The sequence below is a fragment of the Electrona antarctica genome (genome assembly GCF_951216825.1).
Source record: "Electrona antarctica genome assembly, contig: scaffold_25, whole genome shotgun sequence".
NCBI classification, from domain to species: domain Eukaryota; kingdom Metazoa; phylum Chordata; class Actinopteri; order Myctophiformes; family Myctophidae; genus Electrona; species Electrona antarctica.
Window position 1 is genome coordinate 4,521,813 of NW_027637034.1, and position 558,143 is coordinate 5,079,955.

The 558,143-nt window shown below is 43.4% G+C and overlaps 6 protein-coding genes across 9 annotated transcripts in view; 1 reads left to right on the plus strand and 5 right to left on the minus strand.

Annotated features, from left to right (window-relative positions):
* Nucleotides 1-73,654: 73,654 nt before the first annotated feature.
* LOC306919415 (uncharacterized protein) lies at nucleotides 73,655-114,256 on the minus strand (the record flags this gene model as incomplete). Its single annotated transcript, XM_079532201.1, has 5 exons — nucleotides 114,167-114,256; nucleotides 108,255-108,686; nucleotides 82,251-82,610; nucleotides 75,625-75,759; nucleotides 73,655-73,791 (listed from the first exon to the last, which is right to left on the minus strand). Exons 2-5 carry the CDS (start codon nucleotides 108,652-108,654, stop codon nucleotides 73,655-73,657), a joined length of 1,032 nt encoding a protein of 343 aa, XP_079388327.1. The 5' UTR covers nucleotides 108,655-108,686; nucleotides 114,167-114,256.
* Nucleotides 114,257-231,291: 117,035 nt separating this feature from the next.
* Nucleotides 231,292-458,745, minus strand: LOC306919473 (uncharacterized protein). 2 transcript variants are annotated; one of them, XM_079532243.1, is made up of 6 exons: nucleotides 458,618-458,745; nucleotides 455,347-455,443; nucleotides 453,626-453,847; nucleotides 233,834-233,974; nucleotides 233,247-233,384; nucleotides 231,292-232,292 (listed from the first exon to the last, which is right to left on the minus strand). In XM_079532243.1, exons 5-6 carry the CDS (start codon nucleotides 233,373-233,375, stop codon nucleotides 232,140-232,142), a joined length of 282 nt encoding a protein of 93 aa, XP_079388369.1. In that variant the 5' UTR covers nucleotides 233,376-233,384; nucleotides 233,834-233,974; nucleotides 453,626-453,847; nucleotides 455,347-455,443; nucleotides 458,618-458,745; the 3' UTR covers nucleotides 231,292-232,139. The 2 variants fall into 2 exon arrangements, with proteins under 2 accessions (XP_079388369.1, XP_079388368.1); XM_079532242.1 differs by lacking the exons at nucleotides 453,626-453,847; nucleotides 455,347-455,443; nucleotides 458,618-458,745 and adding an exon at nucleotides 238,867-239,245.
* On the minus strand, nucleotides 396,503-413,126 carry LOC306919417 (uncharacterized protein; the record flags this gene model as incomplete). Its single annotated transcript, XM_079532202.1, has 3 exons — nucleotides 396,503-397,191; nucleotides 407,010-407,163; nucleotides 413,091-413,126. 3 exons carry the CDS (start codon nucleotides 413,124-413,126, stop codon nucleotides 396,821-396,823), a joined length of 561 nt encoding a protein of 186 aa, XP_079388328.1. The 3' UTR covers nucleotides 396,503-396,820.
* A 43,165-nt stretch (nucleotides 458,746-501,910) lies between the features above and the next one.
* On the minus strand, nucleotides 501,911-515,182 carry LOC306919311 (uncharacterized protein). Of its 2 annotated transcripts, XM_079532112.1 has the most exons (6): nucleotides 515,061-515,182; nucleotides 509,048-509,105; nucleotides 506,278-506,334; nucleotides 503,689-504,000; nucleotides 502,920-502,973; nucleotides 501,911-502,705 (listed from the first exon to the last, which is right to left on the minus strand). In XM_079532112.1, the coding sequence occupies exons 1-6, from the start codon at nucleotides 515,175-515,177 to the stop codon at nucleotides 502,158-502,160; spliced, it is 1,146 nt and encodes a 381-aa protein (XP_079388238.1). In that variant the 5' UTR covers nucleotides 515,178-515,182; the 3' UTR covers nucleotides 501,911-502,157. The 2 variants fall into 2 exon arrangements, with proteins under 2 accessions (XP_079388238.1, XP_079388239.1); XM_079532113.1 differs by lacking the exon at nucleotides 506,278-506,334.
* Nucleotides 515,183-522,478: 7,296 nt separating this feature from the next.
* LOC306919291 (uncharacterized protein) lies at nucleotides 522,479-529,765 on the minus strand. 2 transcript variants are annotated; one of them, XM_079532098.1, is made up of 3 exons: nucleotides 529,631-529,765; nucleotides 528,190-528,604; nucleotides 522,479-522,861 (listed from the first exon to the last, which is right to left on the minus strand). In XM_079532098.1, exons 1-3 carry the CDS (start codon nucleotides 529,649-529,651, stop codon nucleotides 522,761-522,763), a joined length of 537 nt encoding a protein of 178 aa, XP_079388224.1. In that variant the 5' UTR covers nucleotides 529,652-529,765; the 3' UTR covers nucleotides 522,479-522,760. The 2 variants fall into 2 exon arrangements, 1 of the variants encoding a protein (XP_079388224.1); XR_013789500.1 differs by lacking the exon at nucleotides 522,479-522,861 and adding an exon at nucleotides 523,893-524,027.
* A 14,526-nt stretch (nucleotides 529,766-544,291) lies between these two features.
* LOC306919302 (uncharacterized protein) overlaps nucleotides 544,292-558,143 on the plus strand; it is a 21,694-nt gene continuing 7,842 nt past the window's right edge. The window contains exons 1-2 of the mRNA XM_079532102.1: nucleotides 544,292-544,367; nucleotides 549,361-549,663. Coding sequence (XP_079388228.1) covers nucleotides 544,343-544,367; nucleotides 549,361-549,663 — 328 coding nt within the window. The 5' untranslated portion in view covers nucleotides 544,292-544,342. The remainder of the gene's footprint in view (nucleotides 544,368-549,360; nucleotides 549,664-558,143) is intronic.

Consider the following 558,143-nt stretch of genomic DNA (forward strand, 5'->3'; position numbering starts at 1 on the left):
TATGTTTTAATGGCCTGCCCAACATGGCCCTTTTCATTTTTACATGGTAATGAGAACGCAGGCCTATTGCTTATTTTAGTTTTAGTAAAACACCTTTCCCCATTAGAATAAGACATCCAATGCACTACATTTCTGGTGTGAAATGGCACGAGGGATCCCCACAAAAAGACCACCCCAAAATCCGACAGATGTGCCGTTTCGTGGGCTTTGAGCACCTGTCCCCTCAGTGCTCTCTGCACTTATGCAGTGGAAGTTGGCTACCGTGGCTATGCTGGCCTCTCAACAAACCGCTTCTTGAGGGACATCGGCGTCATGGCAGCAAAGGCTAAGAAGGTCCTAAAGGATCTCTCGGAGGAAGCGAAAGTTTCTGGCTCTGGCTGAGAAGAAAAGACAGGAGTTGGGGGAATCGAGATGCCCCGCAGTGAAGAACCGGATTATCGAAATCCAGCTGCCGGGAGCGGCAGGGAGAAGTCCCTGACTGCTGCCCCAACATCCTGAGATGTTCTGGTGATTAAAGGGGCGAAACATCAGTGAAGGATGGCTCCCAGCTGATGACCCTGCAGCTGGTATTTAGGTACTGGCTGAAGTGGGCCTGAGGGAAGCGGCCCGAGAGGTTCCAACATCAACCTACGCTTCTCAACCATCAGGAATGCGGTCAGGTGCAAGCCTGGCTCAGGGAGGAGGACGCCCCTGCCATGCAGAGTCTGGGGTCACTACCTGGTGAGCAAGGGGCAAGGCCAGGATGGCTCTCAGCTGAAACCCTACAGCTGGCGCTTAGGTACCGTCGGAGGTGCGTCAGGCAGAAATGCACTGCAGGTACCAACATCTGCCTGTCATGTAATTGTACTGGTCATATATGGAGCGTGTCTTGAGTGTACAGGGTTTGATCAGGTCAGATCAACATATGGAATGTCACAACAGGAAGGATGGGTGGGGAGGATCAACATATGGAATGTCAGAACAGGCCAGCTCCATATATGGATATCTAAGGGTTTGAGGTCAGATGTAGAGTTGCTGGCTGGCTCCATATATGCAGATCTAGGTGATGATCCAGACTTCTCCATGTATGGTTATCCAGGGTTAGATGAGGTCAGGTTAGATGAGGTCAGTGCATGATGAGGTGGCGTGACGTACGTGTCACAAGGCGTGATGTCACGAGGCATGACCATATATGTTTAGTTTAGTTTATTTGAACATCTTCACAGAATCAAGTACACATTTTACATCAGCAAAGAAAAAACAAACAGCCCCGTGAAGGTGATCAAAAGTCTTGGGCTGAAGCTCAAAGCTTATAAGTGCCCTGCATCCTTCTCACAGCACAACCTTTGAGATTGAGCATAGTTATCAGTTTAACAGTACATTAATCAGAGACAAAAAAAACAACAACCCTACACCCAACCCACGCCTGTGTCACCATAGACTAGAGATCCACCAGGATCCATAGTGATTATGACTGCTTTAATTAGACATTATTATTATTATAACAATAACCATATGGTAATTATATAACAATAATCCGTCGGCCACTTTAACTTAGATTCCCCTTCATTCCATCAGTGGTGGACAAAGGACTATAGGCCTACTCAAGAATTCAAATTTACAAATTACAAAGTACTTTTTCATTTTAATATCAATGCATTGCTGGATTCATGTCATTATCTATTTTGACATTAGCTATTTTCAAATATTTTTCAAACATGTGAAAATAGCTGATCTACAAGCTCAAAGTGTGTCACACCACAACTCGCTGTGAGGTTGTAGATCGTCTATTTTCCACTATTCCACAGTGGTCATCACAGTCTACTGACTTGAACCCCATAGAAAATCCATAGTGGGATTTGAAGACAGTTGCAAAACGCAAACCTTACATAATCTATCATTATCATTTAGTGACAGTTACACACCTCCACCACCAGGGGGCAAAAGACTTAAGGCAACAGTATGTGGATTGTTTATTGCACATACAAACACTTTGAGCCGGAAGCAGGGTTGTGCGTAGCAGTGGTTAGCGCTGCAGCATGGTGGTTGTTAGCCTTTAGCTCTGTGGTTGTTTTTCATCGTGGTGTGCTACTAAAAACAGTGTCAAATGGAGTCTGTACGGCTGAAGATACATGAACACATGATGTCGGTGGGAGAGGACATATTGTGTGTTTTGGACAAACAGCAGCAGAGTGGTGGTGCTGATGTTTGTTGTGTGAAGCTTGATGTCAGAGTGTTTGTGTTGGAGCGCCTCAGTTTGGCTGCTCAGGTCATGGTCAACCTCTTCCAGAGAGAGATGGAGACACGAGAAACTCTGCTGGAGAAACAAAACAAAGTGATGGACATTGATGTTGATATGGATATCGATCTACACACTGCAGGTATGTGTGTTACGCACACACACACACACACACACACACACACACACACACACACACAGTTAGTAAACTCTGAACATTAAGCATTAAGCTAGCTGAACTGAACTACATTTCCCAGTAGCTTATTGTCCTCACCAATTTTGTGTGTGTGTGTGTGTGTGTGTGTGTGTGTGTGTGTGTGTGTGTGTGTGTGTGTGTGTGTGTGTGTGTGTGTGTGTGTGTGTGTGTGCCTGCCTGCCTGCCATGCTAATATTGCATATCATTTTGTTATTAAACCCCTCTGGCATCTCACCTTTATTTTCTTTTTTTTAATAAATGTGGTCATAAGTGGTATGGCCGACTTGGTACTGTAGCTTAGGAGATATTGCTAATGTTATTTTAAAGGCTTAACAGAACAGAAAGCCAACTATTAGGGGACTAACTATATTAGGGCATTTGAACATTGATGCCTGTCAGTCACATTGTCACAATGTGGGACAGGGTCTCATTTCGTAAATGAGGGACTGTCCCACGCAAAGAGAGACATCTGGTCTCCGTTCTGTGTTCACCGTTTCCATGTGAATCCTGAGATCTACATGATTCTCACTGTTCTATTATATCTGCTGGGTTTACTTTTTTATCATTGCTGCCGGGCAGTGAAACCTTGTATCTCCATAATTCAGAAGGAGTGAGTGCATTCTCCGGCACCGGTGATCAGACGCACATGCCCGGGAAGGTGGGGGGATTAGTGGAGTTCCGCGGCAGTGTTGGTTCGTTTCGCGGGCGACGCCGCAACTGCCGACAACAGTCGCGGCTCCCGATATGCGTTGCCAGTTAAAAAACACCTGTGTCTTCCCTGTGAGGTTAGGGTTAGGGTTTGGGTTGTCAGCGTCGCTGGTTAAAACTCACCCGTGGCCCCCTAAACAGCTGTGTCTTCCCTGTGAGGTTAGGGTCTGGGGTGTGTCAGACTGCTGCCGCTGGTGCCAGAAAATGCACTCGCTCTCTCTCACATAATTTAACCTTTAACCTGTTTTTTTGTAAATTAATGTCCTAATCATCATTCTACAGTGTCACCCAAAAGTAACCAAAATAGCCGATCTACAAGCTTTTCATTTTTATTTTCCATTTAATTTTAATTTTCTGAAAAGTAACAGTTTTGGACATAAGAGGTTTCCACCTCACAGCAACAATATTATACCTACTTGTGTTATCTATTTCAGGATCATTAATATGTTAATAAACTGATTGGCTGTTTCAAATATGCAATGAAAAAAAACTGCTAGATCTTCTTTCATTTTGTTCTTTCATTTTAAAAAAACAAACCAAAAAACATTCTGATTCATAATTTAAATTAATTTAGTCATGTTCAGTTTTATACAGGAGCTGTTTATAAAGTTTAATATCAAAAATACATTATAGTCCTTATTCATGACACATGATCAGCGGCAGCCTTTTTATGAAAGTTAATAACAATTAATATCACATCAAATTCCTTATTCAATGATGTATTGTATTCCTTTATTCCAGACCAGTGTGTGGAGTCCTGTCTACAGGTGAAGATCAGTTCTCCAGCCACGACTGTTTATATTAAACAGGAACCTGAAGACCACCTTAAACAGGAACCTGAAGACAAACAAGAACCTGAAGACCATCTGGCTCTCAGTAAGTTTAAATTACTCTGTCTTTATTTGTTTTATTGGTGAAAGTGGGTAGAGCTGAGAGTGCAAAGATGAACCGATATGACCTGGTTATCGATTTTAGCATTAACAATGTGACTACATTGATGGTATTATAAATGGGACGACGGTTCGGCAGTAAAAGTATGAATGGGTTCACTGAAGCTTTGCAGTTCATTCGACTTCAGTATTAACTAACCTGCTGAAGAAGACTCACTGACCTAACATTCGGCTCGTCTCACATCTGCTATGAGAACACTACAATGTAAACAAAAGGCCATACAGCACAGAGCACAGTCAGCGCACCATCATCAGTTTAATTTAGGAAATTGTGGCCAAAGAGTAATCTGTTGATACCTTTTCCATCCACTACTCCACACTGAGGTACAAGATTCAAACCTTTTATAGAGTCTTTGTATTTTTTCCTAGACTTTCTGCACATTCCTGTGTGTAAAGAGGAGGTCTCACCTGAAGAGGAGAGGAGCTCCAGTCTGGTCCAGGAGGAACCACAACCTCCACAGATTAAAGATGAACATGAGGAGCTATTTCACACAACAGAAGAGGCTGGTGGACAAAGGTTAACATTACTAGCAGTGAAAAGCGAAGATGATGATGAAAACAGAGACACAGAGCCTGTAGCCGGCACCTCAACTGTACATATGAAAGCACAAGCTGATGTAGAGGACTGTGGAACATCACAACCAACTAGTGACAACCAGCTCTTCTCTTCACACTGTTCTGAATCTGACACTGAAGACAGTGATGAGTGGGAGGAGACTAGGAGAGATCAGTCAGCTTTAAACACACTGAAATCACAAAACACACAGCACAAGCTGTCCCAGGACCTGAAATCATCGAAACAAACGGACTCCATGAGGAGTCACACAGGGAAGAAAAGTTTTAATTGTACAGTGTGTGGCAAAATGTTTAATCGAAAGGGGAATTTAAAATCACACATGATGACTCATACAGGCGAAAAGCCCTTCTCTTGTACAGTATGTGGTAAAAGCTGTGCTCACAAGGGTGATCTAAAAAGACACATGATGACTCATACAGGCGAAAAGCCTTTCTCTTGTACAGTTTGTGGTACAGGCTTTACTCAGGCGGGTACTCTAAAAACACACATGATGACTCATACAGGCGAAAGGCCATTTTCTTGTACAGTATGTGGTAAAGGCTGTGTTAACACAAGTCATCTAAAAACACACATGATGACGCATACAGGCGAAAGGCCATTCTCTTGTACAGTTTGTGGTACAGGCTTTACTCAGGCGGGTGATCTAAAAAGACACATGATGACTCATACAGGCAAAAAGCCTTTAGTTTAAGACATAATGATCAGTCAGTCTAATCCAGGATGACAATGATGCAAAAGCAGAGGAATTATATGTATAATATGACAACATCAACATGACATACACAACATAAAATACAGTTTATTGTGATGGCGTTTAATGTTTATCTTTTGTATGGATCTTATTTTCTATTCAACATGATGGAATTTCATTTTTATTTAATCTAGCATTATTCCCTCAGCTCATAGGTTACTGGTAGTACAATATGAGCATCAGTGTGTGTCCACATGAGTCAGCATTTAACAAGTTTTATGCATTAACATTCATACAATAATTATGTTCATTGCTATGCAGTAAATGATGGTGCAGTAAAGTGCTCACAAGCTGCTGGGTTTGTGTAGATCACGGGTGTTAGCTACATCTTACATAATGTACCTTCAGACCATAACAAAGCAACATATGCATCACAGTTAAACAATGACCTCTCAGACATGCTAGTGTATCGTCATCATTTAATATCAATGCTCTTTTTTCAGGTGTGTGCAGTGAATACAAAGTGTAACTTAGCCTTGTTTCAGCCTTATTCCACATTACCAAACCAGACATTCAAGGTAAACAAGACAAAAATGAAAAAAACAAACATCAACAACTGCACCCATTTATTATATATAGGTAAACTATTGTAGATCTGCTATTCTCACTATTAAATATACATTATACATCAATTTGCTCATAATGGGTGTTCTTGTACGTCTGGGTCTTGGGGAGACCAATGTCCTAGCAGTGTTTTATCACACTAATATATGTTACAGAACAAGAGTGTGTGTGTGTGTGTGTGTGTGTGTGTGTGTGTGTGTGTGTGTGTGTGTGTGTGTGTGTGTGTGTGTGTGTGTGTGTGTGTGTTAATGGCCTGCCCAACATGGCTCTTTTAATTTTTACATGGTAATGAGAACGCAGGCCTATTGCTTATTTCACGGTCCAATGACATGGACCAAGTGAAACACCTTTCCCCATTAGAATAACACATCCAATGTATTACATTTCTGGTGTGAAATGGCACAAGGGATCCCCACAAAAAAAACACCCCAAAAACCGACAGATGTGCCGTTTTGTGGGCTTTGAGCACCTGTCCCCTCAGTTCTCTCTGCACGGCCCTGCAGTAATATATATATGTTACGGATCTCACTGTAGGTTCTGGGGGTTCAGGGGGCCTAAAGCCCTATTCATAGTCCAGATTTAGGTGAAGAGGTGACCAGAACGGTGGTTTTGATGGAGCTGCTCATAGTCCATCACCGTGCTCATATCTCCTACCCTCCAAATCTGCCCATTGTTTCCCTCTGCTTTCTCTCTACTGCCTATCTGCCTCTCTGTTATTTCATTCTGGTCCTTTTCTGTTCCTTTCCTATTCTCTTTCTATGTCTCTATTATTTCATCCCTTTGTTCTGTCGTTCTCCCGCTGCTCAGTTTCGGGAGTTTGTTTGCTTTTACGTCAGGAGCTCAGCTCGCAGCAAGGCCGCACTGGGCAGTGCTGTCGACTCCTGTGTCCTCCTGGCCGTGACGAATATCTGTGTGTGTGGAGACAGAGGAACGGGGAGGCAGGGGAATGGGAGGAGCTACGGGAGGCAGTGTAGGAAAACTAGTTTGCCTCCCCGTTCCTCTGTCCCCCCACACACACTCGTCATGGCCAGGAGGACAGCACTGCCCGGCTTTTGCTCCGTGGTTGTTTTGCGAGCTGAGCTCTCATTTCAACTATTATAAAGTATACTATAGCCAACACACCATAACAACTTCTAGACCAATAACATTGTCTCGGTGACCACCGTTTCGGTGGTGAGTAAAAACAGAGAGAAGGGCTGGGGAGAGCAGTGGTTTTCTCTTCACCGCAGTTCAGTGATGTCATGTTGTAGTTTTCGGTGAGAGCGGTGGTCACCTCATCACCGAAAACTGGACTATGAATAGACCTTTAGGATTCCCCATACGTGGCCGGTTAACATTAGCATTTTACATTATTCCCAAATCTAAACACATTTATTTTGTATTTCTTTGCGATGTGAGCTTTTATCAGCTGTTCTCTGTGCGCAATTCTGTTGCGCTTTGAAGTATAAATGTCTCCTAGGGTGCATCTCACTAGCCAACACACAAGATGAGGTTGACTAGACTGAAACCAGCGTTACCCAAAACAACAGGTTTGGAGATCTGTTGGGAATTGATTACATGAAACAGTCACCGTGCGCCCAGTCCCAATGTTTGTAAACAAATAATTGGTCTATAGGGAACACTTCCATACTGACATCACAGTCACATTGTATGTTTTAACTGTAGACATGCCTGCTGCTATTAACCCTTATCACCACAAGGTGGCAGGAAAGCCTTAGCATGCCCTGCTTTAGAAATTATGTTAAAGGGGGCACGGTGGTACAGTTGGTAGTGCTGTCGCCTCACAGCTAGAAGGTCCTGGGTTCGATTCCCGCTCGGGACGCTGTGGGTGCTGGCGGCGTGTTTCCTCCTCCGCATCATCAGTGCCCATACCCGAGGCGGGGTTTGGCGAAAGGGCCTTTCTGTGTGGAGTTTGCATGTTCTCCCCGTGTCCCCTAGGGTAGGTACCCTCACAGAAAACATGCAGTAATCCTGGTCTCTAAACTGCCTCCCCCTGGCCAGCCAGGGCGCCTGATTGAGGGGAAAGGAACTGGTTGGAATAACGTGTTCCTTCTACGCACTACGTCCAACCAGGGAAACTCCCCCCTGTCAGGTGTAAAGGAGCAACTTGGACACTCAGGCATGAGTTCAAATCCGTTGCTCTCCCCATGTCCCCCATATATGGGGACTAGGTTGGCGGAGGGTGTGTAGAGCCCAGGATCACATTAGATAATTGACACAGGGGTGAAAAATGGGTTACAAAATTGTGGGATAAAAGAACATTAGAAAAAAATAAATGTTATAATATAAGAAGTATGTAGTAATGTAGTCTTAGTCCATTACTCATGTTCAAATGAAAGGCCTCTGGTTCACTGATATTCTTGGCTTTGTGTTTTGCAATGGCCTTCATCAAATCCCACTATATACCTGTATTTTCTACCGTGCTCAAGTCAGAAGACTGACGACCACTGTCAGAATAATGGAAGATAGACGATCTACAAGCCCACAGCGCCTCTGATATGTACTGGAGTAGAAGTTAAGGTATTCAACATCAGAAATACTAAGTAAAATACATGAAAAGGTTTATAAGTATAGGCTTACAGCGCTGTACAGTACTGTGGTTTACAAAGCAGAGCATCATGCTGCATGAGCTCTTTAGTTTGTATTTATTAGATAGATTGACTGATCAGCTGATTAATGTTTCACTACTTTATTATTTTTATACATAACAATAACAGGAGATGCACACACATCCACACATTCTACAAGTGCTCAATAACTGACACATACTAAAAACCAGTAAGACGCCCTGAGGGCGAGAAGTGACGAGGTTGCGTGCACACATCCGCCTGGGTGACGGCAGACTGCTGGGTGAGTGCTGGCGCTTTGGCATGGGGGGTCAGATCAACATATGCAATTAATTATGTAGTTAATTTAAAGAAAGGAAAAATCTGGTGGTCACAGAGATGACAAGGATGGAGGACAAGTTCTTTGCCAAGTCTATTGGCCAATGCCAGCAAGGCCAGTGGACAAAGTGGGAGGGCTTCATACCAAGGTCAGTGAAATGGAGTGACCTGTGGAAGACGCCTCAGGCAAGGCTAAGTTTTCTTATCAGAGCCACGTATGACACCCTTCCTAGTCCAACAACCCTGGCACGATGGTACGGCTCTGACTGTGGTCTCTGTGAAACAGGCAAGGGAAATCTCCGCCACATCCTGTGTGGCTGCCAGATGGCCTTGGCCCAGGGTCGTTACAGGTGGCGTCATGACTAGGTACTAAGGAAGCTGGTGGAACACACAGAGCATGAGAGTCCTGGCCAACGAGAAGTCAACATCCCAACAAAGGCAGCTGGTTCAGTTTGTAACAGCGGGACAAGCCAAGAAAAACAGCACTAAAGCGGACAAAACAGCGGTCCTGACTCCAGGCAAAGACTGGTCAATGAGAGCAGACCTTGACAAACAGTTACGCTTCCCCTTTGACATCACCATCACCACACTGAGACCCGACATCGTCCTGTGGTCATCAACCGAGAAGCGAGTCCTGTTAGTCGAGTTGACGGTCCCTTGGGAGCAGAACATCCAGGAAGCGTACGAGAGGGAAAAGGCTCGGTATGCAGAGTTAGTGGCAGAATGCCAAGAGAAAGGCTGGAGAGCAACAACTTATGCAGTGGGAGTTGGCTGCCGCGGCTATGCTGGCCTCTCAACAAACCGCTTCTTGAGGGACATCGGCTTCATGGCAGAAGTCTGGGGGTCACTACCTGGTGAGCAAGGGGCAAGGCCAGGATGGCTCTCAGCTACAGCTGGCACTTAGGCACCGTCAGAGGTGCGTCAGGCAGAAATGCACCAATTTACAATTTACAATTACAATTTACAATTTAGGCATTTAGCAGACGCTCTTAATCCAGAGCGACTTACAATAAGCAAGAACAAAAAGCATGGGAATACATCACATATGTAAAAAAGCATTTATCGCGAAACATGCGTAAGCTAAGAACGTGACTAGAACATATCTATATAATGACACTATACATATAAACTATAACTAGAACATATCTATATAATGACACTATACATATAAACTACACATATATGCTATACTATGCTGTACATATATACTATGAAGTGCTATGACTACTATACACTATATACTATGAAGTGCTATGACTACATACAATGCACTTATTGTGCTGTCTACATGACATGCTATAAGTCTGTTTCAAATGCTATATAAGTCTAAGAAGTGCTGTCTAAGGGGGGTAGGGTAAGTGCTATGGGCCATGATGGAGTCTGAAAAGGTGGGTTTTCAGACTACGGCGGAAGATCGGGAGTGATGCTGCAGTTCTGATTGCAACGGGAAGTGCATTCCACAGTTTTGGGGCCAGAAGGGAGAAGAGTTTGGGACGTGTGGAGCGTTGTCCCGGCGTTTTTAGTGAGGGTACTTCCAGCTTCCCTGCGTTGGCTGATCTGAGTGCGCGGGAGGGTTTGTAGGGTTCAATCATGCTGGCAAGATATGGGGGAGCCATACCTTTGGTTGCTTTAAATGCCAACATCAGAGTTTTGTATTCTGTGCGGGCAGCGACCGGGAGCCAGTGCAGGGAGCGGAGCAGGGGGGAGACATGTGAGAATTTTGGCTGGTTGAAGACCAAGCGAGCTGCGGCATTTTGGATCAGTTGGAGAGGCTTCAGTGCACATGCCGGTAGGCCAGTAAGGAGAGAGTTACAATAGTCAAGTTTTGACAGGACTGTTGTCTGGATTAGGAGCTGGGATGATTCCTGGGTGAGGAACGGTCTAATTCGTCGTATGTTATAGAGTGTGAACCTACAGGATCGAGTGACAGCTGTGATGTGAGTTTTGAACGAGAGCTGACTGTCCAGGACAACACCAAGGTTCCTGGCTGTTGGGACAGACGTTACCAGGGCGTTGTCTACGGAAATAGTTAGCTCCCGCATCGGGCAGGACTTAGCTGGGAAGAAGAGAAGCTCAGTCTTGTCTGGGTTCAGCTTGAGGTGGTTGGAGGACATCCACTGTGAGATGTCAGCCAGGCAAGCAGTGATGCGCTCTTCCACCTGGGTGGCAGAGGGGGGGAAGGATAGAAACAGTTGTGTGTCATCGGCATAACAGTGATAGGATATATTGTGAGCAGAGATGATAGTGCCAAGGGATTTAGTGTACAGTGAGAAAAGGAGGGGACCAAGTACAGATCCCTGTGGGACCCCAGTTTGGAGGGTTCGGGGGGATGATAACAGACCTTTCCAGGAGACCTGGTAGGTCCGGTCGGTGAGGTAAGAGGAGAACCACTTTAGTGCCGTCCCGCCGATGCCTAGATCCGCTAGGGTGTCTAGGAGCAGCTGGTGGTTCACTGTGTCAAATGCCAACATCTGCCTGTCATGTAATTGTACTGGTCATATATGGAGCGTGTCTTGAGTGTACAGGGTTTGATGAGATCAGATCAACATATGGAATGTCAGAACAGGAAGGATGTGTGGGGAGGATCAACAGATGGAATGTCAGAACAGGTCAGCTCCATATATGGATATCTAAGGGTTTGAGGTCAGATGTAGAGTTGCTGGCTGGCTCCATATATGCAGATCTAGGTGATGATCCAGACTTCTCCATGTATGGTTATCCATGGTTAAATGAGGTCAGTGATGATGAGGTGGCGTGACGTACGTGTCACAAGGCGTGATGTCACGAGGCATGACCATATATGTTTAGTTTAGTTTATTTGAACATCTTCACAGAATCAAGTACACATTTTACATCAGCAAAGAAAAAACAAACAGCCCCGTGAAGGTGATCAAAAGGCTTGGGCTGAAGCTAAAAGCTTATAAGTGCCCTGCATCCTTCTCACAGCACAACCTTTGAGATACTCAGCATAGTTATCAGTTTAACAGTACATTAATCAGAGACAAAAAAACAACAACCCTACACCCAACCCACGCCTGTGTCACCGTAGACTAGAGATCCACCAGGATCCATAGTGATTATGACTGCTTTAATTAGACATTATTATTATTATTATAACAATAACCATATGGTAATTATATAACAATAATCCACATGTCGGCCACTTTAACTTAGATTCCCTGATTTCATCAGTGGTGGAAAAAGGACGTATACTCAAGAATTAAAATTTACAAATTACAAAGTACTTTATTACATTTTAATATCAATGCATTGCTGGATTCATATGTAATTGTCCAAATTATATATGCCTATAATGTGAAAATAGCTGATCTACAAGCTCAAAGCGTGTCACACCACAACTCGCTGTGAGGTTGTAGATCGTCTATTTTCCACTATTCCACAGTGGTCATCACAGTCTACTGACTTGAACCCCATAGAAAATCCATAGTGGGATTTGAAGACAGATCTAATATGTAAGGTTTGCGTTTTGAAACTATCATTATCATTTAGTCACAGCAACACACCTCCACCACCAGGGGGCGAAAGACATTAAGGCAACAGTATGTGTATTGTTTATTGATCATGCGTGAAACACTTTGACCCGGAAGCAGGGTTGTGCGTAGCAGCGTTTAGCACTGCAGCATGGTGGTTGTTAGCCTTTAGCTCTGTGGTTGTTTTTCATCGTGGTGTGAAATAAAGGGAGTGCTACTAAAAACAACGTCTCATAATGGACGTCAAAACGTGTCAAATGGAGTCTGTACGGGTGAAGATAAATGAACACATGACGTCGGTGGGAGAGGACATATTGTGTGTTTTGGACAAACAGCAGCAGAGTGGTGGTGCTGATGTTTGTTGTGTGAAGCTTGATGTCAGAGTGTTTGTGTTGGAGCGCCTCAGTTTGGCTGCTCAGGTCATGGTCAACCTCTTCCAGAGAGAGATGGAGACACTAGAAACTCTGCTGGAGAAACGAAACAAAGTGCTGGACATTGATGTTGATATGGACATCGATCTACACACTGCAGGTATGTGTGTTACACACACACACACACCAGCATTAAGCTAACTGAACTACATTTCCCAGTAGCTTATTGTCCTCACCAATTGTGTGTGTGTGTGTGTGTGTGTGTGTGTGTGTGTGTGTGTGCGCGCGTGCGTGTGCGCGCGTGCGTGTGCGCGCGTGCCTGATGGGCCTAATATTGCATATAATTTTGTTATTAAACCCCTCTGGCATCTCACTTTTTTTTAATAATAAATGTGGTCATAAGTGGTATGGCCGACTTGGTACTGTAGCTTTATTGCTAATGTTATTTTAAAGGCTTAAAACGGCTTAAAAATGCATCTATCAGGAAAAGAGACACATTGTCACAATGTGGGACAGGGTCTCATTTCGTGGGAAGCTTGAAAAGTCTTGTAAATGCGGGACTGTCCCACGCAAAGGGAGACATCTGGTCTCCGTTCTGTGCTCACCGTTTCCATGTGAATCCTGAGATCTACATGATTCTCACTGTTCTATTATAGCAGCTGGGTTTACTTTTTTATCATTGCTGCCGGGCAGAGAAACCTTGTATCTCCATAATTCAGAAGGAATTCTCTGGCACTGGCACCGGCGATCAGACGCACCTGCCCGGGAATGTGGGGGGATTAGTGGAGTTCCGCGGCAGTGTTGGTTCGTTTCGCGGCCGACGCCGCAACTGCCGACAACAGTCGCGGCTCCTGATATGCGTTGCCAGTTAAAAATCACCCGTGTCTTCCCTGTGAGGTTAGGGTTAGGGTTTGGGTTGTCAGCGTCGCTGGTTAAAACTCACCCGTGGCTCCCGAAACAGCCGTGTCTTCCCTGTGAGGTTTGGGTCTGGGGTGTGTCAGACTGCTGCCGCTGGTGCCAGAAAATGCACTCGCTCTCTCTCACATAATTTAACCTTTAACCTGTTTTTTTGTAAATGAATGTCCTAATCATCATTCTACAGTGTCACCCAAAAGTAACCAAAATAGCCGATCTACAAGCTTTTCATTTTTATTTTTCATTTCATTTTCTGAAAAGTAACAGTTTTGGACATAAGAGGTTTCCACCTCACAGCAACAATATTATACCTAATTGTGTTATCTATTTCAGGATCATTAATATGTTAATAAACTGATTGGCTGTTTCAAATATGCAATGAAAAAATACTGCTTGCTAGATGTTCTTTCATTTTGTTCTTTCATTTTAAAAAAACAAACCAAAAAACATTCTTATTCATAATTTAAACTAATTTAGTCATGTTCAGTTTTATACAGGAGCTGTTTATAAAGTTTAATATCAAAAATACATTATAGTTCTTATTCATGACACATGATCAGCAGCAGCCTTTTTATGAAAGTTATTAATATCACATCAAATTCCTTATTCAATGATGTTGTCACTCCCTCTGATATGAATTGGAGACGAAGGCAGTAGTAGCATGTACTGGAAGTTTATTTGCTCAAAAACCTACGTCAAAACTGACGAAACACAAAGACAAACAATAATCAGTGATCAAATAATAAGCAACAAATAAAGCATATAAACGAAATATAAAGAAAGGAAACATGAACAACTGATTTACCTTACTGACTGCAAGTAACTCAAAGGGAATGAACGAATGAATGTGGAATGGACCCGTGAACATGAACAATCAGGACTGAAAGGAAAAACAATAAATAAAACGATCAATGAAACTCATAAAGAAACAAAACATAGAAACTTAAATGTTGACAGAAACAGAACAGAAATAACAAACGAACCTTTAAGTGGCAACACGCTGCATGATGAACAAACTACCGTCTGCTTGACAGGCAGACGGAAGCTGCAATGACCGTGAACCCGTGAGGTTTCTCTACACACCATATATGGTCGGGGCGCCGGAAATGACGGCAATATGGGATTGAATGATGAACCTTTACCAAAATAATCATTTTAAAGCGTAGAAACCACATAGAAGTCAAATAAACATATGTAGAAAATAACACATTGTACAAAACAACAAATACCAAAAAACAAATGTCAAAATAACAACGAAATCATAATTGTGGCAGCAAAAGATGTATTGTATTCCTTTATTCCAGACCAGTGTGTGGAGTCCTGTCTGCAGGTGAAGATCAGTTCTCCAGCCACGACTGTTTCTATTAAACAGGAACCTGAAGACCACCTTAAACAGGAACTTGAATACCACCTTACACAGGAACCTGAAGACAAGCAGGAACCTGAAGACCACCTGGCTCTCAGTAAGTTTAAATTACTCTGTCTTTATTTGTTTTATTGGTGAAAGTGGGTAGCACTGAGTGCAAAGATGAACCGATATGACCCGGTTATCGATTTTAGCATTAACAATGTGACTACATTGATGGTATTTTAAATGGGACGACGGTTCGGCAGTAAAAGTATGAATGGGTTCACTGAATCTTTGCAGTTATTTCGACTTCAGTATTAACTAACCTGCTGAAGAAGACTCACTGACCTAACATTCGGCTCGTCTCACATCTTCTATGAGAACACTACAATGTAAACAAAAGGCCATACAGCACAGAGCACAGTCAGTGCACCATCATCAAAGTTCAATTTAGGAAATTGTGGCCAAAAAGTAATCTGTTGGTACTTTTTCCATCCACTACTCCGCACTGAGGTACAAGATTCAAACCTTTTTATAGAGTCTTTGTATTTTTTCCTAGACTTTCTGCACATTCTTGTGTGTAAAGAGGAGGTCTCACCTGAAGAGGAGAGGAGCTCCAGTCTGGTCCAGGAGGAAGCACAACCCCCACAGATTAAAGAAGAACAAGAGGAGCTAATTCAAAGACAAGAAGAGGCTGGTGGGTCAATGACTGTTGACATTTTTCAAATAGGCAAAAGAAAATACTGCTTAAAGAAATACTTCTTTCATTTTGAAATACATTTTGAGTAGGCCTGTCAAATGATTAAACATTTTAATCTGATTCATTTTAGTTTAAAATGTATTAATCTCGATTAATCAGCATTCAAACTATGTCCAATATGTTACCATGTTTTACAAGCTTTTCTTTCCCTTTTACAAATTGAATATACAATTTATTTTCAGCTGATGTTCACATCAGGATGGGGATAATTATTTTAGCACTCGAAAAACTAGTGACTGCTCCTTTATACTGAACAATAGAAGACAATAGTCTTGGTAAAGTTTGATTTGAATATGTAGTATAATGAAAGGTCTTTCTACTGGTGATTTCCACAGAGCATCACAGAGAGAGGTCTACAGTATCTAGAGAGATTGCCTCCAAAAGACATTCAATGTTGTCAGAGGAACAGCCAGAGATGGACCAGAGACATGGACTGTTTGATGCAAGGATGCAACCTGTAGTAAAATTGTACAAGATAGGTATGTAGTGTTTTTTTTTTACTGTGGTTTAAACCTGTAGTAAAGTTGCATACAATTTACAATTTAGGCATTTAGCAGACACTCTTAATCCAGAGTCATTTACAGTAAGCAAGAACAAAACATGGTAATTCATCAAATACATGAAAAATAAATCAATAATCATACGTAACCTAACAGTGGAATATGTATATAATGAAACTGTGTATACAATATGTGCAATGTCTACATAAAATGCCATCTAAGTTACATAACTTGAGCCTTTGCATAGGCCTGTAAGGTCGTCGAGGCTAGGGTAAGTGCTAATGCAAGTGCTACGGACTACGATGGAGTCTGAAGTGGTGGCTACGGCGGAAGATTGGGAGTGAGTCAGGAGTTCTGATTGCAATGGGAAGTGCATTCCATAGTTTGTTTTTTATTTTTTAGATATTTTTTGGGGCTTTTCTGCCTCTATTGATAGATTTACTGTAGGTAGACAGAAAACGGGGAGAGAGATGGGCAGAAAAGACACACAGTAAAGTTTGTCGGGATCGGGACTCGAACCTGCGACATATTGTCATGCTGGATTACCAGCCACGGTGCCTGGACCGCTAAGCCAGCCCAGGCCCATTCCATAGTTTTGGAGCCATAAGGGAGAAGAGTTTGGGACGTGTGGAGCGCTGTCTTGGCGTTTTTAGTGAATGAAATGTACTTCCAGCTTCCCTTCGTTGGCTGATCTGAGCACGCCGGAGGGTTTGTAGGGTCCGATAACAAGAATGCAAGAACGCAAGCCCCCGAAAAACATGCTCACTCCGGGTGTGGTAGGCTACTTAAAGGAACACAATCAGGTGTGAAATCATGAGTCATAATTTGCAAGCAGTGGTTTTTGAAACATCAAAGTCATGCAAGGTAACACGCATCACAAAATTCCAGCCCCTAGACCGCAAACATGTCAATAACGCAAAGGCTATACTAGTGCAGCCCCATATCATTCAAAATGAGGCGTTTAAGTGTAAATGACAAATATGCTACAATTATTGATAATATGCTGTCTCGTTCTTACAACTTTGTTGCATTACCTCAAACGACAGTCATGACCGAACTGAAGAAGTTCTGACGACAGTGTCGCTCTGCCGAAAGATAAAGTCCACAGCGTGTCTCATCACAACGCACTGTGAGCTTGCTTGTAGTAGTACTTTCAGCGAGCAACTCCGCCATGAGGCAAAATATAAATGCCTGAAGTGTAAAGCCAAATGTATCCTTTGCAACGAAAATAGCCGCTCTACAAGCTAATCTGGTTGTCCTTCTTTTTGAATACTTTGCAGGGCCTTTGCTCCTGGACCATAAGGGTCGTAACACGTTGTATTTTTGTGTAGACTTTCTGCACGTCCCTGTGTGTAAAGAGGAGGTTCCACCTGAAGAGGAGAGGAGCTCCAATCTGTTCCAGGAGGAACCACAAGCTCCAGAAATTAAAGACGAACAAGTGGAGCTACTTCACACACCAGAAGAGGCTGGTGGACAAGGGTTAACATTACTAGCAGTGAAAAGTGAAGATGATGATGAAAACAGAGACACAGAGTCTGTAGCCGGCACCTCAACTGTACACATGAAAGCACAAGCTGATGTAGAGGACTGTGGAACATTACAACCAACTAGTGACAACCAGCTCCTCTCTTCACACTGTTATGAATCTGATACCGAAGACAGTGATGATTGGGAGGAGACTAGGGGAGATCAGTCAGCTTTAAACACACTGATATCACAAAACACACAAAATGTGGGAGGACAGCACAAGCTGTCCCCGGATCAGAACTCATCGAAACAAACTGACTCCAAGAGGAGTCACACAGGGAAGACAAGTTTTAATTGTACAGAGTGTGGCAAAATGTTTAATCTAAAGCGGAATTTAAAAACACACATGAAGATTCATACAGGCGAAAGGCCATTTCCTTGTACAGTATGTGGTAAAGGCTGTCGTGACTCTAGCGTTCTAAAAACACACATGCGGATTCATACAGGCGAAAAGCCCTACTCTTGTACAGTTTGTGGTACAGGCTTTACTCAGACGTGTCACCTAAAATCACACATGATGACTCATACAGGTGAAAGGCCATTTTCTTGTACAGTATGTGGTAAAGGCTTTACTCAGGCGGGTACCCTAAAATCACACATGATGACTCATACAGGCAAAATGCCATTTTCTTGTACAGTATGTGGTAAAGGCTGTGTTAACACAAGTCATCTAAAAACACACATGATGTCTCATACAGGCGAAAGGCCATTTTCTTGTACAGTTTGTGGTACAGGCTTTACTCAGGTGGGTCATCTAAAAAGACACATGAAGACTCATACAGGCAAAAAGCCTTTAGTTTAAGTCATAATGATCAGTCAGTCTAATCCAGGATGACAATGATGCAAAAGCAGAGGAATTACATGTATAATCTGACAATATCAACATGACTGAATAGAATACACATTAATAGTTCATTGTGATGGAGTTTAATTTGTATCTTGTGTATGGATCTTATTTTCTATTCAACATGATGGAATTTTATTTTAATAATAAACTTTATTTGTATAGCACCTTTCATACATAAATGCAGCTCAAAGTGCTTCACAGGGCAGGACACAAAAATAGAATACAATAAAACACAGTCAAGTAGTTAAAATGATAGAACAATGGCAAAGAACAAAATAAAAGTATAAAAACATAGAGAAAAGATAAATAAAAACACAACATGCAGCAAATCAGTCAGGACAGAGTAGGAACGCAGATATTAAAACTCAATTAAAAGCAAGAGTGAAGAGGTGAGTCTTGAGTTGAGATTTAAAAATGTCTACAGAGGGTGCGTGTCTGAGCTGGAATGGTAATTTATTCCAGGCTGTTGGGCCGTAGAAGCAAAAAGCTGCCTCACCATATCTTTTTGTGCACATCTTCCTAGGCACTTCAAGCAGGCCAGCAGTGGAGGACCTGAGGGGGCGGTTAGGGACATATCTAGGAAGGCAGTCACGGAGGTACGAAGGTGCAAGACCATTTAGGGATTTATAAACGAGTAAAATAATTTTAAAATCTATTCTAAAAACCACTGGGAGCCAATGCAGTGATGTTAGAACTGGAGTAATGTGTTCTCTCCTTTTAGTTCTAGTTAACACTCTAGCAGCCGCATTTTGAACAAGTTGGAGTCTATCCGTCGATTTCTTTGGCAGGCCTGAGAGGAGGGCATTACAATAATCTAATCGAGAAAATACAAAAGCATGGACCAATGTTTTAGCATCATCTAAAGATACATATGCTCTTATACGTGCGATGTTTCGAAGATGAAAGAAAGCTGTCTTGGTAGCTTGATTAATGTGCGCATTAAAATTCAGATCTGAATCGATAATAACCCCTAGGTTCTTTACTGTCGACTTACTTCCTACATTTAGGTTACCGAGTTTATTTTTTATCAATTATTTTTGCTCATTAGAGCCAATTATAAGAACTTCTGTCTTATCCTCGTTCAGTTGGAGAAAGTTCTCACTCATCCAGCATTTAATGTTGGACAGACAGGATAGCAGTGGGTCAAGGGCAGAGGGGTCATCAGGGGCTACGGAAAGATACAGCTGCGTATCGTCCACATAGAAGTGGTAATTCACTCCGAGGGCGCTAATGAGTTCTCCCAGCGGCAATATATAGAGGGAGAACAATAGAGGACCAAGGATTGAGCCCTGTGGAATACCGGAATCAATATTGTGCGTGTCCGATACAAAGTCGGCTAGGCTGACAAAATAGCTTCTTCCTGATAAGTATGAGGAGAACCAGGATAAGGCCGTGCCTGAGAGGCCTATCAAGTGCTCGAGACGTTGTATTAAAATTGAGTGATCAATTGTATCGAAAGCGGCCGTTAAGTCCAGGAGTAGTAGAACGGACACATGTTTCTTGTCGGCGGATACCCTGAGATCATTGATTACTTTTACAAGTGCCGTTTCAGTGCTGTGCCCTTTTCTGAAACCGGATTGAAATGTATTATGTATATTATTGTTCTGCAGAAAAATGTCTAGTTGGAGAAAGATGATTTTTTCTATTACCTTGCCCAGAAAAGGGAGATTGGAAATTGGTCTGTAATTTCCCAACACAGAGGGATCAAGGTTATTTTTCTTAAGTAGTGGCTTAACTACAGCCGTCTTCAGTGAGTCAGGAAAGATGCCTGATTGTAAGGAGCTGTTTACAATTTGCAGGATTTCTCCAAGTACACACTCTAGCACCTCTTTGAGGAAGGGGGTGGGAATACCGTCCAGTGAACATGTGGATGAGGACATCTGCATTATGGTTTTGCGGAGTTCCTCTTCCTCGACTGTATGGAAAGACGCCAGGCTTCCCCTAGGGCGAACAAGCGAGGCACCATTTGCTGTGTTTGCAGCAGCTACATTTATGATGCCAGCTCGAATGTTAATGATTTTGGCATTAAAAAAGGATGCAAACTCGTTGCACTTAGCAGTAGAGGCGGTTTTAGGTTGCATTATTGCATTATATACTGGGTACATATTAAACAAGTAAGACGCGCGAACGCGGGAAGCGAACGCAGCTCGTAAATTGCAATAACAATTAGAATAAATTACGTACTTTAAGGTTTTTTTTTTTTTTTTTTTAAGATTTTTTTTTATAAAGTTTTTTTTTATAAAGTTTTTTCTTTTACGTTTTTTTAATAAGTTAAGTTGTTTGTGTGTGTGTGTGTGTGCATGTGTGTGATACAGCTGCGCCCTCTGGTGGCGGGCGGGTCAGACAGACAGGATCTGCTGGGTCTCATAGTAAATGCTCACTGCGTTCGCAATAAATTGCAGGTAGGCAACCATGTGCATGGGCGAACTTTGGCACGGAGGGTGATAACTGGCACATAGAGTAAACATTTCCCATCAGTTAACCCAATCAGACCTGTGATTTTTCAAAAAATAGCAGGCGTATTGCCCTGAGTTACATCCCGATTTAAAATAAAATGTTTCTGTAAAATCAGTTGGAAATATAATGAAAACATGGCACACTATAAAATGAAAACATGGCCTTAACCCATTTCGGGCGGGAACCCCTTTTGGTGTTTTAGGCATTATGTTATACTTAGCTATTGAAAAATAGGTCTGCTTTTTTTTTTTAAATAGCAGAGCTACAAGCGGCACTGAGTGCCGCGCTGTGAACTTGTAGATATGCTATTTTTGAAAAATAGCAGACCTACAAGCGGCACCGAGTGCTGCGCTGTGAACTTGTAGGTCTGCTATTTTTGAAAAATAGCAGACCTACAAGCGGCACCAAGTGCCGCGCTGTGAACTTGTATGTCTGCTATTTAAAAAAAATAGCAGACCTACAAGGGGCACCGAGTGCCGCGCTGTGAACTTGTAGGTCTGCTATTTTTCAATAGCTAAAGCATAACATAATGCTAACACCAAAGGGGGTCCCACCCAGAATGGGTTAATGTCAAGGTTCCCAACGCGTGAATCTTTTCTAAGTCCGAGCATAGACATGGTAACGCCCTGCCTGCCTCTGATTGTCCTACCAACACTGCACGTCTTACCAGACTTTCCTCCGAGGTGGAGGAAACATACTGGAATCGCTGGATAGTCTGCCGCAAGGTTACTCCGTGGTGGGAAATAATACAAGTACAATATAATACAAGAGAATGACAGCTTGGCACATGCAACAGTAACTTATTTTTGTAGAAGAGGCAAACTAATATTGTTTATGCAGTTTGTTTTGATAGAATAATTGATTGTGTTCTAAATAATGTGCGTTACTGTTGATTATAGTGTAATTTGCATGTGTAAACTTGAAACATTATTGTACTGTACTGTCCCTCGATACTCTTTTAGTATAATAGTATTAGTTTACTATAATTATTAGTCAATCGAAGCAAACGGCATAAACAATATTAGTTTGTCTCTTTGTCTCTACAAAAATAAGTTACAAAGTTAGTTACAAGGCTGCAGCTGTCATTCTCGGAGGACACTCAAGAGAGACCATGATGGGACAAGATGGGCAGTGTTGGTAGGCCAATCTGAGGCAGCGGGGCGTTACCATGTTCGGACGTAGAATAGATTCACGCGTTGCCAACCCCTGTACAAAATAACAGGGAAACTGTCCAATTCAACGTGAAGTGCACAGGAAATACACAGGAAAACAAAAAAAAAACAGGGACAATTATTTACATGGCCTTCTTCTCAACTTTCTTGCACACGAACGCCAGGTTGTTGCACTTCTTCCTGATGACGCACCTCATGGCTTGAATGGCGAGGTCAGGATACTTCGCCTGGACATGACCTGTGAGGGAAAACACAGAAAATAAAGCATAACTTTTTTTTGCCGTCACCCCATATTATCCACCATCCATAATTAACACCACAAAGTGGGGAGGGGGTGATTTTGATAAGCAGTGTGTGCGAATCATTATGGTTTGTCCATATTGAAAGAACTCACCAGTAGCCTCAAGCTTGCTAGGGTCTAGTGGTGGCTTGGACTCCAGGTCTTTGTGCGCCCCCGACTGCTTCCCGGTCAAACTGGAATTGGCCAGCGTTTCCCTGCCAAAGACCAGGACGGCTAGATCCCCTGTGTACACGGATGAATTTGCAGTCCGCAGAGTCTTCAGTTTCCGTTTTACGACGGTGACCTCAGACCCAGGCATAAGAGGCACCTAAAAAATAAATAAAACATGCGTTACTCACATTATATGATATACACATATATCTGTGCAGTGAATATTTATAGACGAACATCTGAGGCATAATCCCATTTCCCAATGAAACTTTTAAGGAGACTGCAAATACTATACAACTCTACCACAAAGTTTGTGAGCATGCTTTCTTTCCAGGTAATGAGTAAAACCACCAGATTTTCCACATTAAGTCACAGATCTACAACATTTTCTTGTGTAGAAAAATACAAAAAAAATGCCTTATGGCATACATGGGCAACTGGCGGCCCGGGGGCCACATGCAGCCCCCACCTTCAGTTAATGCGACCCGAGGTCAATATCCGAACATTGATACATTATTGATTTCAGCTAATGACTAGTATTAAAATGTTATGGTCTTTAGTTCATAAAGGTAACATAACTATAACTAAATGCATTTTAAATTACATAAAAGTTAGTTTTCAGGATTCCAATTCAAAAATAGCAAAACAGTCAGGATTTCAATTCAAATATAGCAACAATAGCATAAAATAGCTGATCTACAAGCTCAAAACGCGTCACAGCGTGACGCGTTTTGAGCTTGTAGATCAGCTATTTTTGCTACGACAGTAATATGCAATGTGGCCCTCTGGAGTGCGTGTGGAAATATTGTGGCCCTCTCCATCGTCAAAGTTGCCCACCCCTGCCTTATGGGGTAGTTACCATCTCATCAGACACCGCTTGAGTGATGGCCGCAGACTGTGACATGCAGGAGGATGCAGATGGTGTGGGTGACATGCAGGAGGATGGTGTGGGTGACATGCGGGAGGATGCAGATGGTGTGGGAGACATGCAGGAGGATGGTGTGGGTGACATGCAGGAGGATGGTGTGGGTGACATGCAGGAGGATGGTGTGGGTGACATGCAGGAGGATGCAGATGGTGTGGGTGACATGCAGGAGGATGCATATGGTGTGGGTGACATGCAAGAGGATGGTGTGGGTGACATGCAGGAGGATGGTGTGGGTGACATGCAAGAGGATGGTGTGGGTGACATGCAGGAGGATGGTGTGGGTGACATGCAGGAGGATGCAGATGGTGTGGGTGACATGCAGGAGGATGGTGTGGGTGACATGCAAGAGGATGGTGTGGGTGACATGCAGGAGGATGGTGTGGGTGACATGCAGGAGGATGGTGTGGGTGACATGCAGGAGGTAGAGGCAGGAGTTGGTGACGTGAGTTTCTTGATCACGTGCTTCAGCTGTGCAACCACTACTGGAAGCTCTATACAGGGTCAGGGAATGAAGATGTAAAGACAGGGGAATGAAAGCATTAACCAGAGCAACTACAGTATGAAAGGAAAACAATGCACAAATGCATATAAATAGTAATCTAGGATCATAGGTAAACCAAGAACCATCGGGCAAAACATACATGACCGTTGGCCTTTATCGTTTTCTGCAGACATGGCAAGATTATTAGTTTTTTATTTAAATACCGGTCATAGCATCTAGGATACGTTTCACGTTGTCTTCCTTCAGGGCTCTGTTTTCCCTCTGAAGGGCCTTTATTTTGTTTCGAGCTGCGCTCCAGTTCCTGGGCAGCTCCTCATCAGAATCTTCATTTGAGTTAGTTAACTACACCAAAACACAGAAAATCGAATAATCAGTCTCCTCTGTTGCAGCAAAATTCACAGGAAAATGACTACATCAACTCAAAAACACACATCAAATCTCAAGTTTCTAAATAGTCAATTATATTTTACCTCTGAAGATGGTGAATATTTTCCTTCCATTTGCCGTTTAAGTTCTTCAATCATCCGGCTGGATGCCTCTTTTTCTGTAGATCCTTTTTGGGCCTTTTTCTGTGAAAATAATACATGTTTCAATAACAGGGCAATCTTATACATTCAACTGCACCACTGGTAGATCCTACCCAGCTCCATCATTTTGTAAATAATGAAAACAAATATGTTCTTGAAGTGTGATCTGTGCACTTTTTAAATATATTTAATGATCTGGTATTTATTTAATTGCCGATATAGCAATTCAGCTTACAGACAGTTCCAAATTTGTTAAAGAGGCAAAGATTGTATTTTGTATTTTTGACAATATAGTTGAACCTTGCTATTAATTACCTTCTTTGGTGGAACTTCCTCCTCCTCCTCCATGAATTTGGTGTTTGGCTTAACCTTCAATTTAGGCATTTAGCGATTTACAATAAGCAAGAACAAAAAGCATGGCAATACATCACATACATAAAAAGTAGTTATCATGAAACATGCGTAAGCTAAGAACGTAGCAGTGGAATATCATTTTGGGGATCACACATCTACCCAGAGCTTAGGACAAGATGCCAGGAGGCAAAAGTGAAGGGAAAAGTATGACCAACTACAATTCATTTAATGTGTAATAAAACTTCACCAAGTGCTAAATGTAAAAACTGTAATATGCAACTTCAAATGAAAACTTTTATTGAACAGAACATTTCAGTTGGTGTGTGTGTATGTGTGTGAAAGAACTAATACAAAAATCTGCTACATATATTTTCCTTCATAGGAGCCAGCACTCAGGCAGTGAAGCTGACACAGGTATTTAGATGTCTGTACATCATTTTATTAAGCTGGTACAGTAGCAACAGAAAATTAACATCAACTCAAATATCTGTGTAAAAACATGTTCTCAAAATGAATGCACCACACTCCCACTCATGTTCACTAAGGCTGCACAGACATGGACAATTTTGTCAATCATTGTGACTTGTCCGTCCTTCTCCTCTTTCAGGGTCTTCACAAGGCGAAGTGAAAGGGGGCCATCCAGGATTCGGAACCGGCCTTTCAGGACACCAATCACCCGTTCTGTTCAGAAATTAAAGAGTAGAGTGATACATTAATTTAAGTACAAAGAAAATATATTGCAGCAAAACTTGCCATGCATAGCCTACAGCAAGCAGCATTTTTCTGTTCAGTTTCTTTCTTTTTTTGCATCCATGCGATGTATTTTTAGTTATAGTTAAAAGTTCTGCTGTCAAACAATTTTGGCTCTGAAAAAGTTTTGAGCATCAGGCAATAAATTATTGGCATTTACATACCAATGTGAATCCGAACATTTGACTTGACTCTTGACTCTTCCACTTCTTTGCCAGAGAGTTGCTTGCAGCTGACACATAACAAAAGCCACACATTACTGAACAGAAACTGCAGATATTGTGCTGACATGGTAATAGCTCTCAGGTGATCAACAGCTGAAACATAACAAAAGCCACACATTACTGAACAGAAACTGCAGATACTTTGAGACTGAGACATCGAGCGCGCGTCCGCAACTGGCTGTGGCCCCCATCAAGTGACCTTTTGACCAATGCAGCCCTCACCCCAAGTTGAGTTCGACAGGCCTGGTTTATAGGGTCTGTGCTTAACTATAGCTCTTGAAGCAGCCGATTCGACTGGTATCACCCCATATAATCGGCAAAATCATCTGTTATCAGCACGTTTGAATGGGGCCAGAATGTCCATACTGGCATCCTCACCACATAGCCTGGTCAAGGTTTCCCCCTGGTGGACGTGTCATTTTGGTGCATGATGGAACTAGGAGCTACTAATATATACTATTCTCTGTCTATCAGGACGTAACTCGAACGGCGCTGAGTCGGGTCTGGTGGCCTTCGCACCGCTCGGCACGGCGACTCGCTCGGCTAGCGCCTCGCTCGGCGGTGCCTCACGTAGCTCATGGCCACCAGACACGGCGCGCCTCCGTCAGGACATCAGTGATAATGACAATGCTACAATCGCAGATAATGACATACTGAACAGTGAGGATGCCAGTATGGACATTCTGGCCCCATTCAAACGTGCTGATAACGGATGATTTCGCCGATTATATGGGGTGATACCAGTCGAATGGGGTGCTTGAAGTTGGCATACCCATTTTATGTTCTGGATCATTTTCCACATTGCCATTCGATTGACTCTGTAGCAGATTTTAACTTGTGAAGATGAAGATATGGATAAATGATCCAACTGGTATGCCAACTTTGAGAACCCTGGGATTACATTATAGCATCAGATTCCAGATGACATGACTTTACCTGATCCCCATGATGATGGTAGTTGGGGGAAAGAAACCCACACTCTCTGACGATTTTCGCGTCAGAGGCTCTCCCTCCCCATCCAGTGCTAAGGAAGGTGATGCTCCCAGCTGGACTGCACGCTATAAAATATTTTATAGTTGTGCTCTTTTTATAATTAGAGTAGGTTTGGGCCCTGTTAAAGTAAAACACATAGGATTAGTAGTTTCTATTACAAGTATTGAAATCATGCTTAAAAGTTTCCATAAAGGTTGAGTTTATAATGTATCATAACTCACAATTCCAAAGCAATGCATTTATAAGGCTGAAGCCTTGTCCCACACGCCCCAATCCATAGTACCTACCTAGCTTTAAGATTTTTCGGTGATTCAATTCTTATTTCAAAGCAGTCCACAATACAGGTGAGCTTTGGAAACAGAGCTTTCATAGCTGGGGGTGTTGTGGTGTGAATGCACTCCCTGTCTGGCCAGTGTATCAGAAACTGAATTTTTGCATAGAGCAGGTTGATCCACCTGGAAAACATGTCCCGTATGGTTGACTGTCCAATGTTGAGTGTATGGCTAAGAAGTGATGTGGCCGGATTTAGTCTCAGTTTAAGGAGGACAATGAAGAGCTGATCCTCTGGGGCAAGTTTACTCTTGCTGACCTCGTCGTGGTCGCTCGATCCGTCGCTGGGGAATGCCGCATCTAGCGGTATTTATAAGGATTAATGCGTGACGTATATATCATACGTCAGGGAAACTTCAATATCTCCGATGCTAGCAGTTTTTACAATATTATGGAGTATATTATAGTACATTGTGGGTTGTATATTGAGATGGCAGGTATATGACATTAAAAAGGACAAATAAAACATATGGGAAACATTATTCGAACACAAAATAAATCGCTACAGCCTCAGTAATGAACCAGTGAAATAAGGGTATTTTATGATGCCTCTCATAGGGATTGCATTGACAGCTGCAGTACACCGTTGAAACGGACCAGAAGTGGGGACGCTGTCTCATTTGGGGGCGTGGAATTTGTAGTCCCCGTGTGTCTCTATGCTTGAGACCTTTGACTGACAGTAGCTCTGACCAATTGCGTCAAAGAGAAAATGTTTGAACCCGCCCCCCGGGAAACAAGATCCATACACAGCATCTCCAGACTCAAATACCACACGACAGTGTGGTATATTAACACGGGCCTCCATTGAGGACCGTGTTATGTCGGCATTTTTCCGAAGAGGAATAGAAGCATTCCTATCACCAACATTCATACTATAATAACGCCATGGTGAAACGTTGCTGTTGGGCGTCCTGCAACAGTGCTTCATAAGTACCCAGAACGTTTGGGGCATTTTCTTTTTATTCCTTTCCCCGTGGGTGCGCACATGCACATGTCAATGTTTACATCTGGAGGAGGAGGACGCGGCGGTCACTCATTCACCCTCCCTGCTACTAAATCATACTATTAACGTCAACTTTTACTAAACAATGGTTAAATCAATCGTCTAATAAACAACAAACAACTTACCTTGGAGCAAATGGTGTGCTTTGTAACTTTCTCCACGCTCAGTTGGGTTCTGGGCACTGTAGGTTCAGGGGGCCTAAAGCCATATTCATAGTCCAGATTTAGGTGAAGAGGTGGTCACCTATTCGGTGGTCACCTCTTTTATTTCATAATGGTCCTTTTCTGTTCCTTTCCTATTCTATTTCTGTCACTGTCTCTATTATTTCATCCCTTTGTTCTGTCATTCTCCCGCTGCTCAGTTTGTTTTTACGTCGGGAGCTCAGCAAAGCCGCACTGGGCAGTGCTGTAGACTCCTGTGTCCTCCTGGCCGTGACGGATGTCTGTGTGTGTGGAGATAGAGGGACGCGGGGGAATGGGAGGCGCTATGAGAGGCAGTGTAGGAAAACAAGTTTGGACTATGACTATATAGGCCTTTAGGATTCCCATTAGTCCGACATACGTGGCCGAGTAATAAAGTGATGACCTGTGTTAACATTCTACAACATTATTCCCAAATCAACACATTTTTATGCTATATAAACCAATTGTCACCAATTGCAGCAGCATGAGTGTGTGTTAGCTCCTTTCGGAACCCTACGTTAAAGTTTCTGACATTTTGATGACTTTACGTAGGGTTCCTTATCATCGACTTCAAGCGACATGGGATGCAATCTGACTTCCCCTTCTCCGACGGATCTCTGCGCTGTGGATATGACGCTGACATATTCCAAAAGAAGCATATAATAGCTATAGGAGACAACGAACCCTCTGACCCCCCCCCCCCCCCCCCCCCCGCGAACGGCGGAGAAGCCGTTAAGTATTTTTAATGTTTGTTAGACCGTTTTGGCAGCTCTCTTCCTTCCTTCCTTGACTTCCTTATTGACATCCTATTGTACCGCCTCCATCACCGTGGCTGGCTACCTGCGACAGAGGCAGGAACGCGCAGATAGCCAGTTCCGGCGCTCTGTCGATGATACCGGACCCTACGGGTTAGGGGTCCAAAGGAGCTCAACCCGGGGGGTCCGGAGACGGGCTAGAGTGTGTGTGTGTGTGTGTGTGTGTGTGTGTGTGTGTGTGTGTGTGTGTGTGTGTGTGTGTGTGTGTGTGTGTGCGCGCGCGCGCGCGTGCGCCTGATGGGCCTAATATTGCCTATCATATTGTTATTCAACCCCTCTGGCATTTCTTTGTTGGTTTTTAAATGTGGTCATAAGTGGTATGGTTGACTTTGCTCATGTTATTTTAAAGGCTTAAAATGGCTTAATAATGCATCTATCAGAAAAAGAGACAATGAGTGAAGCTTTACAACAGAAAGCCAACTATTAGGGGACTAACTATATTAGGGCATTTGAACATTGTGCCTGTCAGTCACAATGTGGGACAGGGTCTCATTTCGTGGGACGCTTCAAAAGTCTTGGAAATGAGGGTTGCAATACCCTCCATTGACTCCCCACTCATCATTTTGCGTTTGCGATCTGCTTGTCTTAAACGACGTTAAACTCACCAACATTGCAGCTGTAGTCCAAGCTTGAATTATTCTCTTTCAATCTGCCGAGCTTGTTTTTCATAAAAATCCCCCGTAGACATGTTATGAGCTACTTTCTGTCAAGAAATTCTGTGCAAGTGATTATTTTTCTAAGTGCTGGAGTTTGGAAGCGCTCGTCGTAAGTCACTGAACGTCCCTGCATGCATCTGTTTCGCATTTGCACATAATGCAGGAGGCAGCAGCGCGACCCCTTAATACAAACGAGCGCTTCCAAACTCCAACATTTCTTCTTCTTGACAGAAAGTAGCTCATAACATGTCTACGGGGGATTTTTATGAAAAACAAGCTCGGCAGATTGAAAGAGAATAATTCAAGCTTGGACTACAGCTGCAATGTTGGTGAGTTTAACGTCGTTTAAGACAAGCAGATCGCAAACGCAAAATGATGAGTGGGGAGTCAATGGAGGGTATTGCAACTCTAGATTCATCCCATTATAAAAAAATCTAGAGTTGCAAATTGCGGCTAGTGAATCCTGAGATCTACATGTTTCTCACTGTTCTATTTTAGCAGCTGGGTTTACTTCATTATGATTGCTGCCGGGCAGAGAACCCTTGTATCTCCATAATTCAGAAGGAGCGAGTGCATATGTTTGTATATGTTTCTTTTCCCTTTTTACCTCCTTTATGATGAATTCCTGTTCTGTTCTTTGACTATATAGAAGTGTCTATTTGTACGTTTCTAAATGTTTTGATGAATTGAACAAGGTGGACCCTCTTGTAAACAAGTGTAATGCTTAATTGGGTCGTCCACTCACAGTTAACAATCTTTGAATTGAGTTTGTGCTTGAAATGTACTGTAATTCTGCAAACTGTTAATAAATATTTCAATCAATCATTCTCCCACACCGGAGATCAGACAGGTTGCCGGGGGGAGGGGCGGCACCTGCCAAGGAAGGTGAGGGGATTAGTGGAGTTCCGCGTTCCGTGTTGGTTCGTTTCGTGGCGGCCGCCGCAACTGCCGACAACAGCCGCGGCTCCCGATATGCGTTGCCAGTTAAAAATCACCCGTGTCTTCCCTGTGAGGTTATGATTTGGTGTGTCAGCGTTGCTGGTTAAAACTCATCCGTGTCTTCCCTGTGAGGTTAGGGTTAGGGTTTGGGTGTCAGCGTCGCTGGTTAAAACTCACCCATGGCTCCCGAGACAGCCGTGTCTTCCCTGTGAGGTTAGGGTCTGGGCCCTGGGTAGGGTGTCAGACTGCTGCCGCCGGTGCCAGAAACTGCACTCACTCTCTCTCACATAATTTAACCTTTCATGTTTTTTGTAAATGAATGTCCTAATCATCCAAAAGTAACCAAAATAGCCGATCTACAAGCTTTTCATTTTCATCTTTCATTTCATTTTCAACAGGACATAAGAGGTTTCCACCTCACAGCAACAATATTATACCTACTTGTGTTATCTATTTCAGGATCATTAACTTGTTATTAAACTGATTGGCTGTTTCAAATATGCAATGAAAAAATTCTGTTTGCTAGATTAATTTTGTTCTTTAATTTTTCATTTTAAAAAACTGATTCATAATTTAAATTAATTTAGTCTGGTTCAGTTTTATGCAGGAGCTGTTTATAAAGTTTAATATGATACATATACAGTGATGTAAATAGGGTGCGTTTTGCGTCCCAAAACGCACTTTATAGTTTTGGGCCACAACCTCCGCTCAATCTCTGCGTCCACGGGATGCACTACTGTACTCAGTCAGCATACACAGTAATAATAATCCATGTGAAAAAAAAAGAAATCGCGGGGGACACGATCATTTTGCATGCACGCATCCGACCTCATCCTATGTTATAAAAAATAAAATCCACGTAGGAATCGTTCTTGTAGAACCACTAGTCTGTAACAACATTGTCAACACAGCGCGTTGTGCGCCGCCATGTTGGCTCTGACTGAGCGCAGCCTCTAGACTAGAGCTGTTTAGAGACGGAGAGTGACGAAAATGGAGTGATCAGTGACGCATGCAGCCCCACGAATAAGCAGTGAATGGAGATGTCACAACTCTCTCAACTAAACGGCGCTGCCTCCGACAGAAATATTTAGAGGAACATGTTTTAGCGTGACAAGCAGACCCGATTCAATGGGAAACACACATTGTGTAACACACGCCTATATTTTGACTAAGTATAATAATTGCAACTGCAAACAACTTTTGGTTGGTTTAAGCTATTTTAAATCCACTGTTGCCCACTATTAGTATTTCTTACTTAGTTGTGCTTGCTAATACTACTAGCCTACATTAAAAATATACTGAGGCCTATTTGATATGTTTATATATATTTTTTTATAAAATAAAATAAAACATGTTTTATTATTATTATTTTTGAGTGGTGCAACCACTCCCTTAGGGAGCTATGTGTGTGGGTGGGTGGCTGGGTGTCTGGATATGAGCACGAAAACAGCATGGTTGTTTTTCACCATCTGTGCGCAACCTAATGCACACACAAACACACACACGCACGTATTAACTGTATGCTTTCGAGGGTGCCAGTACATTACAGTACAGTAGAGGGGCCGCCACACGGTAACCGGCCCGGCCCCCTGGGCGTGTTCCTGGGGGTCTGGAACACCCCCCCCCCCCCACACACGGAGTTGCATCCCCTCACTTCACACTTCACACTTCAGGTGTGATTTTTTTTGGGACTCATAAGAATTTGTTGGGACTCATTTGAATGACCACCTGTGCATCCCGGGACTCATTACATTGAAAACCTATTTACATCACTGATGGATTTATAATTAAGATAAAACCAATTAGTTGCATATAAAATGCAGAAGGGACAATTAATGATTCACCAAGGATATAAAGGACTGTATAATACTGAATTACTGAGCTACACAGAGCTATAACTATAAAAAAATACTTTTAAGAAAGTATTTAAAAGTACTGATGAATACTCAGCACCACAACAGGTTAACAATTAGCTTTAACAGGATTACTTTAAGCAGAAAGATCAACTTCCAAATGTTGATCTGAGCAGGAAATATTCTTTAAGAAAAATACCTTAAGTGACCAATAAAAAGATGAGTCCACCAGAAGAATGATTGTCGAGTCAGAACAATTATGGTTTAGTTAATTCATTTTCCAGATCTGAGAGACAGAATGATACTCACATACAGCCAAATAACTCTCCCCTGTACCCCCAAAAGGCACAGGGTAGTCTCTGTCGAACAATTCATTTCACAGGCATTAATACTGTAGAATACGTCAATTGTTGATACACATTTCATTGGCTGAATACACAGTTAATTTCCACTATGCCACGCTGGCACTGGGTGTCGAGCGCTCATTGGACCAGCACATAGATGATGAGACTGATATTGGGACAGCTTCCTTAGTTCCGTCATGGAGGGCATAGACCGGGAAAGCACTGAGGCTGGCGTTGCTATGGCAACCTGAAGATAACATTTCCTTCCCTGTTCGCTGTAAACTCTCGACAGAGAGAAATACTCTTATCTACTTTCTCACTAGACACCAAGGTCAAATACATGCAGTGTTCTATCAAAACAGACCTCTCAGTATGCCCTGTTAACTTTTGACTGGGGACAGACAGTAAATCTGAACTTGGCGTCAGGCAATCCATAATATAAATATGATATAATAATAATAAAGGATAATATAGGGCTGAGATGATTAGGCCTGTGGAGGGTGACATGACATAAATAGGATAAGGAGAACAACCCAGAGTAAACAGGCAGTAGGCTGATGATCAAACTGATGGTAAAAGGGCAAGATGAACACGGTCTGGGCCAAAAGGAAACATTTAGACAATTCCATCCACCAAACTCCAAAATTATCCATCAATCACTGCTTATATTATAGTCCTTATTCATGACACATGAACAGCGGCAGCCTTTTTATTAAAGTTGTTATTAATATCACATCAAAGTCCTTATTCAATTATTTATTGTATTCCTTTATTCCAGACCAGTGTGTGGAGTCCAGTCTGCAGGTGAAGATCAGTTCTCCAGCCACGACTGTTTCTATTAAACAGGAACCTGAAGACCACCTTAAACAGGAACCTGAATACCACCTTAAACAGGAACCTGAAGACAAACAGGAACCTGAAGACCACCTGGCTCTCAGTAAGTTTAAATTATTTTACTTTATTTGTTTTATTGGTGAAAGTGGGTAGTACTGCGAGTGCAAAGATGAACCGATATGACCCTGTTATCGATTTTAGCATTAACAATGTGACTACATTGATGGTATTATAAATGGGACGACGGTTCGGCAGTAAAAGTATGAATGGGTGAAGCTTTGCAGTTAATTCTACTTCAGTATTAACTAACCTGCTGAAGAAGACTCACTGACCTAACATTCAGCTCGTCTCACATCTTCTATGAGAACACTACAATGTCAACAAAAGGCCATACAGCACAGAGCGCAGTTAGCACACCATCAAAGTTCAATTTAGGAAAATGTGGCCAAAGAGTAGTAATCTGTTGATACTTTTTCCAGCCACTACTCCGCACTGAGGTACAAGATTCAAACCTTTTATAGAGTCTCTTTGTATTTGTTCCTAGACTTTCTGCACATGCTTGTGTGTAAAGAGGAGGTCTCACCTGAAGAGGAGAGGAGCTCCAGTCTGGTCCAGGAGGAACCACAACCTCCACAGATTAAAGGGGAACAAGAGGAGCTACTTCAAAGACCAGAAGAGGCTGGTGGGTCAATGACTGTTTTCAAATACGCAATAAAAAATACTGCTTAAAGAAATACTTCTAGATTTTGAAATACATTTTGAGTAGGGCTGTCAAATGATTAAACATTTTAACCAGATTAATCTCAGTTTAAAAATATATTAATCACGATTAATCAGCATTGCTTGCACCAAACAATGAAAGTTGAGTTCAGAGCTTCACCACTGGCATACAAATAAACACACTGTAATAAATAATTCACAAAGTGCAATAGTGCTAGTGCAACGTACTAGTGCAGTGTAATAATGAATGAATTAATGAATGGTTTATTTCGATCTTATGCAGTACATTACAAGATGAATGTTTTAAACTCATATGACATGATCGAAAAGGTATAGGCGGAAGCTGGGAGCTTATTAATGCCTATCCTTAATACATTGTACAGTTGTAAGAGGAATTTTAAATGAAAACAAAAACAAAACAAAAGACAAAGACAAAGACAAAGACAAACAAAAAACCAAAAAACAACAAAAAACAACTAACAAACAAACAGTCAGAGAAGAAGAAGAAACACATTATTGAACACAGTAATCAAACAGTACAAAAATAAAACTCAAGCAGTTAAATCAATAATGCTTCAGTCATTCACTTTTGTATTTGTCCAATATAGCATTTTTGAGCCTTTTTTTTAATTGTATAATGTTTTTACTTTGTTTAATTGTATCCGGCAGGTCATTCCATAGTTTCACCCCGCGAACGGAGATACACATACTTTTCAGTGTGGTACTAACACTAGGTTGTTTGAAGTTTAGTACCCCTCTCAGCTCATACCTCCCGTCCCTATCCCTGAACCAATTTTGGATGTTATCTGGAAGAAGTTTCTGTCTGGCTTTATATAATATTTGTGCTGTTTTGTGGTCTATTAAATCAAATAATTTTAATGTGTGTGAGTTCAAGAAGAGTTGATTGGTGTGTTCGTGAAATCCTACATTGTTGACTAATCAATTATGTTTATTTGTTGAAGGTTACTTCTGTAAGTATTACCCCACACCTCCACACAATAGGTGAGATATGGTGTAATTAAGGTGCAGTACAGAGTGTTCATAGAGTCAAAGTTTAGAACGTGTCTTGTTTTGCCCAAGATACCAATGCTTCTCGCTAGTTTAGAGCGGATGTAAGTTATGTGAGGTTTCCAGGAAAACTTATGATCTATTATCACCCCTAAAAATTTGTTGTCAAAGACTCTTTCTAATATAATACTATCGATCTTTAACTCAATATGCGTATTCATCAATGTTTTTTGATTGCCGAAGACCATGTATTTGGTTTTTTTTAGATTAAGTGCAAGTTTATTTTGATCAAACCATTTTTTTAATTTGTCCAGTTCAGTTGAGACCACCTCAAGTAGCTCTTGAATGTTCTCTCCTGAGCAAAATATATTAGTGTCATCAGCAAAAATGCCGAATTTCATTATACTTGAAGCCCTACATATATCATTAATGTATAATATAAACAGTTTCGGCCCCAGTATTGAGCCCTGCGGCACCCCGCACGTGATAGGTGAGCAGTTTGATCTGTGCTCACCCATCTGAACATATTGTTGTCTATTTGTTATGTAACTTCTTAACCAATTTAGTCCTACCCCTCTAATTCCGTATCTCTCCATTCTTTTAATCATTATTTCGTGGTCTATCATATCAAATGCCTTTTTGAGGTCAATGAACACTCCTACTGCATAGTTTTTGTTATCAACTGAGCTGGTTAGATCCTCTGTTAAATCAATTAGAGCCATTGATGTTGATCGATTTGTACGGAACCCATATTGACTATCCGTCAGTAACAGTGGTGTGCCGTCAGGGCCAGCAAGGCCTTCTCTGCAGGCCCACTTGCCTGATGCAGAAATTTATTTTATTTTATAATAAGTTTTTCTTTTTAAAAAGTATTATATTATCTATAATATTATATATAATTATAATATTATATTTATTTCGCTGCCACTGCACTGTTTCTCACTCAGACAGGCTGGATGCTCTGCTTCCATTCTGTGCAGGTACAACAGCCCTTGGTTTTTTTTAACCAATGAGATTATTCCCTTGTGTTGTCTCCGGGTAAAATTCTCTACCGGGAGGCCTGCAGAAACTCCAGTGAATCCCCTTGCTGTTGAAATGAATGGGGAGCAATATAGAGATTGACAGGTTCCTTAGCCAATCAGATTTCGAGTTTGCCCTGCTGGGCGTTTCTTTCAAGTTCCAGCGCCAGCTAGCAGGCATTTGGTGACGTAAACGTCTTGCTTGGATCCCATTGCTGGGGGAAATATTGTCAAATGAGAAAAGAGAACTGGGTCTTTCAAACTTTCTGCGCGAGTTCCCATATGTGGGTTGATTGAGGAGCTAAATAGATTTAACTCACAAACAAACGCGGAAAACGGCTGAAGGAGGAGAAGAAACAGATTTAGTGGTGGATTTACAGTCAAAGCATTTTTCGAGAAGGAAGGACTTCAAGAAAAGCTTGCAGGGTCGACCATTGGTATGATGCAGGCAGCCATGGTAAGAATCTCGATCGCGATGCGACGCAGTTTATTGATGATTGATCGTTTTATAGGCTATGGTTGTGGACTTCAGGACTTGTGGTTGTCCGTGCCCACAGTGTGTGTGTGGCCGAGTCTCATGTGGCTGTGCGCTGTGGAGCCACTTGAGTGTGTGTGTGTGTGTGTGTGTGTGTGTGTGTGTGTGCGTGCGTGCGCTGCGTGCGCTGCGTGTGTTTAGTTCCCGCCGGTGCAGCATAGCTGGGATATTACAGAGCCTGATCTGATATGAGTGTGGTTCAGTTCCACCAATTTTTGCGTGGTTTAATGTTGTATAAAAACATATGACAGTTTGTTGGGGGGGGGGGGGGGGGGGGGGGTTGTGTTGAAGGCGTAGTTCATTTCGGCACGGTCCGCCACTGGTCAGTAACTGATGTTTGTCGATAAAGCTGTTTAACCGTACGTCAAAACGTTTTTCAATAATTTTTGAGAATTGGGGCAGCAAGGATATTGGCCTGTAATTGGTGTATAGGTGCTTGTCTCCTGCTTTATGTATGGGAATGACCTTTGCCGTTTTCATGGAAGTTGGAAAGAGACCTGTTTTGAATGATAGGTTGCATATGTATGTTAAGGGGTCTGCTATAGCACTTATACTTTTTTTGATGAGTGTCATGTCTATGTCATTGCAGTCAGTGGAAGTTTTGTTTTTAAACTTGTTAACTATATAAATTACTTCATATCTGTCGGTACTTCTTAAGAAGATTGTAGCTGGGTTTCGGTCTTCATGCGATTGTTCCACATTTACCCCTGATGGGGTACTTATTTATTTTGCCAGGTTGGGACCAACATTCACAAAGAACTTGTTGAACCCTTCAACAACATTGTTCATGTTGGAAATGGTCCTACCGTTCTCAATAAAATAATCCACATAATTAGCATTGTTTGTTTTATTTCTAATCAAGTTATTTAATATTTTCCATGTGCCCTTAATGTTGTTTTTATTCTTCTAATAATAATAGAGTTCAGCAATGCAAAGTCCAAAGTTCAATGCATAGTCCAAGTCCAGTACAGTACACTTGGTCAGGGATGGGGGAGCGGGCGGGCAGGTTGTTCATTCAGCCTGTGGGTAGAGGCTGTTGGTCAGTCTGCTGGTTCTGGACCAGATAGATCGTTATCTCCTACCAGAGGGCAGACGTTGGATAAGATGGTGTGCTGGGTGGAACTGGTCCTGTAGGATGTTATTGGCACAGCGTAGGCAGCGGGAGGTAAAGACTGTGGAGATCTCTGGGAGGCTGGTCCCAATGATCCTCCCTGCAGCCTTGACCACTCTGTGGTCAAAAAAAGAAAAGGCGTTGCTGTGCATTCCCCACAGCAGAGGTGATGGTGGTCCTCCAGGACAGGTCGTCGGCCATAGTCACGCCCAGAAACGTAAAGTTAGAAACCCTCTCCACCTCCTCATTTCCGATGGAGAATGGCTGAGATGTCCGGAGACCTGCAGAAATCAATGTTGTTAGCGTTGTGGACTTTGCCTGCCAATATAAATGTGTGTTTGGACACTGATGTGGAGGCTGGGAGGCAGAGATGCTGCTACTCTGTCATATCTATTTCATATCTATTTCAGGATCATTAATCTGTTATCAAGCTGATTGGCTGTTTCAATTATGCAACGAAAAAATACTGATTTAGTTTCTAGATGTGCTTTCATTTTGTCCTTTCATTTTTAAGTGGTGCAACCACTCCAATGCTGGGTATGTCTGTCCGTCCAAACACGGAAATAACATTATAGCGTTTGTTGACTACCAAGTGTCACTGTTGCCCAGCCTAACACACACACACACACACACACACACACACACACACACACACACACCAGGGAGGGCGGCTTGTACAGTACAGTACTACAGCACGAGTACAGTACAGCGCCACTCTGTTAAGACGGGTCTGATTTTATATATATTTGTTTAAGTCAAACATTCTGATTCATAATATAAATCAATTTAGTCTGGTTCAGTTTTCTACAGGAGTGTTATGCTGTTTATAACACATGAACAACCTTATTATTAAAGTTGTTACTAATGTCACCTTCATTCCAGACCAGTGTGTGGAGTCCAGTCTGCAGGTGAAGATCAGTTCTCCAGCCACGACTTTTTGTCTTTATTTGTTTTATTGGTGAAAGTGGGTCGGTACTGAGAGTGTAAAGATGAACCGATATGAATTGGTTATCGATTTTAGCATTAACAATGTGAATGCGTTGATGCATTAACCCCTGCTTTGATCAAAATGTATTATGAATGGGACGCCGGTTCGGCAGTAAAAGTATTAATGGGTTCACATAAGCTTTGCAGTTAATTCTACTTCAGTACCAGTAAGACGCCTGAGGGCGAGAAGCGACCTCAGGTCACGTGCACGCATCCACCTGGGTGACAGCAGATTGCTGGGCGAGCGCTGGCGCTTTGGCATGGGGGGTAAGATCTTAATTTTCGGGCCTGTTAAGAACTCTAGTTTTCGCTGGCTGCCGGGCGTGGCTGCACTAATAACTTTGGGGACAGGTATCGGTCAAAAGGGAGACATCGAAGAGGAAGGATGGATGTAGGATCAACATGGCATGTCAGAACAGGTCAGCTCCATATATAGAGATCTTAGGGTTTGAGGTCAGATGTAGAGTTGCTGGCTAATATTGATGATCTCCATCCCTGATGATGTCATGTGATGTCATGTGCTCCGTCCCTGATGTCACGTGCTCCATCCCTGATGATGTCACGTGATGTCACACGCTCTCCCACCCCTACCACCATATATAACTGACAGGAAATGTGCGATTCCATAGTTAACACCTTGAGGGCCTTGGCCTATTTAAACCATTATTAAAATGTGCCCATCATTTATAGCGCCCAGACCACTTTTACCGGCGGACCGGAAGTTGTTGTGAATGTCTGTGTAGCAGCTAACAATAGCCACACCACTCTAGAGTCGATCGACAACAACGGGAGGTAAGAATAAATCTATCGCGACTAGCGACTGGACCGCGGAGCGCCGTCTAACACAGGATATTTTTTCATAATTAGACGGGATGATTTAGATCGCGAGTTATGAACGTTTTAAGATTTTCGTTTTTGTGTGCTAAACAGGCAGGGAACATTTTCGATGACGTGTCACTGTTGTGCAACACCGAGGATTGGGCAGCAAGCGCTCCTAGGGTGTGGAGCGATGCGACCGGTTTTGATATCAATAATCTCCGTCCTATTTATCAATCTCCATCTCGGGCAACTGGCCGTGAACTTGAACTTGACGGTGATCTCCGTCTGGGGCCCTTAAACTGTTAACAACGAACCTGCTGGAGAAGACCTAACATTCAACTCGTCTCACATCTTCTATGAGAACGCTATAATGTAAACAAACGGCCATACAGCACAGAGCGCAGTCAGCGCACCATCAATGTTCAATTTTGGTTTGATACTTTTTCCAGCCACTACTCCGCATTGAGGGATAAGATTCAAACCTTTTATAGTCTCTTTGTATTTTTTCCTAGTCTTTCTGCACGTTCCTGTGTGTAAAAAGGAGGTTCCACCTGAAGAGGAGAGGAGCTCCAGTCTGGTCCAGGAGGAAGCACAACCTCCACAGATTAAAGATGAACAAGAGGAGCTAATTCAAAGACAAGAAGAGGCTGGTGGGTCAATGACTGTTGACATTTTTCAAATAAGCAATACAAAATACTGCTTAAAGAAATACTTTTTTCATTTTGATTTTTTTTTTTGAGTAGGGTTGTCAAATAACATTTTAATCGGATGCATCTTAGTTTAAAATGTATTAATCACGATTAATCAGCATTCAAACTATGTCCAAGATTTTACCATGTTTTACAAGCTCACGATGCCACACGTTTTGAGCAGCTTGTAGATTGGCTATTTGTGTTACTTTTTGACTTTTCTTTCCCTTTTACAAATTCAATATACAATGTATTTTCAGCTGATGTTCACATCAGGATGGGGATAATTATTTTAGCACTTGAACAACTAGTGACTGCTCCTTTATACTGAACAAGACAATAGACTTGGTAAAGTTTGATTTGAATATGTAGTATAATCTTTCTACTAGAGCACCACAGAGAGAGGTCTACAGTATCTAGAGAGATTGCCTCCAAAAGACATTCAACGTTGTCAGAGGAACAGCCAGAGATGGACCAGAGACATGGACTGTTTGATGCAAGGATGCAACCTGTAGTAAAATTGTACAAGATAGGTATGTAGTGTTTTATTTACTGTGGTTTAAACCTGTAGTAAAGTTGAATACAATTTACAATTTAGGCATTTAGCAGACACTCTTAATCCAGAGTAATTTACAGTAAACAAGAACAAAACATGGTAATACATCAAATACATGAAAAAAAAATCAAGAATCATACGTAAGCTAAGAACCAACAGTGGAATATCTATATAGTGAAACTATGTGTATACACTATAGAGTACAATGTCTACATAAAATGCTATCTAAGTTTCGTAAGCCTTTGCATAGGCCTGTAAGGTCGTCGAGGCTAAGGCAAATGCTAATGCAAGTGCTACGGACTAAGATGGAGTCTGAAGTGGTGGCTATGGCGGAAGATTGGGAGTGAGTCAGGAGTTCTGATTGCAATGGGAAGTGCATTCCATAGTTTTAGTTTGTTTGTTTTTTATTTTTAGATATTTTTGGGGCTTTTCTGCCTTTATTGATAGATTTACTGTAGGTAGACAGAAAACGGGGAGAGAGATGGGCAGATAAGACACACAGTAAAGTTTGTCGGGATCGGGACTCGAACCCGCGACATACTGTCATGCTGGATTACCAGCCAAGGTGCCTGGACCGCTAAGCCAGCCCAGGCCCAGTTTGGGACGTGTGGAGCGCTGTCCCGGCGTTTTTAGTGAATGTACTTCCAGCTTCCCTGCGTTGGCTGATCTGAGTACGCGGGAGGGTTTGTAGGGTCCGATAACAAGAATGCAAGAATACAAGAACGCAAGCCCCCGAAAAACATGCTCACTCCGGCTGTGGTAGGCTACTTAAAGGAACACAATCAGGTGTGAAATCATGAGTCATAATTTGCAAGCAGTAGTTTTGAAAAAATCAAAGTCATGCAAGGTAACGCACATCACAAAATTCCAGCCGCTAGACTGCAAACATGTCAATAACGCAAAGGCTATACTAGTGCAGCGCCATATCATTCAAAACGAGGCGTTTAAGTGTAAATGACAAATATGCTACAATTGATAATATGCTGTCTCGTTCTTACAACTTTGTTGCATTACCTCAAACGACAGTCATGACCGAACTGAAGAAGTTGTGATGAGACAGCGTGTCTCATCACAACGCACTGTGAGCTTGCTTGTAGGTCAGGTACATTCAGCGAGCAACACCGCCATAAGGCAAAATATAAATGCCTGAAGTGTAAAGCCAAATGTATCCTTTGCACCGAAAATAGCCGCTCTACAAGCTAATCTGGTTATCCTATTTGAATACTTTGCAGGGCCTTTGCTCCTAGACCAAAAGGGTCGTAACACATTGTATTTTTTTTTTAGACTTTCTGCACGTCCCTGTGTGTAAAGAGGAAGTTCCAGCTGAAGAGGAGAGGAGCTCCAGTCTGGTTCAGGAGGAACCACAAGCTCCAGAGATAAAATATGAACAAGTGGAGCTACTTCAAAGACCAGAAGAGGCTGGTGGATCATTACTAACAGTGAAAAGTGAAGATGATGATGAAAACAGAGACACAGAGCCTGTAGCCGGCACCTCAACTGTACACATGAAAGCACAGGCTGATGTAGAGGACTGTGGAACATCACAACCAACTAGTGACAACCAGCTCCTCTCTTCACACTGTTCTGAATCTGACACTGAAAACAGTGACGATTGGGAGGAGACTAGGGGAGATCAGTCAGCTTTAAACACACTGAAATCACAAAACACACAAAATATGGGAGGACAGCACAAGCTGTCCCAGGACCTGAAATCGTCAAAACAAACTGACTCCATGAGGAGTCACACACGGAAGAAACATTTCAATTGTACAGAGTGTGGCAAAATGTTTAATCTAAAGGGGAATTTAATAACACACATGAAGATACATACAGGTGAAAAGCCATTCTCTTGTACAGTTTGTGGTACAGGCTTTACTCAGGCGTGTAACCTAAAATCACACATGATGACTCATACAGGCGAAAGGCCATTTTCTTGTACAGTATGTGGTAAAGGCAGTGTTAGCACAAGTCATCTAAAATCACACATGATGACTCATACAGGCGAAAGGCCATTTTCTTGTACAGTATGTGGTAAAGGCTTTGTTAGCACAAGTCATCTAAAATCACACATGATGACTCATACAGGCGAAAGACAATTTTCTTGTACAGTATGTGGTAAAGGCTATGTTAACAAAAGTCATCTAAAAACACACATGATGACTCATACAGGCGAAAGGCCATTCTCTTGTACAGTTTGTGGTACAGGCTTTACTCAGGTGTGTAACCTAAAATCACACATGATGACTCATACAGGCGAATGGCCATTTTCTTGTACAGTATGTGGTAAAGGCTGTTTTACCACAAGTGATCTAAAAAAACACATGAGGATTCATACAGGCGAAAAGCCCTTCTCTTGTACAGTTTGTGGTACAGGCTTTACTCAGATAGGTACTCTAAAAACACACATGAAGACTCATACAGGAAAAAAGCCTTTAGTTTAAGACATAATGATCAGTCAGTCTAATCCAGGATGACAATGATGCAAAAGCAGAGAAATTATAATATGACAACATCAACATGACTGAATAAAACACACATTAATAGTTTCTTGTGATGGAGTTTAATTATGGATCTTATTTTCTATTCAACATGATGTAATTTCATTTTTATTTTAGGTTGCATTATTCCCTCCAGCTCATAGGTTACTGGTAGTACAATATGAGCATCAGTGTGTGTCCACATTTGTCATTATTTAACATGCATGCAATAATTATGTTCATTGATATGCAGTAAATGATGGTGCAGTAAAGTGCTCACAAGCTGCTTGGTTTGTGTAGATCAGGGTGTTGCTACATCTTACATAATGTACCTTCAGACCATAAAGCCACATATGCATCACAGTTAAATAATTATATTTAACTATCATTATTATTTTATATCAATGCTCTATTGTAGATCTGCTATTTTCACTATTAAATAGTCTATACATTATACATTCGTTGGTTCATAATGGGTGTTCTTGTACGTCTGGGTCTTGGGGCGACCAATGTTCAGTGTTTTATCACACTATGTTACAGCATGTGTGTGTGTGTGTGTGTGTGTGTGTGTGTGTGTGTCAGGCGCGCCTGAGCCATTGAGCAAACGGAGCAGCTGCTCCAGCAGATTAAAATGAACCGTCGCACTGCTCCACCACAAATATCCCCCCCCCCCGGCCGCCGCCGCCACGCCCGAAGCGCACTGCGCTGCTGCGCACCGACAGCCTGTTGGACAGAGAGAGAGAGGTCGTCGGTCCATGCGTGACTAATTATTTTAAATAAAACCTTTTTTGTCCACACACAGTCCTACATGACATGAGTCATGACAGCATACCTTTTCACTTCACTCTTGTGACGAGTCGTTTTGTTTGTAAGCGGGATCGGTTATGCACTCAACTAGCCTGGCTACATGTGTTCAACTTGTTTTTGTTTCGTTTCCATTGTGTGTATAATTCGACTGTGTTGCGCGGTGGCGCGGTCGATCTACTAGCTCACAACGCGTCGCGCTGCAACGCTCCAAACCGACCGCAGCTTAAATAGGTGAAAAATCAACTGCGACGGAACGGGCTGCGATGCGATTATTGTTTCTTAAAAAAGTGCACCATTCGCACTACCCAAAAAGCGGCCCTGACACACACACACACACACACACACACACACACACACACACACACACACACACACACACACACACACACACAGGCAGACATGAATGTGCAGTAGCCTACCAATGAATGCTTGTTAGCCCTGCAGTTAACCATGTGGGTATTTTTCAACAAAGTCAGTAGTGACTTCTTAGTAGTGGCTGTCATGCTTTTAACAGAGTTAGAATCGTGCTAAGACACCCGACTCGGCCCGAGTCGGGCACACGCATGAGTCCAAATCTGTGCTCCCCCACCTGGAAACAAAGTTAGGCGCCCCTGGTGTGTGTGTGTGTGTGTGTGTGTGTGTGTGTGTGTGTGTGTGTGTGTGTGTGTGTGTGTGTGTGTGTGTGTGTGTTAATGGCCTGCCCAACATGGCCCTTTTTATTTTTACATGGTAATGACGCAGGCCTATTGCTTATTTTACGGTCCAATGACATGGACCAAGTGAAACACCTTTCCCTATTAGAATAAGACATCCAATGCATTACATTTCTGGTGTGAAATGGCACGAGGGATCCCCACAAAAAGACCACCCCAAAAACCGACAGATGTGCCGTTTTGTGGGCTTTGAGCACCTGTCCCCTCAGTGCTCTCTGCACGGCCCTGCAGTAATATATATGTTACGGATCTCACTGTAGGTTCTGGGGGTTCTGGGCACTGTAGGTTCAGGGGGCCTAAAGCCATATTCATAGTCCATATTTAGGTGAAGAGGTGACCACCTCTTCAAGAGGCACTGGGCACAAGAGGCACTGGGCAGTGCTGTCGACTCCTGTGTCCTGGCCGTGACGAATGTCTGTGTGTGTGGAGACAGAGGAACGGAGGGGGGGGATGGGAGGAGCTACGGGAGGCAGTGTAGGAAAAAAAGTTTGCGTTTGTCTGCTGGCTATACTGTGAGCCAGAGTATTGGACTCGAGACTCGATGACTCGACTCGAGTCCGACTCGAGTCATTGATTTGACGACTTGCAACTCGACTTGGACTTGAGGGTAAAAACTTGAGACTCGACTTGACTTGGAAGACAATGACTCCAGACTCGACTCGACTTGAGACAAGCTGACTCGGACAACTTAAGTAACCGGCCTGTCCGGCAGAGTATTGGACTCGAGACTCGATGACTCGACTCGAGTCCGACTCGAGTCATTGATTTGACGACTTGCAACTCGACTTGGACTTGAGGGTAAAAACTTGAGACTCGACTTGACTTGACTTGCCCACAACAGAAAAACTTGAGACTTGCTTGAGACTTGGACCAAATGACTTGCTACTCGACTCGGACTCGGATCGGAGAGACTCGTGCAATTGTCTGCTGTGAGCCTGCAAACCCCACCTCCCCGTTCCTCTGTCCCCCCACACACACTCGTCATGGCCAGGAGGACAGCACTGCCCGGCTTTTGCTCCGTGGTTGTTTTGCGAGCTGAGCTCTCATTTCAACTATTATAAAGTATACTATAGCCAGCACACCATAACAACTTCTAGACATTGTCTCGGTGACCACCGTTTCGGTGGTGAGTAAAAACAGAGAGAAGGGCTGGGGAGAGCGGTGGTTTTCTCTTCACCTCCGTTCAGTGACGTCATGTTGTAGCTTTCGGTGAGAGCGGTGGTCACCTCATCACCGAAAACTGGACTATGAATAGACCTTTAGGATTTCTATGAGAGCCTCCGTCTCTCAAGGAATTGATCCCGTGGTTAGACCTGGCTGACGCGCTGATGATAGACTTGTACTGTTTGCTGTGTGTCAGTGATCCAATGATAAACACAGGCAGCTCTTCGTGCTTTTAAATATTTATTGCTTGCTTCACCTGTTCACCATAGTCAGTACAGCATCTGTGTTTTAATAAAACAACCCGTAATTAGAGACAGATAAATAAACATTTCAAACAAACAAACATTTCGCTCCACAGTGTTTGAACAACAGTGACATACCTGCGGTCAAAAACCATTGCCCTTCCGGGTCAATCCTCCCTCCAGATGCCAGTGAACCTGGCGCTTATAAAGATAACAGCGCCACCCCATGGTCACAAATTCACTTGACAATTGTACTCATTTGGCCCTTACACACCGGCCCCGTAATTGTTATGGCAGGCATAACAATTCAAAACAAACAATAACTAAACAAAACAAGGGCCAAAGCATGCCATAGATTTGAATGCATTGTTTCATGAACCAAATGCCATTTTGTCACTGGCTTGTATATGGTGATGCCTTTATTTTGAATGAACACACCAGACCAGTTTGTCTGGAAAGACCTCCAGCACCCTGCCTAGTTATCCAGCGTCCAAGTATGGCCTCCTCGATGCGTCTTTGACTTTCAGCACATTTTCCGATCTCCTGGCCATTAGAGTCTCCCGAGACTTCCAGAATTTTGAGCCAACCGTCCTCTGGCTTCCAAGGAAATGCAGGACCTTCAAGGCACCTGCTGCAATTCACAGAGTCCAACTCCTCCAACCACCCTTTCCACTGTTGCGGGATGTCCTGTGGCAAGTTGTCATCCGACCCACATCCTCTTCTACAGTGTTCCTGCTGCATGTTATTCCTTATGAGCTTGTTCCTGTATGCTGCATGCTCCTGGTGCAAGGTTTGCTTGTTTAAGAATCCTTTCCTCAATTCCTGGATCCTTTGGCCAGCCACTGCAACATTGTTGGGCAGACAGACCTCCTTTTTCTTAAAGGGCAATTTCAACCAACCCTCCTGAAGCACTGCCGAACGTTCTACATTTTCTCTAATGTCTACCATAGACACTTCATTTTCCTTCACAGCCATTTTATTGAAGTCGAGATTGGCCCGCCTTTCTTCCAGTCTACACACAGAGATTCGGTTCACTATAGCAGAGGGAAACTCTTCCTCCACAACACCACCGTTTCCAGTCAGTGGACCGCTATAGATAGATAGATAGATAGTGTTATGACCTGGCTCTTGGGCCATAACAAAGGAGGAAGACACAGCTGTTTAAAAGTGCACAAACCAATATTGATTTACAATATAATAAACGTATGCATCAAACAATACTAAAGTATTAAGTGGCTTGTGTTAATCAGTAGATCAGTAGTTTAAGTGAGTGGATGTGTGGTAAATGTAATGTAGGGTGTTGAATGGTGCAAACAAATGCTGCTGCTCTCATGGAAGGAGAGAGAGACCTGGCTCCCAAGAGAAGACTATGCACACACTGCACACAAAACGAGGTAGAGACTGAGCTACACTTCCTAACCGTCTGTCCACTGTACCAAGACATCAGAGACATGCAGTGATGTAAATAGGGTGCGTTTTGCGTCCCAAAACGCACTTTATAGTTTTGGGCCGCACTCTGCGTCCACGGGATGCACTACTGTACTCAGCATAGCCTACAGTAATAATAATCCACGTGGAAAAAATAATAGCGGAAAAAAAATGCGGTAAAACTACGGACACGATCATTTTGCATGGCCGCATGCGACCTCATCCTACGTTATAAACGATAAAATCCACGTAGGACTCGTTGTAGAACTCTCCAAGAGTGTCTGACGGGCGCCGCCATCTTGCTCAGAGACGAGCGCTGAGCGGAGCGCAGCCTGGAGACCAGAGCCGTTTAGAGAGAGAGAGTGACGACAACATACCGTTCAGTGACTCATGAAGCTCCGTGAATAAACAGTGAACGGGGTTGTCGCAACTCTCTCATCTACACGGCGCTGCCTCCGACAGAAAGACAGGCGAACATTTTTGAGCATGACAAACAGAGTAGACCCGATTGAATGGGAAACACACGTTGTGTACTGTAACAAACGGCGACACTGTTGTATGTTGTGCGTTGTGGACCGGTGCCACCACACATTAACATGCCCCCCCATCCCCCCAAAAAAGAAGTGCCAAAGCCAACTGCAGGGCAACAAAACATATTAGCAACCCTATTTTCTAAATCTAACATCATCTGCTAATGATGATGATGTGTGCTGCTGTGCACAGCCTACCTCCTCCATGACTGCTTCTACTTAATCTCCAGGTTAGTTTTGTAGCATTCATTTTTATTTTGTATGTATTGTGTAATGTGTCATAAAAACAACATTATTAACAGTTAAAACTGGCAGAATTATTATAGATTTCATATAGCCAAAATCATATGAAATATGTATGTAGTATGAAATTTATGAATGTAGAGCATTTTTTTTGTATTCTAATTTATTTTGCTAGCTTTAGTTATAATAATAATTTCTTCTTCGTTTTCTATATGAATATAACCACATTATAACCATATAAGATGACATGGGAGTTAAATGCTGCAATTTGTAAAAATGGCAAAATATGACTCTTAAACGTCGCTGAAGTGGGACTCATCAAATGTCCCTGGGACTCATCTAAAAGACCACCCCTGCATCCCGGGACTCATTACATTGAAAACCTATTTACATCACTGTACATGTACTTCCCTGCACGGATTACAATCACCCAAGGAGAGTTTTTGTTTGTTTAAAACATTGAAATACTGCTGTTAACTTTAAAAAGTATAAAACGTCTCGGATGTATAGGCTAACTATCTATGACAGAAAATGCACAATATTTTATAGTCTCACAAGATAGTATTACTCAAAGTGTTAATATAACACAGCTCTGTTTACATGTTTATTGTATTGTTTTATCTTGATTATTTTGTTCCACTTTTGCTTTGGCAATGTAAATGTTTGTGTTTATGTTTTCTCATGCCAATAAAGCTCCTATGAATTCAATTTAATTGAGTTAGGCCGGCCAACTCCCAGCCCTTTATAGAACACACTGGGACCACTGGCCAGGTGCTCCCAATGCACTGATTGGCAATTGCTCAGGACCTGTGGGAAGCAAAGACCTAGGCCTATAGGAACAGACAGACAGACAGACAGACAGATAGATAGATAAGCTATTTGCACACTTTTGACAATTTGAATCCATGATGCATTAAATGGAAAAGGTACTTTGTAATTTCACTAATTTGTCATTAAAAGGAATACTTGAGCATACGTAGGCTACTTTGTCCACCACCGATAACTGGACACCAACATCAGGTAGTCTAAATTATTATCTATGTATTAGTACTAATTACCTAGTAATTATTACTGGTGGTTAATCAGCTGGTGGTTCATGAGCTATGCCTGATTTTCAATCGAGTGCTACAGTGCCACCCTTTGTTCAATGGTTGTGGGCTTTTTGTCTAAGCAGGGTGACATAGCCCTCTAACATATTTCCACATTTCGTGAAAAACAACTGCATGGTTTGTCCTGGAGCGCTGACATAAGAAAATATGTATAATTCAAAATAGTGGGTGATCTAATGCTGCATTCACATGGAATCGGGCAAGCGGTAGACGACAAAAGTCAAAACCTGCTGGACGGCACGGTAAAAAGATTTTAACATTGATGCCGTCTGCCGCTACCGTCACCGGATCTGGCTGTCAGGCTGCCGTGCCGTCCTGTTCCGTTTACCGTCCTGCTCCCGTCCACTAAAATGACTTACGGTTTGCCATCTACTGCTTGACTGATTCCATGTGAATGCAGCATTAGCCAGGGTCAGAGGTCAAAAGTCAGAACACGAAAGTTGTTCGACACGAGGAGACGCATATGTCATCAATCATGTTTGAACTAGGGACCCCCCCCAAAAGAATATATATATATTTAAAATGCCCCGCCCCCCCCCCCCCCCCCCAAGCAGTAGGATTTGAGTCATTACATTTTGTTTGACACTGTTCCATATTGTGAAAATTAATTTCTAATCCTTTCTTAGATAAGTGACAATTTGGCCAATTTTGAATATTGTATATTTTCTGTAACATTTTATTTCATTTAATTAATAAAGGTCTCATATCATTTTTTCTTGTTTTTAGTATTTCTTTTCGAGGTTACAAAAATACCAGATACTCTGTGTTAGCAGAGCTGCCATTACAGCGATAAGGAAGAGTCTAGATAGCCTGGAGCTAGTCGGTCTAAACAAACATAACGGAGGAAAAGAATGAGGACTCAGCACTTACATTCAGCTCGTGACCATAATAACTTGAGCATCTTTATTAGCAGCGTCATTATAAACACATTGGGTAACAGGCATATCCGGTACTTCCGGTGTGGCATTTCAGAATAAGGGTTTATCGTTTACATATATACAGACAATAAAGATCACATCTTAACAGACTGTCATCATGGGAATGTGTCGCTGCACTAAGAGGTGTTGGTATAGAAAGAGTGAGACCACAGCATGTCATGATGGATCAATTCACATCTTTAATGTCAATCCTCCGGCCGGCCTGCCAGCCAGGAGAAGACCCCCAAAACACTTCTCACAGTGAACAGGAGTATAAATGTGGTCACTTCATGTCGTACTGTATTCTAGGTCCGCTGGTGACCGCTAAGAAAAGGAAGGCACGTGCATAGGCTTCAGCCCCTGCCCTTTTAGAATGTGTGACTTATATAAATACCACGACAAAATGGTCGTGCATCTGTTCCTAATGAGGCAGCCTGCTCATATCTCACCTTTGGAGGAGAGCTGGCTTGCAGAGCATGGCTTAAAACTTAGGCTGATCGGCTGTGGGGCCAATAGGGCTATACTGTAGGCTACTGTATATTGATCACAACATGAACGCCAGACATGCATGCCTTGGTAACTCCAAATGTCCCGTGAATCATTTAATATTTCATGACGACATATCATCATATCATCACAAGAACGCATCAGTGGACTTACCATCTGACAAATAAATTATAGCTGTGTCCTTTTTTTCCCCTCACTGTATATGTTTCTTTTCCCTTTTTACCTCCTTTATGATGAATTCCTGTTCTGTCTATAGAAGTGTCTATTTGTACGTCTCTAAATGTTTTGATGATTTGAACATGGTGGACCCTATTGGAAACAAGTGTAATGCTTAATTGGGTCGTCCACTCACAGTTAACAGCCTTTGTATTGAGTTTGTGCTTGAAATGTACTGTAATTCTGCAAACTGTTAATAAATTCTTCAATCAATCAATCAATCGTGTGTCCAGATTTGATTCATTTCCCCAGTCATTCCGATATACGACAGTGATATGATATTAATCAAATAAGAATCATAAACTCTGATGAAAGATATCAAGACCCGACCCACAACAGCCCTGCCAATCAGGCTCAGCCCTGTTGGCACAAACAGGTTGTGTGTCGGTCTGGCGAGTGGGAGACTGGGGTTCAATCCCCGCTACCTGCGAAACACTACATCTGCAAAGGGGAATGATTGAGCAATTGTTCAATATAAATGGCTTTTATAATATTCTTGCCAAGTTGTATTAGCCTTTAGTCTTGAGGTCTAAATCAATTAACTTCTTTCTCATTATACGTGAGAAAAGGATATCCTACAGATTGCTACTTTATTAACAAGTGGATCCATCGTTTAGGGGCTTGCTTGCCAAAATAAGCTGATCTACAAGTGTAACGCGGTGCACAACAGACACGCTGTTATCTTGTAGATCTGTCCATTTGAAACATGTTAGTAACGTGTTCCGATAGCGACCATAAACATCATCACGTTAGATTAAACGGGCGTGTATGTTCTACGCGAGGCAGAACCTGCATGGTGGAAACGCTTGGTGAAGAAGGAGTCCGCTGACTGTCAGGTTCATGAGCTATACCTTTTTATATTAGAATTTTCACTTGAGTGCTATAACGCCACCCTTTGGCCAATGGTTGGGGGCCGCACCGTTGAAAGTAGCATAGCCCTCTACCATATTGCCAGGTTTTGCAAAAAACGATTGCACAGTTAAGCCAGAACTGCAAGTTTTGGCAGCCTCAGCCGATCTGCGTTGCTGATGCAAATAAATGAATAAATAAATTGTGCGTGGCTGCGGCGTGCATCTGTGGGAACCGATAGGGAAAAACGAAATTGATCTTTTTGGGTGGTTACCCGGCCGTGTTGTTTTTGGCAGCACATTTCTATTTTAGTTTAGTCAGTCTTTGGACTGAAACTTCATTTAGTTTTAGAAACTTAATTTAGTTTTAGTCATATTTTAGTCTCCTGGAATGTTTTGGTAGTTTCAGTCGACTAAGTGTCATGCAATTTTAGTCGACTAAATCTACAGTTGATTTAGTCGACTAAAATGTCTTTTGGCGGGCCTTGATGCCGTCGTAATGACAGATTTTACACTTGCTGAAAATAGCTGATCTACAAGCTCGCAGCGCGACACATGAGCTGGTAGATCGGCTATTTTCAGCATGCGAACCAAGTGTAAAATGACTTTACTGCATCTTTTGTCCATTAGTCTATTTTTTATTTGTTGAAGAAAGTGTCAATATATTTAGTCTTAGTTTTAGTCACCAGAGCTTCGTTTTAATTTAGTTTCCATTTAGTTTCCGTCGGTGGAAAAAGGTAGTTTTCGTCTTAGTTTTAGTCGACGAAAACAACACTGGTACCCGGTTCCCCAGCATGTTGTTATCGGTTCCTGCTTAGTCACGAGGTTCCCTACCCACGACCCTCTTACCATATTGCAGAATTTCGTGGAAGACGAAAGCACAGAACTGTCAAAATTGTGAAAAATGTCAGAAACCATACGATCAATAAGAGATCTTTGCCGCTTTAGGCTTGATCCCTAATAATAATAATGGCCACTCTCACTCAAAAATGGCTTTTATAATATTCTTGCAAAGCCTTAGCCTTTAGTCTTGAGGTTGAATTTAAACAAATTAACTTCTTTCTCATTATACGTGAGAAAAAGGATATTCTACAGATTGCTACTTTATTAACCAGTGGATCCCTAATAATAATAATAATAATAATGGATGGAATTAAAATAAGTACCTTGAGTATAGTACAGGTTAAATAACAAAATAAAATAAAAATTAGAAAAACTAGCAGTTGTAGGCAGTGTGCAGAATATGAAAGAACCTTCATTCCAATGGACCACATATACAAAAAGATACAGAATAAACTAAATTGTGATGTCTTTAATCACTCATGTTGATATCGAGCATCGCAGTGCACATATCGAGTGAACCGGAAGAGAATTTCCCATTCATTTCCCCATAGACGTTTCAAAAAGACTATATTTTAAGACCTTTTAAGCCTCGGAGAAAGCCAACTCGGATGGTGACAAAAAATGACAATACAAAAAAAATTGGGCAGAACAAATTAGAAGGAAAAAAGGGCAGGGTTCAATACTTTTCTTTTGAGATTTTCTTATTTCTAATTATTTGTCCGGCCCAACATTTGTTGTTCATTGTCATGATTTGTCACCTTGGCTTTTTCCAAGGCTTAAAAAGGTCTTTAAATAAATACTTTTTGAAATGTCTATGGGGAAATTAATGGGAAATTCTCTTCTGGTGCCCTCTTCGTTCTGAAAGGGGCTGTGACGCTCTATTGTCAGATTATGTGATTCCACTGCTTTAGTATCTATCTGTCATTGTCATCCTGGAATCGAATGAATGATCACTAACTGCAACTAAAGGGTTGTATGAGTCCTCATGTGTGTTTTTAGAGTAACACTCTGAGCAAAGCCTTTACCACACACGTTACAAATAAAGGGCTTTTCCCCTGTGTGAGTCCTCATGTGTTTTTTTAGAGCAACACTTTGAGCAAAGCCTTTACCACACACGTTACAAGTAAAGAGCTTTTCCCCTGTATGAGTCCTCATGTGTTTTTTTAGAGTAACACTCAGAGCAAAGCCTTTACCACACACGTTACAAGTAAAGGGCTTTTCCCCTGTATGAGTCCTCATGTGTGATTTTAGATGACAACTCCTAGCAAAGCTTTTACCACACACGTTACAAGTAAAGGGCTTTTCCCCTGTATGAGTCCTCATGTGTGTTTTTAGATCACCACTCTGAATAAAGCCTTTACCACACACATTACAAGTAAAGGGCTTTTCCCCTGTATGAGTCCTCATGTGTATTTTTAGATCACCACTCTGAATAAAGCCTTTACCACACACATTACAAGTAAAGGGCTTTTCCCCTGTATGAGTCCTCATGTGTGTTTTTAGATTACCACTCTGAATAAAGCCTTTACCACACACATTACAAGTAAAGGGCTTTTCCCCTGTATGAGTCCTCATGTGTGTTTTTAGATCACTACTTTGTGTACAGCCTTTACCACACACGTTACAAGTAAAGGGCTTTTCCCCTGTATGAATCATTGAGTGCTTAGTCAGATTTGCCTTACGATTAAAACATTTGCCACAGTCTGTACAACTAAAGCGTTTCTTCCCTGTGTGGCTCCTCATGGAGTGAGTTTGTTTTGATGATTTCAAGTCCTTGGACAGCTTGCTGCTCAACGACAATCTTTGTCCTTCCACATGTTGTTTCTTGTGTGATTTCAGTGTGTTTAAAGTTGACTGACCTTCACTGGTCTCCTGCCACTCATCACTGTCTTCAGTGTCAGATTCAGAACAGTGTGAAGAGAGGAGCTGGTCGTCACTAGTTGGTTGTGATGTTCCACAGTCCTCTAAATCAGCTTGTGTTTTCATGTGTTCGGTTGAGGTGCCGGCTACAGGCTCTGTCTCTCTGTTTTCATCATCATGATCATCTTCACTTTTCACTGCTAGTAATGTCAACGTTGACCCATCAGCCTCCACTGGTCTTTGAAGTAGCTCCTCTTGTTCATCTTTAATCTGTGGTGGTTGTGGTTCCTCCTGGACCAGACTGGAGCTCCTCTCCTGTTGTTCAGTGACAACTTCCTCTTTACACACAGGGAGGTGCGGGACGGCTAGAAAAAAGACACAGAGAAAAACATTTAATGTTTCAACTTTTCATTTTTGGAGGAACATCATCACAGATAGTTTCCAGGGCTTGACATTTGAGCCACATTTGGACAAGAACATTTACTCACTTGTCCAAGTAAAGATTAGTCATTCTTGTACTTGTCTTGCATATTTTGTTTGTATTGAATATAGAGCTGGGACTCGATTAAAAAAATTAATCTAATTAATCAGAGGCTTTGTAGTTAATTAATCTCGATTAATCGCATTTTAATCGCATATCAATATTCAACCCGAGAACAGTGAGAAACCTTTTTTTTCAAATGTTTTTTTGGTATCCCAGTGAATAGTGACTACGGGATTCCACTCATTTTCAACATTTTACTGTCATTAATATACCTTAGAGTTGTTGTGTGGATATAATAAGAAAGTCCCCCCCATTCTGTGTAGCCTAGAACTGGAGATCTGAAAAAAAATCAGTAACATTATGAAGTACATCTCAGTGACATCACAAAAATGTACTTCATAATGTTACTGTTTTTTTCAGACCTCCAGTTCTATAGGCAACACATAATGGGGGGACTTTATTATTTCCAGTGCACACAACTCCATAGAAAAATGTTGAAAATGAGTGGTATTCCCCTTTAAGCAATACAACTTTTTTATCCCAACAGATAAACAAGAGCAGCAAGTGCCTATATAGTGTCTTCAGTGTGTATATGAATACTCAAATGTGCTTTACATGGCGGGGCATGAGAACAAATAAAAGCAACTTTATTATGGGGGAAACATTTTACATGAGGTTGGGGATGACCCACGCTTGTCGCTTGCTACTTCATTATGTTTCGCATCGAGGACAGCCTGACAGCTTCGTGCTGGTGAAATCACCGCGCGTCTCCGGTGGTCTGTGAGACATGTTAAACTGAAGCAGCTAGCAAGCCTAGCATATAAGCTAACGTTGGTCATAAATGGATCCTTTCCCTCTGACATTGCACACAGCCATGCCGCTATCCACGCTTCCATCCGATAGCTTTTACATCTAAATGTCCCATCCATGTAGCAAAAGCAATATAAGCGGCTTCTTCATTCGATTCATTTGGGTTTGGACTTTGGGCTTTCTGACGGAGCTGTAGCCTGTAGTGTAGAGTGAACAACAGCTGCTGCTCGCGTGCCGCAGCCAATTCAGTACTACTAGAAACACAGTGAGAAACGTTCCGCGGTGGAAAAAAAAGGTGCGATTAAATGCGTAAATTTTTTTAACGCGTTAATTTTTCTGTAGTTAATTAATCTCAATTAATGCGTTAAAGTCCCGGCCCTAATTGAATATAATGTTGCATTTGAATAGTTACAATTAAGTAACAAGTGTTCAACAGAAGTTTATGATATATAATCCACCACTCCTGAATGAAGTGCCTGGTGCTGGGAGTCTGAGGTATTCTATTTATAGTGACTCATAGGAATAGACTGTGACAACCGGGTATAGTCTGGTGACCACCGGAGAGACGGGTGACAGCCGGAATGTAGACGGCACCTGGGTGAGCAGTACGGGTTAGCGCCCCAGCCTGTGTCCTCCGTGAGGAGGAAGCCCAACAAACCTTGGTGAGGCCTTTAGGAGGGCCATTATAATCCACCACTCCTGAATGAAGTGCCTGGTGCTGGGAGTCTGGTGCAACGCACAGGTCCTGGGCCTGGTGAGAGCAGGAGTGGACCTGGCGAGACGTAGGAGGGGCCCGGACAGGAGTCAACCCACAGAGCCTAGTCCTTTCACACGCCAGAATTTGGTTCTCCCAGTCCCGGCAGAGTAGTTCCGGAGCAACGGATTGTATGGCCTTTCTCATTCCCTGATGGACTGATCGAGGGTAGCTACTGGGACATAAGACATAAGATTTGATCAACCCCGGCTGGGTCGCCTGAGTGAGGGGTATGATGATGGTAGACCCGAAACCCCGTTGACCTCAGAATACATCACTGAGGATACGTCCCAGGTGCATCCATGCGATGTATTTTTAGTTATATGACAAAATAACACTACACGAAAAAAGAAAAGATAACTGAAAAACATAATTGGCACAAACTCAAACAGGTTGTTGGAAGTTTCAACAAACATGTCATACATATCATAGTGTGTAGCGGTGACTCCAGGTCTCAATCTTTAGTTGATGCATGATTTGCGTAGCCTGATGCCCTGAGATGCTGAAATGAATATTATGCCAGTTGTGTTGAACAGTGGAATGTCATGAAGCAAGAGTTTAACCAATGCAACCCCCCCCCCCCCAGCCTTCCTGAGTGGGTATAATCAGGATGCGCAAAACCACAGGGGGGAGGGGGGTTAGCTATCTCCTATGGCATCCCCCCCTGAATTATCACACGGACCACCACTGTTTACAGGCTGTGTAAACAATTAGGTTTTCAACATAAACCTTTTCAGACCCCAGGCCAGGAAACGGGGTTTGAAATGCTTAACCAGGGAATGAGAGAGAGTGAGAGATTGGCACGAACCCCCTGAGTTGACCAAGGAATGACCTTCCGGAGAGACTTTGCGTCGCCACGCTAAAATCGATATGCACACAGAAATGGATATAAATGCGTTGGCTCCCCATATACTACAAACACGCACGCACCACTGACAGCATGTGTAGGGCGGCTGCCCTAAAAATATCCTTGTCTTTTTCTTTTGATGAAATCATGTTCTACCTACTGATATGTGTCATTACAAATGAGTGAGCATGTCTGTCAAGATGAGAGAAAATCATCATCATTTTTCGACCGCAGTCGAGATCGTGGATTTCACAATATCACGGTAGACTTTCCGGTCCTTCATTGCCATCCCCAGTTCCTGCTTACTGATGCCTGTGTCCCTAGCGATGACATCAGGGAACGACAGTTTTCTATCTCTGGTCTGCTATGAGGCAGGACTCCAGAGAAGAAGGGAAGATATAACCTCATTGTCAGCTCTGTAGCAGTGGCCGGCAAACTGTGTTCTTCTGGATCGGACTAGTGAAGAAAGACGGGGAAGGTTGCCGTATATTAGATTAGTCGATGGGTGGCTCTTCCAAGACAGATTTTGCGCTCTCATTAGAAGGCGGGTGTAAGTGCTAGTGATCGACCGATAATCGGTCATGATTTTAATGAATATCGGTATCGGTGCTAAAAACAAATAATCGGAAAAAAAAACGGCCGATTATTATATTTCTCATAAATGCGCAAACATGGTGAAACCACCACTTTCATTGAAAATCCAGTAGAGTACGGTTGTAAGGAGATGTATAGCTGCGTGTCTGACTCTCCCAGTGCTCCACGCCTGGAGGAGTAGACACGGCTCCACTCTACAGAGACACACTCTGCACTGACGTCTCCTCTCTCACACACACACACACACGGAGTCAGAGAGAGGGCCACTGCACTGACTGCAGGGAGGATAAAGGATTATAGGCTACTAACCTTGTAACCATAAAAAGCTTTGCTGTTTTCATCTTCAATTAACCAAAATAAAATCCACACGTGAGAGGGACAGAGTCACAGCGAGCAGTGGTAGAACTACGTTAGCCAAGCTAGCTGTTGCATGCTAACGCTGAAAACAACAGCTGTAACACGTTGTCTATTGATTGCATGTCGTGTGTGTGCGTGTGTGTGTGTGTGTGTGTGTGTGTGTGTGTGTGTGTGTGTGTGTGTGTGCCAGCCAACTGAAGGACAACTTTTTTTCCCCCATCCTGACCAGCCTAATATGATTATTGCATTTTGGCTATATGCAATAACTAACTGCAAGCCAATGAAGAATGAACCAATCATTAGCATTGTCAGTCTTAATTTCTAATTCATATTTATTTAGTTGCCAATCATTTTACTGTTGGCCAGTGTTTTGAGACATTGTCTTAACTTAAATTAATATCGGTTCATAATATCGGCTATCGGCTTTTTGATTGTCCACTAATCGGTGATCGGATATATCGGCCAAAAACCATATCGGTCGATCACTAGTAAGTGCCATCCAACCGTTTCCCTAGTTTCTTTGAACGTGTCCATGTCTCGGAGCCATAGAGTAGAATCGGCTCAACGGTCATCCTAAATATTTTTACTTAACATCTTACTAAGCTGGGATGACCAGATCTTATGCATGTTTCTCAAAAAATACCATTTATATTAGGACTCCCACCCGTGGGTCCTGACCCACTGCAGACCTAACAACATCACTGTGGTACATTCTGTTTCCTAGACGGGCTCTCTACCCATTCAGCTATGGCTGTCCCTCTCTAAGGAAGGACAATATCAGTCACTAGAACCAGGGATGGGTGTTTTCTGTGTATCTACGATGGTTAAAATGGAGTTTGAAGTTACAATGGGCTTGTCTGATAAAAATTAATATAAAATATCTAAATACTGAATTGAGCAAATTCAAAACTGTCCAAAGTGTTCACAAAAAGCCTGAGTAGACGATAACATTACCCACAATTATTTTGAAAGTGAAATATCCCTTTATGTAAGTAAGTAAACAAAACAGCACATACCTATACGGTACAACTTTACTACAGGTTGCATCTTCGCATCAAACAGTCCACGTCTCTGGTCCACCTCTGGCTGTTCCTCTGACAATGTTGAATGTATTTTGGAGGCCATCTCTCTAGATACTGTCAACCTCTCCCTGTGGTGCTCTGTGGAAATCACCAGTAGAAACAACTTGTACTTATCATTCAAAAAGGGTTTACTGAACAACCAGGAATAATCTGGTGACCACCGGAGAGACTGGTGATAGCCGGAATGTGGACGGCACCCGGGAGCAGTATGGGTTGGCACCCCAGCCTGTGTCTTCCGTGAGGAGGAAGCCCAACAACCCCACGGTGAGGCCTTTAGGAGGGCCATTGAAGCTGCAAGCGGAGCCTGCAGCACCACCGTTGCCCATGTGGACTCTGCAGTACCACCGTTGCCCATGTGGAGCCTACAGCAGTGTTTCCCAACCTTTTTTGTCCCAGGGCACACTTTTCATAGCCTAAAAATCTCGGGGCACACCTAGATATACGGGGGGTGTGCATGTGTGTATGTGTGTGTGTATGTGTGTATATATATATATATATATATATATATAGTAAAACGTCTTTGATACCAAACACATTAGACTTTTGACAGAGTAAAACTTCTTTGAACCAAATATACTTTTAAAAACACACATGACAGCACTCATCTGTCTGACACATTTAACCTTTTTTAGATTTTTTATTTGAAGCTAGATCTATAGCTTCTACATTAAAACTTCATTAAAAAACATCTAATTAATTAGAGGCTTTGTGATTAATTAATCTCAATTAATCACATTTGCATATCAATAGGCCTATTTGACCTGAGCAGTGAGCTTTTTAAAAACAACTTTATTAGAGAAAAACTAAGACTATGGAATAAAATAAATGAAAGTGGGTTTGAATTTATAGGTGGTGGCATGTCTCTGAGTTTTGGGAAGTGCATAGTTTTGACAGGTCTGCCTGTGCTGTGGACAGTGAAACCCTGACCATTAAACACGGGCAGACGCAACGATGCAGTCTATCATTCCCATTCGTCTTTGTGTCTGCCCGTGTAAACGCAGCAGCGAGTGTGAGGGGTTGGGGAACGGATGGAAAGTACATAGTGTTATTAAGGAGGACTCCTTCTAACTCCTTCGAACTATATGGAAGTTAAACTAACGTTAGCTCCCATGCTAGCGACTAGCTTCCCTCGTCAGACAACAGAACACCACCACAGATCGGGTGGAAGCTGCTGATATCACTGCTTGTGCCCGTGGATGGGAAATACGATTTAAAACGCTATGGAAGCGTGGATGAAAGCACAGATGTGTGCAATAAAGTTGTGTCGGATCTGCCTGTGCATCCCGTCTGCTGCTCGTGTGTTGTAACTTGTGACTGTCCCTGGCTGCTGATGCATAGTTAATGAGCGTCATAAGCATGCGCCCTTACTGCGCTGGAAGTAGCAGATCTACACGTTATCTACCCGTCGCAATGCACAGCGCTTTGGGCTTGTACATCTGTGTTTTTCCCGCAGTTAGTTCACAACTTTAGGATCGAACCAACGTCCGATGCAGACGCTATTTTGACCGATCCAGACTTGACAGATTTGACACCACTAGTGATTAACATTCCTATGGCCGATGGTCGTTAGAGTCTATTGTTCCGTGGTTGTTGTTGTCGCACGTCTAATTAATTAGACGTGTGACAACAACAACGACGCAACAATAGGAATCCTGCAGCTCAATAGCTATTGCTTTCGGGGGAGGGTTTAAGTGTTAGGGTTAGTGTTAAATTTTCGGTCAAATCAGGCGGCACACCTGGACACATCAAACGGCACAGTAAAGTACCGCGGTACACAGGTTGGGAAACACTGGCCTACAGAACCACCGTTGCCCATGTGGACTCTGCAGTACCACCGTTGCCCAGGTGGAGCCTGCAGCACCACCGTTGCCCATGTGGACTCTGCAGTACCACCGTTGCCCAGGTGGAGCCTACAGAACCACCGTTGCCAGGTGGAGCCTACAGAACCACCGTTGCCCAGGTGGAGCCTGCAGCACCACCGTTGCCCAGGTGGAGCCTGCAGCACCACCGTTGCCCAGGTGGAGCCTACAGAACCACCGTTGCCCATGTGGAGCCTACAGAACCACCATTGCCTAGGTGGAGCCTGCAGCACCACGTTTGCCCAGGTGGAGCCTACAGAACAACCGTTGCCCAGGTGGAGCCTACAGAACCACCGTTGCCCAGGTGGAGCCTACAGAACCATTGTGGCTCAAGAATCCACCACTGTGTCTGGTGCTGATTGATGATTAGAACAGATGAGTGACAGTCTAAGAGATTAGATAGATCACTTAACCCTTTGAGTGGTCCAGTGGTGCACGTACCATGTCTGGTGCTTTAAATGGTCTCACGCACACACAAGTTATTTCTTCTTTCTCTTTTTCCTCACCATTTATGCCAAAAATCTTACATGATCTATACATGATTATGGGTTCAAACTTATACTTTAAGTATAAAACTATACTTTTGTAGCAGCACGAGCGGAAACAACATGCTGTGTGTCTGTCTGTCTTTTGGGGGGCCATGAGTTACCAAATTATATCTTTATCGTTACAGTTGCTGAATGACCCTTTAGTCTTGTTAGAATAACACTAATATAATTACATTACATACATTTGTTTTACCTGAGAGAGTCTTGCACCACATATTCCTACGTAGTAATGTCAAAGTTGACTCACCAGTCTCATCTTCCTGTTCATCTTTAATCTGTGGAGGTTGTAGTTTCTCCTGGACCAGACTGGATCTCCTCTCCTGTTGTTCCTCTTTAATCTGTGGAGGGTGTGGTTCCTCCTGGACCAGACTGGAACTCCTCTCCTGTTGTTCCTCTTTAATCTGTGGAGGGTGTGGTTCCTCCTGGACCAGACTGGATCTCCTCTCCTGATGTTGTGGAGGTTGTGGTTCCTCCTGGACAAGACTGGATCTCCTCTCCTCATATTCAGATGAAACCTCTTTACACACATACAGAAGGAGGAGAGCAAAGGTAGCATCAGCAGAGCAACTCAAAGTGCTTTTGTCAACTCAAAGATGACATTTATTCTCCTATTTGTTTTGTCTGGATAACCATCGTTTTAAAAATGTCTCGAGTCTCTTCACAATGCCTCACAGAGCAAGGCGTTGTGAGTAGAGCCCGACATCGGTCTCACCGATGTATCCGTCATTTGTGGCACCGATGCCGACATTATTTCACAGATTTTTCATTAATGTAACCTACACTTGTCTTTTAGAATGTAATATGCACTCTTTCGGTTTGATATTAATTAATTTCTTACAGCTGCAGAGAATGGATTTAGAAAGGCACTCTGCACGCCGTGCCTCCGACTCTGGAGCCTAGGCTGCAGCAGAAAACCCTGCCCTGCGAGTGACTGTCATAAAGGGAAGTCCAGCTGTCATTCCGGACCCCTCGCCCTTAGAACTTTTACATGGTTGTGAAACTAGAGGACAATATCTCACTCCGGAGCGTGGAGCACATTTATGCCGCCCATGTCTCCTTGCTCACTGGGAGCGGAGGCATCCGATCTATGGCTGTGTATACAGGAATATATGTAATTTATGTATGATCACAGACATTCTAGGGCTAGTATAACTATAGCCATGGTTCACATGACGCTCGTACTTCACGAGCGTCATGGCTTAACTTCCGCCTGTTTTACACGATCGCTACATTTACAGAGCAAACGTGTACATAAACATTCAGATTTCAAATATAAAGTACTCACATGTGCCACGGGTGTTAGAAATGTACTGGTATAGCGATTAGTATTGCTGCATCCCGCGTTTATCCAAGCTGGGTTTTTTTGCCATTGGCTTTCAACTAGGCGCCCCTATTGGTCGGGAGGAGTGTGGCACTGGGTGTGTTCGATATAGGCACGCTGACCGCACTGCCAATACAGACAAATAGGCGAGTGCGTTCCCTGTGTGCAACTGTGAATTTCCCAAACAAACCCCTTTTGAGAAAAGTAGTCGGGGTGCTCGGATAAAAATGCTTTTTATTAAACAACGCGGGATGCAGCAATGCTAATCGCTGTACCAGCAAATTTCTTTTTTTTATAATTTTTTACCCCTGTGTCAATTATCTAATGTGATCCTGGGCTCTACACACCCTCCGCCAACCTAGTCCCCATATATGGGGAGAGCAACGGACTTGAACTCATGCTTCCTTCATGCCTGAGTGTCCAAGTTGCTCCTTTACACCTGACAGGGGGGAGTTTCCCTGGTTGGACGTAGCACGTGGAAGGAACACGTTATTCCAACCAGTTCCTTACCCCTCCATCAGGCGCCCTGGCTGGCCAGGGGGAGGCAGTTTAGAGACCAGGATTACTGCATGTTTTTGTGAGGGTACCTACCCTAGGGGACACAGGGAGAACATGCAAGGGAGAACATGCAAACTCCACACAGAAAGGCCCTTTCGCCAACCCCGCTCGGGTATGGGCACTGATGACGCGGAGGGGGAAACACGCCGCCAGCACCCACAGCGCCCCTAGCTGGAATCGAACCCAGGACCTTCTAGCTGTGAGGCGACAGCACTACCAACTGTGCCACCGTGCCCCTAATACCAGCAAATTTCTAACACCCGTGGCACATGTGGTGAGGACTTTGTTTGAAATCTGAATGTTTATGTACACGTTTTCCATGTAAATGTAGCGATTGCGTAAAACTGGCTTCAGGTGTGTCATGACGTGTGTTGGCGCCATTTTTGTTTTATTTATTTGTTCACTTCTTTCATAATGTTTATTTTCATATATATCAAATATTGTTTTGGAAAATATAGTTATAATTTGGATTAATAGAAGCCTCCACCTCTAATTAGAAACTTAGTATGTCATGTCAATTTAGTGAGCCCCTTTGCACTTCCTTTATAATTTCTCCCCTTCAAAGTAAAAGCTCCTCTGCAGTGAGTCTGGAACAGTGAATTGTATTTTATTTTGAAAGGCTCAGTGGGAGAGGAAGTGGGGTAGCCTGTTTAAGGTCTCTTGACTAGCCGCCATTTGCAACTCTATATTTTTTTACAATGGGATGAATCTAGAGTTGCAATACCCTCCATTGACTCCCCACTCATCATATTGCGTTTGCGATCTGCTGGTCTTAAACGACGTTAAACTCACCAACATTGCAGCTGTAGTCCAAGCTTGAATTATGCTCTTTCAATCTGCCGAGCTTGTTTTTCATAAAAATCCCCCGTAGACATGTTATGAGCTACTTTCTGTCCAAAATTGATATTCCTGCCGTAATATTCAACCTGCCGTAAAACAAGACGTGTGGGAGAGCGCTTGTTTAATAGAAGGCCGTGCGTGACGGGGCGTCGCGCTGCGTCGGCCTCTTCTTTGGGTGTCTTACCTGCGCAGGTAAGATTCTATTAAACAAGCGCTCTCCCACACGTCTTGTTTTACGGCAGGTTGAATATTACGGCAGGAATATCATTAGTGGATTATTTTGGACAGAAAGTAGCTCATAACATGTCTACGGGGGATTTTTATGAAAAACAAGCTCGGCAGATTGAAAGAGCATAATTCAAGCTTGGACTACAGCTGCAATGTTGGTGAGTTTAACGTCATTTAAGACCAGCAGATCGCAAACGCAATATGATGAGTGGGGAGTCAATGGAGGGTATTGCAACTCTATATTAATCCCATTGTAAAAAAATATAGAGTTGCAAATTGCGGCTAGTCTCTTGACATGCCTTTTGAGAACAATGGAAAATGTTTGGTGAGGCTGGCATAGTTTTTTTTACCTTATTTCATACCTACTTACTAGCATACGAATTATTATTATTATTTTGGAGCTATTAATTTGACCTTTTCAGTTTGATTATTCAAGTGGATTTTTGTGTAACATAATAGGCCTACATATTTTTTCGTTGAATTACAATTCCTCTTTGCACCTTTTTTCTGTTGGATATGGAGTATGAACAACATGTTTCAGGGCTAGTATAACTACTGGTAAATGTAGTTCAGTTCAGCTAGCTTAATGCTACTTGTAGCTAAGCTGGTGTTGTTCAGAGTCTACTAACCTGCAGTGTGTAGATCGATGTCCATATCAAAATCAATGTCCAACCGTTTGTTTTTTGTCTCCAGCAGAGTTTCTAGTGTCTCCATCTCTCTCTGGAAGAGTTTGACCATGAACTCTCCCACCGCGCTGAGGCGCTCCAACACAAACACTCTGACGCTAAGCTCCACACTACAAACATCAGCAGCGCCACGCTACTGTTTGTCCACAACAAACAATATCTCCTCTCCCACCGACGCTAGCTGTTCATTTATCTTCAGCCGTAAAGACTCCATTTGACGCTTTTCACCTCCTTTAAGAGACATTTCCACCAAGCTTTCTGTTCCTACTGTAATATAGAATGTGTAATAAAGGCACAAATATCAACAATTCCCGAGAGTCACGACAACATGTTTGTTCAACAACATTACCGTGGAAAACAAATGGCGTGGCCACGTGATGCAAACAAGTACTTCCGACCGGGTCAAAGTTTTCACGCATGCGCAATAAAGAATCCAGGCACTGTTGCCTTAATGCCTTTCGCCCCCTGGTGGTGGAGGTGTGTAACTGTCAGATAGATAGATATATAAGATAGATAGATAGATAGATAGATAGATAGATAGATAGATAGATAGATAGATAGATAGATAGATAGATAGATAGATAGATAGATAGATAGTGTTATGACCTTGCTCTTGGGCCATAACAAAGGAGGAAGACACACAGCTGTTTAAAAGTGCACAAACCAATATTTATTTACAATATAATAAACGTATGCATCAAACAATACTAAAGTATTAAGTGGCTTGTGTTAATCAGTAGATCAGTAGTGTAAGTGAGTGGATGTGTGGTAAATGTAATGTAGGGTGTTGAATGGTGGAAACAAATGCTGCTGCTCTCATGGAAGGAGAGAGAGAGAGACCTGGCTCCCAAGAGAAGACAGACTATGCACACACTGCACACAAAACGAGGTAGAGACTGAGCTACACTTCCTAACCGTCTGTCCACTGTACCAAGACATCAGAGACATGTACTTCCCTGCACGGATTACAATCACCCAAGGAGAGTTTGAAAACCACCAAATGTTTAGGCCTATAACATGTTTAAAACATTGAAATACTGCTGTTAACTTTCAAAAGTATAAAACGTCTCGGATGTATAGGCTAACTATCTCTGACAGAAAATGCACAATCTTTTATAGTCTCACAAGATAGTATTACTCAAAGTGTTAATATAACACAGCTCTGTTTACATATTTATTGTATTGTTTTATCTTGATTGTTTTGTTCTACTTTTGCTTTGGCAATGTAAACGTTTGTGTTTATGTTTTCTCATGCCAATAAAGCTCCTATGAATTTAATTTAATTGAGTTAGGCCGGCCAACTCCCAGCCCTTTATTTATTTATTTGACAGGGACAATGCTCATTAATCAACATTTCAGTTTTCACTTCCATGTAAATGTGCCAGAGTTAGCCATAAGCTAATTTACATCTGTAGTCCCTGAGCAGGCTCTTAAAATGGTAGTAAAACTAAACATACAATGACACATACAGTACAATACAATGCAATACAATACAATACAGATAAAAGAAAGTGAGAGAGTGTATAGTGTGCCAGAAAACAGCACAATTTACAATTTAGGCATTTAGCAGACGCTCTTAATCCAGAGCGATTTACATTAAGCAATAACAAAAGCATGGCATATGTGACGTACACAAAATGTATGGTCACATTTATGTTTGTATTTAATTTTGTTATGATTTTGAAGATGTTATTTGCTTTTGTGAAAAGAATGTTTCCATATGGACAAGAATGGACAATGCATATATATAACTTGGTTTATTCCAAGCTTTCTCAATGACACTACATAGTGGAACTTTCCTAGTGTTTCCACCACTGGGGGCAGTGTGGCGACTCGCTTCGTTCTCAGAGCCACTTGTTGAATGGACTGTCACTGACCCACTTCCTCATTCTGCATGAGGAGGCTTAGCCCTGATACATGACTGCCATGATAATCATCATGACAGTCATGACGCAACTGCAGCCTGTTTTACGCGATCGCTACATTTACAGTCCAAACGTGTATATAAACATTCCGTTTTCAAATATAAAGTACTCACAATTTGTCCCACGGGTGTTAGAAATTTGCTGGTACAGCGATTAGCACTGCTGCATTCCGCGTTCTTTAATAAAAAGCATTTTTGTCCGGTCATTTCTGTGTTTTGCCTTGTTTTTCCTTCTACTTCCGCCTGTCGGCTTCAACTAAGCCTCGGCGCCGCCCTGTCGGTTGTCACTTACAATGATTTTCAATACCAAAGTGAAGAAGCTCCGGCTCCCAGGTCTAGATGCAATTGTTGTTTTGTTAATGGAGGCAGGAGCGCAAACAAACACCACAGAAAACGAAAGATAAGAACTTACAAATAGCAATCTTGCTACTTTTCATTCAATTTCTTAATTGTAATCGATTTATTTAATGTTGTAGTGTAGTTTAGTAGGCCTGTTTTGACTTTGCTTACATTTCTTTGATAGATAGGTTTTTTTTCCATTAAGATGTAGATGTGTGGACAGTGTAGGGGATGGGTAGATCTTTTTTTCACTACTTTCAATTGTACATTTCTGCTGTATTATGTTGAGATAGTTATTGCTGTTATAGCTTATATGATCGGTTTGTTTGTTTTTTCTAATGTTTCAGTATAGTTTTTACTTTCCTTAGATTATTTGTTTATAGATCCGCATTCTTTTTTTGTTATTCTTTCAGGTATAGTGTGAGGTTTTTTTTGCATTCGTTTTTTCAGCTTATTAGCTTATTAGTTTTTGTTGTTATTATTGAGTTATTATTGATTACCGTATTGTTGTAGGCTTAAGTCATGATAGGTTAGTACTCTTTATTTTCTACATTCTACATTTATCTTCTAATAGATAAATAGTTTTATCTATTTTATACTTTTATAGGCTTATTTAGTTATTTTGATATTTTAGTACGCTATAGGACACTGTAGTTGCTGTTATTTGTTTTGTATAAGACCTTATACCTGAGGGTTATGTTAATGTTATTAGCAATTAACCCCCCCACACACAAAGATGCCACTTCAATTGTCTTGTATTGGCTGTAATACAGCCTTTACAAAGGCTCCCAGGGGAGGCTATATAAAAGTGAAGGTTTTGACTGTAACAACCCCTAAAACAGCCAAAGCTGTATTTCCTGAAGCCCCCTCCCCCAATACACTGAGAGATGCAAGCATTTGTTTTCAGTGTTTGAGTTATCTCAGACAGAGAGCAAAACCAAAAGGAAAAGGCAGGAAATACAAACTTAGAACTCCCCCTTCTGCTACGAAGCGTACATCATCCGTTCTCTCACCAGTTGAATCACCACAGTTCAAGAAGCAAACATCTGGATTGTCTCCATCAACATCTGGATTCTTTCCAACACAATCACCAGAATATGAGAGCAGTTCTTCAACATCAACGCCCCCTACCTCTCCACGCATCTCACAAAGCTCTGCAAGAAAAAGACCTACAGTAAAAATATGAATATGGACCATTTGCCCAGGCCAAAGGATACCTTGCCAACCGTCAATATTATAATGCATTCAGGTGCTTTTTAAAGTCCCATGTCAGACCACACATGATTAGAGCCTTCAGTCAAGCTGTTATGAAGGAGGTAAGTTCTGGCTACCGAATGTCTTACAGATGCTGTTGATTTGAAGTTAAATTTGTATGTCTTACTATTGTGTATATATACTATATGCAGAGAAAGATTCTGTCTCAGGATAAGAGGGGCCCCTTCAGAACAAAGGCAGACCCAAAGGAAATGTCTTCATTCACATGGGATGGTGCGCTGGCCTGGGCAGACAAAGAGGCACCACTCCTGATGGCAAGTTTGAGGGCCACATTCCCACCACCCAAAAAGTAAGTGTGTGTGTGTGTGTGTGTGTGTGTGTGTGTGTGTGTGTGTGTGTGTGTGTGTGTGCGTGCGTGCGTGCGTGCGTGCGTGCGCGCAAACAAGCTTAAGACGCCTTACTACATGTCTGTCTCTGTCATTTCTATCAAGGAGAGCTGTAGTAAGGAGAATTGTGGTAAGAGGGAGGCGGTTTCTAGCCCGTTTTACAACAAGCAGATCCAGACTTACAGCGGCAACATCAGCAGGTCCCAGGACTAAGCAAAGCACATCTACAGGAGTCGAGTGATTTTTAAAAAAAATAACTTTATAATGGTTGCTTACCTAAGTGTGCGTGCGTGCGTGCGCGTGGGTTCTATTTCTATGTGTGCGTTAGTTTACATATTGGCTAAGGCAAGGCCTCCTCAAGGTGATGGTCTGAACATTTCTAAGGGATACAAAATAGAAATACAAATAAATAAAGATATGTGTATTAACTAAGTTGTGTATGGGTGGCAACCTATGTTTTAATTAAACATGTATGTATCACATACATACAAGTTTCTCTTAACACTTTTCAGAGAGTACAAATCAATGTTGGATCAGAGGACTGGAATGGCTTTATCAATGTCGCTTTTCACATCCGGAAGGCAAGCCAATAATTTAATTCAGACCTGTATGGGAATTGAAATGTGGAAGCAGGGCTGCAGTCATAAGGTCATGATAACCCTCAACCACATGGGTGTGTCGCTGAGTGTCGATGCCACAAGGACTGCCGTCGATAGACTACGACTAGGACATGATACCAACATTAAAGAATGGAAAGAAAAAGCAGAGGTACCCATATGTCTAAGTTCTGTTAACAAAACATGTATTATAACAATTAAAAGGTTGAAAATATATTCTATACAGGCTCAAAATAATTAGAAAATGGCACTAATATTTGTATTGTCAATCACTGCAAAGTGTTTTGTGTGCGATATCTCACCTTTGGAAGAGAGCTGGCTTGCAGAGCATGGTTTAAAATTCAGGCTGATCGGCCAATAGGGCTATACTGTAGGCTACTGTATATTGATCACAACATGAACGCCAGACATGCATGCCTCGGTAACTCCAAATGTCCCGTGAATCATTTAATATTTCATGACAACATATCATCACAAGAACGCATCAGTGGACTTACCATCTGACAAAGAAATTATAGCTGTGTCGTGTGTCCAGATTTGATCCATTTCCCCAGTCATTCCGACATACGACAGTGATATGATATTAATCAAATAATAATCATAAGCGGCGAACAGTCGACGCCAGCGTCCTCACTTCCCACATGCACACACCAATGGTGGCAAGCTAGCACCGACTCATTGGAGGCAATGTAGGGTTCAGTGTCTTGCCCAAGGACACTTCGACATGTCAACAGGAGGAGCCGGGATTTGAACCGCCGACCCAGGGATCATTGGAAGACCTGCTCTACCTCCTGAGCCACAGCCGCCCGATATTAGATGGGCAGAGCCCACAACTCTGCTCGCATTCCCATGCTTTATAAGCTTCATCCCATAGTCCTTTTCCTTTAACGCGTCATCTTTGTCTTTGTAGGCCTTTCTTTTCAGGAGGTTTCCATAGCAGGTCCCGCATGACTTCTTGGCTGCATTGTTTTCAACCCCACAGTGGGGACAGCTGCTCTTCTTTGGTTTGGTCATGGCTTCAACCCATAGAGTATATAAAAGGATAGAGACTGAACTGGCGCGAAGCTCCGCCCCCCCCAGCTATTCATGTCAGTGGAAGTTGCTCAGTGGCATTTTGAAGCACCCGGAAGACTGCCGGAAGTACCGTCTCAGAACGTCTACTTCCGCATTTGACCACCACATTTTGGTGGTCAAATGCGGAAGTGCAACCGAGCGCTCAATGTTAAAGCCCAGCTGCACGGGGTTTCCCGGTCATGAATACACGGGTCCGCCTGTAGTCCCTCCTCCTACCACTAGGGCCCAGAGCTTCAACGTTGAATAGCCTCACTGGCCCCTTGCTTCAACCCCACAGTGGGGACAGCTGCGCTTCTTTGGCTTGGTCATGGCTTCAACCCCATAGTGGGGACAGCTGTGCCTCTTTGTCTTGGTCATGGCTTAGGGAGAAAATGCATGAAACAGAAATATAAGAGTTCGACACATACATGAGCTCAGTTCTGCTTAATTCATGCTCGCCATAGTACGGGATACTAGCACGCTCACCGCAAAACACAGTAGCAGGGGGCGAACACAGTAGCAGGGGGCTAACTCGCCACTCGCCCGACACACTTGCCCTCGATATGCGCGTTCACGCGAGGCTGCGCCATATTAAGTGCCGTCCGAAACCAATCAGCCTTGAGTGGAAGTGGCGTATAAAGCCCTCAAGAGCGAGTCTATGCCGATCTAGACTCGATTGGCGTGTGCTGCCCTATACACCGCGACCTACAAATGTAAGTACCACCACAAATAAATTACATTTGCGTTGTGTATTACTGCTCCTAAACAATCTGATGTAGATCAACTAAGCTCCAACTGAAGTTCACAAGGGCACTTTATTTACCCAGTGTATTAAGACACCGTGAAAAACTGTAAAGTAAATCACAACACACCTTTTAACACAATGAATTATAAACACCATGAATTATGAAATGTCCCTTTTGACATATAGTCTTCTTTTTAAATGTCCATGAATTGTGGATAGGCTATTCATGAAATCCACATGTCACACAAAAAAATACACGATGCAATATCTACAAACAAAAAATGTTATGCCTGCACAGTGTTGAGTTAAGTTATTTTTCAATTTTCTTTTCAAATAGTCTACCATATCCAACACAGACTTATGAATTGAAACGTTGGATATTCACAGGGGCTGCCTCTCGCACCAGAGAGCTTATCATGCTCACGGCAAAATATGAACACATGTTCATTTCCAACAAAAGGAATTCTTCATCAGAAGCTTGGGAGTAAGTATTATTTATTTCCATGTTGAACTTGCCATCCACAAACACTCACCTTTGTACATGTCACACTCAACCAACAAGCAATTACATTTGCATACGTCACTGATAATTAAGGAGATGAATAAAACAAAGGCTGTTTAGTAAATGGGCCTACCACACCAAAATGTCACCTATTTTAGGCTTATTGCTTCTAGGTCTTCTTGACATGATGTATTTAGGCCAATAGCTACTGGTCCACGGAGTAGCATACCACGTGTATTGATTTATTCTGAGCAAAACGTTTCAACTAACCCCTGCACATTTCCTAACAGCTTCATCATTAAACAAATGGAGGGGATGCCACTTCCAACATCCAAACAGGTTGCAAAAAAATGGGAGAATCTAAAAACTAAATACAAGGTAAAGTTTATACATAACATTTACTTTCTATATTGACCTTTATTCAACTTGAACGCTTGAGTTAACAAATAACACAACATAAATATAGCCCCTAGAAGATGTTGCAGAGATCTCATGTCAGTGTTTGTTGTAGAACCTGAAGGCCCCCCCGACCGGCTCTGGGACGGACCAGGGGGAACAAACCCCATCAACATGGCTATTTTGGGAGGACATGCATGATGCAATAGGGTCAAAACCATCCGTGAGCCCAACGGTTGTTATTGCATCATGCTGGTCCAAGTCAGCTCCCCCTGGTCCAGCGACCCCCACGACACCGCCAGCAACACCTGTACCATCTGAAACACCATCCTCCGTTGACCTCTCCCCCCCACCTGCACCTGCTGTCCTGGAGGTCCTGATCCAGGAGGCAGAGAAGGAGGAGAAAAGGCACGAGGAGCTGATGGGAGAGATGAAACGATTCGTCGACACTTTTGAAAAGATGGTGGATAAGATGTAGCCTTATTAAAATGTTTCTTTGTTAAGTGGGAAATTTGATATATAGTTTTTAGGGACCAAGAAGTCACGCAGTGACTTTGGTCACTTATTGTTTTTGTGTTTATTTTTCTTCTTCTCCTTCTTCTTCTCCTTCTTCTCCTTCCGCCAAAAATAGCTGTTCTGACTGAATGGTGCAGTCGGTTTTTGCGAAACGCGGTAATCTGGTAGAGGGCCATGCCAAACGGTGAATATGCGAAGCCCAAGACGATTGGCCAAATGGTGGCGCTATAGCGCTCAATTGAAAATGCTAACTTTGAACGTGCATAGCTCATGAACCGTTTGACCGTTGGCAATGACACTTTAATACCCATATGCGTCTCCTCATGCTGAACAACTTTTGTGTTCTGACTTTTGACCTCTGACCTTTAGATCACCCGCCATTTTGAATTATATGATCAGTACTTCTTCTCCTTCTCCTTCCGCCAAAAATAGCTGTTCTGACTGAACCGTGCAGTCGGTTTTCGCAAAACCTGTCAACATGATAGAGGACCATGCCAAACGGTGACTATGCGAAGCCCATCATGATTGGCCAAATGGTGGCGCTATAGCACTCAATTGATGCAAAACTTGCAAACTTGCAAACTTTGAACGTGCATATCTCATGAACCGTTTGACCGTTGGCAATGACACTTTGATACACATATGTGTCTCCTCATGCCGAACAACTTTCTTGTTCTGACTTTTGACCTCTGACCTTTAGATCACCCGCCATTTTGAATTATATGAAAAACAGTTAAAATGTAACTCCTCCCAGAACTTTGCTCAAAATGCACGAAAACTTCTACACGTGAACTTTGGACCTATACGGACAAATAATCGTAGCACATTTTTTCTAAGTGAAAAAATGAAGTTTTTATGAACCAATGAAAATTGCTGTTTTGTGAAACTTCTTCTGCACCTAATACCTATATGAATACTGAATGATGTTACTGTTTAGAATGAGTCAACTGACTGTGTCTGCATAGCTCAGTTGGTAGAGCTCTCGCCGTTGGACCACAAGGTTGTGTGTTCAAATCCGGGTAAAGACAACTCAGTGTATGCATTGTGTGCTGCAAGATTTGTGATGACTCAACTATAGAAATATTGAAGTAGATTACATTTGACCCATCAGGCACTAGGACATGGCATCACAATAATAGAGATACTAGTAACTGCAATAGTGTAATAAGTCTCATTTTGTAATAAGTGTGTTTAGTGTAATAGTGTAATAGTAGTATAATAGTGTGCTTATGTCACTTTACAGTATAGTAGAGGTTCATGCCAAATAGCACTGAAAGCGTACAAAGAGAAGTTTGTACGCACGCAGGCAGGCAGGCAGGCGGGCGGGCGGGCGCACACGCACACACTTTAACTGTGCGTGAAAACACACTGTAGTAATGGATAAAGAAATGCCCAAAATGAGGACACACCTTCTTGTTACCAAATCACTGAATGGTTTTACTGTTTACAATGTAGTCACTAATTGTCTCTGTGTAGGTCAGTCAGTAGAGCTCCTGCCTTCGGTCCACAAAGCTTGAGTTAACAAATAACACAACATAAATATAGCCCCTAGAAGATGTTGCAGAGATCTCATGTCAGTGTTTGTTGTAGAACCTGAAGGCCCCCCCGACCGGCTCTGGGACGGACCAGGGGGAACAAACCCCATCAACATGGCTATTTTGGGAGGACATGCATGATGCAATAGGGTCAAAACCATCCGTGAGCCCAACGGTTGTTATTGCATCATGCTGGTCCAAGTCAGCTCCCCCTGGTCCAGCGACCCCCACGACACCGCCAGCAACACCTGTACCATCTGAAACACCATCCTCCGTTGACCTCTCCCCCCCACCTGCACCTGCTGTCCTGGAGGTCCTGATCCAGGAGGCAGAGAAGGAGGAGAAAAGGCACGAGGAGCTGATGGGAGAGATGAAACGATTCGTCGACACTTTTGAAAAGATGGTGGATAAGATGTAGCCTTATTAAAATGTTTCTTTGTTAAGTGGGAAATTTGATATATAGTTTTTAGGGACCAAGAAGTCACGCAGTGACTTTGGTCACTTATTGTTTTTGTGTTTATTTTTCTTCTTCTCCTTCTTCTTCTCCTTCTTCTCCTTCCGCCAAAAATAGCTGTTCTGACTGAATGGTGCAGTCGGTTTTTGCGAAACGCGGTAATCTGGTAGAGGGCCATGCCAAACGGTGAATATGCGAAGCCCAAGACGATTGGCCAAATGGTGGCGCTATAGCGCTCAATTGAAAATGCTAACTTTGAACGTGCATAGCTCATGAACCGTTTGACCGTTGGCAATGACACTTTAATACCCATATGCGTCTCCTCATGCTGAACAACTTTCGTGTTCTGACTTTTGACCTCTGACCTTTAGATCACCCGCCATTTTGAATTATATGATCAGAACTTCTTCTCCTTCTCCTTCCGCCAAAAATAGCTGTTCTGACTGAACCGTGCAGTCGGTTTTCGCAAAACCTGTCAACATGATAGAGGACCATGCCAAACGGTGACTATGCGAAGCCCATCATGATTGGCCAAATGGTGGCGCTATAGCACTCAATTGATGCAAAACTTGCAAACTTGCAAACTTTGAACGTGCATATCTCATGAACCGTTTGACCGTTGGCAATGACACTTTGATACACATATGTGTCTCCTCATGCCGAACAACTTTCTTGTTCTGACTTTTGACCTCTGACCTTTAGATCACCCGCCATTTTGAATTATATGAAAAACAGTTAAAATGTAACTCCTCCCAGAACTTTGCTCAAAATGCACGAAAACTTCTACACGTGAACTTTGGACCTATACGGACAAATAATCGTAGCACATTTTTTCTAAGTGAAAAAATGAAGTTTTTATGAACCAATGAAAATTGCTGTTTTGTGAAACTTCTTCTGCACCTAATACCTATATGAATACTGAATGATGTTACTGTTTAGAATGAGTCAACTGACTGTGTCTGCATAGCTCAGTTGGTAGAGCTCTCGCCGTTGGACCACAAGGTTGTGTGTTCAAATCCGGGTAAAGACAACTCAGTGTATGCATTGTGTGCTGCAAGATTTGTGATGACTCAACTATAGAAATATTGAAGTAGATTACATTTGACCCATCAGGCACTAGGACATGGCATCACAATAATAGAGATACTAGTAACTGCAATAGTGTAATAAGTCTCATTTTGTAATAAGTGTGTTTAGTGTAATAGTGTAATAGTAGTATAATAGTGTGCTTATGTCACTTTACAGTATAGTAGAGGTTCATGCCAAATAGCACTGAAAGCGTACAAAGAGAAGTTTGTACGCACGCAGGCAGGCAGGCAGGCGGGCGGGCGGGCGCACACGCACACACTTTAACTGTGCGTGAAAACACACTGTAGTAATGGATAAAGAAATGCCCAAAATGAGGACACACCTTCTTGTTACCAAATCACTGAATGGTTTTACTGTTTACAATGTAGTCACTAATTGTCTCTGTGTAGGTCAGTCAGTAGAGCTCCTGCCTTCGGTCCACAAAGTTGCGAGTTAAAATCCCGGTACCGACAACTCAGCTTGTCAGTCTCATTTGCGCATTGTTCTTCTTCTATCTTGGTCCCGCTTTATCGCTGCTTGCAGCTATATTTTATTATTATTATTGGCCTAGAATATTGTCTATACATGCATTCATGAATCCACTTGCTGACTGGCTGTCGGTATTGAGCACATTTGTTTGATAGGGGTTTATATGTGACCATACACAAAATCTTGCCTTATAGGATGTTAATGTATGGTCACATATAAACCCCTATCAAACAAATTTGCTCAATACCGACAGCCGGTCAGCAAGTGGATTCATGAATGGTGTGTGTGTGTGTGTGTGTGCGTGTGTGTGTGGACAGAGTAATGCCCAGTAATGTTTATTTAATTTATTCCGTTTTCTAATCTGGGCCAAGACATTTATTAAAAAATGATTGCAGGAACCCTTGTGTGACATGTCCTTAATACAGGATCTGGAAAGTTTATTAATTGCCATTGATGTTAAGAGCCATGTGAAAGGATGTGCCCAGATATGCTGGTTTACCTTGTGTACAATCGAGGTCCTTTAAAGTGCCAAATGCTATACTGATCATGATCTGCCATTTGGTTGGAGTGCATTTTCCAAAACTAGATACAATTTTCGCTTTTGCTAGACAGGCCTTACAAATTCCCCATGGGGCATCAGATTCAGGCTAACTTCAAACTTGTTTTAAATTAAAGTCACACCTGTGTTAAGTGAGGGGAACTCATTCTGGCCATTCACATCCAAGACCAGCTTTTAATGTGTTTACACTATGATGTAAAAATGGTCATTCATTATCAATGGCATTCAATGTTTGCGTTAGGATAAATTGTTGTTTATATGTGTAATTCGTTTTATTTATATATATATTCATGAGTGGTGATTCATGTGAACAAGATACTGTGACATACATGTTTTGAATAACAGCCACTATGGACAGTAGGGGGCAGTGTCCGTCTGTTGGACATGCAGGGGGAACCACAGTGTACTGACGTGATTTCCTGCAAGACGCCATTATCTGATGGATCTTGCAAAGAGACGACACATTTCTGTTGTTCATTCTTGTGTCCTGTATTCCAGGTTAGTTATGACCTCAAAACCACTGTATTTGCAACACAAATAACAAAATGTTTTTTTCAGCGATTCTTATTTTTAAGGGTAACTGTTGTATAATTGCAATATTACACTCGAGGGTACTGCAATATTACACTCGAGGGTACTGCAATATTACACTTCTGCGTTGCTTTCGGAACTCGCCCTGCGGGCTCGTTCCTGCAGCATCGCAGGTGTGCATTAATGACGTTAAACCACCCCCTCTCGTGTAATATTGCTTAATTATTGAATCGGTTTTCACCAGCAAAGAAATTAAATAAATTAAAGGGTGTAAAAAGCAAATATGTCAAATCTTAAGTAAAAGTAAACTTTTTTTCTACATTTAATTTGTGCACTCATCTCATTCAGTAGTCATTCAGTTGTGAAAACAGACACTTGGAAAAGAGTATAGGCTATTTATTGATTGATTGAATACTTTATTAACATACTTTGGGCCAAGGCCCTATAGGGCCTATAGGCTTGTTTCCATTGTGGTTCGTCTGTAAAATATCGGAATCAGTAAGAATCGGTATCGGCAGATATGACCCTGCAAATAATCAGAGGTGGGCTAACGGTCATAATTTCATAATCGTGCCACCCCTACGATAAAGTAGTGGTACCGGCAGTGTTGTTTTTGTCGACTAAAACTAAGACAAAAAAATATATTCGTGACCTTATTCTTCCGGTCATCACCCACACTTCATGACCATAGAGGTGAGAGTAGGAACGAAGATTGCTCTGTAGACAACAGAGCTTTTCCTGCTGGCTTAACTCTCTTTTCGTCACAACAGTGCGGTACAGCGACTGCAATACCGCTCCTGCCGCTCCGATTCTCTGGCTGATCTCCTTCTCCGTCCTCCCCTCACTCGTGAACAAGACCCCGAGATACTTGGACTCCTTCACCTGGGGTAATGCCTCATTCCCTACTGGGGCTGTGAATCTTTGGGTGTCCCACAATTCGATTCTGATTATTGGGGTCACGATTCTATTCAAAATTGTTTTTCTAATCAACTCGATTCTCAATTCAAAAACGATTTGTTTTAATTCAAAAGCATTTTTTTTCCAGTTTCAAAACGATTTTCTATTCAAAATTATTCTCGATTCAATACATAGGATTGCATCACAATCTACTCCAGTCTTGAACTGAAGTGACTACAGTAACTTGAGAATGACTGAAGACATGAGGTTTACTGTGATTAGGGTAAGCTTACATTTCATATCACAAACACCATGTAGTGAAAACTCCTGTAACTGTAACCAGAAAAACAAATCTAAAAAAAGAATTATTAATCGATTTGGAATCGTTCATAACAGGAATCGCGATGCTAATTCCAATCGATTTTTTTTACACCCCTATTCCCTACCCGAGCTTCCCGAAACATATAAAAGGTTAACCCATGGTTAACCCTATGTTTCAATGTCAGTCGTTCTCAAAACATTTTCACGTCAAGGACCCCCAAGATTATATGTAATTGGCCGCCGACCCCCATCTGAAATATGTAGTTGCAGGGACCCCCCCCCCCCCCCCCCAGAAGCAAAGATTTGAGTTAAAGAATATATATTCATTAGATTTGCGCCACATTTTCACGATTTAAAAAAATAGCAGACCTACAAGCTCGTAGCGCGGCACTTGGTGCCGCACTATGAGCTTGTAGATCTTCTATTTTTCAATGGCTAAAGTATGACATAATGCTTACAACACCAAACAGGGTTCCCGCCCCAAAATGGGTTAATGTCTGAAACATCCGACGGTATAATTAAACAGAGTTACAATAGAGAAATAATCTACCAAAGACAACAACTTTTTGTGCCATGTTTATATAGGTTTTACATACAAAAGATACTTAAGAAACTAAATTGTGGTGGTCTTTAACCAGTCAGGTTGATAGTGTCAGATTATGTGATTCCACGACTTTAGTATCTACCACTTGTCATTGTCATCCTGGAATAGAATGAATGATCATTCGATTGTATGTTATATCATGTGTCAACTCAAATGGGGAAAATGTGGATTTATTACCATACAACTAACCACTTCTTCCCTGTATGATTACTCCTCATTATCCTCAGATGTGCATTTTGACCGAAGCATTTGCCAATAACTGCCCCCCCCCCCCCCCTCCCCTGTATGAGTCCTCATTCGTCTATGGGCTTTTCCTCTGTATGAGTCCTCATGTGTGATTTTAAATGAACACTCTGAGCAAAGCCTTTACCACAGACGTTACAAGTAAAGGGCTTTTCCCCTGTATGAGTCTTCATGTGTGTTTTTAGATTACTGATGTTAAGACAGCCTTTACCACACGTTACAAGTAAAGGGCTTTTCCCCTGTATGAGTCCTTATGTGTTTTTAGAGTATCAATCCTAGAAAAGCCTTTACCACATACGTTACAAGTAAAGGGCTTTTCCCCTGTATGAGTCATCGTGTTTTAGATCACCACTCTGAATAAAGCCTTTACCACAAACTGTACAAGTGAAGGGCTTTTCCCCTGTATGAGTCATCGTGTGTTTTTAGATCACCACTCTGAGCAAAGCCTTTACCTAGCCGTTACAAGTAAAGGGCTTTTCCCCTGTATGAGTCATCATGTGTGTTTTTAGATTACCGATGTTAAGACAGCCTTTACCACATACGTTACAAGTAAAGGGCTTTTCCCCTGTATGAGTCCTCATGTGTGTTTTTAGATCACCACTCTGAGCAAAGCCTTTACCACAGCCGTTACAAGTAAAGGGCTTTTCCCCTGTATGAGTCCTCATGTGTCTTTTTAGATCACAACTAGAAATAAAGCCTTTACCACAAACTGTACAAGTGAAGGGCTTTTCCCCAGTATGAGTCATCATGTGTGTTTTTAGTTCACTACTATGTGTACAGCCTTTACCACACACGTTACAAGTAAAGGGCTTTTCCCCTGTATGAGTCTTCATGTGTGATTTTAGATTAACACTCTGAGCAAAGCCTTTACCACAGACGTTACAAGTAAAGGGCTTTTCCCCTGTATGAGTCCTCATGTGTTTTTTTAGATTACTACTCTGTGTACAGCCTTTACCACAGACGTTACAAGTAAAGGGCTTTTCCCCAGTATGAGTCATCATGTGTGTTTTTAGTTCACTACTATGTGTACAGCCTTTACCACACACGTTACAAATAAAGGGCTTTTCCCCTGTATGAGTCTTCATGTGTGATTTTAGATTAACACTCTGAGCAAAGCCTTTACCACAGACGTTACAAGTAAAGGGCTTTTCCCCTGTATGAGTCCTCATGTGTGTTTTTAGCTCACCACTCTGAATAAAGCCTTTACCACAAACTGTACAAGTGAAGGGCTTTTCCCCTGTATGAGTCTTCATGTGTGATTTTAGATTACTACTCTGTGTACAGCCTTTACCACAGATGTTACAAGTAAAGGGATTTTCCCCTGTATGAGTCCTCATGTGTGTTTTTAGCTCACCACTCTGAATAAAGCCTTTACCACAAACTGTACAAGTGAAGGGCTTTTCCCCTGTATGAATCATTGTGTGCCTCGTCAGTTTTGTCTTCACATTAAAACATTTGCCACACTCTGTACAACTAAAGCGTTTCATCCCTGTGTGACTCCTCATGGAGTGAGTTTGTTTTGATGATTTTAGGTCCTTGGACAGCTTGCTGCTCAAAGACAGTCTTTGTCCTTCCACATGTGTCTTGTGTGATTTCAGTGTGTTTAAAGTTGACTGACCTTCACTGGTCTCCCAATCATCACTGTCTTCAGTGTCAGATTCAGAACAGTGTGAAGAGAGGAGCTGGCCGTCACTAGTTGGTTGTGATGTTCCACAGTCCTCTACAACAGCTTGTGTTTTCATGTGTTCAGTTGAGGTGCCGGCTACAGGCTCTGTCTCTCCGTTATCATCATGAACATCTTCACTTTTCACTGCTAGTAATGTCAACGTTGACCCATCAGCCTCCACTGGTCTTTGAAGTAGCTCCACTTGTTCTTCTTTAATCTGTGGTGGTTGTGGTTCCTCCTGGACCAGACTGGAGCTCCTCTCCTGTTGTTCAGTAAAAACCTCCTCTTTACACACAGGGAGTTGCGGGATGGCTAGAAAAAAGACACAAAAAGAGAAAACATTTCATGTTTCATAACCTGTTTCATAGCTTTGGTAGTGTTGGAGGAACGTAATCTTCTCCATTTCGAAATCAAAGGGCTTGACATTCCATTTTTGAGCCTCTTGTCCTTTGGACAAGTACATTTACTCACTTGTCCAAGTAAAAATTCATGTACTTGCATATTTTGTTTGTATTGTATTGAATATAATGTTGCATTTGAATAGTTACTAGAGCGGACGTAGATGCATTTGAATAGTTACATTTGAATAGTTACTAGAGCGGACGTAGATGCATTTGAATAGTTACAAATAAGTATTAAGTGTTCAACAGAAGGTTATGACCAGGCCCGAACGCAATATGCGGCCGCAGTGTTCCGATGAAAACTCAGCGGAATTACCGGGGAATTTGAACACGTTCATCTTGTATTGATTTATTTGGGTTAAGCTGCAGTGGACGCAACCTGCCCCTCCCCTCATTGCTGACTAATATGTTGTGAGCTGGTCTGGACCGACTGGACGATACTATTATATAACTTTATCAAAAGAAGATGTCGGAAGTCCTGTCCGATTTATTTGCAGAGGAGCTGACTGGCACTGCCGAGTCATCTCAGGGGAAAAGGCCCGCTCTACTCAGACAGTTTCATATACTTTCAGGCGTGTGCTGGGTGCAGATTCAAAATGAACATATAGAAAATGAATAAAATCCGCACATCCAGTCGAGTAAGAGTCTTTGTTTAATCATCAAAGTGCTCCGCAGCAGCAGTCATACCAGACAGACAAACGCGTTTCGGCGCGCAGGCCTTCGTCAGTGTCAAAATTGGCAAGCAACGGAAATGACAGCTATATAGAATTTTTTGTTCAATTAAAAGGGACTGTACAGCCGTGTCTCATTATTAAAGACATACATAGTAGTGAACATACATATTATTATAAGAAATCAATGTCTCATTTCAGAATCCACATTACAAAAACAGTTATTCATAGAAAACAGTTTAACACCAATTCTTCATTTAGACCATAAACAGATTTGCATAGTTAGGAGAGAATGGGCTGCCCATAGAGACACCTTGTTTCTGAAGGTAAAATACATTATCAAATTTAAAATAATTCTTAGTAAGGACCTCGTTTGCTAAGTCCATGACCAAATCAGTGGGAGGTGACTGGTCGTCTCTTGACTGCATATAATGTCGAAGGGCTTCTAGCCCTTCTTTGTGAGGTTCATTTGTGTACAGACTAGTTACATCCATAGTGCATAAAATATCTGAGTCTGTTATGTCTTTGATAGAATTTAACTTATTCAGAAAATCGGTGGTGTCTCTCAAATAGGAGGGCAGTAGAGACTGACACGGGAGTGGATTTTCACTCCTGTCCTGTCCCACAGAAAAAATCCTGTCCTGTCCCAATCCTGGGCCAGAGTTAAAAAAAATCCCATCCTGTCCCACTCCTGTAGAATGACTCCTGATCCCATCCCGCTCCCACTCGAAATTACTCCCGCTCCCATCTCCTGTTTTTTTTTTAGTCATTAGGAAAGGCAATTGATCGATCGATCCATCTATCTATCTATAGGCCTATCTATCTATCACTTCTGGCTTCTCAAGACAGATAGCCTACCAATAAAATTAAAATAAATAAAGTGTTGGATTTAACTTCGACTACCAAATACAGTTCTGACACTTAATTGAAGTCATATGACATGTTTTTTTTAAGCTTTACAGTTAACAACTGCTTTGTCAATTATTAAGATAAAAAAACCTGTGTTAATTTAACTCTATATGAATATTTATTCAGTGTCTATGCGTATGGTTCCCAGGGGTCCTTGAGAGGGTTCCGGGGGGTCCCCAGCTAAATAATAGTTTGGAACCAAATGGACCCTTATGGGTCTGTAACAAATTTAATTATGTTATGGGAGTGTACAAATGGAACCAAATGTTGTTCCATTTGTACACTCAGAGTTAAATTAACATTGATTTTACAATTTAATTTGGGGGTACCAGCGATAAAAATGCCATTAAATGGGGGTCCGTAGACTATTAATTAAAATGGTTGAGAATCACAGCTGGAACCGTAATAAAAATCTTCTCTTATGGGGGTCCCTGCCCCTGGCATCTTTTCAAATGGGGGTCTGCGGGCTAATACATGTCGATTTAGGGGTCCTTGACATGAAAATGTTTGGGAACCACTGGTGTATGGGACTCAGTTCAAGAAGGGAGACGATGTATTGTAGAACATTCGCTCAGACAGCTAGCTAACAGTAACAGCGTTAGCATGTAGCTAACGTAGCATCACAATTGAAAGTTGCAACGTTGCCACTGCCAGGGGAAACAAATGCATCAGGATGATCTGGCTATAAATAATCGATTAAATCACGGCACCGGCGCGATGCAGAATCATACACGGCCGCATTGCGATGTCTTCATATAAAACTGTATAAGACGTCCAGCCCGACTGGATTGCATGGAGGAGGTTTTTGTGTTGTGGAAGCACTAGCACTGCTGGATTATGGGTAACTATGTAGTTATTTTGACTTGCATCAGCAAGTCAAAAGAGTGTTGGCTCACAGAAAGATGACTACAACAAAAATGGGTGCTTCTGTTCTTTTGGTTGGAACTTGGCAGCGCGACCAACGTAATTCACGCTCCTGCACGCTCCCGTTGACTTCCCGTCCCGATCACGGGATTAATACAAATATGAATCCCATCCCACGGGAAGCCCGAGTCCTGACAAAATGTCAGTCTCTAGATGGCAGTTTAAATACCAGGCTCTTAATATGAGAATCAACAAACTGAGAGAGAGGTTCAGTTAGAGAACCATTACCCGCCACTATGGGGCGCCCTGGAACAGATGTTGTACAACTCTTGTGGATTTTAGGTAGAGTATACAGAATGGGTCGGATGGGGTGTTCACATACCATGAATTTGTACTCATCTTTAGGTATAAATTGATCAGCCAAAGCTTTGTCTAATGTACTTTTAATTTCATTAGATAATTTAATAGTAGGGTCACATGTCAACATGGTATAATGATCTGCATTGCCAAGCTGTCTTTTTATTTCAACTGTGTAGGATTCTTTGTCCTGTAAGACTATAGCACCGCCTTTATCGGCTCTACGGATAACTATAGACAGATCATTAGACAATTCTTGCAAAGCATTTCTCTCTTGGAAAGATAGATTAGAATGGAAATGGTTAATGGTCTCATTAGGGGAAAACATAGAAGTCACATATTGGTCAACTAACCTACAACAAGTATTCACAGAAGGATTAAATACAGGAGGAACAAACGCACTTTTGGGCTTGAACGTGTAACCTTCTGTTGCAGGTTCCTCTGCTCTCCTTAGTTGTGGAGAGAGAGGTGGAATATCTGTAGTACTATCTTTGTTGAAAAAAACTTTAAGTTTAATCGTTCTGAAATATTTAAACAGTTCAACTTTAGTAGTGAAAGGGTTAGCCTTTTGTGACGGTACAAATGACAGCCCTTCGGCATTTAATTGCCTAGTAGATAAGTTAATAACGTTGGAGACAGCTAGGCTGTTTTTTTGGACCCGCCTGTGTCTCTTACCTCCCCGACGGGTTGGTCTTTTGTCTTTGATCTCGTTGTGTAACGTTGTATCTAGCTCTAATATCCTTGTCGACTGCTCAAGATCAAATTTGTGGCTGTTGGTGAGATCGCAGTCTCACCAGGGCCCTCCTGAAAAACCGAAAACTATGATGGATAAAGATAAATACTTCCCGATCCGTATAGCATTTCATGCAGGAGATTTATGGTTGTTACAAGACGTGTTGAAATTAATCAATATTCTTTTCGCCAGAGCAAAAGAGTGTAGAAAGGCATTACTGTTGGTGGCATGCCTTACAAGGTCCGTCATGTATTGTCATTGGACTATCCCTTTGCAAAGAAGCCGCGGCGCGTAGATCTGGATAAACCCTGCAACATAAATATACCCAAACCAGCTGGTGCAACATTATTCTCAATGCCTGATGACAGCCTGGAAAATGACGCCCCAACATATGCAGCTACTACGCCCACCCCTCCTACACTATAGGTAAAAAGGCGAACTCTGCATCCTCTACCTTATACTCTGTGTATAATTGTGATATGATCATTGATCATTCACCACGGAGGACTCTACTTTTTCAGTGGGAGAATCCAGCTCAAGTGGAGGAGACATAGCTTGGTGGATGGACCCTCGGCGGGCTGTGTATGAAACACCATCATGGTGGAACCCCACCAGTACTGGGGATACGGACGAAGACGATGAATATGATGATACGGACGAAGACGCTGAATATGATGAGAGGGCATTTTGGGGCTATGATACGGGGGACGCTGAATATTTTGAGAGGGTAGGCCTATTATCCACAAATTCACCAGTTCCCCATGACACTCCAACCACATCAACAGTGCTTTCGACGCCATCCCCAGTGAATTTGCCCCTGACTATGGATGAGAATGACGGGGTGATCAGCACAGTACATATAGATATTATGAAAATACGAATTGTGCAACTACTCGAAAAGGCTATAACTGAACAGATGAGAGAAAGTTGCAACGGTTGTCAGATAAACCATTCTAGCCAAACCGAACACCCGTGTTTGGGTGATACACCTAGATATTACTTCTACAATCATTTTAAAGATTTAACGAACAAGCTATGGACTGATGAATTTCTACCAGGACTCGTGCAGGTGTTGGAAACTCACGGAGTTGTAGCACCAGTGTCCAGAATCCATAAAATCTGTGAATCGTACCTAAATGAGTTGAAGGATTTACCCTATATACACACAAAAATCTAAGATATAGCTAATGCGGCACGTATAAGTTATGCATATAATGAAACAATTGTATAGTTGCATATATTGCATACAGTTTTCTGCCCTCGTATTATTACATAGTACACATTGTATGTTGTATGTACTGTATTGAGACAAATATTGGTCTGATATTGTGTACCATCTACAGTGACTACTGTGAATATTCCTAAATATGCAGTCGTAATAAAATATGCAATCATAAAAATGTGTATATTTTGTTGTCATTTTGTTAGTGCAAATCATTTCTGCAACCTTGTATGTGTTTAACATCAGTATCTGTTTTATGAAACAGCTCTGGTAGCTTGGCTTGGTTTAGGGGTCAGTCTCTTTTGAGGGGTTTAGCATTTCACTTCATACTTTGTGTGTAGAATAGACAACAATAGAAGAATTTGGTGATACAAAGAGTGGTTGGGTCTAGTCAAAAGGGGTATTATATTAAGTCATATTAGTGACTCATTGTATCATTGTATAATATTTTTATTTACACCATGAACAACATAGTTTATGTATGTAAAACGTACAGTGACTGTGTCCACATGACTGTGTTCCCCTGTGATGAGGGGAGTAATTTTGTCTGAAATTGTGACCCTAGCCCAAACATAAACAACTTGAATGTAGTATTTTCAAGTTTAATGTGCCAACTTGTTGACTCTTTTCAAAACTTCCCCCTAGAAAACCCCTGATAGAATTCATACAATGATCGTCTTCATCACGCCTAACGCTATAATATTTTTGTGTAAAGATGCAGAGACACCAAAATCTGTACATAATTGGTATATTTTTTATTGACCCAGTTGTGACATAGAGTACCCAAGTCATATATATCAGGGTGTCAAAAGTCAGAAATATTGTGTCTATCATTAAAACAATCAACCCTTAGTGTGCAATAAGTGGTAGTTGGATCTATATTATGCAGAGCTTTAACAATTAATACAGTATCTCCAGGGCTCATTAGGTCTTTATAAACCGAAAATGCCTATTTATTTACCCCAATGCACCCCTTACACTATATTTTACTAGGGCCCTGACATAAATAGCTCTGTCAGATGTCATGGCATTTGTTGTAAGGTTTCACAGCAACTCTGGGGGTAATCAAATTATCTAGTGACCTAATTTACCTACTACCCTCAGCCATGATTGAGAACTATTATGATGATTTAGCCTATTATTTTGACTAAGATGTTGAGATATGGTGTTCCACATCAGATTTCATGCCATAGGTGTGTGCTTTTGTCCGTACAATACCCCCTAGGGATCAATTTAGTGAGATAATAGGGGGAAAACCATGTTTTAACCAGAAATGTAATGGTAAATGAGTGTTGGATATGTCACTGAGGTTAATTTGTGTATGTAAAAAGCTTGTGTACTAGATACAACTATATAGATGGAACTAGACCCTGCCATAAAAATAGGCCCTGTCCGGTTGTGGGCTCATGGTAGGACTATACCAGACCCCTGTGACCACAGGGTCCTGTATCTCTGATAGACCATATAGGCCTTTGGCTCGTGAAATCAGCTGTAGGATGATGTTAGAATGTTGTTAGGGATCTGTTGGCTGTGTAATTATCTGCCCACTAGGGTAAATGGATTAGTAGGGGTGGTCTTTTTACCACTATAGAGGTCTGACAGTGACAAAATGGATAGAGAGCACGTCTGAAAAATGATAAAATAGTTGAAATTAACAATTATTCCAAATTTAGTTACAAAATAGTTGCAATTTCAGGGGGTTTCAGTTTTGTTGAACACCTTATGGACCTATTTAGGAAATATGCAAAAATGGTATTGGTTGAATAATGTACTAGTCATAATATAATGGGAGAGAGAACAACTGAGTGAATGAGTCAAAAGTGCCTGGTGATTGATGGTGAAGGATTTACTGTCTATCACTGACAACTAGTGATTTGTTCTGACTACACTATCTATACAGATCACTGTAGATCTAAAAACAATAGGCGTTTAGCATTTAACAACAGAGTTTAGCAACTTTTTCAAGAATATCATCTTAGAAGTAAAAATAATTCCAGGATAATTGATCCAAGTAGATGTTTTTGTATACATCGTTAACCCCCTGCATGTGTAGGAATTACACATTTTCTCCCAAAAACGTCTTATCATTACAAATAAAAATAAAAATTGTAAATAATTTGTAATATTGAGCAAGATCTTGTGTACTAGATACAACTATATAGATGAAACTAGACTAGATACTAGATAAAAAACAGGCCCTGGCAGGTTGTGGGCCTCGTGATAGCACTATAATGTGCTACATTATAGTCCCTTTCTTCTTAGGCGTGGAGGGTATCTGATGATTTGAGCCATTTTGTTCCAAAATAAAATGGGTTTTAGCAAAAAACCACCTGCTGGTGGTGCTATAACCGCCTGATCTGGACATGTATGGGTAGCGGGTCATGTCTGTGTACACCCCCCTATTCCATCTAGCTACACGTTTTTAGTCATATACTTCAATGTCAAGTTATTTTTTTTTTGTTGTGTTGTCTGCTGTGTAGTTTATTTATTTATTTTTGTTGTAGTATTTTTGTTTGTGTTGTGTTTTGTCCAGTTTTTGTGGTGTTGTGCTTTGTCAAGTTTTTGTTTTGTCTGCTGTGTAGTTTTATTTATTTTGTTTTAGTATTTTTTGTTTGTGTTGTGTCAAGTTTTTGTTTTGTCTGCTGTGTAGTTTATTTATTTTTGTTTTAGTATTTTTTGTTTGTGTTGTGTTTTGTCAAGTTTTTGTGGTGTTTTCTCCAGTTTTTGATTTTGTTTCGTGTTTTTATCACATGTGTTTGTTACATATTGTCTTGTCTGGTGTGTAGCCTTTTGATTTTGTTTCGTATTGTTGCTGTGTTATGTTTTTTGCTGTTTGCTTTGTGTCATTTTTGTTTGGTTTTCTGCTGTTGTATAATTTTTGTTTTGTTTTTGTGTCATGATGTTTGTTTAATGTGTGTTTTGTGTTTTTGTTTTGAAAACGTTTTTTTTGTTTTGTCAAGTTTGTTTTGTCTGCTGTGTAGTTTATTTATTTTTGTTTGAGTATTTTTTGTTTGTGTTGCGTTTTGTCAAGTTTTTGTTTTGTCTGCTGTGTAGTTTATTTATTTTGTTTACTTTTGTGTCATGATATTTGTTTAATGTATGTTTTGTGTTTTTGTTTTGTCCAGTTTTTGTTGTGTCGTGCTTTGTCAAGTTTTTGTTGTGTCTGATGTGTAGTTTATTTATTTTGTTTTAGTATTTTTTGTTTGTTGTGTCACGTATTGTCTTGTTTTTCTGCTGTTGTATGATTGTTGTTTGTTTTTGTATCATTTTTGTGTATGTGATGCTGTAAATAGTATTATGTAGTTTACAATTTAGGCATTTTACCATATGAATCCCCGTAAAATCACATTTTTCAAAAGATTATCAACATGAATCATACGCTACCTAGTAACCTACCATCAATCCATCAGTGGAATATCTGTATGATGAACCAATACGTATGCACTATAGAGTTCTGAAATTGCCCACTAGGTGGATATCATTAACTTCCACTATAATTGAAAACATATACTTATATTTCCCACACCGAGAGTCGAACTAGGGTCTCATGGCTAGACTCCAAGCATCCTAAACCACTAGACCATATGGGATTATGATGTACTACCTGTAATGTTTGGTTAATAACCTGATCATACATTGTCTTTAGACAATAATTACTGCTCGAACCACTGTTCCCTATGAGCATAACATAACCATATTGTAATATAATTAGAGAGGACAGTTATATGTTACATGTAAGAGCATCATCATGTCTGAAGGATACCAAATAATAGCAGAGAATATTGGATCCATGTAATACTGTAAAAACTGACGTTACTGCGTACAAATAATCGTAAACACCTATGGCTCTCATACTATTCTGTATGTTGTGTAATTGTTCACAGATAGGCTACACATGCTGTATTTACACCTGTCAATATTCAAGCTAAGTATAACCCATTCATGTATGTATTGAGCCTATGGGGTAAATCTGAATTACATCTATATTACTTAAATTCACAGCCTATGGGGCAAACCTGATATTACACCCTTTGTGGTTCCGCACATGCACCAGGCAACCAGGTAGGCATACAGTCATCCGAGCATACAGTTAGATAGCATCTCAAGAGTTAAATATCTAATGGGTTCCATTTGGTCCCCACCTGTCCATAATAGACCTATGTTACAGACATATAGAAAAATCAGTTAGACCGTAAACCACCCCATAGAAAGCCATATAGACAGCCAGACTATACTATATACTATACAGTCAGGTCCATATACAGTGGGGCATTTGGTTACCATACCACCAATAACATTGAGCATTGAAAGCCTGAATTAGTCTAAAAAGTCTAAAGAATAACCAATACAACTAAATAGTTTTTTAGTAATTTTGAAGACTTGCTACATTTACTAGCAAAGCATGACTCATGACCCCCCATACTGGCTATCCCTACATGCCTGATCATTACCCCTATAATCATAAAGCCTTCATCAACAGTCCATTTGGTTGCATGCTCATCATGAGTTTAGCTGTCTGTGGACCAAAAATGAAGTGAACTGAGATCCACTCCCCTAGAGGGCTTGAAACCCCAATGCATTGGGGGGTAGTGGTGTTAACCGGTATTACACCGATGAGATGCTCAAATCCATAGTCTATGGGCCAAAACTGGTATTACACCCCCTTGTAGGGCCCCTGGATGAGGGGTGTCCTCTGAACCACTGGGACGAAAAATAAATAGATGAATTGCACTAGGAGGCTGAAACCCCCTACAGGTCTGTAGTGGCTGTATGAGGAATTACACCTACATTATTAGATCCATAGTCTATGGGTCAAAAATGGAATTACACCATAAAATGGACAAATCTGTTAGACAAAAAAAGAAAAGCTAGACAGCAGACCAACCTGATGTTTAAACCTGCAGTACCAGCTATACGCCACATTTACACTAGACTACACCTACACATAGTAGACCAACCCCCATACACACCCCACCCACACAGTAGACCACCCCCTCTAACTAACCATTGTGCAAACCTTTTCGAACATATTTGCGGCATCTACAACACCCAAGCTAGTTCAAGCTTTCTTCACTACGAGTTCACACGTACATAGGCAGTACAATTGAGAAACCACATTTACACTAAAAGTTCTTGATTTTTTCATTTTTCTCCTTTTCTTTATTTGTTTAAGTTTTTTTTAACTTTTAACTTGTTTTGTAACTTTTTTTTAACTTTAAGCTTTAAGCTTAAGTGTTTTTCTTTTTTTCAAGTTTTTTATTTTCTATTTTTATTTTTTCATTTTTTATTTTTTTATTTTTTCATTTAAATTCATTTTATTTTTTAAATTTGCATAATTTATTCATACTTTTATTTTTCCATACCTATACTCAATAGTGTACACCTACTGTACACCCATTACTCCAACGTATATATGCACCTGGAAATTGCAATGTTAGGGTTATACCAACACACAAGCTGTGTGTTTTCCTGTCAGCTTTCAGCTGCTGTCACCTGTCAGCTGTCACCTGTCACCTGTCACTTTCAAAGAGAAGGGGACCCCCACCCCCCATGCCCCCCACAGAGGTTCATATGCATACAACCCCCTTCAAAGAGAATGGATCCCCACCCCCGGTTTTAACTTCATCTAATTAACACATTAACACAACAAACAATGTTTTGAGGGGGGAGGGGGTTACAATGGCCAGCTGGCACTTCAGAAGAGTGGAGCCCCCCACCCCCACCCCCACACAGAGGTTAATCTAAAAAATTCTATTGACCTATTCACACCTGGAGACGCCATGTCTACTAGGCTTGGGGGTGTGAGAGACTGCCACACCCCCCTTCATGAAAACACGCAGGCAAGGGACACAGAGAGAGAGAGAGGGAGAGATGGGGGCTGATTTATACACTTAATGTTATAAAACACTTAAGCTCTTAATCCAGAGCGATTTATAATAAGCAAGAACAAAAAGCATGGTAATACATCACATACATAAATAAAACGATTATATACGTATTAATAATAATAATTATTATGCTAATTATATTTATGATTTTATGAGTTATGGTTTTATGCTAATTATATTTTATGAGTTATGATTTTTATGATTTATGGTTTTATGCTAATTGTGATTTATGAATACATTAACATAAATTAACATACATTACTCACTGGCGCCCCCAGTGGCCAAAATGTGCGATGAACACCCATACTATATAACTACTAACTAGGCTGCGGTCAGAAACTAAAAACCAGGTTTTCAAACATAAACATCAAATCGGACGACACTCTCATCACTGACAAGCTTGAGGTGGCCAACTGCTTGAATATCTTCTTTAAAAACATAGCAACAACTCTGGTTAACAAACTGCCCTCCCACTCTGGGCTCTTTGGTGTAGAGCACATTACAACCTTCTACAGAAACCTAGGTGTTTGTAAAGACGATTTTAAACTAGTGTGGAATCTGAGAATCAATAATTCTTACAATATCTCATGTTCGTGGGCCTAGCATATGGGTGATCCTGTTTATTCCACTTTAGGTTCCCACACCCGATCCCATGTGGTGAGGGCCTGGCCATTTGCTATGGGCCTTCCTGTGCTATTCGTATGACAAAAGGAGTTTGTTGACATGAAGGAACAGACTGATTGATCAAAGGGTCTCTAACTATCTAGGGGGGTGGCCAAATGCCAGCTGTCTGGAGCTATGTGTATTGTGGAAACTGTACTTAATGTCATGCAATTGAATGTAACCAGTTCAGTCAGTTGGCCAGTCACTACCTGGTGGCTGGTCAAGGCCAGCCAGGCCTATGCTATGCTATGCTGTGTACTCCGAAATAAAACATCTCGAGGAACATCAATCTGCTCTGTCGTGCTGTCTCACAATTATCTCCGCTCTCCCGTTTTGGTTAAGTATTTTTGTAGGGTCTCGTGTCCAAAATACACGACATGTGGTGCGATGAAACCGGTGTCTTTGGTGCGTTCCGGCGCCAGGCAGGAAGAATCGGCGGCTTTTTTATTCAGTCTAGTCAGCGGGTTTTTGTGGGAGACGGCGACGACGGGTTCCGGCGGAACGAGGACGAGGATGACGACGGACCACCGCGATGAGGAGTGTTGCGCTACGAAGACATGCGTCGCCGGGGCCAGCCGCTGGACGGGTGGACAGTGGTGCGTTCGACGAAGCGGACAGCCACACGGGAGGGGCCTTTGATCATCACCTCTACGCAGGGGACGGCGAGCGGGGGAGCGGTGCAGCGCGGCGCGGCGGGGACACCGGCGTTCCCGACGGGGTGAGGCGACCACTCGACGCTTGGCGCGGCGGCGGTTTCCACTTTCCATGGCCGACTGACGACACGAGCTGAGGGCCTTGCGGACCTGCGGGGTCTGTGATGAAGTTACGTTGCGGCCTTTTTCTCTTCGTATTCCCATCTCTGTTGTTTCAGAGCTGGGGGGGGGGAGGTGGTGATGAGATGATTATGAGAACTTTCAGCGAAAACAGCGGTGGACATTTTCTCAACTTGATCCTTGGCTGAAGCGAACTTTGAGGTAACGGAATGCAGCAAACAGAAGATTTTCCTTTGTTCATACGGAGGGGAGATGCGCATCCCTTCTTTCTGATTACGAAAATTGCGGCGCGTCGGGGAACTGCAGCCTTGACTGCCCGTGCGGGATGACTGATGGACAAAGAGGTATATGTATTGTTGTGAAAGTGATTTTTAATTGCATACTAGACAAATTGGAAGAGAAGATATATTGTTTTCAACATGAATTAGTAGGCATTATGTTGATTGTATGTTTTTGTCGTATAATTTGATAAGTTGAGTCATGAGTAGCCTACTTATGGAACAATGAGGTAATTTCCTAGAGACGTGTAGAGAATATTAGTTGAATATTGCTTAGACTCTGGCCTGTTAACGTATTTTTATACCTGAACTGCCTTAGTAGAGCAGAGTTTTATTTAAAGCATTATGTAAGGGATAATATCTGGCTAGGTGGTCATTGTCGGGAGATAATTCACCGACAGGGAGTTTAACCACCGAGGCGAAGCCGAGGTGGTTACACTCCCTGAAGGTGAATTATATCCCGACAATGACCACCTAGCCAGATATTATCCCGCTTATTACATGGCTAACTAACATAAATTAATCCATTGATCCAAAACACAACAAAAAAAGTATTCCATAACTTCGCGCTGGCTGCGTCTGCCCAGCTGCAGGGCTGAAGCACTGTCGGAAAACAAGGAAGTGAGTTGATCAAATAGAATCCATTTTCGGGTCCAGCTGCTTCGTCTATTTCTCGCTCAAATGTTTTCAAAAACATTTTTAAGAGCAATGTTTAGCTGTAAATTACATTGTGTGTCAGTAGTGTGTGTGTTTACATGGCTGTTATGTTGGAAACGGCAGTAAATCAAGCGGGCGCAGCCGCGCAGCTGGTGGTGCTCAGAGGGTTTGATTAGGCAGCGGTCATTATACAGCGGAGCGGTCATTATCATGAGATAACTCACCGCTGAATTAAGCGATTGACCAATCAGAATCAAGCATTCAACCAAGCCATGTAATAAAAACGTATATGTTATAGCATGTCCTAAATTAAGCAGTGTAGTATAGGATGTTTTTTCGCTTTATAGTGGTGTCTAGTTTTTAATGTGTTGGTTAGCAGGGTCGGGTCTTCTCATAAACACGCCCGATCTCGCTTATTTGTAATCAATCAACATTTCAGATTAGATTTTAATAGAACACTAAAAGATTCTACTGATGCTGAACCGAAATTTAGTTATGTGTAAAGTGTGTAATGAGAATTGCCTGAAGAAGTTATGTAACCTTGATTTCTGTCTGTCTCTGTAACCATTTGAATCATTTTACCATTATTCACTGTTTGTGGGATTATTTAGTTGTCAGAAAAGTGATTTAAATTACGGGATGGGAGTTATTAGTGAGGGGTTAAATTTCTGTTGGCTTCTGTTCTGGGAGATAACGTGTTCTTCCTTTTTCTTATTTTTATGTTATGGTCCTGAGTTTCATGTGATCTGGTGCTTAAACGTTATCCTAGATTTGAGTAACAACAGGGAAATTATCCTCCTAATGATGTAACTTCTGTAATGAAAATCATTTATGTCGAGTTGTGTAATCTTGAATGTCTGTGTTTGAAAACCATGTTGGGGGAGATTCTGTACTGAGGGGCTGTTATTCTGGTGTCTTGAATGTATTGTTAAGCTGAGGATCAAGGGGGGTGGAAACTGGTAGGAGAGAATTATGGTTTCTTCATATTCTTTTGCGACAGAAGTTTGTCTGTCGAGGGGGGTTGTGTGGAATCTGAGAATCAATAATTCTTACAATATCTCATGTTCGTGGGCCTAGCATATGGGTGATCCTGTTTATTCCACTTTAGGTTCCCACACCCGATCCCATGTGGTGAGGGCCTGGCCATTTGCTATGGGCCTTCCTGTGCTATTCGTATGACAAAAGGAGTTTGTTGACATGAAGGAACAGACTGATTGATCAAAGGGTCTCTAACTATCTAGGGGGGTGGCCAAATGCCAGCTGTCTGGAGCTATGTGTATTGTGGAAACTGTACTTAATGTCATGCAATTGAATGTAACCAGTTCAGTCAGTTGGCCAGTCACTACCTGGTGGCTGGTCAAGGCCAGCCAGGCCTATGCTATGCTATGCTGTGTACTCCGAAATAAAACATCTCGAGGAACATCAATCTGCTCTGTCGTGCTGTCTCACAATTATCTCCGCTCTCCCGTTTTGGTTAAGTATTTTTGTAGGGTCTCGTGTCCAAAATACACGACACTAGTTATGGTAACAACTGATGAGGTAATTAAGAAACTGAGTGCCCTCCAACCCCACAAGGCCACAGGCCATGACAATATTCCCTCCAAATTTCTCAGAGACTCAGCCATCTCTATAGCTCCAATCATCACCCACATAGTAAACCTCTCCATCAAACAGGGACAGGTCCCCCAAGATTTCAAACTGGCCAAAGTAACCCCCTTGCACAAGAAAGGGAGTAAATTAGACCCCGGCAACTACCGCCCTATTTCTATTCTAAGCTCCATCTCGAAAGTGATGGAAAAAATAGTCTATGAACAGGTTGAAAAGTATCTTGCCACTAATAAATTAATGTACGAGTTCCAATCTGGCTTCAGAACGTCCCACTCCACTGACACATGCCTTCTCTATTTGAGCGACCACATCAAACATGAGGTGGATGCTGGCAAATAATGCGGCATGGTCATGCTGGACCTCCAAAAGGCTTTTGACACCGTGAACCACTCCATACTGGTTAACAAGCTAAAAGCAATTGGTTTCGATAGCACATCAGTGAGCTGGATGCAATCCTACCTGGAGGGGAGAGAACAGATGGTGGAGGTGAATGGAACACTGTCCCCCCCCCTCCCAGTGAGCTGTGGCGTTCCACAAGGGAGCAAACTAGGGCCTTTACTGTTCCTAATATATGTTAACGACATGACTTCAGCTTGTGACTGCAACTTGTTCCTGTTCACAGATGACTCGGCACTGCTAGTCTCGGACAGGAACAAACTGCAGGTTGAAAAGGCCCTCAGCTCCGAACTCGGTAGAATCTGCACCTGGCTCGCTGATAACAAACTATCTTTACACCTGGGAAAAACTGAATCCATTCTCTTTGGCTCTAATAGTAATCTCAGCAAGGCAAATGGCTTCTTGGTTAGAGTGGGTGACAATGTTATCACACGTAAAGATGAAATTACCTACCTAGGTTCCATCCTGGAGGCTAATCTTTCCGGTGATAAAATGGCCACCAACGTAATCAAAAAGGTCAACCATAGAACAAGATTCCTTTACAGGATCTCCTCACTGGTCGACAAAAACACCTTGAAGACCTTAACAGGAGCCCTTGTACAGGGTTTCTTTGACTATGCATGCACCTCCTGGTACCACAGCACCTCAAAGGCCCTTAAAACCAGGCTCCAGACTTCCCAAAACAAACTGGTCAGGCTCCTACTTGACCTCGCCCCCCGAACCCACCTCACCCCTGCCCACTTCGACAGGCTGGAATGGCTTAGGGTCGACGACAGAGTACAGCATCTTGCAATGGGTCTGGTCCACAAGATTCGATACACCACCAAGATACCCATGTACCTGTCTAGATACTTCCTTAATGTTAACGAAGTCCACACCCACAACACCAGAGGGAGTGCAACGAACCATGTACAACCCATATTCGGCACAAACAAGGGACTCAATTATTTTCGCTCCTATGCCACCAAAATGTGGAACGCCCTACCAACAGTCATTAAGACATGCGAATCCCTTGACTCCTTCAAAACCGCTCTCAAAGGGCACCTACGGACGGAACCGCTCTCAACTGGCCCCTGTAAAATCGGAATCCCTCAAACACGGACGCAAGGACAACAAAAGAGACGGTCGCGGCCACACAGCCAACTCAAGGTATGGCCACTGAGCCGACTTGGGGACCCAACGTAAGGACAACACAAGAGACGGTCACGGCCACACAGCCAACTCAAGGTACGGCCACTGAGCCGACTTGGGGACCCAACACAAGGACAACACAAGAGATGGTCACGGCCACACAGCCAACTCAAGGTACGGCCACGGAGCCGACTTGGGGACCCAACGCAGCTCCTCCAAGAAAAACAAACAAATGAACGGAGCTGAACGTGAATCCCCCCCACCCCCACCGCCCACCCCTTTTTTTCCCTCACTATATATGTTTCTTTTCCCTTTTTACCTCCTTTATGATGAATTCCTGTTCTGTCCTTTGTCTATATAGAAGTGTCTATTTGTACGTCTCTAAATGTTTTTGATGAATTGAACATTGTGGACCCTATTGGAAACAAGTGTAATGCTTAATTGGGTCGTCCACTCACAGTTAACAGCCTTTGTATTGAGTTTGTGCTTGAAATGTACTGTAATTCTGCAAACTGTTAATACATTTTTCAATCAATCAATCAATCAAAGGTCAAAGTTTTCACGCATGCGCAATAAATAATCCAGGCACTGTTGCCTTAATGCCTTTTGCCCCCTGGTGGTGGAGGTGTGTAACTGTCAGATCGATAGATAGATAGATAGATAGATAGATAGATAGATAGATAGATAGATAGATAGATAGATAGATAGTGTTATGACCTGGCTCTTGGGCCATAACAAAGGAGGAAGAGACACAGCTGTTAAAAAAATGCACAAACCAATATTTATTTACAATGTAATAAACATATGCATCAAACAATACTAAAGTATTAAGTGGCTTGTGTTAATCAGTAGATCAGTAGTGTAAGTGAGTGGATGTGTGGTAAATGTAATGTAGGGTGTTGAATGGTGCAAACAAATGCTGCTGCTCTCATGGAAGGAGAGAGAGAGAGACCTGGCTCCCAAGAGAAGACAGACTATGCACACACTGCACACAAAACGAGGTAGAGACTGAGCTACACTTCCTTACCGTCTGTCCACTGTACCAAGACATCAGAGACATGTACTTCCCTGCACGGATTACAATCACCCAAGGAGAGTTTGAAAACCACCAAATGTTTAGGCCTATAACATGTTTAAATACTGCTGTTAACTTTCAAAAGTATAAAACATCTCGGATGTATAGGCTAACTATCTCTGACAGAAAATGCACAATCTTTTATAGTCTCACAAGATAGTATTACTCAAAGTGTTAATATAACACAGCTCTGTTTACATGTTTATTCTATTGTTTTATCTTGATTGTTTTGTTCCACTTTTGCTTTGGCAATGTAAACGTTTGTGTTTATGTTTTCTCATGCCAATAAAGCTCATATGAATTTAATTTAATTGAGTTAGGCCGGCCAACTCCCAGCCCTTTATTTATTTATTTGACAGGGACAATGCTCATGAATCAACATTTCAGTTTTCACTTCCATGTAAATGTGCCAGAGTTAGCCATAAGCTAATTTACATCTGTAGTCCCTGACCAGGCTCTTAAAATGGTAGTAAAACTAAACATACAATGACACATACAGTACAATACAATGCAATACAATACAATACAGATAAAAGAAAGACAGAGTGTATAGTGTGCCAGAACACAGCACCATGCGTTGATGCCATGTGTGCATATGTGCCAGCACCCAACACTATGTCCATATAAAAACACAATACAACAGATATAGAACACACTGGGACCACTGGCCAGGCAATTGATTGGCAATTGCTCAGGACCTGTGGGAAGCAAAGACCTAGGCCTATAGGAATACACACAGGCCCTAGTAAGCCAACTACAGGGGCTGTGACAACAGACAGACAGACAGACAGACAGACAGACAGACAGACAGACAGACAGACAGACAGACAGACAGACAGACAGACAGACAGATAAGCTATTTGCACACTTTTGACAATTTTAATCCATGATGCATTGATATTAAATGGAAAAAGTACTTTGTAATTTCACTAATTTGTCATTAAAAGGAATACTTGAGCATACGTAGGCTACTTTGTCCACCACCGATAACTGGACACCAACATCAGGTAGTCTAAATTATTATCTATGTATTAGTACTAATTACCTAGTAATTATTACTGGTGGTTCATCAGCTGGTGGTTGAGTGCTACAGTGCCACCCTTTGTCCAATGGTTGTGGGCTTTGTGTCTAAGCAGGGTGACATAGCCCTCTAACATATTGCCACATTTCGTGAAAAACAACGGCATGGTTTGGCCTGGAGCGCTGACATAAGAAAATATGTATAATTCAAAATAGTGGGTTGTGGGGTAAGTAACAGCGAGACAGGAGACGGAGTTGTGTCGAGGTAGTTTACTTAATCCCAAACGTATAGCATTACACTGCAGCAGCATCAGAGTCAGAACAATAACAACACACAACTACTAGTTTACCCGGAACCGGAAACACTAGTCTGAACTGCGCCCTTCATCCTCATCATCCTCTTAAAGGCACAATGTCCCTTTTGGTGAATGTCTCTGCAAGTCTCTATATGTGGATCACCACACAGGCCCCCCCAGAATTCACCAACAAAATAGTGCTGAAAAGTGCAAAAAATTATAATAATACTGTAAATGAACAATCAAACAGTCCAGCAGCAAATGTTCAACGCGGGGGGGGACGGATCAAGCGGCCGAACCGACTGCGCTTGGCAGGAGAGGAAGGGGCGGGGGGAGGGGAGGGGCAGGGGCAGGGACAGGGACAGAGGTCGGAGCAGGGCCTGGGCCAGACACAGGCGGGCGCCCCCGTCGCGGGGGCAGGGCCAACAGAACCGGCCCGTCGACATCCAAGTGCGCAGGCTTGAGGCGGTCTATATCGATCCGCTCAGGCCTACCTCCCATGTCCACAACAAAGTTATTAACGCCCACCTCCAGAACACGGTAGGGTCCATCGTAGGGGGGCTGCAGTGGAGAGCGATGACTGTCGTGCTGGATGAAGACGTACCTGGACGACGGTAGATCCTTGGGGACGTAGGACTGGGGGAGGCAGTGGCGAGATGTCGGAATAGGGATCAGGGCCTCGGCGACACCCCGGGACATAGTTCGATGAACGGCGGCCGACCAGGGAGCTGTGGCATCCGGAAGAAACTCCCCCGGGACCCGCAGTGGTTGACCATACACCAGTTCGGCGGACAAAGCTTGGAGGTCCTCCTTGGGGGCAGAGCGAATTCCAAGCATGACCCAGGGGAGGCGGTCAGCCCAGCTGCTGTCTGTAAGGACGGCCCGAAGAGAGGCCTTCATGTCCCGGTGGAACCGCTCACAAATACCATTGCCCTGCGGGTTGTACGCCGTAGTGCGGTGAATCTTCACACCCAGGTGCTCAGCAACTGCCGTCCAGAGCTCCGAGGTGAACTGAGGACCCCGGTCGCTCGTGATGTCCCCAGGCGTGCCAAAGCGGGCCACCCAGCACCCGATGAAAGCACCCGAGTCACTTCCGCTGCCGTAGTGGCGGGCAGGGGGCCCACCAGGTCCACATTTACGTGGTCGAACCGCCTCTCAGGCACCACAAACGGTGCCAAAGGGGCCTTGGTGTGTCGGTGGACTTTGGCGCGCTGGCACGCCACACATGAGCCAACCCAGGCCTTAATGTCTCTCCTCAGTCCAGGCCAAACAAACTTGGCCCCCACCAGCTTGGTGGAGGCCTTCACACCAGGGTGGGAAAGTCTGTGGACGGTGTCGAAAACCCGGCGCCTCCAGGCAGTAGGCACCATGGGGCGCGGTCGACCGGTGGAGACATCGCAGAGGAGAGTGGCGTCGGCTGCGTTGAACACCACGTCCTCCAGCTGCAGTGCGGTAGGAGCCGACCGGTAGTCCTGCATTTCCGTGTCCGTGGCCTGATCCGCCGCCATGGCGGCATAATCAATCCCCAAGTGGACGGATGCCGCAACTGCCCGGGACAGGCAGTCGGTGACCAGGTTATCTTTCCCCGCCACATGTTGGATATCCGTGGTGAACTCGGAGATCGCCGAGAGCTGACGCTGCTGACGCCCAGACCATGGCTCTGACGTCTTCGCCATGGAGAAAGTCAGTGGTTTGTGGTCCACGAATGCGGTGAACTGGCGTCCTTCCAACAGGAACCTAAAGTGTCTGGTGGCAAGGAACAGACCCAGAAGTTCTCTATCAAAGGTGCTGTATTTGCGCTCGGCGTCTCGGAGCTGCCTGCTGAAGAAGGCCAGCGGCTGCCAGGCACCGCCGACCCACTGCTCGCACACCGCCCCCACTGCATAGTCAGAGGCATCTGTTGTAAGTGCGACCGGGGCAGAGGGAGACGGGTGCGCGAGCAGAGCTGCGTTGGCCAGCGCGGTCTTGGCGGCCTCGAAGGCTGTGCACATCTCCGGGGACCAGTCCAAGTCATCCTTGGCCGCTTTGCCCCACAGGGCCTCGTACAAGGGTCGCATTAGGTGGGCAGCATGGGGCAGGAAGCGGTTGTAAAAGTTCACCATGCCCAGAAACTCTTGTAGAGACTGCACCGTGCGGGGACGAGGAAAACGGTTGACGGCATCCACCCTAGCGGGCAGGGGGGCCGCTCCACGTGGAGTGACTTGGTGTCCCAGGAAAGTGATGGATGACAGCCCAAACTGGCACTTGGCTGGGTTGACTATGAGGCCATGCTCACTGAGCCGCCCAAACAGCTGGCGGAGGTGTGCCATGTGCTCGTCGACGGATGCGCTCGCTATCAGAATGTCATCCAAAAAGACAAAGGCCTGCGCCGCCCCCCTGAGGCCAAATGGCATTCGCAAGAATTCAAAAAGGCCAAAGGGGGTGATGACAGCCGTCTTCGGTACGTCTTGGGGATGCACTGGCACCTGGTGATATCCACGCACCAGGTCCACCTTGGAGAAGATGACGGCCCCCGCCAGGTGGGCAGAAAAATCCTGAATGTGCGGGACGGGGTACCGGTCGGGGGTCGTGGCGTTGTTCAGGCGACGGAAATCGCCACAGGGGCGCCAACCCCCGTCAGCCTTAGTCACCATATGTAGCGGGGAAGGGGCGCCATCCCCCGTCAGCCTTAGTCACCATATGTAGCGGGGAAGCCAACCCCCGTCAGCCTTAGTCACCATATGTAGCGGGGAAGCCAACCCCCGTCAGCCTTAGTCACCATATGTAGCGGGGAAGCCAACCCCCGTCAGCCTTAGTCACCATATGTAGCGGGGAAGCCAACCCCCGTCAGCCTTAGTCACCATATGTAGCGGGGAAGCCAACCCCCGTCAGCCTTAGTCACCATATGTAGCGGGGAAGCCCAACCCCCGTCAGCCTTAGTCACCATATGTAGCGGGGAAGCCAACCCCCGTCAGCCTTAGTCACCATATGTAGCGGGGAAGCCAACCCCCGTCAGCCTTAGTCACCATATGTAGCGGGGAAGCCCAACCCCCGTCAGCCTTAGTCACCATATGTAGCGGGGAAGCCCAACCCCCGTCAGCCTTAGTCACCATATGTAGCGGGGAAGCCCAACCCCCGTCAGCCTTAGTCACCATATGTAGCGGGGAAGCCCAACCCCCGTCAGCCTTAGTCACCATATGTAGCGGGGAAGCCAACCCCCGTCAGCCTTAGTCACCATATGTAGCGGGGAAGCCCAACCCCCGTCAGCCTTAGTCACCATATGTAGCGGGGAAGCCAACCCCCGTCAGCCTTAGTCACCATATGTAGCGGGGAAGCCAACCCCCGTCAGCCTTAGTCACCATATGTAGCGGGGAAGCCAACCCCCGTCAGCCTTAGTCACCATATGTAGCGGGGAAGCCAACCCCCGTCAGCCTTAGTCACCATATGTAGCGGGGAAGCCCAACCCCCGTCAGCCTTAGTCACCATATGTAGCGGGGAAGCCCAACCCCCGTCAGCCTTAGTCACCATATGTAGCGGGGAAGCCCAACCCCCGTCAGCCGTAGTCACCATATGTAGCGGGGAAGCCAACCCCCGTCAGCCTTAGTCACCATATGTAGCGGGGAAGCCCAACCCCCGTCAGCCTTAGTCACCATATGTAGCGGGGAAGCCAACCCCCGTCAGCCTTAGTCACCATATGTAGCGGGGAAGCCCAACCCCCGTCAGCCTTAGTCACCATATGTAGCGGGGAAGCCCAACCCCCGTCAGCCTTAGTCACCATATGTAGCGGGGAAGACAACCCCCGTCAGCCTTAGTCACCATATGTAGCGGGGAAGCCAACCCCCGTCAGCCTTAGTCACCATATGTAGCGGGGAAGCCCAACCCCCGTCAGCCTTAGTCACCATATGTAGCGGGGAAGCCCAACCCCCGTCAGCCTTAGTCACCATATGTAGCGGGGAAGCCAACCCCCGTCAGCCTTAGTCACCATATGTAGCGGGGAAGCCAACCCCCGTCAGCCTTAGTCACCATATGTAGCGGGGAAGCCCAACCCCCGTCAGCCTTAGTCACCATATGTAGCGGGGAAGGGGCGCCAACCCCCGTCAGCCTTAGTCACCATATGTAGCGGGGAAGGGGCGCCAACCCCCGTCAGCCTTAGTCACCATATGTAGCGGGGAAGGGGCGCCAACCCCCGTCAGCCTTAGTCACCATATGTAGCGGGGAAGAGGCGCCAACCCCCGTCAGCCTTAGTCACCATATGTAGCGGGGGGGGGGGGGGGGGGGGGGGAAGCCCAACCCCCGTCAGCCTTAGTCACCATATGTAGCGGGGGGGGGGGGGGGGGGGGGGAAGCCCAACCCCCGTCAGCCTTAGTCACCATATGTAGCGGGGGGGGGGGGGGGAAGCCGCACAATGCCGAGGCGCTCCATAGTGGAGAACTCCTCTCTGGCCAGTTTGGCCGAGTCGAGGCGCCGGGCCCGAGCGTAGACTGAGGGGCCCGAGCGTAGACTGAGGGGCCCACAGTGGTAATATGGTGCTCCACGCCATGCTTAGCCACCGCTGACGAGAACGTGGGCGTGGTGAGGTCGGGAAAACTGGCGAGCAGGCGTTGATACGGATCCCCAGTGGCGAGCGTGCATCATCCAACAGCATCATCGCACGTGCAGTAGTCGAAGCATCTAACGCCGCCACCACATTAAAGTATTTAGTAATATCCTGTGTAATTCCTCTCAGCTTCCATTACCTACCCCTCCCCGTTACTGGAGCCAAATACAGGGCCTGGTTACAAAATTAATTTGGAAGGGGGAACGACCAAGACTGAAGAATACAATTCTTTACCAGAGTAAACAACAAGGTGGATTTTAATTACCCAATTTAGAATTATATCATATTTATTTTGCCATCCGCTCACTTGAGAAAAATGAATGGTTCTCCCAAGAAGAGAATATCCCATGGCTTATGATGGAACGCAGTATAGTCACACCCTACAAATTGAATTAAGTTCTGTTCAGTCGCATAACGAGCAAATACTGCCAATCAAAATTTGGCCCTATCATATCCCATTCTATTCATATATGGCAACAAGCTGAACAAATTGGAAAATGGAATGTTAAATGGCACACACATACACCAATTTTTAAAAACATGTCATTGTGCTTAGAACGCAAACCTTTGGTCTTTCCATCCTGGTCCAGTTGTGGCATCCATACTTTCTCCGACATATTCAATAATGAGGGTTTAAGATCATTTGAAGACCTTAGGAACAGCTATGGTTTACCAACAGCACATGAGGTGCCGTGGAGAAATGCTCTACCTGTTCACCCACTTTACATAACTAAGATTCCCAAATCTGAAGGTTTTGTATCTTATTTGTATAAGAAGTTAAGATAATCTACATGTCCGCCAATGGGTGTCTCTAGAGTCTGGAATGTCGATTTAAAGAGTTGGCAGCGGCCGACCAATTGGAAAAGAATTTGGGAAAATATTTCTCTCTCATCACGAAATTATAACTATCAAATGTTGAATTTCAAATGTATCCAGAGATTCTATTTGACCCCAAGGAAACAATTTCAAGCAGTCTGCGCAGCAACTCGTCGATGTGTGGTGTGTGTGTGTGGAGACAAATCAGACAATGGCGTTCTTCAACCACAGTATAGAGATCGACTTCACAGACATGGTTGCCTCTGCTCTGAAGATCTCCCCGCTCCTCGCCGTAGGCCTCGCTTATATCAAGGATCACTTTACTTAATCATGCAGTCACTATTGTAAAATGCATTCAAACAATGTTAAAATAAATTATTAAACTACTGACTATAAAATTATTCAATATATATAATTATAATGGATATTATTAGACCGTTGTTCTCAGTAACAGTAAGGTGGTTTGACGGGTTCCCCAGAATATTATAACACAATAATTATCTTTAATACCAGTAAGACGCCCGAGGGCGAGAAGCGACCTCACCCTTTGCACGCATCCGCCTGGGTGACAGCAGACTGCTGGGCGAGCGCTGGTGCTTTGGCATGGGGGGTCAGATCAACAGCATCGGCAGTGGGGTCTGTATCACGAGTGTACAGGGTTTGATGAGGGCCCATGTAGGGCCGGGCCTTCATTTGCGCAGCTACATTAATAACTTTGGGGCAGGCCCGTCTAGAGTTTAAATGTCAAGGGTGAGACATTGAAGAGGGATGGGGAAGGATCAACATATGGACAGGTATGAACAGGTTCTGACATATATCCATATATGGTGATCTAATGGTTTGAGGTCAGAGGTAGGTAGAGTTGCTGGCCAGTATTGATGTGATCTCCATGGGCTTAATTGCGACAGCAGGTCACATTTACTATGACATCAGGAATCTCCATCCCTGATGGCGTCACATGATGTCACGAGACCTGGGCATCATATATAGGGGCTTTCCCATATGTGGGGATTTTGACTATTACACTGAAATAGACTGTCATAGACTTATTTGACAGCACTGTCATTACTGTTGTGTTGGATTTATGTTAATGTGTATTGTCACTGTTTAAACCATCAATACTTGACTCAAACTTGACCTTTCATTCTACTACTAAACCTCTTTGCTGGAAATAGCCAATCTACAACATCACAATGCCTCACAGAGCAATTATATTATGGTACGTTAGAAAATGAACTATTCTATTTTTGAAATAAATAGCCGAAATAGCCAATGTACAACCTCACAATGTGTCGCTGTGAGCTTGCAGATCTGCCATTTTCATTTGTGCTTGTTTTCATGTTTCTCTTGCAAAACAGCAAAAGGAAATTATGCACAAAACACAAAACGCAAAAACTTATGGGCTATAGGAAACAGGTCAATAAAGGTAGGATCCAATGTCTCCCCGCTTGGCACTCAGCATCGAGTTTTGGATTAGGGTAATTAAGGTACAGTAAACATTTAGGCCAAAAGGATTACACAAAAAAAGTCATGGGGACTTGTTTCTTGTTCCTATTTTATCCAGATATTATCATTGTCCTGATTTGTTTTTGCCAAGATTATCGTATAGTGAAAATACATACTATGGTCTGGGTGGTCTTCAGGTTCCTCCTGTTTAATAGAGATGTCTTCAGTTTCCTCGTGTTTAATAGAGATGTCTTCAGGTTCCTCCTGTTTAATAGAGATGTCTTCAGGTTCCTCCTGTTTAATAGAGATGTCTTCAGGTTCCTCCTGTTTAATAGAGATGTCTTCAGTTTCCTCGTGTTTAATAGAGATGTCTTCAGGTTCCTCCTGTTTAATAGAGATGTCTTCAGGTTCCTCCTGTTTAATAGAGATGTCTTCAGTTTCCTCGTGTTTAATAGAGATGTCTTCAGGTTCCTCGTGTTTAATAGAGATGTCTTCAGGTTCCTCCTGTTTAATAGAGATGTCTTCAGGTTCCTCGTGTTTAATAGAAATATCCTTGGCTGAGTCTGGAGAGTTCATCTTCACCTGCAGTCTGGACTCCACACACTGGTCTGAAATGAAGGAATTGAATAATGACTTTCCTATGAACTTGAACCCTAGTGGAGAATATAACATTAATATCTGCAGAAGGTAAAGGCAATACCTAATCCCAACTCTATTAACCTTACCAAAGAAAATTAAATTGACATTTTAGGGCAGAACTCTTGCTGAACATACGATTGTAAATTGCATCCGCAAGCTACAACTTAGGTCGCCTTCATACCAGAAAGCTTTACTGCGTTTAAAACGAATCCTGCTGCACATTGTCGGAAAGTGTGCTTCGTTTGAAGTCTCATTCGAATCCTAATGCGCATCAAAGAACCGCATTCTACTCCGCCAAAAAAACGGGGGTTTCGCTTCACTTCCAATCACACTTGATTTCGATTCGGTGCAGGTGGGAATGCAATCGCATCAAATAAAGGAAATGAAGCAAACAATGTGGCGGTCTGGCGGATGAATGAGGAGTAAAGTTGGAGACGGAGAAGGGATATTTTACACAGCGATATGTCCCCTTTACCGTGAATAGACGTGATCGAATGAGGAGACCGAAGCCCTTATCGAAATATGGTCAGATAAGCACATTAATCAATTTGCTGAAGGAAACACGTAAAAACACTGCAGTGTACAGAGTATTCTCTCTGTCTGTGCGTAAACATGGAGGGATGTCACTGTGTGCAGGGATCCAAGTGCTGGAGACTTTCTTCATCTTGTTTAAACACATGCTTAAGCATGATCTATAAACTGTATAGCTGACATGTGCATAGTAGCATACAAATCTTATATGATGATCGGATAGCCTAATCTCTAGGAGTACAGATTGTATAGGCCTACTAATTAAGGATCATTTTGCGCTCCCGTCTCCATGTGCCTCGGCCATGTTCCCAAAAGAACAGTCAGTGCGTGACGGATGGGCGGGCACACACACACACAACACCACACCGGCACACACACACACACACACACACACACACACACACACACACACACACACACACACACACACACACACACACACACACACACACACACACACACACACACACACACACACACACTCCCTGACAACACACATGCATCCACGTTACCCTCAAGTCCTAACTATTAGAAGCATCATTTTAACACCATAGATTTCACTGACTGCGTAGTTTATGAATTGAACACATTGATAAAGTTCTCTGCTGCGTTTCCAATTGCTGTGGATTGTAGAGAAAAGGCCTCGTGCACAGCTACAAGGACAGGTGCGTCGGAGCCGGTAACCATGCGAACAGGGATGGATTAACCCCCACCAGGGCCCCTGGGCCGGTATATTTTGCAGGGCCCCCATAGCGCCCATGCGCGCAACATTTCCGTGTTTTTCCGTGTTTTTATCATCTTTTTGACCTAAATTTAACAAAATCAATGGCCAATGAAGAGCTCAAACCTAGTACCGCACGGTCCAATTTCCCCGAAACGTTGTCATCTGAATAAAACTACTGCTCTATAAGTGAAGACAGTGTGTGGGACCCTTTTCTTCTCAATTGCTGTGGATGACAGCGGAAGACATTGTGGCAGACCTAAAGAACAGAAAATATTAAAGAAAGGAAGAGCACATGAAACTTACTGAGGTGTGGGTGGTCTTCAGGTTCCTCCTGTTTAATACAAGTAAGACGCGCGAACGCGGGAAGCGAACGCAGCTCGTAAATTGCAAAAACAACAATTAGAATAAATGACGTAATTTTGTAAGGTTTTTTTTAAGTTCTGTTTTTTTTGTTTAAGTTTTTCTTTCCTTTTAAAGTTTTTCCTTTTTAAGTTTTTTTTTTAAGTTAAGTTTTTTTTAAGTTTTTCTTTCCTTTTAAAGTTTTTCCCTTTTTAAGTTTTTTTTTAAGTTCAGTTTTTTTTAAGTTTTTCTTTCTTTTTAAAGTTTTTCCTTTTTAAGTTTTTTTTTTAAGTTAAGTTTTTTTTTAAGTTAAGTTTTTTTAAAGTTTTTCTTTCCTTTTAAAGTTTTTCCTTTTTAAGTTTTTTTTTTAAGTTAAAGTTTTTTTGTAAGTTAAGTTTTTGTGTGTGTGTGTGTGTGTGTGTGTGTGTGTGTGTGTGTGCGTGCGTGCGTGAGTGTGTGTGTGTGTGTGTGCGTGCATGTGTGTGTGTGTTTTTGTGTGTGATACAGCTGCGCCCTCTGGTGGCAGGCCGGTGGTGTTACAGCGTGACAGACAGACACACACACACACACACAGACGTGATCTGCTGGGTCTCATAGTAAATGCTCACTGCGTTCGCAATAAATATCCTTGGCTGAGTCTGGAGAGTTCATTTTTCAGTCTGGACTCCACACACTGGTCTGAAATCAAGTGAATCAGGAGAATAAGAATCGTGAGATTATGGGATTCATGTATTACTATTAGTGAAGAAATCATGCTTAACTTAAGTGTACATGCACACGCACACTCAGAAACGCTCAAAAACGCCACTGTCTGTGGTTTTGAACTATTATCCGATGTTCAGAGGTCATTTCTGATTATCTGGTGATTGCGATTGGAACATTGGCGTTTTCTAGAGCAAGGATTGGCCTTATTTTAGCTTGGTAGCATTAACGCTTACAACGCTTACAAGATGGATAACAAAAGCGGACGCGAGTCATAGTGGAATAGCCTGAAATCACCTCCATCACTCATTGTTAAAGTGGGTTTGAGGCTAATTTTGCAGATCATGAACAAGACAGGAAAACAATTTTCAATGGCATGCATTACCTGAATGACTGACACAATAATACATAATGTTTTGTTGGTAAGATTTAAATTGTTGGTGCATTGACTTGAATAGGAACCTCTAAAACTCCATTTCAGGTATACTTTTCTCTCTGAAGTCGTATGGCCTACAGTCCAGAGGCCAACCTGAGGCCAAAGTTGGCCACATGGTGGCGCTATAACAGCAGACTTTACGTTTTGGCCTATAACTCTTGAACCGTAGGTCGTAGAAAAAAGGTTTCGGTAACACTTGCTGACTATATGGAAATAATGATGAACTAACCCTTAAGTAATACATTAGTTAAGCATTAGTTAAACATTACTTCATCGAGTTAACCATGTGTCATGGCTTTCATGGTTTAATTTATAGATCTACTTTTATCAGCCAAATATATGCCCACGATGAGTGCTCATAGGCGGGTGCCGCGGGTAGGGTTAGTGAGCAGACTCGGTCTCTCTGGAGGTCGTCCCTGGTTGTCCTGACTCCCCATGGGCCAATTTCCTCAATTATATGGCCACGATGAGTGCTCAAAGGTGGGTAGGGGTCTCTCCGGAGGTCTCCCTGGTGCTTTATGGGTCATTTTTGGACTGACCCATTTTGGCCAAATCTGTGCCCAGGATGAGTGCTCATAGGCGGGTAGGGTTAGTGTAATAGCTGTAATAAGTGTAATAGTGTAATAAGTGTAATAGTATAATTAGGGTAATAGTGTACTTAGTGTAATAGTGTAATAAATGTAATAGTGTAATTAGTGTTATAGTGTAATTAGTGTAAATGCGACTATAGGTCGCAGATTACTATGAAAACGTCTCGTGATTTTGGTTAATTTTTATCGTCACTTCTTATCAATAGCTTACCTCTTACACATTGTAGCACCATGATAATCCCTATCACCACTAGGGGGCTCCCCCTGGTCATACTACAGCACATTTGGTAAAAATAAATGTTTTTGTAATTGTTTGGGAATTTTGATCATCGCCACTATTGGGCTCCCCCTGGTCTTACTACACGTAAAATAATAAATCAACAAAATTACAAACATTTATATTTCACCAAACTAAGTGCTGTAGTAAGACCAGGGGCAGCCCCAAAGTGGTGATAGGGATTTTCATGGAGCTACACTTAATAGGATGTAAGTTATTGAGCAAGATTCCACATACAAATTCACCAAAATTAAACTTTACCACACTAAGTTCTGTAGTAAGACCAGGGGGAGCCCCCTAGTGGCGATGGGGAGCATCATGGTGCTACAATGCATAAGAGGTAAGTTATTGATAAAAAATGTATGATATAAATTAACCAAAATCACGAGACATGACCATATATGGAGGCGTGACCGACCGACCAACCGATGGACGGACAGGGTTTGCAGGTTTTCATAATAAGGTTTGCAGATGCACTAATTACACTATTACACTGATTACACTATTACCATAATTTCACTATTACACAATTACCCTAATTACACTCTAACATTATTATACTATTACACTAATTACACTATCACGCTATTATAGTAATTACACTATTACAGCGCTGGTTTGCTGCACCTGGCCGGCAGGTTTTTCGCACTTCCCTGTTGGCCGGGTGTGGCTCTCTGTCCCGGTGCTGGTTGCGCCTCGGTGATGTCTGCGTGCAGGGTGCCCCTCCGTGGACTTGTCTATAGCTGGAAGCCTGGAGGAGAGGGGCAGTGACTTGGCCAATCACTGCTGACCCGCCAACTGGAGAGTGTAGTGGTTGAGGGTTGAAACACTCTAAGAAGTTTGGCGACCACCTGATGACCTCTCTTCCAGGCCAAGGCATCCATTAGAAATCGAATGGAACATGGTTAACTAATGATAGTAGCCTCTATGAGGTAATGTTTTCTAATGCTTAACTAATGTATTACTTAAGGGTTAGTTAATCATTATTTCCGTATAGTCAGCAAGTGTTACCGATTTCTTTATTCTACGACCTATGGTTCAAGAGTTATAGGCCAAAACGTAAAGTCGTCTGTTATAGCGCCACCATGAGGCCAACTTGTGTAATTATTTTGTTGCGTAGGCCTCTGGACTGTAGGCCATACGAATTCCGAGAGAAAAGCACCTGAAATGGAGTTTTAGATGTTCCTATTCAAGTCAATGGGAAAATGTATTCACTAATAAATGTAAATAAATGTACCTTTTTTTTCGCAAATAAATGCTGTAGTACAATCAGAAGTACCCCATTGACGTGTGATGTAAATTTGGTGGTAATACTCTGCATATAAATAAAGTTATTGAATATTTTCACTTTCGGTGTTGCACTTTGTAGACGGTCCCTAACCGCTCATCTTACCGTCTGCTGAGATGCATATAATCTATTAAACTCGGAGGTTGGCTTTTTGGGATTCAAATCAAGTTGTAGTTTGTTTTTTATCTAATCAGGATAAGAATGAGATTTGTTGTGATTTAGGAATGTTTCATTCCTGAGCTATTGAGCCCGGAAGAGCGAATCTGTTGCGAATCTCTTTCCATCTTTGCTCAAGTCTATAAAATAACCACTGAAATACTAGGACACACTGACGTAACCGGTAGCCGGTAGGAACCTTACATTAATAATAGTGGCAGATGCAACCAAACAATGTAGCCTATATTATTGCTGCTGCTGCTGCTGCTACTAGTACAACTACTGGTTGTTTACGTATAGCATTTATTAACAAGCAAGCAGATATAAGAACAATACGACTCCTCCATCTAGAGATGAGTCAATAAAGACAAACGGATGAAACACAACGTGAATCAGTTCATCTTACCTGCTGTGTTTCAGTGGTTGAGCAGAACAAACGTCCTCCTGCTGCTTAACGACGACTGTTTCCACGAAACGATTTAGCTTTCTTGGTATATTAAAGTGTCAACAGTGAGACGACGTGCTGTTTCAACAAACCAGGCTTATACTGTGGATTTTAGCGGCAGCTGCCCTACAAGGGTGTGCACATGCGCACTAGTACTGGAGCGTACGTACCATAAACTGTCAGTAGGGGGAGCCATGGTATACCGTAATACTTATGCAGCATTTTCCCTTTATTCTTACTCCAGCTAATCCAGTTCTTTCCATTCCCTCCTTTCTTCTGTAGGCCTACTTCATGCAGTATACAGTAGAAGTATCCATGGTTTCATTAGATTAGCATTTTGAACAGATTAACAAAGTGGAATCCATATCCAAGGTCCATTGCTTGAAGTTTCTGAGGTAAATTAAGTTATTATTTATTTGTATACACCTCTATGAAATGATACAGTAACTCTGTTTATACCAGGCCCGGCGCCAGGATACAATGACTGAGGGGTCAATTGAGATTATTTTTAATATGATATATTTAAAAAAAAACATATTGTGTTGCTAAATCAAGCAGGCAGTGTCAGTTCTATGACTCAGCTGGTCATATGCAATATTGGAATGATAGCACTGCCCCGCCAGGGGGGGTCCGGGGGGGCTCCCCCCCCCTGGGCTCCAGATTTTTCTTTAAATTTGCGATGAAAATGCTTCAATCTGGTGCATTTTGAGATAAAAATTAAGAGGCTAGATCTATAAAGAACTACACACATCATATTAGATTATTATCATCTTTACTGTGCTATTCTTGCCATTTGCCAACATCACAGTAGGCTACAAAACAACATTGGATAGGGCAGGGGTGGGCAACTTTGATGATGGAGAGGGCCACTATATTTCAAACTCACTCCAGAGGGCCACAATGCATATAGTCAAAAGTAGCTGATCTAAGGGCTCAAAACGTGTCGCAGTGCGATGCATTTTGAGCTTGTAGATCTGCTTTTTTGCTATTTTTTTAAATTGGAATCCTGAATTATTTTCACCTATTTTTTAATTGGAATCCGGAAAAGTAATATTTTGTATTTAATTTCAAATACATTTATATGTTATGTTAACTTTATGATTATGAACTGAAATGCAAATATTGGACATAAAAAAGGCTAGTACTAGTCATTAAGCTACTAATATAGACTGAAGTAATTAAAGTGGGTCATGTTTGCATGTTTGGAATTGTAACAGCTGAAATCAATAACATATCAGTATTCTGATATTAACCTGCAGACCGCATTAAGTGAACTGAGTCTGTGCTCAGAGAATACATTCTTCAGCGTGTCCACAATAGTCCACAGCCCACTTTGCCACTTGCCCTGATCCACTGCATCAATAGCACCCTCCCCCCCAATGGCAGACAATCATATGTCAGACACATACATTCAGTTGATCCGAATTAACATGTGTTAAATTCCTTTTTTTTTTTTTTTTTGAGGGGTCAAGGAGGTCGGGTTGAGGGGTCAAGTACCCCCTTTGACCCCTCGTGGCGCCGGACCTGGTTTATACACACACCATTGTCGATGGTTTAACATTTTTAAATAGGCCTACATATTTATGAATTAAACTGAAGTTCGTTCCAAATTGTGTGTTATTGTGTGTGGTGGCCATCCAGTCCAAGCCTTTCAGTCCAAATATTTTATATAACTAGACTAATAGTCCAAACCTTTTATATAACTAGATTAATAGAATACAACACTTTTATATAACTAGACTAATACAATACAAACTTTTATATAAGTAGACTAGATTAAAACATTTTTATGTACGGGACTAATAGGCCTAGTCTAAACCTTGTAACAAAGAGAAATAGTCCAAACCTTTTATATAAATAGACTAATAGTCAAAACCTTTAAACCTTTTACACAACATGACAAATATAGTCCAAACCAACTTGAAGCGATTTATGTAGGCTACACTACATTTCATCACTCACTAGGACTGTCAACTTGACCGATTACATTTCAAGTAGTGCACATTTTTAAGAAGTTTTTTAAGAATGTTAGGGCTGGTTGTACTTTATTTGTACATTTGCATTTTATTTGACTCTATACTTTTGCTAATTCACATTTAGAAGCAAATATACAAATTCCTCCACGGACCTAGAACTTCCCAATTCAGAAGTAATTTAGCTGTGGAGAGGATGTGCTACAGTATAAAGCCTGCAATCCTGCATGGCAACTGCAAGACAACAGCACCACACATCAAATCTCTACAGGTTATACAGCATTGAATGCTACCAATATCTGAATAAAATGCTAAAATGCAATTAAAGTATGAGTTATTTCCATTGTATGAAGATATAATGAATATGATTACATATGTATCAGAAAACCAACAAATGTTTTACAAAGGTTTTATTATTTATAAACCAGAAGTACTAACTATACAGTTTAGGTCCTGGTACTACTGGTAGGATAGAAAAAACAGCAGTGCAAAAGGTCCTGGTATTATAGAAAAACAGCAGTGCAAAAGGTCCTGGTAGGATAGAAAAACAGCAGTACAAAAGGTCCTGGAAGGATAGAAAAACAGCAGTGCAAAATGTCCTAGTGCCAGGCACCCTGTTTGTTGACATGTCCTTGAGCAAGGCACTGCACTGCACCTGCCATTGCTCGTTTACTAGTGTGTCCAACTATAGTTTCACATCAACCCAAGATCCTCAGAGAGGAATGGGTTGGTTTCTCGTAGAATGAATATCAGTTTTAAACTTGCAGCAGTTCCTTTGCTCCTCCTCACTGTGTCGATGAGGAGACGTGCCGCCTTTTCGTGGATCACTTTCTTCGCACAGGCTTCATCATACTCTTCTTTGATTATCACCCCCTTCTCAAAAAGTTTGAGGTTGAGAATGGGATGTAAAATGCTGTTGATGAAGCTGCTGCGCACAGACAACAGTTGGTCTGTCGCTGCATGACTTGGTTATAATGCATTATAACACAGACATTACAGCACTTCTGTGCCTTTATAACCATCTAAGTTATAATAGTTATAATGTGCTGTTCCACTGAGCATAATAATGCATTATGACCAGCACTTATAATATGTTATAAACGTGGTTATAAGTTGTTATATATGATTACAAACATGTATAACGTGTATTATAATGCCTCATAAGCACATTATAATAAAATATAAATGAGCTTATAATGCATTATAAAGGCGACCTTAATATAAAGTGTTACCCAATAAGGCTATTCAAAATACAAAAACACTTATATAATAAAACAAAAATGTGACTACACATTTGGGTACGTCACATCCACCCCACTCTTCCTCCTATATCATCATCACCTGCTGTCCATCAAAGACTGTCTAATGTCCACCCACTCTTCCTCCTATATCATCATCTACCTGCTGTGCTTAAAAGCCTTCTCCCAAAGCCTCAGTTGCTGTTTTCCAAGCCCGTCACAGGGTTTCCAACCAACAGTGACAGCCTACACTACAGTCTATCAGGGCTTAAAGTGGATGCTATGACACCCAAGGTGCCTTGACACAAGTCTAGGGGTGCCTCAGAATACTTTGATAATATTTGGAATGTCACATCAGTTTAACTACCCTAGGTTAAACTGTACTTGTGTCTACAGTACACCAAAGTATCTTCACCAAAAATGGCAGATCTACAAGCTCACAACATGTTGAGCTTGTAGATCTGATATTGTTGGTGAATGTTCCCCCCAGAGTATAGGAATGCTGGGGTTTAAGTGGTTAAACGTCTGTCCTAATGCAAACATTCTCTCCAGTTTCCCTCGTGACATGCTGTATTTTGGAGAGAAAGGATAACATATTCACGTACAGTTACATGTAATATTCACGTACAGTTACATGTAATATGATAAAAGGTGCTATAAAGTGGGTACCGTCACCGTGGATTAAAAAGTTATTTACAGGGGTGACCTGTGCCAAAAATGTTTCAGAACCACTGGCCTATATCAATTATTTGTTGTCACAATGTTGAATACCCTGTGGTGTTTGAAATGTATTGATTAAAAGTACATTTACTGTTCAGGCAGTTGAATACTTTACTTTTTCTTTACTTAATGAAAGATGATATACTAGCTCAAGGATCCAAATCACTTAAATGTAGGGATGCACCGAAAGGGAAATTCTTGGCCGAAACCGAATACCGAATATAGGAAACAGTTGGCCGAAAACCGAATATCCGAATATGATTAATATTATATATATTTTTTCCTACCATTGCTGTCATGGCCGTACCTTAAAGCGACCTGATTTATGGCAAAATAAATGGTTATGGCAAAACTTTACTTAAATAATAATCACTATTATGGGTCCATAAAACATTTATTCAGCTCTTTTGAATGCATCAATTGCATACACTATTCGGTGATACATTTTCTGCCTATTAGGGCCGAAACCGAACAGGCCGAAAATGCATTTTTAGCCATTTGCTGCCGAATATTTTCTGCGGCCGGTGCATCACTACTTCAATGTGTACCATACCATGCATTCTGGAACATTACTGTTCAATGAGTTATTTGCTATCTTGTTTGACCCCCGTTGGAGTGGGTGTCATAATATTCAAGATGTTTATTACATCTCATACAGAGTAAGATGAAATAAAAAGGTACTATAAAGTGTGTAGATCTATGTATCATAATGAAATCTGATGATCAAATGATCTGCATTTGCAGTTGATTTGGAGTGAAAAAAAATGTACAGTGAATATATACATTAATATATTATAGGCCTATATACTGCAGTGTGTACTGTACATCACCAGCAAATATATGAATAGTTCTACAATTGAATAAGTATGAATGAAGTACAGTCTCAAGGGTTATGCTTAATAGGCATCTGTCAAAGTTTGACAATGTAGGCCTGCCCTACATAGAATATGAAATCACACCCGTGTGAAGTGAGGTCTTATCATCATACGTCATCATATATCATCTAATTCTGGCCAATCACAATTTGCAACCTCACTTTTGTCTTTAATGTTTGTGTTTACACAGACCCTCAAAGTGTAAGTTATAAACTAAAGTTCAACTGAGAGGTGGAACGAACAGCCACCACCCAACTCAGTTCCCCTAATCGACCCTCTGCCCTGCTCCAACCAGATCAGTGCATCTCACGTCTGGGCCCCTTAAAAGGGTGCCTCCTACTTCCTTGTCTCACCTATGCCTTCCGATCAGGTCAACCCGCCACCGCCCAGCAGCAGGCACCACCAGGACGACCCCACGGGGGCGGGCTCCGGAGCCCCTGCCTTCCATCAGGCAGGATCCGATTCGAGGCTCCCGATCAGAGCCTCCGTCGGGGCCCCCGCCAAAGCACCTAACGTCATGCCACTACAACTGCATTCATTCTTGACTTTATCATGTTCCATTAATTCATTCTCAATGTAATCCCCTTCTCGTAATAAACGTCAGTGCATTCATTCAGTCCTGTGTAGTGAAATCTCTTACAGTCACAAGCTGGACATAGGAGGGGCTAGCACCCCTCAACAATAGTACAAATTGGTTAGGTGATGGTCCATTTGGTGCATTTAGATGGATTAAAACAAAAATAATGTTTTTTAATTCATTGCGTTTCATTTTTTTCCAAGGCGTAGGTGGGAATCGAACCCACGACCAGCCCTGACCTTTGGATCCTCAGCGAGCATACCTAAAATTGTCAAAGTCAATTTTGAATGAATCTATCGTGTACACTATAAAGACCTTGGATGAACCACTGGGCCTTTTGCGTTTTTCATCCTTTCCACATTAGTTTTTTTCTTCTTTCTCCCTTTCTCCTCTTTTTTTCTTCTTCCCCCCTCTCCCCTTCCATTTTCCCCCCTTCCCCCCCTTGGTAGGCGAATGTTCCCTTCGCCCCACTTGGACACTTTCCAGCCGGGCTCATTCATTCCAATGTAAATATCATGGATTTTACACATTAAATACTGGTTCATTTTTGGAACCAGACCTTCAAAATCTCTTCCAAATCTGTCAACAAGGCCTGCAATATGCACTGGAAAGAATCACACCTGTGTGAACTGAGTGGTGCAAGGTCTTATATAGCCTGATCAGCTGTGGTCTGACGTAATGTCAGTGACCATAGTAACCATGCTCATTCTTTTGGGCCCCACGTACAGGTACACACATACCCAAAAATACTCAAAAATATGTGTGTGACATGTCTTTTTTAAAACAATGTTTTATCATATAGGAAAACTATTGGTGGAGAGGTTTGTCCAACTCATGTTATGCTTAGCTGTGATTGGACCATATCAGTTTGGGGTGGGGCTTAGCTATAGGTCAATTACAGAGAGGTCACGTTGGCCTTCAAAATTAGAGTCTTCACTGAAAAACACATGGCGTCACACTGACGGTGACGGAATAATTAATTCAATACCTACCTAATTAAATACCTGGCAGTGAATAACTTCTCTAATGTTTTTTTTGAGCGCCTCCATAGGCGTGTGTGTCTGTGTTGTGGGTGTGGACTTCGTTAACATTAAGGAAGTATTTTGACAGGTACATGGGTATCTTGGTGGTGTATCAAATCTTGTGGACCAGACCCATTGCAAGATGCTGATGCTGCCGTCAACCCTAAGCCGAAGAAACACCGAAGAAGGTGTTTTTGTCGACCAGTGAGGAGATCCTGTATAGGAATCTTGTCCTTTGGTTGACTTTTTTGATTACGTTGGTGGCCATTTTATCACCGGAAAGATTTGCCTCCAGGATGGAACCTAGGTAGGTAATTTCATCTTTTCGTGTGATAACATTGTCACCCACTCTAACCAAGAAGCCATCTGCGTTGCTGAGATTACGATTTGATCCAATTTCCAGTTTTTCCCAGGTGTAAAGATAGTTTATTATCAGCGAGCCAGGTGGAGACATGACTAAACGTGATATCACAATCAGGGTTCATGTCCATATTTAGCGTATCTTGGAGACGTGACCAGACGTGATATCACAATGCGTGACCATATATGGGGACAGTCCCGTATATGGGGATTGTGAGTGACAGATTGAGTGACAATTGTGAGTGACGGGGATTGTGAGTGACATGACGTGACAAAAACACAAGGTTAACTGAGACCTTCAGTCGCAATAAACCCCTATAAAACAATTGGGGTTTAGCAGCCAGTCAGCAAGTCAGCAAGTGGAAAAGAAATAAACAAAAAAAAGATATACCAAATTTCCCACTTTAAACAAAGAAACCTGTTGGCTGCCGGACTAATTTGGCTAATTCAGTAAATACATTGATTTGTGAAAAGATGGTGGACAAGATGTAGACAAATTTATTATAAGGCTACATCTTGATCCACCACCTTTTCAAAAATGTTGACGAATCGCTTCGTCTCCTCCATCAGTTACTGGTGCCTTTAATCCTCCTTCTCTGCCTCCTGGACCAGGACATCGACTGATGATTACTTTTTCTTCTTCTTTGCAGGCGGGGGGGGGGGGGGGGGGGACACCATGGCACATGTGGATGACGTTTCAGATGGTGCCGCAGGTGTTGCTGGCGGCAGTGTAGTAGGGGTCACCGGACAAGGGGGAGCTGACGTGGACCCGCATGATGCAATGAGGACAGATGGGGTCATGCCTCATGCATGTTCTCCCAATATATCCACGTCACTGGGGTTTGCTCCCCCTGGTCCATCCCAGAGCCGGTTGGGGGGGACCTTCAGGTCCTAGAACAAACACTGACATGAGATCTCTGCAACATCTAAGGCCTGACTCACACCTTCACAACAGATTGATGTATAGCTGATGCATGAGACTTATTTACTGATGCAAGCTCACAATGCATTTCCAATGGGAGTCACATGGTTTGGGGGGGGGCAGTCGAAACACAGCCGAAAGCCATACAACAAAAAATGTTGTGTCAAACAATGTGACTTCCATTGGAAATGCATTGGGGCAAGATGTAAACAAACCCTTTCTTTACATCTACGTAGCATGCATCAATGTTGTATGCTAGATCGAAAGGTGTGAGTGAAGCCTAAGGCCTGACTCACACCTTTACATCTAGCATATAACATTGTTGGATGCTAGATGCATGAGACTTGTTTACTGATGCAAGCTCGCAATGCATTTCCAATGGAAGTCACATGGTTTGACACAACATTTCTGTTGTACGGCTTCCAGCTGTGTTTCGACTGCCCACCCCCTCATACAACACAAATGTTGTGTCAAACCATGTGACTCCCATTGGAAATGAATTGCGAGCTTGCATCAGTAAACAAGTCTCATGCATCAGCTATACATCAATCTGTTGTGCACGTGTAAGTCAGGCCATGGCCTGACTCACACCTTTACATCTAGCATACAACATTGATGCATTCTAGATGTAAACAATGTTGTGAGTGTCATGGCCGTCCCTCCCTAGATGCATCCATTTCCAACAAGGCTTTGCGGGAAGTGGGCGGTGCGCTAGAGCGGAATGCGGAAAACAACAGACCCACGTTTCTCTGCGTGTAGTTTGTTTGTGGAGTTGTGCTGGTAGCCATTTTTTGTTGGTGCGTGGTGACACAAAATGGTATTGAGCTGGAGAAAGAGGGCTCTTGTCCTGGCGTTGTTGGTGGTGAGGAGAAAGAGGGAGAGGGAGAAGCGGGAGAGAATGCTTGTGGCCAGGAGATTGAGGAGAATGAGGGAGGAGGAGCAGGAGAGAGTTCGCGTGGCGGAGGAGGAGAGAGCCGCCGGGGAGATTGTGCCCCGGAGAAGAAGGGGGATATGGGTAGATCCCATATTCCAAGTTCGGAAACAGCTTGGGGACGGTCACCACCTTTATTGGGAGCTACGGAGGAATGAAAGTCGGTTCCACCAGGAATTCAGGATGTCTATCCTCCAGTTTGATTTCCTGCTGGCAAGAGTGACCCCAGAGATACAGAAGCAAGACACGTTCTTCAGGGAGGCTATTCCTCCGGCCGAACGTCTTGCCATCTGTTTACGGTAACTACAGTAACTATGTTATGTCCTTTACGTTGCTTACCCACCTAGTAAATGAATCGCTAGCTAGCAAACTCACCAATCAGCTAAGATGTGCAGCAAGGAATGCCAGGTTGATTTAAATGTGTTACTGTAAGCTGGAAATCACAATAGCAACAGGAATGTAAATGGATGAGAGGATGAAAGATCAGATTATGTAATATGTGATTAGTACATAGGCTATTGATGTGGAGATCATGCATGTTGGAGAGAGCACCAAACCCTTTCCATAGCTATTCCGGCCGAGCTACACCAGGCTTTTCAAAGCGTGTGTGTGCGTAACGTATAGGCCTACGCACACGCATTTTTAGATCCAGTCCTATTTTAAAGATAGGGCTATTTTAAAGTGTGCGGGGCTCACGTGTCCGTGCGCCTGGTCACCCTGGTGCAGCTGCTATCACTGATATCAATTGGATCTTTCCAAACGTGCTGTACGCGCGCAACATACACACACTTTGAAAATCCTGGAGTAGCTCGGCTGTTCAACTGGCTTTTTATATAATTATTGTTAATGTAAAGCAGCGGTTATCAAACTTGTTCATGTCATGGATCACACATTAATATGAATTTCTGCCGAGGATCCCCATGTGTAAAGATGTGTTTGGAACTTCAAGATTTGTGTTGTTTAAATGTTACAAAAATCTACAAGCCTTGTCACAAAGCAATGCTTTGTGAGCTAAGTTGTAGATCGCCTCTTTTTGAATAGCCGATATAGGGTTAAAGGGGTTCAGGTGATTCTGATGCTATATACGGTAATATATAGCATCATTACAATGCGTAGCGCAGCATGCCTATGTGGGTCTCATATGGTTCAGAGGTGGGCTACCTATATGGGAGCCAGGTGGGCTAACTATGTGCAACCCATATGGAAATGTCAGCGGGCACCAGATGGTTCACACTTGGGTTGCCCATGTGGGCTTTAAGTGGGTTCTACCTGGGCCCTAGGTGGGCCCCAACTGTAGCCTGGCGCAGCCACACTTCACCCGCCCCTATTGCATATGCATATGCCCCAAGGCAGATTTAGTCTGGTGGTTTTTAATTCTGGGAGGACTCTGCCGAGCCTGAAAAGGCTTCGGCCAACCAGAGTCCAGTATGCAATATGAGGCGGGCTCTGAGCCTCTGATGTACTTTGCAAGAGCCCAGAGAGCAGCAGAGTCGAGCAAAGATGGACGCCGCCATAACAACAGTAGTGAATGAGTTGGAACATATTTATTTTCTAAAAGATGAACAATCAGTTGCCCTTAAGGCTTTTGGGAAGTGGGATTGTTTTTGTCTTTTACCGACTGGTTTTGGAAAATGCCTGATTTATCAACTAGCTCCGCTCGTCGGAAAAAAGTTAGGACTCAGTGAAAACCCACTGGTTGTTGTTGTCTCTCCGTTGCTCGCTCTGATGAAAGACCAGATTAGCGAAGCTACCAGTATGGGACTTACTGCCTTTCAACTCGGAGTCCACAACAACGCTGAAATCCTCAGTGGCCATGCACAAATTATATTTGGTGGCCCAGAACAATAGTTAGGTAAAGTTACTTTAAGTTGTGGCAAATCTGGGAAAAAAATGCTTACCACTAGCTTTCTTCACAGATGTGTTCAGAAAAAAATGTTCCAACCCAACTCCCTTGGGAAACTTGGTTGGGGTACCATTATCAACCAATATAAGGCAAAGCTAACTTTACAATGGGTGATGAAGAAACAGTGGAGAGGCATGTTTTCTACGGATTTTTTCAAGGCCAATTTAATGGGTATTGTCGTAGATGAGGTTCACCTTGCATACAAATTAGGCATGTGGAAAATAATCGATACGTATCGATACAGACGTGCGCGATGCGAGTGCATCGGTTCATTCACTGTGTATCGGATACAATTGACGGGTGAAATCTCGATGCAACGTTCGCGGAGTGCTTGCATCGGTAAAATCCATGGTTGCACAACTTGAACCGTTTTTTTCATGTTGTATTTCACCCTATTCTGTGTTTCCGACGCGCGTTGAACGCACCATCAGAAAAGGAAGAAAAAAAAGGTCTGCACGCTGCAGCGCACACACAGTCAGTGAACAGAAGCTGCCGTACGACGGTGCAGAGTAGACACGTTGAGACAACAAACAGACTAAAGAGCACCCGCGACTAACAAGTGAGCCCCACGGGTTAAACAAGAGAAGCACCAGGTTTAGCTTCGTAAAATCGCTGTCCAAGCTTTGTCTGTTGATCAGTTGTTGACTTTTCACTGTAGCGCTGCGCGCTGGTAATGATCCACAGCTGTTCTTGCTGATTCTCCGACGCAAATGCGAATCTGCGTCGCGATCATCAATTTGTAATTAAAGAAAGTCTGCACAACAACAACAACAACGCCACAGTCGGGTGTACTGCTTGTGTTTAAAGTCGTTTTCAACCTTGATTGATTGATTGATTGAAATATTTATTAACAGTTTGCAGAATTACAGTACATTTCAAGCACAAACTCAATACAAAGGCTGTTAACTGTGAGTGGACGAACCAATTAAGCATTACACTTGTTTACAATAGGGTCCACCATGTTCAATTCATCAAAACATTTAGAGACGTACAAATAGACACTTCTATATAGACAAAGAACACAACAGGAATTCATCATAATGGAGGTAAAAAGGGAAAAGAAACATATACAGTGAGGGAAAAGGGGGGGGGGGGGGGGGGGGGGATGGGGGGGGATTCAGATTTTACGGGGGCCAGTTTCGAATTGCAGCCATCCGTAGGTGCCCTTTGAGAGCGGTTTTGAAGGAGTCAAGGGATTCGCAACCGTTTCACAACTTTCCACTGTAGAAGCCTCATTTATATTCTTGCAGCACGACGGTGTCGCACGCCTACAATTGCAGATCCACAAGCTCACAGCGTGGCGTGGATGCGACGCGTTGTGAGCTTGTAGATCTGCATCTGCTATGTATTTAAAACGTTAATAATACATGCAGGCCAGGGTCTTCCATGTTTTTCAGGTCAAGCCAAGGACCCCTTAGCTGAGAGTGAGAGAGAGATCAAGCAGGGACCCCCCCACTATACATAGGCTATTATATTATAAAACTGTGTTGCAGATTAAACTAGACATATAGACTTGTTTGACAGCACTGCCAGTGTGACCTGTAAATTAATGTTTTGTTTATTTGTTTATTTTCTATTTATGCTAGTAACATTAATTGATGAACGATAGGCTATTACATTTTAATCTCTTAAACCCTCTATACTCAAAACCTCAAATTGACCTTTATGGTATACAGTATATAATAATTATATACTATAGCCTATGATTAGTAATCTAACACAATAACATGCAGAGAGCAGACCCTTTGTTTACTGACAGAATTCTATAAGTTGGGTTGTTTGAGATGCAGAGCTATAATACTAACCTACAGTAAAACAATAAATTGCTTTAATTTAAATGTAATGCATTTTACATGTTTTGGGAAATTAACAGAGCTTTAATATAAATCCTTTATATTGTGTTGAATCGCCATCAAATCGCATCGTATCGCACCGTATCACATCGTATCACATCGTATCGCAATGTCCAGAATTGAATCGCGATTAAATCGCATCGTATCGGAAGAGGGGTGAATCGTATCGCATCGTATCGCCAGGAGATTCCATGTATCTCTAAAGTATCGTATCGCTGGCAGTGCATCGAGATGCGTATCGAATCGGCCTCAGTGCTGAGATTCACATGCATAATACAAATGGTACGTAATGTTTGCTAAATATTCTCATGACTAACGTATATGTATTGTTTTTATTGTTTGAACTATAAACCAGCAATGGCAGATTTGTCTGGAACCAGGCTAGCTTATAATGGCTAACAGAAGCTAACAACACCAATTCATCAGAACAAACAAAGCAAGACGTGGGATTCACGTCGATAATTCTTAACATTTAGTATTTGCTAGTGTTGGATAGTACTTGTAGTGATAGCATAAACTACTATAAAGAAAGCTGCAAAGAAAATGCTATAGCATTTCAAATAATTTATAGTAGGTAATGTTCTGTATTCAAGGTTGTAGGCTACTGTATTGTTACATCTTGTTATCTTGTATACAGGTACATTATACTTATACATAAGAGTTAAACAAATTTAGGCTTAGGCTTCCTTCAGACAATCATCAGTATAGACAATAACAACAGTAGAATAGTGATAAAAAAACTAAATAATAAAGAAAGGGAGGGAAGGCAAAAGGGACCAAGGTGAAAAAAGAAGATTCAAGAGCGTAATGTACATCCATCAAATGTGCATAGTCTTGTCATATTGTATATAGCAGCATTAATGTATGTATGTGCAAATAGTTCTTGGTATATTGTATATACCAGCAGCATTTTTCTTTCTTTATTTTTCCCCAGTGGCTGCTACATAACTGTGTGCAAATAGCTTGTCACAGTGTATTCTCTGTCTGCAATTGATTCTAATTTAATGTTCTGTTATTTTCTCAGGGGACTGCCCTCAAACAAAGACGCAGTAGCCTTCAGAGAGAGTTTTTCGAGGTTGAAAGAATTGAGAGGGCTCGTCAAGGAAGGTCAGTATATCTTTAAAACAAATGCACACAATGTCATATTTTCTCAACCACATGTACCTGAGTATTCTTATGAAAATGTGAATTATACACCAACATTCTTGGGTTGTACATGTGTGAAGTAAATTTTGCCAATTGTAGATTCAAATTGTGTAGACAATTCCATATTGTGACTAGCTGCAGCTGAACAGTGTCATTAACACAGAATATATATGTTGACGGATGGCAGTGTGATCAGTGCAATTTTGTTTTGTGTGTGTGTGTGTGTGTGTGTGTGTGTGTGTGTGTGTGTGTGTATATATATATATCACTCATTCTTGAGATAAGGGACAAAACCTTTTTCAAATCAGATTTGTATTTATTTTAAGAACCATTCAAATGAAATGGATGTATTTGTAGACACAGGTCTCAACTACCAATCTTGAGAAGGAACAGGTTTTTCGCATAACATTTATTTCTAAAATGGGACATTTATGCACTTTATAACTGATTTATGTCAACTCCGTCAGACACACTAAAATCCCTTTTATTTTAATTTGATAATTTCAACAATACTATAAAGTCCTCAGTTATCTTATAATGGCTTTTAGTAGTCAAGTTAAGTAATACAATTAATTTAATATTGTTTTATTCCAATATCACACTATTATGAAATATCCCATTTCTCAAATCCTTCATTTTAAACCTTTACTTTCAATATTATAACATAAAAACCATGTTAAAAAAAATAAAAAGCATCATTAAGTAGTATTTCAGTTGGTGTTTCAATACATAAGCACAAAATATTTGACATTGAATCATCTATTTCTTTGGAAATTAACAAAAACATCATGTGACCAACGTCTGACGGAGTTGACGGACATCTGACGGAGTTGACAAGTTGAACTGATTTAGGTTCTAGACCACCTAGGATCTTGATTCTGGTAACTAATCCCACATTTTCAAGGATGAGGAATACAGTGGTACTATTTAGATTTGTCCTGTGACCATGGTAGACATTTTTCAAAATGGCCGCCAACTTTCTGTTATTTCCCAATAACTCAAGTTCTACACCACCTAGGATCTTGATTCTGGTGACTAATACTACATTGTCAAGGATGAGGAATACAGTAGTACTATTTAGATTTATCCTGTGACAATGGCAGCCATTTTCAAAAATGGCGGACCTGCTATTATTTTACCAATTAGTCAGGGAATATTATCAGAATGTCAAATCTGGGAATACATTTCTTACCAAGAATGTTCTTGTTTGTAAAGGTGTCTACCCACATTGGTTTCTATTGAACCACCCTAGGGGAATAGCCATCATCACAGATGTGATGAGGTAAGCACATTTGGGCACATTTGGGCAAGTGGCTATGGCCAAACTAGGGGGTCTATGGCCAAACTAGGGGTCAAACTCCTTGGGCTAAATTCGGCCATATCCACTTGCCCAAATGTGCCCAAATGTGCTGACCTAATCACATTTGTGATGACGGCTATGGCCATTTTCAGCCCAATGAGTGTTTTTCGTGCATAGCTAATGCTTGGAATGCATTCAGAATCATGAAACCCCCCTAGTTTGACGTGTCACATGCTATAAGCATAATGAACATTTTGCCTTATATTGGTTGTTGATGGTACCCCAACTTTCAGCAGCTGTCAAAAGTTCCCTTAGGGTGGTTGAATATAAAGCAATGTGGGATATGTTAGTAGACACCCTTCCAAACACATTGGTGAAGAAAATTCTTGGTAAGGAATTTATTACCAGATTTTATTAATATCCCCATACTAAATAACGTTCTAATAATGTTCTAGACCACCTATAGACCCGACTTCACCAACAGAGACCCGGGTGACACCTAAACAACAAGTTTGGACAGCCCCACAAATTAGTGTTACGGAAAATAGCAAGTGTCTTGGAGGCAGCCAACATCTGTCGAGGCGATGGCGTGGCCTTTGAGAAGTTTGCGCTTCAAGTACAGTCGCTGGTAGTCATGCTAACAACCCTAGGCCCAGAGGGAGACACAGCACTTAGATGCGGCTCACAAGTTGCACGACTCCTCAACAAGCTGCCACCAGAGATAAGAGTTGAATTCCGCCGCACAATGCTCTGCGGCCCAGGAGCAACCAACACCCTGTTGGAGTTCTCGGAGTGGTTGAAGCACGAGTCCTAGCCATATAGCCTGTGCAAAGGCAAACACCTTGAAGTCCTGCTTGAGGTGAACAGTGAGCGAAAGACTCTGCCTCAACGGAAAACCTGAAGATCTGCCTTCAGAACTATCAGGCAGGATGTGCAGACACTGAAGGCATCAGTGTCGTTCTCTGTGTCCCCAGCATGTCAACCAAAGCAATGTTACCAAATCAAAGGAGCCTTCACCCCAAGTCACCTGGGGCTGGGTGAGCAATCGTATCCTGTATCTAGCCTCACAACTAAATACAGACACTTGGCCAGACTGCCGCTACAACGGTTTGAAAGGGTCAAACCCCTCATCCTGATTGGGGAAGACCACCCCACCTAATCACACCAACCGAACAATTGAGGTTGGGCCAGCAGCCATCTGCACAAGACTGGGCTGGACCCTGCAGGAAAGCAATCTCCAGCCAAGACAATGTAAGAGCCCCAGAACACAGAGCTCATGAGGACGGAGAAACACTGGCAGGAGGCCACCAAGATACAACGCCCAAGAGACCCAGAGTGTGCCACCGCTCGCAGTAAGGAGATCAACTGCTGCAGCAACGATGTCATGAAAGGCAAGTCTCTACCAAAAAACCCCTGAACCTAATCGGGGTGTCAAGAGACCAAAGTTTCTCCCCCACAGTTCCCTGCAGTGGCCAGTGAAGTCAAACTGTGCGTCTGTGCCTGAAAGGGACAAGTCAAAGGCCATAAAGCCCACCTACTGTAATGTCCTGTCAGTAGCAACTCAACCTGCACCTGAAATAAGCCCTGACCCCTCCCAGAGAAAGTTCATCCTTGAAAATGTAATGATTAGTCGCCAGATCCAAGATCCTTGGTGGTCTAAAACTTGAGTTATTGGTAAAATAACAGCAGGTTGGTGGCCATTTTGAAAAACAATGGCTTCCATGGTCACAGGACAAATCTAAATAGTACCACTGTATTCCTCATCTTTTAAAATGTATGATTACATTGATTAGTCACCAGAATCAAGATCCTAGGTGGTCTATAACTTGAATTATTGGTAAAATAACAGCAGGTTGGTGGCCATTTTGAAAAACAATGGCTGGCATGGTCACAGGACCAATCTAAATAGTACCACTGTATTCCTCATCTTTTAAAATGTATGATTAGTCACCAGAATCAAGATCCTAGGTGGTCTAAAACTTGAGTTATTGTAAAATAACAGCAGGTGGCGGCCATTTTGAAAAATGGCTGCCATGGTCATAGGGAAAATCTAAATTGTACCACTGTATCCCTCATCATTGAAAATGTAATATTAGTCACCAGAATCAAGATCCTAGGTGGTGTAGAACTTGAGTTATTGTAAAATAACATCAGGTGGCGGCCATTTTGGAAGATGGCTGCCATGGTCACCACGAGACAAATCTGTGATGGCCCTATAGCCAAAAATGTTCCTTAAGGCATGCTCTAACTGTCTGCCAAATTAGAATACTTCCCATTATTCAAAAACTATCATTTTATTGTTTTGGGAACACTTTTGTCAACCTCGTCAGATACATAACTCCGTCAGACACAAAACATGATGGAGTTGACGTCTGACGGAGTTGACAAAATGGCATTTGTTTTCATCTTAACCCTCTGTAGTACAATTTATCCATTTAGTTTTTCTTCAGTTGTTAGCTAAACCTAACCCTAAACTAAAATACTAAACATTATTTTGGAATTCTTAACAAAGATCATAATAATGTCCTGACGGAGTTGACATGTAAAAGCTGTGACCACATTGATATCAACATTGTTTGTTTAAAATATCAAACAATTGAATGCTTGTCAGACCAGGTGCTCCACTGTTGCAACAAATATAAACAGGACTTGGAAAAGGAGTCTTCAGGCTAAATCTGTCGACAATATTTTCTGATTAATTTAAGACTTTCAAAAAACCTGACGGCGTTGACGGAGACGTGGGACACACATTTGATATGAGATATTTAATTTAAAATATAAATTAAAATTAACTGTGTATATTGTTTGCTATGTTGTTGACAATCTACTTTCATTTAGTATGTATATTTATGTGATTGTGACAGTATTAGACACTTTTTTGGCAGTTTGAAATTGTGACAACTTGCTGGGGACAGGCTAAATACAGGCCTTTTTGGGTACAGTGCCTGCTTTTAACTAATTTAGATGGCATATGAAAAAATATATAATGAAATTAATGGCATAATAATACACAACTGTATTACATTTAACTTTGCAAGTGCTTTTATTTTTATGAATTAATTTATTTTTAACATAAATAAGGCTCTTATGTGTGGGACATGTTTTTTCCACTTTTGTCCCTCATCTCAAGAATGAGTGATATATATATATATATATGAAGCATTTGCAGCATGTTACAAATTAAGCTGACGGTGCAATTATTTGTCTTTTCAGGTACACCTGTGCTGGCACTGACTGCATCTGCTGATCTCAACTCCAGGAATTGCGACAATACAGTAACTCTAACAGTTAGCCCCAACCGTACCAATATCAGACTGGGATTGATTTTTGTCTCTCAGGAAACGCTAGAATGCCTGGATTGGGTTGTGAGAGAGGTAAAGGACAAGGGTCTTTCCATGTCTCCCATACTTATTTACTGCAGGTCAATTCCGGCACTTGTCAGAATGTTTGCTTATTTCCAAGGAGAGCTGGACACAGATGCATGGGTTGAAAGAGACCCTGAACAGAATCCAGACAATCTACTGATAGGAATGTTCAGCAGCCAAACAGACGACTACACCAAAAGCCGAATCCTGTCATCTCTCTTTGGAGATGGGAGTTGTAGAGTTGTCGTCGCAACAACAGCTTTAGGCATGGGCTTAGATTTTCCTACATCATGTGATAATGTATGGGGCACCTGAGGACCTTGAAGCTATTGTTCAGCAAGCAGGCCGGGCAGGCAGAGATGGCTCACAGTCACATGCTGCAGTGTATGTAGTTAAACAGCATAAAAGGACTGATGAGGGAGTGAAATTGTTGCTATACTGAAATCCAAAACTGGATGCTTTCGAAAGGCCCTATACAGTAGGTTTGAAGAAGGTACTACAAGTGTGGAGCCAGGACATCTATGTTGCACCTATTGTCACTCTATATGTTCTTGCCACAGTGAAGTTTGTGAAGAAATGACACCCAATTACGAGATGTTTGAACTGGATGAGGTTGCTACTAGATCTAGGCAGGTACTAAAATAACATAAATTGTTGCTCAGGGAGAAGCTGGAGGTTTACCAGGAAAGTTTGGTTCCTAAAAATGCACATCTGTTCACTTCTAAAGTAGGCTGCACTGGCTTTGGCACTGAACTCATTGATGCTGGTATTTAACTTGGCATATATAAGATGCAATATTCCTGTGTTCTTTGAGAGCTATGCGAGACAAATTCTAAAAGTAATTGGCGATGTATTTCACGACATTGACATTGACTTTGAGACCAGTGACCCTTCACCCTTGGAACTGCCAGATATGTATTATACTGGCTACTTTGATGAGGCAGATGATGTAGACCAGATGCACGCACCACCACTCAGCAGCTCAGGGTCGTCAATGTCATTGTCGGGAATCTCAGGAGTGTCAGAAATGAGTCAAATGACATATTTTTGTTATTCTGCAGAATGTTTGCAAATACATCATTTCGTCTAGAAGGTGCTGCATCATTATCTGTTGGGAGCAGTTGTAGATCATGCATTTGTATTAACCCATTTAGACCCGATTGTATTTCCAAAAAATGTCTTCCAAATCAAGACTGTCACAAACTTTGTCATGTCAAGGACCGCCAGAATTATATGTAATTGGCTGCTGACTCCCATCTGAAAATGTTGTTCCAAATGTACATAATTTATGCAACTTCTAGATTTGTGTAAATGGATGATCACATGCAGAATTGTCTAACCTGTATTGCCAAATGTTGGCACATTAATAAAGTGTCACCTTTTTAAAAGGTGTAAAATATCGGAATCAGTAAGAATCGGTATCGGCAGATATGACCCTGCAAATAATCAGAGGTGGGCTAACGGTCATAATTTCATAATCGTGCCACCCCTACGATAAAGTAGTGGTACCGGCAGTGTTGTTTTTGTCGACTAAAACTAAGACAACATTTTTTATTTGCGACCTTAATCTTCCAGGCATCACCCACACTTCATGACCATAGAGGTGAGAGTAGGAACGAAGATTGCTCTGTAGACAACAGCTTTTCCTGCTGGCTTAACTCTCTTTTCGTCACAACAGTGCGGTACAGCGACTGCAATACCGCCCCTGCCGTTCCGATTCTCCGGCTGATCTCCTTCTCCGTCCTCCCCTCACTCGTGAACAAGACCACGAGATACTTGGACTCCTTCACCTGGGGTAATGCCTCATTCCCTACTGGGGCTGTGAATCTTTGGGTGTCCCACGATTCGATTCAACTCGATTCTCAATTCAAAAACGATTTGTTTTAATTCAAAAGCATTTTTTTTCCAGTTTCAAAACGATTCTCTATTCAAAATTATTCTCGATTCAATACATAGGATTTCATCACAATCTACTCCAGTCTTGAACTGAAGTGACTACAGTAACTTGAGAATGACTGAAGACATGAGGTTTACTGTGATTAGGGTAAGCTTACATTTCATATCACAAACACCATGTAGTGAAAACTCCTGTAACTGTAAAAATAAATCTAAAAAAAAAAAAAATTATGAATCGATTTGGAATCGTTCATAACCGGAATCGCGATTCTAATTCCAATCAATTTTTTTTTACACCCCTATTCCCTACCCGAGCTTCCCGAAACGTATAAAAGGTTAACCCATGTTGACCTGGGAACGATTCTACAAAATGTTTTCTAAATCCTGACAGTAATCTGAAAAACCCTATGTTTCAATGTCAGTCGTTCTCAAACATTTTCTCATGTGTTTTTAGAGTATCAATCCTAGAAAAGCCTTTACCACATACGTTACAAGTAAAGGGCTTTTCCCCTGTATGAGTCCTCATGTGTGATTTTAGATTAACACCCTGAGCAAAGCCTTTACCACACACATTACAAGTAAAGGGCTTTTCACCTGTATGAGTCCTCATGTGTCTATGGGCTTTCCCCTTTCATGAGTCCTTGTGTGTGATTTTAGAGCAACACTCTGAGTAAAGCCTTTACCACACACGTTACAAGTAAAGGGCTTTTCCCCTGTATGAGTCCTCATGTGTGTTTTTAGAGCAACACTTTGAGCAAAGCCTTTACCACACACGTGACAAGTAAAGGGCTTTTCCCCTGTATGAGTCCTCATGTGTGATTTTAGATTAAAACTCAGAGCAAAGCCTTTACCACAGACGTTACAAGTAAAGGGCTTTTCCCCTGTATGAGTCCTCATGTGTGTTTTTAGATCACCACTCTGAATAAAGCCTTTACCACAAACTGTACAAGTGAAGGGCTTTTCCCCTGTATGAGTCCTCATGTGTGTTTTTAGATGACTGATGTTAAGACAGCCTTTACCACACACGTTACAAGTAAAGGGCTTGTCCCCTGTATGAGTCCTCATGTGTGTTTTTAGTTCACCACTCTGAGCAAAGCCTTTACCACAGCCGCTACAAGTAAAGGGCTTTTCCCCTGTATGAGTCCTCATGTGTGTTTTTAGATTATTACTCTGTGTACAGCCTTTACCACAGACGTTACAAGTAAAGGGTTTTTCCCCTGTATGATTCCTCATGTGTGATTTTAGATGACTACTCAGAGCACAGCCTTTACCACACACGTTACAAGTAAAGGGCTTTTCCCCTGTATGAGTCATCATGTGAGTTTTAAGATAACTACTCTGTTTACAGCCTTTACCACAGACGTTACAAGTAAAGGGCTTTTCCCCTGTATGAGTCCTCATGTGTGATTTTAGTTCACTACTCTGTGTACAGCCTTTACCACAGACGTTACAAGTGAAGGGCTTTTCCCCTGTATGAATCATTGTGTGCCTCGTCAGTTTTGTCTTCAGATTAAAACATTTGCCACACTCTGTACAACTAAAGCGTTTCATCCCTGTGTGACTCCTCATGGAGTGAGTTTGTTTTGATGATTTTAGGTCCTTGGACAGCTTGCTGCTCAAAGACAGTCTTTGTCCTTCCACATGTGTCTTGTGTGATTTCAGTGTGTTTAAAGTTGACTGACCTTCACTGGTCTCCCAATCATCACTGTCTTCAGTGTCAGATTCAGAACAGTGTGAAGAGAGGAGCTGGCCGTCACTAGTTGGTTGTGATGTTCCACAGTCCTCTACAACAGCTTGTGTTTTCATGTGTTCAGTTGAGGTGCCGGCTACAGGCTGTGTCTCTCCGTTTTCATCATCATGAACATCTTCACTTTTCACTGCTAGTAATGTCAACGTTGACCCATCAGCCTCCACTGGTCTTTGAAGTAGCTCCTCTTGTTCCTCTTTAATCTGTGGTGGTTGTGGTTCCTCCTGGACCAGACTGGAGCTCCTCTCCTGTTGTTCAGTAAAAACCTCCTCTTTACACACAGGGAGGTGCGGGACGGCTAGAAAAAAGACACAAAGAGAGAAAACATTTCATGTTTGAACTTAGCATTTTTCCAACGAAGCGTTTCCTGTTTCATAGCTTTGGTAGTGTTGGAGGAACGCAATCTTCTCCATTTCGAAATCAAAGGGCTTGACATTCCATTTTTGAGCCTCTTGTCCTTTGGACAAGAACATTTACTCACTTGTCCAAGTAAAAATTCATGTAATGGGATATTTTGTTTGTTTTGTATTGAATATAATGTTGCATTTGAATAGTTACTAGAGCGGACGTAGATGCATTTGAATAGTTACATTTGAATAGTTACTAGAGCGGACGTAGATGCATTTGAATAGTTACAAATAAGTATTAAGTGTTCAACAGAAGGTTATGACCAGGCCCGAACGCAATACGCGGCCGCAGTGTTCCGATGAAAACTCAGCGGAATTACCGCGGAATTTGAACACGTTCATCTTGTAGTTTACTTTACCGGCCAGCGTGATTTATTTGGGTTAAGCTGCAGTGGACGCACCATGCCCCTCCCCTCATTGCTGACTAATATGTTGTGAGCTGGTCTGGACCGACTGGACGATATTATTATATAACTATCCAAAGAAGATGTCGGAAGTCCTGTCCGATTTATTTGCAGAGGAGTTGACTGGCACTGCCGAGTCATCGTCATTCAATTACTTTTATTTGGACGGGGGTTGTTGTTTGCCAACACTCATGGATTACCTCCGTTGTCAAGCCTCTTAACTTGAAGCATAAAAACAGGAAGGCGAGTGGTTTGGGTAAGTAGCATTTACATTTAGGCTACTATTGTATTTACTAGCTGGTTTAGGTTAACATCCTGAAGTAAAAAAAATAAATAAAAATGTGCCCACTGCGTCATTGATCGCTCCAAGAGCTGAGCACCGCGACTGTGCGAGAGAAAGCAAAAGAGAGAGTGTGTCTGTTTGGAGAGAGCGTGCGTACGAGCGAGATAAAGTGAAAGTGTGTGTGTGTAGAGAGCGTGCGTGCATGCAAGCGAAGGAGAGAGAGGGAGTGTCTGTTTGGAGAGACTAGTGTGTGTGTGTGTGTGTGTGTGTGTGTGTGTGTGTAAAGTGCGTGTGAGAGAGAATATGAATGTTTTCTCATGCCAATAAAGCTCCTTTGAATTGAATTGAGAGAGACAGACAGAGAGAGAGAACCTGCTGAGAGAGAGATGAAGCGGGATCCAGGGACCACATATAAAATTGACGAAATCGAAGGTTTGACTAATAGATCTTACTTTGTTGTGGTACTTTAAGGTTTATTTAGCTTGTTTAGAGTTATTTTTGTTCCAAACACATTGATTATAGTACTGGATAACTGTCTAAAACCTAAAAAGAAAAAAAAAACTGATTTTCCTCCGGAATCACAGCAGAAAAACTGAAAAACACCCCTGCAGATTCCGTTTGGCCTTAGTTATGACAAAAGAACACTACAAAAATGAAGAAAACTGAAAACAATAATTGACACAAACACTCAAACATGTTGTTGGAAGTTTCAACAAAGATGATCCAATACTCCAGGTCTTAAAATGACACTATGTTTAGTTGATGCATGATTTGCATAAATGCAATAATGTCAAACACGGGTTTAAGATTACAATTTCTCCAAAAATACCATTTTTATTAGGACTCCCACCCGTGGGCTCTGGGACCCACTGCAGACCTAACAACATCACTGTGGTACCTTCCGTTTCCTAGACGGGCTCTCTACCCATTCAGCTGTCCCTCTAAAGGCCACTAGAAAAACTAGAATGATATACATGCGAGTGAATAGCGAGCGTGACAACAGCCCCCTTCATTGTATTTCCCCCCCCCCAAAAAAAGAAATAGTATAAATAAATAAACACGTATTCAGAAGGACAATTACAGTCACCAGAACCAAGGATGGGTGTTTTCTGTGCATCTACGATGGTTCAAATTGAGTTTGAAGTTACAATGGGGTTGTATAGGAAGGGAACTTCATAAAAATGAATATAAAATATCTAAATACTGAATGGAGCATATTAAAAACTGTCACAAAAGCCTGAGTAGACGATAACATTACCCACAATTATTTTGAAAGTGAAATATCCCTTTATGTAAGTAAACAAAACAGCACATACCTATACGGTACAACTTTACTACAGGTTGCATCTTCGCATCAAACAGTCCACGTCTCTGGTCCACCTCTGGCTGTTCCTCTGACACCGTTGAATGTATTTTGGAGGCCATCTCTCTAGATACTGTAGATCTCTCCCTGTGGTGCTCTGTGGAAATCACCAGTAGAAACAACTTGTACTTATCATTCAATAAGGGTTTACTGAACAACTGAACAACCAAGAATAGTCTGGTGACCACCGGAGAGACGGGTGACAGCCGGAATGTAGACGGCACCCGGGAGCAGTATGGGTTGGCGCCCCAGCCTGTGTCTTCCGTGAGGAGGAAGCCCAACAAACCCACGGTGAGGCCTTTATGAGGGCCATTCAAGCTGCAAGCGGAGCCTACAGCACCACCGTTGCTCAGGTGGAGCCTGCAGCACCACCGTTGCTCAGGTGGAGCCTGCAGCACCACCGTTGCTCAGGTGGAGTCTGCAGCACCACCGTTGCCCAGGTGGAGCCTACAGAACCATTGTGGCTCAAGAATCCACCACTCCTGAATGAAGTGTCTGGTGCCGATTGATGATTAGAACCTTCCTGGACAGATCACTTAACCCTTTGAGTGGTCCAGTGGTGCATGTATGTTATTTCTTGACAGTTTCCTGGGGGGGGTTCACATAGGTGTGCAAACTGGAACGATATGGACACAATTTTATACCTCACCATTTATGCCAAAAATCTTAATTTTTCTCAGAATCTAATTTTAATTAAAATGTGTTTTACCTGAGAGAGTATCGCACCACATCTTCCTACATAGTAATGTTAAAGTTGACTCACCAGTCTCCTCTTCCTTTTCTTCTTTAATCTGTGGAGGTTGTGGTTCCTCCTGGACCAGGCTGGAACTCCTCTCCTGTTGTCCCTCTTTAATCTGTGGATGTTGTGGTTCCTCCTGGACCAGACTGGAACTCCTCTCCTGTTGTCCCTCTTTAATCTGTGGATGTTGTGGTTCCTCCAGACTGGATCTCCTCTCCTGATGTTGTGGAGATTGTGGTTCCTCCTGGACCAGACTGGATCTCCTCTCCTCATATTTAGATGAAACCTCTTTACACACAGACAGGAGGAGAGAGAAGGTAGCATCAGCAGAGCAACTCAAAGATGACATTTATTCTCTTAATTGTTGTCAGGATAACCCTCGTTTCAAAAAATAAGTGTCTCGAGTCTCTTCACAACGCCTCGCAGAGCAAGGTGTTGTGAATAGAGCATGACATCGGTCTCACCGATGTATCCGTCATTTTTGGCACCGATGCGGACATTATTTTACTGATGTGTTTTTCATTAATGTAACCTACACTTGTCTTTTAGAATGTAATACGCCCTTATGAAACGCGCTCTTTCGGTTTGATATTAATTAATTTCTTACAGCTGCAGAGAATGGATTTAAAAAGGCACTCTGCACGCCGTGCCTCCGACTCTGGAGCCTAGGCTGCAGCAGAAAACCCTGCCCTGCGAGTGACTGTCATAAAGGGAAGTCCAGCTGTCATTCCGGACCCCTCACCCTTAGAACTTTTACATGGTTGTGAAACTAGATGACATATTGTCCGGAGCGTGGAGCACATTTATGTCTCCTTGCTCACTGGGAGCGGAGGCATCCGATCTATGGCTGTGTATACAGGAATATATGTAATTTATGTATGATCACAGACATTCTAGGGCTAGTATAACTATAGCCATGGTTCACATGACGCTCGTACTTCACGAGCATCATGGCTTAACTTCCGCCTGTTTTACACGATCGCTACATTTACAGAGCAAGCGTGTACATAAACATTCAGATTTCCAATATAAAGTACTCACATGTGCCACGGGTGTTAGAAATGTACTGGTACAGCGATTAGCATTGCTGCATTTTTATCCAAGCTGGGTTTTTTTGCCATTGGCTTTCAACTACGCGCCCCTATCGGTCGGAAGGAGTGTGGCACTGGGTGTTTTCGATATAGGCACGCTGACCGCACAGCCAATACAGACAAATAGGCGAGTGTGTTCCCGGTGTGCAACTGTGAATTTCCCAAACGAACCCCGTTTGAGAAAAGTAGTCGGGGTGCTCGGATAAAAATGTGGGATGCAGCAATGCTAATCGCTGTACCAGCAAATTTCTTTTTTTTATAATTTTTTACCCCTGTGTCAATTATCTAATGTTATCCTGGGCTCTACACACCCTCCGCCAACCTAGTCCCCATATATGGGGGACATGGGGAGAGCAACGGACTTGAACTCATGCTTCCTTCATGCCCGAGTGTCCAAGTTGCTCCTTTACACCTGACAGGGGGGAGTTTCCCTGGTTGGACGTAGCACGTGGAAGGAACACGTTATTCCAACCAGTTCCTTACCCCTCCATCAGGCGCCCCGGCTGGCCAGGGGGAGGCAGTTTAGAGACCAGGATTACTGCATGTTTTTGTGAGGGTACCTACCCTAGGAGACACAGGGAGAACATGCAAGGGAGAACATGCAAACTCCACACAGAAAGGCCCTTTCGCAAACCCCGCCTCGGGTATGGGCACTGATGACGCGGAGGGGGAAACACGCCGCCAGCACCCACAGCGCCCCTAGCGGGAATCGAACCCAGGACCTTCTAGCTGTGAGGCGACTGCACTACCAACTGTGCCACCGTGCCCCTAATACCAGCAAATTTCTAACACCCGTGGCACATGTGGTGAGGACTTTGTTTGAAATCTGAATGTTTATGTACACGTTTTCCATGTAAATGTAGCGATTGCGTAAAACTGGCTTCAGTTGTGTCATGACATGTGTTGGCGCCATTTTTGTTTTATTTATTTGTTCACTTCTTTCATAATGTTTATTTTCATATATATCAAATATTGTTTTGGAAAAGATAGTTATAATTTGGATTAATAGAAGCCTCCACCTCTAATTAGAAACTTAGTATGTCATGTCAATTTAGTGAGCCCCTTTGCACTTCCTTTATAATTTCTCCCCTTCAAAGTAAAAGCTCCTCTGCAGTGAGTCTGGAACAGTGAATTGTAACCTGTATTTTATTTTGAAAGGCTCAGTGGGAGAGGAAGTGGGGTAGCCTGTTTAAGGTCTCTTGACATGCCTTTTGAGAACAATGGAAAATGTTTGGTGAGGCTGGCATACAGTTTTTGACCTTATTTCATACCTACTTACTAGCATACGAATTATTATTATTTTGGAGCTATTAATTTGACCTTTTCAGTTTGATTATTCAAGTGGACTTTTGTGTAACATAATAGGCCTACATATTGTTTTACAATTCCTCTTTGCACCTTTTTTCTGTTGGATATGGAGTATGAACAACATGTTTCAGGGCTAGTATAACTACTGGTAAATGTAGTTCAGTTCAGATAGCTTAATGCTACTTGTAGCTAAGCTGGTGTTGTTCAGAGTCTACTAACCTGCAGTGTGTAGATCGTCCATATCAAAATCAATGTCCATCCGTTTGTTTTGTGTCTCCAGCAGAGTTTCTAGTGTCTCCATCTCTCTCTGGAAGAGGTTGACCATGAACTCTCCCACCGCGCTGAGGCGCTCCAACACAAACACTCTGACGCTAAGCTCCACACTACAAACATCAGCAGCGCCACGCTGCTGTTTGTCCACAACAAACAATATCTCCTCTCCCACCGACGCTAGCTGTTCATTTATCTTCAGCCGTACAGACTCCATTTGACGCTTTTCACCTCCTTTAGGAGACATTTCCACCAAGCTTTCTGTTCCTACTGTAATATAGAATGTGTAATAAAGGCAGACATATCAACAATTCCCGAGAGGCACGACAACATGTTTGTTCAACAGCATTACCGTGGAAAACAACTGGCGTGGCCACGTGATGCAAACAAGTACTTCCGACCGGGTCAAAGTTTTCACGCATGCGCAATAAAGAATCCAGGCACTGTTGCCTTAATGCCTTTCGCCCCCTGGTGGTGGAGGTGTGTAACTGTCACAGATAGATAGATAGATACTAGACCTAGAATGCCTGTGATCATTTAATTAACTTCGTAAATTTTCATGTATCATAGGCATAGAACCATTCCATCCGCTCCTGGTTGAATTCAATTATGTGCGGGCTTAATGTGATAAATTCTCTGTTTGTACTCACCCATTAAATAATTCCAAAGACGTGGAATGAAATATGGTCCTCTAGTTTTATATCCATGTGAAAGTTCTGGTACAAAACGTGTATTTAGTCAATTATCTCCACTTTTTCAAGAGATGCACACGGACGTCTTTCTCTCCGGCGAGACCGGACCGGACCGGACCGCAATGATCGATGAACTGATTTTAGATACTTCCTGTTGTTTACCAAAGACGTCATCACAAATTGACAGGTGCGCTGACATTTGCTCCCACCAACCAGGACGCGCGTCTGTGCATGCCGAGTTAATAAAACAAGCACCTTCATTCTCTGACAGCCTCGTCCCACACCCCAAACGCACATTACATGTAGAGGCTATTGTGTGTGCAACTGTGCATCATATAACAAAATCAATTATAGGACTAAGATTTGGTTCACACTTTTATTCTGTCTTATATTTCTTTTTTTGTCTGTCGTGAATGCAATGGCACTCACAGCTAAAGAATTTGAACATTTGCTTTTGAGTTTAAATTTACCTTTTCAGTTAAGAATTTAACAAAAAAATATTATTAAAGGCCTGTTAAAGGGTCAGGATGTTTTGGGTATTTTACCGACAGCGTTTGGAAAAAGTGCCTGTTATGGACTTGTTGGTCAATTAATGGACAAGGTAGGTTTATATCAAGTCAAGTCACCTTTATTTATATATCAACGAGTGAGTCTCTATTTGACCTGTATCGACATCCAGCTACATCCAGGTAGTGAGCACTACACAATCGTTATAAGCCCTCTTAAGGCACTGATGTCAGATCAGGTAACACATTGGGCAAAGCTTGGGGTTCCAGCTGCAGCCATCCATAGTGATATCCCACATGACATCAAACTTGGTGAGTAAACCTTGTATACAATCTTATACCTCTTCTAATACAGACAGATTGATGTTCTAATGATATTACTCGATCATTTTGTGACAGAGATTCTTGCAGGGAACATCAAGATGCTCTTCATTTCACCTGAGAGCCTGTTTGTGGACCCTTGGTGGGAATGGTTGAACAGCAAAAAACATCAAATATGTCTGGTCACTGTTGATGAAGTTCACTGCATCACTTCATGGTAAAGTACAGTAGGCTATATACTTATTATAAGCGTATTAATTTTGACTTATAATGAAATAAGTAAACAAAACATATAAATGCCACACAATATTTGTATTTGCTCCAAAGAAATGCCCTCTTTGAGACATATCGAGTGCATATTTTTACACATACTGTAGCCCAGATCATTTAGGCTATCTGACAGTTCAAGACACAATACAATACATAATGTCTTACATTCCTTACTATTGAATTCCATGTGTTATTTTTATATTTGTAGGGGAGAATCGTTTAGAGAGGCATATTTGAGAGTGCCAGAAGTCAGGGCTATCCTAAAATGCCCTGTGTTGATGCTTACCGCCACTGCCACCCAGGAGATGGTGGATGATATCATCGATCTTATGAATCTTGATAAGGAATCTGTGTTAACTGTATCTGTCAGCTGCAACAGGTAGTTTATCTCAGTTTAATGTGTTTCCTATAGGTAATAATATGATTGTACAATTTACAACTCACAATAAGTAAGTAGCCTTGGGAAACAACAGTTTCGAGCCATGTGGCCCATAGGTCAGGGACCTATCTTCTGTTTCAATTGTTTACAATTTACAATTTTACAATTTAGGCATTTAGCAGACGCTCTTAATCCAGAGCGACTTACATTAAGCAATAACAAAAAGCATGGCATACATCACATGTATAAAAAGTAGTTATCATGAATCATGCGTAAACTAAGAACGTAACAGTGGAGTATCTATGTAAACTATACATACTATACTATATAATATATTATACATGTGTACTATAAAGTGCTATGACTACATAAAGTGCAATTCTAGAGCTGTCTACATAACAAGCTATAAGTCTGTTTAAAATACTATCTAAGTCTACATAATGTGCTATCTAAGGGGCTAGGCTAGGGCAAGTGCTACGGGCCATGGTGGAGTCTGAAGAGGTGGGTTTTCAGACTACGGCGGAAGATTGGGAGTGAGGCTGCAGTTCTGACTGCAGTGGGAAGTGCATTCCATAGTTTTGGAGCCAGAAGGGAGAAGAGTTTGGGACGTGTGGAGCGTTGTCCCGGCGTTTTTAGTGAAGGTACCTCCAGCTTCCCTGCGTTGGCTGATCTGAGTGAGCGGGAGGGTTTGTAGGGTACGATCATACTTGTGAGATATGGGGGGGCCATGCCTTTGGTTGCTTTGAATGCCAGCATCAGAGTTTTGTATTCTGTGCGGGCAGCGACCGGGAGCCAATGGAGCGAGCGGAGAAGGGGGGAGACGTGTGAGAATTTTGGCTGGTTGAAGACCAAGCGTGCTGCGGCATTTTGGATCAGTTGGAGGGGCTTAAGTGCACATGCCGGTAGGCCAGTAAGGAGGGAGTTGCAATAGTCAAGTTTTGACAAGACTGTTGTCTGGATTAGGAGTTGGGCTGACTCCTGGGTGAGGAACGGTCTAATTCGTCGTATGTTGTAGAGTGTAAACCTACAGGATCTAGTGACAGCTGTGATGTGTGTTTTGAACGAGAGCTGACTGTCCAGGACAACACCAAGGTTCCTGGCTGTCGGGACAGACTTTACCAGGGCGTTGTCTACGGAGATAGTGTAATCCTGGGTGCTACACTCCCTCTGCCAACCTGGGGACAGCAACGGACTGACCTCATGCTTCCTTCAATGCATGAGGAGGAGTCCAAGCCGCTTTTTTGTGAGGGTACCTAGTACTACCTACCCATAGGGTTAGGGGACACCAGGAGAAGGGCAGACACAAGGCCACTGATCTGCAACACACAATATATACAAAAACAAACATTAAACCACCACCCCTAAATAATAGCCTACATCCTACAACATAATGACCATCCTTTTCAGGCCAAACATCCAAATAATGGTCCAGGACGCCATCAGTACTGACATCACTGCTGAGGTTGGATGGCTGGTGCAGGATCTGAAGGATAAAGGCACAGATGCAGGAAAGTCCATCATCTACTTCAGGTTGTGAAACAAAGCTATTATTTCAGTGAATTAATACAACACTAAACAATTAAACAGAAATGTATTAGTTTAGGCTCAGGTTTTATATTGTGAATTGAGAATTAGTGTCTAGATTGGTGAAACCGCACCAAAGAAATGCTTGATTTTAATCTGCAGAAGCTATATGACAACAACGTATCTTTCTTTATGTCTTACAGATCAATGACAACATTGACTCGAGCATTTGGAATGATCAAGGAGAGCCTTGGCAGTGCCATGTGTCACGTTGACCAAGAGCAAACAACGCATCTCCTTGTGGACATGTTTCACAGCCACATCTCAACCAGAAAAAAGGATTCAATCCTTGCCACATTTTCCAAATGCAACAGCCCATTGAGGTGTGTGCTGGCCACTGTGGCATTTGGCTTAGGCATTGACATAGGGGATGTGAGACATGTTGTCCATTGGGGCCCATCAAATGACCTCCTGTCATACTGGCAGGAGGTAGGAAGATGTGCACGGGATGGTTTGCCTGGAAAGGCCAAAATGTACATCTACCCAGGGTCAGTGAATAAGCTTTACATAAAGCCCTGTATGCTGTCCCTGGTCGAACAGTACAGACAAAAGCGCTGTCTCCGTAAGAGGGTCCTTGACCATCTTTTTGTCAAGGGCACAAAGAAGTCAGCTATACATGACCACATCATGCCAGGCTGCTGCAGTGTCTGTGACAATGTGGAAACCGAGTGACACATGTTTCATTAAACCCATTTCAAAGGTTCTACAGAACATGTTATTTTTTTTGTTTATCTGGTCTGTTAACTATTATTAATATTTTCCATTAAGACATTCAACTATTTGCATAGTCTATATTTTGCTTGTGTTTGTTGGTTTTTCACATTACTTATAGAGTGTACTGTAAGTAAGTATCATATACTCACGTGACATGACATTCTTCCGGTCCCACAGATCCATCTCAAATGCCAGACGTTTGATGGTTTTCCCCATCTTGTCTGGCTTTGGGATGGACTGTGGATAGGTGAAGTTTTCAAACTTTTGGTGTTGTCGTCCTGGTTTGTAGGAGAACAGGGCATCAGTTTGATACTCCTCTACAAAGGCAGCAATGTCTTCTTGGTTAGCCACAGTGTGGGTTGTTTGGGAGCCTGAGTAATGGCCTATCCCAGAGGACAGGAAAATCTTTTCGAAATGTTTCCCAAATGGGCCAGACATTTCTGCACACCTAGCCACCTGCTCTGGTGTGTAGCGCCCCCGGGTCCACTTGAGAGTTTCTGAGAGAAAATAAAAAACACCACAAAGTTAGCTTTGTACTTTATAATACAACTGTTAACCCATTTACACCTAAGGCCGATTTTGAAAAGGCCTTCTAAAACCTATGGCAGTTTTATGAAAGACACCCTAGAACCTGAGGTCTTTCTGAGAAACTTCACAAAATTCCCAAGGTTCACTAAAACATATATTACTCAGCCTCTGTAGCAGATAGAAACAAAATTCCAAAAACATTTCAGAGCTTACAACTTTGGCTATTGTTCAGAATAAAATTTATTTGCACAAATATTTATTACAAACTATTAAAAAATAAAATAAGTAATATAAAACGAATACATTAATTATACTCAACTACATGTCTGCATATCTCCTGAACCACTGATCCGATTGACTTCATACTTGGCAGGTGTGTTGTTGTACAAACAGGTAAGTGCAGTACCAAGTATGAAGTCAATCGGATCACCAGTTCTGCAGAACCGGCCCGATCTGCTTAGAATGGGCAGAAATATCTCCTGAACCACTGATCCGATTGACTTCATACTTGGCAGGTGTGTTGTTGTACAAACAGGCAAGTGCAGTACCAAGTATGAAGTCAATCGGATCAGCGGTTCTGCAGAACCAGCCCGACCCACCTGGAATGGACAGCAATATCTCCTGAACCACTGATCCGATTGACTTCATACTTGGCAGGTGTGTTGTTGTACAAACAGGTAAGTGCAGTACAAAGTATGAAGTCAATCGGATCAGCGGTTCTGCAGAACCAGCCCGACCCACCTAGAATGGACAGCAATATCTCCTGAACCACTGATCCGATTGACTTCATACTTGGCAGGTGTGTTGTTGTACAAACAGGCAAGTGCAGTACCAAGTATGAAGTCAATCGGATCAGCGGTTCTGCAGAACCAGCCCGACCCACCTAGAATGGACAGCAATATCTCCTGAACCACTGATCCGATTGACTTCATACTTGGCAGGTGTGTTGTTGTACAAACAGGCAAGTGCAGTACCAAGTATGAAGTCAATCGGATCAGCGGTTCTGCAGAACCAGCCCGACCCACCTAGAATAGACAGCAATATCTCCTGAACCACTGATCCGATTGACTTCATACTTGGCAGGTGTGTTGTTGTACAAACAGGCAAGTGCAGTACCAAGTATGAAGTCAATCGGATCAGCGGTTCTGCAGAACCAGCCCGACCCACCTGGAATGGACAGCAATATCTCCTGAACCACTGATCCGATTGACTTCATACTTGGCAGGTGTGTTGTTGTACAAACAGGTAAGTGCAGTACAAAGTATGAAGTCAATCGGATCAGCGGTTCTGCAGAACCAGCCCGACCCACCTAGAATGGACAGCAATATCTCCTGAACCACTGATCCGATTGACTTCATACTTGGCAGGTGTGTTTTTGTACAAACAGGCAAGTGCAGTACCAAGTATGAAGTCAATCGGATCAGCGGTTCTGCAGAACCAGCCCGACCCACCTAGAATGGACAGCAATATCTCCTGAACCACTGATCCGATTGACTTCATACTTGGCAGGTGTGTTGTTGTACAAACAGGCAAGTGCAGTACCAAGTATGAAGTCAATCGGATCAGCGGTTCTGCAGAACCAGCCCGACCCACCTAGAATGGACAGCAATATCTCCTGAACCACTGATCCGATTGACTTCATACTTGGCAGGTGTGTTGTTGTACAAACAGGCAAGTGCAGTACCAAGTATGAAGTCAATCGGATCAGCGGTTCTGCAGAACCAGCCCGACCCACCTGGAATAGACAGCGATATCTCCTGAACCACTGATCCGATTGACTTCATACTTGGCAGGTGTGTTGTTGTACAAACAGGTAAGTGCAGTACCAAGTATGAAGTCAATCGGATCAGCGGTTCTGCAGAACCAGCCCGACCCACCTGGAATGGACAGCGATATCTCCTGAACCACTGATCCGATTGACTTCATACTTGGCAGGTGTGTTGTTGTACAAACAGGTAAGTGCAGTACCAAGTATGAAGTCAATCGGATCAGCAGTTCTGCAGAACCGGCCCGATCTGCTTAGAATGGGCAGGAATATCAAAACTCGGTCCGATTGACTTCCCACTTGGCGGGGGATTCCTGGGCTCACAGGCTAGTGCAGTACCAAGTGGAAAGTCAATCGGATCAGTGGTTCTGAATCTTCTCCAGTCTCCCGAACAGGTTTCCTTGGAAACATAACAAAAGGTAATATATTCACAAAAATGAAAATAAAAGTGTCACAGTGTTCTTTTTTTCTGAAACAATTTGATAAAACGTCATTCAAGTCTCCAGAACAGGCTCCCTCGGAACCATAACATACAATAAAATAATAGTGCCAATCGGATCAGTGGTTCTGAATCAGGACCACTCATTTTGAATCTTCTCCAGTCTCCCGAACAGGTTTCCTTGGAAACATAACAAAAGGTAATATATTCACAAAAATGAAAATAAAAGTGTCACAGTGTTCTTTTTTTCTGAAACAATTTGATAAAACGTCATTCAAGTCTCCAGAACAGGCTCCCTCGGAACCATAACATACAATAAAATAATAGTGCCTAGCAACATTTCACAAAAATGCAAAAACAAAAAAAAGAAGAAAAGTGAATTCAGTGTTCAGTTCATAAAACGACGGACATGCTTGACGAAGCATTCCATGTGCACAGCTTCCTTGCACTGTTTGCAGCCATATACTGTGGCTGTGGGACGTTCACCAGTGCCACTTCTTGCCACTGCACACTCTCTGCAGCCCCTTCTCTTATCGAAGATTTTCTCAAAATCATGCTCCGTGTTTAGCACAGCTGGGGATGGAGGGGGGAAGAAATCAGGAGGAGGCCTTGCCAAAACTGGGACAACAAGTTCCTCCATCAGGTCCTCCAGCCAATCTTTGTACCCCTTGTAAGAGGCGGAGAATGCTCTTCCTCCAGCAGCTCTATGGGCAACGAACGCGTTGTAGCAGGACACGGAGAGGAAGTAAAAAAACACCCTCCTCCACCACTTCTTTGAGCGATGCTCGATTTTGTAGTAGCCCACCATTTGATCCAGAAGATCCACACCTGGAACAAACACAGGACTCAGTTTACACACACATTTACAATGAGAGGACCACAATGGAAAAAGGTTCTCAGGCTATTTGTTTTATATTTTTTGACAGATGTTTTCAAATACTGTAGGCTATGTCATATACAGTATTTATTTGTATTTATTTGTGTCAATAAATAAAAAAATCAATAACTCAAACATACCCTTCATGTGCTTCTGGTAATCGGCAAGGCAGGATGGAACTACCACAGTGGTTTGGCTGGAGGCACCCTTCCTTCTCTGTACGGTCCCTGTCTCGGTGGGGTCGTGATGGTTGGACAGAACCATGACAGCCTTAGTGTCCTGCCAGACACAGAATGTGAGGTCGTCCTTCTGGGCGACTCTGAATTCGTGCTTCGCCAAATTCGCCTTTTTTGTCAGCTGTCCGTCCTTTGGCAGCCCCTTCCTGTTGGCCCGAATGGTGCCGCAGGCATCCATTCCCTTGCTCCTCATGTCCTGGAAAAGCTCCACCCCACTATAAAAATTGTCCATATATATGGACAGGTTAGAGCCAAAGTAGGATTCTGCCAGATCCATCACGACACGATGAGCAAGACCCTTCTCTGCGACATTCCCATCACGACCTGTGTAGACCTGGAAGTTGTAACGAAAAACCAACAACAAGAACAACTTTGGTACTTGAAACGTACTATTACATCTTTGCAAATGGGAGCTAACTGGTGTGCTGATTTTATCTTTCTTACCTGGAAGCTTGAACAGTATCCAGTAGAGCTCTCCGCCATGACCCACACCTTGACACCCCACTTTGTGGGTTTGAGGGGAAGGTACTGCCTGAAGGAGAGTCTGCCCTTGTATTTTATCATGCTCTCGTCAACAGACACAGTACCGTTTACCCCATAGAGGGACTGGTACTGTGTTGCCAGGTGTTTCAGGAACCAACGCAGCTTCCAGAGTTTGTCTGAGCGGTCCAGGCCTTCCTCATTGTTGTCTTGGAGATGAAGATATCTGAATATACACATAAGTAAGTAAGTAAGTAAGTAAGTAAAAAGTAAATAAGTTACTTTGGATGAATATTACATTTTTAACTTTTCATAATTTGGTGATATTGTTATTACACACACACGCGCACACACACACACACACACACACACACACACACACACACACACACACACACACACACACACACACACACACACACACACACACACACACACACACACACACACACACACACACCAATGTAATAACAATATCACCAAATTATGAAAAGTAAAAAATGTAATATTCATCCAAATATTCAAAATGTAATATTCATGTATACATGCATGCTTGCATACATGCATGCAAGCAGCCATCATTATAATCATAATGTATTACTGTCATAATTATTACTATCATCATTATCATCACCATCATTATTATAATAATCTGTATCATCATCATCAGACTTGATTATACTGTATAGTATTGGTAATACTTATTGCTAGTACATTCATGTAATGTATTGTTTATTATTGTGTGATAAATAAAATCACTAAATAAAATACTACTACTACTGTTATTTCTTATCATCATTATAATTAATTATGAACTTGTATTACCATTCACCATCATCAGACATTATAATAATACTATGTGTAGGCCTACCTACCTATAGACGTGTCTGTCTGTCTATCTATCAAGTGTACAAATGTAACCAAATTACAGAGAGATGGATATAGATAATAGATATCATGGGTTAATTTGGTTTCATTTGTAAACTTGTTATGGGAGGGCGTCTAGGCAGCATATAGGCTCATCATCGTTTCTTGCCAGCGTTATAATCATCATCATCATAATTTATTACAGTTCATAAAATACTCATCATTACCTCCAGATAGCAGCAAATCTGTCCCGCGACATGTACTGGGGAAAGTTGGTCTGAAGCAGGGGTCGTTTTATCCGCCAGTAATCCCGCCTGGCTGGAAGTTTCAGGATTCCCATTCCGAGACAAATTCCTAAAAAAGTTTTCATCTCAACGAGACTGACTTCTGTCCATTTAGCTCTGGATGGAGTATCGGCTCTGCTCTGTTCAGCGTATCTGTTTGTCTCCACCACCAGACGCTCAAACAGCTCCTCGGTGAAGAGATGAGAAAATACCTGACCAGGTGTTGGTTTCTCAGGCAAATCTATTTTTACACCTTTACGTCTAGTATAAGATGTTGGTGTGCGTCGGGTAAAGTTATTTGTTTTCCAGTCACCGTCCCAGCCCCTGAACTCATCATCATCGTCGGTGTCATCATCAAACAGGCTGCGCATCCACTGGTCTCGGTCCAGTGGTTCTGACGGGGGCTGTTCATTTGGATCATCCAATATATCGCTCAGATCCAGGTCACTATTAGTACTATAGTCAAGTCCATCTACTTCGATGTCACTTCCATCGCTAACTTCATCCTCTCGTCCGCTCCGTCCTGCTGTTACCTCCGCCATCGCCTTGGATCGCTCCCCGTGATACGCGATACAAAATAAATCACAGAAAATGGTAGAAGAAGAAAAAAAATCCCAAAATGCATTGCGACATCCACAACAAAGTATTCTAGCGAATCATGATGCATTTTATTGGTCACGTGTCCGGAAAAGCACCGAAAAAGACTACAAAACAACAATGAGACGTCTAGCGCACGCCGGCCTCAGAGGTAAAGTTACGCTGCTGTAGCAGCCGGTCTTAAAGGGAGAGTAACGTCCCCGCGGCAGCCGGTCTAAATGGGTTAACTGGCTAAAAACATAATTCCTACCTTGTTAATAGATTGAAGGCATACCTTTGAATTCATTGTTCATAAATTCATTGGCCAGATCCAAAGGAATATTTTTCCCAGGCCCACCACTCATGTTGGCCACTCTACCCCACACCATCTCCATGCTGAGCCGTTCGGGCAAATAACCCTCAATTCCTAATGGACAACATAAACCAAGGCTTAACAAATCTAAAAGACACAAACCACTATAGATGTAAATGGCATCATACTGTAATCAAATTGTTACAACCATACTATATACCAACCAATTAGCATTTTGTTGCCAAGTATGAAGTACTTGTGATGGTTGCCTTGCCAAAAGGACACAAGGTCATGTTTCCAGAACTGCATTAACCCTGGGCCATCACCCTCTCTGACACAGTCCTGCCTAGCCATGTGACAAAGGCCTCTCCACATGAGTGCCTTGGTAGAGTTCAGGACCCTGTCCTGACTCTGATCCTGATAGCACTCTGGTGAGCAGTACCATTCACCTTTTAGTGGAAATGCAAAAGATTACTCTTAAGTAAGACATGATGACATGATGCGTTTTTGATAAGATCATAATGTCATTAAATGGTTTAATTGATTATTAACTTCTATAGAGGTCAAGCAATAGACGCACAGTAAATTATACCTTGAGTTTTTTTACGCTCCACATGCCTCAAACATTGGATGTGGTACCACTCATTGTGGAGGCATCGAGCTTTAAGATGACACTGCACCATTTTGCCTCCTTTTCTGTGATGGCATGTGCAATATATGTAGCTACAACTGTCCTCACAGATGGGACTACAGTACCAATCCCCTTTTGGCGCAGATGGAAGCTCGGTACAGGCCAAGTGGGTCCACATCTGAGGACAGTCGTAGTTTGAGCACAATAGCATTTCTCCACCTTTTTCTGTTGAGGAAACATAACAGGCTTGGTGAATCACAAACAACTTGTCTCCCATCTGAAGTTGCATCTTTAGTATACCATTTATTATTAGCCTTTATCTTCACCATGTGTGAGCTATGTAAATGTACAACAAAGTGCAACTACTGCTTCAACAACAATGTAAAATAGTCTCCAAATGGTACACTGTGCAGTTTATTGAACAATGATTTGACCACCCACAATTGCACTTTTGGTGTTAACATTTCTTTACCTTCCTTGCAATGACAGAAAGGATATTTCTTTTGGCTGCCATCATCATGTTGGGCAATTGTGGCCACCATGTCAATTTCCTCTTGTTTAGGAGCCAACCAAGAGAATTCAACGACTCTCTCTGCAAGGTCATAGAGCCACTGCAGTTTGTCAGCAGCCAGGTTGAATTCGGTGACATCATCATCTGCCCTAGCAATGCCCAAGAAGTTGGCTGCACAGGCAGTGATGTATGCTGAACAACTAAACTGAAAATTAAAGAGTTATGAATTACTAAAACCAGCTGATATAATAATACAGTATAAAGTTTGTTATTTTGTATAAAGATCTGTCATCTTACATGTTGGAAGTTCTTCTTCACCTCCTTTTTCAGGGACCTGTGGCCAAACGCGATCTTCATCTGGCCAAGAGTGCCACGTGCTGCCATGCTTTTCTCATGGTAGAGAAGATTAAAGTCATCCTGTAGTGTAGAACATAGAAGCATAGTATACATGTGATGCAAACCAGATGTGATAACATGGATTGTATACAAATTGTATGCCAAATTGCATTTGGTATACCTGCAGAAGGAGCATCTCTTTATGAAAGTCTTGAGGAGCTTCAACAAGCCCCTCAAGTCTCTCTTCTGGGGTGTCATGGGTGACCCTTGTGTGGTGGGCGTCTGTCATTCTCTCAATACTCAAGCCATCCCCACAACACAACACAGGGAATGGCTTGCCATCCACAATGGGGACATGCTTGTGTAAGGCATCCATAATTTCAATGACACCAGAAAGAGAACTGGGGTTTGTGTCAATGACACCCAAGTTCACCTAGGTGGAATTTATGGAACAACATTTCAACAAATATTATTCAAAGAATGGTCTTTTACCTTCCAAATTATAGTGAATAATGTGAGTTACGTTGCTTACTAGTTCACTTTTTTGGGACATCTCATCATGATACAGATGGTCAATATGACGGATAACGGTGTTTTTGACAGGTTGCAAGGCTGTCAAGTTGTCTGCCAGCACCCGCATGACCAAAATGGTCATCCGATGCTTGATGGCACTGTAATCCTACAAGCAACAGCATATCAGCAGACTCAAATTCACATGAGATAGTAACAATGAAATGATTTAGATTTGTATTCAACATATGTTCCTGTTCAAATATATTACTTATTCCTAGAACTGTAACAGGCTATCTACCTCTGTGGATGGTAAGATGTGGTAAGGGGACACTTCCATTGCCTTCATTCCAGATCCAGAGGTGGCTGAAGGACACCTTGTTGAGGTGGGCGAATGAAAGTGCCCATAGCAGAACTTTATTGCCTGGGCTGTTCCTTGCATGATGCTTTTCTTGCACATATATCTGAAATGAATTCTATTATTATAGTAATTTCTTGGTGGATATTTATATTGTCTTATGATGCAGCACTATACCTAATGAAGAATAATGCTTTTCATGAGAACAGGATGAAATTGTTGGTAGTCATAGTGTAACTCTGCATATTGGGGCAGGAAGTTTGACACCAACCATCAAACTCATAATTTAATTTACAATCTCATATGACCGACAAAACTATAATTCACCTGAACATTGTCCCAAGTCAAAGAAAATGTCATCTCCTTTCCAGGCGATGGTTCTTGTGTCTGAAAGTGGAAATATAATTCCAAACCTGAACATGGTACAATCATCTCTCTCGCCCCAGGTTAGAAACTAATATACATTGTGCTGCTATTGATCTTCATAATATAGAAGCACTATGGAATAAGTTAATAATATAACTACAGTTTGCTATTAATACTATGGTTACTACCCCATTATCAGTGCCATATTCAACTTCAGAGTAAGCCTCTCACCTCTATTTTGTCCTTCCAGATATTCAATGTTTTTACAAGTCCCTTTCTCATCCCATCAATGAGGCGCCTGGATGTTACTTTCGACTGACAGTCACCCAGGGAGTTGAGTGTTTGGAAAATGTTGCCTGGGCACCCTTGTTTCCACATGGAGATGGCTATGCAACCGTGAATAAAATTCACTTTGGCTGTGGATGCAGTGTTTTGCATGATTGCAATTGTCATGCCTTTTCTTTTGTTCACATGTTCCTCAGCTTCTTCCTCTGTTTGAATACTGAAAGAATTGAAATGTCTGGAATTAAAGGGATGCTTCAGATTTTGTTTCACCCTAAAGCACATTCCCAACATCAGTGGAAAAGTCGGAAATAGCACAGGGGTTCTACATTTTGGAAATATTCATTTTATGGTAGTAATTAGATTTTGATTTTAATTATTATGTGGCTACATGTATAATATGTTGTATACCGTCTACATCTAAGACGTCCAACAGATCTGTGGGTCCTGATGCTTTCCGGGGAAGGAAACATAGACTTTAGGCAACAGTCTGTGACAGGTGCCTTTATGGCAAGCCATTTCATAGTCTCTCCCCAGGAAAACATTTGAAAGTTCTCCAAAGTGGTTTTTTTTTGCAGGGGACTATTCTTGTCCTGGACCATTGCTTTTCTCTGAAAACCAAACAAAATAGAAAATAAGAATACACCACTGATATATATATATATGTGTGTGTGTCCATTTATTAATATATGAGCGAGATAATCATGTGACCCAAAACAGATTTATTGGTGAAAAAAAAAGGAAATATAGGGTTAGTTACCTCTTGGGTGAGTGCCTTGCAAACAACCTCCAGCATGGGCTTCCTGGCCTTGTCTGTGCTAAAAAGAATCCTCAGAGCTTTCATATAGTGACTATTCTTTAAATGTTTTATTGCTTGGTCAATGGGAGATGTTTTTATTGTCCTCAACTTTGTCGCTCTCCGCTGCTTAAGGGCACTGGCAGAGGTCTCAGAGGATGGAAAAGTTCTTTTTTTCCCACTTGGAACCGTTTTGCTCCTCAGCACACACACACACAAGAATTACAAATAAAGGTGTGGCTCTCTGGTTCCAAGTCTGGGAATGTGAGCCCTACAGTCCTTGGACTGGCAAGCAATTCTATATCAGTCCTTTTGTAACCCTTGCTTTTCTTTGGAAATGGTTGGTTGCAATTGCAACAGGCAGGTGCATTCCAATTCATTTTAAATAAAGCTATACTGTCTATACACCTTGTGTATAACACAGGTGTAGGCTACACCTCCAATACTGGAGGTGAAAAGTAGCCCAATTGGCCTAAAGCACACAGAAAATATAATAATAATAATAAGGGTAATAATAATAATAATAATATATGTATATTGTTCGTTCTTTCAATCTAATATAGTAAGTTTCTAATCTGTTCACTCGATCAAACCTTCTCGTTCTCAAAGACGCCGTCAGTTTGGGGTGTGACTCTGAGAGGCTGTCAGAGAATGGCGGTGCTTGTTTTATTATCTCGGCATACACATACGCGCGTCCTGGTTGGTGGGAGCAAATGTCAGCGCACCTGTCAATTTGTGATGACGTCTTTGGTAAACAACAGGAAGTATCTAAAATCAGTTCATCGATCATTCCGGTCCGGTCTCGCCGGAGAGAAAGACGTCCGTGTGCATCTCTTGAAAAAGTGGAGATAATTGACTAAATACACGTTTTGTACCAGAACTTTCACATGGATATAAAACTAGAGGACCATATTTCATTCCACGTCTTTGGAATTATTTAATGGGTGAGTACAAACAGAGCATTTATCACATTAAGGCCGCCCAGTTAACGTCCGACATGAAAGTAACCGCGACCGTTCTATGGCTCTGTATGTGAAATACTGTATATACTGTATGTAACAACAGAGCCATTCTAGGGCTAGCTTGATGCTACTTGTTGTAGCTAAGCTGGTGTTGTTCAGTCTACTAACCTGTAGTGTGTAGATCGATGTCCATATCAAAATCAATGTCCATGAGTTTGTTTTGTGTCTCCAGCAGAGTTTCTAGTGTCTCCATCTCTCTCTGGAAGAGGTTGACCATGAACTCTCCCACCGCGCTGAGGCGCTCCAACACAAACACTCTGACGCTAAGCTCCACACTACAAACATCAGCAGCGCCACGCTGCTGTTTGTCCACAACAAACAATATCTCCTCTCCCACCGACGTTAGCTGTTCATTTATCTTCAGCCGTACAGACTCCATTTGACGCTTTTGACCTCCTTTAGGAGACATTTCCACCAAGCTTTCTGTTCCTACTGTAATATAGAATGTGTAATAAAGGCACAAACATCAACAATTCCCGAGAGGCACGACAACATGTTTGACTTGTTCAACAAACAACGCCATCACCGTAATAGAAAACTAGACGCAGCTACATGACGTGATGCAAACAAGCACTTCTGGGTCAAAGGTTTTCCACGCATGTGCAACAAAATAAACCAGGCACTGTTGCCTAAATGCCTTTCGCCTCCTGTTGGTGGGGGTGTGTAACTGTCACTGAATCATAGATAGATAGATAGATAGATAGATAGATAGATAGATGGATTCATGCGTTTTGCAACTGCCTTCGAATCTTCAAATAGACGATCTACAACCTCGTGTTGCGGTGTGACACGCTTTGAGCTTGTAGATCTGCTTTTTGCAACTTTTGACAATTTGAATCCATGATGCATTGATATTAAAAGGAAACAGTACTTTGTAATTTGTAATTTTGAATACTTATGCGTACTTTGTCTTTGACTGGACATCAGGGAGTCTAAATTAGTACCTATTAGTAATTACCTAGTAATTATTACTGGCGGTTCATGAGCTGGCAGTTCATGATCTATGGCTGTTTTTCAATTGAGTGCTATAGCGCCACCCTTTGGCCAATGGTTGTGGGCTTTGTGTCTAAGCAGGGTGACATAGCCCTCTACCATAATGCCACATTTCGTGAAAAACAACTGCATGGTTTGGCCTGGAGCGCTGACATAAGAAAATATGTATAATTCAAAATAGTGGGTGATCTTCACTGATCTAATGCATTCACATGGAATCAGGCAAGCGGCAAACAGCAAAACCTGCTGGAAGGCACAGTACAAATATTTAATATTTTAACATTGATGCCGTCTGCCGTTACCGTCGCCGGATCTGGCTGCCAGGCTGCCGTGCCATCCTGTTCCGTTTACCGTCCTGCTCCCGTCCACTAAAATGACTTCCAGTTTGCCATCTACTGCTTGCCTGATTCCATGTGAATGTAGCATTAGCCAGGGTCAGAGGTCAAAAGTCAGAACACAAAAGTTGTTCGACATCAGGAGACGCATATGTCTATCGAAGTTTTATTGTTGCGAAAATTGGGGCGCCAATTGGGGCGCCAGATTGCTCAGGACCGGCCCTGCCTCTACCATATTGCCAAGTTTAACGAAACCCGACTGCACTTAAAGACAGACAACTACAATAAGGGACCATAGGCCATTTAGCTTGGCCTCTTAATAACTGAACTGGAGACACGCCCAAAAAATCATGTTTGAACTAGGGACCCCCCCCCAAAATAATATATATATATTTAAAATGCCCCCCCCCCCCCCCCACCCCCACCCTGCCAAGCAGTAGGATTTGAGTCATTACATTTTGTTTGACACTGTTCCATATTGTGAAAATAAATTTCTAATTCTTTCTTAGATAGGTGACAATTTGGCCAATTTTGAATATTGTATATTTTCTGTAAAATGTTATTTTATTTAATTAATAAAGGTCTCATAATATCATTTGTTCTTGTTTTTAGTTTTTCTTTTCGAGGTTAGAAAAATACCAGATACTCTGTGTTAGCAGAGCTGCCATTACATCGATAAGGAAGAGTCTAGATAGCCTGGAGCTAGTCGGACTAAACAAACATAACGGAGGAAAAGAATGAGGACTCAGCACTTACATTCAGCTCGTGACCATAATAACTCGAGCATCTTTATTAGCAGCGTCATTATAAACCCATTGGGTAACAGGCATATCCGGTACTTCCGGTGTGGCACTTGAATAAGGGTTTATCGTTTACATATACAGACAATAAAGATCACATCTTAACAGACTGTCATCATGGGAATGTGTCGCTGCACTAAGAGGTGTTGGTATAGAAAGAGTGAGACCACAGAATGTCATGATGGATCAATCCACATCTTTAATGTCAATCCTCCGGCCGGCCTGCCAGCCAGGAGAAGACCCCCAAAACACTTCTCACAGTGAACAGGAGTATAAATGTGGTCACTTCATGTCGTACTGTATTCTAGGTCCGCTGGTGACCGCTAAGAAAAGGAAGGCACGTGCATAGGCTTCAGCCCCTGCCCTTTTACCCGTCTGTAAAAAAAAAACTGCCCTCTTCAGTCCATGAAAGTAGCATTTACTATGGTGAAAGAAATGCAAAATGTGGCCGTTTTAAAGATGTTTTGGCCAATCTGCTCAATCTGCTCAGTTCAAAGCTTGTAGAATGTGTGACTTATATAAATACCACGACAAAATGGTCGTGCATCTGTTCCCAATGAGGCAGCCTGCTCATATCTCACCTTTGGAGGAGAGCTGGCTTGCAGAGCATGGCTTAAAACTTAGGCTGATCGGCTGTGGGGCCAATAGGGTTATACTGTAGGCTACTGTATATTGATCACAACATGAACGCCAGACATGCATGCCTCTGTAACTCCAAATGTCCCGTGAATCATTTAATATTTCATGACGCATCAGTGGACTTACCATCTGACAAAGAAATTATAGCTGTGTTGTGTGTCCAGATTTGATCCATTTCCCCAGTCATTCCGACATACGACAGTGATATATTAATCAAATAATAATCATAAGCTCTGATGAAAGATATCAAGACCCGGCCCACAACAGCCCTGCCAATGAGGCTCAGCCCTGTTGGCACAACAGGTTGTGTGTCGGTCTGGCGAGTGGTAGACTGGGGTTCAATCCCCGCTACCTGCGAAACACTACATCTGCAAAGGGGAATGAGTGAGCAATTGTTCAATATAAATGGCTTTTATAATATTCTTGCTAAGTTGTATTAGCCTTTAGTCTTGAGGTCAAACTTAAATAAACTAACTTCTTTCTCATTATACGTGAGAAAAGGATATCCTACAGATTGCTACTTTATTAACAAGTGGATCCATCGTATAGGGGCTTGCTTTCCAAAATAAGCTGATCTACAAGTGTAACGCGGTGCACAACAGACACGCTGTTATCTTGTAGATCTGTCCATTTGAAACATGTTAGTAACGTGCTCTGATAGCGACCATAAACATCATCACGTTAGATGAAACGGGCGTGTATGTTCTACGCGAGGCAGAACCTACAAGGTGGAAACGCTTGGTAAAGAGGGAGTCCGCTGACTGTCAGGTTCATGAGCTATACCTTTTTTATATTCGAATTTTCACTTGAGTGCTAAAGCGCCACCCTTTGGCCAATGGTTGTGGGCCTCACCGTTTAAAGTAGCATAGCCCTCTACCATATTGCCAAGTTTTGCAAAAAACGACTGCACAGTTAAGCCAGAACTGCAAGTTTTGGCAGCCTCAGCCGATCTGCGTTGCTGTCCAAGGGATCTTTTCCCCATCGGACTTGACCCCAAATAATTATAACAATAATAATAACAAATAATAATAATGGGATGCAATTAAAATAATAATAATAATACCTTGAGTATAGGTAGTACAGGTTAAAGAAAATAATAAAATAAAAATGAGAAAAACTGTAGCAGTTGTAGGCAGTTTGCAGAATATGAAAGAACCTTCATTCCAACAGACGCAAAATAGTTATTTATTTAGTCACAAGCTCTTGTTAGTACATTGGTTCAATATTTATAAAACACAGACACATTTATAGTAAGAGAAATCTATGCAAATCTGGGAATTAAATCGTTACCAAGAAATTTCTTCACCAATGTGTTTCTAAAGGTGTCTAATAACATGTACTAAAAGTTTGAAATTCAACTCCCGTGGGAAATTGAGTTATTAGCATAATATGCATAATATGCCCATAACATCCTATATAAGGCAAAAAAGTCCAAATTGCATCATTCTTTAAGTAACATGTGACATATGAAACTAGGGTGTTTGCATGATTCTGAATCCATTCCAAGCATTAGTTTTGCACAAAAAACACTCCTTGGGAGGAAAACGGCCACACAAACGTGATGAGGTCAGCACATTTGGTCAAGTGGATATGGCCTAATTTAGCCCAAGGAGTGTTTTTTGTGCAAAACTAATGCTTGGAATGGATTCAGAATCATGCAATCACCCTAGTTTCATATGTCACATGCTACTTAAAGAATGATGAAATTTGGACTTTTTTGCCTTATATAGGATGTTATGGGCATATTATGCATATTATGCTAATAACTCAATTTCCCACGGGAGTTGAATTTCAAACTTTTAGTACATGTTATTAGACACCTTTAGAAACACATTGGTGAAGAAATTTCTTGGTAACGATTTAGTTCCCATATTTGTCAAATACCTGATAAAATGCCCTTACTATTAACCACTTTCACTTTCCAAATCCTGAAAAAAATAAAACAGAAAGAAACAAAATACTGAAGAAACAAATCTAATGTGCAGGAAAATGTGTTAACATAGCATCACACTTGGTTTATGAATCTACACGCTGACAATGAACATGCTAGTATCAGTATGTGTGGGATACACCCACAACAAATGTGACAAATCTCTGCCAATGCCAAACCTTCTGTTGCCATTGAATTGTTTTGAGTTTCCAAACGTATAAAGGTATAACGTCTGAAACATCCAACGGTATAATTAAACAGTGTTACCATAGAGAAATAATCTACCAAAGACAAAAACTTTCTCTGCCATGTTTATATAGGTTTTACATACAAAAAGATAAGAAACTAAATTGTGGTGGTCTTTAAATTCGGATGGTGACAAATAAAAACTATAAACAAAAAATAATTGGGCCAAACAAATTAGAAGCAAAAAAGGGGAGGGTAACACTTTGAGTTTTTCTTATTTCTAATTATTTGTCCGGACCAACATTTGTTGTCATTGTCATTATTTGTCACAATCTGAGTTGGCTTTCTCTGAGGCTTAAAAGGTCTTTAAATAAATACGTTTTGATACGTCTATGGGGAAATTAATGGGAACTTCTCTTCTGGTGCCTTCTTCGTTCTGAAAGGGGCGGGACTGTGACGCTCTATTGTCAGATTATGTGATTCCACTGCTTTAGTATCTATCGGTCATTGTCATCCTGGAATAGAATGAATGATGTTATATTATGTGTCAACTCAAATGGGTTCATGGGGAAAATATGCATTTATTACTATTACAACTAACCACTTCTTCCCTGTATGATTCCTCCTCATTATCCTCAGATGTGCATTTTGACCCAAGCATTTGGCACTAACTGCAACTAAAGGGTTTCCTCCCTGTATGAGTCCTCATGTGTCTATGGGCTTTGCCCTTTCATGAGTCCTTGTGTGTGATTTTAGAGTAGCACTAATAGCAAAGGCTTTACCACACACGTTACAAGTAAAGGGCTTTCCCCCTGTATGAGTCCTCATGTGTGTTTTTAGATGACCACTCCTAGCAAAGGCTTTACCACACACGTTACAAGTAAAGGGCTTTTCCCCTGTATGAGTCCTCATGTGTGTTTTTAGATCACAACTCTGAGCAAAGCCTTTACCACAGACGTTACAAGAAAAGGGCTTTGCTCCTGTATGAGTCTTCATGTGTGATTTTAGATTACAACTCTGAGCAAAGCCTTTACCACAGACGTTACAAGTAAAGGGCTTTTCCCCTGTATGAGTCCTCATGTGTGGTTTTAGATTAAAACTCTGAGCAAAGCCTTTACCACAGACGTTACAAGTAAAGGGTTTTTCCCCTGTATGAGTCATCATGTGTGTTTTTAGTTCACTACTATGTGTACAGCCTTTACCACACACGTTACAAGTAAAGGGCTTTTCTCCTTCATGAGTCATCATGTGTGTTTTTAGGTCACCACTCTGAATAAAGTCTTTACCACAAACTGTACAAGTGAAGGGCTTTTCCCTTGTATGAATCCTTGTGTGCCTCGTCAGATTTTCCTTACGATTAAAACATTTGCCACAGTCTGTACAACTAAAGCGTTTCTTCCCCGTGTGGCTCCTCATGGAGTGAGTTTGTTTTGATGATTTCAAGTCCTTGGACAGCTTGCTGCTCAAAGACAATCTTTGTCCTTCCACATGTTGTGTCTTGTGTGATTTCAGTGTGTTTAAAGTTGACTGACCTTCACTGGGCTCCTGCCACTCATCACTGTCTTCAGTGTCAGATTCAGAACAGTGTGAAGAGAGGAGCTGGTCATCACCAGTTGGTTGTGATGATCCACAGTCCTCTACATCAGCTTGTGTTTTCATGTGCTGAGTTGAGGTGCCAGCTACAGGCTCTGTCTCTCTGTTTTCATCATCATGATCATCTTCACTTTTCACTGCTAGTAATGTCAACGTTGACCCATCAGCCTCCATTGTTCTTTGAAGTAGCTCCTCTTGTTCTTCTTTAATCTGTGGTGGTTGTGGTTCCTCCTGGACCAGACTGGAGCTCCTCTCCGGTTGTTCAGTGAAAACCTCCTCTTTACACACAGGGAGGTGTGGGACGGCTAGAAAAAAGACACAAAGAGAGAAAAACTTTTAATGTTTGAACTTTGCATTTTTGGAGGAACATCATCTTCTCCATTTCTAATCAAAGACAGTTTTCAGGGCTTGACATTACATTTTTGAGCCACTTGTCATTTGGACAAGAACATTGACTTACTTGTCCAAGTAAGACATCTTTTGTTTGTATTGATTATAATGTTGCATTTGAATAGTTACAAATAAGTAACAAGTGTTCAACAGAAGGTTATGACAAAATGACACTACAAGAAAAAAGAAAAGAAAACTGAAAACAATTGACACAAACTCAAACTGGTTGTTGGAAGTATTATTGGAACAAACATGTTCCAATAATACAATGATTTTTGAGTGTGTCATACATAGTGTGTAGTGGTGACTCCAGGTCTTAATCTTTAGTTGATGCATGATTTGTATAATAATAATAATAATAATAATAATAATAATAATAATAATAATAATAATAATAATAATATCAAACAATTACAATTTATATTAGGACTCCCACCCGTGGGTCCTGGGACCCACTGCAGACCTAACAACATCACTGTGGTACATTCTGTTTCCTAGACGGGCTCTCTACCCATTCAGCTATGGCTGTCCCTCTCTAAGGAAGGACAATATCAGTCACTAGAACCAGGGATGGGTGTTTTCTGTGTATCTACGATGGTTAAAATGGAGTTTGAAGTTACAATGGGCTTGTTTGATAAAAATGAATATAAAATATCTAAATACTGAATTGAGCAAATTAAAAACTGTCCAAGGTAGACGATAACATTACCCACAATTATTTTGAAAGTGAAATATCCCTTTATGTAAGTAAACAAAACAGCACATACCTATACGGTACAACTTTACTGCAGGTTGCATCTTCGCATCAAACTGTACACGTCTCTGGTCCACCTCTGGCTGTTCCTCTGACAACATTGAATGTCTTTTGGAGGCCATCTCTCTAGATACTGTAGACCTCTCCCTGTGATGCTCTGTGGAAATCACCAGTAGAAACAACTTGTACTTATCATTCAATAAGGGTTTACTGAGACGGGTGAAAGCCGGAATGTAGACGGCACCCGGGAGCAGTATGGGTTGGCGCCCCAGTGTATTCCGTGAGGAGGAAGCCCAACACACCCACGGTGAGGCCTTTAGGAGGGCCATTCAAGCTGCAAGCGGAGTCTGCAGCACCACCGTTGCCCAGGTGGAGCCTGCAGCACCACCGTTGCCCAGGTGGAGCCTGCAGAACCATTGTGGCTCAAGAATCCACCACTCCTGAATGAAGTGTCTGGTGCTGATTGATGATTAAAACCTTCCTGGACAGATCACTTAACCCTTTGAGTGGACCAGTACCAGTCTCGTGCTTAAAATCTAAACATGATTATGGGTTCAAACTTGTTGTGCTATACTTATGTAGCGGCACAAGCGGAAACATGCTGTGTGTCTGTGTCTTTTAGGGGACCATGAGTTACCAAACTATATTTTTATCCTTACAGTTTATGAATAACCCTTTAGTCTTGTTAGAATAATACTAATAAAAATATAATTGTGTTTTGCCTGAGAGAGTATTGCACCACATCTTCCTACGTAGTAATGTCAAAGTTGACTCACCAGTCTCCTCTTCCTGTTCTTCTTTAATCTGTGGAGGTTGTGGTTCCTCCAGGACCAGACTGGATCTCCTCTCCTGTTGTTCCTCTTTAATCTGTGGAGGGTGTGGTTCCTCCAGGACCAGACTGGATCTCTCCTCATATTCAGATGAAACCTCTTTACACACAGACAGGAGGAGGGGAGAAACGGTAGCATCAGCAGAGCAACCCAAAGTGCTTTTGTCAACTCAAAGATTATTCTCCTATTCGTTTGGTCAGGATCGTTTAAAAAATGAGTGTCTCGAGTCTCTTCACAATGCCTCGCAGAGCAAGTTGTTGAGTAGAGCCCGACATCGGTCTCAACGATGTATCCGTCATTGTTGGCGCCGATGCCCGACATCAGACATTATTTCACCGATGTGGCCGAAGTTTTTTTTTTAATCATCATTAATGTAATCTACCCCCAACCACCCCTTTTCCCCCTCACTGTATATTTCCCTTTTACCTCCTTTATGATGAATTCCTGTTGTGTTCTTTGGAAAAATAGAAGTGTATATTTGTACGTCTCTAAATGTTTTGATGAATTGAACAAGATGGACCCTCTTGTAAACAAGTGTAATGCTTTTATTGGGTCGTCCACTCACAGTTAACAGTTCTTGAGTGGTGCAACCACTCCAACGAACAGCAATGTCCGTGTCCGTGTTTGTGTGTGACTATGTGACCAGTACCAATGAGTACCAAAAGTGGCGCTGTTGTGCCAGAAACGGAGAGAGAGAGATAGTGCTGCATGTTGCCTGCTAATGAGAGAGAGAGAGAGACAGAGAGGGGGGGGGGGGGGAGGGGGGGATTTGCACCACTCGGTTCACACGGGTGTGATTTGTGTATTGAGTTGTGCTTGAAATGTACTGTAATTCTGCAAACTGTTTCTTTAAAAGCCACTGCACGTGCCGTGCCAGTGACTCTGACCATGTATGTGACTCTCACCATTTATGCCAAATATCTTAATAGCTAAACATGATTATGGGTTCAAACTTGTTGTGCTATACTTGTGTAGCGGCACAAGCGGAAACAACATGCTGTGTGTCTGTCTGTCTTTTAGGGGACCATGAGTTAACAAACTATATTTGTATCGTTACAGTTGCTGAATAACCCTTTAGTCTTGTTAGAATAATACTAATAAAAACATCATTGTGTTTTACCTGAGAGAGTATTGCACCACATCTTCCTACGTAGTAATGTCAAAGTTGACTCACCAGTCTCCTCTTTCTGTTCCTCTTTAGTCTGTGGAGGTTGTGGTTCCTCCAGGACCAGACTGGATCTCCTCTCCTCATATTCAGATGAAACCTCTTTACACACAGACAGAAGGAGGAGAGAGAAGGTAGCATCAGCAGAGGAACTCAAAGTGCTTTTGTCAACTCAAAGATGACATTTATTCTCCTATTTGTTTTGTCAGGATAACCATCGTTTAAAAAATAAGTGTCTTGAATCTCTTCACAACGCCTGGCAGAGCAAGGCGTTGTGAGTAGTATCCGTAATTTTTGGCACCGATGCCCGACATCGGACATTATTTCACTGATGTGGCCGAAGTTTTTTTTATCATCATTAATGTAACCTACACTAGTCTTTTAGAATGTAATGCGCCCTTATGAAACACGCTGTTTTGGTTTGATATACATTTCTTGCAGCTGCAGAGAATGGATTTAAAAGGCACTGTGCCTGTGACTCTGGAGCCTAGGCTGCAGCAGAAAACCCTGCCCTGCGAGTGACTGTCATAAATGGAAGTCCAGCTGTCATTCCGGACCCCTCGCCCTGAGAAAATGTCGTCCGTGTGCAGCCCGGGAAAAGATATGAGAGATGTTTGAAAAGATCAGATATTTGAATAAACAAGCGTTTTCTGCCTGAACTTTTACATGGATGTGAAACTAGAGGACAATATCTCACTCCACGTCTTTGGAATTATGTATTGGGTGAGTACAAACAGAGAGTGGAGCACATTTATGCCGCCCATGTCTCCTTGCTCACTGGGAGCGGAGGCATCCGATCTATGGCTGTGTTTACAGGAATATATGTAATTTATGTATGATCACAGACATTCTAGGGCTAGTATAACTACTGGTAAATGTAGTTCAGTTTAGCTAGCTTAATGCTACTTGTAGCTAAGCTGGTGTTGTTCAGAGTCTACTAACCTGCAGTGTATATATCGATGTCCATATCTAAATCAATGTCCGTTTCTAGTGTCTCCATCTCTCTCTGGAAGAGGTTGACCATGAACTCTCCCACCGCGCTGAGGCGCTCCAACACAAACACTCTGACGCTAAGCTCCACACTACAAACATCAGCAGCGCCACGCTGCTGTTTGTCCACAACAAACAATATCTCCTCTCCCACCGACGCTAGCTGTTCATTTATCTTCAGCCGTACAGACTCCATTTGACGCTTTTCACCTCCTTTAGGAGACATTTCCACCAAGCTTTCTGTTCCTACTGTAATATAGAATGTGTAATAAAGGCAGAAATATCAACAATTCCCGAGAGGCACGAGAACATGTTTGTTCAACAACATTACCGTGGAAAACAACTGGCGTGGCCACGTGATGCAAACAAGTACTTCCGACCGGGTCAAAGTTTTCACGCATGCGCAATAAAGAATCCAGGCACTGTTGCCTTAATGCCTTTTGCCCCCTGGTGGTGGAGGTGTGTAACTGTCAGATAGATAGATAGATAGATAGATAGATAGATAGATAGATAGATAGATAGATAGATAGATAGATAGAGTTATGACCTGGCTCTTGGGCCATAACAAAGGAGGAAGACACACAGCTGTTTAAAAGTGCACAAACCAATATTTATTTACAATATAATAAACATATGCATCAAACAATACTAAAGTATTAAGTGGCTTGTGTTAATAAGTAGATCAGTAGTGTAAGTGAGTGGATGTGTGGTAAATGTAATGTAGGGTGTTGAATGGAGCAAACAAATGCTGCTGCTCTCATGGAAGGAGAGAGAGAGAGCTGGCTCCCAAGAGAAGACAGACTATGCACACACTGCACACAAAACGAGGTAGAGACTGAGCTACACTTCCTAACCGTCTGTCCACTGTACCAAGACATCAGAGACATGTACTTCCCTGCACGGATTACAATCACCCAAGGAGAGTTTGAAAACCACCAAATGTTTAGGCCTATAACATGTTTAAAACATTGAAATACTGGTGTTAACTTTCAAAAGTATAAAACGTCTCGGATGTATAGGCTAACTATCTCTGACAGACAATGCACAATCTTTTATAGTCTCACAAGATAGTATTACTCAAAGTGTTAATATAACACAGCTCTGTTTACATGTTTATTGTATTGTTTTATCTTGATTGTTTTGTTCCACTTTTGCTTTGGCAATGTAAACGTTTGTGTTTATGTTTTCTCATGCCAATAAAGCTCCTATGAATTTAATTTAATTGAGTTAGGCCGGCTAACTCCCAGCCCTTTATTTATGTATTTATTTGACAGGGACAATGCACATTAATCAACATTTCAGTTTTCACTTCCATGTAAATGTGCCAGAGTTAGCCATAAGCTAATTTACATCTGTAGTCCCTGAGCAGGCTCTTAAAATGGTAGTAAAACTGAACATACAATGACACATACAGTACAATACAATGCAATACAATACAATACAGATAAAAGAAAGACAGAGTGTATAGTGTGCCAGAACACAGCACCATGCGTTGATGCCATGTGTGCATATGTGCCAGCACCCAATGTTGGGGACAGTTATATGGGTCACGTGGTGTTGCGTGCTACTAGCCTACGTCACTCATAGTAAAGTCAGCTGTTCGCGAGGCGGCATTGCATGAATGGAAGGAGAGAGGGGGTGAACGGGGAAGGTCCAACTTCGTTGACCGCAATCGCTTTACTATTCTATGATTCACTGTGGTAATGAACCGTTTAACTTTAATAAAATATAACAAAAGCAGTACTCTGGCCTGGAGCAGTGATTCTCATGCAGACGACAACTAAAGTAGCGAGTCTGACAGCTAAACGTTTCCCCGCTTTAGCCTCTCGGCGTCTTATCAAGATAGACGCCATACATTGTCAACGAAAAGTGACACTAAACGTAAGGATTGGAGCCACGGAAGGACCCGACAAGGCACACTTTGGACGCGGAGCAAACGAGCAATGCACGACATGCAAAACAATAGAATGATCAATCACACATCAAGGACCGGAGCGCATCACAAATGACAGGCGGACGGTAACGTAACACAAACAACCCGAACCATTTCGTTCTGCTGTTGACTATTGGCTTGTTTGGAAGTGGACAGTTTGAGCTGGATCCGCAGCCGAGTGGAAACTGTCATTGTGTTGAATACGCTGTGGATGTGTGTGCGGCCCGCCGGGCTAACGTAACCTATTGTGTGTCAACTGTCAAACTATTAACGTGCGCTGCTGTTTGCGATCACCGATCGCTGTGGCTGTTTATGTGGCTGACTGGCCCGCATTGGATCCTCATTGTGACTGTGTCATTTGCCTGTGCATTCAAGATGAGTGGAACAAATGTTGGTTCAACCGTTGGGAAACAGGACAAGGAAAAAAGGAAAATAAATCTCACGGAAAAGGCTCTTGCAAATAAAATTGAATCAATTCAAAAGGAACGCAAAAGGAAAGTAGACGAAATAAAGTATTTGACAACCTCTATCCAGACCTCATGAAAGATGACAAAAACGTTTCAGTGGTTAAAGGAAAACTTGATGTTTTGATGCAACTGTCTCACACTTCAAATGAACTGCATGCCTCTTTAATGCCTCTTATCCCATCTGATGAACAAGGAAAGCAAAATGAATGGTTCTCAAAGGTTAACAAACGTACAGATGGTCTCATTGAGGATGTTAATGCCTGGTTCAAATTCTCACAAATAGGAGGACCTCAGCTAGAGGCTCCTGGCAGGCCTAATGAAAGCCCCCTGCAGCATGAAGCTGCTGAGGAGGAAAATGGAGGTGTGGGAAATGTGACTCAGTCACATCAAGTTGATGATGCTCAGTAGGATGTTAGACCATGTGACAGCATATCTAATATAAGCAGCAAAAATGGTTCAAAATCCATAAGGTCAAGAGTGTCCTCAACTACATCTGCACGTGTCAGAGCCGAGGCCGAAGTGGCTGCTTTAATGGCTCGGCAAAAGTTGCTTCAACAAAAGCATGCTCTTGAAGATCAAGAAGCTGAAATAAGAAAACAAAAGGAACAACTAGTTTGATTCAGACATGGCCGCATCTGTGGCAAAACTGAATGTCTTAAGAACCTCTGGGTCAGGGGTGCAGAGTGCCGCTTCTAGAAAATCGGGGCGGAGCGCCACTTCTAGGAGATCGGACGGAATGGTCTCCTACTTTGAAAAGGGCCTCAACATTAATGCTGAGCCATTTGTACAACACAAGGATGGAAGAGGACAACCTGCTGCAGTTGGAGGCGCACGACCAAAGGAAAAACAACCTGATGGAGCCAGACCTCCCCAGAGGCCCTCAGCGCTCACACAGAGACAGAGCATGGCCCCAGAGGCTACAGAGCATCCATTGTCTTTACATAAGGACATGCAACCTCTTTCTAGAAACACCAGCAGTGGACAGAACGACATGATTTCTATAATGAAAAAACAAAATGAGATCACTTCAATGTTGGTGCATCAGCAATGCATTACTTCATTGCCTAAAAGAGACATCCAGCTGTTTGACGGTGACCCTCTGCAGTATCATGGCTTTATGCAGTCATTTGAGCAGACCATAGAGCGGAGGACTGACAATTCCATTGATTCCCTGCACTATCTAGAGCAATACACCAGGGGGCAGCCTCAACAGCTGGTGAGAAGTTGTCAACACATGTCTGATGGCACTGGATATGCTACGGCAAAGGCCTTACTCCAGGAGCACTTTGGAAAAGAGCATGTAATAGCATCCGCATATATGGACAGAATATTCTCGTGGCCAGCAATTAAGTCCGAGGACGGGAAAGCCTTGCAAGCATACAGCCTATTCTTGCGAGGATGTTGCAATGCAATGAAAGACGTGCACAACCTATGTGACTTGAACACATCCGCAAACATGCTTGCTGTGATTAAAAAACTGCCCTACAAGTTGAGGGACAAGTGGCGAACAGAAGCATGTAACATCCAAGAAAGGCATCGCAAACGAGCCATGTTCACCGATATTGTGAGCGTGAAGTGAGAATCGCTACCGACCCTGTATTCGGAGACATACAGGATGAAAGCGGAAGAGCCAAACCATTGCCTCGTCTTCAGGCTAGAGGGAGTAGCTTCGCCACCACTTTCACAACTGTTGAAAGAGATTCTCATTGGGAGAACAGAAACGAGGACAGACCTGAGAAGACATGTATTTTCTGCAAAAAGGGTGGACACACACTGGAGTCGTGCACTCTATTGGAGAGGAAAGCTCACAATGAGAAAATGGAGTTCCTGAAAAAAATGGAGTTTGCTTTGGATGCTTGTGCACTGGGCACATCAGCAGACGGTGTCTTGCAAGAAATGTGGCAAGAAATGTGGCTCACGACATCCCAGCTTGCTCCACATCCACCCTGATGAGAATTCAGATGTAGAGAAAGGCGGGAACAACTCAGACAGAGCTCTAGTCATCAATACCGGTGGTCTTACTGGGGCCGGTGACCAAGATTGTAAGCTTGCCATCGTACCGGTTAAGGTGAAGTCAAGTAAAGGTCAAGGGTTAGTGGAAAGCTACGCCTTCCTAGACCCAGGGAGCTCAGCGTCCTTCTGTACAGTGGGTCTGATGGAGAAGCTTGGACTTTCTGGGAGAAAAACAAAGATGCTTTTAAGTACGATGGGCCAAGAAAAGGTGGTTGACAGCTGCATCGCATCCGACTTGGAAGTCGCTGGCTTGGACAGTGACCGGTACTGTGAAGTGCCCAAAATATTTGCACAACAACAGATGCCTGTCAACAGAAGCAACATCCCACGACAGCAAGATCTGGGAAAATGGCCTCATCTGAAGAATGTCTATCTGCCACAGATAGATGCAGATGTGGAGATGTTGATTGGTTTGAATGTTCCCAAAGCCTTGGAACCACTGGAAGTTATGGATGGAGGGCCATACGCAGTCAGGACAATGCTTGGATGGACTGTAAACGGACCACTCGGAGGGGATAGCAGTGACGATCCTGTGACTCAGTCTGTCAGCGTTAACAGAATCTCTGCTGTCACCCTTGATGAGCTCTGGAACCAGCAGTTCAAGACGGACTTCCCCGAAAACAGCCAGGATGAATTGCAAGGGCTGTCGAGGGAGGATCGTAAGTTCTTGGAAATGGCTGATGAGTCTGTGGAACTCGTGGATGGCCATTACATTGTTGGATTGCCACTGAAGGACAAAACTATCAGCATGCCCAACAATCGTAAGGTTGCAGAGCAACGCACCCTCAACCTGAAGAGAAGGTTCAGTAGGGATGCGTCATTCCATAAGGACTACACTGCATTTATGGACAACCTGATATCCAGTGGATACGCTGAGAGAGTGCCAGCTACAGGTCTCGAGCGGAGTGACTGCAAGGTTTGGTATATTCCTCATCACGGAGTATACCATCCCAAGAAAGGAAAGATCCGTGTTGTCTTTGATTGTGCAGCATCATTTCAGGGTGCATCGCTCAATGCACAGCTCTTGCAAGGACCTGACCTGACGAGTGGGCTGGTTGGAGCCTTGACCAGGTTTAGGATGGAGCCCATTGTTCTGATGTCCGACATCGAGGCCATGTTCCATCAAGTTCGAGTGCCAGAGGCAGATGTAGACTTACTTCGGTTTCTCTGGTGGCCTAATGGGGACTTCGATCAACAAATGGTGGAATACAGGATGGTTGTCCATTTGTTTGGCGCAACATCATCACCAAGCTGCGCTAACTTTGCTCTTCGGAAGTGTGCCGAAGATAATGAACAGCTTTTCCGCCAGAAAGTGTTTGAGACCATCATGCACAGTTTCTACGTCGACGACTGTCTTGCTTCCATAGCCTCAGAGGATGAAGCCATATCGCTCTACCAGGATTTGGTAAAACTCTGTGCCAAAGGAGGCTTTCATCTGACTAAATGGCTGAGCAACAGTCTCCATGTGTTGGCAGCAATACCGGAAGAGGAAAGAGCAAAGGAGGTTAAAGACTTGGATTTGGACCACGACATCCTACCAGTTGAGAGGGCACTGGGAGTGCGTTGGTGTGTCCAGTCGGACACCTTTAAGTTCAGCATAACCTTTCAGGACAGACCACTGACATGTAGAGGAATCCTTTCTACCGTCAGCTCTTTCTATGACCCTCTTGGAATTCTTTCCCCTGTGATCTTCACAGCTAAAAGGATTATTCAAGACCTATGCCAGAAGGGGCTAGGATGGGACGATGTCATACCAACATCTGTGGCACAGGAATGGGTCGACTGGCTCAAGGAGTTACATCTGTTGGAGGGCTTCAGCGTCAGACGATGTTTAAAACCACCCAACTTTGGAGAAGCAACCAGCGCCCAGTTGCATCACTTTGCTGACGCAAGTGAAGAGGGATACGGCACCGTCACCTACCTGCTGTTGCGCAACGACCATTCCCAGACCCACATTGCCTTTGTAATGGTAAAATCCAGGGTGACACCTTTAAAGCCTGTGACCATCCCACGGATGGAGTTGACTGCGGCTGTTGTGGCAGCTCGCATGGACAAGCTATGGAGGAAGGAGCTAAGACTGCAGTTGCAGGACTCCGTGTTCTGGTCAGACAGTACCTCCGTGCTGAAATACATTAAGAACGAATCATCAAGGTTTCGTATCTGTGTGGCGAACAGAGTCACAGAAGTCCTCAAGATGTCTGATCACAGTGGAGGTATGTGAGTACAGTATGTCTGATGCATCACAGTGGAGGTATGTGAGTACAGTGTGTCTGATGCATCACAGTGGAGGTATGTGAGTACAGTGTGTCTGATGCATCACAGTGGAGGTATGTGAGTACAGTATGTCTGATGCATCACAGTGGAGGTATGTGAGTACAGTGTGTCTGATGCATCACAGTGGAGGTATGTGAGTACAGTATGTCTGATGCATCACAGTGGAGGTATGTGAGTACAGTGTGTCTGATGCATCACAGTGGAGGTATGTGAGTACAGTATGTCTGATGCATCACAGTGGAGGTATGTGAGTACAGTGTGTCTGATGCATCACAGTGGAGGTATGTGAGTACAGTGTGTCTGATGCATCACAGTGGAGGTATGTGAGTACAGTGTGTCTGATGCATCACAGTGGAGGTATGTGAGTACAGTGTGTCTGATGCATCACAGTGGAGGTATGTGAGTACAGTATGTCTGATGCATCACAGTGGAGGTATGTGAGTACAGTATGTCTGATGCATCACAGTGGAGGTATGTGAGTACAGTATGTCTGATGCATCACAGTGGAGGTATGTGAGTACAGTATGTCTGATGCATCACAGTGGAGGTATGTGAGTACAGTATGTCTGATGCATCACAGTGGAGGTATGTGAGTACAGGGATGCATCACAGTGGAGGTATGTGAGTACAGTGCACAACCCTGCAGATCTTGCCTCCAGAGGTATGAGGGCGGAGCTGTTTCTCAAGAATGAGACGTGGATATCTGGACCTCCGTTTCTCATGCAACCAGAGGAGACTTGGCCTGTTAACCCAGACAACTTGGGAGAACTTCCCCTTGGAGACCCAGAGGTTAAGGTGTCAGCCGCCATCGTCTCTGTGGAAGAAGAGGAGGAAGATACTGTGGTACGTTTGATCAACCGCAGCTCATCTTGGAGACACCTCACAAGAGTAATGGCATGGATCCTGAGGCTCAGAACCTTACTTTGGAACAACAGGAAGAGGAGAGAAGTCACTGGACGTGATTCTCAGTCAGCATCAAATGGAACTCAACACAAAGATGTTCTTAACAAGGAGATTTGTCTCTCATTGGAAGAGATCAAAGGAGCTGAACTGGAGATCATTAAGTTCTGTCAAAGAAGACGGTTCTCGGAGGAGTTCTCTTGCCTCGAAAAGGGAGAGAGTGTGAAAGGGAAGTCACATTTACAGACTCAGTCCGAGGCTGGAAGATGGTGTGTTGAGAGTCGGAGGCCGACTTAGTAAGGCTGCCATGCCCGAAGAGTCTAAACATTAAGCCATAATAGCTAAAGATCTCCACATCTCAGACCTCATCCTACGGCAGATACATCAGGAGGTTGGCCATGGCGGTAGGAACCATATGTTGTCAAGGCATTTCTAGATGTGTCATCTGTCGTCGGCTACATGGAGCCGCAGGTCAACAACAAATGGCAGATTTGCCTAGTGACCACAGGGGAACCTCCGTTCACTTATGTCGGAGTCGACTATTTTGGCCCATTCGACATCAAGCGTGGCAGGAGTCTTGTGAAAAGATATGGAGTGATCTTCACATGTTTGACAATAAGAGCCGTGCACATTGAAGTTGCCTCATCTTTGGACACTGACTCATTCATCAACGCCTTGAGGCGCTTCATTGCGAGAAGAGGACAGATCAAAGAGCTGCGCTCTGACAATGGCACCAATTTCATCGGTGCAGAGCGTGAGCTGAAACGAGCCATTGAAGGATGGAACCTGCAGCAGATCAATGATGTGCTCTCTTTGAAAGGAATCAAGTGGACGTTTAACCCTCCTACCGGATCACATCACGGCGGAGCATGGGAGAGGTTAATTCGCTCCATCAGGAAGATTCTTAATTCCACCTTGAGGACACAGAGTCTGGATGAGGAGGGACTCCATACGGTACTCTGTGAAGTGGAGTCAATTCTCAACAGTAGACCTCTCACTAAGGAATCCACAGATCCGAATGACTTGGAGGCTTTAACACCCAATCATCTTCTGCTCCTGAAAGTCAAGCCCAGTTTACCACCTGGCCTGTTCCACAAGGAGGACAGCTATGCACGCAGTAGATGGAAGCAGGTGCAATACATTTCGGATCTCTTCTGGAAGAGGTGGGTTAAGGAATACCTGCCACAATTACAGGAACGGCAGAAATGGACAAAAATCAAGCGGAACTTCACCTCCGGCGACATAGTGCTCATAATGGATGATTCTGCACCGCGTAATTCCTGGATCATTGGGAGGATTACAGAGACAATTCCAGATCGGAATGGACTTGTTCGACAAGTCCGGATCAAGACCTGGACCAGCCTTCTATGCAGACCTGTGACAAAGATCTGCCTTCTTCAGGAGTCTATGGAGTCGTGAAGGCTTCACTCCTTTTCCATGGATTTGGATTAACTTTTTCCTGACATTGGGGTACTTGACTTTTTCATGACTTTGAATTCGGGTTTTTTGCGTGGGGTTCGTTTCAAGACCTGCAATGAACTATGAACTTCTTGCGCACACAAAAAATCGCAAAAGGCACAAAAAATGTGAAAAATAATGTAATGTAATGTATCCATGATGCATTGATATTAAATGGAAAAAGTACTTTGTAATTTCACTAATTTGTCATTAAAAGGAATACTTGAGCATACGTAGGCTACTTTGTCCACCACCGATAACTGGACACCAACATCAGGTAGTCTAAATTATTATCTATGTATTAGTACTAATTACCTAGTAATTATTACTGGTGGTTCATCAGCTGGTGGTTCATGCCTGATTTTCAATCGAGTGCTACATTGCCACCCTTTGTCCAATGGTTGTGGGCTTTGTGTCTAAGCAGGGTGACATAGCCCTCTAACATATTGCCACATTTCGTGAAAAACAACTGCATGGTTTGGCCTGGAGCGCTGACATAAGAAAATATGTATAATTCAAAATAGTGGGTGATCTAATGCTGCATTCACATGGAATCGGGCAAGCGGTAGACGGCAAACAGCAAAACCTGCTGGACGACACGGTAAAAAGATTAAATATTTTAACATTGATGCCGTCTGCCGCTACCGTCACCTGAACTGGCTGCCAGGCTGCCGTGCCATCCTGTTCCGTTTACCGTCCTGCTCCCGTCCACTAAAATGACTTACGGTTTGCCATCTACTGCTTGACTGATTCCATGTGAATGCAGCATTAGCCAGGGTCAGAGGTCAAAAGTCAGAACACGAAAGTTGTTCGACACGAGGAGACGCATATGTCTATCCAAGTTTTATTGTTGACGGTCAAACGGAGCTATACCTGTTCAAATTTTGCATTTTTGATTGAGTGCTATAGCGCCACCCTTTGGCCAATTTCCGTGGGCTTTGCGTTCTCACCGTTTAGCATACCCCTCTACCATATTGCCAAGTTTCACGAAATCCGAGTGCACGGTTATGCCAGAAATGCAATTTTGTTTTTAAGGGGCCAGGCACTTCGGGCGCGGCCCCTTAAAAACAGACAACTACAATAAGGGACCATTGGCCATTTAGCTTGACCCTTAATAACTTGTGAAAATTAATTTCTAATCCTTTCTTAGATAGGAGACGATTTGGCCAATTTTGAATATTGTATATTTTCTGTAAAAAAAAAATTAATTACATTTGACGCAGTGATGGTCTCATAATATAATTTGTTCTTGTTTTTAGTTTTTCTTTTGGAGGTTACAAAAATACCAGATACTCTGTATAGACTGTGTTAGCAGAGCTGCCATTACAGCGATAAGGAAGAGTCTAGATAGCCTGGAGCTAGTCGGAATAAACAAACATAACGGAGGAATAGAATGAGGACTCAGCACTTACATTCAGCTCGTGACCATAATAACTCGAGCATCTTTATTAGCAGCGTCATTATATACACATTGGGTAACAGGCATATCCGGTACTTCCGGTGTGCCACTTCAGAATAAGGGTTTATCATTTACATATATACAGACAATAAAGATCACATCTTAACAGACTGTCATCATGGGAATGTGTCGCCGCACTAAGAGGTGTTGGTAGAAAGAGTGAGACCACAGCATATCATGATGGAACAATCCACATCTTTAATGTCAATCCTCCGGCCGGCCGGCCTGCCAGCCAGGAGAAGACCCCCAAAACACTGTATTCTAGGTCCACTGGTGATCGTTAAGAAAAGGCAGGCACGTGCATAGGCTTCAGCCACTGCCCCTTTACCCGTCTATAAAAAACTGCCCTCTTCAGTCCATGAAAGTAGCATTTACTATGGTGAAATAAATGCAAAATGTGGCCGTTTTAAAGATGTTTTGACCAATCTGCCCAATCTGCTCAGTTAAAAGATTGTTGAATGTGTGACTTATATAAATACCACGACAAAATGGTCGTGCATCTGTTCCCAACGAGGCAGCCTGCTCATATCTCACCTTTGGAGGAGAGCTGGCTTGCAGAGCATGGCTTAATACTTAGGCTGATCGGCTGTGGGGCCAATAGGGCTATACTGTAGGCCAGTGTTTCCCAACCTGTGTACCGCGGTACTTTACTGTGCCGTTTGATGTGTCCAGGTGTGCCGCCTGATTTGACCGAAAATTTAACACTAACCCTAACACTATCCCTCCCCCGAAAGCAATAGCTATTGAGCTGCAGGATTCCTATTGTTGCGTCGTCGTTGTTAATTAGACGTGCGACAACAACAACCACGGAACAATAGACTCTAACGACCATCGGCTTGCACTGCAAGTGGATGAATCAACAGATATAAGTGGACACGCACAGCTGTTGGCAAACGTGAGATTCATTGATTGTGACGCGGATGGTGACTTCATCAGAGATAATTACCTGTTTTGCAAACAACTGCCTGGAAATACAACAGGAGAGGAATATTTGGAGAAATGGAATTTAACCTGGGAAGACTGTGTCAGTGTGTGCACTGATGGAGCGGCAGCTATGACCGGGCGATACAAGGGATTTGTTAGCCGAGTGAAAGAGATTAATCCTGACGTCATGGCTACACACTGTTTTTTACACCGTGAGGCGCTGGTTGCAAAGACTTTACCAAAAGACCTGTCAGTTGTGTTGGATGATGCAGTAAGCGTCGTTAACTTTATTAAAGCAAGACCACTGAAAAGCCGGCTGTTCGCCAAACTGTGCGAGGAAATGGAGGCGGAACATCAAACTCTGCTGTTGCACACCGAAGTTCGATGGCTTTCCAGGGGAAAAGTTTTGTCGCATGTATATGAACTGAGGGAGGAATTAAAGTGCTTTCTGTCCGCTGAGCAATCCAAATATGCCGAACTGTTTGCAAATGAGTACTGGTGTGCAAGACTAGCATACATGGCGGATATTTTTGTCCATCTGAATGAACTGGACAGGAAAATGCAAGGGCGAAATGAGAATATTCTTACAAGCACGACAAAACTGAACTCATTTCGGAACAAACTCGCCATCTGGCGGCAGGCTGCAGGCAAGGGCAAGCTGGACATGTTTCCTTGCAGCAACGCTGGATACAAAACCAATCGTGTCTTGTGTCGGGTCATTTCTGAGCATCTGGAAACTCTCGAGTTTTACTATATATATATATACATACACACATGCACACCCCCCGTATATCTAGGTGTGCCCCGAGATTTTTAGGCTATGAAAAGTGTGCCCCGGGACAAAAAAGGTTGGGAAACACTGCTGTAGGCTACTGTATATTGATCACAACATGAACGCCAGACATGCATTCTTCGGTAACTCCAAATGTCCCGTGAATCATTTAATATTTCATGACAACATATCATCACAAGAACGCATCAGTGGACTTACCATCTGACAAAGAAATTATAGCTGTGTCGTGTGTCCAGATTTGATCCATTTCCCCAGTCATTCCGACATACGATAGTGATATGATATTAATCAAATAATAATCATAAGCTCTGATGAAAGATATCAAGACCCGGCCCACAACAGCCCTGCCAATCGGGCTCAGCCCTGTTGGCACGACAGGTTGTGTGTCAGTCTGGCGAGTGGGAGACTGGGGTTCAATACCCGCTACCTGCGAAACACTACATCTGCAAAGGTGAGTGAGTGAGCAATTGTTCAATAAAAATGGCTTTTATAATATTCTTGCCAAGTTGTATTAGCCTTTAGTCTTGAGGTCAAATTTAAATAAATTAACTTATTTCTCATTATACGTGAGAAAAGGAGATCCTACAGATTGCTACTTTATTAACCAGTGGATCCATCGGATAGGGGCTTGCTTGCCAAAATAAGCTGATCTACAAGTTGTAACGCGGTGCGCAACCGATGCGCTGTTAGCTTGTAGATCTGTCCATTTGTAACATGTTAGTAAGGTTTCCCGACAGCGACCATAAACATCATCACGTTAGATTAAACGGGCGTGTATGTTCTACGCGAGGCAGAACCTGCAAGGTGGAAACACTTGGTAAAGAGGGAGTCCGCTGACTGTCAGATTCATGAGCTATACCTTTTTTATATTCAAATTTTCACGTGAGTGCTATAGCGCCACCCTTTGGCCAATGGTTGTGGGCCTCACCGTTTAAAGTAGCATAGCCCTCTACCATATTGCCAAGTTTTGCAAAAAACGACTGCACAGTTAAGCCAGAACTGCAAGTTTTGGCAGCCTCAGCCGATCTGCGTTGCTGATGCAAATACATGAATAAATAAATTGTGCGTGGCTGCGGCGTGCGTCTGTGGGAGCCGATAGGGAGAACCTAAATTTATCTTTTATGGATGGGTACCCGGTTCCCCAGCATTTTGTTATCGGTTCCTGCTTGGTCATGAGGTTCGGTACCCACCCCTACCCACGACCCTCTTTCCATATTGCAGAATTTCGTGTCAAAACTGTGAAAATGGCAGGATCTGTACGAACAATAAGGGATCTTTGCCCCATCGGACTTGACCCCAAATAATTATAACAATAATAATAACAAATAATAATAATGGATGTAATTAAAATAATAATACCTTGAGTATAGGTAGTACAGGTTAAATAAAAAAAATAAATACAAATGAGAAAAACTGTAGCAGTTTGCAGAATATAAAATAACCTTCATTCCAACGGACGCAAAATAGTTATTTATTTAGTCACAAGCTTTTACCATTGGTTCAATATTTATAAAACAGACATTTAGCCACTTCCAAATCCTGGAAAAAAAAGAAAACGGAAAGAAACAATACTGAAGAAACAAATCTAAAAGCTCACAATGTGCAGGGAAATGTGTTAACATCATCACACTTGGTTTATGAATCTACAAGCTGACAATGAACATGCTAGTATGTGTGGGATACACCCACAACAAATGTGACAACTCTCTGCCAATGCCAAACTTTCTGTTGCTATTGAATTGTTTTGAGTTTCCAAACGTATAAAGGTATAACGTCTGAAACATCCAACGGTATAATTAAACAGTGTTACCATAGAGAAATAATCTACCAAAGACAAAAACTTTCTCTGCCATGTTTATATAGGTTTTACATACAAAAATATAACAAGAAACTAAATTGTGGTGGTCTTTAAATTCGGATGGTGACAAATAATAACAATAAACAAAAAATAACACTTTGAGGGTAACACTTTGAGTTTTTCTTATTTCTAATTATTTGTCCGGCCCAACATTTTTTGTCATTGTCATGATTTGTCACAATCTGAGTTGGCTTTTTCCGAGGCTTAAAAGGTCTTTAAATAAATACTTTATGAAATGTCTATGGGGAAATGACTGTGACGCTCTATTGTCAGATTATGCGATTCCACTGCTTTAGTATCTAACTGGCATTGTCATCCTGGAATAGAATGAATGATGTTATATCATGTGTCAACTCAAATGGGTTCATGGGGAAAATGTGCATTTATTACTATTACAACTAACCACTTCTTCCCTGTATGATTCCTCCTCATTATCCTCAGATGTGCATTTCGACCCAAACATTTGGCACTAACTGCAACTAAAGGGTTTCCTTCCTGTATGAGTCCTCATGTGTCTATGGGCTTTCCCCTTTCATGAGTCCTTGTGTGTGATTTTAGAGTACCACTCCTACTAAAGCCTTTACCACACACGTTACAAGTGAAGGGCTGTATGCGTCCTCATGTGTGTTTTTAGATGACCACTCATAGCAAAGCCTTTACCACACACGTTACAAGTAAAGGGCTTTTCCCCTGTATGAGTCCTCATGTGTGATTTTAGATGACCACTCATAGCAAAGCCTTTACCACACACGTTACAAGTAAAGGGCTTTTCCCCTGTGTGAGTCCTCATGTGATGTTTTAGAGCAACACTTTGAGCAAAGCCTTTACCACACACGTTACAAGTAAAGGGCTTTTCACCTGTATGAGTCCTCATGTGTTTTTTTAGATCACCTCTATGAATAAAGCCTTTACCACAAACTGTACAAGTGAAGGGCTTTTCCCCTGTATGAATCATTGAGTGCCTCGTCAGATTTGCCTTAAGATTAAAACATTTGCCACAGTCTGTACAACTAAAGCGTTTCTTCCCTGTGTGGCTCCTCATGGAGTGAATATGTTTTGATGATTTTAAGTCCTTGGACAGATTGCTGCTCAAAGACAATCTTTGTCCTTCCACATGTTGTGTCTTGTGTGACTTCAGTGTGTTTAAAGTTGACTGACCTTCACTGGGCTCCTGCCACTCATCACTGTCTTCAGTGTCAGATTCAGAACAGTGTGAAGAGAGGAGCTGGTTGTCACTAGTTGGTTGTGATGTTCCACAGTCCTCTATATCAGCTTGTGTTTTCATGTGTTCGGTTGAGGTTCCGGCTACAGGCTCTGTCTCTCTGTTTTCATCATCATGATCATCTTCACTTTTCACTGCTAGTAATGTCAACGTTGACCCATCAGCCTCCATTGGTCTTTGAAGTAGCTCCTCTTTAATCTGTGGTGGTTGTGGTTCCTCCTGGACCAGACTGGAGCTCCTCTCCGGTTGTTTAGTGAAAACCTCCTCTTTACACACAGGGAGGTGCGGGACGGCTAGAAAAAAGACACAAAGAGAGAAAAACATTTAATGTTTGCATTTTTGGAGGAACATCATCTTCTCCATTTCTAATCAAAGACAGTTTTCAGGGCTTGACATTACATTTTTGAGCCACTTCTCATTTGGACAAGAACATTTACTTACTTGTCCAAGTAAAGATTTTAGAAGACATCTTTTGTTTGTATTGATTATAATGTTGCATTTGAATAGTTACAAATAAGTAATACATGTTCAACAGAAGGTTATGACAAAATTACACTACAAGAAAAAATGAAAAGACAACTGAAACAATTGACACAAACTCAAACTGGTTGTTGGAAGTTTCAACAAACATGTTCCAATAATACAATGATTTTTGAGTGTGTCATACATATAGTGTGTAGTGGTGACTCCAGGTCTCAATCTTGAATTGATGCATGATTTGTATAAATGCAATAATATAAAAAAATTACAATTTCTAAAAAAAAATATATACCATTTTTACTAGGACTCCCACCCGTGGGTCCTGGGACCCACTGCAGACCTAACAACATCACTGTCGTACATTCCGTTTCCTAGACAGGCTCTCTACCCATTCAGCTATGGCTGTCCCCCTCTAAGGCAGGGGTACTCAACGTTTTTGGCCGGGGACCCCCGGAAATGCTTTGGCAATGTCTCGGGACCCCCGCCCCGCCCCCTCCCGACCCCCAATATAAATTGACTGCTACAATAACCTTAATAATAGAGACAATACACCATAAATAAATACTGAAACCAGATATAATCATTAGGGAGGTGTATGCATGCACTATGTGTACCATGTAAACTCTTCATTTCCATTTTCCAGCCATTCAGTTGCAAAAAAAAGGTTATTATTTTTGTTTTAATAATTTGGGGACCCCCCAAAATAATTTGGCGACCCCCCGAGGGGTCCCGGCCCACAGGTTACTTATCATTCAATAAGGGTTTACTGAACAACTGAACAACCAGGAGTAGTTTGGTGACCACCGGAGAGACGGGTGAAAGCCGGAATGTAGACGGCAGCCGGGAGCAGTATGGGTTGGCGCCCCAGCCTGTGTCTTCCGTGAGGAGGAAGCCCTGGTGAGGCCTTTAGGAGGGCCATTCAAGCTGCAAGCGGAGTCTGCAGCACCACCGTTGCCCAGGTGGAGCCTGCAGCACCACCGTTGCCCAGGTGGAGCCTGCAGAACCATTGTGGCTCAAGAATCCACCAGTCCTGAATGAAGTGTCTGGTGCTGATTGATGATTAGAACCTTCCTGGACAGATCACTTTTCAACCCTTTGAGTGGACCAGTACCATGTCTCGTGCTTAAAATCTTAAAAGTCTCACGCACAAATATCTTAATAGCTAAACATGATTATGGGTTCAAACTTGTTGTTCTATACTTATGTAGCGGCACAAGCGGAAACATGCTGTGTGTCTGTGTCTTTTAGGAGACCATGAGTTACCAAACTATATTTTTATCCTTAGTTTCTGAATAACCCTTTAGTCTTGTTAGAATAATACTAATAAAAACATCATTGTGTTTTACCTGAGAGAGTATTGCACCACATCTTCCTACGTAGTAATGTCAAAGTTGACTCACCAGTCTCCTCTTCCTGTTCCTCTTTAATCTGTGGAGGTTGTGGTTCCTCCAGGACCAGACTGGATCTCTTCTCCTGTTGTTCCTCTTTAATCTGTGGAGGGTGTGGTTCCTCCAGGACCAGACCTCCTCTCCTCTCCTCATATTCAGATGAAACCTCTTTACACACAGACAGGAGGAGGGGAGAGACGGTAGCATGAGCAGAGCAACTCAAAGTGCTTTTGTCAACTCAAAGATTATTCTCCTATTCGTTTTGTCAGGATCGTTTAAAAAAAGAGTGTCTCGAGTCTCTTCACAATGCCTCGCAGAGCAAGGTGTTGAGTAGAGCCCGACATCGGTCTCAACGATGTATCCGTCATTGTTGGCGCCGATGCCCGACATCGGACATTATTTCACCGATGTGGCCAAAACATTTTTTTAATCATCATTAATGTAATCTACCCCCAACCACCCCTTTCCCCCCTCACTGTATATTTCCCTTTTTACCTCCTTTATGATGAATTCCTGTTGTGTTCTTTGGAAAAATAGAAGTGTATATTTGTACATCTCTAAATGTTTTGATGAATTGAACAAGATGGACCCTCTGGTAAACAAGTGTAATGCTTTTATTGGGTCGTCCACTCATAGTTAACAGTTTTTGTATTGAGTTGTGCTTGAAATGTAGTACTGTAATTCTGCAAACTGTTTTTGAGTGGTGCAAATCACTCCAACAACTGGCTTTGTTAGTTTACGTGTCCATGTGTTTGTTAGTACCAAAAAAATCACCCCTGTGTGAACTGAGTGGTGTAAGGTCTTATATAGCCTGATCAGCTGTGGTCACTGACGTAATGTCTCATTCCGGCCAATCACAATGCACCATGCTCATTTTTTGGTACGAACAGACACGTAAACTAACAAAGCTGAAATCACACCCGGGTGAACTGGGTGACCATAGCAACCATGCTCATTTTTTGGTATGAACAGACACGTAAACTAACAAAGCCAGTTGTAGGAGTGGTTTACACCACTCAACTAACAAAGCCAGTTGTAGGAGTGGTTTACACCACTCAAAAATGAGCATGGTTGTTATGGTCACTAAGTTCACACGGGTGTGATTTCATTACGTCAGGCATTACGTCAGACCACAGCTGATCAGTCTATATAAGACCTTGCACCACTCAGTTCACACAGGTGTGATTTTTTAAAAGCCACTGCGTGTGCCGTGCCTGTGACTGACCATTTATGTGACTCTCACCATTTATGCCAAATATCTTAATAGCTAAACATGATTATGGGTTCAAACTTGTTGTGCTATACTTATGTAGCGGCACAAGCGGAAACAACATGCTGTGTGTCTGTCTGTCTTTTAGGGGACCATGAGTTACCAAACTATATTTTGTATCGTTACAGTTGCTGGATAACCCTTTAGTCTTGTTAGAATAATACTAATAAAAACATCATTGTGTTTTACCTGAGAGAGTATTGCACCACATCTTCCTACGTACTAATGTCAAAGTTGACTCACCAGTCTCCTCTTCCTGTTCCTCTTTAATCTGTGGATGTTGTTGTTCCTCCTGGACCAGACTGGATCTCCTCTCCTCATATTCAGATGAAACCTCTTTACACACAGACAGAAGGAGGAGAGAGAAGGTAGCATCAGCAGAGGAACTCAAAGTGCTTTTGTCAACTCAAAGATGACATTTATTCTCCTATTTGTTTTGTCAGGATAACCATCGTTTAAAAAATAAGTGTCTTGAATCTCTTAACAACGCCTGGCAGAGCAAGAGCAGAGTAGAGCCTGACATCGGTCTCACCGATGTATCCGTAATTTTTGGCACCGATGCCCGACATCGGACATTATTTCACTGATGTGGCCGAAGTTTTTTTTATCATCATTAATGTAACCTACACTTGTCTTTTAGAATGTAATACGCCCTTATTAAACGCGCTCTTTTGGTTTGATATAAATTTCTTGCAGCTGCAGAGAATGAATTTAAAAGGCACTGTGCGCACCGTGCCTGTGACTCTGGAGCCTAGGCTGCAGCAGAAAACCCTGCCCTGCGAGTGACTGTCATACATGGAAGTCCAGCTGTCATTACGGACCCCTCGCCCTGAGAAAATGTCGTCCGTGTGCAGCCCGGGAAAATATATGAGAGATGTTTGAAAAGATCAGATATTTGAATAAACAAGCGTTTTCTGCCTGAACTTTTACATGGATGTGAAACTAGAGGACAATATCTCACTCCACGTCTTTGGAATTATTTATTGGGCGAGTACAAACGGAGCGCAGAGCACATTTATGCAACCCATGTCTCCTTGCTCACTGGGAGCGGAGGCATCCGATCTTTGGCTGTTCATACAGGAATATATGTAATTTATGTATGTTCACAGACATTCTAAGGCTAGTATAACTACTGGTAAATGTAGTTCAGTTCAGCTAGCTTAATGCTACTGTAGCTAAGCTGGTGTTGTTCAGAGTCTACTAACCTGCAGTGTGTAGATCGATGTCCATATCAAAATCAATGTCCAGCCGTTTGTTTTGTGTCTCCAGCAGAGTTTCTAGTGTCTCCATCTCTCTCTGGAAGAGGTTGACCATGAACTCTCCCACCGCGCTGAGGCGCTCCAACACAAACACTCTGACGCTAAGCTCCACACTACAAACATCAGCAGCGCCACGCTGCTGTTTGTCCACAACAAACAATATCTCCTCTCCTACCGACGCTAGCTGTTCATTTATCTTCAGCCGTACAGACTCCATTTGACGCTTTTCACCTCCTTTAGGAGACATTTCCACCAAGCTTTCTGTTCCTACTGTAATATAGAATGTGTAATAAAGGCAGAAATATCAACAATTCCGAGGCACGACAACATGTTTGTTCAACAACATTACCGTGGAAAACAACTGGCGTGGCCACGGGCAGTTTTCTTGCAAATCTAAGCTAGCAAATATAAGACTTCCGGGGGACGATCTCTTCAAAATAAGAGTACCCTCTAAAGTATTGAAAAAAAGATTAATTTGCACATTAAAACTATAAATTAAGCATTTAAACGATGCTATAGGACACACATTATGTTTCTGTGTAAAAATAAGTAATAATTAATGTTTCTGTGTAAAGATAAGTAATTAAAAAGTTATCTAAATGGATAAATGCTATTCACTGGAGTGCATGGACTTTATAAAGTGGACACTGGACAAAAATCCCTGCTATGTATCGACTAGTGTGACATATGCACATGTCCGGGGAGACCTCCTCTACAACACCACACTGTCCGCTAAGCAGCAGAGGTGTAAAACAAAAATTGGCACGCCATACAGCGAGGTGAAAGGTCAAAAACCATCCCATTTCCAGACTAAAGTGAACTAAAGTGGACACTGGACAAAACTCCCTGCTATGTATCGACTAGTGTGACATATGCACATGTCCGGGGAGACCTCCTCTACAACACCACACTGTCCGCTAAGCAGCAGAGGTGTAAAACAAAAATTGGCACGCCATACAGCGAGGTGAAAGATAAAGAAATATCCCATTTCCAGACTAAAGTGGACACTGGACAAAAATCCCTGCTATGTATCGACTAGTGTGACATATGCACATGTCCGGGGAGACCTCCTCTACAACACCACACTGTGTCCAGTGTCCACTTTAGTTCACTTTAGTCTGGAAATGGGATATTTTTTGACCTTTCACCTCGCTGTATGGCGTGCCAATTTTTGTTTTACACCTCTGCTGCTTAGCGGACAGTGTGGTGTTGTAGAGGAGGTCTCCCCGGACATGTGCATATGTCACACTAGTCGATACATAGCAGGGATTTTTGTCCAGTGACCACTTTAGTTCACTTTAGTCTGGAAATGGGATATTTTTGACCTTTCACCTCGCTGTATGGTGTGCCTGCTTAGCGGACAGTGTGGTGTTGTAGAGGAGGTCTCCCCGGACATGTGCGTATGTCACACTAGTCGATACATAGCAGGGATTTTTGTCCAGCGTCCACTTTAGTTCACTTTAGTCTGGAAATGGGATTTTTTTTTCTTTCACCTCGCTGTATGGCGTGCCAATTTTTTTTTACACCTCTGCTGCTTAGCAGACAGTGTGGTGTTGTAGAGGAAGTCTCCCCGGACATGTGCATATGTCACACTAGTCGATACATAGCAGGGATTTTTGTCCAATGACCACTTTAGTTCACTTTAGTCTGGAAATGGGATATTTTTTGACCTTTCACCTCGCTGTATGGTGTGCCAATTTAATTTTTACACCTCTGCTGCTTAGCGGACAGTGTGGTGTTGTAGAGGAGGTCTCCCCGGACATGTGCGTATGTCACACTAGTCGATACATAGCAGGGATTTTTGTCCAGCGTCCACTTTAGTTCACTTTAGTCTGGAAATGGGATATTTTTTATCTTTCACCTCGCTGTATGGCGTGCCAATTTTTGTAAAAACCTCTGCTGCTTAGCGGACAGTGTGGTGTTGTAGAGGAGGTCTCCCCGGACATGTGCATATGTCACACTAGTCGATACATAGCAGGGATTTTTGTCCAGTGACCACTTTAGTCTGGAAATGGGATATTTTTTTACCTTTCACCTCGCTGTATGGTGTGCCAATTTAATTGCTACACCTCTGCTGCTTAGCGGACAGTGTGGTGTTGTAGAGGAGGTCTCCCCGGACATGTGCGTATGTCAGACTAGTCGATACATAGCAGGGATTTTTGTCCAGCGTCCACTTTAGTTCACTGTAGTCTGGAAATGGGATATTTTTTTATCTTTCATCTCGCTGTATGGTGTGCCAATTTAATTTTTACACCTCTGCTGCTTAGCGGACAGTGTGGTGTTGTACATGTGCATATGTCACACTAGTCGGTACATAGCAGGGATTTTTGTCCAGTGTCCACTTTATAAAGTCCATGCACTCCAGTGAATGGACTTGGGAACTCCAGTGCATAGACTTGGACATTTATCCATTTAGATAACTTTTTTACGTTATTTCATTACTTATTTTTACACAGAAACATAATGTGTGTCTTCACAATAACTGTAATGTAATAATAATACTAATAATGTAATGTAATAATTATATAATTAAATACGGTTTTATTCTGAAAGCAACCGGATGTCTTAAATTTGCTAGCTCTCAAACAGGAAGTTCTAGATTTGCCAAAAAGACGGAGCCGTGGCCACGTGATGCAAATAAGTACTTCCGACCGGGTCAAAGTTTTCACGCACGCGCAATAAAGAATCCAGGCACTGTTGCCTTAATGCCTTTCGCCCCCTGGTGGTGGAGGTGTGTAACTGTCAGATAGATAGATAGATAGATAGATAGATAGATAGATAGATAGATAGATAGATAGATAGATAGATAGATAGATAGATAGATAGATAGATAGATAGTGTTATGACCTGGCTCTTGGGCCATAACAAAGGAGGAAGACACACAGCTGTTTAAAAGTGCACAAACCAATATTTATTTACAATATAATAAACGTATGCATCAAACAATACTAAAGTATTAAGTGGCTTGTGTTAATCAGTAGATCAGTAGTGTAAGTGAGTGGATGTGTGGTAAATGTAATGTAGGGTGTTGAATGGTGCAAACAAATGCTGCTGCTCTCATGGAAGGAGAGAGAGAGAGACCTGGCTCCCAAGCGAAGACAGACTATGCACACACTGCACACAAAACGAGGTAGAGACTGAGCTACACTTCCTAACCGTCTGTCCACTGTACCAAGACATCAGAGACATGTACTTCCCTGCACGGATTACAATCACCCAAGGAGAGTTTGAAAACCACCAAATGTTTAGGCCTATAACATGTTTAAAACATTGAAATACTGCTGTTAACTTTCAAAAGTATAAAACGTCTCGGATGTATAGGCTAACTATCTCTGACAGAAAATGCACAATCTTTTATAGTCTCACAAGATAGTATTACTCAAAGTGTTAATATAACACAGCTCTGTTTACATGTTTATTGTATTGTTTTATCTTGATTGTTTTGTTCCACTTTTGTGTAAACAAAACGTTTGTGTTTATGTTTTCTCATGCCAATAAAGCTCCTATGCATTTTATTTAATTGAGTTAGGCCGGCCAACTCCCAGCCCTTTATTTATTTATTTATTTATTTGACAGGGACAATGCTCATTAATCAACATTTCAGTTTTCACTTCCATGTAAATGTGCCAGAGTTAGCCATAAGCTAATTTACATCTGTAGTCCCTGAGCAGGCTCTTAAAATGGTAGTAAAACTAAACATACAATGACACATAAAGTACAATACAATGCAATAGTAGAGTGTATAGTGTGCCAGAACACAGCACCATGCGTTGATGCCATGTGTGCATATGTGCCAGCACCCAACACTATGTCCATATAAAAACACAATACAACAGATATAGAACACACTGGGACCACTGGCCAGGCAATTGATTGGCAATTGCTCAGGACCTGTGGGAAGCAAAGACCTAGGCCTATAGGAATACACACAGGCCCTAGTAGGCCAACTACAGGGCCTGTGACAACAGACAGACAGACAGACAGACAGACAGACAGACAGACAGACAGACAGACAGACAGACAGATAAGCTATTTGCACACTTTTGACAATTTGAATCCATGATGCATTGCTATTAATTGGAAAAAGTACTTTGTAATGTCACTAATTTGTCATTAAAAGGAATACTTGAGCATACGTAGGCTACTTTGTCCACCACCGATAACTGGACACCAACATCAGGTAGTCTAAAATATTATCTATGTATTAGTACTAATTACCTAGCAATTATTACTGGTGGTTCATCAGCTGGTGGTTCATGAGCTATGCCTGATTTTCAATCGAGTACTACAGTGCCACCCTTTGTCCAATGGTTGTGGGCTTTGTGTCTAAGCAGGGTGACATAGCCCTCTAACATAATCCCACATTTCGTGAAAAACAACTGCATGGTTTGGCCTGGAGCGCTGACATAAGAAAATATGTATAATTCAAAATAGTGGGTGATCTAATGCTGCATTCACATGGAATCGGGCAAGCGGTAGACGGCAAAACCTGCTGGACGGCACGGTAAAAAGATTCAATATTTTAACATTGATGCCGTCTGCCGCTACCGTCACCTGATCTGGCTGCCAGGCTGCCGTGACGTCCTGTTTCGTTTACCGTCCTGCTCCCGTCCACTAAAATGACTTATGGTTTGCCATCTACTGCTTGACTGATTCCATGTGAATGCAGCATTAGCCAGGGTCAGAGGTCAAGAGTCAGAACACGAAAGATGTTCGACACGAGGAGACGTATATGTCTATCCAAGTTTTATTGTTGACGGTCAAACGGAGCTATACCTGTTCAAATTTTGCATTTTTTATTGAGTGCTATAGCGCCACCCTTTGGCCAATGGCCGTGGGCTTTGCGTTCTCACCGTTTAGCATACCCCTCTACCATATTGCCAAGTTTCACGAAAACCGACTGCACGGTTAAGCCAGAAATGTTTTTAAGGGGCCAGGCACTTCGGGCACGGCCCCTTAAAAACAGACAACTACAATAAGGGACCATAGTCCATTTAGCTTGGCCCCTTAATAACTTGTGAAAATTAATTTCTAATCCTTTCTTAGATAGGTGACGATTTGGCCAATTTTGAATATTGTATATTTTCTGTAAAATTTTAATTTTTTGAATTACATTTGACGCAGTGATGGTCTCATAATATAATTTTTTCTTGTTTTTAGTTTTTCTTTTGGAGGTTACAAAAATACCAGATACTCTGTATAGACTGTGTTAGCAGAGCTGCCATTACAGCGATAAGGAAGAGTCTAGATAGCCTGGAGCTAGTCGGAATAAACAAACATAACGGAGGAAAAGAATGAGGACTCAGCACTTACATTCAGCTCGTGACCATAATAACTCGAGCATCTTTATTAGCAGCGTCATTATATACACATTGGGTAACAGGCTTATCCGGTACTTCCGGTGTGGCACTTCAGAATAAGGGTTTATCCTTTACATATATACAGACAATAAAGATCACTTCTTAACAGACTGTCATCATGGGAATTTGTTGCCGCACTAAGAGGTGTTGGTAGAAAGAGTGAGACCACAGCATATCTTGATGGATCAATCCACATCTTTAATGTCAATCCTCCGGCCGGCCGGCCTGCCAGCCAGGAGAAGACCCCCAAAACACTGCATTCTAGGTCCACTGGTGAAAAGGCAGGCACGTGCATAGGCTTCAGCCACTGCCCCTTTACCCGTCTATAAAAAACTGCCCTCTTCAGTCCATGAAAGTAGCATTTACTATGGTGAAATAAATGCAAAATGTGGCCGTTTTAAAGATGTTTTGGCCAATCTGCCCAATCTGCTCAGTTCAAAGCTTGTTGAATGTGTGACTTATATAAATACCACGTTAAAATGGTCATGCATCTGTTCCCAACGAGGCAGGGCCGGTCCTGAGCAATCTGGCGCCCCAAGCAGGATTTTTCGCGGCGCCCCCCCCCCCCCCCCCCCTCAAAAAATAAAAAAATAAAAAAAGTTTTTTTTTTTTTTTTTTTTTTTTACTTTGTCCCAAAAATTGAGGAGACACTGTGGAGGCACTGGGGGGGACAGTGGGGACACTGTGGAGGCACTGGGGGTCCATTGGGGAGGCACTGTGGGGACACTGGGGAGGCTCTGTGGAGGCACTGGCGGGACACTGGCACTGGGGAGACACTGGGGAGGCACTGGGGAGGCACTGGGGGGGCACTGGGGAGGCACTGGGGGGGCACTGGGGGGACACGGTGCAGACATATGCAGAGCATGGCTTAATACTTAGGCTGATCAGCTGTGGGGCCAATAGGGCTATAATGCTACTGTATATTGATCACAACATGAACGCCAGACATGCATGCCTCGGTAACTCCAAATGTCCCGTGAATCATTTAATATTTCATGACAACATATCATCACAAGACTTATCATCTGAAATAAATTATAGCTGTGTCGTGTGTCCAGATTTGATCCATTTCCCCAGTCATTCAGACATACGACAGTGATATGATATTAATCAAATAATAATCATAAGCTCTGATGAAAGATATCAAGACCCGGCCCACAACAGCCCTGACAATCAGGCTCAGCCCTGTTGGCACGACAGGTTGTGTGTCTGTCTGGCGAGTGGGAGACTGGGGTTCAATCCCCGCTACCTGGAAACACTACATCTGCAAAGGGGAATGAGTGAGCAATTGTTCAATAAAAATGGCTTTTATAAAAATTAGCCTTTAGTCTTGAGGTCAAACTTAAATAAATTAACTTCTTTCTCATTATACGTGGTAAAGAAGGAGTCCGCTGAGTCAGGTTCATGAGCTATACCTTTTTATATTAGAATTTTCACTTGAGTGCTATAGCGCCACCCTTTGGCCAATGGTTGTGGGCCGCACCGTTGAAAGTAGCATAGCCCTCTACCATATTGCCAAGTTTTGCAAAAAACGATTGCACAGTTAAGCCAGAACTGCAAGTTTTGGCAGCCTCAGCCGATCTGCGTTGCTGATGCAAATAAATGAATAAATAAATTGTGCGTGGCTGCGGCGTGCATCTGTGGGAACCGATCGGGAGAAACGAAATTGATCTTTTTGGGTGGTTACCCGGACGTGTTGTTTTTGGCAGCACATTTCTATCTTAGTTTAGTCATAGTCTTTGGACTGAAACTTCATTTAGTTTTCACTGAAAATATAATCAAAACACATCATAATTGCCTACAATATTGTAAAATATTGCATATTCCGCTGATGAATTGAACAATTTGTGGACCCTCTTGTAAACAAGTGTAATGCTTTATTGGGTCGTCCACTCACAGTAATGGAGTTGGAACAACAGATGTTCAGGAGGCGGAGGAACACACCTTGACCACACCTTCACGCCAATCTCCGCCCTCCACGCCAATCTACCTGAGCCTATACTTATACCCGCCCAATACAACCCAGAATCCTCTATGCTTTTCGTAGTACGTGGCTAGTACGTTCCCGTACTAGCCAACCGCATGTACTACGACTACCTAAAGCCAAAGAAACCCAAAAGTTTGTCTCACCGTCCCCATGGACTCCTCCGTTGTCCGGGAGCACCCAGGGGAGCCCGACGCCCGCTGGCGCCGGGAGCTCGCCCTCAGTTGTCTCCGACACCTCCAGCACCTCCCGTGCTGCTGTCGCCGAGAACCCAGCCGTCGCCGCTTCGGTTCCGAGCGCCGCCACCGCGGCCCCTCAAACCGACGGATCCAACGGACCTCCCATCCCGCCGTCCGGCCACGCCACCACGGCGTCCTCAGTCCTGCCACGGACACACTCACAGAGCAGCAGCACCAGCGGTTCGCCCTCTCACCGCCGCCACCGCCGCCGCTTCACGAAAAGGGAACGCGGACCACCGTCCGCCGTCCTCCCGCCGTCCTCCCAGCACAACGCTTCCCGCAGCTCTGCTGTTTCGCGCCACCTCCGTCAGCCACAACTACCCAGCCAGCCACAACCCGTCATCACGGATTGGACCGTAGCAGGTCTCCAGCGACCGCTCCGTGCTCGCAACATCACGTTCCCTCGCACCACCAACAAGGCAGGCTTGTTCCAGCTCTTCTGCAACACCAACGACCTGACGACAACAACAACAACAACTCCGGGGCCTTCCTCGAGCCGGACGCGCGTCAATGACGTCACGAGGACAACTGCCGATGACGTCACCCGCCGATCCAGGCGGTCCCGAGCCAACCCAGCCTCTTTCCCCCCCGCCACCTCCAGCGTTGGGTATCTTACATTATATTCAGAATATACTTTTCATTACTATTACTTATTCTTGTCAAGTTTTAAGTTTTGTGTAGTGTCGGTCACCCACCCTCCAGCGTCGGGTGTCTTACACTATATTTGGAATATATATACCATATATATCCAATATATACACGTTGTATATGTGGGGTAATATGTGTATACATGTATATTACCATTACTTTAACTTGTTCAAGTATTAAGTCTATGTAGTGTTAGTTACCCAACACTGCCCACCTCTACCTCCTCCCTCCCCCCCTCCCCCACTCCCGCCACTTCTCCCCACCACCTTTTCCACTTTCAGCACGATTCCTTCTAAGAGCGCAACCCTCCCAAGCTCCCTCCTTCCCTCCAGTACAATCAGTGAAACCCCTCCAAAACCCCCCACCTCAGCGCCTGCTCCCCACACCCTCACGTCCCTCCTGTCCCTCTTGTCCTCCTTCGTCTCGCAGGCCGCACCACCCCCCACCCCTCCCCCCCCGTCCCTCCTCCCCACTCAAATTTCCTCCGTCCCCCCATCCCTCGCCGCCCTCGTGGCCGCATTGACCCAGGCTCTGCCCGCCTCGCCCCAGGCTACGCCAACCTTCCCTCAGGCTCTGCCCGCCTTCCCTCAGGCTCTGCCCGCCTGCCCCCCCTTCCCGGCCCCCTCCCACCCTACGCTGGCTCTCCCCAGCGCTCACACTACGCTGCTACCCCCCAGCGTCCTTTCCAACCCCTTGCTTAACAAGGAAGTGGCGAACGGATTTATGATCGGCCCATTCTCCACCCCACCCTTCCCCACCTACCGCATCAGCCCCCTAGGCATCGCCACCAGAAAATACTCCGGCAAGAAGAGGATCATCCTCGACCTCTCCTCCCCCCACAGCACCTCCACCCCCAGCGTCAACAGCCTCATCCCCAGCCCCCCTTTCTCCATGCAGTACGCCACCATAGACGGCGCCATCAACCTCATCCGACTCGCCGGTCAAGGCGCTTGGCTGGCCAAAGCCGACGTCACCGCAGCATTCAAGATCCTCCCCCTCCACCCCGACTCCTGGCACCTTTTTGGGGTCTCCTGGCAGGACGCCTACTTCTTCGCCGTCCGCCTCACCTTCGGCTGCAAGAGCAGCCCGAAGCTGTTCGACACGTTAGCCGAAGCCCTCTGCTGGATCCTCACAAACAATCACAAGCTCCCCTATGTCACCCACCTGCTAGACGACTTCCTCGTCGTCACTCCCCCTCACGCACCCCCCGCTTCCGGCCTCACCACACTCACCTCCGTCTTCAACAACCTCGGCGTCCCCCTCGCCCTAGAGAAGACCGAGGGCCCCTCGACCTCCCTCGAGTTCCTGGGCATCACCTTGGACACGGTCTCACTCCAAGCCTCCCTGCCCCCCGACAAGCTCAACCGCATCACTCTCCTCCTCTCCAACTACCTGAACCTCCCCCAGTGCAGCAAGCAACAGCTCCTCTCCCTGCTCGGCCATCTCAATTACGCAATACGCATCATCCCCCAAGGCCGCTCCTTCATCTCCAACCTCCTCCACCTCTCCACCTCAGTCCCCTCCCTCCACCACCAGGTCACTCTCGACTCCCCCTGCCAAATGGAGCTGCGCCTCTGGCACCTCCTCCTCTCTAACGGAATCACCTTTTTCTACAATGACTTCATCTCCTCCCCCGAAGACCTCCAACTCTACACAGACGCGGCCCCCTCAGTAGGCTTCGGAGGCTACTACGCCGGAAGGTGGTTCTCCTCCCCCTGGCCCGACGAGCTCCACCTCCTCGACCCCGACCATTCCCAATCCTCCACCCTCTACGAACTCTACCCCATCGCCGCAGCCCTGTGGGGCTCCGAGTGGACTAGCAAAAGTGTCCTCATACACACAGACAACCAGGCCGTGGTCCACATCATTAATAAAGGCCGCTGCTCCTCACTCCCCGTCATGTCCCTCCTGCGCCGCCTAACCTGGCTCTCCGTCACCCACCAGTTTCTCCCCCGCGCCGCCCACGTCCCTGGCCACCACAACTCCATCGCTGACTCCCTTTCCCGTTTTCTGTTCCAGAAATTCAAGACCTTGGCCCCGCAATCCGATCCCCTTCCAGTCCCGGTCCCTCCATTTTCCGACATCATCTTCCCCTAGAACACCCTCTCCACCACCTCATCCTCCAGTCCCAGCGCTCCATCCTGCTGAGCGTAGCAGACTCCACCCTCTCATCCTACCGGACAGCGTGGCACAACTTCCAGTCCTTCCACCTCCGCCACAATCTACACTTCCCCTCACTCGATCTCCTCTTCCTCTCCGCCTTCATCAGCTACAGCGTCTCCACCCTCTCCTCCACGATCAGAGTCTACCTATGCGGCATCAGCTTCTTCACCAAACTCCTAACCGGTTCGCCCCATCCATTCACCCAACACCCCCAAATCATCCTCCAACTCAAAGGCTTGCAGCGCGGCGAACCGCGGCTTCCTCCCCGGCGCCTCCCCCTCACCATAGAGATCCTGGCCTCCTGCATCCACACCATCCGTTCCGGCTACGCCAACCAAACCCTCAACTCCACCCTCGAATTCATGTTCCTCCTGGCCTTCTACGGCTTCCTCCGTTGCTCGGAGTTCACGGCCGCCAACCAGAACTTCAACCCCGCAATCCACCCCTGCCTCTCCGACTTAACCTCCCACGACCACGACACGCTGGTCTTCACCCTGAAAAGAAGCAAGTCCTCCCAGCATCGCCCAATTCCCATCTACCTCTTCCGCATCAACTCCCCCACCAGTCCTTTCGAATCCCTGGTCAACCACGCCCGCCTCAGACAATCCCAGCACGCTCTCCCCACAGACCCCCTCTTCACCAATGAACACGGAACCGTCGCCACCCGCTGCTGGTTCCTCCTCCACCTCCGCCAAATCCTCACCACCTCAGGCTACCCGTCGGAAAACTTCTCCGGCCACTCCTTCCGCATCGGCGCCACCTCCACCGCCGCCAGCCGAGGCCTCCAGGACCACACCGTCCGCCTGCTCGGCAGATGGTCCTCCCAAGCCTACCTGACCTACATCCGCTCCTCCCTCCACGACATCAGACAGGCCCACAACTCCCTGGCCTAGTGGTCGCCCCCCGTCTTCCTTTTGGGGATCACGCCTTGACGTGTACCGCAGGCTGACCGCCACACGACCCCCTCCCCAAAGACTCCAGGGTCGGCGACCCCCCCGGAACCCACGCCCCGCTCCCCCCACTCTCCTCATCAATTCATCATTCATTCAATAAAATCTTTAAACCTTCCACAATGTGTGTTCATTCCAACTAGTGAAATGGAGTTGGAACAACAGATGTTCAGGAGGCGGAGGAACACACCTTGACCACACCTTCACGCCAATCTCCGCCCTCCACGCCAATCTACCTGAGCCTACTTATACCCGCCCAATACAACCCAGAATGCTCTATGCTTTTCGTATCCCACCTCCATCCCCATCACCACCTCAGGACCAGCAGCATCTCCACTGCTCCATCTCCTCCTCCCTCTCTCCTCACCTCCTCCCTTCCTCAGAGTTCCCACGGGGGGATCACGCCTTGACGTGTACCACGGGCTGACCGCCACACGACCCCCTCCCCAAAGACTCCAGGGTCGGCGACCCCCCCGGAACCCACGCCCCGCTCCCCCCACTCTCCTCCTCATCATTCCATTCTTTCATTCAATAAAATCTTTAAACCTTCCACAATGTGTGTTCATTCCAACTAGTGAATTGTATTGAGTTGTGCTTGAAATGTACTGTAATTCTGAAAACTGTTAAATAAATATTTCAATCAATCAATCAAAGAATAAAAGTTATGCATCAGGGTTTGTAGGAAAACTGACCAGTCACGTGACGTCTCTGATCAAAGGAATCTAATCAGATGATAGAGGCCGACTGCATTATTTTCAACGGAGTAGGTGGCATACTATGTAAAACAAGCCCTTATCAACCGGAATAATCAAGGATAACTACCGACTGAGCCGTTGGGTCAGCAGAGCATGCCCCTACTAAGTCGAAACAATCGTACTGATCCATACCGATAACTGCGGTCTTGTCCATTGATAACAGTCGAAGCGGGTGCTCTGACAGTGTACAGATGGAACCAAATAGACCCGTTAGGGTCCATTTGTACCCCCATTGGTAACCCGTACACTTCGGTGCAGGCGCCTTAAGTCCCTGTGGGTTGCAGTGTTGTGTGACTTTATAGCCTACTGTGATTGTTTGCTAAAGCTAAACACGTTGTTGTTGTGTATACTTGTGTTGTTTGGCCTACAGGGTTTTCCCTTCAGTTAGGCTGCCTTAAGAGTTCCGTTTGTTGCGGAACGGCCGGGATACGGCTACTTATTTTTTTGTTATTGTTTGTACCCGTTGTTGCGCTGTCCGCAGCTGCGGGGGTTAAGTGGAGGCTCCATCCAAGTTGGTGGTAGTCCTGTCAATTCCGCGTGGGTTCGCATGCGATGTAGTTATCCACACTAGTATTTCTAGTGGAGTCACAAAGCGATATTTTCTTTAACTTGTCCTCCCTCCATACCGGGTGTATTGTGAGTAGGTGAGAAGAAGCTGTTTGCTTCAGTCACGTGAGTTCCCTCAGACCGCTGTGCGCAGCAGGTGGGATTTGTTTTTGTTACTTGCTATTCTGCTATTCCCTCTCATACGTTCGCGTATAGTGAGTAGACGTTTTGATTAACATTGTTATAGCAGTAGGCCTATGCACTAAATTTTAGTGCATAGGCCTACTGCTATTTACTACCCCTGGTGCTACGCTGTCCGCAGCTGGCAGGGTTTATTTTTGTTGCGTTAATTATTCCCTCTCATACGTGCGCGTATAGTGAATAGATGTTTTGGTTAATATTGTTATAAAGTGTTGCATACGGCTATCTGCTACCCCTGGTGCTACGCTGTCCGCAGCTGGCAGGGTTGTTTTGTTATGCTAATTATTCCCTCTCATTATCTCATACGTTCGCGTATAGTGAGTGGATGTTTTTGATTAATACTGTTATACATTTGTGCATACTGCTATTCGCTATCCCTGGTGCTACGCTGTCCGCAGCTGGCAGGGTTGTTTTTGTTATGCTAATCCCCTCTCATACGTTTATGTATAGTGAGTGGGTGTTTTGAGTTTCGCATATTATTACCCCTGTTACCACACTGTTCGCAGCGGGTTGGGGTTTGCGTTTTTCTGTTCCCTCAAGTACGTGCGCGTACGGTGAGTAGGGTGGTTTTCCTTGTATATTGCGGCCCCTGATACTGCTGTTCGCAGCTGGTGGGGTTCCTGCATATCCCTCGGGTGCGTTCGCGTACTGTGAGTAGGGTGGTAATTGAGCTACTATGGCTTCCTACGTCTGCTGCTGTTGTCAGGCAGCCATGGACCCCCGTGATGGCCACCGGGAATGTCCCGTTTGTTTGGGCAGAGCCCATGTGCGGCGGGACGTTGAGGACCCCTGTAATGCTGCCATCGACTTGCCCTATGCCGAGAGGGCTCGGCGTGCAGCGCTGGGGGGGAGTTGGCTCCCCCTGCCCAGGAACCGGTGCTTGGCCGTAGTGACAGGCTTTCTAGAAAACGCCATCGGCGTCGCTCAGGTGACCATGATTATAGGAGGTCTCGTGAGCACACCTCTCGGGCCCCTAAGCATTCTGCTCACGCCCAGGAGGTCGGGGAGACGCAGGGTGCCACTCAGAGGGAGATTTTGGCTGCTATTCAGTCCCTCAGTGAGCGGATGGGGAGGTTTGAAGCTGAATGCTCCTCAACTGCGGTGTCACATGAGACTGTGTCCTCGCAGGAATCTCCCTTCAGGGGGGTGCCTGGCCCGGAGGATGACCCAGATGTGCTTTCCATCCATGCGCCTGGCTCCCTTACTGGCAGTGGTCTACGTTCGGACCACGCTTCAGTCTCAGACAGCACCAGATCTGCGCTCTACGAGGAGGAGGTGGCAGAGTCCGCTCCGGACGTCTCGGCTAGTGAGACGCTGGTGTCGCACGTGTTATCGGCAGCTAAACTATTGGGTATGACACGTCACACTTACAGCCCCGAAGTCTGCCTCTTCGGCGGGTGTCTTCAGTGCGGTGTCCCAGGCTCGCTTGTCCCCTACTGTTCCAGAAGCAGAGGGGTATTCGGGGATGCTAATGACTAACTGGGGGAAGCCTGATAGTGACTCCTTATTTAATGCTGGGTGCAGGGGTCTAGCAAAGATGGCTTATCCTCCCGAGTCCGGCTTGGGAGACATGCCACCGGTCGAGCAGGGCATGGCCGCATTGACCGATCTTGGCCCTGACCGAGTTACCACTGTCCCACGTTGCCCCAGTAAGCAGTGCGAAAAGACGGATCGTCTGGTGTGTCGCACGTACAATTCAGCAACCCGTGCAGCTCGCTCGGGGAATGCATTGGTCCTCCTCTTGGCTGCTTTAAGTAAGACAATGGGGGCGGAGGACACAGACTCCCGGTCCCTGATAGATTCTCAGCCAAAACACGCGGGACATTGGCGCCACCATGTCATCAGCCATGTTGGCTCGTCGTCAGGTCTGGCTGGCTCAGATGCGTCTCCCTGAGAACATCAAGAAAGAGCTGCGGGAGAAAGCAGTTGTGCCGGGCCATGTGTTCCATCCAGACTTCCAGGAGACACTGGACAGAACTGAACGCTGTGCTCAGACACGGGAGAGCGTTCAACGGTTTCGCCGGTCTGTTACCTCCAGACTCGGACCACGGCGTTCCTATCAAGGCTCAGGGCCCCACCAAGGAGACAAAAAAAGAGAAAAACAAATAACAACCCTACACCCAACCCACACCCGTGTCACTGTAGAGATCCACCAGGATCCATAGTGATTATGACTGCTTTAGTTAGATATTAGTATTGTTTAACACACACACACACACACACACACACACACACACACACACACACACACACACACACACACACACACACACACACACACACCTATGATAAACTGTATTTAGCCAGGGTAATACGCTTGAGCAATGTTTTGAATTGTGATATATTACTGCTGTGTTTGACATCCTCTGTCAAGCCATTCCAAATCTTCACCCCACAGACAGAGATACACATACTTTTTCGAGTGGTATTTGTACTGGGTTGTTGGAAGTTTAAGTCCCATCTCAACTGGTAGCCCCCCTCCCTGTCCTTAAACCATTGCAGGATGTTTAAAGGAAGTAATTTTTTTCTTACTTCTTCTACTAAATCAAAAAACTTCAGTGTACGTGACCTTGAAAACAGTTAATTTGTGTGTTCATAAAAATCCACCTTGTGTACTATTCTAATGGCTCTTTTTTGCAATGTGGCTAGAGGCTGGAGGTTACTTTTATACGTATTTCCCCAAACCTCCACACAATAGGATAGATATGGTAATATTAGTGTATTGTATAATGTCATCAGTGACTTATAGTTTAATACATACCTAGTTTTGCATAGAACACCAACACTTCTAGCTATTTTGGTCCGGACATATTTAATATGGGGTTTCCAAGTGAATTTATGGTCATTAATTACTCCCAAGAAGGTATTCTCATATACTCTTTCCAATTTTATGTTGTCTATCTTTAATTCCACAGATATGTTTGAGTGTCTTTTTTTATTCCCAAAGATCATAAATTTGTTTTTTTTTCAAATTTAGTGATAGTTTGTTTCTGTCAAACCATAGTTTCAGTTTGCCCAATTCCGTGGAGACCTCCTCCAACAGCTGCTGTAAGTCCTTTCCGGCGCAGAAGATGTTGGTGTCATCGGCAAACACAACATATTTCAAAGTACTTGATACTTTACATATGTCATTAATATATAATATAAAAAGTTTAGGTCCTAAATTAGAGCCTTGCGGTACGCCACATCTGATGGGTGAGCTGCTTGACCTGTACTCACCCATCTGGACATACTGTTGTCTGTTTGTAATGTAACTTTTGATCCAATGTAGCCCTACCCCTCTAATCCCATAACAAATTTGGAACTGTCTGTAAGCTGAATTGCAGCTATCGGCAGATAATTAAATAAATACCAGATCATTAAATATATTTAAAATTGTCCAAGTGCACAGATCACACTTCAAGAACATATTTGTTTTGATTATTTACAAAATTATGGAGCTGGGTAGGATCTACCAGTGGTGCAGTTGAATGTATAAGATTGCCCTGTTATTGAAACATGTATTATTTTCACAGAAAAAGGCCCAAAAGGGATCTACAGAAAAAGAGGCATCCAGCCAGATGATTGAAGAACTTAAACGGCAAATGGAAGGAAAATATTCACCATCTTCAGAGGTAAAATATAATTGACTATTTAGAAACTTGTGTTTTTGAGTTGATGTAGTAATTTTCCTGTGACTTTCGCTGCAACAGAGGAGACTGATTATTCGATTTTCTGTGTTTTGGTATAGTTAACTAACTCAAATGAAGATTCTGATGAGGAGGTGCCCAGGAACTGGAGCGCAGCTCGAAACAAAATAAAAGCCCTTCAGAGGGAAAACAGAGCCCTGAAGGAAGTCAACGTGAAACGTATCCTAGATGCTATGACCGGTATTTAAATAAAAAACTAATAATCTTGCCATGTCTGCAGAAAACGATAAAGGCCAACGGTCATGTATGTTTTGCCCGATGGTTCTTGGTTTACCTATGATCCTAGATTACTATTTCTATGCATTTGTGCATTGTTTTCCTTTCATGGTGGCAGCGGTGGCCGAACGGATAGCGGAGCGGTCTTGATACCGGAAGGTCGCCAGTTCGAATCAGCTGTCCGACACGTTAAAATTACCACCGCTGAAGTGCCCTTGAACAAGGCATTGAACCACTACGATGAAATGTGTTCTATGAGCAGGGCCTGGCTGGAAACAAGTTCTTGAGCTTAGCCCAGATACCCTGGGTAAATATAGTAATCATTGCATTTCATTTAATTTCATACTGTAGTTGCTCTGGTTAATGCTTTCATTCCCCTGTCTTTACATCTTCATTCCCTGACCCTGTATAGAGCTTCCAGTAGTGGTTGCACAGCTGAAGCACGTGATCAAGAAACTCACGTCAGATCCTGCCTCTACCTCCTGCATGTCACCCACACCATCCTCCTGCATGTCACCCACACCATCCTCCTGCATGTCACCCACACCATCCTCCTGCATGTCTCCCACACCATCTGCATCCTCCTGCATGTCACCCACACCATCCTCCTGCATGTCACCCACACCATCCTCCTGCATGTCACCCACACCATCTGCATCCTCCTGCATGTCACCCACACCATCCTCCTGCATGTCACCCACACCATCCTCCTGCATGTCACCCACACCATCCTCCTGCATGTCACCCACACCATCTGCATCCTCCTGCATGTCACCCACACCATCCTCCTGCATGTCACCCACACCATCCTCCTGCATGTCACCCACACCATCCTCCTGCATGTCACCCACACCATCCTCCTGCATGTCACCCACACCATCTGCATCCTCCTGCATGTCACCCACACCATCCTCCTGCATGTCACCCACACCATCCTCCTGCATGTCACCCACACCATCCTCCTGCATGTCACCCACACCATCCTCCTGCATGTCTCCCACACCATCTGCATCCTCCTGCATGTCACCCACACCATCCTCCTGCATGTCTCCCACACCATCTGCATCCTCCTGCATGTCACCCACACCATATGCATCCTCCTGCATGTCACCCACACCATATGCATCCTCCTGCATGTCACCCACACCATCCTCCTGCATGTCACCCACACCATCCTCCTGCATGTCACCCACACCATCCTCCTGCATGTCACCCACACCATCCTCCTGCATGTCACCCACACCATCCTCCTGCATGTCACCCACACCATATGCATCCTCCTGCATGTCACCCACACCATCCTCCTGCATGTCACCCACACCATATGCATCCTCCTGCATGTCACCCACACCATCCTCCTGCATGTCACCCACACCATCCTCCTGCATGTCACCCACACCATCCTCCTGCATGTCACCCACACCATCTGCATCCTCCTGCATGTCACCCACACCATCTGCATCCACCTTCATGTCACCCACACCATCCTCCTGCATGTCTCCCACACCATCTGCATCCTCCTGCATGTCACCCACACCATCCTCCTGCATGTCACCCACACCATCTGCATCCTCCTGCATGTCACAGTCTGCGGCCATCACTCAAGTGGTGTCTGATGAGATGGTAACTACCCCATAAGGCAGGGGTGGGCAACTTTGACGATGGAGAGGGCCACAATATTTCCACACGCACTCCAGAGGGCCACATTGCATATTACTGTCGTAGCAAAAATAGCTGATCTACAAGCTCAAAACGCGTCACGCTGTGACGCGTTTTGAGCTTGTAGATCAGCTATTTTATGCTATTGTTGCTATATTTTTTTGCTATTTTTGAATTGGAATCCTGAAAACTAAAATTTTTATGTAATTTAAAATGCATTTAGTTATAGTTATGTTACCTTTATGAACTAAAGACCATAACATTTTAATACTAGTCATTAGCTGAAATCAATAATGTATCAATGTTCGGATATTGACCTCGGGTCGCATTAACTGAAGGTGTGGGCTGCATGTGGCCCCCGGGCCGCCAGTTGCCCATGTATGCCATAAGGCATTTTCTTTGTATTTTTCTACACAAGAAAATGTTGTAGATCTGTGACTTAATGTGGAAAATCTGGTGGTTTTACTCATTACCTGGAAAGAAAGCATGCTCACAAACTTTGTGGTAGAGTTGTATAGTATTTGCCGTCTCCTTAAAAGTTTCATTGGGAAATGGGATGATGCCTCAGATGTTCGTCTATAAATATTCACTGCACAGATGAATATAATGTGAGTCTTTGAGAGTAACGCATGTTTTATTTATTTTTTAGGTGCCTCTTATGCCTGGGTCTGAGGTCACCGTCGTAAAACGGAAATTGAAGACTCTGCGGACTGCAAATTCATCCGTGTACACAGGGGATCTAGCCGTCCTGGTCTTTGGCAGGGAAACGCTGGCCAATTCCAGTTTGACCGGGAAGCAGTCGGGGGCGCACAAAGACCTGGAGTCCAAGCCACCACTAGACCCTAGCAAGCTTGAGGCTACTGGTGAGTTCTTTCAATATGGACAAACCATAATGATTCGCACACACTGCTTATCAAAATCACCCCCTCCCCACTTTGTGGTGTTAATTATGGATGGTGGATAATATGGGGTGACGGCAAAAAAAAATAATGCTTTATTTTCTGTGTTTTCCCTCACAGGTCATGTCCAGGCGAAGTATCCTGACCTCGCCATTCAAGCCATGAGGTGCGTCATCAGGAAGAAGTGCAACAATCTGGCGTTCGTGTGCAAGAAAGTTGAGAAGAAGGCCATGTAAATAATTGTCCCTGTTTTTTTTTGTTTTCCTGTGTATTTCCTGTGCACTTCAGGTTGAATTGGGACAGTTTCCCTGTTATTTTGTACAGGGGTTGGCAACGCGTGAATCTATTCTACGTCCGAACATGGTAACGCCCCGCTGCCTCAGATTGGCCTACCAACACTGCCCATCTTGTCCCATCATGGTCTCTCTTGAGTGTCCTCCGAGAATGACAGCTGCGCGACAGGCTGCAGCCTTGCAACTAACTTTGTAACTTATTTTTGTAGAGACAAAGAGACAAACTAATATCGTTTATGCCGTTTGCTTCGATTGACTAATAATTATAGTAAACTAATACTATTATACTAAAAAAAGAGTATCGAGGGACAGTACAGTACAGTACAATAATGTTTCAAGTTTACACATGCAAATTACACTATAATCAACAGTAACGCACTTTATTTAGAACACACAATCAATTATTATATCAAAACAAACGGCATAAACAATATTAGTTTGCCTCTTCTACAAAAATAAGTTACTGTTGCATGTGCCAAGCTGTCATTCTCTTGTATTATATTGTACTTGTATTATTTCCCACCACGGAGTAACCTTGCGGCAGACTATCCAGCGATTCCAGTATGTTTCCTCCACCTCGGAGGAAAGTCTGGTAAGACGTGCAGTGTTGGTAGGACAATCAGAGGCAGGCAGGGCGTTACCATGTCTATGCTCGGACGTAGAAAAGATTCACGCGTTGGGAACCTTGACATTAACCCATTCTGGGTGGGAACCCCCTTTGGTGTTAGCATTATGTTATGCTTTAGCTATTGAAAAATAGCAGACCTACAAGTTCACAGCGCGGCACTCGTGCCCCTTGTAGGTCTGCTATTTTCTTTAAATAGCAGACCTACAAGTTCACAGCGCGGCACTCGGTGCCGCTTGTAGGTCTGCTATTTTTCAAAAATAGCAGACCTACAAGTTCACAGCGCGGCACTCAGTGCCGCTTGTAGATCTGCTATTTAAAAAAAAAAAGCAGACCTATTTTTCAATAGCTAAGTATAACATAATGCCTAAAACACCAAAAGGGGTTCCCGCCCGAAATGGGTTAAGGCCATGTTTTCATTTTATAGTGTGCCATGTTTTCATTATATTTCCAACTGATTTTACAGAAACATTTTATTTTAAATCGGGATGTAACTCAGGGCAATACGCCTGCTATTTTTTGAAAAATCACAGGTCTGATTGGGTTAACTGATGGGAAATGTTTACTCTATGTGCCAGTTATCACCCTCCGTGCCAAAGTTCGCCCATGCACATGGTTGCCTACCTGCAATCTATTGCGACCGCAGTGAGCATTTACTATGAGACCCAGCAGATCCTGTCTGTCTGTCTGTCTGTCACGCTGTAACACCACCCGCCCGCCACCAGAGGGCGCAGCTGTATCACACACATGCGCACACACACACACACACACACACACAAACAACTTAACTTATTAAAAAAAAAACTTAACTTAAAAAAAAAACGTAAAGAAAAAACTTTAAAAAAACAACTTAACTTAAAAACAAACTTTAAAAAAAAACTTAAAGAAAAAACTTTAAAACTTTAAAAAAAAACGTAAAGAAAAAACTTTAAAAAACTAAAAACTAAAAAAAAAACCTTGAAGTACGTAATTTATTCTAATTGTTGTTATTGCAATTTACGAGCTGCGTTCGCTTCCCGCGTTCGCGCGTCTTACTTGTTTAATATGTACCCAGTATATAATGCAATAATGCAACCTAAAATAAAAATAAAATTCCATCATGTTGAATAGAAAATAAATTAAACTCCATCACAATGAACTATTAATGTGTATTCTATTCAGTCATGTTGATATTGTCAGATTATACATGTAATTCCTCTGCTTTTGCATCATTGTCATCCTGGATTAGACTGACTGATCATTATGACTTAAACTAAAGGCTTTTTGCCTGTATGAGTCTCCATGTGTCTATTTAGATTACCCACCTGAGTAAAGCCTGTACCACAAACTGTACAAGAGAAGGGCCTTTCGCCTGTATGAGACATCATGTGTGTTTTTAGATGACTTGTGTTAACACAGCCTTTACCACATACTGTACAAGAAAATGGCATTTTGCCTGTATGAGTCATCATGTGTCTATTTAGATTACCCACCTGAGTAAAGCCTGTACCACAAACTGTACAAGAGAATGGCCTTTCACCTGTATGAATCCTCATGTGTGTTTTTAGATCATTGTTGCGAGGAAAGCCTTTACCACATACTGTACAAGAAAATGGCCATTTGCCTGTATGAGTTATCATGTGGGTTTTTAGAGTACCTGCCTGAGTAAAGCCTGTACCACAAACTGTACAAGAGAAGGGCTTTTTGCCTGTATGAGTCATCATGTGTGATTTTAAATTCCCCTTTAGATTAAACATTTTGCCACACACTGTACAATTAAAACTTTTCTTCCGTGTGTGACTCGTCATGGAGTCAGTTTGTTCTGACGATTTCAGATCCTGGGACAGCTTGTGCTGTCCTCCCACATTTAGTGTGTTTTGTGATTTCAGTGTGTTTAAAGCTGACTGATCTCCCCTAGTCTCCTCCCACTCATCACTGTCATCAGTGTCAGATTCAGAACAGTGTGAAGAGAGGAGCTGGTTGTCACTAGTTGGTTGTGATGTTCCACAGTCCTCTACATCAGCTTGTGCTTTCATGTGTACAGTTGAGGTGCCGGCTACAGGCTCTGTGTCTCTGTTTTCATCATCATCTTCGCTTTTCACTGCTAGTAATGTTAACCTTTGTCCACCAGCCTCTTCTGTTGTGTGAAATAGCTCCTCATGTTCATCTTTAATCTCTGGAGCTTGTGGTTCCTCCTGGACCAGACTGGAGCTCCTCTCCTCTTCAGGTGGAACCTCCTCTTTACACACAGGGACGTGCAGAAAGTCTACAAAAAAATAATACAATGTGTTATATGGTCTAGGAGCAAAGGCCCTGCAATGTATTCAAAAATACATCCAGATTAGCTTGTAGAGCGGCTATTGTCGGTGCAAAGGATACATTTGGCTTTACACTTCAGGCATTATATTTTGCCTTATGGCGGCGTTTGCTCGCTGAAAGTATCTGACCTACAAGCAAGCTCACAGTGCGTTGTGATGAGACACGCTGTGGACTTTATCTTTCGGCAGAGCGAAACTGTCGTCAGAACTTCTTCAGTTCGGTCATGACTGTCGTTTGAGGAAATGCAACACAGTTGTAAGAACGAGACGGGATATTATCAAATGTAGCATATTTGTCATTTACACTTAAACGCCTCGTTTTGAATGATGTTGATATGGTGCTGCACTAGTATAGCCTTTGCGTTATTGATTGTTTGTGGTTGGTGGCTGGAATTTTGTGATGTGTGTCACCTTGCATTTCAAAAACCACTGCTTGCAAATTATGACTCATGATTACACACCTAAGTAGCCTACCACACCCGGAGTGAGCATGTTTTTGGGGGGGTTTGCGTTCTTGTATTCTTGTTATCGGACCCTACAAACCATCCCGCGTGCTCAGATCAGTCAACGCAGGGAAGGTGGAAGTTCACTAAAAATGCCGGGACAGCGCTCCACACATCCCAAACTCTTCTCCCTTCTGGCTCCAAAACTATGGAATGGGCCTGGGCAGGCTTAGCGGTCCAGACACCTTGGCTGGTAATCCAGCATGACAGTGTGCCGCGGGTTCGAGTCCCGATGCCGACAAACTTTACTGTCTGTCTTCCCCCATCCCTCTCCCTGTTTCCTGTCTACCTACTGTAAATCTATCAATAAAGGCAGGAAAAAACCCCAAAATATCTAAAAGGAAGAAAAAAAAAAAGACGTAACTTAGATAGCATTTTATGTTGACATTGCACTATATAGTGTATACACATAGTTTAATTGTATAAATATTCCACTGTTAGGTTCTTAGTTTACGTATGATTCTTGATGACAATTGACCTGTAGCTAAGCCCCTCCCCAAACTGCTATGGTCCAATCACAGCTAAGCATAACATGGGTTAGACAAAGCTCTCCACCAATAGTTTCCCTATGTGATAAAACATTGTTTTAAAAAATAAATGTTGCACACATATTTTTCAGTGCATATGGCAGGCCTTGTTGACGGATTTGTTAGAGATTTTGAAGGTCTGGTTCCAAAAATGAACCAGTATTTAATGTGTAAAATCCATATTTACATTGGAATGAATGAGCCTGGCTGGAAAGTGTCTAAGTGGGAGAGGGCTTTGCTAAAGGTGAATATTTGATGCATTACCATGTTTTGTTCTTGCTTACTGTAAATCACTCTGGATTAAGAGCATATATGCTAAATGCCTAAATTGTATTCAACTTTACTACAGGTTTAAACCACAGTAAATAAAACACTACATACCTATCTTGTACAATTTTACTACAGGTTGCATCCTTGCATCAAACAGTCCATGTCTCTGGTCCATCTCTGGCTGCTCCTCTGACAACGTTGAATGTCTTTTGGAGGCCATCTCTCTAGACACTGTAGACCTCTCCCTGTGGTGCTCTGTGGAAATCACCAGCAGAAAGACCTATCATTATACTACATATTCAAACTTTACCAAGTCTATTGTCTTGTTCAGTATAAAGGAGCAGTCACTAGTTGTTCGAGTGCTAAAATAATTGTCCCCATCCTGATTTGAACATCAGGTGAACATACATTGTATATTGAATGTGTGGTATCGTGAGCTTGTAAAACATGACATGGCATAGTTTGAATGCTGATTAACACAGCGAACGCTAATCGCGTATCAATACGTTATCAATTAATCAAACGTCCGGTGCCAACCACGTATCCATACGTTTTAATCACTTTTTTATAGCATACTTTCATTCATCTTTTTACCCACCCGGACAATGAAGAACCATCCCCCTGTCATTGCTGCTTAGTCCCGCTCACGTGATAAAAAAAAACCCCTCCCCTCCTGAAAACAGGAGGGCGGCCGGGCCGCTTTACGTGTAGAAGCCAGTGTAAAATGGATGCGCCCATGCCGATCTAGTCGGTGTGTGAAAATAATCAAATTTCACCTAACCTCGCCTCACCAGGCTTTCCACCTCGGACATTTCACCCAACACTATAATACTCGATTCCCCCCTCCCCTCCTGTTTCTCCAGGAGGAGGATCTTGCGAGATGGGGGCTCTCCTCTGTCTCTCGGAAAAAAACATGATGAGCGGAACGCTGCCTAAACACATATGCACCGGATCGGCATTGCATAACGTCTGCAACACACATGGACAGATGCATGTTTCCTTCTTCATACTGTAGCGACCAAACGATCCCCGAGCCTACAATACTACGAACTAACCACAGTATCGAGGGGCCGCCACGACAACAGACAGTGTTCCGTTGGTGGATCACGTATCGCCATGCAGAGCCGTCATAATCGGAGATCGCTCGGACGTGTGATTGTAACGCTTTTTTATTCATTATAATTGTAGTGATAAGACCGCAATGAACGCGTCGGGGACGTAATCGACCCGGGTGTAATGTATAACGAACTTTTCCGCGTCCTAAACCGTGGTGTTGTGATCTGTGGAAGTCATTTTTTCCTTGTCGTCGACATCACAGCCGTGTGAAGCTTTTTTTTTTCTCCATCGCCCCCATGCTGCATGCCCAGGCATGTTCCCCTATACTAGCTGGAAAAACAAAATCAGCTGATGATGACAACGCGTCTCACCGTTATACTATAGTTCTGAACCGAACGGTGGAATGGGACTTTTTATAGCCGCACGGATCAAGACTTTTGCTGCCCAATGTGCCCATGACCCCCCCCCCCCCCCAATGTTACTGCGATCAAAACAATGAAAGCAGTGAGATAGATTAGGCGAGGCAATCATCATCATAATCATCCTCATCTAAAGAAAGCAGAGTTATGAAGGTTTATTGTCAGACATTGACAGGCAGATATAACAATAAACACAATAAATATGCTATACATCCTATACACCGAATGAAAGCCCTGAATGTGTACTTTTACAAGGAAAATAGTACATTGATCCCATGTACAGTTTGTCATAAATTGGTTACTGGGTGGATGCACATTGCGCCCACCAACCGCGCAACTGTAGAGAACAGTTGCACCGCTCACTTCACAGGGGTGTGATTTTTATTATTACAGTAGAAGTTTACAGACCAAACTGTAAATAAAAGGTTTACATGACTTTCTGTCTCAGTCCGTATATAGCGAGCTGTAGTGAATAAGTACAGAACAGTTGCAACGCTCACTTCACAGGGGTGTGATTTTTATTATTACAGTAGAAGTTTACAGACCAAACTGTAAATAAAAGGTTTACATGACTTTCTGCCTCAGTCCGTATATAGCGAGCTGTATTGAATAAGCAGAGAACAGAATAGTTTTTTTCTTATGAAAGCAGAGAGTCTTCTGTTTCATACGGTATATAGTATTTATATGTCGCTATAGGCCTTATTTTGTGAATATTGAGGAGTTCACGTCCATGTCTTCTCTGAAGTTATCTGGTGGGCACAAGCTGCATTCAATAACCAATTACTGTCTAACTGTAGATGGGATCAATGTATACTGTTTTCCTCGTAAAAGTACACATTCAGGGCTTTCATTCGGTGTATAGGATGTATAGGATATTTATTGGGTTCAATTTTACATCTGCCTGTCAATGTCTCTGACTTTAAACCATCCATAACTCTGCTCGCTGTTCAAGATAACCACTTCCAGGCAAATGCAGGTGTTGCAAAAAGGTCAATATCTCCAGAATGGAACATGGTAAAATCAAAATGTATTTTTTAAATTGAAGTGGACAAGTTCAGCTTTCTTTTGATGTATGCGTGTGATTCTCGCTATAAGAGAACATTTTGCTGTGGGCCCCCGAACAAGGCCTTTGTGCAATGTGAAACGGTAGCAACATCAAAATAGGCCTGCCAAGATCCTGTAGCAATCAAAGTGTTAATCGTGATTAATACATTTTAAACTGAGATGCATCTGATTAAAATGTTTATTCGTTTGACAGCCCTGCTCAATATGAGTAGAGCTAGTAAGTATTTCTTAAAGCAGTATTTTTTAATACCTATTTGAAAGATGTCAACAGTCACCCACCAGCCTCTTCTGGTCTTTGAAGTAGCTCCTCTTGTTCATCTTTAATCTGTGGAGGATGTGGTTCCTCCTGGACCCGACTGGAGCTCCTCTCCTCTAAAAAAAGTATCAACAGATTACTTTTTGGCCACATTTTCCAAAATTCAACTTTGATGGTGCGCTGACTGCGCTCTGTGCTGTAAATCAGAGGTTCCCAAACACTGGTACTAGTACCACTGGTGGTACTTGAGCCCCCTCTGGTGGTACACAGAGGAGTCGCCCCAAAAAAGGAGAAAAAAGACAAAAGTGGAATGAAATATTTACATTACTAAAGGTAGTTCTTCTGGTTGAAATGAGCATGACAGCACACCTAGCCATTAATAGAAGATTTGAGAACGGATTAATCACATTACAAAATATCATCAGTTGTGCTGACTAGATTAAACATAGTTTTGTCAGAGCAGCAGCATTATTGGCTTTCGTAACTGTACCAAAGCCCGCCCATATTGCATACCGTGTCCAGATTGGCCACACCAGTTCTCTGGTGTAGGAAATGGGCGTACAATTGAGCCTCTCCAGACCGTAATCCGCCGGCAGGCAATTTTTTGATTCGGTCTGGCTTATTAGCCAGGCTACTCAGATTAGCCAACACAGGGAAGCTGGAAGTACATTCACTAAAAACGCTGGGACAGCGCTCCACACGTCCCAAAGTCTTTTCCCTTATGGCTCCAAAACTATGGAAAGGGCCTGGGCCGGCTTAGTGGTCCAGGCACCTTGGCTGGTAATCCAGCATGACAGTATGTTGCGGGTTCGAGTCCCGATCCTGACAAACTTTACTGTGTGTCTTCTCTGCCCATCTCTCTCCACGTTTTCTGTCTACCTACTGTAAATCTATCAATAGAGGCAGAAAAGCCCCAAAAAATATCTAAAAAGAAAAAACAAACAAACAAACAAAAACTATGGAATGTACTTCCCATTGCAATCAGAACTGCAGACTCACTCCCAATCTTCCACCGTAGCCTAAAATCCGAACGAGTTGAATGTTAGGTATTCTCCAGCAGGTTAGTTGTTAATCGCACATTTCCCATCAGTTGGTGTGTCGGCACTATATATGGTGGTAGGGGTGAGAGAACGTGTGACATCACATGACATCATCAGGGATGGAGCACGTGACATCATCAGGGATGGAGATCCCTGATTTCATCAATATTAAGCCCATACTGTAAATGGAGATCCCTGATGTCATCAATATTGGCCAGCAACTCTACATCTGACCTCAAACCCTAAGATCTCCATATATGGAGCTGACCTGTTCTGACATGCCATATGTTGATCCTACATCCATCCTTCCTCTTCGATGTCTCCCTTTTGACCGATACCTATCCATTTAAACTCTAGACGGGCCTGCCCCAAAGTTATTAGTGCAGCCGCGCCGGGCAGCCAGCGAAAACTAGAGTTCTTAACAGGCCCGGAAATTAAGATCTTACCCCCCATGCCAAAGCACCAGAGCTTGCCCAGCAGTCTGCTGTCACCCAGGTGGATGTGTGCACGTGACCTGAGGTCGTTTCTCGCCCTCAGGCATCTTACTGGTACTGAAGTAGAATTAACTGCAAAGCTTATGTGAACCCATGTGAACACATAATACATTTTGATCAAAGCAGGGGTTACTGCATCAACGCATTCACATTGTTAATGCTAAAATCGATTCATATCGGTTCATCTTTACACTCTCAGTACCGACCCACTTTCACCAATAAAACAAACTAGAATTTCGCGGGCCTTCGGCCCGCTCATCCTAGCGCCACACGTCGCAAATGGGAAGAAGGCAATAGCGGAAGGGCGATACGCGATACTGTTATTTTGTTTGTTTTTTTTACTTGGAAAAGCAAACATGTTTTCATATATCCAGTTGCTTCGAAAGCGCAAACTTGTCAACCTGGCTGAGTGGCCCTATTGTTTGTTTTGCTTGTTTTTATTTCCATCTAAAAGCAAGAATTGCAAGTGGCAATGTTTCTATATACCAAGTTGCTTGGATGTCGTAAATGTGGCAACCTAGCGGGAATAGTATACTGTACTCCACTGTGCTGTACTCCACTGTACTTTGCTGTGCTGTACTGTACTGTACTGTACTGTACTGTACTGTACTGTACTGTACTGGACTGGACTGGACTGGACTGTGCTGTACTGTACTCGGATGTACTGTACTGTATTCCACTGTACTGTACTGTACTCCGCTGTGCTGTGCTGTACTGTACTGTACTCAGCTGTACTGTACTCCACTGTACTGTACTCCACTGTACTGTACTGTACTGTACTGTACAGTGATGTACTGTACAGTGATGCACTGTACTGTACTGTGCTCGGCTATACTGTACTGTATTACACTGTACTGTACTGTACTCCACTGTACTGTACTCCACTGTACTGTACTCAACTGTACTGTACCGTACTGTATTCCACTGTACTGTATTTCACTGTACTGTACTGTACTGTACTGTACTGTACTCTGCTGTACTGTACTGTACTGTACTGTACTGTACTGTACTGTACTGTACTGTGCTGTGCTGTGCTGTGCTGTACTGGAATATACTCCACTGTACTGTACTGTACTGTACTGTATTGTACTGTACTGTACTGTACTCGGCTGTGCTGTACTGTATTCCACTGTACTGTACTGTACTGTACTGTACTGTGGTGTACTCCACTGTAATGTACTCCACTGTACTGTACTGTACTGTACTCGGCTGTGCTGTACTGTACTGTGCTGTACTCCACTGTGCTGTACTCGGCTGTACTGGACTGTACTGTCCTCCACTGTACTGTACTGTACTCCTCTGTTCTGCTCTCTTCTCTTCTCCTCTGTTCTGCTCTCTTCTCTTCTGTACTGTACTGTACCGTACCGTACCGTATGGTTCGGTACCATAACGTACCGTACTGGACCGTACTGTATCATACTGAAGTGTGCCATACTGTACTATACGGTACTGTACAATACTGTACGGTACAATATTGTCCCGTACTGTATGCTACTGTACTGTTCCATACTGTACTGTGCTGTGCTGTGACTTACCATACTGTACTGTAGAATACTGTGCTGTACCATGCTGCGTTGCCCTGTGTATGTGCGTGAACGTGCGTGTGTGTATGTGTGTGTGTGTGTGTGTGTGTGCAGTGAAAAGGGGAGGTGCCGAGGAATGAGAAAGTTGTGATGTAATTTGCATCACAGCGAAATGTTGCGCAATAACAGTGTGTGTGACATAAGTAATATTTGTACAGTAAATATGACAGTTGCGTGGATGCAATGTAGTGCAGTTGGATTCTGGGAGCGTGCAGATTTTTTTTTGCATGGAGAGATGTGTGTTAACAGTGTGGTTTGGTGGCCCAGGCGGTGGCGTAACAGTCTGGGCACCCGACTGGTAATCCAGTCGCAGTGTGCCGCGGGTTCGACTCCCGAGCCCGACACGGCCTTTACTGCATGTCTTCCCCCATCTCTCTCCCGTTTCCTGTCAGCCTACTGTCTGTCCCTTCAAAAAACAATAAAAAAAAAAAAAAAGTGTGGTTTGGTAGGAGAAGGAGCACGGATAGACGGCCATGTGCTTGTGTACCCCCTGTCTATAGAGCGTCGCAGTCCCGCCTCCTACCCTGGACCAGGAAATGAAACCAAATGCATTTTCCTCATAGACATTTCTTAAAGTATTTATTTAAAGACGGTTACGCCGCGGACAAAGCCAACTCGAGTCGTGACAACTCATGACAACACAAACAATATTTTGGACCAAACAAATAATTAGAAAGAAGAAAAAAACGGCAGGTTACAACACTTTTTTTGTTGTTTTTCTTCTTTGTAATTATTTGTTTGGTCCAAAATATTGTTTGTGTTGTCATGAGTTGTCACGACTCGAGTTGGCTTTGTCCGCGGCGTAACCGTCTTTAAATAAATACTTTAAGAAATGTCTATGAGGAAAATGCATTGGGTTTCATTTCCTGGTCCAGGGTAGGAGGCGGGACTGCGATGCTCTATTAGGGTAGAAGGTTAAGGACAGAGTGATTTAAACTTACTGAGATCCAGGTGGTCTTCAGGTTCCCGTTTAAGGTGGTCTTCAGGTTCCTGTTTAATAGAAACAGTCGTGGCTGGAGAACTGATCTTCACCTGCAGACTGGACTCCACACACTGGTCTGGAATGAAGGTGACATTAGTAACAACTTTAATAATAAGGTTGTTCATGTGTTATAAACAGCATAACACCCGTCTGAACCAAGTGGCGCTGTACTGTACTCGTGCTGTAGTACTGTACTGTACAAGCCGCCCTCCCTGGTGTGTGTGTGTGTTAGGCTGCGCAACAGTGACACTTGGTAGTCAACAAACGCTATAACGCTATTTCCGTGCTTGGACGGACAGACAGACCCAGCCAGGAAGTCAGGGACACACATTGCTGTGCATTGGAGTGGCTGCACCACTTAAAAATGAAATAACAAAATGAAAGCACATCTATAAACTAAAGCAGTATTTTTTCATTGCATAATTGAAACAGCCAATCAGCTTGATAACAGATTAATGATCCTGAAATAGATATGAAATAGATATGACAGAGTAGCAGCATCTCTGCCTCCCAGCCTCCACATCAGTGTACAAACACACATTTATATTGGCAGGCAATGTCCACAACGGTAACAACATTGATTCATGCAGGTCTCCGGACATCTCAGCCATTCTCGAAAATGAGGAGGTGGAGAGGGGTTTCTAACTTTACGTTTCTGGGCGTGACTGTGGCCGACGACCTGTCCTGGAGGACCACCATCAAATCTGCTGTGGGGAAGGCACATGAGGAGGTGGAGAGGGTTTCTAACTTTACGTTTCTGGGCGTGACTGTGGCCGACGACCTGTCCTGGAGGACCACCATCACCTCTGCTGTGGGGAAGGCACATGAGGAGGTGGAGAGGGTTTCTAACTTTACGTTTCTGGGCGTGACTATGGCCGACGACCTGTCCTGGAGGACCACCATCACCTCTGATGTGGGGAAGGCACAGCAACGCCTTTTCTTTCTAAGGAAACTTAGATGGGCAAAACTCCCACAGAGCCTGTTGATCAACTTCTACCACTGTGCAGTAGAGTGTGCTCACCAACTGGTGTGGTTTTCCACACCAGTCTGCACCAGGGCAGAGAAGGAGGGCCTCCACAGAGTGGTCAAGGCTGCAGGGAGGATCATTGGGACCAGCCTCCCAGAGATCTCCACAGTCTTCACCTCCCGCTGCCTACGCTGTGCCAATAACATCCTACAGGACCAGTTCCACCCAGCACACCATCTTATCCAACGTCTGCCCTCTGGTAGGAGATACCGATCTATCTGGTCCAGAACCAGCAGACTGACCAACAGCCTCTACCCACAGGCTGTCAGGCTGCTGAATGAACAACCTGCCCCCCGCTTCCCCCATCCCTGACCCTCCTCTATAGTATTATAAGTGTACTGTACTGGACTTGGACTATGCATTAAACTTTGCATTGCTGAACTCTATTATTATTACACTGCACTATTACGTTGCACTTTGTACTTTGGCATACAAATAAACGCACTGTAATACATAATACCCAGTGGTGAAGCTCAACTTGCATTGTTTCGTGCAAGCAATGACAATAAAGATCTATCTATCTATCTCTATATCTATCTATCTATCTATCTATCTATGTATCTACAAGCTGCTCAACGTGTGTGGTATCGTGACCTTGTAAAACATGGCATAATCTTGGACATAGTTTGAATGCTGATTAATCGTGATTCATATATTTTTAAACTGAGATTAATCTGGTTAAAATGTTTAATCATTTGACAGCCCTACTTAAAATGTATTTCAAAATGTAAAAGTATTTCTTTAAGCAGTATTTAGTTAAGCAGTATTTTTTATTGCGTATTTGAAAACAGTCATTGACCCACCAGCCTCTTCTGGTCTTTGAAGTAGCTCCTCTTGTTCCTCTTTAATCTGTGGAGGTTTTGGTTCCTCCTGGACCAGACTGGAGCTCCTCTCCTCTTCAGGTGAGACCTCCTCTTTACACACAAGAATGTGCAGAAAGTCTAGGAAAAGATACAAAGACTCTATAAAAGGTTTGAATCTTGTACCTCAGTGCGGAGTAGTGGCTGGAAAATGTATCAACAGATTACTCTTTGGCCACATTTTCCTAAATTGAACTTTGATGGTGCGCTGACTGCGCTCTGTGCTGTATGGCCGTTTGTTTACATTGTAGTGTTCTCATAGAAGATGTGAGACGAGCTGAATGTTAGGTCAGTGAGTCTTCTTCAGCAGGTTAGTTAATACTGAAGTAGAATTAACTGCAAAGCTTCAGTGAACCCATTCATACTTTTACTGCCGAACGGTCGTCCCATAACAGGGTCATATCGGTTCATCTTTACACTCTCAGTACCGACCCACTTTCACCAATAAAACAAATAAAGACAGAGTATTTTAAACTTACTGAGAGCCAGGTGGTCTTCAGGTTCCCGTTTGTCTTCAGGTTCCTGTTTAAGGTGGTATTCAGGTTCCTGTTTAAGGTGGTCTTCAGGTTCCTGTTTGTCTTCAGGTTCCTGTTTAAGGTGGTATTCAGGTTCCTGTTTAAGGTGGTCTTCAGGTTCCTGTTTAATAGAAACAGTCGTGGCTGGAGAACTGATCTTCAACTGACTGGACTCCACACACTGGTCTGGAATAAAGCCTAAAGGAATACAATAAATAATTGAATAAGGAATTTCCATGTGAGATAACTTTCATAAAAAGGCTGCCGCTGATCATGTGTCATGAATAATGACTATAATATATTTATGATATTAAACTTTATAAACAGCTCCTGTATAAAACTGAACCAGACTAAATTAATTTAAATTATGAATCAGCATGTTGTTTTGGTTTGTTTTTTTTAAATGAAAAATGAAAGAACAAAATGAAAGAACATCTAGCAAACAGAATCTTTTCATTGCATATTTGAAACAGCCAATCAGTTTATTAACATATTAATGATCCTGAAATAGATAACACAAGTAGGTATAATATTGTTGCTGTGAGGTGGAAACCTCTTATGTCCAAAACTGTTACTTTTCAGAAAATCAAAATCAAAAGCTTGTAGATCGGCTATTTTGGTTACTTTTGGGTGACACTAGAATGATGATTAGGACATTAATTTACAAAAAAACATAAAAGGTTAAATTATGTGAGAGAGAGCGCATTTTCTGGCACCGGCGGCAGCAGTCTTGACACCCTACCCAGGGCCCAGACCCTAACCTCACAAGGAAGACACGGCTGTCTCGGGAGCCATGGGTGAGTTTTAACGAAACATGTAGATCTCAGGATTCACATGGAAACGGTGAGGGCCTCACAGAACGGAGACCAGATGTCTCCCTTTGTGTGGGACAGTCCCTCATTTCTAAGACTTTTCAAGCGTCCCACAAAATGGGACCCTATTCCACATTGTGACTGACAGGCATCAATAGGCCTATCTCACAGCATTTCCACGCCCCCTTTTGGAGCTAATGGTGTTATTTTTTCTGCGGTCCATAGACTTCCATGTTAAAAGAGGTATTTTCACAAGCCACAAACTACCGTTTTGTAAAGGTAAGGCTTATTCTACTTATTTGAGTTGTTATACCATTGTGTTTTCTTCATATTATTATCGGTCTTTGACATTTTAACATTAGGAAATGTACTTAGATTCTCCAGAGAAAAAAAGTGTAAATGCCTAATGTTAAATGACACCACTAGCTACCGGAAGGGGGCGTGGAAAGAGGGCTGTGAGTGTGAGATAGGCCTATGTTCAAATGCTCTAATATATAGTCCCCTAATGGTTGACTTTATGTTGTAAAGCTTCCTGATAGATGCATTTTTAAGCCTTTAAAATGAGCAATATCCCCTAAGCTACAGTACCAAGTCGGCCATACCACTTATGACCACAGAAAAAAAAGTGAGATGCCAGAGGGGTTTAATAACAAAATGATAGGCAATAGTAGGCCCATCGCACGCACGCACGCGCACGCACACGCACACACACACGCTGCAATTGGTGACGACAATAAGCAACTGGGAAATGTAGTTCAGTTCAGCTAGCTGTGTGTGTGTGTGTGTGTGTCACACATACCTGCAGTGTGTAGATCGATGTCCATATCAACATCAATGTCCAGCACTTTGTTTTGTTTCTCCAGCAGAGTTTCTAGTGTCTCCATCGCTCTCTGGAAGAGGTTGACCATGACCTGAGCAGCCAAACTGAGGCGCTCCAACACAAACACTCTGACATCAAGCTTCACACAACAAACATCAGCACCACCACTCTGCTGCTGTTTGTCCAAAACACACAATATGTCCTCTCCCACCGACGTCATGTGTTCATTTATCTTCAGCCGTACAGACTCCATTTGACACGTTTTGACCTCCATTATGAGTTGTTTTTAGCAACAATCCGTTTATTTCACACCACGGTGAAAAACAACCAGAGCTAAAGACTAACAACCTCCATGCTGCAGCGCTAACAGCAACAGCAACAACAACACGCGTTTCCGGATCAACGACTCAACGTGTTTCGAGCGCATGCGCATCAATGGATCCTCCAGTCCGTTTGCTCAATGCAAAGGTTCTGCCTTTCGCCCCCTGGTGGAGGAGGTGTGTAACTGGACGGACGGGTTGAATACTTTATTAACAGTTTGTGAAAGAAAGGACAGAGGTACATTTGCACAATAATCTAAAAAATGATCTAAAACCATGATCTTAAAGGATTACATAAAAGCCCTGAGGGCTTGTTGACAGACAGACTAAATATATCTTGGCGTCATAATGCCTGATTTATATACATAGGCCTATAAGTGGTGGTGTTAAAAGTACTCACTTTTTTAGTAGAAGTAACAGTATTGTTAATTGGAAACACAGATACTTCACCTACTGTCAGTGTTGGGAATAACACGTTCCTACCGCGTTACGTTACGTAAAGAAACTATTTTTTGCAGTAACTATTAACGTAACTACCGTAAATCCTCAAATACATTCCTTCCTTCAATAAAAAGCTGTCCCCCTATTAATTACCAGGGGTGGCGTTGAATTAAGTATATAAAAACCGTCCTTCTTTTATTAGGTTTTTTGTGTATTTTTTTTTAAGTGCCGTAGCCTATCTGTTACCTTCGCTGCCCTGGCTGGCTGTCACTATAGTGTCCAGATGCCGGTGGTCGCGTTGCTCACACTCGCGCACAACGCAACAAATTAACAAACAAACTTCGGGAGAGAACGCCACTATAAGCACTTTTCATGGCCACGGACAATAAAACTAACGAGAGCACTCAGCACAGAGCAGCAATCTAACTGCGGAGGGAGGAAAATGACACAAAACCAAGCAAGTGAGAGCTGTTTGTGACATGAGGTGCTGCGAGCTCGCAGATCTTACGCTTTATGCAACGAATGTATAGGCTACTGTAGCCTACGTTCGTTCCATAAAGGGTAGATCCGCTACCGTTTGGGGGCTGCATGCTGAGCAGCCCCCAAACGGTAGTGGATCTAGCCTTATAGAACGAATGTAGGCTACAGTACATTCGTTGCATAAAGCGTAATAGAACGAATGTAGGCTACAGTACATTCGTTGCATAAAGCGTAAGATCTGCGAGCTCGTAGCACCTCATGTCACAAACAGCTCTCACTACTTCCCTCATCCTCCTACTCCTCTCTCTCTATCTCTCTCTCTCGCGTCTCTCTCTCTAACGCAACTCTCTCTCTCTGATGCAACTCTCTCCCCCGTTGAAGTTACAATAGTTGGATCAGTGTTGCACTGTTCATATTAGCTGCTTTGATATTATAGGAAATAGCCTACCATACATTTTATTTGTATGTTATTATTTGCATCTGAACTTGTCACTAGCCTAACTGTAGGCCTAGATACATACCATAGCCATGTGCAGTAAATAGGATAGTAAATAGTACTGTGGCCAGATTTGACTGAGGGACTGCCATTGGATTTTTTTTTCATGTCATATGAAAGCAGGGAATCATAGTTTAAAATTGACATTGGTTGTTCAAGTTAAATTGATGTGTTGATTTTATTATGGTATTTACCATAGGCAATATGCCAATATTGTTATAAAAAAAGTTGAAATGACCAGTGAGCACCCGCAACTGCACTTTAATATTTTATGAGGACTTGGTTTCAATAAATGAGTCCAGTACATGTTAGAGGGTTCTAACTGTCTAACAGACCCAAAATGTGATTTATTCATTATGATCGGTTAGAAAAGTAGAAATATAGGCCTCCTTCTTATAGCTGCCTCCTTCCAATAAAAGCCCGGTATCAGAATCGGTTGAGACAAATACAAGCCCCAGATTATAAATGAGGATTTACGGTATTTACCATTCCAAATTCAATAACAACGTTATAGTTACTGTGATTGCTTTACCTGCGTTATGTTATGTGATCCAACCAAGCGTGCAGCGTGCACAGAACGAAAATACGTCGCTTGGATGCACCTGGGACGTATCCTCAGTGATGTATCCCAAGGTCATCAGGGTTTCGGGTCTCGCGAACATCATACCCTCGGGTGACCCAGCCGGGGTGATCAAGTCCAGACTTACGTCCCAGTAGTTACCCTCGATCAGACACACTAGGGAAAGACCAGGGCCACACAATCCATTGGGTCCACTCCGGAACTACTCTGCCATGACTGGGAGGTACAATTCTGGACTAGGCTCTGTGGGTTGACTCCTGTCCGGGCCCCTCCTATATCTCACCAGGTCCACTCCTGCTCTCACCTAGCCTCGGTCCCAGGCTTACTTATCTGCGAAAAGAAAAGCCTGGTCACAACGTAAGGCAGAGAAGCTATCGGGCGGATGTATCCGTCAGCTGTATTTCCCCCGGATACGATATTTTCCCGACCAATCACAACACTTGTTTCATTCACGGAGAATGTAAATTGATTTGTAAAGCATCAACGTCATTTCCTTGGGCGATACTTCCGCTAAAATCCCACAACTTCCGATGATAGTCTTTTCAGCGTAGGTCTTGCCCAGTGTGGCTCTCACCAGGAGTACCGCCAGGACATGTGCGTTGCACCAGACTCCCAGCACCAGACACTTCATTCAGGAGTGGTGGTTTCTTGATATCTATATCTGTTATCTAACAAGTGACTAAGCGGGTGAGGCGACCTGCTGCTGCTCTGTGTCTGTGTGCTCTGCTTTGCTCTCAAACATCATGAAACATGCATGAGCATGCAAAAGCCAGAGCCACAGTGTTGTGGTTTGTGTGTCTCTGTGTTTACCCCATGTGAGCACGTCGCAGAAGATGTGATGATTGGTTAACGTAGGGCAAGAATTTCAGGATAAGCCAATCACTGACCAATCACAGAGCGTTCTTGCACCAAACCCGGAACCATGTCATTACTCGCATGGGGTAAACACAGAGACACACAAACCACAACACAGCACACACACACACAAAACGGCGACAGGCACAATGGCAAATACAGACAGCGGGAGCTTTTAAACTTGGAAATACAGCCATTATTTTGAATTTGTGAAGATAAAGTAGGCCTACCCTAAACATATCAAGGTAAAATGCAAGTTGTGTGGAGGACAGAAACCAAAGTCCACAGCGATAAAGAGCAATGCCAATTTATTAAAGTACCTTAACAAAGTTCATGGCGCGACAAAACTTGTCGCCAAAGACCCGACCTCTACCCCCACCCCCACCAGTGACCCAGATGGCTACAATAAAGATGCCTGTCAAAATCTCTGAAACTATCTTTGAGTTTTATTGTTCCACTACATTGCATAAGGTAAGCTACAATGAATAACACAACCCAACGAAAACCCATTTTTGGCGTCTTCACTCTTCTGCCCTCACTTCAATATGTACTTTGCTCATCCAATCAAATCATCACTATGGGGCGATCAGCCAATGACAAGCCAATGTTTGTGTTCACACAAACCCGGAAAGCTGGGCATAGCGCCCCTCAAATAATAGACGGAAAGAGGGGGGCAGGGGGGACATTCCAGGTACGAAAAGAAGCTTGAGATGGTGGGATTACGTCCACTGTGAGATCTCAAGCAGGCAGGCATGAAGAACATTGAAGACCCCTGCTCTAATTGCAAGATGCATCTACAGACATGGTGATGGGCCCCAGTGCAAATATTTTGTTATATGTTTATATGCTCATTCTAAACCTATTGTTGCTGTTTTTCACATAACATAGCCAACTATAGCTGAAGACATTACAGATTTGAGGCATTCACCGCTTTTATGACATTTCTGAGGCAATTCATGTTAAGTAGGTTATTTTACAATTTACAATTTACAATTTAGGCATTTAGCAGACGCTCTTAATCCAGAGCGACTTACATTAAGCAATAACAAAAGCATGGCATACATCACATATATAAAAAGTAGTTATCATGAATCATGCGTAGACTAAGAACGTAACAGTGGAGTATCTATGTAAACTATACATACTATACTATACTATATAATATATTATACATGTGTACTATAAAGTGCTATGACTACATAAAGTGCAATTCTAGAGCTGTCTACGTAACAAGCTATAAGTCTGTTTAAAATACTATCTAAGTCTACATAATGTGCTATCTAAGGGGCTAGGCTAGGGCAAGTGCTACGGGCCATGGTGGAGTCTGAAGAGGTGGGTTTTCAGACTACGGCGGAAGATTGGGAGTGAGGCTGCAGTTCTGAGTTCTGGGAAGTGCATTCCATAGTTTTGGAGCCAGAAGGGAGAAGAGTTTGGGACGTGTGGAGCGTTGTCCCGGCGTTTTTAGTGAAGGTACCTCCAGCTTCCCTGCGTTGGCTGATCTGAGTGCGCGGGAGGGTTTGTAGGGTACGATCATACTTGTGAGATATGGGGGGGCCATGCCTTTGGTTGCTTTGAATGCCAGCATCAGAGTTTTGTATTCTGTGCGGGCAGCGACCGGGAGCCAATGGAGGGAGCGGAGAAGGGGGGTGACGTGTGAGAATTTTGGCTGGTTGAAGACCAAGCGGGCTGCGGCATTTTGGATCAGTTGGAGGGGCTTAAGTGCACATGCCGGTAGGCCAGTAAGGAGGGAGTTACAGTAGTCAAGTTTTGACAAGACTGTTGTCTGGATTAGGAGCTGGGCTGACTCCTGGGTGAGGAACGGTCTAATTCGTCGTATGTTGTAGAGTGTAAACCTACAGGATCTAGTGACAGCTGTGATGTGTGTTTTGAACGAGAGCTGACTGTCCAGGACAACACCAAGGTTCCTGGCTGTCGGGACAGACTTTACCAGGGCGTTGTCTACGGAGATAGTTAGCTCCCGCATAGGGCAGGACTTAGCTGGGAAGAACAGAAGCTCAGTCTTGTCTGGGTTCAGCTTGAGGTGGTTGGAAGACATCCACTGTGAGATGTCAGCCAGGCATGCAGTGATGCGTTCTTCTACCTGGGTGGCAGAGGGGGGGAAGGATAGAAACAGTTGTGTGTCATCGGCATAGCAGTGATAGGATATATTGTGAGCAGAGATGATGGTGCCAAGGGATTTAGTGTACAGTGAGAAGAGGAGGGGACCAAGTACAGATCCCTGTGGGACCCCAGTTTGGAGGGTGCGGGGGAATGATAGCAAACCTTTCCAAGAAACCTGGTAAGTTTAAACTCAACATACAATGTCAAAAAATATGATATTGTTGTATTCAATAAAGGTAGCAAAATAAAATGGTATGTTGTTGTTTCTTATATTCATTACTTGGTATTGTTGTCAGTCACTTTATTGTCAGGCTTGTCAGAGTATTCTAGGTCCAACTCACATGTCCCATAGCAATTAGTGATGCACAATATTATCAGTAGCATATTGATATATCGGCCGATATTAATTATAAAAGCATTATTGGTATTGAACCGATTTTCACAGATATTTTCCGCCGGTATTGACTGATATTTCAGCAATGAGCTCAATATAAATATAATATCTAATAATGTAATATATCGGTATTGGCCGATTTGACCCTGCTGTATATTATTGGATATCGGATCTCTGTAATTAGAGATGAGTGTGTGTGGGGACAGAGGAACGGCTCGCAGTATAGCCAGTACAACGCAAACGCGCTATTCCTAAACTGCCTCCCGTAGCTCCCCCCGTTCCCCTGCCTCCCCGTTCCTCTGCCCCCCACCCCTTCCACCCACACACGTCACGGCCAGGAGGACACAGGGGTCGACAGCAGTGCTCAGTGTGGCTTTGCTCCGTGGTGGTTTTGCGAGCTGAGCTCCAGACAGAAAAACAAACAAACTCCCGAAACAGAGCAGAGGGAGAATGACAGAATAAAGGAATGAAATAATAGAGACGACATAAATATAATAGGAAAGGAAAAGAAAATGAACAGAATGGAATATAGGTAGATATGCGGTAGAGAGAAAGCAGAGGGAAACAATGGACGAATTTGGAGGGTAGGAGATATGAGCATGGTGATGGACTATGAGCGGCGCCACCAAAACCACTAAATATGGACTATGAATGAACCTACAGTGCCCAGAACCCCCAGAACCTACAGTGAGATCCGTAACATATACAGTATATTACTGCAGGGCCGTGCAGAGAGCACTGAGGGGACAGGTGCTCAAAGCCCACAAAACACCACATCTGTAGGTTTTTGGGGTGGTCATTTTGTGGGGATCCCTCGTGCCATTTCACACCAGAAATGTAGTGCATTGGATGTCTTAATATTCTAATGGGGAAAGGTGTTCCACAATAACTTGGTCCATGTCATTGGCCTACGTTCTCATTACCATGTACAAATGAAAAGGGCCACGTATGTTGTGTTGGGCAGGCCAATGCAAGATTTGTTTTTGGCTTTTTGCCTTTATTGATAGTTACAAGTGAAGATACCGTAAATCCTGTTTTAGGAACCCGGGCTATTATTTGTCTCAACCGATTCCGATACCGGGCTTTTATTGGAAGGAGGCAGCTATAAGGAGGAGGCATTTATTTCTACTTTTCAAACTGATCATAATGAACAAATCACATTTTGGGTCAGTTAGAACCCAGTAAAATGTATTGGGCTCATGTAGCCTATTGAAAGTTCTCATGAAATATTAAACAGTGCAGTTGCAGGTGCTCAATGGTCATTTTAACTGTTTTTCCATTATTGGCATATTGCCTATGGTAAATACCATAATAACATCAACACATCAATTTAACTTGAACAACCAATGTCATTGTCATTTGAAGCTATATGATTCCCTGCTTTCATATGACATGAAAAAAATAAAAATACAATGGCAGTCCCTCAGTCAAATCTGGTCACAAATATACCGGTATATAACTTCAACTGAGATAGACTACCACATTAGGCTACTGTGGTAAAGGCCTACAGTTAGGCTACTGACAAAAAAAACTAAAAAATACTAAAAATGTATGATAGGCTATTTCATATAATATCAAATCAGAACAGTGCAACACTGCAGTGATCCAACCATAGACTGTAAAAATCCAAGGCTTCAACGGGAGAGAGAGAGAGAGAGATGTGTTAGAGAGAGCGTCTCTCTCTCCAACGCGCGTTAGAGAGAGATCGCTCTGCGATCTGCCGTTTATAGAACCAACGTTCGTTGCATGAAGGGCAGATCTGCGGGCGCGCAGCACATCGTGTCACAAACTCATTACTCACTCATTGTAGTAGCCGTAGTAGGCTGTGGGATAGATTTCACTTGCTTTGGTTTTGTGTAATTTTCCTCCCTCCTCCGCAGTTAGACTGCTGCGCTCATTACCGGTAGTTTTATTGTCGGTGGCCATGAACAGTGCTTATTGGCGTTCTCTCCCGAAGTTAACTTTGCGGTGCTCGCGAGCCGAGCACCGCGGCCACCGGCATCTGGACAGTGGACGCTGACGTGACAGGCACAGTCAGCCAGAGCAGCGAAGGTAACAGATACGACACTTGAAAAAAAAAAACCCTGGCTCAGAAAAGGAGGCCGGAATGTATTACTTAATTCAACGCCATCCCCGGTGATTAATAGGGGCCCGGTAATTAATAGAAAGGAGTGGTAGACAGGAAAGAGGGAGAGAGAGAAGGGGAGAGACATGGAGCAAAGGTAGTCATGAGCGGGACTCGAACACGCAACGCGCTGTCAGGCCAGAGCCTATATGTGGCATGGGCCTGGACCACTAGGCCAGAGCCTATATGTGGCATGGGCCTGGACCACTAGGCCAGAGCCTATATGTGGCATGGGCCTGGACCACTAGGTCAGAGCCTATATGTGGCATGGGCCTGGACCACTAGGCCAGAGCGCACCCAAAGTGTTTTTCATTAACCTGGGCATTTCCCAGAGTATAATTTGTCAGGATTCATTGTTCCTTGTTGTGTAATAATGAAGGGATCAATAAAAAAGGCTATTTATTTACTTTACCTCGAATGTCTGGTTTGGTTTGTGAAATAAGGCTGAAAAAGGCTAAGTTATACTTTTTGTTAACAGCACACACCTGACAAAAGAGCATTGAAATTAAATAACTTTGATAGTAAAATACAAATAGAATTGTTTAACTGCAATGCATACATGTACAGTATGTGGCTGTTATTGTCTGAAGGTACATTATGTAAGATGTAGCAACACCCTGATCTACACAAACCCAGCAGCTTGTGAGCACTTTACTGCACCATCATTTACTGCATAGCAATGAACATAATTATTGCATGAATGTGAATGAATAAGACACACTGATGCTCATATTGTACTACCAGTAACCTATGAGCTGGAGGGAATAATGCAAGCTAAAATAAAAATAAAATCCCATCATGTTGAATAGAAAATAAGATCCAAAGATCCAAAGATCCAAATTAAACTCCATCACAAGGAACTATTAATGTGTATTTTATTCAGTCGTGTTGATATTGTCAGATCATACATGTAATTCCTCTGCTTTTGCATCATTGTCATCCTGGATTAGACTGACTGATCATTATGACTTAAACTAAAGGCTTTTTGCCTGTATGAGTCTTCATGTGTCTTTTTAGATGACTTGTGTTAACATAGCCTTTACCACATACTGTACAAGAGAATGGCCTTTCGCCTGTATGAGTCATCATGTGTGTTTTTAGAGTACCCGCCTGAGAAAAGCCTGTACCACATACTGTACAGGAGAAGGGCTTTTCGCCTGTATGAGTCATCATGTGTCTTTTTAGATGACTTGTGTTAACATAGCCTTTACCACATACTGTACAAGAGAATGGCCTTTCGCCTGTATGAATCCTCATGTGTGAGTTTAGATTACCCGCCCGAGTAAAGCCTGTACCACAAACTGTACAAGAAAATGGCTTTTCGCCTGTATGAATCCTCATGTGTGTTTTTAAATTCTGCTTTAGATTAAACATTTTGCCACACTCTGTACAATTGAAACTTTTCTTCCGTGTGTGACTCCTAATGGAGTCAATTTGTTTCGTCGAGTTCAGGTCCTGGGACAGCTTGTGCTGTCCTCCCACATTTTGTGTGGTTTGTGATTTCAGTGTGTTTAAAGCCGACTCATCTCCTCTAGTCTCCTCCCAATCATCACTGTCATCAGTGTCAGATTCAGAACAGTGTGAAGAGAGGAGCTGGTTGTCACTAGTTGGTTGTGGTGTTCCACAGTCCTCTACATCAGCTTGTGTTTTCATGTGTACAGTTGAGGTGCCGGCTACAGGCTCTGTGTCTCCGTTTTCATTATCATCTTCACTTTTCACTGCTAGTAATGTCAACGCTGATCCACCAGCCTCTTCTGGTCTTTGAAGTAGCTCCACTTGTTCATCTTTAATCTCTGAAGCTTGTGGTTCCTCCTGGACCAGACTGGAGCTCCTCTCCTCTTCAGGTGGAACCTCCTCTTTACACACAGGGACGTGCAGAAAGTCTACAAAAAAATACAATGTGTTACGACCAAATACAAAGTATTCAAATAGGATAAGCAGATTAGCTTGTAGAGCGGCTATTTTCGGTGCAAAGGATACATTTGGCTTTACACTTTACATTTATATTTTGCCTTATGGCGGCGTTGCTCGCTGAAAGTATCTGACCTACAAGCAAGCTCACAGTGCGTTGTGATGAGACACGCTGTGGACTTTATCTTTCGGCAGCGCGACACTGTCTTCAGAACTTCTTCAGTTTGGTCATGACTGTCGTTTGAGGTAATGCAACAAAGTTGTAAGAACGAGACGGCATATTATCGATTGTAACATATTTGTCATTTACACACCTCGTTTTGAATGATGTTGATATGGCGCTGCACTAGTATAGCCTTTACGTTATCTTGCATGACTTTGATGTATCAAAAACCACTGCTTGCTAATTATGACTCATGATTTCACACCTGATTGTGTTCCTTTAAGTAGCCTACCACACCATATTCATATAATAGGTCCTCACTAATAATCATGATAAAATGGCACCATTTTTCTCTACTCAGTCTGTGTCTCATAGGAGGGCTGTCGGCAGTTTAGAAACCGTCTTCCAGTGACATCATCATTAGGCAGATTCTTTTTAAAACAAGATTTTTTTACAAAAATCTTTAGATTTTCATTATCATGAGAACGATGGCTTCCATTTTCACATTGCAACTTTTCAGGAATAGAAAGCCTGCAGTTTCTATTAGCTTGGATTCCCCATCGATGATGTCACTGGAAGATGGTTTCTGAACTGCCCACAGCCCTCCTATGAGACACAGACTGAGTAGAAAAAAATTGCGCCATTTTTTTACGATTATTAGTGAGGACCTATTATATGAAGATAGGTTGAAAAGTGGTGAAGTGGTCCTTTAAGCAGTATCTTTTTTTGCCTATTTGAAAAATGTCAACAGTCATTGACCCACCAGCCTCTTCTTGTCTTTGAAGTAGCTCCTCTTGTTCATCATTAATCTGTGGAGGTTGTGGTTCCTCCTGGACCAGACTGGAGCTCCTCTCCTCTTCAGGTGGAACCTCCTCTTTACACACAGGAACATGCAGAAAGACTAGGAAAAAATACAAAGAGACTCTATAAAAGGTTTGAATCTTATCCCTCAATGCGGAGTAGTGGCTGGAAAAAGTATCAACAGATTACTCTTTGGCCACATTTTCCAAAATTGAACATTGATGGTGCGCTGACTGTGCTCTGTGCTGTATGGCCTTTTGTTTACATTGTAGTGTTCTCATAGAAGATGTGAGACAAGCTGAATGTTAGGTCAGTGAGTCTTCTTCAGCAGGTTAGTTAATACTGAAGTAGAATTAACTGCAAAGCTTCAGTGAACCCATTCATACTTTTACTGCCGAACCGTCGTCCCATTTATAATAGGCTACCATCAATGTAGTCACATTGTTAATGCTAAAATCGATAACAGGGTCATATCGGTTCATCTTTACACTCTCAGTACTACCCACTTTCACCAATAAAACAAATAAAGACAGAGTAATTTAAACTTACTGAGAGCCAGGTGGTCTTCAGGTTCCTGTTTAAGGTGGTATTCAGGTTCCTGTTTAAGGTGGTCTTCAGGTTCCTGTTTAATAGAAACAGTCGTGGCTGGAGAACTGATCTTCACCTGCAGACTGGACTCCACACACTGGTCTGGAATAAAGGAATACAATACATAATTGAATAAGGAATTTGATGTGATATTAATAACTTTCATAAAAAGGCTGCCGCTGATCATGTGTCATGAATAAGGACTAATATATTTATGATATTAAACTTTATAAACAGCTCCTGTATAAAACTGAACATGACTAAATTAATTTAAATTATGAATCAGAATGTTTGTTTGTGTTTTGTGTTTGCGTTTGTGTTTTAAAAATGAAAGAACAAAATGAAAGAACATCTAGCAAGCAGTATTTTTTCATTGCATATTTGAAACAGCCAATCAGTTTATTAACATATTAATGATCCTGAAATAGATAACACAAGTAGGTATAATATTGTTGCTGTGAGGTGGAAACCTCTTATGTCCAAAACTGTTACTTTTCAGAAAATTAAATGAAAAATAAAAATGAAAAGCTTGTAGATCGGCTATTTTGGTTACTTTTGGGTGACACTGTAGAATGATGATTAGGACATTAATTTACAAAAAAACAGGTTAAAGGTTAAATTATGTGAGAGATTGCGAGTGCATTTTCTGGCACCGGCGGCAGCAGTCTGACACACCCCAGACCCTAACCTCACAGGGAAGACACGGCTGTTTAGGGGGCCACGGGTGAGTTTTAACCAGCGACGCTGACAACCCAAACCCTAACCCTAACCTCACAGGGAAGACACAGGTGATTTTTAACTGGCAACGCATATCGGGAGCCGCGACTGTTGTCGGCAGTTGCGGCGTCGGCCGCGAAACGAACCAACACTGCCACGGAACTCCACTAATCCCCCCCACCTTCCCGGGCAGGTGCGTCTGATCGCCGGTGCCGGAGAATGCACTCGCTCCTTCTGAATTATGGAGATACAAGGTTTCTCTGCCCGGCAGCAACGATAAAAAAGTAAACCCAGCTGATATGATAGAACAGTGAGAATCATGTAGATCTCAGGATTCACATGGAAACGGTGAGCACAGAACAGAGACCAGATGTCTCCCTTTGCGTGGGACAGTCCCTCATTTACGAAATGAGACCCTGTCCCACATTGTGACAATGTGACTGACAGGCATCAATGTTCAAATGCCCTAATATAGTTAGTCCCCTAAGTTGGCTTTCTGTTGTAAAGCTCTCTCAATGTCTCTTTTCCTGATAGATGCATTTTTAAGCCGTTTTAAGCCTTTAAAATAACATTAGCAATATCTCCTAAGCTACAGTACCAAGTCGGCCATACCATTTATGACCACATTTATTTTTTTTAAAAAGGGAAAAAAGTGAGATGCCAGAGGGGTTTAATAACAAAATGATATGCAATATTAGGCCCATCAGGCGCGCGCGTGTGCACGCACGCGCGCACGCACGCACGCACGCACGCGCGCACGCACGCGCGCACGCACACACACACACACACACACACACACACACACACACACACACACACACACACACACACACACACACACACACACACACACACACACACACACACACACACACACACACACACACACACACACACACACACACACACACACAGCTGTAATTGGTGAGGACAATAAGCTACTGGGAAATGTACTTCAGTTCAGCTAGCTTAATGCTACCTGTAGCTAAGCTGGTGTTGTTCAGAGTTTACTAACCTGCAGTATGTAGTTTGGTGGTGGTGTGTGTGTGTGTGTCTAGGCTGCGCAACAGTGACACTTGGTAGTCAACAAACGCTATAATAATATTTCCGTGCTTGGACGGACAGACACAGACCCAGACCCAGACAAGGACACACATTGCTGTGCATTAGAGTAGCTGCACCACTTAAAAATGAAAGAACAAAATGAAAGCACATCTAGCAAGCAGTATTTTTTCATTGTATATTTGAAACAGCCAAACAGTTTAACATATTAATGATCCTGAAATAGATAACACAAGTAGGTATACTATTGTTGCTGTGAGGTGGAAACCTCTTATGTCCAAAACTGTTACTGAACTGAAAATTAAAATGAAATGATCTGAAAAGCTTGTAGATCGGCTATTTTGGTTACTTTTGGGTGACACTGTAGTATGATGATTAGGACATTAATTTACAAAAAACATAAAAGGTTAAATTATGTGAGAGAGAGCGAGTGCATTTTCTGGCACCGGCGGCAGCAGTCTGACACCCAACCCAAGACCCTAACCTCACAGGGAAGACACAGCTGTTTCTGGAGCCATGGGTGAGTTTTAACCAGCGACGCTGACACCCAAACCCTAACCTCACATGGAAGACACGGGTGATTTTTAACTGGCAACGCATATCGGGAGCCGCGACTGTTGTCGGCAGTTGCGGCGGCCGCCACGAAATGAACCAACACTGCCGCGGAACTCCACTAATCCTGTCTGATCGCCGGTGTGGGAGAATGATTGATTGATTGATTGAAATAATTATTAAGAGTTTGCAGAATTACAGTACATTTCAAGCACAAACTCAATACAAAGACTGTTAACTGTGAGTGGATGACCCAATTAAGCATTACACTTGTTTACAAGAGGGTCCACCTTGTTCAATTCATCAAAACATTTAGAAACGTACAAATAGACACTTCTGTATAGTCAAAGAACAGAACAGGAATTCATCATAAAGGAGGTAAAAAGGGAAAAGAAACATATACAAGCATATGCACTCGCTCCTTCTGAATTATGGAGATACAAGGTTTCTCTGCCCGGCAGCAATGATAAAAAGTAAACCCAGCTGCTATAATAGAACAGTGAGAAACATGTAGATCTCAGGATTCACATGGAAACGGTGAAGGCTTCACAGAACGGAGACCAGATGTCTCCCTTTGCGTGGGACAGTCCCTCATTTCCAAGACTAAGCATCCCACAAAATGGGACCCTGTTCCACATTGTGACTGACAGGCAGCAATGTTCAAATGCCCTAATATAGTTAGTCCCCCTAATAGTTGGCTTTCTGTTGTAAAGCTTCACTCATTGTCTCTTTTCCTGATAGATGCATTTTAAGTCTTTAAAATAACATGAGCAATATCCCATAAGCTACAGTACCAAGTCGACCATACCACTTATGACCACATTTAAAAACAAACAAAAAATGCCTGAGGGTTTTAATAACTAAATGATAGGCAATATTAGGCCCATCAGGCAGGCACACACACACACACACACACACACACACACACACACACACACACACACACACACACACACACACACACACACACACACACACACACAGTGATGTAAATAGGTTTTCAATGTAATGGGTCCCGGGATGCACAGGTGGTCATTCAACTGAGTCCCAAAAAAATCTTATGAGTCCCCAAAAAAATCACACCTGTGTGAAGTGAGTGGTGCAACTCCGTGAGGGGTTCGCGGGGGGTGGGGGAGTTCCAGACCCCCAGGAATGGGCCGAGGGGGCCGGGCCGGTTCCGGCGTGCCGCGCCGCGTCCGAAACGGTTGAGAAATGACAGAGTTACCGTGTGGCGGTCCCTCTACTCAGTAGAGTCTACTGTACTGTACTGTCACTGTAATGTATTGGCACCCCCGAAAGCATCATATATACAGTTAATACGTGCGTGTGTGTTTGTGTGTGCGTTAGGTTGCGCACAGATGGTGAAAAACAACCATGCTATTTTTGTGCTCATACCCAGACACCCAGACACACACATAGCTCCGTAAGGGAGTGGTTGCACCACTCAAAAATAATATTAAAACATTTTTTATTTTTTATTACAAAAAATATATATACAAATATAAAATAGGCCTATACAGTATATGTTTTTATGTAGGCTAGTAGTATTAGCAAGCACAACTCAGTAAGAAATACTAATAGTGGGCAACAGTGGATTTAACATAGCTTAATATACCAACCAAAAGTTGTTTGCCGTTGCAATTATTGTACTTAGCCAAAATGCGAATAGGCATGCCATTGTGGATGTAAAATAATTGCTTTGGAAAAGTGGAACTTAGAAGTCACTTGAGTCCCTGTCTACAGGGAAGAATGCCCTGCCCTACACAGTACACACGCATACACACGAGACAAAAGAGAAGCGTTTATACAGCTGCCATTAATAGTGCCGTTGATTGCCAGGTCAACGAGGCTCGTTAACCAGCTGACTCATATTTGCGTTGAAAGCGCATCCACCGAGCTCAAAGCAAGTTGGAGTGAGAAGTGAGCGGAGCAACACACTAAAATCAGTCGTGGATTTATTTTGGCCGGTCAATTTGAGATGAAAAGGTAGTAGTACTAGCAGACCTGTATATGTATAACGATCAATATTATTCCAGAGTGGTCCAAGAAATACGTTTAAGACGATCGAGGGCTCATCATGTCGTGGCTCTCTCTCTCTCTCCGTGTGTGCGTGTGTGGGGGCGGGGGCAGCGGCGGCCGCCGGGGGGGGGGGGGGGGGGGGGGGGAAGAGTGTGACTGAGAGAGTGCTAGACTTCCACGTAGAACAGTGTGTGACCGAGAGAGTGCTAGACTTCCACGTAGAACAGTGTGTGACCGAAATAGTGCTAGACTTCCACGTAGAACAGTGTGTGACCGAGAGAGTGCCATAGTCTTCAGTGCAGCCAGGATAAAGTTGCGTCCACAGGACGCAGAGGTTGTTGGTTTATTGCGTCCCATAACTATAAAGTGCGTTTTGGGATGCAAAACGCACCCTATTTACATCACACACACACACACACACACACACACACACACACACACACACACACACACACACACACACACACACACACACACACACACACACACACACACACACTGCTGCAATTGGTGACAACAATAAGCTACTGGAAAATGTAGTTCAGTTAGCTTAATACTACCTGTAGCTAAGCTGGTGTTGTTCAGAGTTTACGAACCTGCAGTATGTAGTTTGGTGTGCGCGTGTTTGTGTGTGTCACACATACCTGCAGTGTGTAGATTGATGTCCATATCAACATCAATGTCCATCACTTTGTTTTGTTTCTCCAGCAGAGTTTCTAGTGTCTCCATCTCTCTCTGGAAGAGGTTGACCATGACCTGAGCAGCCAAACTGAGGCGCTCCAACACAAACACTCTGACATCAAGCTTCACACAACAAACATCAGCACCACCACTCTGCTGCTGTTTGTCCAAAACACACAATATGTCCTCTCCCACCGACGTCATGTGTTCATATATCTTCAGCCGTACAGACTCCATTTGACACGTTTTGACCTCCATTATGAGTTGTTTTTTTTTTGCAACAATCCGTTTATTTCACACCACGATGAAAAACAACCACAGAGCTAAAGGCTAACCTCCATGCTGCAGTACTAAGAGCAACAACAACACGCACTTTACTTCCGTTTCCGGATCAACGTGTTTCGAGCGCATGCGCACCAATGGATCCTCCAGGCCGTTTGCTCAATGCAAAGGCTCTGCCTTTCGCCCCCTGGTGGAGGAGGTGTGTAACTGGACGGACGGATTGAATACTTTATTAACTGTTTGTGAAAGAAAGACAGAGGTAGGCCTACAGTTATACAATAATCTAAAATAATAATCTAAAACCATTATCTAAAAGGATATAATATAAAAGGCCTGAGGGCTTGTTTCAGACAGACAGACAGACAGACAGACAGACAGACAGACGAACAGACAAACAGACAGACAGACAGACAGTAAAAATAACACAAATACAATATCATGAAAATATATACAACGGTATGTAGGCCTATGTACAGAATAGGAATAAATACATACATAAATAAATACAGATTTAATAATAATAATAATGAATGAATAAAAAGGCTATGTATTAGTTTGGTCAGCAGCTGCAATGTTGATGAGTTTCATGTCATTTAATCCTACAATCAGATAAGACTTTTCTGTTGGCTGTCAAGGGTTGGTATTGCAACTCTAGATGCCAGATAGCAGAAATAGCAAAAGAGACAATTATGTCTACATATTTACACATTGCATATCCAAACATGATAGAAATAATAAGGTGCATGATCATAGCAGCTGGTTTATACTGGTTTATCATGACATGATGGAGCTTTGTTTCATCATAGGCCTATTGTACAATGTACATCCCACACAAATATGAGATTATACTATTTGCAGAGTAATGTGCTAAATGTTATAAATAATGTATTTTACACACTGTGACTGAACCAAAGCAACACTCAGAGACTGTAGACCAGGGGTGCCCAGACTTTTTGACTTAACACTTTGATTGCTGGAAGATCTCAACAGGCCTATTTGGATGTTGCTGCCATTTAACATTGCACAAAGGCCTTGTTCGGGGGCCCACAGTAAAATGTTCTCTTATAGCGAGAATCACACGCCTACATCAAAAGAAAGCTGAACTTGTCCACTTCAATTAAAAAAATACATTTTGATTTTACCATGTTCCATTCTGGAGATATTGACCTTTTTGCAACACCTGCATTTGCCTGGAAGTGGTTATCTTGAACAGCGAGCAGAGTTATGGATGGTTTAAAGTCAGAGACATTGACAGGCAGATATAAAATTGAACCCAATAAATATCCTATACATCCTATACACCGAATGAAAGCCCTGAATGTGTACTTTTACGAGGAAAACAGTAAACATTGATCCCATCTACAGTTAGACAGTAATTGGTTATTGAATGCAGCTTGTGCCCACCAGATAACTTCAGAGAAGACATGGACGTGAACTCCTCAATATTCACAAAATAAGGCCTATAGCGACATATAAATACTATATACCGTATGAAACAGAAGACTCTCTGCTTTCATAAGGAAAAAAATTGTACTGTAATAATAAAAAAATCACACCCCTGTGAAGTGAGCAGTGCAACTCTACTTCTCTACTTATTCACTACAGCTCGCTATATACGGACTGAGGCAGAAAGTCATGTAAACCTTTTATTTACAGTTTGGTCTGTAAACTTCTACTGTAATAATAAAAATCACACCCCTGTGAAGTGAGCGTTGCAACTGTTCTGTACTTATTCACTACAGCTCGCTATATACGGACTGAGACAGAAAGTCATGTAAACCTTTTATTTACAGTTTGGTCTGTAAACTTCTACTGTAATAATAAAAATCACACCCCTGTGAAGTGAGCGGTGCAACTGTTCTTTATAGTTGCGCGGTGCAACTGTAGAGAACAGTTGCACCGCTCACTTCACAGGGGTGTGATTTTTATTATTACAGTAGAAGTTTACAGACCAAACTGTAAATAAAAGGTTTACATGACTTTCTGTCTCAGTCCGTATATAGCGAGCTGTAGTGAATAAGTACAGAACAGTTGCAACGCTCACTTCACAGGGGTGTGATTTTTATTATTACAGTAGAAGTTTACAGACCAAACTGTAAATAAAAGGTTTACATGACTTTCTGCCTCAGTCCGTATATAGCGAGCTGTAGTGAATAAGTAGAGAAGTAGAGTTGCACTGCTCACTTCACAGGGGTGTGATTTTTTTATTATTACAGTACAATTTTTTTCCTTATGAAAGCAGAGAGTCTTCTGTTTCATACGGTATATAGTATTTATATGTCGCTATAGGCCTTATTTTGTGAATATTGAGTTCGGGTCCATGTCTTCTCTGCAGTTATATCTGGTGGGCGCAATGTGCATCCACCCAGTATCCAATTTATGACAAACTGTACATGGGATCAATGTTTACTATTTTCCTCGTAAAAGTACACATTCAGGGCTTTCATTCGATGTATAGGATGTATAGCATATTTATTGTGTTTATTGTTATATCTGCCTGTCAATGTCTGACTATAAACCTTCATAACTATGCTTTCTTTTTGATGATGAGTGCCGCCTCGCCTAATCTATCTCACTGCTTTCATTGTTTTGATCGCAGTAACATTGGGGGGGGGTCATGGGCACATTGGGCAGCAAAAGTCTTGATCCGTACGGCTATAAAAAGTCCCATTCCACCGTTCGGTTCAGAACTATAGTATAACACGGTGAGACGCGTTGTCATCAGCTGATTTTGTTTTTCAAGCTAGTGTAGGGGAACATGCCTGGGCATGCTAGCCTGGCACGGCCAGACTCATAGCGAGGGTTCACTGATGTTTCCTCCGGGGAAGAATCTTCAGTGAATCCCCGCTATGAGGCTGGCCAAGCCAGGCTATGGGCATGCAGCTTGGGGGCGATGGAGGGGGAAAAAAGCGTCACCCGGCTGTGATGTCGACGAGAAGGAAAAAATGACTTCCACAGATGACAACACCACGGTTTAGGTCGCGGAAAAGTTCGTTATACATTACACCCGGGTCGATTACGTCCCCGACGCGTTCATTGCGGTCTTATCACTACAATTATAATGAATAAAAAAGCGTTACAATCACACGTCTGAGCGATCTCCGATTATGACGGCTCTGCATGGCGATACGTGATCCACCAACGGTAGACCTCTCCTCCTGCAGGAGAAACAGGAGGGGAGGGGGGAATCGAGTATAAAAGCCAATAGGTGGAGGAAAGCCTGGTGAGGCGAGGTTAGGTGAAATTTGATTCTTTTCATACACGGGCTACATCGGCATGGGCGCAGCCATTCTACACTGGTTTATACACGTAAAGCGGTCCGCCCTCCTGTTTTCAGGAGGGGAGGGGTTTTTTTTTTTTTGGTTTTTTTTTCTGATCACGTGAGCGGGACTAAGCAGCAATGATAGGGCGATGGTTCTTCATTGTCCGGGTGGGTAAAAAGATGAATGAAAGTATGCTATAAAAAAGTGATTGAAACGTATTGATACGTGATCCGCACCCGACGTTTGATTAATTGATAACGTATTGATACGCGATCCGCGTTGGGAGTGTTAAGAGCTACTTTAATGACCGGCCAGCTCAACAAGATCTACCCACAAAGAAGTATGATCTCATTGCTGTGTCCCAGCTAACATGTCCAAGTGGGCCCCATATGGGGTGCATGTGTGCTTATGGGTACCAAGTGGGCATGGGCTAGAACTGGGCAATTATACTGGGTTCCAGGTAGGTTCTATGTGGGCTAAGTGGGCATGGGCTTGAACTGGGCAAATATCGTGGGTTCGATATGGGTTACAGATGGGCCAAGTGGGCGTGGGTTAGAACTGGTCACCCATGTATGGGTCCCTTGTGGGTTATATATGGGCTAAGTGGGCATGGGTTAGAACTGGGCTCCCATGTCTGGGTCCTATATAGGTTACGTATGGGCTAAGTGGGCATGGGTTAGAACTGGTCACCCATCTATGGGTCCCTTGTGGGTTATATATGGGCTAAGTGGGCGTGGGTTAGAACTGGTCACGCATGTCTGGGTCCTATATAGGTTATGTATGGGCTAAGTGGGCATGGGTTAGAACTGGGCACGCATGTCTGTGTCCCATATGGGTTATATATGGGCTAAGTGGGCATGGGTTAGAACTGGTCACCCATCTATGGGTCCCTTGTGGGTTATATATGGGCTAAGTGGGCGTGGGTTAGAACTGGTCATGCATGTATGGGTCCCTTTTGGGTTATATATGGGCTAAGTGGGCATGGGTTAGAACTGGTCATGGATGTATGGGTCCCTTGTGGGTTATATATGGGCTAAGTGGGCATGGTTTAGAACTGGTCACGCATGTCTGGGTCCTATATAGGTTATGTATGGGCTAAGTGGGCATGGGTTAGAACTGGGCACGCATGTCTGTGTCCCATATGGGTTGCGTATGGGCTAAGTTGGCATGGGTTAGAACTGGTCACCCATCTATGGGTCCCTTGTGGGTTATATATGGGCTAAGTGGGCGTGGGTTAGAACTGGTCATGCATTTATGGGTCCCTTGTGGGTTATATATGGGCTAAGTGGGCATGGGTTAGAACTGGTCATGCATGTATGGGTCCCTTGTGGGTTATATATGGGCTAAGTGGGCATGGTTTAGAACTGGTCACGCATGCCTGGGTCCTATATAGGTTATGTATGGGCTAAGTGGGCATGGGTTAGAACTGGGCACGCATGTCTATGTCCCATATGGGTTACGTATGGGCTAAGTGGGCATGGGTTTGAACTGGTCACCCATCTATTGGTCCCTTGTGGGTTATATATGGGCTAAGTGGGCGTGGGTTAGAACTGGTTATGCATGTATGGGTCCCTTGTGGGTTATATATGGGCTAAGTGGGCATGGGTTAGAACTGGTCATGCTTGTCTGGGTCCTATATAGGTTATGTATGGGCTAAGTGGGCATGGATTAGAACTGGGCACGCATGTCTGTGTCCCATATGGGTTACGTATGGGCTAAGTGGGCATGGGTTAGAACTGGTCACGCATGTCTGGGTCCCTTGTGGGTTATATATGGGCCAAGTGGGCATGGGTTAGAACTGGTCACCCATGTCTGGGTCCTATATTAGGTTATGTATGGGCTAAGTGGGCATGGGTTAGAACTGGGCACGCATGTCTGTGTCCCATATGGGTTACGTATGGGCTAAGTGGGCATGGGTTAGAACTGGTCACCCATCTATGGGTCCCTTGTGGGTTATATATGGGCTAAGTGGGCGTGGGTTAGAACTGGTCATGCATGTATGGGTCCCTTGTGGGTTATATATGGGCTAAGTGGGCATGGGTTAGAACTGGTCACACATCTATGGGTCCCTTGTGGGTTATATATGGGCTAAGTGGGCATGGTTTAGAACTGGTCACGCATGCCTGGGTCCTATATAGGTTATGTATGGGCTAAGTGGGCATGGGTTAGAACTGGGCACGCATGTCTATGTCCCATATGGGTTACGTATGGGCTAAGTGGGCATGGGTTTGAACTGGTCACCCATCTATTGGTCCCTTGTGGGTTATATATGGGCTAAGTGGGCATGGGTTAGAACTGGTTATGCATGTATGGGTCCCTTGTGGGTTATATATGGGCTAAGTGGGCATGGGTTAGAACTGGTCATGCTTGTCTGGGTCCTATATAGGTTATGTATGGGCTAAGTGGGCATGGGTTAGAACTGGGCACGCATGTCTGTGTCCCATATGGGTTACGTATGGGCTAAGTGGGCATGGGTTAGAACTGGTCACGCATGTCTGGGTCCCTTGTGGGTTATATATGGGCCAAGTGGGCATGGGTTAGAACTGGTCACCCATGTCTGGGTCCTATATTAGGTTATGTATGGGCTAAGTGGGCATGGGTTAGAACTGGGCACGCATGTCTGTGTCCCATATGGGTTACGTATGGGCTAAGTGGGCATGGGTTAGAACTGGTCACCCATCTATGGGTCCCTTGTGGGTTATATATGGGCTAAGTGGGCGTGGGTTAGAACTGGTCATGCATGTATGGGTCCCTTGTGGGTTATATATGGGCTAAGTGGGCATGGGTTAGAACTGGTCACACATCTATGGGTCCCTTGTGGGTTATATATGGGCTAAGTGGGCGTGGGTTAGAACTGGTCATGCATGTATGGGTCCCTTGTGGGTTATATATGGGCTAAGTGGGCATGGGTTAGAACTGGTCATGCATGTATGGGTCCCTTGTGGGTTATATATGGGCTAAGTGGGCATGGGTTAGAACTGGTCATGCATGTATGGGTCCCTTGTGGGTTATATATGGGCTAAGTGGGCATGGTTTAGAACTGGTCACGCATGTCTGGGTCCTATATAGGTTATGTATGGGCTAAGTGGGCATGGGTTAGAACTGGGCACGCATGTCTGTGTCCCATATGGGTTACGTAAAAGTGTCACAAATGCACCCAGAAACGATATATTTCCAATGTTTTAAAATAATCAATGGGTATGTATCCCCACTTACTTTTTCGACCCGATTTCAACGGTGGTGGTCTCATCTCTCTACGATGTTAGGAAGTGTAAACGCCTCCTATCGGTCCCTAGCCCTCGAAACATGTCTGGAAAAAAGTGAGACCATTTTCGGACTCAACACGACGAGCTGAACACGCTGATATGCGTTTCCCAGCACACGGAATTACGGTTCTCTTAATTGGCTAGTTAATTGGTTAGTGTTCGACGCGTGATAGCTCGGTAACGATAGGTCCGCCAGCCAAGTAATTTACATGGGCACGTACAGCTCTCCGAGATCTACGCTCCGATTGGTCCGCCATTCTTGTGCGACACCCGTAGCAAGAGTTCTCCAACTCTGACCTGTCATCCACAAGCGTTATAGACATGATAAACCTTAGAGTGTATTGAATGGTGAAATGCTAACCCTAATTTTGAGAACCACACGTCCGTGAGCGGGGAGACACATATTGGCGCGTTTGTCTCATGGATAGCTAAGCGTGGATGTAAGGCACGCCCATTTTCGACCCTTGTGGGCGGAGCTATCGCGCGTCAAAGTCTAACCCTAGTTTTCTGAACCGCATGACCGTGTGCGAGGAAACGCATATATGCGTGTGCGCATCATCGAGCCCTACGTGTGGATGTGAGCCACGCCCCTGTGCGACCTTTGTGGGCGGAGTTAACCACTCTTAATTAGGTGTGCTATGGACTTTATCCCTATTTTTAAAAAAGACAACTTGGCCGGACTTACCTTTCCACGCTGAATCCAACGGTACCATCCCCGTTCCTGTGCGACATCGGGAAAGTTCCGAAAGGTGGCGCCAAATTTCCCAAAAAACATAATCCTATATAGGACCCATAGGGAAAGTACTGGGTCCTATATAGGACCCAGACATGAGTGACCAGTTCTAACCCATGCCCACTTAGCCCATACATAACCTATATAGGACCCAGACATGAGTGACCAGTTCTAACCCATGCCCACTTAGCCCATACATAACCTATATAGGACCCAGACATGAGTGACCAGTTCTAACCCATGCCCACTTAGCCCATACATAACCTATATAGGACCCAGACATGAGTGACCAGTTCTAACCCATGCCCACTTAGCCCATACATAACCTATATAGGACCCAGACATGAGTGACCAGTTCTAACCCATGCCCACTTAGCCCATACATACCCTATATAGGACCCAGACATGAGTGACCAGTTCTAACCCATGCCCACTTAGCCCATACATAACCTATATAGGACCCAGACATGAGTGACCATGTCTGGGTCATGTCTGGGTCCTATATAGGTTATGTATGGGCTAAGTGGGCATGGGTTAGACCATGCCCACTTAGCCCATACATAACCTATATAGGACCCAGACATGAGTGACCAGTTCTAACCCATGCCCACTTAGCCCATACATAACCTATATAGGACCCAGACATGAGTGACCAGTTTTAACCCATGCCCACTTAGCCCATACATAACCCATACAGGACCCATACAAGGGTGACCAGTTTTGCCTTGCCAAAAATAACTGAACGTATAAAGGTTTAAGCATGGGATAAGTCGGCTACGCCCACACACACACACACACACACACACACACACACACACACACACACACACACACACACACACACACACACACACACACACACACACACACACACACACACACAGTTAGAGCATATCTGGGTAAAGAACTGCAGAAAGTAAGCAGCTGACAGCAAGTTATCATAAATGAAATCTGTACCAGCTTTTTTCTTGAAAGTAATGATAAGTTACAATAAGTGTAAGTGTTCCTTTGATGATCTTGGATGTGAACAACAGTGTATAAAGTCTTGATAGATATGGATGGACGAACAGTCGGACGGACGGACAAAGAGAGAGAGTACCGGCCATTGTATAAAATTGTGTTGCAGATGGAAGCTTTTCATTGATTTCATGAGCTTGTAGAGCTGCTATTCTGGGCAAAATGGGCGGATATTTCCCTAGGGAGGGAATTATGTATAAGATTATTATCGGAAGTAGGCAGCCCATGCACACACGTCAAACTAGTGAATAGCAGTTAGGCGTGCACATCTTGTGTGCGGGACTATAATGCCTATGTCCAGCGATGTGCTGTGGATATTTCAACTAGTGGGGCTATGTCGCGCACACATGCACACTCACGAGTGATCACCGATTGAAATATCCTCTTAAATGTAGACCTAATATACCCACAATATACTGTATATCAACTGTAATGGGCAAACTTTAGTTTTAGTGTTTAATTATGCATTTACCTTGCAAACGTCATCTCTGAAATTGAATTAGTTTATCATCATAAATCCATCAGCCACCTACAGTACAGTCGACTCGACACAATGGACCTGGCCATCACCATTGATATGCATCCAAGGCCGGTCATTCCTATTGTTTCAAGCTGTGACACAGGTGCGAAAACTCTGAATGGCTGTGCAGGCTTGCGGGCAACGTGCGTCTTCAAACTACTAGGGTGGCCTCCAGGGCAGCCCTATGTACGTCATTCCATTGAGTGATGTCGCAACAGAGAGAGGAGGGAGGGACGGAGAGAGAGGAGAGAGAGAGAGAGAGAGAGAGAGAGAGAGGGAGGGAGGGAGGGAGGGAGAGAGAGAGGGAGGGCGGGACAGAGACAGACAGACAGACAGACATACAGACAGACAGACAGACAGACAGACAGACAGACAGACAGACAGACAGACAGACAGACAGACAGACAGACAGACAGACATGATTTGGGATGGGGGAGGAAGGGAGAGAGAGAGAGAGAGAGAGAGAGAGAGAGAGAGAGATGGAGAGAGAGAGATGGAGAGAGAGAGTTCTTTACACTGCATATATAGACCAGTACATGACCTCACCTATAAGTTATATGCAAGCAAATTAGAAGGATAAAAACACAGAAACACAGCGAGGCTCCAAAACCAGATCAGAAAGAGAAGAGCAGTTTGTCATCATTCCCCACTGTACACAATCCTCCCCCCACTTTACACAGAAATCCTCAAGATTGTCCACCATTTTATAGTAGGTATACTTGTCCGGTACAAGTAATAAATCTTTCTGGACAAGGTTATTAAAAGTGTACTTGTCCGGTGGAAAAGTTTGTGACAGATACATTTATTGGAACCCCTCACATCTGAGGTATTATTATTAAATAAAATGTTGAGGATGTATAATTTGCTCTGTCTGGTAATTGTATTATTGTCCACTGCTCTGCCAACTGCAGCAGGCAAATGTGTGTGCATGGCATGTTCTAGTGAGGGAGAGAGAGAGAGAGACTGAGAGGGAGAGAGAGGAGGGGTGGGGGAGGGAGAGAGAGACAGAGATGGGTGGGGGAGGGAGAGAGAGAGAAAGTCAGACAGACAGACAGACAGACAGACAGAAATCCCATACTAATTTGAGGAGGGTGGGATTGTGCCTGTATACATGTCTGATAAATCTGTCAACTAATTAGTTGGATAAATGGTAAATGGTGCATTTATATAGCGCTTTCATCCAAAGCACTTTACATAGATTGTCCCAATACCCATTCATACACCAATGGCGGAGGGAACCATCCAAGGCACCAACCTGCACACCGCAAGCATGCAGTTTAACTGCCCTATAGGGTTCAGTGTCTTGTTCAAGGACACCTCAACACTATCTCTGTGGGAGCCTGAGATCGAACTGGGAACCTCACGGTTCCATCCGGCAGGTTCTACCGGCCATTCTACCCTGAGCGAGAACCACTGCCACCGGGAGGATGCACAGACAAGGTGTGCCTCCCTATTGGTCCGACTGTGCTTAGACCGACACCCTACCCAAAACCCTAACCTAACCCATAACCGCAAGCACGGCGCATGTCGTACCAACGCATGCCGGGAGCGACGGGTGATTTCAGCATGTCGGACCTTTAGTATGTCTGCATGGAACCCACAAAATTTGCCCAGTTCAAGCTCATGATCACTTAGCCCACATAGAACCCACATGGAACCCGGTATAATTGCCCAGTTCTAGCCCATGCCCACTTCGTACCCAGAAAGCCTGCATGTGCAGGGCCCACATGGACATGTTGGCTGGGTGAGGATACGTCCCAGGTGCATCCATGCAATGTTTTTTGTTATATTATTATTATTATTATTATTATTATTATTAATCACACACACAGAGAGAGATCACAGAACTGATATTAACCATTAATGCCTAAATGCTTTAAAATACATTCAGAATCAATGTTCAATGTTCCTGTGCTGAATGAGAGACGGTTGCAAGGCCACGTGACCGAAAGGCGAAATGTGATTGGTTGCCCTGCGTCTGGTGATATTCCCCCTGACGTCAATTCTGTAGCTCCTCCTCTCTTGTTTGAATCTACAATCTACAATCTACAATCTATGTGACGGTCCGCTCCGCAGATTCTTGGATTAAACTAAACCGACATGATCAGTAAAATGTTGTTGGACTATTATGAAGTAGGCCTAGTACTCGATCTATTCCTCGGATTGAATACACTTTAAGACAGGAGATGAACAGTTGGAGCCAGGAGCAGTGACTTGCAGTAAGTAGCCTACATTGCAGTTGTTTTTTTCCCTCCATTTTCCCCAGCCAGTATATGCTTGTATAATTTAGAGTGTTGAACAATGTTGTCTGTTCTGTTTGTGTTGATATATTTTTTGGTGCACATGAATGTTATTCAATGAGTAGGCCTATGACTGCAGTGTCAATGCTAATGCTATTGAAATGCTAACCTTTGCTTGCAATGGGCCAGTAGTTGGTTAGCTTAGCTTAGCAGGCTTAAGCTACTAGGCTTGTGTGTGTGTGTGTGTGTAGTAGTTGGTTTCTGCGTTCGTGTGCAGCCTCTTCCAGTAAAGATATGTCACGGACCCCTGGGGGGGGGGGGGGGGTCCGCGGACCCCTGGGGGGGTCCGCGACGCATAGCCAGGGGGTCCGCGAAATAATTCAGATTTGTTTTCCTCCTTCCAAAAATTGCCTATATATTTTTGGGGGGCTATTGCATTGGTGTGTGTGTGTGTGTGTGTGTGTGTGTGTGTGTGGCTAGCATTTGGAGATGGATGAGTTCATAGGGTGACTGAATAACAAGTGAGTTCAAATGTATTTCTCAGTGAAGTTTAAGAGCATTAAAGTTCTGTTTAAGTCAGTGGTTCAAGAAGTGGGGTCCTTGAGGGAGTTCAAGGGGGTCCCTAGCTAAAGGATGGATAGTACAGTAACCAAATGGACCCTTACAGGTCTGTAACTCTGAGAGTGTTCAAATGGAACCAAATGGACCCTTACATGTCTGTAACTCTGAGAGTGTAACAACAAATGGAAACAAACGTACCTTAACATGTCAGTTTGGTTCCATTTGTACCCTCAGAGTTAAATTAAAATGGTGGTCCCAGAGAATTGTGGGTCCTTGAAAGAAAATATGGTTGAGGAAATTTGAGAAAATCTTCTCTTATGGGGTGTCAATTTTGGGGGTCCTAGAAGTACAGTAGGCCCAGGCTGTGTTATGAATTTATACAGGGGGTGTGTTTGTCTGTGTGTTTCTTTTGGGTAATTGATTCTTCTCTTTTACTTTTTTTATTTGTCCAAGTAAATTGGAAATGAAGATGTCCAGCCACAAATGACAAGCTGTGGTCTCTGTGTTCATGTCTGGAGTTGTATCCATCATAACATATTATGTTGCATAAGGTGAATTTGAGTTTTTAATTGTTAGTGTAACATTTCTACATGAGACCAGATTCTACAAAATGTCTTCTAAATCCTGACATTGTTTTGAAAAAATAGCAGATCTACAAGCTCGTAGTGTATGAGCTTGCATATATGCTATTTTTCAATAGCTAAAGTATAAAATTATGGTTAATGTGGTTAAATGCTAAAGTCCCAGGTCTTAGTGGGTTAAATGGTGAAGTTTAGCAAAACATTTTATATACACTAGTAAAAGCATGCCACATCATACAGCTGCTATAGAGCGCCCAAGTCCTGACGTCACTCGCTCATCCCCTGGTTCACGGAAGTCATTTCTCTATGGCGAATAACATGGGGTCATCTTAAAATCGTCTCATGTAAGAGTTGTGGTCCAAAAATAAACAAGCTGTCTCGGAGGTGTCAGGGAGGTGTCTCTGTATCGTTTATGATAGTCAGTCACTCGTATATGATAGTCTGTTTCTAGCGAAAATGTAACTAAATTAGCAGCAGTAACAATAGAGTTTTCTCTCAGTCAGTTGATTCTTCATATCTGAGTGTAATGGCCCGGGATGACATATTTATTTTTCAATCACAGTTCTTATATGAGGCGATCAAAATCCCCTTTATGGGGATTACAATGCAAATAAAAAAGTACATGAACCCGTGGATTTGCACCCTCTACCGATATTGACGTCAGACTTTGGTGCTCTAAAACTGGAAAGGAAAGGAAGTGCAACAAATCTGAAAATAGGCCACAGTTATCATTTCACATCGTTTTTTTAATATTGTCTAGGCTCCTGAATTTTGTTATTCCACATTGAAAACAAGTTGCCTTTACAAGGTGTACTACAACATATGTGTAATTAAGTAGGCAATGAGATGATAGGCTTATGCTAGCCTATGCCATTCAAAGGTTTGGCATCATATTGCTTTAACTTCCCTTCCCTGTCCCCTTCCCCTGTTTGTGTGCTCTTTCTTGAAGACACATGCAATGTCAGAAGCTCACAAAGGCAGAGACTTCTGCCAATCTGATGTACAGACTGATGCTGAAACTTCCCAAAAGTGACCGAGGAGGTAATGTTGTGTAACAAAGGCTGTAGTTCTAAAACCTTTTCATGTCAAGGCATGCCATCGGAAATATAGGGCCCTGGGGGTCCTTGCACCGCACCCCAACCCAACCCCTGCATTAGAATACAGATCACCATAACTAAGAGTGTACAAATAAAACAAAATGGACCGCGAGGGTCCATTTGGCTCTCAGTTGCAGCAACATAAGGGTCCATTTGGTTCTTAACTATCCATCATTTATCTGGAGACCCCTTGGAACCCCCCCCAAGGACCCCTGGGGATCCCCAGACTCTGCATGTCATGTGATTCTTTATTTCTCCTGAGCTGTTTGACATGTATTGTGGCCCACACCATGCTATTGCTTAAAGTTATTTTTTTATGTTTGCTAAAAGGTATGTTTTTTTTAATTGAATGTAGGCCACTGCAAAAACATGGGACCTACTCCTTCCTGTGGAATGAACAGCTGTGGACCGACTAAATGTGTCCCAGAGAGTGATCCGCACACAAGTAGCCAACAGGACGCAGAGTATGACCTGCAGCCCCAGTGTCTCTCCTGGAGGTTCTCATGCAAGTATGTAAACTATGGAATTAAATGTATTTCATTTCTTTAAACGTATACAGAGTATTACATCTTGAAATGTAAAAATATGTGTAGGAACCGCGAGTCCCAGTGCGAATAGCTGCCCACCTGAAACCCTGATCAGCTGCTAGAACCCTTAATGTGACCAGCCTCATGCGGGACGCAGACGGAGCCGCCCCACTGGAACCAGTTGTAAGTTGAAGTCTCGTATTCACTTCAAAATGTACTTTTGTCTTTCTAACTTGAAATGGTGTTTGGCAACACATTTGATGTTTGATGTACACAAGTAGAAGCATGCCACAGTATTTCAGCTGTCTTAAGTGCTGAAAAGGGATCACAACAATTCTGAACACAGGCCACCGTTTGTATTTCACATAGAAAACACATTTGCCATATTAGCTCAAGACATTTAAAATTACTGTTTTTTTTCTGTTCAGAAAATAATCCTCAATATGCAGCAATAATATCTTTAAAGACCTTAGCGATTCTTGATGTATAATTAACCCATTTACACCTGAGGACATTTCTACAAATGCCTTCTAAATCAGTTTTCTAAAATACCTTTTGTTTCTATGTCAGTCATTTTTATGTCAAGGACCCCCAAAAATATATGTAATTGGCTGCCGAATCCCATCTAAAACTATGATGTTCCAGGGACCCCTCAGAAGCAAATATTTGCTATCTGTTACAAAATCTGATACACAAAGAATCAAGCTAGCATTACTAAGTCAGCTTCTTGTTATTTTTCTAGGGACACTAAAGAAGAACGCAGTGGCAGTCACAGGACATTCACCAGAAGGAGGGAGAGAAGGCTCTGTCAAAGTGGTTCACAGGAGCTCGAGCTTGAGGTGGGAATATAGTTGAAAGAGCTCAGAGATCACTTGAGAACACACAGGACAATGGGGCACAGCCCCAATAGAAAAAACAGACCACACACACACACACGCAAACAACTACCTCCTGAGAATAACCCTCTTTTAGTTCAAATTGAGAGTGCAAGTTTAATCTGTCAAAGTCAAAAAGGTTCCTCTTACTTTTTGTGTTCAGAATATTTAAATTCCTCATGTAGTCTGCCCATGTATACCCTATTCTAAAATGATTGTTTAAAAGAGTGAAAGTGATATTCACTTTCAAACATGTTTGGGGTAATTTTAACAGCTACACAGGCTTCTGTGAAGTGTGAACACCCCATACAGTTTAAGTTGCTTGATTCAGTATTTCACTCACTCACTCATCCCATGGCCTAGGGGGGTGTACAGGTGTCATGGTGGATGCTTGGGCACTCGGGTATCTCCAGTGCTTTCGATCTTCTGTTGTGCATATCAGGGTTTGAAAGCTGCAGCCAGTCCACTCCTTGATGTTGTCCACTCAGGACTTAATCTGCCTGTCTACCTCTTCTCCACTTTCCCTCCACTGTCCCCTGTACTTTGGTCTTTGACAGGGAGGGTATGTCTTGTGACATGACCATGAGAGTAGAGGCTCCTGTTCTCCAGCATGGGTGGTAGCTAAACTGTCTTAACATAATCATTTGTCCGGTCTTCTTATACGATATATGTAGAATTCTTCTGTCACACTTGCTTTCAAACGACTGTATGCTGTGCTCGGTATCCGCTGTAAGTGTCCAGCTTTCAGAGCCAATGGAATAGGGTGGAGAGTACAAGTGACTTGTAAAGTCTGACCGTCACTGAGAAGCTGATTTATTATTTGTTATGTTTCCAAATACTGTATAGTCTAGTCATGGCTGATGTTGCTATCCCAATTCTTGCTTTTATCTTTTGTGGAGCTGCCATCTTCACTCACAAAGGACCCAAGGTATATAAGTCCTTTACTTCCTACAGGCAAGTGGCCTGTTCCTTGGTGATATATGTATGGCTGTGGCTGGTGACCAGGATATTACTTTTCTCTTCATCTCCATGCCATATGCTCTGCCTTGTGTTTCCTCATAAGTTTGATGTCATTGGAGATGGTAGGGTCTTCCTCTGATGGATATGGAGGTGTGATATTCTATGAGTGCTTCCTCCATGTTGTTTATAAGAACTGCACTGCTTGGGTATAGTGCTTGGATTACAATGTTGTGGTACAGGTCGTGCTGGTGCTAAAGGTGCTTCTCAATCAGTATTCTGACTTTGAATATCTCCTTTTTGGTCTAGATCAAGATGATCTGCAGCATTACTTTGCTAGCCAGACAGAAAAAACTGTTGTTTCTGTAGTTTTGTCACTGCCCTGCATTCCCTTTCTTGGGGTCTTTTATTGGGTACATTGCTTGGTTTCCCATATCTTTTGGTAGATGCATGTCAATGCTATTATCTTGTATTGCCCTCCATGCTTCCAAAGCTCTGCTGGGACATTATCGATAGCAGGCTCTTTACTGCCTCCTCGACTTCAGCTTGAAGTATTGGGGCATCCTACCACATGCACTACTGGACTTAATGGCACTAGTATGTTGAGATTTGGTCTTATTGCACATTTGTATAGTTCCTAACAATACTCTGTCCATCACTTGGATATTGCTGCTTTCTCGGTTAGTAGAGAGTCATGCTTGTCTTCTATTATTGTGGCTGTATGTTGGCTGCTTTATTGTTGCCCTGTCTTCTCCCTGCATCTATGCTTCCACACGTGGATTATGTGATCCACTTTACTGCCTCCCGGTAGATCTAGGACAGCGGTTCCCAAACCTTTTTGGCCATGCACCCCCTGTTACCTTCTGACCTAACTGACGCACCCCCCACACATGGAAATATAAATTGCATAAGCTATATAGAGACATACATTTCCTATTTATCCACATATACATGCACATATATGAACCTGAATATGGCATATATGCAACATATGATATGTGCTGCATATACTTGCCATATATTGGCACAATATGTTCATATATTTATAATAAAACCATAGCACCACCATTTGCATGTCGCACACCCCCTAGAAGGCGCTCGCGCACCACAAGGGGTGCACGCACCACAGTTTGGGAACCACTGATCTAGGATGTTATCAGTGGGCCATGGTTTGTTTTTCTTCCTGTCCTGCCATAATACTTCAGTTGGGGTTTCTATAAGTGCTTCCTCCATATTGTCTGTCAATATATATGTCTTGCAGTAGGCTAAGTGTTGTTTTCAATTAATCTAACATGATTAAAATTGAGTTCAAAGTTACCATAGGTTTACATAGGAAGGAGGCGTGTCTGATAATATGAATATCAAATATTTAAATACTGAATCAAGCAACTTAAAAACTGGGTGCTCACAAGTTAGTGAACCTGCCTGGGGACCCAGAGCCCCTGGTTGTCCCTGGCACGATGCTAGGCCAGCGATGTGTCAAAGTGTGTCCCTGAGCAAAATTTGTAACCCCTAATTGCTGCTTGAGCGCCAGCTCCCAGAGAGAATGGCTGCTCCTTACTCATAGTTGTTAAAGGATGGGTACAGTGACAAAAAACACCCCAATGTTAGAATGACCCCAAACATGTTTGAAAGTTAAATATCCTTTAAATTAACCCTATCTTCACTTGATGGTTCAAGTTCTTGAAATTTCTCAACCAATAAGCTTGCAATAGTGTTTTATTTTTTTATTTTTGAAGGGTGCTAGCCCCTCCTATGCCCAGCTTTGTGTTTGTGTGTTCCCCATTACGATTATTTGATTGGCTTAGCAATGTGTGTACCCCATAACGATTATTTGATTGGCTTAGCAATGTGTGTACCCCATAGCGATGATTTGATTGGCTGAGCACGGAATGTGATGTATGATATGAGCGCCCATCACTTCACACAAGTGTTATTTACACAATTTGTGAATAATTTGTTTTTCCTACGTTTCATTTATGACACTTATGTTATTGAGGCCAATATAAAACTAACAGAAAATTGGTCTGAAAGAACAAAGCTTGGTTTTATATTGCAACCAATAGATTCCATGTGAACATGTTTTCAATAAACTTTGTCAAAAGATATATTGTCTGATATAGTTTTTTCACTCTGGTAAAAGTTAAATTGGCTAAACCTTAGGAACTTTTTACATCTCATGTTAATGTGTTTGCAGTTGTTAAACAGGGTTCATGTCAATATACTGCTAAATTCTCCCATTTAAATCCCTTCAGGACCAACTTGAAACCCATTTTGACAAAGTTCCCGGGTGTTACCCACTTGTGCTGCTAGAAGTGGGATCTACATCGGTCTCAAAGTGCCCAGTTGGACTCCATTTAAGGCCCATTCAGATCCCACTTCAAGCCTATATAGGCAAACACAGGTGAGGCCTACATGTGTTTGACATACAATTGCCAATTTTGACCCCACCTAAAACCCAGTCAGAAACCCACGTAAGCCCATATGGGATAACACAGCTGGGCCCTGAGTGGATACTGGGTGAAAACCCACTTGGAGCCCTTAATGGGCGGACACAAGTGTGGCCTACATGGGTCGCATATACTTTTCCCAGCTGGAACCCACTTAAGGCCCAATCAGATCCCAGTTCAAACCCATATAGGCAAACACAGGTGGCGCACACATGGTTCTGACACAAAATGGCCCATTTGGATACCACCTAAGACCCAGTTAGAAACACACGTAAGCCCATATGGGCTAACACGGGTGGGCCCTTTGTGAAAACTGGGTGCACGGCCCACTTGGAGCCCTTAATGGGCGGACACAAGTGTGGCCTACATGGGTCACATATAATTCGCCCAGCTGGAACCCACTTAAGGCCCAATCAGATCCCAGTTCAAACCCATATAGGCAAACACAGGTGGCGCACACATGGTTCTGACATAAAATGGCCCATTTGGATACCACCTAAGACCCAGTTAGAAACACACGTAAGCCCATATGGGCTAACACAGGTGGGCCCTTTTTGAAAAGTGGGTGCACGGCCCACTTGGAGCCCTTAATGGGCGGACACAAGTGTGGCCTACATGGGTCACATATAATTTGCCCAGCTGGTACCCACTTAAGGCCCAATCAGATCCCAGTTAAAACCCATATAGGCAAACACAGGTGGCGCACACATCGTTCTGACATAAAATGGCCCATTTGGATACCACCTAAGACCCAGTTAGAAACACACATAAGCCCATATGGGCTAACACAGGTGGGCCCTTTTTGAAAAGTGGGTGCACGGCCCACTTGGAGCCCTTAATGGGCGGACACAAGTGTGGCCTACATGGGTCACATATAATTTGCCCAGCTGGTACCCACTTAAGGCCCAATCAGATCCCAGTTAAAACCCATATAGGCAAACACAGGTGGCGCACACATCGTTCTGACATAAAATGGCCCATTTGGATACCACCTAAGACCCAGTTAGAAACACACGTAAGCCCATATGGGCTAACACAGGTGGGCCCTTTTTGAAAAGTGGGTGCACGGCCCACTTGGAGCCCTTAATGGGCGGACACAAGTGTGGCCTACATGGGTCACATATAATTTACCCAGCTGGTACCCACTTAAGGCCCAATCAGATCCCAGTTAAAACCCATATAGGCAAACACAGGTGGCGCACACATGGTTCTGACATAAAATGGCCCATTTGGATACTACCTAAGACCCAGTTAGAAACCCACGTAAGCCCATATGGGCTAACACAGGTGGGCGCTTTTTGAAAAGTGGGTGCACGGCCCACTTGGAGCCCATAGCCCATAGCCCATGTCAATACCCAAGTGGGGCCCATATGGACATGTTAGCTGGGGTGGTATCAAATCCCCTGATGTGTGTGTGTCGTCTCGGACGAAGAGCAGGAGAAAGAACAAAGGGAAGAACGTGTGATGGTGTTCTCAGGATATCAGCATTTATTTGGTAAACACAGATAATCAGGTCGCTACAAAACAGCGTATAAAAAGGTACACGCAGTTGTCTGTCTCTACCAGCCTCCGTCCAAAATGAGACTAGTCGATTCAGCCCTGAGTGAAGACGTCCAAGACATTATATACACACAAGATTTGCTTTGCCCTGAAGTCCCTCCCCTCACCGGGCATGAACACTTCCTGACTTTTAACTAATGAGGTCTGGGTCAGGCTTCCGGTTACAGAGGCGGGCGTTCTAGACAAAGAAGACCTCAACATAGTAATAAACTTTTAACAGAGCTAACTCTGGAATAAAACCACAATGATGAATTAAAGATACAATGAAAACGTACATAGTTAAACATAATGAAAGTATATAAAACTGAACTGACTATATTTAAGAAATGAATGAACTGTTTAACTCGGTACATAAAACTATCATTTAAGAATACTCTGCGCTGTAGTACATTTTAGATTAGTACTAAATGCACTCTAATAGTTTAGTAACCAGTCTATGTATTAGTTCCCTAGCGTTTATCTTTATTCTATAATGACAGAAGAGTGTTTTAAGACATTTTAAGAAAGTCAATTCAATATAGAATGTTTTAAGTCAACAAGCATAGGCCCAAGCAGGAATAAGATACTAGATGAACATTCTCAGTCACCGTCTCCACACCATAGCGCAAAACGGTCTTAAGCTGCGCACTTCTTAAACTGCGCGCAGCTTAAATTCCGAGTTTGTAGACAGCTGGTGGATGGAAAAGAAGCTCCACCTCCGCGGAAGACTTGAGCGGAGGAGAGCGTTTCCGGGAATCTGGCCGTCGCGCAAGAATTCCGTGGAGGTGGAGCTTAATTTCCATCCACCAGCTGTCTAAAAACTCAAGCTTTAAGCTACGCGCAGCCGAGAACGTGCGCAGCTCATTCGACCGTGTGGCAGCACCTTGTCAGTCAGTAAAACTAGCAGTCTGTCTGTAGGACAATAAAGTCTATTTTGGTTTACACCTTCTGTGGGCTTCAAAGAAGCTCAGAACAAAAGGATTTGCATGATTCTACCCTTGTGAGGTGTTGCTAGCTCAGACATTGACAATAGCCCCTTTTGGTCCCGCTCGTTGAAGTGTAAACATGCTTTACTTATGATAAATAAGAGTCGTCCAGTCTACTGAAATCTCCACACTTTGCCTCAGAGAAACCTTTGTAGCCGTCTAATTTTAACATTGTATATTCAAATAGTTGTGGAATATGCTTATATGATTCATAATACAACACAGCTAAAAATAGTAAAAACAAATGTAGGCCTACCTGAGGGGGCGAAATGGAAATAGTTTTTGTATGTCTAACTTTGTAATGCTGCTGATGTTTGTGCTCAACACTCTTGAAAACAAATATTCCATTGTGGCTTAATAGATCATTTTTTATGTCAATCAATCAAGTCACCTTATTTCAATTCAAGTGTCAGATGTCAAATTATATATTTTTTAATTTAAATGATATATGTTTTAGGGGCATGTCATGTGATCTACCTGCACAGCCTTTCTGCATGGGCAGACTTTAGCGGACAGCCGCGGACAGAAGAAGCTGTGTTTTACGTCATTTAATGACTAAGAGTTTTTACTGCCGTGACGGCCAGATTCCCGGAAACGCTCTCCTCCGTGGCAGTCAGCCGTGGGGGTGGAGCTTCTTTTCCATCCACCAGCTGTCTAAAAACTCGGAAATTACCATTTAGAATATGTTTTGAAATTTTTAGTCATAGTATTTTGAATACATTTCTATTTAGTTTTAGTCACATTTTAGTCATCTGAAATGTTTTAGTTTTAGTCTAGTTTTAAATATCATAAGATTTTAGTCGACTTATATGTGGCATTGTGCTGAAAATATTCCCATGCTTTTTGTTCTTGCTTAATGTAAGTCGCTCTGGATTAAGAGCGTCTGCTAAATGCCTAAATTGTAAATTGTAATAGCCGATCTACAAGCTCACAGCGTGGCCCGATGTGATGTGTTGTGGACCCACACATAAAATGACTTGCCTTATTACTTCTACTGGATCTCTTATACAATAGTACCCCATAACATTTTTGTCTATAGTTTTTATTTGTTGTCAAAATAGTTACTTTTTGTATTTAGTTTTTGTCAGTGAAAAAGGTAGACGACACACATTTTTAGTCGACAAAAGTTGTAGTCGACAACATTAATGAATGCAGCTGCACCTGGAGAAAGAAAGAAAGAAAGAAAGAAAGACAGAAAGGGCTTTGTTTTAGTGGGTCCACATGTTGTGACAGTTTTACACCAGCAGAGGGCAGTCATAGACAATAAATCAATCAAATCAGTCTTCACTGATTTCAATCTGTCAAGTGACAGAGAAACACTGTATTAATTTGTTTTGCTTGGATTAAATAAAAACTGAAGTTTAATTTAAATCATAATTTTAGCTGCATTTGAGGTGTTACTATTTATACTCCTACTTCAACACTGCCAGTGTCATACTCAGACTGACCACATAACGCACGCACGTGTGTGCCAGGCGTGCGACACACGTCACTTCCCGTGTATTAGCACGGGAATCATCCGTAAGTCCACTCGATGGCTCTGCCTGGCGGCGGAACTATCATCTATTGGAGTGATCCAATATAGCGCTACATAACACCTGAAGAGACAGGAAGACCCCTGTTACTGAATGTTGGTGACAGGTTAGACAGCTCGATGGGTTGCTATGGTTACTATGGTCACATGGTGTTGGGTGGTACTTCAGATAGGTAGTAAAGTCAGCTGTTCGCCGGTGGCATTTCATGAATGGAAGGAGAGAGGGTGAACGACGGGGAAGTCCAACTTTGCTGACCGCTTTACAAACGCTAAGACAACACCATGCTATCTGTATTCTATTTGCACTTTGCACAACGCACTTTGGTCGCTAAATCAATTGTTTTAATATACCTTGCTGGCTTGCTTAATAAATGAACAAAATGCAATACACTGGATAAGTGAGTTCTTGGCATGCAGCGCGTCTGGCAGTACATTTCCCCGCTTTTAGCCTCTCGGTGGCTTAATAAGTTTGTCGCCATACATTTGTCAGCAAAATAGTGACACAAACGAAAGGATTGGAGCTACGGAAGGAAGTCACACTTTGGAGTCTGGACGCGGAGCAAACGAGCAATGCACGAGTCGACATGCAAAGTGCAAGCAATGGAATGATCACACATCAAGGACCGGAGCGCATCACAAATGACAAGCGGTAACGTAACACCACACAACCCGACCCATTTCGTTCTGCTGCTGACCCATATTGGCTTGTTTGGAACAGTTTGAGCTGGTTCCGCCACTGAGTGGAAACTGTCATTGTGTCGAATACGCTGTGGATGACTGTGTGTGCGGCCCGCCGGGCTAATTAACGCTTCCTATTTGTCAAACAATATTAACGTGCGCTGCTGTTTGCGATCGCCAATCGCTGTGGCTGTTTTATGTGGCTGGCTGGCTCGCATTGGATTCTCATTGTGACTGTGTCATTTGCCTGTGCATTCAAAATGAGTGGAACAAATGTTGATTCAACCGTTGGGAAACAGGACAACGAAAAAAGGAAAATAAATCTCACTGAAACGGCTCTTGCAAATCAAATCAAATCAATTCAAAAGGAACGCAAAAGGAAAGTGGATGAAATAAAGGCTCTGACAACCTCTATCAAAGAGCTCATGAAAAATGACAAAAAAGTGTCACTGGTTAAAGGACAACTTGACGTTTTGATACAATTGTCTCATACTTCGAATGAACTGCATGTCTCGAATGGTTCAAAAAGGTTAACAAACACACAGATGGTCTCATTGAGGATGTTAATGCCTGGTTTAAATCCTCACAAATCAGAGGACCTCAGCTAGAGGCTCATGACAGGCCTAATGAAGGCCCCCTGCAGCATGAAGCTGCTGAAGAGGGAAAATGAAGGTGTGGGACATTTGGAAGTGACTCAGTCACATCAAGTTGATGATGCTCAGGAGGAGGTTAGACCATGTGACAGCATATCAAATATAAGCAGAAAAAATCATGGTTCAAAAAAACTCTGAATGCAATGCTATGTAACATAAACAAAAATAGCACATTCACTCACTTTAACATACTGGACCAAAACAAGCCTTGGTTTAAAAAAATATATATATTAAAGGACCAAGCAGTTCTGGCTGAACCGTGGAGTCGGTTTTCACGAAATTTGGAAATATGGTAGAGGGCCATGCCAAACGGTGAGGATGCGAAGCCCACAACCATTGGCCAAAGGGTGGCGCTATAGCACTCAATTGAAAATTTAAACTTTGACTACGCATAGCTCATGAACCGTTTGACCGTCGGCAATGAACCATCGATACACATAGGCTATGCAGAACAAGTTTCGTGCTCTTACTTTTGACCTCTGACCTCTAGATCCGCTAGAGCCCCTTCACCTCCCAATGCATGAATGAATGGACCATTGTAAGCGCTTTGAGTAAGCGCAAGTGCATAGAAAAGCGGTATAAAAATGCAATCCATTATTATTATTAAAGATCACCCGCCATTTTGAATATATTAAAATCTTCCCGTATGTGTTTTTGTAGAAGGGAACCATGCCAGCATTTTATTTTTATTTTATTTTGTATTTTTTAAATTTGTGTGGTCATTGGTGTGCTATAGTCGCTACAAAAAAACCACACTGAGGAATCATATAAATCTGTTTGATAAATAAAAGGTGCATTAAGCACCTTTTATTTTATTTTTTATAGCATTATTTATTTGATACAAATCACACCCGTGTGAAGTGAGGGGTGCTATTATCATCATACATCATCATGATTCACATTCCGTGCTCAACCAATCAAATCATCACAAATGTCATTCCGGCCAATCACTTTTGGCGTCTTCACTTTTCTGCCTTTTATCTTCGATATATGTACTTAGCTCAGCCAAGCAAATCATCGCTATGGGGTGATCAGCCAATCACAAGCCAATGTTTGTGCCGGAAAGCCGGGCCATAGGAGGGGCTGGGGCCCCTCAAATAAATAAAAATCACACCTGTGTGAAGGGGCGCTAATATATTAAAGTCTAACTCATGTTGCAGTCTGGGAGCGGAAGGCAGATTTTTGGCTGAACATGGTTTCGTCAGTAAAAACATTTTTCTCAACTGTTTCTTGTATAGCTTGGGATCACCTCTTAAGAATTAAAGAGGGTGCCCACTGATATCCCTTCGGCATTTTTGTTATTAACCCCTTAATGCCCTAAACACTAAAAGTCCACCCAAAATAGTTTTATGGCATTTCATGCCAAATGTATCAACTTTGCTTTCTACAATCTGTATTAGTGAAACTGTAGCATATTTATTTTCAGGTGTTGGCATATTAACCCTTTCAGGCCATCTATCGAGCATCTTGCACCAAACATTTCCCACAAAAGTAGTTGTGAGATTTCATGCAACTATCAAATCCAATAAAATGTACTATTCATTAATAAAATAAAGATGTATTCATACATATGGTCATGTTCAATGTTTTGAATTGACAGAGTACTTTAACCCCATTAAATAATACAGGTCTATAGAACACAAATAGTATTCCACAGAAATTAATAAAGCTGAATATAGTAGCATTTTGTAAATCATTAAATCATTACAGCTATGAATATGATCACTTCATTGCTGTAGGCTACAGATAATAACCACAATTCATACATGTGTACATTTATTCCTGCTATGCTATGCCTTGATGATTGCAGTTGATGGCTGAGCTAGTGCTACAGAGTGTGATTGCAGATGGACCAGAGGCAGAGAACCTAATGAGAGCCTTGAGTCAGATTGCAATAGCTGATGTCATACATCTAGTCTTAACATGAGATAACTGCCTTCTCCATCTTCTGATGTTATGGCCTCTACTAGCCTACCTGGAAAGCTACCTAAGTAATTTGTATGTGACACCAACCATTGCTGGAGGATGGAATGGTCGGTGGACCAACCAGTTCATATAACCTTCATGAGGTACGGCCACAGTGCAGGATGGATTATTTGAATAACATTGAAGCAAGAGACCCTGAAGACCTTGGGCCTGAGTTGTCACATCTGCTCCAAGATTGAGTCAGACATGAAATATATGGAAGAGGGAAGAGGAGGACAGAGATACTGAAAAGTCTTCTCCCATGTCTGATTTCCACACTCCTCATCTTGTGCTATAGGCATTCCCAGTTCCATTTGGACCTTCAGGTCCTGTTCCGTTAAGGAAACTATGGAGGAAACTAGACTACTATTCTGGGAGAAAATAACCTACAGGTAGCTGCTCTACCACCAACAACACATCAATCATTAATTGAGAATGTTAAGAGCTCACTTTTAAGCAGCTTTGTGGCAAAATGGCGATGGGCATCTTCCACCAGCATGGAACCCAGAGTAGTTTGGATGGAAAAAAGAGATCTATCAGGCCACTGAGCCCTATACCAATCTACCTAAAGATTACAAACCTATTTTCCTGTTTTGCATGAAGGGGCTAATATCTAAAAATGCCCTGTTCTAAAATCAAATATACATGTACATATCCACATTCATGAATAAACACTCTAGAAAGCAAATTTGATGCATTTAGAACGCCAGATATATGTTATGGGATTTGGGCGTTTTCGGGCATGAATGGGTTAATATGCATGAATGAATTAAGGGGGTAACTAAATATGCCTAAGGGATATCACTGGGCACCCTCTTGAATTCTTAACCCTTAGAAAAATAAAAACAAATGAATATCGGGTCTAGATCGCATCGTGGAGTGTGTGATGCCTATAGTCGGCGACCAATCGTTTAGTGTGAAAGCCACAATATAATATAATGACAGACGATTTCAAAAAAAGACTCCTACAGTGTGTAGGGGCCATAACGTCCACTGTCAGATCTCAAGCAAGCAGGCATGAAGAACATTGAAGACCCCTGCTCTAATTGCAAGATGTTCTTTTGGACCATCTCTCTATCCACACATGCATACCGACATGGCGATAGGCCCCAGTGCAAATATTTTGTTTATATGATAATTCTAAACCTATTGTTGCTGTTTTTCACACAACAGCCAATTATAGCTGAAGCAATTACAGATTTGAGGCATTAAACCTCTTTGCTTTTATGACATTTCTGAGGCAATTCATGTTAATGGAAGATGCTTCTAAACTTGTATCCTATTCCTAGTTTGATCACATCAAATACTCTTTCAACTTAAAATAGATCATGACCGTAAATAGCCGATCTACGAGCTTGACGTGTCGTGAGCTTGCAGATCTGCTATTTTCAGTGCACAGCATGCTTTCACAGAAGACACTGCATGGCTTCTATGGAATCCAAATGACTGAAATCCGTCGTGGTGACTGAGAACGTTTTTTCCACGTTTACGCGCCTGTCTCCGTCACATTCCAGGAGGAAGCGGCCAACGTGCATCTGTCCAAGTGCAGGAAGATCCAGCATGAGCTGGAGCAGGCAGAGGAGCGCGCCAACATGGCTGAAGCCGAGGTCAACAAGATGAGAGCTAAAAGCCACCATGCCGCCGGCAAGGTAAGTGCATCGAGCAATAGTCTACTAATGTCACAACATGTTGATTAGCATTGCTTAGATTTAACTAAAGATGAATGTTGAATGTGGTCTAAAAGTATATTACTCTTTTCACAGGGAAAAGAACACTGATAAAAATATGCCACCCCATTTATTTAAAAGAATCAATGAATTTAATTGAGTCAAAAAGGTACTTTTATTAAACAAGACAATTTCTTGTATAAAATACGCAATCCAGTCAATTCAATAGTCTACATTTTCCAGTAAAATCTACAAGATATGTCCAGTAAAATCGACAAGATATGTCCAGTAAAATCTACAAGATATGTCCAGTAAAATGTACTGGATCGACAAGATATGTCCAGTAAAATCTACAAGATATGTCCAGTAAAATCTACAAGATATGTCCAGTAAAATGTACTGGATCTACAAGATATGTCCAGTAAAATTTACTGGACATATCTTGTAGATTTTACTGGACATTATCTTGTAGATTTTACTGTACATATCTTGTAGATTTTACTGGATATATCTTGTAGATTTTACTGGAAAATGTAGACTATTGAATTGAATGGATTACGTATTTTATACAAGAACTAGTCTTGTTTAATAAAAGTACGTTTTTGACTCAATTAAATTCATTGATTTTTTTAAATAAACTGGGGTGGAATTTTTATATATATAAAAATGCCACCCCATTTATTAAAAAAAGATCAATGAGTATTTTCAGTTTGTAATCAGAAGTTATAAAACTTCTGATTACAAACTGAAAATACTCAAACAAATGTTTGTATTGTCCTATGACCACCATGTTCTTTTCTGTACAACTTCTGATTATAAACTGAAAATACTCAAACATAAATGTTTGTCTTGTCCTATGAACACCACCAGCAAGAGTCAAATGGCATCAGGTATAAAAAAACAATTTATTGTTTTATTCCTCAAATTGGAACATAAGGTTATACAGTTTCTTTTAAAACAAAATTATATCAGTGCATAAAAACAAAGTAAATGCAGCCACAATATGATAGCTTCGTGAGCAGTGGAACCATTGGACCCACAGTGTTCTCTATGGCCCTGTGGGCAGTGGAACCATTGGACCCACAGTGTACTGTGGTTCTCTATGGCCCTGTGGGCAGTGGAACCCATTGGACCCACAGTGTACTGTGGTTCTCTATGGCCCTGTGGGCAGTGGAACCCATTGGACCCACAGTGTATTGTGGTTCTCTATGGCCCTGTGGGCAGTGGAACCATTGGACCCACAGTGTACTGTGGTTCTATGGCCCTGTGGGCAGTGGAACCCATTGGACCCACAGTGTACTGTGGTTCTCTATGGCCCTGTGGGCAGTGGAACCATTGGACCCACAGTGTACTGTGGTTCTCTATGGCCCTGTGGGCAGTGGAACCATTGGACCCACAGTGTACTGTGGTTCTATGGCCCTGTGGGCAGTGGAACCCATTGGACCCACAGTGTACTGTGGTTCTCTATGGCCCTGTGGGCAGTGGAACCATTGGACCCACAGTGTACTGTGGTTCTATGGCCCTGTGGGCAGTGGAACCCATTGGACCCACAGTGTACTGTGGTTCTCTATGGCCCTGTGGGCAGTGGAACCATTGGACCCACAGTGTACTGTGGTTCTCTATGGCCCTGTGGGCAGTGGACCCACAGTGTACTGTGGTTCTCTATGGCCCTGTGGGCAGTGGACCCACAGTGTACTGTGGTTCTCTATGGCCCTGTGGGCAGTGGACCCACAGTGTACTGTGGTTCTCTATGGCTCTGTTGGCAGTGCACGGAACCCATTGGACCCACAGTGTACTGTGGTTCTCTATGGCTCTGTGGGCAGTGGAACCACAGTGTACTGTGGTTCTCTATGGCTGTGGGCAGTGGAAACCATTGGACCCACAGTGTAATGTGGTTCTCTATGGCTCTGTGGGCCCCATTGGACCCACAGCGTTTGGCTTTTCTTAACAAAATTATCAGTGCATAACAAAAACACAAAGAAACATAATTGTATTTGTTCAAATATAGAGTCCATTAACACATCTATCAGAGGTAATGATTAGGCCATGACCTTTAGAACATACTTAACATACGTAAATAATTTGTATTAGTACCCCTGAGGGCTATAGCCTCATTGAAAACGTTAGGCCATAATGGTATCCCTGATGTTGCAAATACTTGCACCTACCTGATGGGCCTGATGGGCCTGATGTATGCATTGGACCTTCCCTACCCCAAGCCTTTGAAGTACACTTTTGAGGCGTTTCAGAAAATATTTCTTGAGCTGGACGCAAGCACCAAAATGTCTCCCAAAGTATTTGGTTTGAATTCAAGTTTAAAGTACTAATCTTTTCATGGAGGCCAACCCTCAGGGCTACTTCTAAAAACAATTAAAAGTATGTTCTAAAAGTCATTGGCCTAATGTTTTCGTGGATGATAGCCCTCATGACTATCTAAAAAATATTTGTTTGTGTTCTAAAGGTCATTATGGCCTAGGGTGCAGTACTTAGTTCAGACTAGTCATTGGTCAGACAAACGACAACCTAGGACTAATGCCCCGTCGGAATTACTTGCGGATCCCCTGGCCGTTCTGTCGAGACCACCACCTCTGCGGTACTCGAAGATGCTCAGGACACTAGAAGAGATGGCCTCTTGGACAGCTGCATCATCGCCATCAAATACCTGGGGAAAACAGAGACAGTGAGAATATGCTAAAACAAAAAGGTGCATTTGTCTTTGCTCTCTCTCTGCAGTCTACACAGCAGTTTGTAGCAAGTGTGGTCTGGGCTAATAGAAGCCCAGTTTTGCTTTGACAGCAGCTGTAATCTCATTTGTATTGTTGTGTCCAGTGTCTCACACCTTCCTCCAACATTAATACTATGGTGAGTATACCAGTTACTAGTAGTTGTGGCACTGTGGGCAGGTGCCAAGTCTCGCTAGAAAAGCAAATCAGCATCTCCATAAAGCTTGTCAACAACACATCTCATGGTAGATGGCTGTATTGACTCTGGACTTGATAAAACACAGTGGACCGACACCAGCAGATGATATGGCATCCAAAATCATCACTGACAGTGAAAACCTCACAATCTACCAGGACATTTTAGAACATGTGCCAAAACTACTAGTATTTGGTATAGCCTGCTGACCATGATATTACTTAACTGACCAGCCAACTGACCATCCATTGATCCCACCAAGCCATCAGATAGGCTCTATAGAGGGTATGCACATGCATAAAGTAAATGGCAGATTGAGTGGCAAAGTGAGTGATGAAGTGAATTTAAAGTCGTTTAAAGTAATTTAATGCAATCAAATATTTTCTGTTTGGATGTATGTGTCAAGGCCAGAAAGTAGTTTTATGCCACTCAGTAGGCATTCCCGCATAACTCCCGGGTATGATGATGTCACACGGATACCCTATATTGTAGATGGCAAAATCCTGTCTCATATAGAGCACCGAAGTCCTGACGTCACTGTCAGTAGAGGGCGTCAGTCCACAGGTTCATGTACTTTTTATTTGCATCACCCCGGCCTTTTCACTCATATGGATATGAAGCATCGACTGAAGGTGGAAATGTACAAATATATCCAAAGAGTAACAAAATAAGCGTTAGAAACGAGTCAAACAACCCAGAGACTACATTTCTGGGTAGGCGGGTGGCTGCATCTGCCCGTCGCACAACAGAAACTGAATGTCAATTACGTTTATTTTTATTTTATTGATATTTAATTTTAATTAGTTTCGTGGTTAGTACGAGTCGAGTCACCACCAGCTGAGCTTACGTCAACGAGGAATCTCAGGAACGCAATGTGTTGACAGCTGGGCGTGACGTATATTAGCAGCGACATTGCCTTCATATGTAGTTTCAAGGCTTTTGCGGCCACATTAATTCCATTTTCTCCAGAAACTGGCTGTATCAAATATGAATGGACATCATTAACGACGCACAGCCACTCCGCTGACAGAAAGGCCGGGGTGGTCGGTTTATTTTTCAAACACAGTTCTTATATGAAGCGACCTAAAATAGCCCTATGGAGATTTCAATGCAAATTAAAAAAAAATACATGAACCTGTGTGTTGGTGCCCTCTACTGAAAGTGACATCAGACTTCGGTGCTCTATAGGCTAGGTCTTTTAGCAAGAAGTTTAGAACAGAGGTAGATTTAGATTTACCTTGTAATCCTTGATCAACTCATCCGTCTTTTCCCCAAGGAAGACAATGAGGACTCTGGTGACAGCTTCTCTACAGGACTCAATGCTGTGGTCCTACAAACACATGAAATGACATTGTACAGTACAGACATCAGAATGCAGAAGTGCATCAAACTAACCACTACACTATTGCAAGTCTACTTTCCATAAATTCCAATGAGAAGGAATACTTCAAACATATTTGGAGTCAAGCAAAACAAATGAGCTTGTAGATTGGCTATTTTTGGGGTTGAAGGAAGCTCAAAAGAATATGAGAACATTGCGTGTTATGTGAAGGTCTTTACCTGTGCGACAGCTGCAACTTGCTTCTGTGGCTTGGTGCAGGTGACCACTCCAGGCTTCAGTGGACGTCAGCTGGCTGGGTGGGTCGGTCAGCCTGAAATCACAGTAAAAACAGTTAGTGAAACCTCATGACTACTGCGTGCGTGCGTGTGCGAACTAGCAGTTTTAACTGGAATGTGTGCGATTGACTCTCTACTATACTTTAAAAATCTGTTTGGAAAATAGCTGATCTACAAGCTTGTACTGTACATTGGCTATTTTAGGACCAGAGTTCAAAAGAATATGAGAACATTGTGTGTTTTGTGAAGGTCATACCTGTGTGACTTGGTGATGGTGACCACTCCAGTCCAGGCTGCAGTGGACTCCACTCCAGTCAGCTAGCTGGGTGGGTGGGGTGGGTGGGTGGGTCGGTCGGTCAGCCTGAAATCACAGTAAAAACAGTTAGTGAAACCTCATGACTACAGCGTGCGTGCGTGAATGTGTGAGATTGACTCTATACTATACTTTATTTTAAATACATGTTTGGAAAATAGCTGATCTACAACCTTGTACTGAACATCTGCTGTATTGAAATAGCCAATGTGTAGGGTTAAATTGGTTAAACTGTGATTCTTCCTCCAATGCCAAGGAATACTTCCAAGCATAGAAGTCAGGCAAAACATTGAGCTTGTAGATTGGCTAACATATAGCCAATCTAGGACCAGAGTTCAAAAGAATACCTGTGTGACTGAACCACTCCAGTCCAGCTAGCTGCAGTGGACGTGTCAGCTGGCTGGCTGGCTGGGTGGGGTGGGCTGGGTGGGTCGGTCGAGAAGCCGCCCTGAAATCACAGTAAAAACAGTTAGTGAAACCTCATGACTACAGCGTGCGTGCGTGAATGTGTGCGATTGACTCTATACTATACTTTATTTTAAATACATGTTTGGAGAATAGCTGATCTACAACCTTGTACTGAACATCTGCTGTATTGAAATAGCCAATGTGTAGGGTTAAATTGGTTAAACTGTGATTCTTCCTCCAATGCCAAGGAATACTTCCAAGCATAGAAGTCAGTCGAGATGACTGACATCACAGTAAAAACATAATTAAACAACTTATCAGACGTCTGATAAAAACAGACATATCTTTCAATGCATGAATCACAAGCAGGTACATAAATGTAGCCAATAAGCAGTAACATTATATTTGGGGCAGGTGTGCTTCACACACACACACACACACACACACACACACACACACACACACACACCTGCAAAATGTGGACCCTTTTTTCCCCTGACACCGACCAGTCTATAATGCAAGATCACCAATGTCCAACGGCGTCAACTTTGGGAGTGCTTGAGGGCTTGGGCACCCCCTGAAAAATTAATAAGCCAAATAGCACCCACTGAGATATCCCCTCATTTTGTCACGTAATCAAGGGCTGAAGATCCCCTTCCCTGGTTTTTGGAGGTGGGTTGGCTTATTTCTCTCACACAATGTGGCAACACTGAAGTCAAAACAAAAACAAGACACGTAGGCACATTCCACACACCTTTAGGTCTGTTCGCCCAGACAGTGGCTTGGGCCACTGTCTGGGCGAACAGGTATTCATTCATTCAAATGCTAATAAGGTGGCTTTTGTTCTGCTGCCAGGTAGAGAGTATAAATGTTGCATTCACTACAGTAGGCTTCATTTCCGTTCGATTACTATGATGAAGCCACCTCCAGCCAAGAAGAGATTCGTCCAGTCCATGCTACAATTCGGCGCCGCCGCCGACAAGACGCCCGCTGTCAAGGCCCTGGCGCCCGCCGACAAGATCACGATGCCCGCCGCCGCGGCCACTCCGGCCCCGCCCGCCGACAAGATCACGATGCCCGCCGCCGACAACGTAGCTGCCGAGGCGGACAGCACTGTCAGCGCCAACACAACGGCTCTTTTAAGTGTTTTGCTGTTTTGATGTCGTATTATATTGTATTATATTGTCGTATTATATTTTTGCTGCTGCATTGTCTGAAGGAAGCCAAACAAAAATAAGTTTTACTCTTATGTACCTGTACACAAGATGTAACAATAAAGCACAACCTTGAACCTTGAAACAATTTAATGTGTTTGTTGAAAGCGCACTGTGTTTATTAGCAAACTGTAAATAAAGTACCAAACGAAAAAAACAAACAACTCGTTTATCATTGATCATGCTGAAATGTTGGAACAAGATGCTGAAACAATTTAATGTGTTTGTTGTGAACTGTAAATAAAGTACCAAACGAATCGGGGGGGGGGGGGGGGGGGAGGGGCTGGGAGGCGGGGCTGGGGAGCACCCCCTGACGTTTTAAGAACCTTACGCCCCTGCCAATGTCTATGTCCAATGTCCTGGGCTATGCTTAGAAACCACCACGATATTAAACCACAATATATTTGCAAGTTAAACTGGTTATAATAACTGTGAGAACAACATTTGGTCTGTGACTGTGGGGAAATACAATAGGCTACACGTGTGCACAATTAATAAACAATGTCGTAATATGTCCAGAGTTCTTAAGTTAACATATTTGGATTTTAACAGAAAGACAACGCCATAAATCACACAAAGTGAGTGACAGACTCAACACTTGTCAGTCACTTGGCATAGTATGCTTTGATTGATATTGATTGAAATATGTATTAACAGTTTGCAGAATTACAGTACAATTCAAGCACAAACTCAATACAAAGGCTGTTAACTGTGAGTGGACGATCCAATTAAGCATTACACGTGTTTACAAGAGGGTCCACCATGTTCAATTCATCAAAAAATGCAAGGCAGCGATGCATGCATGCAAACATGTTTCTCCAGCTGAGATTTAGTGTCTCCATCTCTCTCGGGAAGAGGTTGGCCTCACTGAGGCACAACACAAACACTCTGACATGAAGCTTCAGCTGACAAAAATCAACAACACGCCGTTTGTCCAAAACACACTAACTCCTCTCCCACCGACGTCATGTGTTCATTTATCTTCAGCCATACAGACTCCATTTGACACAAATCAATGTACACCACTGCTAGCTTGTTCCAAAACACACTCTCTCCACGTTTCTACTTCGCCACACTTGTCCTAATGCTAATCATGCAATTGACAGCTCAATTGCATGTGTGTCGGGGCCAGAGGCCGGGTACTCGCGTTGGCTACCCTCGGCCGTTCAATTTGAGGTGTTGGCCATGGACGGTATAGATATACACTACAGTATGAGCACGTTCATCACAAACACAACTAAACTATGAATAGGGCTTAAACATTTAATCATCCAAAGACGGATTGTATTTTCACACGTAACACGTCCATTAAAATGTCAATGCGCTGCATCGGTCATGCGGGAAGTTGGGAACTGTAATGTATGCGACTGTCCAAGGCTGCAGTCAAGATGAAACGTAGTTTCATGAAAGTTGTGAAACCAAATGAGTTGTTTCACAGCCCTCTTTCTAATTTAAACACCAAATACACAACGTGTTCAACATGCATTGGTATCAAAAAGAACCAGCCACTGACGCGAAAATAAAACCGTCACACGTGTGTCTGCTTTGATGTGTGCTGTACAGCAGCAAACACTCCGTTTTTCACTACTCCAAACAAAACATAATGTAAACACTTGCTAAATTGAACCTTAATCAAATGCTCGGCTAATATTATTCTTACCTTAACCGTGGAAAAACGGTGAAGTGATGCAGGTTCGGTGAAGAAGTTTGTGAGCAGGTGCGCGGTGAAATGGCGTCTGACGTCAGGTCATCTTGAAGGGGCAAAAGTTATTGAAGGGGCGTGTCCAGGTTTCCAAGCCATAATGCTGTATATTTTACTGAATTCTGACCATTTTGTGTGGGTACAGAACAACATTGGTTGGAATTAAGTAAATACATCCATTTGAGAAATACATGCACACGTTCTTGTATTGTTAACAAGAGATGATTCTCAAAAAAAGTGACATATTCTTGTACACAAAAAACTTAAATGTGTCTTGTTAATCATAACAGATTTAATCATGTTACATTTACTGTTCCTAATAACCATTTGCCCGTAAATTTTAATGCATTTTGACCATTATGTGTGGGTACAGAACAATATTGGTTGGAATTAAGTTAATAAATCCATTGGATAAATAAATGCACACTTTCTTGTATTTTTAACAAGAGATGATAATCGAAATACTTGACATATTCTTGTAAACGAACATACTTAAATGTGGCTTGTTAATCATAACTGATTGAATCATGTTACATATACTGTTTGTCCGATGGACTTTTATCAGCCTCTGGATAGGTTCTTTAAACTTTAAACTTAAGTAGGTTCTATTAAACTCACCATACAATGTCATAAAATATGATATATTGTTGTATTCAATAAAGGTAACAAAATAAAAAGGTACGTTGTTGTTTCTTATATTCATTACTTGGTATTGTTGTCAGACACTTTATTGTCAGGCTTGTCAGAGTATTCTAGGTCCAACTCGCATGTCCCATAGCAATTAGTGATGCACAATATTATCAGTAGCATATTGATATATCGGCCGATATTTAATTATAAAAGCATTATTGGTATTGAACCGATTTTCACTGATATTTTCCGTCGGTATAGACTGATATTTCAGCAATGAGCTCAATATAAATATAATATCTAATAATGTAATATATCGGTATCGGCCGATTTGACCCTGCTGCATATTATTGGATATCGGATCTCTGTAATTAGAGATGAGTGTGTGTGGGGACAGAGGAACGGGGAGGCGGGGTTCCCAGGCTCGCAGTATAGCCAGTACAACGCAAACGCGCTATTCCTAAACTGCCGAATCAGAGCAGAGGGAAAATTACAGAATAAAGGAATGAAATAATAGAGACAGCGACATAAATAGAATAGGAAAGGAACAGAAAATGAACAGAATGGAATAGATGCAGATATGCGGTAGAGAGAAAGCAGAGGGAAACAATGGAGGAATTTGGAGGGTAGGAGATATGAGCATGGTGATGGACTATGAGCGGCGCCACCAAAACCACCGTTCTGGTGAAGAGGTGACCACCTCTTCACCTAAATATGGACTATGAATGAACCTATGTGGCGCAACCATATAGTTGCTGACAATTTAAAAGTTTGTTTTTGTCATACATGTGGGTGTGAAGGTTTTCTATATTTTATTTGTGATGGAAAAGGTATTTTTGTGTTGGGTTCTTTATTTCAGAGGTGTATAAAACACTACCAGTATATCACCAGTAGGTGGCGAAGTATCACCAGGGGAACAGAGTGTGTGAGGTGTGTCAAGTCTCATGTGGACTGAACTCTCACGTGATTTCGGAGAGTTTGGTCAGTCATACCATGAAACACATGCTGCTGTGAGCACAATGCAGTGTGTGATACTGAGCATGTAATATCTATTTTGCAGAAAAAGATGGTTATACTGGGAATGCACATGCTGTGGGATGTTGTGGGATGATGTATGTCTGGGTTGTATTTTAACTGTGTGTAACTTTGTTGTGGGACAATTATGATATGAAGAAGAGTCAGAGTGTAGAGTGAGGTGGAGTTAGCTTAGCAACTAGCATGGGGCCTAGCTTGTAGTAGCTGCAGCAGTGGCAGTCTAAGGCAGCCATGACAGGGCATTAAGTGAAGTTGTGCTAACTAATGTGGGTTGGAGGAGTAAGATAAAGGATGTTATGTGTGATACTGTGATCTTATGGGAGAATGTGACATGTTATATGATTGTTGGGTTATCTAAACAGGGAAGTGGGTTATTTTGGAAGAGACAGATAACTAATGTGAATTGTGAATGTTTAATTACTGTTAGAGTTCTCAACGGGCCTGAAAATTAAAGCCCGGCTCTAACTGGGCCCGACTGGGCCAGCCCGAGGCCCGGCTCGGCCCGAACAGTTCTCATCATTTTAGGCCCGAAAACCCGACAAAACCTGAGAGGAAAAAAAAAAAAAAAAAGATTGTTAGTGTGCGCACTGCGCCGGCAGCGCCATGTTGCGACTCGCGAGTGAGAGAGAGAATGGAGTCAACGGACATTATAATAGTTTTCTAAATGGAAACATCACAATCATGTTCAGTTGTTGAAAACATAATGTTAACTTAGTAAGTTCTCTTCTGCGCGAAATAGGTTATAGTAGGCCTACGAAATAGGTATTTAGCACTAGAATGTTAAATCCCCTTTGTAGCTCTCATTTTCTCTCTCTCTCTCTCTCTCTCCCTGACGGCGCTGCCGCTGCTCGTGTAATTTATATTTTATCAGCAGAGCAGAGATCTTTTCTAGTCTACAAAGTTAAACAAAGTTACAAACCCAAAACATGTTCTACTGCAGTCGCAGACCTGCTATGTTCGGTGAGCGACAGACGCCACTGACCATGCATGCACTTGCGCTGTGCAGTAGTAGCAGTAGTACAAAACAAATCATATTCTAGTATGAGAACAAGGCAAGCTCAAGCAGACCTTGTATTTTGAACTGTAGCCTACTGTCTTGCGCTTGTATGTAAACTGCTAATAAAGTATTCAGTCAATCAATCAATGCTTTATCTGTCTGCCTTGAATCCGTGCGTCTGCTCTGCTGCGTGCTGCTGAGCACCGCCGTGCCGCGGCTGTAAGTGTAACACCTTTAGTCATGTAAATTCAGGCTATTATTTTCTTTCTTCTAACAAAGGGAAGGCTATAACACCTATAACAACACTTACCAGTTTACCACCTCATGACCAGGCCAGCCAGACTCCGCAGTAGTCAGTCGTTAATCATATTCATAGTCATACATAGGCTGGCACAGCTACACACTTTCTTTAGTAATAGACTTTTGAATCTTCTTCTTAATTCATTATTATTGACTATTATTAATTATTTATCATATATCACAGTAATAATCACACACAGCATACGATACTTCAACTCCATACTCCCAACTTTATTATTATGTGTAGGCTTAGCAGCAGTGCAAACTTCGAAACTTGTAAATAAAATTATATAAACTAAACTAACAAAATAACAGTCTCACTCTGACTCTGAAAAAAACTTGTATAACAAATAAACGTAATAAACAAAATGACAGAAACCTAGTTTCTGATTAGCAGCAAAAAGTAAAACGAATGAAACAAAACAAAATAACAGAAACCTAGTTTCTGATCCTGATTAACAATAAACATTAGCAGCCAAAAATGAAACGAATGAAACAAAACAAAATAACAGAAACCGAGTTTCTGATAGCAGCAGCCAAAAATAAAAGGAATGAAACAAAACAAATTAACAGAAACCGAGTTTCTGACTTAAAGTGACTTAGAAGCAGAAGAACAGTAAAAGCTAAATATAAAGTGAATACTGTTACTGTCTGAATAAAGATATAAATAGCACTTCTAACTTAAATAAAATAGTTAAATCTCGACAAGCACTAGAGACTAAATTTAAAACACAACACACACAAACTGCAGTGGACAGTGCACACCGATCTTTGACCAGTCCTTTTCTTGTACAAATTAAGACATTAAGCTACAATAGTTAGGCTACTTATTGCCGTGGAGGAACAACAATGCATCCACAGTGTCTGGCTTGAGGCGTGTTCTCCTCTCCTCGATAGTGCGGCCTGCCGCACTGAAGACCCTCTCACTGCTGCTGCTGCTGGCCGGGACACCCAGAACATTCCGTGCCAACTTAGCGAGCCTGGGATAAGCTGTGGCGTTTTTTTCCCACCAGCCCAGCAGATCCCGTTCGTCACTCATGGTTGGCCTCTGGCGTATGTAGCTCTCCACCTCATCCTCCTCAGTTTCATCATCTGCTCCAAAGCGGTTCTCCCACTCGTCAAACTGACGTGGTCTCTTGGGAGCTGGAGGCTCTGGAGCAGCAGCATCTCCACCAGCCTCCTCTTCTTCGCCCCCCTCCTCTTCTCCAGTTTCTTCAATCACCACTGTCTCGTCCTCCTCTGGTGGTGTGGCCAGGCGGGACTTCACGTATTCGTGAACGGTGGCCCTTTCAGTAGCAGACAGCATGCGCAACTGGTTAAATTTTGGCCACAGAAAAGTTGCAGCCTTGTGGAGAGCTGTAATGTCCAGTTTTTTTTCCAGCCACTGCGCATGACGCTGGCGCACAAAAGCTTGCTCTGGTGCGTCTTGTGCGTTGGGAGCACAGTGCCTCCTCAGTCTTTCTCTCCACAGACAGACAAGTTGGAGAGTGGGGTATTTGTCCCCCTCCAGTTCCCGCTGTGCGTCCCAAAAGGGCTGGAGGAAGGACACAAGAAATGCCAGCGTGTCAGGGCCCACCTTTTCCACTCGCTCACCCTCTCCACGAGACTCCAGCTTGTCGTGCAGCTCTCTGTATATATCCTGAATGGACTTCAGACACATGTATACAGAGCTGAATCTCGTCTCAGCCACCTGCAGCAGGGTCTTACTCAGCTGCGCTGCTAATCCCGGCGGCTTGACATACCTAGACAGTGTAATACAATAATAACAAATTAAAAACCGGAACACGCAAATTACGCACATTTTAATTAGCTTTTTAATTGTGTAACACACACATAGCCTATAGCCTATAATAACCTGAGAAGAAAACAAAAAGTAGCCTATAGCCTAATTTAGTATCGTAGTCATTAGTGCTATAATTATAGTAACAGTATAACAAACAAACAAAGCCTACCTCACAAGGGCCCTCGCTGCAGTCAGGGTTTCAGCGATGTCAGGGGCATTTGCAACAAGTGCGGTGTCATGTTCCAGGCCATGCTTCAAGACCGTATTAAGGACATGATCCTGGCAGTCAAGTCTGGTGTAGGACTGCAAGGCTTTAATCATATTGGACCCCTGGTCAGTGACCCAAACAATTTTGCTCAGGGAAATTGGTTCAAATCCAAACTTGTTCACCAGCTTGGTGACTATCTCCCGTTTAATGTTGTCCCCTGTCTTTTTCAATTCCAATGGGAACATGGCTGTGGTCAGATTTTTTCCGATCAATTTGAAATCTTCCCCTACAAAATGGCATGTAATGGCAAGATAACTAATTTTTCGGAAATCATCTGTCCACATGTCAGTTGACATTCCTACTGTGCCTCCGTTTTTTAGATGATTTTTCACCTGGTCTGTGAAGGCTTCTCGTTTCTCCTCAGCCAAGGCCCTGCAGTGTGTGGCTATGGTGTTGGGGCATGGAATAACGGAGCTGGCCTGTACTTTACCGTGCGTGGCCCCGACGTTAATTAGCTCCTGGGCTAATTCCATGAAGCCATCGCCTTCCACAATATAAAAAGGCCTGATGTCCTTTGCACAAAAATAGACACACTTTTCTGTCACTGCTTGCTTCAGTTTTAGAGGGACAGTCGCGGCACTCCTTGTCACAAATGTGGCCATTGTTGACTGCTGCCCCCCTGAGCCTGATGGTGATGCTGATGTTCCAGAGCACGAATCTTTTATGTGACGATTCATGGTGGATGTACCCGTTGTCTTGCTGTTGTAGCTCAGCACCTGTTTGCATTTTGTGCACTGGGTGAAGTCCAACACCTTCCCTTCGGAGTTCACGACCAATTTAAATCTCTCCCATGCTTTGGCCTTCCCAGCTTCGTTAGCAGATAGACTCAATTCTCCTGTCGCAAGTTTTCTTTTTATCGATTTGGCATCCATCTTCTCCGTCTAAAGTTCTTCGCCCCTCTGGCTGTGACCTGCTGTTAACCTGAGTCGGACACGCCCCCCCCCATCATCCTCTCTGCGCACTGTGTGATTTATGGCCCTTTAAAAAAAACGATCTACAAGTTAAAAAAGCGTTAGCTCATGGTGCATTGTGGACTTCAGTGGGTTTGTAGATTGAATGTCTATTTTGTGCGCAACACCAGATTGCAATGAAGTATAAATCAGGCGCCCCTCAGCCTCACTCAGTCTGACAGACTTTATGCTGCGCGAGCAGCGCAACGCGTGCTGTTCTCTCTCTCTCTCCAAAAGTTTTACATCCCAAATTCCCAATCCAGTCACTGTCAGCGGAGCAACACAACACACTGACAGCACTGCTGTTCATTATTAATAAATAAATACACAAAGACAGATTGACAGAACAGAATCATTTTTATTGAAAAAAAAAAAAAAAAAAAAAATCCCCTTTAGCAGCGCCAACCCGAGAGCCCGACCCGGCCCTACCAATTAGCATATATTTCAGCCCGGCTCGGCCCGAACCCGTCGGGTCGGGTCGGGTACCCTCGGGTTCGGGCAGAATTTGAGAACTCTAATTACTGTGACCTGAATATTGAGTAATGGTAATGTTTTGGGATTTAATTATTTGATTTTGATGTGATTTGATTGTGATGTGATTTGATCGTGATTTCGGAGAGTTTGGTCAGTCATACCATGAAACACATGCTGCTGTGAGCACAATGCAGTGTGTGATACTGAGCATGTAATATCTATCTATTTTGCAGAAAAAGCAACAAATAAAACAAATGTGCAACACCTGTTGGAACAGCCGTCTATCCTTCTTGGTCCCGTTACACCTACAGTGCCCAGAACCCCCAGAACCTACTGTGAGATCCGTAACATATATATTACTGCAGGGCCGTGCAGAGAGCACTGAGGGGACAGGTGCTCAAAGCCCACAAAACGGCACATCTGTCGGTTTTTGGGGTGGTCTTTTTGTGGGGATCCCTCGTGCCATTTCACACCAGAAATGTAGTGCATTGGATGTCTTAATATTCTAATGGGGAAAGTTGTTCCACAATAACTTGGTCCATGTCTTTGGCCTACGTTCTCATTACCATGTACAAACGAAAAGGGCCACGTATGTTGTGTTGGGCAGGCCAACAATAAGAAATATATTATTTCATTTTTGGGGGGAAAAAGTGTAGGCAAACAAATCAAAACTAAAATATATAAATACGGTCTGCGGTTTCATACCTGAATTGTATTATGAACGGCCCACCAACATTAAGGGACTTAAAGGGTTTTTTTTGTTTTGTTTTTAATTTAAGATTTGTTTTTGGCTTTTTGCCTTTATTGATAGTTACAAGTGAAGATAGACAGGAAAGAGGGAGAGAGAGAAGGGGAGAGACATGCAGCAAAGGTAGTCATGAGCGGGACTCGAACACACAACACGTCAGGCCAGAGCCTATATGTGGCATGGGCCTGGACCACTAGGCCAGCGGGCGCCCGAAGTGTTTTTCATTAACCTGGGCATAGGGCATTTCCCAGAGTATAATTTAATTCTGAAAGGATCAATAAAAAAAGGCTATTTATTTATTTACTTTACCTCGAATGTCTGGTTTAGTAATGTGAAATAAGGCTGAAAGGCTAAGTCATACTTTTTAACAGCACACACCTGACAAAAGAGCATTGAAATTAAATAATGATGATAGTAAAATACAAATAGAATTGTTTAACTGCAATGCATACATGCATGTGGCTGTTATGGTCTGAAGGTACATTAAGTAAGATCAGATGTAGCAACACCCCTGATCTACACAAACCCAGCAGCTTGTGAGCACTTTACTGCACCATCATTTACTGCATATCAATGAACATAATTATTGCATGAATAATTAATGCATAAGACTTGTTAAATACTGACAAATGTGGACACACACACTGATGCTCATATTGTACTACCAGTAACCTATGAGCTGGAGGGAATAATGCAACCTAACGTAAAAATAAAATTCCATCATGTTTAATAGAAAATAAGATCCATACACAAGATACAAATTAACTACATCACAAGGAACTATTAATGTGTATTTTATGTCATGTTGATATTGTCAGATCATACATGTAATTCCTCTGCTTTTGCATCATTGTCATCCTGGATTGGACTTAAACTATGACTTAAACTAAAGGCTTTTTGCCTGTATGAGTCTGCATGTGTCTTTTTAGATGACTTTTGGAAACACAGCCTTTACCACATACTGTACAAGAAAATGGCTTTTCGCCTGTATGAGTCATCATGTGTGATTTTAGGTTACACGCCTGAGTAAAGCCTGTACCACAAACTGTACAAGAGAAGGGCCTTTCGCCTGTATGAGACATCATGTGTGTTTTTAGATGACTTGTGTTAACACAGCTTTTACCACATACTGTACAAGAAAATGGCCTTTCGCCTGTATGAGTCATCATGTGTGATTTTAGGTTACACGCCTGAGTAAAGCCTGTACCACAAACTGTACAAGAGAATGGCCTTTCGCCTGTATGAGTCATCATGTGTGTTTTTAGAGTACCCGCCTGAGAAAAGCCTGTACCACATACTGTACAGGAGAAGGGCTTTTCGCCTGTATGAGTCATCATGTGTGATTTTAGATGATGCGCCAGAGTAAAGGCTGTACCACAAACTGTACAAGAGAAGGGCTTTTCGCCTGTATGAGTCATCATGTGTGTTTTTAGATGACCCGCCCGAGTAAAGGCTGTACCACAAACTGTACAAGAGAAGGGCCTTTCGCCTGTATGAGACATCATGTGTGTTTTTAGATTACTTGTGTTAACACAGCTTTTACCACATACTGTACAAGAAAATGGCCTTTCGCCTGTATGAGTCATCATGTGTGATTTTAGGTTACACGCCTGAGTAAAGCCTGTACCACAAACTGTACAAGAGAATGGCCTTTCGCCTGTATGAGTCATCATGTGTGTTTTTAGAGTACCCGCCTGAGAAAAGCCTGTACCACATACTGTACAGGAGAAGGGCTTTTCGCCTGTATGAGTCATCATGTGTGATTTTAGATGATGCGCCAGAGTAAAGGCTGTACCACAAACTGTACAAGAGAAGGGCTTTTCGCCTGTATGAGTCATCATGTGTGTTTTTAGATGACCCGCCCGAGTAAAGGCTGTACCACAAACTGTACAAGAGAAGGGCTTTTCGCCTGTATGAGTCATCATGTGTGATTTTAAATTCCCCTTTCGATTAAACATTTTGCCACACACTGTACAATTAAAACTTTTCTTCCCTGTGTGACTCCTCATGGAGTCAGTTTGTTTCGATGATTTCAGGTCCTGGGACAGCTTGTGCTGTGTGTTTTGTGATTTCAGTGTGTTTAAAGCTGACTGATCTCCCCTAGTCTCCTCCCACTCATCACTGTCTTCAGTGTCAGATTCAGAACAGTGGGAAGAGAGGAGCTGGTTGTCACTAGTTGGTTGTGATGTTCCACAGTCCTCTACATCAGCTTGTGCTTTCATGTGTACAGTTGAGGTGCCGGCTACAGGCTCTGTGTCTCTGTTTTCATCATCATCTTCGCTTTTCACTGCTAGTAATGTTAACCTTTGTCCACCAGCCTCTTCTGTTGTGTGAAATAGCTCCTCATGTTCATCTTTAATCTGTGGAGGTTGTGGTTCCTCCTGGACCAGACTGGAGCTCCTCTCCTCTTCAGGTGAGACCTTCTCTTTACACACAGGAATGTGCAGAAAGTCTAGGAAAAAATACAAAGACTCTATAAAAGGTTTGAATCTTGTACCTCAGTGTGGAGTAGTGGATGGAAAAAGTATCAACAGATTACTCTTTGGCCACAATTTCCTAAATTGAACGTTGATGATGGTGCGCTGACTGTGCTCTGTGCTGTATGGCCTTTTGTTTACATTGTAGTGTTCTCATAGCAGATGTGAGACGAGCCGAATGTTAGGTCAGTGAGTCTTCTTCAGCAGGTTAGTTAATACTGAAGTCGAATGAACTGCAAAGCTTCAGTGAACCCATTCATACTTTTACTGCCAAACCGTCGTCCCATTTATAATACCATCAATGTAGTCACATTGTTAATGGTAAAATCGATAACCAGGTCATATCGGTTCATCTTTGCACTCTCAGCTCTACCCACTTTCACCAATAAAACAAATAAAGACAGAGTCATTTAAACTTACTGAGAGCCAGATGGTCTTCAGGTTCCTGTTTGTCTTCAGGTTCCTGTTTAAGGTGGTCTTCAGGTTCCTGTTTAATATAAACAGTCGTGGCTGGAGAACTGATCTTCACCTGTAGACAGGACTCCACACACTGGTCTGGAATAAAGGAATACAATACATCATTGAATAAGGAATTTGATGTGATATTAATTTTTATTAACTTTCATAAAAAGGCTGCCGCTGATCATGTGTCATGAATAAGGACTATAATGTATTTTTGATATTAAACTTTATAAACAGCTCCTGTATAAAACTGAACATGACTAAATTAATTAAAATTATGAATCAGAATGTTTTTTGGTTTGTTTTTTTAAAATGAAAGAACAAAATGAATCAGTTTATTAACATATTAATGATCCTGAAATAGATAACACAAGTAGGTATACTATTGTTGCTGTAAGGTGGAAACCTCTTATGTCCAAAACTGTTACTTTTCAGAAAATTAAAATTAAATGAAAAATAAAAATGAAAAGCTTGTAGATCGGCTATTTTGGTTACTTTTGGGTGACACTGTAGAATGATGATTAGGACATTAATTTACAAAAAAACAGGTTAAAGGTTAAATTATGTGAGAGAGAGCGAGTGCATTTTCTGGCACCAGCGGCAGCAGTCTGACACACCCCAGACCCTAAGCTCACAGGGAAGACACGGCTGTTTAGGGGGCCACGGGTGAGTTTTAACCAGCGACGCTGACAACCCTAACCCAAACCCTAACCTCACAGGGAAGACACAGGTGTTTTTTAACTGGCAACGCATATCGGGAGCCGCGACTGTTGTCGGCAGTTGCGGCGTCGGCCGTGAAACGAACCAACGCTGCCGCGGAACTCCACTAATCCCCCCACCTTCCCGGGCAGGTGCGTCTGATCACCGGTGCCGGAGAATGCACTCGCTCCTTCTGAATTATGGAGATACAAGGTTTCACTGCCCGGCAGCAATGATAAAAAAGTAAACCCAGCAGATATAATAGAACAGTGAGAATCATGTAGATCTCAGGATTCGCATGGAAACGGTGAACACAGAACAGAGACCAGATGTCTCTCTTTGCGTGGGACAGTCCCTCATTTACGAAATGAGACCCTGTCCCACATTGTGACAATGTGACTGACAGGCATCAATGTTCAAATGCCCTAATATAGTTAGTCCCCTAATAGCTTTCTGTTCCGTTAAGCCTTTACAATAACATTAGCAATATCTCCTAAGCTACAGTACCAAGTCGGCCATACCACTTACCACATTTATTAAAAAAAAGAAAATAAAGGTGAGATGCCAGAGGGGTTTAATAACAAAATGATATGCAATATTAGCATGGTAGGCAGGCAGGCGCACACACACACACACACACACACACACACACACACACACACACACACACACACACACTTGGTGAGGACAATAAGCTACTGGGAAATGTAGTTCAGTTCAGCTAGCTTAATGCTACCTGTAGCTAAGCTGGTGTTGTTCAGAGTTTACTAACTGTGTGTGTGTGTGTGTGTGTGTGTGTGTGTGTGTGTGTGTGTGTGTGTGTGTGTGTGTGTGTGTGTGTGTAACACACATACCTGCAGTGTGTAGATCGATATCCATATCAACATCAATGTCCAGCACTTTGTTTTGTTTCTCCAGCAGAGTTTCTAGTGTCTCCATCTCTCTCTGGAAGAGGTTGACCATGACCTGAGCAGCCAAACTAAGGCGCTCCAACACAAACACTCTGACATCAAGCTTCACACAACAAACATCAGCACCACCACTCTGCTGCTGTTTGTCCAAAACACACAATATGTCCTCTCCCACCGACGTCATGTGTTCATGTATCTTCAGCCGTACAGACTCCATTTGACACGTTTTGACGTCCGTTTTTAGTAGCACACCACGATGAAAAACAACCACAGAGCTAAAGGCTAACAACCACCATGTAGCAGCGCTAACCACTGCTGCACAACCCTGCTTCCGGCTCAAAGTGTTTGTATGTGCAATAAACAATCCACATACTGTTGCCTTAATGTCTTTTGCCCCCTGGTGGTGGAGGTGTGTAACTGTCACTAAATGATAATGATAGATTATGTAAGGTTTGCGTTTTGCAACTGTCTTCAAATCCCACTATGGATTTTCTATGGGGTTCAAGTCAGTAGACTGTGATGACCACTGTGGAATAGTGGAAAATAGACGATCTACAACCTCAAAGCGAGTTGTGGTGTGACACACTTTGAGCTTGTAGATCAGCTATTTTCACATGTTTGAAAAATATGTGAAAATAGCTAATGTCAAAATAGATAATGACATGAATCCAGCAATGCATTGATATTAAAATGAAAAAGTACTTTGTAATTTGTAAATTTGAATTCTTGAGTAGGCCTATAAGTCCTTTGTCCACCACTGATGGAATGAAGGGGAATCTAAGTTAAAGTGGCCGACATGTGGATTATTGTTATATAATTACCATATGGTTATTGTTATATAATTACCATATGGGTATTGTTATAATAATAATAATGTCTAATTAAAGCAGTCATAATCACTATGGATCCTGGTGGATGTCTAGTCTACGGTGACACAGGCGTGGGTTGGGTGTAGGGTTGTTGTGTTTTTTGTCTCTGATTAATGTACTGTTAAACTGATAACTATGCTGAGTATCTCAAATGTTGTGCTGTGAGAAGGATGGGCAAAAAAAGCCCAAGCCTTTTGATCACCTTCACGGGGCTGTATGTTTTTTCTTTGCTGATGTAAAATTTGTACTTGATTCTGTGAAGATGTTCAAATAAACTAAACTAAACATATAGGCCTATGGTCATGCCTCGTGACATCACGCCTTGTGACACGTACGTCACGCCACCTCATCATCACTGACCTCATCTAACCTGACCTCATCTAACCTTGGATAACCATACATGGAGAAGTCTGGATGGAGCCAGCCAGCAACTCTACATCTGACCTCAAACCTCAAACCCTTAGATATCCATATATGGAGCTGACCTGTTCTGACATTGCATATGTTGATCCCCCCACCCATCCTTCCTGTTCTGACATTCCATGTTGATCTGACCTCATCAAACCCTGTACACTCAAGACACGCTCCATATATGACCAGTACAATTACATGACAGGCAGATGTTGGTACCTGCAGTGCATTTCTGCCTGACGCACCTCCGACGGTACCTAAGCGGCAGCTGTAGGGTTTCAGCTGAGAGCCGTCCTGGCCTTGCCCCTTGCTCACCAGGTAGTGACCCCAGACTCTGCATGGCAGGGACGTTGGAACCTCTCGGGCCGCTTCCCTCAGGCCCACTTCAGCCAGTACCCAAATACCAGCTGCAGGGTCATCAGCTGGGAGCCATCCTTCACTGATGTTTCGCCCCTTTAATCACCAGAACATCTCAGGATGTTGGGGCAGCAGTCAGGGACTTCTCCCTGCCGCTCCCTGCAGCTGGATTTCGATAATCCGGTTTTTCACTGCGGGGCATCTCGATTCCCCCAACTCCTGTCTTTTCTTCTCAGCCAGAGCCAGAAACTTCCCTTTTCCGCTTCCTCCGAGAGATCCTTTAGGACCTTCTTAGCCTTTGCTGCCGTGAAGCCGATGTCCCTCAAGAAGCGGTTTGTTGAGAGGCCAGCATTGCCGCGGCAGCCAACTTCCACTGCATAAGTTGTTGCTCTCCAGCCTTTCTCTTGGTATTTTGCCACTAACTCTGCATACCGAGCCTTTTTCCTCTCGTACGCTTCCTGGATGTTCTGCTCCCAAGGGACCGTCAACTCGACTAAAAGGACGAGTTTTAGCGCCAGACGGCTCTGGCAGCCACACAGGATGTGGCGGAGATTTCCCTTGCCTGTTTCACAGAGGCCACAGTTGTCCTCAGAGCCATACCATCGTGCCACGTTTGTTGGACTAGGCAGGGTGTCATACGTGGCTCTGATAAGAAAACGTAGTCTTTCCTGAGGTATCTTCCACAGGTCACTCCATTTCACTGACCTTGGTATGAAGCCCTCCCACTTTGTCCACTGGCCTTGCTGGCATTGGCCAATAGACTTGGCGAAGAACCTGTGTTCCTCCATCCTTGTCACCTCTGTGACCACCAGATTTTTCCTTTCTTTCAATTAACTACATTATTAATTGCATATGTTGATCTGACACCCCATGCCAAAGCGCCAGCGCTCACCCAGCAGTCTGCCGTCTTCCGTCACCCAGGCGGATGCGTGCACGCGACCTCGTCACTTCTCGCCCTCAACAACGTGGTTCATATAGCATAAAAATTACCATTTACATTTAACCTGTTTTATACATAGGATATTTGAAGATAGGTGCATGGTGTATTGTGAGCTATTTACAAAATAAATACAAAATAAATGTGTTTAGATTTGGGAATAATGTAAAATGTTAACATAGACTTTCTTAACCGGCCACGTATGTCGGACTAAGGGGAATCCTAAAGGTCTGTTCATAGTCCAGTTTTCGGTGATGAGGTGACCACTGCTCTCACCGAAAACTACAACATGACGTCACTGAACGGCGGTGAAGAGAAAAACACCGCTCTCCCCAGCCCTTCTCTCTGTTTTTACTCACCACCGAAACGGTGGTCACCGAGACAATGTGATTGGTCTAGAAGTTGTTATGGTGTGTGCTGGCTATAGTATACTTTATAATAGTTGAAATGAGAGCTCAGCTCGCAAAACAATCACGGAGCAAAAGCCGGGCAGTGCTGTCCTCCTGGCCATGACGAGTGTGTGTGGGGGGACAGAGGAACGGGGAGGTGGGGTTTGCAGGCTCGCAGTATAGCCAGCACACACTGCCTCCCGTAGCTCCTCCCATTCCCCCGCCTCCCCGCTCCTCTATCTCCACACACACAGACATTCGTCACGGCCAGGAGGACACAGGAGTCGACAGCACTGCCCAGTGCAGCGAGCTGAGCTCCCGATGTAAAAGCAAACAAACTCCCGAAACTGAGCAGCGGGAGAACGACAGAACAAAGGGATGAAATAATAGAGACATAGAAAGAGAATAGGAAAGGAACAGAAAAGGACCAGAATGAAATAACAGAGAGGCAGATAGGCAGTAGAGAGAAAGCAGAGGGAAACAATGGGCGGATTTGGAGGGTAGGAGATATGAGCAGCTCCATCAAAACCACCGTTCTGGTGAAGAGGTGGTCACCTCTTCACCTAAATCTGGACTATGAATAGGGCTTTAGGCCCCCTGAACCCCAGAACCTACAGTGAGATCCATAACATATATATCACTGCAGGGCCGTGCAGAGAGAACTGAGGGGACAGGTGCTCAAAGCCCACAAAACGGCACATCTGTCGGTTTTTGGGGTGGTCTTTTTGTGGGGATCCCTCGATCGTGCCATTTCACACCAGAAATGTAGTGCATTGGATGTCTTCTAATGAGGAAAGGTGTTTCACTTGGTCCATGTTATTGGACCGTAACATAAGCAATAGGCCTGCGTTCTCATTACCATGTAAAAATGAAAAGGGCCATGTTGGGCAGGCCATTCAAAAAAAACACACACACACGTTGGACATTGGTCTCCCCAAGACCCAGACCTACTGATGTATAATGTATAGACTATTTAATAGTGGGAATAGCAGATCTACAATTGTTTACCTATATATAATAAATGGGTGCTGTTGTTGATTTTGCTTTTTTTCTTGTCTACCTTGAATGTCTGGTTTGGTAATGTGAAATAAGGCTGAAAAAAGGCTAAGTTACACTTTTTGTTCACAGCACACACCTGACAAAAGAGCATTGATATTAAATAATGATGATAGTTAAATAGAATCATTTAACTGTGATGCATATGTGGCTTTGTTATGGTCTGAAGGTACTTTACTGCACCATCATTTACTGCACCATCATTTACTGCATATCAATGAACATAATTATTGCATGAATGTTAATGCATAAGACTTGTTAAATACTGACAAATATGGACACACACTGATGCTCAATTTGTACTACCAGTAACCTATGAGCTGGAGGGAATAATGCAACCTAAAATAAAAATGAAATTCCATCATGTTGAAAAGAAAATAAGATCCATATACAAGATACAAAATAAACTCCATCACAAGAAACTATTAATGTGTTTTATGTTAGTGTTGTCATATTATAATTTCTCTGCTTTTTCATCATTGTCATCCTGGATTAGACTGACTGATCATTATGTCTTAAACTAAAGGCTTTTTGCCTGTATGAATCCTCATGTGTATTTTTAGATGACTTGTGGTAACACACCCTTTACCACATACTGTACAAGAAAATTGCCTTTCGCTTGTATGAGTCATCATGTGTGTTTTTAGATTACCCGCCAGAGTAAAGGCTGTACCACACACTGTACAAGAAAATGGCTTTTCGCCTGTATGAGTCATCATGTGTCTTTTTAGATCACCCTTGTGAGCACAGCTTTTACCACATACTGTACAAGAAAATGGCTGTTCGCCTGTATGAGTCATCATGTGTATTTTTAGAGTACCTGCCTGAGTAAAGCCTGTACCACAAACTGTACAAGAGAAGGGCTTTTCGCCTGTATGAATCCTCATGTGTCTTTTAAGATCACTTGTCTTAACACAGCCTTTACCACATACTGTACAAGAGAATGGCCTTTCGCCTGTATGAGTCATTATGTGTATTTTTAGAGTACCTGCCCGAGTAAAGCCTGTACCACAAACTGTACAAGAGAATGGCCTTTCGCCTATATGAGTCATCATGTGTTTTTTTAGAGTACTTGTGTTAACACAGCCTTTACCACATACTGTACAAGGAAATTACCTTTCACCTGTATGAGTTATCATGTGTGTTTTTAGATGACCGGCCTGAGTAAAGCCTGTACCACAAACTGTACAAGAGAAGGGCTTTTCGCCTGTATGAATCCTCATGTGAGATTCAGAACTGTGTTTAGAGAGGAGCTGGTTGTCACTAGTTGGTTGTGATGTTCCACAGTCCTCTACACAGTGTGAAGAGAGGAGCTGGTTGTCACTAGTTGGTTGTGATGTTCCACAGTCCTCTACACAGTGTGAAGAGAGGAGCTGGTTGTCACTAGTTGGTTGTGATGTTCCACAGTCCTCTACATCAGCTTGTGGTTTCATGTGTAAAGTTGAGGTGCCGGCTACAGGCTCTGTGTCTCTGTTTTCATCATCATCTTCGCTTTTCACTGCTAGTAATGTTAACCCTTGTCCACCAGCCTCTTCTGGTGTGTGAAGTAGCTCCTCATGTTCATCTTTAATCTCTGGAGCTTGTGGTTCCTCCTGGACCAGACTGGACCTCCTCTCCTCTTCAGGTGGAACCTCCTCTTTACACACAGGGACGTGCAGAAAGTCTACAAAAAAAAATACAATGTGTTATATGGTCTAGGAGCAAAGGCCCTAAGGTATTCAAAAAGACATCCAGATTAGCTTGTAGAGCGGCTATTTTCAGTGCAAAGGATACATTTGGCTTTACACTTCAGGCATTATATTTTGCCTTATGGCGGCGTTTGCTCGCTGAAAGTATCTGACCTACAAGCAAGCTCACAGTGCGTTGTGATGAGACACGCTGTGGACTTTATCTTTCGGCAGAGCTAAACTGTCGTCAGAACTTCTTCAGTTCGGTCATGACTGTCGTTTGAGGTAATGCAACAAAGTTGTAAGAACGAGACGGCATATTTTCGATTGTAACATATTTGTCATTTACACTTAAACGCCTCGTTTTGAATGATGTTGATATGGTGCTGCACTAGTATAGCCTTTGCGTTATTGACATGTTTGTGGTCTGGCGGCTGGAATTGTGTGTTACCTTGCATGACTTTGATGTTTCAAAAACCACTGCTTGCTAATTATGACTCATGATTGCACACTTGATTGTGTTCCTTTAAGTAGCCTACCACACTCAGAGTGAGCATGTTTTTTGGGGGGCTTGCGTTCTTGAAGTACATTCACTAAAAACGCTGGGACAGCGCTCCACACGTCCCAAACTCTTCTCCCTTCTGGCTCCAAAACTATGGTATGGGCCTGGGCCGGCTTAGCGGTCCAGGCACCTTGGCTGGTAATCCAGCATGACAGTAACAAACTTTACTGTGTGTCTTGTCTGCCCATTTATCTCCGTCTTCTGTCTACCTACTGTAAATCTATCAATAGAGGCAGAAAAGCCCCAAAAAATATCTAAAAATAAAAAACAAACAAACTTCCCATTGCAATCAGAACTCCAGACTCACTCCCAATCTTCCGCCATAGCCACCACTTCAGACTCCATCTTAGTCCGTAGCACTTGCATTAGCACTTGCCCTAGCCTCGACGACCTTACAGGCCTATGCAAAGGCTCAATTTACGTAACTTAGATAGCATTTTATGTAGACATTGCACTCTATAGTGTATACACATAGTTTCATTATATAGATATTCCACTGTTAGGTTCTTAGCTTACGTATGATTCTTGATTTATTTTCATGTATTTGATGTATTACCATGTTTTGTTCTTGCTTACTGTAAATGACTCTGGATTAAGAGTGTCTGATAAATGCCTAAATTGTATTCAACTTTACTACAGGTTTAAACCACAGTAAATAAAACACTACATACCTATCTTGTAAAATTTTACTACAGGTTGCATCCTTGCATCAAACAGTCCATGTCTCTGGTCCATCTCTGGCTGTTCCTCTGACAACGTTGAATGTCTTTTGGAGGCCATCTCTCTAGATACTGTAGACCTCTCCTTGTGGTGCTCTGTGGAAATCACCAGTAGAAAGACCTTTCATTATACTACATATTCAAATCAAACTTTACCAAGTCTATTGTCTTGTTCAGTATAAAAGGAGCAGTCACTAGTTGTTCAAGTGCTAAAATAATTATCCCATCCTGATGTGAACATCAGCTGAAAATAAATTGTAGGCTATATTGAATTTGTAAAAGGGAAAGAAAAGTCAAAAAGTAACACAAATAGCCAATCTACAAGCTGCTCAAAACGTGTGGCATCGTGAGCTTGTAAAATATGGTAAAATATTGGATATCGTTTGAATGCTGATTAATCATGATTAATACATTTTAAACTAAGATGCATCCGATTAAAATGTTTATTAATTTGACAGCCCTACTCAAAATGTCAACAGTCATTGACCCACCAGCCTCTTCTTGTCTTTGAAGTAGCTCCTCTTGTTCATCTTTAATCTGTGGAGGTTGTGGTTCCTCCTGGACCAGACTGGAGCTCCTCTCCTCTTCAGGTGGAACCTCCTCTTTACACACAGGAACGTGCAGAAAGACTAGGAAAAAATACAAAGAGACTCTATAAACGGCTTGAATCTTATACCTCAGTGCGGAGTAGTGGCTGGAAAAAGTATCAACAGATTACTCTTTGGCCACATTTTCCAAAATTGAACATTGATGGTGCGCTGACTGTGCTGTATGGCCGTTTGTTTACATTATAGTGTTCTCATAGAAGATGTGAGACGAGTTGAATGTTAGGTCTTCTCCAGCAGGTTAGTTGTTAACTATGGAATCGCACATTTCCCATCAGTTGGTGTGTCGGCACCATATATGGTGGTAGGGGTGGGAGAGCGTGTGACATCACGTGACATCATCAGGGATGGAGTACATGACATCACATGACATCATCAGGGATGGAGATCCCTGATTTCAGCAATATTAAGTCCATACTGTAAATGGAGATCCCTGATGTCATCAATATTGGCAACCCTACATCTGACCTCAAACCCTAAGATCTCCATATATGGAGCTGACCTGTTCTGACATGCCATATGTTGATCCTACATCCATCCTTCCTCTTTGATGTCTCCCTTTTGACCGATACCTGTCCATTTAAACTCTACGGGCCTGCCCCAAAGTTTTTAGTGCAGCCCGGCAGCCAGCTGAAACTAGAGTTCTTAACCGCCTTATGGCCAGTGACGTATTATGCGTATTGATATCATTAACAGGCCCGAAAATTAAGATCTTACCACCCATGCCAAAGCGCCAGCGCTCGCCCAGCAGTCTGCTGTCACCCAGGCGGATGCGTGCACGCGACCTGAGGTCGATTCTCGCCCTCAGGCGTCTTACTGGTACTGAAGTAGAACTGAACCCATTAATACTTTTACTGCCGAACCAGCGTCCCATTCATAATACATTTTGATAGAAGCAGGGGTTACTGCATCAACGCATTCACATTGTTAATGCGGTTCATCTTTACACTCTCAGTACTGACCCACTTTCACCAATAAAACAAATAAGGACAGAGTGATTTAAACTTACTGAGATCCAGGTGGTCTTCAGGTTCCTGTTTAAGGTGGCCTTCAGGTTCCTGTTTAATAGAAACAGTTGTGGCTGCAGAACTGATCTTCACCTGCAGACTGGATTCCACACACTGGTCTGGAATGAAGGTGACATTAGTAACAACTTTAATAATAAGGTTGTTCATGTGTTATAAACAGCATAACACTCCTGTAGCAAACTGAACCAGACTAAATTGATTTATATTATGAACCAGAATGTTTGACTTAAAAAAATATATATATGAAAATCAGACCCGTCAGAACCGAGTGACGCTGTACTGTACTCGTGCGATAGTACTGTACTGTACAAGCCGCCCTCCCTGGTGTGTGTGTGTGTGTGTGTGTGTGTGTGTGTGTGTGTGTGTGTGTGTGTGTGTGTGTGTGTGTGTGTGTGTGTGTGTTAGGCTGCGCAACAGTGACACTTGGTAGTCAAGAAACACTATAACGCTATTTCCGTGCTTGGACGGACAGACAGACCCAGCCAGGAAGTCAGGGACACACATTGCTGTGCATTGGAGTGGCTGCACCACTTAAAAATGAAAGAACAAAATTAAAGCACATCTAAAAACTAAAGCAGTATTTTTTCATTGCATAAAGTATTTATTTAAGCAGTATTTCGTTAAGCAGTATTATTTATTGCGTATTTGAAAACATTGACCCACCAGCCTCTTCTGGTCTTTGAAGTAGCTCCACTTGTTCCTCTTTAATCTGTGGATGTTGTAGTTCCTCCTGGACCAGACTGGAGCTCCTCTCTTCAGGTGAGACCTCCTCTTTACACACAAGAATGTGCAGAAAGTCTAGGAAAAAATACAAAGACTCTATAAAAGGTTTGAATCTTGTACCTCAGTGCGGCCACAATTTCCTAAATTGAACTTTGATGATGGTGCACTGACTGTGCTCTGTGCTGTATGGCCTTTTGTTTACATTGTAGTGTTCTCATAGAAGATGTGAGACGAGCCGAATGTTAGGTCAGTGAGTCTTCTTCAGCAGGTTAGTTAATACTGAAGTCGAATGAACTGCAAAGCTTCAGTGAACCCATTCATACTTTTACTGCCGAACCGTCGTCCCATTTATAATACCATCAATGTAGTCACATTGTTAATGCTAAAATCGATAACCGGGTCATATCGGTTCATCTTAGTGCTACCCACTTTCACCAATAAAACAAATAAAGACAGAGTAATTTAAACTTACTGAGAGCCAGGTGGTCTTCAGGTTCCTGTTTGTCTTCAGGTTCCTGTTTAAGGTGGTATTCAGGTTCCTGTTTAAGGTGGTCTTCAGGTTCCTGTTTAATATAAACAGTCGTGGCTGGAGAACTGATCTTCACCTGCAGACAGGACTCCACACACTGGTCTGGAATAAAGGAATACAATACATCATTGAATAAGGAATTTTACGTGATATTAATAACTTTCATAAAAAGGCTGCTGCTGATCATGTGTCATGAATAAGAACTATAATGTCTTTTTGATATTACACTTTATAAACAGCTCCTGTATAAAACTGAACATGACTAAATTAATTTTAATGAAAGAACATCTAGCAAGCAGTATTTTTTCATTGCATAGGCCTATTTGAAACAGCCAATCAGTTTATTAACATATTAATGATCCTGAAATAGATAACACAAGTAGGTATAATATTGTTGCTGTGAGGTGGAAACCTCTTATGTCCAAAACTGTTACTTTTCAGAAAATGAAAATTAAATGAAAAATAAAAATGAAAAGCTTGTAGATCGGCTCAGTGGCCTTGTGGTTAGAGTGTCCGCCCTGAGACTGGGAGGTCGGGGTTCGATCCCTGGCCGGGTCATACCAAAGACTGTAAAAATGGGACCCAGTGTCTCCCTGCTTGACACTCAGCATCAAGGGTTGGATTGGGGGTAAGTCCCTGCGACATACTAGCGTCATGTCCAGGGGGTGTACTTGTACATCAAGCTGCCTCACGCTACAGAAACAGGAGATAGGCTCCTGCCCTATGGGCCTCATGGCTTTTGATTGATTGATTGAAAATTGTATTAACAGTTTGCAGAATTACAGTACAATTCAAGCACAAACTCAATACAATGTGAGTGGACGACCCAATTAAGCATTACACTTGTTTACAACAGCCTCCACCATGTTCAATTCATCAAAACATTAAGAGACGTACAAATAGACACTTCTATATAGACAAAGAACAGTACAGGAATTCATCAAAATGGAGGTAAAAAGGGAAAAGAAACATATACAGTGAGGGGAAAAGGGGGGGGGGATTCAGATTTTACGGCGGCCAGTTTCGAATTGCAGCCATCCGTAGGTGCCCTTTGAGAGCGGTTTTGAAGGAGTCAAGGGATTTGCATGTCTTAATGACTGTTGGTAGGGCGTTCCATATTTTGGTGGCATAGGAGCGAAAAGAATGTAGTCCCTTGTTTGTGCCGAATCCGGGTTGAACATGGTTCGTTGCACTCCCTCTGGTGTTGTGGGTGTGGACTTCGTTAACATTAAGGAAGTATCTACACAGGTACATGGGTATCATGGTGGAGTATCGAATCTTGTGGACCAGACCCATTGCAAGATGCTTTACTCTGTCGCCGACCCTAAGCCATGCCAGTCTGTCAAAGTGGGCAGGGGTGAGGTGGGTTTGGGGGGTGAGGCCAAGTAGGAGCCTGACCAGTTTGTTTTGGGAGGTCTGGAGCCTAAGTTTAAGGGCCTTTGAGGTGCTGTGGTACCAGGAGGTGCATGCATAGTCAAAGAAGCCTTGTACAAGGGCTCCTGTTAAGGTCTTCAAGGTGTTTTTGTCGACCAGTGAGGAGATCCTGTAAAGGAATCTTGTTCTTTGGTTGACTTTTTTGATTACGTTGGTGGCCATGGTTCATCTCAAGGGATTGTTCCTAATAAAGAAATTTCAGACTAATTTTATCACCGGAAAGATTAGCCTCCAGGATGGAACCTAGGTAGGTAATTTCATCTTTACGTGTGATAACATTGTCACCCACTCTAACCAAGAAGCCATTTGCCTTGCTGAGATTACTATTAGATCCAAAGAGAATGGATTCAGTTTTTCCAGGTGTAAAGATAGTTTGTTATCAGCGAGCCAGGTGCAGATTCTACCGAGTTCAGAGCTGAGGGCATTTTCAACCTGCAGTTTGTCCCTGTCCGAGACCAGCAGTGCTGAGTCATCTGCGAACAGGAACAAGTTGCAGTCACAAGCTGAAGTCATGTCGTTTACATATATTAGGAACAGTAGAGGCCCTAGTATGCTTCCTTGTGGAACGCCACAGCTCACTGGGAGGGGGGGGGGACAGTGTTCCGTTCACTTCCACCATCTGTTCTCTCCCCTCCAGGTAGGATTGCATCCAGCTCACTGATGTGCTATCGAAACCAATTGCTTTTAGCTTGTTAACCAGTATGGAGTGGTTCACGGTGTCAAAAGCCTTTTGGAGGTCCAGCATGACCATGCCGCAGTATTTGCCAGCGTCCACCTCTTGTTTGATGTGGTCGCTCTAGAGAAGGCATGTGTCAGTGGAGTGGGATGTTCTGAAGCCAGATTGGAAGTCGTACAATAATTTATTAGTGGCAAGATACTTTTCAACCTGTTCATAGACTATTTTTTCCATCACTTTCGAGATGGAGCTTAGAATAGAAATAGGGCGGTAGTTGCCGGGGTCTAATTTACTCCCTTTCTTGTGCAGGGGGGTTACTTTGGCCAGTTTGAAATCTAGGGGGACCTGTCCCTGTTTGATGGAGAGGTTTACTATGTGGGTGATGATTGGAGCTATAGAGATGGCTGAGTCTCTGAGAAATTTGGAGGGAATATTGTCATGGCCAGTGGCCTTGTGGGGTTGGAGGGCACTCAGTTTCTTAAGTACCTCATCAGTTGTTACCATAACTAGTTTAAAATCGTCTTTACAAACACCTAGGTTTCTGTAGAAGGTTTTAATGTGCTCTACACCAAAGAGCCCAGAGTGGGAGGGCAGATTGTTAACCAGCGTTGTTGCTATGTTTGTAAAGAAGATGTTCAAGTAGTTGGCCACATCAAGCTTGTCAGTGATGAGAGTGCTGTTTGCTTTAATGTTTATGTTTGAAAACCTGGTTTTCAGTTTCTGACTACAGCCTAGTTGGTTGTTGAGTAGCTTCCAGAGCTCTCGAGGATTGTTTTTGTTTTCCTCAGCTTTATTATTAATAAAGTTACTTTGCGGATTTGATCATGGCAGTAACACTATTTCTTAGCCTGTTTCGTTGGGTTTTTAGGTTGTCCAGCTGAGCTTGGAGACCCCTGTTGAAGCGCTTGGCAAGCTTTGACTTGCATTTTAGAAATTCAGAGCATTTTTTGTCTCTGGAATTCGTTGCAGTCAGTATGTCCGAATTCATCCATGGCTCCGAGCGGGTTTTGACCCTGATGGTTCTCAGAGGAGCCATGTTGTTCAGTACTGATGTAAATTTGGTTGTGAAGCCAAGCCAAGCTTCTTCGACAAGTGTGCTGTTAAGCTCATCGGACCAATCCAGACTCTCCAATACTTGGTTAAAGACCTCACTAGAGTAGGTTTTGAGGTCCCTTGATATGACTGCTTTGTGGCAGCCAGACTTTGGTTTTTGTTTTTTGCGAGTACAGAATATCATGAAATGATCACTAAGCCCGCATACAATAACACCTTTCTTGGAGATTCTGGATTTGTCCGAGGTCAGAATGAGATCAATGACAGTTTGAGTAGAAACACATACTCTAGTGGGTTGGGTAATAAGCTGGCTAATACTATGCAGATCACAAAACCTACTAAATGATTTGAAAACAGGCGCCTCTTTGGCTCGGCAAGGCTACTTACTTACTGCTTGTATCGGCTATTTTGGTTACTTTTGGGTGACACTGTAGAATGATGATTAGGACATTAATTTAAAAAAAAAAAGGTTAAAGGTTAAATTATGTGAGAGAGAGCGAGTGCATTTTCTGGCACCAGCGGCAGCAGTCTGACACACCCCAGACCCAAACCTCACAGGGAAGACACGGCTGTTTCGGGAGCCACAGGTGAGTTTTAACCAGTGACGCTGACAACCCAAACCCTAACCTCACAGGGAAGACACAGGTGATTTGTAACTGGCAACGCATATCGGGAGCCGCGACTGTTGTCGGCAGTTGCGGCGTCGGCCACGAAACGAACCAACACTGCCGCGGAACTCCACTAATCCCCCCACCTTCCCTGGCAGGTGCGTCTGATCGCCGGTGCCGGAGAATGCACTCGCTCCTTCTGAATTATGGAGATACAAGGTTTCTCTGCCCGGCATCAACGATAAAAAAGTAAACCCAGCTGCTATAATAGAACAGTGAGAATCATGTAGATCTCAGGATTCACATGGAAACGGTGAGCACAGAACGGAGACCAGATGTCTCCCTTTGCGTGGGACAGTCCCTCATTTACAAGACTTTTCAAGCGTCCCACGAAATGAGACCCTGTCCCACATTGTGACTGACAGGCATCGATGTTCAAATGCCCTAATATAGTTAGTCCCCTAATAGTTGGCTTTCTGTTGTAAAGCTCTCTCAATGTCTCTTTTCCTGATAGATGCATTTTTTAGCCGTTTTAAGCCTTTAAAATAACATTAGCAATATCTCCTAAGCTACAGTACCAAGTCGGCCATACCACTTAGGACCACATTTATTTATTTTTAAAAAAGGGAAAAAAAGTGAGATGCCAGAGGGGTTTATTAACAAAATGACACACACACACACACACACACACACACACACACACACACACACACACACACACACACACACACACACACACACACACACACACACACACACACACACACACACACACACCTGTAATTGGTGAGGACAATAAGCTACTGGGAAATGTAGTTCAGTTAGCTTAATGCTACCTGTAGCTAAGGTGGTGTTGTTCAGAGTTTACTAACCTGCAGTATGTAGTTTGGTGGTGTGTGTGTTGTGTGTGTGTGTGTGTGTGTGTGTGTGTGTGTGTGTGTGTGTGTGTGTGTGTGTGTGTGTGTGTGTGTGTGTGTAACGCACATACCTGCAGTGTGTAGATCGATGTCCATATCAACATCAATGTCCAGCACTTTGTTTTGTTTCTCCAGCAGAGTTTCTAGTGTCTCCATCTCTCTCTGGAAGAGGTTGACCATGACCTGAGCAGCCAAACTGAGGCGCTCCAACACAAACACTCTGACATCAAGCTTCACACAACAAACATCAGCACCACCACTCTGCTGCTTGTCCAAAACACACAATATGTCCTCTCCCACCGACGTCATGTGTTCATTTATCTTCAGCCGTACAGACTCCATTTGACACGTTTTGACGTCCATTATGAGACGTTGTTTTTAGTAGCACTGCCTTTATTTCACACCACGATGAAAAACAACCACAGAGCTAAAGGCTAACAACCTCCATGCTGCAGTGCTAACAGCAACAACAACACGCACTTACTTCTGTTTCCGGTACAACGTGTTTCGAGCGCATGCGCCGCAATGGCACCTCCAGTCCGTTTGCTCAATGCAAAGGCTCTGCCTTTCGCCCCCTGGTGGAGGAGGTGTGTAACTGGACGGACGGATTGAATACTTTATTAACAGTTTGTGAAAGAAAGGACAGATCTAGGTACAGTTATACAATCTAAAATAATAATCTAAAATCAATGATCTAAAACCATTATCTAAAAGGATATAACATAAAGCCCTGAGGACTTGTTTCGAGGCAGACACAGACAGACAGACAGACAGACAGACAGACAGACAGACAGATAGACAGACAGACAGACAGACAGACAGACAGACAGACAGACTGAATAGAAATAAATAAATAAATACATACATAAAAACACAGATTTAATAATAATAATGAATAAACAGAAAAAAAGGCTATATTAGTTTAGAATAATGGAGGAGAGCTCCAAAGGTAAAGTATATGGTCAGGAAAAACATACATAGTCTTAGTCATAGTATTTTGAATACAATTCTATTTAGTTTTAGTCACATTTTAGTCATCTGAAATGTTTTAGTTTTAGTCTAGTTAAATTTTTATCGACTTATACGTGCCATTGTGCTGAAAACGCGTTGTGGGCTTGTAGATTATTTTTTCGGAGGGAGACGCCACACCCACGCATAAAATGACTTGTCTTATTACTTCTACTGGATCTCTTATACAATAGTACCCCATAACATTTTTGTCTACAGTTTTTATTTGTTGTCAAAATAGTTAATTTTTGTATTTAGTTTTTGTCAGTGAAAAAGGTAGTTGACAAACATTTTTAGTCGACAAAAGTTGTAGTCGACAACATTAATTAATACAGCTGCACTTGGAGAAAATATGGAAATATGGTAGAGGGACCACGCATAGCTCATGAACCGTTTGACCGTCGGCAATGAACCATCGATACCTCATGCCGAACAAGTTTTGTGCTCTTACTTTTGACCTCTGACCTCTAGATCAGTGTTTCCCAACCTTTTTTGTCCCAGGGCACACTTTTCATAGCAAAACGTCTTTGATACCAAACACATTATACTTTTGACAGAGTAAAACTTCTTTGAACCCAATACACTTTTAAAAACACACATGACAGCACTCATCTGTCTGACACATTTAACCTTTTTTAGATTTTTTTATTTGAAGCTAGATCTATAGCTTCTTCATTAAAACTTAATTAAAAAACATTAATTAATTAATTGGAGGCTTTGTGATTAATTAATCTCAATTAATCACATTCGCATATCAATAGGCCTATTTGACCTGAGCAGTGAGCTTTTTTTTTTCAAATGGATTTGGATATGAGTGAATCAATGAATAGTGACTACATAAGCATAGGCAATAAAACAAGTAGTAATAATAATAGTGATAATAATAATATTTATATAATGCTTCTCTGAGTACTTAAAGACACTTTTCAAGGAGAACATGAGAAAACAAATAAAAACAACTTTATTAGAGAAAAACTAAGACTATGGAATAAAATAAGGTGGTGGCATGTCTCTGAGTTGTGGGAAGTGCATAGTTTTGACAGGTCTGCCTGTGAAACCCTGACCATTAAACACGGGCAGACGCAACGATCCAGTCTATCATTCATTGTTAAAGCTCCAAATGATATTCCCATTCGTCTTTGTGTCTGCCCGTGTAAACGCAGCAGCGAGTGTGAGGGGTTGGGGAACGGATGGAAAGTACATAGTGTTATTAAGGAGGACTCCTAACTCCTAACTATATGGAAGTTAAACTAACGTTAGCTCCCATGCTAGCTACTAGCTAGTAGCTTCCCTCGTCAGACAACAAAACACCACCACAGATCGGGTGGAAGCTGCTGATATCACTGCTTGTGCCCGTGGATGGGAAATAAGATTTAAAAAGCTATGGAAGCGTGGATGAAAGCACAGATGTGTGCAACAAACAGTGTTGGGCATCGTTACTTTAGAAAGTAACGTCGTTAGGTTACTGGATTACTGCCCATAAAAAGAATCCCTTACCGTTACAAATTACCTTCTGAGAAAAGTAAAAGAATAGATTATTTTCCGTTACTTTTCCGTTACCCGACAATTAAAAACCCATTTTCAAATGCTTGCGCAAATTGGTTGCATAACTTACATTGTATACTGCCTACCGTCATTGCGCCGCCCGCCTTTGATATCACGGCCGGTTAAAAACAAGAGACAATAGACACAATAGACAATATCCCCTTTACAGCTCTTTTATTAATGAATATAATTCGCACAATCATCCTACTACACATGGGACTGGACAGAAAAGTACAGGTCCCGGACTCCCGGGGAATCAATATGCGTATATGTAATGAGGGCAATCAGGCCATAGGCTGCAACAAATACAATGCGTAGGCCTCTTTAAATTTATCAGCAAAAATAAAAACAAAATGGGACATACAGTCAAAAGAAACCGAGGGTATAGGCCTCTCTCGAATAGATATTCAATCAGCGCAGGCTCATACAATTATAATAGCCTACATTAAATTAAATTTGTCTCAAAGACATCTGAAGGCTGAATCCTTCAAAATGAGGACAATCAGGATTCAGGACATTTCCACAATGGTGATTGGTGACAGTCACAAATTAAACGCACACAGAACCACAATGTAAACGAAATATAGGCTTAGTTAAAATACAATAGCCGGACTTCTCAACGTGCCTATGAATAAAACGAAACTTCACAGCATGCAGCAGAATAACAACAACATTACAGTCAAAACGCAACAACAAAGTTGCCTACAGGCTTAGGCCTATACACTCACCAAATCAATGCGTAGCAGGCTAATCCAAATTATCCAAAGTGGTGATTGTAACGGAGGAGAACAAGTTTTTCAAAGCGTGTGTCGGATAGTCTGTTCCTCCTGGGGGTGAGAACGAGACTCCCGAGGCTGAAAAGCCTCTCGACGGGGGCACTGGATGGTGTTGGGGTATTGAGTCGAAGAAAGATCTTTTTGATCATCGGGAACTTATTCAATACATCCATCTCATAACTTGCTGACTTGAAATAGTCCGCTATTTCACTGTCCGCCGACTGCGATACGTCATGTCTTTCTTCTGCAAAAGCAAAGAAATCATCACCCTCTGCCTCGTCTTCTCCGGCGACAGGGACAGCCAACACCGGCGGTATTTCCTGCGGCACTTCATCAACCGGGAGAGCACGGAGCTCGGCAACGAGGAGCGTCTTCGTGCGGTCTTTTTGCTCGTCCTCTTTCATCCATCGCAGCTTGAATTTAGGAAGGGTCGCTGCAGCCAGCAAGGCCTCCTTACTGTCCAGCGTGGAGGCGAAACGTTTCTTGACGGCCTGCAAGGCATAATATTACAAAACGCTATTAAAAATAAATACAATAAAAACATGTGCATGTGCACATCTATGTTAGATTTATCCTTACACATGATGTTGACACCCCCATCAGTATTAATTTAATAATAATAATAATGATAATAATAATAATAAATAAGATAATAATTAATAATGATCACATGGACAGTGCACTACAATTTTAGATCAAGTGCTATGAGCATGAACAATATTTACCTCGACTATGAAATCGGGCAGGCCAGCTGTCACACGGGAGAGCGTATCCTTTAACCCCAGGGTTCTAGCCATCAGGGCCTCGAGTGTTGGCAGGATAGTTCCATGAAAGCAGTTGTCTTCGCCTTGAAGAATATCCAGGGCTATTGTGAGGGGCTTCACAACCTTACAATACTCGTTTAGGAACTGGTACTCTTTCTCTAAAAAGCACCTGATTCCTAGTTCGGTGCAAAGCCTATTCAGGTCCGCTATGGGATTGTCAATGACTCTGCGCAGGGCTTTCTTGCGCTGCAAAGTAGAGGGTTCAATCCAGTGGGCCGTCATTCCCATAAAGCTCTTATTGCATGCTGTCCACAGGTCAGCTGTAGTGGAAACATATTGTAAGCCTTCAAACGTTGATTTCAGCTCTTTCTCCATGTCACAGTAAGCTTTGTCAAGGTAGCTGGAAAATGTTTTTCTGTCAGGCAAACTTCCCTCCTTGTTGCGCGCCATAGGGATTTTACTAATTATCTTACGGAAAGATGGAGACTCCACAGTGGAAAGCGGTAGCATACGCTCCACCACGTAACCAGCTACAAGCTCATTGATTTCCTTTTGAGTGACTGATGATGAAGTTAAATCCAATCGTTGCTGTTTATGAGCTGGTCCGCCGTCTGCATCATCATTATTGTTGTTTTCGTCGGGAGGGGATTGTCGTTTTCTTGAACAGCCCTCGCCACCAATGTTGTGTTGTGGTGTATTTTCTCCAAGTGCTTCTTTAAGTTGGCTGTAGAAATCCGCGAAGAAGACAGCTTTTTACCCAGACACAGCTTGCATTTTACTTCAATGTTCTTTTCGTCTTTCAGTCTGATAAAATTAAAATAATGCTTATATTTCCATTTCCAAAAGGCTGACACTGGTCTGTCACACTCGTTGTCGTTCGCCGCCATTTCGCTTGAATAAATGAATCAGCTGTCCGGGCAGCTTTTCTGCACATGCGCACAGGCTGACAGTTTATTGACAGTGCAGCTGCCACATATCAGGTGCACAGATCACACAGAAGGGAGGAGGAGGAATGTGAGTCGCGGCTTTTATTTATTTTTTAATCTTGCCAACAAAATGAACAGAGACACATAATTACACATTATAGTAACGGGATTACTTTGTTGGAAATGTAACTGTAACTATAACTACTAAATTGCAAAACTAACGAGTTACTTTATTCCGTTACCAATAAAAGTAGTCCGTTACATAACGCCGTTATTAATAGCGCCGTTACACCCAACACTGGCAACAAAGTTGTGTCGGATCTGTCTGTGCATCCCGTCTGCTGCTCGTGGTTGTGACTGTCCCTGGCTGCTGATGCATAGTTAATGAGCGTCATAAGCATGCGCCCTTACTGCGCTGGAAGTAGCAGATCTACACGTTATCTACCCGTCGCAATGCACAGCGCTTTGGGCTTGTACATCTGTGTTTTTCCCGCAGTTAGTTGAATTATATCGATTCACAACTTTAGGATCGAACCAACGTCCGATGCAGACGCTATTTTGACCGATCCAGACTTGACAGATTTGACACCACTAGTGATTAACATTCCTATGGCCGATGTTCGTTAGAGTCTATTGTTCCGTCGTTGACGCAACAATAGGAATCCTGCAGCTCAGTAGCTAGTGCTTTCGGGGGAGGGTTAGTGTTATTTTCGGTCAAATCAGGCGGCACACCTGGACACATCAAACGGCACAGTAAAGTGCCGCGGCACACAGGTTGGGAAACACTGCTCTAGATCACCCGCCATTTTGAATTATATGAAAATCTTGCCTCAGGCTATGTGCTTTTGTAGGAAGGAACCATACCAGCATTTTATTTTTATTTTGCGGCATTAAACCTCTTTGCTTTTATGACATTTTATGAGGCAATTCATGTCAATGGAAGATGCTTCTAAACTTGTATCCTATTCCTAGTTTGATCACATCAAATACTCTTTCAACTTAAAATAGCTTAAAATAGCCGATCTACGAGCTCGACGTGTCGTGAGCTTGCAGATCTGCTATTTTCAGTGCACAGCATGCTTTCACAGAAGACGCTGCATGGCTTCTATGGAATCCAAATGACTGAAATCCGTCGTGGTGACTGAGAACGTGTTTTCCACGTTTACGCGCCTGTCTCTGTCACATTCCAGGAGGAAGCGGCCAACGTGCATCTGTCCAAGAGCAGGAAGATCCAGCATGAACTGGAGCAGGCCGAGGAGCGCGCCGACATGGCTGAAGCCCAGGTCAACAAGATGAGAGCTAAAAGCCACCATGCCGCCAGCAAGGTAAGTGCATCGAGCAATAGTCTACTAATGTCACAACATGTTGATTAGCATTGCTTAGATTTAACTAAAGATGAATGTTGAATGTGATCTAAAAGTATATTACTCTTTTCACAGGGAAAAGAAGCCTCTGAATAGGTTATTTAAACTTTAAACTTAAGTAGGTTCTATTAAACTCACCATACAATGTCATAAAATATGATATATTGTTGTATTCAATAAAGGTAGCAAAATAAAAAGGTACGTTGTTGTTTCTTATATTCATTACTTGGTATTGTTGTCAGACAGTTTATTGTCAGGCTTGTCTAGGTCCAACTCGCATATTGATATTGATATATCGGCCGATATTTAATAAAAGCATTATTGGTATTGAACCGATTTTCACCGATATTTTCCGTCGGTATTGACTGATATTTCAGCAATGACCTCAATATAAATATAATATCTATTAATGTAATATATCGGTATCGGCCGATTTGACCCTGCTGCATATTATTGGATATCGGATCTCTGTAATTAGAGATGAGTGTGTGTGGGGACAGAGGAACGGGGAGGCGGGGTTCCCAGGCTCGCAGTATAGCCAGTACAACGCAAACGCACTATTCCTAAACTGCCTCCCGTAGCTCCCCCCGTTCCCCCGCCTCCCCGTTCCTCTGCCCCCCACCCCTTCCACCCACACACGTCACGGTCAGGAGGACACAGGGGTCGACAGCAGTGCTCGGTGTGGCTTTGCTCCGTGGTGGTTTTGCGAGCTGAGTTCCCGACGGAAAAACAAACTCCCGAAACAGAGCAGAGGGAGAACGACAGAATAAAGGAATGAAATAATAGAGAAAGCGACATGAATAGAATTGGAAAGGAACAGAAAATGAACAGAATGGAATAGAGGCAGATATGCGGTAGAGAGAAAGCAGAGGGAAAACAATGGACGAATTTGAGGAAGTGTTGGCCATGGAGTGTATGAGATATGAGCACGGTGATGGAGTATGAGCAGCACCATCACAACCACCTCTTCACCTAAATCTGGACTATGAATATGGCTTCAGGCCCCCTGAACCTACAGTGCCCAGAACCCCCAGAACCTACAGTGAGATCCGTAACATATTTTGCAGGGCCGTGCAGAGAGCACTGAGGGGACAGGTGCTCAAAGCCCACAAAACGCCACAACTGTCAGTTTTTGGGGTGGTCTTTTTGTGGGGATCCCTCATGCCATTTCACACCAGAAATGTAGTGCATTGGATGTCTTATTTTAATGGGGAAAGGTGTTTCACTTGGTCCATGTCATTGGACCGTAAAATTAGCAATAGGCCTCATTTACCATGTAAAAATGAAAAGGGCCATGTTGGGCAGGCCATTAAAACAAACACACACGTTCTTGTGCTGTAACATATTAGTGTGATAAAACACTGCTAGGACATTCGTCTCCCCAAGACCCAGACGTACAAGAACACCCATTATGAACAAACTGATGTATAAACTATTTAATAGTGAGAATAGCAGACCTACAATTGTTTACCTATAATAAATGGGTGCTGTTGTTTTGTTTTTTCCTTTTTTTCTTGTCTACCTTGAATGTCTGGTTTGGTGTGAAATAAGGCTGAAAAAGGCTAAGTTACACATTTTGTTCACAGCACACACCTGACAAAAGAGCATTGATATAAATAACGATGATAGTTAAATAGAATTGTTTAACTGTGATGCATATGTGGCTTTGTTATAGTCTACACAAACCCAGCAGCTTGTGAGCACTTTACTGCACCATCATTTACTGCATAGCAATGAACATAATTATTGCATGAATGTTAATGCATAAGACTTGTTAAATGCTGACACATGTGGACACACACTGATGCTCATATTGTACTACCCGTAAATGGAGTTGGTACAACATATGTTCAGGAGGAAGACCACGCCTTCAATGATAAATCGTTGACTAACACTGCTCCTCCTCAATCTACCCTAAGCTCCATCCTCGGCCAACTTCCTGCAACACTCTGTGATCAATCACCATGGTAACCAATCCAGTACCTCCCCTCGACTTATCTACCATGGTAACTGATAACCTTCCACCCAAACCCCTCCCCTTTCTCCACGTATTTATACCTGCACGTCTACCTGCCATTTCGTGCTTGGTTCTTCGTATGACTCACGTCACGTATCTCTCAGTCACACAGGCCGCTTCCGTGTTTGCTCCTCCGTCGAATCCCCGTCCGATTTCAAAGTAATCATTACTTAACTTACCCTCAACTTAAGTTACCTTGCCACCACGGACGGACCACACTATCAGCATTCAGCACCGTCCCCCGTCGGAGAAACCTCGGACAGACGCCACCAACGCCAGCCAGCCACCCCGTATTCCAGCGCTGACACCCCGCCATCAACCGCTTCCTCATCGATCTCGTTAATGCCGTCTCACTGAACCGCCGTTCAGTTTATTCTTCCAACGCCAACCTGGCCCATCGACGTCGCGGGACACAAACACCACCGCGATCCGAGAGACCACCTCTCTCTCCCCCCCGCTGCAACTTCAAAACCGGCACACTTCTTGCCACGGATCCGTCACCTTCACTGATTCGATGACGTCACTCCCAAATGCTGCGCTGACTGAGGCTGAGTTACACACCCGCCCACCAAGCAACTACAACACACAAAGCTAAGTTTCCTTCAACATCATTCATTCATACTACCCAGCCAACATGTCCATCTGGGCCCCACATGGGTTTTGACATGGGCTAATGGGCTCGGGTTCCAAGTGGGCCGTGCACCCTGTTTCCACAAAGGGCCCCCCTTTTACAAACCGCTGTGTAAGCGCAGCTGGACAACGTTCTCTCTGCGGTGCCCTTCACGCCCACTCGCCGTAGCTATTGGCTGTACTGACAGCCTCTAGTTTTCATCACAACTACGCATTCTATTGCTCTACAATTCAATCATCTGTGTGTTCGTTTCCTCATGCTCCACGATCATGCAGATCACCCCCTCCTAACCTATTGAATTCATTCACCCTCCATTCAGCCTTTTACCCACCCACCCCTCACCCACCCAGTTCTACTAGTCCCCTCTCTTTTACCAGCCGCTGTGTAAGCACAGCCGGTCAACGTTCTCTCTGCGGTGCCTTCACGCCCACTCGCCGTAGTCGAGACCTCATCGGCCGTACTGACAGCCTCTAGCTTCCATCACAAACATCCCTACCATGCCGCCTCCTCCCCCTACTTATTCTTCTTCGACTAGAAACATTGTTCCTGAAGAAACAATGTAGGCTCCCCGCAAGCCAAACATTTCAGTAAATAGTACATCAACAGAGTTTCTAAGTGAAAGCGGGAAAGACTAGTCCTTCCATCCTTACACTCATCAGCCCCCATCTAACACTACCCACCCATCCCCTAGGGCTGCACAATCACTCAACTCACTTGGTGAACTAGGAATTAACGGGCCATCATGGCAATGCATTTACCCAGTTAACTGCCCGTATGCTGGGCATCCGTTAACACCATCGGACATCTACAGTCTAAACAATTTACTGATCGTCTGCTCATTAACATCTGATGTAACGAGCATTTACCCAGTTAACTGCCCGCATGCTGGGCATCCGCTAACATCATCGGACATCTTCAGTCTAAACAATTTACTGATTGTGTGCTCATTAACTTTGACATAACGTGCAACGCGTACGTGAGCCAAAACGTACAGCAAAGGTCGTGTTAGGTTCCCGTGACAACCATGAAGCTATCGTCACCATGAAGGAATCATCGCAACCTCGTCCAAGCAGGCAGCCCTCCTATCCTCCCACTCTTTCTCAGGCTAGCATCCATAATCATCTAGTCCACCACTCGTCACTCCCACTCCATCAAGGCTTCATCCCAGTCATTGCAGGACTCACCACGCGCCATCACGGCCGACCCAAGAGTACCTGCTCCAACCCAGTACAAACCGCACCGCCACAGCAGTAAGAATTCCACGGCAGCCAGAGCGGGCCTGCACCAAATCCCTATCATGTCCCTGCAACCGCAGTTCAACTCCGGTGCACACGTCGGCCTACATCGAGTCAACATCATGCTCGTCTTGCAGCCTTCATCCAGCCCTCCTTCCCCTCCTTCCCCTCCCCCCCACCTCTCCTGGCACTGCGTGCTCCCTCCTTCCCTCCCTCGGCAGGGCGCTTCCTTCCCGCCTCCCTTCCCTCCCTCGGCACAGGGCGCCTCCCTCCTTCCCTCCCTCGGCACAGCGTGCCTCCTTCCACCCCTTCCTACCTCCCTTGGCACAGCGTGCCTCTTTACAACCCCTCCTACCTCCCCCGGCACAGCGTGCCCCCTTCCACCACTGCCTCCCTCCATCGGCACAGCGTACCCCCTTTACTCCCTCCTTCCCCTCCCTGCCTCCCTCCATCGACACAGCGTGCCACCGCCCCTCTGCACTACATGCTCAAGAATCGATTACCCCGTGATGCCGTTCGATGACAAGGATCAACTACCCAGTGATATCGGTCCATTACAAGAATCAATCGAATCTACCAGATCATCGTCGCGGCTTCCTTTGGGCTCTTAATTGACCAGCCGCCCGCTTCTCTACGCTCAAACAACCATCACAGTTCACAACACCAAACGGAAGCTCGTCCAGACCATTAAACTCCACCCTAACCACCTCCAACCTACCATTCTGTCCCAAACCATCATGGGGGAAGACCCTACGACGACTCATCCCGGGTCACCGGCACGACTATAAACCACACCTACCTACCAAGCTCTCCGTCGGTGCTACTCACCCCCATTCTCTAACACCATAGACCTGCTTCGCAAATCCCACCATCAAGCAACAACTTCCCTACAGACTCCAGTCAGGAGCTCCTACCCCTCGTCTCATTCCACGTCACCCGGCTTCCCGAGAGCCTCTAAAGAACTAGTCACGTCATCCTCCTCGCCTCAAACCATCACCTCAAACCTTCGTAGGACGAATCGACTCGCTCCACTCGGACCACGTCAACCTCTCCTGCATTCCCTGGGTTCCTAGGGTACTCGGAATTCACTACTTCAATCTTGCATGCAACCTCGCACGCATCAGACAAGGCGCCCTCGGGTCTAAGAAACGCCCACCTTGCCACCGTCAAGTAACTGTTTCTACGCACTCCTCTCTTGGGGTCCTGAAATGACGGAGTGCGCCGTCTCAGACGTCAGCCAAGACGGACGCCTCTCTCTTCGGGCCGTCTCAGATGTCAGCCAAGACGGACGCCTCTCTCTTCGGACCCCAGGCCAATACTCAGGGTCCAATAACCCCATCGGAGCCCACACGGGCATCTCTCAGGGCCGCCGCCCCTCGATCCCGGGCTACGCCCTTCATCCTCCCCCCTCAGGGCTTCGCCCTTCATCCCCCCTCAGGGCTTCGCCCTTCATCCTACCCGGCCTTCGTCCAACACCTCCCCCATACAGAGCTTGCTCTCATCCTTCACCTCCCCCAGGGGCTTAGTCTTCACTATCATCCTCCCCCCCCCCTCACCCCCTCCCCCCTCCTGTAACGCCAACTCATCCATGTCTCCCTCACCCCTCGAACCTCCCCCCCCCCTTTCACCCGTCACCCAGCCCCTCGGAACCTCCTACATCCTCACTCCCCCCCTCCTTCCCCCATTCCCAACCTATCATCCTCCTCCCCTCCCCCCTCATCCCACACGGACAGTCCAAGGCCACCCCACGCATATCAATATGCACGCATATCAACATGCATCTCATTTCTACCATTCCTCTTCATGTTCCACTTCTCTTCTAAATAAACGCTAAACCATGTCAAACGATGTTCGATTGAATGTGTGGTCTGTACTAGTGAACCTATGAGCTGGAGGGAATAATGCAACCTAAAATAAAAATGAAATTCCATCATGTTGAATAGAAAATAAGATCCATACACAAGATACAAAATAAACTACACCACAAGAAACTATGAATGTGTGTTTTATTCAGTCATGTTGATATTGTCAGATTATACATGTAATTCCTCTGCTTTTGCATCATTGTCATCCTTGATTAGACTGACTGATCATTATGTCTTAAACTAAAGGCGTTTCGCCTGTATGAGTCATCATGTGTCTTTTTACATCACCCTTGTGAGCACATCTTTTACCACATACTGTACAAGAGAAGGGCCTTTCGCCTGTATGAGTCATCATGTGTGTTTTTAGAGTACCCGCCCGAGAAAAGCCTGTACCACAAACTGTACAGGAGAAGGGCTTTTCGCCTGTATGAGTCATCATGTGTGTTTTTAGAGTACCCGCATGAGTAAAGCCTGTACCACAAACTGTACAAGAGAAGGGCTTTTCGCCTGTATGAGTCATCATGTGTGTTTTTAGAGTACCCACCTGAGTAAAGCCTGTACCACAAACTGTACAAGAGAAGGGCTTTTCGCCTGTATGAGTCATCATGTGTTTTTTTAGATCACCCTTGTGAGCACAGCTTTTACCACATACTGTACAAGAAAATGGCCTTTCGCCTGTATGAGTCATCATGTGTGATTTTACATGACACGCCTGAGTAAAGCCTGTACCACAAACTGTACAGGAGAAGGGCTTTTCGCCTGTATGAATCCTCATGTGTTTTTTTTAGATCACTTGTGGTAACACAGCCTGTACCACAAACTGTACAAGAGAAGGTCCTTTCGCCTGTATGAGTCATCATGTGTGTTTTTAGAGTACCCGGCTGAGAAAAGCCTGTACCACATACTGTACAGGAGAAGGGCTTTTCGCCTGTATGAGTCATCATGTGTGTTTTTAGATGACCCGCCCGAGTAAAGGCTGTACCACAAACTGTACAAGAGAAGGGCTTTTCGCCTGTATGAGTCATCATGTGTGTTTTTAAATTCCCCTTTAGATTAAACATTTTGCGACACTCTGTACAATTGAAACTTTTCTTCCGTGTGTGACTCCTAATGGAGTCAGTTTGTTTCGATGATTTCATGTCATGGGACAGCTTATGCTGTCCTCCCACATTTTGTGTGTTTTGTGATTTCAGTGTGTTAAAAGCTGACTGATCTCCCCTAGTCTCCTCCCACTCATCACTGTCATCAGTGTCAGATTCAGAACAGTGTGAAGAGAGGAGCTGGTTGTCACTAGTTGGTTGTGATGTTCCACAGTCCTCTACATCAGCTTGTGTTTTCATGTGTACAGTTGAGGTGCCGGCTACAGGCTCTGTCTCTCTGTTTTCATCATCATCCTCACTTTTCACTGCTAGTAATGTCAATATTTGTCCACCAGCCTCTTCTGGTCTTTGAAGTAGCTCCACTTGTTCATCTTTAATCTCTGGAGGTTGTGGTTCCTCCTGGACCAGAATGGAGCTCCTCTCCGGTGGAACCTCCTCTTTACACACAGGGACGTGCAGAAAGTCTACACAAAAAATACAATGTGTTACGACCCTTATGGTCTAGGAGCAAAGTCCCTGCAACATATTCAAAAAGACAACCAGATTAGCTTGTAGAGCGGCTATTTTCGCTGCGGGACCCCGTCATATGGCAAAGGATACATTTGGCTTTACACTTCAGGGCATTTATATTTTGCCTTATGGCTGCGTTGCTCGCTGAAAGTATCTAACCTATAAGCAAGCTCAAAGACCCCATTTCCACCGGTTGGTTCCCAATGGGAACCGGTTAAGGTTCTTTTAGGTTTTTAGTCCATGAGACAGTTCTTGATTACTGTAAATCACTCTGGATTAAGAGCGTCTGCTAAATGCCTAAATTGTCTAACTTTACTACAGGTTTAAACCACAGTAAATAAAACACTACATACCTATCTTGTACAATTTTACTACAGGTTGCATCCTTGCATCAAACAGTCCACATCTCTGGTCCATCTCTGGCTGTTCCTCTGACAAGGCTGAATGTCTTTTGGAGGCCATCTCTCTAGATACTGTAGACCTCTCCCTGTGGTGCTCTGTGGAAATCACCAGTAGAAATTCAAATCAAACTTTATCATATCTAGTTTAGTATAAAGGAGTTGTTCAAGTGCTAAAATAATTATCCCCATCCTGATGTGAACATCAGGTGAAAATAAATTGTTTATTGAATTTGTAAAAGGGAAAGAAAGGTAAAAAAGTAACACAAATAGCCAATCTACAAGCTGCTCAAAATGTGTGGAATCGTGAGCTTGTAAAACATGTCATAATCTTGGACACAGTTTGAATGCTGATTAATGGTGAATAATACATTTTTTAAACTGAGATGCATCCGATTAAAATGTTTAATCGTTTGACAGCCCTACTCAAAATTAAAGAAGTATTTCTTTAAGCAGTATTTGTTTTTATTGCCTATTTGAAACATGTCAACAGTCATTGACCCACCAGCCTCTTCTGGTCTTTGAATTAGCTCCTCTTGTTCGTCTTTAATCTGTGGAGGTTGTGGTAACTCCTGGACCAGACTGGAGCTCCTCTCCTCTTCAGGTGGAACCTCCTCTTCACACACAGGAACGTGCAGAAAGTCTATCAAAAAATACAAAGAGACTATCCATACAATAGTATAGCGTTCTCATAGAAAATATGAGACGAGTTGAATGTTAGGTCTTCTCCAGCAGGTTAGTTGTTAACTATGGAATTGCGCATTTCCCATCAGTTGGTGTGTCGGCACCATATATGGTGGTAGGGGTGAGAGAACGTGTGACATCATCAGGGATGGAGATCCCTGATTTCATCAATATTAAGCCCATACTGTAAATGGAGATCCCTGATGTCATCAATATTGGCCAGCAACTCTACATCTGACCTCAAACCCTAAGATCTCCATATATGGAGCTGACCTGTTCTGACATGCCATATGTACATCCATCCTTCCTCTTCAATGTCTCCCTTTTGACCGATACGTGTCCATTTAAACTCTAGATGGGCCTGCCCCAAAGTTAAGGTATTAGTGCAGCCGCGCCCGGCAGCCAGCGAAAACTAGAGTTCTTAACAGGCCCGAAAATTGCCAAAGCGCCAGCGCTCGCCCAGCAGTCTGCCGTCACCCAGGTGGATGCGTGCACGTGACCTGAGGTTAGGCTTGGGCAATATACCGATATTACCGTGATATTATAAATAGAGCTGGGACTCGATTAAAATTTTTAATCTAATTAATTAGAAGCTTTGTGATTAATTAATCTCGATTAATCACATTTTAATCGCATATCAATATTCAACCCGAGAACAGTGAGAAACCTTTTTTTTCAAATGTTTTTTGGTATCCCAGTGAATCAATGAATAGTGACTACAGGATACCACTCATTTTCAACATTTTACTGTCATTAATATACCTTAGAGCTGTTGTGGAAATAATAAAAAAGTCCCCCCCATTCTGTGTTGCCTAGAACTGGAGGTCTGAAAAAAATCAGTAACAGTAACAAGTACATCTCAGTGACTCACAAAGCTGTACTTCATAGTGTTACTGTTTTTTGTCAGACCTCCAGTTCTAGGCAACACAAAATGGGGTGACTTTTTATTATTTCCAGTTTTCCACACAACTCCATAGAAAAATGTTGAAAATGAGGGGTATTCCCCTTTAAGCAATACAATTTAAAACAGATAAACAAGTGCAGCAAGTGCCTATATAAAGTGTTGTGCTTTACATGGTGGGGCATCAGAAAATGAATAAAAAAAACTTTATTAGGGGGTAAACACTTAGACAAAGGAACAAAATAAAAAACGGTGGAATGAACAAGCTGGGGAGTGCATTTCACATGGGGTTGGGGCAGACCATTGTCTGACCACGGACTTTCACACTTGCTGCTTCAGTATGTTTCGCATCGAGGACAGCTTGACAGCTTTGTGCTGTGGTGAAATCTCCGCAAGCCTCTGCAAGGCGTGCAAGCCTCTACTCTGCGTGACATGCTAAGCTGAAGCATCTAGCATGGAAGCTAGCTAGCTAGCATGGAAGATAACATTGGTCATATGGCTTATGGATCCTTTATTCCTTTCCCTCTGACATTGCCCACAACCATGCTGCTATCCACGCGTCCATCCGATAGCTTTTAAATCTAAATGTCCCATCCACGGAGCAAACGTTTGGGTGTTGTAAATTGTTGTCTGACGGAGCTGTAGAGTGGACTGCTGCTGCTGCTCCTCCCCCTGCAAGCCGTGCAAGGAGTGCAGCAGCCTAATGAGCCTAGAAATGCGCCCAGTGAGAAACGTTCCGCCGTGAAAAAAAGGTGCGATTAAATGCGTTAATTTTTTTAACGCGTTAATTTTTCTGTAGTTAATTAATCTCAATTAACGCGTTAAAGTCCCGGCCCTAATTATAAAACAATACCGGTAATATCGCGGAGTATATAAATAATACCGAATACCGTCATAATACCGTATTCTATTAAAAAACTTTTTTATATATAAAGGCCCAAATTACTTTCTTGTTAAGCACCAATTGTCTGTGTATGGTAATTTTACGTCTATTAAGTCTATTTCTGTTTTATCAACTATAATATGCCTGTACAGTGTAGGCTTCAATGACGACACATAGCCCTGGTCCAGTGCTTACAGCGAGTCTCTCTCTGACACCCTGTGGAAGTCCCTTCCGCAGCCCTCTGGTCACATTCTCACTCCCGTGCGCGGGTTTTCAAATACCAGCAAATAAACAAAACGACGTAACTACTCACCGAAACAAAGCCTGCTAGACCTTGGTAAAAGTCTATTCTCGTAGCTGGGAAGCGTCTCAGGTCCCCAGCTACAATCCACATACTGTTGCCTTAATGTATTTCGCCCCCTGGTGGTGGAGGTGTGTAACTGTCACTAAATGATAATGATAGATTATGTAAGGTTTGCGTTTTGCAACTGTCTTCAAATCCAGTGGCGTAAATATCGACGGTGCAACCGGTGCGATGCACCGGGGTCCAGCGCCCCCAAGGGTCCCATGAAGGGGAAGAAAAAGAGAAAAAAAAGAGTCGGTGAAAGCCTGGTTTCAGGGGCTATCGGTCGCAGGAAGAGTAACACCAAGGATTCGTCAGTGATGTCACTGACTGCTGGTTTATAAACAGCTTCAAGTCCATACTACTTCCGTGTTGCATAACAGTGACATCACTGCCACTCCTTCTTGGTATTTTTACCACCTTGTTTCAACGTGTGTGTTTGTGTTCATGCGCTGTCTGTCAGCAGCACAACATAGCTCAGCTGTAGCCTATTCTGTCACATTCCGTCGCGCTAATGAAACACTAGATGGGATTATTATGTCATGTCAGCACTATCAGAAGATGTAACCCAGGTAAAGTAATCTGTCACTCTGCAAGTTTAACTAAAGTTTTTTCCATCTGTCCAAAGTCATTTCTGATAGCCTGCAGGCTGCAGCCCTGCAGTCCTACAGATACACAGATACAGAGATACAGAATGATTGAAAGTGAAACATGCAAATTGATTGAATATTTTACTATCAGATCGCTTAGGTATAGTTCAAAGACGCATTTGGTACAATGAAGCGCTACCAGCTAATTAATAATATATAATACTAAGCGGTAAGGTAATGTGCAACCACTTCCAGAGAGAGATGGAGACACTAAATCTCAGCTGTAGAAACATGTTGTTTGCATGCATGCATCACTGCCTTGCATGCTGTGTAGTGTGTGCTACTATGCCAAGTGACTGACAAGTGTTGAGTTGTCACTCACTTTGAGTGATTTATGATGTTATCTTTCTGTTAAAATCATTTTTTTACTCTGTCCCAAAAATTGGGGAGGCACTGGGGGGACACTGGGGAGGTACTGTGGAGGCACTGGGGGGACACTGGGGAGGCACTGTGGGGACACTGGGGAGGCGCTGTGGGGACACTGGGGAGGTACTGTGGGGACACTGGGGATGCACTGTGTGGACACTGGGGAGGCACTGTGGGGACACTGGGGAGGCACTATGGAGGCACTGGGGGAACACTGGGGAGGCACTATGGAGGCACTGGGGAGGCACTGTGGGGACACTGGGGAGGCACTATGGAGGCACTGGGGAGACCCCCCCCCCCCCCCCCCGCAGAACATTATCAGTATTATTATTATATTTTAGGGGGCCCACACAAAATATTTGCACCGGGGCCCACATGGTACAACCAGCGGGTGAAACGGCAGGATGTCAGCCTGCTCCTGCAGGGAATCGATCTTCTTCCTCGTATGCCTCTGTCTTCTGAGCCGCTTAGCCCAGCCAATGTTCGGCCCGCTGCTGCTGTTCCCCTTCGCCCAGCTACTGACCCTCTGCTTCCCTTAGCTGGTGTTCGCCCTGCTGCTGTGCCTCAACCACATGTCCCTCAGCCTGTGCAGGCACACAAAAGGCGAGCTATAGCCCCCCTCCCTGTTTGGCCCACTGCTGCTGTTCCCCTTCGCCCAGCTACTGACCCTCTGCTTCCCTCAGCTGGTGTTCGCCCTGCTGTTGTGCCTCAGTCACATGTCCCTCAGCCTGTGCAGGCACACAAAAGGCGAGCTATAGCCCCCCTCCCTGCTATACCCCCAGTGCGCCCCCCCTCCCTGCTATACCCCCCCGAATACAGCCAAAAATGATTTTCCCCAAACATATCCTCCACCCATTTTCACTCAATTTCCCCCCACTGCACTCCCTGGCATCCCCATACACCCTCCAATCCTACTGTGTTTGGTGTTCCTCAGGTGCAGTCTGCATCTCTCCCGCCACCTGCTAGTAGTCGCCCCGCAAAGATACGCTCTAACAAGAGGACGGTTGTGGCGAACTCTTGTAAGAAATGTGGGCAGTATAGAAGTTGCTGCAGCAACTGGGCACAGTCAGTACAGAGGCACAATGTATTGTCCCAATACTGAGACTCTGCCTTTAAATTACTGGCTAGAGCAAATAAAGAAATCTAAAATGTAGAGATCCTGGGATGTCTTCCCAGTTTTGCATTGTGTTTTGCATTGATGCTGCTACTTGCTATAATAGCAAGGCAACTGTTGCTGGCAAATGTTGCTGCTTGAGTTTATATAAGGACTGTACATAATGGGTTTGCCTTATATGACTGTATATACTCTTCCCTGTGTTTAATGTGTTATTTTTGATGACTTTGCATGTTTGTTTTGTGAGCTTGCATATTGAAGATGCAAATCTAATCCCTCTTGGATATTGTCAGTATTTTGATGACCTTGCATGTTGTGTGACTTTGCATGTTGATGACCTTGCATGTTGTGTGACTTTGCATGTTGAAGATGCGAATATTTTTGCCATTTTATCTATTTTAAGTGTTATGTTGCTGCTGTAGTTTATAAGGCCTGCACATGGGAGTTTGCCTTATATGAACATGTTTGTTGGATATTTTATATTGCACAGTACTTTGCACACTTTGCATGTTTGTACAACAATGCACATTTACTTGTTAAACCTGAAAATAAAATTGTTTAAAAGAATGTTAATACATCGTTGTGTTTAATTTTGTTCCAGGGCTTAGTTATGTATTGGTTAGCCTGACACTTCTCATTCTGTTTCACTTCATTGCCAGGACTTTTTTTTTGTTCAGGGCTGGAGCCAGGCTATATTGGGGTTGCTTCCTACTAGAATTGCAAATCGGAATACTAGTTTAAAATTCCAACAAGTAATGCATGCTTTAAACTTGGGTTTTACAAAATGGGACTTAAAAAAACTGAAGAAATGATCAAATATTATGTGCTGGAAGGGCTTGTCAGTTCCTTAAAGCAGGAACCAAGGTGTTTATGCAAAGACAGCAGATATATAACTATATGTGAGCATGCTGATGAATGATGACGTTCAGTAAACGCATACTTGACTCCCTGCAGAGAAAAATAATTTGGTTGACTGTAGCAGTTACGTGAAATCACTCTGAATCCAATGCTAAACGTTTGCCATTCACTGCTGTCATAAGTCTACTCAATACAGTTTTGTTTAAAGCGGGGCTTGAACCGGGGACACTGAACGTTTGCTGTAAAGTCTACTCATACAGTTTGCTTAAAGCGGAGCTTGAACTGGTGATACTGGGATCCGTACTTCCCCTTCCTAGAAACGCTAGATTTAACATTTCAGTGCTTTTTGAAAATATTCGGATACATTATCGCTTGCAGCAGGATTGTACATGAAGCCGAGTTAGAATTGCATCCATTCCCTTCCATTTTCTCAAGTTTTCTCTCCTTTTCTCTTCTTTCTTCTCTTTTCTTTCTCCCCTTCTTCCCCTTCCATTTTTCTTCTTCCCCCCCTCTTACAGTCTAGTGTTCCCCAGCTTTAGCTCAGTGGTTAGAGCACTGGTCTTGTAAACCAGGGGTCGCGAGTTCAATTCTCGCTGGGGCCTATCTTTTTAACCAGAGTTGATAAAAGCTCAAGCCACACCGCATGCGCACGCACGCGCCACTCGCTGAATGGTCTGCTCAACCTTGAGGCAGCGGTGGCCGAACGGTTTGCGGAGCGATCTTGATACCGGAAGGTCGCCAGTTCGTATCCCCGGACCGGCACGTTAAAATTACCACTGCTGAAGTGCCCTTGAGAAAGGCATTGAACCTCAACCATGAAATGTTCTATGAGCAGGGTCTGGCTGTAAACAAGTCGAGCTTAGTCCATTCACCCTGGGTAAACAAAGAACTTTGCTTTGCTTCATGTCACCTCCTACAGCGCAGAACCAGCCTGGGCGATCCTGAACAACCCACTGGCCTATAGAAAATCGCCGGTAGAGCTCAGGATGTGTGAACTCTAGAACCTTGATTTGTTCAAGATACAGCAGGTAGTTTATGCAGTCACATTCTGCAAAGATTGCCATGGAGTCCTCAACAGTAGCCGCATGTAAATTCCAGTGTCCATCTCTTTCAGCGACTACAGCATTCTTGATGACGGGCACCAACTCCAGCCGAACTCCAAAGAATTGGCAGAGCTCTGACTTGACCTCACACTCCTTCACAAACTCCAGAAAGTCCAGATTAAATTTCTCCACTTGCCCAATTAGGGCCTCAAACTTCTCTGGGCAACTTTGTTTTGCAGCTAACGTAGTGTGCAGTTCCTCTACCTGTGCTAGTACTGGATATGCAGCTTTGTCCTTGTTTATTTCTACCCAGTCTTGTTTTCTAATGAAAGCACCGGCGTGTTGATAGATGGGCATTGTTGTTGTGGTGAGTTGATAGGTGGGCTCCGTCATGGTGATAGGTGGGTGGTGTCGTCTCGGCGTGGCGATAGGTGGGTGGTGTCGCCGCTGTGAGTTGGCGTGTCTCTCTGAGTTTCAGTGAGCTCAGTGTGGTTACTTGTGTGTTTATTTATGTACTCACTCACTTTCTGCACTGGGGTTGCTTATATGGGTAGGAACTCCAAATCTTCACATGGTTCTGTAATGTCAAACTGAGCAGCAAAAGACTCCATTACCTCCGCTTTGGCCACCGCAGCATCTGCTTCTTTATGGAGTTGTAGTGCTTCAATTGTTGCATCCAAGCAGGCTTGTTGATAGTTTGCCTCAGCTGCTATGAGGGCCTTATCCTTTTTAATGTTCATTTCTTTGTCAGCATAGGCTGCTCTGGCTTTGGCAGCCTGTGCTTCAGCCAGTGCCTCTGCTGCTGCCATACTGGCTGTAGTTGATGCAGATGATCTTGCTGATGATCTAACAGAGAGCTTCTCTGAAGATCCCTCCATTGTGTTGACCGGTTAGAAAGATGTCCAAACACAGTTTGTAGAAGTCCCTCGTAGAGTGCAATAATTTTACTCTGCTGCTACACCCAACGTCGCTCTAATTGGGCTTCACAGCCAGCTAAACTCTTCCTTGTAACTCCTCCAAGGAACAGGCAATTGTTGCAAAGGACTGGTTTGTTACAAAAAAGTGTAAAACTGAAACACAAAATAGAAGGCAGAAAGCACAATCAATAAAAGTAATACAAATAATTTGTTATAATGTCACGCAACTGTAACAGGCATACCAAACAAAGAATAAGTATTGTCATGTAAGCTTAACAGGTAAGGCAAACATGGCATAAATACTTAACCACTAAGGCATTGTATATTGTATTGAATGAACATGAATCAAGAGCATCCACATGAGTAAGCCCAAAGCCTGAACTACCACTACTGCAGAGCCATACATAGAGTAGAAAATATCTCACAATATGTCCCAATATACATTGTCACAATGTTGGATAATATGCCTACTTACTTATTTTGCCACTCAAAAGGGTAGAAACAAACTGATGGCTTTGGATCATATCAGCACTTTGTCTGTCAGAATCTATCTTGCTGGTTGTTTACATAGAGTATATAAAAGGATAGACTGAACTGGCGCGAAGCTCCGCCCCCACAGCTATTCATGTCAGTGGAAGTTGCTCAGTGGCGTTTTGAAGCACCCGGAAGACTGCCGGAAGTACCGTCTCAGAACGTCTACTTCCGCATTTGACCACCAAATTTTGGTGGTCAAATGCGGAAGTGCAACTGAGCGCACAATGTTAAAGCCCAGCTGCACGGGGTTTCCCGGTCATGAATCCACGGGTCCGCCTGTAGTCCCTCCTCCTACCACTAGGGCATAGAGCTTCAACGTTGAATAGCCTCACTGGCCCCTTGGTTGTTTACAGTGAAAAAGGAAGACCAGGTCACTTCCTATAACATTAGTAGCAAGCCACAGGAGACAACCAAAAACAACCAAAACACAGCGCCCCCTGGAGACAGGGAGGTACTAACCAAGGAATAATGGACCAACTATGCCCCCAAGTGGCAGAAAGTAAAATAAGGAACATGTTTCCATCACAGTGACCGTTGGGGGGTAATTGGGTGATTTAACAGGGAATTGATGAGAAACCGTGGAACACCCAATAAACCTATAACAAAATCCGAGATCCCTTCAACTTGATAAGAAAACGGATTAATGGGATTGATATGCCTTTGAATGTGTTGGTTGATAGGTCGTTGGGTCTGCACCCAATTACCCGAAACGGCCACTAGGGGGTGCTGTTTCTCACCCCCGTACCACCCCGTACCAGTAGGGGGCACTATAATTCACCCAATATCTGCCCAATAACCAATATACTATCAATAACAGTCAACTTTCCCTAACCCCCTAACCTATGACCCCCACCCCAAAAACCATCAAGAGCCTAACCAATGATATATCAATTCCACATCAATTATCCCTAACCCCCTAACCTATGACCCCCACCCCAAAACCCATCAAGAGCCTAACCAATTACATATCAATTCCACATCAATTATCCCTAACCCCCTAACCTATGACCCCCGTGGCTGTACCATGTCGGGAAAGTGGTTAATTAGTGTGCACAATTTTATAGACGGGTTAGTGTTGCAGAGGTCTTTTGGGTGTGATTATCATGGAGATTGATTACTAATTGGAACAAATATATATCATAAATGAGGGGTCCTTTTCGCACAGACAGGATGTTTTCTGAATCGTGAAGCCGAGCCCAATCCGTCGTTACAGGCCTCGAGCCGGTGCTGTGCACGGCTGTCGCGTGGTTTCGAAAGAGCAAGCTCCACCCCTAACCAAGGCTTTGATTACGGCCTTCTGCTGTCTAAAAGCTCAGAACTCAGTGGGCAAGGGTCCAAGTGGCCCGTCCTTCGAAGGGCACATCCCCTGGGGTTCAGCAAACAAGTGTATAAAGGTTGTTGAGCAGAGATTGATTCTATCTTTATCTCTGGTTATAAAAAAGAGATTGACCCAATCACCCATCAACATATAACGCTAACCCAGCTCCTATGTTTGGAGGGCTGAGGTCTGTTTCGCAGGGCTCAGGGTCTAGTGCTCAGAATACAGCAGAGATCACAGCCCTGGTTACGTTTGGTCCGAAAAACAGACCCCAGACACCATCCAGGTGGTCTTTAGAGGCCCCCAAGTATCATGAAGACGCCACCCATTTTAGTGTCGAAACTGTAGTGGGAGTTTCAAGATGAGAATACTACACTCCCTTAAAAAGCATAGGAAGCAAGGCTTCCACCTGTTGATTGCCTGTCAAGATGACCTATTCTTACCCAAGACCCATGTTTGACCATGTCCACTGACCACTGACCACACCTCAAATGTATTTTTGTTTCTTCATTGTGTATAAGAGAGACTCATTTCTACAGCTAGGGAGGCTTGCATACGTGCAGTCTCCCTGGGTGGGTACAGACCAAACCCTTGTAATAAAGTAACATTGTTTCAGTCCACTCTCTACCTCGATTATTTCTTAAAGTCTCTGTTATGAGTATTAATAATCCACCACAATTATGGCGCATGTGAGCAGCGTGTTTCTACTGTCCGTCAGCATTCTCTTTTTCAGATTATAGCGCTGTGCATATGGATTGGAGATGCTGGTCGGCAGGGACAACACCCAAACGAACTTTGGGGTAAGAGTGGTTTGACTTAATGTACAACATAGGATTCCGAGTGGTAACAGTCCCTCATCGGTATTTAAAAGTTTATGGTAATATTCCGAGTGGTAACAGTCCCTCATCCGAGTGGTAACAGTCCCTCATCAGTATTTAGAAGTTTATGGTAATATTCCGAGTGGTAACAGTCCCTCATCATAGCATAGGAAATCATACAGACAGCGTCCACCGTTATTTTCTTTTTTTTCTCTCCTGGTGGGACCAAACAGCCCACAGGGAAGATTAAAAGAGAATGGTGAAACAGCAAATTGTATATGAGATTAATTCATAGGTTCTGGTAACGCGTAAGACTCGAGCAGCAGGTATGAATGTGGAATGTGGAATGTGGAATATGGAATATGGAATATGGAAGTGTGTGGACACGTACGTGTGGATGAACGGAAAATACTATTTTTGTAAAAAGTCAAATGGTGATTTCCTAGTATAAATGTGGCATTGTGAACAAGTAAGTATGAAGAATGTAGTCCTGGTATTTCAGTTAAGTGACACCACCCATGGTTAAGTGGAGGGACAGCAGTTAGCAGTTGTCAGAGGCAGACTCAGGCAGACAGACAGTCTCAGAAAATAGCAGGTCTACCGGTACGCACATCCCAGTAAGTACTGTCTTGTTGGCAGTATAGCAGGCTAGATAGTAGTAATGGTTAATAGTAGGGTTATTTTAAGGTCCGAGTATTCAAAGTAATTAACAAACAGTAACGTGGTTAGCTGATCATCATGGTCATATATATTATCTTATTACGTCTTATTATAAATGTAATGACAATATAACAATTTCCCAGAGTCACGGCAAGTTGAGTGTAATTGTGCTTTGTCACTTTCTATATTTGGACTAAATAGATAGGCAAAATTATACTCAAAGCATGAAATGTATAGGTAATAAGTAACTCCTTACAATAGGTAATGTTTGTAACTGTCATCGTAGTTTCACCCAGTCAAGACAGGAACCCCTGTTTGTGTTTTTCCTAGGAACCTTTCGGTTTTGTCGCTATACAGAATATATCACTATGGCATTTTTTGTGGAAAGATTAGAGAGGTCCTCAGGGAACTTAAGATCAGATTCAATTAAGGGACATTTTTCAGGATAGGCAGTTTTAGAAAGTAGCCCCGTTCTTCTCCCCCACCATTGACAGCAGCTGTCCTGGGTGGCCACACATGGAAATCTGGTGAGTGTAAATAAGTCTATTATTACAGTATTATGAGTGGTGGAGAAATGTGTTACTTTATGGCGAGATAGGAATACTCTGTAGCAAGTAAATGTCCAGAATTCAAATGTAGGCTTAATAGTAAATTAGTGTTAGCTGTGGCTGTATTTAAGAAACTCTGTCAATTTAGCAGAAGGTCTCATTTTTAATTATAAAATAACTGTAAAATAAGCAGATCTACGAGCTCACAATGTGTTGTTCTTGTAAAGTAGTTATTTGCAACATGGAAAAAATGTATATAGGGCTGGAGTGGTTAATGTATGATTTGTAATAACCATAATCTACACAGTAACCAGTAATTACAGTATTCAACTACATGCGTATGAGTATTACGGTCCCATATACGGACAGGTCATCCATTAGGGAAGACATGGTTTGGAGTTGTGTTGAGTTGATCATATGGACAAGCGAAATTCCTTCATGAGAAAACTTGAATTACCGCATAGGAGCATTTGAGTAATAGTATTGTGTGAACCTAAAAAGTGAGACACAGAACTCATACGTTAGTGTGAGTGACGTGCAATTAGATATGTAAAGGGTATTATTGGCCAAGTTGATTCACCAGACATAGAAATGAGTAGTACTGTGTTTTGCGTAACCTGGGTACTGCTGGACCATTGAGTGCACCACTTATCACATCGCACGATTGCTAAAAGAGGTCAATAAGTCACATGTACAGTCAGTAGACTGCTTCCGCACTCTGATGTTTGAACGATATGCATGTGTTGGATTGGGGCCCAACACAGGCGGGGAAGGACTATTTTTCCGAATGACATTTTGAGGACATGGACATGTGAGTGACAGCAGGCACTCGGACAGATGAACAATGGAGGACTATGTGAAAAAGGAAACATTCCAGGCTTGATGAACTAATGATTGTTCTTTTTCCTTCCATGTGATTGAACACTGGGCATCTCTTGGGCGATGTGCAATTGTGGTGGTGGTTGCGTTGGTGGTCTCACAGTGACTGGGTGAGTAAAGTGGCATATGAGCCTAAGTGCTATTTATTGTCAGCATTATGGATAGCTGATCACTTCAATTCAACTTTATTGTGTTGAGCAGCGACCCACTTCTAAAATAAGCAGTTTTGCGACGCGGGTAACAGGACCCTCCTTTTGAGTAAGATGACATGCAGTATAGTATTTACTTGCACTTTCACATTTTTCAGAGAAGATACTTTTGATTCAATTTGGAACAACGAATGGCTTGTGAAGCCGAGTTTTAGGACTCACTAATTTCGTAGTAAATTGGTCTTGATTCAAATGTAATGATAATGAACAAATGGTTTTAAAATACATGTCTCGAGAGGAACCAAGAATGTATAGTCCGAATCAGACAACCCCCACAACCCAGTAGGGGAAGATTCTTTATGTAATATTGTTAGCTAAGAGTGGGTAAATTGCCACTCAGATACATCATGCAAATAGGGATAAAAATTGGCATGAGCACACAAGGTTCGACTTTATACATTGACTAATTATGTAGATTTAAAATGTGTAAATACTACTGTAGCACCCTTAAATAAAATAGGTAATTTACGACATAGATATGGAACAGTCAAGTAAGGAATAAGTTGTTGTTACGGAAACGGTGGATGGCATGACGTCAGGCCATGGGAGGTCATGTCTCCCTCCCATGCGTGCCCAGAAACACTGAAGAATATATATAACACAGGCAGATAGATACCTTATACTACTAAGTATATTATATTTTGTAAGTAAGAGTCATATATCAAGGAGGTACCTCTCCTAAATCATAAGGCCACACACATCCTACTGACAACTTACAAACATAGGCATTCTCAGTTACATAAGTAACGTGTGGGACACGCAAAATGTAAACTTGTCCACAGACTAGAGTATTCGTATTTTACTTTGTGCTGTGTCCGGTGGAGAAATAGCCTGATCACAGCTGTTGAAATAACAGTGGGGGCTCATATTGTTCAGTTTCAGTTCAGTTTTAGTTTTTCTAACTTAAGAGTGTGGTTTTAGGATATATGAGAGTTTCACAGCATGACATGTCACTTACGCCAACCAGGTGTCCATTTGCACCCCTCATTTCAGAGTAGCAGTGGGAGTAGAGGATCAATTTAGGCACTGTTCCACAGTGTGATGGACAGGCAGCAGTGTTTGGGGGGGGCAAGAGAAGGTCCCCTAATAGCTGTCTCTGTCAGAAAACATTGTCTCGGGTCAGCAAGATGTGTTGTGAGGTAGCCACGATTTCAGTGAAAATTTGAATTTAGAACAATGTGAACCTTTATTGTCCTCCACGAGGACTGGTGATGATTATTATTCTGGATAATTCACACTCATGGCAAATGCCCTGTTGACTCATTTTTTGTTGTCAACATTAAACTAATAGGCCTGTACTCCTATCTGCTTTATTCAGCTAGAGAACGGGGTCAGGCATTTCACTTAACTATATTTTTGATTCCAAGCAGTGATGTAAATAGATTCTCAATGTAATCCTGGGATGCAGGAATGATTTTGTAAATAAGTCAGGGGGATATATGTGTCCCACTTCAACAACGTTAGGAGTTATATTTTGCCATTTTTACAAAGTGCAGCATTTAACTCCACATTTCAGTAACATAGCATAATACACACATGCACTGTCACTGATGATGCATGGTTCTAATAGTCACCTCAGCTGTTAGATTTAACAGCTGCTGTTGCATTGTAGTCAGTCTTGTTCCTATTTGTATAAACAATGGTCAGACACCTCATTACTGTTAGCAACACTACCAGTAACATCAGTTTTGGAAGTGCGAGCTTCATCTTTGTACATAGAATATGGCTTGTAAAATATCCCAAAAATGGGCGTAAACAGTTGTCGCTTCCAGCCTGCATCCTTGTTTTAGACAGGGACTCCATGCGATTATGTGCCGGAGGAGGACTTTAGAAGGAAGGATTTTTATTGTCTAGACTTTCCATCAAGCAAGCATACTGGTCAATTAATTAAGACGCATACACATTTGTATGATAAGCTGTGAGGTTCAATTTGAATGTCTAGTTGATCATGGTGTTTATTTATATATCAATAAATATATCAATAATAGTGTAAACCATCTACAGCAGAGTCATGTACATACTATTTTAACAATGAGAACCTACAGCAGAGTCATGTACATACTATTTTAACAATGAGAACATTCTGTAAATACTATTTTCTTATCTTTTCAAAATGTATTTCTAGATGTGTTTCTGTCCAAATTTAAGTATTTCTAGGGTAGATGTAGTGTGTGTTAGTCTTACTCTTATCTTTTCAAAATGTATTTCTAGATGTGTTTCTTTCCAAATTTAAGTATTTCTAAGGTTATCCTTAGTTTATTTCTTTATAGATGTGAGATAATTTTATTTGAAGTTAGGGGAAAAAAATGTACCGAAAGATAGAAAATGATTTTTTAAAATAGCAGATCTGCGTGCACAACACATACCTAGTTATTACATGCATGGCACCTAACTCTATAAAGATAAGATATTACTTTACGCAAGACCGTTGGATTTGCAGCGACAAGGTGTGCCGGAAATCATACTTGATTTTTCTGTCAGGACACTGGGGGGGGCACTTGGGGGGGGGGACTGTCTGGGGAGGCACTGGGGGGACACTAGGGGGCACTATCTGGGGAGGCACTGGGGGGGCATTGGGGGACACTGGGGGGGCACTGTCTGGGGAGGCACTGGGGGGAAACTGGGGGGGCACTGTCTGGGGAGGCACTGGGGGGCACTGTTTGGGGAGGCACTGGGGGGAGGGGGACACTAGGGGGGCACTTGGGGGGAGCACTGTCTGGGGAGGCACTGGGGGACACTGGGGGGGCACTGTCTGGGGAGGCACTGGGGGGCACTTGGTGGGGCACTGTCTGGGGGGGACACTGGGAGGCACTGTCTGGGGAGGCACTGGGGGGAAACTGGGGGGCACTGTCTGGGGAGGCACTGGGGGACACTGGGGAGGCACTGGGGGGCACTGTCTGGGGAGGCACTGGGGGGACACTGTCTGGGGAGGCACTGGGGGGCACTGGGGGACACTGGGGGGCACTGTCTGGAGAGGCACTGGGGGGACACTGGGGGGCAATTGGGGGGAGCACTGTCTGGGGAGGCACTGGGGGGCATTGTCTGGGGAGGCACTGGGGGGCCACTTGGGGGGGGGACTGTCTGGGGAGGCACTGGGGGGCACTTGGGGGAAGCACTGTCTACGGAGGCACTGGCACAATATCTGAAACCGGAAGTGATACCTATTGGGTGAAAAAATGAATGCATTTGATATAAGATATCGGGGTGCCCAATTCCGTATCAAAATCCATTCATTTTTCACCCAATTACAAGTTACCACCCTACGCCTAAGGTATTCCATGCATTGACATGCATATAATTTATCCAGCTGGAGTTAATCAAGCTGGACCAGGTGTCGATTATTGAAGCTAATGGCACACTCATATGTTTGGACTCAGAGTGACTGTCAGACAGTATCAGACTTGCAAAGAAGAAGGACTGACTAACCAGCGATACCAAGAGGTTGGTATTTTTGTTAAATATTGTTGAAATTCTACATAAATTATCTTCTTTCGAAAAGACTATCAACATTGTATGTTTTGCAATCTGAAATCTTTATAATAATATACAGAATGGAACAACCAAGCAAGGAGGGAGACCCCCCGACACCCCCTGAGGGGGAAATGGAAAATGTGCTCCCACAACCCAACCCTTCTCCTCAATTCAATTCACCAGGTGAAGATGTAAGTACATCCTAAAAAGATGTGTGGCTGCAAACCTTTTTTGAGCGACCTAAATTATTCAAATTCATGATTTACCTTTCAACACAGGCATATACATTAATCCAATTACGTTTGTCTATAGACACATGATGACCAGGAGGAAGAGGCTGAGGAGGAGCAATCTAACCCCCCACCTGAGGTTGCACCAAATCCCCCAGAGGCGGAGGAGGATGAGGAGGACGATGAGGACAATGAGGAATTTGAACTCCAGGTCAGAGGCAGGAGGAGGTATGAGGTACTCCTCAGATACCTCCCACTTCTGGAGGCCAGACGGCGAGCCCTGAGGAGACGCCGTCGACATGCAGCCTCCGGAGGATCTGGGGCAACCTAATAATTAATTCAATTTCTGTTTTCTTTCTTTGTTTTGTTATTATTTTTGTTTTTTTTGCTTTTGAGTTTTGTTAAATAAATGTTGTTCCTTTTACACCTAAATCTGAGTCATCCATTTATGATTAGTCTGTTTTTTTCTCTCCAAGAAATGGTAATATCATGTAGTGATATCAGGTAGTTGACACTTGGTGATTAGTGATAATTAGTGACGGGTTGGAAATAATTAAAATGTAATTGATATTCTAGTGGGCAGGGTTTGAGTGGTTTTGGGGTGGGGGGCTAGCAAAGGGTTTAGGGGCAATTAATATGTAGAGGGAGGGTTCTTCATGGGTCTGGGGTATGTGGTCTTTATTGTGTAAATGTTGGGGCACCGAGGATAACTCTGTCTTGAATGGTTTTTCTATTCCATTAATTTAGATTTTATGGTTAGGCTAGGGTTGCCCAATTTCACATCATATCCATTATCAATGGATTTGATTGGTTAGATAATTTCATCACAACTTGTTTGAAAAGAATATTCGATTTGATAGGAGTTTGGGTACCCAATTCCATATAAAATCCATGCATTCTTTCCATGTCGACCACACCCATCCAAACACTTGCCTTTGCCCAACATCCTATCAATTCCATTCTTTATATAGCCCAATTACTGACAACAACCCTACCCATGTCACTAATTAATGACAATTTGTTTCACTTGCTGGAAGGGAGGGGAAGTGCCATGTGCTTCATTCATTGTCTGTAGCCTACTGAGAGAGAGCTGCAAGAGCTAGATAACTCAACTCAACACATTACAAACAACTGAATCCTGAATCCAACAACGTATCAACATGCCTGTGAGTTAATATTCTATATTTTTGGGGCTTATGGTTTGGTGGTTAGATTTTGCTGAGCAACTTCTGGTGCTGTATTTTACAAGTATAATTGATTTTCAGTTTCAACATGTGTGTACATTTTGGGGAGCAGAGAATAATTCTATCATAAATGGTTTTAAAAAGGGATGGATTTCTGGAAGAAGAAATCAACAATGGAAAACCTTTCCATTAACTGTACTAATCCCAATCTTTTGTTTTAGGCTTCCATGGACAAAGTGCAATGTCCAATTTGTGCAAAGGTGGTATATCTGACCTCGCACCTGAAGAAAGGCCACAAAATAACAAATGATGCGGAGAGGCTTCTCCTCCAGGATTACGCATACGGAAGGTAAAGTTGACTCCTGCAGTGTTATTGTTTAATGAGAAAATTATTATTGTGTAATGGTGTAATACGCTTTCTACACTTGGTTTGGCTTACCTTGTATACATTTAGGACTATCCAACGTGCGATATCTGTGGAAAGAAAAATAATGCACGGATAGACAAACACCTGGCCGACGTCCACATGATAGAAGTAAGTTAATTATGTGTGCTTGCTACTTACCACTTAAACCTTAGCATTGGTATTGCGAAGAAAGCTGAAAAAAGCCTGCTATGTTATGGTTAGGGTATTTTGCACTGTTATTGGGCCAATACCCTAAAACTATGCAACCCAGCTAAGTATTAACCTCTCTTACTTTTTCACCCAATTACCAGTCATCACCCTAACCGGTTCAAGTGGTTAACAACTAGAACCACCCAAACAAATAATTATAGTAATTTGTGTCCCAGATTGTTGAGACCTGATCTTGGCTTAAAACAGATATGTGTCAGCTTGCATGTCTTATTCTCTAAAAGTCCCATTTAAAATGCCCAATTACGGGGCAACATGGCCTAACCCTTTGGCAAGACTTACTTTCCCCCAGTTGGCTTCTGAGGGCCCCCATGACATGGTGACCCCTAGAAGTCAAATCCTGTCAGGGAACACGCATTGGGTCAAAGTAGAATGCCAATGGATAGGAACCTCACTGCCCCAACATCCTGTGATTGACCCGGCTGTACATTATTTTAACCTGTTGCTTTTCAACAGGGGGACGAGAAAAATAGATTGGCAACAGCAGCTAAGCGCTCATTGACCATGGGCAAATTGGCTGCCCTACGGGCCACAGGTGTGGAAATGGTTAGCCGGATTGACCTGTTCGAAGGAGGTAGGTCCAATTACCGTTCCAATTGTAAGTATACTTGTGTTGTTTAAGGTCAACTACATTAATAATGTTTTTTTTAACAGCTACAGCTCCTCAGGCCCAGCGCCCAGCCCTCCAGTTCATCAGGCCAACCCCACCCAGCTGAGTAAGAACGATCACATTTCCAATTGTAAGAATACTTGTGTTGTTTAAGGGCAACTACATTAATAATGTTTGTTTCAACATATTTGTTTCAACAGCTCCAGGTGACGACATGTCATCAAAAGGTCACACCTCTCAATCCGTCGACGTCAGGCGTTAAATGTGAGGGCAATATTGTTCCAAATTGTAAGGATACTTGTGTTTGACAGCAAGGATATCCATATTAATGATGTTTGTTTTAACAGGTCTGCCTACCAACCCCCCTGCAGGTCAAAAAGGTGAGAAAAAATACTGACCAAATCAATATTGAATAATAAGGATGTTTGACAGCTAAGATATCTATCTATATTAATTATGTTTCTTCAAATTCAACCCCAGTCTGCTCGCAGTCGGCCTGTGTGGAGCTGAGGGCAGTATTTGAGCGGCTGTTGGGGGAGAACCTGGAGCTGAGGAGGAGGGTGATGGAGCTGGAGCAATTTAAAAGGATCCACCTCACCCCGGTCAAGGGGCAGGCCGGCAGAAAGGCCACCGAAAAGAGGAAGCACCAGGAGGGGGAGAGCCTCTCTTGTAAGTATCCTTTTCATTTTTACATTTTTTTTAAATGGAATTTGTTAGTAACTGAGGATTTACGACATCTTGACGTGTGTCCTTTTGATATGGAAAAAACATTTAAATCCTGTATTCACTTGTGTTTCTGTCAACAGCCGTCATCATTAATGATTGGGTGGAACACCTTGTGTCTTTGAGACAAAATTACCCGAAACAGAGAGAACCAGCTGCAAAAAGGCAGGCGTGCAGCCAAGGTCTGCAACAGCCTGGGCTGTGTGGGGAAAGCCCACCTCTGTCCCCTCCTTGACCTGGAAAAGACCAGAAAGTAGGTAGAGTCCACAGAGTTTCCACCAAAGACTAACTCCTTAGTGTTTAACTCATATATTGTCTTTTCACAGCTTCTTTAGAGAACTGGCCAAATCGGCCAATCCCGGCACGTTGAAGGCGTACATCCTGGACTTCGGGGGCTTCCTGAAACACGTAAAAGGCGTCCTGAGGTTCAGAAAGCAGTCCCAACTGACCCAAATAGAGCTGGATAGCCTCCAGTACAGCCTGTCGGGAATGACCAAGAGCCTCACAGTTCCCATGTTGGCCCAGAAATACGCAGTCCTCGTTAAGAAATCGAGTGAGCGTATTTACAGACCGTAATGTCATAGAGAATACAGTGTCTTGGACAAACCAAAAAACTATCAAACACAATGCCACAGCACACAGTAAGACCTTTATCTTAAACTAATTGTATGCATTTCTATACAGACGAGGAACTGGATGTGAACATGGACCTGCGGTTCCTCAAGATCGCCCATGATAAACTGCAGAGGCTGCTCGGTAAGTAAACTTGTAAAGAAATATGCCTTTGAAGAAAGAAATAATGATACTTACCAGTGGACCTGCAACAAAAGGAATATTCAACAGAAGTTGTGTACCGGTTATTAAACAAATGCCAAGTTTAAACTCTCTTTTCTTTTTAGAACAACTCCAGACATGCTACCAACTGAAGACCCTGCAGGAGATACATGGGCTCCTGGCCGGATTCCTGGCGATCACACACGGCCATCGGGCTGGGGTTTTTAAAAACCTGCAGGTGTCTGAAGTCGACGCGGCCAAACCGTGCAAGGGCGGATGTGTGATTTATGTGAGTCAAGACTTCTAACGATTCCATTATCAATGTGTATGTTTGTGGTACCATTATATTGGTAGAATTATTGGGGTCCCTATAGACACCACATTTCATTAAACTAAAGAGGTTTCTGTGATCAGGGTTAGTATGGCGACACTTTTTTGGGTGGAAACCTGAATGGATTTGATAGGAAATTGTTTGCCCAACTTCTTATCATATACATTTATATTTACAATATGAAAAACCTTGGCCAAAGGATCGAAAAGGTGTGGGTAGGACTTGGCCTTGAAGGGAAGCCCACCTTCAACCTTATCAGGTCTTCAGCATCTAGCAAGGTAAATCTTTAAGACAAAGCACGTTTAACAGACAACTCATAAAGTTAAGTAGTATTATTTAGATCCTTTCCTTTCCATTCACAGTCACGGAAGACCCTGGATGTGACCAGCCGGGCTAAGGTCAGCAGTGTCCCCCACTGGGGGCCAGTGGGGGGGCACTTGGGGGGGCACTGTCTGGGGAGACACTGGGGGGGGGTGGGTGTAGTATATTGATACCCCATATACACATAATACACTTAAGATTATGTAGTCTATATCCCGTAGAACTCTAGACAGCCTGAGAGGCTATGTGTTACTGTGGTGTATTTTCACACCCAACTCACCCTAAACTCACTAAAGTAGAGAAAACTGAACTCTATCTAAAGCAAACTGTAGAGTAGTGAAAAACCTTACATCTGATCGAGAAACGCAGGCAGAGAGATGAACTGAAGATCCATGTTGACCATTTATTGAAACCAAAGACAGAGAGCTTTGCCGTGGGCCCTGAGCCTGGAGCTCAGGAGCTCCCAGCACTGACCGTAGCCAGCTAAGACTGATGACTTTTACATTGCAGTAACAGACAAAATATACCTTCACATTGAATTCAGAGGTGGAGTCTGAAACTTCACAGAGACTGAAAAAACACATGGTAAACAAGTTGTCTCACAAAAGGTTTCTTGAGACAAAATAATGCTAAGTGTCTTTGACACCTCACCCGAGCCTCAAAGAGCTTAGAACAAAGCCTGCCCACAGGTACTTCCCTGGGAACTTCTGAAGGTGTTGGCTCCCAGACTCCAGACTAGCAGTCCCCACTTAACCTGCATCTCAATTTAGCAGTACCAAAACAGTGACCTAAATGTATAGTATAATTATTGGCAGAATATAGCAAATATGGCTATGGACTATATTTTACGAGACCACATTCCCCCCTTATGACAATCACAAGATTGGCATACAAAAAAATACATATAGTCCATATTCAACTGTAGTACACCCCCCTTTGACTCCACATAGCCTATAACACACATTAGGAAAAACAACAACAAGTGACACATTACAAAGAAGTACACAAATGATTACAACTGGTTCAGATTACATGTTCTCGTTCTTCTAAATGATTCTTCTTCTACATCCTTACAATTTCATCAATGTACACCTAGCATCACTTTGACACATTAAAACACTCACAATACCGCTATCTGTAACTTCAAATCACTTTTTAAACGAATTTCACATAACCTTATCGATCAATGATAGAAATGAAACTTTACACATACTGACATTAAAATCACCACAACACTTTCGTCTTAACCCCTTTGTTTCACTTTGAAACTCCCACTTTAGTTGGAATAATTATGACCTTCAATCTTAATAACTAAACACCCAGTTTAATATGATATTAAGAGTAAAACATAGTCATAACCTTCATTTTCAAATAAGTTTTTCGGACATGTTTGATAAATTAATTTATATTTTTAAACTACTCTCCTTCAAAGGCTTGGTAAGCGCGATGCGGGGAAGGGAGGGAACAGACAGTTCCCCAACCAGCCAGGGGGCTGAGAACGCTAACTCCCTCACGTTTAAAGGCAAAAGTTTTCTCAATAATAACAAAATAATCTTTGCACGTCGTGGTGGCACCTTAACTGCCTTTAGTTGACTATAATCAAACTAAATTTCTTTTTTTTTTTTTTCTTTTTTTTTTTATTACTTTATTGAGTCAATCACATGTACAAATTATTTGTAGCCAATACATTTTCTTTTCACATTTTTTCTACATGTTTCGTGTCACTGTTAGCTGACTTTGACCCATTTTTTTTTTTTTTAATGTGCACACATACATCCCTTCACCTATTTCGACAAAAAAAAAAAAAAAAAAAACACAAAGAAAATTTAAAGAAAGAAAAAAGAAGAGGGTAGGGCCCATGTTAGACATTAATTCATTTGTATCTGTAGACCTATAAGGTACATTTAATACAAAATATATAGTTCATATATATAGTTTATATAAATATATAAATACATAAATACATAAATACATAAACACATAAATATATAAACATATAAACATATAAATACATAAATATATAAATATATAAATATATAAACATATAAATATATAAATACATAAACACATAAATATATAAACATGTAAACACATAAATATATAAACATATTACATACCAACATACAGGCCTAGGGGGAAAAAAAATAAAAATAAAAGAAAGAAAATAATAGAATTAAGGACATTAATTGTGTGTGTGTGTGGGGGGGGGGGTGGTGGGTGGGTAGGCTTTGTTAGGCTTTGTTTTGTGATGATTGTGGTTCTTCCATTTCCTTTTTATTTCTCATTTGTTTGTTTGTGTTACTGAGTACTTAGGTCTAAACAAAAAAAAGAACAGAGAAAAAAAAACAGGAAAAGTAAGTTACTTATTTAAAAGATAGAGGGCCCATCTTTTTCCAAATAACTTTTCCTTCCCGTTGATTTTATAGGTCACCTTCTCCATCACATACATATCTTCCACTTTGTCCAACCATCTATCCAAACTGGGTAGTTCTACACTTTTCCAAATTCTGGTTATTTGTTTTAGAGCTGTTACTCTGAGAATCCAAAACAGATACAGATCCGCACTTTGTAAGCTTTTGGGTCGTGTTCCCAGCAGTATGTTATGTTTTTCTAAGTTCACAGCTCTCCCAAATATTTGTTCTATTTTTTGTGAAACTGTGGTCCAGAAAGTTTGTATTTTGGGGCATGTGAGGAAAATATGCGTGTGATCCGCATTATTCTCCCCACATTCCCTCCAGCAGCTGGAGTTTAGTGTGTACTTGGATATAGACAGAGGTGTTTGGAAATACCTTATATTCAACTTCCAGGCATATTCCTGCCAAAAGGGAGATCTTAAAAAATTGAAAATATCTTTGAAACTCTGATTCCACTCATTCCCTTGTATGATTATTCTCAGTTCTTTATCCCATTTGTCCTTAATGTGATCTAAATCTTCAATCTTATCTTCCTGAATTATTTGGTAAATTTGTCCAATTGTATTTTTATAATCATGTCTTTGATGGGATTTTGCTATAAATCTTAAGAGAGGGTGGAGGTCTCCAAGTGTTCTAATTTTGAGAGTGTCTTTTAAATAGCTCCTCACTTGCAGGTATCTAAAAAAAATGATTCCTAGGTATGCCATATTGATCTACTATATATTCAAAAGAGACCACCCCTTCTTTATTGTACATTTGGTAGAATCTTATTAGACCTTTCTCTCCCCATATCTTAAAGACATGATCAAACCTGTTTGGTGTAAAATCTAAGTCACATGACATTTCTCTCAGACAGGCAATTTCTTGTTCTTTTATTTTGCTTAATTTACATATTGTTTTCCAAATTTTAAAGGTATTGCGTATTGAATGATTAATTGTCTTGGTTTGTATTTTACTGTCGGCTGTAAAAATCAAAGTACTGAGTGGTTCAACCAGGTTAGATTCCAAGAGTTTCCATTTAGGGCTCATCTTATTATTCATCCAGATTAGAATTGGTTTTAACTGTGCTGCGTAATAATAATGAGTTAAATTAGGTACTCCAAGACCACCTCTGTCTTTATTTTGTTGCAGGGTTTTAAGTTTAACTCTTGGCTTCTTTTCATCCCATATGAATTTTCTTAGCAGACCCTCCCAAACGTGGAGACATGTGGGCGATACGTATAATGGTAGATTTTGGAAAAGGAAAAGGAAACGTGGCAAAACATTCATTTTAATAATCTTAATTCTTTCCAGTAGGGTGGAGGGTATAATTCTCCATCTGCTCAAGTCTTGCTTTACAGAGTTTTCCAGTGGCTCATAGTTACAGTCATATAGTCTATCTAAATTATTGGGTATGGTTACTCCCAGATATCTGACTTTGTTCTGATCCCATTTGATATTAAACTGTTTTTTGAAATTGTTTTCCAGCTGACCACCTACTAACATAGCTTCTGTTTTATTTAGATTTAACTTGTATCCAGACATAGCACCATAGTTTGTTATTTCATCTAATAATACTGGTAAGGATTTACGTATTTCTGTAAGGTACACTATGATATCATCCGCATACATTGACAATTTGTGTTCTCCTTCCTTCAAAATAACTCCCTTAATTTTATTATTTTCTCTAATGTATTCTGCTAGAGGTTCGATACATAAATTTAAAATTTGAGGTGATATCGGATCTCCTTGTTTTATTCCTCTTTTCAGGGAGAAAGTCTTGGATAACATCCCATTAACCCGTACTCTTGCATTTGGTTCTTTATACATTCCCTTCATTAACTTAATGAATGTCTCATGAAATCCAAACTTCTCACATACTCCAAATAAAAAGATCCAGGAGACCCGGTCGAAAGCCTTTTCGGCGTCCAAGGTCAAGGTCAACATCTGTTGTTTTGTTTCTACCGTTTGGTCTATAATGTTAAGAGCACGTCTCACATTATCACTTAGTAGGCGGTTCCTAACAAAACCCGTTTGGTCTAGGTTAATTATATCTGGGAGTACCAGTGAGAGTCTGTTGGCTATAATTGAAGTGAAAATCTTTTGATCTACATTTAAAAGAGATATCGGTCTGTAGGATGAACAAACTGTCAGGTCTTTTCCTTCTTTTGGTATAACCGTAATAACTGCTGAATTCCATGTGTCTGGCCACTTCCCTGTTTGTAGTATATCATTGAAAACTCTGCATAGAATAGGTGACACCAAGAGTCTAAAGCACTTGTAAAATTCATTTGTGAAGCCGTCACTTCCTGGGCTCTTTCCAGTTTTACCTTTCTGGATTACCTTTGTAATTTCTGTCTCTGTTATTGGTTTAATTAATTCGTTATTTTGATTTTCAGTTAGTGTAGGAAGGTTTAAAGGTGTTAGGTACTCTTTAATTTTTTGCATACTTACATCTACTATTTCTGGGGTATAGAGCTTTTGATAATAGTCTCTGAAACATGCTGCTATTTTTGATTTCCCTCTGTTGGGTATATCATTTTCATCCATAATAGTTACTATTGCAGTTTTTTCTTTCTGTTTCTTTAATTTGGTTGCTAGCATTTTCAGCGCTTTTGGACTATTGTCATAATAGGTTTGTCTACACATCATGAGGTCCTTTTCAATTTCTTGTATTTCAATTGTGTCCAATTCCCTTTTAGCTGCATCCAATTGTATCTGTGTTTCTTTATTTTTATTTCTTTCATGCTGTACTTGTAATCTTTTTATTTTATTTTCCAGGACTGTTTTTTCTCTTTCTCTATTCCTCTTTTTATGAGATGAGTATGCTATTATTTCCCCTCTTATTGTGGCTTTTTCAGCTTCCCACAGTATGGTTGATGACACTTCCTCATTATCGTTTATCTCAAGATAAGACTTCACGCTTTGTTGAATTTTATCCTTAAAATACTGATCATCAAGCAGGGAATTATTTAACCTCCATAAAGTTTCCCCTCGTTCCCTTTTCAGATTTAGTACCATTATGACTGGTGCGTGATCCGTTATTGCTATGGGTAATATTTCACATTGTGTAACTTTTGAGATCTCATTCTTATACATGAAAAAATAATCCAGTCTTGAATAAACATTGTGTGCACCAGAGAAAAAGGTAAAAGCCTTTTCTTGGGGATGTAAGCAGCGCCATACATCTACAAGTCCCAGCTCAATTTGAGCTTTTCTCATTAATCCTGCTGCTTGTTCCGATTTATGTTTTATTTTACTCTGGGTATCCTTCTGATTCATTGTTAAATTCATATCACCACCCATAATGATCATGCCCTTCCCTTCTGTTGTTAACAATGTTAAGATTTTTTTCATAAGATCTACTCCTTTTCCAGGTGGGTTGTAAACATTAATGAGAGTTATACGTTGTTCTTCTATTTCCCCGATTACAAGAATGTACCTTCCTTCCTTATCTCTGATACATTTTTCACTGCTAAACATTAGATTATTTTTGATTAGAATTGCCACACCCCTTTTAGCTGATGTAAAAGAGGAGGAAAAAAACTTGGGCCGAAGCTAGTTTTTCCAATTTTGCATGTTCCACTTTGTTCAGGTGTGTTTCCTGTAAGAAAATTATTTCTCCTCCTTCCTTTGTAAGTTTTTGGATTATCCGCTTCCTTTTTATTAAATTGTTTAAACCATTTGTATTCAGAGAGATTAATTTAAGTTTTCCCATTCCGCTTCCCTTGGGAGCCAATTACATCATATTCAAAGCCTTTAATCAGCCAAAAAAGAAACAAAAATGAAATATTCATATACAGTGTCAGAACTATAAAAAGTGACAAGCCACCCAACCGTGCACTTCCAGCGTATGTAACCTCTCTATGGTTACGTGAGGTATTCCACATTATTATATTTATGTGAAAAGAAGAGTTTTCAATAGAAAACTCATGCCACAGGATGGTCCATGTGGACAATATGAGATTAATTAACCCCATATTTGCGTGGTGGACTGCATGCGAGTACATGTCCCTCCTCCGTCTCTCGTCAAAATATTCAAATTTCAAATTCACAAAAACCAAAACAATAAATAAATAATAATAATACTTGCAATAAAAATCAAAAACTCCATTGCCCATGCTTCATTTTTATATTTCATTTATATGTAAGCACCTCTCTGACTCCCAGACTCCCCCTAAAGAGTCCCAGTAAGTTAAACACACAACAAACAAAAATACAAAAATACTGACAAATTATATTCCAGAAGTTCCCGGTTTAAAAAAAAAAAAAATCTCCCATTCAGGCTCATGATACCACTGTTTAGAGACTAAACCCATCTGCATGGGCTATAATTATGTCTATATAAGGCAGAGAGAGACGGGGGGAGCACAAAGTGAAAGGTAGGCTAGTAATAACTAATAATACAATTGACAGTAATAGCAGCCGTATGTCATGCATGTGTCCACACTCACACAAGCCCGAGCCTGTTGTCCACATTCAAGCCTGAGTAAACCTACATATAGGACACATTGTTGAGCATGCAGCCTTCGTGGCCGCACACTCATATTATACCCATGTGCACACGCACGCACGGGCGCACACGTCCACCCACCTACACACACGCCTCCTACATTCCCCCGTTCTCTGTACACATGCATACATGACCGCTGTGGCGCATGTGCCCATATAGAAGGGAACATAAAAAAAAACCAACATCTGTAAACGTTAGGGCACAGAATAGTAAATAAAAAACAATGTTGAAATGTAAGTTCTAACTGAGACAAAAATAGGAGAGAGAGAGAGAAAGAGAGAAGAGACGGGCAATGAGAGTGGAGGCAGAGAGAGAGAGAGAGAGAGAGAGAGAGAGAGAGAGAGAGAGAGAGAGAGAAAGAAAAAAGCGCACTACGCACTAAAGTCCCCCCCCCCCTCCAAACAAACCTCCCCCTCCCTCGTTTAATTCAATTCCAGACCCCAAAGTTCATTCAAACTCAAACATTAATAGTAATAATATTACAGAGCTTTTGAGGCGGGTAGAAGTAATAATTAGGTAGGCTAAGAGAACTAAACAAAAATAATAAGAAGTCCAGTAGGCTAAAATCTAACTCAGTCATTTTATAGTCATACCTTAAAGTTTTTCAGACGGCTCGCCACTGTCCTTCCATATCTCCTCTAGAGAGGTGTTAATGGCTCTCCATTGTACGTCGTGGGGAAGGACAAAAGAAAGACCCGTCCAGTAGTCTGCATTCATATGAAAGATGTCACTCATATCCTGAGTTCTTCCCTGAATTCTTCCAAGATGCTGGCAACTGTCTCTTCATCCCCGCCGCTTTCCTGGAAGGGTGTAGATTTAACCCCTTCTTTGCGCGGCGCGCCGCGCTGCGCTCCGAGGCACGGCTCTGCTGAGATTAATCCCTTGGCCCGTAGTTTTGCCTCTGCATCCTCTGGGGTGTCATATATGGTAAAAGACGCATCTTCTCCGAAAACCTTCAGTTTAGCCGGGTGTATTATAAACGACTTTATGTTGTTCTCCTTCAGTTGTTGTCTTATTGGGGCATATCTGCGTTTTTCCTTTTGTACCTTATGTGGCACGTCACGGTCGAAATAAATACGTTTATCTCCGACCGTGATGTCTTTTGTCGACCAGGCTGTTTTTAGAGCCTTCTGACATGTGTTCCACTCCATGAAGCGCACCACAAAAGACCGGGGTGTTGCGCCCTCTCCGACCGGCTTTTTGGCGAGGGAGCGGTGGGCTGCCACGATATGTAAAGTGTCCAAAGGCATCTCCAACTTTTCCACCAATATGGATTTAATAAAACCGACAGGGTCATCCCCCTCTAATCCTTCAGCGACTTGATAAATACGTATGTTATTTTGTCGGGATTTATTCTCCATATAATCCAACTTTTCCTCCATCTTCTTTTGTTCTCGTAGCAGACGTTTCAGAGCGGTGTTTGTTGTCACCTCTCTTTCTTCCAGCTGATTGATCCGATCCTCTGCTTCTTTGATCTTTCCTGTGGTTTCCTTCAGATCGGTGCGGACTTCTTTTATGTCAGTTTTCATTTGTTTAATCTCAGACGAAAAAGTCTCAAAGTCCAATCTGAGGCCACCAATTTGTTTGGTGATATCCTCTTTGAGCTCACCCAGCATTGTTTTGAGCGTAGTTTCCAGGCTGCTCGTTGCCATTTGTTTGTTTGACACGTGTTTTTTCTTTGACTTGGTTTTAGAGTTATAAACTTTAGTAGCCGCTCCAGATCGCAAATTCATCCCACTTAACAACAACAGTGTTGTCTTAGCCTACATTACACTTTGGTTTCCTTTGTAAACATATTGTTTTAGAGACATTTTATGGAGGGATTGTGAGAAGCGCACTCACAGCTGCATGCTCGCCTGCCGTCAACCGGAAGTCAAACTAAATTTCACACGAGAAAAGAATAATCATCTCTACTAATTCTAAGACGATTTTATACTGAAGCGTATGAGAGGCCCTCTACAGCGCATCGACGGGGAACATGCTTCTCTTCACGTCTCGGCGGGGGACAGCGGGTCTCCAACCCGGTGGAGGCGATCGATACACGGTCGATCGATACACGGCCTATACACGGCCTATACACGGCCTTCACCAAGCAGCGGATATATATATTTTGCATGTACAAAATATATATTTGACTTTAGCACATAAATGACAACCTCACCAATCTTAATCCAAAAACTATTAAAAAAGTCCGCGGTTGTAAAAATAGTGTCGGCAGCAGGGTGCGAAACCGTGAACCGATGAACAATGGTTTGAAAGGCGGCGTAACAGCCCACTAGACTAACGAGGGAGCTGATAGAATAGGGTTCTGAGGCAGCATAGGAGTCAAATAGGCCAGCAGGGCAGCTGTCAGAAGGGTTCAGATTACTAATACTATTGCAAATGAATTGTTTTATTATAAATAAATAAAATAAAACAATTGCAAATAAATGCACAGATCATTTGTCTCGAGATCTGTAGCTTCGAGATCCGCCAGGGAAGAAAAGAGAGGGGAAACGAAAGTTTTAAAAGTACATTTGTGTTGATTTCTTTCGCTGGTTCAACTTCTGCCTCTTCTGAGTTGAAGCGCAATGAGCGCATGCATGCAGAAGCAGCGCACGTGCGCGCAAACGCGTGCATGTGCGCTCAAGGGCGAGCTTGCGCAATGCATTATGGGGCAGATTTGCTTCGCTGTGTTTTTGTAGTGACCATCGGATGGTCCCTACAATTCCCGGTGCATTGTGGGATACTTCAGTCCACTACATTAGGGTGCAAAAATGCTCACTACATATTCGGACACTATAACAAAATGGCGGAACCCCAAAGTAGTGCACTATATGGGGCATAGGGAATGAATTCGAACGCAGCCATAGTGATCAGAATGTTGTAAAGTGAGGTGTGCATATATGCAAGCATATAACAGAAGTGGATGGAGCAGACCGAAGAAAACCTACCGTCCACTTCCGATCAAACCTAAAACCTTTTACTCACAAGTTCCTTGTTCCTTCCATTTGACACGCTGTCCAATTTTCGGTATCAGTGCAGCAATGGCATTGGTGTCCAACAGACGAAAGCTTTCCTCATCAACCTCCTCCTCTGAAATTCAAGAATGAAAATAAATGTACAAATGTAGGCCAGTCACAATTACAATTTTAAATAATGGCAATTATTTCACAAACACAATTAAATCTTGAATCACAATCATGTGTAGGCCTACATCAAGTAAAATGTACTGACATGCATCAATGTTCCCTTAATGTCAGTTTTTAACAATGGGGGGATTAGCAGCCATAAATAGTATCTACAAGCTCACAATGCAATGTGTTGTGAGCTGGTAGATCTGCTATTTAGTTTTTTAGCAACAAATGGTGTGGATTTTTAAGTCTCCAAGTACAGAGTTAACTCACGTCCAGTATACTAACTCCATAGGGTTTTGTGGTTAATTACCTAGTCAAAATAGAGACAATTTAGTACCAAACTGGATATGGCCTTCTTTAAATATATCAAAATAGTTTATAGTACAACATTGCCTCAATAAAAATGTACTTACTTGTAAATGTCTAAATAAAAATGTCAAGTTGCCATGCAGTCAGTGTCTCAGCGACAAAAGTGTCCATGGTGAAACTCCATGACTAGAATGAAATCAGATTAAGTACATTTACTTAATCTATTCTAAACTGAGAAAACGGAATGACTCGACAGGCTGTTAAGAGTTGTGAAACTTGTGAGACGTTTTCCTTTTAACAGTGAAACAGTTAAATGTTACATATTCGTGTAAAACATGAGCGAGAAATTAGGCGTGAATGTAGTAACAGTTTGTGACAGGTAACCTGCTTGTGCACTACAAAAACAAATAACTAGCTGAAGGCTGGGTGTTGTATGGAAATTGGTTCCACTGCCGGTAGAATAAAATATATATATATGGTAAAAGCAGTATAAAGCAAATTAGCGGGACACAAAATAACTACAGTATCTCTCCATGAAGTCAATATAATCATTCACGATGTATTGTCCCTGTTCTCATGCATGCAACATGCTAAACATTAGTAGCCTGGCTAATAAGCCAGACTCAAAATCACACTGTCGTGTGGTATTTGAGTCTGGAGATGCTGTGTATGGATCTTGTTTCCCGGGGGGCGGGTTCAAACATTTTCTCTTTGACGCAATTGGTCAGAGCTACTGTCAGTCAAAGGTCTCAAGCATTGAACGTCACTGTACCAAAGCCCGCCCATATTGCATACCGTGTCCCGATTGGCCACACCAGTTCTCTGGTGTAGGAAATGGGCGTACAATTGAGTACCACAGACGAATAACAGTCCACACTATTGATCCATAATATATAAATGATAGATAAGGGTTCAGGACAACGAGGCCTTTTCGTGGAGGGGTCAGTCTGAAATTTGGACTTAGACTGTTTTTCGTCTGTGGTACTCAATTGAGCCTCTCCAGACCGTAATCCGCCGGCAGGCAATTTCTTTTTTGCCAACGGCTGATTCGGTCTGGCTTATTAGCCAGGCTAAAACATTAGCCCCTCTGCTCATAGTACTATGATAGTTATCCCATGACGTCTCGTTTCTGTTTTGCCAACATGGAGGCTAAAGCAAAGCTAGGCCTCATAGTAGTTTAATAAAAGAAAATAAAAGCAAACCCACGATGGATAAACGCTGATGAACTCCCTGTTTGTTGCGCGCTGCTTGTGCTCATGTGCTGTCCCTGTGTGGAGTGCTCAGTGCTCGCGCTCTGCCGTAACGTGGGTGTGTGTGTTGTGTGCGCGCGTGTGCTGGGAAGTGGCGTAAAAACAGAGTTCATTCACCTCCTCAGGCAACCGCTATATTGAAGAAAAGCTTTTAGATCTGATAATGTTGCACACAACACCAAAGCGCGTGCGAGAGTTGTACACTGGGAAGGAGAGGCAACTTAAAAGGTACAGACCTTAGGACAAGCTTTATTGGGTACATACACAGTCCTGTAACACAGCCCCACTGGCATGTGAAATGTCATGTTTGTTTTTCTGATCAGGCTGTTGTACTGGCTGTCCTTTTGTACGCAATTAAACAAAACAATAGACACATATATTTTTAGCTATCTTAAACATAATACAAGAGTAGAAAACGAAAAAATATAATTTACAGAATTGATAAATGTGATAAAATGTAGGTCACATACCTTGTTTTGAAAAAGGGTTCCACAGTGATTCAGAAGCGGGAAAATTAATAAAGCAACCTCTGGGTTAAAATAACCCAGACAGGTGCCTTTTGACCCAGGGGTTACCCAGGGTTCTGGGTAGCCAGAACAACCCAGCAGTGTGTTTACAGTAACCAAATAAACCAGAATGATACACTGACACCACGCTAGACAGGAACGCCCAAAAACGTCACATCCCGGAATTTTCTATGGCTGCCAATGCAACTTGGTCCAATCCTTAATCACATACGGACAAGCATCTATGCCGATGCTATCTAACTTGCGGAGGTAGCGTGCCTTGTCCACGGGCAACAGATCTTTCAACGTATGGCATTGCAAATACGTTTGATAATCGCTACTCTGCTCAATATTGTTTTGAAAATGCCGCAAATTGCATTGCAGTGAACGAGCGAAAATCACAACTTCCCCCGTTTGTGGGCGGAGTCACAGTTTGAGGCGCTGTTTACGCGCCGTGGTGTCAGTGTATGGCTGAACGAAATTAACCCAGCAAGGTGTTCATGAAGACAACCCAAGACTTCTTAGAGTGTAGGGTTCTGGTTTAAGGACTTCAGTGTTTTGTACCATACTATTGTATGAGTACCGAACAAAGAATGTTTGCTTTCGCCATCTTTGTTGAAGAAGAGTCTGGGCAATTAAGTTTTAGTCTTACTAGACGTACTAAAAGTCAATCTTATATTTAGTTTTAGTCTGGCTTAATCTAGTTACCTCTGAGGTCAATGATTAAAGTGTGATTACCTTTGAGGGGATTAAGTCCACCCATCAAGCCCATTAGTGTCAACCTCAGACCAAGATGGTCTGATTTTGAATCTGAATGGCTTTGTGTTTCTGCTATTGTCCTGGTTCTGCTCTAATTAAGAGCAATTTAGAAGTTTAGCATTTAACCGTTTCCGTCCATCCGACGTGTCAGCACGTCCTAGGGAATCGAACCGAGGGGTGCATACGACGTACTCACACGTCTTAACGCATCCTCAATGATACAGGGCGAGATAAGAATATTCTGAATTTTTCCCTTTTTTGTATTTGTCAAACTGTCATGATTTAGAAGACATTTTGTAGAATCTGTTCTTAGTACTAAATTGGTTAAGGAACCCCCTCAAGGAACCATGAGGGTCCCTGTACCCCACTTTGAGACCCACTTGTTTAGCAGAGTGTTTCCAGTGAGCCAACATGCACAACATCAGCTCCCTGACCAGATCAGACCCTAATCAGCACTCTGAATGGAAGGAGTTAAATTGGTTAATGGTAATGCATCCTTAACAGCTATTTCATTCTCATTCTCAGAACATCCGAGAGGTTCTTATCCTGGAAAATAATTAAGCTATCTCCGTGAAAGATCAAATAACCCTAGTCCAAATATTGGTGTCATTCCTGAGGGAAAGGTTCGGAGATAAGTCAGTCTAGAGTTGATCAGGACAGATTTAAACCTAGTGTTTTGTGTTCAGGGAGAGAGTGAGTGTGTCTGGAATTGTAAATTGTAGGAAGTGCACTCTTTCACCTGGTTGTTTATTTACTGAACTTTGCTTCCTTTTTAAAATGTTCAGATACCAGGGATGGTGAAATGTGCTTTCTATCTTTACAGGCCGGCCAAGGAAATAAAAGAGGCCATGCATGGCTCAATCCTTTGTGCAGACCTTCCCAATACTGGATGATGAATCAGCCAGTGGCTATGTGAGTTTTCTTCCCCCGGCCTCGTTTACATTTATAGATTTGAATTAATCTGATAAAAATCTATATTTTATTTTTTAAATGATATGGTCATACTTCACACGTCAGCATGCAGGACACCTGGTGTTACCTGAGTAGATGGGCTGGGGCTGAGAGACTGCCGATGCAGGGGGGGTTGAAACATAACATTGCAAAGGGTGACGCAGAGTTCTAGATTGTCTTAACGTTTCCAGGAAATATGGTGGACCAAAAGCCGGAAGGGACAAGACAAAAATGGTAAAACTTGCTACTTTCCAGCTACTGGATTCATTGAGAAAAGGGTTCATAATTCTCAAAAGAGGAAAATCAATCAATCAACCTTTATTTGTATAGCCCATTTACACAACTGAAATTGACCAAAGTGCTTCACAGTAGACAAATATACAAAACAAAGTATAAGAACATATAGTATAAGCACATGATAAAATAATTACATCAAGAAGGTACTAGAATAGCAGAAGAATACATAACCATTAGAATTAAAAAAAGCATGGCAATACATCACATATATAAAAAGTATTTATCATGAAACATGCGTAAGCTAAGAACGTAACAGTGGAATATCTATATAATGAAACTATACATATAAACTATACATATATACTATACTATGCTATACATATGTACTATGAAGTGCTATGACTACATACAATGCAATTATAGTGCTGTCTACATAGCATGCTATAAGTCTGTATCAAATGTGACCCCTTCCAGTATTTTGATATACAAGGGGGCCATGGTCATTTTTCAGTTTATTATGAAACTGCATAATGTAACCTTTCATATGATGTATTGCTCATTGAAAATGAAGAAGATATGACCATCTGAAACTTGTTGAACCAGAAATCCCAAACTATAGAATTTCCCCTTCAAAGATTCCAAAGATTTAGCACCTCTGAGCCCAGGAATGGGTGTGACAATAGATACTTGTCTCCACCCCTAATGGCTTGCATAAACACTCCCCCCACTAGGTTAGCTGTCAACTGAACAGAATGACTTGAGTGGACACTTAATATTCTATTCTAAATAATGTGAGTAAAACCAAGTAGGCTATAATTTATTCCATGAAGTTACTTGTAGTGCTTTTAATTGCTAAATGTACTGTAAAGCAGTATAATTGTATCTGTTTGTATTGTTTGTTTATTTTCACATACTTGAAATGTGCATACTGTGACAATGACAAATAAGAGTGGCATAAGAATAAACAGTTTAAAATTGCACTTTCCCTGGGACTAAAGAGTAGTGGAGTGAAACCATTCTCCTTGTAGTGTTTCTTAACACAGCCGACGCGAATCGCGTATCAATACGTTATCAATTAATCAAACGTCGGGTGCGAATCACGTATCAATACGTTTCAATCACTTTTTTATAGCATACTTTCATTCATCTTTTTACCCACCCGGACAATGAAGAACCATCGCCCTATCATTGCTGCTTAGTCCCGCTCACGTGATCAGAAAAAAAAACAAAAAACAAAAACCCCCCTCCCCTCCTGAAAACAGGAGGGCGGGCCGCTTTACGTGTAGAAGCCAGTGTAATGGATGCGCCCATGCCGATGTGTGAAAAGAATCAAATTTCACCTAACCTCGCCTCACCAGGCTTTCCACCTCGGCTCGGACATTTGATTCCCCCCTCCCCTCCTGTTTCTCCAGGAGGAGGATCTTGCGAGGGGGTACATGCTCTCCTCTGTCTCTCGGAAAAAAACATGATGAACGCTGAACGGAACGCTGCCTATTGCCTAAACACATATGCACCAGATCGGCATTGCAATGCATAACATCTGCAACACACATGGACAGATGCATGTTTCCTTCTTCATACTGTAGCGACCAAACGATCCCCGAGCCTACAATACTACGAACTAACCACAGTATCGAGGGGCCGCCACGACAAGACAGTGTTCCGTTGGTGGATCACGTATCGCCATGCAGAGCCGTCATAATCGGAGATCGCTCAGACGTGTGATTGTAACGCTTTTTTATTCATTATAATTGTAGTGATAAGACCGCAATGAACGCGTCGGGGACGTAATCGACCCGGGTGTAATGTATAACGAACTTTTCCGCGACCTAAACCGTGGTGTTGTCATCTGTGGAAGTCATTTTTTCCTTCTCGTCGACATCACAGCCGGGTGACGCTTTTTTTTCCCTCCATCGCCCCCAAGCTGCATGCCCATGGCCTGGCTTGGCCAGCCTCATAGCGGGGATTCAATGAAGATTCTTCCCCGGAGGAAACATCAGTGAACCCTCGCTATGAGTCTGGCCGTGCCAGGCTAGCATGCCCAGGCATGTTCCCCTACACTAGCTTGAAAAACAAAATCAGCTGATGACAACGCGTCTCACCGTTATACTATAGTTCTGAACCGAACGGTGGAATGGGACTTTTTATAGCCGTACGGATCAAGACTTTTGCTGCCCAATGTGCCCATGACCCCCCCCCCAATGTTACTGCGATCAAAACAATGAAAGCAGTGAGATAGATTAGGCGAGGCGGCAATCATCATCAAAAAGAAAGCATAGTTATGAAGGTTTATAGTCAGACATTGACAGGCAGATATAACAATAAACACAATAAATATGCTATACATCCTATACATCGAATGAAAGCCCTGAATGTGTACTTTTACGAGGAAAAGAGTAAACATTGATCCCATGTACAGTTTGTCATAAATTGGATACTGGGTGGATGCACATTGCGCCCACCAGATATAACTGCAGAGAAGACATGGACCCGAACTCAATATTCACAAAATAAGGCCTATAGCGACATATAAATACTATATACCGTATGAAACAGAAGACTCTCTGCTTTCATAAGAAAAAAACTTCTACTGTAGTAATAATAAAAATCACACCCATGTGAAGTGAGTGGTGCAACTCTGTCCCATATTCTGTTCTCTGCTTATTCAATACAGTTCGCTATATACGGACTGAGGCAGAAAGTCATGTAAACCTTTTATTTACAGTTTGGTCTGTGAAGTGAGCGGTGCAACTGTTCTCTACAGTTGCACCGCGCAACTATAAAGAACAGTTGCACCGCTCACTTCACAGGGGTGTGATTTTTATTATTACAGTAGAAGTTTACAGACCAAACTGTAAATAAAAGGTTTACATGACTTTCTGTCTCAGTCCGTATATAGTGAGCTGTAGTGAATAAGTACAGAACAGTTGCAACGCTCACTTCACAGGGGTGTGATTTTTATTATTACAGTAGAAGTTTACAGACCAAACTGTAAATAAAAGGTTTACATGACTTTCTGCCTCAGTCCGTATATAGCGAGCTGTATTGAATAAGCAGAGAACAGAATATGGGACAGAGTTGCACCACTCACTTCACATGGGTGTGATTTTTATTATTACTACAGTAGAAGTTTTTTTCTTATGAAAGCAGAGAGTCTTCTGTTTCATACGGTATATAGTATTTATATGTCGCTATAGGCCTTATTTTGTGAATATTGAGGAGTTCACGTCCATGTCTTCTCTGAAGTTATCTGGTGGGCACAAGCTGCATTCAATAACCAATTACTGTCTAACTGTAGATGGGATCAATGTTTACTGTTTTCCTCGTAAAAGTACACATTCAGGGCTTTCATTCGGTGTATAGGATGTATAGGATAATTATTGGGTTCAATTTTATATCTGCCTGTCAATGTCTCTGACTTTAAACCATCCATAACTCTGCTCGCTGTTCAAGATAACCACTTCCAGGCAAATGCAGGTGTTGCAAAAAGGTCAATATCTCCAGAATGGAACATGGTAAAATCAAAATGTATTTTTTGAATTGAAGTGGTCAAGTTCAGCTTTCTTTTGATGTATGCGTGTGATTCTCGCTATAAGAGAACATTTTGCTGTGGGCCCCCGAACAAGGCCTTTGTGCAATGTTAAACGGTAGCAACATCCAAATAGGCCTGTCGAGATCTTGTAGCAATCAAAGTGTTAACACTAGGATGTCTGAAAAAAAATTACTACTATGACGGCTAACGGTCAGGATGACCGTGTTTTTCGTGCTATGTGATTGGCCATTCTCTCCCCCATTCCTAATGATCTTCACACCTCTCTCTGCACCCGTTGACGGGTTGCCATTGTCTTCTAAATGTTACATTCCAACTATAATTCAAGGCAGCAGTTTCAACTCGACAGGACAACTCAAGTTATTTTTTATGTTTTATTTCAGTTTACCAAACTATAATTATAGTGACGGTGTGAGCTCTATATTGAATACCCTTGCGCAGCAAACACTGTCCGACTTTGTATTGAGCCAATAAAATAGGCTACCACACGTTATTGTATAACAGCCAGAGTCAGACGAAATACGACATTAGTTATATATTGTCATTTTTATATAGAGGGGGAAACATCGATGTAATTAATATATATTTGATTGATTGTGCCAAAAAAAGGAAAGAGCTGTGCGTGCGTGCGTGCAAATCAGAAAAGTTTAGGCTACAGACAAAGGAGTTGGGAGTTTGGGAGCGGCTAGCCTTCTATATAATGCTGCGCACATATTAGCCTATATATATTTAAAAAATACCCAGCATAATTTTTGGGAAGGCTAAGCCTGGCCTAGCCTTACATACCCGCCGCCTATGATCGATGTCATTTATATATATTTGATTTATTGTGCCAGTAGAGAGGTCCGTAGCAGCAGCACGGTTTATATATACACCATAAGATAGATCAAGTCATGTGACGCATCACCGCCACAAATAGTGCTACAGCGTTATATAAAATGCACTTCCGCATACCTCACCGTCAGTTACTTGGATATTTTCTCCCTCTCCACGAGATAGGGAGAGAGAGAGAGGGAGAGAGAAAAATAGAGAGCCGTGATGCGTGGAAATCAGTTCCACTGGTCGCGTGCAGAAAAGTTTACAGACAAAGAAGGACGGACGGAACTGTTCTTCTGACTGACAAAACCTTTACAAGTTCGGGACGTCTATCGGGTTGGACTGATTTCAAACACTGTCATTTTTATTTGGCATCGCACTGATTCGCGCATCGGCGAGCATTCTCGCTCCAAGGAAAGGAAATGTCGGTCGGGTCAAACAGACCATGCTATAAACTTTATTATTCCAGGATAATTGATTCATTTTTATCATCGCCACCTTACATAATTATGCTATAAAGATGGCGTGTATAGTCAACATGTATTTATATCTATTGAGCTGTGCGTTTGGTTGAAACAATACGCCAGTCAGTCAACACACCATATTTCACCATATTTTTTTTTTCCGTTTCGAGAAATAAAGTCAGACATCGTTATTTCTGCAAACCGCATATAACAAATATAACATCTAAAACAACAAACTTACATTCGTAATGTAAGTTTGCCTACATGTGGAAGTAGTTGGAATGCAAATGACACATTAGCTTGAACAATGCCCGTCTCCAGCCGGGAGGGAGGTGTGAACAGCACTGCTTGCGGGGGAGAAAGGGTGAGGAGTCTATAGAGCGGTCCCACGGACCGAAAAAGAGCAGACATTTTAGTAGAATTATGTCTAAAATCATATTTCCAAAACGTTTCAGATGGGAAAAAAAACAGAGATGGTTTGAATCTAACATTTAGAAAAAGTCATGCAAGGGGAACTTTCTCAGGACTTCATGGGCAAAGAAAATCCACTTAAAAATTGCAAAATCGGTCAGCCAGACCGCTCCGACGCGCTAGTGTTAAGGGCATTTAGAAGGATGCTGCTGATCCTTGACAAAAACAACACAAACGCTGGGTTACAAACAACGTTATGAAATACAGTGTAAATACAGTGTAAGTCTGCCTGGACTCTATTTACTGTTTAGCGCTTGGATCCGGTCTAGAGCCCACCCACTTAAACATACACATACATACACGCACACAAACGTTTCCGTATCCGCTCTATACCGGATGTTGTTATAAACAGCGCTAACGATGTAAATTACACGCTGCTGTTGAACTTTCGCTTCGCGTTGACTTTCTTTTTGGATTGAGTCATTTCGGAGTCGTTCATACAAGTCTTTATAATCGCCAAAATAACCAGGTCTTTCTGGTCCTTTGTAAAAGATGCCATGTCCGTTCGGGTCTCCCAGATCATGTCTGGATCAAGTTGTTTACTGCAAGACAAATGCGGCTGTTCTACGTTCTCTTTTGATCTTTTATGACATCCGCAATCAAAGTTTATTATTTTCTCCATTTCTGCTGGTCGGTCGGTGTCCAAGAATGATGTTGTGTTTACTGACAGCCTGAACGCGTTATGGGCGGTGATCGGCTACGTGAAACTGGAGAACAATACATAGGTATGGCCAATCGAAACAACTCTATGTAAATACGTGCAGGAATGTTCTCACCCCCAAAATACGCAAATAATCTTTCATTACAGAGACATTTTTGCGATGTAATTACAACGACTTAATGACACTAAAACAACTTTCTGATGGAATAAAAACATTCTTTAACATTCCAACTGTGTTAATGTGGCAAAAAACGAAAACCACCAAAAAAAAAGAAAGAAGCTATTTTGGTATATTGTGGAGTTTCATTAGAGCCGACTTGTGGTTGAAAATACTGGAAGGGGTCACAAATGCTATCTAAGTCTACAAAAGTGCTATCTAAGGGGGTAGGGTAAGTGCTATATGGGCCATGGGCCTTTAACAGGTGTTCAAGCTCAGGCAAACGAGCACCAGCAGCCATCTTGCTGATGCACTCTGGGAGATGTAGTTGCCTGAGTGACCGTCCTGCTCTGACCATAATAAGGGAAGATGCATGCTCTTTTCTGAGTTTGGACTCGACAACTAGTATTAAACAACCCTTGTTTTATACTTTCAAAAAATATGTACAAGCTCACAGATCTTGAACATCTGCAATTTTCATCTTAACCCATGTAGACCTGAGGATGCGTCTGTGTCTCCTTATATTTTAACCACTTTAATCATTATTTTAAACTTTAGCTGTTAAAAATAGCAGATCTGCAAGCTCATAGTTAGAGCTCGGATCCAAAAAGCCTGCGCGGCATTCATCCAATTACGGAACATCTGGAGTTCCAAAGAACTGACCCCCAACACCAAAGTCAGGTTCTTCAACAGTAACGCCAAGGCGGTCCTCCTATACGGAGCAGAGACATGGAGAACTACAGCGGCCACCATCAAGAAAGTGCAGGTCTTCACTAACAGCTGCCTGAGGAAGATCCTCCACATCCGATGGCCAGACACCATCAGTAACACAGAACTCTGGCAGAGAACAAACCAGCTGCCAGCAGAAGAGGAGATAAGAAAACGCCGATGGAGATGGATAGGCCACACCCTACGAAAGCCCGCAAGCACCATCATTAGACAAGCTCTGACATGGAACCCGCAGGGCAAGCGGAAAACGCAGAGACCTGGAGGCAGACACCAAGACCATGAAGATGACCTGGAACCAGCTGGAGAGAACAGCCCAAGACAGAGATGCCTGGAGATCGCTTGTTGACGGCCTATGCCTTATTTTTTTAAATCTTTCTGTTATCTAAGCTCAACTGGTAGCTTCTATAGGAAGGCCACTCGATAAGCCCCTTTGGTTTTTTTTGGCACTTCCAGCACATCATGTATGTAACTAATCTCGTTTCTTATTGAAATATTTGCTTTCTGTATTTCTTTGTTTTTACCATATTGTTGTTATTATGTACATAATGTGCAAATAAACTAAACTAAACTAAACTAAATTAAGGGGTAGCAGGCGTAAGTAAGTAAGCTCCCGAGCTGATCTGCTGTTTGTGAAAAATCTTAGGCGCAAATCCTTGAATATACTTTCCCAGTGAACGTTTTTAAGTCATATCTATGCTTCTGGGGGTCCCTGGTACAACACACTTTGAGATGGAGATCAGCGGCCAATGGGCTCTATGCAGCCAACACTTCCGCGTTCAGTTTGGGCCGCCGGGAAGCTTCCGGTCGGAAGCAACTCATTCACTGTGAACGTACGGTCGTGATTTTGTAGGAATAAAGTTCAGTACTTTATACAACACTATTTCATTTGATAATGTGATGGCATAGTTTTTCATAGTTTGTATTATTTGTGTTGCAACGTTGACATGATGGCATGAGTTAGAAACGTCTTAAATCTCCTGTTAAAAACGAGAGTCACGCCTTATCGCTGCTTGCAGCTATATTTATTATTGTTATTGTTGTTATTATTAGTGGTAGTGTTCAACGGGGGACAGCGCATCTTTCACCTGGCATATCACTGTGTGATTAATTCTTGTTTAGTATTAGCACAGCAGAGCCAGTTGTAATAGTTATATTATGTTTACCTTGTAATGTGAATGAACTGAACGCAGGTGATGTCCGTCTGAGCTTTTAATCAGCCGCTGGTGCAGTGCAGGCATGCGTGCGCGTGTTGTTACAGGAGAATAGCGATTGATGTCTTCATGGGGCCGCCTGGAGCCACACATTCACAGTCATATGAATGCGGGCGGTGCTTACACGCCCTGCACAGCCAGCGCGTGTACGGCAATCTGTGTGCATTTGTGTTCCATTTGCAAAACATGGAAAGCCAGCCAATTTCCCAGCCGCCATTTTGAAGGGGAGCCTTATGGCGATATTGCAGCCCTTAACGGGGACAATATAAGGGGAATCTCAGCTCCGTTTGGGGGAGACACGGAGGCGTTCCTGCGCAGGGCGGACGGGGGGACAGCCGTGGCCATCCACTCCGTCTAAGACGATGAGTCTGTCTGTGAGGACAGTCTCAGCTTTGACTTCGACACAGATGGAGTGGTGGTCGAGCTCACAGAGCTAAAAGCAGTAAAAGCTCGGATGCACTATGTGTTTGTTCCTGATAGGGTCCTCACTGGCCACCCTTTTCACTGGCCATTTCTGAAAAAACACATGCCACTGAAAACAATGAGCCAGGCAACAATCCAAGAGTGGACCCATGTACATGGGTCCACTCTTGGATATGTGGACGGAGGGTGGCAGGTGCACATCACCCTGGTACCATCCTCACTGACAGTACCCAGTGGGAAAATGCACAGCTTTAAAGAGGCCAAAAAACACTGTGAAACGTTCCAAAAGTCCCTGGCGCTGGCCTTCAGGGACAAACTTAGTGAGCTAACGATGGTGGACAAAAAAAGGCCCTCAGTCCAAAAGAACCCCCTTTTTGACACGTCCAAATTCAACATTCTGTCTGTGGACCAAGAGTTTGTCCTCGGTCTCCTGGACCAAGCAATTGGAGAGGTGTCAACCCCAGCCGGGCTCAGAGTGATGCACACTATGACCCGGCTGGGGGACAAATCTCCATCACCGTTTTTGTTGCATGAACTTATACAACAATGTTTCCTGGACACGGTTGAGACTGTGTCAACGCAGCGGTCAACATAAAAGACAGGGATGGGGCAGTGGACCTGTTGTGGTCGAGGTTCGGGCTGCACAGGGTGATTGGCAGCCAAAGCAAGGTGTACACCGCGTACACCTTGCATGAGGCTGCCAATGCCCAGTCACCACTGGACCACCACGGGGTTGGGGGTATGGTGGACAGCTTGCTGGGTGTCTTCAGGGCGGCTGATGTCGGGCAGGTACAGTTGAATTTTGTACAACTGTACTGTGATGGGCCACACCGACATCAGTCGCCTTTTTACAGGCACCCGGTAAGCGCCGTCATACTGTCAATTGGCCTTATGAAACTGGAGGTGGGCAGGGCGCTACACCGGAAAGCCAGAAACTAGGCACTTCCGGGACCTGTGTTTGAAGATGGGGGTGCAGCTGAGGGCTAGGCTGGATTAGACAGTGCGATTAGACAAAGGTTGTGACCCCATGTCCACCGCCCCGGAGGAGCTGATAGACCTGACCAAGCTTAAAGGTCTACTGGCCGAACAGCCAATGCTTGTGCCATTGCGCAATCTTTCCGGGAAGGGTCTGTCCTCACAATGCCGTGAGGTTGGGACACACCTGTGTCAGGTACTTGAGGATCTGCTAGAAACCCATGCAGAACAGGGGGGGTACAATGCCGCTTGGGGGGGGGGGGGGGGGGGGGGGGGGGGGAAGAGCTATTCCACGGACAGCCCAGGGCCAACGATGACCATTTTTACAGCGTCGCCCTGGGCTGCTCCTCTGTGTCAGCGAGGAGCTCGACCAGGGCAATGGGCTTCCTCGCACTGGCCCCGGTGACCTCGGCCAGTGCGGGGGAGCTCCCCCGCAATGCATTTCTGCAGCCCCACCTCTGGCACCAAGGACATGGTCCTGAGGATTTGGCGCCTGGTGGACAGCGTCAGAGCCGCCGGGAAGCTTCCGGTCGGAAGCAACTCATTCACTGTGAACGTACGGTGGTGATTTTGTAGGAATAAAGTTCAGTACTTTATACAACACTATTTCATTTGATAATGTGATGGCATAGTTTTTCATAGTTTGTATTATTTGTGTTGCAACGTTGACATGATGGCTCGACCAGGGCAATGGGCTTCCTCGCACTGGCCCCGGTGACCGCGGCCAGTGCGGGGGAGTTCCCCCCCCCCCCCCCCCCCCCCCCCCAATGCATTTCTGCAGCCCCACCTCTGGCACCAATGACATGGTCCTGAGGATTTGGCGTCTGGTGGACAGCGTCAGAGCCCAGGACCATGTTCTTGGTGCCGAGCTGGTTGTTGTACTCTGTACAGTGGCTACGGTCAGGCAGAGCCGTATAACCTGGCGGCCCTAAAGGACCCCAACGCGCCCCACCAAAAAAAAGACATCAAAGAGGCGATGACGTACCAAGCCCTGGCGAAGGAGGTCCTGGACCACAGCAAACACTTTCGGTTTGTGTTGGGGAACACCTTCGGCCAGGGCTTGTGACATCCTTCGCAAGCATGGTCGGGATCCAAGAGCAGTTCTGGGGGCGGGCTGGTCTGGTTCCCAAAGATTAAATATTGGGGCCAGAACAAGCGGTATGATGCGTACTGGGACGCGCCAGACATGGTCGTCCTACACGCGATGGGTACCAGACCTCAGTTCGAGGTGGCACGTGTGACGTCATTCACAACTGAGGTCCTGGACAATATGGTCAGAAAGGGAATCATGTACGACTCCAAGGCATCCCTCTACCGGGAGAGGGGGATGCCTTGGATGCCGCAGGTTCTGGACCGGATCCCACCCATTTGGCTGACCAGCAACCACGAGAGGGTGGTGAACACCCTGACGCTGATTGTATGTTCAGGGGTGTCGGTTCATCGACTACAAAAAAGTCCGACATCTGTTGGATGACCGCCTCCTATGCACGACTGAGGCGCTCATTGGCTGGAAGATATTGAGCAGGTTCACCCAGGCTCCCCTAAAGGACAAGGTCCTCCACAGCCTGGGGGATGATATCCATTGGCGGGTTACGTCTGAAGAGGAGAGGAAAAACAAGGCCCGGAAAAGACGCTGTGATTGGCCAGTACAGTCACTTTGATTGGCAGTTATGCCGAATGCTCACCCCAAAACATGATTCATGATACTGGCTTATGGGCTCCACTCTATGCTATGAGGGCTGCTGGGTTCTGCTTGGGAAACTGGACAATCTGCAGCATACAATTTCAAGATACTCAGGAGGGTGTCTGATCCAAAATTACCCCGATTATGTTGTAATCTTTTAACTGATCTTTTATGTCTCTATCATTAGGCACCAGATGTGACTGTACTGCGTGCTGTAGTCCTCAAGGGCATGTCAATTTGGCTGGGCGACGACTGCGGTAGAATTTATAAGACGTGCTTTGCAGTAAGTAATTGGCAGATTTGGCACACAAATGTTTTCATGAGAAGAGCAAATCCAGTGGATACCAAACATAAGATGTTATGCTTAACTTGTGATTCTTTGCAGGGTACAGGACACAGCGCTGAGGAGCTATCGCAAGTTACTGTTGGTGTGCTGACTACTGTTCTAGAAGATGATGCTCCTAACAAGGGCCCCCACACAGTCCACCTAGAGCCCATCTCCACTGCCATAATACTGGAGGGGGAGATAGTCATGGATGGTGTTAGAGACCTGCTTCAGGCAGTTTCTTTTATTTGGGCTCACATACGCCCTCAATTTGGAGTACCCAAAATGCATGCACAAAACGCTCACGTTCATCAACAGGTCATGCTGGGATTTGGGAAAAAAGCTCTCATACCGAAACTACACACTCTAAGAAAATGTTTACTTGAATAGACCATGACTATCTCCCCCTCCAGTTCAGAGGAGGGAAGCTAGGTGGGGAGGGTGTTTTGACATGATGGATATTTTATAGACAGTTGACACACAGGAGGTGCACAGGACGAACTGTAAGTTAAGACTGCTAAACTGCTAGAGTTATTTACAATCAGTCCGTAAAAACAAAGTCTTTGTTAAGAATGCTGCCAGGCACCCCAGGGGTCTGGGTGCTGTTTCTAATCTGAGTAACATCTCAAACTGCTAACCAACAGCTGTGGGTGTGTGTGTGTTGCAGAGGGCTCCTGCTCTCTGCTCCAGAATCGACATGAGTATACAATGCAATCTGTGGTAACTGGCTCACGGTAAGATCCTTTGAGATTATGCTTAGTTATTTACAACTAGGCTTGAAGAAACAGAGGGGGTAATTAAACCCCACAGGGGTCTGCGTGAACTCCTTACCCTAGATGCATCCATAAGATAACAGCTGCATGGCATATCTTAGGTCAAGCTCTGCTCTGCTCTATCTGTCTGTCCTGTCTGTCATGAATGCAACGTATCTTTGTCAAATATGCATCTAGAGTCAAGAATACAGTCTAACTATTTAATTGCAGGTGTTAAATAATGTTCTGTATATTTTATATGGTACATTCATTCTTATTGGTATAGTTTCATCTGTTGCTAAGTTCTCATAGGAAACCTTGCATGACAGTCCTGGCTCACTGATTGGCCAGTAAGTAAGGACACTTCTGAGTCCCACCCTCATGAGAGGGGGGGGAGTTTTAAACTTGCATTAGTATATAGACTACATGTTTTCGTTCCTATGGTGTGCTCACTCGTACTAAGCTGATTTGAATATGCGTGTGCGGTGACTCCAAGGGCCTTTGTTCCCGAAAACTGCCTTGTAAAGCTGCTTCGTATCTCTTTCAATAAAACTTGGATACGACTTTAAGACAAAGAAAAACTCTCCGTTTGGACTTCCTTGACACGCCGACACCACTGCAAACTACACAGAACCGTTATTAAATATACTTCAGATGGTGCCGAAGCTTGGTTGCAGAGGATCCCTCGTCTTGAGCTGGGTGGGTTTAAAATTATTATTACAGCTGTTTCACGAGGGGAGCCTGGTAAATTCGATCCAGGGCCGGATCTGTGCATATAGGCCAGTGGTGGGGTGTCTCGGAGCGCGGGATTTTATCTTTTTCTTGCTGAGCAGTGGCAACGCATTCCATTTACCATTGTTTTATTTTAACTGTAAACGCCGGGCGAGCAAAAACCTCGTCCTAAACCCTGGTTTAAATTTCATTTTTTACGACAATTAAGTTGAAACTAGTTTTTGTAATGTTCCGCCGTCAAAGTGGCGGTTCATTATAAAAACATGTACCTGGCCAAACGTGCAGAAGATATGGCGTAGCCATATAGAACAATACCTTTGCTCCTTTTGGGGGAGCGTGGATACTGAGTAAATTGCCTTATAGGTTAAAGCGATTTCAAACGGCACACGTTTTTCGGGAAACCGGTGGGGTTGTGGATAGTAGCATGCGTGCAGACTACACAGTTGCCGCAGTGCTGTTCTGACCCCGCTGGGAGTTCCGGAAGGCGCGCGCGGTTTGCGAGCGTTTTTCATGACCACGTTCTATTTGCGTGGCGGTCCTCGTATTAAATGGAGTGCACAATATTTGGACGGTTTTGTGCATTCCTGAGGGCTAGCTGTAAGCAACCCTGGCTTTTTAAAGGATGGACTCTTGAACTGATGATGTAGAATGTTTAATTCTGGTAATACCGTAAGAGCTAGGTGAGAAAACAACAGAAAAATAGACAAAATGTTACATATAAGGCAACAGACATAAGTTGTCTGACGAAAATGTTCTATACAAAGACATTTCAATAAAATAATCAATACAGAATAAATCAAAATGTATGACTGTAACCTGTCAGTTACCATATAACACCATGAATAGCTCAAAACAAAGACAATCTCCCTTTAGAGTGTAAAACATGAAATATAAAACACTAAAGTGTAATTTTATCCTTTTAACCAAAAACCATGAAATGTATCCTTAGTTTAGTCCATAGAATCACTGTCTAAACCCATCTATGTATTCATATAAGTTACCCAAGGCTTCCCAAAATGTCCCAAAACAGATAGTCAGAAACACATTCACTACAAAAGGAACTACCAAAGAGGCAACACAAAAGCAAGGATAAAACGCAAAACATATCAAAAGATATCATGCAGCAATAACAAACTGTACAGTACCTTGTGGCCTAAGCCAGGTGCTTAAACAAACGAACATTTGTGGCGTTGTAAACACTGAAGTGTTCCTTTGCTGGCGTTGTTTACGTTACTCTATTCTGCTCTGCACTAGTGCCATGTCATTGTCGCGCCAAATGGTACTCTTACTGAACCACTTCCTTCCGGTCTCTCAGTTTCTCAGTTTCAAAACAAAAGCTTGTCCAAAACAGTGTAACAAAACGAACTCAAACACAACCATGTCAGGCAAAACACAATACAGAAGTAGGTTGAGGCACTGACAACAAAACATCACATAAGCACGAAAACAGTTTCAAGACCTCAAAGAAAGAGAAAATAATAAAAGTAGTCCAGCGTAACTTTAAGGTCCAAAGGCTAGATTGTCCCAACAGGCAACAGCGCCCTCCTCTGGTCAGGATGAGTAACTGTAGGGCCACTTATGGAAAACAACACTTCATACTCAAGATAGCTCTTGAATGGTTAGTTACACTCCCACCAAAGCGAGAGTGGATTGCAGGACTCTGTAAGTTATGCAAAACACAAGAGCTTTCTCACAGAAGTAACATTTAAGCAAAGATCCAAATCACACAAAACTTATGCAAAGAAACAACCAAGAAAATAAAAGATGCCCTTAGGGAGGGGCAGTTAACCTGTGTCTAGCCGCAAAGACAGTTTCTGAACCGGTAGCGGCATCTTGTAGAGATGCTGCTCTCTCTCATCCAGGTTTCTTTCTCCGAAACAGAGACTACATACGAGTCCAGCTTTGTTCATAGTGGCTTCTGACACCTTTCTCAGTCTCAACTCGTTAAGGGGAGGATCAGTCGTCCCGTTCTTTTCCACTGTTTCCTGATGTCGTCTTCTATAATGACCTTTGGGAAGAGGGGGCCGCATCTCTCCCACCTTGAGAACACCACCAGTGTCATTCCCTTTGGGCTGTAACATTTCTGTGTCATCTTCAATCTTCATATGTTCCTGTTTCACCTCCATAATGTCCATTCTCACAGGTTCTAGCCTTCCCATCCTCCTCCTGAGTTTGGGACAGTTCTTGCAGTCTTCATCGTTGGGCTCAGTTTTGACAGAGCCCATCTCTGATCTGACCCGCTTAGAGCGGCGAGCGACACTGCATGTTTCCGTAGACTGACACTGCGGAAGGTTGTGGGGTCTGTAAGCTTTATCTTTCTTGTCGTTGGTCAAAGTCACCTTCTCTGCTGGAGACAGTGCAGGGAGCTCCTGGTCATGGCACGGTATTGAGCGGCCTACAATGCTCCACCCCAGTTCTGTACATACGGCATAGGGTTCCTCTTTTTCTCCAAGGATTACTTGTCTTGGTGCTAGTGCCCTCGAGCAGCTGTAGCCTATCAGGAGGCCAACCCCACAATTCTGCAGAGGTGGCATTTCCTCCACAATAGTAGAGAGATGCTTCCAGTGTCTGGCCGTGTCACAGGTAGGAATATGGGTGTGGTTTACTGGGATATGGTCCTTAGTGTAAGTAGTAGGGAGATCAATGATAACGCTGGAGTTATAACCTCTCACTCTGAGACCTGAAACCTTTTCAGTTTGCATGATGACATCCTTGCCGAGCAGGGTGGTTAGCTTTAGGTTGACAGGACACGAGTCAGCTTGTAGGTCCTTGCTCACTTCTCGGTCAATAAAGACAGTGTCACTCTGGGTGTCAAGTAATGCGTAAACAAGTCTTTCAGAGTCTGGATTGCTCTGTGATGATACCCACACTGGCACAATCATGGATGTATTAGCTGACAGCCTTTCATGCTCGACATTGAGGGACATAGTAGTAGCTGTATTCTCGTTGGAGTTACCTTGGTTTGAAATAGGTGCCAGATTGGTTTTCTTATAGTTGTCGTCATGCAGAGATGTGGGATGCTTTCCCTTGCAGGTGTTACAGAAGTGTCTGTAACGGCAGTCTATTGAATAATGTCCTGGTTTCATGCAACCATAACAGAGTCTATTGTCTCTTACGTATTGTCGTCTCTCGTCCAAAGGCCTTGTGACAAATTCAGTGCAATCGTGAATCATGTGATTTTTGTTTTGACAATACAGACATGGCTTAGCACTTACTTTAGTGGGCTCTCGTTCATGGTTCTCTGCAGCTGCTTGGGTGTGAAGAACATTGGCCTTGTTTGTTCTATTGTCTTTAGAGTTCCATTTCTCCGATGCAGACTCCGAGGCACGGAGAGCACTGAAGGAGGTGATAGGATTGCAGGCAATCTCTGCTTCCATTGACATGAAGCCTGCAAAGTGAGAAAAACGTGGGAATCTTTGGGTTTCATTCAAGGCCTGTGATACTTTACGATTCCACCGAGCTGCTGCCCAGTCAGGTAACTTCTGTACAAGTTTTTGGTTTTCCTCACAGTCATTCAGTATTTCAAGGCCTTCAACATGAGGTATAGCTTCCTGACATGCATTCAAGAAATCGGCAAAGCATCTCAAACTTTCAGCATCCTTTGGTTGAATCTTCGGCCATTGTGCAAGCCTTTCTCTGAATGCCCTCTGTATAATAAATGGCTGACCATAACGTTGATTAAGCTTGTTCCATGCATCCTTGTAGGCTTCATCGTCGCTTCTGAAGAAAATGCCATCTAGAGTCTTGCGAGCTGGACCACTAACATACCTCTTCAAATAGTGAAGTTTGTCAGCTGACGAGATGGTTCTTCTGTCGATGAGAGATACAAAGGAGGCCTTCCATTCAATGAAATTAAGTGGGTCACCATTGAACACAGATGGTTCAGGTATTGGCAGTCTGTTAAGGGCCATGCTATCTTGAAAGGCCTGGGCAAGGAAGGATACATCAGAGGATGAGGATGGAGAGTCTGACATGACATTAGCGGGCTGTTGAGTAAGAGAGGATGAATGTGCAGGTTGTTGAACGGGGAGAAGTGAGAACACAGGTTGCTGTGATGCTGTCATGAGGTTTGTAGGTTGTCGAATGAGAGAGGACGAGTACACAGGTTGCTGTGATGTTGCCATAATGTTAGCAGGCTGTTGAATGGAGGGGAATGGAGACGCATGTTGTGGCGCTGTCATGATGTGTTGAAAGGGGAATGTGGACACATGTGACGCTGTGGTAGCGTGTAGAAAGGGGGGTGTAGACACATGTGGAGCTGTAGTGACAGGTTGGATGGGGAATGGAGAGTGAGACACATGCGATGGTGTAATACTTGTGTGATGCTGTTTCGTGGCGTTGAAGTTAGTGAGGTGAGTGCTGGCCTCTTGTGCCATCTCTTGATTATAGGCGTGTAGCCTGGCTCTGGCTACTCTTATTTCCTTTTGTTGGTTTAGTCTTTCTAGCTCCAACTTCTGTCGTGCTATGCTTTCTGCCATCTCATACGCTGCTTCCTTACCTGCCAATTCAGCTGCTGCGTCTGCTCGCCTTGCCGCAATAGAGCTTGCAGTTGACTTGCCTGATTTAGAACTGGATCTTGACGATCGCTTGCTTGATGCTCTACTGCTGGACTTCCGAGTTGAAGACGAGGTTGTGGATCCATAGATGGAGTGAGCATAATCGGGCTCAAGTAGCCTTTTAAGACAACTCTTTACATGTTGACTGTCAAAGTCTTCCTCACTGCGTGCTATCCTTTCATCTATAATTTCTATGATGTCCTTTGTCGCTGCGTCACAGATATCAACTTGGCATCTTGTCTCATTAGAAGGAATTATGTGATCTCGAATCTCTAGATATAGGCTTGTAACATCATTCTTTGCCTTTCTAAGTGTGTCCACCAGTGCTAAAAGTTGATTCTTAGGCATGTCTGTCTTTATTTGTTTTCTTATTTCGCAGACTTGCAACTTCCATTGTTCATATAACTGGGTAATTATTTTCTCATTTTTCTGAGCTTCCTCTTTCAGAAATGCAGACATCTTCTCTGTAGGATGTCGTTGCCTACCAGAGCTGTGTGGTTCCTCCTCTTCTGTTAAGTCCTTGTGAGAAGGCTCCACCATCTGGTCTGTGTTTGTTGATGATCCTGTTTTCCCTTGGTGACCAGTGAGTTGAAGCTCCTCCTCTTCATTTCCGTCGTTGTGAAGGGGCTCAATCGACTGGTTCGGTGGTGGTGATGATGCTTGCATTTTGAGTCTTCAGAAATGGTGGTCATCAGAAGTTTGCTGTCATCAGACAGGCAGGTGAAGCTCTTACTGTAAGCAACCCTGGCTTTTTAAAGGATGGACTCTTGAACTGATGATGTAGAATGTTTAATTCTGGTAACACCGTAAGAGCTAGGTGAGAAAACAACAGAAAAATAGACAAAATGTTACATATAAGGCAACAGACATAAGTTGTCTGACGAAAATGTTCTATACAAAGACATTTCAATAAAATAATCAATACAGAATAAATCAAAATGTATGACTGTAACCTGTCAGTTACCATATAACACCATGAATAGCTCAAAACAAAGACAATCTCCCTTTAGAGTGTAAAACATGAAATATAAAACACTAAAGTGTAATTTTATCCTTTTAACCAAAAAACATGAAATGTATCCTTAGTTTAGTCCATAGAATCACTGTCTAAACCCATCTATGTATTCATATAAGTTACCCAAGGCTTCCCAAAATGTCCCAAAACAGATAGTCAGAAACACATTCACTACAAAAGGAACTACCAAAGAGGCAACACAAAAGCAAGGATAAAACGCAAAACATATCAAAAGATATCATGCAGCAATAACAAACTGTACAGTACCTTGTGGCCTAAGCCAGGTGCTTAAACAAACGAACATTTGTGGCGTTGTAAACACTGAAGTGTTCCTTTGCTGGCGTTGTTTACGTTACTCTATTCTGCTCTGCACTAGTGCCATGTCATTGTCGCGCCAAATGGTACTCTTACTGAACCACTTCCTTCCGGTCTCTCAGTTTCTCAGTTTCAAAACAAAAGCTTGTCCAAAACAGTGTAACAAAACGAACTCAAACACAACCATGTCAGGCAAAACACAATACAGAAGTAGGTTGAGGCACTGACAACAAAACATCACATAAGCACGAAAACAGTTTCAAGACCTCAAAGAAAGAGAAAATAATAAAAGTAGTCCAGCGTAACTTTAAGGTCCAAAGGCTAGATTGTCCCAACAGGCAACAGCGCCCTCCTCTGGTCAGGATGAGTAACTGTAGGGCCACTTATGGAAAACAACACTTCATACTCAAGATAGCTCTTGAATGGTTAGTTACACTAGCCGAAAGTGTTTAGTGGAAAAACTGAGGCCCCACGTTATTGGGTGTATGGACATAGTGAGTCTGAAATTTTGGATTATTAATATTAATATTTATTAATATTATTCTTCTGAGATTGTCTGGATTACGCACGACCCAGTAAGATGAGCCGGCGAGCGTATTGCAAAACCGAGATTTTGTGACGTATATATATATACGATGCTAAAGGTGCGCGCACTGCTGTGTACGTGTGTTTTTTTGCTTACATTGCTGCTGGGGAAATGTGCCTGCATTTATGGTGATTGTTTGGTTATGATCACTTTGTGCTGGCACTATTTCCTCCTGGCGGTGACATGTGGAAGAACACGGGTGTACGTTTAAATGTTTTACACCTTCGTATAAGTGGGGGTGGGGGGTCTCTGCTCGACGGGGTATGGGGTCCTTTGTTTAAGAAAAGTACAGGGGCTTTTGCTGAAACATCGCGTGGGTCTGTGTGGAGTGTGGCTTTATTCTGGGATTAGATGAGTATTTCTCTTGTATAAGGGCTAGTCTGTTTTGAGCAGCGCTACACACAGATGCGTGGGATGTGATGGCAGAGTCGTATTTCCTTTGTTCTGTGGACAAGGGTCTGGACAGGTAAAGTATGGCGATGTTATGTTGCTACACTTTTGCCAATGATTTGTCGTCAGCGTACTGCTTTCCACGTTTGGGCGTATTGTTTTGGGGGAGTGGGTAACCTATATGAGGAGCAAGTGTTTCCAGGAATCGGATCTTTTTTCGCTTTTTAAATGTTTCTGCATTACTAAACGTGCGTCTTACATTCGATTAGGTTACGTTTTGCTTTTCATTGTGTTTATGGTTGCTCTTCCTGTGAGGCCTGAGTGGGACGTGCAGCGTGCTGATTTATTTTTGCTGTTTGTATCATTTGGGTGACGCTCATATTGGATGTGCTCATCTTGTTGTTAATATCTCTTCGTGGCCATTTTGGTTTTCCCAGTGGCATTGCGGCTCTTTGAGTACTGGCTATCCGGCGGCCGTACTGTCTTTGTTCCCGTTCGGGAGCGTTTCTTTATTTTTTACAGTCTCCTCATACTTCCGGTGTGTGAGCGGGTTTGTTCTGGGTTGGCTAGGGGCGTGGTTTTTGTTCTTTCTGTCAGCAACTACTGCTCCCTTGTGCCGTTCCGTGCGCGTGCGTGTGCGTGCACTCCTCTCTTTCGCTCCCGTTTTCCTTGGGAAATTATGACGTTTCCTTTGGGGTGGATCAGTTTTATTTCTAATTTAATCGACGTTATTGGGGTTACGTGACCGCATGTGTTCTGGTGCTGCCATGGGTCGTTTGACTCGTTTCCTCTGTCTTTGGCTTGACAAACTAGCCTTTTGATGCGTGTATGTGCGTGCCTGGGGCTGTGGGTGTCTGTGTATGTCTGTCCGTATGGGTGATTGAATGTTTTATGGGTGGCTTATACCTGTGGTGATGCCCGGTGCTTTGGCACTGTTCTTATGGTGGACAGAATCCTGTCTATCTTTCCAGAATCCTGTCTATCTTTCCTATATGTGGCTGAGGCTGCATGTTATTGATACATGGAGAAGTTTCATGTCTCAAATGGGGGGAGGTGTCGTTAGAATTTTTATTGATTTAAGGCATTGCAATATGTCTGTATACGAAATACGAGGGTTAAAAATGGTTTTAGATTACTCTTTATGTGTGCTTTTGTGGATGTTGTCTGTCTGTGTTGAGTATTCATTGAAGGAACAAAACAGTCTAGAGGCATCTAGGATGTTCATTTTCTGGCTGGACCAGAGAATGAATTCTGTTGTGTTTTGATAATGTTATTTATTCACTTGGACGGCATGTGTATGGGCACATATTTAGACGTGGTCTGGATCTGTTTGTTTGAAAATTGTATTTTGAATACGAAAAGATGAGTAGGCTACATTTTTGTGTCATTCTTTTCTACATATTATTTTTATTCAACCCGGGTGAAAATAATTGCTAGAATGACTATTATGATCAGACCATTTTTGAGTTGAGTGGTGCGGTCTTGAATGTGTACTGAATGGGTGTTGGGCTGTGCAACAATTTTCGCCAGCCAGGAGACATGCATAGCTCTGCACAGTAAGGATGGCTTCACCGACAAACAAAAGTTTGGTTCAGTTAGGCCATGCAGTATAGTCTATTTTTTGATGAATTGAACAATGGTGGACCCTCTTGTAAGCTGTCCACTCACAGTTAGCGGCCTTTGGGTTGAGTTTGTGCTTGAAGGGTACTGTAATTCTGCAAACTGTTGATAAATATTTCAATCAATCAATTATCTTTAAGACTCAAACGGCTGGTTGCATTAATTGACAAGAGGCTAGCTGTGGAGTCACTAAAGATGGCCTAAGATAACAATCTGTTAAAGCTTACAATAGCTGTGAGTTCATCCTGTCATATAACAGACAGGGACCTTTTATTACTTAGGAATGCTCTCGGAATAGACCACCTGTGGTGACGTGTTGACTGAGGCAACGGAGGGTCAACACACACACACACACACACAAGATGGGACAGAGTACAGTGGACTGATTCCTTGTCCTTCTACCTTGTCCCATGGGTGAAGTTATACGTGTGTGTGTGTGTGAAGTGGTTATGTTTGAAGAGTTGGAAAATAGTACTACTGAACCGTGGTAGTGATTTAAATCAACTCTGTGAGAGTCCTGTGTGAGTGAATGAATGGATGACTGTACTCATACAAAATTTAATTGGGGACAGATCAAATTGTGTCCAGTAGGATATTGCTGGTAGAGGCCGTTCTATGAGTAATAAGTAAATAAAAATACAGCTAAATAGGAGTATTGGGGACAATTTTTACATGCTTCAACATAAGGTGCTGTAGGGTAGGGGGTGACCTTCCTTACACCCTCAATAAATGACTTGTTTAGTTTCAGAAGGAGGGGGGATCGCTATCGCCCTGAATCAACACTATGTTTCAGGTGAAGAGAGCTTTAGGGCTATCTCCTCTCCTTTGTTTTAAAAAAGACCCACTGTGAGCTGTGAGCAAATTTATTGGGGGGCTATTTACAGTAAACAGATGGCTACCCCTGTTCAAAGATCTTTACTATAGTTAGGTTTATTACATCCTTTCTGTAGTAAGATGACATTCAGCATACCAGCTGACAAATATTTTTTATATATTTTGACCACTAAATGGCATATTGTTACAATGTTTCCTTCATCTCTTTCTGAGAGATCTTTCATGTCACCTTACTGTGACATGTGGTTGAAATTTCATTTGAGGGTTACTGTGAGGGGGGTTGAGGGGCAATGTATTTCATGTGTAGGATGTACCAGTCATTTCCACAACATAGTGGGTTCTTTGTCCTTATGTTGACAAACGTCAATCTGTAATCCGTTCGTGGGCACGTCTTGTGCAAATATACAATAGTAACAACAGAGTGAGTCGTCATTTGGCGACCAGGTTATATTATCTGTGGGCCTTGTAGTTGTTCTCTTCTGTTACTGATGATTTCGGAATCAGGGGATATGACTACAACTCCCTTTAGCTCAAATGTTTGCAGGATACAGATACACATGTCTATTAAATCTGTTATTAATTATAAATACCATTTCTGTGGCTGTACTCGACAGTTTACATTTTTATAAAGTTAATCTGTTGCTAGGATGGATTGATCGTAGGTTAATTGTTTCCTTTTTCAGGTGATTAAGTAGTAACATTTTCAGTTTTTATTTCTTTCAGTTGCATGCGTGGTGGACAATACATGGGTGAGTATTGGAACGGCCTTCTCTTTGACAACGTTTTTGTCTTAATTTTGAACAACTGGTAGGAATATTCCCAGGTGTTTGGTGTGTATACTTGAATTTATAGTGTACATTTTTTAGGAGGCCGGTCAATACTCTATTCATGATATAGCCTACCACGTTTTTTGTAACACATTTTTGGCCCGTAATTATAGTTAGTTTTTTAAACCCCTTCTCACGATTTTCTTTTTAAAAGTAAAACCATTTGGTAGTCCATTTGGATATACGTGAGTTTTAGTGTAGGGAGTTTGCCCCATCTTTTGTTTTCGAGTTCTATTAACCTGCATGGGTGATGGTGCATGACTGTTACATGACTAGACGTTGTTCTGCCAGTCTCAACTCACAGGGTAACCTTGTCTTGAAACATTCAGTGTGTGACATGTTCTAACAATTTGTTTGGTTTGTATTGTTTATTGTGGACTTAGTTTAAGTTTAAAGGGGGGCTATTGTGGGTACTAATACACAGTAGGATTTTTGGGAAGTCACTGCATTTGTGATTTTCCGGTTAATGACACCCTTTTCACTACACTATGTTATAGGAGGATATTTGAGTTTTATAATAGGTTAATTTGGTTTCTGTCTCTGAACACCTAAATTTCGTTGCTTTTGTTTCCGCCTGTAGATACATATTTTTGTATCTATTCGTGTGAATTGTATATAGCTATACAGTTCACGGTGTACATGCTTCCTGTGATAACCGCGTTAATAACTAACTATAATTACGGGCCAAAAATGTGTTCCACACGTCCCAAACTCTTCTCCCTTCTGGCTCCAAAACTATGGAATGCACTTCCCATCACAGTCAGAACTGCAGCCTCACTCCCAATCTTCCGCCGTAGTCTGAAAACCCACCTCTTCAGACTCCACCATGGCCCGTAGCACTTGCCCTAGCCTAGCCCCTTAGATAGCACATTATGTAGACTTAGATAGTATTTTAAACAGACTTATAGCTTGTTACGTAGACAGCTCTAGAATTGCACTTTATGTAGTCATAGCACTTTATAGTACACATGTATAATATATTATATAGTATAGTATGTATAGTTTACATAGATACTCCACTGTTACGTTCTTAGTCTACGCATGATTCATGATAACTACTTTTTATATATGTGATGTATGCCATGCTTTTGTTATTGCTTAATGTAAGTCGCTCTGGATTAAGAGCGTCTGCTAAATGCCTAAATTGTAAATTGTAAATTGTAACTGGTTTTCAGGTTGACCATTGTGAATCAGTGTGTTTCCTTTAGGGTTTTGACAACTAATATATGGGGTAATTTTGCATCACAGGGGGGTTATTTTTGGACAATTGTGGGTGCTTATAGTAGCGATAGAAGTGACTATAATTGTAATTCAATATTCTCTGACCTTAAGGTGTGCCCATATACCGCTCCAGTATGAGTGGGTCACATACACACGCATGCTCCTCCAAACCAAATGGACTGATGGCCGAATTAACTTCAATTTTGGTTGAATGGGACTCTAAATGGGACTTATGGGGCCCTTCTGGCCCATGGCCACAGGATAGCGTATTTTCTCCAGTTGTCATCAATGCCTTGAACGTACGAATACAGGACTATAGACTGGTCCTGGAGCATAGGGTTAAGGCAGAACGAAGGTTGATGGATCTCTTTCTCCAAAGAGGACAGGAAATGTGTGAGGCTTATGCCCAATGTCATGTTGATGGGTCACCGGTACAGAACACCCTGTCCACATCCGTTGATGGGTCACCGGTACATAACACCCTGTCCACATCCGTTGATGGGTCACCGGTACAGGACACCCTGTCCACATCCGTTGATGGGTCCCCAGTACAGGACACCCTGTCCACATCCGTTCGCTCTCCTGATGGAGGAGCCTGCGTTTTTGATGCACGTGACTTAGATTTTTCTAGCCCCGGTCCGGATGACGCATCAACGATCGCGGTGCCACAACGACCGGACGGCGGAAGTGGTGGACTGATTCTGGGAGGGGGTCCTGAGGCCACGGACGTGTGGATGGTAAAGCGACGGAATCGTAAGGATGTTCGCCCTTCTGATGTTTTCTCTCCTTCTGATGTTGTTTTCTCTCCTTTGGATGCTACAGAACCTCCGCTGACATTTGTTAGTCGTGCGTACCAGGCAATGGCGGATGTCGCTGGGTGTCACCCACCCAGCGTCAGGGCCGAGTTTCTTCTGAGAGAGAAAATTGAACAAGGCCTGCCTGAGGGTGTGCAGACCGACTTGAAGACTGTGATAGGACTGGCTGGAATTTGCGGCCCGTGCAGTGGACTCAGCCCCGCTGCATCAGAACGGTCCACCAGTCGTTCAGGCACCTCTCAGGGTGGCGGGGCCACATGACGTTCCATTGCTCGACAACCATTCTGTTCTTCCTAGAGACGTCCAGCCTCGTCAGCGTTTTCGCCGTGGTCCCAAGCCGCGTCGATACCAAGGTTGCTTCAGATGTGGTAGTTTGTCACATGTGGAGCGGTATTGTGTACAGTTGCCGCCCGGCTCCTGGCAGGGACAGCCGTCGTGGGGAGCGTCATTTGGATGGCGTGGGATGATGGCGCCCGTCCAGCCGTTGCGCACCTGTCGTGGTTGGCCTGTGCCACCACCTGACCCTCAGTAAGAGTTCCTGCGGCTCAAGTTTACCGGGCGGAGATCTGTGGACTACAACTATGACGGCTGAGGTAACGTGTGTCAGTCATTGATCGTCTATTTTTGTTTGACATTTCTGGGAAAGCTGCTGATTTTTTCTTTTGGACATTAACATTGGGGCAAGTGTTATTTTTACCGCTTGTACAAGAAAAGAAAACCCGTCCCCTTCCCTTTCATGGTGAGGTGACAAACTGGTGAAAAAAAAAAATGCTCACTTTCTTTTATCTTTGTGGTTGGAGATTGCATCCTTTTGTGTTCTTAAATTTTACTTTGTTATAGGTACTAAATAGTTGTGATTTTTAGTGGGCGATGATGACGGTCTGTGATTCAATATAGGTGGTTTGTTCGGTCATGAGGGGTAGCATGTGCGTGTTGATTATTTTCTCTGTATTTTCCTGGGGATGTTGAATTCCCAGGAAAAGGGGGGAGTTGTATTATTTTATACTATATACACTTTATATTATAGAGGTCAAGTCTCTTGCATTTAACATAGTCTAAATGTAATCTCTCTCTCAAAAACCATGGTTAATACACACTTTGCCATGCCAGAACAAGAGAGATTAATACAAAACAGTGGGATTAATGTCAGACAAAGTCACACTAAATTGTTTTAGGGTTGTCAAAATAACAAAGGGAACATGCCATGATTTGCAATTGAGTTGTTGGTGCTTTGAGGGGAATTAAATTACATTGGAGGTATATAAATGAAAGTCAAAACGAGGACTAATATGTTACAACACACTTTCTTGATTTTTGCATGGATGACTAATATTCTAACCACATGATTTGAGAGGGACTTCTAACTTTCTTTGGAGGAAGGCTGCATGTCACCCTTTAATAGGTGGACATGGGAGAGGGTTCCATTCTGGTCATCTACACCGGAGTGATTTCCCGCTCCAGGGGCGTGTCAACAACTGACATCTGACAGCACCAAAAAGGGGGAGTGGCAACCCGACAGCATCCAGGGGGGTGTGTCAACCGGCAGCTGCCATCACAACAGAATGCTTCTCGCCTAGCCTCTATCGTCAGATCAACACAGCAGGTGACCTTCACGGCCACTGAGATAGCCGGAGAGGTGTCAACCCGACCACTATTCTGCAGCCGAGACTACAAGGATCTCCTATGTTCACACTGGAGAAAGGAGTGTTGTTCTCCTGCTGCTATGGAGAAGGGAGCGTTTTGATGCTTCTGCTGTCATGATTGACATGGCTAAAGCAATAAGCTGTCATTCAGAATCAGAGCCTTGTGATGCTCAAAGGAGATTCTGTTGTCCTCTGCCTACTACAGTCCACTTTTGCCCCCGCCCCAAACCTAAGAGATCTACGTCCCATCATCAGTCAATGCAAACTATGCCGAGTTCTGAGAATCAAGGAGGATTTTCCAAGCGTTGTTATTCTATAGGCGAAAAAATAATTGTGGGATATTTCCTACCGCGCGTTGGACGTCCGATTGAACAGTTTGTGACATGGAAAAAAAAAAGAATCGTTGTTTTTGATTAATGTTGAAAGATGTTATGTTTTCATGTTTGTGTTTGTTGTTTTCTGTGCTGATACAGCTCAAGTAGATTTAACAAGGTACTGGTCTAGTACTGTTGTTAGAGATGTTTATTTTCGTTGTCTAAATCCATTTTTTCATGTTTTAAGTGTTAACTTTTCATTTACAGGTATTTGAATTTAATCAGTATATGAATTTGATTTAGTCTAAATAGGATTTCAGTTACAGAAGGAGTTTAATTTCTGTTTTCATTTAGTCTAAATAGGATTTCAGTTACAGAAGGAGTTTAATTTCTGTTTTCAGTTTCAGGTCTGTCATACAAGATGGGGCTTGTTCTGTTCTAATTTGATACAATTCAGGTAGTTAACAAAATGCTCCTGTATCTAGGGGGGCCTACATTGGGACGTGTCACGTCAAACTATGGTTTAATGATTAATTTTGCATTTTGGAAAAAAGAAAGAAAAAAAAAAAGATTTATTTTTGGAAAAATTAATTTGGCAGGTTATGAATTCTGATCCTGTAATTGTATTGCAACAGGCGTAAAAGCCTGTTGAGGGAGGAATATGATGGATATTTTATAGACAGTTGACACACAGGAGGTGCACAGGACGAACTGTAAGTTAAGACTGCTAAACTGCTAGAGTTATTTACAATCAGTCCGTAAAAACAAAGTCTTTGTTAAGAATGCTGCCAGGCACCCCAGGGGTCTGGGTGCTGTTTCTAATCTGAGTAACATCTCAAACTGCTAACCAACAGCTGTGGGTGTGTGTGTGTTGCAGAGGGCTCCTGCTCTCTGCTCCAGAATCGACATGAGTATACAATGCAATCTGTGGTAACTGGCTCACGGTAAGATCCTTTGAGATTATGCTTAGTTATTTACAACTAGGCTTGAAGAAACAGAGGGGGTAATTAAACCCCACAGGGGTCTGCGTGAACTCCTTACCCTAGATGCATCCATAAGATAACAGCTGCATGGCATATCTTAGGTCAAGCTCTGCTCTGCTCTATCTGTCTGTCCTGTCTGTCATGAATGCAACGTATCTTTGTCAAATATGCATCTAGAGTCAAGAATACAGTCTAACTATTTCATTGCAGGTGTTAAATAATGTTCTGTATATTTTATATGGTACATTCATTCTTATTGGTATAGTTTCATCTGTTGCTAAGTTCTCATAGGAAACCTTGCATGACAGTCCTGGCTCACTGATTGGCCAGTAAGTAAGGACACTTCTGAGTCCCACCCTCATGAGAGGGGGGGGAGTTTTAAACTTGCATTAGTATATAGACTACATGTTTTCGTTCCTATGGTGTGCTCACTCGTACTAAGCTGATTTGAATATGCGTGTGCGGTGACTCCAAGGGCCTTTGTTCCAGAAAACTGCCTTGTAAAGCTGCTTCGTATCTCTTTCAATAAAACTTGGATACGACTTTAAGACAAAGAGAATCTCTCCGTTTGGACTTCCTTGACACGCCGACACCACTGCAAACTACACAGAACCGTTATTAAATATACTTCAGACACAACATAATCCTAGGGGCTGGGGTCCAACCTGTCAGCAGAGAATTTAAGTGCTATAAGTGTGTTTTCTTTTTAGAGCTCCAGCTATTAAAACTTAAAAAGTTAACGCAACTCAAAACGCATGAACAAAAAAAATACATTTGGGTGGGATACCAATTTCATCCAACCAGGACAGACAACCCAACAGCAATCATTTATCAGCTAAATGTTTTTTTGTGTTGTTCCAGTTGCCATTATTAACATCATAAGTATTATTAGTAGTAATTTTGATCACTTCCAATTTCATTTATTCTGTATCTTGTATGAGTTATCTTCGTACAGTGGCTAACAGCCATATTGTGAGAGAATCTTTCACAAGGTGATACAAGTTTGACATTTGGTACAAATCATCTTTGAAGGTCACTCTTCGACTTAAGAAACCGAGCCACTTGAAAATCAAAGATGGCGGCAATTCATTTCAAGATGGCCACCGGGGCTTTTATTTGTCTCAACTGATTCTGATACCGGGCTTTTATTGGAAGGAGGCAGCTATAAGAAGGAGGCCTATATTTCTACTTTTCAAAACGATCATAATGAATAAATCACTGTTTAATGTACTGGACTCATTTATTGAAACCAATAAGTCATCAAAAAATATTAAAAAGTGCAGTTGCGGGTGCTCACTGGTCATTTTAACTTTCTTTAATAATGGTATATTGCCTATGGTAAATACCATAATAAAATCAACACATCAAAATCAACTTGAACAACCAATGTCAATTTTAAAATATGATTCCCTGCTTTCATATGACATGAAAAAAAATCCAATGGCAGTCCCTCAGTCAAATCTGGTCACAGTACTATTTACTATACTATTTACTGCACATTCAAATAGGCTATGGTATGTATCTAGGCCTACAGTTAGGCTAATGACAAGTTCAGATGCAAATAACATAAAAATAAAATGTATGGTAGGCCATTTCCTATAATATCAAAGCAGCTAATATGAACAGTGCAACACTGCAGTGATCCAACTATTACAACTTCAACGGGGAGAGAGACAGAGAGTCGCGTTAGAGAGAGACACGAGAGAGCGAGAGAGAGAGAGGAGGTATGTTAGCAACATAGCTCATAGCATATCGGTACGTTCGTTCTATAAAGGGTAGATCCGCTACCGTTTGGGGGCTGCTGAGCAGCCCCCAAACGGTAGCGATCTACCCTTTAATAGAACAAACGTACGGTACATTCGTTGCGTAATTTTCCTCCCTCCTCCGCAGTTAGACTGCTGCTCTCATTAGTGTTATTGTCCGTGGCCATGAAAAGTGCTTATAGTGGCGTTCTCTCCTGAAGTTTGTTTGTTAGTTTGTTGTGTTGTGCGCGAGTGCGAGCAACGCGACCACCGGCATCTGGACACTGACATGATAGGCACAGCCAGCCAGGGCAGCGAAGGTAACAGATACGGAAAAAACAAAACACAAAAAAATCCGGCTAATAAAAGGACAGTTTTTATCTACTTAATTCAACGCCACCACCGGTAATTAATAGGGGGACGGCTTTTTATTGAAGGAAGGAATGTATTTGAGGATTTACGGTATTTGGCTATACTTTTGTGATGTTGTACTGTACCATAATGTATCATACTGTACCGTACTGTACCATACTGTACTGTACTGTACCATACTGTACAGCATTATACTGTACCGTACTGTACTGTACAGCATTATACTGTACAATACTGTACCGTACTCTACTCTAGTGTACTATACTCTACTCTACTGTACCATACTGTACCATACTGTATCGTACTGTACCGTACTGTACGGCATCATACTGTACCTTATGGCGATATTGCAGCCCTTAACGGGGACAATATAAGGGGAATCTCAGCTCCATTTGGGGGAGACACGGAGGCGTTCCTGCGCAGGGCGGACGGGGGGACAGCCGTGGCCATCCACTCCGTCTGTGTCGCTGAGTCTGTCTGCTTTGACTTCGACACAGACGGAGTGGTGGTCGAGCTCACAGAGCTAAAAACACTAAAAGCTTGCATGCATTACGTGTTTGTTCCTGATAGAGTCCTCAATGGCCACCCTTTTCATTGGCCATTTCTCAAAAAGCAAATGCCACTGAAAAGCATGAGCCAGGCAACAATCCAAGAGTGGACCCATGTACCACTCATGGATATGTGGACGGAGGGTGGCAGGTGCACATTACGCTGGTACCATCCTCAATGACCATACCCAGTGGAAAAATGCACACCTTTAGGGAGGCCAAAAACCATTGCGGAATTTTCCAAAAGTCCTTGGCGCTGGCCTTCCGGGATAAACTTAGTGCCCTAACAATGGTGGACAAAAAACGGCCCTCAGTACAAAAGAACACCCTTTTCGACACATCAAAGTTTTTGAGTGATGCTCACTATGACCCGGCTGGGTCATAGGTCCTCATTCACAACGGCGTTTACGCTCATACCGTTACGTAACGTGAGCGGAGCGTGAGCGGACAGGCATTTACGTGGATTCCCACATTACGTGGGAATTCATGAACTTGAACGTGAACTTGACAGTGACGTCGGATGGTCGAAATCTCCGCTAAAAGCTGCGCCACCTCAGAGGGTAGTGTACGGCTTGCGTAGACTTATTCTGAAGGCTTTAGTCTTCATGCTGAATCAATTAAAAGTCCCCAAACCTCAGATACATGCATTCTAGAGGCATATTGGTCAAGTTAACCTATGATCCTATACAGAAACTGCCCCGCAAGCTCGACACCTTTTTATTTATTTATTAGGATATTTCTAGCATGCTCACTCTCAGAAGCCTCTCTCAAAATAAAAAATAAATCAAAAATGTGCCGCTAATCAGGACCAGCTTGTTCTAAGTGATCAATGGCACTATATAAGGACCCCGGGGAGCAGCATAAAACCTGTGTGAACAATCAACAATATGGCTGATTTATTGCTGCTAGATGATTTGGCCAACCGAGCTATGCGGAGAGAACGCATCTTCAGAGACCGGGCACATTTTTTTGAGGAGGATGACGAGTGGCTACGGTGCCGCTTTCGGTTGCCAAGGCACTGTTTGGTCGAGCTGTGCGATGCACTGGAGCCAGAGCTGACCAGACAAACAAACAGGTACGGAAAATGGTTTCAATTTAATTATTTTTGCCCAGATTTAGACCTATGCCATGCAGCAGTTATTTGTTTACAATGCATTATATAAAATAAATGAAGCCTGTTGCCGTTATTAATTATTATTATTATTATAGGTCACATCCCATCCCTGCACACGGATTCCTGGCCACTGGATCCTTTCAACGATTAGTAGCCGATAGATCCGGGATCTCTCAGCCATCCCTCAGCCGCACGCTCCCCAAGGTGCTGGATGGCATCATCCGCCACATGGTTCCAAAATACATCTCATTCCCCTACAATGCTGAACAACAGCGACCAATAAAACAGGACTTCCATTTCACTGCAGGATTTCCAAACGTCATCGGGGCAATAGACTGTACCCATGTGCGCATCAGGGCACCTGTGGAACCATACCCATTTTTAAATAGAAAAGGCTACCATTCCATCAACGTGCAGTTGATTTGTGACGCACAAATGATTATTTTAAATGCAGTTGCCCGTTGGGGGGGCGGCAGCCATGACTCCTTCATCCTGCAAAACAGCAGTGTGGGCATGCGTCTCGCACAGGGGGCTGCTGGAGACGCATGGCTCATTGGTGAGTGTTTTTTCAATTGTATATATTTAGTGCCATTCCCCCTCACTTGGCTCATGGACATTAAATTGACAGAATTGTATGGCTAACCATATCTATCTCTATACCAGGTGATAAAGGATATGCCGTGGCAACATGGCTCATGACGCCACTTTTCACGCCCGAGACCCAACAAGAGAGGGCATATAATGACTGCCATGTCAGAACCCGTGCAGTTGTGGAGCGTGCCATCGGGAGGCTGAAGGTCCGTTGGCTATGCCTGGACACGGCAGGAGGGACGCTCCTCTACAAGCCCGATAAGGTATTTTTCAAAAAACACACACACACACACACACACACACATTAGACCATCATGAGCTGAAAACGGTAGGCATTAAGGCATGCTATAACAGAACAGGTTTTGTTCAGTCTATTAATTTGTTCCCATCTATAGGTTTGCAAGATCACGATGGCCTGCTGCGCGCTCCACAACATCGCCGAACGGCATGGTGTGCCCCTTCCAGAGGGACTGGCACTGCCCCCACCTGCAGACATGCCGGTGGACCCACCCATTGGCGCAGAGGCCAACAGGCCAGGACTGGCCCTGCGCCGACAACTGATCGCTCGTTTTTGAAGTAAGGATGAATATAGTTTAATTTAATTTATCATTTTACTTGACGTTTTTCGACCCTCTAATTCAGTTAGTTTTAAATAGTTTAGCGGATTTGATATAGCCAGTTTGTTTCTTGATCACATGGTAATAGTTACACAATACAGTTTCATATCGGTTGTTTTCGTTGTACATTTTTTTCCCTTCAGTTTGTTACTTCGTTAGTTTTAGTTAACTATATAATAACCTTGAAGAATAGACACATGAAGCAAATTCAACATTTCGTTTAATGATTTTATTCATTTCTCCTGCAGGCTATGGATTCGAGGGCTGTGGCGATCCTGCCCAGAATCCCCACACCCTCCTCCATGACAGACGCGACCCTTTCCACCGCCCTCACACCCTCCTCCACGACAGAGGCGACCCTCTCCACCGCCCTCAGCAAATGCCCCTGGTTCTGCAAGACCTCGGCTGATATAACTTCCACCCGGGCGTCCCGGTCAGCCACGGGGGCAGGCTCCGAGGCTCGCCTAAATCTGGTTCTTGCAGAACCAGGAGCAGAAGCCGAGGTAGAGGGCACCTCGTCGTTGTCTGGTGGAGGCCTGCGAGCAGCAGGGGCAGAGCCGGCGGTGGTGGTGGAGCACTGAGGCCGAGGCTGAGCGGATGGCCCTGCAGCCGAGGCCTGGGAGGTGGTGGTGGTGGTGGAGCGCTGAGGCCGAGGCTGAGCGGATGGCCCTGCAGCCGAGGCCTGGGAGGTGGTGGTGGTGGTGGAGCGCTGAGCCCGAGGCTGAGCGGATGGCCCTGCAGCCGAGGCCTGGGAGGTGGTGGTGGTGGTGGAGCGCTGAGCCCGAGGCTGAGCGGATGGCCCTGCAGCCGAGGCCTGGGAGGTGGTGGTGGTGGTGGAGCGCTGAGGCCGAGGCTGAGCGGATGGCCCTGCAGCCGAGGCCTGGGAGGTGGTGGTGGTGGTGGAGCGCTGAGCCCGAGGCTGAGCGGATGGCCCTGCAGCCGAGGCCTGGGAGGTGGTGGTGGTGGTGGAGCGCTGAGCCCGAGGCTGAGCGGATGGCCCTGCAGACGAGGCCTGGGAGGTGGTGGTGGTGGTGGTGGTGGTGGTGGTGGAGCGCTGAGCCCGAGGCTGAGCGGATGGCCCTGCAGACGAGGCCTGGGAGGTGGTGGTGGTGGTGGTGGAGCGCTGAGCCCGAGGCTGAGCGGATGGCCCTGCAGACGAGGCCTGGGAGGTGGTGGTGGTGGTGGTGGCGGTGGTGGTGGAGCGCTGAGCCCGAGGCTGAGCGGATGGCCCTGCAGACGAGGCCTGGGAGGTGGTGGTGGTGGTGGTGGCGGTGGTGGTGGAGCGCTGAGCCCGAGGCTGAGCGGATGGCCCTGCAGCCGAGGCCTGGGAGGTGGTGGTGGTGGTCGAGGACAGCGTGCGGCACCGAGCTGCCTGCGAGGTGGTGGAGGCACTGGAGCGCCGCGAGGACGCGGACGCCACGGAAGCAGCATCATCATCTGTTAAAAAAAAATGAAGATTATCATTTGATGTGCCTTTTTCCCCCATTAAAAATCAGTTACAATTATTTATTGTGCCTTTTTCCTTATTTAACAACATCGTATATTTTATCTACATTTAGTTATGGAGCAATGCTGCTTGAATCGAGTGTGTGTAGCCTGTGTTGTGCTCAATATCAAAGGAGAAGCAGGACAGTGGAAAAGAAACAACAATCATGCACAAATGTAACGGTATATGGATATAAAAAAGTAGACTGGTACCAATTATGGCACAGATTCGCTCGTCCATGGGCGAAGGTGGTGGTGCGTCGCCCGGCCCCCCCCCCCCCGGTAGCACTCATGGATTGGCGCTGCCTGGTCAGCCTCCTCTTACAATCCAATTTTAAATCGCTCCATTTATTTTTTTACCTCCTTCGCTGTCCTTTAATAGATTGAATAATAAACAGTGTCGGTTTGTAAATAAGCCTAGGCCTACGATAATACAATGGTGCAAATGATATACATAAAAGCCCTATAGGCCAATTGTTTGTGGTCCATGCGTGTATCAAATTAAAAGAACGGGCTGTAGGCCTATATTCATATTCATTATTCATACCTCTCCACAGCACTGACGGAGTTCACTTGCTGGGTGATTTCCTTCCAACAATCCGATTTGCTAAAATTGGTGAAGCCACTGCTTACACTGCAAAATAATATATTTTTGTGGCGTTCTACGGCGTCTAACATGACCTCTATTTCCACAAAGCTGTAATTTATTTTCTTTATTCTCGCCGCCATGGTGATCTCACAAACTGCTGAGTCATGCTTGAGGCCTTTTATGGTGTGAAATGGGGCGTGGATCAATGCAAATGAAGTTATCCGCTGATTTTCCGATCATTTGGCACCCGCTCGCATTCACCTGCGTACCTCACAACATACACCTGCGTACCTGTGGTACACACCGCTCTTTGAATTGCACGGCAAAACAACGTTGCGTGATCGGACGGAATTTCCCGCATCTGTTTACGCTTCCGTTACGCTTCCGTTACACTCTTGCGTATTTCTCCTTTGTGAATGAGGACCAATATGTATATGTTTTTTGGTTAAATATAATCATAAAACAAAAGCAGTACCAACCTTCTCATTTTGAAGCCCATCTCTCGGTCCAACCTCGACAATTCTCACTCTTTTCGGGAGAGCTGTGACAATTTGAGATATGTGACAATGATTAGTAACATATGACTAGTACAAATTACTTGATTCAATGCAATATGTAATTGAATATCCAATTATTCTTGTAAGAATGTTAACTGGATTGCTATAGTGCAATAAACATGTTAATGCTGTTCTGTCTATTTTGGATGTGATTCCAAATCATGTTTTTGAGTGTTTATGTGAATAATGTACATAATAAAGGTTATTTGAATTGTACCAAACTTACATCTTTCTGGACAGTGGGTAGTACATTCTGTTCAGTTGGCCTGCGATGCGTCTCCATATGGTGTGGGGGCCGTCATTTCACACATAATGCCAGGCGGAGAAGAGAGGCCTATAGCGTTTGCATCACGAACCTTGAGCAAGGCAGAGTCTAACTATGCTCAAATAGAGCGAGAAGCATTGAGCATCGTCTATGGGGTTCGTAAGTTCCATCAGTACCTCTATGGTAGGCGTTTTACGCTTCTGACTGACCACCGTCCTCTAACGACCATCCTAGGGTCGCACACTGGGATACCTTCGCTCGCAGCGAGTCGCATGCAGCGTTGGGCATTGCTGTTATCGGCACACTCGTATGATATCAAGTATCGCAAGGTGGACCTTCACGGCAACGCGGATGCCCTATCTAGGTTGCTTCCTGTCACCAGACCAGATCCACGTGCCGCAGACATTTTTTACTTCAGCCGGGTGGATGATGCGCCGGTTTCAGCTGCTCAGGTGAGGAGAACTACTCGCACTGACCCTGTCTTGTCAGTGGTAATGGACATTGTGATGAAAGGTGGGTCGGGCTGCGACAGCCCCAGTGTACAGCCATATCTCTCCAGGAGAGCAGAACTGTCGGTGCAATCTGGTTGTTTGCTGTGGGGGAGGAGGGTGATTATTCCACCGTCATTACGCAAGCTCATTCTGCAACAACTCCACGCCGGGCACAGTGGAATAGTTCGAATGAAAGAGATAGCAAGAAGTTATTTCTGGTGGCCAGGAGTCGACAGAGAGATCGAGACTACCGCCAAGACCTGTTCCTCATGCCAGGAAGTTAGGAATACCCCACAACTGGCTCCTCTACATCCATGGGAGTTTCCTGAAGAACCATGGCAGCGTGTACACATTGATTTTGCCGGACCAGTGGAGGGGCGAATGCTCCTAGTGTGTGTGGACGCACACAGTAAGTGGCCGGAAGTGGCCATAATGAAATCCACCACTACTGCGAAAACCATTGAGAAGCTGGGAGAGATGTTCAGCCGGTTCGGTTCTCCCCTGCAGCTGGTTTCGGATAATGGGCCTCAACTGGTGTCACAAGAAATGACCACATTCCTGCAAGCCAATGGTATCCAACACATCCGAACAGCACCGTTCCACCCTGCGACTAACGGTTTGGCTGAAAGGTTTGTTCAGACTATGAAGAAGGCACTAAAGACATCCCAAGGCCAAGGAACCCTTCATCAGAGATTACATACATTTCTGTTGAGCTATCGTAACACGGCCCATGCCACTACTAAGGTTTCTCCCGCCGCCTTGATGAGATCTACGGACCAACTATGACCTCTTAAAGCCAACAACAGTGAGGGATGCAATTCAGAATCAACAGGAAAAACAGATTCAGCAAAGAATGCAGAGGGCTAAAGAAAGAGCCTTCTCTCCAGATGAGACAGTGTTGGCAAGGAACTACAGTACTGGACCTCCTGAGTGGGTTCCTGCAATCATCACCAATCGGTCTGGCCCCGTCTCCTACACTGTCCGGACTGCTGCCGGGCTGACGTGGAAAAGACACGTCGATCAACTTCTGCAGTCAGCTTCATCGCCAACAGATCAACTTCCGGTGGATGCCCCGGACGAGCCAGAGTCCAGCGCACCCCATCATCCTCCGTCATCACCCCGAGGTGCACCGGAACTCGATGGTGAGACTTCCGTTCCTGACTCCCCGCCGCGAGAGACTGTGATGGATGTCCCTACGCCTCCGGCTGTTCCAGTGTCCCCTCACAGAGACAGTAAGACTGAACATTCTGTCGAGCGCCGTAAGAGAGCGTCGTCCTCCAGAACGCATGGACTTATAGACTCTTGTTGAGATCAACCCAAAGTAGCTGGGGCAGAATAATCCCCTGGGTTGGTCATGAGATGAGGTAGTCTACCCTCATCTCATACTCTGTTGTGTGTGTTGACTTGTGACTAGTTTAAGTACGTTCCCTCTGAACTTGTTTGGGGTGGGGGGGGGGGGGGGGGGTTGTTCTAAGGGGGGAGGAGATGTTATATATTTGGTCTTTGCTGCTTACCGTAGTGTGAAGTACAATGCATGAAGGGAAACCGGATGTTGTTGTAATATGAACAAGCACGATGAGAATAAAGACGCCTCCTGAATAGCTCTGTGCCTCGGGTACTTTATTGGTTTATTACCATCGTAAACCTGTCATCATATATAACAAACGTGATTCTTTTTGGACTTTATTGTATTTTATTTTTCCCCTATTCCCTGGACTCAACTACCCTTTTTCCTAAACTGAAACTACACTTTCAACTAAAGCATTTAAAATCTATTTCCTGGTGTCTGTTTAAATTAATTCCCAGTTTTAAAAAGGTTTTCACTTTAAGTGGTATATTTATGGTTTTAGTTAAGTGCTAATATTGGGGATTTATTGCTTCACAACTCAAACTAATAGCTTAAGACGAACTTAAAGCCTTCCTCTATTATTACGGGGATCAGATGGGCTACACTACAATTCTGATCTATGCTGTCTCGATCCCCATCAACATAACAGTAGTAATACCTTGTATTCACTGTTCAGTTTCCTCTTTATTGATTGTTTCCTCCTTTAAATACGTTTTTTGCCTTCATGTTTTGCTTTAGTTATACTAGACTCTAGTAACTAGAGTGTAGAGACAGGAAACTGAGACAGAGATCAAGAAGGTAGTGAAAGAAAATTGTAGAAAAAAAGTATGGAGGTAGGTTGAAAAGTGGTGAAGTCATTGACTCAGTGAATCATCATTGCTCCAAATCTTTCAGCTTTGGTGAATGAACAGCTGCCTGTGTTATTGTCTTAATACAATAGTATGTGACTGTTCATAACAACATCTTAATAGTCTTGCAAAACTGTTACGTGTTCCTAAAATTCAAGGTGTGTATTGCCTTCCAAATTGTTATTGACTGAAATTAACACACACCATACTCCTATAAACTCAAGCTAAAAAACACCTCTCAACTTGAATGTTTGTCTTTATTTGTGACTGCACAACCATTATTTACAACAGAGACATAAAGGAATAAACAAATGTGTCACTATAGTGTACTTTTTAATGATGTAGCCTACTAAGAAAAGTAACACACCATGGCCAAAAAAAATCAATTTGACAAAATAAATATAATCTAAATGTAACTGTGACCGGTGTCAAAACAGGTTTCTCTTTTTGTTTTTTCTTATTTTGTGTTTGCATTAATACCCTGTATTATAAATCCGTTCAGTGACTTATTCTTATTATTCTTATTATATATACCTACCGCTGTCTATTGCATATATGATCCTGTATATGTGCAAGGACTTACGGTTCGGCCGGACTAAGTATGACGTTAGCGTCATTAACTGACAGCTGTCAGGCGTGGGGAACGGAAGAGGAGGAGCTTTCTATTAGGAACATGACTTTTGTCAGTATAAAGAGACAAGGAGCAGAGAAGGGTGTGTGTGTGCCGCTGTCTGTGTGGAAGTGACAGGTGACAGCCAGAGGGGAGAGCCGGGAGCATTGGAAACGACGGGCATACCACGCCATTGAGCGAGTCAGAGAGAGAGACACTCACTGTTGACTGAGAGAGAGAGAACCGGAGAGCTTGTATCCTGCGACCAGAAACTGCTGCTGTGTCGGCCCAGGACTCGGAGACGTGTAGGGTGTCTTCAGAGAGCTGATACCATTCTACCTCAGCGGGCAGTTAACGCTGCCTGACGTGTGTGAGTAACATTCTATCCAGCGCTACTATTCCACCCTGCCATTGCCCTGTACTAGCCGTGAAACACTGTGGAACAGAGAAACTGGCCTTTACCTTGTATTCGCAGATCCTTGATGCATTGAAGTAGACGAATATGATGATGATGATGAATTACCCAGGAGGCTCTCCCTGCTGCTAAAACCGATCTATCTGAAACCACTCTTGCACATTTTGTATTGACGCTTTTAAGGATTTATTATTTGTTTTGTTATTTTGTTTCTTTCGGTAGTTAGTTAGATTTTAGGATTAATAAATATTGTATTTTTATGGCATTTTAGTAGCCGCTGTAAAGGGAAATAAACAAATGTTATATTTTTGATCCATGGTTCAGTGTCAGTCTCTCTCCGCCTATTTATGTTTTTTGCTCTCTTACCTGGTAAAACGTGAACCTGTGTGTGTCCTTGAACAAACTGAAGCTAAGAGTAATAATGACACAAGAGTTTCCGTTTCTCTTCAATTAAATAACGGATGGCGTAGTCCCAGGCTTATTCACTTAATAGGGTTGTACAACATTGATATCTTTCGCACCTCAAATAATTAATGGTTGTATGTCTTACAAAGTAATAACGATAAAGAATATTATTTTGCCAAAATACTGTGTGGCTGATTCGGCCTTGGTCACATAACCTACAGCAAATCTACAGGTCACATCTACAGGAATAAAATGAATATTGAGACTTGAGATTTCTGCCTGCAGCTAAATGTAAGTGGTTATGCTCCGCAAAGACAATGCAGCATAACAAAAGGATGACAGTCAGCCTGGGCACACTTTAGATTCCATCCGCGGACAGAATAAGCTGTGTTTTGCGTCATTTCCGTTTTTTTAGACAGCTGGTGGATGGAAAATAACCTCCACCCACGCGGCAGGTTGTCGCTGGGGCAAGCTTTTCCGGGAATCTGGCCGACGCGGTGGAGCTTCTTTTCTATCCACCAGCTGTCTAAAAACCTGGAAAAGACGTCGGGAGTCAGCTTCCTTTGGCCGCGCATGGAATCTTAGATGTGCCCATACCAAATAATAAACATGGTAAGGTCAGATGTAATGAAGCAGAAATCTAGATAGTCTAGATAGAAAGATGTAGGAAATCGGCACAATGGCAGAACACAGTACATTTTGTCTAGGCTAAAAGAAAACAGCATAGCCTACTGTTCTTTCCTATACTTTCTCTGAAAATAATTGAGTCAGTGAATGAGAATTAGTACATAAACAGTGTTAAGTTTAGTGTTAACCAACAAATCAACTTGTGGGTTATTATATTACCCTTCTAAATAAACAATTGCTTAAAAAAGACCATAATGGCTCATTCATTATACACATTATTTACTCTAGCATGATTACATCAATTATGATCTATATGCTGTCTCGATCCCAATCAACATTAACAGTAGTAATACGGTAAACCCTGTATTCACTATGCAGTTTGCTTTTTTATTGATTGTTTCATCCTTTAACACAGCATGTTTGCCGACGACTCAGCACTCTTGATATCGGGAGAAAACAAAGCGCAGGTTGAGGAAGCCCTAAGTATAGAACTCACCAAAATCCGAACCTGGCTCACCGACAACAAACTCTCATTGCACCTCGGTAAAACGGAATCCATCCTTTTTGGGTCCAACCATTCCCTGAGTAGGACAAATGTAAATGATTTTAAGGTCCGAGTCGATGACATAATAATCTCCAGCAAAGAAGAGGTAACATACCTAGGATGTATCCTTGACAATAAACTGACAGGGGATAGCATGGCAACAAGGGCGATAAAAAGAGTAAACCAGAGGACAAGATTCTTGGGCAGAATCTCCTCCTTTATTAACAAAAGGGCCCTCAGGACCTTAGCTGGAGCCCTCATACTACCCATTTTTGACTATGCTTGTACGTCCTGGTTCTCTAACATATCAATGGCACAGAAAACCAAGCTTTAAACTTCCCAAAACAAACTAATCCGACTTCTTATTCACCTAGGGCCCATGACCCACCTATATGCGGAGCATTTTGACAGCATAGGCTGGCTCAGGGTGGAAGACAGAGTCAAGCAGTTGAAGATGAGCCTGACATTCAAAATTGTAAATGCAACTTTACCCTCCATGCCCTCAGTACCCACTTACTTGACTAATTACTTTAAAAAAGTGAGCAATACCCACAGCCATAATACTAGAGGGAGCGTGAACAACGATCTGGTGCCACCCATTTATAAAACAAATATGGGCAAATTCACCTTTCAAAGCACTGCTACCCAGGTGTGGAATTCCCTCCCCCCATCTCTCAAAACAAACAAATCTCTGGCTTCCTTCAAGACAGGCCTAAAAATTCACCTATCAGCAGGTCAAAGGGAGAGGAGGTGATCGCCCCAGCCTCTTTATACTAATAAACCCCTTCCGATTAACTTCAGCCCCAACCTATGCATACTGTATATTTCATGTTTAGAGGAAATTGATATGCTGTTATATCAACTGTTGTTACTGTGTTAAATTATTTTTCATGTCATGTGTGAGTGGATGGGACCCGAATGGAAACAAGGCCGCAAGGTCTTTCTTCGGTGTAATCCTTTTTCGGACAAAAAAAATGCCTGACTGTACATTGTGCTGTTTGCATTTATATGTTGCCTAATAAAATATTCAATCAAAAAAAAAAAAAAGCATTCTGTGTTTTCTGTGAGTTTGTTCCAGATATGTGGTGCATAGGCCTACAAACAAAATGCTGCTGCTTTATCATGAACTTTTAAAACCTTAAAGATGGAGTGCCACAATTTTTCCCCCAGTATTTCATGTGTCTATGTTCATTAGCCACCCTGGAGTCGTTTTTATGTGCAATGGTGTATTAACTTTGTATTTAGGGTTTCTTCCTGGAGGCTGAACCATTGACAGTCGAAACGGGCCAATTAAATAAACAGTAATATAGTGACACGGCTCTATCAGCCCCTCCCCTAACCCCTCCCCCTTTATCATACAACTACAGCTGTGGGTGCGGCTTCAGTTCAGGTGGATTACCACCCACCAGGCAAACCAGGCATAATTAATGAACTGGTGGGCGTGTCCACATAAAAGCATGATTTTAACAAATAGGCCTACTGTACACTTCCCCCTTATTTTGTAATAATACCTGATGATCATGTTTTAGGGTGGAAAATTGTGGCACTCCGTCTTTAAAGGAGTATTTTGCCTAACTTCTACCAGAACATAACAGTATAGTAATACCTTGTATGCACTGTTCAGTTTCCTTTTTATTGATTGCTTCCTCCTTTAAATACGTGTTTTTGCCTTCATGTTTTTCATGTTATAATAGAGTGTAGAGACAGGAAACTGAGACAGAGATCTATGTGAAAGAAAATTGTAGAAAAAAAATGGTATGGAGGCAGGTTGAAAAGTGGTCATTTAAAAGCTAGTGTTGTAAATTGTAAGTGTAAATTGTAAGTGTGGCAAAAGTTATAACTATTCTTCATGTCCTGTGGTGATTGACTTTTGCATTATATTTAAAGCCCAACTCTGTTAATGTCCTTGTATGAATGAGTCCCTCTCATCTCCATCTTGTTATTCAAGCAGAACCATTAGATAGATTGGACAATCAGGTCCCTATATAAACCTAATTTGCACATGATTGCTCCAAATCTTTCAGCTTTGGTGAAGGACCAGGTGTTTGTGATATTGTGTTAATACAATAATATGTGGTTGTTCATAACAACACCTTACTTAGTGTTGCAAAACTGTTGTGCTCCTACATTACAAGGTGTGTTATTGCCTTCCAAATAGTTATTGACTGAAATTAACACACTCTACGCCTATAAACTCAAGCTAAAAAAACACCTCGACTTTGAATGTTTGTCTTTATTTGTGACTGCACAACCATTATTTACATTTTAATGATATAGTCTACTAAGAAAAGTAACACACCATGGCAACAAAAAGAACAAAAGACAAAATAAAAATAAATCTAAATGTAACCTACAGGTAACTATGGCGAAACAATAGCATTGAGAATAAAATGAATATTGAGACTTGAGATACTTGAGATTTCTGCCTGCAGCTAAATGTAAATGGACAAGTGGTTATGCTCCGCAAAGACAATGCAACATAACAAAAGGATGACAATAATAAACATGGTAAAGTCAGATGTAATGAATGTAATGAAGCAGAAATACAGAATCTAGATAGAAAGATGTAGTGGGAAATCAGCACAATGGCAGCACATTTGGTCTAACCGTGAATGAGAAATAGTACAAAAACAGTATGTTAAGTTTACTTGCAATTAATCAACACATCAACTTGTGGGTTATTATATTACCCTTCTTAAAAAACAATTGCTTAACAAATGCCATAATGCTCATCATGCTACACTTGGTTTGTGGATTTGCTGATGTTTCTCACCCGCTCTAATGAAGCTATATAAAACACTAAACATATTTATATTTTAAATATATGCGTGTTCATGATGTGAATTAATACATCTCTTTCCACACTGACAAGAAGGGAACAAATTCAGTGTGTACAACCTGGAAATTCAAACATTATTTGAATTACAAAATGATTTTCCACATACATCAGTATCATTAGGGTTTCCCCCCAGTGTGAATTCTCTGGTGGATTTTAAGGTTGGACAATCTAGAGAAGTGTTTTCCACAATGATCACATCCATAGGGTTTCTCTCCAGTGTGAGTTTTCTGGTGGCTTTTAAGGATGTCCTTTTGAGAGAAGTGTTGTCCACACTGATCACATCCATAGGGTTTCTCTCCAGTGTGAATCCGCTGGTGTTTTTTAAGGCTTGACATTTGAGAGAAGTGTTGTCCACACTGATCACATCCATAGGGTTTCTCTCCAGTGTGAATCCGCTGGTGTTTTTTAAGGCTTGACATTTGAGAGAAGTGTTGTCCACACTGATCACATCCATAGGGTTTCTCTCCAGTGTGAACTTTCTGGTGTGTTTTAAGGTTTACCATATGAGAGAAGTGTTGTCCACACTGATCACATCCATAGGGTTTCTCTCCAGTGTGAACTTTCTGGTGTGTTTTAAGGTTTGCCATTTGAGCGAAGTGTTGTCCACACTGATCACATCCATAAGGTTTCTCTCCAGTGTGAATTCTCTGGTGTGTTTTAAGGCTGAAAATATGAGAGAAGTGTTGTCCACACTGATCACATCCATAGGGTTTCTCTCCAGTGTGAACCTTCTGGTGGCTTTTAAGGTGGGACAATCTAGAGAAGTGTTTTGCACAATGATCACATCCATAGGGTTTCTCTCCAGTGTGAATTCTCTGGTGTATTTTAAGGCTTGCCATTTGAGAGAAGTGTTGTCCACACTGATCACATCCATAGGGTTTCTCTCCAGTGTGAATTCTCTGGTGTGTTTTAAGGCTTGACATGTGAGAGAAGTGTTGTCCACACACATCACATCCATAGGGTTTCTCTCCAGTGTGAACTTTCTGGTGTGTTTTAAGGTGTGCCATTTGAGAGAAGTGTTGTCCACACACATCACATCCATAGGGTTTCTCCCCAGTGTGAATTTGCTGGTGTATTTTAAGGTTTGCCATTTGAGAGAAGTGTTGTCCACACTGATCACATCCATAGGGTTTCTCTCCAGTGTGAATTCTCTGGTGTGTTTTAAGGCTTGACATGTGAGAGAAGTGTTGTCCACACACATCACATCCATAGGGTTTCTCTCCAGTGTGAATTTTCTGGTGGCTTTTAAGTTTGGACATTGTAGGGAAGCGTTTACCACACTGATCACAGCAGTGGCATTTTTGTTTAGTCAAGCTTTGTTGTTCATTCACCTCTGGTAGAACAGGGAAGCCAAACTGATGATGCAACACTGAATTGGAAACAAAGACAAGGGACATATTGTTTAGAGTTACTTCATTGCCTTGCAACTAATTCGATGTCAATGTACAAAAATGACAATTTTACCAACCATTTATAATTTGATTTTACGGTTTCACTCGCTATCTCTCTTGGCACTCCCTCATGGCACAAATTATATGTAGCCTATACAACAGACTGTTATTGTCTCCCGTTTGTTAGGTGTTCTAGGGTTAGTGTTATATCATTAAGAAGGCTAAACCGTTATGAACACATTATATGTATATGAGCATGTTGATTCTAGATTTTTACTGGATGGTGATTATTTTGATTAATTGCAATTTTGTGTGCATTTTAGAAAGAGACATAGAACATTTGTCTTAGTCTATGCTAATATTATGACATATTACGACATGCTGTATATCCATAAAGATAAGTAACTTCACCTGAAGTCTGGAGTCCACAGTCAGATCTGATCTGAAATGAATGATACCCTGGAGGAGTTGTGGAGAACTGACAACTACACACCCTTCTTATACTAGAGAACCTGAGGTGGATTGGCCAAAGTGGAGAACAATAGAATCCCCTCCACCAATCACAACCTAACAGGGGGTGGGGGGCATTGGACCCCTGCACTGTTATATGTATACATTATACTAAAATGTTATCTATACCATACAATGTACTTTATATATTTGCCTAAATGCATTGTGAAATGATCACAGTCAGAGTTATTCTGTTATTATTTAAAATACAAAATACAACACAAAATGCCAGGGTGAACAGTAGCCTATTGGATCATGTATGTATCATCAGCTTGACTTAAAATATATATAATTTATATATAAACACCTTCTGTACTCTTATTTGTATCTTCTGTGTGTTGGGATATCAAATTAACTATCTAAATTCTCCAATTATGTTTTTGAAAACATTGTTTTCACCTGCAAGGCCTAACAACAAAGTACTCTATTTCAAAATCCTCAAAGTCTCATAGCCACATTGTGCTCTATTGTTTTTATTTGATTTCTTAACTGTATTTACAGTGGAATCTGCATATGTGTAGAAACATGTGTCCATGTAGTGTAATGTATTATCAGGATATGTCATTATTCTTGTAATAATCATATTATGATTACATGGTTAACAGAGACACAATAACAGCAACAGCTTTTTTTCTCCAAATGCTAAATAATGAACCAACCCACATTCTTTCCCCTGGTTAAAATGCAAATAGGCAAATGATGGCTGGTGCTTAATTCACTATACAATATAATCACTGCATTCAAATGCAGCGATTAAAATGTTAATGGTCACTGGTTGTCTGGCATTGGACAGATCACCTGTTAATGATCACATTATGGATGAACTGAGACCATTTCACTTTATTTAATGAATCTAAACTATATCCAGACAATCTTTGTCCTTCCACATGTTGTTTCTTGTGTGATTTCATTGTGTTTAAAGTTCACTAACCTTCACTGGTCTCCTGCCACTCATCACTGTCTTCAGTGTCAGATTCAGAACAGTGTGAAGAGAGGAGCTGGTCGTCACTAGTTGGTTGTGATGTTCCACAGTCCTCTACATCAGCTTGTGTTTTCATGTGTTCAGTTGAGGTGCCGGCTACAGGCTCTGTCTCTCCATTTTCATCATCATGATCATCTTCACTTTTCACTGCTTGTAATGTCAACGTTGACCCATCAGCCTCCATTGGTCTTTGAAGTAGCTCCTCTTGTTCGTCTTTAATCTGTGGTGGTTGTGGTTCCTCCTGGACCAGACTGGAGCTCCTCTCCTGTTGTTCAGTGACAACTTCATCTTTACACACAGGGAGGTGCGGGACGGCTAGAAAAAAGACACAAAGAGAGAAAAACATTTAATGTCTTTTTATTTTTGGAGGAACATCATCACAGATAGTTTTCAGGGCTTGACATTTGAGCCACATTTGGACAAGAACATTTACTCACTTGTCCAAGTAAAGATTAGTCATTCTTGTACTTGTCTTGCATATTTTGTTTGTATTGAATATAATGTTGCATTTGAATAGTTACAATTAAGTAACAAGTGTTCAACAGAAGTTTATGATATATAATCCACCACTCCTGAATGAAGTGCCTGGTGCTGGGAGTCTGAGGTATTCTATTTATAGTGACTCATAGGAATAGACTGACAACCGGGTATAGTCTGGTGACCACCGGAGAGACGGGTGCCAGCCGGAATGTAGACGGCACCTGGGTGAGCAGTACGGGTTAGCGCTCCAGCCTGTGTCCTCCGTGAGGAGGAAGCCCAACAACCCCACGGTGAGGCCTTTAGGAGGGCCATTCAAGCTGCAAGCGGAGCCTGCAGCACCACCGTTGCCCAGGTGGAGCCTGCAGCACCACCGTTGCCCATGTGGACTCTGCAGTACCACCGTTGCCTCACCAACAAATGTTGGTGAGGCATTTAGGAGGGCCATTATAATCCACCACTCCTGAATGAAGTGTCTGGTGCAACGCACAGGTCCTGGGCCTGGTGAGAGCAGGAGTGGACCTGGCGAGACGTAGGAGGGGCCCGGACAGGAGTCAACCCACAGAGCCTAGTCCTTCCACGCGCCATAATTTGGTTCTCCCAGTCCCGGCAGAGTAGTTCCGGAGCAACGGATTGTATGGCCTTTCTCATTCCCTGATGGACTGATCGAGGGTAGCTACTGGGACATAAGTCGGGATTTGATCAACCCCGGCTGGGTCGCCTGAGTGAGGGGTATGATGATGGTAGACCCGAAACCCCGTTGACCTCAGGATACATCACTGAGGATACGTCCCAGGTGCATCCATGCGATGTATTTTTAGTTATATGACAAAATAACACTACACAAAAAAAAAAGATAACTGAAAAACATAATTGGCACAAACTCAAACAGGTTGTTGGAAGTTTCAACAAACATGTCATACATATCATAGTGTGTAGCGGTGACTCCAGGTCTCAATCTTTAGTTGATGCATGATTTGTGTAGCCTGACGCCCTGAGATGCTGAAATTAATATTATGCCAGTTGTGTTGAACAGTGGAATGTCATGAAGCAAGAGTTTAACCAATGCAACCCCCCCAGCCCCCCCCCCCAAAATCAGGAAGCGCAAAACCACAGGGGGGGGGGGGGGGGGGTTAGCTATCTCTTATGGCATCCCCCCCTGAATTATCACACGGACCACCACTGTTTACAGGCTGTGTAAACAATTAGGTTTTCAACATCAACCTTTTCAGACCCCAGGCCAGGAAACGGGGTTTGAAATGCTTAACCAGGGAATGAGAGAGAGCGAGAGATTGGCACGAACCCCCTGAGTTGACCAAGGAATGACCTTCCGGAGAGACTTTGCGTCGCCACGCTAAAATCGACATGCACACAGAAATGGATATAAATGCGTTGGCTCCCCATATACTACAAACACGCACGCACCACTGACAGCATGTGTAGGGCGGCTGTCTTTTTCTTTTGATGAAATCATGTTCTACCTACTGATAAGTGTCATTACAAATGAGTGAGCATGTCTGTCAAGATGAGAGAAAATCATCATCATTTTTCGACCGCAGTCGAGATCGTGGATTTCACGATATCACGCTAGACTTTCCGGTCCTTCATTGCCATCCCCAGTTCCTGCTTACTGATGCCTGTGTCCCTAGCGATTACATCAGGGAACGATAGTTTTCTATCTCTGGTCTGCTTTGAGGCAGGACTCCAGAGAAGAAGGGAAGATATAACCTCATTGTCAGCTCTGTAGCAGTGGCCGGCAAACTGTGTTCTTCTGGATCGGACTAGTGAAGAAACACGGGGAAGGTTGCCGTATATTAGATTAGTCGATGGGTGGCTCTTCCAAGACAGATTTTGCGCTCTCATTAGAAGGCGGTGTAAGTGCCATCCAACCGTTTCTCTAATTTCTTTAAACGTGTCCATGTCTCGGAGCCATAGAGTAGAATCGGCTCAACGGTCGTCCTAAATATTTTTACTTAACATCTTACTAAGCTGGGATGACCAGATCTTATGCATGTCATTGCAGGCTGACCAGGCCATACCCTTCCTAGTTTGAAAGATATATATGAACCCAAATACTTGTAGTCATCAACCTGTTTCAGAGGAGTGTTGTTAAGTGTTTTTATAATGTGGTTATTGTTGGATTTGCATATATTTACGTATTCAGTTTTCGTCTCGTTGAGATAAAGACCAACACAGTTGGAGGCCTGCTCAAGAGACTGAAGGAGAGCTCTTGATTGACTGATTGACTCCAATGATTGACTGATAAGCACGATGTCATCAGCGAAGTCAGTGTCATTATTCTCATTTATCTTAGCTCCTTGGGCAAGACACTGAACCCTACATCGCCTCCAATGAGTTGGTTGGTGTGAGCTCGCCACCATTGGTGTCTGAATGTGGGAAGTGAGAACCCTGGCGTCGACTGTTCACCGCTTCACCTCCCAATGTATGAATGAATTGTAAAGTGCTTTGACCACTTGGAAAAGTGCTATGAAAATGCAATTCATTATAAAAATGCAATTCATTATTTGATTTATCGTGTGTATTTCGTTTCATATACAAGAGGGGTTTTTCAAAGCATTTATTCACTATGTTAAAGAAGTCTTGTCAGAAAACTTGACGTTTTATCTGATCGAGGAGCTAGTATTGTATACCATTGATTTGATCCATTTTGAAGTAATAATATACAAAATTAGGACCTAATTTCCCTTAAGGAACTTGACTACCTTGACTACATTTGTATGAATGCAATAATATCAAACAATTACAATTTCTCAAAAAATTATATTAGGACTCCCACCCGCTCTCTACCCATTCAGCTAGCTTCGTGGATACGGCCATTTTGAAAATAACGTGGTGCATTGTGGGTAGGCGCAAAGCAGTCTGGGGGAGAAAGGGACCAGGAAGTGTCTAGCCTGTTGTGTACACTATGGCATTTCTGAACTTCTCCGCGATTTCCAAAGATAAAAGTATTTTTTGCTAAACATAACAATAGGTGGAACACACCGATGTGCTGTTTACATGTTCAACAACAATCGGTGATATAAAGCCAAGTAAGTGGAAGTTCATATATATGTAGAATTGTCGCTAGAAATGATGCCGTTATTTTAAGGCTACTGCCTCACTCCGAGTCTGGGTGGATATGTTCTAATAATAAAGTCTGTTATGTCCCTTAGTTTTTATTTGTATTTATTTTGCATGCATCGTATTAGTCCTATTGTTGATCTTTTTTGCTATGGTCAACATTTAAGTACATAGTACTGTAGCCTTTTCCTTTTGTAATACAATCATAACGTGCAGGTTTCTTATTCTTTCCTACAGTATGATCAAGTAATATAATCCTATTGTAATACAATCATAACTCACTCATTCTTGAGATAAGGGACACAACTTTTTTCAAATCAGATTTTTTTTTAAAGACACATTAAAATGAAATTGATGTATTTGTAGACACAGGTCTCAACTACCAATCTTGAGAAGGAACGGGTTTTTCGCATAATATTTCTTTCTAAAATGGGAAATGTATGCACTTCATAACTGATTCATGTCAACTCCGTCAGACACACTAAAATCCCTTTTATTTTAATTTGATAATTCCAACAATACTATAAAGTCCTCAGTTATCTTACAATGGCTTTTAATAGTCAAGTTAAGTAATACAATTAATTTAATATTGTTTTATTCCAATTTCACACTATTATGAAATATCCCATTTCTCAAATCCTTCATTTGCAACCTTTACTTTAAATATTATAACATAAAAACCATGTTAAAACCAAAAAAAAGGATCATTACGTTGTATTTCAGTTGGTGTTTCAATACATAAGCACAAAATATTTGAATCGAATCATCTATTTCTTTGGAAATTAACAAAAACATCATGTGACCAACGTCTGACGGAGCTGACAAACATCTGACGGAGTTGACAAGTTGAACTGATTTAGGTTCTAGACCACCTAGGATCTTGATTCTGGTAACTAATCCCACATTTTCAAGGATGAGGAATACAGTGGTACTATTTAGATTTGCCCTGTGACCATGGCAGCCATTTATCAAAATGGCCACCACCTGCTGTTACTTTACAATAACTCAAGTTCTACACCACCTAGGATCTTGATTCTGGTGACTAATACTACATTTTCAAGGATGAGGAATACAGTAGGCCTAGTACTATTTAGATGTATCCTGTGACAATGGCAGCCATTTTCAAAAATGGCGGACCTGCTATAATTTTAGTCAGGGAATATTATCAGAATAATGTCAAATCGGGGAATACATTTCTTACCAAGAATTTTCTTCACCATTGTGTTTGTAAAGGTGTCTACTAACATATCCCACATTGGTTTCTATTGAACCACCCTAGGGGAATTTGTGACAGCTGCTGAAAGTTGGGTACCATCAACAACCAATATAAGGCTAAATTTTCTAAATTTCATTATGCTTTAAGTAGCACTACAATTGTTTCTTTACAAATACATGCATGTTGGCATATGATAAAATGGTTGTATTCTTGTTGCAGTGACGGCCTTGTTCTTTCTTTTCTGTTGCTTAGATTAACCACCTAAAACAGAATCACAGAACTGAAATTAAAGTGTGTCAATATTAAAGTAACATTGATTTCAGTAGCCTATGTCTTTAGATTGCCTCTGTCAATCCCACATGTTGGATTGCATTATTATTATTATTATTATTATGATATGCTACTACTACATGAACTTCTTAAATGTTGACCATAGCAAAAAAGGAAAGAAACCCCACGTTAGTTATGATTGTATTACAAAAGGAAAAGGCTACAGTACTATGTACTTAACACAGCCGACGCGAATCGCGTATCAATACGTTATCAATTAATCAAACCTCGGGTGCGGATCACGTATCAATACGTTTCAATCACTTTTTTATAGCATACTTTCATTCATCTTTTTACCCACCCGGACAATGAAGAACCATCGCCCTATCATTGCTGCTTAGTCCCGCTCACGTGATCAGAAAAAAAAACAAAAAAAAAAAAAAACCCCTCCTGAAAACAGGAGGGCGGGCCGCTTTACGTGTATAAACCAGTGTAGAATGGATGCGCCCATGCCGATGTAGCCCGTGTGTGAAAATAATCAAATTTCACCTAACCTCGCCTCACCAGGCTTTCCTCCACCTATTGGCTTTTATACTCGATTCCCCCCTCCCCTCCTGTTTCTCCTGCAGGAGGAGGGCCTTGCGAGATGGGGGCTCATGTCTCGGAAAAAAACATACGGAACGCTGTTACGCTGCCTAACACATGATCTGCAGATTCTGCACCAGATCGGCAACACACATGGACAGATGCATGTTTACTTCTTCATACTGTAGCGACCAAACGATCCCCGAGCCTACAATACTACGAACTAACAAACGAACTACAGTATCGAGAGGGGCCGCCATGACAACAGACAGTCTACCGTTGGTGGATCACGTATCGCCATGCAGAGCCGTCATAATCGGAGATCGCTCAGACGTGTGATTGTAACGCTTTTTTATTCATTATAATTGTAGTGATAAGACCGCAATGAACGCGTCGGGGACGTAATCGACCCGGGTGTAATGTATAACGAACTTTTCCGCGTCCTAAACCGTGCATGCCCAGGCATGTTCCCTATACTAGCTTGAAAAACAAAATCAGCTCATGATGACAACGCGTCTCACCGTTATACTATAGTTCTGAACCGAACGGTGGAATGGGACTTTTTATAGCCGTACGATCAAGACTTTTGCTGCCCAATGTGCCCATGACCCCCCCCCCCCAATGTTACTGCGATCAAAACAATGAAAGCAGTGAATCATCATCATCATCTAAAGGATGCAGAGTTATGAAGGTTTATAGTCAGACATTGACAGGCAGATATAACAATAAACACAATAAATATGCTATACATCCTATACACCGAATGAAAGCCCTGAATGTGTACTTTTACGAGGAAAAGAGTAAACATTGATCCCATGTACAGTCTGTCATAAATTGGTTACTGGGTGGATGCACATTGCGCCCACCAGATATAACTGCAGAGAAGACATGGACCCGTACTCAATATTCACAAAATAAGGCCTATAGCGACATATAAATACTATATACCGTATGAAACAGAAGACTCTCTGCTTTCATAAGAAAAAAACTTCTACTGTAGTAATAATAAAAATCACACCCATGTGAAGTGAGTGGTGCAACTCTGTCCCATATTCTGTTCTCTGCTTATTCAATACAGCTCGCTATATACGGACTGAGGCAGAGCTGTAGTGAATAAGTACAGAACAGTTGCAACGCTCACTTCACAGGGGTGTGATTTTTATTATTACAGTAGAAGTTTACAGACCAAACTGTAAATAAAAGGTTTACATGACTTTCTGCCTCAGTCCGTATATAGCGAGCTGTATTGAATAAGCAGAGAACAGAATATGGGACAGAGTTGCACCACTCACTTCACATGGGTGTGATTTTTATTATTACTACAGTAGAAGTTTTTTTCTTATGAAAGCAGAGAGTCTTCTGTTTCATACGGTATATAGTATTTATATGTCGCTATAGGCCTTATTTTGTGAATATTGAGGAGTTCACGTCCAAGTCTTCTCTGAAGTTATCTGGTGGGCACAAGCTGCATTCAATAACCAATTACTGTCTAACTGTACATGGGATCAATGTTTACTCTTTTCCTCGTAAAAGTACACATTCAGGGCTTTCATTCGGTGTATAGGATGTATAGGATATTTATTGGGTTCAATTTTATATCTGCCTGTCAATGTCTCTGACTTTAAACCATCCATAACTCTGCTCGCTGTTCAAGATAACCACTTCCAGGCAAATGCAGGTGTTGCAAAAAGGTCAATATCTCCAGAATGGAACATGGTAAAATCAAAATGTATTTTTTAAATTGAAGTGGACAAGTTCAGCTTTCTTTTGATGTATGCGTGTGATTCTCGCTATAAGAGAACATTTTGCTGTGGGCCCCCGAACAAGGCCTTTGTGCAATGTTAAACGGTAGCAACATCCAAATAGGCCTGTCGAGATCTTGTAGCAATCAAAGTGTTAAATGTTGACCACAGCAAAAAAGAACAACAATAGGACTAATACGATGCATGTATAGTGTCATTATATAGATATGTTCTAGTCACGTTCTTAGCTTACGCATGTTTCGCGATAAATGTATTTTACATATGTAATGTATTCCCATGCTTTTTGTTCTTGCTTAATGTAAGTCTCTCTGGATTAAGAGCGTCTGCTAAATGCCTAAATTGTAAATTGTAAAATAAATACAAATAAAAACTAAGGGACATAACAGACTTTATTATTAGAACATATCCACCCAGACTCAGAGTGAGGCAGTAGCCTTAAAATAACAGCATCATTTCTAGCGACAATTCTACATATATATGAACTTCCACTTACTTGGCTTTATATCGCCGATTGTTGTTGAACATGTAAACAGCACATCGGTGTGTTCCACCTATTGTTATGTTTAGCAAAAAATACTTTTATCTTTGGAAATCGCGGAGAAGTTCAGAAACGCCATAGTGTACACAACAGGCTAGACACTTCCTGGTCCCTTTCTCCCCCAGACTGCTTTGTGCCTACCCACAATGCACCGTGTTATTTTCAAAATGGCCGTATCCGCGAAACGGGCTATGGCTGTCCCTCTCTAAGGAAGGACAATATCAGTCACTAGAACCAGGGATGGGTGTTTTCTGTGTATCTACGATGGTTAAAACTGTCCAAAGTGTAGACGATAACATTACCCACAATTATTTTGAAAGTGAAATATCCCTTTATGTAAGTAAGTAAACAAAACAGCACATACCTATACGGTACAACTTTACTACAGGTTGCATCTTCGCATCAAACAGTCCACGTCTCTGGTCCACCTCTGGCTGTTCCTCTGACACCGTTGAATGTCTTTTGGAGGCCATCTCTCTAGATACTGTAGACCTCTCCCTGTGGTGCTCTGTGGAAATCACCAGTAGAAACAACTTGTACTTATCATTCAAAAAGGGTTTACTGAACAACCAGGAATAATCTGGTGACCACTGGAGAGACGGGTGATAGCCGGAATGTGGACGGCACCCGGGAGCCTGTGTCTTCCGTGAGGAGGAAGCCTGACAACCCCACGGTGAGGCCTTTAGGAGGGCCATTCAAGCTGCAAGCGGAGCCTGCAGCACCACCGTTGCCCATGTGGACTCTGCAGTACCACCGTTGCTCAGGTGGAGCCTGCAGCACCACCGTTGCCCAGGTGGAGCCTGCAGAACCACCGTTGCCCAGGTGGAGCCTGCAGAACCACCGTTGCCCAGGTGGAGCCCGCAGCACCACGTTTTCCCAGGTGGAGCCTACAGAACCACCGTTGCCCAGGTGGAGCCTACAGAACCATTGTGGCTCAATAATCCACCACTGTGTCTGGTGCTGATTGATGATTAGAACCTTCCTGGACAGATCACTTAACCCTTTGAGTGGTCCAGTGGTGCACGTACCATGTCTCGTGCTTTAAATGGTCTCACGCACACACAAGTTATTTCTTCTTTCTTTTTTCCTCACCATTTATGCCAACAATCTTACATGATCTACACATGATTATGGGTTCAAACTTATACTTTAAGTATAAAACTATACTTTTGTAGCAGCACGAGCGGAAACAACATGCTGTATGTCTGTCTGTCTTTTGGGGGACCATGAGTTACCAAGTTATATCTTTATCGTTACAGTTGCTGAATGACCCTTTAGTCTTGTTAGAATAACACTAATATAATTACATTACATACATTGGTTTTACCTGAGAGTCTTGCACCACATATTCCTACGTAGTAATGTCAACGTTTTTTTTTTTTTTTTTTTTGCAGACGCTCTTAATCCAGAGCAATAACAAAAGCATGGCATACATCACATATATAAAAAGTAGTTATCATGAATCATGCCTAGACTAAGAACGTAACAGTGGAGTATCTATGTAAACTATACATACTATACTATATAATATATTATACATGTGTACTATAAAGTGCTATGACTACATAAAGTGCAATTCTAGAGCTGTCTACGTAACAAGCTATAAGTCTGTTTAAAATACTATCTAAGTCTACATAATGTGCTATCTAAGGGGCTAGGCTAGGGCAAGTGCTACGGGCCATGGTGGAGTCTGAAGAGGTGGGTTTTCAGACTACGGCGGAAGATTGGGAGTGAGGCTGCAGTTCTGACTGTGATGGGAAGTGCATTCCATAGTTTTGGAGCCAGAAGGGAGAAGAGTTTGGGACATGTGGAGCGTTGTCCCGGCGTTTTTAGTGAAGGTACCTCCAGCTTCCCTGCGTTGGCTGATCTGAGTGCGCGGGAGGGTTTGTAGGGTACGATCATACTTGTGAGATATGGGGGGGCCATGCCTTTGGTTGCTTTGAATGCCAGCATCAGAGTTTTGTATTCTGTGCGGGCAGCGACCGGGAGCCAATGGAGGGAGCGGAGAAGGGGGGTGACATGTGAGAATTTTGGCTGGTTGAAGACCAAGCGGGCTGCGGCATTTTGGATCATTTGGAGGGGCTTAAGTGCACATGCCGGTAGGCCAGTAAGGAGGGAGTTACAATAGTCAAGTTTTGACAAGACTGTTGTCTGGATTAGGAGCTGGGCTGACTCCTGGGTGAGGAACGGAAAGTTGACTCACCAGTCTCATCTTCCTGTTCATCTTTAATCTGTGGAGGGTGTGGTTCCTCCTGGACCAGACTGGAACTCCTCTCCTGTTGTTCCTCTTTAATCTGTGGAGGGTGTGGTTCCTCCTGGACCAGACTGGATCTCCTCTCCTCATATTCAGATGAAACCTCTTTACACACAGACAGAAGGAGGAGAGCGAAGGTAGCATCAGCAGAGCAACTCAAAGTGCTTTTGTCAACACAAAGATGACATTTATTCTCCTATTTGTTTTGTCAGGATAACCATCGTTTTAAAAATGTCTCGAGTCTCTTCACAATGCCTCACAGAGCAAGGCGTTGTGAGTAGAGCCCGACATCGGTCTCACCGATGTATCTGTCATTTGTGGCACCGATGCCGATATTATTTCACTGATGTGTTTTTCATTAATGTAACCTACACTTGTCTTTTAGAATGTAATACGCTCTCTTTCGGTTTGATATTAATTTCTTACAGCTGCAGAGAATGGATTTAAAAAGGCACTCTGCACGCCGTGCCTCCGACTCTGGAGCCTAGGCTGCAGCAGAAAACCCTGCCCTGCGAGTGACTCTCATAAAGGGAAGTCCAGCTGTCATTCCGGACCCCTCGCCCTTAGAACTTTTACATGGTTGTGAAACTAGAGGACAATATCTCACTCTGGAGCGTGGAGCACATTTATGCCGCCCATGTCTCCTTGCTCACTGGGAGCGGAGGCATCCGATCTATGGCTGTGTATACAGGAATATATGTAATTTATGTATGATCACAGACATTCTAGGGCTAGTATAACTATAGCCATGGTTCACATGACGCTCGTACTTCACGAGCGTCATGGCTTAACTTCCGCCTGTTTTACACGATCGCTACATTTACAGAGCAAACGTGTACATAAACATTCAGATTTCAAATATAAAGTACTCACATGTGCCACGGGTGTTAGAAATGTACTGGTACAGCGATTAGCATTGCTGCATCCCGCGTTGTGTAATAAAAGGAATTTGTATCCAAGCTGGGTTTTTTTGCCATTGGCTTTCAACTACGCGCCCCTATCGGTCGGGAGGAGTGTGGCACTGGGTGTGTTCGATATAGGCACGCTGACCGCACTGCCAATACAGACAAATAGGCGAGTGCGTTCCCGGTGTGCAACTGTGAATTTCCCAAACGAACCCCGTTTGAGAAAAGTAGTCGGGGTGCTCGGATAAAAATGCTTTTTATTAAACAACGCGGGATGCAGCAATGCTAATCGCTGTACCAGCAAATTTCTTTTTTTTAAATATTTTTTTACCCCTGTGTCAATTATCTAATGTGATCCTGGGCTCTACACACCCTCCGCCAACCTAGTCCCCATATATGGGGGACATGGGGAGAGCAACGGACTTGAACTCATGCTTCCTTCATGCCTGAGTGTCCAAGTTGCTCCTTTACACCTGACAGGGGGGAGTTTCCCTGGTTGGACGTAGCACGTGGAAGGAATATGTTATTCCAACCAGTTCCTTACCCCTCAATCAGGCGCCTCCCCCCTGGCCAGGGGGAGGCAGTTTAGAGACCAGGATTACTGCATGTTTTTGTGAGGGTACCTACCCTAGGGGACACAGGGAGAACATGCAAGGGAGAACATGCAAACTCCACACAGAAAGGCCCTTTCGCCAACCCCGCTCGGGTATGGGCACTGATGACGCGGAGGGGGAAACACGCCGCCAGCACCCACAGCGCCCCTAGCGGGAATCGAACCCAGGACCTTCTAGCTGTGAGGTGACAGCACTACCAACTGTGCCACCGTGCCCCTAATACCAGCACATTTCTAACACCCGTGGCACATGTGGTGAGGACTTTGTTTGAAATCTGAATGTTTATGTACACGTTTTCCATGTAAATGTAGCGATTGCGTAAAACTGGCTTCAGTTGTGTCATGACATGTGTTGGCGCCATTTTTGTTTTATTATTTGTTCACTTCTTTCATAATGTTTATTTTCATATATATCAAATATTGTTTTGGAAAAGATAGTTATAATTTGGATTAATAGAAGCCTCCACCTCTAATTAGAAACTTAGTATGTCATGTCAATTTAGTGAGCCCCTTTGCACTTCCTTTATAATTTCTCCCCTTCAAAGTAAAAGCTCCTCTGCAGTGAGTCTGGAACAGTGAATTGTAACTTGTATTTTATTTTGAAAGGCTCAGTGGGAGAGGAAGTGGGGTAGCCTGTTTAAGGTCTCTTGACATGCCTTTTGAGAACAATGGAAAATGTTTGGTGAGGCTGGCATACAGTTTTTGACCTTATTTCATACCTACTTACTAGCATACGAATTATTATTATTTTGGAGCTATTCATTTGACCTTTTCAGTTTGATGAAAAAGTGGACTTTTGTGTAACATAATAGGCCTACATATTTTTTCGTTGAATTACAATTCCTCTTTGCACCTTTTTCTGTTGGATATGGAGTATGAACAACATGTTTCAGGGCTAGTATAACTACTGGTAAATGTAGTTCAGTTCAGCTAGCTTAATGCTACTTGTAGCTAAGCTGGTGTTGTTCAGAGTCTACTAACCTGCAGTGTGTAGATCGATGTCCATATCAAAATCAATGTCCATCCGTTTGTTTTGTGTCTCCAGCAGAGTTTCTAGTGTCTCCATCTCTCTCTGGAAGAGGTTGACCATGAACTCTCCCACCGCGCTGAGGCGCTCCAACACAAACACTCTGACGCTAAGCTCCACACTACAAACATCAGCAGCGCCACGCTGCTGTTTGTCCACAACAAACAATATCTCCTCTCCCACCGACGCTAGCTGTTCATTTATCTTCAGCCGTAGACTCCATTTGACGCTTTTCACCTCCTTTCCACCAAGCTTTCTGTTCCTACTGTAATGTAGAATGTGTAATAATGGCAGAAATATCAACAATTCCCGAGAGGCACGACAACATGTTTGTTCAACAGCATTAACGTGGAAAACAACTGGCGTGGCCACGTGATGCAAACAAGTACTTCCGACCGGGTCAAAGTTTTCACGCATGCGCAATCAAGAATCCAGGCACTGTTGCCTTAATGCCTTTCGCCCCCTGGTGGTGGAAGTGTGTAACTGTCAGATAGATAGATAGATAGATAGATAGATAGATAGATAGATAGATAGATAGATAGATAGATAGATAGATAGATAGATAGATAGATAGTGTTATGACCTGGCTCTTGGGCCATAACAAAGGAGGAAGACACACAGCTGTTTAAAAGTGCACAAACCAATATTGATTTACAATATAATAAACGTATGCATCAAACAATACTAAAGTATTAAGTGGCTTGTGTTAATCAGTAGATCAGTAGTGTAAGTGAGTGGATGTGTGGTAAATGTAATGTAGGGTGTTGAATGGTGCAAACAAATGCTGCTGCTCTCATGGAAGGAGAGCGAGAGAGACCTGGCTCCCAAGAGAAGACAGACTATGCACACACTGCACACAAAACGAGGTAGAGACTGAGCTACACTTCCTAACCGTCTGTCCACTGTACCAAGACATCAGAGACATGTACTTCCCTGCACGGATTACAATCACCCACGGCGAGTTTGAAAACCACCAAATGTTTAGGCCTATAACATGTTTAAAACATTGAAATACTGGTGTTAACTTTCAAAAGTATAAAACGTCTCGGATGTATAGGCTAACTATCTCTGACAGAAAATGCACAATCTTTTATAGTCTCACAAGATAGTATTACTCAAAGTGTTAATATAACACAGCTCTGTTTACATGTTTATTGTATTGTTTTATCTTGATTGTTTTGTTCCACTTTTGCTTTGGCAAAGGTAAACGTTTGTGTTTATGTTTTCTCATGCCAATAAAGAATTTAATTTAATTGAGTTAGGCCGGCCAACTCCCAGCCCTTTATTTATTTATTTGACAGGGACAATGCACATTAATCAACATTTCAGTTTTCACTTCCATGTACATGTGCCAGAGTTAGCCATAAGCTAATTTACATCTGTAGTCCCTGAGCAGGCTCTTAAAATGGTAGTAAAACTGAACATACAATGACACATACAGTACAATACAATGCAATACAATACAATACAGATAAAAGAAAGACAGAGTGTATAGTGTGCCAGAACACAGCACCATGCGTTGATGCCATGTGTGCATATGTGCCAGCACCCAATGTTGGGGACAGTTATATGGGTCACGTGGTGTTGCGTGCTACTAGCCTACGTCACTCATAGTAAAGTCAGCTGTTCGCGAGGCGGCATTGCATGAATGGAAGGAGAGAGGGGGTGAACGGGGAAGGTCCAACTTCGTTGACCGCAATCGCTTTACTATTCTATGATTCACTGTGGTAATGAACCGTTTAACTTTAATAAAATATAAGAAAAGCAGTACTCTGGCCTGGAGCAGTGATTCTCATGCAGACGACAACTAAAGCAGCGAGTCTGACAGCTAAACGTTTCCCCGCTTTAGCCTCTCGGCGTCTTATCAAGATAGACGCCATACATTGTCAACGAAAAGTGACACTAAACGTAAGGATTGGAGCCACGGAAGGACCCGACAAGGCACACTTTGGACGAGGGGCAAACGAGCAATGCACGACATGCAAAACAATAGAATGATCAATCACACATCAAGGACCGGAGCGCGTCACAAATGACAGGCGGACGGTAACGTAACACAAACAACCCGAACCATTTCGTTCTGCTGTTGACTATTGGCTTGTTTGGAAGTGGACAGTTTGAGCTGGATCCGCCGCCGAGTGGAAACTGTCATTGTGTTGAATATGCTGTGGATGTGTGTGCGGCCCGCCGGGCTAACGTAACCTATTGTGTGTCAACTGTCAAACTATTAACGTGCGCTGCTGTTTGCGATCGCCGATCGCTGTGGCTGTTTATGTGGCTGACTGGCCCGCATTGGATCCTCATTGTGACTGTGTCATTTGCCTGTGCATTCAAGATGAGTGGAACAAATGTTGGTTCAACCGTTGGGAAACAGGACAAGGAAAAAAGGAAAATAAATCTCACGGAAAAGGCTCTTGCAAATAAAATTGAATCAATTCAAAAGGAACGCAAAAGGAAAGTAGACGAAATAAAGTATTTGACAACCTCTATCCAGACCTCATGAAAGATGACAAAAACGTTTCAGTGGTTAAAGGAAAACTTGATGTTTTGATGCAACTGTCTCACACTTCAAATGAACTGCATGCCTCTTTAATGCCTCTTATCCCATCTGATGAACAAGGAAAGCAAAATGAATGGTTCTCAAAGGTTAACAAACGTACAGATGGTCTCATTGAGGATGTTAATGCCTGGTTCAAATTCTCACAAATAGGAGGACCTCAGCTAGAGGCTCCTGGCAGGCCTAATGAAAGCCCCCTGCAGCATGAAGCTGCTGAGGAGGAAAATGGAGGTGTGGGAAATGTGACTCAGTCACATCAAGTTGATGATGCTCAGTAGGATGTTAGACCATGTGACAGCATATCTAATATAAGCAGCAAAAATGGTTCAAAATCCATAAGGTCAAGGTGTCCTCAACTACATCTGCACGTGTCAGAGCCGAGGCCGAAGTGGCTGCTTTAATGGCTCGGCAAAAGTTGCTTCAACAAAAGCATGCTCTTGAAGATCAAGAAGCTGAAATAAGAAAACAAAAGGAACAACTACAGTTTGATTTGATCTGTGGCAAAACTGAATGTCTTAAGAACCTCTGGGTCAGGGGTTCCGCTTCTAGAAAATCGGGGCGGAGCGCCACTTCTAGGAGATCGGACGGAATGGTCTCCTACTTTGAAAAGGGCCTCAACATTAATGCTGAGCCATTTGTACCACACAAGGATGGAAGAGGACAACCTGCTGCAGTTGGAGGCGCACGACCAAAGGAAAAACAACCTGATGGAGCCAGACCTCCCCAGAGGCCCTCAGCGCTCACACAGAGACAGAGCATGGCCCCAGAGGCTACAGAGCATCCATTGTCTTTACATAAGGACATGCAACCTCTTTCTAGAAACACCAGCAGTGGACAGAACGACATGATTTCTATAATTAAAAAACAAAATGAGATCACTTCAATGTTGGTGCATCAGCAATGCATTGCTTCATTGCCTAAAAGAGACATCCAGCTGTTTGACGGTGACCCTCTGCAGTATCATGGCTTTATGCAGTCATTCGAGCAGACCATAGAGCGGAGGACTGACAATTCCATTGATTCCCTGCACTATCTAGAGCAATACACCAGGGGGCAGCCTCAAATGCTGGTGAGAAGTTGTCAACACATGTCTGATGGCACTGGATATGCTACGGCAAAGGCCTTACTCCAGGAGCACTTTAGAAATGAGCATGTAATAGCATCCGCATATATGGACAGAATATTCTCGTGGCCAGCAATTAAGTCCGAGGACGGGAAAGCCTTGCAAGCATACAGCCTATTCTTGCGAGGATGTTGCAATGCAATGAAAGACGTGCACAACCTATGTGACTTGAACACATCCGCAAACATGCTTGCTGTGATTAAAAAACTGCCCTACAAGTTGAGGGACAAGTGGCGAAAAGAAGCATGTAACATCCAAGAAAGGCATCGCAAACGAGCCATGTTCACCGATATTGTGACCTTTATTGAAGTGAGAATCGCTACCGACCCTGTATTCGGAGACATACAGGATGAAAGTGGAAGAGCCAAACCATTGCCTCGTCTTCAGGCTAGAGGGAGTAGCTTCGCCACCACTTTCACAACTGTTGAAAGAGATTCTCATTAGGAGAACAGAAACGAGGACAGACCTGAGAAGACATGTATTTTCTGCAAAAAGGGTGGACACACACTGGAGTCGTGCACTCTATTGGAGAGTTTGCTTTGGATGCTTGTGCACTGGGCACATCAGCAGACGGTGTCTTGCAAGAAATGTGGCAAGAAATGTGGCTCACGACATCCCAGCTTGCTCCACATCCACCCTGATGAGAATTCAGATGTAGAGAAAGGCGGGAACAACTCAGACAGAGCTCTAGTCATCAATACCGGTGGTCTTACTGGGGCCGGTGACCAAGATTGTAAGCTTGCCATCGTACCGGTTAAGGTGAAGTCAAGTAAAGGTCAAGGGTTAGTGGAAACCTACGCCTTCCTAGACCCAGGGAGCTCAGCGTCCTTCTGTACAGTGGGTCTGATGGAGAAGCTTGGACTTTCTGGGAGAAAAACAAAGATGCTTTTAAGTACGATGGGCCAAGAAAAGGTGGTTGACAGCTGCATCGCATCCGACTTGGAAGTCGCTGGCTTGGACAGTGACCGGTACTGTGAAGTGCCCAAAATATTTGCACAACAACAGATGCCTGTCAACAGAAGCAACATCCCACGACAGCAAGATCTGGGAAAATGGCCTCATCTGAAGAATGTCTATCTGCCACAGATAGATGCAGATGTGGAGATGTTGATTGGTTTGAATGTTCCCAAAGCCTTGGAACCACTGGAAGTTATCCGAAGTATGGATGGACAATGCTTGGATGGACTGTAAACGGACCACTCGGAGGGGATAGCAGTGACGATCCTGTGACTCAGTCTGTCAGCGTTAACAGAATCTCTGCTGTCACCCTTGATGAGCTCTGGAACCAGCAGTTCAAGACGGACTTCCCCGAAAACAGCCAGGATGAATTGCAAGGGCTGTCGAGGGAGGATCGTAAGTTCTTGGAAATGGCTGATGAGTCTGTGGAACTCGTGGATGGCCATTACATTGTTGGATTGCCACTGAAGGACAAAACTATCAGCATGCCCAACAATCGTAAGGTTGCAGAGCAACGCACCCTCAACCTGAAGAGAAGGTTCAGTAGGGATGCGTCATTCCATAAGGACTACACTGCATTTATGGACAACCTGATATCCAGTGGATACGCTGAGAGAGTGCCAGCTACAGGTCTCGAGCGGAGTGACTGCAAGGTTTGGTATATTCCTCATCACGGAGTATACCATCCCAAGAAAGGAAAGATCCGTGTTGTCTTTGATTGTGCAGCATCATTTCAGGGTGCATCGCTCAATGCACAGCTCTTGCAAGGACCTGACCTGACGAGTGGGCTGGTTGGAGTCTTGACCAGGTTTAGGATGGAGCCCATTGTTCTGATGTCCGACATCGAGGCCATGTTCCATCAAGTTCGAGTGCCAGAGGCAGATGTAGACTTACTTCGGTTTCTCTGGTGGCCTAATGGGGACTTCGATCAACAAATGGTGGAATACAGGATGGTTGTCCATTTGTTTGGCGCAACATCATCACCAAGCTGCACTAACTTTCCTCTTCGGAAGTGTGCCGAAGATAATGAACAGCTTTTCAGCCAGAAAGTGTTTGAGACCATCATGCACAGTTTCTACGTCGACGACTGTCTTGCTTCCATAGCCTCAGAGGATGAAGCCATATCGCTCTACCAGGATTTGGTAAAACTCTGTGCCAAGGGAGGCTTTCATCTGACTAAATGGCTGAGCAACAGTCTCCATGTGTTGGCAGCAATACCGGAAGAGGAAAGAGCAAAGGAGGTTAAAGACTTGGATTTGGACCACGACATCCTACCAGTTGAGAGGGCACTGGGAGTGCGTTGGTGTGTCCAGTCGGACACCTTTAAGTTCAGCATAACCTTTCAGGACAGACCACTGACACGTAGAGGAATCCTTTCTACCGTCAGCTCTTTCTATGATCACTTTGCTGACGCAAGTGAAGAGGGATACGGCACCGTCACCTACCTGCTGTTGCGCAACGACCATTCCCAGACCCACATTGCCTTTGTAATGGTAAAATCCAGGGTGACACCTTTAAAGCCTGTGACCATCCCACGGATGGAGTTGACTGCGGCTGTTGTGGCAGCTCGCATGGACAAGCTATGGAGGAAGGAGCTAAGACTGCAGTTGCAGGACTCCGTGTTCTGGTCAGACAGTACCTCCGTGCTGAAATACATTAAGAACGAATCATCAAGGTTTCGTATCTTTGTGGCGAACAGAGTCACAGAAATCCTCAAGATGTCTGATGCATCACAGTGGAGGTATGTGAGTACAGTGATGCATCACAGTGGAGGTATGTGAGTACAGTGATGCATCACAGTGGAGGTATGTGAGTACAGTATGTCTGATGCATCACAGTGGAGGTATGTGAGTACAGTATGTCTGATGCATCACAGTGGAGGTATGTGAGTACAGTGATGCATCACAGTGGAGGTATGTGAGTACAGTATGTCTGATGCATCACAGTGGAGGTATGTGAGTACAGTATGTCTGATGCATCACAGTGGAGGTATGTGAGTACAGTATGTCTGATGCATCACAGTGGAGGTATGTGAGTACAGTATGTCTGATGCATCACAGTGGAGGTATGTGAGTACAGTGCACAACCCTGCAGATCTTGCCTCCAGAGGTATGAGGGCGGAGCTGTTTCTCAAGAATGAGACGTGGATATCTGGACCTCCGTTTCTCATGCAACCAGAGGAGACTTGGCCTGTTAACCCAGACAACTTGGGAGAACTTCCCCCTGGAGACCCAGAGGTTAAGGTGTCAGCCGCCATCGTCTCTGTGGAAGAAGAGGAGGAAGATACTGTGGTACGTTTGATCAACCGCAGCTCATCTTGGAGACACCTCACAAGAGTAATGGCATGGATCCTGAGGCTCAGAACCTTACTTTGGAACAACAGGAAGAGGAGAGAAGTCACTGGACGTGATTCTCAGTCAGCATCAAATGGAACTCAACACAAAGATGTTCTTAACAAGGAGATTTGTTCAACTGCAAAGAAGACGGTTCTCGGAGGAGTTCTCTTGCCTCGAAAAGGGAGAGAGTGTGAAAGGGAACAGTCACATTTACAGACTCAGTCCGAGGCTGGAAGATGGTGTGTTGAGAGTCGGAGGCCGACTTAGTAAGGCTGCCATGCCCGAAGAGTCTAAACATCAAGCCATAATAGCTAAAGATCTCCACATCTCAGACCTCATCCTACGGCAGATACATCAGGAGGTTGGCCATGGCGGTAGGAACCATATGTTGTCAAGGCATTTCTAGATGTGTCATCTGTCGTCGGCTACATGGAGCCGCAGGTCAACAACAAATGGCAGATTTGCCTAGTGACCACAGGGGAACCTCCGTTCACTTATGTCAGAGTCGACTATTTTGGCCCATTCAACATCAAGCGTGGCAGGAGTCTTGTGAAAAGATATGGAGTGATCTTCACATGTTTGACAATAAGAGCCGTGCACATTGAAGTTGCCTCATCTTTGGACACTGACTCATTCATCAACGCCTTGAGGCGCTGCATTGCGAGAAGAGGACAGATCAAAGAGCTGCGCTCTGACAATGGCACCAATTTCATCGGTGCAGAGCGTGAGCTGAAACGAGCCATTGAAGGATGGAACCTGCAGCAGATCAATGATGTGCTCTCTTTGAAAGGAATCAAGTGGACGTTTAACCATCCTACCGGATCACATCACGGCGGAGCATGGGAGAGGTTAATTCGCTCCATCAGGAAGATTCTTAATTTCACCTTGAGGACACAGAGTCTGGATGAGGAGGGACTCCATACGGTACTCTGTGAAGTGGAGTCAATTCTCAACAGTAGACCTCTCACTAAGGAATCCACAGATCCGAATGACTTGGAGGCTTTAACACCCAATCATCTTCTGCTCCTGAAAGTCAAGCCCAGTTTACCACCTGGCCTGTTCCACAAGGAGGACAGCTATGCACGCAGGAGATGAAAGCAGGTGCAATACATTTCGGATCTCTTCTGGAAGAGGTGGGTTAAGGAATACCTGCCACAATTACAGGAACGGCAGAAATGGACAAAAATCAAGCGGAACTTCACCTCCGGCGACATAGTGCTCATAATGGATGATTCTGCACCGCGTAATTCCTGGATCATTGGGAGGATTACAGAGACAATTCCAGATCGGAATGGACTTGTTCGACAAGTCCGGATCAAGACCCGGACCAGCCTTCTATGCAGACCTGTGACAAAGATCTGCCTTCTTCAGGAGTCTATGGAGTCGTGAAGGCTTCACTCCTTTTCCATGGATTTGGATTTACTTTTTCCTGACATTGGGGTACTTGACTTTTTCATGACTTTGAATTCAGGTTTTTTGCGTGGGGTTCGTTTCAAGACCTGCAATGAACTATGAACTTCCTGCGCACACAAAACATTTGAAAAATAATGTAATGTACCGTTTTTCAATATGAATTGAATCCATGCATTAATTATTACTGCCTATGGATATGTAATAATTAGGGGCCGGAATGTTGGGGACAGTTATATGGGTCACGTGGTGTTGCGTGCTACTAGCATACGTCACTCGTAGTAAAGTCAGCTGTTCGCGAGGCGGCATTGCATGAATGGAAGGAGAGAGGGGGTGAACGGGGAAGGTCCAACTTCGTTGACCGCAATCGCTTTACTATTCTATGATTCACTGTGGTAATGAAGCGTTTAACTTTAATAAAATATAACAAAAGCAGTACTCTGGCCTGGAGCAGTGATTCTCATGCAGACGACAACTAAAGCAGCGAGTCTGACAGCTAAACGTTTCCCCGCTTTAGCCTCTCGGCGTCTTATCAAGATAGACGCCATACACCCAACACTATGTCCATATAAAAACACAATACAACAGATATAGAACACACTGGGACCACTGGCCAGGCAATTGATTGGCAATTGCTCTGGACCTGTGGGAAGCAAAGACCTAGGCCTATAGGAATACACACAGGCCCTAGTAGGCCAACTACAGGGGCTGTGACAGACAGACAGACAGACAGACAGACAGACAGACAGACAGACAGACAGACAGACAGACAGACAGACAGACAGACAGATAAGCTATTTGCACACTTTTGACAATTTGAATCCACGATGCATTGATATTAAATGGAAAAAGTACTTTGTAATTTCACTAATTTGTCATTAAAAGGAATACTTGAGCATACGTAGGCTACTTTGTCCACCACTGATAACTGGACACCAACATCAGGTAGTCTAAATTATTATCTAGGTATTAGTACTAATTACCTAGTAATTATTACTGGTGGTTCATCAGCTGGTGGTTCATGAGCTATGCCTGATTTTCAATCGAGTGCTACAGTGCCACCCGTTGTCCAATGGTTGTGGGCTTTGTGTCTAAGCAGGGTGACATAGCCCTCTAACATATTGCAACATTTCGTGAAAAACAACTGCATGGTTTGGCCTGGAGCGCTGACATAAGAAAATATGTATAATTCAAAATAGTGGGTGAACTAATGCTGCATTCACATGGAATCGGGCAAGCGGTAGACGGCAAACGGCAAAACCTGCTGGACAGCACGGTAAAAAGATTAAATATTTTAACATTGATGCCGCCTGCCGCTACCGTCACCGGATCTGGCTGCCGGTCTGCCGTGCCGCCCTGTTCCGTTTACCGTCCTGCTCCCGTCCACTAAAATGACTTACGGTTTGCCTGATCTACTGCTTGCCTGATTCCATGTGAATTCAGCATTAGCCAGGGTCAGAGGTCAGAACACGAAAGTTGTTCGACATGAGGAGACGCATATGTCTATCCAAGTTTTATTGTTGACGGTCAAACGGACCTATACCTGTTCAAATGTTGCATTTGAGTGCTATTGATTGAGTACTATAGCGCCACCCTTTGACCAATGGCCGTGGGCTTTGCATTCTCACCGTTTAGCATACCCCTCTACCATATTGCCAAGTTTCACGAAAACCGACTGCACGGTTAAGCCAGAAATGCAATTTTGTTTTAAGGGGCCAGGCACTTCGGGCGCGGCCCCTTAAAAAAAGACAACTACAATAAGGGACCATAGGCCATTTAGCTTGGCCCCTTAATAACTGAACTCCGCCCCCACCCTGCCAAGCAGTAGTTGAGTCATTACATCTTGTTTGACACTGTTCCATATTGTGAAAATGTATTTCTAATCCTTTCTTAGATAGGTGACGATTTGGCCAATTTTGAATATTGTATATTTTCTGTAATTTTTTGACGCAGTGATGATCTCATAATATATTTTTTTCTTGTTTTTAGTTTTTCTTTTGGAGGTTACAAAAATACCAGATACTCTGTATAGACTGTGTTAGCAGAGCTGCCATTACAGCGATAAGGAAGAGTCTAGATAGCCTGGAGCTAGTCGGACTAAACAAACATAACGGAGGAAAAGAATGAGGACTCAGCACTTACATTCAGCTCGTGACCATAATAACTCGAGCATATTTATTAGCAGCGTCATTATATACACATTGGGTAACAGGCATATCCGGTACTTCCGGTGTGGCACTTCAGAATAAGGGTTTATCATTTATATATATAGACAATAAAGATCACATCTTAACAGACTGTCATCATGGGAATGTGTCGCCGCACTAAGAGGTGTTGGTAGAAAGAGTGAGACCACAGCATATCATGATGGATCAATCCACATCTTTAATGTCAATCCTCCGGCCGGCCGGCCTGCCAGCCAGGAGAAGACCCCCAAAACACTGTATTCTAGGTCCACTGGTGACCGTTAAGAAAAGGCAGACACGTGCATAGGCTTCAGCCCCTGCCCCTTTACCCGTCTGTAAAAAACTGCCCTCTCCAGTCCATGAAAGTAGCATTTACTATGGTGAAAGAAATGCAAAATGTGTCCGTTTTAAAGGTGTTTTGGCCAATCTGCCCAATCTGCTCAGTTCAAAGCTTGTTGAATGTGTGACTTATATAAATACCACGACAAAATGGTCGTGCATCCGTTCCCAATGAGGCAGCCTGCTCATATCTCACCTTTGGAGGAGAGCTGGCTTGCAGAGCATGGCTTAAAACTTAGGCTGATCGGCTGTGGGGCCAATAGGGCTATACTGTATATTGTAGGCTACTGTATATTGATCAAAACATGAACGCCAGACATGCATGCCTCAGTAACTTGGGGTCAAATTTAAATACATTAACTTATTTCTCATTATACGTGAGAAAAGGATATCCTACAGATTGCTACTTTATTAACCAGTGGATCTATCGGATAGGGGCTTGCTTGCCAAAATAAGCTGATCTACAAGTTGTAATGCAGTGCGCAACCGATGCGCTGTTAGCTTGTAGATCTGTCCATTTGTAACATGTTAGTAAGGTGTCCCGACAGCGACCATAAACATCATCACGTTAGATTAAACGGGCGTGTATGTTCTACGCGAGGCAGAACCTGCAAGGTGGAAACGCTTGGTAAAGAGGGAGTCTGCTGACTGTCAGATTCATGAGCTATACCTTTTTTATATTCAAATTTTCACTTGAGTGCTATAGCGCCACCCTTTGGCCAATGGTTGTGGACCTCACCGTTTAAAGTAGCATATCCCTCTACCATATTGCCAAATTTTGCAAAAAACGACTGCACAGTTAAGCCAGAACTGCAAGTTTTGGCAGCCTCAGCCGATCTGCGTTGCTGATGCAAATAAATGAATAAATAAATTGTGCGTGGCTGCGGCGTGCGTCTGTGGGAGCCGATAGGGAGAACCAAATTTGATCTTTTATGGATGGGTACCCGGTTCCCCAGCATGTTGTTATCGGTTCCTGCTTGGTCATGAGGTTCGGTACCCACCCCTACCCACGACCCTCTTTCCATATTGCAGAATTACGTGGAAGACGACCGCACAGAACTGTCAGAACTGCAGAATATGAAAGAACCTTCATTCCAACGGACGCAAAATAGTTATTTATTTATTTAGTCACAATCTCTTGTTAGTACTTTTACCATTGGTTCAATATTTATAAAACACAGACACATTTAACCACTTTCACTTTCCAAATCCTGAAAAAAAAAGAAAACGGAAAGAAACAAAATACTGAAGAAACAAATCTAAAAGCTCACAATGTGCAGGAAAATGTGTTAACATAGCATCACACTCGGTTTATGAATCTACAAGCTGACAATGAACATGCTAGTATGTGTGGGATACACCCACGACACATGTGACAAATCTCTGCCAATGCCAAACTTTCTGTTGCTATTGAATTGTTTTGAGTTTCCAAACGTATAAAGGTATAACGTCTGAAACATCCAACGGTATAATTAAACAGTGTTACCATAGAGAAATAATCTACCAAAGACAAAAACTTTCTATGCAATGTTTATATAGGTTTTACATACAAAAAGATAACAAGAAACTAAATTGTGGTGGTCTTTAAATTCGGATGGTGAGAAATAATAACAAAATTCGAAGAAAAAAAAGGGGAGGGTAACACTTTGAGTTTTTCTCATTTCTAATTATTTGTCCGACCCAACATTTTTTGTCATTGTCATGATTTGTCACAATCTGAGTTGGCTTTTTCTGAGGCTTAAAAGGTCTTTAAATAAATACGTTTTGATACGTCTATGGGGAAATTAATGGGAACTTCTCTTCTGGTGCCTTCTTCGTTCTGAAAGGGGCGGGACTGTGACGCTCTATTGTCAGATTATGTGATTCCACTGCTTCAGTATCTATCTGTCATTGTCATCCTGTAATAGAATGAATGATGTTATATCATGTGTCAACTCAAATGGGTTCATGGGGAAAATGTGCATGTATTACTATTACAACTAACCACTTCTTCCCTGTATGATTCCTCCTCATTATCCTCAGATGTGCATTTTGACCCAAACATTTGGCACTAACTGCAACTAAAGGGTTTCCTCCCTGTATGAGTCCTCATGTGTCTATGGGCTTTCCCCTTTCATGAGTCCTTGTGTGTGATTTTAGAGTACCACTCCTAGCAAAGCCTTTACCACACACGTTACAAGTGAAGGGCTTTTCCCCTGTATGAGTCCTCATGTGTGTTTTTAGATGATCACTCATAGCAAAGCCTTTACCACACACGTTACAAGTAAAGGGCTTTTCCCCTGTATGAGTCTTCATGTGTGATTTTAGATGAACACTCTGAGCAAAGCATTTACCACACACGTTACAAGTAAAGGGTTTTTCCCCTGTATGAGTCCTCATGTGTGTTTTTAGATCACCACTCTGAGCAAAGCCTTTACCACAGCCGTTACAAGTAAAGGGCTTTTCCCCTGTATGAGTCCTCATGTGTCTTTTTAGACTACCGATGTGAAGACAGCCTTTACCACACACGTAACAAGTAAAGGGATTTTCCCCTGTATGAGTCCTCATGTGTGTTTTTAGCTCACCACTAGAAATAAAGCCTTTACCGCAAACTGTACAAGTGAAGGGCTTTTCCCCTGTATGAGTCCTCATGTGTGGTTTTAACTGAACACTCTGAGCAAAGCCTTTACCACAGACGTTACAAGTAAAGGGCTTTTCCCCTGTATGAATCCTCATGTGTGATTTTAAATGAACACTCTGAGCAAAGCCTTTACCACAGACGTTACAAGTAAAGGGCTTTTCCCCTGTGTGAGTCCTCATGTGTTTTTTTAGAGTAACACTCAGAGCAAAGCCTTTACCACACACGTTACAAGTAAAGGGCTTTTCCCCTGTATGAGTCCTCATGTGTGTTTTTAGATCACCACTCTGAATAAAGCCTTTACCACACCCGTTACAAGTAAAGGGCTTTTCCCCTGTATGAGTCCTCATGTGTGTTTTTAGATTATAACTTTGTGTAAAGCCTTTACCACAAACTGTACAAGTTAAGGGCTTTTCCCCTGTATGAGTCCTTGTGTGCCTCGTCAGATTTGCCTTACGATTAAAACATTTGCCACATTCTGTACAACTAAAGCGTTTCTTCCCTGTGTGGCTCCTCATGGAGTGAGTTTGTTTTGATGATTTCAGGTCCTTGGACAGCTTGCTGCTCAACGACAATCTTTGTCCTTCCACATGTTTCTTGTGTGATTTCAGTGTGTTTAGAGTTGACTGGTCTTCACTGGTATCCTGCCACTCATCACTGTCTTCAGTGTCAGATTCAGAACAGTGTGAAGAGAGGAGCTGGTCGTCACTAGTTGGTTGTGATGTTCCACAGTCATCTACATCAGCTTGTGTTTTCATGTGTTCAGTTGAGGTGCCGGCTACAGGCTCTTTCTCTCTGTTTTCATCATCATCTTCACTTTTCACTGCTTGTAATGTCAACGTTGACCCATCAGCCTCCATTGGTCTTTGAAGTAGCTCCTCTTGTTCCTCTTTAATCTGTGGTGGTTGTGGTTCCTCCTGGACCAGACTGGAGCTCCTCTCCTGTTGTTCAGTGACAACTTCCTCTTTACACACAGGGAGGTGCGGGACGGCTAGAAAAAAGACACAAAGAGAGAAAAACATTTAATGTTTCAACTTTTCATTTTTGGTGGAACATCATCACAGATAGTTTTCAGGGCTTGACATTTGAGCCACATTTGGACAAGAACATTTACTCACTTGTCCAAGTAAAGATTATACATTCTTGTAATTGTCTTGCATATTTTGTTTGTATTGAATATAATGTTGCATTTGAATAGTTACAATTAAGTAACAAGTGTTCAACAGAAGTTTATGATATATAATCCACCACTCCTGAATGAAGTGCCTGGTGCTGGGAGGTATTCTATTTATCGTGACTCATAGGAATAGACTGTGACAACCGGGTGTAATATAGCTGGGTAACAGCTGTCAGGACGTAATATTTCAAATATCAATATTCATAATTTATTAATATGAATTATTAAAAATATTACAATATAATAATTATATTGCTCACGTCACTGTAATGTAACATGAATTATTGGACAGACTTGCATTAAATATTCCAATACTGTATTGACCATAAACATATGATACATAGGACACAACCACTTCTTAATTCAAATAATCAATTTATTAAAAATAAACAAATGTAAAACATGGGTAGAAAGAATCAGGTTTAAGTGGTACTTTTGGTCATAGTAAGTGTAAATTTTGAGTTAGAATTAAGTGAGAAACATCAGTTTTGAAATAAAAATAAAATAAAACAAATTTAGTACACCCACCGGAAGTAGGCTAAAGTGTTCGTAAAATAAGGTAAACTTTAGTTTAGGATATCGTGTGGAGAAAGAGAATAAACAGATCTTGGCCGGGTAGGCTAACAGTTGCTTATGGATAAGCTGTAGTGGTGAACTGAGGAGAGACAGAATGTCCGCCCAGAGGCGCGAACCAACACATTCATATTCCCATTCGTTGTGTGCCATAACTTCATGTTCAGTTTCATACAACCTTTTCGCCGGGTATCAGAGGCTGTCGGCATGTGGCGTCGGTTTTGCTCATGGGTTGAGCAGTGTCCCCTGACTCTAAACTGTAGTGTACCCCCAGGGGTAACGTGCGTTTGAAGGCAGTGGCCTGTTGTAGCCGGAGGGGAGAACCGTCCATCTTCTTCCACAGCCATTTTGCCACTGTGGACCGGGGCGTGCCGAGAGCGTGCACAGGAGAGACGGCAGGAGAGCCGTCGTAGGTCGTTGGCAGGCTGGTGACATGGCCGCAGAGAGAGTAGAGCAGGGCGTTGTCAGGCTGGAGCATAGCTTTTCCGGTCAGTCCGCCGTCTCCTGTGAGTGGCATCTCGCAGGGTTGTAGAAGGTTGCGTGGTGATTGCAGTAGAAAGAGGGCGACAGCCGGAGCAGGTCAGAGCATCGGCAGGCCTGACTCGGCTGCACGCTGACCTCATGGGGCAGGATTGAAACCCAGGCAGGGCCTAGTGGGGCTTCCCCTATAGGCACGTAGTGTTCAGACAAACGTTCACCAGGACAAGAGAGAGAGGAGACGGATTGCCCCAGTCTTTGCCCTGCTTTGGGGGCTCACAGCAGACCCCCCTCCTTAGGAAAAGGGCTGTCTTTTCCAGTCATAATGTTACACCCACTTTGAACTGCTGTCTCATGGACCTGATCAATTTAACCTCTTTATTAATTAAACTATCATGCAGAAAAATAATACATCTGACCATGGATCCAGACTCTGCATACACTTGGTTTTAGTGTGCTACCAAACATGACAGGTTGATGTCAACTAGAAAGTCAGTAAGGAAGCAATGTAATTAACAGGAGAAAAATCGCATTTAAACTGTCACAGTTAAGATATTGTTGCAGTACAGTGAACACCATGACAATGGAATATTCTCAGATCACAGAATATTATAGCATATGCAGTTTTAATCACATTCTTTGTTCTTCCATTGTGCTTGGTCAGAGCCAATACTGTGACGCGATGCGCATTCCACAGAGGGGAAATTAAATGTCCAGGGTTCCAGTTAGGTGTCTTATCTAGACTTCTGTCTCTTTTACGCTGATTGATAGGGGTCTTGCTTGGGTGGGAGGGTCATTGTAAAGTCAGTTAGAAGGCAGGAAGGAGGTTCGCTGAAGTGTGGGCTTAGGAAGGAGGCCTGGTTAGCTAATTATGACCAATATCCATTGATATTTAAAAATGATACAAGATACAATTTTGGGCAACCATGTATTGACTGCAGCATGGCTACACGGGTATAGTCTGGTGACCACCGGAGAGACGGGTGACAGCCGGAATGTAGACGGCACCTGGGTGAGCAGTACGGGTTAGCGCCCCAGCCTGTGTCCTCCGTGAGGAGGAAGCCCAACAAACCTTGGTGAGGACTTTAGGAGGGCCATTATAATCCACCACTCCTGAATGAAGTGCCTGGTGCTGGGAGCCTGGTGCAACGCACAGGTCCTGGGCCTGGTGAGAGCAGGAGTGGACCTGGCGAGACGTAGGAGGGGCCCGGACAGGAGTCAACCCACAGAGCCTAGTCCTTCCACACGCCAGAATTTGGTTCTCCCAGTCCCGGCAGAGTAGTTCCGGAGCAACGGATTGTATGGCCTTTCTCATTCCCTGATGGACTGATCGAGGGTAGCTACTGGGACATATGATTTGATCAACCCCGGCTGGGTCGCCTGAGTGAGGGGTATGATGATGGTAGACCCGAAACCCCGTTGACCTCAGGATACATCACTGAGGATACGTCCCAGGTGCATCCATGCAATGTATTTTTAGTTACAAAATAACACTACACGAAAAAATAAAATTTAACTTAAAAACATAATTGGCACAAACTCAAACAGGTTGTTGGAAGTTTCAACAAACATGTCATACATATCATAGTGTGTAGCGGTGACTCCAGGTCTCAATCTTTAGTTGAGCCTTCCTGAGTGGGTATAATCAGGATGCGCAACACCACAGGGGGGAGGGGGGTTAGCTATCTCTTATGGCATCCGCCCCTGAATTATCACACGGACCACCACTGTTTAAAGGCTGTGTAAACAATTCGTTTACACAAGACTTTGTGTCGCCACGCTAAAATCGATATGCACACAGAAATGGATATAAATGCGTTGGCTCCCCATATACTACAAACACGCACGCACCACTGACAGCATGTGTAGGTTAGGGTGCATCTGTTCCTTTGATAAAATGTGCCACTTCATGTTTTAAGAACATGTGCAAAATATTTTTTCAATATATGGTGATTTACAGGTCCAACGCAGCATGTCAAATTTGGGTAAAAGTGCAATTTTCGGTCCTTTTATAACTCCCATTTTCTATTAACATAACACGTCAATTCATCAAGTTTACAACAAACAGTTTTTGAGAAGATGTTTTTGGAAAGAGCTAAATGTCTTTACTTAAGAATAAACATTACATTTTCATTTAAATCATCACTGAAAAATGTTTGAAAATGGAGTCTAAGGGCCGATTCATACTCCTATTTTAGAGCCGAATAAAAGTCGGTTCGGCGCTGTAGAGCCTACAATGTGACGTCATTTGAGGTTCGGGGGGGTGGGTACCGTCCTAAAGTCGGCTCTTCGGTGCTACTGAAAATTTCTGACGAGCCGAAATCATTTCGGCACTACAGCGCCGAAACAGCAGTAAAATAGGAGTATGAATCGGCCCTTAGTCCCTCACTGTGTTCATGTTCAACTGGCGCTTGCAGCAGCGAAGATTGGGCTGCTCACAGCGATAATGCTCAACTGCTTGCAGGACCTCTGCAGATCTTGCTCACTCTTCACTGCTGCCACAAACTGTTGTGAGTTTGACCCCATGCTTGGCGCAGTCATTGACAACGTTGATAGCACACACATTCACCAGTCACCACACCTGCCTGGAATGATAGCCTAATCCTCTGGTAGCCCAATCCTCTACATTGAGCGAGATAAATGCTGGATCGATCTGCAGCCGGTGTATACCGAACCAGCAGTCTGGGTTGGCAATGTCGGACAGCCTGGTGGTCGGCGAGAGGACTGGAAACTTTGGCTTGCACCAGTGCCAAAGCGCTGCTGTTAGCATGGGAAGATCATCCGGCTTGTTATCCAAGATGGCATCCGCAAGTACACGTCACTCTTCAGCTGGTACGTTGGTGTTGAAGAGTGCCAGGGGTGCCTCTCCAGTGCTTTCATGGCTGATATTGCAATGCCCTTGTCAACAGACTTGTAAGCAAGTGTGCAGGTTGTGGTAGAGTGTGAGGTCATTCCATGCAGCATCTACGGCCGAGTCTTATGTCACTGGCCACACGGTTGAAGATCACACCAATGCAGCAGCAGGCTGCCTTCATGTGCACAGAGTCGGGCAGTAATTGTGAAATGATTTCAGCATCATACACAACAGTAGATCGATCACAGCGCAAAGTGCTGGAGGCTGTCAATAAAGAACACCACAAGCAGTGGACACCACCTCCTATGTGCTAGCCTGGCTAATAAGCCAGACTAATATCACACAACACTGTCGCGGTATATCAGTCTGGGCTGGCTCCACTTGGATTTCATTTCCCGGGGAACATTTTCTCTTCGACGCAATTGGTCAGAGCTACTGTCAGTCAAAGGTCTCAAGCATTGAACGTCACTGTACCAAAGCCCGCCTATATTGCATACCGTGTCCCGATTGGTCCGACCTGTTCTCTGCTGTAGGAAAGAGGCGTGCTACTGAGCCTCGCCAGACCGTAATCCGCTGGTAGGCAACTTTTTTTTGCCAACGGCTGATTCGGTCTGGTTTATTAACCAGGCTACCTATGTGCACCCTGCACTGGGACGGCAAGTTGACACCGACGCTAAGCAATGTGCGCCAGTTGGAGGAGCGTTTGACAGTGGTGGTTTGAGATGCAGAGCAGCTGAAATTGCTTGGCGTGCCAGCATATACAAAGGGTAAAGACGAGGCGTGTGTAGAGATCATTGCCAGGCTGACATGTAAGCTGCTGCAGGAGTGGTGCTGTGCCGACCAGATTGTCAACATGGCATTTGACAACACTGCATCAAACACAGGCCATCTCACAGCAGCCTGCATTGCCATCCAGCTCTCACTTGGTAGACCACTGCTCTGGCCCGGTGCCAGCATCACATTGGTGAGGTGATCCTCAGCCACATTTTCACTGGCCTCAAGGTGGAGTCCTCACGCTCACCAGAGGTTACCTTGTTTAGGCATCTGCAGGATTGCGGCACAAATACAGTGACCCATTGTACCGCTGCATTACTGCCATTACTGCCAAAGACCGGGAGCGCTGCACAAGGCATGCTGGATGGCCAAGTTACTCTACACTCTCAAGTTGGCTATGCTGGAGCGGCATATCACCTTGCTTCCCCAGGGCACCACCACCACACGGCAGCAGGTGCAGAAAATTCGGACGTTTGCCAACTTCATTACGCACATCTACGCAACATGGTGGCGGACCTGTGACACGGCCGTAGATGCTACATGGAATGACCTCACACTCTATCACAACCTGCACACTTACAAGTCTGTTGATGAGGGCATTGCAACATCAGCCATGAAAGCACTGCAGAGGCACCTCTGGTACCTGACTCCTGACATGCTGCCCCTGGCACTCTTCAGCACCAAGGTGCCAGCTGATGAGCGACGTGCACTTTCGGATGCCATCTTGGATCACAAGCAAAATGATCTTCCCATGCTAGCCCCACAGCAGCGCTTTGGCACTGGTTTCGGCAAGCCAAAGTTTCCAGTCCTCTCGCCGACCACCAGGTTGGCTGACCTTGCCAACCCAGACTGCTGGTTTGGTATGCACCAGCTGCAGATCGATCCAGCATTTATCTCACTCAATGTAGAGGATTGGGCTACCAGTGCATCATTCCAGGCAGGTGTGGTGACTGGTGAATGTGCGTATCAACGTCGTCAATGACTGCGCCGAGCATGGGGTCAAACTCACAGACTTTGTGGCAGCAGTGAAGAGTGAGCAACATCTGCAGAATGTGCTGCAAGCAGTTGAGCATTACCGCTGTGAGCAGCCCAATCTTAGCTGCTGCAAGCGCCGGCTGAACATAAACACAGTGGAGGACTAAGACTCCATTTTCAAACATTTTTCAGTGATGATTTAAATGACAATGTAATGTTTATTGTTAAATAAACACATTTTGCTCTTTCCAATAACATCTTCTCAAAAACTATTTGTTGTATTTTTGATAAATTGACATGTCATGTTAACCCTTAGACAGATTACTACTGGAAAACACGTGGAGTTTTGCATTAGTCTTTTCTGCCCTGTACGTGATTTTCCGTAGTTCTCTTTTTTTATTAATACCAATATATTAATTCGGTCCGCACCTCTGTATATAGTATTGAGCATAAATATCAACTACATTTCCCAGAATTCCCGTGTCACGTGACACACGTGTATGCTTTCCTATTGGAAACTGACGCCCAGCCCCCAGTGAACAGGGGGGTTGGTTGACTCCTCCGAGGTGGGCACTGGAGGAAGAGTTTTTCAGCCAGGTTTGCAGTCGCCGCAAAAAAAACAATCTGAAAAATGATCCATCCGTGTCCAGTGGCATTCTCCAGTCCCAGACCGTTGGCCGGGCTGCAACATCCACCCTCGCGGATTACACGTGTGCAATGTTTTTTCTTCTCCCCACCGGAGTTACCACCAAGGCTGATGCCTTCGCTAAAAGGTAATTTTATTGTATTCGAAAATGCCCTAATATGACATGTCTAGTAAGACGATCCCTATATTTGGCCCGAGCCGACCTAGTGCTGATATCAGATAGATGTGGTAGAACCATATATGGATAGATCTAACTGGTTTAGTCATCGTGACATGCATAGTCGGAGAATATATAACAAGGGTCGGTACTATAGGTGATCGACGTAGCTAACAAAAACATCTGATCAAATGAATGTATTGTACTGTGTCTTTGTGGGCCGAATCGTGGCATCGTGGCATACAAATAGATGTTTGTATAATTAGTATCACGATAAAATAATATGGCGACGTTAGAATGACACCACCAATGAGTGATCGCGTGTAATGTAGCTGCCCAGCGTATATCCAGCACCATCACGTCACCACATTCCACTGGCTGTTGGCTAGTAGTAGTTGCTAACAAACACTGCACAAATGGTACTGGCTATTGGCCGGGCCACAAGCCCGGGCAATAGCCAGTACCAATGTTGCTGGATGATTGCGACGCAATGGTGCTGGATATACCCTGGGCAGCTAGCTACATTACCACCGATCACTCATTGGTGTTTCATTCTAACGTTGCCATATTATTTTATCGTGATACTACTTATACAAGCATCTATTTGTATTTGTCATGCCACGACTCGGCCCACAAAGACACTGCACAATAAAATCATTGATCGCCAGCAGCCGGGTAAAACGCCATGTAATAGTAGCGTGCACTGACTACAGCTAAAATGTTTATTTCTTTTTATATATTTAGAACTGGCATCAGATGAGGAGGAGGAGGAGGAGGATGAAGAGTCAAGACTGCGATGGCGTTCTCCGACACTGAACCGGATTCATTCATTCATTCATTTCAGGGGGGGCAGTTTTTGGGTGTTTTTTTTATTTAGCCTACTCACACATAACCTGACTCCGCCAGATGGGGCAGCAGAGAGTACACTGGGTTCCCCCCTCCTGCTCCCATCTGGGAACTCTCAGGCAGACTTGATGCCCGGCCACAAAACGGCCTGGCCAATCAGCAGCAGCTAGAAGCGAAGTTGCTCACAAAACGGCCTGGCCAATCAGCAGCAGCTAGTAGAAGCTAGAAGCTGCTGCTAGAAGTTGCTAGAAGCTGCTGCTGATTGGCCAGGCCGTTTTGTGGCCGGGCATCAAGTCTGCCTGAGAGTTCCCAGATGGGAGCAGGAGGGGGGAACACAGTGTACACTCTGCTGCCCCATATGGCGGAGTCAGGTTAACTCACACACACACACCGTCAAGGACTGGGTTTGGGGACATTTGGGAGGAGTAGCTCTGATCCATAGCTCTAAATGCGCATTTAGAGCTATGGATCAGAGCTAGGGGAGGAGTAACTGTTTTGTATGTAGGCCTATTTATTTTCTGTAATATTTATCATTTTATTATGTTAGTAGTCGTAAAAAATAAAAGACGCTTTTACAATGAGTTAGACCTGTCATGACTATTTTGTTCACTATTGTGAGGTTTATTGTATATGACTAAGCAAGTTTCAACTGTGATTTACTCTGTAATGGTAGATGGTAATAACTCAATTTCTTTTTTATAATACAGTATACATTCAAGTCTATATTTTGATACATATCATGGGCACCAAGTCATATCAAAACAATGTCCTTGGATGTGTTTTTTATCAAAACTGTGTTTCTTCATAACAGGTTTTTGAGATACATGCATGAATAGACAAGGTACTGGTAAGACTATGTAAACATGGTATATATCAAAATGTGCGTTAGAATGTCTAATTTTACCCCAAAAAAGAATTGAGTTTATATGATGTTCCAATTTCAGAGCTATGGGGACTTTTAGCTGGATAGGTCAGATTGATCATGACTGACCATGCTATTTATAGATGGCAAAATATCTACAGTGGTACATGTGAGAAACTTTTTATTTTATTTTAATTGAACTAGACAACTCACCCTTTAAAATGAGATATTGCATGGCTATGTATGCCCAGCAGAAAAAAAGTTATTTAGAAAATAAAACTTCAACCGGGCATAACTTTTTTTGGTTGTCCTAGAAACAGAAACAGTGTAAATGCAGGCTCTTTTAAATGGCTTCCAACACAAGAACTAAACATTTTATCAACTCAGTTCATTTTTTTCCTGGAAGCAGACAAGTCAAGCTTTCTCTGAAGGTCTTTCGTTGTCACACATTCACAACAGAGAATTTTCAATAAATCATTCAAAAACGCCATTCTGGCCATAGAGAAGTCTACAAACTATATAGAAATCCTTGAAACGCTCAAAGAGTTAATAGAAAATGGGAATTATAAAAGCACCGAAAATGGCACTTTTTGGAATTTTACCTAAATTTCACATGCTGCGTTGGACCTGTAAATCTGAATGCATTTTCCCCAAACTTTGCAAAGATCATTTCTATAGCCATTGGAACAAAATTCCAAAAGAACAGATTGATAATTTGTTGTTACATTTTTTGCATTGAATTTTGATGCACCCTAGTGTAGGTAGATCGTGGATTTCACAATATCACGGTAGACTTTCCGGTCCTTCATTGCCATCCCCAGTTCCTGCTTACTGATGCCTGTGTCCCGAGCGATGACATCAGGGAACGCCAGTTTTCTATCTCTGGTCTGCTTTGAGGCAGGACTCCAGAGAAGAAGGGAAGATATAACCTCATTGTCAGCTCTGTAGCAGTGGCCGGCAAACTGTGTTCTTCTGGATCGGACTAGTGAAGAAACACGGGGAAGGTTGCCATATATTAGATTAGTCGATGGGTGGCTCTTCCAAGACAGATTTTGCGCTCTCATTAGAAGGCGGGTGTAAGTGCCATCCAACCGTTTCTCTAGTTTCTTTGAACGTGTCCATGTCTCGGAGCCATAGAGTAGAATCGGCTCAACGGTCGTCCTAAATATTTTTACTTAACATCTTAAGTAACTAAGCTGGGATGACCAGATCTTATGCATGTCATTGCAGGAAGACCAGGCCATACCCTTCCTAGTTTGAAAGATATATATGAACCCAAATACTTGTAGTCATCAACCTGTTTCAGAGGAGTGTTGTTATAATGTGGTTATTGTTGGATTTGCATATATTTACGTATTCAGTTTTCGTCTCGCTGAGATAAAGACCAACACAGTTGGAGGCCTGCTCAAGAGACTGAAGGAGAGCCTGAGCTCTTGATTGACTGATTGACTCCAATGATTGACTGATAAGCGCGATGTCATCAGAGAAGTCAGTGTCATTATTCTCATTTATCTTAGCTCACCAACAACCCTGTGCACAAGCTTTTCTCTTGAAGTTTAAACAAACTATTTTTAATCTTTCTTTCCCCTTTTCCTTCTTGTTTTAATTTTCCTTGCAATGTGGTTTTCATTTAAGCGGAGCTACAGTTGTGTGTCTGATAGATTGGGATCTATGCGCCCTTGCTTTATTTGCATGCCTTTACCGAATAAGCAACGGCACGCGCAATCCCAATTTTTATCAGCCAAACAACGCGCGTGGATAATTCTCTTCGGCTCATGCCCCAGGGGAATTATTTCACGATGCGCCCGTTTGCTGTGTTTATTGTTATGTGAAAAACCTGACGGCTATGAATGTATTGTGACTTGGATTTGATAAAATAAATATCGCATATGCTCGCACAATCTAAATACAGGTTTGGAACTCATCGTGGGCGGCTGTGGTTCAGGAGGTAGAGCAGGTCATCCAATGATCCCTGGGTCGGCGGTTCGAATCCCGGCTCCTCCTGTCCACATGTCGAAGTGTCCTTGGGCAAGACACTGAACCCTACATTGCCTCCAATGAGTTGGTTGGTGTGAGCTCGCCACCATTGGTGTCTGAATGTGGGAAGTGAGGACCCTGGCGTCGACTGTTCGCCGCTTCACCTCCCAATGTATGAATGAATTGTAAAGTGCTTTGACCACTTGGAAAAGTACTATGAAAATGCAATTCATTATAAAAATGCAATTCATTATTTGATTTATCGTGTGTATTTGGTTTCATATACAAGAGGGGTTTTTCAAAGCATTTATTCACTATGTTAAATAAGTCGCGTCAGAAAACTTGACATTTTATCTGATCGAGGAGCTACTATTGTATACCATTGTAGCGTGTGACCTGGACGGATATGAACACAGATGGATTTTGGTTCATAACCAAGTTAACTTCTCCCCAGCAGACGTTTCTCTGCATGGCTAAGCAGAGGTATTTACGACATGCTCCTCCCAGAAGGACAGAATCTTTGAGCCTACACAATGAGACAATACAATTTGAATAAAACTGTTCACGTATTATGCCTTTGAACCACGAATATATATATTTGTATACTATCTATTGGGGTTCAACCATATATATATATATTGTGTTGAATTAATGTGATGAGTGTATTATACATTATATATAATTATATTCTGGCTTGCCTGACTTCTAATGTACATACGGCTGTGCTGTTTGATATCTCCACATGTGTAAGTTCAGGCTGATTCCAAATATTCAGTCAGATGTATTAATATGAGTTCCCTAAGACTGTTTAATGGAGAGTAGTACTTTGGGCTCTATGAAAAAGGGCAGTGCCAACCATGACAGCTCACACACGTCCGGCCCAAGGAGCCAGTCTCCGCCTCTTCAGTATAAGCAGCCATGCTCAAGCAGCCATCTCTCTCTTAAAACTTCTACTGGGACGACGGAGGACCAGCAAGGGAGGGTTGACGCACGTCCCCGCCCACACACACACAGCTGTCCTCTGACCAGGCCCTGGGTTGACTCTGTCCCCACCACAGAAGTTCCATTTTCTGGGTACCACCTCAGCGCCACAGCGGCCGGTTCCCAGAGACCGTGAGGCAACCCAAAACTGACCAGACAACAGCTTCTCTCTACGAGACTCTCAGCGCCACAGCGAGGATAAGACATCCCAAGTCTCCTCTGCCGCTCGAATCTTCAAGAGGGTCAGCTTAAGCCAAGCGCCACCAAGCTGATCACGACGAGGGAAACCCATGCCTGCGACCAGCTGCCTCTGACGACTACTAAACCCCTGCCCAGCTACATCCTTCTGGGCCTGCCATCCACTGCCCCTAGCCTCTGGCTAGCTCGTCAGCACCACGGCCCGACTACCACATGGTCACCGCTACAGACAATGGCTGCCATCCACTGATGATCTTCTATACACACAGGCGAGCATATGTCACATGATAGATGGCAACTGAGTGTAGCATTCAGGCTAGGGTAGATAGTAGTTATTTTGGAAGGTAGATCTGCTATTTTCGAAACCTCTCTTTTATTATTTCATGTTTCTTTTCCCTTTATTCGTTTCATGAGCTATCACTATTTACCTTTACCTGACCTTACTTTGATCAAAAGGTTTCATTTAAACCTGTGCCAATTTTTGGGATTGTTTGTACACATTTGATTTATTTTGTTATAATAAATTTATATGATTTTCATTAAGAAGTCGTTGTGTATTATATCTCAATATTTACAGTACAAGTACCGTTGGAATATTTAATGCAAGTCTGTCCAAGAATTCATGTTACATTACAGTGACGTGAGCAATATAATTATTATATTGTAATATTTTAATAATTAATATTCATAAATTATGAATATTGATATTTGAAATATTACGTCCTGACAGCTGTTACCCAGCTATATTACACCATTGATTTGATCCATTTTGAAGTAATGATATACAAAATTAGGACCTGATTTAAGGAACTTGACTACCTTGACTACATTTGTATGAATGCAATAATATCAAACAATTACAATTTCTCAAAAAATACCATTTATATTACGACTCCCACCTGTGGGTCCTGACCCACTGCAGACCTATCAACATCACTGTGGTACATTATGTTTCCTAGACGGGCTCTCTACCCATTCAGCTATGGCTGTCCCTCTCTAAGGAAGGACAATATCAGTCACTAGAACCAGGGATGGGTGTTTTCTGTGTATCTACGATGGTTAAAATGGAGTTTGAAGTTACAATGGGCTTGTCTGATAAAAAAATAATATAAAATATCTAAATACTGAATTGAGCAAATTCAAAACTGTCCAAAGTGTTCACAAAAAGCCTGAGTAGACGATAACATTACCCACAATTATTTTGAAAGTGAAATATCCCTTTATGTAAGTAAGTAAACAAAACAGCACATACCTATACGGTACAACTTTACTACAGGTTGCATCTTCGCATCAAACAGTCCACGTCTCTGGTCCACCTCTGGCTGTTCCTCTGACAATGTTGAATGTCTTTTCGAGGCCATCTCTCTAGATACTGTCAACCTCTCCCTGTGGTGCTCTGTGGAAATCACCAGTAGAAACAACTTGTACTTATCATTCAAAAAGGGTTTACTGAACAACCAGGAATAATCTGGTGACCACCGGAGTGACTGGTGATAGCCGGAATGTGGACGGCACCCAGGAGCAGTATGGGTTGGCACCCCAGCCTGTGTCTTCCGTGAGGAGGAAGCCCAACAACCCCACGGTGAGGCCTTTAGGAGGGCCATTCAAGCTGCAAGCGGAGCCTGCAGCACCACCGTTGCCCATGTGGACTCTGCAGTACCACCGTTGCCCATGTGGAGCCTACAGCAGTGTTTCCCAACCTTTTTTGTCCCAGGGCACACTTTTCATAGCCTAAAAATCTCGGGGCACACCTAGATATACGGGGGGTGTGCATGTGTGTATGTGTGTGTGTATATATATATATATATATATATATATATATATATATATATATATATATATATATATATATAGTAAAACGTCTTTGATACCAAACACATTAGACTTTTGACAGAGTAAAACTTCTTTGAACCCAATATACTTTTAAAAACACACATGACAGCGCTCATCTGTCAAACACATTTAACCTTTTTTAGATTTTTTATTTGAAGCTAGATCTATAGCTTCTATATTAAAACTTCATTAAAAAACATCTAATTAGTGTGGTTGCCCTAAAGGGCAACCAGACTATTGTAATTGTAACACTTTATTTTTACTGGAGTAACCTTTTTTTTTAAACGCTACTCCTCCCACAGTTTTAACTGTACGCACTTGACCCATATGTCAAATTGACCGGAAAAATCGGGAATGGTGTGCTTGCTCATTTCTAAGAGAAATATTGTATAGTTTAATTGATATAAATGTATTAGTGAATAAAATTTCCCCATTGACATGAATGGGAAATTGCGAAAAATCACGTTCAAGTATGTTTTCCTCGGAGACCGTAAGGGCTATAGTTACAAAACTTGGAGGGATAATTCGTAATACTTACTAAAATTAATTAACTTATAATAACATCGGTCGGCCTCATGGTGGCGCTATAACAGCCCACTTTACGTTTTGGCTTATAACTCTTGAACCGTAGGTCGTAAATTAAAAAGTCCTTTCTCCCTGTATTCCATGGGCCATGACGCATCTCCACGCCCATTTGCGTCAGGATAGATTTTCCGCCATTTTGAATTTTCTTCAAAACACACTTTTATTTTCTGATTCTACAGATTTGGTCCGAATCTCACAGAAATCGGTACACATGATCTCTGGACCTATCGGACCGCGTTTAATTTTTTTTCAGATTTTTTGAATTTTTTTTGTCTGTATCGTTCGGCCTTAATCGTCGTCCGAAGTTAGCGGGAGGGGCCTATTTTACAAAAAATGCCTAAAATCACGAACGGAATGTCCAATCCATCCCAAATTTGAATCAGATGTCGTGGGTGGTTTAATCAACCAAAAGCCAAAAGCGATTCTATTTTCATCCATAGGGGGCGCCGCAAATGCGAAAGATGTAACCGCTTGTTGCAGAAAATCACACTCGTATGAAGTTAGTGGCGCAACTCCGTGTGGGGGTCCCCAGGGGTCCCCAGGGTCCCCAGGGTCCTGTGGGTCCCAGACCCACAGGAACGCGGCCAGGGTGCCAGCCCGGTTCCGGCGAGCCAGCCCGCGTCCGAAACAGTCGAGAAATGACAGAGTTACAGTGTGGGGGTCCCCCAGGGGGTCCCTCTACTGTACTGTACCTTCACTGTACTGTAACACCTCAAATCATCATATATAGGCTACAGTTATTTGTGAAAACCAACCAAACGCTATTTTTCGTGCTCGGACAGACCCAGCCAGCCAGCCAGCCAGGGACAGACCCAGGGACACACAAAGCTAGATAGGAGTGGTTGCACCACTCAAAAGTTATTTTCACAGGGGTGAGATGACATTGTAATTTGCAAGCGAAATTATTGGGAGGGGCCTATGCAAATTCTATGACCTATTATTATTATTATAATTGGCTGGCAATATCAGTGGGAGGGGCATATGTAAGCCACTGCGGCAACCACACTTTGCAATTTTTTTAAATTGCGACCTTTCTAGTTAATTGGAGGCTTTGTGATTAATTAATCTCAATTAATCACATTTGCATATCAATAGGCCTATTTGACCTGAGCAGTGAGCTTTTTAAAAACAACTTTATTAGAGAAAAACTAAGACTATGGAAAAAAACTAATGAAAGTGGGTTTGAATTTATAGGTGGTGGCATGTCTCTGAGTTTTGGGAAGTGCATAGTTTTGACAGGTCTGCCTGTGCTGTGGACAGTGAAACCCTGACCATTAAACACGGGCAGACGCAACGATGCAGTCTATCATTCCCATTCGTCTTTGTGTCTGCCCGTGTAAACGCAGCAGCGAGTGTGAGGGGTTGGGGAACGGATGGAAAGTACATAGTGTTATTAAGGAGGACTCCTTCTAACTCCTTCTAACTATATGGAAGTTAAACTAACGTTAGCTCCCATGCTAGCGACTAGCTAGTAGCTTCCCTCGTCAGACAACAGAACACCACCACAGATCGGGTGGAAACTGCTTGTGCCCGTGGATGGGAAATACGATTTAAAAGGCTATGGAAGCGTGGATGAAAGCACAGATGTGTGCAATAAAGTTGTGTCGGATCTGTCTGTGCATCCCGTCTGCTGCTCGTGTATTGTAACTTGTGACTGTCCCTGGCTGCTGATGCATAGTTAATGAGCGTCATAAGCATGCGTCCTTACTGCGCTGGAAGTAGCAGATCTACACGTTATCTACCCGTCGTAATGCACAGCGCTTTGGGCTTGTACATCTGTGTTTTTCCCGCAGTTAGTTCACAACTTTAGGATCGAACCAACGTCCGATGCAGACGCTATTTTGACCGATCCAGACTTGGCAGATTTGACACCACTAGTGATTAACATTCCTATGGCCGATGGTCGTTAGAGTCTATTGTTCCATGGTTGTTGTTGTCGCACGTCTAATTAATTAGACGTGTGACAACAACTACGACGCAACAATAGGAATCCTGCAGCTCAATAGCTATTGCTTTCGGGGGAGGGTTTAAGTGTTAGGGTTAGTGTTAAATTTTCGGTCAAATCAGGCGGAACACCTGGACACATCAAACGGCACAGTAAAGTACCGCGGTACACAGGTTGGGAAACACTGGCCTACAGAACCACCGTTGCCCTTGTGGACTCTGCAGTACCACCGTTGCCCAGGTGGAGCCTACAGAACCACCGTTGCCCAGGTGGAGCCTACAGAACCACCGTTGCCCAGGTGGAGCCTACAGAACCACCGTTGCCCAGGTGGAGCCTACAGCACCACCGTTGCCCATGTGGACTCTGCAGTACCACCGTTGCCCAGGTGGAGCCTGCAGCACCACCGTTGCCCATGTGGACTCTGCAGAACCACCGTTGCCCAGGTGGAGCCTGCAGCACCACCGTTGCCCATGTGGTGCCTACAGAACCACCGTTGCCCAGGTGGAGCCTGCAGCACCACTGTTGCCCAGGTGGAGCCTACAGAACCACCGTTTCCCAGGTGGAGCCTGCAGCACCACCGTTGCCCAGGTGGAGCCTACAGAACCACCGTTGCCCATGTGGAGCCTGCAGAACCACCATTGCCTAGGTGGAGCCTGCAGCACCACGTTTGCCCAGGTGGAGCCTACAGAACCACCGTTGCCCAGGTGGAGCCTACAGAACCACCGTTGCCCAGGTGGAGCCTACAGAACCATTGTGCCTCAAGAATCCACCACTGTGTCTGGTGCTGATTGATGATTAGAACAGATGAGTGACAGTCTAAGAGATTAGATAGATCACTTAACCCTTTGAGTGGTCCAGTGGTGCACGTACCATGTCTCGTGCTTTAAATGGTCTCACGCACACACAAGTTATTTCTTCTTTCTCTTTTTCCTCACCATTTATGCCAAAAATCTTACATGATCTATACATGATTATGGGTTCAAACTTATACTTTAAGTATAAAACTATACTTTTGTAGCAGCACGAGCGGAAACAACATGCTGTGTGTCTGTCTGTCTTTTGGGGGGCCATGAGTTACCAAATTATATCTTTATCGTTACAGTTGCTGAATGACCCTTTAGTCTTGTTAGAATAACACTAATATAATTACATTACATACATTTGTTTTACCTGAGAGAGTCTTGCACCACATATTCCTACGTAGTAATGTCAAAGTTGACTCACCAGTCTCATCTTCCTGTTCATCTTTAATCTGTGGAGGTTGTAGTTCCTCCTGGACCAGACTGGATCTCCTCTCCTGTTGTTCCTCTTTAATCTGTGGAGGGTGTGGTTCCTCCTGGACCAGACTGGAACTCCTCTCCTGTTGTTCCTCTTTAATCTGTGGAGGGTGTGGTTCCTCCTGGACCAGACTGGATCTCCTCTCCTGATGTTGTGGAGGTTGTGGTTCCTCCTGGACCAGACTGGATCTCCTCTCCTCATATTCAGATGAAACCTCTTTACACACAGACAGAAGGAGGAGAGCGAAGGTAGCATCAGCAGAGCAACTCAAAGTGCTTTTGTCAACTCAAAGATGACATTTATTCTACTATTTGTTTTGTCAGGATAACCATCGTTTTAAAAATGTCTCGAGTCTCTTCACAATGCCTCACAGAGCAAGGCGTTGTGAGTAGTGCCCGACATCGGTCTCAACGATGTATCCGTCATTTGTGGCACCGATGCCGACATTATTTCACCGATTTTTCATTAATGTAACCTACACTTAATGTAACCTACTACTCTTTCGGTTTGATATTAATTAATTTCTTACAGCTGCAGAGAATGGATTTAAAAAGGCACTCTGCACGCCGTGCCTCCGACTCTGGAGCCTAGGCTGCAGAAGAAAACCCTGCCCTGCGAGTGACTGTCATAAAGGGAAGTCCAGCTGTCATTCCGGACCCCTCGCCCTTAGAACTTTTACATGGTTGTGAAACTAGAGGACAATATCTCACTCCGGAGCGTGGAGCACATTTATGCCGCCCATGTCTCCTTGCTCACTGGGAGCGGAGGCATCCGATCTATGGCTGTGTATACAGGAATATATGTAATTTATGTATGATCACAGACATTCTAGGGCTAGTATAACTATAGCCATGGTTCACATGACGCTCGTACTTCACGAGCGGCATGGCTTAACTTCCGCCTGTTTTACACGATCGCTACATTTACAGAGCAAACGTGTACATAAACATTCAGATTTCAAATATAAAGTACTCACATGTGCCACGGGTGTTAGAAATGTACTGGTACAGCGATTAGTATTGCTGCATCCCGCGTTGTGTAATAAAAGGCATTTCTATTAAACAACGCAGGATGCAGCAATGCTAATCGCTGTACCAGCAAATTTCTTTTTTTTATAATTTTTTACCCCTGTGTCAATTATCTAATGTGATCCTGGGCTCTACACACCCTCCGCCAACCTAGTCCACATATATGGGGAGAGCAACAGACTTGAACTCATGCTTCCTTCATGCCTGAGTGTCCAAGTTGCTCCTTTACACCTGACAGGGGGGAGTTTCCCTGGTTGGACGTAGCACGTGGAAGGAACACGTTATTCCAACCAGTTCCTTACCCCTCCATCAGGCGCCCCGGCTGGCCAGGGGGAGGCAGTTTAGAGACCAGGATTACTGCATGTTTTTGTGAGGGTACCTACCCTAGGGGACACAGGGAGAACATGCAAGGGAGAACATGCAAACTCCACACAGAAAGGCCCTTTCGCCAACCCCGCCTCGGGTATGGGCACTGATGACGCGGAGGGGGAAACACGCCACCAGCACCCAGCGGGAGCCCAGGACCTTCTAGCTGTGAGGCGACAGCACTACCAACTGTGCCACCGTGCCCCTAATACCAGCAAATGTCTAACACCCGTGGCACATGTGGTGAGGACTTTGTTTGAAATCTGAATGTTTATGTACACGTTTTCCATGTAAATGTAGCGATTGCATAAAACTGTTGGCGCCATTTTTGTTTTATTTATTTGTTCACTTCTTTCATAATGTTTATTTTCATATATATATCAAATATTGTTTTGGAAAAGATAGTTATAATTTGGATTAATAGAAGCCTCCACTCTAATTAGAAACTTAGTATGTCATGTCAATGTCAAGTGGGGTAGCCTGTTTAAGGTCTCTTGACATGCCTTTTGAGAACAATGGAAAATGTTTGGTGAGGCTGGCATACAGTTGTTTACCTTATTTCATACCTACTTACTAGCATACAAATTATTATTATTATTTTGGAGCTATTAATTTGACCTTTTCAGTTTGATTATTCAAGTGGACTTTTGTGTAACATAATAGGCCTACATATTTTTTCGTGGAATTACAATTCCTCTTTGCACCTTTTTTCTGTTGGATATGGAGTATGAACAACATGTTTCAGGGCTAGTATAACTACTGGTAAATGTAGTTCAGTTCAGCTAGCTTAATGCTACTTGTGGCTAAGCTCTGGTGTTGTTCAGAGTCTACTAACCTGCAGTGTGTAGATCGATGTCCATATCAAAATCAATATCCAGCCGTTTGTTTTGTGTCTCCAGCAGAGTTTCTAGTGTCTCCATCTCTCTCTGGAAGAGGTTGACCATGAACTCTCCCACCGCGCTGAGGCGCTCCAACACAAACACTCTGACGCTAAGCTCCACACTACACACATCAGCAGCGCCACGCTACCGTTTGTCCACAACAAACAATATCTCCTCTCCCACCGACGCTAGCTGTTCATTTATCTTCAGCCGTACAGACTCCATTTGACGCTTTTCACCTCCTTTAGGAGACATTTCCACCAAGCTTTCTGTTCCTACTGTAATATAGAATGTGTAATAAAGGCACAAATATCAACAATTCCCGAGAGGCACGACAACATGTTTGTTCAACAACATACATACGTGGGAAACAACTGGCGTCACGGCGTGGCCACGTGATGCAAACAAGTACTTCCGACCGGGTCAAAGTTTTCACGCATGCGCAATAAAGAATCCAGGCACTGTTGCCTTAATGCCTTTCGCCCCCTGGTGGTGGAGGTTTGTAACTGTCAGATAGATAGATAGATAGATAGATAGATAGATAGATAGATAGATAGATAGATAGATAGATAGATAGATAGATAGATAGATAGTGTTATGACCTGGCTCTTGGGCCATAACAAAGGAGGAAGACACACAGCTGTTTAAAAGTGCACAAACCAATATTTATTTACAATATAATAAACGTATGCATCAAACAATACTAAAGTATTAAGTGGCTTGTGTTAATCAGTAGATCAGTAGTGTAAGTGAGTGGATGTGTGGTAAATGTAATGTAGGGTGTTGAATGGTGCAAACAAATGCTGCTGCTCTCATGGAAGGAGAGAGAGAGAGAACTGGCTCCCAAGAGAAGACAGACTATGCACACACTGCACACAAAACGAGGTAGAGACTGAGCTACACTTCCTAACCGTCTGTCCACTGTACCAAGACATCAGAGACATGTACTTCCCTGCACGGATTACAATCACCCAAGGAGAGTTTGAAAACCACCAAATGTTTAGGCCTATAACATGTTTAAAACATTGAAATACTGCTGTTAACTTTCAAAAGTATAAAACGTCTCTAATGTATAGGCTAACTATCTCTGACAGAAAATGCACAATCTTTTATAGTCTCACAAGATAGTATTACTCAAAGTGTTAATATAATATAACACAGCTCTGTTTACATGTTTATTGTATTGTTTTATCTTGATTGTTTTGTTCCACTTTTGCTTTGGCAATGTAAACGTTTGTGTTTATGTTTGCTCATGCCAATAAAGCTCCTATGAATTAAATTTAATTGAGTTAGGCCGGCCCTTTATTTATTTATTTATTTGACAGGGACAATTAAGCAATATTACACGAGAGTGACTTCAGTGATGCTTGCGGAACTCGATTCCGTCTCGTTCCTCACCGCATCCCTGTCGTGGCAATAATCACGTTAACCCACACCCTCGAGTGTAATATTGCAATTATACCACAGTTACCCTTAAAACTAAGAAAAAATATATTTTTTAATGACAGATGTAGTCACTACTACCACAAATGTCCCAAGAAACTAGCTAGCCTAGCCACCGAGTTTGCTAGCGCTCTGGGAAAACAGCAGCTGAATTCTTTGTTTTGATTAGGTGGTGAATGGTGCTGGTTTAACCCATGGCTAGAAGGCTGTTTCAACCAATCAGATTGCTTCCTCGAAACGACCTGTGGTATAATGCTCATTAATCAACATTTCAGTTTTCACTTCCATGTAAAGTTAGCCATAAGCTAATTTACATCTGTAGTCCCTGAGCAGGCTCTTAAAATGGTAGTAAAACGAAACATACAATGACACATACAGTACAATACAATGCAATACAATACAATAAAGATAAAAGAAAGACAGAGTGTATAGTGTGCCAGAACACAGCACCATGCGTTGATGCCATGTGTGCATATGTGCCAGCACCCAACACTATGTCCATATAAAAACACAATACAACAGATATAGAACACACTGGGACCACTGGCCAGGCAATTGATTGGCAATTGCTCAAGGCCCGTGGGAAGCAAAGACCTAGGCCTATAGGAATACACAAAGGCCCTAGTAGGCCAACTACAGGGGCTGTGACAACAGACAGACAGACAGACAGACAGACAGACAGACAGACAGACAGACAGACAGATAAGCTATTTGCACACTTTTGACAATTTGAATCCATGAAGCATTGATATTAAATGGAAAAAGTACTTTGTAATTTCACTAATTTGTCATTAAAAGGAATACTTGAGCATACGTAGGCTACTTTGTCCACCACCGATAGGACACCAACATCAGGTAGTCTAAATTATTATCTATGTATTAGTACTAATTACCTAGTAATTATTACTGGTGGTTCATCAGCTGGTGGTTGAGTGCTACAGTGCCACCCTTTGTCCAATGGTTGTGGGCTTTGTGTCTAAGCAGGGTGACATAGCCCTCTAACATATTGCCACATTTCGTGAAAAACAACGGCATGGTTTGGCCTGGAGCGCTGACATAAGAAAATATGTATAATTCAAAATAGTGGGTTGTGGGGTAAGTAACAGCAAGACAGGAGACGGAGTTGTGTCGAGGTAGTTTACTTAATCCCAAACGTATAGCATTACACTGTAGCAGCATCAGAGTCAGAACAATAACAACACACAACTACTAGTTTACCCGGAACCGGAAACACTAGTCTGAACTGCGCCCTTCATCCTCATCATCCTCTTAAAGGCACAATGTCCCTTTTGGTGAATGTCTCTGCAAGTCTCTATATGTGGATCACCACACAGGCCCCCCCAGAATTCACCAACAAAATAGTGCTGAAAAGTGCAAAAAATTATAATAATACTGTAAATGAACAATCAAACAGTCCAGCAGCAAATGTTCAACGCGGGGGGGGGGGGGGGGGGTTGGGATCAAGCGGCCGAACCGACTGCGCTTGGCAGGAGGGGAAGGGGCGGGGGGAGGGGAGGGGAAGGGGCCGGGGCAGGGACAGGGACAGAGGTCGGAGCAGGGCCTGGGCCAGACACAGGCGGGCGCCCCCGTCGCGGGGGCAGGGCCAACAGAACCGGCCCGTCGACATCCAAGTGCGCAGGCTTGAGGCGGTCTATAGCGATCCGCTCAGGCCTGCCTCCCATGTCCACAACAAAGTTATTAACGCCCACCTCCAGAACACGGTAGGGTCCATCGTAGGGGGGCTGCAGTGGAGAGCGATGACTGTCGTGCCGGATGAAGACGTACCTGGACGACGGCAGATCCTTGGGGACGTAGGACTGGGGGAGGCAGTGGCGAGATGTCGGAATAGGGATCAGGGCTTCGGCGACACCCCGGGACATAGTTCGATGAACGGCGGCCGACCAGGGAGCTGTGGCATCCGGAAGAAACTCCCCCGGGACCCGCAGTGGTTGACCATACACCAGTTCGGCGGACAAAGCTTGGAGGTCCTCCTTGGGGGCAGAGCGAATTCCAAGCATGACCCAGGGGAGGCGGTCAGCCCAGCTGCTGTCTGTAAGGACGGCCCGAAGAGAGGCCTTCATGTCCCGGTGGAACCGCTCACAAATACCATTGCCCTGCGGGTTGTACGCCGTAGTGCGGTGAATCTTCACACCCAGGTGCTCAGCAACTGCCGTCCAGAGCTCCGAGGTGAACTGAGGACCCCGGTCGCTCGTGATGTCCCCAGGCGTGCCAAAGCGGGCCACCCAGCACCCGATGAAAGCCCGAGTAACTTCCGCTGCCGTAGTGTAGGACAGAGGCACGGCCTCCGGCCACCTGGTGGTCCTGTCCACCATGGTGAAGAGGTGGGTAAATCCACGGGAGGCGGGCAGGGGGCCCACCAGGTCCACATTTACGTGGTCGAACCGCCTCTCAGGCACCACAAACGGTGCCAAAGGGGCCTTGGTGTGTCGGTGGACTTTGGCGCGCTGGCACGCCACACATGAGCCAACCCAGGCATTAATGTCTCTCCTCAGTCCAGGCCAAACAAACTTGGCCCCCACCAGCTTGGTGGAGGCCTTCACACCAGGGTGGGAAAGTCTGTGGACGGTGTCGAAAACCCGGCGCCTCCAGGCAGTAGGCACCATGGGAGGCGGTCGACCAGTGGAGACATCGCAGAGGAGAGTGGCGTCGGCTGCGTTGAACACCACGTCCTCCAGCTGCAGTGCGGTAGGAGCCGACCGGTAGTCCTGCATTTCCGTGTCCGTGGCCTGATCCGCCGCCATGGCGGCATAATCAATCCCCAAGTGGACGGATGCCGCAACTGCCCGGGACAGGCAGTCGGCGACCAGGTTATCTTTCCCCGCCACATGTTGGATATCCGTGGTGAACTCGGAGATCGCCGAGAGCTGACGCTGCTGACGCCCAGACCATGGCTCTGACGTCTTCGTCATGGAGAAAGTCAGTGGTTTGTGGTCCACGAATGCGGTGAACTGGCGTCCTTCCAACAGGAACCTAAAGTGTCTGGTGGCAAGGAACAGACCCAGAAGTTCTCTATCAAAGGTGCTGTATTTGCGCTCGGCGTCTCGGAGCTGCCTGCTGAAGAAGGCCAGCGGCTGCCAGGCACCGCCGACCCACTGCTCGCACACCGCCCCCACTGCATAGTCAGAGGCATCTGTTGTAAGTGCGACCGGGGCAGAGGGAGACGGGTGCGCGAGCAGAGCTGCGTTGGCCAGCGCGGTCTTGGCAGACTCGAAGGCTGTGCACATCTCCGGGGACCAGTCCAAGTCATCCTTGGCCGCTTTGCCCCACAGGGCCTCGTACAAGGGTCGCATTAGGTGGGCAGCATGGGGCAGGAAGCGGTTGTAAAAGTTCACCATGCCCAGAAACTCTTGTAGAGACTGCACCATGCGGGGACGAGGAAAACGGTTGACGGCATCCACCCTAGCGGGCAGGGGGGCCGCTCCACGTGGAGTGACTTGGTGTCCCAGGAAAGTGATGGATGACAGCCCAAACTGGCACTTGGCTGGGTTGACTATGAGTCCATGCTCACTGAGCCGCCCAAACAGCTGGCGGAGGTGTGCCATGTACTCGTCGATGGATGCGCTCGCTATCAGAATTACATCCAAAAAGACAAAGGCCTGCGCCGCCCCCCTGAGGCCAAATGGCATTCGCAAGAATTCAAAAAGGCCAAAGGGGGTGATGACAGCCGTCTTCGGTACGTCTTGGGGATGCACTGGCACCTGGTGATATCCACGCACCAGGTCCACCTTGGAGAATATGACGGCCCCACGGGCTGTTCGAGCACCGAACAATGCCGAGGCGCTCCATAGTGGAGAACTCCTCTCTGGCCAGTTTGGCCGAGTCGAGGCGCCGGGCCCGAGCGTAGACTGAGGGGCCCACAGTGGTAATATGATGCTCCACGCCATGCTTAGCCACCGCTGACGAGAACGTGGGCGTGGTGAGGTCGGGAAAACTGGCGAGCAGGCGTTGATACGGATCCCCAGTGGCGAGCGTGCATCATCCAACAGCATCATCGCACGTGCAGTAGTCGAAGCATCTAACGCCGCCACCACATTAAAGTATTTAGTAATATCCTGTGTAATTCCTCTCAGCTTCCATTACCTACCCCTCCCCGTTACTGGAGCCAAATACAGGGCCTGGTTACAAAATGTATTTGGAAGGGGGAACGACCAAGACTGAAGAATACAATTCTAGTAAACAACAAGGTGGATTTTAATTACCCAATTTAGAATTATATCATATTTATTTTGCCATCCGCTCACTTGAGAAATGGTTCTCCCAAGAAGAGAATATCCCATGGCTTATGATGGAACGCAGTATAGTCACACCCTACACATTTAATTAAGTTCTGTTCAGTCGCATAACGAGCAAATACTGCCAATCAAGATTTGGCCCTATCATATCCCATTCTATTCATATATGGCAACAAGCTGAACAAATTGGAAAATGGAATGTCAAATGGCACACACATACACCAATTTTTAAAAACATGTCATTGTGCTTAGAACGCAAACCCTTGGTCTTTCCATCCTGGTCCAGTTGTGGCATCCATACTTTCTCCGACATATTCAATAATGAGGGTTTAAGATCATTTGAAGACCTTAGGAACAGCTATGGTTTACCAACAACCTATTTTTTCTTCTATTTACAGGTAAGAGAATTATTCGAGCACATGAGGTGCCGTGGAGAAATGCTCTACCTGTTCACCCACTTTACATAACTAAGATTCCCAAATCTGAAGGTTTTGTATCTTATTTGTATAAGAAGTTAAGATAATCTACATGTCCGCCAATGGGTGTCTCTAGAGTCTGGAATGTCGATTTAAAGAGTTGGCAGCGGCCTACCAATTGGAAAAGAATTTGGGAAAATATTTCTCTCTCATCACGAAATTATAACTATCAAATGTTGAATTTCAAATTTATCCAGAGATTCTATTTGACCCCAAGGAAACAATTTCAAGCAGTCTGCGCAGCAACTCGTCGATGTGTGGTGTGTGTGTGGAGACAAATCAGACAATGGCGTTCTTCAACCACAGTATAGAGTAGGGATGTTGAAAAAAGTTGAAAATCGACTCGATTTTCGACTCATGCCTTCAATAAATCCCGCCGTCATTCATACTGTATTTATTCCCCGACCCGACATTAAAATACGGAACAACGTGCGTCCCGTATCAGTTCATTACGGGACTTGTGACAGGCTGCTGCAGACACTTGAGTTGGGACTAGCTGATAGCATAGCAGCCGATAGCGCCGCTGCTCCTTCAGTGTCGTTGTTTACAAAATAAAGTTTATTTTTTATTATTGGGCTTTGATCATTGATGCAAATTCTAAACATATGGATGCAGCTGCAGAAGTTGTGTTGCTTAAAGGAATGCATAGTTGCGTTCTCCTCAACTGCTGCGCAGCAACAACAAAAATAAAAAAATAATGGAAAATAAATAGGAAAAAAAGTCGATCGACTCGTCGATTTGCGGCCTCGATTTATCGATTGGCCAAATATGAGTCGTTTGGCATCCCTAGTATAGAGATCGACTTCCCAGACATGGTTGCCTCTGCTCTGAATATCTCCCCGCTCCTCGCCGTAGGCCTCACAGCCGCGAAGGCATTGGGACGGTACACAATGACCTACATTTACAACAATGTAGAATTTGATTTAAAACTGAGGTTGAAGGAGGATCCCAACAGGCCCGGGAAACCAGGCGCTCCGCCCGTCCAGATCAGGATAACCAATGTTGTCAATCCAAATAATCCAATCCCTGACTTCCCCGTTACCTACACCTTCGGGCTCCCTCCTCCACCGGCCCTACAGCCCCAGGCCCCCCATCCTATGCCGAGCGCATGGGACACCCCACTGCCCCCACAGCCTGCAGGGGACCCGGTGGAGGAGGCCACACAGTCACTGGCGAGTCACACGGGCGCACGCGCGAGCGACATCCAAGAATCAATGGTGGAAAGGCCACGGGCACGGGGCGTAGCCTGGAACGGGACCAACTCATCCTACCAACCCCTGCGTGTGGATATAAATTGGACTGTGAGGCCATCCTGTGAGGCCCAAGTACACGCACCGGCCCCCGGACGGCTGAGGCCCCCGCACGCCTCAGACGCCCCAGCACGCCTCATTACCTGGGCACTCCGTTGGTTGGCCGTCTGCCCCTGGTGTCCACCAGGGAGGGCAACTGGTTATTCAGCCCCTAATCTAAAAGGAAACAATTTCAAGCAGTCTGCACAGCAACTCGTCGATGTGTGGTGTGTGTGTGGAGACAAATCAGACAATGGCGTTCTTCAACCACAGTTCTTCAACCACAGTATAGAGATCGACTTCCCAGACATTAAAGACTTCCTTCACTGCCTGTAAACCGGCTTCTGTTTCGATGTTTGTGTACAAACTATCAATATCGATTGAAAATAAAAATATAAAAATGCATTTTGTGGTACAGTTATGGCTTTGATTTTATTAACAAAGTCATAAGTGTCCCTGATATAGCTGGCATGTTTATGGACAGGGGGTTCAGAAAGTGTTCAATATATTCAGCTGTTTGGTACGTTTCACTACCACAGTATTGAAACGTTTTCATTTCATATTCCATCCTAATTGGCTTTCAAAGTTCATGCCCCGTGGGAGGTTAGGGTTAGGGTGAGGGTTTGAGATAGGTTGTATGACTAATGACTGGTCTAAACTAAGTACGATTCTAAAAACGCCTTCTAAGGGATCTGTGTTCGCGTTGGCAGGTCGAAATCTGCACGGCGCGCTACTCGTTTGCCACGTCCGGTGAACAATGCAACGAGAGGCACAGACAGCCAAACCAAGGACCTGTCACTAAGCCATGGCACTGCGGGGAGACTCACTGTTTGAATTCATCCGTGGAGTGGAGTAATAGACTCAAACAATGTTGGTCTTTTGAAGAGGGAGGATCTGAGCATTTGGGGAGTGGGTTTATGTCTACATTTATTGTGTTTCTTTCTTTATTATTTGAGAGGTGACCTGTTTATTAAACAGCTTATTTATTGTGCGTTTGTTGAACAAAAGGGAACTATTTAAGTTGCTGGTTTTTACAACGGACTGAAGTGAACTGAACTTTATAAATAAATCCTGTGACGTATTATTTATAAATAAGGACTCAGTGTAGTTTTCTGTTGGACTGTGAACCATTGCTTGTCTGAATTAACTGTGAATTTACATTTTTGGTGTGATTTGTACAGTTATGGGTGCATGGTTTAATACATGCACCCATGTTCTGAGAGTTACGGTATTTAACCCTCAAATATTGTCGGATGAAAAGCCGTCTGGCACCCCAAACTACAACATTTAAACGGCAATACAATACAATATCAAGGATCACTTTACTTAATCATGCAGTCACTATTGTAAAATGCATTCAAACAATGTTAAAAATAAATTATTAAACTACTGACTATAAAATTATTCAATCTATATAATTATAATGGATATTATTAGACCGTTGTTCTCAGTAACAGTAAGGTGGTTTGACGGGTTCCCCAGAATATTATAATACAATAATTATCTTTAATACCAGTAAGACGCCCGAGGGCGAGAAGCGACCTCACCCTTTGCACGCATCCGCCTGGGTGACAGCAGACTGCTGGGCGAGCGCTGGTGCTTTGGCATGGGGGGTCAGATCAACAGCATCGGCAGTGGGGGCAGTATCACGAGTGTACAGGGTTTGATGAGGGCCCATGTAGGGCCGGGCCTTCATTTGCGCAGCTACATTAATAACTTTGGGGCAGGCCCGTCTAGAGTTTAAATGTCAAGGGTGAGACATTGAAGAGGGATGGGGAAGGATCAACATATGGACAGGTATGAACAGGTTCTGACATATATCCATATATGGTGATCTAATGGTTTGAGGTCAGAGGTAGAGTTGCTGGCCAGTATTGATGTGATCTCCATGGGCTTAATTGCGACAGCAGGTCACATTTACTATGACATCAGGAATCTCCATCCCTGATGGCGTCACATGATGTCACGAGACCTGGGCATCATATATAGGGGCTTTCCCATATGTGGGGATTTTGACTATTACACTGAAATAGACTGTCATAGACTTATTTGACAGCACTGTCATTACTGTTGTGTTGGATTTATGTTAATGTGTATTGTCACTGTTTAAACCATCAATACTTGACTCAAACTTGACCTTTCATTCTACTACTAAACCTCTTTGCTGGAAATAGCCAATCTACAACATCACAATGCCTCACAGAGCAATTATATTATGGTACGTTAGAAAATGAACTATTCTATTTTTGAAATAAATAGCCGAAATAGCCAATGTACAACCTCACAATGTGTCGCTGTGAGCTTGCAGATCTGCCATTTTCATTTGTGCTTGTTTTCATGTTTCTCTTGCAAAACAGCAAAAGGAAATTATGCACAAAACACAAAACGCAAAAACTTATGGGCTATAGGAAACAGGTCAATAAAGGTAGGATCCAATGTCTCCCCGCTTGGCACTCAGCATCGAGTTTTGGATTAGGGTAATTAAGGTACAGTAAACATTTAGGCCAAAAGGATTACACAAAAAAAGTCATGGGGACTTGTTTCTTGTTCCTATTTTATCCAGATATTATCATTGTCCTGATTTGTTTTTGCCAAGATTATCGTATAGTGAAAATACATACTATGGTCTGGGTGGTCTTCAGGTTCCTCCTGTTTAATAGAGATGTCTTCAGGTTCCTCCTGTTTAATAGAGATGTCTTCAGTTTCCTCGTGTTTAATAGAGATGTCTTCAGGTTCCTCCTGTTTAATAGAGATGTCTTCAGGTTCCTCGTGTTTAATAGAAATATCCTTGGCTGAGTCTGGAGAGTTCATCTTCACCTGCAGTCTGGACTCCACACACTGGTCTGAAATGAAGGAATTGAATAATGACTTTCCTATGAACTTGAACCCTAGTGGAGAATATAACATTAATATCTGCAGAAGGTAAAGGCAATACCTAATCCCAACTCTATTAACCTTACCAAAGAAAATTAAATTGACATTTTAGGGCAGAACTCTTGCTGACCATACGATTGTAAATTGCATCCGCAAGCTACAACGTAGGTCGCCTTCACACCAGAAAGCTTTACTGCGTTTAAAACGAATCCTGCTGCACATTTTCGGAAAGTGTGCTTTGTTTGAAGTCTCATTCGAATCCTAATGCGCATCAAAGAACCGCATTCTACTCCGCCAAAAAAACGGGGGTTTCGCTTCACTTCCAATCACACTTGATTTCGATTCGGTGCAGGTGGGAATGCAATCGCATCAAATAAAGGAAATGAAGCAAACAATGTGGCGGTCTGGCGGATGAATGAGGAGTAAAGTTGGAGACGGAGAAGGGATATTTTACACAGCGATATGTCCCCTTTACCGTGAATAGACGTGATCGAATGAGGAGACCGAAGCCCTTATCGAAATATGGTCAGATAAGCACATTAATCAATTTGCTGAAGGAAACACGTAAAAACACTGCAGTGTACAGAGTATTCTCTCTGTCTGTGCGTAAACATGGAGGGATGTCACTGTGTGCAGGGATCCAAGTGCTGGAGACTTTCTTCATCTTGTTTAAACACATGCTTAAGCATGATCTATAAACTGTATAGCTGACATGTGCATAGTAGCATACAAATTTTATATGATGATCGGATAGCCTAATCTCTAGCAGTACAGATTGTATAGGCCTACTAATTAAGGATCATTTTGCGCTCCCGTCTCCATGTGCCTCGGCCATGTTCCCAAAAGAACAGTCAGTGCGTGACGGATGGGCGGGCACAGACACACACACACACACACACACACACACACACACACACACACACACACACACACTCTCCCTGACAACACACATGCATCCACGTTACCCTCAAGTCCTAACTATTAGAAGCATCATTTTAACACCATAGATTTCACTGACTGCGTAGTTTATGAATTGAACACATTGATAAAGTTCTTCCAATTGCTGTGGATTGTAGAGAAAAGGCCTCGTGCACAGCTACAAGGACAGGTGCGTCGGAGCCGGTAACCATGCGAACAGGGACGGATTAACCCCCACCAGGGCCCCTGGGCCGGTATATTTTGCAGGGCCCCCATAGCGCCCATGCGCGCAACATTTTCGTGTTTTTCCGTGCTTTTATCATCTTTTTGACCTAAATTTAACAAAACCAATGGCCAATGAAGAGCTCAAACCTAGTACCGCACGGTCCAATTTCCCCGAAACGTCATCTGAATAAAACTACTGCTCTATAAGTGAAGACAGTGTGTGGGACCCTTTTCTTCTCAATTGCTGTGGATGACAGCGGAAGACATTGTGGCAGACCTAAAGAACAGAAAATATTAAAAAAAAGGAAGAGCACATGAAACTTACTGAGGTGTGGGTGGTCTTCAGGTTCCTCCTGTTTAATATAAATATCCTTGGCTGAGTCTGGAGAGTTCATTTTTCAGTCTGGACTTCACACACTGGTCTGAAATCAAGTGAATCAGGAGAATAAGAATCGTGAGATTATGGGATTCATGTATTACTATTAGTGAAGAAATCATGTTTAACTTAAGTGTACATGCACACGCACACTCAGAAACGCTCAAAAACGCCACTGTCTGTGGTTTTGAACTATTATCCGATGTTCAGAGGTCATTTCTGATTATCTGGTGATTGCGATTGGAACATTGGCGTTTTCTAGAGCAAGGATTGGCCTTATTTTAGCTTGGTAGCATTAACGCTTACAACGCTTACAAGATGGATAACAAAAGCGGACGCGAGTCATAGTGGAATAGCCTGAAATCACCTCCATCAGGCAGCACTCATTGTTAAAGTGGGTTTGAGGCTAATTTTGCAGATCATGAACAAGACAGGAAAACAATTTTCAATGGCATGCATTACCTGAATGACACACAATAATACAGAATGTTTTGTTGGTAAGATTTCAATGGTTGGTGCATTGACTTGAATAGGAACCTCTAAAACTCCATTTCAGGTATACTTTTCTCTCTGAAGTCGTATGGCCTACAGTCCAGAGGCCAACCTGAGGCCAAAGTTGGCCACATGGTGGCGCTATAACAGCAGACTTTACGTTTTGGCCTATAACTCTTGAACCGTAGGTCGTAGAAAAAAGGTTTCGGTAACACTTGCTGACTATATGGAAATAATGATTAACTAACCCTTAAGTAATACATTAGTTAAGCATTAGTTAAACATTACTTCATCGAGTTAACCATGTGTCATGGCTTTCATGGTTTAATTTATAGATCTACTTTTATCAGCCAAATATATGCCCACGATGAGTGCTCATAGGCGGGTGCCGCGGGTAGGGTTAGTGAGCAGACTCGGTCTCTCTGGAGGTCGTCCCTGGTTGTCCTGACTCCCCATGGGCCAATTTCCTCAATTATATGGCCACGATGAGTGCTCAAAGGCGGGTAGGGGTCTCTCCGGAGGTCCCTGGTGCTTTATGGGTCATTTTTGGACTGACCCATTTTGGCCAAATCTGTGCCCAGGATGAGTGCTCATAGGCGGGTAGGGTTAGTGTAATAGCTGTAATAAGTGTAATAGTGTAATAAGTGTAATAGTATAATTAGGGTAATAGTGTACTTAGTGTAATAGTGTAATAAATGTAATAGTGTAATTAGTGTTATAGTGTAATTAGTGTAAATGTGACTATAGGTCGCAGATTACTATGAAAACGTCTCGTGATTTTGGTTAATTTTTATCGTCACTTCTTATCAATAGCTTACCTCTTACACATTGTAGCACCATGATAATCCCTATCACCACTAGGGGGCTCTCCATGGTCATACTACAGCACATTTGGTAAAAATAAATGTTTTTGTAATTGTTTGGGAATTTTGATCATCGCCACTATTGGGCTCCCCCTGGTCTTACTACACGTAAAATAATAAATCAACAAAATTACAAACATTTATATTTCACCAAACTAAGTGCTGTAGTAAGACCAGGGGCAGCCCCAAAGTGGTGATAGGGATTTTCATGGAGCTACACTTAATAGGATGTAAGTTATTGAGCAAGATTCCACATACAAATTCACCAAAATTAAACTTTACCACACTAAGTTCTGTAGTAAGACCAGGGGGAGCCCCCTAGTGGCGATGGGGATCATCATGGTGCTACAATGCATAAGAGGTAAGTTATTGATAAAAAAATGTATGATATAAATTAACCAAAATCACGAGACATGACCATATATGGAGGCGTGACCGACCGACCAACCGATGGACGGACAGGGTTTGCAGGTTTTCATAATAAGGTTTGCAGTTGCACTAATTACACTATTACACTGATTACACTATTACCATAATTTCACTATTACACAATTACCCTAATTACACTCTAACACTAGTATACTATTACACTAATTACACTATCACGCTATTATAGTAATTACACTATTACAGCGCTGGTTTGCTGCACCTGGCCGGCAGGTTTTTCGCACTTCCCTGTTGGCCGGGTGTGGCTCTCTGTCCCGGTGCTGGTTGCGCCTCGGTGATGGCTGCGTGCAGGGTGCCCCTCCGTGGACTTGTCTATAGCTGGAAGCCTGGAGGAGAGGGGCAGTGACTTGGCAAATCACTGCTGACCCGCCAACTGGAGAGTGTAGTGGTTGAGGGTTGAAACACTCTAAGAAGTTTGGCGACCACCTGATGACCTCTCTTCCAGGCCAAGGCATCCATTAGAAATCGAATGGAACATGGTTAACTAATGATAGTAGCCTCTATGAGGTAATGTTTTCTAATGCTTAACTAATGTATTACTTAAGGGTTAGTTAATCATTATTTCCGTATAGTCAGCAAGTGTTACCGATTTCTTTATTCTACGACCTATGGTTCAAGAGTTATAGGCCAAAACGTAAAGTCGTCTGTTATAGCGCCACCATGAGGCCAACTTGTGTAATTATTTTGTTGCGTAGGCCTCTGGACTGTAGGCCATACGAATTCCGAGAGAAAAGCACCTGAAATGGAGTTTTAGATGTTCCTATTCAAGTCAATGGGAAAATGTATTCACTAATAAATGTAAATAAATGTACCTTTTTTTTCGCAAATAAATGCTGTAGTACAATCAGAAGTACCCCATTGACGTGTGATGTAAATTTGGTGGTAATACTCTGCATATAAATAAAGTTATTGAATATTTTCACTTTCGGTGTTGCACTTTGTAGACGGTCCCTAACCGCTCATCTTACCGTCTGCTGAGATGCATATAATCTATTAAACTCGGAGGTTGGCTTTTTGGGATTCAAATCAAGTTGTAGTTTGTTTTTTATCTAATCAGGATAAGAATGAGATTTGTTGTGATTTAGGAATGTTTCATTCCTGAGCTATTGAGCCCGGAAGAGCGAATCTGTTGCGAATCTCTTTCCATCTTTGCTCAAGTCTATAAAATAACCACTGAAATACTAGGACACACTGACGTAACCGGTAGGAACCTTACATTAATAATAGTGGCAGATGCAACCAAACAATGTAGCCTATATTATTGCTGCTGCTGCTGCTGCTACTAGTACAACTACTGGTTGTTTACTTATAGCATTTATTAACAAGCAAGCAGATATAAGAACAATACGACTCCTCCATCTAGAGATGAGTCAATAAAGACAAACGGATGAAACACAACGTGAATCAGTTCATCTTACCTGCTGTGTTTCAGTGGTTGAGCAGAACAAACGTCCTCCTGCTGCTTAACGACGACTGTTTCCACGAAACGATTTAGCTTTCTTGGTATATTAAAGTGTCAACAGTGAGACGACGTGCTGTTTCAACAAACCAGGCTTATACTGTGGATTTTAGCGGCAGCTGCCCTACAAGGGTGTGCACATGCGCACTAGTACTGGAGCGTACGTACCATAAACTGTCAGTAGGGGGAGCCATGGTATACCGTAATACTTATGCAGCATTTTCCCTTTATTCTTACTCCAGCTAATCCAGTTCTTTCCATTCCCTCCTTTCTTCTGTAGGCCTACTTCATGCAGTATACAGTAGAAGTATCCATGGTTTCATTAGATTAGCATTTTGAACAGATTAACAAAGTGGAATCCATATCCAAGGTCCATTGCTTGAAGTTTCTGAGGTAAATTAAGTTATTATTTATTTGTATACACCTCTATGAAATGATACAGTAACTCTGTTTATACCAGGCCCGGCGCCAGGATAAAATGACTGAGGGGTCAATTGAGATTTTTTTTAATATGATATATTTAAAAAAAAAAACATATTGTGTTGCTAAATCAAGCAGGCAGTGTCAGTTCTATGACTCAGCTGGTCATATGCAATATTGGAATGATAGCACTGCCCCGCCAGGGGGGGTCCGGGGGGGCTTCCCCCCCCTGGGCTCCAGATTTTTCTTTAAATTTGCGATGAAAATGCTTCAATCTGGTGCATTTTGAGATAAAAATTAAGAGGCTAGATCTATAAAGAACTACACACATCATATTAGATTATTATCATCTTTACTGTGCTATTCTTGCCATTTGCCAACATCACAGTAGGCTACAAAACAACATTGGATAGGGCAGGGGTGGGCAACTTTGATGATGGAGAGGGCCACTATATTTCAAACTCACTCCAGAGGGCCACAATGCATATAGTCAAAAGTAGCTGATCTAAGGGCTCAAAACGTGTCGCAGTGCGATGCATTTTGAGCTTGTAGATCTGCTTTTTTGCTATTTTTTAAAATTGGAATCCTGAATTATTTTCACCTATTTTTTAATTGGAATCCGGAAAAGTAATATTTTTTATTTAATTTCAAATACATTTATATGTTATGTTAACTTTATGATTATGAACTGAAATGCAAATATTGGACATAAAAAAGGCTAGTACTAGTCATTAAGCTACTAATATAGACTGAAGTAATTAAAGTGGGTCATGTTTGCATGTTTGGAATTGTAACAGCTGAAATCAATAACATATCAGTATTCTGATATTAACCTGCAGACCGCATTAAGTGAACTGAGTCTGTGCTCAGAGAATACATTCTTCAGCGTGTCCACAATAGTCCACAGCCCACTTTGCCACTTGCCCTGATCCACTGCATCAATAGCACCCTCCCCCCCAATGGCAGACAATCATATGTCAGACACATACATTCAGTTGATCCGAATTAACATGTGTTAAATTCCTTTTTTTTTTTTTTTTTGAGGGGTCAAGGAGGTCGGGTTGAGGGGTCAAGTACCCCCTTTGACCCCTCGTGGCGCCGGACCTGGTTTATACACACACCATTGTCGATGGTTTAACATTTTTAAATAGGCCTACATATTTATGAATTAAACTGAAGTTCGTTCCAAATTGTGTGTTATTGTGTGTGGTGGCCATCCAGTCCAAGCCTTTCAGTCCAAATATTTTATATAACTAGACTAATAGTCCAAACCTTTTATATAACTAGATTAATAGAATACAAAACTTTTATATAACTAGACTAATACAATACAAACTTTTATATAAGTAGACTAGATTAAAACATTTTTATGTACGGGACTAATAGGCCTAGTCTAAACCTTGTAACAAAGAGAAATAGTCCAAACCTTTTATATAAATAGACTAATAGTCAAAACCTTTAAACATTTTACACAACATGACAAATATAGTCCAAACCAACTTGAAGCGATTTATGTAGGCTACACTACATTTCATCACTCACTAGGACTGTCAACTTGACCGATTACATTTCAAGTAGTGCACATTTTTAAGAAGTTTTTTAAGAATGTTAGGGCTGGTTGTACTTTATTTGTACATTTGCATTTAATTTGACTCTATACTTTTGCTAATTCACATTTAGAAGCAAATGTGAAAATATACAAATTCCTCCACGGACCTAGAACTTCCCAATTCAGAAGTAATTTAGCTGTGGAGAGGATGTGCTACAGTATAAAGCCTGCAATCCTGCATGGCAACTGCAAGACAACAGCACCACACATCAAATCTCTACAGGTTATACAGCATTGAATGCTACCAATATCTGAATAAAATGCTAAAATGCAATTAAAGTATGAGTTATTTCCATTGTATGAAGATATAATGAATATGATTACATATGTATCAGAAAACCAACAAATGTTTTACAAAGGTTTTATTATTTATAAACCAGAAGTACTAACTATACAGTTTAGGTCCTGGTACTACTGGTAGGATAGAAAAAACAGCAGTGCAAAAGGTCCTGGTATTATAGAAAAACAGCAGTGCAAAAGGTCCTGGTAGGATAGAAAAACAGCAGTACAAAAGGTCCTGGAAGGATAGAAAAACAGCAGTGCAAAATGTCCTAGTGCCAGGCACCCTGTTTGTTGACATGTCCTTGAGCAAGGCACTGCACTGCACCTGCCATTGCTCGTTTACTAGTGTGTCCAACTATAGTTTCACATCAACCCAAGATCCTCAGAGAGGAATGGGTTGGTTTCTCGTAGAATGAATATCAGTTTTAAACTTGCAGCGGTTCCTTTGCTCCTCCTCACTGTGTCGATGAGGAGACGTGCCGCCTTTTCGTGGATCACTTTCTTCGCACAGGCTTCATCATACTCTTCTTTGATTATCACCCCCTTCTCAAAAAGTTTGAGGTTGAGAATGGGATGTAAAATGCTGTTGATGAAGCTGCTGCGCACAGACAACAGTTGGTCTGTCGCTGCATGACTTGGTTATAATGCATTATAACACAGACATTACAGCACTTCTGTGCCTTTATAACCATCTAAGTTATAATAGTTATAATGTGCTGTTCCACTGAGCATAATAATGCATTATGACCAGCACTTATAATATGTTATAAACGTGGTTATAAGTTGTTATATATGATTACAAACATGTATAACGTGTATTATAATGCCTCATAAGCACATTATAATAAAATATAAATGAGCTTATAATGCATTATAAAGGCGACCTTAATATAAAGTGTTACCCAATAAGGCTATTCAAAATACAAAAACACTTATATAATAAAACAAAAATGTGACTACACATTTGGGTACGTCACATCCACCCCACTCTTCCTCCTATATCATCATCACCTGCTGTCCATCAAAGACTGTCTAATGTCCACCCACTCTTCCTCCTATATCATCATCTACCTGCTGTGCTTAAAAGCCTTCTCCCAAAGCCTCAGTTGCTGTTTTCCAAGCCCGTCACAGGGTTTCCAACCAACAGTGACAGCCTACACTACAGTCTATCAGGGCTTAAAGTGGATGCTATGACACCCAAGGTGCCTTGACACAAGTCTAGGGGTGCCTCAGAATACTTTGATAATATTTGGAATGTCACATCAGTTTAACTACCCTAGGTTAAACTGTACTTGTGTCTACAGTACACCAAAGTATCTTCACCAAAAATGGCAGATCTACAAGCTCACAACATGTTGAGCTTGTAGATCTGATATTGTTGGTGAATGTTCCCCCCAGAGTATAGGAATGCTGGGGTTTAAGTGGTTAAACGTCTGTCCTAATGCAAACATTCTCTCCAGTTTCCCTCGTGACATGCTGTATTTTGGAGAGAAAGGATAACATATTCACGTACAGTTACATGTAATATTCACGTACAGTTACATGTAATATGATAAAAGGTGCTATAAAGTGGGTACCGTCACCGTGGATTAAAAAGTTATTTACAGGGGTGACCTGTGCCAAAAATGTTTCAGAACCACTGGCCTATATCAATTATTTGTTGTCACAATGTTGAATACCCTGTGGTGTTTGAAATGTATTGATTAAAAGTACATTTACTGTTCAGGCAGTTGAATACTTTACTTTTTCTTTACTTAATGAAAGATGATATACTAGCTCAAGGATCCAAATCACTTAAATGTAGGGATGCACCGAAAGGGAAATTCTTGGCCGAAACCGAATACCGAATATAGGAAACAGTTGGCCGAAAACCGAATATCCGAATATGATTAATATTATATATCTTTTTTCCTACCATTGCTGTCATGGCCGTACCTTAAAGCGACCTGATTTATGGCAAAATAAATGGTTATGGCAAAACTTTACTTAAATAATAATCACTATTATGGGTCCATAAAACATTTATTCAGCTCTTTTGAATGCATCAATTGCATACACTATTCGGTGATACATTTTCTGCCTATTAGGGCCGAAACCGAACAGGCCGAAAATGCATTTTTAGCCATTTGCTGCCGAATATTTTCTGCGGCCGGTGCATCACTACTTCAATGTGTACCATACCATGCATTCTGGAACATTACTGTTCAATGAGTTATTTGCTATCTTGTTTGACCCCCGTTGGAGTGGGTGTCATAATATTCAAGATGTTTATTACATCTCATACAGAGTAAGATGAAATAAAAAGGTACTATAAAGTGTGTAGATCTATGTATCATAATGAAATCTGATGATCAAATGATCTGCATTTGCAGTTGATTTGGAGTGAAAAATAATGTACAGTGAATATATACATTAATATATTATAGGCCTATATACTGCAGTGTGTACTGTACATCACCAGCAAATATATGAATAGTTCTACAATTGAATAAGTATGAATGAAGTACAGTCTCAAGGGTTATGCTTAATAGGCATCTGTCAAAGTTTGACAATGTAGGCCTGCCCTACATAGAATATGAAATCACACCCGTGTGAAGTGAGGTCTTATCATCATACGTCATCATATATCATCTAATTCTGGCCAATCACAATTTGCAACCTCACTTTTGTCTTTAATGTTTGTGTTTACACAGACCCTCAAAGTGTAAGTTATAAACTAAAGTTCAACTGAGAGGTGGAACGAACAGCCACCACCCAACTCAGTTCCCCTAATCGACCCTCTGCCCTGCTCCAACCAGATCAGTGCATCTCACGTCTGGGCCCCTTAAAAGGGTGCCTCCTACTTCCTTGTCTCACCTATGCCTTCCGTTCAGGTCAACCCGCCACCTCCCCGACACCGCCCAGCAGCAGGCACCACCAGGACGTCCCCACGGGGGCGGGCTCCGGAGCCCCTGCCTTCCATCAGGCAGGATCCGATTCGAGGCTCCCGATCAGAGCCTCCGTCGGGGCCCGCGCCAAAGCACCTAACGTCATGCCAATACGACTGCATTCATTCTTGACTTTATCATGTTCCATTCATTCATTCTCAATGTAATCCCCTTCTCGTAATAAACGTCAGTGCATTCATTCAGTCCTGTGTAGTGAAATCTCTTACAGTCACAAGCTGGACATAGGAGGGGCTAGCACCCCTCAACAATAGTACAAATTGGTTAGGTGATGGTCCATTTGGTGCATTTAGATGGATTAAAACAAAAATAATGTTTTTTAATTCATTGCGTTTCATTTTTTTCCAAGGCGTAGGTGGGAATCGAACCCACGACCAGCCCTGACCTTTGGATCCTCAGCGAGCATACCTAAAATTGTCAAAGTCAATTTTGAATGAATCTATCGTGTATACTATAAAGACCTTGGATGAACCACTGGGCCTTTTGCGTTTTTCATCCTTTCCACATTAGTTTTTTTCTTCTTTCTCCCTTTCTCCTCTTTTTTTCTTCTTCCCCCTTCTCCCCTTCCATTTTTCCCCCTTCCCCCCCTTGGTAGGCGAATGTTCCCTTCGCCCCACTTGGACACTTTCCAGCCGGGCTCATTCATTCCAATGTAAATATCATGGATTTTACACATTAAATACTGGTTCAAAATCTCTTCCAAATCTGTCAACAAGGCCTGCCATATGCACTGGAAAAATCACACCCGTGTGAACTGAGTGGTGCAAGGTCTTATATAGCCTGATCAGCTGTGGTCTGACGTAATGTCAGTGACCATAGTAACCATGCTCATTATTTTGGGCCCCACGTACAGGTACACACATACACGGGTACAAACAAAGCTGGTTGTTGGAGTGGTTTGCACCACTCAAACATATGTGTGACTTTTTTAAAACAATGTTTTATCATATAGGAAAACTATTGGTGGAGAGGTTTGTCCAACTCATGTTATGCTTAGCTGTGATTGGACCATAGCAGTTTGAGGTGGGGCTTAGCTATAGGTCAATTACAGAGAGGTCACGTTGGCCTTCAAAATTAGAGTCTTCACTGAAAAACACATGGCGTCACAGTGACGGAATAATTAATTCAATACCTACCTAATTAAATACCTGGCAGTGAATAACTTCTCTAATGTTTTTTTTAGCACCTCAATAGGCGTGTGTGTCTGTGTTGTGGGTGTGGACTTCGTTAACATTAAGGAAGTATTTAGACAGGTACATGGGTATCTTGGTGGTGTATCAAATCTTGTGGACCAGACCCATTGCAAGATGCTGATGCTGCCGTCAACCCTAAGCCGAAGAAACACCGAAGAAGGTGTTTTTGTCGACCAGTGAGGAGATCCTGTATAGGAATCTTGTCCTTTGGTTGACTTTTTTGATTACGTTGGTGGCCATTTTATCACCGGAAAGATTTGCCTCCAGGATGGAACCTAGGTAGGTAATTTCATATTTTCGTGTGATAACATTGTCACCCACTCTAACCAAGAAGCCATCTGCGTTGCTGAGATTACGATTTGATCCAATTTCCAGTTTTTCCCAGGTGTAAAGATAGTTTGTTATCAGCGAGCCAGGTGGAGACGTGACTAAACGTGATATCACAATCAGGGTTCATGTCCATATTTAGCGTATCTTGGAGACTTGACCAGACGTGATATCACAATGCGTGACCATATATGGGGACAGTCCCGTATATGGGGATTGTGAGTGACATGACGTGACAAAAACACAAGGTTTCATAGTTAACTGAGACCTTCGGTCGCAATAAACCCCTATAAAACAATTGGGGTTTAGCAGCCAGTCAGCAAGTCAGCAAGTGGAAAAAAAATAAACAAAAAAATATATATACCAATATATTTCCCACTTTAAACAAAGAAACCTGTTGGCTGCCGGACTAATTTGGCCAATTCAGTAAATACCTTGATTTGTGAAAAGATGGTGGACAAGATGTAGACACATTTATTATAAGGCTACATCTTGATCCACCACCTTTTCAAAAATGTTGACGAATCGCTTCGTCTCCTCCATCAGTTCCTGGTGCCTTTAATCCTCCTTCTCTGCCTCCTGGACCAGGACATCGACTGATGATGACTTTTTCTTCTTCTTTGCAGGCGGGGGACGGGGGGGACGGAGGACACCATGGCACATGTGGATGGCGTTTCAGATGGTGCCGCAGGTGTTGCTGGCGGCAGTGTAGTAGGGGTCACCGGACAAGGGGGAGCTGACGTGATGCAATGAGGACAGATGGGGTCATGCCTCATGCATGTTCTCCCAATATATCCACGTCACTGGGGTTTGCTCCCCCTGGTCCGTCCCAGAGCCGGTTGGGGGGGACCTTCAGGTCCTAGAACAAACACTGACATGAGATCTCTGCAACATCTAAGGCCTGACTCACACCTTCAAAACAGATTGATGTATAGCTGATGCATGAGACTTATTTACTGATGCAAGCTCACAATGCATTTCCAATGGGAGTCACATGGTTTGACACAACATTTTTGTTGTATGAGGGGGAGGGGGGCAGTCGAAACACAGCCGAAAGCCATACAACAAAAATGTTGTGTCAAACCATGTGACTTCCATTGGAAATGCATTGGGGCAAGATGTAAACAAACCCTTTCTTTACATCTAGCATGCATCAATGTTGTATGCTAGATCAAAAGGTGTGAGTGAAGCCTAAGGCCTGACTCACACCTTTACATCTAGCATATAACATTGTTGGATGCTAGATGCATGAGACTTGTTTACTGATGCAAGCTCGCAATGCATTTCCAATGGAAGTCACATGGTTTGACACAACATTTCTGTTGTACGGCTTCCAGCTGTGTTTCGACTGCCTCCCACCCCCTCATACAACACAAATTTGTGTCAAACCATGTGACTCCCATTGGAAATGAATTGCGAGCTTGCATCAGTAAACAAGTCTCATGCATCAGCTATACATCAATCTGTTGTGCACGTGTAAGTCAGGCCTATGGCCTGACTCACACCTTTACATCTAGCATACAACATTGATGCATGCTAGATGTAAACAATGTTGTGAGTGTCATGGCCGTCCCTCCCTAGATGCATCCATTTCCCACAAGGCTTTGCGGGAAGTGGGCGGTGCGCTAGAGCGGAATGCGGAAAACAACAGACCCACGTTTCTCTGCGTGCAGTTTGTTTGTGGAGTTGTGCTGGTAGCCATTTTTTGTTGGTGCGTGGTGACACAAAATGGTATTGAGCTGGGGAAAGAGGGCTCTTGTACTGGCGTTGTTGGTGGCGAGGAGAAAGAGGGAGAGGGAGAAGCGGGAGAGAATGCTTGTGGCCAGGAGATTGAGGAGAATGAGGGAGGAGGAGCAGGAGAGAGTTTGCGTGGCGGAGGAGGAGAGAGCCGCCGGGGAGATTGTGCCCCGGAGAAGAAGGGGGATATGGGTAGATCCCATATTCCAAGTTCGGAAACAGCTTGGGGACGGTCACCACCTTTATTGGGAGCTACGGAGGAATGAAAGTCGGTTCCACCAGGAATTCAGGATGTTTATCCTACAGTTTGATTTCCTGCTGGCAAGAGTGACCCCAGAGATACAGAAGCAAGACACGTTCTTCAGGGAGGCTATTCCTCCGGCCGAACGTCTTGCCATCTGTTTACGGTAACTACAGTAACTATGTTATGTCCTTTACGTTGCTTACCCACCTAGTAAATTAATCGCTAGCTAGCAAACTCACCAATCAGCTAAGATGTGCAGCAAGGAATGCCAGGTTGATTTAAATGTGTTACTGTAAGCTGGAAATCACAATAGCAACAGGAATGTAAATGGATGAGAGGATGAAAGATCAGATTATGTAATATGTGATTAGTACATATGCCAGGGTTCCCCAATTAATTTTCCTCAAGGGCCATATTTTGACTAGGGAACAAGGCTGGGGGCCGAGTCCGCACGCGCGAAAAATTGGGTTTTTTATTTTTTCATTAATTAATTAAAAATTGTTCTCAACCAGTGGTCCTTGAGGGGGTGCCCAGTTTCACATGCATAGGCTACTGACCTCCATTTAATGCCATTTATATCTGGGACACCCCCGAAAACAAAACAAAACACATTTTCTTATTTTTGAAATTCTTCTAGGGGCCACAATGGGGCGCTCCGCGGGCCGCAAATGGCCCACGGGCCGCCTATTGGGGAACCCTGACATAGGCTATTGATGTGGAGATCATGCATGTTGGAGAGAGCAAAAAAAGGAATACGAGACGGCTCGCCCCTTTTCCAACTCGCCCAAAGCGGCGAAGATCGGTCGCCTCAATGGGAAGAAAGTAAAGAAGAGTTGTGTTTAAGCTGTCATGGTCCACTGATCCACAATAGTAGCCTACTTTTAAACAGAGCGAGAGAGATTTTTACCTGTACTATATTTGTACATATACTTTGAGATTTTTCATGTACTTTTAAACAGAGAGAGAGAGGGGGGGGGGGGGGATGTGTCTAGTTATAGTGAGAGTGGAGGGGGCCCAAGGGGGGTCATCAGCCTCTTTTGTTTGAGTGTGCTGGGTCGTTACTACAACAAGAACAACAACAACAGATCAACTGTAGGAATGTAACCATTTATTTGAGAGAAATAATATATACAGATGCCACTTTAAAAAATAGTTGAACAAAAAAAAAATACAACGCTTCTTCAATACTAGAAGAAAAAAAGTTGAACAAAAATATATATACAATGCTACTTCAATACTAGCAGCAAAAACTAGTGTCCCATAGGGTTAGTTTCAAAGTCCAGCAAAAAGGTCCATTTTGATGGCCCATCATCAAAGGTGTCTGGCAGGCCATCATAGTCTAAGGTTTTAAATCCCTGTAATCTATAGGACTATATGGACCTGTATTGAGGTTGGAGCATTTGCATTCTGTAGGCTACCTGTTCTACAGAATGGCCCATCATCAAAGGTGTCTGGCAGGCAATTTGATGTAAGTGGGAAGCAACAAGAACTTGACACACACACAGCATACAATAACAGGCAGGCAATTGTATGTAATTGGGAAGCAACAAGAACTTTAAGAGCATTCAAGAGCATAATGTACATCCATCAAATGTGCATAGTCTTGTCATATTGTATATAGCAGTATTAATGTATGTATGTGCAAATAGTTATTGGTATATTGTATATACCAGCAGCATTTTTCTTTCTTTCTTTTTTCCCCAGTGGCTGCTACATAACTGTGTGCAAATAGCTTGTCACAGTGTATTCTCTGTCTGCAATTGATTCTAATTTAATGTTCTGTTATTTTCTCAGGGAGGCATACTATGGTCCGACGGAGCATTGGTTCGACATGCGTCCGCACCTCGGACTAGCGCCTGCTCCCGTGCTTGCGGTTATGGTTAGGTTAGGGGTTAGGGGTATCGGATCAATGAATCGTCGGACCAAACACATGTAACCATTTTCTCAGGGGACTGCCCTCAAACAAAGACGCAGTAGCCTTCAGAGAGTTTTTCGATGTTGAAAGAATTGAGAGGGCTCGTCAAGGAAGGTCAGTATATGAAAATGTGAATTATATACCAACATTATTGGGTTGTACATGTGTGAAGTAACTTTTGCCAATAGGCCTATCTCACAGAATTTCCCCGCCCCCTTAATACGCCCCCTTTCCGCGTTAGTGGTGATAGCGTGACGTCACTCCATAGACACTACATGTTAACAGAGGTAATTTAAGAAGTCTACAACTTTTGTTTTCTCAAGGTAAGGTTTGTTCTATCTGTTTGAGCTGATTTACCATCTTGTTTGCTTCATAATAATATTGGTCTGTCACATTTTTACATTAGGAAATGTACTTAGATTCTCCAGAGAAAATAACGTGTAAATGCTAATGTTAAATGACACCACTATCTACGGGAAGGGGGCTTGGAAAGGGGGCTGTGAGATAGGCCTATTGTAGATTCAAATTGTGTAGACAATTCCATATTGTGACTAGCTGCAGCTGAACAGTGTCATTAACACAGAATATATATGTTGACGGATGGCAGTGTGATCAGTGCAATTTTGTTTTGTGTGTGTGTATATATATATATATTTTTTTTTCTTTTCTTTTTTTGCAGCATGTTACAAATTAAGCTGACGGTGCAATTATTTGTCTTTTCAGGTAAACCTGTGCTGGCACTGACTGCATCTGCTGATCTCAACTCCAGGAATTTGGTGAATAAATTGCTTCTCATGGACAATGACAATACAGTAACTCTAACAGTTAGCCCCAACCGTACCAACATCAGACTGGGATTGATTTTTGTCTCTCAGGAAACGCTAGAATGCCTGGATTGGGTTGTGAGAGAGGTAAAGGACAAGGGTCTTTCCATGTCTCCCATACTTATCTACTGCAGGTCAATTCCGGCACTTGTCAGAGTTTTTGCTTATTTCCAAGGAGAGCTGGACACGGATGCATGGGTTGAAAGAGACCCTGAACAGAATCCAGACAATCTACTGATAGGAATGTTCAGCAGCCAAACAGACGACACCACCAAAAGCCGAATCCTGTCATCTCTCTTTGGCGATGGGAGTTGTAGAGTTGTCGTCGCAACAACAGCTTTAGGCTTGGGCTTAAATTTTCCTAATGTACATCATGTGATAATGTATGGGGCACCTGAGGACCTTGAAGCTATTGTTCAGCAAGCAGGCCGGGCAGGCAGAGATGGCTCACAGTCACATGCTGCAGTGTATGTGGTTAAACAGCATAAAAGGACTGATGAGGGAGTGAAAGTGTTGCTACTGAAATCCAAAACTGGATGCTTTCGAAAGGCCCTATACAGTAGGTTTGAAGAAGGTACTACAAGTGTGGAGCCAGGACATCTATGTTGCACCTATTGTCACTCTATATGTTCTTGCCCCAGTGTAGTTTGTGAAGAATTGACACCCAATTATGAGATGTTTGAACTGGATGAGGTTGCTACTAGATCTAGGCAGGTACTAAAAGAACATAAATTGTTGCTAAGGGAGAAGCTGGAGGTTTACCAGGAAAGTTTGGTTCCTAAAAATGCACATCTGTTCACTTCTAAAGTAGGCTGCACTGGCTTTGGTACTGAACTCATTGATGCTGTTATCCAACACAGCCCTAAGATATTTGACTTGGCATATATAAGATGCAATATTCCTGTGTTCTTTGAGCGCTATGCAAGGCAAATTCTAAAAGTAATTGACGATGTATTTCACGACATTGACATTGACATTGACTTTGAGACCAGTGACCCTTCGCCCTTGGAACTGCCAGATATGTATTATACTGGCTACTTTGATGAGGCAGATGATGTAGACCAGATGCATGCACCACTCAGCAGCTCAGGGTCGTCAATGTCATTGTCAGGAATCTCAGGAGTGTCAGAAATTAGTCAAATGACAGAATGAAATATTTTTGTTATTCTGCAGAATGTTTGCAAATACATCATTTAGTCTAGAAGGTGCTGCATCATTATCTGTCGGGAGCAGTTGTAGATCATGCATTTGTATTAACCCATTTAGACCTGATTGTACTTCAAAAAAATGTCTTCCAAATCAAGACTGTCACAAACTTTGTCATGTCAAGGACCGCCAGAATTATATGTAATTGGCTGCTGACTCCCATCTGAAAATGTTGTTCCAAATGTACATAATTTATGCAACTTGTGTAAATGGATGATCACATTGAATTGTATAACCTGTATTGCCAAATGTTTAATAAAGTGTCACCTTTTCAAAAGCTTATGGATATTTCATTTCAATAATTGAGCAAATAGTTGTTATAACGTTGGTTCATGGAATTACAAAGACGATAAATTTAGAAAGTGAGACATTTATGGTATGATCTAAGAGCCATGTGTTGCATTGCATGTGGAAGAGAATCCATGCTCATCACGTCTATAAATGCATGAATCCAAATGAAATGAATATAAGGGCACAGTCACACCACACTTTGATTCTGAGGGCGGATCAGAAATCTTCACACGACATCAAACCACTCCATTACAATTGAATTGCATTGGCAGAATCCGTCCTGATATGTAGAATAAAAATGCATTGTGACTGCCATTATTTCAAGGAAAAAGCAATGAATTGAATATACGGTCAATAACATTCTCACTTAATTGCAATCAATGTAACCAAGAGTAATACAATGGTCTCTTAAATTTGAATAGAATTAATAACTAATGTTTGTTTTGTAATATATTGAACAATGACAGTCAACTACATTAACCCATTGACCTGAGGACATTTGACATTCTACAAATGTCTTCTAAATCCTGACAGTTTTCTGAAAAACTTCATGTTTCTATGTTAGTGGTTCTCAACCTTTTGCATGTCAAGGACCCCCAGAATTATTTGAATTTGGCCGTGGAGCTCCATCTGAAAATATGTTGTTCCGGGGAACCCTCCCAGAAGCAAAGATTTGAGTTAAAAACGTTCGCTCTGAAAGATATATTCAAAGATTTGCGCCACATTTTCTAGATTTTGGCACTCGGTGCCGCGCTATGAGCTTGTAGATCTGCTATTTGTCAATATCTAAAGTATAACGATGCTTAGAACACCAAAAGGTGGTTCCCGTCTAGAGGTTAAATATCTGCAAATACAGGGATACCTTTGGCAAACCTACAAGGACAGGTGCTAGATACCTTGAAGGTCATGAGACAAAAACATTGAAACCTTCAGTAGCTTAAACTGTTATACAAGTGAAGACTGTGACCTCTTTCTGAAAATACAAATGGGAAATAAAATGGCATCATGAATATTATGCATCGAAAATCGAAATAATAAATGCAGAGGATGTAATCAAGACGTTTTTATTAATCTGGTCAGGTACAAAAGTGTATAATTTACCAGCAGTTTCCAAAAAGTACGTTAAAAGTATGTACAATAAACACAAGGTGCATGCAGAAATCCTGAAACTAAAGACGTGTACAGTAGATACCCTTGCTGTCTTTTTAAATAGGGGTTCTCCTCCACTCTCTGAGCTTGTTCTTCATCCGCTTACAATAGTCAACATAGCGAACATTTCTAAACAAATCCCTACTGAAGTTAGGGAATGCACTGAACTGTCTTCCGACTTGGCATTGGAATAATTATGCCTCCCTAAACACCTTAACCAGGGCCACAATGTCGTCTTTCTCTCCAGCTGCACGGTGAATGCCACTGGGAGTTGACAGTTTCAGCTCCCTGTCAGTTTTGTCCATCATCTGCTTGAGGACTCCTATGGACTGGCTGATCCTAGATGCTGACCTCTCTGAAAGATTAGGCCCTAGACCCTTCAAAAATGATTTCAAAAAACCGTTTAGGTGTTCTAGGTGCAGGTCGAGAGGCATGTTTTTACCTTTCCCCCCCCTACCATTCCAGAATCTGTTCCAGGTCAAAGAGTGAGCCATTCGAGGGGATAGTGTGGCTTGGAGCTGCACAGTCAAAAGAAATGTACTGTACGCATACTGTGTGTGACCATACGCCCTGTAGAACTTAAGTGCCAGTATGTACAATCTCATTAGCCTTTCACCGTCACCCTCTTTCACTGCATCCAACATGTCTAGCAGGAAAAACCCAAAGCTCATTCTTGCTTCTGTGTGCTCCTTTTTGTGGTCCCGTTCCGGAGGCGTCATATCCATGTCATGAACGTCCTTCTCATGCCTTGATCGCTCTGACCTGCTTGTGAATGTTCTTTGACACACAAGGTCTTGCATGCGGCACGGAAAATCGGAAGTTCTGAAAGAATCTGGGTCATCATCCAAGTGGAGGTAACAGTCGACACAGCCTGCTACCATGTCAGCCAGCCACTTCCGCTGCTGATCCCTAGTTCCAGCAAGAACTGCAGGTGGAATGAAATCGTCTGGGATTTCTGTCAAAACATTAAAAGGAATTCTTGGTTGACAAAAACAACAGTACAACAATAATCACAACAGTTCTTATACATTTTGAAGTATATTCAATATACTAAGTTGCATTAATTTGACTACTGAGACATTATGTTAGATATAATGTTATTAGATATAAGTTACCTTTTACATCTGTCAAGCCAAAGTGTTCCATCGCAGCTGCCAGGAACAGTGCAGTTGTGTCTTTGACAACAAACTGTTTGTAGGCATTGTATGCCTTCTTTGGTCCCTGTTTAGCATTGCTGCATCTGTCAATCAGAAATCTGGATTTTAATTTCAATTCAAAATATTTTTCATTCAGTCTCTACTTCTCTCGCTCACCCCTCTCTCACACTCACACACACACACACATACATATTTATTTGAGTCTCTCGGTCTCCCTCACTCAACTCACGGTCTCTCACACTCAAACATACATAGTTGTATGTGTCACTGTCTCCCTCACTCTACGCACCCTCTCTCTCACAGATACACACACAGTGTATTTAGAAATGTAATAACACAGGGGCAGTTGTTTTACATTGTGCAGACTTAAAATACTGAAGTACATTTACATGAAGGGCAGTGTGCATTGACTGCCCACTTTTGCTTTATGCAAGTGTATTCCAGAGACACACAGGGTTCCTTTTTTTCTCTCTCATGACTAACCTCATGTTAATTTTTGTTCATTCTAATTTACAACATTTTTGCAAATCTGTGGCATATAGGGACATAACCCCTCACTATAAAACAAATATCTTATGTGTGTCCTCAACGTCTTCTGCAGAACGTTAACAACTGCCCACATTGTGCTATCCATACCTCCTCCCCTCCAATTTAATGTTGTCAGGACTGCATTTCCCGTCCCAGTGTGCAGTACTACAATTCATTCAATATCCAGACATCATGTTCAGTTTGCAGGTGACAAATCACTGTGAAAAAATAATTACAGAATATCTGACATCACATAAAGTACATACAACACTTTTCCGATGACGATATTGGGGGGGGGGGGGTAATCTACAAGCTCACAATGCATGACAGTGCACAACGTTTTGAGTGTATAGATATGATTTTCTCACATACTGGTAGACTATCTTAGAATAGTGTGCACATGGTCAGACAAATATCAATGTGGGCAATAGTTTATGGCAGATTCGTCTGGTTTCTAGGCTAGGGTAGATGGAAGGCAGGAAAGCTGGAAGTACCCTCACTAAAAACGCCGGGCCAACGCTCCACACGTCCCAAACTCTTCTCCCTTCTGGCCCCAAAACTGTGGAATGCACTCCCCGTTGCAGTCAGAACTGCGGCATCACTCCCAATCTTCCGCCGTAGTCTGAAGACCCACCTTTTCAGACTCCATCATGGCCCATAGCACTTATCCTACCCCCTTAGATAGCACTTTTTAGACTTAGATAGCATTTGAAACAGACTTATAGCATGTCATGTAGACAGCACAATAATTGCATTGTATATAGTCATAGCACATCATAGTAGCCTACATATGTATAGCATAGTATAGTATATATGTATAGTTAATATGTATAGTGTCATTATATAGATATGTTCTAGTTACGTTCTTAGCTTACGCATGTTTCTTGATACATGCATTTTATATATGTGATGTATTCCCATACTTTTGTTCCTGCCTAATGTAAGTCGCTCTGGATTAAGAGCGTCTGCTAAATGCCTAAATTGTAAATTGTAAATTGTAGATGGCCTTAAGGTGATGAGATAATATTTCAACCACTGAAAATGTCCTAAGTAATGCGGCTAAATAAATTGCAACTTACTTTAACATGTTCATGTTAGCAACAAGAGTCCCATGATCTTTGGTCGACGCATCCTTGAACACCTTATGATACAGTAGATCTAAATTGACATAAAATAAAGTTAGAAATTAAAGTTTATTTTTTAATGTCCAAAGTAATGACTGTTGTATGTCTATGTCTTGTGGTTCAGGTTCTACTTTTTAATGTGTGGACAGTATCATTTGAATTAACTATCACATTATGTTGTTTTGCACCATACAAGAGTTGGATAATTCATTTAAAAAACAAAAGTGGTACCATGTAACTTAGTCGATTTAAAATTACATTACAAGTGCATGCCCTCCAGTCTTTGCTCTGGGGTGTTTCCCTGGACCATGGGCCACTGGATAGTCCGGGAGTTTGCCTCTGTCAGCCGGTCACCGCCAAAGAACACTGGGAACACCCCTCTGAGTCCTGCTCGCTTTGGCACATACCTTAGAATACACAGAAAGGAAGGCTCAAAACTAAATCAAGAATCTGTCCCCGCTTGGCAATAAGTGACAGTGGAGATACTTACTTGTTCTGAAGTTGGAACAGCACTTCAGTCAATTCCGTGGTTACATTTTCATTTTTGAATATGAGACCCAGGGGATACTGTGAACAAAGACAGACATTCATATATAAACGTGCTAGACTTGCTAGTAGATTACACATTATATGAAGGCATGTTACATTTTGTTTTGCCTGGAATGGCCAGACAAATAGACGAACCCAATTATTTATATCACTAGCACATTTGTCCGTTTTCCAGGCCACATGTAGGTCACAGTACTTACATCAGTGGAGCGCTGTGCCATTTCATCTGAGTACTGGTGTGGTATGTGATGCACTACAAGCTTTTCAAGGGGTTTGAAAGCATCCATGTGACATGTGAGCATTCGACTGCCAAGGACAATGAACTCCTTCCGCATGTGTTCTGGCGTTAGGACAGATGGGAGAGTTACCAACGTCGTAGTGAAGGAGGTCTTGGATTGGTCTACGATTGCTGAGCTGGAATATGGGAATTCTGTCGCGTACAGCCATATGGTGAATCCAGTGAAAAGACTGGTTGCTGTGTTTGCGGGACTGATGGTGTGTTCTGCAAAAAAAATCTAAGTTGTCAAAAATAATGGAATATGTGTGTGGGGCTGGTATGACAGTCACCATGAATTCATTGTTATTGAGGTCACTGAATGGTAACACAGCTTCGCCATCTTCGTGTGTGCTGCTTGTCTCTTCGCCACCCTCCACCGAGGCTTCCCCTGTTGGATAAATGCAACAACCATTTAGATACATGTTTTGGTTATATATATATATTGGAAACTCACCTAACACGTTAAGCTCTTCCATGCTTCGATAGAGGCCGTCCAGCTCCTGCTCAAACTCTGGCTCCTCTTCCTCTATGTTTCGATGGGTGGCTTCTGGCTCAGGGTCCACTACTGGCTCAGGGTCCTCTTCTTCTCCAGACTTCTTCAGGTATTCTTCAATTAGCAACTTTAAGCCCTGAACATCCTCACCACAAAGGTTAGCCAACTCTTGCTGCTTCTGTACAGCATTATCGTGGGTGGTTGTGACGGCCATTTTGCTCAACCTTTGAAAAACAGCCTTCTTTGCCCCCCATGCTGTAATATGCTGTTCAAAAAATATGCAAACGCTGACAGTCAGGGCTCTCTTCCTCTCAATGCCGTAGCGGCTGAAGCACAGGTGGCAGGCACAGAATTGATTGTGATGGTGGCAAATATGGATATCAGGAATGGCGCTAGACGTTTCAGATCTGACTCTAAATGTTCAAAAGAAAAAGACTGCAGATCCTCTGCTGATGACCTATACAGCATGCAACCACTGGTATGCTTACAGAGGGTTTTACATTCACTTTCAATTATATCTAGAACCTTAATCTTGACCTTTTCTGCTAGATCCTTGTGATTCAGAATTTTTTTAGCAGCTGCCTAACATTGTTGATTGGTGATGTTGGTTACAATCCCAGCCTCTTCTGGCTGGCTAAACTTGGCAACCGTTTTAGAAGGGTATGTGGTGATTACCTGAAAAATGAAGGAAATATTCCATCAAACATAATCCCAGTATCACTCATTTCCACCACCATGCCAGGCAGAAGTGTCTATTTGTACGTCTCTAAATGTTTTGATGAATTGAACATGGTGGACCCTCTTGTAAACAAGTGTAATGCTTAATTGGGTCGTCCACTCACAGTTAACAGCCTTTGTATTGAGTTTGTGCTTGAAATGTACTGTAATTCTTCAAACTGTTAATAAATATTTCAATCAATCAATCAAAGGCAAGTTAAAGGACAACTTTAGTTTTTTTCAACCAAGGTTCATGTTTTAGAATGTTATTAGAGAAACTAAAAGATGAGTGTTATTTTTTTTTAATTTGCTGCTTTCTTTCGTTTTAGGGATTTTAGCTGTTTTTGACATGGGGCGGGGGCATTCGAGCATGGGGCTAAATATGTATTTTTTTACAACATTTTATAGCAATGACACAGTGTGGCTTCCCCCCTACCCAGGGGGCAAACCACCCTTTTTTTTAGGAAACCTGCATTTGTCATAACATACAAAGTTGTCCACCAGAAATAATATCTATGACCCCATAGGATCACAACCTATATGGACAACTCGGTCAATTTTGTTGCGAAAGTCCAATATGGCCGCCCCCAATATTAGCCCCTATTAGTTATAATGGGGGGTGAGTAGGGCAACAAATTAAACTGCGAGATATTTCCACGAAACTTTTCAGGTTGATCAATGATATGATTACGAACATGTTTTGTATTGTAAGTTTCCATGAAATCCAATATGGCCGCCACAATATGGCCGCCACATTTCCTCTGTTTATGTTGACAATCATCCCTGGCAGGGACGTGCATCGCCAAGCCGGACATCCCTTCCTTCACTGAGTCTGGATGGTCTCTCAGTGACGGGAATGCAGTCCCCTGTCCATCTACAGAGCCAGCCTGGCCTATGTCAATGAACAAGACAATATCATGTAGCTGTATCAAAGGCTGCCAGAAAATCTGTTCATGTGCCAGGGACTGGAGACAAGATGCAGCAGGAGCTTCACTCCATTCCCGACTGGGAATGTCTCAGATGCATGCATCATTCTGTGTGCTCTTTATGGGCCCAAAACCACTGGCTCAACTCCAGTCCGCTCCTCTGACAAGTGTCCTGCTCACTGACAAGAGTGACATCCTAGCACACTGGGAAGAGCACTGCCCTGATTTCTATAGGCCTAAGGCAAAAGAAATCTAACTTTAATGATGCTTTAAGAAGCATGTAATGTGTCAAACTAGAGGTTATTCATGATTCTGAATCCATTCCAAGTATTAGTTTAGCATGATTTTTAATGGCAATCCAACTTTCAACCCCTGGATTTACCATGATCCACAATTTATGTAATATTCTATTTTTAATATGATATTTGGATGACCATAAGGATCATGAAAAACCTTGAACGATTACCCCCATCTCTGCTAAACATGAAAGCTGTATTAGCCTCGCATAGCCATACTAATATGGGGCAGGACTGACTACAAGATGCTATCACGGCTGATTTATTGACATTTTTATTCAGTTTGTAGACAGACAGTTCAAATTAAAGTACTGGTCAATACAAAAACGGCTACTGTGAGGATATAACCAGGAAAATAACTAAGACTTGTTTACATCAGGGTCCTCCATTTTCAATTCATCAGGACATTTAAGGTTGATAAACAGGAAATCGTCACATACAGTTAAATAAAGGGAAAAACATGTACAGTCTGGGGGGAAAGGGGACTTTAACTTGTGTACAGGGGCACATCCTAATAAAAACTCACGTTTAGGGAGTAGAACTTTCATTGTTTAAAGACACTGTAATAAAACCTTACCACAACAATACCAGGACTCGGAGGAATTAGACATCTTTTTGTCTCCCTCCTGGGCGTTTTGGATGGTGTCAATTGGTCTCGGGACAGCTTCTCTGAAGTTGTAGAACCGTGACTAGACGGTGGGCTTGATGGTGTCGGTGACGGAGAGGCGACAGATACTGCTGGATCAGAACCACGGCTCCATGTTGTAGCCGACGCTGCTGCTAGAGATCCCCTTTCGTTCTCTTCCCCTTTTCGGAATAAATGTACCGATTGTTCGTGTCTCTTCACACTTAATGCAGGACCGAAATGATTTGTCCCGAGATTTAATCAAAGTCAAGCCTAAACCCTGAAGTTTCTCGAAAATATTATTTTCCTTTGATGCAAGTGCCATTTGCTGAAAGATTAATTTAGAGTGTCCAATTCTTCCACCACTTCTTAAAGAAGCATTGCAAAAACGACAATTATCATTAACATCCATATTTTTGTCTCTATCTGTACTGCGACACGAGAAATGCTGTTTACATTTCACCCTCACAGTGTCGGGCCGGCGCTTGTGTGTGACATAGCGGGCTGCCCTGACTGGGCTGCTCTGGTTGGCTGTAGGCCTAACCAATAGAGGCTGTTTGAATCATTTTTGTAACCGCCCCTTGGAAATAATCCTTAACGTGAGGACGTAGAGACTAATGTCACACGTAGTCAAGCACAGTGGTATATTAGTATCGCAACGCGAGGCTACCCCAACTGGGCGTTTTTATGTGGGACCTGGGCTTGCCCATGTGGGTTTTAAGTGGGTTCTACCTGGGTCCTAGGTGGGCCCAATGTGGACAATTTATGTGGGGCTTACATGGGTCCCATATGGCTTCAAGGTGGGCTGAACTATATGGGCCTCAAGTGGGTCCCATATGATTTAGAGGTGGGCTAACTATATATATATATATATATATATATATATATATATATATATATATAGCAGTGACTGGGGCAGCGTGAGCACGCGTTGTGCCCACATCAAGTGACCTTTTGACCAATGTGGCCCTCACCCCAAGTTGAGTTCGACAGGCCTGCTCTACACCATAGGCTCCATAGTTTCATAAACACTTGACTCTGCATGGATGTATTAGGGGGCAGAAGAAGAATTTTCATTAAACTGCAATTTTCATTGGCTCATAAAACCTTCAATTTTTCAACCTTCATTTATACAACGGGTCGTTTCGAGGAAGCAATCTGATTGGTTGAAACAGCCATCTAGCCGTGGTTCAAACGAGCACCACTCCACACCTAATCAAAACAAATAATTCAGCTGCTCTGTTCTCCCAGAGCGCTGCAAACTCGGTGGCTAGGCTAGCTAGTTACTTGGGACATTTGTGGCCGTAGTGACTACATCTGTCATTTCAGCGATTCTTATTTTTAAGGGTAACTGTTGTATAATTGCAATATTACACTCGAGGGTACTGCAATATTACACTTGAGGGTACTGCAATATTACACTTCTGCGTTGCTTTCGGAACTCGCCCTGCGGGCTCGTTCTTGCAGCATCGCAGGTGTGCATTAATGACGTAAACCACCCCCTCTCGTGTAATATTGCTTAATTATTTAATCGGTTTTCACCAGCAAAGAAATTAAATAAATTAAAGGGTGTAAAAAGCAAATATGTCAAATCTTAAGTAAAAGTAAACTTTTTTTCTACATTTAATTTGTGCACTCATCTCATTCAGTAGTCATTCAGTTGTGAAAACAGACACTTGGAAAAGAGTATAGGCTATTTATTGATTGATTGAATACTTTATTAACATACTTTGGGCCAAGGCTCTATAGGGCCTATAGGCTTGTTTCCATTGTGGTTCCTCTGTAAAATATCGGAATAAAATAATCGGTATCGGCAGATGTGACCCTGCAAATAATCAGAGGTGGGCTAACGGTCATAATTTCATAATCGTGCCACCCCTACGATAAAGTAGTGGTACCGGCAGTGTTGTTTTTGTCGACTAAAACTAAGACAATTTTTTTTTATTTGCGACCTTATTCTTCCGGTCATCACCCACACTTCATGACCATAGAGGTGAGAGTAGGAACGAAGATTGCTCTGTAGACAACAGAGCTTTTCCTGCTGGCTTAACTCTCTTTTCGTCACAACAGTGCGGTACAGCGACTGCAATACCGCCCCTGCTACTCCGATTCTCCGGCTGATTTCCTTCTCCGTCCTCCCCTCACTCGTGAACAAGACCCCGAGATACTTGGACTCCTTCACCTGGGGTAATGCCTCATTCCCTACTGGGGCTGTGAATCTTTGGGTGTCCCACGATTCGATTCTGATTATTGGGGTCACGATTCGATTCAAAATTGTTTTTCTATTCAACTCGATTCTCAATTCAAAAACGATTTGTTTTAATTCAAAAGCATTTTTTTTTCCAGTTTCAAAACGATTTTCTATTCAAAATTATTCTCGATTCAATACATAGGATTGCATCACAATCTACTCCAGTCTTGAACTGAAGTGACTACAGTAACTTGAGAATGACTGAAGACATGAGGTTTACTGTGATTAGGGTAAGCTTACATTTCATATCACAAACACTATGTAGTGAAAACTCCTGTAACTGTAACCAGAAAAACAAATCTAAAAAAAGAATAATTCTGAATCGATTTGGAATCGTTCATAACAGGAATCGCGATTCTAATTCCAATCGATTCTTTTTTACACCCCTATTCCCTACCCGAGCTTCCCGAAACGTATAAAAGGTTAACCCATGGTTAACCCTATGTTTCAATGTCAGTCGTTCTCAAAACATTTTCACGTCAAGGACCCCCAAGATTATATGTAATTGGCCGCCGACCCCCATCTGAAATATGTATGCAGGGACCCCCCCCCCCCCCAGAAGCAAAGATTTGAGTTAAAGAATATATATTCATTAGATTTGCGCCACATTTTCACGATTTAAAAAAATAGCAGACCTACAAGCTCATAGCGCGGCACCAAGTGCCGCGCTACGAGCTTGTAGATCTTCTATTTTTCAATGGCTAAAGTATAACATTTTTATTTATTTTGTATTTTATTTATTTATTTGACAGGGACAAAGCTCATTAATCAACATGTCAGTTTTCACATCAATGTAAATGGGCCAGAGTTAGCCAAAGCTAAATTTCATCTGTAGTCCCTGGGCAGGCTCTTAAGAAATGAATGATAAAAAGAAAGACATAGTGTAGTGTGCCAGCACACAATGCCATGTGTGCATATGTGCCAGCACCCAACACTATGTCCATACAAAAACACAATACAAAACAGAAACATAATGCTTACAACACCAAACAGGGTTCCCGCCCCAAAATGGGTTAATGTCTGAAACATCCGGTGAGACGGTATAATTAAACAGAGTTACAATAGAGAAATAATCTACCAAAGACAACAACTTTTTGTGCCATGTTTATATAGGTTTTACATACAAAAGATACTTAAGAAACTAAATTGTGGTGGTCTTTAACCAGTCAGGTTGATAGTGTCAGCTTATGTGATTCCACGACTAGTATCTACCACTTGTCATTGTCATCCTGGAACAGAATGAATGATCATTCGATTGTATGTTATATCATGTGTCAACTCAAATGGGGAAAATGGGGATTTATTACCATACAACTAACCACTTCTTCCCTGTATGATTCCTCCTCATTATCCTCAGATGTGCATTTTGACCAAAGGGCTTTTCCCCTGTATGAGTCATTGTGTGTTTTTAGATCACCACTCTGAGCAAAGCCTTTACCTAGCTGTTACAAGTAAAGGGCTTTTCCCCTGTATGAGTCCTCATGTGTCTTTTTAGATTACTACTCTGTGTACAGCCTTTACCACAGACGTTACAAGTAAAGGGATTTTCCCCTGTATGAGTCCTCATGTGTGTTTTTAGCTCACCACTCCGAATAAAGCCTTTACCACAAACTGTACAAGTGAAGGGCTTTTCCCCTGTATGAGTCCTCATGTGTGATTTTAGATGACTACTCAGAGCAAAGCTTTTACCACACATGTTACAAGTAAAGGGCTTTTCCCCTGTATGAGTCTTCATGTGTGATTTTAGATTAACACTCTGAGCAAAGCATTTACCACACACGTTACAAGTAAAGGGCTTTTCCCCTGTATGAGTCCTCATGTGTCTTTTTAGATCACCACTATGAGCTAAGCCTTTACCACAGCCGTTACAAGTAAAGGGCTTTTCCCCTGTATGAGTCCTCATGTGTGTTTTTAGATCACCACTCTGAGCAAAGCCTTTACCACAGCCGTTACAAGTAAAGGGCTTTTCCCCTGTATGAGTCATCATGTGTGTTTTTAGATTACTACTCTGTGTACAGCCTTTACCACAGACGTTACAAGTGAAGGGCTTTTCCCCTGTATGAATCATTGTGTGCCTCGTCAGTTTTGTCTTCAGATTAAAACATTTGCCACACTCTGTACAACTAAAGCGTTTCATCCCTGTGTGACTCCTCATGGAGTGAGTTTGTTTTGATGATTTTAGGTCCTTGGACAGCTTGCTGCTCAAAGACAGTCTTTGTCCTTCCACATGTGTCTTGTGTGATTTCAGTGTGTTTAAAGTTGACTGACCTTCACTGGTCTCCCAATCATCACTGTCTTCAGTGTCAGATTCAGAACAGTGTGAAGAGAGGAGCTGGCCGTCACTAGTTGGTTGTGATGTTCCACAGTCCTCTACAACAGCTTGTGTTTTCATGTGTTCAGTTGACGTGGCTACAGGCTCTGTCTCTCCGTTTTCATCATCATGAACATCTTCACTTTTCACTGCTAGTAATGTCTCATCATCATGAACATCTTCACTTTTCACTGCTAGTAATGTCAACGTTGACCCATCAGCCTCCACTGGTCTTTGAAGTAGCTCCTCTTGTTCCTCTTTAATCTGTGGTGGTTGTGGTTCCTCCTGGACCAGACTGGAGCTCCTCTCCTGTTGTTCAGTAAAAACCTCCTCTTTACACACAGGGAGGCGCGGGACGGCTAGAAAAAAGTCACAAAGAGCGAAAACATTTCATGTTTGAACTTTGCATTTTTCCAACGTAGTGTTTCCTGTTTCATAGCTTTGGTAGTGTTGGAGGAACGTAATCTTCTCCATTTCGAAATCAAATTCCATTTTGAGCCTCTTGTCCTTAGGACAAGAACATTTACTCACTTGTCCAAGTAAAAATTCATGTACTTGCATATTTTGTTTGTATTGTATTGAATATAATGTTGCATTTGAATAGTTACTAGAGCGGACGTAGATGCATTTGAATAGTTACATTTGAATAATTACTAGAGCGGACGTAGATGCAATTGAATAGTTACAAATAAGTATTAAGTGTTCAACAGAAGGTTATGACCAGGCCCGAACGCAATACGCGGCCGCAGTGTTCCGATGAAAACTCAGCGGAATTACCGCGGAATTTGAACACGTTCATCTTGTAGTTTACTTTACCGGCCAGCGTGATTTATTTGGGTTAAGCTGCAGTGGACGCACCATGCCCCTCCCCTCATTGCTGACTAATATGTTGTGAGCTGGTCTGGACCGACTGGACGATACTATTATATAACTATCAAAAGAAGATGTCGGAAGTCCTGTCCGATTTATTTGCAGAGGAGTTGACTGGCACTGCCGAGTCATCGCCATTCAATTACTTTTAATTGGACGGGGGTTGTTGTTTGCCAACACTCATGGATTACCTCCGTTGTCAAGCCTCTGAACTTGAAGCATAAAAACAGGAAGGCGAGTGGTTTGGGTAAGTAGCATTTACATTTAGGCTACTATTGTATTTACTAGCTGGTTTAGGTTAACATCCTGAAGTAAAAAATAAAATAAAAATAAAAATGTGATCGCTCCAAGAGCTGAGCACCGCGACTGTGCGAGAGAAAGCGAAAGAGAGAGTGTGTCTGTTTGGAGAGAGCGTGCGTGCGAGCGAGATCAAGTGAAAGTGTGTGTGTGTAGAGAGCGTGCATGCATGCAAGCGAAGGAGATAGAGGGAGTGTCTGTTTGGAGAGACTAGTGTGTGTGTGTGTAAAGTGCGTGTGAGAGAGAATATGAATGTTTTCTCATGCCAATAAAGCCCCTTTGAATTGAATTGAGAGAGACAGACAGACAGAGAGAGAGAACCCCCTTAGCTGAGAGAGATGAAGCGGGATCCAGGGACCCCATATAAAATTGACGAAATCGAAGGTTTGACTAATAGATCTTACTTTGTTGTGGTACTTTAAGGTTTATTTAGCTTGTTTAGAGTTTTTGTTCCAAACACATTGAGAGTTTTTGTTCCAAACACATTGATTATAGTACTGGATAACTGTCTAAAACCTAAAAAGAAAAAAAAACTGATTTTCCTCAGGAATCACAGCAGAAAAACTGAAAAAAAACCCCTGCAGATTCCGTTTGGCCTTAGTTATGACAAAAGAACACTACAAAAATGAAGAAAACTGAAAACAATAATTGACACAAACACTCAAACAGGTTGTTGGAAGTTTCAACAAAGATGATCCAATACTCCAGGTCTTAAAATGACACTATGTTTAGTTGATGCATGATTTGCATAAATGCAATAATGTCAAACACGGGTTTAAGATTACAATTTCTCCAAAAATACCATTTTTATTAGGACTCCCACCTGTGGGCTCTGGGACCCACTGCAGACCTAACAACATCACTGTGGTACCTTCTGTTTCCTAGATGGGCTCTCTACCCATTCAGCTGTCCCTCTCTAAAGGCCACTAGAAAAACTAGAATGATATACATGTGAGTGAATAGCGAGCGTGACAACAGCCCCCTTCATTGTATTCCCCCCCCCCCCCCCAAAAAGAAAACATTGTATAAATAAATAAACACGTATTCAGAAGGACAATTACAGTCACCAGAACCAAGGATGGGTGTTTTCTGTGCATCTATGATGGTTAAAATTGAGTTTGAAGTTACAATGGGGTTGTATAGGAAGGGAACTTCATAAAAATGAATATAAAATATCTAAATACTGAATGGGGCATATTAAAATCTGTCACAAAAGCCTGAGTAGACGATAACATTACCCACAATTATTTTGAAAGTGAAATATCCCTTTATGTAAGTAAACAAAACAGCACATACCTATACGGTACAACTTTACTACAGGTTGCATCTTCGCATCAAACAGTCCACGTCTCTGGTCCACCTCTGGCTGTTCCTCTGACACCGTTGAATGTCTTTTGGAGGCCATCTCTCTAGATACTGTAGACCTCTCCCTGTGGTGCTCTATGGAAATCACCAGTAGAAACAACTTGTACTTATCATTCAATAAGGGTTTACTGAACAACTGAACAACCAGGAAATAGTCTGGTGACCACCGGAGAGACGGGTGAAAGCCGGAATGTAGACGGCACCCGGGAGCAGTATGGGTTGGCGCCCCAGCCTGTGTCTTCCGTGAGGAGGAAGCCCAACAAACCCACAGTGAGGCCTTTAGGAGGGCCATTCAAGCTGCAAGCGGAGCCTGCAGCACAACCGTTGCTCAGGTGGAGCCTGCAGCACCACCGTTGCCCAGGTGGAGCCTGCAGCACCACCGTTGCTCAGGTGGAGCCTGCAGCACCACCGTTGCCCAGGTGGAGCCTACAGAACCACCGTTGCCCAGGTGGAACCTGCAGCACCACCGTTGCCCAGGTGGAGCCTGCAGCACCACCGTTGCCCAGGTGGAGCCTGCAGCACCACCGTTGCCCAGGTGGAGCCTACAGAACCATTGTGGCTCAAGAATCCACCACTCCTGAATGAAGTGTCTGGTGCTGATTGATGATTAGAACCTTCCTGGACAGATCACTTAACCCTTTGAGTGGTCCAGTTGTGCATGTACGTTGTATGTTATATATACAACGGGTATTTCCGGTTATAAAGTCGTTATTTTCGGGTCAAAAACGGGTCTGCTCACTGGTCATTTTAACTTTTTTCAATATTGGCACATTGCCTATGTTAAATACCATAACAACATCAACACGTCAATTAACTTGAACAACCAATGTCAATTTGAAGCTATGATTCCCTGCTGAGAGAGAGAGAGAGAGAGAGAGAGAGAGAGAGAGAGAGAGAGAGAGAGAGAGAGAGAAACGCGTCTCTCTATCGCACGTTAAAGAGAGAGGGGGAGAGAGAGAGCGAGAGAGAGAGAGAGAGAGAGAAACGCATCTCTCTATCGCGCGTTAAAGAGAGAGGGGGAGGGGGGGGGGGGGTCGCGTTAGCATCAAGCTAAGCTTACATTCGTTCCATATAAATGACAGATCCACATCGCTCATGGGGCTTCCCATGCGCCTAGTAGATCTGTCAACTTTTATGTGCTTAGTCCCGAAGTTAACATTGTTGTGGTGTTGTGCGCGAGCCGAGAAGCGCGACCACCGGGCGGCCGGCATCTAAACACTGACGTGACAGGCACAGCCAGCCAGAGCAGCGGAGGCGCTTGAAAAAAATAATAAAAAGTAATCACACAGCAGGTAAGGAGGGGGCTGGGGCAGCCCTCACTTCCCCCTCCGAGTCAGCGGCCGCATGGTCCAAGTGCCTGCCCTATTTGAGGCTTTTTATTAATTTTCTCTTCCCCGTGGCCGGCGGCCCAACAAACGGTTCGCGACCGGGCCGTGAGCGGCTCCGCGGCCCACGGGGGACTAGTCCCCCGGGACCCCCGTGTCTCCTACGGCCCTGCTGGGACGTATCCTCTGTGATGTATCCCAAGGTCATCAGGGTTTAGGGTCTCGCGAACATCATACCCCTCACTCGGGTGACCCAGCCGAGTGATCAAGTCCCGAATTACGTCCCAGTAGCTACCCTCGATCTAGACTGGAACTCACCTATGCTTTCTATGGCATAGGCAGCTCCCGGCAGTATCCGCCGGGAGAAACTAGACTGCAGGACATAACTAATTAATTCGAGCAACAGAGAGGAGAGTGTGTGTGTGTACGTGTGTGCGTGTCTGCATCAATTTAACAAAGGTGCAGACGATCAGAAATCAGCAGAGAGAGACCGACGTTTGCGCTACTGTATGCCAAATTGAAGTGGACTCTGCCCCAGACTTTTTTTTTCTCCCTGGAAATAAAAACGTCTGGGTTTCCGAGGCTACCCTCGATCAGACCAACTAGGGAAAGACCAGGGCCACACAATCCGTTGGAACCACTCCGGAACTACTCTGCCGGGACTGGGAGGCACTATTCTGGCAAGTGGAGGGACTAGGCTCTGTGGGTTGACTCCAGTCCGGGCCCCTCCTACGTCTCACCAGGTCCACTCCTGCTCTCACCACGAGTACAGCCAGGACCTGTGCGTTGGACCAGACTCCCAGCACCAGACACTTCATTCAGGAGTAGTGTATTCTGAGAATAATTCAATTTTTTCTCAGAATCTAATTTTAATTAAAATGTGTTTTACCTGAGAGAGTATTGCACCACATCTTCCTACGTAGTAATGTTAAAGTTGACTCACCAGTCTCCTCTTCCTGTTGTTCTTTAATCTGTGGAGGTTGTGGTTCCTCCTGGACCAGACTGGAACTCCTCTCCTGTTGTCCCTCTTTAATCTGTGGATGTTGTGGTTCCTCCTGGACCAGACTGGCTCTCCTCTCCTGATGTTGTGGAGATTGTGGTTCCTCCTGGACCAGACTGGATCTCCTCTCCTCATATTTAGATGAAACCTCTTTACACACAGACAGGAGGAGAGAGAAGGTAGCATCAGCAGAGCAACTCAAAGATGACATTTATTCTCTTATTTGTTGTCAGGATAACCCTCGTTTCAAAAAACAAGTGTCTCGAGTCTCTTCACAACGCCTCGCAGAGCAAGGTGTTGTGAATTGAGCCCGACATCGGTCTCACCGATGTATCCGTCATTTTAGGCGCTGATGCCCGATATTGGACTATTATTTCACTGATGTGGCCGAAGTCTTTTTTTATCATCATTAATGTAACCTACACTTGTCTTTTAGAATGTAATAAAGCCCTTATGAAACACGCTCTTTTGGTTTGATATTCATTAATTTCTAACACCTGCAGGGAATGGATTTAAAAGGCACTGCGCGCGTCGTGCCTCCGACTCTGGAGCCTAGGCTGCAGCAGCAAACTCTGCCCTGCGAGTGTCATAAATGGAAGTCCAGCTGTCATTCCGGACCCCTCGCCCTGAGAAAATGTCGTCCGTGTACAGCCCGTGAAAATATATGAGAGATGTTTGAAAAGATGACATATTTGAATAAACAAGTGTTTACATGGATAACTAGAGGACAATATCTCACTCCACGTCTTTGGACATATTTATTGGGCGAGTACAAACGGAGAGCGGAACACATTTATTGAAATTTAATTGAAATTTATTGAAAAGATTTCCAGCACAGGATGAAATCCTGACATAATACACACAAACATAAATAGTCTGCATTCTATGATCCTATAGTTTACTGAGACGCTACACTGTCTCTCTGCATTCTATGATCCTATAGTTTACTGAGACACTACACTGTCTCTCTGCATTCTATGATCCTATAGTTTACTGAGAGGCTACACTGTCTCTCTGCATTCTATGATCCTATAGTTTACTGAGACACTACACTGTCTCTGCATTCTATGATCCTATAGTTTACTGAGACACTACACTGTTGACAATAGTACTAAATTGATTGATTTAAATTGTTTTACATTTACAGACATGTCGGCCGACATGTCCACTGAACAGCCTTCCGCTACTGCTGCTGTTGCTGCGGATGCTATTGAGGCTTCTATTTATGCTGCTGTTTCCATGGAAACAGGTAAGATAATGCAAAAAACAAAATTGTGTTTATAGTTGAGTTTTTAGTCATCACAGGTTACAGTAAAAACAAAAGTGGGTGAAATTAGCTTCATACATTTACTTATTTTATGGTTTTGTGTATTCCTGTCTTAGATGGGGAGTCTGCAACTCCGGGGTGGTCTAGTGTCAGGTGACAGCCGACCGAGATCCCCTTTACGGCACAGCCTGGGCGGGCCTGGGAGGAGGTGGGTGTACCCCAACTACCAAATGTACTTGAATTACTTTTGTCCCGCCTTTTGAATACTGTAAAGCTCAGGTTTACATACAGTTTGCACTGTTTGCACTACATACAACTGTTTGCTACTAGAAATGATTGCACAACTGTGTATATATTTATATATTATAATGTCAAAAGTCAATGTGATTGATTGATCTGAGGTGTGGTGGAAATAAAAAGGGACTGGCATTCACAGTTCACATCATAGTTATGCCTGCTGTCTATTCTGCACACTATTCCCAGATATTTGGTTGGACGAAGCGTTATAAAACTGCTTATAACTCCAAAATGGAAGATGATAGAAACTAACTTTTGGATGCATGTTTCTTGAAACTTGGTTTTTGTCATAAACAGAATTTTGAGAAACATAGATCCACAGAGAATGTACTGGTCGGACCATGTGAACATAATATATATTTAAAAAATACCCTGGAATGTCTGTCTGAATCACACACAAAAAGTGAGTTTATATCATGTTGCATTTTGGAGTTGAAGATGGATCGGTGTCACTAAATACATCCATCAGTTGAACAACCATGCTATAATCTGAGGTTCATATCTATATAATGGAAAATGTGAGAAGCTTTTTTTTTTTTAATTATTATTATAGTTGACACCATAAGGTTTAATTTGAGATATGTCATCGATATGTAGTCCTAGTAGAAAGTACTTTGAAAGTGCTTTGTTTCACTAAAATGCTCATAACTCTTTTTCCAAAGTGCCGTTTTGGGTGAAAACAGGCTGTATTCAGCTGCTTACAGCTTCATACCGGTACATTTGATCAACTCAGTTTATTTTTTCCATGATAGCAGACATAATGCTTCTTTTAAGATATTTTGAAACTGAGAATATTCTATAATTCTTTAGATATGTCTCCAGATTCTAAGAAACCCCTTGGCATAACATACATGGCTCGAATCTGGCCTTGGCGCCAAGAGTGTTAATAGCTAAACATGAATTTATGGGTTCAAACTTGTTGTGCTATACTTTTGTAGTGGCACAAGCGGAAACAACATTCTGTGTGTCTTTTAGGGGACCATGAGTTACCAAACTATATTTTTATCGTTACAGTTGCTGAATGACCCTTTAGTCTTGTTAGAATAATACTAATACAATATGAATTTGTTTTACCTGAGAGTATTGCACCACATATTCCTACGTAGTAATGTCAAAGTTGACTCACCAGTCTCCTCTTCCTGTTCATCTTTAATCTGTGGAGGGTGTGGTTCCTCCTGGACAAGACTGGATCTCCTCTCCTCATATTCAGATGAAACCTCTTTACACACAGACAGAAGGAGGAGAGAGAAGGTAGCATCAGCAGAGCAACTCAAAGTGCTATTGTCAACTCAAAGATGACATTTATTCTCCCATTCGTTTTGTCAGGATAACCATCGTTTAAAAGATGTCTCGAGTCTCTTCACAACGCCTCGCAGAGCAAGGTGTTGTGAGTAGAGCCCGACATCAGTCTCACCGATGTATCCGTCATTTTTGGCACCGATGCCGACATTATTTTACTGATGTGTTTTTCATTAATGTAACCTACACTTGTCTTTTAGAATGTAATACGCCTTTATGAAACGCGCTCTTTCGGTTTGATATTAATTCATTTCTTACAGCTGCGGAGAATGCATTTAAAAAGGCACTCTGCGCGCCGTGCCTCTGACTCTGGAGCCTAGGTCGCCCGTCTCCCCGGACATGTGCATATGTCACACTAGTCGATACATAGCAGGGATTTTTGTCCAGTGTCCACTTTAGTTCACTTTAGTCTGGAAATGGGATATTTTTTTATCTTTCACCTCGCTGTATGGTGTGCCAATTTTAGTTTTACACCTCTGCTGCTTAGCGGACAGTGTGGTGTTGTAGAGGAGGTCTCCCCGGACATGTGCGTATGTCACACTAGTCGATACATAGCAGGGATTTTTGTCCAGCGTCCACTTTAGTTCACTTTAGTCTGGAAATGGGATTTTTTTTTACCTCTGACCTCGCTGTATGGCGTGCCAATTTTTGTTTTACACCTCTGCTGCTTAGCGGACAGTGTGGTGTTGTAGAGGAGGTCTCCCCGGACATGTTCATATGTCACACTAGTCGATACATAGCAGGGATTTTTGTCCAGCGTCCACTTTATAAAGTCCATGCACTCCAGTGAATAGCATTTATCCAATTAGATAACTTTTGAATTACTTATCTTTACACAGAAACATTACTTATTACTTATTTTTACACAGAAACATAATGTGTGTCCTATAGCATCGTTTAAATGCTTAATTTATAGTTTTAATGTGCAATTTTTTTTTTCCAATACTCTAGAGGGTACTCTTATTTTGAAGAGATCGTCCACCGGAAGTCTTATATTTGCTAGCTTAGATTTGCCAAAAAAACAGTGCCCGTTGGGGCTGGTAAGTCTGCCTCCGTATTGAAATGAGCACGTCGCTTGAAGTCGATGGGAACGGACCCTATGGGTTAGGGGTCCAAAGGAGCTCAACCCGGGGGGTCCTGAGACTGGCTAGAGCCTAGGCTGCAGCAAAAAACCCTGCCCTGCCAGTGACTGTCATAAATGGAAGTCCAGCTGTCATTCCGGAAACCTCGCCCTGAGAACTTTTACATGGATGTGAAACTAGGGGACAATATCTCACTCCACGTCTTTGGAATTATTTATTGGGTGAGTACAAACGGAGCGCAGAGCACATTTATGCCACCCATGTCTCCTTGCTCACTGGGAGCGGAGGCATCCGATCTTTGGCTGTTTATACAGGAATATATGTAATTTATGTATGTTCACAGACATTCTAGGGCTAGTATAACTACTGGTAAATGTAGTTCAGTTCAGCTAGCTTAATGCTACTTGTAGCTAAGCTGGTGTTGTTCAGAGTCTACTAACCTGCAGTGTGTAGATCGATGTCCATATCAAAATCAATGTCCAGCCGTTTGTTTTGTGTCTCCAGCAGAGTTTCTAGTGTCTCCATCTCTCTCTGGAAGAGTTTGACCATGAACTCTCCCACCGCGCTGAGGCGCTCCAACACTCTGACGCTAAGCTCCACACTACAAACATCAGCAGCGCCACGCTGTTTGTCCACAACAAACAATATCTCCTCTCCCACCGACGCTAGCTGTTCATTTATCTTCAGCCGTACAGACTCCATTTGACGCTTTTCACCTCCTTTAGGAGACATTTCCACCAAGCTTTCTGTTCCTACTGTAATATAGAATGTGTAATAAAGGCACAAATATCAACAATTCCCGAGAGGCACGACAACATGTTTGCAACAACATTACCGTGGAAAACAACTGGCGTGGCCACGTGATGCAAACAAGTACTTCCGACCGGGTCAAAGTTTTCACGCATGCGCAATAAAGAATCCAGGCACTGTTGCCTTAATGCCCTTCGCCCCCTGGTGGTGGAGGTGTGTAACTGTCAGATAGATAGATAGATAGATAGATAGATAGATAGATAGATAGATAGATAGTGTTATGACCTGGCTCTTGGGCCATAACAAAGGAGGAAGACACACAGCTGTTTAAAGGTGCACAAACCAATATTGATTTACAATATAATAAATGTATGCATCAAACAATACTAAAGTATTAAGTGGCTTGTGTTAATCAGTAGATCAGTAGTGTAAGTGAGTGGATGTGTGGTAAATGTAATGTAGGGTGTTGAATGGAGCAAACAAATGCTGCTGCTCTCATGGAAGGAGAGAGAGAGAGACCTGGCTCCCAAGAGAAGACAGACTATGCACACACTGCACACAAAACGAGGTAGAGACTGAGCTACACTTCCTAACCGTTTGTCCACTGTACCAAGACATCAGAGACATGTACCCTGCACGGATTACAATCACCCAAGGAGAGTTTGAAAACCACCAAATGTTTAGGCCTATAACATGTTTAAAACATTGAAATACTGCTGTTAACTTTCAAAAGTATAAAACGTCTCGGATGTATAGGCTAACTATCTCTGACAGAAAATGCACAATCTTTTATAGTCTCACAAGATAGTATTACTCAAAGTGTTAATATAACACAGCTCTGTTTACATGTTTATTGTATTGTTTTATCTTGATTGTTTTGTTCCACTTTTGCTTTGGCAATGTAAACGTTTGTGTTTATGTTTTCTCATGCCAATAAAGCTCCACACACACACACACACACACACACACACACACACAGTGCACAGTGTTATGCTTGTAACAGAACAAAATATAGACTACTTAGTGACAAACTGAGTGAAGCGGTGTTTGTCACTATGTTTACCTCTATGGTGCTGTCTTGCCTGCTTCTAAAGCCAATGATACTATGGTATGATGCTATTCACGGTCACTGTTGTCACTGATCCCGCTGCATCGTGTCTCCAATTCTTGGCAACGGCATCCTAAGTAGCATGAAATTACCTTCTTTGCACAGGAACAGTGCAGCTTTTCTCAGGTGCAGGTCAAAGGCATTCTCTGTTGTGTCCCTCCCACCTTACTCTGGGCAATAGAGACCATGTACACAGCAACAAGGGCCAAGGTTTTGACCCCAGATGGCAACAGCGAGGAGTTTGACATCTTGGCTGGGGTACTTCCTCTTAGTCATAGTCCTGGACTACGCACTAAGGAAGGCTATCAGTGGACGAGAGCATGAGAGAGACACCCCACTGTCAGACAGACCTGACTACGCAGACAACATCAACCTGCTCTCCGACCACGTGGAACAAGCTCAGGAGCTCCTGACCAGAGTGGAGGCAGAGTGTGCCATAGTTGGCCTTCGGCTGAATGCCAAGAAAACTGAAGTTATCAACTATAACATCCCTTTGGAACATCCACTTCTGACAACAGAAGGCACTGCTTTGAAGGAAGTCAAGGACTTCAAGTACCTGCACGTATGGGTCAATTCAACAGCAAGATCTTAAAGTGAGGAAGGCACTTGCATGGAGGGCAAGGACCTAGAGAGCTAGCAGCTTTTAGAGGGTTGGTCTATTATTGAGGAACGTGTACACTCTAAGCTTTCCCAAGGTCAAAATCCTCTGGGTGGTCAGCTTTGGATGTATATACAGCAATTGTGAGGTTTTGTGCCTGATTGGTGAAAACTCTTCTGATTCCCTCTCAGATGACGTCATCAAACTCCTCAGGTGCAGGGAGATCCAGACACATGCTGGCCTTGAACTATGCCCTCTTGCCAGTGAATGCTGGTGTCGTTACCACAGATAAAGGGCAGGGCAACGACACTGTGCGAGCCCCAGTGCTGATACAATTTGATGGACAGGAAGGTATGCATATTGCTCTGGAAGGCATCTGAGGTGGGTTACTGTAATGTAAAGGCACATGATGATGATGTCTGTGTCATTGGCATGGATGTCAACTCTGTCAACATTTCCATTCTGGACACTGTAGGGTGTGGAGTATTCTTGTATCAGCCTCCTGTTGTGTGGATTCTACGTCATCTCAAGCATGTGACATGTCAAACTAGGGGGTTTTCATGATTCTGAATCCATTCCAAGCATTAGTTTTGCACAAAATACACTCCTTGGGCTAAAAAACGTCCATAGACATCATGGCAAATGTGAAGAGGTCAGCTCATTTTGGGCACATTTGGGCAAGTGGATATGGCTGCTTTTAGCCCAAGGAGTGTATTTTGTGCAAAACAAATGCTTGGAATGGATTCAGAATCATGAAAAACCCCTAATGGATTCAGAATCATGAAAAACCCCTAGTTTGACATGTCACATGCTACTTAAAGCAAGGGGAAAATTTGACATTTTTGCCTGCCATAGGATGTTGATGGTAGGGTCACAAGAAACCCCTATAAAAAAGATTGCCCAATACTAACAGCCGGTCAGCAAGTGGATTCATGTATGTACAGTATGTAGCCTATATAGACAATATTTTAGGCCAATAAAAAAGACTATACCAAATTTCCCGCTTTAAACAAAAGAAGCCTATCGGCTGCCGGACTACAATACCATACATTATTTATGACTGCAGCCATATTGTCAATATAGAAATGAAAGTTCAAACTGACCATATGCGCTCACATTGCTTAAAAAGCAATCTTTTTGCCATAACAGTCGGATGTCACTGTAAAAGTCACAGTAAAACTCATTTTTAGGTGGCGTTCATTTTGGAAATATGCTAATTAGGGGTCCAGGCACACCCAATCATAAAGATAAGTATTCCAATGAGTTTCTCATGCTCATACATTATTAAATAGTTACCAAGTTTGCATTTCTATCCCATCTGGTTCAAAAGTTATCACCAAAGGTACTTTCTGATAGGGGCCAATATTGAGGCGGCCATATTGGATTTCCAGCAGCAAGATGACCGATTGACCGGGTTGTCCATATAGGTTGTGTTCCTACTGGTTCATAGATATTATTTCTGGTGGCCAACCTTTTATAGCAGGGCAAATGAAGAAATCTAAAAAAGGGGGTTCCCCAATGTGGGAAATTTGCATTTGTACGTGATATATCATGTAAAAATGTGAAATACCCACCCATACATGCCTCATATAGAATGTAATCAGCTCCATTGGATTACTTGCCCCCAAACATGTAGATTTAACCACTGCCATTTTTAAAGCTCCAAGATGGCTGCTTTACCGACCTCGAACAAAATGGCAACAAACATTTTCTGATTCGTTAGGCTATAAGGTTTCCAAAAATATATAGTTTTAAAAATCTTCGTCTTCAGCCTACGAACTCATATGGCTGAACATAGGGAACTGGACTATATGAATGTCTTTATCATCTGTGAGGTCATCAGAGATATAGTGACCGAGGTACTTAATCTCACTGCAGACAAGGAGAATGTTATCACTGAGAATAAAGTTAGGAAAAACTGCCTTTTTATCCTTTTTATCCTCAGCACAATCAGGATGCTACTCCTCTTGGCATTATACTTAATATTAAAGTCAATACCATACTGGGAACAAATCCTCAAAAGCTCCTGTAAGCCTGCACTGTACGGGGAAATGATAACCAAGTCGTCCGCGTACATAAGATGGTTCACAACAGGATTACCGGTAACACATGCAGCCAGTTTTACAGAGGTTCAGGTTACTAGATAGATCATCCATGTACAGATTAAATAAATCTGTACATGGATAAAATCCCCCCCTGTCTGACCCCATTCCCAACACATAATGGTTCCGATGCAGTATTGCCCCACTTCACCTGCATCAGCTGATGTGCATACCAAAAGGCTAAATTCATGATAATGTACTTGGGTACCCCTCTTTGGCACATTTGATCAAATATTGGCACAATTTATCAAATATTATATTGGGCCATCAACATTAGCCACTAGAACCCTATACAATTTGAGTGAATCAATAAATATTCAACACTTCATCAATGTTGAACCAATTAACCATCATCTAAATCAGGATCTGGGTTATTTAGCGTGTTCAAAATGACCTCACATTACCATATTTCCCAAAATGTGCGGAGAAAAAGCTTAAAGATGGAGTGCCACAATTTTTGTATTTTTCCAGTTTTTCATGTGTCTATGAGGTGACAGTACTTCATTAGACACCCTGGAGTTGTTTTTATGTGCAATGGTGTATAGACGCCTTAACACAGCGAACGCTAATCGCGTATCAATACGTTATCAATTAATCAAACGTCCGGTGCGAACCACGTATCCATACGTTCTAATCACTTTTTTATAGCATACTTTCATTCATCTTTTTACCCACCCGGACAATGAAGAACCATCCCCCTGTCATTGCTGCTTAGTCCCGCTCACGTGATCAGAAAAAAAAAAAAAAAAAACCCTCCCCTCCTGAAAACAGGAGGGCGGGCCGCTTTACGTGTAGAAGCCTTCAAGCCAGTGTAAAATGGACGCGCCCATGCAATGATCTAGTCGGTGTGTGAAAAGAATCAAATTTCACCTAACCTCGCCTCACCAGGCTTTCCTCCACCTATTGGCTTTCACACAACACTATAATACTCGATTCCCCCCTCCCCTCCTGTTTCTCCAGGAGGATCTTGCGAGATGGCTCTCGGAAAAAAACATGATGAACGGAACGCTGCCTAAACACATATGCACCGGATCCGATCGGCATTGCATTGCATAACGTCTGCAACACACATGGACAGATGCATGTTTCCTTCTTCATACTGTAGCGACCAAACGATCCCCGAGCCTACAATACTACGAACTAACCACAGTATCGAGGGGCCGCCACGACAACAGACAGTGTGCCGTTGGTGGATCACGTATCGCCATGCAGAGCCGTCATGATCGCTCGGACGTGTGATTGTAACGCTTTTTTATTCATTATAATTGTAGTGATAAGACCGCAATGAACGCATCGGGGACGTAATCGACCCGGGTGTAATGTATAACGAACTTTTCCGCGTCCTAAACCGTGGTGTTGTGATCCGTTGTCGTCGACATCACAGCCGGGTGAATCTTTTTTTTTTCTCCATCGCCCCCAACCTGCATGCCCAGGCATGTTCCCCTATACTAGCTTGAAAAACAAAATCAGCTGATGATGACAACGCGGACTGCTTTGATCACAGATTCTCTATTTCATCAATACTGTCTCAAACCACTGACAATGACATGCTTCTCCTTAAACTGGGCAGTGTACAGCGTTGACCAATTAATCAATCGACTTATTAGAATATTAAAGCACATTCACGTGCCGGGTTCAGCGTCTACAGTTGCGCGGTGCAACTGTAGAGAACAGTTGCACCGCTCACTTCACAGGGGTGTGATTTTTATTATTACAGTAGAAGTTTACAGACCAAACTGTAAATAAAAGGTTTACATGACTTTCTGTCTCAGTCCGTATATAGCGAGCTGTAGTGAATAAGTACAGAACAGTTGCAACGCTCACTTCACAGGGGTGTGATTTTTATTATTACAGTAGAAGTTTACAGACCAAACTGTAAATAAAAGGTTTACATGACTTTCTGCCTCAGTCCGTATATAGCGAGCTGTATTGAATAAGCAGAGAACAGAATATGGGACAGAGTTGCACCACTCACTTCACATGGGTGTGATTTTTATTATTACTACAGTAGACGTTTTTTTCTTATGAAAGCAGAGAGTCTTCTGTTTCATACGGTATATAGTATTTATATGTCGCTATAGGCCTTATTTTGTGAATATTGAGGAGTTCACGTCCATGTCTTCTCTGAAGTTATCTGGTGGGCACAAGCTGCATTCAATAACCAATTACTGTCTAACTGTACATGGGATCAATGTTTACTCTTTTTCTCGTAAAAGTACACATTCAGGGCTTTCATTCGGTGTATATGATGTATAGGATGTATAGGATATTTATTGGGTTAAATTTTATATCTGCCTGTCAATGTCTCTGACTTTAAACCATCCATAACTCTGCTCGCTGTTCAAGACAAGTAAGACGCGCAAACGCGGGAAGCGAACGCAGCTTGTAAATTGCAATAACAACAATTAGAATAAATTACGTACTTAAGGTTTTTTTTAAGTTAAGTTTTTTTAAATTAAATGTTTTTTCAAGTTTTTTTGTAGTGTGTGTATGTGTGCGTGCGTGCGTGTTTCTTTTTTAGGTTTTATTTTTTAAAGTTTTTTGTTTAATTTTTTTTTTAAGTTAAGTTTTTTTTGTGTGTGCGTTTTTCCTTTTTAAGTTTTTTTTTTAAGTTAAGTTTTTTTTTAAGTTAAGTTTTTTTTAAGTTAAGTTTTTTGTGTGTGTGCGTTTTTTCTTTTTAAGTTAAGTTTTTTTTTAAGTTAAGTTTTTTGTGTGTGCGTTTTTCCTTTTTACGTTTTTTTTTAAGTTAAGTTTTTTTTTAAGTTAAGTTTTTTTTTAAGTTAAGTTTTTTGTGTGTGCGTTTTTCCTTTTTACGTTTTTTTTAAGTTAAGTTTTTTTAAGTTAAGTTTTTTTTTAAGTTAAGTTTTTTGTGTGCGTTTTTCCTTTTTAAGTTTTTTTTTAAGTTACGTTTTTTTTTAAGTTACGTTTTTTTTTAAGTTAAGTTTTGTGTGTGTGTGTGTGTGCGTGCGTGCGTGCGTGCGTGTGTGTGTGTGTGTGTGTGTGTGCGTGCATGCATGTGTGTGTGTGTGTGTTTTTGTGTGTGATACAGCTGCGCCCTCTGGTGGTGGGCGGGTGGTGTTACAGCGTGACACACACACACACAGACACACACACAGACACACAGACGTGATCTGCTGGGTCTCATAGTAAATGCTCACTGCGTTCGCAATAACCACTTCCAGGCAAATGCAGGTGTTGCAAAAAGGTCAATATCTCCAGAATGGAACACGGTAAAATCAAAATGTATTTTTAAAATTGAAGTGGACAAGTTCAGCTTTCTTTTGATGTATGCGTGTGATTCTCGCTATAAGAGAACATTTTGCTGTGGGCCCCCGAACAAGGCCTTTGTGCAATGTTAAACGGTAGCAACATCAAAATAGGCCTGCCGAGATCCTGTAGCAATCAAAGTGTTAACAGACGACGTCACACTGATAAGCAACAGCATGCACGCGCATAACGGCAGCAGAAGAGCACCACCTCTCATAAGATGCAATGGAAAAGTTCTAACTGCACTCACGTGTAAAAAATGCCCCATCAAACTTTCAGATGATGTTTTTATCCCAGTGTGGAGGAAGAATGATTAGGGTTTTTATTGTGATCTCTCACCCTTCAAATATATAATCCATTGGTTTCTGTTGTGTTTGAACAATAATAGCAATTCAAATCAGTTGTCCTCAAAACCACACCTCCAGTCGCTGTCATAAGAACGGGAGGTGTGCTCATGATCACGGTAGCAGCCTGGTTGTCCATGGCTGCACGCGCACCTGCAGCCCATCAAGTATAATCTATGCTTTGTCCCGCGATAGTGTCGCGCACACATACCTCTACGCTCACAACAGTCGCTTGTATATCAGCTGTTCTCTGTGTGCAATACTGTTGCGCTTTGAAGTATAAATGTCTCCTAGGGTGCATCTCACTAGCCAACACACAAGAGAGATTGAATGGCCTGAAACCAGCGCTCCCCAAAACAACAGGTTTGGAGATCTGTTGGGAATTGATTACATGAAACAGTCACCCGTGCGCCCAGTCCCAATATTTGTAAACAAATAATTGGTCTATTAACTTTGTATTTAGGGTTTCTTCCTGGAGGCTGAACCCTTGACAGTCAAACGGGCCAATTAAATAAACAGTAATATAGTGACACCACACTATCAGCCTAACCCCTCCCCCTTTATCCCACTATGCCGCACCCACTACAGCTGTGGGTGCGGCAAAATTAAGAAAATAAAATGCCGCTTATGAACTAACCGGTAAGATGCAAAGAAAATGCAAAACATGCAGTTAAAATATTTTTGAAAGTTTTAAACACCAATCCTTTAATCCCAGTCATGGCGGCAAGACTAAAAGTTCTGTTCAGGGGAGGAGAAAAAGTGATCTTGTGACGACAAAAAACGGTCACAATTTATGAATAACAGAAATACTGAGAGTGAGAAGCCTTTGTTTTATGCATACAAGTAAAGACATGAACCGTGTCAACAAACCTGTATTATTTATTGTAGAGGATGTGAAACATGCAACTAATAATAATTGAAAATGCCAAAATAATAAACCGTAGCGTGCGTGGACTGCTTTGATCACAGATTCTCTATTTCATCAATACTGTCTCAAACCACTGACAATGACATGCTTCTCCTTAAACTGGGCAGTGTACAGCGTTGACCAATTAATCAATCGACTTATTAGAATATTAAAGCACATTCACGTTTTGTCGGCTCAAAATCATTCCTTTGCATCATTCCAGCATCATTCCAGTCCAGTTCCGTACGGAACTGGACCCGAAAAAAAGTAAGGGTTCTGGGTCGCGGTCCCGGGTGGAAACCCGTGTGTGAAGTAAGTGTTCTGGGTGAGCTGACTGTAAGGATACACGGGCGTCCCAAAGCAGCCTGCGGCAGCGGTGGCGGCTGGCCGCAGGGAGACGCTGGGGTCGACCGCGGCAGGGGCCGTGCTGTGTCCCCTGGTCCAGGGCTCCGTAGACCCAGCAGGGACCGTGCTGTGTCCCCTGGTCCAGGGCTCCGTAGACCCAGCAGGGACCGTGCTGTGTCCCCTGGTCCAGGGCTCCGTAGACCCAGCAGGGACCGTGCTGTGTCCCCTGGTCCAGGGAGCAGAGTCTGGACTCGGTGGCGGAGACTCCAGGTTGAAGTTGGAGGAAGCGAGTATTTTGAGCGAGTTCAGGACCAGCTCTAGTTTGCGTCCGTCGGGACACGGTGAAAGTCTCCTCCGTTTCCCCGTGGTCTCTGCGTCTTCGTTTGAGGACAGGTGATCCAAGACACGTTTCTCTGATGTCCTCATTTCTGGGGAGGGGAGGTGGGGAAAGAAAAAACCAGACCAGATTCAATACACATGCAAGCATGTCACAACATGACTTCCATACAGATATAAGACTGCACAGGACATTCAAATTGTTAATAGTGAGATTGTTTCCTCTGCACTTTACGATAGTAAAGAGTAAAAGACATCAGCATTTACCAGGAGGTCCAGAGAAATAATATTATTATAATTATTTACCAGAGAAACAGCGGTGGGTGTGGTCTTGCTGTTTCACTTCCTGTTTAATGGTGACTGGAAACAGCAGAGAGACAATTAGACCAATGAGACTTGAAATAATCCGAGGCACTTTGTACAAGCGAACGCACACACGCGCACACACACGGAGGAAGGAAGGAAACCATGCGAGGCACCAACCTGCACATCGGGAGCAATCAGGGGTTCAGAGTCTTGCTCAAGGACACTTGGACTTGGGGGAGCCCACAGGGATCGAACCGGGAACCTCACGGTTGCCAGGCGGCCTGCTCTACCTCCCGTGTCAAGGACATGGTTTGATAGTCGATATTGTGTGTGTGTTGGTGGGAGAGTAGTGTTGACCTCGGTGGTGGATCAGCGGTAGAGTGGCCGGATGGTAACCGCAAGGTTGCCAGTTCGAACCCGGGCTCCCCCAGGGTTAGTGTCGATGTGTCCTTGAGCAAGCTACTCTGAACCCCTCATTGCTCCTGATGTGCAGGTTGGTGCCTTGCATGGTTTCCTCCGCCATCGGTGTATGAATGTGTGTGTGAATGGGTGAATGTAATGCACAATCTATGTAAAGGGGTGTGAATGTGTGTGTGAATGGGTGAATGTAATGCACAATCTATGTAAAGGTGTGTGAATGGTGTGTGTGAATGGGTGAATGTAATGCACAATCTATGTAAAGGTGTGTGAATGTGATGCACACTATGTAAAGCGCCTTGGATAAAGGCGCTATATAAATGCACCATTTACCATTTTTGACCTCACACACCTGTTATGGTGGAGTTGTGAGTGTTCATGGTAGTGACTCGCTCCAGCTGTGGCCTGTCGGAGAACTGCTCTGTGATTGGCTCGGTCTTCACCTCTGGGTGTGGCCTGTCTGACATCTGCTCTGCGATTGACTCGGTCTTCACCCCTGGGTGTGGCCTGCCTGTCATCTGCTCTGGGATTGGCACGGTCTTCACCCCTGGGTGTGGCCTGCCTGTCGTCTGCTCTGCGATTGGCTCGGTCTTCACCTCTGGGTGTGGCCTGCCTGTCATCTGCTCTGCGATTGGCTCAGTCTTCATGGCGTTCTCCGTCTCTTCTGAACGGGGAAGAAGGATGATGAAAGATGATGAAGACGAACACTCGTCGGGAGCTTTACAACTATACAGCGTGCAGACAGACAGCTTTACAACGATACAGCGTGTAGACAGACTAGACCAGCTTTACAACGATACAGCGTGCAGACAGACAGCTTTACAACGATACAGCGTGCAGACAGACAGCTTTACAACGATACAGCGTGCAGACAGACAGCTTTACAACTATACAGTGTGCAGACAGACAGCTTTACAACGATACAGCGTGCAGACAGACAGCTTTACAACGATACAGCGTGCAGACAGTCAGCTTTACAATGATACAGCGTGCAGACAGACAGCTTTACAACGATGCAGTGTGTAGACAGACTAGACCAGCTTTACAACGATACAGCGTGCAGACAGACAGCTTTACAACGATACAGCGTGCAGACAGACAGCTTTACAACGATACAGCGTGCAGACAGACAGCTTTACAACGATACAGCGTGCAGACAGACAGCATTACAACGATACAGCGTGCAGACAGACAGCTTTACAACGATACAGCGTGCAGACAGACAGCTTTACAATGATACAGCGTGCAGACAGACAGCTTTACAACGATACAGCGTGCAGACAGACAGCTTTACAACGATACAGCGTGCAGACAGACAGCTTTACAACGATACAGCGTGCAGACAGACTAGACCAGTGGTTTTCAACCCTTTTCACTTCAAGGCAGTGTTGTTTTTGGCAGCAAATTCTGATTTTAGTTTTAGTCATAGTCCCTTGAATAGTTTTAATTTAGTTTTAGTCACATTTTAGTCACCTGGAATGTCTCTAGTCTAGTTTTAGTCGACTAAACGTCATAAGATTTTAGTCGACTAAAATGTATTTCGGAGGGCGTTGATGCCGTCGTAATGACTATCTACAAGCTCACAAGCTTGTATATCTGCTATTTTCAGCATGCAACCAAGTGTAATGACTTGTACTGGATCTCTCTCTCCACTAGTCCCTTCCTAACATTTTAGTCTAGTTTTTATTGACAAAATTGTCAATATATTTAGTCTTAGTCATCATAGCTTAGTTTTCATTTATTTTCCATGTGGTTTTCGTCAGTGAAAAAAGGTAGTCGACGGACATTTTTCGTCTTAGTTTTAGTCGACGAAAACAACACTGCCGGGAGCTTTACAAAGTTACAGCGTGCAGAATATAGTTTTCAACCCTTTTCACTTCAAGGCCCATTATTTATTTATTCTGCATTTGAGCCACGGAACCACCATGTGATGACATTTAGCCTCTCAGACCCATCTGAGCCACGGAACCACCATGTGATGACATTTAGCCTCTCAGACCCATCTGAGCCACGGAACCACCATGTGATGACATTTAGCCTCTCAGACCCATCTGAGCCACGGACCACCATGTGATGACATTTAGCCTCTCAGACCTATTTGAGCCACGGAACCACCATGTGATGACATTTAGCCTCTCAGACCCATCTGAGCCACGGACCACCATGTGATGACATTTAGCCTCTCAGACCCATCTGAGCCACGGAACCACCATGTGATGACATTTAGCCTCTCAGACCCATCTGAGCCACGGACCACCATGTGATGACATTTAGCCTCTCACACCCATCTGAGCCACGGACCACCATGTGATGACATTTAGCCTCTCAGACCCATCTGAGCCACGGAACCACCATGTGATGACATTTAGCCTCTCAGACCCATTTGAGCCACGGAACCACCATGTGATGACATTTAGCCTCTCAGACCCATTTGAGCCACGGAACCACCATGTGATGACATTTAGCCTCGCAGACCCCAAAACTAAAGAATATTTTGTTATCGCTGTTGGATAACATTTTGTCTACAATGACATGCTGTGTGTGTGTCTGTTGATGTTGGTACCATTTAGGAGAGATAACAGGCAAACATTGGTCGAAATAACAATTATTTTAGATTCTCTAATTTTGTGTAGACTTCTTTTAAATTAATTAAGTAATGCAGATGTTTAACACTATTTTAAGAGAGTAAAATTAAACCAATGGGACCCGTACGGGTCCATTTGGTTTCATTTTACACTCTCAAGAGTTAAAGATCTATAAGGGTCCATTTGGTTACCAACTCTATCATATAGCTGGAACCCCTTAAAAGGACCACTGGTTGAAAACCACTGTTTAATTTATATTGACAAAGATGAGGAACATCAACAGCGCCCTCTAGCTGGGACGCATCTGTATTCTGCATTGTGTGTGATTGTTGGCGCTGTTAAGTCAGTATATATACCGTTATCTGTGCTCTGGTCTGCCTCCGGTGGCCTGGATGACTCCAGTATGTGGATGCCTACAGACAGACAGACAGACAGACAGGCAGGCAGGCAGGCAGGCAGGCAGGCAGGCAGGCAGGCAGACAGACAGACAGACAGACAGACAGACAGACAGAAGTTGATATCTGTTGGTGTTGTGACTTTAGATATAGAGAGTATGCACAGGCATGAGTTTCCCATCAGGACACGCCCCCCTCATCTAGACTGAGTGGCAAAACATTGAGCAGCATGGAGTGTTGGAGTTTGGAAGCGCTCATTGGAAATCACTCAACCGCCCTGCGTACCACCTGTTTCTAAATGTCACATAATGCAGGAGGCAGCAAAATGTTGTGTTATTGAAAACAAGCACTTCCAAACTCTGAAAAATAATCAAATGCAGGGAATTTCTTGACAGAAACGTTTCTATGGTGGATTTTCATGAAACAAAAACTTTTCACTTCAAGCACTTGGCCCGGGACCAACTGTAGTCTGTGCCTTTTGTTTGAGTTCTGAGTTCCTGGGTGACACACCCAAAGGACAATTGCATTCTAAACAGTGGTTCAAAGTGGCCACTGTTGGAGCAGACTGGTTGATCAAAGTCTCTAAAGTGTATTCATCTTTCTGTCGCCACCCTACACCCATGTAAAATGCTTAAAAGGTTAACCAGAATGTGAACGGTCAGTCAGTCGGGCGTAAGCCCTGTGTGGAGACGTCAGGCCATTCTGGCTGGCGTGAGCTTATGCTGTATGCTGTGTGCTGTGCTTCGCTGAAATAAACCAACAACATCTCTGATCTGCTGTCTTCCATCTCACAATTCTCTCCTGCTCTCCAGTTCTTGGTTAAGTCTGTACAGTGATGGTATAGTTCATATACCACACTGTCAAGGCCAGAAAGTACTTTTTTGCCACTCAGTGGGCGTTCCCGCATAACTTCCAGGTACGATGATGTCACGCGCATACCCTCTATAATCAATTGCTTGCATGAGAGGCGGAGAGAGGTGGTGGAGTTAGCTGCTTTATTTCGCAGACAGTTTGAGGGTCCAATGGAGTTAAGAGGTTTTGTCCGAAAGGGCTTTTCATCGGTTCCAAATTGTTACATAACCAACACACAGATTAATAACCCATTTTGGACGGGAACCCCTTTTGGTGTTTTAACTAAGCATTGTGTTATACTTTAGCTATTGAAAAATAGCAGATCTACAAGCTCATAGCGTGCCACCGAGTGGCACGCTAAATCGTAAAAATGCGGCACAAATCTTTGAATATATTCTTTCAGAGCGAACGTTTTTTTTATTTCGACGTCAGGCCTAAATGGTATAACTAACTAACGTTGCTACTACAGGGAAAACATCCTCATGTACGTATTTGTAATGTGTCTTTTTTGTGTTTACCTCATGTTTCCTAGTAAAAAAAAACAGAGGCTGGTTATGTCTCAGCCAATCACAGTCGTCCCATCCACCTTCGGGCTATGGGATCTTTCTTTTTACTCGGTTACTCACCAGTGTTGTTTTTGGCAGCAAATTTTGATTTTAGTTTTAGTCATAGTCTTAGTCTGGTAGGAAGGGGTCAATTCTAGTACCCGAAAGATATATATCTAGTGAATGAATTTTGATGTTCCCCGAGCTAATTATTGTCCCACATATGTTTTTTTTAACATATGTGTTCGTCCTGGATTTTTTGCTGTGAAAAATAAAACCAACATAGCTCCTGAACTATACATCCGACAGGAACCATTCACCCCATGTTATGTTTGTCTTTGCATGATGAATTGATCGATATGAAGACCATGGTTCCATCATGTGAAGTGCATAAACACCCAAATAAACACAAATGTTTTTTTTTTAATTTGCCTAACCTGCATCACAACAACTCCTCCCCCATGCACCCTATTGATGTGATTTTTCTAACATTTGCATTTTTACAATCTTCAAGATGTATAGTACATATAACACATTTAACTCATTAAAATGTAATTCAAATTCATTCACTAGACACCTTAAAGGAGCATTCAGTGATTTGGGTGATTTGGAAAAATACCCGGTCAACCCGGTAACAAGATGTGCACATGCACACGCTCTACAGTGGGGGAAGTACAACAATCCAACAGCATGTGCACCAAGGCCCACCCCACTGGATCATGATTGGATGAAGGCTTTGCCACCCAAAGCCCAAACCGAAACTAGGGTTTTTTGACCCCAGTGGCTCACTGGGGACAGGGAGTAACTCCTTATATGGTCAGCACACTTTATAGTAGGGAGGATTATCCAAAAAATAAGATAAATAAGTGATATTTGAATTAAGTGAAATCACTGAATATACCTTTAAGGATTTTAAAAATCTAGGTTAGACTATCTCTTCAATAGTTTTAATGTAGTTTCAGTCACATTTTAGTCACCTGGTTTTAGTGTTAGTCTAGTTTTAGTCGACTAAATATCACAAGATTTTAGTCGACTATACAGTTGATTTGGTCGACTAAAATGTATTTTGGCGGACCTTGATCCCGTCGTAATGACTGTTTTTTTCACTTGCTGAAAATAGCCGATCTACAAGCTCACAACGTGTAGATCGGCTATTTTCAGCATGCAACCAAGTGTAAAATGACTTATACTGGATCTCTGGTCCACTAGTCCCTTCCTAACATTTTAGTCTAGTCGACGAACATTTTTGTCTTAGTATTAGTCGACGAAAACAACACTGTTATAAAAAGCCGAAAAACGTGAATGAAACGATTTTGAAAAGAAAGAAACTGTACCTTCATTGAATGAAGAAACTCGAACTCCATGATACGACTTCTTGTCAAGCAGTATGACCTGGTGGAGAGACAACGTTACAGCTATTAACCCATTTAGACCTGAGGACGATTCTACAAAATGTCTTCTAAATCTTGACAGTTTTCTGAAAAACCTCATGTTTCTATGTCAGTCGTTCTCAAACTATTTCATGTCAAGGACCCCCAAATATATATGTATTTGGCCGCTGAGCCCCATCTGAAAATATGTTGTTCCAGGGACCCCCCAGAAGCAAAGATTTGAGTTAAAAACGTTCGCTCTGAAAGAATATATATTCAAAGGTTTGAGCCACATTTTCACGATTATTTTTTTTTTAGTAGATCTACAAGCTCGTAGTGTGGCACCGAGTGCCACGCTACGAGCTTGTAGATCTAAGAGCTTAGAGCTAAAGTATAACATAATGCTTAAAACACCAAAAGGGGTTTTTAAATAACATTACACATGACATTCCACTGTTACTGTCACTGTTAGCTTACGCATGTTTCATGATAACTACTTTTTATGTTGTGATGTATCGCCATGCTTTTGAGTGGCCGGATGGTAACCGCAAGGTCGCCAGTTCAAACCCGGGCTCCCCCAGAGTTAGTGTCGAAGTGTCCTTGAGCAAGACTCTGAACCCCTGATTGCTCCTGATGTGCTGGTTGGTGCCTTGCATGGTTTCCTCCGCCATCAGTGTGTGAATGGGTGAATATAATGCACAATCTATGTAAAGGTGTATGATTGTGTGTGTGAATGGGTGAATGTAATGCACAATCTATGTAAAGGTGTATGAATGTGTGTGTGAATGGGTGAATGTAATGCACAATCTATGTAAAGCGCCTTGGATAAAGGTGCTATATAAATGCACCATTTACCAATGTAAATCGCTCTGGATTAAGAGCGTCTGCTAAATGCCTAAATTGTAAATTGTACAGTTGACGTCACACTCAGGTTCTATTTCGTCCCTGCTGACCGCCAGAGGCGGTGCTTTAAGCACTGAATACGTCCCTTCGTGCATGCGCAGTCGAGTATTTTATACCAACAATGTCCATTTTGACCCCGTGATGACCCGGAGTCGTCTATATCTTCCGGTGGTCACCAGGGGCTCAGTCCCTAATTTCTTCTCGCTCGCGCAAGTTCTACAAGTTCTACAAGTTCTACAGCAGAATTGAACTGCATTAAGCTGATAAACAACCTCTGTTAGCATAGGCTGCGTGCGCGACGCTTCCCTGCCATACACACGGTTGCGTGCTACGAACAGTTCAGCACCGGTTAAAGTTGAACGGATAGTTCGTTCGTCTTTGCTTAGCGTACGCTGTTCTGATTCCCAGTAATGCTACACTGCAGTGCTAGTGACGGCAAGCGTTAGCGCTGCCCGCTCCCAGCACGGTGTGACACACTTGTCAGTCGACGCTATTGTTTACTTTTCTGTTTATTAGCCCGTGTCTGCGACGCGGCACGCCCCAGGACGGTGCAACTCAGTTGACACTCATTTCGTGTAGTGTACTTCTTTACTTTCTATATTATTAAGCCTCTGCTACTGCAAGGTATACATAGGGCAGCTTTTTCCTCTCTAATGAGTCTATGCTGCCTGGCTATATAGCAGCGCCGACTAGTATCGTCGGACTATAGCCGTTACTTCAGTAACCAAGGTTGTTATAATTTAACTTGACTGATTTAGTCGGCACTTGTTTTCCAATAGTGGACTTTAATTTCGGATTAGACCAGAGTCGTTGCCTCTTTATAGGTTATTGTTGTTTTTTCCTATATACAACCTTCTAGCAAGGGTTTTGTATAGTGCATTTACAGAGTACTAGTCTCTGTTAGAGCACCCTTTAGCTGGCACAGGCAGCGTCCGCACTCCCTCCCTCCAGCATACGGCTCCACCCCTAGCGTCCACCACACCTGCTACCTCGACCCCCGCTTCCAAGAGAAGGGCGGGGCCTGGCCATATGTTATCATCTAAGGTCGACCAGCTGTCTGCCGACCTGGCCCGAATGAGGGCCATACATCATGGCCCGTCAGCCGGAGATTCCTCCGGAGGACGCAGAAGCACCTACTCCTCCGATGCCACACCTGATCCCTGAGGATCAGGACCATGACACACTGTCCCTGGCGGCTTCAGCCACCCACTTCCACGACGATGAGGAAGGTGACGCGGATGGGGCAGAGGGGGCTTCCGAGGCCTCGGAGCCGGGCTCATACTCGTCAGCCCAGACCTGTCTGACTGAGACGGGGGACAGCTACATGAGAGCCGTCCTATGCATGGCTCTTGATCATCAGCCCCGTCAAGCCGCTTCTTTAAGCACAAGCCAGCCCCCACTGACTTCGCCGTTCCTTTTCATTTCATTTCATTTCATATTTATTTATTTAATTTCATTTATGGTTTTACATGATCATATTAATTTTTACTTTGTACTTATTTCTTTTACATATTCCATACCAGAAAAGAAAAGGAGCAGGAAGAAGATAAATCTTATTTATACCTGCCCCTATCATTAAAAAAAACATCTAATTGATGCTGCCACCAACCATACATGATTACATCAAATAAAAAAGAAAGAAAAAAACAACTAATTGATGCTGCCACCAACCATACATGATTACATCAAAAAAGAAAGAAAAAAACAACAAAGACAAAGGACATAGAGCTCAACAAGAGAACAAACAAAGACAACGCTGAGGAAACAAAATAACACTTATATCTAACCTTCTAATTCATATTTGATCATTTTTTTCTTTTTTAAACACTTTCTTAAACTGAAACACTGTTGTACAACTCTTCAACTCCTGGTTTTGTGAATTCCATAACTTTATACCTGTAACAGAAGTGCACATTTGTTTAAGTGTAGTCCGAGCAAACAGATGTTTAAAATCATGTCTTCTTCTGTGATCCTCATCCTCTGAGCTAAACACAAATGACTTCTGTAACTGTATTGGTAATGATTTGTTTTTCGCTCTGAACCCCACCAATAATGTTCATAATTCTACCAAATCCATGATTTTCAAAACACCTGATAACATAAAAAGCCTATTGGTGTGTGCTCTGAAATCTTCTTTATACATGATTCTTAACGCTCTTTTTTGTAACATAATCAAAGGAGTCATATTACTCTTCAATGAGTTACCCCATACTTCCAAACAGTAAATAAAATATGGTAAAACCAGTGTACAATACAACATCCTCAATAAATTCGTATCCACGTATCCAAATCATATTTGGATACGAAAGCCACCTTGGCTTTTATATATGCTATATGATTTTTCCATGATAATTTCTCATCTAATATAACACCCAAAAACCTAAATTCATTCACTCTTTCAATATTCACTCCATCTATAGTGAGAATAATTTCATCCTTTTTCAAATTAGAGAAAATCATAAACTTGTTTTTTTTCAAATTCAATGATAACTTATTTTTAAACCACCTTTTTAATTTAACCATTTCATTTGTAATGCTTTCTGCTACACTTTAAGTTATCCCCTGAACAAAATAAATTAGTGTCGTCCACGAACAAAACAAACTGCATTAACTTTGACACTTCTATATAAAAAGTTTAGGTCCCAAGACCGAGCCTTGTGGTACCCCACATTCAAGCTTCATGGAATCAGATTTATGACCCCCCAACTGCACATATTGTTGCCTGTTGTGAAGGTAACTGATTAACCAATCTAGAACTACACCTCTTACCCCATAATTATTCAATTTAGATATTAAAATAGTATGATCAATTGTGTCGAACGCTTTTTTGAGGTCAATAAAGACACCTATTGTGTGTTTATGATTATCTATTGCTGTTGTTATTTCATCAGTTATTTTCATGAGTGCCAGAGCTGTGGACCCATTGGTCCGAAAGCCATACTGACTCTCACTCAGTAAGTTATTATTTTCAATAAATTAGTCCAATCTTTGTACATACAGTTTTTCAAGTACTTTAGAAAACTGGGAAAGCAGCGACACTGGTCTATAATTAGTAAAATCATGTTTGTTTCCTGTTTTAAAAAGTGGTATAACCTTTGCCATTTTCATCCTGTCTGGGAAAACTCCTGTACTAAAAGAAAGATTACAGATATAACTAAAAGGTTTAATTATACAGTCAATAGTCTTCTTCACAATGATCATATCTATCCCATCACAATCAGTTGATGTTTTGTTCTTTGATTTTGCTACAATTGATTTAATTTCATTTTCACTCACTTCTCCTAGAAACATGGACTGCATGTGATTATTTCCTCACTTTCTGAAGGAGCTACATACCTGCTGGAGAGACTCAAAGGCTTGCTCTCGTCTCTCTGCCGATGGGCGTACTATCGCGGCCATGGACGACGCGGAAGGAGTCGGCCTGCATCGCATGCCGGCTGTGGAGCCCTGCATTGCATCCCTAGTCGTCGACCCCGACGAGGCGCTACGGCAGGATACCAGGTGCCCCCGACCCCAGTGCAGGACCACCGACGACCTCCTCATAAGGGCTTATGAAGCAGGAGCCCGTGCCGGGAGGACCTCTAACTCCCTGTCACACCTCATGCTTGCCCTCTCGGCGTCTCTGCAGGCGGACAACGCGAGTGCAGAGCCCGCAGACTCCAACACCCTCTGTGACGCATCACTGGAGGCATTCGGCCTCATGTAACGAGAGCTTGGACGGATGATGTCCACTCTGGTTCAGTCTGGCTCTCGCAGGGCAACCCTGCGTGGTCTCCCAGTGGTGCCGGGAGCGATATTTGGCCCAGCTGCGCGGGAAGCGCTGGACCGCACAATCCGGGCCAGGGAGGACAAGGAGCAGCTGTCAAGCCTGCGGCGACAGCGCATGCCTCCCCCAGATGGGCCTCCTAACAGGAGCAGAGGCCCCTCGGCCGCCACCCGAGCTCGCCTGCCACAGGCCCCCACTTGGGGCCAGCGCACTGCTCAGCGTACCGAACAGAGGCAGGGCCATAACCCTGGCCGGTCCTCTGCTAGGCAGTTTCGAGCCCCGGGCCCTGGCAATGTGCATTACCTTCCACGTTCACGACGTGAACCTTCTCCTCCTCCTCCTCCTCCAACAACTCGATAACGTTCTCATGTTAGTTTGTTACTCGTTTTTTGAGCCATGCAAATAAACAACAACCCGCACTGACCGGAGACGGAGAGATTAATGTGTCCCGCCGCTTCCGCGCGTAAAGCTAAACCAGAAACAGGACAGTCATTGCGTCAGCACGGATGTAGCCTCGGAAACCCAGACGTTTTATTTCTAGCACGGAGGTGGGGGGGGATATCGTTTGGGGATAAAGTTTGCATGCTTCTACCTGTTACTTCTCTGACACGCAGTTCAAATTCAGCCAGTCAATAGTGGGACACCGCTGAGAGCCACATACACAGCTGCAGTTAGGTTCTTAATTAAGGGCACGTTCTGAATGAAATGCAAACTAATAGGCGAGTGTGCTCCGGTGCGTTATGCAAAGGGAAAGAATGACTTCTGTCCGTGACAATAATCAATGCTACAGTTTGAAATCTGTACACACGCACACATAGAGCAAAACACATGATATGGGGAAAACAATTGATTATTTTTAATATTCTTTTTTTTTCGACTTCTCCTAATCTGAATCGACTTCAAGTGTTAATGACATTGATGCATCAATGCATCAATTTTTTAGTGAATCTTCTCCCTTCTCTAAAACACCCTGGACAACGCTCCACACGTCCCAGACTCTTCTCCCTTCCCTAAAACACGCTGGACAACGCTCCACACGTCCCAGACTCTTCTCCCTTCTCTAAAACACGCTGGACAACACTCCACACGTCCCAGACTCTTCTCCCTTCCATAAAACACGCTGGACAACGCTCCACACGTCCCAGACTCTTCTCCCTTCTCTAAAACACGCTGGACAACGCTCCACACGTCCCAGACTCTTCTCCCTTCTCCAAAACACCCTGGACAACGCTCCACACGTCCCAGACTCTTCTCCCTTCTCTAAAACACCCTGGACAACCCTGGACAAAAGATAAATTGTAAATTTACCTCAGCATCCATTTTGTAAAGATGTTCGTGCTCTGCGATCCTGTTGATGGTAAACTCAAAGTCCTCCATCTTCTCCTTCTCACTCGAGTCCTCCAGGTTCCAGATCCCGCCCATCATTTTGGGGTACCTCTCCCACTAAAACACACACACACACACACACACACACACACACACACACACACACACACACACACACACACACACACACTTTTAGTTCTTTTTTTTAAATTATTGCCACATCCCATAGCCATATAGAACTGCAGACTTTATTCCTATTGGGAATGCAGTCCAAAAATAACTTTGGGATTAATAAAGTGACAACTTTTACAATATCTCCATTACCACAGAATTCTTAATCCTTTTCCTTGTCTTAATTATGGGCCAACTTGTGAAAGCTGCACGCTTTTATTGTGAAGGCTCTCAGTTCTCAGTTCAGTTCTCACAGCCTGCATATCTCCGCGTGCTGAAAATAGCTGATCTACAAGTTCACAACGTGTTATGGACGCAACACGTTGTGAGCTTGTAGATCTGCTAATTTCAGCATGGAACACGTTGTACGACGAAGAATAAATCAGGCATCACTGTGCTTCTGTGGAGGGAGATGTCTTTTGTTGGCCGACCGAGGCGATAATGTATGGACTGGACAAATACCTCCTCGACAAGCTATTGGAAGCTATTTTTCGTAGCACATTATGTTTAATCAAACAACAAGTTTCCTCAGTGTTTGGGTCGAGGGTTCTGTGTCTGCTGTCTGTGTGCATGACAGAATCATCATGCAGTTATAGATTATGACTAGATGCGAGCTGCGCGCTCCAGTAAAATTGTACGGCTGAGAAAGTCGTTATTTTGTGTCGGATAATAAGGGCTTATTATACTCCAAATATGAACGCGTTCGTGAACGATCGTTTTTTGAACTCGTTCAGGGACAACACTCGATGTACTGACCATGTATCTGAGCTGGTGCTGGAGGCTGGTGATGTACTGATGTACTGTGGTGTACTGTGATGTACTGTCGTGTACTGTAGTGTACTGTGAGGTACTGTGAGGTACTGTGGTGTACTGTGAGGTACTGTGGTGTACTGTGAGGTACTGTGGTGTACTGTGAGGTACTGTGGTGTACTTTGAGGTACTGTGAGGTACCGTGATGTACTGTCGTGTACTGTAGTGTACTGTGAGGTACTGTGAGGTACCGTGGTGTACCGTGAGGTACCGTGAGGTACCGTGAGGTACCGTGAGGTACCGTGGTGTACTGTGGTGTACTGTGAGGTACTGTGAGGTACTGTGAGGTACTGTGAGGTACTGTGAGGTACTGTGGTGTACTGTGGTGTACTGTGAGGTACTGTGAGGTACTGTGAGGTACTGTGAGGTACTGTGGTGTACTGTGAGGTAATGTGGTGTACTGTGAGGTACTGTGGTGTACTGTGGTGTACTGTGAGGTACTGTGGTGTACTGTGAGGTACTGTGGTGTACTGTGGTGTACTGTGAGGTACTGTGGTGTACTGTGAGGTAATGTGGTGTACTGTGGTGTACTGTGAGGTACTGTGGTGTACTGTGAGGTAATGTGGTGTACTGTGGTGTACTGTGAGGTACTGTGGTGTACTGTGAGGTAATGTGGTGTACTGTGGTGTACTGTGAGGTACTGTGGTGTACTGTGAGGTACTGTGGTGTACTGTGGTGTACTGTGAGGTACTGTGAGGTAATGTGGTGTACTGTGAGGTACTGTGGTGTACTGTGAGGTACTGTGAGGTACTGTGGTGTACTGTGAGGTACTGTGGTGTACTGTGAGGTACTGTGGTGTACTGTGGTGTACTGTGAGGTACTGTGGTGTACTTTGAGGTACTGTGGTGTACTTTGAGGTACTGTGAGGTACTGTGAGGTACTGTGGTGTACTGTGGTGTACTGTGGTGTACTGTGAGGTACTGTGAGGTACTGTGGTGTACTGTGGTGTACTGTGGTGTACTGTGGTGTACTGTGGTGTACTGTGGTGTACTGTGGTGTACTGTGAGGTACTGTGGTGTACTGTGGTGTACTGTGGTGTACTGTGGTGTACTGTGAGGTACTGTGAGGTACTGTGAGGTACTGTGGTGTACTGTGGTGTACTGTGGTGTACTGTGAGGTACTGTGAGGTACTGTGGTGTACTGTGGTGTACTGTGGTGTACTGTGAGGTACTGTGGTGTACTGTGAGGTACTGTGAGGTACTGTGAGGTACTGTGGTGTACTGTGAGGTACTGTGGTGTACTGTGAGGTACTGTGAGGTACTGTGAGGTACTGTGAGGTACTGTGGTGTACTGTGGTGTACTGTGAGGTACTGTGAGGTACTGTGGTGTACTGTGAGGTACTGTGAGGTACTGTGGTGTACTGTGAGGTACTGTGGTGTACTGTGAGGTACTGTGAGGTACTGTGGTGTACTGTGGTGTACTGTGAGGTACTGTGAGGTACTGTGAGGTACTGTGAGGTACTGTGGTGTACTGTGAGGTACTGTGAGGTACTGTGAGGTACTGTGGTGTACTGTGAGGTACTGTGGTGTACTGTGGTGTACTGTGAGGTACTGTGAGGTACTGTGGTGTACTGTGGTGTACTGTGAGGTACTGTGGTGTACTGTGAGGTACTGTGAGGTACTGTGAGGTACTGTGGTGTACTGTGAGGTACTGTGAGGTACTGTGAGGTACTGTGGTGTACTGTGAGGTACTGTGAGGTACTGTGAGGTACTGTGAGGTACTGTGGTGTACTGTGGTGTACTGTGAGGTACTGTGGTGTACTGTGAGGTACTGTGAGGTACTGTGAGGTACTGTGAGGTACTGTGAGGTACTGTGATACTGACCATGTATCTGAGCTGGTGTGGGAGGCTGGTGACGTGTCCACAGATGTGTTTGAGTTGGATCGTCTCCCGGCAGCTACGACACATGTAGAACGGAACCAGCCTCTCACTCTTAGAGATGTCCCCACACTGGACCTCCAGCACCGAGCGCAGACCTGCACACACACACACACACACACACACACTCTTAGAGATGTCCCCACACTGCACCTCCAGCACCGAGCGCAGACCTGCACACACACACACACACACACACACTCTTAGAGATGTCCCCACACTGGACCTCCAGCACCGAGCGCAGACCTGCACGCACGCACGCACGCGCGCGCGCGCGCACGCACGCACGCACGCACGCACACACACACACACACACACACACACACACACACACACACACACACACACACACACACACACACACACACACACACACACACACACACACACACACACACACACACACACACACACACACACACACACACACACGGGCATTCACTAAAAGGTCGATGCATCAATGTCATTAACACAAGTCGGTTTAGATTAGGAAAAAAGTCTAAAGTAAAAAAGAAAAAAAATCAATTGTTTTCCCCATATCATATGTTTTGCTCTATGTGTGCATGTGTACAGATTTCAAACTGTAGCATTGATTATTGTCACGAACAGAAGTCATTCTTCCCCTTTGCATAACGCACCGGAGCGCACTCACCTATTAGTTTGCATTGCATTCAGAACGCGCCCTTAATTAAGAACTTAACTGCAGCTGTGTATGTGGCTCTCAGCGGTGTCCCACTATTGACTGGCTGAATTTGAACTGCGCGGTGTCAGAGAAGTAACAGGTAGAAGCATGCAAACTTTATCCCCAAACGATATCCTCCGTGCTGGAAATAAAACGTCTGGGTTTCCAAGGCTACATCCATGCTGACGCAATGACTGTCCTGTTTCTGGTTTAGCTTTACGCGCGGGAGCGGCGGGACGCATTAATCTCTCCGTCTCCGGTCAGTGCGGGTTGTTGTTTATTTGCATGGCTCAAAAAATGAGTAACAAACTAACATGAGAACGTTATCGAGTTGTTGGAGGAGGAGGAGGAGAAGGTTCACGTTGTGAACGTGGAAGGTAATGCAGATTGTATTCTGATCTGATGATGTGCCAAACTGCTGCTGGCTGCTGTAATGTTAATATATAGACCTATGTCTTCTATATTGTGTTCTGAAGGTCGGGCTGACTGCCACTAGTGTTAATGTTATGTTTTGTATTGTGTTCTCGGGCCGCTGCTGCTGCGCTGTGTGCCAATTATGCCCCCTCTCCTGTTGTGTTCTCTTTTCTGGTCTCTGTACAAGTGTGCGACGCACACTTGCATGTGTGCCCGCACTGTTTAGTTACTATTACAGTTTTAGGGAAGTTGTATTTATACAACGCAGTTTCGGGAGAAGAGGCCTCCTTCCACTCGACCTTAACCACTCCCCCCTCCTTATCAATCACTCCTCCTTCCTTATCAAACCCACCTGCCTTCCATTATCTCCTGGCCAATCCTGCCACAATCACCAAAGTATAAATACACCTGTGCGCCCTCCATCCACCCCTTCCACCTCCATTTCTCCATAATCACACTTCTCTCCTTCTCTTTCAGGAACCCGGGCAATACCGGAGCAGAGACGTCCGCTCTCCGAGCGCGCATACATGGCGTCCTCTCCAGAGACTACTCCCCCACCCTGAGTCTCACCCATCCCGGGTTCGCCTCCTCCCCCCATTTATCATTCAATAAACTGTTAAACTTGAGCGAAGGTGTGGTCTCTTACTAAGTGAATGTTTTGATAATCAGCGCTTTGCCATATAGATGATACATACACTGTGCCATATTGGAGAGGCCACTGTGTGCGCAGTGCTTTGTTTGACATGCTCCGTATTTGAGCGCGCGCACCTCCTCCCGCCCCTGTTAAAGTCCCGCCCCGTCATAAAACGATGCATCGACTCAACTTCGACTTTACTGTCTGACAAGTCGACTTTGAAAAATCTCATTAGCGCGCGCGCTAATTCTATTCCTCACTGCAACCAAATCTGGACACCGCAGAGCATTCTTCATTGTGCATGAAGGACAGACACTCACCTACGACATGAAGAACACACACTCACCTACGACATGAAGAACACACACTCACCTACGAGTCGACATGAAGAACACAAACTCACCTACTAAATGAAGGACAGACACTCACCTACGACATGAAGAACACACACTCACCTACGACATGAAGAACACACACTCACCTACTAAATGAAGGACAGACACTCACCTACGACATGAAGAACACACACTCACCTACGACATGAAGAACACACACTCACCTACTAAATGAAGGACAGACACTCACCTACGACATGAAGGACAAACACTCACCTACGACATGAAGAACACACACTCACCTACTAAATGAAGGACAAACACGCACCTACGACATGAAGGACACACACTCACGACATGAAGAACACACACTCACCTACGACATGAAGGACAAACACTCACCTACGACATGAAGGGGACACACTCACCTACGACATGAAGGACACACACTCACCTACGACATGAAGGACAGCCACTCACCTACGACATGAAGGACAGACACTCACCTACGACATGAAGGACAGACACTCACCTACGACATGAAGGACAGACACTCACCTACGACATGAAGGACACACACTCACCTACGACATGAAGGACACACACTCACCTACGACATGAAGGACAGACACTCACCTACGACATGAAGGACAGACACTCACCTACGACATGAAGGACACACACTCACCTACGACATGAAGGACACACACTCACCTACGACATGAAGGACACACACTCACCTACGACATGAAGGACAGACACTCACCTACGACTTGAAGGACAAACACTCACCTACGACATGAAGGACACACACTCACCTACGACATGAAGGACACACACTCACCTACGACATGAAGGACGGACACTCACCTATGACATGAAGGACACACACTCACCTACAACATGAAGGACAGACACTCACCTACGACATGAAGGACACACACTCACCTACGACATGAAGGACAGACACTCACCTACGACATGAAGGACACACACTCACCTACGACATGAAGGACAGACACTCACCTACGACATGAAGGACACACACTCACCTACGACATGAAGGACAGACACTCACCTACAACATGAAGGACACACACTCACCTACGACATGAAGGACAGACACTCACCTACGACATGAAGGACACACACTCACCTACGACATGAAGGACACACACTCACCTACGACATGAAGGACAGACACTCACCTACGACATGAAGGACACACACTCACCTACGACATGAATGACAAACACTCACCTACGACATGAAGGACAAACACTCACCTACGACATGAAGGACAGACACTCACCTAGGACATGAAGGACAGACACTCACCTACGACCAGCTTCGTCTCGGCTTCTGACAGCTTCACTTTGAGGAAGAAAGACACACGGCTGGCCCTCGCTTCCCCTGCGTGTGTGTGTGAGTGAGTGCGTGCGTGCGTGCGTGCGTGCGTGCGTGCGTGCGTGCGTGCGTGCGTGCGTGCGTGCGTTTGACAGACAGACAGAAGTCAACCAATCAGTGTTAAGCAAACAACAGCAAAAGATCAACAAAACATGTATTTTGACTCCGCCTTGACGGCGTCGTAATGTCTGAATTTACACATGGAATTTACACATGGAATTTCACATGGTCAAAACAGCCAAACTACAAGCTCACAGTTCAGCGACTATTTTAAGAGCACAATCGAACATAGAATGACTTTTAGCTCTTCTGGATCTCTTCTCCACTAGTCTGTCCCTAACATTTGTTATGTTGACAAAGTTGTCAATATATTATATCGCAGTCTATGTCACCATAGCTTAGTTTTTATTTAGTTGTCATTTAGTTTTCGTCAGTGAAAAAAAGTAGTCGACCTTAGTTATCACACGAATACATGAACACACGATTCAACACCCATACACGTACACAGTACCTGTTGAGCTGCTTTGACACACCGCTGGCTCTGGGTCCAAGAGCGCCTGTCTGCGTGGCTCTGGGTCCACGAGCGCCTGTCTGCATGGCTCTGGGTCCACGAGCGCCTGTCTGCATGGCTCTGGGTCCACGAGCGCCTGTCTGCGTGGCTCTGGGTCCACTAGTGCCTGTCTGCGTGGCTCTGGGTCCACGAGCGCCTGTCTGCATGGCTCTGGGTTCACTAGCGCCTGTCTGCGTGGCTCTGGGTCCACGAGCGCCTGTCTGCGTGGATGTGGGTCCACGGGCGCCTGTCTGCGTGGCTCTGGGTCCACGAGCGCCTGTCTGCGTGGATCTGGGTCCACGGGTGCCTGTCTGCGTGGCTCTGGGTCCACGAGCGCCTGTCTGCGTGGTTCTGGGTCCACGAGCGCCTGTCTGCGTGGCTCTGGGTCCACTAGCGACAGTCTGCGTGGCTCTGGGTCCACGAGCGCCTGTCTGCGTGGCTCTGGGTCCACGAGCGCCTGTCTGCGTGGCTCTGGGTTCACGAGCGTCTGTCTGCGTGGCTCTGGGTCCACGAGCGCCTGTCTGCGTGGCTCTGGGTCCACGGGCGCCTGTCTGCGTGGTGGACACACCACTGGCATCTGTGTTCCCTCTGCTTTGATGCTTCTCTGGACCCTGGGTTCTTCTGGGGTCTGGGTCCTGGTACCACCACCACCACCGGGCTGTATGGTTCCTCTGGAACTCGGTACTCCTGGCTCCTGGCTCCTGTGCCTGGGTTCTCCTGGCTCCTGGGTCCTGTGACTGGGTTCTCCTGGCTCCTGGGGTCTGTGCCTGGGTTCTCCTGGCTCCTGGGGTCTGTGCCTGGGTTATCCTGGCTCCTGGGGTCCACCACAGGGCTCTAGAGATGCTGCCTGGTACCAGGGTGGTGCTGAGGAGAGCTGAGGAGCCAGCTGCCATGTACTTAGGGCTAAGAATAATCGTATCGCAGAGATGTTAATTTATCGTGACATTGTCCTCAGTCAGACATTAGGAATTATGTACTAGCTTTAGTTGAGCTGCTAATTCAGTCCCGCTTAAACCCATTTTGACCCGGGAACGATTCTACAAATGTCTTCTAAATCCTGACAGTTTTCTGAAAAACCCTATATTTCTATATCAGTGGTTCTCAAACATTTTCATGTCAAGGACCCCCAAGATTATATGTAATTGGCTGCCGACCACCATCTGAAAATATGTTGTTCCCCCCCCCCAGAAGCAAATATTTGAGTTAAAAATGTTCACTGTGAAAGAATAAATATTCAAAGATTTGCGCCACATTTTCAGGATTTTTCAAAAATAGCAGACCTACAAGCTTGTAGCGCGGCACTCGGTGCCGCGTTACGAGCTTGTAGATCTGCTATTTTTCAATAGCTAAAGTATAACATAATGCTTAAAACACCAAAAGGGGTTCCCCCCCAAAATGGGTTAAACCCCTCAATACTTGATAAAACATACGTGTATAAAGAGTGCATTTGGTACCGCTCTTATTTCACTCGATTCGCCACAAATAGCAGATCTACAAGCTCACTACGCGCTGTGTTGCAATGCGTTGTGAGCTTGTAGATCGGCTATTTTTTTGCAGAACGTTGCCCCAATATCGCTAACCGCAATATTTTTTGCCACAATAATCGTGACATGTCACTTTCATATGTTCCCTCTTGCATCGCTACATGAAGGTGACGATTAATTGGACACACTAATAATTGGAAATTAACGTTTTACGATTAGACAATTATGTGATAATTGTGACAGGCCTACCAGAGAGGTGAGGAGAACACGGATGCATCATCTGGTGATGGGGAGACCATGGCTGGGTCAAAAGGTCATGGGGAGCCCATATCTGGGTCCAAAGGTCATGGGGAGACCATGGCTGGGTCACAGGGTGATGGGGAGACCATGGCTGGGTCACGGGATGATGGGGAGACCATGGCTGGGTCACGGGATGATGGGGAGACCATGGCTGGTTTCTGGGGTCCTCGGAACTCCCTAGCTGAACATCACAGCTCGGTGGACCTTCTGTCTGGGCGTCAGGGGCTAAGGTGATCGTTGGGGAGGATTCTGAGCCTTGATTTGGGCTTTGGTTCATTCCATTAGCTGTAGTATGGATAGAGGGCAGGGCAGGGCAGGGTAGGAAGTGATAGTTGGTGGATGAGTGCAAAATGAACAGTGATGGTCAGAAACTGATGGAAGTGGATGGATATGAATATTAAGGCATATGCATGTTAATTAATAAGGTCTTCTTCATTTGCTTTTTCATACATTGACATATGTGTTAAAGACCTAGTGCTACAAGCCTTTTCTTTCATAATATTACTGTGCAATGATGTTTGAAATCAGCTGAAGTGCATAAAAGGGCTGTCTGTCTCACAGTTGAAAATTCTAACACACTTAGAATATATAATGCATATATGATGCAACGCAAAAATACATATGTAATAGTCCACCGGCAAATGACATTTCAGTATTTCTTGTGATACTAAATGTTATTTCTGTTTAAAAGCATGTGTGTGTGTAAAATTCGAATCAAATAATATTTCATAAGGATGCCGTCCATCTAACCAGTTTGTGCAACATATCCTGTTAAGATGTTCATACTTTCCTTCAGAAGAATCTCTCTAGGTTTTCTCTAGGTTTTTATTCATAACAAGGTGGACAGTGTGAACATTCCCTTACTCTGTGTTTTCAACTCACGAATGAAGACTTTTGTCATAAGTTATGCCTACATGTGTTCGTATTAAAAGATTATATCAATGTCAATGTTTTGAAATGTGTTGCATATTATCGTCTCTGTCTGGTGGAAACCTCATATGTCCAAAATGGTTACGTGTCAGGATTCAAATTCTAAAGTAGCAGATCGACAAGCTCAAAGCCCGTCACTTCGCACCACACAGCTCGTAGATCTGCCATTTCTCATTAGGTTTGTGTGACACTGTAGTACGATCACGTAGCCTTAGGGCGTCGATTTACAGAAGGAATATGGAGATAAGAGGCTTCTGCCCGACAACAACCAAAGGACCAATGTCTACAATAGATATGCCACAGGTTAGGAAGCGCTCGTCGAAGTCACTGAGCGGCCCTGCGTACCACCTGTTTCGAATTTGCACATAATGCAGGAGGCAGCAGCACGACCCATTAATAAAAAACTAGTGCTTCCAAACTCCAACACTTGGACAAAATATCACGGCACGGAATTTCTTGACAGAAAGTAGCTCATAACATGTCTACGGTGGATTTTTATGAAACAAACGCTTAGGATAATTCAAGCTTGCCCTACAGCGGCAATGTTGGTGAGTTTAATGGAGTTGGAACAACTGATGTTCGGGAGGTTTGACCAAGCAAAAGACAACCAACCACCACCCTCCTGCCAACGTCTACTCCACCCTGTGCCACCCGTGCCAACCACTCACCCACCTCCAACCTGGCCAACCACTCCTACCTCACCAATCACCCCCGGCGGCGTGCATAGTTTCCAGTAAACCCTGCTACACAAGAGGATTAATAGCCTTAAATTAATACTCGTAGCTTCCAGTTCATCAGCATCAGCCTCAGAATGGCCTCTCTGCCCAACATCTACCACTCAGACGACGAGGCTCCATCCACCGGCCCCGTCGCCGTCGAACCCGGTACTCACCGCACCGACGCTGTCGCCCTGCTGAACATCCATGCCTCGGACGACGAGGCTCTATTCATCGGCGCCGCCACCGAACCCGCCGCCGAACCCGTGGCCGCCGGTACCATTACTCACCGAGCCATCGCCGCCACCGATCTTGACGTCGTGCCCGACACTCCGGAGCAGCGGCGCGGTAGACCCAGGCCAGTCGTTACTGTACCTCCCGGTTCCGCCGCGTCCAACATGAACCGGACACCCCGGGAGTTCCGCGAGGGTCCACGTTCCTCCCCTCGCCACGATCACCAGCAGAACCCGGTACTAGCCCAGCAGCTCAAATCATCCCGCACTTCTTCGTCCCGTCTCCCCGGTCACCAAGCTCCAGCAGCAGCTTCCCCAACCAGCCATCCCGTTGCCTCTCCGCGCGGCTCCACCAGTACCAACCCTCGCTTCAGACTGGACCGTGGTCGGCCTACAAAGAGCCCTCATCGCCAAAGGCATTCCGTTCACCCGTTCAGCAAACAAACAAGCTTTATTTACAATTCTCATGTCCACCCGCGGCTCCGTCCCGCTCCGGTGACGTGACGCAGCATCCCGCTGCCACAGTGACGTTCCAGAGACGTTCATTCTCCCCAGACGTCCACAATCTCCACTCCCACCGCTCAACCAATGGAGCTCCAGCCACTTCCCATCCTGCAAACGGCCAGTATCCTCCCTCCACCACACACTACACCACTAATCCAAATTCCACCTGGTTTTCTCCCTTCTGCCCTACCTGTCCCTCCCTCCCACCTCCAGCAGGCAGCAGCACCCCCCCTCCCCCCCACCTCCTCCCTCTTTCAGTACAACCAAACTCTTCCCTTTCAGGCTCCATCTTTTCTAGGAGGTCCCGCAGCCGCCCTAGGATGTCCCCCAGCAGCGCCCAGCGCCCCACTATTTAACCTGTCTTCTCTCCCTCCCTACCCAGTGTTCCCCAACCCCCCACCCCCTCCTTCCTTCTCCCTCACTACAGCCACGCCGGCACCCATTCCACCATCAGCCATCGACCTCAACGCCCCCATGGTCTCCCCATCCCTCCGAAAAGAAGGCAACCCCCTCCTCAACACCAACCCCTCACAGCTAAATCAGCCACATCTGCATCTCCCGCACTGACTACTCGGACCCCCACACCATGCCACGCTCGAAGCCGTATTTCTCCCGGCCTTTTTTTGGAGGCTTTCCTTCATCCGTCCACAACCCAGCCCCTACGAGCCCCGTAACCACCCACTCTCCCCGTAACCACCATCGGGTCCCCCCTTCGTAACAACAGTGGTTCAGTCGCCAACCGCACCCGGCACCATTCTCACCTCGCCCGACGGTCTTCCCAGGCCCATCACAGCTACATCCGCACCAACGCCCCCGACCTCCACAACGCCCACCGCTCCAGGGTCTGGTAAATTCTGGTAAGATACTTTTGGGGTTTCTACACATTTCGCACAGGCGCACGCCTCGACCCCCAAGCCAAAGTATCTGGGTCCACAACCCCTCGAACCCATCAGTCCCACTACCGCCCACGTCCCGTGCTCTTGACCATCTAAGCCGCACGGCGCACGCTTGCGTGTGGCGATGACCTTAGATGTTCATGCCGGCACTTCTAATGGCATCCTCCCACGGCCAGACCATCTAAGCTGCATGCTACACGCCCATGTGTAGTGATGCCCTTGGATGTTCTCGTCAGCGCCCCACACGTCGTTCGTGCCCCTGACTATCTAAGCCGCACGCTGCACGATCGCATGTAGCGATGACCTTAGATGTTCATGCCGGCACTTCTAATGGCATCCACCGCCCCTGGCCATCCAAGCCGCACGCTACACGCTTGCGTGTGGCGATGACCTTAGATGACCATGCTGGCTCCCCTAACGTCCTTCCATGCCGTGGCCGTTTATGCCGCACGTTCCATGCTTCGCATGTGACGTGCCCATAAACGACGTCTATTCAATAAACCACCCTAAAGGTTCTTATGTCTGATGCTTGGTCTTTCCTAGTGAAACGTTGTTTAATACAAGCAGATCGCAAATGCAATTTGGATGAATGGGCTGTCACTGGAGGGTATTTGCAACTCTAGATGGTGGTGCTCAATATTTCATGTCAAGGACCCCACAAATTATATGCAATTGGCCACCGTCCCCCATCTGAAAATATGTTGTTCCAGGGACCCCTCCAAGTCTTGTCTCTCGTGGTCAGCGCGCTCCTACCTCTTTGTGTGCAAATTGCGGCTCTACGCCACAGCGTTCAGTACTTTTACTTCTACTCCACTACATCTCAGAGACAACATTTGTACTTTTACTTCACTACAATTATTTGAAAACTTGAGTTACTAGTTACTTTGTAGATTTTAATTTTGATAGAGAACATACATTAACCACTTCAACCCTATACATTTTGGCCATTTGAAAATACTACTATTTTTAATAGATTTTGTACACATTTTGAACTTGTGAAATGGGACATTCTGCAATATGAGTACTTTTACTTTTAGTACTTTAAGTACATTTTGATGCAGATACTTTTGTACTTTTACTCAAGTACATTTTCAATTCCGTACTTTACCTGTAACGAAGTAGTTCTAAATTGCAGTATTGGTACTTTTACTGAAGTAAAACAAAGTACTTTTTCCAACACTGGTTCTTGGGTTGGTTGGAGTTCCACTGGAGGTAGTCAGGGGACTCGGGGCATCAGAGGTCGTCGCTCTTTCAGCATCGCTGTGAGACATCGCCGTGGCTTCTGCGACAGCGTTGCCTCCGTGAACAGTCGGGGCCTCGTCTTCACTCAGGCAGCTCTTGGAGAGCTCGGTCAATTCGGCCACGGTCTTGGATACGAGAATCATTCTGAGGTCTTCGTTCATTTTAAGAGACACGTCCGTCGTTTGGCTTGAAGTTGTGACAGCGCACGCTTTCACAGGGAGGAGGTTGGCTCTAGCTTTCACAGGGAAGAGGTTGGCACTAACTTTCACACTGTTCACAGGGAGGTTGGCACTAGCTTTGTTCTGGGACTGGCTCGTGCAGGATGACTTCCTCACCTTCACCTTTAAAACAGCACACAACATTAAAAGTCAGTCACTGCTTATTTTATTAACACCTTTCAAATGGCCTCGCACAGGTTGGAACGTGATGACTCCAGAGGACATGAATTGATGGTTATGTCCACAATTGCCATTTCAAAACAGTTTTAAGGACATGTCACACCAATGCAACTCCTCGCAACAAAACAGTTTAAGGACATGTCACGCCAATGCAACTCCTTGCAACAAAACCGTTTTAAGGACATGTCACGCCAATGCAACTCCTTGCAACAAAACCGTTTTAAGGACATGTCACGCCATTGCAACTCCTTGCAACTGCCATTGGGGATAATGGTTGCATGACAGTATTCATGCAACTATACTCACAACCTAGCCGCAATTTGCAACTCTAGATTTTTTTATAATGTGATGAATCTAGAGTTCCAATACCCTCCATTGACCCTCCATCTGCTTGTCTTAAACGACGTTAAACTCACCAACATTGCAGCTGTAGTCCAAGCTTGAATTACCTTAGAGCTGTTGTTTGGAAATAATAAAAAAGTTCCCCCATTTTGTGTTTCCTAGAACTGTAATTATGGAAAAAATCATTAACATGGTGAAACACATCTTGATGACATCATCAAGATGTGTTTCACCATGTTAAGGATTTTTTTCAGACCTCCAGTTCTAGGAAACACAGAATGGGGGAACTTTTTTATTATTTCCACACAACAGCTCTAAGGTACATTAATGACATAGTAAAATGTTGAAAATGAGTGGAATGCCCCTTTAAAAACGTTTGCTCTGAAAGAATATATATTCAAAGATTTGCGCCGCATTCTCACGATCAAAAATAGCAGACCTACAAGCTCGTAGTGCCGCGCTATGAGCATGTAGATCTGCTATTTTTCAATAGCTAAAGTATAACATAATGCTTAAAACACCAAAAGGGGTTCCCGTATAAAATAAAGGAAACCCCAATATACAAATATCCTACCTAATAAAAAACAGAAGCCAGAACAAATTAATAAACAAAAAGAGTTCACGCACCCCTAGACTCCAAAGGCGCATTACTTTATCCAGAACTGTAGCAGTCCTTTAGCATAGTTTTAACACAAGACATTACATTATCCAGAACTGCAGCAGTCCTTTAGATAGTTTTAACACAAGACAGACGGAACGCTGTTGTTTGGATGCAAACATCTGAGCCACTGCAGGCAGGAAGCCTTTATAGTTCAGTCCATGACGACAGGAGCCAATCACATGCAAGACCATGCAGACAGGAGCCAATCACCTGCCAGTCCATGCAGACGGGAGCCAATCGCCTGCCACGTTCAACCTACTAGTCACCAGCTGGTAGTCAATCAGCCACTCACCACCACCACCACTCAATCAATCACATCAGTGATGACATCACAGACCAATGAGGGCAGAGGACAGGCATGGGGATAAACCGCACAGCACCATAAACAATGCACTCACAATGTGACACATCATCATCATCATTCCATAAACAATGAACTCACAATGTGATACATCATCATCATCATCATTTTTCGACCGCGATCGAGATCATGGATTTCACATTGCCACGGAAGACTTTCCGGTCCTTCATTGCCACCCCCAGTTCCTGCTTACTGACTAGGAAGCTCTGAGAAGGAAGGGAAGTGGTCACGTGACTGGGCTGCGCCATGACACTTTCATGGACACTTTCATGGGAGCCAAACTACCCGGAAGTTTGGCAGAATGCACTGGAGTCAATGAGAGCTCAGTGACCAGCTCATGAACAAACATTATTTATGAACAATTGAGACCTTTTGTAAAGTAATCACTTCTGGAAAATAACAGAAGACATGTAACACATTATTGTCTGCTGTGTTGTTATTCGATGTGTACACTGTAATTTTTATAGAGGTATGGTATCTAAAGAGCACAAAGTACCTTTCTGAACGCACCAAGTATCGCGAGACTTCCCACCATTTCCTGTCTGGCAGCCAAATATCGCGATACTTCGGAGCCAGAAACGATACTGCTGCTGTTTAGATCATCAGATAAAATGATATAGGCCTACTGTGCAAAAAGTAAGTGATTAGAAAACAACCTGTGATATGTCTTCTGTTATTTTCCAGAAGTGATTACTTTACAAAAGGTCTCAATTGTTCATAAATAATGTTTGTTATGAGCTGGTCCAGCCGGCTCCATTCACTGCCATGTATTCATTGCACTTCCGGTGTGAGTTTGGCTCCCATGAAAGTGTCCATGAAAGTGTCATGGCACAGCCCAGTCACGTGACCACTTCCCTTCCTTCTCAGAGCTTCCTTACTTACTGATGCATGTGTCCCTAGCGATGACATCATGTGTCCCTAGCGATGGCATCATGTGTCCCTAGCGATGACATCAGGGGACGACAGTTTTCTACCTCTGGTCTGCTTTGAGGCAGGACTCCAGAGAAGAAGGGAAGATATAACCTCATTGTCAGCTCTGTAGCAGTGGCCGGCAAACTGTGTTCTTCTGGATCGGACTAGTGAAGAAACACGGGGAAGGTTGCCGTATGTTAGATTATACCACAGGTCGTTTCGAGGAAGCAATCTGATTGGTTGAAACAGCCTTCTAGCCGTGGGTTAAACCAGCACCATTCACCACCTAATCAAAACAAAGAATTCAGCTGCTCTGTTCTCCCAGAGCGCTAGCAAACTCGGTGGCTAGGCTAGCTAGTTTCTTGGGACATTTGTGGTCGTAGTGACTACATCTGTCATTAAAAAAATATATTCTTTCAGCGATTTTCTTAGTTTTAAGGGTAACTGTTGTATAATTGCAATATTACACTCGAGGGTGTGGGTTAACGTGATTATTGCCACTTCAGTGATGCTTGCGGAACTCGACTTCGTCTCGTTCCTCACCGCATCCCTGTCGTGGCAATAATCACGTTAACCCACACCCTCTCGTGTAATATTGCTTAATTAGTCGATGGGTGGCTCTTCCAAGAGAGATTTTGCGCTCTCATTAGAAGGCGGGTGTAAGTGCCATCCAACCGTTTCTCTAGTTGTGCGACACATTATGTGACACATTGTAGGCTTGTAGATCGGCCATTTTCTGCATGCAAAGCCTTTCCTTAAAGATGGAGTGCCACGATTTTTTTCCACCCAAAACATGATCATCAGGTATCATTATAATATAAGGAGGAAGAACTTTTTCCAAAAAGTGTATAAAATCATGCTTTTATGTGAATACGCCCACCAGTTCATTAAAGTATGCCTGCTTTGCCTGGTGGGTGGTGATGGGTGGTGATCCACCTGAACTGAAGCCACACCCACAGCTGTAGTTGTATGATAAAGGGGGAGGGGTTAGGGTTTGGTCTGATAGTGTGATGTCACTATATTACTGTTTATTTCATTGGCCCGTTTTACTGTCAAGGGTTCAGCCTCCAGGAAGGAACCCTAAATACAAAGTTAATACACCATTGCACATAAAAACGACTCCAGGGTGTCTAATGAAGTACTGTCACCTCATAGACACATGAAAAAGTGGAAAAATACAAAAATTGTGGCACTCCATCTTTAACGAAAATGGTAAATGGTGCGTTTATGCTCCTCCTCTTGTCCACATGTGGAAGTGTCCTTGGGCAAGACACCGTTGCCTCAAGTGAGTCGGTCGGTGTGAGCTCACCACCGTCGGTGTGTGAATGTGGGAAGTGAGGACGCTGGCGTCGACTGTTCGCCGCTTCACCTCCCAATGTATGAATGAATGAACCATTGTAAAGATTCATTCCCTGATGAAGGCTTAACCGCCGAAACGTTGGATTATTTTTTGTCTTACCTGCTGTCCTAATAAATATTGGCACTCTGGCTATTGGCGTGTGCGGCCTTATGGCCGATTCATACTCCTATTTTACCGCTGTAGTGCCGAAATGATTTCGGCTCGTCAGACATTTTCAGTAGCACCGAAGAGCCGACTTTAGGACGGTACCCCCCCCCCCCCCCCCCCCCCCCCCCCGAACCTCAAATTACATCACATTGTAGGCTCTACAGAGCCGAACCGACTTTTATTCGGCTCTAAAATACGAGTATGAATCGCGCCTTAGGGGAGCCGGGCATCAAACAGGGAACCTTTTGATTCCCTATTGGCTGCTCTACCTCCTGAGCCACTGCCTCCCCACATCATTGTATAATCAAATGTATCATGAATTCAACCATCAAATTAGCTTAATTGACACTCAGCCTGAATTTTCATTTTGTTTCACTTAATTCTGAATCGCCAGAACATATATGTGGGAGCTATTTAGTATTTCAGTATATTTTCTATATAATTATCTAATGCATTTATTATTTAGTTTGCTTTGCTTAATTAGTTTGTTTACAGCCATTAATTCTGTTATAGCTAATGCTTTTATTTTGAAGGTGATGGGCAATTCTGGGGGGCACAGCTGAGTCTACTTAATTAAGTGAGCACACACAGGTAGTCAGTGAGCACCGGGAAGGTTCATGATTTTTTACCAGCAGGTCGGGGAGAGACTAGCATTTTGACATCATTTGCTGTATGTCTGTCTGGAGAAACTACAATAAAACACCATCAAATGTTGCTGCCTGACTGGACAATGGCCTCATTCCCTATACCACTGCGTAAGATTCGCTGCCCGGTGCCTTTAGTGGCACATAGAGGCACCATAAAAACATTATTAATACAATGAAAATATACATTTTAAGAGATGTCAGAGAACTTTCAATTATAAAAATGCTTGAGAATTGATGATTATGACTCATCTATGAATTAAACTACTGGGGTCCTGCAACCAATACGGTGATCCACCGTGCATAAAGATGTTGTTTAGTCGGCCCTCCTCTAAATACTGTACGTGACTCCTCTACACTTGTATCAGTCCTGGGTGAAAAGGGTTAACTGGAATGGTAACGGGACAAAATCCAAACTACCGCACAATCTGAAAGAGTACATTTTGAACTCTTGTAAGGAAAGGTACTATCCCAACGACGAAATAGCTGCAGTAGACAGACAAGCCATTGTTACTGAGATTAATGACAATCTGCGTAAAAGAAGAGATTGGAATAACAGTGAATAGCCTATGTTCTTTGACAAGCATGCATTGTTTCCTTTTTTTGTGTGATTTTTATTTCAATCAATGTGCTGTAGCCTACTGAACTGAGGATATGATTATTGTCTTTGACACGCATGAAACGTTAACTTTTTGTTTCTTTTTTGCTGTACTGTTTATAGTACATTCATGGTTTCATGGTCTATTAATATTATTATGAGCTCTTATAATTACTGTTTTATTTTATCCTCCTGCGTTCCATACCTGCACACACCACGCTCATGCAGTTAAGAAAGATTCACAGTTTCAAATGTTTTCCTGTTTCTCAGAAATTAACCCCGTCAAAAATGAACCTTGAACAATAATTCGATTGCAGCTGTAATAATTTTAGCGCAGCGCCTGCTTCTTGGTGGTAGCCTAATTATTTATTTAACCTTTATTTAACCAGTAAAAACACATTGAGAAATGTAACCAGTAAAAACACAGTCAATGATAAATTAATTTAGCACGCAATGGCGTTAGAGGCATATTTGCTTTTCTTTATTGTAATAAGTTTGGCGCAGCGCGTGGCACTGTGCTTCTTCTACTTTGCAAACTTTAAAATACAAAAAGGGTTTAATTGCAAACATTTCATCAATAATCATCAAGACAATTCAGATTAAACGATAATAGATGCCACACAAGCATGCAAAAGCGACACATACACACACAGTCTGATTGAACATTTTATTAACATTTATTCACATTTGCACATTCTCTCTTATATGGGTTTGGTAAACCACTACATCTCAGAGGCAAATATTGTATTTGTACGCCACTACATTTATTTGCAAACTTTAGTTACTAGTTACTTTGGAGATTTTGATTAATATAAAAAAATATGCATTAACCACTTCCTCAGTATAGTAGACTATTTGAAAATAGCCGATCTACAAGCTCACAATACGTCGTGATGTGCTAGATTATGAGCTTGTAGATTTGCTATTTTCAAAAGATTTGTATACATTTGAAAACTTGAAATGGGACATTCTGCACAATGAGTACTTTCTACTTTTGGTACTTTAAGTACACTTTGATACCAATACTTTTGTACTTTTACTCAAGTAAATGTTGAATACCGGACTGTTACTTGTAACAGTATGTATTTCAATGTATTTCTATATTGCAGTATTGATACTTTTACTCAAGTACAAAATGTGATACTTTTTCCACCACTCCACTGCATATTGCAAGCTATACTCAAGTGCAGCTCTGCTCATCATGGCTTGAAGCCACCTGGTGGTTGAATGGCCACTCCACATATTAAAATAAACCTGTGGGTGTGGCTGAGAATCTGGGGGTGGGTCTGTGGGTGTGTCTAACAGAGGTACCTCTGGGTCCTGATAAATGTCAGTTTGAGACTGAGGAAGAAAGATATGGGACCCCACTGTAGTTAAAGGGACACTTCACCCTTTTTGCCAAAAATATATATATCAATGACGTTTATAAGATTTTGAACACTTTCCTGGCGTTATTTTTTGTGTAATCTCTGGGTTTAGATATTTTAGATTAACGGGTGGCTCTGACGTCAGAGACACTCTTCCGTATTGCTACGTATTGGCTGTCAACAGCATCCATTTGTTTTTTCAATGTTGTGGACCGGAGCGTGGTGAAATAGTTGCTAAGATACGATCGTACCGTATTTGGCAACTAAAAGACCTGTCCCGTAATGAACCGATACGGGACGCACTTAATCCCGTATTTTTGTCTCGTGGAAAAATGACAGCGCGTTATGGTGATTCTCAGTCACTCGCTCCCATGCAGTAATAAGAAGGGGCAGCCGACTGAGCTATAGGAACAGGAAAGCAAGACACTGGAACCTGGTGTCTGGAAGGGCGCTAGGCTCAGCTCATTGGTCAGTACTCTTCATAGGCATGCAGCAGAGCCAATCACTATGCAGTATCGTATCTTAGCAACTATTTCACCACGCTCCGGTCCACAACATTTAAAAAACAAATGGATGCTGTTGACAGCCAAAAATCTTATCTACCTCAGAGTCAGAAAGTTCTAGTAGTGAGATAGAACTAAAAAAGAAGAAAAACTAAGTGCAGAGCTGAGTGGGAAAAAGATTCGGTGGATTTTTATGAAACAAAAGCTTTGCAGTTTGAAAGTGGATATTCAAGCTTTCCCTACAGCTGCAATGTTGGTGAGTTTAATGTTGTTTAATACAAGCAGATGCAAATTGGATGAATGGGGAGTTAATGGATGGTTTATGGCAAGTCACTTCATATCATTATAATAAATCTAGAGTTGGGGGGGGGGGGGGGATTCGTGGCAACATAGCGCGTCTCTCTGGTGCTGCTCTGCTGACGACAGCGACATGACACAAACACAATAACAAATGCGCATGTGGGGGTGCGGTCAACGAAGGTTGTAGGTGGAACAAATCGCAGTGTCCGTGACGGCTGTGTTTTGGGGCTGGTCTAGCTGCAGTGTGAGGAGACAATGTAGTCCGGTAGCAATACGGAAGAGTGTCTCTGACGTCAGAGCCACCCGTTAATCTAAAATATCTAAACCCAGAGATTACACAAAAAATAATGCCAGGAAAGTGTTCTAAATCTTATAAACGTCATTGATATATATTTTTTGGCAAAAAGGGTGAAGTGTCCCTTTAACTCGTGCACCATTTTAAATACATCTTGGTATTAATTTGGTTATTTTTCATCAAGACAGAAAGGTCATTACTGCAGACAGCTCCTCATAGAATATACACTGGTTCCCAAATGGAAGAAAAAAAACCCTTCAGAAAATGACCCTGATTGCATTTTTGAGGAAAGTTACATAATGTGTTGTTTCTATATGATTTTGATTTGCTGAATCCATTTCTGCCGTATGCCGAGTGATACGTCACACCGTTTAGTCAGAAATTGAGTAATTAGCATAATTAACTAGATAAAGTGCCCCTCGGGGCACAAGTCTCCACCAGGGCAGGTCAGGTTGTGGCCTACTGGTGGCGCTATAATAGGCCAATGTGAAAAGGGTGCCATTTCTTCTCACGCCTTGGATGGTAATTGGATGATTTCAGGCATTTTGTTACAAAAATGTGTTTTGCAAAAATCCACCTGTTGGTGGCGCTATAACAGGCCAATGTGAAAAGGGTGGGATATATTCCTCAGCCTAGTAGGAAAGTCTGAGAAAGATTTCACGAGAATTGCACGCTGCGTTCATGATTTGAGGCTTTTTGTTCAAAACGGGCCAATCCTGCAAACTTTGAAAGCCAACGTTAGCCAATTAGGATGGAATATAAAATATCGGACAGATCCGGCTTGAACACATGACTATAGCGATAGTGTGTAACGATTTGCGGGATGTTTGGACATAATCTGGAGGGGTAATATCAAAAAATGTGTTTTTCAAAAGTCGGCCTACTGGTGGAGGCTGTTCTGGAACATTTGGGGCAGAGGTTCATCGTTGGCATCCAGGGAGTGTGTGTGGAGACAATCACTATAAATACTGGAAATGGCTAAAATTCTGATAAATAAATTGTACATAATGTGTTGTTTCTAGAGCTGGGACTCGATTAAAATTTTTAATCTAATTAATTAGAAGCTTTGTGATTAATTAATCTCGATTAATCGCATTTTAATCGCATATCAATATTCAACCCGAGAACAGTGAGAAACCTTTTTTTTCAAATGTTTTTTGGTATCTCAGTGAATCAATGAATAGTGACTACAGGATACCACTCATTTTCAACATTTTACTGTCATTAATATACCTTAGAGCTGTTGTGGAAATAATAAAAAGTCCCCCCCATTCTGTGTTACCTAGAACTGGAGGTCTGAAAAAAATCAGTAACAAGTACATCTCAGTGACATCACAAAGCTGTACTTCATAGTGTTACTGTTTTTTGTCAGACCTCCAGTTCTAGGCAACACAAAATGGGGTGACTTTTTATTATTTCCAGTTTTCCACACAACTCCATAGAAAAATGTTGAAAATGAGGGGTATTCCCCTTTAAGCAATACAACTTACAACAGATAAACAAGTGCAGCAAGTGCCTATATAAAGTGTCTATGAATACTCAAATGTGCTTTACATGGTGGGGCATCAGAAAATAAATAAAAACAACTTTATTAGGGGGTAAACACTTAGACAAAGGAACAAAATAAAAAACGGTGGAATGAACTAGCTGGGTGGGGAGTGCATTTCACATGGGGTTGGGGCAGACCATTGTCTGACCACGGACTTTCACACTTGCTGCTTCAGTATGTTTCGCATTGAGGACAGCTTGACAGCTTTGTGCTGTGGTGAAATCTCCGCGAGCCTCTGCAAGGCGTGCAAGCCTCTACTCTGCGAGACATGCTAAGCTGAAGCAGCTAGCATGGAAGCTAGCTAGCTAGCATGGAAGCTAGCTAGCTAGCATGGAAGATAACATTGGTCATATGGCTTATGGATGCTTTATTCCTTTCCCTCTGACATTGCACACAACCATGCTGCTATCCACGCGTCCATCCGATAGCTTTTAAATCTAAATGTCCCATCCACGGAGCAAACGTTTGGGTGTTGTAAATTGTTGTCTGACGGAGCTGTAGTGTAGAGTGGACTGGACTCACTGCTGCTGCTCCTCCCCCTGCAAGCCGTGCAAGGAGTGCAGCAGCCTAATGAGCCTAGAAATGCGCCCAGTGAGAAACGTTCCGCCGTGAAAAAAAAGGTGCGATTAAATGCGTTAATTTTTTTAACGCGTTAATTTTTCTGTAGTTAATTAATCTCAATTAACGCGTTAAAGTCCCGGCCCTAGTTGTTTCTATATGATTTTGATGTGCTGAATCAATTTCTGCCGTATGCCGAGTGATACAAGTCACCGCGTTTCGTAGTAAGTAATTAGCATATTTAATCACTAAAAACTGGAAATAGATCATTCTGATAAATGAATCTTATAAAAGCCCTGTGCGCCTGCATGGTTTCCAGAGTAATTTGCTGCGTTCCATGATTTGTTTTGTCACTTCACTTCAAATCACAGATTACAGTGAACGGGCTGGGAACCAGGCTAGAGCCCTGGGGCTCCGGTGGAGATTCTTGCTGTCCATCGAGAAAGTGTTGCTCTAAACTGGAACCCTCAGCCCAGTGCTCTCTAATATTCCCAGCAGGCTGCTTGACAAATTGGTAATGATTCTGAAACCTGCTCTTTTATTCTTTAACACGTGAAGTACAATATAATGTTCAACCTTTTTTGGAGAACACAACGTAGGCTATGTGTGTTGATATTGTGGTAAGAAAAAATAGTGCTGTCATTCAATATTTGAATCATGAACAATCACATTATTTATCTACAGTAATTAATTGTGCGATTAGTTTGTATCTATCCACAATGTTTAATAGTAGTAGTAGTCCTATTAACATGGGAGTGGAAACTTATGCTGACTTTATGCATATGTTAATGTTTTATTGGAAATCAATTTAAAACCCTAAATAAGCCATAATGGTATAGTGTATTAAACAGGCTGCACAGTAGATGGGTATAATAATATGAGTACTGTAGAGTCCAACTGTATGCTTTAATCTAAAAGGTTCACTAAAGGATGGACATCATACATAGTCTGTTGATTACTTTTGACACAATGAAATTTGTTTTTAGTAATATGTAGCCCATCTGATCCCTGTAATAGAGGAAGGCTTTACGTTTGTCTTAAGCTATTAGTTTGAGTTGTGAAGCATTTAATCCCCAATATCAGCACTTAACTAAAACCATAAATATACCACTTAAAGTGAAAACCTTGGAATTGATTTAGACAGACACCAGGATAGGTTTTAAATGCTTTAGTATATTTTGTGTTTAAATGTAAACACAAAATATAAAATACCTCCAAATTCAACCTTTAAATATCAAATAAACCCATGCATCTAATGAAAAACAAACAAAACAAAACCCCACCCATGTTGCAGGACTGTTTAGTGCATCCAGAAGATGGTGTCCTTGGCGGGAGATTTACTCACAGTTTAGGAGAACAAACAGTTACAGCATGAAAATGGGATGCTCCGATGACGAGACCTCCAGACCTCGCCCCAGCGTCTCTACAGGGTTGAATAATGTCAAAATTATTAATAATGTAAATGAAATACATCACAGAAATACTACAAAATAAAACCCAGAAAATATAAAACAATAAACCCACAGGTAAAAAATAAACACTTCAGCTTTGTAAACACTTCTTTAGGTAATATAAAAGGTAGGTACATTTCCTTTCACATTAAAAATGTAACAAATACATCAACATCTGAAAACAACTCTTCACATTGTCTTTGCTTGTATAATTCAAATAAGAAAACATTTCAAATGACTCTTATTAACCCAAAATAATAACAGGGTTACAAATATATTACTAAATTCAGAAAAAAAGTCCTTAACTCCTTTAGCGCCATCTAGTGTTAGCATGCTCACACTGCCGATATGCCGCCCGTCTGCTCCCACTCTACGGAGCTTGTTTCCGTTCCGGGATAAACAGGAAGGAGGGGGCCTCCGGGAGGACATCAACACCACTCACATTAGCTCACAGCCTTTAGCTAGCAGTACGACCAGCTACATTTTCTCAGCGATGCGATACAAACTCACAGATTATTTATGAGTCGGGTGCGTGGCGGCGCACCATGGACAGCTCTCGAACCTTTGGAGATACAGCGCTTTGAAAATCCTGTTATAATGGAGGCTCAACGGAGCTGGATTTAAAAATCGCATCGCTGGTGGGGAAGGAGGAGCTCCATACTAGCCGGAGCAATGCTAAAAGGTAAACAGACGGACGGACGTACGCACGTTCATATATGTAGTAAACGGTTGTCTACGCATAAGCTATAGGCTACTGTACGCGTAGATGGAACAAATAGGTCCCAGGGGGGGGGGACGTTTATAAACGTAGATGGCACAAAAATAATTAAATTGTCACTTTTAACCAAATCGCCATTCTGAAGCACTTCTATATAGCAAAAAACAGGAAATCATCATAATGGAGGGAAAAAGGGAAAAAGGGCCTACAGTGAGGGGAAAAGGGGGTGGGTTGGGGTTTCAGATTTTACCGGGGTCAGTTTCAAATTGCAGTCGTCCGTAGGTGCCCTTTGAGAGCGGTTTTGAAGGAGTCAAGGGATTTGCATGTCTTAATTGCGAACGCAGTGATTGCGAACGCAGTGAGCATTTACTATGAGACCCAGCAGATCATGTCTGTCTGTCTGTCTGTGTGTCTGTGTGTGTGTCACGCTGTAACACCACCTGCCCGCCACCAGAGGGCGCAGCTGTATCACAAAAACACACGTGCACGCACACACGCGCACACACACACACACACACACACACACACACACAAACAACTTAACTTAAAAAAAAACTTAACTTAAAAAAAATCTTAAAAAAATAAAAAAATAAAATACAAATAAAAAAAACCTTAAAAAAGTATGTCATTTATTCTAATTGTTGTTATTGCAAACACACGTGCACGCACACACGCACATACACACACACACACAAACAACTTAACTTAAAAAAAAACTTAACTTAAAACTAACAAAAAAAAAGAACTAAAAAGAAAACCTTAAAAAAGTTCAGTTCGCGCGTCTTACTTGTGACTGTTGGTATCGGTATGGCGTTCCACATTTTGGTGGCAAAAGACTGTTGGTAGGGAATTCCACATGTTGGTGGCAAAAGACTGTTGGTAGGGCGTTCCACATATTGGTGGCAAATGACTGTTGGTAGGGCTTCCACATTTTGGTGGCAACACTTTGCCGTGATGCTATTACCTCAGGGAGTCAGGGGTTCTTCCAAGCATGGCAGCTCCCTTCAAAACAGCCTGCTGGGGCAACCATGGGCAAATAACTTTGCACTGAGCACCAAACTGCTCTGTAATGTGTTCCCCACTAACAAGAGGTAGTCAATGCTGAGATCCTTTTTAAAGATTTCTTTGAGACCTTTCATTGAAGAAAGATCTCTTCTTTTCTCTTGAGATTGTGATCACCCCATCATCCCAGCTGACAGCTTGCACATTCTTGAAGTACTTCTCTATTGGTTGCTTCTTATGAGCTAGGTAAGCTAAGTTGTAAGGACAGCGGATCTCTATATCATCATCCACATCCTTAAAGACTAAGAAGTCATCGATCATGTTGAGTTTCTTTAGAGCTCTACTTTCATACTTTACATACCAACGTTCATACTCATTCCAGAGATCACAAGAGAATATTTCCTTTAGGCAACTTTTAAAGTTTTTTGCAACCTGCTCCTCTCCCATACCATTAGCAGAGGCCTTGTGCAGCATTTTCAGGACTCCTCCAACACATACTTCATATACCGTGATGTCAATGGTACCATCTGCAAGACAACAATGTTAGGCATTAAAATATGAAACACACACACACACACACACACACACACACACACACACACACACACACACACACACACACACACACACACACACACACACACACACACACAGTATATATGAGTCATTGAATAAGTCTGCATGAATAAAATATAGCACAACATACCTCCAAAACAGACAACAATGTATTGTGTTCCAGGTTGTTCCAGTAGTAGGGTACTACTTGTCGTGTTGTCATCAAAGAAACCATCAAAACCATGCCCCAAACGTTAGGCAACTTGTAAAGTTTTTTGCAACCTGCTCCTCTCCCATACCATTAGCAGAGGCCTTGTGCAGCATTTTCAGGACTCCTCCAACACATACTTCATATACCGTGATGTCAATGGTACCATCTGCAAGACAACAATGTTAGGCATTAAAATATGAAACAGAGTAAAAATGTAGTGACGTTGCATACATTTAAAGATAAGGATTTAGCAGTATACTGTAAATACAGTGAATGTGTACAGCTTGCACACACACACACACACACACACACACACACACACACACACACACACACACACACACACACACACACACACACACACACACACACACACACACACACACACACACACACACACACACTATTATATATGAGTCATTGAATAAGTCTGCATGAATAAAATATAGCACAACATACCTCCAAAACAGACAACAATGTATTGTGTTCCAGGTTGTTCCAGTAGTAGGGTACTACTTGTCGTGTTGTCATCAACAAAACCATCTGAGGGCAGCTGCCTACACCAGATGAGGGCTGCTTCTGGCTCCGATGCCATGACCAACTTGTCCGGTTGACTTTCTCTCACAATGCCAGCCTGAAAAGAAAGAAAGAAAGAAAGAAAGAAAGAAAGAAAGAAAGAAAGAAAGAACAAAAAAAATAATTTCCAACATTTTCATGTGGAGAAGATATCATATAGAAGATAATAATCATTTTGATAATGTCATGTCATGTAATATATATATTATTTTGGGGGGGGTCCCTAGTTCAAACATGATTTTTTGGGGGTGTCTCCAGTTCAGTTATTAAGGGGCCAAGCTAAATGGCCTATGGTCCCTTATTGTAGTTGTCTGTCTTTAAGGGGCCGCTCCCAAAGTGCCTGGCCCCTTAAAAACAAAATTGCATTTCTGGCTTAACCGTGCAGTCGGGTTTTGTTAAACTTGGCAATATGGTATGCCAAACGGTGAGAACGCAAAGCCCATGGCCATTGGCCAAAGGGTGGCGCTATAGCACTCAATCGAAAATGCAAACTTTGAACAGGCATAGCTCATGAACCGTTTGACCGAGCCAACAATAAAACTTCGATAGACATATGCGTCTCCTGATGTCGAACAACTTTTGTGTTCTGACTTTTGACCTCTGACCCTGGCTAATGCTACATTCACATGGAATCAGGCAAGCAGTAGATGGCAAACTGGAAGTCATTTTAGTGGACGGGAGCAGGACGGTAAACGGAACAGGACGGCACGGCAGCCTGGCAGCCAGATCCGGCGACGGTAACGGCAGACGGCATCAATGTTAAAATATTAAGTACTGTTTCCTTTTAATATCAATGCATCATGGATTCAAATTGTCAAAAGTGCAAAAAGCAGATCTACAAGCTCAAAGCGTGTCACACCGCAACACGAGGTTGTAGTGTTGCGGTGTGTAGTCGTCTATTTGAAGATTCGAAGGCAGTTGCAAAACGCATGCATCTATCTATCTATCTATCTATCTATCTATCTATCTATCTATCTATCTATCTATCTATCTATCTATCTATCTATCTATCTATCTATCTATCTATGATTCAGTGACAGTTACACAACCCCACCAACAGGAGGCGAAAGGCATTAAGGCAACAGTGCCTGGTTTATTTTGTTGCGCATGCGTGGAAAACCTTTGACCCAGTGCTTGTTTGCACCACGTCACGTCGCTGCGTCTAGTTTTCCATTACGGTGATGGCGTTGTTTGTTGAACAAGTCAAACATGTTGTCGTGCCTCTCGGGAATTGTTGATGTTTGTGCCTTTATTACACATTCTATATTACAGTAGGAACAGAAAGCTGGGTGGAAATGTCTCCTAAAGGAGGTCAAAAGCGTCAAATGGAGTCTGTACGGCTGAAGATAAATGAACAGCTAGCGTCGGTGGGAGAGGAGATATTGTTTGTTGTGGACAAACAGCAGCCTGGCGCTGCTGATGTTTGTAGTGTGGAGCTTAGCGTCAGAGTGTTTGTGTTGGAGCGCCTCAGCGCGGTGGGTGAGTTCATGGTCAACCTCTTCCAGAGAGAGATGGAGACGCTAGAAACTCTGCTGGAGACACAAAACAAACTCCTGGACATTGATTTTGATATGGACATCGATCTACACACTACAGGTTAGTAGACCACAACACCAGCTTAGCTACAACAAGTAGCATCAAGCTAGCTGGACGGAACTACATTTACCAGTAGTTATACTAGCTCTGGTCCATAGCTCTAATGCGTTGCATTTAGAGCTATGTTTCCCAATTCCTTTTTTAACCCTACCCCTCATCCCTTGCCCCTACCCCTCAGCCCTTGCCCCTTCCCCTTGCCCCTACATAATGAGTGTCAAGGGGTAGGGAGATAAATCATCACCCTAGGAATTGGAACGTCCCTAAATATTGAACGCCCCTTGTAGATATTGATATATTGATATACAACCTGTTCTCAGAAAATAGCTGATCTGCAAGTTCACTACAGGCTAGTGGTCCCCAAACCTTTTCATGTCAAGGACCCGCAAATTGACAATTAGCCCGCAGACCCCCATTTGAAGAGATATGCCAGGGACCCCATAGATTTTTACGAATCTAGCAGTGTCACGGACCGCCAGTGTGACATGCATTAGTCCATGGACCCCCATTTGATGGCATTTCTGTCTCTGGGACCCCCAATTTATATTGTGAAATCAATGTTAATTAACTCAGAGTGTACAAATGGACCCTTATGGGTCCATTTGGTTCCAAACTATCATTTAGCTGGGGACCCCCTGGAACTCTCAAGGACCCCTGGGGGTCCCCATAACCCACTTTGGAAACCACTGCTATAAGCTGTAGATCGGCTATTTTGGGAGAAGAGATGATGATGAAATAAATATATTGTGGTGACTAGGCACACACAGAACAGTTGTATATGACATTAATAATTCACTGCGTTGTTGCCCACGTTTAATATGATTGTTCCTCATTATAATGCAATGCAGTGTGTTACCTTTAAGTCCAGAAACACACCTCCGAGGTGTTGACGTATTTACCTCTGCGACAAGTGTTGTCTCTCTCTCTTCTTTTCTGATTAAACGGAGTGCCACCATCGTTGGCTTTTCCAATCTGAGAAATATCTCCTTCTCTTCTCTGCCTACGCCGGCACTCTTACATTGGTGACCCCGATACTCTTGGACGTTTCCAGAGTTTACTGAACATGTCAGCTTCACTGAAATTGCCCGAATTTTGGGAACGAAATGCAAGCGCGTGGTTCGCACAGGCGGAGGCTCAATTCGCCATCAAAGACATCACAGGGGATGAAACGAAATTTTATCATGTGGTGGCATCTCTTACCAGCGCGACTGCGGGGAGAGTGGTGAGTCTACTAGAACGTCCTCCGACGAGGAACAAATACGGGACTTTGAAGGCGCATTTACTGGATACTTTTGGACTTAATGAATCCGAGTGTGCGCGCCAACTCCTCTCGCTTCCCGGCCTCGGCGACAGCAAGCCGTCTGAGCTGATGGATCACATGCTGGCTCTACTGGGAGACCATCAGCCTTGTTTTCTTTTCAAGGAACTCTTCCTGCAGCAGCTTCCAGACCAGGTTCGTTTGGCACTTGCAAATTCTGCTATTACTGATTTTCGTCTGCTGGCCAGAGAGGCAGATACATTTTTCTCGGCTGGGAAGAAATGTTTTGCGGCCACGCCCACTACTGCCTCCAGTGTCTCCAGCAGTGATGACCATATGTATCAGCCATACTCCATCTCTGCCACTAACACTATGCCCCGACGTGCAAAGCAGCCAGGAGGATTATGTTTCTACCATGCCAAGGTTGGCAATAAAGCCAAGAAATGCCTTCCTCCCTGTACATTCAGTGCGTCGGGAAACGCACCGGCCGCCACCTATTAGCAGCCGTGGGTGACGGCCGTACCAGCGGCTTGCTGTTTATCACTGACTCCATCTCCGGTTGTCGTTTTCTTTGTGATACAGGCGCCCACATGAGTACTTTGCCAGCTTCGGCCACAGACATTCGCATAGGGCCACGCGGCCCCCCCCTTGTGGCAGCCAATGGCAGCACAATCCACACCTTTGGCACACGCACTGTGACGGTGTGTTTTGCTGGTCAGTGTTTCACCTGACCGAAGTCTCCACCCCCCCTTGGGCGCTGATTTCTTTTTTGCCAATAAACTTCTGGTTGATGTGAGGAACCGACGCCTCGTCCATGCTGAAACGTTCAGCTCATTTCCTTGTGAGCACAGTGACACTGCCCCGACAAAGCTGTCCAGTGCACTCTCGCCTGCTGATGACTTTTCTCACCTCCTCGGGGAGTTCTCAGACATAACCACGCCTACTTTTTCATCTGCCTCCACCAAACATGGCGTGTTGCATTACATCTCCACCGAAGGCCCACCTGTGCACGCCAAGGCCCGTCGTCTTGACCCACACAGGCTCGCTATCGCTAGGACGGAGTTCGACACCATTGCTAATTAGTTATGTAACTTTTGCAACTTGTGGGGATTAGCATAACATTGGTCATGATAAAACCATACCAGCTATCACTGCAGCGAGTAGCCAACGTTATGCAGCAACAGCGTTATGTAGGTACAGTAGGCTATTTCATCACAGCTTTTAAGAGCTCCAAAACTGCAGAATGTTGACATATCGGGGTCTGGGGGGTCGGACTGATGCCTGCTAGTTAAGATAGTAGTTTGCATCCGAGTTGTTCCACCGGGGCACCGGCAGTAAATAAAAAATAATAAAGCGCCGATGCGAAATGAATGGGTAACGTTACCGTAACGTTGTATGAATGCAACGCTGTAGCATATCGTTAGTTCAAGTGAGGTAACGTTAACCTTTGCTAGAGATTGCGATATTTTTGGCGATGCAGATTGTTAACACATTCAAATAATATCATATTCTTCCATAAGTTCCATAATAAAGGACGGAAAAGGCGTCTTACCTCGTCCGCCTTCCGCCCTCTGTGATGTCCCTCCGTTTTAAGTCTGGTCGCGAATCCCCTTCGTTTGAAGGGGATCCAATCCCTTGCCCTTGGCCCTACCCCTCGCTCCAAAGAGAATTGAGATAACCCTTCCTCCTCACGTGAACACGCATCAGCAAGGGGAAGGGCTAAGGGCCATGGAGAAAAGGGGAATTGGGAAAGGGCCTTACTCTCGACTTCCGCCGCTCGCATGAATGCAGACCAGCCTCTCGTCTTTAGCGTAAATAAAAATAACGTTTTTGCTACTCACCAATACAAAGGCGGGTTGTGTCATTAGAAAGCCTACTTTCCTTAGTGGGAGCACTGGGAGCACTGAAAATGCAATGCATTAGAGCTATGGACCAGAGCTATAGTTATACTAGCCCTGAAACATGTTGTAGAGGCATTCGAGGATCCAAACCTCTAACTCCACATGGTGAGGGCCCTGGGGTGCATATAAGTATGCTAGTAAGTAGGGTAAGTATGAGGTCAAAAACAGTATGCCTTCCCAGCCTCACCAAACATTTTACATTGTTCTTAAAAGGCATGTCAAGAGACCTTAAACAGGCTACCCTACTTCCTCTCCCACTGAGCCTTTCAAAATAAAATACAAGTTACAATTCACTGTTCCAGAATCACCGCAGAGGAGCTTTTACTTTGAAGGGGAGAAATTATAAAGGACACATGTCATGACGCAACTGAAGCCAGTTTTACGCGATCGCTACATTTACATGGAAAACGTGTAGGCCTACATAAACATTCAGATTTCAAATATAAAGTCCTCACAACATGTGCCACCGGTGTTAGAAATGTGCTGGTACAGTGATTAGCATTGCTGCATCCCACGTTGTTTAATAAAAAGCATTTTTATCTGAGCACCGACTACTTTTCTCAAACAGGGTTCGTTTAGGAAATTCACAGTTGCACACCGAGAGTGCACTCGCCTATTTGTCTGTATTGGCAGTGCAGTCAGCGTGCCTATATCGAACACACCCAGTGCCACACTCCTCCCGACCTATACGGGCGCGTAGTTTAATGGTAAATGGTGCATTTATATAGCGCCTTTATCCAAGGCGCTTTACATAGATTGTGCATTACATTCACCCATTCATACACCGATTGCGGCGGAAGCCATGCAAGGTACCAACCAGCACATCGGGAGCAATTTGGGGTTCAGTGTCTTGCCCAAGGACACTTCGACATGTAGACAGGAGGAGCCGGGATTCGAACCGCCGACCCATGGATCATTGGACGACCTGCTCTACCTCCTGAGCCACAGTCGCCCCTAGTTGAAAGCCAATGGCAAAAAAAACAGCTCGGATAAAAATGCCTTTTATTACACAACACAGGATGCAGCAATGCTAATCGCTGTACCAGTGAATTACTGGCACATGTGGTGAGTACTTTAAATTTGAAATCTGAATGTTTATGTACACGTTTGCTCTGTAAATGTAGCGATCGTGTAAAACAGGCGGAAGTTAAGCCATGGCGCGCGTGAAGTACGAGCGTCATGTGAACCATGTCTATAGTTATACTAGCCCTAGAATGTCTGTGATCATACATAAATTACATATATTCCTGTATACACAGCCATAGATCGGATGCCTCCGCTCCCAGTGAGCAAGGAGACATGGCCGGCATAAATGTGCTCCACGCTCCGGAGTGAGATATTGTCCTCTAGTTTCACAACCATGTAAAAGTTCTAAGGGCGAGGGGTCCGGAATGACAGCTGGACTTCCCTTTATGAGAGTCACTCGCAGGGCAGGGTTTTCTGCTGCAGCCTAGGCTCCAGAGTCGGAGGCACGGCGTGCAGAGTGCCTTTTTAAATCCATTCTCTGCAGCTGTAAGAAATGAATTAATATCAAACCGAAAGAGCGCGTATTACATTCTAAAAGACAAGTGTAGGTTACATTAATGAAAAACACATCGGTGAAATAATGTCGGCATCGGGGCTACAAATGACGGATACATCGGTGAGACCGATGTCGGGCTCTACTCACAACGCCTTGCTCTGTGAGGCATTGTGAAGAGACTCGAGACATTTTTAAAACGATGGTTATCCTGACAAAACAAATAGGAGAATAAATGTCATCTTTGAGTTGACAAAAGCACTTTGAGTTGCTCTGCTGATGCTACCTTCGCTCTCCTCCTTCTGTCTGTGTGTAAAGAGGTTTCATCTGAATATGAGGAGAGGAGATCCAGTCTGGTCCAGGAGGAACCACAACATCAGGAGAGGAGATCCAGTCTGGTCCAGGAGGAACCACAACATCAGGAGAGGAGATCCAGTCTGGTCCAGGAGGAACCACACCCTCCACAGATTAAAGTGGAACAACAGGAGAGGAGTTCCAGTCTGGTCCAGGAGGAACCACACCCTCCACAGATTAAAGAAGAACAACAGGAGAGGAGATCCAGTCTGGTCCAGGAGGAACCACAACCTCCACAGATTAAAGATGAACAGGAAGATGAGACTGGTGAGTCAACTTTGACATTACTACGTAGGAATATGTGGTGCAAGTGAGTGTGCGTGCGTGTTTGGGCGCGGCGCACACACGTGTGTGCGTGCGTGCGGCGCACACATGTGTGTGTGTGTGCGTGTGTGTGTGTGTGTGTGTGTGTGTGTGTGAGAGAGAGAGGGGGGAGGCAATAGTCCGACACGGGAGACCGAGCGTGCAGCGCGCAACGGCAACGCAAGTGACTGCGCGCGTGCGGAGGCAACGCAAGTGAGTGTGCGTGTGTGGGCGCGGCGCACACACGTGTGTGTGTGTGTGTGTGCGTGTGCGTGTGCGTGTGCGTGTGCGTGTGCGTGTGTGTGTGTGTGTGAGAGAGGGGGGGAGGAATAGAGAGGGGGAGGGGAGGGAGAGTGAGGGAGATGTGTGTGTGTGTGTGTGTGTGTGTGTGTGAGAGAGAGGGGGGAGGAAGAGAGAGAGAGGGGGGAGAGTGAGGGAGATGCGTGTGTGTGAGAGAGAGAGGGGGGGAGGAAGAGAGAGAGAGAGAGGGGAGAGAGACGGGGGGGGGGGGGAGAGTGAGGGAGATGCGTGTGTGTGCGTGTGTGTGTGTGTGTGTGAGAGAGAGAGGGGGGAGGAAGAGAGAGAGGGGGGAGAAAGAGGGAGATGCGTGTGTGTGTGTGTGTGAGAGAGAGGGGGGGGAGGAAGAGAGAGAGAGAGGGGGGGAGTGAGAGAGAGAGAGGGGGGAGAGAGAAGAATATAGGGATGTGAATAAATTATAATCCAGCGTGATTCATAGCGACATAATACATACCATGTCAATTAAAAGCACTACTATACAGACCACTGCCTGTCTCGTTATTTCCACCCCGCTATCTGCGTGCGTCCGTGCGTCCGTGCGTGCATGCATGCGTGCGTGCGTGTGTGTGTGAGGGGGGAGGAGGAGAGAGAGAGAGAGAGAGATAGGGATGTGAAGAAATGATAATCCAGCGTGATTCATAACGACATGTGTGTGTGTGGGGGGGGGGGGGGGGGGGTGCTGGCCCATTTCAACGTAGTAGGCCTATTCAACTTGTGTGTGTGTGTGTGTGTGTGTGTGTGTGTGTGTGTGTGTGTGGTGCTCCAAGAGGCGCCACTGTTGTAGGTGGCAGTCTTGGAATGGAATGATTGTTGTGACCCACCCCGACACCCCCTCACCTCCTGTGGGGAGGGGGTGCTCTAAGAAGTGTGACTTATTGATGGCCCATTTCAACGTAGTAGGCCTATTCAACTTGTAGACAATGAATACATTAATTTTGTTTTACTATCGGGGATATTATATATATGAACATAGGGTGTGTGTGTGTGTGTGTGTGTGTGTGTGTGTGTGTGTGTGTGTGTGTGTGTGTGTGTGTGTGTGTGTGTGTGTGTGTGTGTGTGTGTGTGTGTGTGTGTGTGTGTGAGGAAGAGAGAGAGAGAGGGGGGGGAGAGTGAGGGAGGTGTGCGCGTGTGAGAGAGAGGGTGGGAGGAAGAGAGAGAGAGAGAGGGGAGAGTGAGGGAGATGTGCGTGTGTGAGAGAGAGAGGGGGGAGGAAGAGCGAGAGAGAGGGGGGAGAGAGGGAGATGCGTGTGTGTGTGTGTGTGTGTGTGTGTGTGTGTGTGTGTGAGAGAGAGAGGGGGAGAGGAAGAGAGAGAGAGGGGGGAGTGAGAGAGAGAGGGGGAGATAGGAAGAGAGAAAAATATAGGGATGTTAAGAAATTATAATCCAGCGTGATTCATAGCGACATAATACATACCATGTCAATTAAAAGCACTACTATACAGACCACTGCCTGTCTTGTTATTTCCACCCCACTATCTGCGTGCGTGCGTGCGTGCGTGCGTGCGTGCGTGCGTGCGTGCGTGCGTGCGTGCGTGCGTGCGCGTGTGTGTGTGTGAGGGGGGAGGAAGAGAGAGAGAGGGGGGGGGGGGGGGAAGAGAGAGAGGGAGGGGAGTGAGGGAGATGCGTGTGTGTGTGTGTGTGTGGGGGGGGGGGGGGGGGGGGGGGGGGTGCTCCAAGGGGTGCTCCAAGAGGCGCCACTGTTGTAGGTGGCAGTCTTGGAATGTAATGATTGTTGTGACCCACCCGACACCCCCTCACCTCCTGTGGGGGGGGGGGGGGGGGGGTGCTCTAAGAAGTGTGACTTATTGATGGACCATTTCAACGTAGTAGGCCTATTCAACTTGTAGACTCTGAATAAATTCATTTTGTTTTACTATCGGGGATATTATATATATGAACACACCCCCACACATAATGGAAAGATGATTAATGCACAGACCCCAGCGCAGTAGCCTACCGTATTGAAGTAATTAAGTAACTAACTATATAACGTGCGCCAAACTATATAATAGGCCTACCTCTATAGATCCGGTGCGTTTTTTTATTGATTGATCTCCACGTTAACACTGTTCATTGAAAATAGCTGATCTGCAAGCTCACTAGGTTGTGATGAGCCGAGCTCTGTGTGAACCCATATTGTTCTTTTCTACAGTCCGTGTTCCTGTTCACACAGGACGTCTGAGACACTGAACTTGGGGATATGAGGTGAGGGGGGGGGGGGGGGGGGGGGTGTAGCCTCTCTCTCTCTCTCTCTCTCTCTCTCCTTTATTTTCCCCCCTTTATTAGATCTGCCCCGTCTATAAATGTTTTTAAGTCTCACCTTAAGACTCATCTTTTCTCCCTGGCTTTTAATCCCTGGGTCAATGTAATGTTATTTATTTGTTTGTTTTAACCTTTCATGCTTTTATTTGCTCCCTGCATCATGTCAACATTTCCGATTGTGATTCTTGTTTGCATTGTGTGTTTTCTTGCCTGTGTCTTTTTTTGCCACTGATCTGTGCCGCCCTTTGGTCAACCTTGGTTGTTTTAAAACGTGCTTTATATAAAGTTTGATTTGATTTGATTTCTTTCTCCCTCCCTCCCTCTCTCTCTCTCAATTTGAATAAAACGGAAGAACGACATCCTACTAGCTGTTGTGTCTGCAACTGCACATGTGTGCGATGTTTTGGACAATAGGTATAGGCCTAATCACTTATCACTGCATGCAAATGTCATACGTTAGCTCATAAATGAAAACACAGCACTGTATGCCTGGAAGGTTAGAGTAGCATAATGCTCAAGCATTCAGGCTATATTGAAATAGAGGATAAAAGTAATATTATCCGACAGGGGAAAATCACACGCCCAGAGGAGGCGGCCCGCTTGGCCTGCAAGGCGACCATTTGCAACTCGTCTTTACTTTGTATAATCAAGCTTCATCAAGGAACACTGTACCAGATCATTTGTTTTATTTATTTTTAAACATGGTAAATCCTCTGTAATCATTTTTTGACAAATACATTTGCATGTAATTATATACATTGCAATTCCCAGAATAATTAGACGTTATATTAATATGAATTGAACTTGTGATATAAAATGAACAATCTTTGCAAATAATTAGCCTACCATCTCACCTATCCCCAACCCTTACGGGCGTGGACAATTCCAAACAAAATAATGTGGATACGCCCTAAACGCCTCATTAGCCCATATATACTGTACTGATCTGTGATGTTCATTAGAAACTTTTTTTTCACAATGGCTTACATCCAGGCAGGCACGCGCGGTGGACGAATCTTAATCCTGGACAGGTATCAACGCAACAAACAAAGAGGAGAGAAAATATTTTGGCACTGTGCACGAAAAACATGTAATGTTTTTATGCAGACCAATGTTTTTGACGTCAACGAAAGAAATGCCGTTATCAATGTGTTGGCGCAACCTCCTCGACACAATCACGGGCCCAAAGATGACGCGATTCATGACACTGCTTTTAGGGACAGACTTGAGGCCTTGATTCATGCAGACCCAACCAAACCAGTACGTCGCGTCTACGATGAGGCGGTCCGGGCCGCGACACGGGACAGGCCACGCTTAGCGCTCCCTGAGTTTTACACGGTCTCCACCAATATGAGACGAATGAGACGACGACTTTTACCGGCCATTCCTGCCGTGGTCGGAGACGTGGACATCGCCGGACCGTGGGCACAGACCTGGGCAGAAGAGCCTTTCCTGTCGCTTCACAGATGCCCTGAGATTTTCGTCGATGGCACTTTCAAATCCTGTCCAGCACCATACTTCCAGTTTTTGACCATTCACGGAAGGTAATTATAACTTATGATCAGTGTTCAAATGTTGTCTAAATGTTTCATAATCGCAGTAGGCCTACCATAATGTACCGAATTGTTCACTTTGTGATGCAAGCCTGACATTTGACAAAAAATACTCTACGGTATTTTACATATGGCTCCCTCCGGAAAAATCATGCATTTTGGCTAGACACTAACAGAGCTAAGTTGCCTAAGCCTCGTCCCTTCTCCCGCTTCGAATGGGATCAGTGTATTGAAACGGGGAAAATCAGGTGCAATCAGGCCTTTCAATAGACTGAGTAGACGTCTACCCGTCTACTCAGGTGCTCAGTAGGTTGATTCCTTCCTATTGTGTAGGTTGATCTGTGCAGTTTAATGCATCGCATGCAGCTACTGGAGCTCAGTAGGTGATCATTCCTTTCAATGCAGCCGTGGTGTCTACCGCGTCGAACATCGAACATGCACTGCTCCCGTGCTTGCGGTTATGTTTAGGTTAGGATTAGAGATAGGGATAGTAATTTCGGAACAAGGAACCTTCTGACTAACGACATGGCACCGCTCCAGTAGCTGCATGCGATGCATTAAACTGCACAGATCAACCTACACAATAGGAAGGAATCAACCTACTGAGCACCTGAGTAGACGGGTAGACGTCTACTCAGTCTATTGAAAGGCCTGATTGCACCTGATTTTCCCCGTTTCAATACACTGATCCCATTCGAAGCGGGAGGTCCCTTACATGTTTGTGTGTTTAATAAAAAGATAAGAGAGAGAGAAATTAGTTTAGGCCTACATTATTTAATTGTGACTTCTTTTTTACTATTTTAGGTACAGAGAAGACGGGGTGTTGCCATTCGTGATGTGCTTGACGACCAGCAAGGAGGTGGGCGCCTACCGGCAGTGGCGCCTGAGCCATTGAGCAAACGGAGCAGCTGCTCCAGCAGATTAAAATGAGAGGGTGCATTGCACCCCCAGAAATGTTAAGCCTTAACTTGTTTACTTTGTACTACTTACTTTTTGCCCTTTTTATTTTGAAGGTTTGCAGTATTTTCTGTGACACAAGATCTCTTTCATTTCTCAACCGTTTTGGACGAGGGTGGGTTTGTTGGAATCGTGTCACCCCCGTGGGGGCGTTTTTGGGGGTCTCAAGGTTCGGGGACCCCTGGGGACCCCCAGGGACCCCCCCAGGGACCTCCACATGGTAACTCTTTCATTTCTCAACCGTTTTGGACGAGGGTGGGTTTGTTGGAATCGTGTCACCCCCGTGGGGGCGTTTTTGGGGGTCTCAAGGTTCGGGGACCCCAGGGACCCCCCAGGGACCCCCACATGGTAACTCTTTCATTTCTCTACCATTTTGGACGGGGGTGGGTTCGTTGGAATCGTGTCGCCCCCCTGGGTGCGCTTTTGGGGGTCTCAAGGTTCGGGGACCCCTAGGGACCCCCAGGGACCCCCCCAGGGACCCCCACATGGTAACTCTTTCATTTCTCAACCGTTTTGGACGAGGGTGGGTTTGTTGAAATCGTGTCACCCCCGTGGGTGCGTTTTTGGGGGTCTCAAGGTTCGGGGACCCCAGGGACCCCCCAGGGACCCCCACATGGTAACTCTTTCATTTCTCTACCATTTTGGACGGGGGTGGGTTCGTTGGAATCGTGTCGCCCCCCTGGGTGCGCTTTTGGGGGTCTCAAGGTTCGGGGACCCCTAGGGACCCCCAGGGACCCCCCCAGGGACCCCCACATGGTAACTCTTTCATTTCTCAACCGTTTTGGACGAGGGTGGGTTTGTTGGAATCGTGTCACCCCCGTGGGTGCGTTTTTGGGGGTCTCAAGGTTCGGGGACCCCTAGGGACCCCCAGGGACCCCCCCAGGGACCCCCACATGGTAACTCTTTCATTTCTCAACCGTTTTGGACGAGGGTGGGTTCGTTGGAATCGTGTCGCCCCCCTGGGTGCGTTTTTGGGGGTCTCAAGGTTCGGGGACCCCTGGGGACGCCCAGGGACCCCCCCAGGGACCTCCACATGGTAACTCTTTCATTTCTCAACCGTTTTGGACGAGGGTGGGTTTGTTGGAATCGTGTCACCCCCGTGGGGGCGTTTTCGGGGGTCTCAAGGTTCGGGGACCCCCCAGGGACCCCCACATGGTAACATCATGTTTGAAGATCATGTTTGAAGAGAGAGACAACCCTAGCACACAACCCTAGCACACAACACACAACCCTAGTGTTTCGTGTTTTCTACGCGAACTCTATAATTAGCCAACTAGGGGCCAATTAAGGCACTTCTGATTCAGCGCCATTGGTTTAGTGGGGGTAGAAGGAGTTTTGGAGCAAAATGACTAAAATTTGAGAAAATAAAAAATAAAAAATAAAAATATATTTATTTTTTTTACAAAAACTACTTAGTCTGACTCACCTTTTCACGCTGGATTTAATGGAATTGGTCCCGTTGAAAAAGAAAGTTGTCGGATTGAGATATAACCTACATATTCTGATTCAGCGCCATTGGTTTAGTGGGGGTAGAAGGAGTTTTGGAGCAAAATGACTAAAATTCGAGAAAATATGATTTTTTTTTAACTTTCAAACAGCAATTTGACCCATTTCTAAGTCTTCTAGACAGTTAAAACTAACACCATTAGATTTCCCTTACTTGACATAGGGGGGAAGTGTATTTAGAGGAATCCTTATTTTTTTTTATTTTTAGTGGCCTCCAACGCGTTAAAATCAATTAAAAATCCAAAATGTGTCCGTTTGTTTAGAGCAGGCAAATGTTTTCTTCTTCTCATCCAGCTGAATCCAATGAACTTGGTCCTGAGTCGCTACGACACTTCTAACTATCAAAGGTCACGCCCATGACCTTTGTATGGCGTCGAGGCCCTTTAAGGCTATAATCGACAGGGAATAACTAACAATATTTCTAAAACAAAGGGTGTTTATCTATGTCTGAAGCACGGGGAATCCAATGGAATTGATTTCAAGTCTCTACGACACTTTAGACACGTTTTTTGGACCCCACAAACACAAATATATATTTTTTTTTACAAAAACTACTTAGTCTGACTCACCTTTTCACGCTGGATTTAATGGAATTGGTCCCGTTGAAAAAGAAAGTTTTGTTATTTTTCTAGCCTTTCTAAGGCCTCTAAGTCAAAACCCATTGGATATTAGGGGCCCATCTTTTAGTATGTTATATAGCTTGTCAGGACGAACAATCTGATATGTGTTTCTCCACACACGGTCATGTGGTTCAGAAAACTAGGGTTAGACTTTAAAGCGCGATAGCTCCTCCCACAAAGGTCGAAAATGGGCGTGCCTTACATCCACGCATAGCTATCGATTTGACGAACGCGCCAATATGTGTCTCCCCGCACACGGACCTGACGTTCTCAAAATTAGGGTTAGCATTTCACCATTCAATACACTCTAAGGTTTATCATGTCTATAAAGCTTGTGGATTACAGGTCAGAGTTGGAGAACTCTTGCTACGGGTGTCGCACGAGAAGGGCGGACCTATCGGAGCGTAGATCTTGGAGAGCTGTACGCGCCCATGTGAATTATTTGGCTGACGGACCTATCGTTCCCGAGCTAACTAACCCTAACGCTAGCCAATTAAGCGAACCGTAAGTCCGTGTGCTGGGAACCACATATCAGCGTGTTCAGCTTGTCGTGCTGAGTCCGAAAATGGTCTCACTTTTTTCCAGACATGTTTCGAGGGCAAGGGACCGATAGGAGGCGTTTACACCCACTTCCTGACATTGTAGAGAGATAAGACCACAACCGTTGGAATCGGGTCGAAAAAGTAAGTGGGGATACATACCCCTTGATTATTTTAAAACATTGGAAATATATCGTTTCCTGGTGCATTTGTGACACTTTTACAAAACCTTGGTGCCATTTTTTACCACTTTCCTGGGATCGGACAGTCTCGACATTATGATATCTGGATTCAGCGTCGAAAAGTAAGTCTAGATAAGTACATGTTCATTTTTATACTATGTGTTTCCCCTTCCGTCTGCTATTTCACCACTTTCTAGAAGTCGCAAAGCAACAGCAATATGTGCATTGGATGCAGCGTCAAAAAGTGAGTCTACATAGGTACCTTGATACCCCCAAAAACACCCCCACGGGGGTGACACGATTCCAACAACCCCACCCCCGTCCAAAATGGTAGAGAAATGAAAGAGTTACCATGTGGGGGTCCCTGGGGGGTCCCTAGGGGTCCCCGAACCTTGAGACCCCCAAAAACGCCTCTATGGGGATCTACCACAGGTCACAGACAAGGTCAGAGAGAGGATGAGGCACCCAGAACTAGAGACTGGCAGGACACAACTCAGGACAGGAGTCCTTAGTTTGTGTTGGCTACAC

What these genes read in the sequence shown, in the direction of transcription:
- LOC306919473 (XM_079532242.1), bottom strand. Translation starts at nt 239,161, where the DNA reads ATGGAGGTCAAAACGTGTCAAATGGAGTCTGTACGGCTGAAGATATAT. An exon ending in CATCAATCTACACACTGCAG is followed by an intron (nt 233,975 to 238,866) that starts GTATGTGTGACA and finishes CCTTTATTCCAG; the next exon opens with ACCAGTGTGTGGAGTCCAGT. An exon ending in TCAAAGACAAGAAGAGGCTG is followed by an intron (nt 232,293 to 233,246) that starts GTGGGTCAATGA and finishes ATTTTTTTGTAG; the next exon opens with ACTTTCTGCACGTCCCTGTG.
- LOC306919311 (XM_079532112.1), bottom strand. Translation starts at nt 515,177, where the DNA reads ATGATGGGCGGGATCTGGAACCTGGAGGACTCGAGTGAGAAGGAGAAG. An exon ending in AGTTTCTTCATTCAATGAAG is followed by an intron (nt 506,335 to 509,047) that starts GTACAGTTTCTT and finishes GTCTGTCTGTAG; the next exon opens with GCATCCACATACTGGAGTCA. An exon ending in CACCCACCGCTGTTTCTCTG is followed by an intron (nt 502,706 to 502,919) that starts GTAAATAATTAT and finishes TCCCCTCCCCAG; the next exon opens with AAATGAGGACATCAGAGAAA.
- LOC306919291 (XM_079532098.1), bottom strand. Translation starts at nt 529,651, where the DNA reads ATGCGCCTTTGGAGTCTAGGG. An exon ending in TGCGCCTTTGGAGTCTAGGG is followed by an intron (nt 528,605 to 529,630) that starts GTGCGTGAACTC and finishes GCTGTTTTAAAG; the next exon opens with GTGAAGGTGAGGAAGTCATC. An exon ending in AAGAACCAGTGTTGGAAAAA is followed by an intron (nt 522,862 to 528,189) that starts GTACTTTGTTTT and finishes GATTATTCTTAG; the next exon opens with CCCTAAGTACATGGCAGCTG.